The following is a 531,857-nucleotide window of genomic DNA, read 5'->3' as shown; positions in this document are numbered from 1 at the left end:
ATTTTCAACACGTATTACAACTTATATCCTATGGATTTACTCCAATTTTGAGCAGGAGCACTCATTGGATGCAAAATTTAATTCCTCATCCTCGGAGTATACCCATGTTTTCAAACGTTTGATAGACCTTGCTATACGGAAAATGAAAAATACATGAAAAAATATTATTGCAATCACGTTTTTCATGTATTTCTCATTATTTTGTGTAGCAAGGTCCATTAAAAGTATGTAACATGGGTACTCCTTAGATGAGGAATTAAATTATGCATCCAATAAGTGCTCCTACTTGAAATTTGAGTAAAATCATAGGGAGATAATTTGAAAATACGAGTTGAAAAATTATCTTTTTTATTTTTTTTTAATCTTTTTAGATTTTTATTCCAAAAATGGTGAATCATCACCCATGGTTGAAATCATCATCTTGAATCCTATTGGTTATTATAAAAGTTGACTTTGGTTGTACATTATTGTTTTGAGGTCCATTTTAGAGCTCAAAATTTCTCAAATGCATTCAGCTCTCATGTGATCCATGTTTGTTGGGTCGTAATATCTTCCAATATTATACTAATTGTAGAATCGTCCCACAGAGGGATTGATGTTGCACTATGATTCTCAACTTCTCCCTATTGAGGATATACAAATCATAAGCATAATTTAACAAACTAGAAGCATAAGAACATATACATTCAATTCAAACACATCATTTGAAGACGACTTTAAAATTAAAGACAATTTCAAGACATAAACACATAAAATTTAAAGAGGATTTAAAAATGCACCTGTAATAGGTAGAGATGGTCCACTATCTGTAAGATGATATTCAATAGAGATGGAAATGCTTCCCCTAACAGTCTGACTAGTTTCAAGCACTGGATATATGTAACACCCCTCTGTTGTATGTAACACTCTATTACTATCATGCCAGACCTAAGCTAAGACTGAGTTGTAACAGAAAATCTAGGTCTGAGGTGTAACAATGAAAGTAAATACTTTGTTATTAAATAAATAAATATAATTTAATCACTTGGAAAACAAGACACCAAGAGATGAGATTCTTTCCAAATGAAATCCCATTGGTGAATGGGAATGGATAACTCTTTCATGATAAGACTTCTAGATCCAATTCTAGATAAGCTTAATGGATTGGAGATAAATATCCATTAAGTTACTTAGCTGGAGAAAGATGCTAAGTTTAAGAAAAACATAAAATCCTTACAGGAGAGAAAGGAAAGATTTTATGGGGAAAGGCCTCGCAGGAGAGAAAGGCGAGCCTTTTTAGGAAAAGCCTAGACAAATGGATTAAAAGGTCCATAAAAGCGAGACGCCACTAAAGGAAACCATATCATGAAAGAGGGTATTAGTTATCCATTGAAGAGATCAACAAGAGGCAATTTATCCATCGAAAGAACTCTCGGCTAGGGTGTGAACTGGAGGAAGTCAGTTCTAAGTTGGGTGGTGGTACTTGATTTTCCAACTGACATTCTTTCAGTTACTTTGGTCTGATTCAATTGCATGGGATGAACTGTATGTTTGTTCCTCACTCTTTATGTTGTCAAATCTCTCAACATATGTGTATAGTTGCATGTGTTCTCTTAAAAATGTTTATGAGAATGATTGAATACTTATGCATGTGACCTATTGAATATAAATTATATCGAAGTGTAAATTTAGTGATGGGAGCATAATAGATGATTGTTAATATTGGTTCAAGGAGCTATGTGGCTAATGTTAATATTGGGTCAAGGAGGTATGTAACAAATGGTATTGAAGCTCTAAGTTCAAATATTTCAGCCTATGGGCCAATCCACCTCTGTAAGATATGACTGAGTTGTACGTCCTTAACTAGGTCCTAAACAGATAAGAGGTTTTACTAAAGGGTTGGTTATAAAATTGCTATGAGAAAAGAAATATTCCAATGAGTTCTAGAGTAGTGCCTAAGGCCTTAAAATCCATAAAGTTTGCAACTAAATATTGAAATGATTTATTTGGGAAGGACTTTGAAATCAAACTGCCTAATCTTACCATGTTGAATGCCCATGTTGATTCTTTCCTCCAGATATAATGTATCCATAGATAATGTGAAGTGTTGATTTGGAATGTAGTAAATAAATCTATTAAGTTGGACTTAAAAGTCCACATCGTTGATCCAGTGTAGCCACTATATGTATATATATAGAGTTAAAATACATATTTTAGTGATCATTGCAGTGAGTCCTAGAACCAATAAAGGATTATTGTGTGCATGGATCACTAAAAAATAATGAGCGTCGAACTGTTATGAGAATTATGTGCGTGGTTAAGCCTTAAGGCCAATTCATATCTTATTTTTCAAAGATCGACATAAACGATATATGTTATAACTGTATGTAATGGTCGATACTTGAATGGTATTACATGAAAACAGAACAAGGAGCAGCACCCAACAGATTATGCTACCACGGGTACCTATCCTGAATAATCAATATCGTGCTCCTCCCTGTAGCCTCGAGACCACAAAATAGTTTGAGTAACCGGATTAAGAGTGTTATCAAAGAAATTTACAATCCGAATGACTCATGTATACCATGGGTATATTTTCTTGTGTTTGCAAAACTTTAAAAACAATTGGTGAAGGTGGGCAAAAGTTCATTGGGACACATGAAGTTTTTGTTTCTTATTAAAACTTCCTGTCATATAACCTTTGTGTCTTGTTAAGACTTGGTGGTAGGAACTTCATCGGGCATTTTCTTACAAATATGGATGATGTTGGAAGGAAAAAAGTTGAACGTGTTGCTATGAAAGTTAAACAGATCTCGGTGGGAGAATCTTGCAATCTAGTACTAACTAGGGATGGATGTGTTTATGCATGGGGAAAGGGTATGTTTGGGCATCTAGGGACTAGTAGGGTTACAAATGAGCTTCTCCATGTAAACGTTCCTATAGAAATGGATGGAAGAGGGAAAGAAACTCCATCCGGTAGTACAAGTTTAGATAATGTAAAACAACATTGAGACGTGAAAATTTTTGCAATTGCAGCTCAGGCGTACCATAACATTGTCAGATGACGAGCCCATTTGGTCATGGGGCTAGAATGCCTATATGTGTTGAAATCAAACAATGAATTGACATGTTCCTCTGAGGTACTTGAAACAGAGTGGTGCCAATCAACCCAGACCTGAATCGTGTAGGCCATGACAAGCCAAAGAGAGACCTCCACAACACTGTTTAATTAATAGATACTTTCGCCTTTTGGAGTTATTTTTTCCAGATTTTTTTCAAAACCCCGCGCCATTAAGCTCTGTGGAAACGTTTGATTTAAAGAAAACAACACATTTCCAATTTGATGGTTGGAGAAAATCTCATTCTCAACTGTTGCTTCCCTTTCAATACCATTTTTTCGCTTGCTTTATTCACTGAGCTGGAGATGTTTCTATAATGATCATACCCATTGGATAATGGTTATCCTTATGGACATGATCATAAAAGCATTTAGTGGATAATGTTTATCCATGTTGTCATGCCATCAATGCATTTTGTTTGGATAATGGTTATCTAGTTTTTCCAGTTGACTTTGTATTGTAGCTCTATCTTATCTTTACGATGTATAATTGGGATTGGCAAGATCATTTAAGAACCCCCTATATCCATCTAAGTTATCAACATCGAGTTTCACCCTCTTTTGTAAGGGAAACATGTAGAGTATCTATTTAGTAAACAACATGTTCAAGTTCTTCTGTAGATGAGTTTGTTCCACCAGGAACAGAGATGGACGGTCTTCATCATGAAGGTAACAGAATGTATAATTTATGCGTCATGTTGGCTCAGCTAGATGCATTCCATTTTTTTATGTTGCACCCACGTTGCCTGTGTTGAATTTTTCGATTACTCGCATTGCCTTTTATGAAGAGCCTTTCAATCGCATCCATTACCGTGGATTAAATTTTTAGAAGCCATGTTGCTTCTCATTAAATTTCTCAAGTACCCACATGGTCTTGTATCAGTATATATCAAGCGGTTTCATTCAAAAGTGTTGGGATTTGGTGCAGGACCGGCAAAGGCTTGGTATGGTTTAAAATTTTACCAATCCAGTAAGTGATGGAGACTTGAATTAGTCTTACCTATATATAATTTAAACTTCGTTTTATCTACAGTTGTGGGGTAGATTATGTTCAATCCATAGTTAGTAAAATCAATGACAACATTTTAGGAGGATTTTCTCTATGAGAACATGATTTTAGATTATCTTCGTATCTCTTCCTTCATGAAAAATGTCTCACAAATTTCAATGTTTGGGTTCTCCTTCCCCAAGATAGAAGCCATGTTAAATTTTGGTTTTAAGGCTCATCCATGATTTTGGCTTATCAATCTCAGAAAGAGATGTTACCCAATTGGCTTACGTACACATATCCCTCTAATATAGAAGGACCAAGTGCTTGCACCTGGTGGGTTCCCAGAATATGTATCATATGATTTTTGAATTTAACTTGTTTATCCACCCATTTATTTGGCAAGTTAGTTTTTAAAATACAAATGGAACATGGAGATTCAAGCTTTGTAATGCTTGAACTATATTAACTAGTTTTGTCATAGTCCAATGTCTGATTTGTAGTGTATGGATAGGATTCACTTTTACGATGTCTCCATTACAGTCATTAAAAAGCCATCATAGTTCCTACTTAAATAAGAGGTCTCTTCTTATGAGTCAAAAATTTCCATGATTTTCATGGGTTTGTAACTGATCGAAACCGTAAGGTATATTGGAACAAATAATTTTGCAATATTGTTATATAATATAAAACTTTGCAGTGTTGAGATGGAGTAGGAAGTAATGCAAAAACATGGCGAATACCTATTGGTAGTTGTAGGTATTGTATGTATTGATGAGGACCACGCTGCACATATTTTATTGTGTACACATTAATGTGTGAAAAACACCAAAACAAGTATAACCCGGTTGACATATATGCCATGATTTCCTTGATGGAAATGATACTGTTTTCAAATTATTCTGCATAATTATTTTAAGCAGTCATTACAGAAAAACAAGATTAAAAGATGTGTGGGCAGTTTGTGTATAAACAAACTACACATAAGAGTGTGTATAGTTTTACGTGAGCTATTTTTTTTATGCATAAATCATCTCATAAGAATATGAATACTTTCTCCTCGGAGTTTCTAATTTACATTATGCTTGAAGGATGTATGTTTAACCTTCCCGTTACATATGATGAGTGGATATTGTCCCAAACTCATGATGTGATTACATGCATGTGCTTACATATATGTATGGCTCAATTGTGGGGTTACAATGAGTTGCATGGAGGGCTTAAATTTCTCACTAATTACAATGATTTAAAAATTGGTTTAGCTTTATATGGTTATAGTCAAGTTTGATGAATGGACAAATTTGTAATATTTGTAAAGCTCGGTTATTGTATTAAAGTGGGTGGTATGGTTATCATGTCTTATAAATATGAATGCAAGTGTTGAAAGGAGAAATGATGGATAAGGAAGGTTGAATCCTATGTTTAATTGTGTGCCAATAAGTCTCTTCTTCCCTACTATCATCATATTACTTGCTCATATAAAAATTAAATTATGAGTTGTACATCATCTAACAAAATTCAACCAATGTTGATAAAGATAATATGTCCAAGGACATATATCAATGAAATTAAGTTTATACTTATAGCGATCTTAAGAAGAGATGAGATATGAAGGGAAGAAAAATTGAACTCTTATGAGGTAATTGGCAAACAAAGATAAATTAAATAGACAAGTGTTTTTTTCCATAGATCATGGCCAACAAGAGGAAAAATAAAAAGTAAAAGTATATAGATGGAATCTATATAATTCATAAGAAATAATTCCATGATATTCTATCAAAAGTATCCAAAATTGATGGTTAAATTAATTGTGTTCCATCCTAGAACAGATTCTGAAGGTTTTTCTTAATTGGATCTATTCATGAAATTCCCATGAAATATCATTAAGCTCATGAAAGACATGTCTTTGTATGTGGTATGAGACTATGGATTTTTTAAAATTTTCTTTCAATTTAATATTTTGTGCATCTACATGTAATGATGCAATTCATTTTGATGTGGTTGTGGCCACTAGATAAACCGTTAACTCACCCTTATGGGGAAAACACTTCAAATAGACATTGTTGAAAGGAACTAAACCTTACCAGGTCATTATTCAGATATTTAGTAGCAACATGCATACTTAATTAGATATGCATAGTTTGGAACCTACAGGTTCCTTTTTCAATAAAGCAATATACCAATAATGGTAACTGAGATATGTAAGAGGCACAAATTATATTTCCAATCTAGATTGAACTGGGGTCAGAGTGGTGGTGTGTGCACACATGTAATACAACTCATTGTATACAAGTTGAAGAAGACATCATACATTAATAAATCTATGATCTTAATAACTAGGTCAATGAGATTGGCACCCAAAGGTACATCTAGGGTAAAAACATAATAGGATAGTAAACACAACTCCTAGTGCTTCTCGATTAATAGCAGTAAGACAATATTAAATACAAGCTCGGGGGCACATTCTCAAGTTCACTCAAATTCCAATATGTAAATTATTGAAACTCAAAGTCCACAACCTTGATGTGCATATCCATCCAGATATAGATGGGGTTTTGTTAATATCGCACAAATAGGGACCTTTCAAATCAACAGGAAGAAGAAGATGCTTCCAGTAGAATGATGATAGATCTTACAAATGTATGTCTTGTGGGAAGTGATAAGATAAAAATGATTTGTGTGATTCTACTATATCTAAACAAAGTACACATGCTTTACGAAAACAAAAATGACAAATAGACTAGATATGGTGGTGCTTGATGCATTTGAAATAGAAATAGAGCAATTCAAAGCAACCTAATGACTAACAAGAGTTGTAGTCTAGATTTAGAATGACTTGTAAGAATTAACAAACAAATTTGGTAAACCAAAAGATTTTGCATTAATACAACGTATGATGATCTAAGGATCTTATGCTAGTAGTAAAATAATACATGCACCAAGTAAGGTGTGACATATAAAAAGTTCTAGGTGATGAAGGGAGAGGATAACAAACCATGCAACAACTCATTGTTAAATCAATAGGATGCTTCAACCATATTGATGGCTAAGTGGTGCTAGTAATCAAGATTGTTGTGTACAAATATAATTGGTTTCGATAAAATGATATCGAGCAATCTATTCAAATTAATTGACAATTGTACCAGGGAAAATTTTAGGGGCTAATATTCACAAGTGGGCTAATATTCCATGTTTTTTCTGAAAAATGATTCGCCAATTTCCATTTTTCTAAAAGTGAATTCGCCCAAATTTTATAGTATAATTTTCTTTACCTTAATAATCACCAATATTATATATTGTCTAATATAAAATAATTAGAAATTTAAACACTTTTACAAAACTATCATCAAATATTTTATAATTTGGATATTAGGGACTAGTAAGATTTGCCATGGTTGCTAAAGCTTAAGATAAACTTTCATCCTTAAAATTTTCCATGAATCGTACAATATGAGATGCATATTTTGTACCACTATTTCCTATCAAGCAATATGGGAGAATTCTACCTGACAGATTGCATGGTCTGGGTTTGAATATGACAACATAACAATTATTGCATAGACTATTTATTTTAAAGAATTTGATAATTGAATTGGTTTCCAAGAAATGAATTATATTCTACCAAATCATGATCTAGTGTTAAGGTATGTTAATGACCTAAGTTCACACCCTAGTACACATAGTACCCTAGAAATTAAGAGATTTGGGAATGTGAGAACATGGTAACCTTCATTTATGACTCATGTATGGGAGGTGTATGTACTTGCATACTAATTGTTCCATTGGTGGGGAATATACACTGAATTATTCATGGCCAACAAGGTGTTGGAAGTAGTGTTAAAAAGAGAAAACAAGAAATCATATGACATAACCAGTTTATGTGTGGAGTACTTTTGAGTACCAAGAAATTATTTTCTTGGCAAAGTTATTAGACTTCAAATATAACATTGAAGTCCATACTGGACTAACTATCATAGTCAATAGTCTGCTTTATGATTAAGCGGAGGTCATATTCCATTGTTATTAAAACCTTGTCTAAGGGACAGATTCAATCCCAAAACTCAAAGTTATTGGTATGGTAAAGTTGTATTATGCATAATTACATCTATGTTATCATTTTTCTGAAAATTTCCTGCAACCACAAGATACATGAAGAGGATTAGCTAAATAAAATCACTTGAATACTTTGACATAAAAAAATTTAGTTATTCTCTAGTTGCAGAAGTTGAACAGGTCCATGAATTCCTTATTCTCCAATAAACCAAGCATGGTTTGATTAGACTTTCCTAAAGGTAGTGTGAATAAATAAAGGAAATTTTGACATTGACCTGATGTTATGATAATAATACTAACATTGTTGAAAACATGTGGATCATGTATATGTTGTGCATATGAGGCTATGGACATTGAGTATTGTGTACACGTTGTACAGGTAGTACTGTGTACATGTGGTACAAATGGTACTAGTGTGGATGCATGTATTGCATGATGTTGGATGACATGGATATATGTGTGTGATGTACATATGGTTGAGGAGAAGGAATTGGGTGATTTCTTGGTGGGGAAACCGATCCAAAGTGCGTATAGAGGCAAGACAAAGGTGGAAACTAAGGATTAATTAAAGGATAAGTATCAGTATTTTGTTTCCAATTCTAGTATACATGTGATTTATGATTCTAATATATAATTCTTGCATGTGATCTACAATTTGGGTTATGATGGTTACATATGGTTTCTGATGTTGATGGTTATGTTTTGAGCTAACCAAATGTGATATTTTATACATGTTGATTGGTCAAATGTGTTAGTTTAACTTGTTTCGACTAACGCAGGGAAACTATAGGAAGCAAATGTTCAGCAAGAACACAAATGCATTAGAAGAGCATGCATTTCTTCCTATTATTTAAATACAATGAAAATGAAGAATCATAGTTAACTTGAGGGCAATATTAACTCGTATTTACACACGTAGAAGTACTGTATATCAAGTTATAACATTAACTTTGGTAAAAAAAAATGAGTTTTGTTTTTTATGGCATCTAAAGTCTCTCACATAATTGATTGAACAAATATGACAGGTGGCAATTGAAGGAGAATTGCAGTAGAACTCCTTTGTAACCTATATATCAAAAGATATGATTCAAGTGGCAAGGCCATGGGAACCTGAAAATTCAGAAACAGTTGTCTGTGAACGAGGAAATAAATGTAAGATGCAGTAATATATTGAGGACGGTGTAAATTTAAAAGGGGACAGTATGTAACACCCCTCTATTGTATGTAACACTTTGTTACTATTATGCCATACCTAAGCTAACACTGAGTTGTAACATAAAATCTAGGTTTGAGGTGTACGAGGAAATAAATTGTAAGATGTAGTAAGACATCGAGGATGGTGTAAATTCAAGGGGGGGTATGTAACACACCTCCATTGTATGTAACAATTTGTTGCTATCATGCCACACCTAAGCTAAGACTGAGATGTAACAAAAAAAGTAGGTTTGAGGTGTAACAATGAAAGTACATACTTCTTTATTAAATAAATAAAGACAATTTAATCTCTTGGAAAATGAGACACCTAGAGATGAGAGTATTTCCAAATGAAATCCCCTTAGTGAATGGGAAAGGATAATTCTTTCATGGTAACACTTCTAGATCCAATTCTAGATAAGCTTAATGGATTACGAGATAAATATCCCTTAAGTTACTCAGCTGCAAAAATATGTTAAGTTTAAGAGAAACATAAAATCCTTATGGGAGAGAAAAGCAAGATTTTATAGGGAAAAGCCTCGTGGAAGAGAAACGCGAGCTTTTCTGGGAAAAGCCTAGGCAAATGGATAAAAAGGTCCATAAAAGCGGAACACCGTTAAAGGAAACCATATCATGAAAGAGGTTATTAAATATCCATTGAAGAGATTGACAAGAGGGATTTGATCCATGGAAAAAACTCTCGACTTGGGGGTGAACTAGAGGAAGTCAGTTCTAGGTTGGGTGGCAGTGCTTGTTTTTCCAAGTGACATTCTTTCAGTTACTTTGGTTGATTCAATTGCATGGGATGTACTATATGTTTTCTCCTCACTCTTTATGTTGTCGAATCTCTCAGCATATGTGTATAGTTGCATGTGTTATCTTGTTTATGAGAATGATTGAATACTTATGCATGTGACCACTATTGAATATAAATTAAATCAAAGTGTAAATTTAGTGATGGGAGCATAATAGGTGGTTATTAATATTGGGTCAAGGAGCTATGTGGCTAATGTTAATATTGGGTCAAGGAGGTATCTGACAATATACGAGTGGAATTCACACTATGGTTGAGCTACGTGCTCTATAACGAGCTCGACGATGTATAATAGATCCCCCCACACTCTGACAGCCTACGATTGGGGGATGTATAGGATCTGGCTCTACATAATACATATAATTCATATTTAATACATATGAACTAATCCAAAGAAAAAATGTTGATTAAATAATATTTGACTTCAATAATTTACATATATGTCTTAGAAAAAAATATTATTGTCACTGAAAATAATAATTTTTCCAATTGAAGAATTTGAAAAATTATTTTTGGAAAAATGGTCTCATACTAGAAATAAGGCTAATGAGAACCATGAAGGGTTATATTGTGTTGATGTCTCCATATTACAGGTTCATGGATGTATTCACAAAGAGAATTTCATTGTTTCTATTAACCCTAGTTGCAAGTATAATCTCATCAATCTCAAATTGGCTAATAGATTGTTAGTTCCAACACAACATATTGAAAACACACAAGTTGATGGTGTGCATATTCAAATATTTAAGGACTTTAAGGTTACCATGGATATATATGTGTTACATTTAGACTTTTTTGCTTTAGATATGGGTGGGAAAGATGTTGTTATGGGATATACATCGATGGACTCAATTAGTATAGTCAATGTTAATGTACAAAAGAAATTTCTAAAGTTATGGTACAAAAGGAAGAAAATACTTTGCAAGATATTTCCATAGTAAACATATAGAGACTAAGGAGGCGCAAGTATAAAACTCTACAGGTACTGACACATCAGATGATGAGCCATGGTGGAAGCACTAATGGAATACAATCTAGCATAAGCACCAAATCTGGAACCACAAAAGGAACCAGACACCACTCAAGCACCATTAGTTAAGGAATTGAAGAAGGCCACACCATCAATTAAAGCTTTTTCATATCACCACCTGCACCACTCAGCAAGACTCTAATCAGAATGACAACAACCAACAAGATGTCACTAAATTAGTAACAAGGATAGAGGCACCTGGAAGACACAAAGAGAGGCATCACATTCATGCCTCAACACATCATTAAAGAGGAACAACAAGAACTATTTTCCACCTCAAGCAAGCAAGGTAACTGATAAATCGAGTGTTTACCATTCTCTTGGATGGATGGATGCGCATGCATGGTACTATTGGACTACTCTTTCGAGTAAATCTTATTATTTATGTTCTTCTCATGTTTTGGGGATGAAACATGCTTTAAGCGGGGTGGAATGTAGTATAACTAGGGGTGGATAATAGGGGGTACCTAGGTATGTGTAGATCCTCCAAAATGTATTCAAAATATCATCCACTTTCACTTTTATCGCCACCATTTCACTCACATGTCGCAACTCCATAGCCATATAATCTTTCATTAGCCTCCATTTTCATAATTACATGGGGTTTCCTTTTTTTTTTCCAAAAGCCAATGATTCCTAGTATTTTAAGTGAATTTATAGTTAAAACTTAGAAAAATGACATATACTTGCTAATACTTAAAAGTGGCTTGAGTTTCATGACATGTGTAGGTCATTTGGAAACTTCCAAGGCACCCTTATGTGACCTCCAATGCTCAAATTCGAATTTCGTTAAGATTGAGTATTTTCATTGTCAAAATCATGATCAAAATTTATCATTGGATTTGTCTAATGATTATGTTTTCAAGCATGATGCAGGAAAGAAGAAGAACTGTAAGGGCGCTTTATTTGCATGATCGATTGATGAATTTTTTATCGAAGATTGTTTTGCAGAAATCATCGAACATTCGCAAATAATATTTCTTTATCTTTATGAAATGCTATGGTTCAAAAAATAAATGGAAGAAATTGTTTACCTGTGCATATCTTCATTTTTTTAGAAATTGGATTTATTATTGCAATTGTGAAATTGGACTAACCATTTGAAATGAAGGCATGTCATGAACCTGCTAATTATGCAAAATTTTTGTATGTAGCTAGAGAAATTGATCTCTTCTCTTTGAACACACTTACATCTTATTGCCATATTAGTTCCATGTTTATTTTCAGGTTCCAGGGAAATTGGAAAATTGAAGGAAGCCAATTATGCATGATTGGTTTTCTACGACCAATTTCAAGAAACACGAACCAATTAAATCCATTTCTGTCATTCATAAAAGCCATCAGTTTTTCTCTCCAAACTCGCAAGCTATCCAAGAATTTTCGCTAAGCATTGTCATCAGCATTTTCCTTGCAAGTGTCGCATGTTTTCCACTTACATTTTCCATTCACATTTTCCATAATTTCCATTCATTAACCCATTAATAGAGACATTCAGCTCGCTTACATGGTGATTTGTCCTTTTGCTTCCTGTTCACTTGTGTACCCTCTTGTCATTTTCCTTTCTGTTAAATAAATCTTTCTTGATGCAAATTTCCATCTATAGTATTTCAAAATCATCATTTCATACTCGCGTTAGCTGATGGAGGATTCATAATGCCTCCCTTCTAACAAGTCTTGGCCTATCAACATCAACACATTATCTAGGTTTAAGGCTAGAGTCCTTACTAGTACCATGAGGCTTGTATGCATCAATGACAAGTTCTCTCGCCAACAATCATGAGAATACATAAATGTCCCTTGATCGTTGGATCTTGCAAGTGGCTCGACATCATCTCATCTATTCGCACTTTGTAAGATGTACTTAGGTACCTTGGCACTCGTTGACATTAATGGTGAGTTTGCCTCACATTGGTTAACGACATTCATTAATGGTTGGTAATCCAATGACTTCTCTTCATGCTCGACAGCAACACATTCATTCACATGACAAGAATTGTACCATCGGGTTTTGTAGCAGGTGAAGACTATATCATTTCAGCATTTTGCAGCAGATACAGCATATTTAGCAGCAGAAATAAAGAATCCACTTTCACGATTTTATCCACCATTTATGCAACCAAGAAGTAGATGAAATTCTATATTCTATTCCATGATCCAGCAACAGCTACAACTTCTCTACATACACACAGTTTGTCCACTTCCTAGGTAAGTAAAGGTATGTTCTTTTCTAGCTTTTAATCATAGAATTCCTTGAATAGTGAAATTGTAATTTTTGGAAAATATTTCACCAAATTTCCTTTCTCATTTGAAAAGAAAAAAGTCGTAAACACCTTTAGTTGGGGGGGACGAAGGGACATCCGTTTATTATCACATCCATATCACTTCATTCCATTTCACTTCATTTCTTCCTAACATACTTGTCCTAATCATTTATGATTGCATTATGGTTCAAAAGTTTTGTGATTTACAAATAAAGATTAAATGATGAGCATAGTATATGGTTGATTCAAAGATGAATTCTTAAATATGTTCAATAAATCTTGCCACAACAAAAAGAAACAAGGTATTGATACACAAGAACCAATACCAATTAAAATTTGGTTGTCACACAAGAACCAACCAAACCTGTTGCAATAAAATGTATGACAAGGAATACCTTGCAAAAAGAAAATTGTCAAATGCAAAGTTTAAGGACAATTGATATAAGTCAAGCTCATTTAAAAGCAAATCATGATTAAGCAATGCAATAGATTGCATGAGGACATGCAATAATTTTAGTTGGGGGGTATGTAGAGCCTCCAAAATGTATTCAAAATATCATCCACTTTCACATTTATCGCCACCATTTCACTCACATGTCGCAACTCCATAGCCATGTAATCTTTCATTAGCCTCCATTTTCATGATTACATGGGGTTACCTTTGTGTTTTCCAAAAGCTAATGATTTCTAATCTTTTAAGTGAATTTATGATTAAAAGTTAGAAAAATGACATATATTTGCTAATACTTAAAAGTGTCTTGAGTTTCATGACATGTGTAGGTCATTTGGAAGCTTCCAAGGCACCCTTATGTGGCCTCCAATGCACAAATTCGAATTCCCTTCAAGATATGGAAGAAGATTTGGATAAAGGTCAAAGAGGATATGTGTCTCATCTTTACCTTTTTTTCCGTGGAGAAAATTCGTAATATTCATAAAAGAAGATTACATATTGTAGATGCTTGAAGCATATGCAGAAACGTGGGTAGAGCCACTTACAAAAATACTCCAAAAAAAGTATCCAGAAATGCCCTCAGACAGGGCAGAAAATAAAGGTATGAATAAACCCCAGCAAATCTGCGATACAGTGCCCAAAATATACCCCAAAAGGCCAATATTGTGCCCCTGAAATAACAAACCTGAAGTGGCAACCCATCCATTGCAAAAAAACAACAAAATAGTGCAGAGGTGCAGAAGATGGCACTAATGCACCAAGCAGTTATAGCTTCTGTGGATAGAAAATGAGAACAAATAGTGCTAGATCTGTCCGCCCAAAACAGAAGGAGAGGCACGAAATGAGGAAGAGAGCAGCAAAGGTAGCCACTCCTTCCCCGCCCCCTCAAACTCTCCAACCGAATCAGACGAAAAATAGAGGTAGAGACATTGCCTCAAACATCCACAGCTGCCTACAGAAAAAAACCAGCGGAATCATCCATAGATGCGGCACGAAACAGTGCAGATCGTCGTTGTTCCCTCAACGCGCCAAAGGATATACCGCGGCTAGAACAAACCAAACTATCACCGCGAAGGAGAAAACCCACCGGAGCAGAGGCGAGGTCGGGGGCAGAGGCGGAAAGGGCAGCCACCTCGCCCCCGCTCAGAGAAAATGAAAGACCAGAGACAATATCCCGCACCCCGCTCCGCTGCCAAGGATGAACTGAACCTGCAAGTCGAGGACAGAGGAGAAAACTCTGCAGTGTCTGGTGAAACCCTAGCCGCAGCGGCCTCTGTGCGCGACTGCCCCGAGAGACTCAACACTTTCTCAGGATGGCGCTTCTCATCATTACCTATTTGAGTTGTAACTCTATATATGTCTCATCATTACCTATTTGACTTGTAACTCTATGAGATTTTCTAGGGATCTAAGGAGAGAATAATGGACCTCCATTAACGAGGTAGCTTCTTATGTTCTTGTATAAATAGGAGAGCATTCTCCTTTCAAAGGCATGTGTAAAGTTGGAGATACTCGGGTGTCCAAGTTAAGATTACTTATGAATGGAATTTAGATTTCGCAGCATGCTCATGAGTGATGTTCACCTCTTTCTAGTAATGCTTGCATTGGGAGCCTCTCAACTTATCATCTCTCATGTTTTTGGATTGGCCACCTACAATGTGTGAGATTTATTGTTTTTTTCATAGATTAAGATTTATTGGTTTCATAAATTAAGATTTATTTCTTCAATATATTTTCCTGTGTGAGAGGTTAAGAGTGATTGTTTTTATTTTCTTTCATATCTAGAGGTTAAGAGCGATTGTTTTTATTTTCTTTCATATGTAGAGGTTAAGAAGATTGTTTTTGTTTTCATTTCATATCACATGGTTTTGATTATTCATTTCATAGGATCTTGATTTGATGATGCATACATGATCCCTTAGAATAGATTTCATTTCATGTAATTTCAATTCCTACAAGTGTGGTAGATTAAGATTTCAATTCTTGCAAGTATGATCGATTAAGATTTCAATTCTGCACGATGTATTATAATTGTACTATAATTTCTTTGAGTTGATTGTTGAATTAGAATAGGTAAATTTGGTTTGTTGTTATTTGGTTTCATAGTTAGATTGATCTAAATTGAAAGTTAATTTATAGCATATATATTGCACGTACGCTTCACAAGTTTTACGAAACCCTCGGGTTGACAATTAAATGATAGGTAATTAATTTGCCTCAACAGGATGTACCTAAGGGAATAATATGATGTAAATGCAATAATCCCATGGTATTGGATGTATGGTATCGAGGGCTCACGGCATTACAAATGGAATTACCCATGGTATTATATGTATGAAACCTATATAAAGACTAGAGACTCTCCATTGGGGAGATGTCAGGTATTGTATTGCAGTGACAAGTATATCGCTTGTGTAGTGTTCTGCTTTCTTAAGGAGTAGTTGTATGGTGTTACCCTACCTCAACGGTTTTATATTAATAAATAACTAAGCATTTTTATATATTCCTGGACTACTCTTGGATTTATATTATTAAATGTTTCAATCTATTTGCAAATTTATGACACAAGTTGGCACCCAGATCGACCAAAACATAAACAAGTTGGTTAAAAAAATTACCTTCTATCTCCACCATCATGGATTAGTGCTCAGGTGACGCTCCTATAATGTCATGTTAATTCTATGAAAACTTATGGTCACATTGTTCACGGTGGAAGCCTCTTGGATATTTTTCAAATTTTGAACAGATTTCACATTATATGGGAAATTTTGTAAGAGGTGATGCTCCCCACATCCCCAGCACTTAAACGGTTCTTGTCCCTTCCCATTAAATTTTTTACTATTTAGATCGATTTGTTTAGTTCCAGTGTGAGTTTGATTCTTTTGCAACTAATTACCGTTTCTGTTGAAATTCTGACTTTGGTGACCCTTCCTAAAAATTTTAAAAGAGGAAGATTTAACCCCTTTTCCTTGTGCAAATCTATCTTTTTGTTTCCCTGGGCCAAGATTTTTACATTTTCATTCCTTTTTTTAGCATGTCGATAACATATTCTTTCCCTTCAAATCATTTTTTCCGTAGTTTTTGGATTATCATGTTCAATTTACCTTTAAAGGAGAGAGGAAGGAAATTGATAAATAGCTATGCCTTTGTTTTTTCTTCACGAATACAAATCATATATCTCAAAAGGTGAGCATATTTTGTCACTAGTTCATCCATGGTCATTTGACCAAGTCTTAATTCATGAAATTTTTTTGCATTATTGTCATAATATCTTTCAGCTAAATATTTTTCCTTCAAGAATCTTTGAAATTCTTCCAAATTAACACCCTTGTCTTCCAAATCATTTATACTCTAACTTCTTCCCACCACAAAGATGCTTTTCCCTATAGCTGATATGTAGCTAATTTAGCTTTAAATTACTGGGATAATCATAAACTTAGAAATATCGGTTAATGTTGAGTAATTATGCCTCTATTGCTTCCTTTAACTCTCTGTCATAAGTTGGGGGTCTAATTTTCTTGAATTCTCCTTATAACTTTAGAGTATAGTTTCTTCCCTTGATTAGAAAGCATTTTAGCTTAATTACATTCCTCCACTTCTTCATATTTATCATCATTACTTTTATCTATGTTATCTAGTTTTTTTTTGTTTGGAGGTTTCTCCATTGTCTTTCTCTTCCATTATTGGTTCCACAATTTTTTGGATTTGATCTATATGTCAAGTTTTTGATATGTTTTTATTGTTTGAAACTAGCCTTTAGTAGCTTTGTATTACCTGCACGATGACTAGCTAACTGTGTTCTCAATTCTCTAACCATGCTCAACAATTCCATTGTAGGCAGTGGTGTTTCTTCTCCCAAATGAAATAGATTTTTAATTCTCCTACAAGTGCTCCTATAGGTGGTTCCACCATCATTTTCTCTTCTTCTCCTCTTTATATTTTCTCTTTCTATGTAAGACAAAGCATTTGTTTTGTTAAACATAAATTTTGATTGGGTTCATAGGCCATAGCGTTGTAACCTATTGCTCTAAATATAACATATGTAATATACCTATGAGTTAAATGCTCTTAATCACTTTAAAACATACTAAATAATTTCAATTTATTCACTGACAATGATATTTTTCTTCTCTACCACTTGAGCCAACAATGTGGTCCCTCACCCATTTTTCATGATCGTATGTTTGAAGGTGTGACTCCCGAACCTAAAGGTATGCCTTGTCATTTGGTAATTGAGTATTGCAGTTTGTTTATCATGGACACTTCTTGGCATGGGTTAATGGGGGGATTCAGCACAAAGAATGGTCTAGGTTTGTGCTCTTATCCCTTAGACACCCTTTTGGATATTAACCTTGGATTCTAGTCCAGTGGAATCTCTTTTACTGACCATTTGGCTTTAGGGATGGTATTTCACAGGAAATCTTGATTTTGGTTGTGTGGTCCCACTCCCTCATCTGCATATATTACCCCCTTTCCACTCATTATTACCCCCTTTATCATTTCTCCCACCTGGGTCCAAGTTCCTCCACTAGGTCCACATAGGGCTAGTTCTTCCCTTTCCCTTGCCCACGCCTTGGGTCAGGCCTGGAATGATGCCCAAGAGGTCGATGTAGCTTAAAAAAAAGCATAATTGGCCACATTCAACAAGAAAATGTACCACAAATGCAAAAAAAATGGTTGGGACAAACACATTTAGCACATGGGCAAAAGCCAATACATGAGCTCTACCCCATTATTATGGTCATCACCCTGGTTCTTATAGGATCTATGGGACTCCTTCATCATATAAGAACACATGATTGTCTCAAACCCTGATGGGAAATGAAACCGCCCTACCTTAAAAGGGGGTATTCACTGTTATATCTCACACGTCATACTCTTACCCCTTGATCCCTGAGCAGTTAATTAAAAAAAAATCATGAAAAGGAAAAGGCATATAAAAAATGGTGGAAAAATCAAGGTTAGGGCACCTCATGTACCATGATTGCTCCCTTCTATACATTATGTACTCAAGTGTGGGCTTCCCTTTTATCAGCTACCCTTGCACCCTAGCATGTGGCTTAGGGCTGCCCCTTTTCATTCCTACTCCATTCACCTCTTTATCACATGCCACCACCTTTTACAAGATGTACCTTGGACACATCATTGTTATAGACATTTTTGTGCCTTACAGCATGGAGCATGAAATGTCAATAATCTGAGGGATCCAAAGTCCCTAAACATGTTGTTCCTACCCCTAGAGGAACAAGGTCAGCAAACCACAGCACTACAGATCAGTTCTCCACTGAAAAACATTCAAAAACAGGCCAATTTTGGATCAAAGCAACTGCTCCACTAAGCATCTGCGCTGAATGTCAAAAGCTCTATGGTGTACTTGCGCTGCATAGCAAGTGCAACAAAGGCTACCTGCGCTGGGCGTACTTTGACATGTGGAGGAATCTTTTCTCAATGTGCCAGTGCCCAGGAAGCTTCCAAAATGACACTTGGATCAGAAGATTCGCCTAATGATGAGTAAAGAGGTTCTAAAACTCCAAGTGGAAGGTAGAAACTCCGAGTGGACTCAAGGACTGAAGAACAACTGGAGTTGAAGAGGACAACAAGTCACACATCAAGCTGACTTATCTTCACTCCAAAACTCTATATAAGGATCTCATCCCATGGGATCTGGGGAGGCCGGAATTTTGTGCAAAGAATTGTTGTTGGTTTACAGTTGAGAGTATTGGGTGATTGCTTGAGGGAGGTGAAGAGGAGATTTCTTTCCGTCGGGAAGGTGATGCTGGATTGGACCTCTTACGGTTGTATCACCGCCTGAACCTTACTTCCTTATATTAATAAAGCATTTGAGGTTCTTCTATTCGCATGTGTTTCAATGATGTGTTGTCTTACTTGCGTATTTGATTTATGCTAATCCTTGAATCAATTATGAATGCATGCTTCTTGTAGTTTCCTTTTCTTGTCTTGTTTGCAGGATCTTGTGTAGCTGGGCCCGTGAGAAGACAAGGAGCTGGGAGCAAGCGGCAAAGAGAGAAGATTAGATCGACCATTTGCGCAAGACATCGGTAAGTGGATCTCTTCCTTTCCTCTTTTGCATGTCATAAAGAAGTAATCTTAGATAGCTTTGCTTTCGACTGTTGCTAAGGAACTATCACCCTTAGAGTGGGATAGGGTCATTCCGTGTTGGATACTTTTCCCCAAAACAGACTGGCGACTCCGCTGGGGACCGTGTCTTGTTGGTAGCTTGTGTTTCTTGCTATTCATTTCTTAAACAAAGGGAGTACCGAATCGAACTGCATTCGAATCCTTCAAATGCAAAGTAGAGGGCAGCTACTCTAGCTCAGTGCTGGGCATGTTTATGATTTGAAGAGTTGATCCACAAGGACTCTTTTTAGCTCTTTGTGATAGTGTTCATCTTCCTCAATCATCCTCTAGAGTATACTTGATTGATAGCCTCTGATTTGGCCAAAAACAGTTGATTTTTGAGCAAACTGTGACCCGGAATCTGAGAGAGACGAGAGTTGTCTCTTCAGTGCAGCTGCAGCAAAGGCTACCTGCGCTGCAACGCAGGTCCCGAAGGGGCTACCTGCGCTGCATGTCAGATTGACAGTGCAGCACCTGCGCTGATCCAGTTTTGCCCTGTGCAACTGGGGTTCCCCACTGTCTGTTGCCCAGTTTTCAATATTGTTTTTGCAGCCTGTTGTCAACCTGTATACCCAGCTGAAACTACCTTTCTTTGCCTTCATTCCGCCTCAGTTGTATGAAGAAACCGTGATTGTTCTTATTGTATTTCTTGCTTTCATTCACAGTTTCCCATAGCGAAAGTGAACTAGTCTTGTTGTGACCTCTTGGATCTAGACCTGTGAGAAAGTGTCGTTGTGATTCTAAGAGCTAGTTTATTGCTGTTCATAGCTGCTTGAACATTTTCTTTCGTTATATGGTTCGAATTTCAGTATTTCTTGTGTTGAAACGAGTGAATCTTAAGGTGTTCTTTTGATTATTGGACAAAAACTTGTTTGCTTTCGCTTGAAATTGAATTCGAAATCATACAACAGCTTTCTTTTTGTAATACATCAACATTAAGGAAGAAGAAAAGAAATACTTGCATTGTGCATGTGCATTTTGACAGTTTGCATGTCGATTTAGGAAAGTGCATCAGTGTGTGCTCTATGATCTGTTTGAAAAGATGATGTCTTTCTTTTCCCTCAGTAGTTAAGATTTTCATAAGTTGAAAGAATTGAAAAAGCTTGCTTATCATTCTTAGACTGCATTTAGGAGTTGTATCATACATCACGTGGTGATCCATAAAGGCAAACTGCCAAGCAAGATCAACCTAAAACGAACTGAATTTACCTAACAACGCTTTGAAACATAACGAAACACAGTAGAGGTCTAGGTAGAGACGTGAACCGGCGTCGTTAAACATAGTGATTGTCGATCTCTACGAAGGTGGGTGATTCCTCCTGAGGGACGATAGCACTAATACGGACTTGTGCCCCTGCGTACCGTCACGTATATTGGGGGACCCCTATAGGAACAAAGCCTTTATCCATAGGAAACCGTGTCGGCCGCCCTACTGATCGCGATGCAGTGAACACAGCATTCACGAAGATCGACCACTCGTACCGTAAAACATATTTTGTGGTTTCGCGAAAGGTTTGGCACACCCTCTGCCTAGAACTCCAGAGTAGTTTCTTTTGGCCTTTTTCAAACTCTATAACTGAAAAAGTCCATCCGAGCATTTGTCACTTCGGGCTCGTTAATACATCGAAGGAGACTAGAGTCATCTTTAGCTTTTTCTCGACTCTTAAAAAGTGAAAAAGCAAGTTGTGTCTAAAGCGTCGTCATATAAAATTCATTCTAAACGGAACATAATCACCCCTTATTCCTACGTTGATCTTTAGGTTGAGAACATGGAACACACCAACCAAGGGATTCCACATGATGGGACCCCTAGCCCTTTCTCCTCTTGGGGAGAAGTTGGTGCGCCCCACATGGCCACATTGTCGCTTCCAGGACTGACAATTGGCCTGCCAGTTTGGCTATTCTCAACCACTGTAGTTCAGAACACCACGGTTCCTGAACAGTCGAGTCAACAGTTAGACCAGTCTAGAGCTACCCTCCAGCCTTCCACTTCTTATAAGCCTTCCTCCGATCCTTCTTCTTCGAAAGGTCAAGCCGCCGAAAGCGGAGCTCCCATAGAAAAGAAGAAGGAAAAGAAGAAGAAAGAAAAGAAGCAGAAGGAGCCTAAGGCGGTTGGGGGCAAGCAAAAGACATCTAACAAAAATCCACACACAGCACGGACCGGGCCCGAATCGCCATGTGTCATATGTAGAGGAGACCACCTCCATCGCGATTGTCCCAGTATTCCCCGGATACTAAGGGACTGGCCCCCTCGTTTGCACAGTTCGGAAGCGTCAACCTCTGACAACCAGGTGGAATGCTTACCGTCGACCAACGAAAGTGAAGGTCCTAGACGACGAAGGGGAATGAGATTCCCCTGCGAACTGTGTGAAGGCAATCACACCCTCCGCCGTTGTCCCTTTTTAGACGAAGCCAAGAGAGTTTTGGAAGATCAACCGGTTGCACCGTTGCTACTTCCTCCTGGATACCAAAAACTCGCGCCAAGTCCTTCATTGGTCGAAAATACAGCTGCCTCGCTCATAGGGCCAGCTGAAGTGTCAGTCACTGAAAGTGAACCTACTGAATCCGGACCGGACGAAAGTCCAAAGGTCGAAACGACAGTTGACCCGGTTCTCCCTTCAGAAGTTTCATCTTCAAATACCACAGTCACTGAGGATTCATCTTCAGCTGACACCCCTACCGAAGAGAGTAAGGATGACACCGTCCAGATTCTTTTCATCAACACCGATTCTGATGAACATCAGGGCAATGTGCCCACTCCTTTATCGCAGGAAGGAGCATCATCAGGATCATACCCGGCCGTGTATTCGGTCCCACCACCAAGCAACCTAGTTGTGTCCTTTGATTGGAACCAACTAGGCAGACCCCGGTTACCAGCCAGTATACCATTTAGAATTATAGTCCAAATATACAAAATGGTGATGGCTGGGACTATCATTGATGAAGGGGCATCTGTGAGTATCCTGTCCTCTATTGCTTGGAAAGCACTGGGTTGCCCGGCGCTTTTGCCTGAGATAAGGAATCTCTCGGGTTTTGACAAAGGAACCAGTCGACCATTAGGGATTCTACCTAATGTGCCTATTACATTGAAAGGGAAGGCTGTCAAGATGAATTTGATGGTCGTCCAAGGACCCTTGGATTATAACCTACTCCTTGGACGAGACTACATATATTGCATGGAAGCAATAGTCTCCTCACTCTTTCGAATAATGTGTTTTCCATACGAAGGAAGAATGGTCAAGCTCGTAGACCAACTTTCATTTCCGGGATCACGCATCGCAAATAGTCACATACCTATCCTGAATGGTCTATTTGATCAAGAAAGGTCTCTACCTCTGGTTCTTCTTCCTGATAAGTGTGAGTGATTCGGGAAAGTAGGGCCGGAACCCAGGGGGCATGCATCCTGGTCTGCTGGGGTCAGAAAAAACCTTGGGTGTAAAGTAGAATTTCCGCGGGAGAATATGACTAGTCCGTACCCCGTCCCCTCCTTCATCTTCGTAAAACAGAAGAGCCGGCAAGAGCTCTCATGCAGAGGAAGGGGCAGTTAGGAATGGGGTTGTTCTGGAAAAAGATTCTTTTGTTAAAGTTAAGTGTGTGGCGGAAGCGCCGTCATTCACCTTTGTCTAAATAAGTAGGCTCTGCCAAAGAAGGGGATCCGCTTGCGGCAGCAAGTAGTAACCATCTTTGGGAAAAAGGCAAGCCTCACCCATTAAAACGATAAGTAGGGGCAGCCCCCAAAGAAAGAGATTCTATTGCTGCAACAAACTGTAACCATCTTTGTGTAACCTAATGATAGACATCGCCGAAGAAAGTTTCTGTTTGAAAGGATTAGCAGAACGATCTTTGGATAACCTGAAAGAGGTAAGCCTCACCCGTTGAAAACAAGGGTTTTCGACGGACAAGTAGGGGCGACCTTGAAATTAGACTTACACCTGGGGGCATGCAAACCTCTTGGAATGCAAGCACGGGCGGCTATTTTGTTTTTTAGTTTTTTAGGTCCCCCCTTTAAACCTGTAGGTCTAACCCGTTAAACTCGTAGGATTAGTCGATACCCAGCTTGCACAAAGAGAGGATATGGAGCAATACGTAGGGAGATGAAGCTCTTTAAAAAATAGCGATCTTCCATGAGACCTTCCTACTTTATGACTGGTAAAAACGAGCAGTTTTGGCAAAGTTCATGCTCGTTAAAAAATAAACGCAAGATCATGAGCAGTTTTGGCAAAGTTCATGCTCGTTAAAAAATAAACGCAAAGCCGAGCAGTTTTAATGCGGAAACTCATGCTCGTTAAAAAATAAACATAAGCATGTGAGCAAGCTTCCCCCAGAGTTCAAGCTCATTAAGAAAAATGAACCGGTAAATAACCATTTGAGACCGTAAGTTCATCAGCCATAAAAGCCTTGGTCGTGTTTGTGCACCGTCACCTCCACTTTTCATTTGGCCGATCATTCACATCCACTTGATTGTTTACCTATTTTGAGGAACAGCTGCGAAGAGTGATTCCACTTAGCCATCCTTGTGACACTGCCGTGATTGGAAAATTCCAACCTGTCCCTGGAATCTGCTGCTATCCCTGTTTATCACTCGTTCCTCAAAAAACGAGTCTTCTTTGAGCTCTTTTCACTGACTCGTAAAATATGAAAAGTTTGCCGAGTTTTGGCCTTTCGGCTCGTTAAAAGGACAGAAAGAGCTATCCCTCCTCTAGATTTTAATCTTTTTTGGACCTGAGGGATTATTGCACAAAAAGATCGAGCGCTTGTCTAGTTCGGCTCGATAAAGATATCGAACATTCATCCCTTCTGTATTGTTTTATACTTTTTCGGACTTAAGGGATTAGATGACGAAAAAGGACCCCTGGAGTCCACTTTATGTACCCTTTTCAGACTCTCTAAAAATGAAAAGGACCGAGTTGTCTTTGTCGCTGGGCTCGTTAAAAATATTAGATAGCGACAAACTTGTCTTTAGACGAGAACGAGTTTCCCTATCGTTAGGCTCGTTAAAACATAGCGATGGGCTTGCCCGAAGGGCAGGTTATAGAACAAGCATATGTTATCCTCCTCAAGCTTGACAAAAATAAAGAGGTACTGGTCAGAAATGACTGGGGAAAAATTGGGAGAACCTCAAAGCTTAATGGTAGCAAGTCGCTCTTGAACATGACACTTTTGCCTCTGTAAATATCGGGTTGGGTTATTATCATTCACCGGTCCCTTCACCATGGTCTCGCCATACCATCCATACATGGGGTAATGCTACCGATCCATCACATCAGTGTCGTTATATGTTCAAGAGATGTCATTCAGAAAGTGTCAACCGGGTCCCATCCACTACCATATCTTTCATCCTTCCATGACCGCCACCCTGAATCATATTTCACAGATCGTTTTCACCATCATCACTAGCTCCGTTCCGTGTCACTGATGTGGGATTCATTAAGGCCCTCCTTTGACGGATCACTTCTTGTCGACATCAGCTCATTATCCAAGAAGTTGATCTAAGAACACCCCCTCAGTACTTTGAAGCTTGCATGCCTCAATGGCAAGTTTCTCACTTCCGGCGATAGGTATACATTAATGACCTTCGACCGGGAGACTTTGCGTGGTGTTCGACGTCAGATCCTATATTCACGCCACGTGAATTGTGCTGCAGTACCTTGAGGGTCATCATCATTATCGGTGATTCCTCTCGCGCTTGTTAACAGTTTACATTATTGACTGGTAATCAAGCGATGTCTTTCCATGTTCGACTTCAAGAAATTCTCACATGGATCGACTTGTACTAAAGTGAAGATCGGACAAGTTTGAAGACCCCGGATCTAGTTTCATCCATCCGGGCTGCGATATATATTCAGGAGATAAAAACATAGACATGTGCAGCAGATGATCATCCTACTAAAAGGATGATAATTAAAAGCAGAGAATTATCAGTCTATTATCAGACGATCGTCTGTTTATGTACAGCAAATGTATTTATAAAGCTGAGCATGGGAAATGCCCGCATCAGCTAGATCATGAAAAGAAAGTATGAAAAGATAATGTATTGTATTGTATTTTGTTACAGGTCACCTCCCGACGATTGAATGAACTTTGGATCCTCCTAATAAAGCATTTCACCCGATAAACGACCTCATACTTTAGGGGGCAACTGTTATAGACATTTTTGTGCCTTACAGCATGGAGCATGAAATGTCAATAATCTGAGGGATCCAAAGTCCCTAAACATGTTGTTCCTACCCCTAGAGGAACAAGGTCAGCAAACCACAGCACTACAGATCAGTTCTCCACTGAAAAACACTCAAAAACAGGCCAATTTTGGATCAAAGCAGCTGCTCCACTAAGCATCTGCGCTGAATGTCAAAAGCTCTATGGTGTACCTGCGCTGCATAGCAAGTGCAACAAAGGCTACCTGCGCTGGGCGTACTTTGACATGTGGAGGAATCTTTTCTCAATGTGCCAGTGCCCAGGAAGCTTCCAAAATGACACTTGGATCAGAAGATTTGCCTAATGATGAGTAAAGAGGTTCTAAAACTCCAAGTGGAAGGTAGAAACTCCGAGTGGACTCAAGGACTGAAGAACAACTGGAGTTGAAGAGGACAACAAGTCACACATCAAGCTGACTTATCTTCACTCCAAAACTCTATATAAGGATCTCATCCCATGGGATCTGGGGAGGCCGGAATTTTGTGCAAAGAATTGCTGTTGGTTTATAGTTGAGAGTATTGGGTGATTGCTTGAGGGAGGTGAAGAGGAGATTTCTTTCCGTCGGGAAGGTGATGCTGGATTGGACCTCTTACGGTTGTATCACCGCCTGAACCTTACTTCCTTATATTAATAAAGCATTTGAGGTTCTTCTATTCGCATGTGTTTCAATGATGTGTTGTCTTACTTGCGTATTTGATTTATGCTAATCCTTGAATCAATTATGAATGCATGCTTCTTGTAGTTTCCTTTTCTTGTCTTGTTTGCAGGATCTTGTGTAGCTGGGCCCGTGAGAAGACAAGGAGCTGGGAGCAAGCGGCAAAGAGAGAAGATTAGATCGACCATTTGCGCAAGACATCGGTAAGTGGATCTCTTCCTTTCCTCTTTTGCATGTCATAAAGAAGTAATCTTAGATAGCTTTTCTTTCGGCTGTTGCTAAGGAACTATCACCCTTAGAGTGGGATAGGGTCATTCCGTGTTGGATACTTTTCCCCACAACAATCATCCCCTTTTAAAAGTAGAAACCACCTAATAGAATACTTGGTTAACCTCACTTGGAGTTTTGAGACATTAGCACACCCTGAAGCCCATTATGGAAGGGAAAGCCATTATGAAGTCCCCACCTGTGGTCCATGGTTTGTAAGCTCTTTTACTCAATTTCCTTGATGACTTGTTATACTGGAAGGCTAGGTGATGCATTGGATCTCATGCAGGATTTCAAACAGTCTCCATATTGGGTTTGGTCTCTCTATATGGGGTCCTAACCCTCCAGAGGGCTACATTGGCACATGTAAGATTTGTGTGATCCATGTGGATATTGGTGGCCACCCACCTATCCAACCTAGACCTCCAGTTAGTTTCATTTGTTTCCTTGTTTATTTCAACATTTATTATTATTAGTAGTTTTTCAGATCCTGAACTTCCAGAGAAGTTTTGACCCCCTAAATGGTGTTTTTCTAAGATCCGTTGCAAGCCCATAGCCATAGGCATGGACCTGTGACAAATATTGTATTCATTGGAAAGACATTTCCAACAAGGTATTGTACAGGCCAAACAGAAATAATATGACCAAGTTATGACTCCTGGAAGTTGGCTACCCAAATAACCCCAACAGGGCCCACAGAATCTTGGCGTTGCATCTCTTAGGGTTAGGGTTTTGGTTGTTTAGGATTTTCTCATGTTTTTCAATAATAAATAGGCCCTTGAGCCTCATTGTAAGACAATTCAGAGGCATGTAGCTGCCACGTTTCTTCTCAGAGATAAGCTACCATCGTCCGAGCTAGTATCATTTCCATTCTGTTTGTAAGCATATTTCAGTATCTAATATTAATGAAATTAAGTGGTATTTCTATTGCATGTTATATTTATGGTTATATCTGTAATATGTTGCGTTCTTGTTTAAATTTGGATCAGTGGTATCTAAGTGGTCTGCTCTTTCTCTATTTTTCTTTGCATGTCCCCAACGAGGTCATGATATAAAGATTTAGGGCTTGAACTGGTCGAACTTTTCCATGACCAGCTTCGTAAATCTCGACAGCCTCCCATGGGGGAAGAAAAAAAGACGAGGGGGCAGTGGATCCTTTCAAAATCTTGCTCGAAGAAGCCCTCGAGCAACAGAGGAACGCAATGATAAACAACTTTGCCTAAATCCTTCAGTAACTACCCAAGGGTGACGCATCTACTTCCAACAATTACTCTGGAAGCGCCACACCCTTTAAGGTACAAGTTAACTTTGACATTCTCATATTTGAGGGTCAGATAGATGCAGACGTCGTAGATAAATGGTTAAATCTACTAAAAGGATATTTTTTTATTCATGATTTTTCCAACCATGAAAAGATCACCTTTTCTCTTCTCAAAGTCAGCCCCCACGTCAAGGACTAATGGGAAACCTACTATGTAGAAGGATGAAAGTATGCCCTCACTATTTTTTATTGCACCCACTTGGGATTCGTTCTGGGATGCCATCAAGGAGCAGTACTACCCTGTCAGGAGCCATGAGGATAAATACATAAAGTGAACCACACTGTGACAGGGAAGGGACCAAGACGTGTCGGAGTTTACCAATGTTCTTCATTCCCTTCGCATGAAGTTGGGTATCAAGGATTCTGAGAAACATTTGGTACTCAAGTACCGCAGCTACCTACACAGGTACATCCAGAATAAGATGGAGTTCCTGGACATATCCTCACTCAGCACAACGTACCAATACATTGCCAAGATCGAGCAGAAGCTTAAACAGAAAAGACGAGACTTTGGATCTGCGAATCTAAAGCAAGGGAAAGGGACCCCCAAAACGCAGAGCAAAGGGAAAATCCAAGGCAGGGCAAACCAAGATAACCCATCGAAGCTGCAAGCAAAGAACAACACCACAAAGACAAAGAAGGACACAGGAAAGTGGTGTGAGTTCCATAAGATCTCCACTCACAACACAAGTGATTGTCGAGCCAAGCAGTTACTGGTGGTCAAGTTAAAGGCTTCTGAGTCTAACGCATGTTCCAACTCTGATTCAAAATCCGACAATGGTAATGACAAAGAGAAGCAGGTCATTGACGCAGAGCCCAGTGCCACTGTGGCCACCACAAAGATCCAAAAGATTGAACCTAATGATCCAGAAGGGGGTGAGTGCCTATTCCACTCACAGATGTGGGTGAATGGTTCTTCGCTGGGGTTCATTGTCGACAACGAGAGCCAAAAGAACCTCATTTCAGCAGAGGTCATGAAGCGATTTGGCCTACCGACTACAACACATCCGTAGTCGTATACCATCGGGTTGCTTCACCAAGGACGACATCTCCACGTCATCCAATAGTGTCACCTTCCCTACAACATCAAGCCCTTCATGAATGAGGTACTGTGTGATTTTTTTCCTCTTGAAGTTTGTGATGTATTATTAGGACAACCATACTTATGGAAGTGGCATGTTGTATATGAGTCTAGACCTTGCTCTGTTATTATTTCTTTGGGTACTAAGTTATACAGGATACCAGAGGTAGCCCCACCTACCGCCATCTCTTTGATCTCTGCTAAGCAATGTAGTAAGGTCATCTCCTAGACTGAGAAATTTGTTTTCTTTCTAATTCGCTCTCAAAGTAAGGGGAAGGTCGTAGCCACATCCATGGCCCCCAGGAAGGGTTCCTCCAAGCAGCAGAAGCAAGTGGATATGGTCGTGGAAGAATACAGGGACATCTTCTCCTCACCCATAGGGGTACCCTTGCATTGTCAAGTCAAGTATTCAATCGATCTGACTCCCAAAGCACCTCTACCCAACGAGCCGATATATTGTCGCTCCATTCTGGAAAATCAAGTGATCAAGCGGAAAATTCAGGAGTTGTTGTAGAAAGGGCACATCCAACCAAGTTCCTCGCTTTATTGAAGCCTGATTGTACTTGTACAAAAGAAGGATGGGACCTGGAGGTTCTACATTGATTATCGAGCACTCAAAAAAATCATTGTTAGGAACAGGTATCCAATCCAACAGATTGATGACTTGATGAACCAACTCATGGGGGCAAGTATTTTAGCAAGATCAATCTGAAATATCGTTATCACTAGGTTCGAATAGAGCCCATAGATGTATGGAAGACCGCCTTTGAATCCAAGGAAGGTCTTTTTGAATGGTTGGTTATGCCCTTCGAGTTGGAAAATGCCCCTGCTAATTTTATGAGGTTGATGGATGACATCTCGCGGCCCTTCACCAACTCGTTCATGGTGGTTTATCTAGACGACATCATCATCTTCAGCAAGGATTGGGAATAACACTTGCAACACATTTAGCAGGTCCTTCAAACCCTTCAACAGCACAAACTATGTGCCAACTTGGAGAAATGCAGCTTTTGTGTGAGTCAGGTCCAATACTTGGGTTACATCATAGATGAGTGTGGCGTGCATGTGGACCCAGCCAAGATCCAAGTCATTCGGGATTGGCTAGCCCCGACCACTCTAACGAAGCTTCACAGATTTTTGGGCCTTGCAAATTTCTATCAGAAGTTCGTGTTGGGATTCTCCCATATCACTTGGCCTTTGAGTCAAAATACTAAGGGTCAGGCAAAAGAAAAGTTTTCCTGGTCTGAGTCCCAATAGAAGGCGTTCATTGAGTTGAAGCACCGCCTCTGCTCTGCACCGGTACTCACACTGCCAGACTTACAGCAGCGATTTGAAATCGAGACAAACACCTCAAACTATGCTATTGGTGCAATCCTCACCTAAAACGGGCATCCAGTGGCCTATTATAGTGAGACACTTTTCAATACAATTCGGAAGTACCCCACCTATGATAAAGAGATGTATTCCATTGTGCAGGTTTGTCGACAATGGAAGCACTACATTTTGTGGAAAGAGATGGTCATCCACACCAATCACCAACCTCTTCAGTTTATACAGACACAAGGGAAGTTCCAAAACGATCGCCATCAGAAGTGGTCTACATATATGCAATAATTCCACTTGAACATTAAATACAAAAGGGTAGCAGCAATCATGTTGTAAATTGCCTCAGCCAACCCCTAATTTCAACAATGACTACTGTTCTCAACTCTTGTGGTCACAAGACCATTGGATGGTCGCAACTATACAAAAATGATCCAAAGTTCGCCTTGACATACCAAATGCTAGTAGCCGGCAAGCAAGTTCCTGATTTCCACCTCCATGACACATTATTATGTTACTTAGGCCACCTTGTGTTCCTTCAAGCGAGCATGCCAAGCTAATTTGGGAGGCGCACCACAGTCGGGTCGCAAGACACTTTGGTGTGGATAAAAATGTGGTTTTACTAAAGTACTTCTATTGGCCTAAACTCCGACTGGATGTTAGGAAATATATCAGATCTTGCACTATCTGCATCATCACCAAGCCAACCATCAAGACACAAGGCCTATACACTCCTCTGCCTACTCCCAGCCATTCGTGGGAATCCATCTCCATGGACTATATGTCTAGCCTCCCTTCTACCAAGCATGGTAATGACTGTGTATTTGTGGTCATGGACAGATTTTCTAAGATGGCTATACTGGCGGCCTGCAAGAAGAGTATCATAGCAGAGGACACTGTCAAACTCTTCTTTGAACATATAGGTACATTTTGGAATCCCACAAACTATTATATCAGATCAGGATAGCAGGTTCCTAAGCACTTTATGGTTAAGCCTCTGGGCATTGTTAGATACCAAGCTCAACAAATCGACCGCTTTCCATCCCTAAATGTTTGGCCAGATGGAGGTCATCAATAGGATGATAGTGCACATACTTCGCATGTACAACTCCAAGCATCCTCGAACCTACGATGAGAGTCTTCCATATGTGCAGCACAGTTATAATAGAGCTCTCCATATCTCGACTAGACGTAGTCCCTTTCAAGTGGGTCTATGATTTCAACCATTGTGTCTGATTGATTTTTTCATGCCTCATGCGACTACGCAAATAGAATCCGCACATGTACTATCTGAGGTTGATAAAGCAACTAGAGTTATTGAACGCATCCAACACATCTGCTAGCAGGTTCACGACACCCTAGAGAAGTCAAATGCCAAGTACAAGGAGCAACATGATCAACATCGGGTGTCACACAAGTTTCAGGTGGGCGACAAAGTCTGGTTGCATTTGTAGAAAGAACGCCTTAACAAAGCCCATTGGAAGCCCATACCACTCCAATATAGTCCTTACACCATTAGCAAAGTTGTGGGAGACAATGCTTTTGAGCTCAACATTCCCCCATTCCTTGGCTTGCACCCAGTGTTTAATGTGGACCACCTTCGACCATACTCCCCATCATTGTTGGACACATTAGAGATTGCAGAACAGCTCACACCAACAGAGTTTAACTCAAACTGCATGGAACAGGGCACAACTGATCAGATTATGGACACATAGGTCAAGAATGCTCGTCAAGAAAAGATCCAACTATATTGGGTTGTCAAAGTCGGCCAACTCTTGCACCAAGGCAAGTGGCTCACCAGGGACCAGGTTCAATAGAAATTTCCTCACCTCATGGAGACTTTGCATGCAATGGGAACCATTGTTTCCTAACGGGGGGGGAGATTGATCCAGGTGGATATTGGTGTCCACCCACCTATCCCACCTAGACCTCTAGTCAGTTTCACTTGTTTCCTTGTTTATTTCAGCATTTACTATTTTTACCAGTTTTTCGGGTCTTGAACTTTCGAAGCAATTTTGACCCCCTAAACTTCATGGATGAATAAAAGGAAAGACATGTTCAACATCCTGAATCAAACACAATAGAAAATATTTTAATAGAAATAAAGAATATGTGCATCAATATCATTTATCAAAAAAAGTAATCAAAGGGTTCTTCGAATAATTTTTTGCTAAATTATTGAGATTGTTGTAACAAAAAAACCTACAGAATTTGAATGAAAGGATTGAGTAATATATTTATATAAAGACTAGCTCTTTCAATAGGAAAGGGATTGGAAACTTTTTAATGAAGGCTTGATACGTTATCTATTTGAATACGTTATCTATTTGAATATAATTTTGAATACCTATGGGTTTGAAAATCCATAATTGTAACTTGAACATTTATGTCAAAGTTAGAAAAATGATTGAAGGCTTTAAGGTTGGAAAACTTGTAATTCACTCTTGTATATTTTTATCAAGTGAATTTAGGATTGAAGATTGATGGTTTTAGCTTAGATCAGATACTGGAGGACTATTTATGAAGATTTAACACAAGAGCGAGCTAATTCATGATCATTTTATCTAATTGTACATATTTTTCAATTATTTTATCAAATTCCATTCATTATTAGGATTGCTTGATAAAATATGATAATCTAATTGGGCATTTGATTTAAGGACATATTCTAATATCATATGTCAAATTTATTCTCATTCACATTATTGAAATATGTACTATAATTCATAGTGAAGAGAATGAATTTCTTCTTATTTCAAATAATAAATTACATACGCGTAATCAATCTATTTATTATTGTTAGATTAGGATCACATGCAGGATTGCATTTGCATAATTAAACAAGACTACATTTAGTATTTAGAAAATTCTCAATGAAAGTCTCATTCTGAGGACCAATCTCTTTTGGTGTCAATTGAGCCCACATTCCAACGGATATCACAATACCAAATGAGTATAGACCTAATTAGGGCCTTGATCAAGTGATACTCGTTAGTTGGTTGTGGAGAAAATTTTTCGACCATCAACTACCTAGGATGAAAATATTTGTATCATGGGTACGACCTAAAACTACTTATTGGTTAAGAGTTCATCTTCCTCATATACAAGGAAATATGTTAACTACTTAAAAGCTAGAGGCATCCAGCATGAGTGGAAGACTACCTCCTTGTAAAGCACTAGCAAGTTATTTTAGGTGGCCAAATTTTGATTGTACACGATGATGTCATTGCTCATTGGAGTCTTGATATTTTATCAACAAAGACTAAATTGATAATTTGAAGTATTATAAACTCTTTTCTTCCTTCAGAATAATGAAAAAAAATACTATAAATTAGTCAACCCAAAAAATTCCTCCACACATAAATCTCATGAGTTTCCCATACCTTTGAATGTTACCTTCCCTTTTCTTTAAGTGTGGTTGGGTTGTCTTAATATGGTCCTTTACATGGAGTCATACTCTGCAAATCCAACATTCAATTTTAGGCCAGCCCCAAAAAATATTTAATTATGCAATCACCCAATAATTTCTTGCATCTTGTCAAGGCGTTTTGTAAGGCCCGCGTTATCTTAAAGGGGTCCCCATGAAACATTGTGGATTGACCAATAGGTATCAACATGTAGTAGGTTCAGTGATGTCTTCAACTGCCTCCTTATGAAAAGATCTTACCTTCCTTTTCAAAATTGTTCCACTAGAAGAACTCTAGTGCTCTGAACCCACTAGGTGTTGAATTTCCACGACCTTAGGTCTAGGTTAGAGTTTTAAAATCACTAACGCTACCAAACCAAGAATCTCAACCATAAACTACTTTGCACAATGGAAATATAACGCAGTAAATCACATATGCACAATATACACAATTTTAAACAAAATTGTACAATAATGTACAATCACCAATCTTCGTTATATTAATCCAAATTTGATAAATACAAAAGCCTATGGTTACAAGATACAATGACAAACTTGGATGTAACACCTCTATGTCATATCTTGTCATGTCGGTATGTCGCACCCATATTTCTCACTAGTAGTGCCTTAGTCCATCAAGGCCACTACACATCGAGACTCCAAGAGGGTTTCCTCCTATCACTGTTGCAAGTCATGTCTGCTACAATGAACACGAGCTCATCAACTGCTCTCTGGGTTAGCCAATTCCCGAGCTCCAATCTGCCACGCTAGCAACAACTTTAGTCCATCAAAGTGTTGCACTTTGGCACTGTCCTTCAGCCAACCTTCAGAGGCTTTTCGTCCTTCAAGGTAGCTCGTCTACGGCTACTTTGGGTAGCCAACACATTGCGCTCCAACCAACTCTATGACACCCAATATCGTCATTGTCGATTCTACTCCTAAGATGACACTTCACCACCACAGAATGTCATCTACATGGAACCAATAGGCTGCACAAACCTCTGATCCAAAATGGTCAACAATCTTTGACCCAACACATCTCCAAAACACTATTGTTACCCACTCCTTGCTTGCTACTCCTTCAATTCTGGTTAGGGCACAATTTATAGCCCTTAACCTCCACACAGTCAGCACCTAAGCCCTTTAATGACTATGGTTTTATTTGGAGAGATCCCTCCACTGCCACGCTGCTCCTGCTAGCCTTGTTTGACCCCAAAAGCAACTCTTAAAGGCAGCCTAGCTGCTGGCTATGACCTATGGCCTAACATAACAGCTGTTGTAGCTCACCACACAGCCTTTAAACAGCAGTGTCCTTCTCTTATTCTCCTCGGCCTGGACAACCCTTCAATCTCGCGCTAATCCGCACTTAAGATCCCCAACAACCTTGTCATAGCCCACAAACAATCTATTGTCACCTACAACAATTCCATGTTGTCTAGGGTAGATTTACCCATCTTGATCCAAGTCTCCTTCTCATTGCGGTTTGGCTTCACTTCTGTCTTGAAAACCGAGCCCTAGAGCAACTCTTAGATAGCCCTCAAACAACCCTTTCTAACCATGTTGTCACCTACAACAAACAGAGAAACCCACGTTTCCTTCTAGACCTCCTCACAATCTCCCTTTGACTCTTCTTCTCCACTGAAAATTTCAGAGCTATCCTTAAGATGTATTGACACTAATGGATGCCTAAAATGACTAAATACGCCTTGTATTTATACACATACAATGGCTCAACATCCTACTTGAAGTGACACTTATCAAGTCGGCCTATTTGACAACTAAATTAATTATTTCAACTTCAAAAAGCCATATCTCTCTAACGACAACTCGAATTCTAACGATTTTTGATGCGTTGGAATCGTCTTTCTGAGCACTATCATCCTCATCCATCACATGTTGTTAATCCACATCATTTTGCCCCAAAAAACACGATGGGTGCCAAAACCTCATACTTGGGTTCCAAGCCCACAAGATACCCTTCTAGAGCTTTTCCCTCCAAACCCTAAACCCCAGGGGTTATAGTACCTCCCAAGCTACAAAAATCAGCATTCCCTCTTAGCGAGGGAGGTACTTCCAAGACTAGGAATTATCTCGTCATCATCATCACTGCTCGCAACACTTGCCCAACTCTTGGCACTCACAATTGCAGCAATCCATGTATGGTGAACTATGCCCTTCTCATAAGTGTTGTTGTCACTACCAGAAGCAACCTGCTTCTTCTTCTTATCCTGTAACATTTTCCACTCTTTCCATGATTCCCTCTTGGCAATTGTAGGAGCACACTCGCTCACCACTAACCACGCGCTCTTCTTAGGTTGTAGAGTCTCCCTCTGAATCTGCAAGCTCCCTCTCGAACTAGGCTCCTTCTAAGTCTCTGGAGCCTGGACCTTCTCGGAAAAGTGTACCTTCTTCTTGGGAACCTGTGCCTTCTCCTTTGAAGCCTGCACCTACACTTGCTCTTGCTTCTTTGGAACCTACACCTGCACCTGCACTTGCTCCTTCTTCTCTATAACCTGCACCTGTCCCTGCTTCTTTCAATGATCCTCAGGCATGGCATTCAACCTGCAGAGACCATGCTCTCTAACTATGAGTACAATCCCATCGAACTTAGAACCTCTAAGCCTGAGTCTTGCCTTCGCATCCTGGAACAAGATCCCAAACCCCTTCTTCTCCATCATCGAGATGGGGAGCACATTATATCTAAGTCCCAGTACAAACAGTACGTCCTGGACTCGCATCATATGTCATGTCTCCATTCTGAATGGCACAACACTCGATCCTTGGATCTCCAACTTACTCTTGTCGCCCAACACCATGTGCAACTTCGAGTCCCATCCAGCTAGAGTCTCAAAAATATCCTGTCATATGCTTCGCCGCACCACTGTCCACGTACGATCCATCCTCTTTGATAGTACTATGCAAGAAATGAGAAATCATAGAAAAATCCTCCTCTTCATCTTCCAATCTTATAGCAAGCTCATCCATCTCTTCTTTATTGGAAATAAGGGAGGCATGCTTCTCTTTTTTTTTCTCATCATCTCCCTTCTTCTTCTTCGGACATGTTGACGAAAAAAGACCCATCTCACCATAGTTGAAAACTTGACTTTACTCAATTCCTTCTTTTGCTTACCCTTCATTCATGATGCAAGTACCACGTCATCGTCTGAAGCTTTCTGCTTCAACTGGAGATCCTCGTCTCGCAACTCTTCCTGAATGAAGTCATCCCATAGCCTATCCCAGACTGGCAGCTTCTCCCTAGCAACAATTACTTGGATGAAGGGTTTCCATTCCTCAATGGACCCTTTCAAGGAAATACTTCTCAATCTAGACAATCACACTGATGGAAGCAAGCTCATCTTTGACCTGAGACAATCTTGTCAGATACGAGGTCACGCTTTCACACTTTATCATCTTGGTGGATTTCAACTTGTCCTCCAATACCAGTACTTGGTTCTCATTCTTATTATGGAACAAATTCTGAAGAGACATCCACATCTCATGTGCGATGTTCTTCTCGAACAAATGAGGTATTAGGGCATCCCTCACACCATCAAGGATGATCAATCTCGCCCTCACATCCAAATCTTCCCATATTTCCAGCTCCTTAGGGTTGGTTGGCTTCTTGATCTCTTTCTCGGCAAAATCTAAGATCCTGTTGACTCGCAATATCAACTCGATCATTTCCTTCCATGGATTATAGTTGGACAACCTTCTCCAACCTGTCCTCATATCAGAACCCTACCTGCACCTTCGACATTGTAGTGAACCCTTCACTCACAATGTGACCAACTCCCTCTCATGATGTACTTCGTTGTGCACAACTCTGATTTACTTACTTCCAAAGTAGCTCAAACACCCTCTAATACCATTTTCAATTTCCATGACCTTGGGTCTAGGTTAAAGTGTTAAAATCACTCATGCTACCAAACCAAGAATCTCAACCATAAACTACTTTGCACAGTGGAAATATAAAACAGTAAATCACATATGCACAATATACACAGTTTTAAACAAAATTGTACAATAATGTATAATCACCAATCTTCGTTATATTAATCCAAATTTGATAAATACAATAGCCTACGATTATAAGATACAATGACAAACTTTGCTATAACACTTCTATGTCGTATCTTGCCATGCTGGTTTGTCGCACCCATATTGCTCACTAGTAGTGCCTTAGTCCATCAAGGCCACTACACATCGAGACTCCAAGAGGGTTTCCTCCTATCACTGCTGCAAGTCATGTCTACTACAATGAACACAAGCTCATCAACTGCTCTCTGGGTTAGCCAATTCCCGAGCTCCAATCTACCACGCTAGCAACAAATTTAGTCTATCAAAGTGTTGCACTTTGGCACTGTCCTTCAGCCAACCTTCAGAGGCTCTTCGTCCTTCAAGGTAGCTCGTCTAGGGCTACTTTGGGTAGCCAACACATTGCCCTCCAACCAACTCTATGGCACCCAATATCGCATTGTCAATTCTACTCCTAAGATGACACTTCACCAACATAGAATGTCATCTACATGGAACCAACAGGCTACACAAACCTCTAATCCAAAATGGTCAAGAATCTTTGACACAACACATCTCCAAAACACGGTTGTTACCGACTGCTTGCTTGTTGCTCCTGCAATTCTGGTTAGGGCACAATATGTAGCCCTTAACCTCCACACAGTTAGCACCTAAGCCCTTTAATGATTGTGGTTTTATTTGGAGAGAGCCCTCCACTGCCACATTTCTCCTTCTAGCCTTGTTTGACCCCAAACACAACTCTTAAAGGCAGCCTAGCTGCTGGCTACGGCCTATGGCCTAACACAACAACTGTTCTAGCTTACAACCCCCTCAAAACTCCACAACACAGCCTTTAAACCGCAATGTCCTTCTCTTATTCTCCTCGGCCTAGACAACCATTCAATCTCACGCTAATCCACACTTAAGATCCCCAACAACCTTGTCTTAGCCCACAAACAATCTATTGTCACCTACAGCAATTCCACGTTGTCTAGGGCAAATTTACCGATGTTGATCCAAGTCTCCTTCTCATTGCGGTTTGGCTTCACTTTTGTCCTGAAAAATAAGCCCTAGAGAAATCCTTAGATAGCCCTCAAACAACCCTTTCTAACCATGTTGTCACCTACAGCAAACAGAGAAACCCACGTTGCCTTCTATACCTCCTCACGATGTCCCTTTCTCTTCATCTCCACAGAAAATTTTAGAGCTATCCTTGAGATTTATTGACACCAATGGATGCTTAAAATGACTAAATACGCCTTGTATTTATACATATACAATGGCTCAACATCCTACTTGAAGTGACACTTATCAAGTAGGTCTACTTGACAACTAAATTAATCATTTCAACCTCAAAAAGTCATATCTCTCTAACGACAACTCAAATTCTGATGATTTTTTATGCGTTGGAATAGTCTTTTTGAACACTATCATCCTCATCCATCACATGTTGTTAATCCATCATCGTTTTTCCCCAAAAAACATGATGGATGCCAAAACCTCATACTCTTGTTCCAAGCCCACAAGCTGCCCTTCTGGTGCTTTTCCCTCCAAATCCTAGACCCTAAGGGTTCGAGTACCTCCCAAGCTACAGAAATCAACACTCCCTCTTAGCAAGGGAGGTACTTCCAAGACTAGGAAGTATCTCGTCGTCATCATCGCTGCTCGCAACACTCGCCCAACTCTTGGCGCTCACAATCGCAACAATCCATGTACGGTGAACTATGCCCTTCTCAGAAGTGCCATTGTCATTGCCAGAAGCAACCTGCTTCTTCTTCTTATACTGTAACATTTTCCACTCTTTCCATGATTCCTTCTTGGCAATTGTAGGAGCACCCTTGCTCACTACTGACCCCGCGCTGTTCTTGGGTTGTAGAGTCCACCTCTGAATCTGCAAGCTCCCTCTCGAACTATGCTCCTTCTGAGTCTCTGGAACCTGGACCTTCTCGGAAAAGTGTACCTTCTTCTCGGGAACTTATGCCTTCTCCTCCGAAGCCTGCACCTACACTTGCTCCTGCTTCTATGGAATCTACACCTGCTCCTTCTCTGGAACCTGCACCTATCCCTGCTTCTTTCCATGATCCTCAAGCTTGGCAGTCAACCTATAGAGACCATGCTCTCTAACTCTGAGTACAATCCCATCGGACTTAGAGCCTCTAAGCCTGAGTCTTGCCTTCGCATCCTAGAACAATATCTCAAACCCCTTCTTCTCCATCATTGAGATGGGGAGCACATTGTATCTAAGTCCCAGTACAAAAAGTACGTCCTGGACCTGCATCATATGTCATGTCTCCATTTTGAATGGCACAACACCCGATCCTTGGATCTCCAACTTACTATTGTCGCCCAACACCATGTGCAACTTCGAGTCCCATCCAACTAGAGTCTCAAAACTATCTGGTCATATGTTTCGTCGCACCACTGTCCACATACCATCCATCCTCTTTGACAGTACTCTGCAAGAAATGAGAAATCATAGAAAAATCCTCCTCTTCATCTTCCACTCTTCTAGCGAGCTCATCCATCTCTTCTTTATTGGAAATAACAGAGGCATGCTTCTCTTTTCTTTTCTCATCATCTCCCTTCTTCTTCTTCGAACATCTTGACAAAAAATGACCCATCTCGCCACAGTTGAAACACTTGACTTTACACAAGTCCTTCTTTTGCTTACCCTTCATTCGTGATGCAAGTGCCACGTCATCATCTTAAGCTTTCTGCCTCGGCTGGAGATCCTCGTCTCGCAACTCTACCTGAATGAAGTCATCCCAAAGCCTATCCCAGACTGGCAGCTTCTCCCTAGCAATGATTCCTTTGATGAAGGGTATCCATTCCTCGATGAACCCTTTCAAGGAAATCCTTCTCCATCTACGACAATCACACTGATGGAAGCAAGCTCATCTTTTGACCTGAGACAATCTTGTCAGATACGAGGTCACGCTTTCACGCTTTATCATCTTGGTGGATTTCAACTTGTCCTCCAATACTAGTACCCAGTTCTCATTCTTATTATGGAACAAATTCTGAAGAGACATCCACATCTCATGTGTGGTGTTCTTCCCATAAAAATGAGGTATTAGGGCATCCCTCACACCATCAAGCTTGATCAATCTCGCCCTCGCATCCAAATCTTCCCATATTTCCAGCTCCTTAGGTTCGGTTGGCTTCTTGATCTCTTTCTCGGCAAAATCTCAGATCATGTTGACCCGCAATATCAACTCGATCATTTCCTTCCATGGATTATAGTTGGACAACCTCTCCAACCTGTCCTCGTATCGAAAACCTGCCAACACCTTTGACATTGTAGTGAACCCTTCACTCACAATGTGACCAACTCCCTCTCATGACGTACTTCGTTGTGCACAACTCTGATTTACTTACTTCCAAAGAGCTAAAACACCCTCTGATTCCATTTTCAATTTCCACGACCTTGGGTCTAGGTTAAAGTCTTAAAATCACTCACGCTGCCAAACCAAGAATCTCAACCATAAACTACTTTGCACAGTGGAAATATAAAGCAATAAATCACATATGCACAATATACATAGCTTTAAACAAAATTGTACAATAATGTACAATCACCAATCTTCGTTCTATTAATCCAAATTTGATAAATACAATAGCCTATGGTTACAAGATACAATGACAAACTTGGATGTAACACTTCTATGTCATATCTTGTCATGTCGATCTGTCGCACCCATATTGCTCACTAGTAGTGCCTTAGTCCATCAAGGCCACTACACATCGAGACTCCAAGAGGTTTGCCTCCTATCACTGTTGCAAGTCATGTCTGCTACAATGAACACGAGCTCATCAACTGCTCTCTGGGTTAGCCAATTCCCGAGCTCCAATCTGCCACACTAGCAACAACTTTCGTCCATCCAATTGTGGCACTTTGGCACCGTCCTTCAACCAACCTTCAAAGGCTCTTTGTCCTTCAAGGTACCTCGTCTACGGCTACTTTGGGTAACCAACGCGTTGCCCTCCAACCAGCTCTATGACACCCAATATCATCATTGTCAATTCTCCTCCTAAAATGACACTTCACCACCACGGAATGTCATCTACATGGAACCAACAGGCTGCACAAACCTCTGATCCAAAATGGTCAACAATCTTTGACCCAACATATCTCCAAAACATTGTTGTTACCCACTACTTGTTTGCTGCTCCTGCAATTCTGGTTAGGGCACAATATGTAGCCCTTAACCTCCACACAGTCAGCACCTAAGCCCTTTAATGATTGTGGTTTTATTTGGAGAGAGCCCTCCACTGCCATGCTGCTCCTTCTAGCCTTGTTTGACCCCAAACACAACTCTTAAAGGCAGCCTAGCTGCTGGCTACGGCCTAGGGCCTAGCACAACAACTGTTGTAGCTTACAACCCCCTCAAAACTCCACCACACAGCCTTTAAACAGAAGTGTCCTTCTCTTATTCTCCTCGGCCTAGACAACCCTTCAATCTCACGCTAATCCACACTTAAGATCCCCAACAACCTTGGCTTAGCCCACAAACAATCTGTTGTCACCTACAGCAATTCCACGTTGTCTAGGGCAGATTTACCCATGTTGATCCAAGTCTCCTTCTCACTGCGGTTTGACTTCACTTCTGTCCTGAAAACTGAGCCCTAGAGCAACCCTTAGATAGCCCTCAAACAACCTTTCTAACCACGTTGCCACCTATAGCAAACAGAAAAACCCAGGTTGCCTTCTAAAACTCCTCACGATGTCCCTTTAACTCTTCTTCTGCACTGAAAATTTTAGAGCTATCCTTGAGATGTATTGACACCAATGGATGCTTAAAATGACTAAATACGCCTTGTATTTATACACATACAATGGCTCAACATCCTACTTGAAGTGCCACTTATCAAGTCGGCCTACTTGACAACTAAATTAATTATGTCAACTTCAAAAAATCATATCTCTCTAATGACAACTCGAATTCTGACGATTTTTTATGCATTGGAATCATCGTTCTACGCACTATCATCCTCATCCATCACATGTTGTTAATCCATCATTGTTTTGCCCCAAAAACACAATGGGTGCCAAAACCTCATACTCGGGTTCCAAGCCCACAAGCTGCCCTTCTGGTGCTTTTCCCTCCAAGCCCTAAACCCTAGGAGTTGGAGTACCTCCCAAGCTACAAAAATCAACAATCCCTCTTAGCGAGGGAGGTACTTCCAAGACTAGGAAGTATCTTGTCATCATCATCACTACTCCCAACACTTGCCCAACTCTTGGCACTCACAATTGTAGCAATCCATGTACGGTGAACTACGCCCTTCTTAGAAGTGTCGTTGTCACTGCCAGGAGCAACCTGCTTCTTCTTCTTATCCTGTAACATTTTCCACTCTTTCCATGATTCCTTCTTGGCAATTGTAGGAGCACCCTTGCTCACCACTGACCACGCGCTCTTCTTGGGTTGTAGAGTCTCCCTCTGAATCTGCAAGCTCCCTCTCAAACTAGACTCCTTCTGAGTCTCTGGAACCTGGACCTTCTCAATAAAGTGTACCTTCTTCTCAGGAACCTGTGCCTTCTCCTTTGAAGCCTGCACCTACACTTGCTCTTGCTTCTCTGGAACCTGCACCTGCACTTGCTCCTTCTTTTCTAGAACCTGCACCTATCCCTGCTTCTTTCCATGATCCTCAGGCATGGCAATCAACCTATAGAGACCATGCTCTCTAACTTTGAGTACAATCCCATCAGACTTAAAGCCTCTAAGCTTGAGTCTTGCCTTCGCATCCTGGAACAAGATCTCAAACCCCTTCTTCTCCATCATCGAGATGGGGAGCACATTATATCTAAGTCCCAGTACAAACAATACATCTTGGACCCGCATCATATGTCATGTCTCCATTCTGAATGGCACAACACCTAATCCTTGGATCTCCAACTTACTCTTGTCGCCCAACACCATGTGCAACTTCGAGTCCCATCCAACTAGAGTCTCAAAAATATCTTGTCATAGGCTTCGTCACACCACTGTCCACGTACCATCCATCCTCTTTGATAGTACTCTGCGAGAAATGAGAAATCATAGAAAAATCCTCCTCTTCATCTTCCAATCTTCTAGCAAGCTCATCCATCTCTTCTTTATTGGCAATAAGGGAGGCATGCTTCTCTTTTCTTTTCTCATCATCTCCCTTCTTCTTCGAACATCTTGACAAAAAATGACCCATCTCGCCACAGTTGAAACACTTGACTTTACTCAAGTCCTTCTTTTGCTTACCCTTCATTCGTGATGCAAGTGGCATGTCATCATCTGAAGCTTTCAGCCTCGGCTGGAGATCCTTGTCTTGCAACTCTTCCTGAGTGAAGTCATACCATAGCCTATCCCAGTCTAGCAGCTTCTCCCTAGCAATGATTCCTTTGATGAAGGGTTTCCATTCCTCGGTGAACCCTTTCAAGGAAATCCTTCTCCATCTAAGACAATCACACTGATGGAAGCAAGCTCATCTTTGACCTAAGACAATCTTGTCAGATACGAGGTCACGCTTTCACGCTTTATCATCTTGGTGGATTTCAACTTGTCCTCCAATACCAATACCCGGTTCTCGTTCTTATTATGGAACAAATTTTGAAGAGACATCCACATCTCATGTGCAGTCTTCTTCCCGGACAAATGAGGTATTAGGGCATCCCTCACACCATCAAGGATGATCAATCTTGCCCTCACATCAAAATCTTCCCATATTCCCAGCTCCTTAGGGTCGGTTGGCTTCTTAATCTCTTTCTCGGCAAAATCTCAAATCCTGTTGACCCACAATATTAACTTGATCATTTCCTTCCATGGATTATAGTTGGACAACCTCTCCAACCTGTCCTCATATCGGAAACCTACCTCCAATGTGACCAACTCACAATGTGACCAACTCCCTCTCATGATGTAGTTCGTTGTGCACAACTCTGATTTACTTACATCCAAAGTAGCTCAAACACCCTTTGATACCATTTTCAATTTCCACGACCTTGAGTCTAGGTTAAATTCTTAAAATCACTGACCCTACCAAACCAAGAATCTCATCCATAAACTACTTTGCACAACGGAAATATAAAGTAGTAAATAACATATGCACAATATACACAATTTTAAACAAAATTGTACAATAATGTACAATCACCAATCTTCGTTATATTAATCCAAGTCTGATAAATACAATAGTCTATGGTTACAAGATACAATGACAAACTTGGCTACAACACTTCTATGTCGTATCTAATCCTGCTGGACCATTGCACCCATACTTCTCACTTGTAGCGCCCCATCAAGGCCACTACACATCGAGACTCCAAGAGGGCTACCTCCTATCACTGTTGCAAGTCACGTCTGCTACAATGAACATGGGCTCATCAACTACTCTATGGGTTGGCCAATTCTCGAGCTCCAATCTACCACGCTAGCAACAGCTTTAGTCCATCAAAGTGTTGCACTTCCACACTGTGCTTCACCCAACCTTTAGCTGCTCTTCGTCCTTCAAGATAGCTCGTCTAGGGCTACTTTGGGTAGCCAACACGTTGCCCTCCAACCAGCTCTATGACACCCAATATCATCATTGTCGATTATGCTCCTAAGATGACACTTCACCACCACGGAATGTCATCTACATGGAACCAACAGGCTGCACAAACCTCTAATCCAAAATGGTCAACAATCTTTCACCCAACACATCTCCCAAACATTGTTGTTACCCACTGCTTGCTTGCTGCTCCTGCAATTCTGGTTAGGGCACGATATGTAGCCCTTAACCTCCACACAGTCAACACCTAGGCACTTTAATGCTGTGGTTTTATTTGGAGAGAGCCCTCCACTGCCACGCTGCTCCTTCTAGCCTTGTTTGACCCCAAACGTAGCTCTTAAAGGCAGCCTAGCTGCTGGCTACGGCCTATGGCCTAGCACAACAGTTGTTGTAACTTACAACCCCCTCAAAACTCCACCACACAGACTTTAAACAACAATGCCCTTCTCTTATTCTCCTTGGCCTAGACAACCCTTCAATCTCGTGCTAATCCTCAGTTAAGATCCCCAACAACCTTGTCTTAGCCCACAAACAATCAGTTTTCACCTATAGCAATTCCACGTTGTCTAGGGCAGATTTACCCATGTTGATCCAAGTCTCCTTCTCACTACGGTTTGGCTTCACTTATGTCCTGAAAACTAAGTCCTAGAGCAACCCTTAGATAGCCCTCAAACAACCCTTTCTAACCACGTTGTCACCTACAGCAAACAGAGAAACCCACGTTGCCTTCTAGACCTCCTCACGATGTCCCTTTGACTCTTCTTCTCCACAGAAAATTTCATAGCTATCCTTGAGATGTATTAACACCAATGGATGCTTAAAATGACTAAATACGCCTTGTATTTATAAACATACAATGGCTCAACATTCTACTTGAAGTGACACTTATCAAGTCGGCCTACTTGACAACTAAATTAATTATGTCAACTTCAAAAAGTCATATCTCTCTAACGACAACTCGAATTCTGACGATTTTTTATGCATTGGAATCGTCTTTCTGAGCACTATCATCCTCATCCATCACATGTTGTTAATCCATCATCGTTTTCCCCCAAAATACACGATGGGTGCCAAAACCTCATACTCGGGTTCCAAGCCCATAAGCTGCCCTTCTGGTGCTTTTCCCTCCAATCCCTCAACCCTAGGGGTTGGAGTACCTCCCAAGCTACAGAAATCAACACTCCCTCTTAGCGAGGGAGGTACTTCCAAGACTAGGAAGTATCTCGTCATCATCATCATTGCTCGTAACACTTGCCCAACTCTTGGCGCTCACAATCGCAGCAATCCATGTACAGTGAACTACGCCCTTCTCAGAAGTGTCGTTGTCACTGCCAGAAGCAACCTGCTTCTACTTCTTATCCTGTAACATTTTCCACTCTTTCCATGATTCCTTCTTGGCCACTGTAGGAGCACCCTTGCTCACCACTGACCACGCGCTCTTCTTGGGTTGTAGAGTCTCCCTCTGAATCTGCAAGCTCCCTCTCGAAATAGGCTCCCTCTGAGTCTTTGGAACCTGGACCTTCTTGGAAAAGTGTACCTTCTTCTCGAGAACTTGTGCCTTCTACTCTAAAGCCTGCACCTACACTTCCTCCTGCTTCTCTGGAACCTGCACCTGCACCTGTCCCTGCTTCTTTCCATGATCCACAAGCTTGGCAGCCAACCTATAGAGACCATGCTCTCTAACTCTGAGTACAATCCCATCGGACTTAAAGCCTCTGAGCCTGAGTCTTGCCTTCGCATCTTGGAACAAGATCTCAAACCCCTTCTTCTCCATCATCGAGATGGGAAGCACATTATATCTAAGTCGAAGTACAAACAGTACGTCTTGGACCCGCATCATATGTCATGTCTCCTTTCTGAATGGCACAACACCCGATCCTTGGATCTCCAACTTACTCTTGTCGCCCAACACCATGTGCAACTTCGAGTCCCATCCAACTAGAGTCTCAAAAATATCCTATCATATGCTTCGTCACACCACTGTCCACATACCATCCATCCTCTTTGACAGTACTCTACGAGAAATGAGAAATCATAGAAAAATCCTCCTCTTTGTCTTCCAATCTTCTAGCGAACTCATCCATCTCTTCTTTATTGGCAATAAGGGAGGCATGCTTCTCTTTTCTTTTCTCATCATCTCCCTTCTTCTTCTTTGGACATCTTGACGAAAAATGACCCATCTCGCCACAGTTGAAACACTTGACTTTACTCAAGTCCTTCTTTTGCTTACCCTTCATTCGTGATGCAAGTGGCATGTCATCATCTGAAGCTTTCTGCCTCGACCGGAGATCCTCGTCTCGCAACTCTTCCTGAGTGAAGTCATCCCATAGTCTATCCCAATATGGCATCTTCTCCTTAGCAACGATTCCTTTGATGAAGGGTTTCCATTCCTCGGTGAACCCTTTCAAGGAAATCCTTCTCCATCTAAGACAATCACACTGATGGAAGCAAGCTCATCTTTGACCTGAAACAATCTCGTCATATATGAGGTCACCCTTTCACACTTTATCATCTTGGTGGATTTCAACTTGTCCTCCAATACTAGTACCTAGTTCTCATTCTTATTATGGAACAAATTCTGAAGAGACATCCACATCTCATGTGCGGTGTTCTTCCCGGACAAATGAGGTATTATGGCATCCCTCACACCATCAAGGATGATCAATCTTTCCCTCACATACAAATCTTCCCATATTTCCAGCTCCTTAGGGTCGGTTGGCTTCTTGATCTCTTTCTCGGCAAAATCTCATATCCTATTGACCCGCAATATCAACTTGATCATTTCCTTCCATGGATTATAGTTGGACAACCTCTCTAACTTCTCCTCATATCGGAAACCTGCCTACAACTTCGACCTTGTAGTGAACCCTTCACTCAGAATGTGACCAACTCCCTCTCATGGTGTACTTCGTTGTGCACAACTCTAATTTACTTACATCCAAAGTAGCTCAAACACCCTTTGATACCATTTTCAATTTCCACAACCTTGAGTCTAGGTTAACTTCTTAAAATCACTGACGCTACCAAACCAAGAATCTCAACCATAAACTACTTTTCACAGCGGAAATTTAAAGCAGTAAATAACATATGCACAATATACACAATTTTAAACAAAATTGTACAATAATGTACAATCACCAATCTTCGTTATATTAATCCAAGTTTGATAAATACAACAGTCTATGGTTACAAGATATAATGACAAACTTGGCTGCAACACTTCTATGTCGTATCTAGTCCTGTTGGACCGTTGCACCCATTCTGCTCACTGGTAGTGCCTTACTCCATCAAGGCCACTACACATCGAGACTCCAAGAGAGTTGTCTCCTATCACTGTTGCAAGTCACGTCTGCTACAATGAACACGGGCTCATCAACTGCTCTCTGGGTTGGCCAATTCCTGAGCTCCAATCTACCACACTAGCAACAAATTTAGTCCATCAATGTGTTGCACTTCGGCATTGTGCTTCACCCAACCTTTAGTTGCTCTTCGTCCTTCAAGATAGCTCGTCTAGGGCTACTTTGGGTAGCCAACATGCTGCCCCCCAACCAGTTCTATGCCACCCAATCTCATCACTATCTATTATGCTCCTAACATAACACTTCACCACCACAGAATGTCATCTACATGGCACCAACAGGCTGCACAAACATCTTATCCAAACTGGTCAACAATCTTTGACACAACACATCTCCAAAACAATGTTGTTACCCACTGCTTGCTTGCTGCTCTGCAATTCTGGTTAGGGCACAATATGCAGCCCTTAACCTCCACACAGTCAGCACCCAAGCCCTTTAATGGCTATTGTTTTCTTTGGAGAGAACCCTCCACTACCACACTGCACCTTCTGGCCTTGTTTGACCCTAAACGTAACTCTTAAAGGCAACCTAGTTGCTGGCTAAGGCCTGCAACCTAGCACAACCGCTATTGTAGCTTATAGCCCCCTCAAAACTCCCCTATACAGCCTTTAAACAATTGTGTCCTTCTCTTATTCTCCTCGGCCTGGATAGCCCTTCAATCTGGCCTTAATCCGCACTTCAAATCAGCCCAACAACCTTGTCTTAGCCCACAAATAATATGTTGTCACCTACAACAATTTCACGTTGTCTAGGGCAGATTTACCATGTTGATCCAAGTCTCCTGCTCACTGCGGTTTGGCTACACTTCTGTCCTGAAAAATGAGCCCTAGAGAAGCCCTTAGATAGCCCTCAGGCAGCCCTTTCTCACCACGCTGTCACCTACAGCAAACAGAAACCGACGTTGTCTTCTAAACCTCCAGACGTTGTCCCTTTGACTCTTCTTCTCCACCTAAAATTTTAGAGTTGTCCTTGAGATGTATTGACACCAATGGATGCTTAAAATGACTCAATACACCTTGTATTTATACACATACAATGGCTCGGCATCTTACTTGAAGTGACACTTATCAAGTCAGCCTACTTGATAGCTAAAGTAATTATGTCAACTTCAAAAATTTATATCTCTCTAACGACAACTCGGATTCAAATGATTTTCAATGCATTGGAATCGTCTTTCCAAGCACTATCATCCTCATCCATCACATGTTGTGAATCCATCAGGGTTTTCCCCAAAAAACATGATGGGTTTTCCCTTGTGGTGCTTTGCCCTCCAAACCCTGGACCCTAGGGCTTGGGGTACCTCCCAAGCTACACAAATCAACACTAGGCACTTTTATTTTCTCACCCATTGCCTCCTTCGTAAATAGCCTAGTCCCACAATGCACTCCCTTATAGAGGATGGATGATTCTAGGGTATAGACTATTACACCAATTATTTGATTTATTCCACTTATAAATTGATATACCCACCATTTGTATGAGTTGAAATATCCTATATATTCTAGCAATTCCATAGGTATGGTTCCATATTAACATATTGTTATAGCTCCATGAGTTAGGGAAGTAGCATACATTAACTTGGTTGGGTAAATAATGAGCTTACAAAGATTTTTTTACAAAATTGTTTTTCAAACCACTGTTATATCACCATCATAGTATTCAAAACCGGGCTTGCTAACCGGTAACCGGTCTAACCGGCTGGGTAGCAGGCCCACCGGTTGAAACCGGCCAAAAAAACTAGTCAGAGGGGTCACTTTGCCATTTTTTGCAGAAAACCAGCCCTAACCAATTGGTTTAGGACGAAACCGGCTGGTTTGTATCAAACCGGCCGATTCCGTCCTAAACCGGCTGGTTAGGAGGCACACCCACCGTGAGCCCAAAAGGCGACTTTTTCACTGTGTTTTAGGGGTTTTGGAGGGAAACTAAGGGTGCTTTCCCTCCAAAAACACCCTCTCCAAGCCTTTAAGAGGCCCCTCTCCCTCTCATTTATCTCACACATCTCATTTGGAGTGTTTGTGAGTTTGCTTGGGAGCTTGGAGAGTGTTGAGTTTTTGCTGGAGTAGTGGAACCGCAGAGTTTAAGCTAAGTAGTAGTCATCATGCCTCTAAAAGCCAGAGATACTGCATGGGTTCATTGTGATATGATTGATGGCAAAATGATCTGCAAATATTGTCAAAAATCCATTCAAGAAGGGGGTGTTAACAGGTTCAAGCAACACTTGGCTGGGATAGGAGGCCATGTAAAGCCATGTGGAGCACCAAATGAAATAATAGGGCATATTAGGGTAGAATACCTTCAGAAGTTTGAGACTCAAGTCACTGAACCAATAGAGAAGTTTGTGACTGCAAAGTTTGGGAGTCGAGACTCAACCAACTGAGTTTGATCATGATGACTCATGAGAAGTTTCAAGTGATAATGTTGATCACTATTATAGTATTATCATATATGTAGACTTGAGTCTTGTAGTAGGCCACTGGCCCCATAGTTTGTAGGCTTTGTTTTTGCACTCTAGAGGCCATTTAGAGCCTCATTGCTTATGTATTTTGTCGATGATATGTATTGCACTCGGTGCCATTTTGATATATTCACCTTTACATGGTATATAAATGAGCAATCTTTGCATATTTTGTCTCTATTGGCTTGGAATCATGGTTTTAAATCTTAAAAATAGTTTTTTTCATTAAAAATTAATTATTTAATGTATTTTTCTAAAACCAATTCGTTTAGACCAAACCAGTCCCGGTTAGACTGGTTCTGGTCGGTAAACCGGTTCATTAGATGGACCGGTCCGGTCACCGGTTCTGGTTTTAAAAAAATTGATCACCATGTAAGTAATTATTCCAATTTGTCACTCTTGCTTCCTCCACCATAGTAAAGCATTGCCTTTCAACTAAAATATAGCCAACAAAGCTTTCTAATTAATGGATACTCCCTTAATTTTTAAGCACCAAGCCATGCTTCGTCAAATTCTCCATTCAAAACCACTATAGACTGTATGAGACTCACCTTCTACAATTGCTTCAACAAATCAATAGGAGGTGGTCCACTACGATCAAGGAATAAGCCTCTTATAGATGAGTCTCTCCTATCAGAGGCAGGTTGTTAACCACATTTCCTTATACCAAGGGAATAGCTACACTTAGTGTTCTGCTAATTTTTATAGAAACCATAGAATTTTTCTCCCTATGGAATTGGTCCACTATTATCAAGGAATAAGGCTCTTCTAGATAAGTCTCTCCTATCATAGGCAAGTTGTTAACCACATTTCCTCATACCAAGGAAATAGATACACTTAATGTTCTGCTAATGTTTACAGGAACCATGGAATTTTCCTCCCTATGGAAGAAGGCCCCATTTGACCCTCGTTTCGTTGAAATGACAATGGTGGATCTTCTAGGTTATTTCAAGTTGTGACCATTATCTCTCTTTGTGCACAAGATGACAATTAGTCAGTGTATCATTAAGATAAAGCTTTTATTTGAACATAGAACATAATAATTCTAACAAAATTAGCAAATATGATAACCCTTATGCCCAAATTTTAGTAACCTTGGCTCTAATACCAATGTGTAAGGCCCCACCTTGGGAAGCCCTGCCTTTACATCAAAGAGAACGATAATATTAATTTTTAATATAAACCTAACAATGGCACATTACCCTCAACAATTTGAAGCACAAAAATGCAACAAAGATTAAATATTCTAAAAGAGAAAAATAATAGCAATATCTCATATTGGATGCTATATTCTTTAATAATTAGTCATCATGAAGCTACTACATTTTGAAATCAGCAGCGGTGAATCCATAAGTAAAAAGGAATTTTTTCCATGGAATCTATACTCATCAACTCTAAATAAATGTTAAATTGTTGTTAATAGTTTTCAGGAGAATCCTCCATAATTGTTCAAGATAGCATGCTGCAATATCTATAATCATAATGAATTTCATCGTCGAGAGTGGATTTCTATGTCTATTAATAATTTCATGTATTTATACATTTCATTTCTAAAATTGCACGTTTCTACTTGTGCATATTATTCTACATGACTTTCCATTAATAAAAATGAATATGTAAATTCATCTCACATGCTGAGATGTAAATTGCATCTTCATTAAAACAATTACACATACAAGTAGCCATTGAGCTTTCAATTTGCAGAACATGCTTGATCCCCAATGAAAAACTACCAAATCTTTCAACATTTCATTTTTTCATAAACAAAAGTTCCTCTTGTCAAATAAATATCAACATTTGCTCATCTTCAATCTTAAATTTTGAGCATCGTTAATGACAATGAACAAGAGAGATGGCATTAAAGGAAGAAAAAGAGTTTAAGGGGGGAAGAAAAACTAGCATGTTCAACCTAACATGGAAAATGGAGAGATTCGGAGAAAGCAGGAAAAGTTTAAACTAGTAAAAGAGGTGGGCAGTTCCTTTCTATTAAAGAAGTAGGATAGCAAAAAGACTCAAGGCAGTAGAGTTTTTTCTAAACTAAATGCTTGTGATTGTTATCTTAGAAATTTTGAAATGAATTGGACCACAAACAAAACTTCTTTTCCTTTGATAAAAAATCAATTTGAATTCAGTGACATTATTTCTAAAAGTATTGAAAATAAACAAATTAGATAAGCATAAACCAAGTTAGAATTGGAACCTATAAAGAGCTAAAAGCCATAGAGCAATGTGGTTATGCAAGTTCAATATGAAGTATAAATTTATTGTTTCCTCAAATTGAGTCGTGGATAAAATGATTCAATGAAATAAATAAGGCCATCATAAATTGTCATGCCACGACTTTAAAGAAAAACACAAGATATAACAAAGTTACCTTTGAGCCACAAATTTCCCAATGCCATGTATATAATACCTGCCACCCCAATTCCAGACAACCATAGACAGGCTCCACAAGAAGTAGAAAACATAGGAATCATAAATTTTATATTGCACCTCAAAATTCTTATCATTTTAGCATTCAGTCTATTATTGATTGGAAAATCCTCAATAAATTGGCATCTCCTTCTTGTCTTTATTGCTTATAATTTTACCATGTACTATGAATTGCTATTCAAGTACTAGATATTTCAAGTTAATTTATTTACATGTTTTTCAATAGAATAATGAAGGAGCAATAGTGGTTACATTCCAGAAATATAAGGCAACCACAATACTCCATATTTTAGTCACACAGTAATTGCCAAATTCTTCTATCCAATCTCCAAACCATTAATATTATATCTGAATACAACATATAGGTAGCAGTGAAACCAACCAACCATGAATAAAGTTCACAATGGCCTCCTCACAACAAGAACGGGACACTTGGCATGTTGAACGCAATAGTTGCTCACACTCCCTAAAAGTGCCCTATATGATATCAAAATATTCATATTGTTAAAGGTATTAGTTGAAAATATAACATACAACAATTGTAAGCCTAATTGTTGCTCATCAATAATAGCCATGTATTTCAGTAATTTCTTGATCTTTAACCAAAAAGTCATTGTCAAGACGATAGTTACATAACAATGTTCATACCAAAATAAGAAAAGAAAAAAAATAATAATAACTGTAAAGATCCAAACAAAAATATCAATATACGAGCAAGAACGGCATGTCAATCATGAAGTATATGATAAATCCCAGGAAACAATATTAAATATAATAATGTCTATGTTTTGTAAATACTTTAATAGGGCATCCTAATACCTCATGAGTTGAAATAGAATACAAATCAAACAACCAGTATCACGGTGGGGGGCATGGTGCATGTCCCACCTCTTCCTATGTTGATGTGCTACATTGAAAATGGTAAGAAAGGTTTAAGTGTTTCAGGACCCATCACAGAAAATTTTATTGTGAAAAAATACTTAAAATCAATTATGTCAAGTAGAATTAGTATGTTTTCCCATCTTAAATTTTGTTCACATTTTGTTTACAATATAGCAAGTAAATTTTATAGATGGGTGTCTCTCTAACAATGGTTGTTTTGGAAGTTTCCTGATTTTTTGGTTTACCAAATTTCCATTGAAATTTATTTTGAATGGACTTGCCTCAAATGTGCCACTTTGCATGAAATGCACATGCATGTGTCATTTTCAATCCTATTAGTGTAGGTTGGTTCACATACTATTTTATAATCATATTGTGGTCAACAACTACACAATAAAGCCTCTTCAGCCAAAAGTGGGTACCCCTAGGAGAGCTTTTCCCCTGATCATCTTCTTCCAGCCAGCAACCAACAGCCCCTAACAGCCACCTTGTAGCCAATGTCATGTGCCACATTATCTACTCCACATCCATCAGTTGTATGTTTCCTCGCCCATTTGTCAAGAGCACATGTTAGAAGATGGGCAATCCAACCCAAAAGGTATGTTTTTCATTGTGCACTTTTGGTGCTTGTCCTTGTTTTCCATATGGGCACTTTGGCAAGGATTATTGGGTGACTTGGAAGAAGGAAGGGCTTTGACCATGGTTTTGTTCCCTCACCTTAAATGAGGGGTTAATCTTCAATCCTAGTCTCGTGGGATCTCCCCTATTGGCCTATGGCTTTAGGAAGGGCACTACTTGGGAAACCCTGATTTTGGTAGAATGGTCCCGTTTTCCCATCCATACTTATCACTTCCCTCCGTAAATTACGAGCCCTATTCATTATTTCCTTTCTCCGGGTCCACAGGGTGTTGGCACACCCCCATCCCCTTGTCCACATATCTGGGTCGTGCCCAGAAATGTTGCCCCAGAAGTTGATGTAGCTAAAGGAAACTTAAAAGCATATCATGGCCACAAGCAAGAAACACAAGAAAAAGAAAATCACAAAATGCAAAAGATGGTCGGGACATTAATATTAGTGTGTGGGCAAAAGCCAAGCATGAGGTCTACCCCTTATCATTATGGCCATCACCCTGGTTTCTAGAGCTATTGATTGCCCCATCACATCATAAAAGGAGCCCATGCACGTCCCAACCCCTGGTGGGCGATGAACTGCCCCACCTTTAAGGGGGTAATAACTGTTATACATCATTCAAAGCATACTCTCATTTCATAGAGCTTCGAGTAGTAATACAAAGAAAAATCAAGAAAAGGCAAAAGGCAAATAAAGAGGGGTGGAAAAACAAAGGCTGGAGTAACTCATGCAACCACGATTGCTCCCTTCTCACATTTGTACACCCAATATGTGGACTTCCTCATCATTTCCACCCCTTGGCCCATGGCATTTATCCCTAAGACCCCTTCATCCCCATTCCATTCCATCATTATTCATATGCCACCTATTGATTGAAGGATGTACCGGGGACATGTCTTTCCCCTGAGGGGCTTGGAACACCTAATAGGGTTGTCTATTAGCCACTCCTACCTAAGTAGGTAACACTATTATGTGATCAAAGCCCCAAATTAGGAAGGGAAGACCTGTCTGAAATGTCAATTTTCCCTTGATTAAAAAGCTTGGTTCAATTAGATGCACTAATGATTAATTGTACCTAATGGTGAGGATGCAGCACTAGACATTGTGTGTGATAAGTAGGCGATTTCCATCATGGATTGGGCAACTTAACTGGATCCCAGGTCCACTAGAGGAGCATTATGGCACCCTACAGGTGAAGCATTGAGAGCCATGGAACTCCTATTACTTGCAGAGCATCACTCCATTCCATGGGCACCACAGTAGTTTGCGCTTTGCCCCACATTATTCATGAGATGATGCACTTGGACCAAGATGCCCCCAACTGGCTTAGCAATGTATACATGGTGTGACAACTAATCTAAGGCCCAGATGAGGTTTGTCTCACCCCTTGAGGCATGGGAGGGCTAGCACCATCCTCTGGGCCCTTAATGTTGGAGCAGAACCAGCATATTCTATCACCAGGAGACCCATGAGACCCATTTTGTGCCCCAAACACAAAACTGGGGACCACATGATTATTTGCATGGAGATTGAGGGGCCAACCCCTAGATCCATATTTTTGGAGCCCTCTACACTCGAACTGGCACTAGAGGAGCTCAATGCATGCCCTAGAAGGGTCTACGCAGGAATGATGTTAGCATTTTAGCCTCTTTTGTGGGTTATTTCTTATGTTTTACATTGGCTACAAGGTTCGCTTGTAACCTCACTTAGTTTTGCCCATCATTTTACAACTTGGAGGGGATTTTAGGCTAAATTAGAGTTCATTAGAACATGTATAAATAAGAGAGAGGTCATTTCACTCTATCATCATCATCTCTTGGACAATTTGACCTCACTAGAGAAACTCGCACTTGTTCCTTCTTGGCTATTGGAGATTCTTGGAATGCATTTTGATGTTTGGAAGCTATTTTGTATTGTCTTTGGAGCTATTTCTTTGGTGAATGGATGGATATACTACATGTTATCTTGTAAGTGCCTATTCTTGAAGATTTGTTGAAATTTGGGTAGCTTCGAGATGAATTTCCCCAAAGGGAAATCCACTCCTACCCCAAAGGAAAACCATTACACCCCAAGTCAGATTCAATTCGGTCACAAGAAGAATTCAAATTGGAAAAAGAAGTTTATATTTAATATGTCAAAATTAAATAAGCCAAAAATATATATTTTTACGAGCAATAGTTTCAGTCGGCCCCCAAATAGATCATGTCAGCGAGCTCCATCAATCGTGCATCTTCACTTGGATAAACATCTATATATTGGCACGTCTCTTCCTCTATTTGGAAGATGAGTTTTTTCTTTTGAATCTTTTGTAGTTCACTTGGATTACACTTGTGGTGAAATTCATTTGGCTTTTGTGGCTCAAATCACATGGAATCTGTGGCTAAATTCGGATTACACCTGCAGCTAAATTTGTTTGACATTTGTATGGAGTCTGTATGGGATCTATGGTGTCTGTTGCTCGTACTCATTCTATGAGATGGCAAGCCTTTGCCTTTAGTATTGACTCACACTTATTCTCTGATATTGCTCTCACTCATTCTCTAAGATGGCATGCCGCATGCCTTTGCTTTCAATATTGACTCACACTTATTCTCTAAGATTGCTCGCATTGATTCTCTGAGATGGCATGCCTTTGCTTTCAGTATTGACTCCCACTTATTCTCTGAGATTGCTCGCACTTATTCTCTTAGATGGCACGCCTTTGTTTTCAGTATTGACTCACGCACATGGTATCTCTCTGAAGTATATATTTACAGTGATGATTTGCAGGTATTTCTTGGTGATTCGTATAATTACTATACCTTGAATATGTCTCACCAATCATAATAATTATACGAATCTAGCCGACCAGCTCTTATGTAGCCAAGACAAGAGGACACAAGATGTGGCGCTAGCCAGGGACAAACCCCACAATGTGTGGGGAAACCCTTGATCAATTCTTCTTTTATGTTCTTCAAACTTCAACAGAGAAAGAGAGAGAGAGAGATAGTATATTTACATCAGAAGTCAACACTTTGACTTATCTAGATCTAAGCATAGATCATCTCCTATAACGATGATACATGAGATCAGTTGAAGACATTCTACTTCAACTAATTCTCCTAGGTGATGGCTTCTATCCATTTCGTTCATTTGTTGCACCTTACCGTGTAGCACCATCATGCTGCATCCTGCATTATCATGCTGCTCATGATCACTGTGCTTCCCATACATCATGTTGTCCATGATCTCATCTATCATGTTGCCCATGATCTCATACATCATGCTGCCCATGATCTCATTCAACATCATGCTGCCCATTATTGATATGACCATCATCATGCTGTCTCATTATGCTGTTGGGATTATCATCCTTGATGCACCTCTAAGATACCTGTCCATATCAAGAATACTAGATCTGAATATGGTGATGACCATTGCCACTGTATGTCTTCTTTTACAGGTATGCCGAGAAGCTCTTGATCAATGCTGAAACATCATTGAAGTTATGTCGAGGCAGTAACATATACATCTGTGAGACTGAGATGATACCCAACGTAATTTTCATTGTGCAATCTAAGTTATGTTGTTTATTGCATCTAAACTATCACAGGGATACCACCGAGATTTATACACATAGATTGTGGCTACAGCAGTTTGTTCCAGCGGCCTCATTAACTTAATGTGGCCACCAGCAACTCCCAGTAGCTCTTCCTTATCACTGCGGCTACCCTCACCTTGACTGCGGTTGTCTATGTCTTGATTGTGACTTCATGACAGCGGCATTTCCATGCTATGCATATATATATATATATATATATATGGTCAGCGTAAGAAGTGTTTTCAAGAACAATAAACTGTGTGGATATCTTCAATGTATAGGGACTGTGCATGCATAACTGCGTATGCATATAAGGCTGCGTATAAGGTGACAGCACTGTCCATGCTGTGCATATAGTTCATAACGTCAACATGTACAACGTGAACATTGACCTTCGATGATAGCGTGAACATAGACCTCCGATGATAGCATGAACCGTGACACATATCTCCCATGACTACCATGTCCTATTACAGCGTGTATATATCTCCATAACTATGTCTATATATATATTGCCATTTTCTGCATATATGTATCTCCATTGCCTACGTATACATAGTCATTGCCTGCGTGTAGGTCTTCATGACCAGCGTATTTCATAATCTGACCAGCGTGTAGATGTCTTCATAATTTGCGTGTAGATCTTCATGACTAGCGTTATGACTGCGGCTCTTCCAGAAGCAGATTCTCACGTTGACTGCGGCTTCAATCTAGACATTTCCAAGACTGTGTTTCATCATAATGCCACGGCGTTCAACATGACTGTGTTTCACCATAATGCCACGGCTGCCCAGATTACACGCTGCTTGTTGTTCTACACTGCCAAATCTGTAAGGCAAAGTAGGTTTCTTCTTGGACTACGTTATGAGATCTTGAGCCTTCCTGTTGCTGCGTATTTAGTGACAGCTTCTAGGGTTTCTTCCATAGCAGTGTTTATATCTGGATCATTATGCTACTGCGGCTAGGGCATCATAGCAAATACTCTTAGCGTTTTCTCCTTCTCCAAAAACCCAGACGTGGAGAAGAGATCACATGAAGAGTGTCTAAATGACTTCAAATCCTCTTCTATTTATACCAAAACATATAGGTTCAATAGACATGACGTTTGGGCTTCTTGAGCCTACATAAGAGCTGGTCGGCTAGATAATAAAACCATAATCTAAATAAATTCATATCTCCATAAATACATATCGGAATCAGATGATCTTTGGATCAATCCTACACCTCTCAGTGAGAGGGGTCCAATAAAAATATCAGCTGCCATAAATAAGTTGACCCACATGGAGTTTGGCCTAGTTGCAATTTAACACTCCCTCTCAACTAGGGAGAAATCCATCCGCTAATCCATAAGTCCGACTGTACTATCTCTGCCATCAGTGCCTTGCACTGCTCTGCCCAACTCTGCTTAGCTCTACTCAGCTTTGCTGGCTCTGCTAGCTCTACTCTGCTCTGCTTAGCTCTGCTGGCTCTGCTCAACTCTTCTTAGCTCTGCTGGCTCTGGCTCTGCTCAACTCTACTCTGCTGAACTATGAAGAAGAAGAATTGATCGAGAATGTCTCATACCATTCTCCAGTGACCCAAAGTTAGTCTCAGAGTGCGTACCATTGGTCCTAGACCAGTCTCAACCGACCCAAAGTCAGCGTCATAGTGGGTACCACTCAATGTTGCATGAAGCGGAAACGAAGCGGAAGCGTTTTTTGGAAGCGGGGACGCTGAAGCGTCATTTTCCAAAAATCTAGGAAGCGAAGCATCCGCGGAGCGTCTGCTAAATATATATATATATATATATATATATATAGATACTCAAAACAAACATCCCAAATACCAAATTAATTGTAGAAGACATGAAAACATGCATATTTTTTGCATAAATCAAGATAGATATAACATCCATTGTATATTAATGATTAATTATTCGAGCATCAACCATTTAGATGCATCAACCATCTAGAATCTAGATTCTTCTCCTCTTGTCTAGCCTTTGCCTCTACCTCGATTGTCTAGGGATATTAGTCAACATTGCCCAATTTTGATCAAACTACCTAATTCAAGACTTAAAATATGGTAGAAAAAGCTTAACATGCTTGATCGATGATTTTGACTTGATTGAAAGGTAATTTTTTGATAAGGGTGTGCCGCGTGACAAAGGAGGTCAACAATTAACACCACCAACACTAGGGTACATATAAGGCTTGGTGCTCTTGATTAAATGCTAATCGCATACCTTCATACTTGATATAATCTAATGAAATGCCACAATCCCATTGATCCTGAATTCCTGAAAACTGTTAAGTCTGCTGAATTTTGAATAGGATATGAAATTCTATTTTCTCCATATGAAGTCCAATGACGCTGGAACCACTCTCAAACATCCTGAGTCATTTCATGGTAATGTTAAAAATTTAAGTAAAAGGATGAAAATGAAAAATAAAGGAGAATGTCACTTTTACTTTAAGAATTTAACATTACCATGAGGGAGCATCTACTATATTTATATTTTTTTTGCCTTCATTCGTCACCCTAACCCAAGGTGGACCCACCCCCAACAAGCAAACTCACCTAAAATTAAAAAAAAAAAAAGTTGAAAAAAACGATTTTCTAAACACTTTTCCGGAAGCTTTTCTGGAAGCGTACGCTTCCTCCTCCGAAGTGCCACGCTTCCGATGCCCGCAGCGCTGTACGAAGTGCGCTTCGACGCTTCCGTACCACACTTCCAAATTTCCAGGAAGCGGCAAAAAATTCGGAAGCGGCGCTTCCGGCCAAGCTTCCTAGGCGCTTCCGTACGGGACGCGCTTCGGGGCTTGGAACCGGGGGGGAGCGCTTCATGCAACATTGGTACCACTCCCACGACTGGTCCCAGACCAGTCTCAACCGACCCGAAGTCAGCGTCATAGTATGTACCACTCTCACCGGTCCCAGACCAATCCTGCACTGACACGAAATCAGTCTCAGAGTATGTACCACTGGCCCCAGACCAGTCTCAACCGACCCAAAGTCAGCGTCATAGTATGGTACGACTCCTACCACTGGTCCCAGACCAGCATCATTGATCCCATATCAATGGAGGTCATCCTAGTGTAGGGAGTACGATAGATACAACGATGCGTCCATCGGTACTACTATGGTCCCTAACTTCATTTCCCTGCTCATTGATCAGATGAAAAGTACTTCCCATGAGTCCCAGACTGCATGGGTAGGATGCCTCGACAAGAGAATTAATCAATCCTGTCCTCATAGGAGAACACATCAATTCTGCTACAATCGCCATGGAGAACACATCAATCCAGGCCGCCATGGAGAACACATCAATCCAGGCCTCACAGGAGAACACATCAATCCTGCTACAATCGCCATGGAGAACACATCAATCTAGGCCTCACAGAAGAACTAATCATCCTGCTACACAGGAGAGCGAATCATCCTGTTCCACAAGAGAGCGAATCATCTTGTCCCACAAGAGAGCGAATCATCTTGTCCCAGTCCACACCACCTAGGGAGGGTGAGTCACCCTGTGGTCGTATGTTGCTCCAGTAAGAATCGCAAGCCCTCAGAGCTCCCAAAGCTCAATATATGCAATATGCAGGACCCTTTTACAAGGGTCGCTCGACAACTCCAAGTCGTACGGGAAAATCACAGATTTGATCTTTCCGTGGGGCTTTGTCAAAATGTCAGTGACATGTACATCAATCTCAGTGTGATGGAGCCTCCTTGCTCATCGACTTACCATATCCCAGATAAGGCAGCATCTGATGTTTATCTGCTGGAGCAATCAGCGAATACGGGATTCCTCTATAATCGAATCCCACCTCTGGTTGTTACAGAGAATCACAGTGGTATTCATCATGTGTACAAATAGCTCACTAAAGAGCTTCCGTCACCAGACTGCCTCTCAGGTAGCCATGCTAGCAGCAATAAACTCTGCCTCAGTAGTGCTCAAAGCCACTGACTTCTGCTTCTTGCTCAACCAGGATATCAAAGCAGATCCCAAGGAGGACTAGCACTGAGAAGTGCTTTACTGATCCTCAACGTTGCCTGCCCACTCAACATTTGAAATATTTCGACAGTGTATCTCAATCCATGAGAGATTATGCCCTGAAGATATCTCATAAGATTCTAGGCACCAATCCAGTGAAGCTCAACCAAATATGAGCTCACCATACTAACTGCAAAACATATGTCTGGATGGAGGTTCACCAAGAACATCAACGCGAATGAGTTTCAAAGGCATTTCCCAAATCTGGTCCGACATCATTACCATATAACTTCTGAAAGTTAAGATCCTCAACGTAGTCACAGGCTTGCAGTTTATCTTTCCACATTCGAATTTCAACTCCCTATGTCTTCTACAAATGAGAGGGTCTGCACCTGTCAGACATAGGTGCCGTTATGAGAGGACTGTCATTCACAACCTTCGGATGGTTTGGATCGATTTCACTCCTAGTGAATCTCAGCTTCATCAGACAATTGTTGATCCTCTCATACTATGCTCGGGGTGTCTTGCTTCAAGCCATAGAGGGCTTTCTATCACCTGCAAGCATGAGATTCCCGATCATGAATCAAACTCCTCGGGTTGTTCCAAACCTGTGGACCTGTGGCATGAGGGGGATGGTCCCCTTATAAGATTTTCTTTCGGTACATCTCAGACATGTACTTTCATGCTCCTTTTGAATTCAGGCTTCCTTGTCACCATCTGACTCACAGACCTTTGGTGCTATGTGTCAATGGACATGGTCCCCAGTGGACTTCCTGTAACTTAATACATCCCTGAACTCAAAAACATCTTTGAAAATTCTATTTTCAAACACGTACCTTTCCACCGACGAATGTCACCTTTGAACCTTTGACTTCCATTACTGGGGTTCCTTGCTTCCGGAGGAGTCAGTCGTGTCTTTGATGACCTGCATCTCTGTCATTCGGACACTCCTTCACATAAGGCTCGAACTTATCATCAAGACATCTACCTTTCCTTCCACCCTTAGATCCGAACTTCCCAATGAAGTGATCTTTAGGTATGCCATCAGAAGTTCTGTTGCGCCATTCTGATAATATGCTCTGCTTCAACTTCACCCTAAGTGAATTGTGAAGAACCCATTGATCTTTTTGTCTTGTCCCAACTGTCTTCGGTGATTGATCTTTCACTCTTGCTTGGGCATTGTCTTCACCTCAGCTCTGATACCATGTTAATTTTAGGTATGTTCTATGCTAGAGCAATTTATTTAATTTCTTTTCCATATTAGCAATCACATCAGCATCAAGTAAATTACAAATAGAACATAAATATAAATCGCAAAAGACAAGCCAAGACAAGAGGACACAAGATGTGGCGCTAGCCAGGGACAAACCCCACAATGTGTGGGGAAACCCTTGATCAATTCTTCTTTTATGTTCTTCAAAGTTCAGCAAAGAAAGAGAGAGAGAGAGATAGTATATTTACATCAGAAGTCAACACTTTGACATATCTAGATCTGAGCATAGATCATCTCCTATAATGATGATACATGAGATCAATTGAAGACATTTTGCTTCAACTAATTCTCCTAGGTGATGGCTTCTATCCATTTCATTCATTTGTTGCACCTTACCGTGTAGCACCATCATGCTCCATCCTGCATCATCATGTTGCTCATGATCACTGTGCTGCCCACACATCATGTTGTCCATGATCTCATCTATCATGCTGCCCATGATCTCATACATCATGCTGCCCATGATCTCATTCAACATCATGCTGCCCATTACTAATATGCCCATCATCATGCTGTCTCATTTATCATCATGTTGTTGGGATTATCATCCTTGCTGCACCTCTGAGATACCTGTCCATATCAAGAATACTAGATCTGAATACTGTGATGACCATTGCCACTGTATGTCTTCTTTTACAGGTATGTCGAGAAGCTCTTGATCAATACTGAAACATCATTGAAGTTATGTCGAGGCAGTGACATATACATCTCTGAGACTGAGATGATACCCAACGTAATTTTCATTGTGCAATCTGAGTTATGTTGTTTATTGCATCTAAACTGTCCCAGGGATACCACCGAGATTTATACGCATAGATTGTGGCTACAGCAGTTTGTTCCAGCGGCCTCATTAACTTACTACGGCCACTAGCAGCTCTTCCTTATCACTGCGGCTACCCTCACCTTGACTGCGGTTGTCTATGTCTTGATTGTGACTTCATGACAGCGACATTTCCATGCTATGCGTATATATATATGGTCAGCGTAAGAAGTGTTTTCAAGAACAATAAACTGTGTGGATATCTTCAGCGTATAGGCACTGTGCATGTAGAACTCCGTATGCATATAACGCTGCATATAAGGTGACAACACTGTCCACGCTGTGCATATAGTTCATAACGTCAACATGTACAACGTGAACATTGACCTCCGATGATAGCATGAACATTGACTTCCGATGACAGCGTGAACGGTGACACATATCTCCCACGACTACCATGTCCTATTACAGCGTGTATATATCTCCATAACTGTGTCTATATATATATTGCCATTTTCTGCATATATGTATCTCCATTGCCTGCGTATGCATAGTCATTGCCTGCGTGTAGGTCTTCATGACCAGTGTATTTCATAATCTAACCAGCGTGTAGATGTCTTCATAATCTCAGTGTAGGTCTTCATGACTAGCGTTATGACTGCGGCTCTTCCAGGCGCAGATTCTCATGTTGACTGCGGCTTCAATCTAGACATTTCCAGGACTGTGTTTCATCATAATGCCACAGCGTTCAATATGACTATGTTTCACCATAATGCCACGGCTGCCCAGATTACACGCTGCATGTTGTTCTATGCTGCCAGATCTGTGAGGCAACGTAGGTTTCTTCTTGGACTACGTTATGAGATCTTGAGCCTTCCTGTTGCTGCGTATTTAGTGACAGCTTCTAGGGTTTCTTCCATAGCAGTGTTTAGATCTAGATCATTATGCTATTGCAGCTAGGGCATCATAGCAAATACTCTTAGCGTTTTCTCCTTCTCTAAAAACCCAGACATGGAGAAGAGATCACATGAAGAGTGTCTAAATGACTTCAAATCCTCTTCTATTTATACCAAAACATATAGGTTCAATAGACATGACGTTTGGGCTTCTTGAGCCTACATAAGAGTTGGTCGGCTAGATAATAAAACCATAATCTAAATAAATTCATATCTCCATAAATACATATCGGAATCGGATGATCTTTGGATCAATCCTACACCTCTCGACGAGAGGGATCCAATAAAAATACCAACTGCCATAAATAAGCTGGCCCACATGGATTTTGGCCCTAGTTGCCAATTTAACAGTAACAGGGTGTTGCTACACAATTTTGCACAATTTTGGCTAAGGAAGAGAATCGTTCATTTTCGACTTAGGGATTTAGGAGGCAATTCGACTTAATTTGATTGCTAGTGGAATATGGGGGCCACCCACATGAGAATTTGAATTGGCCCATTCGAATAACTTGGAGGGAAAGTCAAATAGGTGGATGAAGTGGCCCACATGAGGCAACGGAGGCCCAAGGAGTTATAAGGAGGGAGCAGCTCTCATTTTGGCATTCATTCATACATCTTGCAAGGATTTCAAGAGTTCCGAGGCAGTGACATAGCACCACCAACCAGCGCACAGTAGGGAGTGCGTATTTCTGGGCAGCCAAAGAATACGTAGAGGGAGATAGAGGCCATCAAAGATCAGATTGTTTGTTGGAGAGTTAGAGAGTTGAGATAGCAGCAATAGACCAGCATTATTGCTGAGTTTTACAGCCAGTAAAGCCAGCATTCCAGCAGTTCGAATTGCTGGGCTAGGGGACAGCGTAGAGGCCACTTAGCGATTTTTCATGGAGCTTAGGAGGAAGTGACCTAGGCCAAAAGCTCACCCGGGAAGTCAGGGATTGGATAGCAAGGGTCAGCACAGCACTTTGGGGACATTTCTGGGAGGACTTATAAGCAGTTTCCAGCAAGCCGAGTTTTGCAGTTGCATCTGAGGTTGGGATCCAAGGGGGTCGAATTTCAGATGTCTAAACCAGCAAAAATCCTTTATGGGTTTTTTTGGGTTTTTGACAAAGATCCCAAATATAAAGTTTCATAATTTTCTCAGCCCCTGAGGTGGGGTTTTAAGTCGTATATATGCAGCAGACAGTGTAGAATTGTTGGGGATTGAATAGTGCTTTTGGGGGTCGATTTTGGGAAATCCAAATCGGGCCAAACAATTTCTAGGTTTTTGTGGGTTTTGGCTAAGGAGTTTGTGGCTGAAGTTTCATCATTTTCTGAGCATCGAAGGAGGAGTTTCTTGCAGTCCCTTTCCAGGCAGTAGTGAAGTTTTCTAGGCAACGCAGAGCATTAGAGGAGCAGGCATTTCCAGTATTTGAGATCATTGTATTATCACCTGGGATTTGTCACGCTTGCCATTGAGGTAAGCCTAGGTGCATTCCTCCATACTATTTTAATTGCTCCATTGATTAACAAAATGGCTCAGCTGGTTCTTAATTCCAGAGTTTTTATGAGCATTCGCTGATTGTTTAAAATTTGTGTTGTAAATCAAATTTGCTTTGCATATCACTATTTATTTAAGTTTAGAACATTACAGTGGTATCAAAGCACGATCTTGTTCCAGCTGTGGGAAATTAGCCAGAAGATCATGGAAGCTTTGGGTATGAGTGCACAGTGACGGGTGAAACTAGAGACAAACTCATGGCTCAAGGGAAATCCAGTATGAAAAAATTATGGGGTAGAATTCACCGGGACGATGAGAGGTTGGCCCAGTTGAGGAGGGTGACAGACCAAACCCATCCTCAACCTTACAACAAAGACGTTAGAGGTGAGCGGGTCGTGGGGGTGTAGCCATCTACATCGTGTGGGGAAAGTCGACCAGATTAGGGCACCAGATCTCCTAAAAAGGAGCAAACAAGACAAAGATGATTAGAGGGTGAGACTAGGGGGCACTTTTGTTGGTGGAGACCTGGCTTTAGATATCAAGAGCCTGAGGAGGAGATTGAGCATGATGCTAAGAGCCCGTAGGATGGTGAGGAGCACATCGATATACCCGGTGTGGCGCAGGAGTCACCTTTATTAGAGACCTCTTTGAAAGCCCCAGTTGACACCCTGGTGGAGAGGATAGAGCCTACTCGCAGAGAGCCATTTGTTGAGGGGGTGCCATCCCTGGACGAGATGCGAACAGTTGCTGAGGTATCTGGAGCCGTGACCGAGTTTACAAGAGATAGATGCCCACAACGGTTCCATCAGTTTCAGGCCGACCTTCTAGCATTAAAAAGGAAGGCCACATTAGTGCGAGAGGTGATTCTACAGCAGAACGAGGAGCTGGAGGGCATGAGAGCGGTTTGTGCCAAGTCCACAGCCAAATTGACTCACGTTGGGGAGCAGTTGGATTCCCTACTGGTGCAGCTAGAGTGCACGTTGGAGCGTGAGAGTAGCCCTCTTCGGGCATACATAGACCGGGGTTGGCAACACTGTTAGGTTACCTTGGCCCATTGGACAGAGGGAGATAGAGCTACCTAGTCAAATTGTATGTATTGACCAGGATAGCGAGATGAGACGACCTGAGTTGCACAGGGTGCAACACCCGCATGTTGGGGTTGTTCTATGTGTGGGAGTTCATGCATTCAATCCCTCTCTTGGGGTTGGGTGGCAAGAGATTCTGAGTTGGTACCCGGTGGAGTGGACTATGGAGATGGTAGTGGACCCAGGTGGAGCTCAGCAGGAGTTTCCAGGCACTGGGGATGCTGGAAGCCCCGACTGGCATTGGGATCCGGGAGGGACTACCTATCATTTCCCATGTATGCTGGTTGACTACAACCGGGATGGTGCAGTTGACCTAGCAGTTGAGCATGCACATTCGCTAGGGGAGTCTCGGTCAGCACCAGTGGCCGACCAGTTTATGGATAGACTCTTTTGGTTTTCTTGGTATGGCATTTGTACACGAGATCACTAGGTGATCAGCATACTCTGGTAGGAGTTTGTCGGAGGAGGTGGCATTGGCAGGCCACCAGACGGTGCCTTGCATGGAGCTGGGGGCTCTTCACTTTTGTGTGGGGCACAGAGGATGCAGAGGAGCGAAGCAGTGGTGGCATCACTGCTGACACATAAGGAGAGTCACTTCTCAGATCCCTCAGGGGGGATTTGGAGGGAAGATCCATTCATCGGCGGGGATAATGATGTGATGATGGAGGTGATGATACTGATCGGGTGTGGCCTAACACGTAGAGACATAGCTCTAGGCCATCTATCCAAGGATGTGTGGTAGCATCTAGCATTTAGTAGTGGTCTACAAGTGGCCATGGAGATGCATGGTGGTGTGTTGTAGTGTGTTGGGCTACGTTGCGAAGTGGGAGTGCCTCACATCGCAGTGAGTACATGCAGGGAGTGACAGGTGCAGTGACACAGGTAGGAAGCAAGATGGTACAGGATGGCATAGCTATAGCCGAGGGTATCCAGCAGTGTACAGGGGTAAGCCGCGGTGTACAGTGGCATGTCCAAGAGTACTAGGATGATCGGTGGTATGCAGAGGCGTATGGTGTTACACAACGAGGTCTTGGACTGTTGCCTCCAGGGACACCCATGGATGGAGATACCGGGCATACCTTTGGGTGTAGTTCACCCAAGATCGATGGGGACACAGATGAGCGATACTTGATGGTATCCGCGGGGACTCACACTCTTGACCCTCTTCTACGTCACTTACAGGAACAGGCGATCTAGTTGTTGTCCTTTGACACTCTGGGCATGAGTAGCAAGGAATGGGGAGCTCACCCAAGATATTTGGATGACACTTGGTGCAATAGAGGGGAGACTTCTCAGCAGGAGCATCGAGTCAATGCGTGAGCTGACAGCCACAGGTCAAGGGATGAGGTGATCACCAATAGGGATGGCATATCATTCATCATTGATCCTATACCTAGGGAGTTGCTCATAGGGGAGACATGTTTCACTCTTTCCACAATGCATGTTTGGACCATGCATGAGCAAAGGATACCATTTACCACTGAGATAGTTGTCCAGTATGTATCTGGGTTCCCAATATTGTATTGACACATTCTCCAGGGGGCGGGTAGCCGAACTAGTGGCGATTGTTGGCAGGAGAAGGATGGATTCGCATACACTGAGTCAATTGCACGTATGAGATACCCATCTATTGGTTACATTCATGGGGTAGCTATTTGGCACACGTGGTTTCCAGTGGTCATGAATACTACACAGTGGAAGGCACTGGACATTTTAGCATGCCTCAGATTAGTTCATGATGTATGGAGCCTATATGTGGGTGGCATGCAGGGACCAAAGATGAGGGCCAAAGGGATTCCATCAGTTGTCAAGGCTACGCCGCAATAGCTCTGCCTATGGGATGCAGGGATTCAGTTGATCAATAGATCACTCATGATGAGTGGAGTCGTGGCAGAGAGTGATATAGTTCGCTCTGGGGATGACACATGGGGGTTCACAGAGGGTTTCATCATATGGGGAGGCAGACATTCTCTATTGTTGCATAGGTTCGAAGTTAGATTTGGATGGGTAGGCCTCGGTGCCATGTAGATGCCCAGGCAGGATGTGTCTCGCCTCTTTCAGTATTCCACCGTCGAGTTCCAGGAGAGGAGGATATTGTTTGCGCACGATGGGGAGTATCACATAGTCAGAGTTGTGCAAGGCTAGCATGGTGGCACCACTCTCAGACTAGCAGGGAACTGAGGCGTCACAACTCTTCACAACTCAATAACCTTTAGGGATGAGCCGGCTACTGCAAGGGGAGATCATACATACCTTCCATTGGGCTTGAGCAAGTCACTAATGGAGCAATGGACTTTTGGTACTTGCATCGCACAGGATAGTGAGTGGAGCGAGGGGAGCTTCATGTTGGATAAGATGGCCTGGGATCCTGGTATTGAAGGATTCTTTCATATCAGGACAGTGTTGAGGTCAGGGACGATTCAGTGGCAAATCTGGGACCCTAGCACATGTTGCAGTGACAGTGGGGACCAACAATTAGAGAGGATGCTCGTTCAGGCATTGCTTGAGGACAAGCGATTTTTGGAGTGTTGGAAGAACTTGTCGGATGAGGATGCCACCTGGGAGGGTGAGCACATATTGGAGCACCCAACTTTGAGGTTACTTGAGGGCAAGCAACATTTGGGAGGGGAGGACTATCATGTCCCTTCTCAAACACATTTGTAACAGGGTGCTGCTACACAATTTTGCACAATTTTGGCTAAGGAAGAGAACCCATCATTTTCGACTTAGGGACTTAGGAGGCAATTCGACTTAATTTGGTTGTTAGTGGAATGTGGGGGCCACCCACATGGGAATTCGAATTGGCCCATTCGAATAACTTGGAGGGAAAGTAGAATAGGTGGACGTCGGTCCCACATGAGGCAAGGAAGGCCCAAGGAGTTATAAGGAGGGAGCAGCTCTCATTTTGGCATTCATTCATACATGTTGCAAACAAAATCACATGATTGTTCACTCTACTATTTTGCTGAGTCAACCGACTATTTAGCCACAAATCTCTCAAGCGGGATATTCAACCTCTACTTCGGGGTGCCATCTGTGCCCACCCTAGAAAGGCAGTTCTACAAGGATTTCAGGAGTTCTGGGGCAGTGGCAAGGCACCACCAACCAGTGCAGAGCGGGGAGTGCATATTTCTTGACAGCCAGAGAATACGTAGAGGGATATAGATGCCGTCAGAGATCAGATTTTTTGTTGGAGAGTTAGACAGTTGAGATAGCAGCAATAGACCAGCATTCTTGTTGAGTTTTACAGCCAGCATTCCAGTAGTTCGAATTTTGGGCTAGGGAACAGCGCAGAGGCCACTGAGCAGTTTTTTGTGGAGCTTAGGAGCAGGTGACTTAGGCCAAGAGCTCACCCAGGAAGTCAGGGATTGGATAGCAAGGGTAATTCCAGCACTTTGGGGGCATTTCTGGGAGGATTTACAGGCAGTTTCCAACAAGGCCGAGTTTTGCAGTTGTAGCTAAGGTTGGGCTCCAAGGGAGTCGAATTTCAGAAGTCTAAACCAGCCAAAATCATTTCTGGGTTTTTCTAGGTTTTTGACAAGGATCCCAAATATAAAGCTTCATAATTTTCTGAGCACCTAAGGTGGGGTTTCAAGCAGTATCTTTGCAGCAAACAGTGTAGAATTGTTGGGGATTGAATAGTGCCTTTGGGGGTCGATTTTGGAAAGTCCAAATCGGGCCAAACCATTTCAGGCTTTTTGTGGGTTTTGTCCAAGGAGTTTGTGGCTAAAGTTTCTTGCAGTCCCTTTCCAAGCAGTGCTGAAATTTTCTGGGTAGTGCAGAGCATTAGAGGAGAGTCTAAATGGAGTGAGTAAGGATTAGAGTGACAACCCTTACTCTGAGCGTTGTCACGATGCCTAGACACTTTGTGCGACAACACGCTCCATTGTTGCCCCTTGACCTAGTAGTTTCTCTATAGGACCCTTTTCTAGGACCCCTGCTAGTTTGAGGGGTAACATTTTTGCCATTGTTGTTGAGGACACGAGACGTGTGTTTTGTTCCCCATACGACATATTGACATATCATTATTGGTGACTCCATTGGAAGAACGAAGCCCTAGTTCTTCATTGAACTTCAAATTTAATGCTTGTAGGGTGAAGCAAGCATCTATCAAGGCATTTTAATTCACCCTAGCGACTCCATTTTAATCCTAATATGCAAAATCATGAAAAATGGACCATTGTCAAAAAGAGATTAATCTTGGTTCTACATTTGCAAAACTCAATGATCAAGACCTTCAAGAACTGCAAAAGAATGTGGACAAATATGTTGAGTTTTATGAAGATTTATTGGAGAACATGGATAAGGAATTCATGCTCAGGTTTCATAGGTCAACACAAAAGAAACTCTACATAATGATGTGTGCTATGAGAAGGATCCTAGTCGTCTCTGACTTGTAGTTTTCCCTCACATGAAGAAGGTTTATTGGAAATGGTAGGCCCTATTTTTTACACCAATGATGACACTAGCGAAGGCCTTGTTTTCCCATACCTTTCCCAAGATCCCGATAGCATAACTACATTACCCCTGAGCCCGCACCTTTCCCTTTCTCACATTAGCACCATCATTGATGATCCTTTTTCCCCTCCTAGGTATGATGTTGAGGAAGAACCATCCATTAGTTGTATCCCTCCTCCCCCCTCATACCCTCAGGATTCTGAATATGATCATCATGAGCAACCTGCTTGTTGTGTCTCCCCTTGTCATCGGTCTCCCTTTCCTCCCAGTCATGACCCTATGGTGGTCATAAAGCATAACATTAATGATCGGGACCATGATGGGGATGATATGCCTAAGGTTTCCATCCAACGAAGGTTTATGAGCTTAATTGTTGATATCTCTATATTTTGGTTGGAAGAAAGGATCTCATGGAATAGATTGCATCCCTTGGCTCCCTCTTTCCCTGTGATACTCCATGCGTGCTCACTTCATTTTCCTGCCTCCCGCACTTGTGACCTTCCATGTTGTCATTCCTACCCCTGCCTTTGGATCTATTGCGTGAGTGAGCATAAGGGCAGTTGCTTTCATATTAACTAGATGATATGTTGGTTACATTGGGTCTATGATTACACTTAGTATTTGGGTAATGTAACATGCATGTTAGGGTAGTATGCATTGCATGCTCATTTTCCCCATTAGAACTAACATCATATGATATTATCATGCTAGATTAGTTTCATTTAGATTAAAATTTCATTTTAACTTTCTTGTTGATTTTTACGGCCTAATCTTAAGCATGGGTGATCATAAGACACCACAAAAACATGTTGCCCCGTGTGCTTGGTCTTTAATATGTGAAGGTGACAGTCTATGGCAAGAAGAGATTGTTGGTTTTCTCATGACCTCCTATTCAAGTAGCTTTGCGCACTTTCCCAAGAGCTCATGTCCCAGTTGGAGCAAGACGTTACCCACCATCTATGGGTAGTATATACAAGAGATATTTTTTCTCCTAGATGGTACTCAGTCGACAGCTAGCAGCCCATTGCAACCACTAGAGAGCTCAATGTGCCATTATCTCTGCTACCTGAGCCAGCCATGTGGTCCCTTGCCCACTTGTTATGATCGTATGTTTGAAGATGGGCCTCCCGACCCCGAAGATATGAGCGTTGCCCTGTGTGATTGGTCTTTGATATGTGAAGATAACAAGTCTATGGCAAGAAGATATTGTTGGTTTTCTCATGACCTTCCGTTCAAGTAGCTTTGCGCACTTTCCCAAGAGCTCATGTCCTAGTTGGAGCAAGATGTTGCCCACCACCTATGGGTAGTGTATATAAGAGATATTTTTTCTCCTAGATGGTACTCAACCAACAGCCAGCAACCCATTACAACCACTACAGAGCTCAATGTGCCATTATCTCTGCTACCTGAGCCAGCCATGTGGTCCCTCGCCCAATTGTTATGATTGTATGTTTGAAGGTGGGCCTCTCGACCCTGAAGATATGACTTTTTATTGGTATAATTGAGTAATTTTCCTTACTTGTCATGGGCACTTTGGGGATGGATTGGTGGGGGGATTTGGTGGAAAGAGTGGGCTAGGTCTATACTCTTGTCTCCAATGCCCGATTTCATGGTTAGCCTTGTATCCTAGTCTTGTGGGATCTCCTTTACTGGCCCTTAGCTTCAAGGTTAGCACTATTTGGGAAATCCTGACTTTTGTTGCGTGGTCCCGCTCCCTGACACCACATACATTAACCCCTTCCACTCATTTTAGCCCCATTCATCTCTTTTCCCATCCGGTTCCACATGTGTCCACTAGGTCCACATAGGGTTAGCCTCCCCTTCCCCTTCTCCACACCTTGGGTCGCGCCTGGAAGAATGCCCCGAAGGTTGATGCAACTAAAAGAAAAGAAAAAACATAATTTGGTCACTCTCAACAGGAAATGTACCACGAAATGCAAAAAATGGCCAGGGCATACAAATTTAGCGCATGGGAAAAAGCCAAACATGAGCTCTACCCCTTATCCATGGTCATCACCCTAGTTCCTATGGACCCTAGATGAGCCCCCTCCATCATTAAGGAACCCATGATTGTCCCAACGCCTGGTGGGCAATGAACTGCCCCACCTTAAGGGGGTATCCACTGTTATATATTACACATCATGCTCTCATCCACTGGAGCCCCGAGCAGTTATGAAGAAAAATTAGTCAAAGGCAAAAGGTTTATGAAGAAGGGTGGAAAAACAAAAGTTGGGGTAACTCATGCACCACGATTTTCTCCCTCCTACACTCATATACCCAAGTGTGGGTTTCCCTTATTATAGTTACCCTTGTACCATGACATGTGATCTGAATGTTTCCCCTTATCACCACTCTGTTCCATTATTATATCATTTGCCACCTACCACTTGAGGGATGTACCATGGACATGTCAACCCCTTTAAAGGTTGAAATCACCTAATAGGGCTCTTGATTAACCCCCCATTGAGCTTGGAGACACTTATACATGCCAAAGCCCACTATGGAAGGGCATGCCACCATGAAGTGCCCCATTGATTCTATGACTTGTAAGCTCTTATACTTAATTATTCTAATGATTTGTTGTATTGGAGGGCAAGGGGACACATTGGAGCTTATGCAAGGTTGCAAGTGGGTGTCCATTTGGGGGCTTGGTCTCTTATACGGAGTCCTAGCCGGAGTCCTATCCCTCTAGAGGGCCACATTAGGACTTGTAGGGTGAGCGTTGAGAGCAATGGGCATCCACCATAGCAGAGAGTACTTCATGGATCCCCAGTGTTGACCCTGCCGCCTACACCTACCTACAAGTCAGTGAGAAAAGCCTTCAACCCCACAAGGTGTGGTTGGTGGCAGGGAACTCAGAGAAGGGGTTGTCACGTTGAATCCCTACTCTCTCCGTTTAAGTTATCTCCTAGGTTAGCTAAGGGGGGTGGTCCCTAATGAAAAGTTAAGTTAAAAAGATATGTGAGTTTCTAGGAGAATTGTTAGAGTTAAATAGATTATTTCTTTAAGATTTATAAGCAAAAACTGATATGAGCAATAACCATCATAAGATAAGCATGAAACACATAAACAATCAGTGTCTTCCAAGTATTTGCTCTTTAATAAATGAAATTGAATTTTGCTTAAAAAAAAAGTAGAATACTTCAAAAATTGAAAGCAAAGCAATCTTGAAATGGAGACAAAGATGACATGAAATAGTCAAAATGATAATCTACAATTAGTGTACAAGAACTAGATCAAGACATGCAAGTAAAACTCCATACTTGTCTAGTTAAAACAATGCTTTAGCTAGCAAATAAAATCCTTGAAAGCACAAGATATTGATCAAGAAAAATATTTAATTTAAATTTATGTGATCTTAATAAGCTAGAGGAAAGGAAACTCCCTCTTTCAAAATCGTTTGATGAGATCCTTGAGGCAAACCGATTGGGTCCTTCTATTCTTGATCTTGGGAGTTAGTTCGTCTATTGGAGAGCTACACCACGCCCAAGTAAATCCTTCAACCAAATCTAAAGATCTCTACATTTGGAAAAAGATGTCAACAATCATAAGGGATTAGATTATACAATGGACGAGAAGGCTAGACATTTCACCAAAAAATCTTCTAGTGCTCCTCTTCCTAGAGTATTTCTCTAACCCAAAAACCATACAAGATAGTTTGCATATGTTAATCCAGACAAGTGGCAAAATGATAACTAACATAATCCAACATACATGTAGAATGCAAAGCACAAAAATTGAAATAACATCACCTCAAGAAAGGGAAGGAGAACACCAACACAATAGTACCCCAAAGTCTCTTTTATTATATGAAAGATGAATACAAAATCCAGCAGAGTCTCTGCAAGCGCAACAGCTCCTTCTAAAGATACAAAGATGAGAGATAGCTCATTTAAATAGGCAAATGGGAGCCAATCCCAATGTGAGTGCAAGTGACAAGTGAAAGGGTGAGGATCCCAATGCTAGCAAGTCAAATTCCAAGTGGCTGAGTTACTTGATGAAAACTGATGTCAAGTGTTGAAGGTGGCTTTGAGTTACACCTTAATTGATCCTCAACTCAAATCTCTTGTACGTATGCTCCTGAGAAACATGTGTGAGAAGAGTGTAAGTAAGTGGGAGCAATATCCCATGAAATGTGCAGCCCAAAATTACCATGTTAAAGTCCCAAAATATTGTCTCTTCATTACTTGCATTGAACTTAGAAATCAGGCCTGCGTATAATTGAGGGAGAGGAGCAGCATACAAATCTTGCTTTTGTTGAGTGTGACATGTGTGAAGATAAGGGGGACAAGTCTCCTTTATAACTCCTGTAAATTCCCTGTCAAACTGCCAGCAAACTATCCTCCGTGTATTCTCTAAAATCTGAACTGTAGTGGACTGCCTCTTAATTTGCTGCGTACAGGTTGAGGATGAGTACCAGCATGGACTGTGGTGATGACTGGGTGGAAGCTCCCAAACATGCGCAGCGTACAGGTGATTGTGTTTGGGTGAGTGGGGACAAGCCTCCACTAATTTCTCCATCGAATCTTTCAACTATCCCTTTGCCATACGCTAATTTTTGCCTTGTTGTAGCATATATCCGAGTTGACAATTCTTTGACTAGCCAACGTGGAGTTCATTTGGCATGTGCGTATTATCCCTTTGATAAAAGCTTGATAAATGTTAACCATATGTTGAGACAAAAGTGGAGGGTGAAGTGGGTCCCCTCTCCACTCATTTACTTTCCACCTTAGACATTTATAACATTTGATTTTGAATTAAATCAAAGTTTGAACTTTTACCCATACATATGCCTCATGAGCTCAACATGGAAACTTTTGACTTGCTTTGACTTTGTAATTGAGTCTTGCTTGGTGGGCCCCACATCACTTTGAGTCGCTACAAAATTTCCATGTCAAAATTTGACTTATTTTGACTTTGGAAAAATTTCTAAATTTTTCCAATTATTGAATATTTTTGAAAATTTTCCTCATTTTTGCCACTGTCATAAGGAAAATCGGCTTTTGAGGGACTATAACTCATTTTTTGACCCTCAAAGCGAGTCCTAGAATAATGTTGGGTCTCTGAAGATGAATTTCAAGTAGTCACACGCCCCAGAAATTTCCTAAGGCCACTTATTTACATCATTACATAGAAAATAATTAAAAAATCTCGTTTTGCAGGAAATTTTTAATTATTAAAAGATCCTGCTTAGACCTAGCCAAATTCCACAAAAAAAATTGTGTGATCTAGTATGGTAATATACATCGACTCTAAACACTAAGATGTGTTAGGGGCTCAACCTTCAAACCATCACCCCGGCTTTGGGGTAAAAAATGAGTGAAAAAACCCAGAAAATTATCCGCCTCTGAAAAAGAAGCGATAATTAACCAAATAAAAAAAACGTTCCAAGGTGTACTCATTTGCTGATCAAGTCCCAACGTCCTAGGCCTGTTATGGACTCAAAAACTCATCATTACTAGCATCACTTATTACAATTCCCCGCAGGGTGTGGAATCTGGATTCTGGGCACAAGAAAGATGATGAGAAGATAGAAGTAGAGTTAAAAAACTATGTTCACTGATGATATCTGATGGTACAAGTGTCCTCTGGATCATCCCTGGGCATGGAGTCTTCATATAATCATCAGGTGCCACTTCAGTGGTCAACACCCAAAATCACTCATTGACTACTTGTGCTACACCGTTTTGGATGAGGATGATGCACTTGGTTCACCATGCCCAACTAGCTCCACACTTCCATCATACACTTTGCAGATGATCTAGGGTCCAGATGAGCACCACATGTTGATTTGGGGTATCATCAGATGTGCTCTAGCCATGAAAATTGGTGGAGAGGCTAAAGAACATGAGATCTCCAAGACCCAGAAATTGTTTGGGAAAATTCTACCCGGTTTGGGAAATATTAAAATAATTAATATTTTTAATGGATTTCCTAAGTCTAAACTTAGGAAAAATAAAATATTAATGGGTATTAATATAAAACTGGGTTAGAAGGCTCCAAGAGTCATGGGTCAAGCCAAATCTAATCTTAGCCGTTGATTAGAAATTTAATCTCGGTCGTTGAAGGACCAACAGAAAAAGTATAAGAAGAGGCTTGAGGGTCAGTTGGAAAACACACTGAGGGAGACTAGTCAGTTCGATTTCTGGAGCAGGGTTAGCTCAGAAATTCGAACTAGTGGTCTAGAGAGCAGCAAGAGGCAGATAGTACAAAACAAACAATCGAGAACAACACCAGAAGACCAGCGCAGAGGTTGGAGACGCAGACGCAAAGCCTCTCAAGCAAACGTAGAGGCAATAGACTGCACAATCACTGGAGGGCCTGTGTGGGGTGACGCAGAGAGGCCCAGTGCTAACGCAGGGAGGCAGGAGCTGACACAAAGGGTCTGGGAGCTGCGCAGAGGCCATCAAGCCTAATACTGAGAGTGGGAGAAGTGTTGGAGAATTTTTCTTTGTTGGGTAAGCCAGTTTGGCACCCAGTTGTATTGAAGAATTGCTGAATAATAAAATCCTCCTCTGTTGCACCGGTTTTCCCACATTGGGTTTTTTCGGGGACAATTGTCCAAAATATCTATGTTCATGTGTTGATTCTTGTGCATGTGTTTGTTTTTGTATTATGGTATGATATCTGCAGCAGAATTTATTTTAATGTTTACTCAAGGGTTTTCGTAAATAACTTGTTGGGAAATAAGTAGGTAAAATAAATTAGTTGTTGCAGTGATAGAATTTTCACACCACAGAGAGCTTATGACATCATCATAGCCCTTACAAATGGTTTGCAAGCATTTTTGACCTACTTGGAGACTCATGAGGATGTCATTGTGCCCCACGGCCACTTGGGGGCACCACAAGGATTTGCTTGGAAACAAGGGGCCAACCCCTTGTCCACTATATTTGAGGTCCATTCTCACATCATGGCACATTCTGGACTTCATTAGACCTCCTCAAAGGCCCAACGACTCACTTATTGATCATTCAACCCTCTTGAGAGGCTTATTAGTATGTTATTCAGCTATCTTGGTGGGCTTGTCACCAAGGAATGTTAGTTTTGCATATTATTTTATTATTTGGGGCTCAAATAGACCTAATTAGGCAAATCATACTCATTAGTGATAGTATAAATAGAAGTGAGGTGATTCATTCTAACCACCATCACTTGGATTGGATTAGTATCTCTTTTGAGATTTTCGCACTTTTTGCTAGGATGACTTTTTAGAGCATTTCTTGACACACTATGATGTTTGGATCTCTCTATTGTCTTAGGAGTATACTCTCTCTCATGTAAGTCGAAATTTTGATCTTATTCTTGTTATCTTACTGGTTAACTGCATGTATGTTGTTATCTTTATTCTTGTATGGGTTAAATGTAATGCAAAATTCTTTTGGGACCTTGAATAAGTGATCAAATGCATGCATTGACCTTCAAGGGATTGGGCGAATGTTCCTAGAGGCGCCTATTAGATTAAAGACCTCGAAACTTTGTCTCCTTCGCAAATTTGAAGTATAAATCTCTATTGATCTAGTTGATTCCCTTGGAAAGGCTAGCACAGATCAATTAGGGCTCCTTAGCTCAAGAAAATTCATGATATATATGTATCTTGACTCCATTAAGCCCAAGCGATAAGGCACTGATCCTCGTATCCCTTTGGTGGTCAAATTTACTTCTCTTTCCTTCACTTTTCCAATTTCTAGGCCCAAACCTAGAAGGTCACCTAGGACACCAAACGAATCTCTTTGTAGCCATCCAGACACCTTGAAATTTGGTCCACTAATGCATTGTAGTTTTCTCAAGGGGTCCTCCAAATTTCAAGCAATTCCGATAGTGGAATCCAAAGATATAGCAAGCCCTAGCTTTGTGACCATCTCTTGCCCTAGGCTGATTTGTGTTAGTGTCCTCACTTGGGTCATTGCATTTGTATTTCAAAATAAAGTTAGTCCTATTATCCTCCCCAATTAAGTCAAGCCCCTCTTTGAGAAATCAACTCCATACCCTTGACCTAGTTCGGGTCCACTTGGTTTTTGTGGTCCCGCAGTTTTACAACTCTAATTTCATAAAGATCACATAAAGGCCAATTCTCCATAAGGATTCTCGGGTCTAGGAGACCTTTTGGCAAGATATACTCCCAAACCCTAGCCTCAAGAATCATCCTAGCCTTTCCTAGAGAGCCTATCACCTTGCTTTACAAGCAAGAAAACCAGATTATTGAGTCTCTCCTATGAATGGGCCTTAGGAATCACCCTGTTGAAAAAAGTGTAACTCGGTTCGGTCTTCATAATGACACATTCCAATGTAAATGATGTAAATTGTATCTAGCAAAATATTTTGTAAATTTGAGTCACGGGTTTCATGCTCAAAATTGTGTAGTAGCTCCCATTGTGAACTCTAGGCTAGGTGATAGGTTTGTGACATTGATGTAAATATTACACTTGTAAATTGTATGTAAAAAGATGAGTTTGTGTCTCCAAGATCAAGGGCAAAACCATGTTAAATGTCTCCTCCAAATGCAAGGCTAAAGGACCAGCAATTCGGCATCAAGAAGACTTCCAAAGTGATAATACAAGTCGGCTTCAAGACAGAATTATAGATCGGCTCATAGGTCGGCTTAAAGGCAGCACTAGAAGGCTATATATAGAGCCTACCTCCCTCCCATTCGAACGCAGATCTCACTCTGTCTAATTCGGTCAAGGATAAGAGTGAAGGAGTGCGAAGAAGTCTGCATTCTCTAGTGAAGAGAAGAGGAACAGCTCGGTCACTTTCTAGGCCTGTTTTGGGTACTCTCTGCCACACGTGCGAAGGAGAAACAGTCCTCTTTTAGGGCTGCATCACAGTCCAAGTATATCACCTCTAAAGGGTTCGGTTTTGGTCTCAAAAGTTCGATTTTTCTGCCTAGATAGAAGCTCCAAGTGCTGCGAAGGGATAGGAGGCTAGGAGAGCCCTAGATCCACTCACACATGCGAAGAAGGAGCCATTTTCAGGTCTGCAACTAGGGCAGAAGTGACAGTCATCATCAAGAAGGTAATTCATCTTGTTTGTGTCAAAATTTGAAGCATAGACATCACTCATTTTGTCCTCAAGGGAAGCAAGTTCGTAAGGAAGGCTAGAAGGGACATATTCTTGTCCACACATGCCCAAGTAAACACAGTATTGCAGGTCTGATTTAGGCCAGCAAGACAGGCCTGATCTAGAGGGCAAATCACCCTTGTTTAAGGGCTCATTGTTGGGTGAAAAAGTTATCTAGTAAGTGACCTTAATGCAAGTGAAACTTGGAGCAAAGAAGAAGGAATAAAGGAGCTGATCCTAGCACCTATAGTAGCTGATCTAATTCACTGTACAGCAGTAAGAGAACAGCAGCAGCTAAAGGTACTTGCCTTGATCTTGGAGACACAATTGTAGGAATTTACAGGGTAAGTTCCTTAGATAGAACACCAAAGGACACTGCTCACAAACAGATCACAGATAAGTGCACCAGTGTTTTTGACGTGATTAAACCCTCAAAGAGGAAAACAGTCCACGCCCTGAGCCAATGCGGCCATTTCAGGCAATTTATTAATGTAAAAGAAAGAAAATTTACATAAGCTTCTCTCATGACCGGTCACCTTACAAATGACCCTTGATGCTCTTTAAATAGAGATCATGGACCAATCGGGTGTTAAGCCACGGATGAAGTGTCGGTAATACCGAGGAGAGAATGAACCGTAGGATCACTTCATGTCTAGAACATATCGTGACCATCGGATTGTAAGTTACAAAAGTACATAGTAAAGAAACCAAGGTTGCACGAAACGGGGAAACGGGTACGAGTTTCCGAAACGGGAAGCGATACGAAACAGGACCTCCCCAAATTTTGGAAACGGGGAAACGCGAATATATATATATATATATATATATATATATATATATATATTAGGACATTTAAAAAATATGTGCAATCATAAAGCATATATGATACATTCTAATTTATTACGTTATGATAAAATTGTCAATTGTCAATGCATAAACTATAAATATCTAAATTTACATCACATTTACTCATGAATAATCACATAATGAAAATAGAAATATCCAAAATCAGCCACGAGAAATTTCTAATTTTTTGCCTCGTGCTTGATTGGGAGTCTCCTCCTACATAGTCGAATGACCTTAGTGCTCTTGATTAAATACAAGTTTCATACCCTAGTACCCTACATTCTCTTGATTATTGGGAGTCTCCCCTGCATAGAGGGCTTTGTTCTCTCGATTAAATACAAGTTCCATACCCTAGTACATGATAAAATCCAATGGAAACATTGCAATACCCCCAATCCTGAAATCCTGAAAAACAGATAAGTCTGCTGGATTTTGAGTGAGATCTAAAATTCTACTTTCTCCATATGAAATCCAATGAGGGCGAAACCACTCTCAAACATCCTGAGTCATTTCATGGTAATGTTAAAAATTTAAGTAAAAGGATGAAAATGAAAAATAAAGGAGAATATCACTTTTACTTTAAGAATTTAACATTACCATGAACTGCATATCAACACTAAGGCAAAAGTTCACTTTATAACTTCAGACAGGCATCTGGAAGCAACTAGAAGTCACTAGGCTAACGTAAGAATAGATTAGAAAACAATTAAAAAAAACACAAGTAAATGCTGAAACGTGGGTCATACAGCCCTGAAACGCGTTTCAGGCTGTACTGGCCACGTTTCAGAAACTGAAACGTGGCTGTACGACCTCAAATGCGTTTCAGGGCCATACCAAACGCGTTTCAGCGTTTCGTACTCGTTTCCGTACAAAAACGCCCTCCTACCCCACGTTTCCTGCAACATAGAAAGAAACACACTTTACCTAACTCTCCATTAGACCAAGTCATACTTAACTATTTCCTATGTGTCGGAATATCCTAACAACAATAGTCAAAGGATCTTTGTCTAGGTCTTGTAAATTCTGTCAAGTGAAGATTCTATAAGAAGATTTTCCGTGGGGTTTCCTCTCAATGTCTTGGAGAGGTTTTTCCCTGGTTGCTGCCTATATCTCGTGTTATTGTTCTTTTGTTTATTGCTCATGGTAGCTGGTTGATGAAGTTAATGAACACACACATAAGGAAGAAATTGTTTGTATAAATAAAAAATTTAAAAGGACTTCACAACTAGTTACCTAGATTGAGAAATCATCAACATATCAAAGCCCTAGATTTTTCAACATGGTATCAGAGCGAATGGTAGCACATCAAGGAAGGGCTGACAAAGAACATTAAAGAAGAGGCAAAACAGTTGAAGTTAAAGGCAAAACAAGATCTAGATCTACATCCCAAAACCCTAGATCTATCAAAGGGAAGGCAAGATCTACTATTCTAAAGCGCAGATCTATAAGAGGAAGGCAACAAGCATCCTCACACTCTAGTTGAAGAGCAGATCCTCAAGGATAAGATATCAAGTTCCCTCACATTCAAGTTGAAGGACAAACATACAAGCTTCCTCAAGGCACATACAAGCTTCCTCAAGGCAGCCATCCAAAGACAAGCTTCAAGGATCATCATATCAAGTATCTTATTTTATGAGAAAAACTAATCTTGAAAGGATGTCCTCTTGCAAGGAAAGCAATAAGTTAGTTGGGGTTGCCAACTTCTTTGCTTGTAAGAAGAGAACTGACATCAACTTAAAAGAACAAGAAGTTATGGAACATGTGCAAAAGAAAATTTATGTTCCTACTGATAGTCAAGAATTGGCCAAGTACAACAAGAATGAAATAAGAGCTCAAAAGATTCTCATAGAATCTATCAAAGACTCTTTGATTCCGTATGTGGCCAAACGTGAAACGGCCAAGGAAATCTATGACAAATTGATAGAACTATTCTCCGTCAACACTGCGGGAGAAGGGATCTCTTTAAGAAATAAGTTGTACAAGATGAAAATCAATAAATAAGAAGGTATAGCTCTGTTCTTTATGAGGGTTTCTGAAATAAGATATCAGTTGCAGGATCGTGGTGAAATCATGTCTGATCAAGAAATGACTACTATAGTGCTGAATGCACTGCCTGAGGACTGGGGAAACTTTACAGCCAACATATGGGCTAGAAAGGGGGCATCCTCACTCAATGATTTGTGGTCGATATGCAAAGTGGAAGAAGATAGATTGAAGGCCAAGGAAGACATTGCAGTTGGACCCAAGGAGCAAGCATTTGCTGCCAGGTTCAAGAGAAAAAGGAATTTCGAAAATTTTGAAAGGTTTGGTCACCAGCGACGCCCCAAGAAAGACATGTCAAGGATTCAATGCTTTGAATGTCATGAGTATGGACATTACCTAAGAGATTGTCCTAAACGAAAGAAGAATGGCAAGAGGAAACATGAAGCAGCACATGTCACCTAGGAAATACAAAACAACGAAAAGAAGCCGAAGAAGGAGGAGCCACAGGATCTTTACTATGATTGAAAGCTCACCTCCTACTTTCTTACATATATCTTTAGTTACATGATAGATTGCATAAGCATTTTGTGACATGTTGAAATTCATGGACATTCTTATGTAGTATTAGGTAGTAGTTCTTTAAAGGATGTATTGCTTGACTATGTACATTGTATTTTGTACCATTCATAGAGAAACACTTGATGTATGAGGATATGTTGAATCCTCTAAAAGAACTGTTAAAGTTATGATACAAGTGTGTTGTATAGGAATTTCTTTATGAAAGGATTCTAGAAGAGAATGAAGTGCAAGTTGTAGAGAACCTTAAGATGAGAACACTTTGGCTCTCTGAATCTCTGAAGGGTTTCACAGGCAAATATTCTCTTTAAGGAATCCAGGTTTATGAAATTCAGAATAATGGTACTAAGAGAAGTTGCAAGAGTCAAATCAACTCCATTGCAGGTCAAAGATCCTTCAAGAAGTCTGCTGCAAGAATCATGGTGTGATTCTAGACTGATGAGGTATGTATGTTATTATATTTTGAGATATCATGTCATTTCATTTTGGTATAGAAGTTCTCTTTCTCTAGATTGTGCAGGTGAACATATGACCTCATGTGGAATATGAGGTCGAGCTCTGATAATAAAGAGAAACAAATAGATCCAAGAAAATACAAAAATCTTAAGGATTCAATATCTGACAAAGATGTAATCTCCCATTGAAAGGCATGAAGAACTATGAAGAAAGAAGAAGACCCTTTGACACTAGAACAAGCCTTGGAGATAGAAGCATGCGGGATATTGGTACAAGGTGTCACTAGAAAAGGCCATCACCAAAAGGTAATATGTGATTTGCTTTGATTTCTGATTTCTTGGAGAAAGTCTAGACATGGCCTTGGAAAGAAGAGAGATGGCCCTCTGAAGGAAGCTCCAGATACAAAGCCAAGAAGGATACTTTCTGGGAAAGAAGGAATGACATGATGAAGGAAAGTGATGGATGGCTAGACCCTACATATGAAGAAATTGATGATATCGATGTCTTGGATCGTCAGGCAACTAGAAGACCCTATAAAGTGTTGACGACAGAGTCCCTGTGTGAGAGGGATCTTTGGAAGGTTCCTATGAGGAAAGGAACTTGAGCAGGTTTCTAAGGAAAAAAAAAAAAACTTGGAACTCATCCCTGGTTAAGAGGGAGAGTTAGACACGACATTCTTGTCTTCAGTTTGGAAGAAAGAATGCAGGATTGTGTAATCATCTGGCACCCAACACTCTTTGAGGATGTGGTAGGGCATCCAAGACAAGAGTGAGCAAGAGGATCGATATTCTTGAGGGTTGGGAACCCAAGATGAGAATAGTCCTAGTAGAGCATACTCAGAGAACACCCGGGTGGTTATGACCCTACGAGAGACAATGATGATGTGTGTCTATCAGTCATTGGTCTCGCCAACATTGTGCTTTGATCTAAGTGAGAGATAGAGTTGTTAGGCAAGGCCTTTCTATATGAAAACAATGTTGGTTGAAATGATGTTATAACAGATGGATTGTAAATCCGATCTTCTTATGAGAATTCTTCTGTGAACTTGAAAATTGTCCAAGTAACATGTATGTATGAATACCTCCCTAGTTAAGAGGGAGTGTTGAAGAAAGTGTAACTAGGTTCGGTCTTCATAATGACACATTCCAATGTAAATGATGTAAATTGTATCTAGCAAAATATTTTGTAAATTTGAGTCATGGGTTTCATGCTCAAAATTGTGTAGTAGCTCCCATTGTGAGCTCTAGGCTAGGTGATAGGTTTGTGTCATTGATGTAAATATTACAATTGTAAATTGTATGTAAAAAGATGAGTTTATGTCTCCAAGATCAAGGGAAAAACCATGTTAAATGTCTCCTCCAAATGCAAGGCTAAATGACCAGCAATTCGGCATCAAGAAGACTTCCAAAGTGATAATACAAGTCGGCTTCAAGATAGAATTATAGGTCGGCTTAAAGGCAGCACTAGAAGGCTATATATAGAGCCTAACTCCCTCCCATTTGAACGCACATCTCACTCTATCTAATTCGGTCAAGGATAATAGCAAAGGAGTGCGAAGAAGTCTGTGTTCTCTAGCGAAGAAGAGGAACAACTCAGTCACTTTCTAGGCCTATTTTGGGTACTCTCTACCACACGTGCGAAGGAGAAACAATCCTCTTTTAGGGCTGCATCACAGTCCAAGTATATCACCTCTAAAGGGTTCGATTTTGGTCTCAAAAGTTCGATTTTTCTGCCTAGATAGAAGCTCCAAGCCCTACGAAGGGATAGGAGGCTAGTGTTGATTTGGGGTAGCATGGGATGTGCTCTAGCCACGAAAATTGGTGGAGAGGCTAAGGCACATGAGACCTCCAATACCCATAAATGGTTTGGGCAGATTCTAGATAGTTTGGGAGATAGTAAAATAATTAATATTTTTACTGGAGTCCCTAAGTCTAAACTTAGGGAAAACAAAATATTTTTTTTAAATCTAGGATAATCGGTAGGGAAAACAAAATATTAATGTGAATTAATATAAAACTGTGTTAGAAAGGTCCAAGAGTCATGGATCAAGCCAGAGTTAATCTTAGCCGTTGATTAGGGACTTAATCTCGGTTGTTGAATTGTCAACGAGAAAGGTATAAAAGGAGGCTTGAGGGCACTGGTGCCAGGATTGCGCAGAGCCTAGAAGCTCTAACCTTCAGTTTGTTGGGGCTTAGGAGGTTGTGCGTAAGTTCTAGAGTGAAGCTGGTGGGGTACTATAGTCAAAACAATACCTAACAGGGCAAGACCAAGGAGGAGGGAGTTGCTACTGAGGATTTCTAGCCAAGAAATCTGGATCAGTGGTGCAGCTGCACTAAGGATCGGAGTGGGGGCTAGAAGGGAAATCAAGGCTCAAAGGGAGTCACACCAAGAACTTCCAGAAGGGAAGTAGAGGAGCAGCGAGATGGCAATGAACGGGGTAAGAGACCAGGACAGACTGTACAAAGCCTCAAACTTCGTAGTCTAGAAGGCCAGAATCTTATCCGTTCTAGACAGAAATAGTATCAAGCACTTCGCCTTGAGGAAAATAGTTGTCCCAGTTGACCCGGCTGATAACGATAAGTACGAAGATGTAATGGTGAGGGCCAAGAGCATCATCCTTGACGGGGTCAAGGACCATGTAGTACCACACATTTCCGAGAATAATACGGTAAATGAGATGTGGGAGGCCCTAAAAAAGTTGTATCAGCATACTTTCGTGCAGAGGAAGATGCTACTAGAAAATCAATTGCGGTCATACCAGATGCAGAAGGGAGAACAAATTGACACCTTCCTCGGTCGATTGAAGGAGATCCAGGATCAGCTGACTTCCATAGGGGCCACGCCAGATCAAGAATTGATGGTGAGAACAGCCCTGAATGTAGTCTCAAAAGACTGGGAGATGTTTGTCCAGAGCATACTGGGTAGGACGACCGTTCCAGATTGGGAGGAAATGTGGGCAACTCTTCGCCAAGAAGAAATCAAAAGGCTAAGCAAGGCGAGAAGCAGCGGCAAGGGGATCAGAATCAAGAAGGAGGAAGAGAAGGATGTTGCCCTAGCATCTGAGGGAAAGCAGGAGAAACGGAAGAAGAAGGACCTCTCCAAGGTCAAATGCTTCAATTGTGGGGAACTGGGTCACTACATGAGCCAGTGTCTGAGGAAGAAGAGCAAAGGAGAGGCTTTTCAGACCAAGGTTGCGCCAGCAAGGGCGGAGAAGGAAGTGGAGACAGATGATCACTATACCATGAGTGCTCACACGCCACTTGAGCGGAAGTGGGGAGACATCGAGCTGTAGTCAGACGGACTACAGGCGATGAGGGCAGGATCCTCAAGGTACCCAACCTCTTGGATTATACCTTGCTATGGGAGCCCCGAAGAGGAGTAGCAGGACTGGCAGTAGAGACGGATGCGAATGAAGTGAGGGAGCTACAATGCAGGAGTCCCAGGACAGCGTGAGGCAGCAGTGCGAGATGCACAGAGTTGTGGCAGCAACACAGATGTCAGAGAGGGAGAACTTGTCAGTGACAGAGGGAGCTTCAGCATCAGAAGTGTTTCTAGCCTGACTGTCAGAGTTGGGAGATTAGTTACTTACTTCTCAGTAGCTGAGTCAGTGCAGCAGTTAACAGTGGCAGTGCTATAGGCAGCACGATGTAACATGATGAGAGGGATTGCAATGCAGATGTAGCAGTGGCAGTGGCAAAGCCATGGGTAGCAGCACGGATGCAAAGGGAGTTGTTGTACAGATGCAACAGTGGCAGTGGTAGGGCCATGGGTAGCAGTACATGATGTAGCAGCTTCAGAGGATGTTGAGCAGCAAGCCTAGGATCAGCATAGGGACCGATGTCAGATGATCAGGGTAATGCTCAGTGATGAGTATTACTAGAGCACAATCCTCGCTAAGAGGGAGTGCTGATTTGGGGTAGCATCGGATGTGCTCTAGCCACGAAAATTGGAGAGGCTAAGGCAAATGAGATATCCAATACCCAGAAATGGTTTGGGCAGATTCTAAACAGTTTGGGAGATATTAAAATAATTAATATTTTTAATGGAGTCCCTGAATCTAAACTTAGGGAAAATAGAATATTAATGTGAATTAATATAAAACCATGTTATAAGGGTCCAAAAGAAATGGATCAAGCTAAAGTTAATCTTAGCCGTTGATTAGGGACTTAATCTCGGTCGTTGAATTGTCAACGAGAAAAGTATACAAGGAGGCTTGAGGGTCACTTGGAGAACACACCGAGTTGATCAAGAATTTGATTTTCTAGGGTTGGGCTTGCTAAGGAAATCAAAGGAGTGATCAAAGCTGCAGCTGAGAGGCAGTGAATACAGAAGCAGAGAGGCAGAGATAGTACCGGGAGGCCCAACGCAGAAGCCAAGAGAGAGGGACACAGAGCCAGCCAGAGGATCACGCAAAGCCAGCGAGGGCTCACGCAAAGGCAACCAAGAGTTGCGCAGTGCCTCAGAGAGCCAGCGTGGGTGACGCAGAGGCTCTAAGGGCTGATGCAGTGCATCCAGAGGCTAATGCAAGGTGAGCTAGGGAGACGCTAGGTAGACGCTAGGTAGATGCTGGGCCAGAAAGGGTTGACGCAGTCCCTAGAGGCTAACGCTGAGGTTTTCATGGGGCAGATTGGAGTTGGGAGCTGTCGGAGTGTTTATCCGGGGTTTCAATCGGAATACCTGCATCCAAGTAGAGAGGTACTACTATCGAGATTATTCTCTGTTGGGTGAGCTGGTTTTGGCACCCAGATTGTATTCAAAAACTGCATAATAATAAAACCCTCAGATAGTTGCATCGATTTTCCAGCATTGGATTTTTTTGGGGACATTGGTCCAAAAACAATAGTGTCACTTGTGTGCTTGTTATGTTTCCTTCAGTTGATGATTTGTGATGTGTTGAGCATGTACTTGTATTTATTTTCATTATCTACATGGTAAATAACTTGTTAATTAATCAGAACAGGTAGGCAGAAATAAATCAGAAAAGTACACGAAGGGTTTCTTACAGTTAGACTTAGAAATTCCAATAGCTAGGAGAGCCCTAGATCCACTCACAAATGCGAAGAAGGAGCCATTTTCAGGTCTGCAACTAGGGCAGAAGTTACAGTCATCATCAAGAAGGTGTTTCATCTTGTTTGGGTCAAAATTTGAAGCATAGACATCACTCATTTTGTCCTCAAGGGAAGCGAGTTCCTAAGGAAGGCTAGAAGGGACATATTCTTGTCCACACGTGCCCAAGTAAACACAATATTGCAGGTCTGATTTAGGACAGCAAGACAGTCCTGATCTAGAGGGAAAATCACCCTTGTTTAAGGGCTCATTGTTGGGTGAAAAAGTTGTCTAGTAAGTGACCTTAATGCAAGCGAAACTTGGAGCGAAGAAGAAGGAATAAAGGAGCTGATCCTAGCACCTATAGTAGCTGATCTAATTCACTGTACAGCAGTAAGAGGACAGCAGCAGATAAAGGTACTTGCCTTGATCTTGGAGACACAATAGTCAAAGGGTCTTTGTCTAGGTCTTGGAAATTCTGTCAAGTGAAGATTCTATAAGAAGATTTCCCGTGGGTTTTCCTCTCAAGGTCTTGGAGAGGTTTTGCCCTGGCTGCTGCCTATATCTTGTGTTATTTGTTCATGGTAGCTGGTTGATGAAGTTAACGAGCACACACAAAAGGAAGAAATTTTTTGTATAAATAAAAAGTTAAAAAGAACTTCACAAGTAGTTACCTAGATCGAGAGATCATTAACATATTAAAGCCCTAGATTTCTCAACACACCCTTCATCCTTTCATTCACCTATTCATTCTTGTGATTCCTCATACTGGGTCTCCTCCCATCAGTGAAAGTCTGTAAAGAGCAGGGAGCATTAGTTGAGGTGACAGTGGGCTATCGCTCCATTGTTGCCCCTTGACCTAGTAGTTGGTCTATAGGATCCCCTCCAGGACCCCTACTAGTTTGATTGGTAACAAGCAGACCATCAATATATCTAATCCCAAGCATCTGGGGTTACCTTAGAATGTCAAGTATCATCTGGAACCATCACATAGTCCAACGCTCTACTCTAGTTGGGCAATGTTGTATCAACATCTGCTCTCTAGAATGTTTAAAAAGGCCTTTAGAACACTGCTAAGAAGGAGGATAATCATCTCTCAAGAGGCCTTTGCTGCTATAATAATGCCACCTAACAAAACCTTACTCAAAATCAAGTGAAATCACCAATCATTAGGGACAATAACCATAAATGATCATAGTGGACCATACCTAGTGTTGGGGGCATCCGGCATAGTATACTTCACACAAAGCTTGCCTTCAAATGTCTAACTAGATCAAGATCAAGTCCCATAAACAGGTTACCTCCTTATGTTAGGGATGGTTTGATGGATAACCCTATTAGGTGTTTCTATCCCCCAAGGGGAAGTGACATGTCTCAAGTTAGCCCATCAATCCATAGGTGTGAGTGAAAACAATGGCTATAGATTGGGAAAGACTTTAGGGCAAGGTGCCATAGCCATGTGACTCTCTAATGGAGGTGCAACATCCTAAGTGTATAGATGTAAGGAGGAAGCAATCATGCAGGCATGAGTTACCCCTTGGTCTGTTTTCTTCACCCCTCTGGTGCATCTTTTACTTTATAATTTGCTTTGTTTGGGTGCATAACTCAAGAGGCCATGTTTGTTTTTTAAATTTTCCATAACCCCTTAATGATGAGTTAGTTTATCACTCATAAGGGTCGGGACAATACAAGAGTTCCCTTTATAGATGATGCACCATGGGCTTAAGGAATTGGGTAATGGCTAATGAAGGGGACAAAGCTCATGCTAAGCTTTTTCCCACAGATTAATCTTGGCATTTTTCATTTTTCTTTCATTGTAGCTTTCTTATGATTTTGTCTTTCTTTTAGCTGCATCAACCTCCAGGGCAAAGTTTTTGGGCCCAGACTCAAGGATGAGGATGAAAGAATGCCAATCCCAATGACCAATGACCACCAACCCAAAGAAAGAAGATGAAGAAGAGAATGATGAAAAGTGGTAAGTACGGAATATCATGGACGCACTATTTCAATCAAATCCTCCTCAATAGTGCCACTGCTAAAACCCTAACACATCAAAGGAGCTCCCACTGGACTAGAGTCAAAGACTAACCTCCTAGGTGAAGTGACGGAACAAGAATACAATCAAGATCAGTCAATCATCCAATTTGCCCCTTTATCCATATTAGTATACCCATAACATTAAGTGAAAGCACATGATCACAAAAATGGTTAAACTACTTGCCAATGGATGACCGACCTTCCTTCAAGAAGGAATGTCGAATGGGAGAGAGAAGTCTGACCAGAGCAAGAAGTGGAGGATCCTAGCATCATGTTAGGTACTGGTCATATAGAGCTGCTGGCTGGCTGGCTGTCCAAGAGGGGGGAAGTTTTCTCCTATGGGTTACCCACTTTTTGGTGGGTAACATGGACTATAAGAGTTTCATTGTTTATTCTTCATTTGGTGAGTTCTAGAACACATTTTTGAATAACAAATCTCTTGCCTAAAGCATAATATATTACACCCAATCTTTGCAATGACGATGGTTTAAAATTAATTCACAATCTTAGATCACTACTGTCTTAAATATGACAGCGACAAGCTGAGGAACTTGATTCATTCTGCTGTCTTAAAATCAGAGTAATTACATCTGTGGATTGACAAGCAATTTGCATGAACTTAGGACACATAATCTCACTTGTTGGCATAATTAAATTGGATAAAAATCAAATTTTCTTATTCTGGGATCTCAACGTGTGATGATAATTTAATGAACAGTGGAACACGTGACATAATCTTTGAGTCAAACCTTGTGGTGACATTTTATTTTCATCTAATATTTCAGTGTTTCCATGGTTGTTAATGATGACATATTGAGCTAATGAACGTTAAATAGCTTAAGCCACTCAATCTCATATTTTCTCTAGTAGTTTTCCAGCACTTCATAATCACAGTTTACAGCTAGCACATCATTGTTTAAAAGTGTATTATCTATGGCTTGTTAAATCTAGCAATAACTTGCACATATTAACCTGTTTTCTTCATTAAGAGTGAGTTGATGATACTGCTAGTTGTCTTAATCAATCTAGTCTAAATAACTCTCCATTTCTACAACTGAATGGGCTAGATGGACCAGAGGGATTCCCTCCTAGGCTAAGGGTAGCCTAGTTTCCTTAGTCTGAAGTGTGAGGCAAGGCTACCAAGGTGACAGGGAGCAGCCTGCCTCTTGCATCTCTAGGCTTTCCTCTTGAGGTTAACATTTTTCCTCTTAGGGTAGAGTTTGAGAACTAAAAGTCCCATAGTCTAAGTTCAAAGCTTAGGAATTGAAACAGTTTTTCAAACCTAGTAATGTTTCTATAGTTTCAAGCAAACAGTTACAACCTTTGTTTAAGAGCATATAATGCAACAAGAAAATAGTTTTTGATAATAATGGATAAAGGTCATTCATAGGTTATTTCAAGATTTCAATTTGTGAAAAACACATATGAGAAGACTAATATGTACAACTGCTCATTATGAACGATGCCACCAAATAGAAGATTTATACCATCATAATATGTTCAAGTAAGTGTGTTAGGTAAGGAAAATATACATCAGGAAAAGCCAATACACTGGGCCATATAAGAAAATCTAATAGGATAACTGTTTTTGTGACATCTTAAAAATTAGAGTTCTGAACATAGATACGAAAGGTTCAAAACATGTCAACCTTACCTCTTTACCATTCCATAACCATGACTTCCTATTATGAGAAGGTCAACTTTCATTTTCTCCACTGTGTCACATATAGCTTCTTTAGGGTCACCTATCTCCATCATTATCTTAGCATTGACCTGGAGAACAAAGATGAAATCTCTCAGTCAGGAGACAAGATAATTGTTACAGACTCCTGGTGAGTTAGCAAGCTAAAGGCATGCAAAGGGAACCAAACTAAAGGTTAATTCCCTTTTCTCGTGTCCAACTCTACTTTTTAAATTCCAAAAAAGTTAAAATGGATAAAATATTCATTTCATGCAGCTTGGCTTTATGTCCTATAGGCTGTTAGGCTGTCCTCCCACCTCTGCCCCCCCCCCATCCTCAATACATACACTCTTGCACATGCAATTGCATACATAGATACCAGACCTATAGGGAACAGCATTATACATTTCCTCTCTTGTGCACATACAGATTCTTGCACATGCACATACATATGTACCAGATCATATATCGAACAGCTTGTGAAAATACGATTATAACTACCACAACTTGACTACTCCAAGGTCTTAATCACAGAGGCAACAGGTAGCAATTTTTATTATCAAACACAAAGGGGGAGGCATGCAGAAAAAGATGTTGGAGATGTTCATACAGTCAATAACAAATGATATTTGAATTTAGGAAAGGATAGATCCCCAAAAGCACTGATGCTCATTGTGAACATGGTGTGGTCTTGAATTATCCATATAATAGCAGATCAGCTGCTACAGTGCCACAATTGTGGTGTGGTCCATGGTTCTGGTGCATCATGTTCTTCCTTGCATATGGGACATTCCTCTCTCTGTGTTTTGTGGTCCTGTTAATGCCTAGATCTACAACGTAACAGTAAAGGCATTAAATCTTCAGATTAAATCTGAAATCATTCTACAGTTTAACGATGTATTTCCAGCTGATAGGACATGCAGGTTCGACTATTTGTACAGGGTTAACGAATCAGCAAAAAAGACTATGGAAAGTTCATCTATTTTATGGCCTGTAGGGATCAAAGTTCCACATACTGATGATAGTTTCAGTTAAAATGATAATATGAGTAAAATAAGCACTGACTTTGAAAAAGGGAGAGAAATGAAAGATGGATAAATGCCATCACCTATAAAATAAATTTGGATTCAAAACAGAAACAGTTATAGCAACATGGTCATAAAAATGACACAGCTATGTTAAGCCATCTTCCTGTAGAATACAGATATGGCTTGGACACTGCGGTTCATATGTCAGCTCCTGTAGAGTGAGCACAAACAGAAATACCTCTGAGGCTCCAACAATGGCAACAAAGTTACAAACATACCAATCTGCACATCAGCATTTTGATAGCAGCACAGAGATCACAACATGAACAAAGATGAGACTATAGTAAGAAGCATTGTAGTTTATGGAGAGAACAGTGCTATTTTTAGATTAGTTTTGCTGCTTGCATGCAGAAGGGCACAGGTCTTGAGGAAATATTACCAGCAGGAGGAGAACTACATTTGTTCGAAGTTTAGAAGAGAGAAGAGCACACTCCTTTGGTACTATTATCAAAACATGTTTGATGCTCAGATGGGCAACATGCAGGACCCATTCAGGGCAGCATGAAAAGCGCTTTCGTGGGTCCTACTTTTGACACTTACGTAATCATTAAAAGGGTGCACTTTTGCAAGTTATTCTCAACAAAGGAGGCTGCTACCATTTCATCGGAGGGCATTTCAGTGAGGAAGTTGCACACCTATTCCCAGCAGGTATGAAAATAACATACCCATTCCTACCAGCAGTCACAGCACATCTTTGAGGGAGTTTAAAAACCAGAAGAGAAGGCACATTCAGCCAGGGATTATACCTATTTTTGGTACACATATCGGGGGGTGCATTTTGAAGGGAGTTAAATTCTATTCCATACATGTGTGAGGGTGTTGATCTCAAAGAGAAGGAATCTATTTGATAAAGTATAACAGATGGGAGAAGGGTCAGGCATTTTCCAGAGCCTTGAAATGTTCATCCTTGTTCCTTCTTATCTTTCATTCTTCTTCCTTTATTATTACTTTTCTAGCTCAGAGGATACACATGTATACAGAAATTCAGAAATTTGCCCACTTTGGAATGAGCACTTCCTCTCCTTTTGCAAAGATCATGTTCGTAGCTCATCTAGAGCTTGCAAATTTTGTTCTGAATCAGACATTTTGCTTTGGCATATTTTTTTATTGATAGGACTTGAAATTTTTTTGGTGGTGGATTCCTTTGTATGTGTGAGGGAAAATTCACTGTTATGACTGCTTTCCCTGCTTCTTTGTTATAATTGGATTGTCAAGTGATTAATCAAATTTGATGTATTCACCTAGCTAGTTTTCTCTCTTTTCTTAATCTCCACTACAAGGCAAGGTATCTGATAGTACCATCCCCTTTTCAGAAATGTATCTTTCCCAGTGGATTTCAGAGCAAAAATCTGCTATTTTAGAGCAAAAAACCTCACTATTCTGCATGTTTTTCCTTGCAGATTTGAACCAAACAGCAAAGAAATTTCAAGTTGAAAACACATTTTTGGAACGTCTGAAGTCTGTTAGTTTTTCTAGCATCAAATGTGTTCTAACCACGAAATTTGGTGGAGAGGTTAGACTACTTGAGAACTCTAAAATCCAGAAATTGTTTCTGGAAATTCCGCCTATAAATGACTTAATTAGATTATTAACCAGTTTTTAAATATTTCCTAAGTCTAATGGTTAATTAATCAGTATTAATTAAGTCAAGGTGAGAATCATCTAGAAACTCAGATGGATCGATCCAGAGATGATCCTAGCCATTGATTATGTTTTAATCTTGGTCGTTGGTGCTCCAACAGAGGATTATAAGAGGAGGTCGATGCGGTGATGGAGGACACACCAATGCAGATACTCAGTTGCCCAGGGAATTCAATTTTCTCAATAGCAGCATCTCAGCAGAGAAGATAGAGCCAGAGGGTGAGTAGCCGGTGGAAGAGGAGGGCAACAACATTCCGGGAGGAAGGTTTCAGTCCCTGGAAGAGGCAAAGGAAGGAAGGCTGAAATTCTCAGAGGGCCAGCATAAGCTTTGCGCAGAGGGTGACGCAGGGAGCTCAGTGCAGAGGCTAGGGAGGCAATTTCGAAGAAAAAAATAGTTGTAGGGTGAGAGAAAATTCTCACGATAATTTTGACAGTATTTTCCTCAAATTAGATTTTCAGTTGGGCATTGTACTCAGAATTGTTGCTGAAGAATAATAATAAAACTCTCATTTGTTGCATTGGTTTTCCCACATTGGGTTTTTTCGGGGACAATTATCCAAAAATCACTGTGTCAAAATTCTTGTGTCTGTGCTAGAATTTCTAAGTTTTCAGTATTTTATTTACCACAACATTTTTATGGTGAAAATTGCAATTGTGATTTTATTCGTTTAATAATTTTCAGTTGGTGCAATAGAGAAAAAATTTCACATGGTATTAGAGCCAAATTGATTAGCCGGAGAGCTCAGGAAACGAAGGAAAGGAATTTTGCTGCTCAACAAGGGCAGCAGGCCGAAATTCCCAAAGGCAGCGTAGTATTTTGCTGGGGGGCCGAGTTGCTTGAGGAAAGACCAATTTTCCTGAGAGAGGGACAGAAAAAATCGATCCTCCAGATCGATTGATTCCAAAGGCAAAGGGAGCAGCTTAGTACCTTCGTTGGGCAAATCTCTAGCTGGACGCAGAGGGTTTTGCAGCAATTTGCTACATCATAGCCAGCGTCGGGCTGGAAAAGAGGAATAGCACACTATAAATTCTTCAACATAACCATGGACAAAAATAACATTAAAGAGACTTCAGATTTGTCTTCCAGCTTGGAGGACGAATTTGCTTGCTTAGCAGGATTAGCTTCATAGGGAGTTTGGTATATAGACAGTGGAGCATAAACTCACCTGATAGTGGTTAGAGAATATATCTCTAGCTACAAAGAGGAGCAAATGGACTTCCAGATTACTATGGGAAACAGAACGAAACGACTCCAATAGGGAGAGGTACCCTAGATTTTCAGAGGGAGTCAAGAGAAAGCACCAGCGCTACAAAATGTATTGCATGTGCCAGGATTGTGTATGAACCTAATTTTAGTATCCCAGTTACAGGATAAGGGGTATGATATTCATTTCGTAGGGAAGAAAGTGTATGTGAAACACCCAAGCTGGAAAAAGGTAAGACAGATTGGAGTTCGAAGTAACAGATTGTATTGGTTACAGATTGATTCTCCAATGGCACTAATAGGCAGTGACAGTAGCAGCGGGAAGGAGTTGAACGAGTTATGGCATAGGAGAATGGGACATCTCCACCATGGAGCACTTAGGATGCTAAGAGAAAAGGTAATAGGGGTTCCAAAACTTGGCACAGAACACGATGATGTGTGCAGAGGATGTGTACTTGGGAAGTATGCTAAGGCAGCATTTCCAAGAAGTGACAATAGAGTTGATGGCGTGTTAGGACTCATACATTTAGATATTTGCAATCCAATGTCCACTAGAGCTCTCAACGGTGTCGAATATTGTCACCTTTATTCATGACCATTCCAAGAAAACCTGGATCTACTTCTTGAAGACTGTTGGACACCTAATCCTAAAGGGTTAGTGTGGAAGCCGAAAAGACTAAGCAGTCCAAGAGACCTTGGGATCTGAATCCCAAGAGTCACAACATTGTATTATAAATGTACATCTTTTGTTAATAAAAAAATGTACTGAATGATTTATCTTTCCTATTGTCTTGCTATCCATGTGTGTTTAACATGGTATCAGAGCGGGCTATTCCTGCCCTGCATAATTTCTTTGAACCATTTGTTTTATGGTTTCTGCCATCACTTATGAATATTTTTCTGCCACCTCTTGCATATACCTGCGCTGCTCCTCCATATTCCTTTATCTGCGTTTTGTCTGCCTGACCAGCGCTGTCCAAGATAAGCCTTGTGCGCTTTCTGCCATAACCGTTGTCTGCTATTCGCTGCCACCCCTGTCTATCAGGTCTACTTCTTACATGCACCAAGCGGTTTCAGAAAATTATCTCTCTGCCATTTCTTCAGAAGTCTGACTCTGTCCCTCTGTCAATTTTCCTGGTATAGCCTCCCACGCTCCTCCACTTTCATGCTTTGCCGCGTTCTTTTCCCAGAATATTGCATTGGTGTGGTCTTTCATTGGTGTGGTCTGACATGAAGCGTTTTGAAGCGTTTTGAACCGAAGCCATTTGAAACGTTTTGAACCTGTATGTTCTTCATCATCAGCGTAAATGAGCTGAAATGGAATTCTGTGCGTCGTGGGTCTTGCATCCGCTGGACTCGTTTCTTGGTTATTGTTTGTTCTAATCAGTCGCAGACGTGCTCCTTTTGAAGCCGAGCATTCTATCTTACCCTACACAGCCCTCTCCACACGCTGTTGTTCACCTCCATTTCGCATTTGTCCCCACTCCTGCTATCACACCCAAAGCAATTTGTTGAGCGACAGGGAGATCGAGTACGCGGAGATATTAAGGAATTCCGGCAAAGAAGGAAAAGCTCTGCCTTGTCCCACAGATTTCGTAAAGGGAGAGAACCTACAGCAGTTAGTTCGATTGCATTTGCAGGGATGAGTGTATACTACATTCCGTAATTTCCCATTCTGAAAAATTCCTTATTCAATCGTGCTTGGATCATGGCGTAATGGAAGAGTTGTCATCCATACAACGGTACGCGGCAGGAGCTCTGTTAGCCTTGGCACTCCGGTAAGCTCAAATACATCAATTCTCTTCCCCAGGGTTTAATTGTCCTTCGGAGGCCGATGAGGAAGCTTGCGAATAACCGATAAATATACCAGAAACTGAACTGTGGATCCACGAAAAATTTGGTCTTCTTCGTCCTGTGTTCAGGTCGTTCGAAGAACAATATCTCTGCATTGACCTGCTCATATCCCTGAGCAAGAAAATATAAAGCGCCACAAACCTTATCTGCAACATTTGGAGCGTCTTTAATGCTTTACAACAGTGCCGCAACAATGGATTGAAGGTTTGCCGGAGTAATCACCGGGGACTGGACAGCGGGGCCATGCAAGAACTCAAAGATTCTACCAAGAGTCCAAGCTGAGGTATCTTTTACTTGATTGTTCTCATCTTTCAACTTTCAAGGCGTTAAGTATAAAATTCAATACCATATTGACAAGCGGTGCGAGTTTTTCCAAGGACGGTCCTTCAATAAGAGACCCAAAAGCATAGGCCGAGCTTCTGTATAATCACCTGCAATACACCGCATAATAATGCCTGAGGATCACCTGCTTGCTTAGCCCGAGCCATATTTTCAAATTCAGGCCCATTCTTATATAGACTCTTCCTGAGAATCTCCCCAACAGGAGTTTTGATCAGCTTTGGCTAAAATATTGAGTGGTTTCTATTAAAAAAAAAGAGTGATTTGATTGAAAGATTGAGTGGTGTTTATTGCGCGATTTGGATTGTATAAGGACAATTTTTAGTCTTTTTCCCATGCACCATTTGGGTGCCTGTGAGGATCTCGTGGGGATCCGTTTTGGTTGGAGTTTAGCTCTTCTGCAGTTGAGTTTCTGCGTTTTGCAGGGCTTAAAGCCTGCTGCATAGAAACCTAAAGATATATTTGGGGAAATTATTTTTTTGTTCTTTTAATTGGAATACATTAGGTTTGGGGCAGATTCATTATGTTCTTATTCCTGAAGCTCTGACTGAAGCTTACGCAGACATTCTAAGCGCATTTGTCTATGAAAATCTGATCATAAAGTAATCTGCAGGGAAGTTTTGTCAAGCTTTTTAATGTGATTCGAGAAGTTCTGAGCGCGAGTCTGGATAGGCCTCTTGGCCACAATTTTGTTATTGGGTTGCGGCTTTTATTGGGGGGCACTAGCTGCAATTTCACATTAATATTCTCAGACTATCCCAAACCCAGAACGAAAAGGTCGGTCTTTTCTCTGAAATTTATTAGTTCAAATCCTCTGTCCCATAATTGGCTCTCCTGGAGGTTTTCCTGAAACTGTGGATAGTTGGAAGGCTCTTGAAAGGTCATGGTAAAATGCTATGGTATATATGACCAGCACTATACAGTTTGCTAAGTATTTGGACATGTAAGGAGGTCTATCACTGCTGTTTCAACGTGGTAGAGATTCATTTCAATGCCCATGACATGTTATAATTATTGAAGTTTTGATAGCCATCATTTCTGATTTGAAAGTAAAGGAGTATTTGAAGGATTCAAGCAAGTTTGCAGGTGTTGTTGCCCCAATTGTGGCATTGTATTTAAAACTCAGTATAGTGCATTGATTCCTTGATTCCACTGCTGCATAAAGATTTTGGTGAGCTGATTGTAATCCTTTATATTGCACACTGATCATTTGCTGACATTTATAAAGGATATTGTTGTAGCTTTGATCAATTTTTAACGCATAAATGGCCAGAATCAGTGAAGTATTAGAGTTCATGAAAACTCTTATACAATCTACTGTTGATGACACATTACAAATCAGCAAAAGATCTCTCTCAGAAATTCAGACATGCTTATATAATGCACAGGAAAAGATTGATTTTTTACAGATTGAATCACAACTACAGCAAGAAGAGCTACATCAAAATAGACACCATTCTGAACCTGTTTTTGTTCAGAACATTGAGACAACCACCCATCAGCAGCATGTTAATATTGTTCAAGTTCATTCAAATCCAGTACCCAATAAAGCAGCAATTGTACATGCAGATGCAGAAACTCAGTGTGCACTTCCCAAGCCCATCATCAGACCTTGGGAACAGCTTGTCCACAACAAGCACAGAACTGGTCTTGGATATGACAAGGACTTGTCCTTTCATATTCCAGACTATGCCAAGCCCATTCAGTTTCAAAGTGCTGGATTCATTTATGACACTTCACCTGCTCCTCATGACAGTTCACCTCCAGCTGTTCCAGACTCTACCCCTCTTCCACAGCAACAGCAACAACAACAACAACAACAGATCGTGAAATGCCAACACTGTGACCGAGTTGGCCATCTGAAAGATCACTGTTTTGATTTTCATCCATGTAAGCACTGTCATAAAACCAGTCATTCTTCACACAGATGCTTCAGAAATAAACGTCCTGCAAGAACAAAGGTTCATCTTGGATGGATCGCTTCTTGGCAATGCGCATCAACAGCCAAGAAGATATTCCAAACACATGTCAGAACTTGTTCCAGAGTATTGAACAGTCTTGCAGTCGAGTTTTCTCCATCATCTCACCTTGTATCTGACAGGGGGGGAAATGATGGTCATCTACAAGCTTCAAAGCCACATCAAGCGAGCCTGAGCCACAACCTGCCACACCAGTTTCAGAGTTGCAGCCAGAGACAAATATTCCTGAACATGCCTTCAGTTGGCAATCTGGGACACTTCCTCTAGCAGAAGACTCTAGCTTCTTGCCAGTTTTGGAAGAATTCCAGGAATTACAGAGTTGTTGGTCATCCTTAAACCATCACAGATTGAGAACACTTCCTGTAGCAGAAGACACCAGCTTCTTGCTAGTTTTGGAAGAGTTCAGGAATTGCATTAAGCATTCCAGAGTTGTTGGTCATCCTTAAACCATCACAGGTTGAGACTTCCCTTTTCAGGTTGAAGTTTTACCTTTTATGCGGGGTGAGACCTCCCTTTCATGGTTGAAGGTTTCCCTCTTTAAAACAATAGGATCACTTCCTCTAGCAGAAAACTTCAGTTTCTTGCCAGTTTTGGAAGAGTTTCGGGAACTGCACTAAGCGTTCCAGTGTTGGTGGTCATCCTTAAACCACCGCCCTTTTATACCAACATTTCATAGAGCACATTCAGCCTAGTGCTGCCATGCATCTTTTGCACATTTTGTATTACAGCTCTCTTCTTGGACTCATACATAACCCTTCGGATTAAGGGGGGAATGTTGGACACCTAATCCTAAAGGGTTAGTGTGGAAGCCGAAAAGACTAAGCAATCCAAGAGACCTTGGGATCTGAATCCCAAGAGTCACAACATTGTATTATAAATGTACATCTTTTGTTAATAAAAAAATGTACTGAATGATTTATCTTTCCTATTGTCTTGCTATCCATGTGTGTTTAACAGACCAAAGATGAGATCTTTGATCGTTTTAGAGAGTTTAAAGCTTTCATAGAGAATGCGATAGGGAAGAAGATCAAGGTGCTTCGCTCAGATAATGGTGGAAAATATATTGATAAAGACTTCACAAATTTTTGTGCGAAAGAAGGCATCAAGAGAGAATGGACAACTCCATAATCCACAGCAGAATTGACAATTACTTGCAGCAAATGGGATTCTTCAAGAGTGACGCAAATCCCAACCTTTACTATTTGACAGTAGACAGTGAGCCACTCATTCTAGTTTTGTATGTGGATGATCTCTTTTTTATAGGATCATGAGGGCTCAAAGAGCATTGCAAGAGGAACCTGAAGCAGAATTTGACATGAAAGATTTGGGGTTGATGCACTAATTCCTAGGTTGGAAGTGTGGCAGAAGGATGGGGAGATCTTCCTTGGGCAAAGATGATACGCTAAAGATATTCTGAAGAGGTTCAAAATGCAGGATTGCAAACCCATGTCTACGACCATGATCACCAACTGGAAGAAGATAGATGCATCAGATGATAAGGATGTTGACCCCGCCTTGTATAGACAACTTATTGTGTCTCTCATGTATTTGTTCAACACTAGGCCAGATATATGCTTCGCAATCAATACCCTAAGTCAGTTCATGGTAGAGTTGAAGAGGGTACATTAGGTAGCAGCGAGGCATATTCTGAGGTATGTTCACGGCACAGCCAAGTATGGGTTGAGATATACTCAAGGGGATGACGTCAGACTTTGTGGGTACACAGATGCAGATTGGGCAGGCAGTTCAGTGGATAGGAAAAGTACTTCTGGGTCTACTTAAGTGTTGGATCAGGGATGGTTTCTTGGTGTAGCAAGAAGCAGAAGTTAGCAGCACTGAGCTCTGCAAAAGTAGAGTATATGGCAGCCAGCACAACGATGTGCGAAGCTATATGGCTTCGGAAGCTGCTAGTAAGCTTGTTTAGGCAGAGGATGGAGGCGACCAGCGTCTATTGTAATAATCATAGTTGCATAAAGCTCTTTTAGAATCCAGTTTTTCATGACAGGTCGAAGCACATTGATATTCGATGTCATTTCATCAAAGATTGTGTACAACGTGGAGCAGTGCAGCTACAGTATGTTCCCAAAGAAGAGAAGGTTACAGATATATTCAAGAAAGCTCTATGGAGACCTAAGTTCGTCTATTTTAGAGAACAGATGGGTATGGTGGAGAACCCGTTTCAGTAGCAGGGACAGGCTACTTTGGATGTTTTTCAGTTGCAGATGTTGCAGTTGCAGCAGCAACAGATGAGAGGGAGTTGCAATGATGGTAGCAGTATGGCAAGGTCAGTAATAGCACAAATGCAACGTATATTAGAGTTGCGCAATGGTTGGTAGGCAGTATGCTAGATATCAACAATGTGACAGGAGATGATGTAGGGACAGGGTGTAGCTACAAGGAGTGCAATAGCACTAGAACACATTCCTCGCTAAGAGGGAGTGTTAGTTTTTATTGGATCGAATGTGTTATAGCGAAATTTGGTGGAGAGGCTAGAATACATGAGAACTCCAAAACCCAGAAATCGTTTCTGGCAATTCCACTTAGAAATGACTTAATTAGATTATTAACCAATTTTTAAATATTTCATAAGTCTAAACTTAGAAAATATGGTTAATTAATCAATATTAATTAAGTAAAGGCGAGAATCATGTAGAAAACTCATATGGATCGATCCAGAGCTAATCCTAGCCATTGATTATGTTTTAATCTTGGTTGTTGGTGCTCCAACAAAGGATTATAAGAGAAGGTTGATGTGGTGATGGAAGACACACCAGTGCAGATACTCAGTTGCCCAGACAATTCAATTTTCTCAATAGCAGCAGCGCTGCAAAGAAGACAGAGCCAAAGGGCGAGCAGCATGTGGAAGAGGAGTGCAGCATCATGTTGCTTTAGGGTAGCATCGGAAGTGCTCTAGCCATGAAAATTGGTCGCGAGGCTATAGCACATGAGATCTCCAAGACCCAGAAATGGTTTGGGCAGAATCTAACCAGTTTGGGAGATATTAAATTAATTAATATTTTTAATGGAGCTCCTAAGTCTAAACCTAGGAAAAATAAAATATTAATGTGAATTAATATAAAACTGGGTTAGAATAGTCCAAAAGTCATGGATGAAGCCAAATCTAATCTTAGCCGTTGATTAGAGATTTAATCTCAGTCGTTGAATGACCAACGAGAAAAGTATAAGAGGAGGCTTGAGGGTCAGTTGGAAAAAACGCCAAGAGAGATCAAGTACTCGATTTTCTGGGGCAAGGTTTGCTGAGGAAATTGAGTGAAGTGATCTGAGTTGCAGCTGAGGGGCAATGAATACATAGTAGAGAGGCAGAGTTAGTACCAGAAGCATCAGCGCAGAAGTCATGAGAGGATTATAAGAGAAGGTTGATGTGGTCATGGAAGACACACCAGTGCAGATACTCAGTTGCCCAGACAATTCAATTTTCTCAATAGCAGCAGCGCTGCAGAGAAGACAGAGCCAAAGGGCGAGCAGCAGGTGGAAGAGGAGTGCAGTATCATGTTGATTTAGGGTAGCATCGGAAGTGCTCTAGCCATGAAAATTGGTCGAGAGGCTATAGCACATGAGATCTCCAAGACCCAGAAATGGTTTGGGCAGAATCTAACCAGTTTGGGAGATATTAAATTAATTAATATTTTTAATGGAGCTCCTAAGTCTAAACCTAGGAAAAATAAAATATTAATCATTTAATGTGAATTAATATAAAACTGGGTTAGAATAGTCCAAAAGTCATGGATCAAGCCAAATCTAATCTTAGCCATTGATTAGAGATTTAATCTCAGTCGTTGAATGACCAACGAGAAAAGTATAAGAGGAGGCTTGAGGGTCAGTTGGAAAAAACGCCAAGAGAGATCAAGTACTCGATTTTCTGGGGCAGGGTTTGCTGAGGAAATTGAGTGAAGTGATCTGAGTTGCAGCTGAGGGGCAGTGAATACATAGTAGAGAGGCAGAGTTAGTACCGGAAGCATCAGCGCAGAAGTCATGAGAGGGTTGACGCAGAGCCAACTAGAAGCCACGCAGAGGCAATCAGAGTCCACGTAGAGGCAGGTAGGAGTTGTGCAGAACCTGAGGAGGGCCATCATGTGAGACGCAGAGGCTCCAGAGGCTGATGCAGAGCCCTGAGAGGCTGACGCTGGGCCAAAGAGGTTGACGCAGACCCTAAAGGCAACGCTAGGAGATTTCGTGGGGCAGATTGGAGCTGGAGAGCTAGATAGGGAGACGCAGTCCCTATCAGGGTGATGCGGAGCAGCAGAAAGTTCTATTGTTGTTGTGGGATTGTTCATCCGGTAATTTAGCTGGAATATCTGTCTCTGACTGAGAGGTACTACTGTCGAGGGCATTCTCTGTCGGGTGAGCCATTTCTGGCACCCTGGTTGTATTCTGAAACCGCTTAATAAAACCCTCTGAATAGCTGCACCGGTTTTCCCACATCGGGTTTTTCTGGGTACATTAGTCCAAAAACAATGATGTCACTTGTGTGCTTGTTTCTTTTAGTTTATGATCTGTATGTGTTGATACTGTACGATACTGTACTTGTATTTATTTTCAGTATTTACATGGTAAATAACTTGTTAAGTAACTGAACAAGTAGGAAGAAATAAATCAGATAGTACAGGAAGAATTTCTAACGAATAGACATAGAAATTCCAACATAGTATCAGAGCGTGGTTGCAGATCACAAGATAACTGAAGGCATCGGCGGAGCAAAGCAGCAGCGGTAGAAACAGTTGTCCCGAGTGACAGAAGTTGTTCCTAGCAGGAAGCAGCAAGGGGTGATGCAGACTAGCAGCAGAAACAACTGTCCTGAGTGAGAGAAGTAATTCCTAGTAGAAAGCAGCAAGGAAGGGGTGACGCAGAGAGCCTGCGTCATCAGTTCGAGCCAGGAGGAGGATCAGCGTTGAGCCAGAGAGGAGCAAACCTGACCTACCCAGTGCCCGGTCATCTTTCTCAGTGAGGAAGAATCGATGTTGTGGCTAGGAGGTGCAGATTGCATCGGTGTCGAGATTGCACAGAGCCTAGAGGCTCTAACCTTCAGATTGTTGGGGCATAGGAGACTATGCGTAAGTTGCAGACCAAAGTTGGTGGGGTATTGTGGTCAGAACAGTACCTAACAGGACAAGACCGAGGGGGAGTTGCTACCGAGGATTTCTAGCCAAGAAATCCAAATCAGTGGTGTAGCTGTACAAACGATCAGAGTGGGGCATCTCGACATTGGCAGAGGGATTTTCAGGAGGGAAATCGAGGCTCACAAGGAGTCAAACCGAGAACTTCCAAACGAGAAGTTGAGAGACTCAGCGAGAGTCGATCAGAGGACTTCCAGGAGGGAAGTATAGAGACTCGAAAGAGTCAAAAGAGGAGCAGCAAAATCGCAGTGAATGGGCTAAGAGATTAGGATAGACTAGATGAAGCTTCAAACTTCGTAGTCTGGAGGGCCAGGATCTTGTCCATTCTAGACAGGTATCGCATCAAACACTTCGCCTTGAAAACGATAGTGATCCCTGTTGACCCGACTGAAAATGAGAACTATGAGGCAATGGCCAGGGCTAAGTGCATCATTCTTGACGGGATGAAGGATCATGTGGTACAACATATTACCGAGAAGGGCGCGGAAAATGAGATGTGGGATGCCCTGAAAAAGTTATATTAGCATACTTCCGTGCAGAGGAAGATGCGTCTAGAAAATCAGCTGTGGTCATACCAGATGCAGAAGGGAGAGCAGATAGATATCTTCCTCGGGCGATTGACAGAGATCCGAGACCAGCTGACTTCCATAGGGGCCATGTCGGATGAGGAGACGTTGGTGAGAATCGCATTGAACTCAGTCTCAGAGGATTGGGAGGTATTTATCCAAAGCCTACTGGGCAGGGCAAACCTTCAAGATTGGGAGGAACTGTGGGCGGCTCTTCGTCAAGAAGAGATCAGATGGCTAACCAAGGTGGGAAGCAACGGCAAGGGGGTCAGAATCAAAAAAGAGGAAGAGGAGGATGTTGCGCTAGCATCTGCGGGAAAGCAGGAGAAATGGAAGAAGAAGGACCTCTCCAAGGTCAAATGCTTCCACTATGGGGAACTGGGTCACTATGCGAACCAGTGTCTGAGGAAGAAGAGCAAGGGAGAGGCTTCCGAGACCAAGGCAGCGCCAACGAGGGCGAAGAAAGAAGTGGAGACAGATGACGATTGTGCCATGAGTGCTCATGCGCCACTTGAGAGAAAGTGGGGAGACATCGAGCTGTAGTCAGGAGGACTACAGGTGATGAGGGGCAGGATCCTTGAGGTACCCAACCTCTTCGATTATACTTTGCTACAGGAGCCCCGAAGAGGAGTAGCAGGACTTGCAGATGTCGATAGAGACGGATGCGGATGGAGCAACAGAGAGTGCTATAGTGCAGGAGTCCCGGGACAGCGTGAAGCAGCAATGCGAGATGCATGGAGTTGTTGCAGTAGCGTAGAGGTTAGTAGAGGGAGCACTTGTCAGCGACAGAGGGAGCTTCAGCATCGGGAGTGTTTCTAGCCTGACGAAGATGTCAGAGTGGGAGGATTAGTTACTTAATTCTCAGTAACTGAGTTGCAGTGCAGCAGTTAGTAGTGGTAGTGCTATGGGCAGCATGATGAGAGGGGATGCAGTGCAGATGCAGCAATGGCAGTGGCAGGGCCATGGGCAGCAGCAAGGATACAGAGGGAGTTGTCATACAGATGCAACAGTGGCAGTGGCAGGGCCATGGGTAGTAGCACATGATGCAGCAATGCAGAGGATGTTGGGTGGGCAGGCCTAGCATCAGCACAGGGACCGATGTTGGATGATCAGGATGATACTCAGTGAGGAGTATTACTAGAGCGCATTCCTCGCTAAGAGGGAGTGTTGATTTGGGGTAGCATCGGATGTGCTCTAGCCACGAAAATTGGTGGAGAGGCTATAGCACATGAGATCTCCAAGACCCAAAAATGGTTTGGGCAGAATCTAACCAGTTTGGGAGATATTAAATTAATTAATATTTTTAATGGAGTTCCTAAGTCTGAACTTAGGAAAAATAAAATATTAAAGTGAATTAATATAAAACTGGGTTAGAATAGTCCAAAAGTCATGGATCAAGCCAAATCTAATCTTAGTCATTGATTAGAGATTTAATATTGATCGTTGATGGACCAACGAGAAAAGTATAAGAGGAGGCTTGTGGGTCAGTTGGAAAAAAACACCAAGAGAGATCAAGTACTCAATTTTTTGGGGCAGGGTTTGCTCAGGAAATTGAGTGAAGTGATCTGAGTTGCAGCTGAGGGGCAGTGAATACATAGCAAAGAGGCAGAGTTAGTACCGGAAGCATCAGCACAGAATCCGGGAGAGGGTTGACATAGAGCCAACTAGAGGCCACACAGAGGCAGTCGGAGTCCATGCAAACGCAGCCAGGAGCTGCGCAGCGCTGGATAGGGAGACGCAAAGGCTCTAGAGGCTGACGTAGAGCCCCGGGAGGCTGATGCTAGGCCAGATAGGCTGACGCTGGGCCAGAGAAGCTGAAACAGACCCTAGAGGCAACGCTGGGAGATTTCGTGGAGCATATTGGAGATGGAGAGCTCGATAGGGTCACGCAGTCCCTATTAGGGTTACGCAGAGCAACAGAAAGTTGTATTGTTGTTGTGGGATTGTTCATCCAGTAATTTAGTCGAAATATTTGTCTCCGATTGGGAGGTACTACTGCCGAGGGCATTCTCTGTTGAGTGAGCCATTTCTGGCACCCTAGTTGTATTTTGCAACTGCATAATAATAAAACCCTCTGAATAGTTGCACCGGTTTTCCCACATTGGGTTTTTCCGGGGACATTAGTTCAAAAACAACGGTGTCACTTGTGTGCTTGTTTCTTTCAGTTTATGATCTATATGTGTTGATACACTACTTGTATTTATTTTCAGTATTTAAATGGTAAATAACTTGTTAAGTAACTAAACAAGTGAGAAGAAATAAATCAAATAGTACAAGAAGAATTTCTAATGGATAGACTTAGAAATTCCAACACATCATTCCAGGAGGAAGGTTTCCAGTCCATGGAAGAGGCAAAGGAAGGAAGGTCGAAATTCTTAGAGGGCCAGCGTAATCTTTGCATAGAGGATGATGCGGGGAGCTCAGCGTAGAGACTAGGGAGGCAATTTCAACAGCAAAAGATATTTGTGTTGTGAGAGAAAATTCTCAGGATAATTTTGCTAGTTATTTCCTCAGATTAGATTGTCAGTTGGGCATCTAAATTATTGTACTCAAAATTGTTGCTAAAGAATAATAATAAAACCCTCATCTGCTACACCGGTTTTCCCACATTGGGTTTTTCCGAGGACAATTGTCCAAAAATCACTGTGTCAAAATTCTTGTGTGTGTGCTAGAATTTCTCAGTTTTCAGTATTTTATTTTCCACAGTCTTTTTATGGTGAAAATTGCAGTTGTGATTTTATTCGTTGTTTGCCATAGCAAATAAACTGCATGATTAAATTTTTAGTTAGAAGAATAAATTCCAGTTGCTGCAATAGATAAAAAAAATCACAAAGTCTAAGCTTCAAGCTCTTCAGGCAATCCTCGTTTGTGTTGACATGAATCAATTCGGAAGCCCAGGGGCGATGATTAGGTGACAATTCACACTCTCTTAAATGTTTCATTCAACCCCCCTGGGACCCAAATTCTAAAGGCCAGTTTTAGTTGGAAACCAACTCCATAGTTCTAGTGTGCTGAAGTCCAAGGGTGCCTTATCAGTTAGCAAACTTTATGTGTCTTTTGCAGTGTTCTAAAAAACAGCTGAGCCAACTCCGACTCGGTCAAGCCAGACCGAGCCAGTGCCTGGCCAAGTCGGCTCGGTTGCCGAAACGGAACAGCTGGCCGAGTTGTTACCGAGCCGACCGAGCCAATCATCGACTCGGCCAGCTCGGTAACAACTCGGCCGGCTCAGTAACAACCCGATCAGCTTGGCTCTTTGAAAAAGATCCTGAAGCACATTTGTCAAAAGTTGTTCCGCCTCCTACATATCAACGGTTGGGTTGTTGTTTATTGCATATTTATAGCCCTAAAGTAATCTATCACTGTGAGAAAGTTTTGAAAATTACAAGGCCGAAGTATGGTTATCCTAGTGGCATGAATTAGAAAACTGAAACAATGCATTGAGCCATACAATGTTTTTAAAAAGGAAAACATTCTAACGATGGACTAATAGAATACATATTTACTTCTGATTGTTCTGGAGCTTGACCATAATTAAATCAAGGGTTTTGAGACTTCATTAGGGGCAGATTTCTTGAAATCATCTCCAATAGTCTAGGTAGAAGCATGAGACAGGTTGTCCTGTAGCAAAGGCACAAATTTGAAGACATTTGTTGATCAGTTCATTGGCTTATCATTTGGGAAGCTATGATTGGTTGCAGAGAATTGGTATTATTGTTGTTGTAGTCTAGTGATTGTCCTTGCGCTGAGGCAAAAAAGAATCTTGGCATTGGTGGCTAAGTATTTACTTTGTATTGGATAGTGCATTGAGTGCCATTTTGATATAATGGATATATGTTGATTTGGGGTAGCATCGGATGTGCTCTAGCCACGAAAATTGTGGAAAGGCTAAAGCACATGAGATCTCCAAGACCCAGAAATGGTTTAGGCAGAATCTAACTAGTTTGGGAGATATTAAAATAATTAATATTTTTAATGGAGTTCCTAAGTCTAAACCTAGGAAAAATAAAATATTAATATGAATTAATATAAAACTGAGTTAAAATGGTCCAACAGTCATGGATCAAACCAGATCTAATCTTAGTCGTTGATTAGGGACTTAATCTCAATCGTTGAATTGTCAATGAGAAAGGTATAAGAAGAGGCTTGAGGGTCAGTTGGAGAATACACCGAGTTGATCAAGAATTCAATTTTCTGGGGCAAGGCTTGCTAAGAAAATTGAAGGAGTGATTAGAGTTACAGCTGAGGGGCAGCGAATACAGTAGCAAAGAGGCAGAGATAGTACCGGGAGCATTAGCGCAGAAGACGAGAGAGGGTTGACACAAAGCCAGCTAGAGGCCACGCAAAGGCAACCAGAGGCCACGCAGAGGTAGCCAGAGGCCACGCAGAGGCAGCCAGGAGTTGCGCAAAGCCTGAGGAGGGCCAATGTGGGAGACGCAAAGGCTCCAAAGGCTGATGCAGAGCCCCGAGAGGCTGACGCTGAGCCAGAGAGGCTAACATAGACCCTAGAGGTTGACGTTGGGAGATTTTGTGGGACAGATTGGAGCTGGAGAGCTGGATAGGGTGACGCAGTCCCTATCAAGGTGAGAGAGAGGAGTAGAAGTGCTGCAGTGTTGTTGTGGGATCGTTCCTCTGGTGATTTAACCGGAATATCTGTCTCCGACTGAGAGGTACTACTGCCGAGGGCATTCTCTATTGGGTGAGCCATTTTTGGTATGCAGATTGTATTCTAAAACTGCTTAATAATAAAACCCTTTGATAGCTGCACCAGTTTTCCTGCATTGGATTTTTCAAGGGACATTAATCCAAAAACAACGGTGTCACTTGTGTGCTTGTTTACTTTCAGTTGATGATCTGTATGTGTTGATACTGTACTTGTATTTATTTTCAGTATTTACATGGTAAATAACTTGTTAAGTAAGTGAACAAGTAGGAAGAAATAAATCAGATAGTGCAGGAAGAATTTCTAACGGATAGACTTAGAAATTCAAACAATATATTCATGAGCCTACTTTGATCATATGTTGTCTTCTCTCTATATTCTAAAGCTTTGTGTTTGGAAACATGAATGAAGATCTTTAAAATTATGTTTTTTTATTAAAAAAAATATATTTAATGTATATTTTACAACGACCAAGTCATTGAAATCAAACCGGTCGAGTCGATATCGAGTCGGAGTTGGAGCCAACGCTCGGCCGATTCCAAACCGAAGTCGAAGTTTTAAAACATTGGTCTTTTGTAGGTGTATTCCCCTAGAGTTTTAGTGGGCATATTCTTTGTTTTTCAAAGGTTGAATTATAGAGTCCACTTGGGGTAGCTCAATTGGCAATGGCCATGGAAATGAAGTCTCCCCGAACCGGAAGTCTTGGGTTCAAATCTTGTGCTATCCCCCCCCCAATCAGGGTGAGAAGGTGGACATGATGAAGATGTAGTCCTACCAAGCTTACATAAAATAAAAAAGTTGAATTATAAAAATATGCAATGCCCATTTCAAGGTCTCCATAGGTGATGGTGATTGATGCTATGACAAAGAAATATAACGTAGTGTTGGTTGTAGCAGATGCAAACAAAGGCAATTGTAATGGTCTCTACACAAGAGATTTACAATTTATTGTCAATAACTCTCTCTCTGGTGCCAAATTAGGGGTGGTGGTTTTCAAAGTTTTCTAGCCACAAGGGTTCTACAATGTTCAAGTCAAGCAATAAGAGGATTGGCACAATAGTGGTAGTGGTTGTAAGAAGTGGCTTGCCAAAAGAAACTTTTCTATTTCAAGTAAGTCACCATCAAGTGTAACAAGCTTCACTGTGAAGTGAAACTTTCATCTATCATAGCAGCTAGAAATTATTTTCCTAATAATTAATTTATTTAACAATTTATTTGTAGTTTGCTACAGAAAACACCAAATAATTCAATCTTGTGATTTTCACAAATAAATTGTGGAAGAAAATAGCCATGGAATTGGAAACTGAGAAAAATCTAGCACACTCACACACACACAAAAATGACACCATTATTTTTAGACAAATGTCCGCAGAAAAACCCAATGCAAGAAAACTAGCGCAACAGCAGAGGATCTTATTATTATGCAGCAATGAGAAATTCTAAGTACAATAATCTGGATGTCGAAATCTGGCAATCCTGCAAAGAAAACACTGGGAAAAAATTAGAGGGAAATTACACTCACTCCAGCCAATTCCGACACTGGACTGCCTCTGAAAAGCAAATTGTCCAACTGGCCCTGTGCATGCTCTTCATCACTCTAAAGCTACCTACTCTACGTGCTTCCCAAACTAACTGCTATAAATTACCCTCACTCCGGGCAATTCCGCCACTTGACTACCTCCGAAAAGCAATTCGTCCAATTGGGCCTGCGCAGGCTTTGCATCACGCTAAAGCTACCTTCCCTACGTGGTACCCGAACTAATTGCTATTCAAGTTGTCCTACCTACTGTTGGCTAGGAAAATTCCTCTCTGCCACTCTAGGACTCCTTCTCGACCTCTGGAACTGAAGATGTCTTCCCCTCTCAGCAAATCGAACTGTCTTCTTAAGGCTCTACGCACCCTCTTGGAGAAATCTCAGCCTCTCTGCAAATGAACTCGAAGCGATTTGGAAATCTTCATTCGGCCTTATTAACCACTAGAGTGGCACCTGATGATTATATGAAGAATCCATGCCCAAGGATGATCCAAAGGACACTTGTACCATCATATATCATCAGTCAACAGAGTTTTTAACTCTACTTCTATCTTCTCATCATCTTTCTTGTACCCAAATTCCACAGCTTGCGGGGAATTATAATAAGTGATACTAGTAATGATGAGTTTTTGAGTCTGTAACAGGCTTAGGATGTTGGGACTCGATCAGCAAACGAGTACACCTTAGAGTGTTTTATTTTATCTAGTTAATTATCCCTTCTTTTTCAGAGATGGATAATTTTCTAGGTTTTCTCACTCACGTTTTACCCCAAAGCTGGGGTGACAGTTTGAAGGTTGACCCCTAACACATCTTAGTGTCTAGAGTCGATGTCTATTACCATACTAGATCACACAAAAAAATTCATGGAATTTGGTTAGGTTTAGGTATTCATTTTTTATTTTTTTAGATTTCCCGCAGGTCAAAATTTGCAAATAAAATTGTATTTAAATTGTAATAAGTGTAGTCTAGAGAAGTTGTATGGGGTATGAGTAATCAAAATTACACCTCTAATCCTCAACTTTCTACTACGACACACTTTGAGGGGTTAAAAATGTGTTTTGAACCCTCAAAATCCACTTTTCCTAAGTTTAGTGGGAAATCTGGCAATTAATTAAGCCAGAAATTAAATAAATGGAAAAAAATAAATATCCACACATGCTAAATGTTGTGGAAATGAGGTGGAAAATTATGGAGGAGTTAAAGTGAAGTCCCAAGGTGATGTGGACCCTTAAAATCAAGGAAATGACATGTGCTCAAATAAATTGAATTTCTGGCATTAAAGGAAAGAGTTACTTACTTGGAAATTCAAATTTGTGAAATTAAAGCACATTTGGGAGGATTTGGGAGAATATTTTGGAAATTTTTGTGGGAAATTGTCCCCACATGGGTTACCACCCATATACACTTGTCATTCTATCATAAAATTTGAATTTAGCACATAAGGGAAGAAGAAAATAATGTCCACTTGCTAAAATTCGATTTTTACACTTGGCATTGGAGCTCCATTCAACAAATTCGAATTTCTCTTTGGGATTGTCACCTCATGCCACTTGTTTAATCACTTCTACATTGGGATTGGCTCCAATGCCATTTGTCATTGTCATTCTTCATTGGGATTTGCTCCCAACTCTCTATATAATAGAGCCATTGGCTCTCATCTATATCATGTAATACAAGCTATTGTGCTTGAGGAGACTCTGCGGGATTGTATTCACCACTTGCAATATAATACAAAGCCTTTGGGGTAAAGTGTGATGGTGTTCTTCTCCTTGCATGTGTGGTAAATTCTTGACTTGTTGTTATGCTTCTATTTATTTCCTTGTGTCATTATTTCTTTCATGCTTGTTTCAAGTTATGTTAGTATGTAGCTATCTCATATTAGCATAAGAATTAATTATTTGCTTTCGGAAAAGAAATATTCTAGTTGATAATAGATGTATCTCTAGGAATTCTTTCCACTGCACTTATTTAATTTCATGTTGATTTAGTGATTTGTAGTGAAGTTTTGTAGATGAATCATTATTGGGTCAAGCTTTTCAAGCGTGAGGGAAAATTCTCGGAGGAATCAACCCATTCTTGAAAAATATTCAAAGAGAACCCGCATGTTTTGAATTCCAAAGTCTCATCTATATCTTATTAGTATCATGTAGGGATTCTTTCAATTTTCTTAAAGCTTTTATTTCTTGCATCAAAATATTAAACTTGAAAAAAAAATATTTTTTACGTATTGTACTTCATTTATCAATATCTAGCTATTTCAAAGAGCTAAGTCATGGCTAATCAAAGAGGAGAGCTTGCTCATGCTCTTTGGCCTAGCCTCTTGTAGATTATTTTTGTAACATACTTTGTTGTCATCTTGGTCTAACATTTGAGTTATTTTTATATCATTTTGAGCAAGATAGTTTCCATGCTTTGATTTGTAGACTTATTCATCTTGAAATCATTTATAATATCTTGTGCTAACAATTTAGTGTTTCACTTTTCAGTGTTATTTTGGCTTTCCATTTGAAAGCATTTCACTTCATTTTAAGCAAAATACAATTTCATTTCTTAAAGAGCAAATACTTGGAAGGCACTGGTTGTTTATGTATTTCATGCTTATCTTATGATGTTTATTGCTCATATCAATTTTTTGCTTATAAATCCTAAAGAGATAATGTGTTTCACTTTTCAGTGTTATTTTGGCTTTCCATTTGAAAGCATTTCACTTCATTTTAAGCAAAATACAATTTCATTTCTTAAAGAGCAAATACTTGGAAGGCACTGGTTGTTTATGTATTTCATGCTTATCTTATGATGTTTATTGCTCATATCAATTTTTTGCTTATAAATCCTAAAGAGATAATGTGTTTCACTTTTCAGTGTTATTTTGGCTTTCCATTTGAAAGCATTTCACTTCATTTTAAGCAAAATACAATTTCATTTCTTAAAGAGCAAATACTTGGAAGGCACTGGTTGTTTATGTATTTCATGCTTATCTTATGATGTTTATTGCTCATATCAATTTTTGCTTATAAATCCTAAAGAGATAATCTATTTAACTCTAACAATTCTCCTAGAAACTCACATCCTTTTTAAATTAATTTTTCATTAGGAACCACCCCCTTTAGCTAACCTAGGAGATAGCTCAAAGGGAGAGAGTCAGGATTAATGTGACAGACCCTTCTCTGAATTCCCTGCCACTAACCACACCTTGTGGAGTTGAAGGCTTTTCTCACTAACTTGTAGGTAGGTGAAGGCAGCAAGGTACACATTTTTGGCGCCGTAGCTGGGGACAAGTCTTCTTGTACTTGGGAATACGACTAACTTTTGGTTTTTGCATGTTGGATTTTAGAGTTAGATTCTTGTTCAAGTGGCGACTCCACTTATTTCATTTTCTGCAAGGATTTCTGCTTGAAGCTCGCTTCTTGTAGATTTCTTGCTAATCTTGGACAAGAGCCTCTCTCTGGTATCCATTTGCTCTTTCAAGGTCAAGTGAGCATGACATCATAAATGATTTGTTCGCCCCTTGTAATTTTACTAACATTTCAAGCTATCCAAATTTCATTCCGGATGAAGCCATTGAGGCTATTGAAGAGTTGCCTAGTTTTCTAGGTGACAATGCCATCAATACTGAAACTCACCTTAGGAATTTCCACCTTTGTGTGAGCAAATGGTGCCATGATATTAACCATGAGGATGTTAAAATGAGACTTTTCATCTTTTCATTAGATGGAAATGCAATGGATTGGTTCATAGAATTACCTGCTAACAGTTTTGATTCTCTAGAATCAATCATTGACGCCTTTGAAGAAAAATATGGAGATGAAAGAAAGGTCAAAGCAAAAGCAAATGAGAATGATAAGGTTCTCATCAAGGGGTTGACTCAAATGATTAAGGATATGCTACTCAACCAAGTTCAACTCATTAAGACCATGGAAGTAAATCATGCACAAGCAATAAAGTCCATGGCAGTCAATCATTCTAATCAAATGACCTCTATTCAAAATAGGTTGCTCGCCATGGAAGAAAAACAAGTGAAATTAATCAACACCATGGAAACGAATCATGCCAAGGAAATAATTGTTATGAAGGCTAATCAGGCCACTTTTCAGAATATTTTGGATGAAATGGAAAGATTACAAGTACAAAAATTCCAACTTACGTTAAAAGACGAATGGGAAAAGAACAAAGAAACAAATCATAAACCTCTTGATCCACTGAAGCAATCTTCATCTCATTATGAGGAGGTCATTTACTCCATTGAAAAATGGCTAATTGATGGAGACTTAGATATCAAGGAAACTGAGGAGAATCATATTTATACTTATGAGATTGATCCATCACCCATGCCAGAGCAGAAGAAGAATGTGTAATATCCCTTATCAGGAATATACCTCAAACACAAGCAAACTCCAACCAGAGATGGACCAGAGATGGACTGGGAGGGCATTTACCAAATATGTCACCTCTAAAAAGAGGACGAGATCCAGAGGCTACCTGGCCCTCTCCAGGCTCTGTCTAAGAGTATAATAGAAACACACACAAGTGGTATAATAGCCGAAAATGCTCAAAGAGATACAATAACAGTGATACGATATATATCAAATAAATCATAAGCAGATACACAAGAAATGCAGAGAGAATGCTAAGCCATTTTATTATACTGAGTAATAAAATGAGTACAAGAGGTGATCAGGAAGATGGCACCTCTACTTGCACTAGGCAAGTGAAGAAATACACTCAAAATAGCAAAGGAATGGCCCCTCTCTGATCTGTGTCCAAGCTGCTGGGAACTGTTATGCTGCTGTTGCTGCTAGAAATCAAGTGAGGATTTGGGGCTGCTCCCCTCCTTAGAAAACGCTGAAACTCTGGAATCAGACTCTACTCAAGAAACCCAGAAAAACCCAGAAAGCTCTCATGGAATGGCTGACCCCCGAAAAAAACCCCCTTGGGGTTCTACGCAGTTCCTCACTACTCTGCACTGCCACTGAATGAGATACTCCATAAATCTGCCAGAAACCCCCGCCAAAACTCCTCAATATGCAAGGGCTGATCCCCTGCTCTATCTCTCAGCACCAAACCTCTTGCAAACCCTCAACCCAGAACTGCGTCCCTCTCACAGTACTACGCAGTCCTTTAGAACTGCGTCCCTCTCCTAGTGCTACGCAGTCCTCCAAAACGCTGCCACTACTGCTGCGAAAAGGCTAATGAAACTACTATTGAAATGCCAATGGGAATGCCTTGCCCGAGCAGGCATTTGAAGTCCCCCAGGGCTAAGGGTGAGATCTCCAAACGAAAACACTCAATGCACTAAACAGTGCTGCAGACTAGCTAAACAGCCAGCATGCTCCAAGTCGAAATGACTATCACAAATGCTCATAACAGAATGATCAAAATGAGGGGGCTTCTCTCTCATTTATAGCCTTTGCCTCTCTCAATCCCAAAGGCTCACCTCCTCCTGCGTGATTCCCCTCTTGCCACGTGTGTCTTCCCTCTTGCGTAGTGCCTCCATGTGTCTGCGTGGGTTCCATCTCTGCGTCCCCTTTGGCCCCCCCTTGGCTCCCCTTTAAGTCATAACGTTGTGCTACTAGGCAGTGACTTTTTATTTTAAAAGTGAGTTATGTCCGCCTTCCTCACTCTTTATTTACAAATGACTATAGAAGGCAAAATTTGGACAAAATCGAATATTCCAATTAGCCATGGCTAATTAGGAATATTACAGTCTCCCCCGGCAAAATGTTGCTTGTCCTCAAGCAACTGAAGTGATGGATGCAGTAAGATCTTCTCACTCTCCCAAGTGGCATCCTCAGCCAGCAAATTCTTCCATCTCACCAAGAATTCTCGGACCGTCCTGCTCCACAGTTGCCTCTCCCTAGTATCAATGATAGCCTCCGGCTGCAATACCAAATGCCCCTCATCATCCATGGGTGGTAGCTCATCCGTCATCGTCACCTGCTGTCCCAATGCCTTTTTCAGGCATGATACATGAAAAATGTTATGAATCTTGCTGCCTTGGGGCAGCTCCAACTCATATGCAACCTGTCCAATCCTACGTATCACCCTGTATGGCCCATAAAAGCGGGGCTTGGACTTCTCAGCCCCCTTCTACTTCAATGACGACTGTCAGTATTGCTGTAATCGTAGGTAGACCATGTCCCCTACCTCGAACTGTCTCTCCACCCGACCCCAATCGGCATACAGCTTCTGTTGATTCTGCGTTGTAGCCATGTTATCCTTGAGAGCTCGGAGGATATCCTGAGTCTCTTGGATCTAAATCTTGGCTCTAGGAGCCCTACTATCACCAAACATCACGTCAACAAAAGATAAAGGATGATACCCATACAAGGCATAGAATGGTGACATACCAATGGACATGGGATGTGAAGTATTGTAGTAGTACTACCCCATATGCAGCCACCTCAGCCATCTTCGCTGCTGCCCACTAACATAGTTACGCAAGTAGCCCTCCAGCCACTTGTTAACTATCTCTGTCTACCCATCCATCTGTGGGTGATAACTGGTACTCGGTGTCAACTCCGTCCCCACCAATCGGAAAAGCTCCTGCCAAAACCCGCCCATAAAACGGTTGTCCCTATCACTGACGATGGTCTTAGGAAGACCATGTAGCCTAAAGATCTCCCTGAAGAACAGCTCGGCCACCTGTGGTACTGTATAATGTGCGGATATGGCAAAGAAATGTGCGTACTTCGTCAGCCGATCAACGACGACAAAGATACAATCGTTGCCCTGTACCATGGGCAACCCTGTGATGAAGTCCATCGAAATACTCTCCCATTTCCCCTCCGGAATGGGAAGAGACTGCAATAGTCCCGGGAGATGGCCCATCTCCCCCTTGTTCTTCTGGCAAACATCGCACTCCCTGACATGCTGGAGTACATCCTCCTTGAGGCCCTTCCATGAGAACCTCTCTCTAATGGCCCTGTAGGTTTTGGTAAACCCCTGATGGCCTACCAATGGTGAGTCATGTGATGCCTGGAGTATCTTCTTCTTGAGCTGAGACCCCTCAGTCAAGAAGATCTGATCCCTGTAATAGATGATCTCATCAATCACCCTGTACTTGTCATCTGCCACCTGCCTGTCCAGAATCTCACATGCAAACCTATCCTTGGAGTACTCTATTAAGAGTCGAGCCCTCCAATCTGTATCCAAGCTCATAAGAGATGACGTGGCTGGTCTACGTGAAAGGGCATCTACTACCACGTTGTTCTTACCCTTGACATACTTAATGTCAAAGTCATATGCTTGGATCTTACTGATCCACTTCTGCTGCCTCTCCTGTAACTGCTTCTGCTCCAAAAAGAACTTGAGGCTGTTGTGATCAATCCTCACCCTGAACCTGTTGCCCACCAAATACTGTCGGTAGTTAGCCAATGCATGCATGATGGCCAGCATCTCCTTGTCGTATATAGAATACAACCTCTCGTGCGAAAGGAGCTTCTGGCTCTCAAAGGCTATAGGGTGACCTCCCTGCATCAGTACTGCCCCGATCCCCTCTCCTGACGCATCACACTCCAACACAAATGGCTGCGTAAAATCTGGCAATGCAAGCACTGGGCAGCTGCTCATAACCTCCTTGAGCCTGTCAAAGGCTCGCTGCGCTGTATCTGACCAACTGAATGCCCCCTTCCTCGTCAAGTCTGTCAGGGGTGCAGCAAGCTATGAGAAACACTTGACGAACTTACGATAGTACATACAAATGCCAATGAATCCTCGAAGTTCTATCACGTTTCTTGGCTGCGGCCATTCTCTGATGGCCCTGATCTTCTCCTCGTGGACTCTCACTCCGTCCACCCCTATGATGTGTCCCAAACATAACATCTCCATCAACCCAAACTCACACTTGGAGAGTTTGGCATAGAACTACTGCTCCTGTAAGATACACAATACTGTCTCAATGCGTTGGAGATGCTCCTCCCAAGTCCTGCTATACATGAGAATATCATCGAAGAATACCAACACAAACTTCCTCAAGTGACTACGGAAGATGTGATTCCTACAAGACTAAAATGTAGTTGGGGCGTTGGTTAGCCCAAAAGGCATAACCAAGAACTCAAAGTGCCCATAGTGACACCTGAAGGCGGTCTTGGGAATGTCCTGCTCCCTCACGCAAATCTGATGATACCCCGATCTCAAATCAATCTTTGAGAAGAAACGTGCCCCTCTCAATTCATCCATCAACTCATCGATCCTGGGTATGGGGTACCTGTTCTTCAGTGTCTTCTTGTTCAGGGCCCTGTAGTCAATGCAGATCCTCAGCGTACCGTCCTTCTTCTTCACCAACACCACAGAAGAAGCAAAAGGACTCGTGCTCGGTCTAATGTGCCCAAGAGCCAGCAACTCTTGGATAGCCCTCTCAATCTCATCCCTATAGGCCTTGGGGTGCCTATAGGGAGTGGTGATCACTGCCTGTATGCCCTGTTCTAGCTCGATGGTATGCTCAAACCCCCGATCCGGTGGTTGTCCTGGTGGAATCTCCCCAAACACTATGGCATACCGATCAAGGATGGACTGTATCTCTGGATGTACCGACTACCCTATAGTCCCTGCCTCTGATGCACACAGCTCCACTGCCCACTCTATGTCTCCCTTCCGGAAAGCTGCCTCCATCCGATGAGCCAAAACAGTCTGAAGTGGATATGTGTGTTGTCCCTGTATCTTCTCATGCCTCCCTGTCTTCTCATCATCCCACTCCATCTCTAGGGTCTTCCAATCTGTCGTGACATTCCCTAGAGTGATAAGCCACTGAACCAATGTTGCACGAAGCGCCCCCCCCACGGTTCCAAGCCCCGAAGCGCGTCCCGTACGGAAGCGCCTAAGAAACTTGGCCAGAAGCATGCTTCCGAAATTCAGAAGCGCCGCTTCCGAATTTTTTGCCGCTTCCTGGAAATTCGGAAGCGCCGAAGCGCGCTTCGTACGGCGCTTCGGGCGTCGGAAGAGTGGCGCTTCGGAGGAGGAAGCGTACGCTTCCGGAAAAGTGTTTAGAAAATCGTTTTTTTTTTCAATTTTTTTTTTTAATTTTAGGTGAGTTTGCTTGCTGGGGGTGGGTCCACCTTGCGTTAGGGTGACGAATGAAGGCAAAAAAAATATAAATATCGCAGATGCTCCCTCATGGTAATGTTAAATTCTTAAAGTAAAAGTGACATTCTCCTTTCTTTTTCATTTTCATCCTTTTACTTAAATTTTTAACATTACCATGAAATGACTCAGGATGTTTGAGAGTGGTTCCAGCCTCATTGGACTTCATATGGAGAAAATAGAATTTCATATCCTATTCAAAATTCAACAGACTTAACAGTTTTCAGGAATTCAGGATCAATGGGATTGTGGCATTTCATTAGATTATATCAAGTATGAAGGTATGCGATTAGCATTTAATCAAGAGCACCAAGCCCTATATGTACCCTAGTGTTGGTGGTGTTAATTGTTGAACTCCTTTGTCACATGGCACGCCCTTAGCAAAAAATTACCTTTCAATCAAGTCAAAATCATCGATCAAGCATGTTAAGCTTTTTCTACCATATTTTAAGTCTTGAATTAGGTAATTTGCTCAAAATTGCGCAATGTTGACTAATATCCCTAGACAATCGAGGTAGAGGCAAAGGCTAGACAAGAGGAGAATAATCTAGATTCTAGATGGTTCATGCATCTAAATGGTTGATGCTCGAATAATTAATCATTAATGTACAATGGATGTTATATCTATCTTGATTTATGCAAAAATATGCATGTTTTCATGTCTTCTACAATTAATTTGCTACTTGAGATGTTTGTTTTGAGTATAAATGCAAAAAAATAAAAAATATATATATATATAGCAGACGCTTCGCTTCCTAGATTTTTGGAAAATGACGCTTCCGCGTCCCCGCTTCCAAAAAACACTTCCGCTTCGCCCCTGCTTCGTGCAACATTGCACTAAACACCCAATATCATGTTGGTGTCCGGAATATTGACCATGAAAAAGTGGTCAGTCAATGTGTAGGTGCCCATCATCACTGAAAGCTCTGGAACATAACGAGCACACGTCATGGTCTGATCTCCTGGGACCAAGACTGAAAACCCATCGAAGCTCTCTATCTGTATACCTCTCCTCTCAACCATCTATGCATCGATGAAGTTGTGGGTCACCCCACTGTCAACCAGAACTGATACTCGCTGGCCACATATTGTCCCTCGTACGCGTAGCATCATATACTTGGGAACTCCTCGCAATGCTGCAAGGGCCCCTTTGGTGGGTGCAAAAGATGCACCTCCTGCTACTGGGGGTGGAGGTGGTAAAGGTCCCTGCATGGCATGGCTATCTCCTGCCTCCCCATCAGCCTCGTCATCCTCTTCTCCACTTCTCTCAGAGAAGACCTCAATAAAATGTGCTTTACTAGCAGCACATCTATGTCTCGGTGCCCACAACTCCTGCCATGTGAAGCACAACCACTTCTTCTTCAGCTCCCTCCTGGCATCATTATCAAGTTGTACTCGTCTTAGATTCCCCTTTGGAGGTGGAATCCTCACGTCCTTCCCCTTAGACTGGAAAGTCTGTCTTTGGGGTAAGGTGTCTAGGTCCGGGGTAAGACATCCTGTAAATCCCAGGTCCCACTGATAGTGTCCTGGAGTGTGGCCGGTCTAGTGGATCGAACTAAACCCCGAAGTGGCTCTGCTAACCCCTCAACATATATATAGATCCTCCGCGCCATGGATAGGTCTGGCACCATCACGGAGACCCTCAAGAAATCTGCAATGTAGGTCTCTGTGCTCCCTCCCTGTTTGAGCCTTGTCAGCTCAACAAAATGTTGCTCTGGATCCCTCCGGTCAAATCGCTCCATCAATCTCCTGGTAAACTCAGCATATGTCGTCACTGTAGAGTGCCCGAGTGTAACCATCCCATGAAACCACCAATCTTGGGCCTCACCATCCAAATGCAACGTTTCCACCTTGATGGCCTCTGTCTCCGATATCTGATTAAGCTAGAAGTAAATGTCCAGCTTCTCCACCCAAGACTTTGTCGAACTGTTTGATGAACAATCAAACGTAGGCAAGTGGAACGTACTCGCTGCACGGTGGATGTCACCATCATGGTAATGCCGGTACCCCCTGTGATGGTCGCAAGGTCTACTATCCCACTGGAGCTGAACAAAATCTCTGAATGAGAGGGCGTCCCTGAACTCCTGCCCATAGGCCTGGTACTCTGCAAAATAATCGCCCATATGTCTGGGTTCTGCCTCCTACTGGGCTACGGCCCTCGTGTCTGCTCCCAAGAAATTGGGCATGGTAGAGCGTGTGGGGGCATGTGAGGCCACCTGCTGCTCAGTATCACGCTGCTCTGGCAAATGGTGGGATGCGCCCGATCCTTCACCAACCTGGAAAACCCGTGGGCTCTCACGCTGTTTGGCCTCTACTGCCGTGAATCTCTGCCCCATCACCTCAATCTGTCTCGAGAGATCCTGCACTGATTTCAGGAGCATATCCGCAAATCTCTTCTCATCATCATCTGTCATCGGAGCCTCCTGCTCTACATCCACTACAGGCTCCTCCTGTTCTGCATCTACTACCGGAACACAGTCTCCCTCTCCGTAAGTGTTCTCCAACCTACGCCGAGAGTCTCTATATCTCCAACCTTTGTAACAGATATAGGGTTTTTCCCCTGGTGTCATAGATTGCTAGCTCCATAGGCTGAGCCAAATCTATGCTCTGATACCACTGTAATATCCCTTATCAGGAATATACCTCAAACACAATCAAACTCCAACCAGAGATGGACTGGGAGGGCAATTACCAGATATGTCGCCTCTAAAAAGAGGACGAGATCTGGAGGCTACTTGGCCCTTTCCAAGCTCTGTCTAAGAGTATAATAGAAACACACGCAAGTGGTATAATAACCGAAAATGCTCAAAGAGATACAATAACAGTGATACGATATATATCAAATAAACCATAAGCAGATACACAAGAAATGCAGAGAGAATGCTAAGCCATTTTATTATACTGAATAATAGAATGAGTACAGGAGGTGATCAGGAAGATGGCACCTCTACTTGCACTAGGCAAGTGAAGAAATACACTCAGAATAGCGAAGGAATGGCCCCTCTCTGATCTGCGTCCAAGCTACTGGGAATTGTTATGCTGCTGCTGCTAGCAATCAAGTGAGAATTTGGGGCTGCTCCCCTTCTCAGAAAAGGCTGAAACTCTGGAATCGGACTCTACTCAAGAAACCCAGAAAGCTCTCGTGGAATGGTCGACCCCCGAAAATCACCCCCTTGGGGTTCTGCGAGGTTCCTCACTGCTCTGCGCTGCCACTGAATGAGATACTCCAGAAATCTGCTAGAAACCCCCACCAAAACTCCTCAATATGCAAGGGTTGATCCCCTGCTCTATCTCTCAGCACCAAACCTCCTGCAAACCCTCAACCCAGAACTACGTCCCTCTCACAGTACTGCGCAGTCCTTCAGAACTGCGTCCCTCTCCTAGTGCTCCGCAGTCCTTCAGAAATGTGTCCCTCTCCTAGTGCTGTGCAGTCCTCCAAAACACTGCCACTACTGCTACAAAAAGGCTGATGAAACTACTGCTGAAAAGCCAATGGGAATACCTTGCCCGAGCAGGTACTCGAAGTCCCCCGAGGCTAAGGGTGAGATCTCCGAACGGAGACACTCAATGCACTAAACAGTGCTACAGACTAGCTAAACAACCAGCGTGCTCCAACTTGAAATGACTATCACAAATGCTCATAACAGAATGATCAAAATGAGGGGGCTTCTCTCTCATTTATAGCCTTTGCCTCTCTCAATCCAAGGTTCACCTCCTCTTGCGTGACTCCCCTCTTGCCACATGTGTCTTCCCTCCTGCACAGTCCCTCCATGTGTCTGCATGGGCTCCATCTCTGCGTCCCCCTTTGGCCCCCCTTGGCTCCCCTTTAAGTCACAACATTGTGCTACTAGGAAGTGACTTTTTATTTTAAAAGTGAGTTATGTCCCCCTTCCTCACTCTTTATTTACAAATGACTATAGAAGGCAAAATTTGGACAAAATCGAATATTCCCATTAGCCATGGCTAATTAGGAATATTACAAAATGGACAAAGGCAAGCAAAGAAGTCTTGGATACTTCGAATTTTCCATCGGGACATCTTAAAGATCGGGCAGAAAGGTCTACTTTGATCACCACAACATCAACATCACAATCTATTAAGAAGAAAAGAAAAAAGCGGAAAGGCTTTGGAAAATCTGATGGCCATGTACAACACAGTGTTGGGATTGATCAAAGTCCTCAGATATTCAGAATTGGACAGGGCACATCAAAAAAACAACCCATGGATCTGCCTGAAAGTAAGCAAGTTCTCAGCATGAACTACAAAGAAAACCTCTGATGCCATGGGGCATCTTTTTGTATCATATTTCTAACCTTTTCCAGTGTCATTTTTGTTTAATTAGTTATATTTCATGAATAAATTGTCATTTATGCTCTTAGAATAAATTTCCATGTCTTCGTTTCTGTACTTTATTTCATTTGATGATATTTTGAATGGATACCGCTGATCTCTGTCTTTTGTCGGTGGATGCAAATTCTAGGTTCTTGCACACTATCACTTCATCTCTAGCATGCATCCCCATATGGAGTCAGATGTTGACCACTAGAGTGGCACTTGATGATTATATGAAGACTCCATGCCCAAGGATGATCCAGAGGACACTTGTACAATCATATATCATCAGTCAACAGAGTTTAACTCTATTTCTATCTTCTCATCATCTTTTTTGTATCTAGATTCCACACCCTACGGGAAATTGTAATAAGTGATATTAGTAATGATGAGTTCTTGAGTATGTAACAGGCCTAAGATGTTGGGACTCGATTAGCAAACGAGTACACCTTGGAGTGTTTTTTTTATCTAGTTAAATATCCCTTCTTTTTCAGAAACGGATAATTTTCTAGGTTTTCTCACTCACGTTTTACCCCAAAGTCAGGGTGACGGTTTAAAGTTTGAGCCTTAACACATCTTAGTGTCTAGAGTCGATGTACATTACCATACTAGATCACACAAAAAATTTCGTGGAATCTGGTTAGATCTAGGTAGTCATTTTTTATTTTTTTTAGATTTCCCGCAGGTCAAAAATTGCAAATAAGATTGTATTTAAATTGTAATAAGTGTAGTCTAGAGAAGTTGTATGGGGTATGAGTAATCAAAATTACACCTCTCATCCTCAACCTTCTACTGTGACACACTTTGAGGGGTTAAAAATGTGTTTTGAACCCTCAAAACCCACTTTTCATAAATTTAATGGGAAATCTGGCAATTAATTAATCCAGAAATTAAATAAATAGAAAAAATTAAATATCCACACATGCTAAATGTTGTGGAAATGAAGTACAAAATTATGGGGGAGTTAAAGGGAAGTCCCAAGGTGATGTGGACTTCTAAAATCAATGAAAGGACATGTGCTGAAATAAAATCGAATTTCTAGCATTAAAGGAGAAAGTTGTTTACTTGGAAATTCGAATTTGTAAAATTAATGCACATTTGGGAGGATTTGGGAGAATATTTGGTGGAGATTTTTGTGGGAAATTGTATCCACATGGGTTACCACCCATATACACTTGTTTTTCTATCATAAAATTCGAATTTGGCAAATAAGGAAAGAATAAAATGATGTCCACTTGCCAGAATTCAATTTTTACACTTGGCATTAGAGCTTCATTCAACAAATTCGAATTTTTCTTTGGGATTGTCACCTCATACCACTTGTTTAATCACTTCTACATTGGGATTGACTCCAATGTCATTTGTCATTACCATTCTTCATTGGGATTTGCTCCCAACTCTCTATATAATAGAGCCATGGGCTCTCATTTGTATCATGTAATACGAGTTATTGTGCTTGAGGAGACTTTGCGGAATTGTATTCACTAGTTGCAATATAATACAACAGTCTTTGGAGTAAAGTGTGATGGTGTTCTTCTCCTTGCATGTGTGGTAAATTCTTGACTTGTTGTTATGCTTCTATTTATTTCCTTGTGTCGTTATTTCTTCCATGATTGTTTCAAGTTATGTTAGTATGTAGCTATCTCATATTAGCATAAGAATTAATTATTTGCTTTAGGAAAAGAAATCTTCTAGTGGATAATAGATGTATCTCTAGGAATTCTTTCCACTGCACTTATTTAATTTCATGTCGATTTAATGATTTGTGGTGAAGTTTTGTAGCTGGATCGTTATTTGGTCAAGCTTTTCAAGCGTGAGGGGAAATTCTCAAAGGAATCAACCCAGTCTTGAAAAATATTCAAGGAGAACCCACATGTTTTGAATTCCAAAGTCTCATCTATATCTTATTGATGTCTTGCAGGGATTCTTTCAAATTTCTTAAAGCTTTTATTTCTTGCATCAAAATATCAAATTTGGAAGAAAAAAAATATTTTTTAATATTGTACTTCATTTATCAATATCTGGCTATTTCAAAGAGCTAAGTCATGGCTAGTCAAAGAGGAGAGTTTGTTCATACTCTTTGGCCTAGCCTCTTGTAGATTATTTTTATAACACACTTTGAGGGAATAAAAATGTGTTTTGAACCCTCAAAACCCACTTTTTCTCAGGTTAGTGGGAAATCTGGCAATTAATTAAGCCAGAAATTAAATAAATGGAGAAAAATAAATATCCACACATGTTAAATGTTGTGGAAATGAGGTGGAAAATTATGAGGGAGTTAAAATGAAGTCCCAAGGTGATGTGGACTCCTAAAATCAAGGAAAGGACATGTGCTCAAATAAAATCGAATTTTTGGCATTAAAGAAAAACGCTGCTTACTTGAAAATTCGAATATGTGAAATTAATGCACATTTGGGAGGATTTGGGAGAATATTCGGTGGAGATTTTTGTGGGAAATTGTCCCCACATGGGTTACCACCCAAATACACTTATCATTCTATCATAAAATTCGAATTTGGCAAACAAGGGAAAAAGAAAATGATGTTCACTTGCCAGAATTCGATTTTTACACTTGGCATTGGAGCTCCATTCAACAAATTTGAATTTCTCTTTGGGATTGTCACCTCATGCCACTTGTTTAATCACTTCTACATTGAGATTAGCTCCAATGCCATTTGTCATTGTCATTCTTCATTGGGATTTGCTCCCAACTATCAATATAATAGAGCCATGGGCTCTCATTTGTATCATGTAATATGAGCTATTGTGCTTGAGGAGACTCTGCGGGATTGTATTCACTACTTGCAATATAATACAACAGTCTTTGAGATAAAGTGTGATGTTGTTCTTCTCCTTGCATGTGGTAAATTATTGACTTATTGTTATGCTTCTATTTATTTCCTCGTGTCATTATTTTTTTCATGCTTGTTTCAAAATATGTTAGTATGTAGCTATCTCATATTAGCATAAGAATTAATTATTTGCTTTAGGAAAGAAATCTTATAGTGGATAATAGATATATCTCTAGGAATTATTTCCACTGCACTTATTTAATTTCATGTCGATTTAATAATTTGTGGTGAAGTTTTGTAGATGAATCATTATTTGGTCAAGCTTTTCAAGTGTGAGGGGAAATTCTCGGAGGAATCAACCCATTCTTGAAAAATATTCAAGGAGAACCCGCATGTTTTGAATTTCAAAGTCTCACCTATATCTTATTGGTGTCTTGCAGGGATTCTTTCAAGTTTCTTAAAGCTTTTATTTCTTGGATCAAAGTATCAAATTTGGAAAAAAATATTTTTTATGTATTGTTCTTCATTTATCAATGTCTGGCTATTTCAAAGAGCTAAGTCATGGCTAGTCAAAGAGGAGAGCTTGCTCATACTCTTTGGCCTAGCCTCTTGTAGATTATTTCTGTAACATATTTTGTTGTCATCCTGGTCTAACATTTGAGTTATTTTTGTATCCTTTTGAGCAAGATAATTTCCATGCTTTGGTTTGTAGGCTTATTCATCTTGAAAGCATTTATAATATCTTGTGCTAACAATTTAGTGTTTCACTTTTCAGGGTTATTTTGGCTTTCCATTTGAAATCATTTCACTTCATTTTAAACAAAATACAATTTCATTTCTTAAAGAGCAAATACTTGGAAGGAACTGGTTGTTTATGTATTTCATGCTTATCTTATGATGGTTATTGCTTATATCAATTTCTTGCTTATAAATCTTAAAGAGATAATCTATTTAACTCTAACAATTCTCCTCGAAACTCACATCCTTTTTAAATTAACTTTTCATTAAGGACCACCCCCCTTAGCTAACCTAGGAGATAGCTCAAACGGAGAGAGTCAAGGTTAGAGTGTGTTAAAATTGGAAACTAGGGCCAAACTCTATGTGGGTCACCTCATTTATGGCGGCTGATATTTTTCCTAGATTCCTCTTGTCGAGAGGTGTAGGACTGATCTAGAGATCATCCGATTCCGACAAGTATTTATGGAGATATGAATTTATTTGTAATTTTGACAAATTGTCAAGGTTGGCCAGCAACTAAATGTGTGACACAAATCATATAAATACAAGTGAGGTTGATTCATTTCAACTCATCTCATCATCTCTCATGCTTCTCTCTCTCCTTGTATGATTGGGTATACACAAGGAAGAGGATCTCTCACACGTGGGAAGCAAGAAGACGCAGGCTAAAAGAGGACGCAGAAATTGTTGACTGCGTTAACCAAGTTTGACTAAGGCAGCAAAAGGCATCTTTGACTTGCGTTGACCAAGCGTTGACTCATCAAGGATGCGGTTTTGGTGTGGCTGCCTCTCCTAGGCAGGCCACAGATTTTGGCACAGAAACCGAGACAATCTAACCTCTGAATTGACCAGCGTTGACTGCCCTTGTTTTGGGCAGCAAGTTGACTTCAGTCAACAGCAGTTTGACTGCATTTTTGGCGTTGTTCAAGGGTTGTTTCTTCAGGGTCTTCGAGGGCTAGTTGACCAGAAATTAACCAAGCATATTGGAGGTCAATTTCAACTCATTTGACCAAGTTTGACTTTGTTGATCTAGGGTTTGTTGTTGCTGATATAAAATTATAGAACTCTGATTTTGTATTATTTCTCTCTACTGAACTATTGAAGATAAAAGAAGATTTGATCAAAGGGTTTCCCCATATTGGGGTTTGTTCCTGGCTAGCCACCACATCTTGTGTCTCTTGTCTTGGCTTGTTTTCTTTTGATCATTTAATGTTCTATCTGCACTTTACTTAATGTATATGTAATCGCTAATCTGTGGCTAATAAGAAGAAAAGAAGTAAATTGCTCTATGCATAGAACATACCATAATTTAACATGGTATCGGAGCTAAGGTGAAGACAAAGCCCAAGCAAGAGCAAGAGCAAGAGCAATCACCGAAGAGAAGGTTGGTAAGGCTATCCTAAAAACTTCATGGGGTCCTGAACACTCTTCCCCGCTGAAGACAAGCTCTGTGAGAAGTCTTATTATCACGGATGGAAGATGTCTCTCAATCTAACTTTAGAAGATCAGGAAGTGTTGGACCATGTGAGAGGCAATATTGTTGCACCTCCATCAAATTCATCTGCTACTGCCAAAATCAAGTGGTCCAAAGGAGAAGCCAAAGCAAGGAAGATCACCCGGGATCTATCGACAAGCGCCTGGTGGCCTATGTTTCCGAGTTGACAACCTCCAAGGAAATCTACGATACACTGGTGAGTTTATTTAAAGTTAATGATGCAAATCAAGTTTTGTTCCTTAGAAATAAGCTGAAGGAAATTAAGAAGGGCAAATATGAGAGTATGCAAGTATATTTCTTAAGGATCACCGAGATCAAGAATGATCTCCTATCTATTGGGGAATTAGTTCCTGACAGGGAAATGATGATCACAACTCTTGGAGGATTGCCACCTAAATGGTATATATTCAGGACTACTCTTCTCAACAATAATGTCATCCCAAGATTTGAGGAATTGATGGCTAGATGTATTCAAGAAGAGACAAGGATGGAAGAGCAAGAAATGCCCGCACTTAAAAGCCATCCCTCTGCCTTTTCTTCTCATGCTAAAAGAAAAAACAATTCTGGGGCTAAATCCAAAGGAAAGGCTGGACCAAAGGGTGGAAGAAAAGGTCGATGTTACAATTGCAACAAAATGGGCCACTATGCAAGGGAGTGCCCTGATAAAAGGGACTCACACCATGACGACGACCAAAATTACTCTCAAGGCAATCAAAGGAATGGCAGGTCCAATGGCAGAGGTAAAAGAAATGTCGGAAATCAAGGAAGAGGACAGCCCTTCAAGAAGGCAAGAAACTCTAGGTATGAATTTTATAATGACCTATTTATAAAAGTAATATTAAATGAATTTTAGTAAATAAATTATATTAATCAATTAATAAAATAATAAAAATAAATTAATGATAGAGTATTTTAATATAAGTCTAACCCTTTATATTAAAATCAGACAAAAGGAAAGTTAATCAAAAATTAATATACCATTTAAAAAAAAAAAATGTATATGACACATGGGAAGGGTGTCACAAGGAAATGAAGCGGTGAGCGCTGGAGGAAGGACGGCAGCCGGCCACCGCCAAGAAACAGTTTATAAACCAGAAAGAAGAGTTTGGGAAGGCTGTTGGGAAAGAAGAAGGAAGAACGAAGGGGATACTGAAGAAGTAAACTTGAGTTACCTACGGAAGGAGAGCTGGTTGTTTTGAGGTTTCTGGGCACAGGGGAACAGTTTGCTTCAACTGAGAAGCTTACTGGACTGAGTAAGCGAGGTTCTGCTCAGTTTGGCTGGGTGGTTTCGGTCTTTTGGTAACCGAAGTAGGAGCAGTTTGAGGCATCATCAACCGTAGGATTACAGGTAAGTACTCTCATTGGTTCTGTCAATTTTGGTTCTGTCAGTTAAATTTATAAAATTCAGGAATTTTTATCATAAGCTCATGATGTTTAATTTTAGAAGCCTTTACTGTTTCTGCAATGGCTGTAATATTTTGTTATTTCATATTCTGTTCACAGGGAATAGTTGTTTAAATTATTTACAATTCTTACATTTGGTAATCTTAATATCAGTCTTTACAAATCTAATGTTGTTAACAATAAGCAAGATGAATATTGTCTACCAGCAGCCCTCTCTACTACTACTTCCCCTGACTCGTTGGGAAATTGGCTTATTGATAGTGGTGCCTCAAGGCACTTCACTAGTTACAAAGAAGCTACCTCCAATCTAATAGAAAAGGAGACCAACCTAGAAATTGTTCTTGGGGACAATGCAAAATATCTCGTGAAAGGCGTAGAGAATGTCACTCTTCAATTGACTCAGGTTAATACAATTCATTTGCAAGAAGTCCTATATGTACTTGATCTCAAAAAGAACCTGGTGTCCGTTTCGGCAATGGAGGACAAAGGCTACAAGGTAACCTTCATCGATGGCAAGGTACGTGTATGGAAAAAGAATATTAAGGAAGCTTTCACTCTTGGCTTTCGAGTCGGTTCATTATATTAGGTTGAACGAAGTCCGTTGGGTGTCATGTCTTGTGACACATCACTTCAGTCCGAACTATGGCATCAGAGGTTTGCTCACCTTCATTATAAAGCTCTACCTAATGCAAGACAAATGGTGACAGGGATGCTCGAGTTCCGAGTAGAGCAAGAAGGTGTATGTCCTGGATGTGCCGAAGGAAAGCTCAAAAGGGGACCATTCCCTTCAAGCCAAAGCAAGACCTCCGATATATTGCAGTTGGTTCACCCAAACATATCTGGTATGATACCTATGAACTCTTTGGGAGGATATTTATATTACCTCACTTTTATAGATGATTATTCTCCCAAGACTTGGATATACTTCTTGAAAAAGAAGGATGAAGTGTTCACTTGGTTTCGTCACTTCAAAGCCTTGATCAAGAATCAAACCGAAAATGTTAAGTTATGGTATGTTCTATGCTTATAACAGTTTACTTCTTTTTCTTATTATATTCCACTGATTAGCAATCACATGTACATAAAGTAAAGTGCAGATAGAACATTAAACGATCGACAGAAAACAAGCCAAGACAAGAGACACAAGATGTGGCAGCTAGCCAGGGACAAACCCCACAATGTGTGGGGAAACCCTTTGATCAAATCTTCTTTTATCTTCAATAATTCAGCAGAGAGAAATAGTACAATAAATCTGATTCATATCAGCAGTAGCAAACCCTAGATCAGTAGCATCAACATTAGCGGCTTCATTATCAAACTAGGGCAGACCATATCTCACAAACCGACAGTCGGATTGACTTCATTCCACCACCAAAAGTTTCGACTTCCAGAGGAGGTTCAGATGAACCTACAGCACAGTTCAGATGAGGAGATCTTCTAGGCCACGCAAGTCAATCTTTACTTCTGCAGTTGCAGCTTCAGTTTCAACAGTTTCCGGCTTCAAACTAGGGCAGTCGATATCTTGCAAACCGTTCGTCAGATTGACTTCATTCCACCACCAAAAGTTGCGGCTTTCAAAGGAGGTTCAGATGAACCTACAGCGCAGTTCCAAAGAGGAGATCTTCTAGGCCACGCAAGTCAATCTTTACTTCTGCAGTTGCACCTTCAAATTCAACAGCTTCCGGCTTCACATGTGTGAGAGAGAGAGACCCATTTCAGCGCAGTAGAGAAGAGACTCATATCTGCGCAGTAGAGAGAGAGAGATGTGATGAGATGAGTGAGTCTAAATGAGGAAAGGTCCTCTTATATTTATACACAACGTTGGTGAGTGAATAGATGCGACTGTTGGGCTTCTGAGCCTACATGAGTTGTAGGTCGGCTTGATAATAATTCCATAATCAAAATAAATTCATATCTCCATGAATACTTATCGGAATTGGATGATCTTTATATCAATCCTACACCTCTCGACCAGAGGAATCTAATAAAAATATTATTAGCCATGAATAAGATGACCCACATGAAGTTTTGCCCTGGTTGCCAATTTTAACACTCCCTCTCAACCATGGAGAACTTCATCTGCAATCTGTCTATCGGTCGTTACTATTCATCCATCAAATGCATTGCCTTGTACAGCCTGACCCTTGCCCTGCTCTGCTCTATTTTGCCTGTTCTGCTTTGTCTTGTTCTGCCCTGCACTGATCTGTACTGTTTTGTTCTGTTCTGTTCTGCTCTGCTCTTGCATTGTTCTGTTCTACTCTGCTTTTGTCCGAATTATGAAGAAGAAGAAATGATCGAGGATGTATCATACTGACTCAAAGTCAGTCTCAGAGTATGTACCACTGGTCCCAGACCAGTCTCAACCAACCCAAAGTCAGCGTCATAGTGAGTACAACTCCAATGGTCCCAGACCAATATCATCCTCCACTGACTCAAAGTCAGTCTCAGAGTATGTACCACTGATCCCAGACCAGTCTCAACCGACCCGAAGTCAGCGTCATAGTATGGTACAACTCCTACCACTGGTCCCAGACCAGTATCATTGATCCCAGACCAATGGAGGTCATCCTAGCGTAGGGAGTACGGTAGTTACAACGATGCCTCCATCGGTACTACTATGGTCCCTAACTTCATTTCCCTGCTCATTGATCAGATGAGAGGTACTTCCCATGAGTCCCAAACTGCATGGGTAGGATGCCTCGACAGGAGAACTAATCAATCCTGTCCTCACAGGAGAACACATCAATCCTGCTACAATTGCCATGGAGAACACATCAATCCAGGCCTCACAGGAGAACACATCAATCCTGCTACAATTGCCATGGAGAACACATCAATCCAGGCTGCCATGGAGAACACATCAATCCAGGCCTCACAGGAGAACTAATCATCCTGCTACACAGGAGAGCGAATCATCCTGTTCCACAAGAGAGCGAATCATCTTGTCCCACAAGAGAGCGAATCATCTTGTTCCAGTGTGCACCACCAGGGGAGGGTGAGTCACCCTGTGGTCATATGTTGCTCCAATAGGAACCGCAAGCCCTCAGAGCTCCCAGAGCTCAATGTATGCAACATGCAGGACCCTTGTACAAGGGTTTCTTGCCGACTCCAACTCGTTTGGGAAAATCACATATTAGATCTTTCGTCAGGGCTTTGACAAGGTGTATCAACCTGTACATCATCTTAATGTGATGGAGCTTCCTTGCTCATCGACTTACCATATCCCAGATGATGTCTATCTGCTGGAGCAATTGACGAATACGGGATTCCTCAATAATCGAATCCCACCTCTGGTTGTTACAGAGAATCACAGTGGTATCCAATGTAAATCCAAACAGCTCACTGAAGAGCTTTCGCAACCAGATTGCCTCACACGAGGTTATGCTAGCAACAATATATCCTGCTTCAGCAGTGCTCAAAGCCACCGACTTCTGCTTCCTGCTCATCCAGGATATCGAAGCAGATCCCAAGATGAAACAGTACCCGGAAGTGCTCTTACGGTCCACCACACTGCTTGCCCAATCAACATCAGTGTATCCAAATAGTCTCACATCTCTGGCAATGTATCTTAACCCATAAGTGATAGTGCCACGAAGATATCTCAGCAGATTCTTGGCACCAATCCAGTGTATGTGGTGGGGTTCAACCATATGCTGGCTCAACGTGTTGACTGCAAAGCATATATCTGGATGGGAGTTCACTAAGAACATTAATGCTCCGACGAGTTGCCGATACTCGGTAGCATTTCGTAAAACAGGTCCAGCAGCACTACCGCTTAACTTCTTGAAGTCAAGCTCCATCGGAGTAGTTACAGGCTTGCAGTCCACCATTCCGAATCTTTCCAATATCTTCACCACATATTTTCCTTGAGATAGGAAAATTTCTCCTGGCTTTTGCCACACTTCAAGTCCTAGGAAGTAGTGCATCAGTCCTAGGTCTTTCATTTCAAATTCAGAGGCCAGCTCCCTCTTACATTTGTGAATGAGAGGGTCTGCACCTGTTAGAAAGAGGTCATCCACATACAACACTAGTATGAGAGGCTTGTCATCTTCAACCTTAAAGTAAAGGTTAGGATCGGCTTCACTCCTAGTGAATCCCAGCTTCATCAAGTAGTTATCAATCCTCTCATACCATGCTCGGGGTGCTTGCTTCAGCCCATAGAGAGTTTTCTTCAACCTGCATACATGAGATTTTCGATCATAAATCTCAAATCCTTCGGGTTGCTCCACGTAGACCTCTTCTTTGATCGAGCCATGCAAGAACGCAGTCTTGACATCCATCTGATGTAGGTTCCATCCTTGTGAAGCGGCAAGGGCTATGATCGAGCGGATGGTCGTATATCTGGCAACAGGTGCAAATATCTCATCATAATCTATACCTTCCTTTTGGGAGAAACCTCGAGCAACAAAACGAGCCCTATACTTTTCCGTGCTTCCATCTGCTGCATGCTTTATCTTGTAAAGCCATTTGGAAGTAACAACAGTCTTGTCCTGGGGTCTGGGAACTACTTCCCAAACATCATTCTTTATGATAGACTCATATTCTTCGGTCATAGCATCCTTCCATACTTGATGCTTGACGGCATATGAGAATGACGAAGGCTCATTTTGTATGATCGTGCTCATGATGGTCAGGTATCCTTGATACCTATGGGTTTCTTACTTTCACGAAAGGTTCCTCGGGGTGCAGCATGTCCTTCAACATCATCAAGTAACCCCTTAAGCCATGAAGGCCTCTTCCTAGAAGAGGAAGGTTCATATGGAGGAGGATCAATCGGATCCATGGGTTCTTCTACATCAGGCATTGATTCATCATCCTTTTCTTTCGGTTCCCTGGTGTCGGCTTCTTGAGAGCTCCTCAAAGTCGGAAGATTGATCACCTTGCTGAGAGCCATATCTTCGTCAAAGGTGACATCATGACTAATTATGACTTCCCTTTGACCGGCTACATAGATTCTATAGCCTTTAGTATTTTCACCATAGCCCACGAAAATTCCCTTCTTTCCAGATGCTCCCAATTTATTTCTTTTCTCTTTCGGCACATGAAAGTATACAGGGCTTCCAAAAATTTTAAAATGAGAAACATCAGGTTTCTTACCGGTGAATTTTTCTTCAAGAGTCTTGGAACCCAATGCTTGATGAGGGCATTGATTTTGTACATATACGGCAGTGTTTGCAGCTTCAGCCCATAGAAACTTAGGAAGACTTTGATCATGTAGCATGGCCCAGACAGCTTCCATAATTGTGCGGTTCTTCCTTTCTGCCACACCATTTCGTTCAGGAGTATATGGTGTAGTAGTCTCCCTCTTGATGCCAGCCTCTTTACACAAATCATGGAACTGATTAGATTCATATTCAGTCCCATTGTCAGTTCTTAAGATCTTGATCTTCTTTTCGGTTTGATTCTCGATTAGGGCTTTGAAGTGTCGGAACCAAGGGAACACTTCATCCTTCTTTTTCAAGAAGTATATCCAGGTCTTTCGAGAATGGTCATCTGTAAAAGTGAGATAATATGAGTATCCTCCCAAGGAGTTCACAGGCATCATACCTGATATGTCTGAGTGAACTAGTTGTAATATATCGGAGGTCTTGCTTTGACTTGAAGGGAATGGTCCCCTTTTGAGCTTTCCTTCGGCACATCCCGGACATACACCTTCTTTCTCTACTTGGAATTCAGGCATCCCTGTTACCATATGTCTTACATCGGGTAGAGCTTTGTAATGAAGGTGGGCAAACCTCCGATGCCAAAGTTCGGACTGAAGCGTTGTGTCACAAGACATGACACCTAGCGGACTTCCACCGACTTGATATAAAGAATCAACTCGAAACCCAAGAGTGAAAGCATCTTTAACATTATTTTTCCATATGCGTACCTTACCATCGCTGAAGGTTACCTTATAGCCTTTGTCTTCCATTGCCGAGATGGATACCAGGTTCTTTTTGAGATCAGGTACATATAATACATCTTGTAAGTGAATCGTATTACCTTGATTCAGTTTAAGAGAAACATTGCCTACACCTTTCACTGGGTATTTCATGTCATCTCCAAGGACAATTTCCAGGTTAGTTTCTTTCTCTACCAGATTATAGAGTACTTCTTTATAACCAGTGAAGTGTCTTGAGGCACCACTATCAATGAGCCAAATTCCCATTGAGTCCGAAGGAGCGGAGGTCGATAGAGCAGTTGGTAGATAATATTCAGCTTGCTTATTGTCAACAGTGTTAGATTCATACCTGGAATTTCTAGCCTTCTTGAATGGTTGCCCTCTTCCTTGATTTCCCGCATTCCTTTTTCCTTTGTTGTTGAATTTTCCATTCCTTCGATTACCATGAGAGAGATTTTGATCATCGTCACGGTGAGAGTCCTTTCTATCAGGGCATTCCCTTGCATAGTGCCCTGCTTTATTGCAAATGAAACATCGTCCTTTTCTTCCACCCTTAAATCCAGCCTTTCTTTTCGATTTAGACCCAGAATTATTTCTTTTCTTAGCATGAGAAGAAAAAGCAGCAGGAGGACCTTTAGGCAAGGGCATTTCCTGCTCTTCTACCCTTGTTTGTTCTTGAATGCATCTAGCCATTAATTCCTCGAAACTAGGAATTACATTATTGTTCAGAAGAGTAGTCCTGAACACATACCATTCAGATGGTAATCCTCCGAGAGTTGTGAGTGCCATTTCTCTGTCAGTAATGATTTCCCCAATAGATAGGAGATCGTTCTTGATCTCGGTGATTCTTAAGAAGTATGCTTGCATACTTTCATCTTTACCCTTCTTGATTTCCCTCAACTTATTTCTAAGAAACAAAATTTGATTTGCATCATTAACTTTAAATAAACTCACCAGTCTGTCGTAGATTTCCTTAGAGGTGTCTAGATCAGAGATGTAGGCCACCAAGCGCTTGTCGATAGAGTCCCGGATGATCTTTTTTGTTTTGACTTCTCCATTTTTCCATTTGTTCCAGGCAGCAGCAGATGCATTTGATGAAGGCTCAACAATATTGCCTCTTACATGGTCCAACACTCCTTGATCTTCAAGGGTTAGATCGATAGACATCTTCCATCCGTGATAGTCAGCTTTCTCACGGAGCTTGTCTTCGGCAGGAAAGAGTGTTGAGGACCCCATAGTTCTTTTAGGATAGCCTTGCCAATCTTCTCTTCAATGATTGCTCTTGCTCTTGCGCGGGCTTTGTCTTCACCTCAGCTCCGATACCATGTTAAGTTATGGTATGTTCTATGCTTATAACAGTTTACTTCTTTTTCTTATTATATTCCACTGATTAGCAATCACATGTACATAAAGTAAAGTGCAGATAGAACATTAAACGATCGACAGAAAACAAGCCAAGACAAGAGACACAAGATGTGGCGGCTAGCCAGGGACAAACCCCACAATGTGTGGGGAAACCCTTTGATCAAATCTTCTTTTATCTTCAATAATTCAGCAAAGAGAAATAGTACAATAAATCTGATTCATATCAGCAGTAGCAAACCCTAGATCAATAGCATCAGCATTAGCGGCTTCATTATCAAACTAGGGCAGACCATATCTCACAAACCGATAGTCGGATTGACTTCATTCCACCACCAAAAGTTTCGGCTTCCAGAGGAGGTTCAGATGAACCTACAGCGCAGTTCAGATGAGGAGATCTTCTAGGCCACGCAAGTCAATCTTTACTTCTACAGTTGCAGCTTCAGTTTCAGCAGTTTCCGGCTTCAAACTAGGGCAATCGATATCTTGCAAATCGTTCGTCGGATTGACTTCATTCCACCACCAAAAGTTGCGGCTTTCAAAGGAGGTTCAGATGAACCTACAGCGCAGTTCCAAAGAGGAGATCTTCTAAGCCACGCAAGTCAATCTTTACTTCTGCAGTTGCACCTTCAAATTCAACAGCTTCCGGCTTCACATGTGTGAGAGAGAGAGACCCATTTCAGCGCAGTAGAGAAGAGACTCATATCTGCGCAGTAGAGAGAGAGAGATGTGATGAGATGAGTGAGTCTAAATGAGGAAAAGTCCTCTTATATTTATACACAACGTTGGTGGGTGAATAGATGCGACTGTTGGGCTTCTGAGCCTACATGAGTTGTAGGTCGGCTTGATAATAATTCCATAATCAAAATAAATTCATATCTCCATGAATACTTATCGGAATTGGATGATCTTTATATCAATCCTACACCTCTCGACGAGAGGAATCTAATAAAAATATTATTAGCCATGATTAAGATGACCCACATGAAGTTTTTCCCTGGTTGCCAATTTTAACAGAAAAGAAGATCAAGATCTTAAGAACTGATAATTGGACTGAGCACGAATCCAATGAGTTCCATGAATTTTGCAAAGAGGCTGGCATTAAGAGGGAGACTACAACACCATATACTCCTGAGCAGAATGGTGTGGCTAAAAGGAAGAATCGTACGATTGTGGAAATTGTTCGTGCTATGCTTCACGATCAAAGACTTTGGAAGTTTCTATGGGCCAAAGTTGCGAATACCGCCGTATATGTGCAAAACCGATGCCCTCATCAAGCATTGGGTTTCAAGACTCCCAAAGAGATGTTCACTAGTAAGAAACCTGACGTATCTCATTTTAGAATTTTTGGAAGTACGGTATATTTTCATGTGCCAAAGGAGAAGAGGAATAAATTGGGTGCATCTGGAAAGAAAGGAATCTTCGTGGACTATAGTGAAAACACTAAGGGCTACAGAATCTATGTGGCTGGTCAAAGGGAAATCGGGATTAGCCATGATGTCACCTTTGACGAAGATATGGCTCTTAGCGAAGTTGACAATCTTCCTACTCAAAGGGGATCTAAAGAAGCTGACACCAGGGAACCAAAGGAAAAGGAAGATGAGACGATGCTCGATGTGGAAGAACCTATGGATCCTATTGATCCCCCTCCGCAAGAGCCTTCCTCTTCTAGCAAGAGGCCTTCATGGCTTAGGAGGGCACTTGATGATGCTGAAGGGCACGTTGCACCTAGGGGAACCTTCCGGGAAAGTTAGAAGCTGACCAGGTATCAAGGATACTTGACCATCATGAGCACGATCATCCAAAATGAGCCTTCGTTGTTCGCAAAATTTGTCAAGCATCAAGTATGGAAAGATGCTATGACTGAGGAATATGAGTCCATCATGAAAAACGATATCTGGGATGTGGTCCCCAAACCCCAGGACAAAGCAGTTGTCACTTCGAAATGGCTTTACAAGATAAAGTATGCAGTTGATGGAAGTGCGGAAAAGTATAAGGCTCATTTTGTCGCTCGTGGCTTCTCTCAGAAAGAAGGTATAGACTATGACGAGATATTTGCACCTGTTGCCCAATATACCACCATCCGCTTGATCATAGCCCTTGCTGCTTCACAAGGATGGAACCTACATCGGATGGATGTCAAGACCGTGTTCTTGCATGGTTCGATCAAAGAGGAGGTCTATGTGGAGCAACCCTAAGGAATTGAGATTCATGATCGAGAATCCCATGTGTGCAGGTTGAAGAAGGCCCTTTATGGGCTAAAGCAAGCACCCCGAGCGTGGTATGAGAGGATTGATAGCTACTTGATGAAGTTGGGATTCGCTAGGAGTCAAGATGACAATCCTCTCATACTGGTGTTGTACGTTGACGACCTCTTTCTAACAGGTGCAGACCCTCTCATTCACAAATGTAAGAGGGAGTTCGCTTCTGAATTTGAGATAAAGGACCTAGGACTAATGCACTATTTCCTAGGACTAGAAGTTTGGCAGAAGCTAGGGGAGATTTTCCTATCTCAAGGAAAATATGTGGTGAATATATTGGAGAGATTCGGTATGGTGGACTGCAAGCTCGTGACTACCCCAATGGAGCTTGACTTCAAGAGGTTAAGCGGTAGTGCTGCCAGACCCGTTTTACGAAATGCTACCAAGTATCGTCAACTCATAGGAGCAATGATGTTCTTGGTGAACTCTCGTCCGGATATATGTTTTGCAGTCAACACGTTGAGTCAACATATGGTTGAGCCTCACCACTCACATTGGATTGGTGCCAAGAATCTGTTGAGATATCTTCGTGGCACAATCACTCATGGGTTGAGATACACTGCCGGAGACATGAGACTAAATGGATATACTGATGCTGATTGGGCAAGAAGTGTGGTGGAACGAAAGAGCACTTTCAGGTGCTATTTCTCTTTGGGATCTGCCTCGATATCCTGTATGAGCAGGAAACAGAAGTTGGTGGCTTTGAGCACCACCGAGGAAGAGTATATTGCTACTAGTATGGCCTCTTGTGAGGCGGACTGGTTGCGAAAGCTCTTCAGTGAGCTATTTGGATTTACATTGGATACCACGCGATCCTGTGTGACAACCAGAGCGGGATTCGTTTATCAGAGAATCTTGTATTTCATGATCGCTCCAAGCATATCGATATCAAGTACAACTATATTCGAGATATGGTGTAGCGGGGAGCAATAAGGCTCCAACATATCGGTACAGATGAACAGATCGCCGACATTTTGATGAAGCCCCTGGGAAAGGTCAAATTCTTGACTTTTCGAGAATGACTTGGTGTCGTTCAGAGACCCTCTTATGAGGGTCGAGTATGATGTATTGAGCTCTAGGAGCGCCAGGGGGGAATGGGGTACTTCTTGGAGCGACATGCGACCACAGGGTGACTCACCATCCCCTGGTGGTGCACTATGTACAGGGTGAAAGGTTCAACCTTCCCCTGTGACACCCCGTGGCGACTGTAGGACAGGATGATTAGTTCTCCGTGGCGACTGTAGGACAGGATGATTAGTTCTCCTGTCAGCCAGGATGATTAGTTCTCTGTGGTGACTGTGGAATAGGATGATTAGTTCTCTTGTTGGCCAAGATGATTAGTTCTCATGTGGCGACTGTTGGACAGGATGATTCGTTCTCCTGTGGACAAGATGATTAGTTCTCCTGTCGAGGCATCCTACCCATGCAGTCTGGGACTAATGGGAAGTACCTCTCATCTGATCAATGAGTAGGAAAATGAGGTTAGGGACTATTAGTAGTACTATCGATGGACGCATCGTTGTATCTACCTTACTCCCTATGCTAGGATGACCTCCATTGATCTGGGATCCGGATCAGTGAGAGTGGTATGACACACTCTGAGACTGATTTCGGATCAGTGGAGGATGATATGATACATCCTCGATCATTTCTTCTTCTTCATAGTTCGAGCAGAGCAAGGCCAAGCAATGCAAGGCAGTGCATTTGATGGTTGGGATAGTAGCAACGGTCAGACGATTGCAGATGGAGTTCTCCCTAGTTGAGAGGGAGTGTTAAAATTGGCAACTAGGGTCAAAATCCATGTGGGTCACCTCATTTATGGCCGCTGATATTTTTCCTACATTCCTCTTGTCGAGAGTTGTAGGATTGATCTAAAGATCATCTGATTCCGACAAGTATTTATGGAGATATGAATTTATTTGTAATTACTTGACAAATTATCAAGGTCGGCCAGCAACTAAATGTGTGGCACAAACCATATAAATACAAGTGAGGTTGATTCATTTCAACTCATCTCATCATTCTCATTCTTCTCTCTCTCCTTGTATGATTGGGTATACACAAGGAAGAGGATCGATCACACGTGGGAAGCAAGAAGACGCAGGCTGAAAGAGGATGCAGAGATTGTTCACTGTGTTGATCGAGTTTGACTGAGGCAGTAAAAGGCATCTTTGACCTGCGTTGACCAAGCATTGACTCATCAAGGGTGTGGTTTTGGTGTGGCTGCCTCTACTAGGGAGGGCGCAGATTTTGGCGCAGAAACCGAGGCAATATAACCTCTGGTTTGACCAGCGTTGACTGCCCTAGTTTTGGGTAGTGTGTTGACTTCAGTCAATAGTAGTTTGACTGTGTTTTTGGGGTTGTTCAAGGGTTGTTTCTTCAGGCTCTTCAAGGGCTAGTTGACCGGAAATTGACCAAGCATATTGGAAGTCAATTTCAACTCATTTGACCAAGTTTGACTTTGTTGATCTAGGGTTTGCTGCTACTGATATAAAATTACAGAAGTTTGATTTTGTACTATTTCTCTTCGCTGAACTATTGAAGATAAAAGAAGATTTGAACAAAGGGTTTCCCGACATTAGGGTTTGTCCCTGGCTAGCCGCCACATCTTGTGTCTCTTGTCTTGGTTTGTTTTCTGTTGATAATTTAATGTTCTATCTGCACTTTATTTAATGTATATGTGAATGCTAATCTGTGGCTAATAAGAAGAAAAAAGGTAAACTGCTTTAAGCATAGAACATACCATAATTTAACAGTGTGATAGACCAGACTCTCTGAGTTCCCTGCCACCAACCACACCTTGTGAAGTTGAAGGCTTTTCTCACTGACTTGTAGGTAGGTGTAGGCAGCAGGGTACACATTTTTGGCGCCGTTATCGGGGACAAGTTTTCTTGTACCTGCGAATACGACTAACTTTTGGTTTTTTCATGTTGGATTTTAGAGTTAGATTCTTGTTCAAGTGGCGACTCCACTTATTTCATTTTCTGCAAGGATTTCTGCTTGAAGCTCGCTTCTTGTAGATTTCTTGCTAATCTTGGACAAGAGCCTCTCTCTGGTATCCATTTTCTCTTTCAAGGTCAAGTGAGCATGACATCATAAATGATTTGTTCACCCCTTGTAATTTTACTAACATTTCAAGCTATCCGAAATTCATTTTGGATGAAGCCACTGAGGCTACTGAAGAGTTGCCTAGTTTTCTAGGTGACAATGCCATCAGTACTGAAACTCACCTTAGAAATTTCCACCTTTGTGTGAGCAAATGGTACCATGATATTAACCATGAGGATGTTAAAATGACACTTTTCATCTTTTCATTAGATGGAAATCCAATGGATTGGTTCATAGAATTACCTACTAATAGTTTTGATTCTCTAGAATCAATCATTGATGCCTTTGAAAAAAAATATGGAGATGAAAGAAAGGTCAAAGCAAAAGCAAATGAGAATGATAAGGTTCTCATCAAGGGGTTGACTCAAATGATTAAGGATATGCAACTCAACCAAGTTCAACTCATTAAGACCATGGAGGTAAATCATGCACAAGAAATAAAGTCCATGGAAGTCAATCATTCTAATCAGATGACCTCTATTCAAAACAGGTTGCTCGCAATGGAAGAAAAACAAGTGCAATTAATCAACACCATGGAAACGAATCATGCCAAGGAAATAACTGTTATGAAGGCTAATCAGGTCACTTTTCAGAATAGGTTGGATGAAATGGAAAGATTACAGGTACAAAAATTCCAACTTAGGTTAAATGACAAATGGGAAAAGAACAAAGAAACAAATCATAAACCTCTTGATCCACTGAAGCAATCTTCATCTCATTATGAGGAGGTCATTTACTCCATTGAAAAATGGCTAATTGATGGAGACTTGGATATCAAGGAAACTAAGAGGAATCAGATTTATACTTATGAGATTGATCCATCACCCCAGAGCAGAAGCAGAATGGACAAAGGCGAGTCAAAGAAGTCTTGGATAATTCGAATTTTCCATTGGGGCATCTTCAAGATCGGGCAGAAAGATCTACTTTGATCGCCACAACATCAACATCACAATCTATTAAGAAGAAAAGAAAAAATCGGAAAGGATTTGGTAAATCTGATGGCCGTGTACAACACAGTGTTGGGATTGATCAAAGTCCTCAGATATTCAGAATTGGACAGGGCACATCAAAAAAATAGCCCATGGATCTGCTTGAAAGTAAGCAGGTTCTTAGCATGAACTACAAAGAAAATATCTGATGCCATGGGGCATCTTTTTGTATCATATTTCTAACCTTATCCTGTGTCATTTTTGTTTAATTAGTTTTATTTCATGAATAAATTGTCATTTACGCTCTTAGAATAAATTTCCATGTCTTCGTTTCTATACTTTATTTCATTCAGTGTTGAAAATATCGATATCGGCAAAATATTGGCGAGGGTCCAAAAAACATCTTATCGACAATATCGGCAAATATCAGCAAGCAAAAAAATGCATAATATATTCATTTTTTTCAAATTTCTAAACATATAAAGCAATATTAACATGAACTAAACACATTGGCACATAAATATGAAGAAAGCACTGATATATATGATGTCAAAGAGAAATGATACATCAAACTTCAAAGGCGATACCAAATCCTGTTGATCCCTGATAGTTGTCCAATCAAGGACTCAAACAAAATAACATCACATATCCCGTTGATCCCTAATAATTGTCCAATCAAGGACTCAAACAAAATAACATCACATATATAAAACTTTAAAAGTATTTCATCATCATGAGTTATAAACTTATATGTAACAAAAGTTGCAAAACAAATAAAATTATCAGCTATCTATCTGAGACCACTAGCCTCTCCCTAGCAGCTTTCTTTCTGTCTTGTTCAGCAATTGCTTCAAGAGCTTTTTGTATAACCTCCGCACTAGAAACCATACAAGGCATTACATCTGCATCATGTGCAAGGAGTCTAGCCAGATGGTATTTCAATTGTGTAACCCCTCCTGACATCTTGGTCCCACACAATTTGCATGATATATATGTCCGATTTGCCCCACCAACAGCCTCCCCATACTCCCAAAATGGGTCCAAGGCTTTTGGCATATTTGACATTTGTAGTGAACTAATTCAAACCTAGGGCACAAAAAAAACAAAAAATTGGCATTAAACCCCCCAACACAAAAAATAATAAGTAATAACCACCTCATTTAAAAAAAATTACTACATTATTTGCATTTTGCAATGTGAATGAAAAATGGAAATAAGAGGGTGCATAAGAAAGTTGAAAAAAAAAATGAAGTTTGTTGTCCAAATATGGAGAAAACCCTTGCATTGGCTCATGGGCATGAAAATCACAGCAAATGGAAAAAAAACAAAGAAACAAAATGTTGATAGGCAAAGAGGCAAGCAAGTATTACCCTAAATCTATGAAAAAATCATTAACATAGGGGTTTTTAATAACATACCTGTTAATGGAAGAAATGAAGTTTGTCTCACTGTTCTTCAATCTTTCATCCACAAAAAAATCTTAGTTTGTGGTGATAATCGTTGTTTGATCCTCAAACCCTCCTTGACAACCACCACAAAACTCTTCCCCTTCCTTCTCCAACACTCAGAAACATAAATGAAGAAAAAAAATTTCTCTTTTTCTAGCCACAACATAACACGCCCAGCGATATTTTCTGTCGTCTCGCGATATTTTGCCGAGATATCAGTGATATCTCGGAAATATTGCGATATTTTCGGGGGCCAAAATATCGCGATATTTTCTCGGCGATATTTCAGCTCGTCGAAAATATCACGATATTCGGCGATATATCGTTGATATTATTATCACTGATTTCATTTGATGATATTTTGAATGGATATTGTTGATATCTGTCTTTTGTCGGTGGATGCAAATTCCAGGTTCTTGCACACTATCACTTCATCTCTAGCATGCATCCCCATATGGAGCCAAATGTTGACCACTAAAGTGGCCCCTGATGATTATATGAAGACTCCATGCCCAAGGATGATCCACAGGACACTTGTACCATCATATATCACGAGTCAACAGAGTTTTTAAATCTATTTCTATCTTCTCATCATCTTTCTTGTACCCAGATTCCACACCCTACGGGGAGTTGTAATAAGTGATACTAGTAATGATGAGTTTTTGAGTCTGTAACAAGCCTAGGATGTTGGAACTCGATCAACAAATGAGTACACCTTGGAGTGTTCTTTTTATCTCGTTAATTATCCCTTCTTTTCCAGAGACGGATAATTTTCTGGGTTTTTTCACTCACGGTTTACCCCAAAGCCGGGGTAACGATTTGAAGGTTGAGCCCCTAACACATCTTAGTGTCTAGAGTCGATATATATTACCATACTAGATAACACAAAAAATTTCGTGGAATTTGGTTAGGTCTAGGTAGTCATTTTTTATTTTTTTAGATTTCTCGCATATCAAAAATTGCAAATAAAATTGTATTTAAATTGTAATAAGTGTAGTCTAAAGAAGTTGTATGGGGTATGAGTAATCAAAATTACACCTCTCATCCTCAAATTTCTACTCTGACACACTTTGAGGGGTTAAAAATGTGTTTTGAACCCTCAAAACCCACTTTTCCTAAGTTTAGTGGGAAATCTAGCAATTAATTAAGCCAGAAATTAAATAAATGGAGAAAAATAAATATCCACACATTCTAAATGTTGTGGAAATGAGGTGGAAAATTATGGGGGAGTTAAAGTAAAGCCTCAAGGTGATGTGGACTCCTAAAATCAAGGAAATGACTTGTGCCGAAATAAAATCGAATTTCTGGCATTAAAAGAGAAAGTTGCTTACTTGGAAATTCGAATTTGTGAAATTAAAGCACATTTGGGAGGATTTGGGAGAATATTTGCTGGAGATTTTTGTGGGAAATTGTCCCCACATGGGTTACCATCCATATACACTTGTCATTCTATCATAAAATTCGAATTTGGCACATAAGGGAAGAAGAAAATGATGTCCACTTGCCAGAATTGGATTTTTACACTTGGCAGTGGAGCTTCATTCAACAAATTCGAATTTCTCTTCGGGATTGTCACCTCATGCCATTTGTTTAATCACTTCTACATTGGGATTGGCTCCAATGCCATTTGTCATTGTCATTTTTCATTGGGATTTGCTCCCAACTCTCTATATAATAGAGCCATGGGCTCTCATTTGTATCATGTAATACGAGCTATTGTGCTTGAGGAGACTCTGCGGGATTGTATTCACTAGTTGCAATATAATACAACAATCTTTGGAGTAAAGTATGATGGCGTTCTTCTCCTTGCATGTGTGGTAAATTCTTGACTTCTTGTTGTGCTTCTATTTATTTTCTCGTGTCATTATTTCTTTCATGCTTGTTTCAAGTTATGTTAGTATGCAGCTATCTCACATTAGCATAAGAATTAATTATTTGCTTTAGGAAAAGAAATATTCTAGTGGATAATAAATGTATCTCTAGGAATTCTTTCCACTGCACTTACTTAATTTCATGTTGATTTATTGATTTGTGGTGAAGTTTTTAGATAAATCATTATTTGGTCAAGCATTTCAAGCGTGAGGGGAAAGTTTCGGAGGAATCAACCGATTCTTGAAAAATATTCAAGGAGAACCCGCATGTTTTGAATTCCAAAGTCTCATCTATATCTAATTGGTGTCTTGCAGGGATTCTTTCAAGTTTCTTAAAGCTTTTATTTCTTGCATCAAAATATCAAATTTGGAAAAAATTATTTTGTACTTCATTTATCAATATCTGGCTATTTCAAAGAACTGAGTTATTTAGTCAAAGAAGAGAGCTTGCTCATACTCTTTGGCCTAGCCTCTTATAGATTATTTTTGTAACATACTTTGTTGTCATCTTGGTCTAACATTTGGATTATTTTTGTGTCCTTTTGAGCAAGATAGTTTCGATGCTTTGATTTGTAGACTTATTCATCTTGAAAGCATTTATAATATCTAGTGCTAACAATTTAGTGTTTCACTTTTCAAGGTTATTTTGGCTTTCCATTTGAAAGCATTTCACTTCATTTTAAGCAAAATACAATTTCATTTCTTAAGGAGCAAATACTTGGAAGGCACTGGTTGTTTATGTATTTCATGCTTATCTTATGATGGTTATTGCTCATATCAATTTTTGCTTATAAATCTTAAAGAGATAATCTATTTAACTCTAACAATTCTCCTAAAAACTCACATCCTTTTTAAATTAACTTTTCATTAGGGACCACCCCCCTTAGCTAACCGTGAGATAGCTCAAACGAAGAGAGTCGGGAATAGTGTGACAGCCCCTTCTCTAAGTTCCCTGCCACCAACCACACCTTGTGGGGTTGAAGGCTTTTCTCACTGACTTGTAGGTAGGTGTAGGTGGTAGGGTACACAGGCCTCAATGTCTCTACTTCGATCTCTAGCTCTTCGACAACTACTGCTGCTCTCTGGAAATCGATCTGCCAAGGAAATCAAACTACTGAAGTGTATTCTCCATCACCGCATCGATCCCTTCTTATATCTTCCTGTTGGGACCCCAATAGCCAAGATTAAATCTTAATCGATGTCTTAGATCATTTCTGGATTGATCCGTGTGAGTTTCTAGAGAATTCTTGCCTTGACTTAATTAATTCTGATTAATTAACCAATTTTCCAAAGTTTAGACTTAGGAAACATTAAAAAATAGGTTAATAATCTAATTAAGTCATCTCTAGGTGGAATTTCCAAAAACAATTTATGGGTTTTGGAGATCTCAAGCGTTCTAGCCTCTCCACCAAATTTCGTCACTAGAACATGTTCGATGCTACATAAACTAACACTCCCTCTTAGTGAGGACTATGTTCTCTCTAGTGCTGCACATCCTGCCACAACACCTTGTCTTTGTATCACCTCTTGTCACACTGTTGATGTCTAGCCATGCTGCCCACCAACCACTGTGCAACTCTGACACTGCATCTGTGTTGATGCTGACACTGCCAACCCATCATCTGCACTGCATCTACCTCTCATTTATTGTTGTTGCAACTACAACTGAGAAACATCCAAAATACTGAATCATTTGTGTTCATTATGATCCATCTATCTCCCGAATCTCTGACTACTACTAGCATCTACATTGTCACTGAAGACTCTGTGCTATTTCTAACTCTACACTGAGCCACCTACTCTATTGTTAACACTGCACTGCTCTCCTCGACATCTAATTGCTACTAGTCTACAACTACCACTCTTGTGCTAATTGTATCAATTGCCACTAATCCATCCTGCTACTAAATACTGTGGGCCCCTCATAGCCAGGTAATGATCCATGAGGTGTACTCCTCAAGGACCCTTCCCATCGATGTAGTTCTCTCGAGCTACAGCACCAAATCACCCCACCTCACTCTTGGAGTTATATATGCGAACATCACAAAATATTCCTCCAATCTGGACGACAACCTATCTATCTCATCATGTGTTGTCCCCTGGTCCTGCTTCTCCCGCATGTCCTCCTTCTTGAAAGGACACTAGGTACTATAGTGACCAAACTTGCCACACCTGAAGCAATTGACCTTAGATAGGTCCTTCTTTTTCTTCTTATGTTCCCCTGCCTCTGACTGGGACCCCTTGATGCAAGGGCCACATTCTCCTCCTCCTTCACACTCTTCGATCTGTTGTTACTGCTCCCACTGATGGAGCTCTTTAACAGAGCTTGCCTCAACTCCTCCTGCTGCAAATCGATCCACATCTTGTCCCATCTTGGCAAAGTGTCTCTGCCCAATATACTTTGGACAAACACTTGCCAATCCTCTAAGACACTGTTTAGTGCCAATCGCACTAGCTCTAATGGTTGAGGCGCTACCCCAACAGCAACAAGTTGATCTCAAACCTCCTGAATCTAGGTGAGGAAGGGATTTATGCCTTCTCCCTTCTACATCCTTATGCATCTCAAATTTTTTTCCAGGAATATTTTCCGTTGCTCAAAAGTACCATGATATAGCGTGGAGAGAGCTACCCACATCTCTCTAGTTGTACCTTTATCTGCCAGATGTGAGACTATATGATCTCAGACTCCATCCAAGATCAACTGCTTCGCCCTTGCCATCTCCTTCCTGTATTCCTTGAGCTGATTTGCATCTTGGGGAACTGCCACCACATTATCTATGTAGGCTTTCATGCCATATTCATCTAGAAGGAAGGACATCCTAGCCTTTCAAATGACATAGTTGGAAACTCCATCCAACCTATCCTAATCTCTAAGCCCTGTTGTGGCCATCTTTGATCAAGTAGAGAACTCTCTTTCCCTCTGCTTGGTTGTTGCTTTGCTACTCGCACTCCTTTCTGAAATGCGCAATTTTGCTAGTTGTTATTGCCAATCCGCCTAGAAAAAATCGAACTTCTGAGACTCGAAGCTCCCTAAGAGAAATTTTCCCTCTGCTGTGTGTGCTTTTCTCTTCCACCCGACATTGGTTCTGTTGCTGCAAAACCCTCTGCATCCAACCAAGGAATCTCCTCAGTGAAAATCTGAGCTACTGCTACTCTCCCTGACTGTTGGAATCACTAACCCAGGCAACTCGACTTTTCTGCAACCCTGCAACTGAAAATCGAATTCCTGCCCCAACAATTCGGCCTACCTATCTAAGCACTACTCTACCACTAAGAATTTCAGCCTACTACTCCCTCTGAGCAGCAAAATTCTTTCCTTGGCTTCTGAGCTTCCTAGCTAATCACTCACGCCCTGATACCATGTGAAAATTTCATCAATCACAGCAACTGGAAACTATTTTTCTAATTGATAATTTATTTAACAATTTATTTGCAGTTTGCTACGGTAAATACCAAATAATTCACACTGATTTTCACAAATAAACTAGAGAAGAAAACAACGTTGGAAACTGAGAAAAATATAGCACACGCGCACACACACAAAAATGACACCGTTATTTTTGGACAAATGTCCTTGGAAAAACCCAATGCAGGTAAATCAGTGCAGCAGGTGAGGGTTTTGTTATTATGCAGCGGTGAGAAATTATGAATACAATAATTTGGATGCCAAAATTTGGCAATCTTGTAAAGAAAATACTAGCAAAAATACTAGAGGGAAATTACCCTCACTCCGGGAAATTTTGGCACTGAACTACGTCCAACTAGGCCTACGCAAGCCCTGCGTCACTCTAAAGCTCCCTGCTCTGCGTGTTGCCCAAACTAGCTGCTATTCCAGTCGTCTTGCATGTTGTTAGCTGGGAAAATTCTTCTCTGGCACTATGGGACTCCTTCCCAACCTCTGGAACTGAAGACGTCTTCCCCTCTCAGCAAATCGAACTGCCTTCTTGAGGCTTTGCGCTGCCTCTTCGCAGCCTCCTAGAGAAATCTCGGCCTCTCTGCAAATGCACTCGCTGGATCTAGAAATCTTCCTCTAGCCTCACTACCTCTACCCATCACTGTCCCTGCTTTGATCTCTAGCTCTCTGACAACTATTGTTGCTCTCTAGAAATTGATCTGCCAAGGAAATCGAACAATTGAAGTGTATTCTCCATCAACACATTGATCCCTTCTTATATCTTCCTATTGGGACTCCAACGGCCCAAATTAAATCTTAATCGATGGCTCAGATCATTTCTGGATTGATCCCTGTGAGTTTCTAAAGAGTTATGCCCTTCACTTAATCAATTTCGATTAATTAACCAGTTTCCCTAAGTCTAGACTTGGGAAACATTAAAAAATATGTTAATAATCTAATTAAGTCATCTCCAGAAGCAATTTCCAGAATGATTTCTGGGTTTTGGAGATCTCATGCATTCTAGCCTTTCAACCAAATTTTGTGGCTGGAACACATCCAATGCTACAGAAACTAACAAGTGAAGCCCCTTCCAAGCATACCCTTGAGAGTCCAATTACAGCAAAATCTAGCACCTAGAGCAAGACCTCACTAGTTGACCTAGACAATGTGCAATGCACAAGATTATATTGCTATCACTTAGTAACTACTCCCGTCTTTAGTGAAGGACACAATCCAACATAATGGAGGCTTCCCTAGTAAGGCTTAGGGATCAAGTAAGCCAAGGATCTTAAGCTAAATGCCCCCTAAAGATCTTACAATACAAATCCACTGGATAGTAATATGACAAACTAGGGTTTACAGGGGATGAAATAATAAATTCAAGACTCAAGTTCAAAAAGGTTTGTGGGTTGATCTAAAGGATAGAGTTAGCCTAAGTCTCAAATAGGTTACCCAAACACATTGAATCAAGAAATACTCAAGGCTGCTATAAATTAGGGTTATATGACAGCAAATTGCATCAACACGAGTTTATAACAGCAACAAATTTAGCCATTTAAAATGTCTAATAATTATATGGAGTGTAAGGCTAAATTTAACAGTAAATTAAGGACAAAATTACAAGAATTTTTGACAGTTAATATAGCATATAACAACAAATGAAGTATGGCATCAGCCCTAGAAAATCACTGAAAATGCATGAAAACTTGGAATTAGCTTCTCTATAAACAAAGCTTAACCCTAGGGCATGCATCAAAAAGGCATTAAATGCTAACAACACAAGATTTTGATATTATTAAAAGCAAAAATGAATTTAGGGTTTTAAATAAGTGCCACAAATGATAAAGACTAGTGCTTTAGGAATCTAGGGCAAATGGAGTCTAGAATACAAACTATTCTAGGGAATCTTTTGGAGTGATTATAAATCCAAACAAAACTAGGGCAATAAACTAACCAACCCTAGGGTTTCCAATTTACATTCTTAATTTTTTGGATGATTAAGAGAAAGAAAAAAATCTTTATTCATCAAATACTTGGAGGAAGGGCTTAGTTCAACATGGGATAATGAAGCAAATACCAAAAAAGCCAACTTAGCACAAGAACATACATCCACATGGAAAATAAAACCGAGATAAAGCAAATAAACTTACTTACTTCATCATGCAATATCCAAGATCCACAATAAACATCCATGAAAACATATCACATTATCCACCCAAGTAAGTCACTCAACTAGGCCTCCATTGCAAACTAGAGAGAGATCACTAAAGAACAAGAATAATAATCCAAGTGTGACAATGATCCAAGGGAAATCTGTTGAGAAATCTAGGGCATTCAATGTTAACAATTTCTCTGCTTGATAATTGCTTGTGACATGCTTGTTCTTCAGTTACTTATGATCTTTCATTTTGTTAGTCTGTTAGTGTGTTCTTTTTCATCAAGGCAGTTAGCAAACAAGTGATAGAAAATATAGGCTTCTCCAGCCAGGGCCAAAACCCCTCACCTCTAGAGAGGAAAATCCGATAAAATTCTTCTTCTAGATCTTCAATTGATAAGTACCAAGACCATGACACAGACCCTTGACTCTAATATCGTCTTCAAGAACCTTGTCACCAACCTAGTCTTCCTTGTCCTTGTGAAAATTTCTTAAACCGGAATCCCTACTACAGCACTAATGACATTTCTCCTACTTGTTAGATTTACATGAACAAGTTATTTGCAGTTTTTAGTCCTGATGATGAGTCTTGGTCTAGGCTCGAAACGTCGACTAATGAAAAGTTGAACACTATGGAATATCTGAATTCAGTGTCTCACAAGTTATTTGCAGTTTCCTACAACAATCATCGAAATACATACACTGCAACCTACACCAATTAAATTATATCTCGAAACAAGAAACTGAACAATAGAGAAAGATATACACAAATGACACAGTTGTTTTTGGACAAATGTCCCCGGAAAAACCCAATGCAGGAAAACCGGTGTAGCAGATCTGAGGGTTTTATTATTATGCAGTAGTAAATTTGAGTACAATTCCTTGTATGCTCAACTAGCAAACCGATACAAAGAGAAACTAGACAAAACGAATGGTGAAATGCTCTCACCCTATCACTGGGAGAATCTGAGTCTGATCACGTTGAACTGGAGCCTATGCATACCCTCTGCACAGAATTGTGTAAGCCCCACGCAGTTCCTGCATCACCCTTGCTGGGTATCACACTGCTCCTTCTCTGGACCCTCTACTAGCTGGAAAATCCAAATCTCTGCCTCCCTATCATTTATACTTCGTTCAACAATATTTGGTGACTTTTCAAGACAAGGATGTCTCTAGGAACACTCATTCATTCAAACATGGCCCAATCATGATACAACACTATTTAGAGATTTAATTTCCACAATTTTGTTCCAACAAAAGTAACAAATTAACCCTAGAATAGCGAAAATCCTAATATCATGAATGCAGCAAAATAAAAAACCAAAATAGCCTTAACATAGTACTTACATGTAATAAGAATATATCCAATCACCAAGATATGCCAATCATAGAAGCTCCAAGACAAAGAAGAATAACCAAACATCAAAATTCATCCATTCATCCAAAAAGTCTCATCCTCAAAAGATAGCGAAAATCTCACAAGAAGATATGATCCAATCCAAGTGATGAGAAAATGAACTCATCTCACTTGTACTTATACACTAATTAGAAGTTCGAATTAGTCCATTAGGCCTACATAAGCCCCAAAAATAAAATAATGTGCTAATAACCTAACTTTTGGTGACAAACCCACTAAACTAGCTCATAAATGAAATAATAAGCCTCTTAAGAGGTCAAATGACAAATAATACATGTCGTAGGGCCCTCCAAGAGGCCCGATGAGGTCCATAGGTTCCATAATGAAAAATGGGACCCTCAAAAGTGATGGACAAGGGGTTGGCCCCTTGTTCTCCAAACAATAAACCTGTGGTGGTCCCAGTGGGTATAGGGGCACAATAATAACCTCATGGGTCTCCAAATGAGTCGAAGATGTCTGTAGATCATCTATAAGGGCTCCAATGATAGTGTAGGTGATGCTACATCATCTTAGAAGTCCTAGGTCAGCGGCCAAGTGCATGGTACATCTGTGAGGCAAGTTGGGCAAAGGTGAACTAGGTTCATCTTCTACGTCCAATAGGTGAATCTCGAGCAATCTTTGAACATCCCCGGGGATCCATGGAGTGCTTTCTACGGTTGTGGATGCCTGTGGCTCTCAACACACACCCTACATGTGCCAATGTAACTCTCTAAAGGGCTAGGAACCCGTATAGGGAGACCAAACCCAAGATGGAGACCACCTGCAATATTGCATAAGATCTAATGCATCCTCTAGCCTTCCAGTACAACAAGTCATCAAGGAAATCGAGTAAAAGAGCTTACAAACCATGGACCACAAGTGGGGACTTCATAATGGTCTGCCCTTCCATAATGGGCTTTGGCATGTGCTAATGTTTCCAAACTCCAAATGGGGTTAACCAAGTATCCTATTAGGTGGTTTCTACTTCTAAAGGGGATAACATGTTCAAGGTACATTCTTCAAAAGGTGGTGGTATGTGGTAAAGAGGTGAGTGGAGTAGGGGATGAGATGTTGATTTGGGGTAACATCGGATGTGCTCTAGGCCTCAAATTTTGCAGGCAAGCTTGGACACGTGTATTCCAAAGAACCCAGAAAACATTTTGGCAAATTCCACCCAGAACAAATTTTATTAAAATAATTAATATTTTTTAAAGCGACCCTAAGTCTAAACTTAGGAAATTAAAAATATTAATGGGTATTAATCTAATTGTGGGTGTAACTTCTAGAAGAAGACGAGGATCAAGCTAAAATGATCTTAGCCATTGATTAGCTTTTAATCTGGGTCGTTGAATGTCAACGAAAAGATTATTTAAGGGAGCTTGAGGGTCATTTGGAAAAAAGACCAAGAGATCAAGAGATCGAATTTCTGAAGTGAGAAGTTCTCAAGAGGAAATTCCGATCGAGGAGGTTTCTTGCAGTTGAGGGGCAGGGACAGCATCCAAAGAGAGATATTTTCTCAACCGGAGAATCATCAGCAAGGAGAGGCAGAGAGTGATCCAGCAGCCCTGGCACAGGGCCACGAAGGGCCACACAGAGGCAGCGCAGAGGATGAGAGAGAGTGAGATTTTGTTGGGCAGAGTCAGTTTCAAAAGTCGGGAGCCGGGGTGTGAGACCGAGAAGCTAAGAGCAAAGACTTCGAGCAGCAAATTGATCAGCAAACTGGGTGACGCAGAGCCTAGAGAGGTTGATGCAGGGATTGCACAAGGAATGCGTAGAGACAGCGTAGGGCTTTCCAGAGGCACTTCATCTAGTGTTAGGATCTTCTGGGATTTTTCTCCCTGATTATGTGAGGTAATCTCACAAATCTTTTTGCCAATATTTCTCTCTATAATTGAATAACCCGAGAGGTATTCAGAGATGTATTCAGAATTTGATACTGCTTCATAATAATAAACCCTCATATCTGTTGCACCAGTTTTCCCACGTTGGGTTTTTCCAGGGACTTTTGTCCAAAAATAACGATGTCAATTGTGTTGTATTTTCTTTCTTGCTCAGTCTCTTGTTTCCGCATAATATTTAATTAAGTGTAGGATGCAGTGTATGTATTATGATATTTACCATAGGAAACTGCAAGTAATTTGTTTAAATCTAGATCACCGGATTCGTCCAAAAGCCCTCTCGAATCGCGAATCCGACACGATTCGCGTCCAAACTTTATGACACGTCGTGTCCCTTTATGACACGTCGTGTCCTAGAACGTGTCACGATTTGGCACAGCGTGTCGCGATTTTAAGAACGTGTCCTGTTTCTGGGACTCATTTCCAGCGCGGGTTAAAAGGGCGTGTTTGCTCGTTGACAGGTTCATTTTGCAAGTGATTTGGCAAGTGATTGTGCTGTTGCAGCAAGGAGCAGACTCTCAGCAAGGAGAATCAACCACCAAACGTCCACAGTCCACCAGGTAAGTAGTCCACGAGATAAAAGAGGTAGCGTGTATTGAATGGAATTGAGATTCAAATTAGTGGAAGATTTATATTCTTCTTTGGTAAAACTTTATTTCATGCCACCGGAAACCTTAGCGTGCTTCAGCTTGTTGAATCCTACCTACGTAACCTAGTAAACCTACCTATTACGCTGCAGTTCTTGAAGGATGTACCTATTACGCTACAGCCTGAGCCTACCTATTACGTAACTTATAGTTATAACTTTGTTACAGGTTCATAGATTCTCGTATTACTCATACCGTGCAGAAATTTAAGGTGCACATAATCATAAGGAATAGACTTCCGTTAGACGGTGGAAATATGATAAGGAATAGACTTCCGTTAAAAGTTAAAATTGTTGCAGTCAACACATCTCTCTCACTCCTTTACAGCATATCTTAGTGCATTTTATAACTCAAGTGGTTATGGTGGATCAACCATATTGATATAACCCTAGCCTCAACATTCAAATGTTACCTTAAATTGGTCACATCCCAAATTTATTTAGTGAACATATTATTTAATATTAAGTTATAAGCATTCTTGTGGTACTGTGTATAATACATTGAAATAAATACAAGAAGAGCACCTACAGCAGTGTGTTTATAAACTGTTTGATGAAATGTGCCACTGAAAACTCAGTTGCACATCATCTATGCAATAAATTGGTAACAAATTACAATTCAAATTAGTGTTGAAGGTTGGAGAAACCGTGGAAGTGGAAGCTATTTCAGTTTCACAGTTCACTAGAGGATGACTTAAATGAGGAATCTATTTAATAATTTAATTATAATTTAAATTTATGTGTATTGTAAATTTGTAACCTTGAATTTATGTGTAATAGTGTATTGTCTCTCTTCTAAGACTGGCATTTTAGTAGTTTGTTCATTTTTTACAGCAGTTTGTTCATTTTTTTTGCATTTTTAAATTTTTTACAGCAGTTTGTTCATTTTTTTTACAGGTTGAGGTAACAGTGTTCATGGCTCAATCAAAGGCAACAGTTAGGGGGCAAAGGAAGGGCAAGAATATCATGGGTAGAGATGCCCCTCCTCCCCCAATATCATCAGAGTCTGCTGCAAGTAATGTTGAGGGAAGAGGACTTAAAGACAATGATAAATATCCATTGTGGAAATATGTCACAAGAGAGGATGGGCCAAACAACAAGGGAAAGGGAAGAGGCAATGTGCAATGGAAATGCAACTTTTGTAACATTTCTTTCAAAAGCACATATTACCGTGTGAAATCACATTTGTTGGCTTTACCTAGTTGTGGGATTGGATCTTGTAGAGCTATTACTTCACAAAAGAGGAAAGAATTGGAAAAGGAGGCCAATGTTGGTATGGAACATGTGGCATTGGCTTCAAAATCAAAAACACCCAAGAATGAAGACCCCCTTCCATTTTTGAGGAAAACCACCACCAAATTTCCATTTGAGAGTTCTACTTCTATTGGGGAACAAGCATTAAAAAGAAGATCACTTGGTCCAATGGACAAGATTTTCCAAAAAGAGAGACGAGAAGAGCTTGATCTCACCATTGCCTTCTTCTTCTATCAAAACTTCATATCATTTAATGTTGCACGTTCACCTTTATTTGTTGAGATGTGCCGAGCTCTAACTCAAGGGGCTCCAGCAGGGTATGTGCCTCCTGGGTCAGAGAAGCTGAGAACCACATTGTTGACGAAGACAAAAAAAGAGGTGCAAAAATTGCTTGAGCCTATTATGGCATCATGGCCAACATCTGGGGTTAGCATTGTTTCTGATGGATGGACAGATCCAGCATGACACCCAATCATAAACTTCATAGTGTCTTCTTTGAATGGTCCAGTTTTCATGAAAGCAGTGGATACACTTGGCGAATACAAGGATGCACAATTTATGGGTGAGTTATTTATTAAAGTTGTTGAAGATGTAGGTGTTGAATCTTGTGTGCAAATCATTACAGATAATGCACCTGTTTGTAAGGCTGCTAGCATGATTGTGGAAGCTAAATATCCACAAGTGTTTTGGACACCTTGCATTGTCCATTCATTGAACTTAGCACTGAAATCCATTGCCTCTGACGTGCTTTGGATTGGAAGCATTATTGAGGATGCAAGACATATCCGTAACTTTGTGCAAAATCATACAAATGCCCTCACTATCTACAAGGAGTACAGCAATCTATCATTGTTGAAGATTGCTAATACACGGTTTGCATCTTCATTCATGATGTTGAAGAGGTTGAGGGAGGTCAAGACTGCTCTTGGGTCCATGGTTATTTCTGAGTTTTGGTCTTTTTGGAGAAAGACAGATCAGGCAGCCTCTAAAAGAGTGAAGGACACAGTACTAGATGATGCTTGGTGGGAGAGGGTAGATCTAATTATTCGGATCATGGACCCTATCATCTCTTTGCTTCGAGTTGCAGATACAGACAAACCCATCCTAGGATAGGTTTATGAGGGATGGGATTCCATGATTGAGTCTGTGAGGAGCATTATTCTACAGAGTGAGTGCCCCCAGTATGAGACATCACTAGAGGCCTTCTGCGATACCATACATGATATTCTTGTCAGCAGATGGGACAAGAATTGTACACCTTTACATTGTTTGGCTCACTCATTGAACCCCAAATACTACAGCCATGAGTGGCTGAATGGTGGACCTTCCCGCAGATTCCCTCCTCACATGGATGGTGAAATCTCATAGGGGAGGAAAGAGGCATTGAGGCGGATTTATCAGGATAGTGCATTGCTTGCTGAGGTGGAGGATGCCTTTGCAGAGTTTTCCACTGGCACTGGTCGATTTGGAGGTTATGATGTGATTAGAGACAGGGGGGTTAAGAAGCCCTATTCTTGGTGGGCAAATCATGGGGCAACAAGCCCTCCTTTTCAGCAGTTAGCCATGAGGCTCCTCTCTCAGGTGACTTCATCCTCTTGTTGCGAGAGGAATTGGAGCACATATGGGAATTTGCATAATGTGAAGAAGAGCAAGCTTGAGCAATCCAGGGCAGAGACAATGGTGTATGTGCACACCAACCTTCGTCTTATTTACAGGCAGAGGGAAGAGTGGTTGAGAGGAAAGACAAAGATGTGGGATGTCTTTCCTGATGATATGGGTCTGGACACCACTGTTGAGTTGGCATTGGCCAACATGGATCTCAGTGATCCAGTGCTAGAGCCTGTTAGATTTGATGACTTAGAGGGGTCAACCTCCATACCAGCAGATGCAGAGGCGACTATGGATACAGGGGAGGAGGAGGATGCAGAGGAGAGCAGTAGGGACCATGATGATGGGGACAGTTATGCTGATTCTGATGTTGATTGATGCCTTGAGGCTTGTATACCTGTAGGCTGTAGTTGTTTTATATTTTCTATTTCTATTTGCCATTGGCATTGCACAAACACTACCTATGTAACATATTTTGACTTGATGACTTAATGCGAAAACTACAGTTGTCAGTGTGTTTATCTTACTATCTTGTAGTTGTAAGTTGTCTTTCAGTTATGAATTATGAATCATGATTTGAATTTTAATAGATTTATCATTTATGTGACCAGTACCACTGACATTTATTTGAATTTTGTATGTACTATGCATGCTAATAGCTATAGATGAAGATCTATGTTTGAAATCAATAAATTTGTATCATTAATTAAAATTTGTGTAAGAAATATGATAATATCTAATTTTTAATATATATATATAGATATATATATTTTAAATATTATATATATATATATATAATAAAATAATATATAACGTGTCTTAACGTGTCCTGTTCCGGGGGGTCAGCGTGTCCCGAATCCGACAACACGAATCCCGAATCCTACGTGTCCCGAATCCCCGTGTCAGGTGACTTAGGTTTAAATAAATTAAGCAAATAGGAGTAATATCATCAATCACTGCAGTAGGGATTCCAGTTAAGGAATTTTCACATGAGAAGGGGCAGCCCTGGACCACATGTTGGGGTATAAGGGTAGTTGATAAAAGGGAAGCCCACATTGGGGTATATAATGTATAGGAAGAGCAATCGTGGTACATGAGATGCCCCGGATTTGATTTTTCCACCCTTCCTTATATTCCTTTTGTCTTTTCATGATTTTTCTTTAATTAACTACTCGATGCTCAAAGCGTAAGAGCATGATGTGTGAGATATAGCAGTGGATACCCCCTTTTAAAGTAGGGTGGTTCATTGCCCACTAGGGGTTGGGACAATCATGGGTTCCAATATGATGAAAGAGGTTCATAGAACCTGTAAGAACCAAGGTAATGGCCATGATGATGGAATAGAACTCATGTATTAGCTTTTGCCCACGTGCTGAATGTGTTTGTCCCAACCATCTTTTGCATTTTGTGGTACATTTTCCTGTTGAATGTGGCCAATTATGCTTTTACTTTTCCTTTTAGCCGCATCAACCTTCGAGACATCATTCCAGGCCTGAACCAAGGTGTGGGCAAGAGGAAGGGGAGAACTATCCTTATGTGGACCCATTGGAGGAATGTGGACCCAGGTGGGAGAAATGATGAATGGGGTAATAATGAGTGGAAAGGGGGTAATATATGCGGATGAGGGAGTGGAACCACGCAACCAAAATCAGGGTCTGTGAAATACCATCCTTAAAGCCAAATTGTTAGTAGAAGAGATCCCACGGGACTATAATTCAAGGTTAATATCCAAAAGGGGTCCAGGGGACAAGAGCACAAACCTAACCCATTCTTTCCGCTGAATCCCCCCATTAATCCATGCCCATAAGTGTTCATGATAAGCAAACTCCAATACTCAATTACCAAATGACAAGGCATACCTTTAGGTTTAGGAGGCCCACATTCGAACATATGATCATGGAAAATGGGTGATGGACCACATGGTTGGCTCAAGTGGCAGAGAAATGGCACAATGAGCTAGTTGGTGGCTACAAGGGGCTGTTGGTTGCCGACAGAGGACCATCTTGGAAAAAAAATACCCTCGGGATATCACCCACAAAATGGTGGGTAACAAGATCAGTGCCTTAATGGAGTCACAAATTCTTTCTTTCTATAAATGGGAACCAAATAGCCGAATGGACACATACTGCTTGAATGCTTGACTAACCTATATGATATGCAAGACCTAGGACCTATGTGAGATGCAGTGATCTTGGAAAATTTTAATTAGATGCCTAGTCTATATGTAACTTTTTCCCGAACAGTTTTGAGAAGCAATTCTCAAATTAAATTGTGAAATGGAAACCAACGGGAAGCAGGCAATGCCTAATTAGCGATACCTCCCCCTGTGTTCCACTCACCTAGTACCTCCGGCGGTGCAGAGACTGTGGCTCTGACGACTGCAAGGTCATTGTTTTAACTACTAGGAGAAACTGAATCTCTCAAGCTAGTGTGAAAAGGGTTTCCCTATATCTCTATCAACCTAATTTATGCTAGGAGGTAAATTATTAATGCAAGTTAGATCTAGGACACTAAAAGCAAGATGATGAGTGAGGTTATCTTGAATCAACATTGTTTGAGTTTCGTAAGTACTTAAGTTATGATTACTCTTTAGGCCAATAGTATTTAACAACAATAGAAAAGATGATCTTAATACAAGATGAGTGCTTAATGATACATGTGCAAAATTCAACTATAAGTCAATCCACAAGATGCTTAAGTAAATCAACTTATCCACCAATGATTATGCCAATTCAAACTTCAAGTCCAAAATAACTCTATCAACAAGATTAATTTCATATTTTGAGTGCAAAGTTAGACAACCTTTAAGACCAAGATGAGATAAGCCAATTTCATATTTATGACAGTCTATATCAGTGGTAATAATTCATAAATTTCATACTTTATTAGTGTTAGGACAGCGATGAGGAAACCACTTTAAATCATGAACTTTTGTTCAACCATGAAACATAAAAAATTTCCAATGACCAACAAATGTAAATTAACTTGTTTAGGCCACTTTATGATGAAGTATTCAGTGATATTTCAGATCTGATATATTTATAACAACAGTAAATAGCTCGCAAATCGGCAAACTAATAAGGCCCAAAACAGTGTCCAAGATGTCCAAAAATAGTGAAATTTCACCAAAACTTGAAAATTTTAATTTTTTGGGTTATTTAGAGGATATGATTCAGAAATTTCAGATCTGATATATTTATTACAGCGGTAACAAATGACAAATTAGCAACCCAACAATGCTCAAGACAATCCCCAATATATCCAAAAATAGTAAAATTTTGCTGGAAATTCAAAATTCAAAATTTTGCAGGCTTGATTCAGCAATTTACGCAGAAAATTCCAACAAGCAAAAATTTAGAGCTAGGTCAAATCTAAAATGTCCAAGTGGCCAAAACTCACGAAAATTAAGATTTTACAATTTTAAGTGATTTGGCATTAAATATATGAGTTTAGAGCTTAATTGTTGTTGATTTGACTGTTGTAATAAAACTAAAGTAAAACAAAGGTTTAGAGGTCAAACCCTAGGCCCAAGGCCTTGTAGCAACACTTGCCCAAGTGACCCAAAATTTTGGATGAAGATGCCACTTGAAAATCAAAAATTTTGAGCTTCAAAACTCGCAAAACCACCAAGTATTTAGCCTTAAAAATTTCAGATAAGGGTTTAGGACGGATTTGGGCAAAAGAGACGAAGAAAAGGAAAAACAAGGCCAAGGAAAACCAATTTGTGTGGATAAAAGGGCTGAAATGATAGATTGGGCGCTGAAATGGCAAGAGGAGACCAAAAACTAAAAATCCAAGTCTCAAAAAAAAAAAATCTTCCAGATCTAAATTTTGTCGTCAAATCTTCAGTAAATGTCCCTGCAAAATTGTCTAGAGACTAAATCTTACCCTCAAGGTCCTAGATCTAGCTCTTCTATCACTTAATCCCTTCATCCAACTTGCAAAAATGAAAATAAAAACACCCAAACCCCAAATATATACAAAATAGATCTAAAACCCCAACCCAAGTTAGAAAAATAATTTACACTTAAAATTACAAAATCATTTTACAAATTGTACATAGATATTTAAATAAATTTTGAGAGAATATTTTTTATAATATTTTTTTCTTGAAAGAATGGTTAAAACGCTTCAGAAAAATTATTGTTCACTATAACCTTAGCGAAGATTTAATCCACCATATAAAAACAAAGAATCCAAGCAAGATGATCCTTGCTCACAGTCTATGAACTTGGAGACCAATGATTGAGTACCTGCAAACACTATGTGTTATCTCAAAAAATATCAAATAAAGCACCACATAGAAAGCCCGTAGTCAATACATACCATGGATCAATGAACAAAAACACCTCGAGTTGCACCCCAAAGTATTTTATTATAGTAGAATAAATAGTTCCCAGCAGGACAATAATTTACAAAATGCTTCAACAGCAATTCTAGCCAGCGATCAAGATGACTAGAGACTCAACTGACTCTTTAATTTATAGATAAATCCTCCAAATGGAAAAATAATGACTAGTTTCTTTCATCCTTGTCAAAATAATCTTAGCCGTTGATAAGTACCTCAAGATCTTTAAATCTTGGCCCTTGATTCTTTTATTTTTTGAGAAATTTTCCAATTTATCATTTAATTTTTTTTTTAATTAGCTCAAAATTGATTATTTTAAATTAATTTCCTCAAAAATTTGACTTTGACTTTGACTTAACCACCAAGGTCCAAAGGTCCAAATTTTCTTAAAATATACAATATTCTCTTGGTGGAAGACCTTTAAAAATTGATCTTTTCAAGACCCACTGTTGTTTCCATTTGGAGAATTTATTTTCCTAAGACAATTTAATTTGACTCTAATTAATTAATTTTATGGCTTAGGATTTAATTTTATTTTGCCAGAAAAATTAATTAATTTACATAGGGGGATTTAATTATTTTTCCAACCCTTTAATACATATGATTTTTCATTTACCAGACTCAAAAAGGGAATACACATTCGTCTTAGACACTCAAGAGACATAACCGATCTGCGACACAATATGATCTAGTAAACCAAGTGATTTGTAATAAAATAATTAAGCCAATTAGCTCAAATTATTCTCAAACAACTTATACACCAGACTCGATTAAAAAAACTAGGACTCACCTAATAATTCAACAATAAATTTCACCCTAGCTTTGGGGGTTTACGCTGGAGGGAAAAAACTCCTTTGATTAACCATGTTGAAAATCACAAGTAATCGGTGAGGTTAAAAAAACTTCTTAGGATGTAATTCGTCATCAAATTATAGGCTTACCAAGGATGTTACATAGACTCGAGGTTTTACTAAGATCATTTACAAGATATAACTTGCAGAATGGGATGACCATGACACACACGACCTGCTGATATGTGATCTGATCCTTGTTTAAAAAGTTGGTACTTCTGCTTCCCTACAACTTTGACAATTTGAGTGCAACAAGAAGTGACCTGGACAGGTTGAATTTGAGACTCGTCAATTATGCTTGATTCTCAGCTTCAATATCTTGTTAATCTTTGATTTTTAATTGTAAACCAGAAAAACTGTTTTTCCCTGTATTTGACTAATATTAAATCATATACAGGCACCTTTTCTTCAGTCATTTCCACTTCTAGAAGTTCTCTTCTAAAAGGAAAATTCTACCGATACATTTCTTTTCAACTCCATGTTTGGCAGTTTAGTGTCTGTCAAAAAACCTTTCTATGTGGCTGTTGACAGTATTTTAGTGTGCAGATTGGAAGGATAGCATACCAAAAAAAAGGGAACACCCCCCTATGACTGGCATGAACCAATTCAAAAGGAAAGGAAGATCTGTAGTGAGCAGTGATGGCAGATTTCTTATAAGTTTGCATGCTGAAATTTAATCACTTGCATTAATTCTGTATCATTTTGTCAGTGTGTAGTTTCAAGAGCAAACAAGTTTGTAGCAGCAGAGATCTGTCATCACTCTTCCCCTTCCAGACCCCACACCACTCCCAGCACTTTGTGCAAAGACACCATTGGAGTTTGGCAGCCTATCACCTGTCCCTCAATGATACAATCAATCTCTTGGGTAACATCTGATTTGATGTGATTATGTTTTGTTCTCTCTCCTTAAATCCACTGAGTGTTCACTAGTTGAAGGCTATTAAAGTTTTTTGGTTGATTACATGCATTTACTTTGATTTAACATCACCTAAGTGCACATCCAGTTCACTTTCTTCATTGATCTGCTAGAATAGATGTCTTTGTGGATCTGCTCCCAACCATCATAACATTATTTGAAACTTACCTTCACTCTTCACTGTTTACAGACAGCAAAAGGAGAGCTTTTGGTATGCTTATCATCTTGGAATTTGTGCATATTTTAGGGTTGGATGGCAGCATACATCTTTCAGGGACATGCCCCAAGACCAGAAAAACACCAGTCCAAACAGAGAGGTTTTCCAACTTTGACAAAGGATTGGTTTGACAAAGGGTTGGTTTTTCCAATCTGCCTGTGCAGACTTGTGTGACAAGAAGCAGATGGCAGCATGGAGAAACTCAAAAGCTTGATATGTAGCTAGAGGGTCCTACCAAAATGAGATAATCGACTATGAGGAGACTTTTGCTCCTGTTGTTGCATATACCTCCATCGGATACATTGTCTTTTGCATTAATGTTTGGTTGGCATTTATATCAAATGGATGTAAAGATTGTTTCTTGATGGTCTGATTGACGAGGAGGTGTACATAAATCAATCAAGAGGCTTTGAAGAGCAGATCATCAGGCTCATGTTGCATGTTGAAGATGGGCCTTGATGGGTTTAGTAGGGGCCACGTGCATGGTACTCCAATATCAATTAGTATCTTTCCAGTTTGGGTTTCACTAAAACAGATGTAGATTCAAATCTTTACTATTTGGTTGCTGATTCTACTCTGTTTGTTTTATTCATGTATGCAGATGATCTTATGCTTATAAGAAGTTTAGAGAAGCTCATAGCATGTGTGAGAGTTGGCGAGAGAATCTGAAATGAATGATACTGGCTTGATGCACAACTTTTCAGGTCTAGAGGTGTGGCAGAGTCCAGGAGTTCCTTGGACAAGGTATGCAGTTGAGATTCTCAGTAGATTTTTGTAAGCCCATGGCTACTCCTAGAGTCCTATGTTAACAAATTTGAAGTCATTTGTGGATTACAATACAGTTTGATTGATCCTGATGCTGCACAAACTAGCAGGCCTTGTAAAGAGGCAAAGGCTAGAAGGCACAAAAACACTTGGGACAGAAGCCCATTGTCATCATAGACTAAGTCCCTTACTCTTCTCGAATTTTCACAGACGGGAGGAGTCCCAGTAATGCTCACTTGTGATAGATGTGTATCTATGATGGGTTTGAAGGGAGGCAAGGTAGCTCATTCAATGGAAAGGTTCAACAAAAGTGCAAGCATTGGGAGAAGCTATTATGACTTTCCACGAAAAACCACTTGGAAAAGAGCCTTTGCATGACCTAGGGTTGAAGTATATATCGAGATATGAGCATATCCAAGGTCAAGATAGACAAGAAAAAAGGCAATGAGTAGTTTACTTCGACAAGCACTAAAGCAAATGCCTTCAATGAATCCCCAAGTTGAAGGATTAGCTTCTAAAGTTCCCTCTTGATACGATGGCAAGGGCATCAAATTTATGGAGATTCCACCATGGGAATTCCTCCAAAACTTGAGGATCCCTAGAGGAGACACTAAAGAAGAATATTGTCCAAATGAAATTCAAAACGTCCTCCTCCAAAATATTTTGAACCAAGCCCTAGAGGAGTCACCTTATCCTTAAGGGGACGAAAAACAAAGATGAAAAGAGAGGTAATCTTTGAGTTTTGAATGATCACCAAGGATTTAAGATCAATGCCTAACCATTGGGAGGCTATAAAGTCAAGGATAATCTCAATATTGACAACACGCTCTTTTAAGGAGACCTAATGTAGGCAGTTTTGCTACCCCTAATGGAAGCAGTTTCACTACACCCTTAAATATTTATACTTCGTTGACACTTGTTAATGAAGTTTCAAGGATGCAAATGCAATTATCCCCTAGGAGCATTCATTCATTCACTATCTATTTGTAATACAAACAAAATTTCCCAATAGTTACAAATTTTAGACAATATTTCAACAATTAGGGCACATTAATAACCTTGAGACTATAATCCATGCATTAGAAATTAACAAAATTAGAAATTCATCAATAAGGAGCACTTACAAGATAATGAAGAACATATCCATTAATAACATTACCAATTAGAAGCTCCAAGAAAGATAGCGAAATTATCCAAACCTCAAAATTCATCCAAAATCTCCAAAAACCATCCACAAATTACAGGTCCAAAAATCTCTAATGAGGTATTGAAAACCCCAAGTGTGATGTTTAGGATGAGACTAGGTCTCACCTATTTATACATGTGGTACGAGTTCAAATTTAAAAGACAAAGCCCCTATACATGCCAAACATGCTAAGTAACCCACCCATGGTTACAAGCCAATCATGATAGCCTCAAAAATCAATTGAATTTCCCTCCTAAGCCCACGCAAGGCTGAAGTCATGCATGCGTGGAGGCGTAGAGGGGCAGCGTTGAGGCCTCTTGTGCTAAAAATGTGTGAGAGGGGCTCAAAGATGATGATGAAGAGGGTCAGACCCTCCTTATGCTGCAAAACATCTCTAAACCTCTATTTGGGCTTTGTGGGCTCCATGTGGCTCAAAATCAAGTCGATGCTCCATCAGTGAGGGCTAGAAGATGATACATGCCCTCCCATGTCTCCATATGAAAGACATAAACTCTTCTGGGCCTTGGAATATTTGCCAAGTGTCAGGTGCAAGGTGTAGGCTGTTGGGGCAATGTGGTCCAACTGCATCGTCATCTCTGAATAATTGGGGCACAAGCAAGCACATGGTGGTGTTGAAGAATCCCATGGTGCGGCAATCAATGTTTTGCATGAATGGAGGCCCATGGCTCTCAATGCTCACCCTACAAATGTTGTGATCCTTAGAAAGCTTGGATCTTGTATAGGGAGGCCAAATCCATGACGAAAACACACATGCAATTCTATATAATATCCAATGTGTCTCCTCACCTTCCAATACAATGATTCATTAGTGCAATTGAATGAGTAGCTTGTTAATCAAGGGTAGAAATAAGAACTTCATAGTGGGTTTCCCTTCCAAATTTGGGGCTTTGAACATGTACTAGTGTTACCTTCCTGGGTATGAGAAGTTAATGAAGGACCCAATTAGGTGGTTTCAACCTCTAAGGGAATGACAGATCCAAGGTACACCCTTCAAATGGCAGGTATCATGTGAAACAATGATGGAACAGGGTGGGGAGAAGGGGAATGCTCCAAGCCACATGCCATGGTACAGGGGTAGCTATGATGAGGAAATCACACACCTTGGGTACATGAATGTAGGAGGGAGAAATCATGGTACATGAGTTACCTCGGTCTTTGGTTTTCCACCATTTTTCATATTAATTTTGTCTTTTATTGATTCTTCTTCATTTTACTACACGGGGCTCAAGGGGGTGAGAACATGATGTGTAAGATATAGTAGTGATCACCCCCTTAACGTGGGGCAGCTCATTTTCCACCAGGGGTTGGGACATTCATGGGTTCCTTAATGATGTTAGGGGCGCTCATAGGGGCCCTAGGAACCAAGGTGATGGCCATAATAATAGGTGGTAGAGCTCTTGTTTGGATTTTGCCCACGTGCTAAATTTTATTGTCCCAACCATATTTTGTATTTTGTGGTACATTTCCTGTTGTATATGACCATATTATGCTTTTATCATTTTTTTAGTTGCATCAACCTCCATGGCATCATTCCTGGCCCAACCCAAGGTACACACAAGGGGAAGGGGTAGGGGAGGCTAACACCTTGTGGACTAGTTGACCACTACGTGTCAACAACCCATAGCAGTACACCTTTTTTTTTTTGCAAAAGGAATAGCACTTGATCGATGTGTCCGTGTCCTTCAACTATCATCATCAGCCTGTTTTCCAAGATGTTATAATCTAAACCCATTCTGCATGTATATGATGTAAATAATCTCAACAGATTCGTGTCATGTATGTAACGACCTAAGTATACCTACCTTTCTAGTGACGATCTACATTCTAAGAGGTTTTTTGTCTCACCAATCCATTCTCGGATGGTTGGCAGAGTTTTCCTCCAGTCTTACCCCAAAGCTAAAATGGATTTTGTTATTCGGATCTTAGGCGAGCCCTAGTGTTCTAGATCGAGTCTATGTAAAAGTGATTTGGGAATAATCCTAACTATTTGGTTAGGTTATTTTATTGCAAATTGCTTGGTCTACTGGATTATATTTGTGTCGCAAAAAAGGGTAGACTGTGAGGGTCTATTACAAATGGGATTTCCCTCTACGATGTAAAAAATATGAAAATCATTATGTAAAGTGTCTTTAAGGTTGGAAAAATAGTTTATCCCCTCATAGGTTAATTAATTAATTTTTTTGGCCAAAAATTAATTAAAATCGTAAGCCAGAAATTTAATTAATTCTAGGTCCTAGGTAAATTTAAATTCTCCAAAGGCAAAATTTGTCGGTCCTAAAAAATTAAATTTTAAAAGGTCCCGGGACTAAGGTAAATTAATTATTTTGCCAAATTTTAAACCTTTGATCCCTGGGGTTTAAGTGAAAATCAATTTTTTGGGGAAATTAACTCAAAATTTTTATTTTTTATTTTTTATTAAATTAAAATGCATTTAATTAAAAAATTCGGTTTTCCCCAAATATTTAAATATTTCGATGTAGAATTTTAATCTTCAAAAAAGGTCGAGATTGCTTTGACGAGGATCACTCGAACTAGCCGTTAGAGGATTTATCTTTAAATAGAAAGTCATTTGTCAGTTGATCTATCCGATCTCTGAGTTGTGTACTTAACAAGAAGCTATGGTGTAATCTTTTTTCTGGATAATAAAGAAAGACTTTGGGGTTAAATTTCGTCGATGTTACTCTTCATAAGAATACTATAAGATGTGTTGTTTTTATGTATAATTTTTTTTCTAAAACCATTGATGATAGCTTCTCAAGAGTGATTTGAGTACAGGTATCTTGCTCAGTCGTTGGGGTTTAAATAATAATTTAAATTTTGAACGTAATAGCAGGTATCTCTATTTGTCTGAATTTTATTATTATTTTCTCGCTCTATTTTGATGGTTGGATTGAGTTTTGCAGGGAAATCTTGATTTTTAGATCCTCGGGCGTTAGGGGAAGTTTTCAGTTGGACCAACCAACTCCCAATCCGTGTTTTCTGAAGAGCCCAACTAAATTAGCTTCGAGCTTATCATAAGATTTTATTGGTGATACACGAAGGTTTCGAGTTAGCACCTCCTTTAAAAATTTTAAAAATTAATTTTTGTGTGGAAAATTGATAGATTTGGCTATTGAGAGCCTTAGATTATTAGATCTGGGAGCGGAGTTGGACTCATCCTCCTCAGATCTGATAGATCTACCATTTTTGTGCTTAGATCTAAAATTTTTCTTAATTTTCTAACTTGGGTTTTTGGGGTTTTATTTATTTTGTATATCTGGGTTTTGGGTGTTTTTTTTTCGTTTTTTGCAGGTACGAGGTGCAGACCTAAAAGAGAAGTTTAATTTGAAGCCAAATCTAGGCCCTAGAGGGTAAGATCTCGCCTCAAAATCATTTTGCAGTGATATTATTCAACTTTTCTGCAGTCCAAGGGTTTTAAAACTATGTTGCAGGAAACATGGGGGGGGGGCCCGTTTCCGGCTGGAAACCAGTACGAAACGCGGAAACGCGTTTGGTACGGCCAGGAAACGCGTTTCCGGCCGTACTGCCACGTTTCCCGAAACGGAAACGTGGCAGTACGGCCGGAAACGCATTTCCCGGCCGTACAAGCCACGTTTCCCAGTTGTAATGTGTTTTTTTTTAATTTTTTTTTTTAATTTTTTTTTAAATTTTTTTTAGGTTTCCAGTAAATTCTAGAAGCCTATTCTAAACTTATAAAAGAGAAGTTTGTCTCATTCTCTCATCACACTATTCAGCAAGTCGTTTCTCTTGGAGACTGGCAGTTGTTTCAGCTAGGGTGTTTTGAGCAGTGAGCAAAGTAGATTTCAGCAGCAGGAGAAAGAGATTTCAGCAGCAAGAAAAAGAGATTTCAGCAGGAGATTTCAGTAGCAGCAGATTTGGCTCAGCTACAGCCATATTTCTCTTCTCTTTTCTGGCATTTCGGGGTAGTTTCAGCCACAGAAAATTAATTTGGGTAAGCCACATTCATTTTGTTAGTTTTTCTTACTATTTCTTCAATTTTTCTAGGGTTTATGCAGCCAAAAATATGAAAAACGTTTTTTATTTATAGATTTGTTTTTTAAATTTATTTTTGTAGCAGATTTGGCTCAGCTACAGCCATATTTCTCCTCTTTTCTGGCATTTTAGGGTAGTTTCAGCCACAGAAAATTAATTTGGGTAAGCCACATTCATTTCTTAGTTTTTTCTTACTATTTCTTCAATTTTTCTAGGGTTTATACAGCCAAAAATATGAAAAATGTTTTTATTATTTAACTTTTTTATTTACAAATTTGTTTTTTTAATTTATTTTTGCAGCAATGGCTTCCAGCCAAAGTGCAGCTGCAAGTTCAAGCCCTAGGGCCAACCCAAGGGCTGAATATTATCCTCTTTGGAGGCATGTGACGAAGCTTCAAAGATGTGGAGGTGGTGGCTCATGGGAATGGCGATGCAATCTTTGCAATAATACATACAAGGGCTCCTACCGAAGAGTGAAGGCACATCTATTGCATGGAGGAGGACAGGGGATTTCAGGTTGCACAAAAACATCAGATCCGTTGGCAAGGAGGGCATATCAAAGAGAGCAAGATGAGGCGGATGGTACTAAGAGAAGGCATGATGACCTTACTCAAGATCCATCTAACATTGAGCCAAGGATTGTAGCTGAAGCAAAAAAGAGGAGAGCTAGTCACACTCAACAACATGAACAACCAACACCCAAAAATACCAGAGGCCCAAGGGCATCCCCTTCAGTTCAGGATAGCAGAAGTGCTAGATTGGTGAATGTGCAAGCAAGAGAAGAAACTGATTCCAGAGTGGCTAGGTACGTTTATGCATGTGGTATCCCATTCAATGTTGTTCGCTCTCCTTACTGGCAAGATATGATAAGGGCAGTTAACAAAGCTCCTCAAGGGTACAAGGGGCCCAACTATGAGAAAGTCAGAACCCAACTTCTCAAAAATGAGAAGGACCTTGTGGAGGACATTTTAGCTCCAATTCGTTCTTCCTGGAGTAGCTCTGGGGTTACCATAGTCTCAGATGGTTGGACAGATATAAGGCGCAGACCATTGATAAATATCATTGCCACTTCCCCCAAAGGAGCAATGTTTATCAAGGCAGAAGACTGCTCAGGAGAGGTGAAAGATGCACAGTACATTGCTGATGTTATTATAAAAGCTATTGAACAAATAGGGCCTAACAAGGTGGTGCAAGTTATCACGGATAATGCACCGATTTGCAAAGCTGCAAGTTTAATTATTGAGGGGAGGTATGACCACATCTTTTGGACACCATGCATTGTCCATAATCTGAATCTGATCTTAGAGGAGATCGACAACAAAGTTTCCTGGATAAAGGAACTCACAGGGGAAGCAAGGGAGATTATCAAATTCATCACCAACCACCACCAGTTTCAGGCCATATTTCGAGAGTACTCCAAATTGGAGTTGTTAAAAGTTGCTAAGACAAGATATGCATCAAACTTCGTGATGTTGCGCCGCCTTGTTGAGGTTACGCATGCATTAGTTTCTATGGTGGTGAATCAACTTTGGATTGAGTGGAGACAAGCAGATTCAGAGCGGGGATCTATGGTGCGTAGATTGTGCCTTGATGAGGATTGGTGGAGCAAGGTAGATTTCTTGCTAAAGTTCACAACCCCTGCATTTGAGCTTCTCCGGAGTGCTGACACTGACCAACCTTTCTTGGGAGAGGTATATGATGGCATGGATTCCATGGTTGAGAAAACTATGGAAATCATTTCGCAGGAGTCTCCACAACTTTTGTTTGTTGATGATCATTTCGCTGGTTTGATCAAGAAAATCATTGTTGATAGGTGGAACAATTTCAATACTCCATTGCACACTTTAGCACATGCTTTGAACCCCAAATTTTATGATGAGGAGCTTATTGCTAAAAGCAATGGGAAGAGGAAGGCACCCATAAGGATAGAGAGGTGGCTACTGGGGTGAAAAAAGCCCTTATGAGAATGTTTCCTTCTCATCTACATAGGGAGGTAAAGGAGGAATTTGCCAGTTTTGCTGCAGGAATAGATGATTATGCAGATATATCAGCTTTGGAGGAGAGAAGCACCATGAATCCAGTTAGGTGGTGGATTTGTCATGGAGCAAATGGTGTACATTTGCAAAACCTTGCCATTCGTATTCTTTCACAAGTGGCAAGCTCTTCATCAGCAGAAAGGAATTGGAGCACTTATGGTTTTATTCATTCTGTGAAGCGCAATAGGTTGGGCTCATAGAAAGCAGAGGATCTTGTTTATGTGCACTCCAACCTTCGCCTTACATCTCGTAGGGGTCCAGAATACAACAGTGGTCCTTCTAAAGAATGGGATGTGGATGGAGAAAACCTGATTTGGATCTCTCTCTTGCTGCCCTGAATATTGAGGCCGAATCTGGAAGTGGAATTGGTGCATCATCTTCTTCAGCACTACCATCCACTGTTGAGCATTGTGCTGCTTCTATTTTTGATGAGGATTGTTATGATGAGGATTAGTCTTTTGTGACTTGTCTCTATAGTTATTGCAGCCTTATAGTCTTTATTGTACTTGCAGCCTCATATACTAATATAAATAAAGGCTGATTTTGAGATTTTGCCCTTGGATATATAATAAAGGTTGCTTTTGGATTTTCCTATATTTTTATTTTCATTATGTGATCATTCATGACTCATGAGTAAATGTGATGTAAATTTAATCTTAATGTTTAAATGTAATAAATTATAATGTATCATTAATGCTTTATGATTGCACATATATATAATAATAATTTTTAAATATTTTTAATATATATATATATATTCGCGTTTCCCCGTTTCCAAAATTTGGGGAGGTCGAGTTTCGTATCGCTGCCCGTTTCGGAAACTCGTTTCCGTTTCCCCGTTTCGTGCAACTTAGTTTTAAAATATTTAAATCTGGAAATTTAACAAGGGTTTCAAGGCCAAATCTGAAGCATAAAAAATATATTGATGTGATATTCATTTTTCTGGGTTTATTTTGGGTTTTTAAAGCTACCATTTGCTGCCTGGAACTGTGGTTTGGGTTTTTCTTTTTTATTCTTCTTACTGTAGAAAATTTTTGAAATTTTTTTTGTAAGAGAATCCTTCTGTAGCTCCTTGTCTTTGTTGCATTCTCTCCATCACTGCCTGTGTTTTCGCTGCTTGAAGCTCCCTTTTTTTCAACCTACAAAAAATGAATCCCTTTACCCCTCTTTCGTGCTCGCTAAACCCTCGTTGCCTTCGCCATCTCTCCCTCTCCGTCGCGTGGTCCTCATCGATGTCCATCCGTGGCTCCAAACCATTCCCGTCACCCTTTGTTGCCATCTGTGTGTTGCTTCATCTCCGTCGAAATCTGCACAGTCTTCGTGTGCTCCTCCCAGATCTCCATACGCCACCAACCTGCAAGATAAAGCCCTCATTCCTCGTTGTTGCCTAGGTCTGAGCCCTCACTGTTACATTCTCCCTCTTCCGCAGCCCTCCATCACTACCAAGCTTCCTCATTGCTCCCATCATCCACCTTCCCGCAAGCTCCATCCCTTCTCAACTCCATCCTCTGTCATCATCCTGACTGCACACAAACAAAAACCTAACATTCTATTTTCTTTATTTTATCCTTTGTATTCTTTAGGGTTAGACTTTAATAATTCGATTATATTTTTTTTAAGTTTGATTTCCGCATTTTATTTCATTTTTGTTTGCCTTTTTTTTTACTTTTGTTCAAATTTAATAAAAAACTCAAAAAAAAAAAAAATGATTTTAATTTTTTTTCACTTTGATTTTATCTTTTATTTTGAATTTCATTTTGTTTTATTTTACCTTTTTTTATTTGATTTTTTTTATGACATTTGGATTTTGCATATAATAAAAACTAAAAAAAAATCATTTTTTATGTGACTTTGATATTCCTAGAGATTTAAATCAAAAGAGGATTTTGCACTTTCACATTAAAAACTTTAAATTTTTATGTGGCCAAAGCCCATTAAAATTTTAATTCATCAAGTCTTTTGATTTTTCACATTTGTCACATTAAAAAAATTAATTGATCATTTACCACATTAAATTTGTTTCATAAGCTTAACACATTAAATTACCTAACGAATAATTAAATTGTTAATCTAAAGTTCCTTCTTGGAGCCCTTTTTGTGTTAAAGGTGAAATTTAAAAGGAAAATTTTGTCATACTAATATTTTAAATTCTTTATAGTCAAGACGCTTACTATTTTTTAAATCATCTCTAAAGATTGATTATAGGAGAACAACAAATTTTTCTAGATCTGGGTCATTAAAGAAAAATATTTTAAATACTAGGATTGTGAATTGCTTCACATTTGAATTTCATGGTTCTTCATCGTACTTAGATCTTTCAGAATTTAATTGCTATATTATTTTGCATGTTAAGATCATTGTTTCTTCTGAATAGCTTGATTGTGTTTCTTCAATTAGGTTCGTGGTTAATTGAACATATAAGGCACTGGTCTAAAAATCATTTCTATCTTGTGGTTGTGTCTTATTCATCCCAGTTAATCAGAACTTGTCTCATTTTCATTAAATTATTCAGCCTTAAGTCTCCTAGAGCCTGTGTTCCACTGGTTTCCTTCATTGATTTACCCTTAGGGACTACCCCCCTTGACTTGTCTAGGAGAGAGTCTAAACGGAGTGAGTAAGGATTAGAGTGACAGCCCATACTCTGAGTGTTGTCGCGGTGCCTGGGCACTATGTGTGACAACAAGACCAAATGGACAAATGTGGACCCACATAGGGAGAATGTGAAAAGGGCTTGTAACGAGTGGAGGGAAGTGAGATTTATGGTATTGGGAAGCAGGACCACTCAACAAAATCAAGGTTTCCCACGTAGTGGCACTCCTAAAGTTAATAGCCAATAAAGGAGATCCCACGAGACTAAGATTCAGGATTAACTACCCAAATTGAGGTGAGGTAACAAGAGTACAGTCAAAGACCTTCCTTCTTCCCAGTAACCCACCAATCCATGCCCAAGTGTATCCAAGAAAAGCAAACATATATACCCAATTGCATAATGAAAAATCATACCTTTCTGATTGGATGGCCCACCTTCAAACATATGATCAAGACAGATGTTGATTTGGGGTAGCATCGGATGTGCTGTAGCCACGAAAATTGGAGAGCCTAAAGCACATAAAATCTCCAAGACCCAAAAATGGTCTGGGCATAATCTAACCGGTTTGGGAGATATTAAAATAATTAATATTTTTAATGCATTGCCTAAGTCTAAACTTAGGAAAAATAAAATATTAATGTGAATTAATATAAAACTGGGTTAAAATGGTCCAAAAGTCATGGATCAAGCCAAATCTAATCTTAAACGTTGATTAGAGGTTTAATCTCAGTCATTGATGGACCAACGAGAAAAGTATAAGAGGAGGCTTGAGGGTCAGTTGGAGAACACACAGAGAGAGATCAAGAACTCGATTTTCTGGGGCAGGGTTTGCTGAGGAAATTGAGTGAGTGATCTGAGTCACAGTTGAGGGGCAGTGAATACATAGCAGAGAAACAGAGTTAGTACCAGGTGGATCAGCGTAGAGGTCGAGAGAGGTTGACGCAGAGGCAGCCAGGAGCTGCGTAGAACCAGAGAAGGCCAGTGTGTGAGACGCAGAGACTCCAGAGGCTGACGCAAAGGCCCGAGAGGCTGACGCAAAGGCCCGAGAGGCTGACGCTAGGCCATATAGGTTGATGTTGGGCCAAAGAGGCTGATGCAGGCCCTGGAGGCAGCGCTAGGAGATTTTCATGGGACAGATTGGAGCTGGAGAGCTGGATAGGGTGACGCAGAGCAGCAAAAGTTGTATTTTTGTTGTGGGATCGTTCATCTGGTGATTTTGTCGAAATATCTGTCTCCGACTGAGAGGTACTACTACAGAGGGCATTCTATGTTGGGTGAGTCATTTCTGGCACCCAGGTTGTATTCTGAAAACTACATAGTAATAAAAACCTCTAAATAGTTGCATCGGTTTTCCTACATTGGGTTTTTCCGGGGACATTAGTCCAAAAACAATGGTGTCACTTGTGTGCTTGTTTCTTTCAATTGATGATCTGTATGTGTTGATATTGTACTTGTATTTATTTTCAGCGTTTACATGGTAAATAACTTGCTAACTAACTGAACAAGTAGGAAGAAATAAATCAAATAGTACACGAAGAATTTCTAATGGATAGACTTAGAAATTCCAACAACAGATGAGTGAGGGTACACAATGGCTAGCTTAGGTGGCAGAGAAAAATAGCACATCAAAGCTATCAAGTGGTTGGCAAGGGGTTGTTGGTTGTCAATTGAAGACAAACCTAGTAGAAAATTTCTCCTATGGGGTCACCCATTGGTGGTGGGTAACATCTGGCTCCAACTAGGACATGAGCTCTCATTAGGTTGCACGAACCATGTACATGAAAGGGAGGTCATGAGAACACCAACGATCCTCTGGGACTGCAGACCTATTACTTGCACATCACAGAAAAACAAACAAAGGAAGCATATGTCCTGGGCGTACTTTGATTGCCCATGTTTTCATCAAATAATAAATCCAAATAAGAAATAAAATCTACTCTAAAATGCAAGTGTAATCTAAATGCACCTAATCTACCATGAGAACATAATATGATTTAAATGCTAATGGAAAATTCAATATGCAATGCATTCTACTCTAACATGCATATTATACAATGTCAAGTGTGAAGGGAAGGGGTGATGCAACTAACTTTGACCAGGTCTAGCCAAAGTTTGACATCAAGTATAGCAATATAGTAATATCCCTCACTGACCTTACCATGAATCTTGACGAGCACAGGGTTCTTGTCTACCAACACTACATCCCCAACCTTGAATTCCTTCCTAGCCTTTTGCACCCACTACTTATTTTGCTTGTGATCCTTTTGATCAGGCCTTTTAAGGATATGGATTTCTTGGGAAGGAAGAATGAGGGTAGGGTCCCTAGTCTCTAGCATCATTTTATAAAATGGGATGGGTCCGGGCTTTACCACGTGAGTCGGATATAAAGGCTCTCTATAAAGAATGAATGGGGTTCCATCAGGTTGCAAGATAGTGGCATAGGATAAATCCATTTGAAGTTGACCCACCACAGTAGCACCCCATTTTGTAGACAATAATATCCCCCACACATAAAGTATATCGATAACTACAACATCTATGAGCAATGATATGTTCTTATCCATGGCTAGTGATACCTTAAGGTCTTTAATGATGCCTTCAACAGTGATAGATCTAGAATCAAAGCAACATACAGTTTTATATTTGCGAGTAATACTTAAATTGAGTTACCTCATGACTTTTAATGGCATAATATTTGCAGAAGCCCCATCATCTAACATGCAATTATGGAGGAGAAGGTCATTAATGGCTAATGTCAACCAAAGTGGTTCATGACCAAGATTAGTATTAGTGAGGTGAATGCTTGCAACATGATAGGTGGGTCGTCCTCCTCAAGTCCTAAAGCTCTCTTCACACGCCATTTTTGGGATGGAAGCTTCACAATCTCCTTTATACGAACCTGCATAGTCATCTTTCCTATAGTAGCACCCACATCAATGTCTAGCTCAACTTCCTTATCTTTGGTTTTGTGCTTGGGTTCCCCTTTGGGAGGATCATTTTTGGTGTTATCTTCCTTGGGAGGATCTTTCCTTGGGGGTTCCTTAGCAGGATGTTCCTTTCCCTTTGATGCATTGGAACTTGAGAAGGGTTTTTTGTCATTCTTCCTAGAATATTTGATCCCTTTGAATCTTCTGTTATCATCTGCATTTAATATAGGTTCATCTTTTTCATCGTTGAGATTAACTTCACTAATCAAAGGATGTGTGTATGTAACACCTAACATAATGTTGAAAGCTTGGGTTTCACCTAACACCAACTACATTCATTTGCTCACCACCCTCCTCATCTTCACTTTCTTCACCAGCTCTATCACCTTCATCATCTTCAGAAGATGATTCTTCTTGTCCCAAAACATTGGTTGGATCTAAAAGGTATTGGGGGACATGGGGTGGACCTTGCTTGCCTTCTTCATTAGGTTTCTTCAAAAAGGGCTTATCCTTTGGGACAAAATTTTATTTTTGTGCCTTCTCAAGAGCGATGAATTTATTCATGTATAACATGTCCCTAGTATTAAGGTCCTCGAATAATTTGCCAATTTTCTTAAGGGAAATTACTAGGGTTTCCTCAATCTGATCCTTAGGCTTGATCTTATAAGTTTCGACCTTAACCTTAGGGAGATCGAACATTTCAACTTTGGCAGCATTTAGGTTTTGTTCAACCTCAACGACAATCCCGTTTGCTTCAGCAAGTGTCTTAGGTTTCTTATCCCTAAGCTAATAAGTCAAGTGTCCCCTGACACCCTTAATGAATTTGTCTAATACTTGAGCATCAGTGGGTTTAAGGTGATAAGGGATGTCCTTGACAATCCTATCAAAGATATGGATAAATTCCCTAATAGTTTCATTGTTTTTCTTTCCTATGTGGTTAAACTTCTCAAGGTTATAGGCTCCATCAGCATCAAATGCCCATCTTTTCTTAAAAACGTCTTCAAATTGGTCAAAGTCACCAATGCTAGTTGGAGGTGTTGACCAATGGAGTAACACCTGAAGATTTTTCGAAGATTCCATGCCCAAGGATGTACCAAAAACTGTTTGTACCATTAGAGATCATCATATCACTAGAGTTTTTCAACTCTACTTCTTCTCATTTTCTTCTATTGTACCCAGATTCCACAAGCCCTATGGGGACGATGTAAAGTGATGCTAGTAGGATGAGTTTGAGTCATGTAACAAGCCTAGGTAGCTTGGGACCTTGTCATCAAGTGAGTCTACTTTGGGAGGGTTTTTTCACTTGGTTAATTATCATTTTCCTCCAAGAATTTAATAATTAATTGAGTTTTTCCTCCAAGCATACCCCAAAAGACGAAATACGGATTGATGGTGAGGCCTTGGGTAAGTCCTAGTGTCTAGAGTCATTGTATATTACCATGCTAGATCACTCGTAAAGTTTCGTGGAATTTGGTTAGGTCTAGAAGGTCATTTTTTAATTTTTAAAATTTCCCGCAAGGTGGAAATTGGAATAAATTATGAATATAATATGTAATAAGTGATGTCTAAAGAAGTTATATGAGGTATGTGTGCTCAAAATTACACCTCACCCTCAACTTTCTACTATGACACATTTTGAGGGGTAAAAAATGTGTTCTAAACCCTCAAAACCCACTTTTCCTAAGTTTAGTGGAAAATGTGGCAATAAATTAAGTCAGCAATCAAATAAATAGAGAAAAATAAATATCCACACATGTTAAACGATGTGGAAATGAGGTGGAAAATCATTCAGGAGTTAGTGAAGTTCCAAGGTAATGTGGACTCCTAAATTCAAGGAAAAGACATGTGCTCCGAAGAAATCGAATTTCATGGAGGGGACTGCGAATTTCTCAAGGTAAAACATATTTAATGAAGAGAGAAATTGGAGTTTGCACAAGTATATTTTTGGTGGGCTTTGGACTTGGAGTTCCACTAGAGATGAGTGGAGAGTGGTCTCCCACCACTCCACTCCCACATACACTTGTCCCTTCTTCAATAACGAGTTGGCTTCTTCAAGGATTGTGTGGGCCTCTTTGGAGGAATTTGAATTGCATGTGGGAGCCTTGGACTTGTCATCATCACATTTGGCACATGGTTCTTCATTGGGATTTGCTCCTATTCTCCTATATAAAGGAGCTTTGAGCTCTCATTTTGTATCTTTTGTTACTGGCTATTTTGCTTGCGGAAGCGCTGCTATTTTGTATACTTTTCAAGAGTTTTAATAAAACGACTTTGGGGTCCATTCATGGGTGTTCTTCCTTTGGAGCATAGTGCATTGTGAGGTATTGATATAATATTTCTATGCTTTGAATTATTTCATTTTCCATGTATTCTTGTAAACTTGCTAGTGCAAAGCTATCTTGTATTAGCATTTGAATTGAAAGTAGGCTCTAGAGTTTGAAAGTTCTAGTTTCTTTTCAATTCATTGTTTTCTTATCTAAATCTATATGGACCAATGTTTGATTTGAGTATTGTAGAAGAAATTTTGTTAGATCAAGCGTGAGGGGAAATCTTGGAGAGACCAACCCACTCTTGGAGCACCTCTAGAGGAACTATCATTTGTTATTTGGATTCGCTTAGTTTATCTTACGAAAAGTCTCTTGCAAGGATTCATTTGGGCATAGTTTGTATACATGCAATTATTTTAAAAAATTTAAATCTTTAAAATAGTGTTTCATTGATTGTTATGAAACCAGCTCAAGAAAAGATAGAAAAGATAGATCAACGCCTTAGAATTCAGCCTCTTCGAGGGGGCAACCTCCTTTACATTACATAAATGAACAATTCTTAATGATACAAATGACAAAACCTCCTTTCTATATATAGGAGTCTAAGGAGTCACAATATAATCCAGCCGACCTAACAATAATAATATAAAGCCACAAAAATAACAATAGAGGGATTCTATGGGGCACAGAAATAACAATATGGGGGTAATAGGGGCACAACAATATAAATAAGGGGTATAACTACAATAGTAATGGGGTAATCACTAGTATTATAGGGACCCAACATGCCCCTCTCCTTCAAAAAAGTGTTGTCCTCAACGCTTGAGTAGTTCTGGATACTTCTGCATAAAATTCTCATCCTCCCATGTGGAATCTTCAGCGGATAAGTTCTTCCACTTGATAAGATACTCTGAAATTGATCGATTTCGTAGCTGTCGAGTTCTTGTTTCTGTGACTGCTTCCGGTTCCAATATAATTTTTCCTTCCTCGTCAAGTTCTGGCAATATTGTTTGAATTGGGAGCTTGTCACCTATAACCTTCTTTAAACATGAAACATGGAAAACTGGGTGCAATCGAGAAGCTGCAGGAAGCTCCAATTTGTATGCCATAGTACCAATCTTTTGCAACACCTTGTACGGACCATAATACTTTGGTGATAATTTATTATCCTTCTTAGCTTGCTTTAGGGACATTTGCTTATATGGTTGTAGCCGTAGGAATACCCAATCACCTACATCAAAACTTCTTTCACTGCGATGTTGATCTGCCTGTTGTTTCATTCTATTTTGTGCCAACACGAGGTTATCCTTTAAGAGTTGGAGGACTTGTTGTTGATGTTCGATGTGATGTTCCACTGCCTGAACCTTAGAATTTTCTCTTAAATATGATGTGATGGATGGTGGTTGATACCCATAAAGTGCCATAAATGGGGTCATTTTTGTTGCTGTATGGAAGGAAGTGTTATACCACCATTCAGCCAGAGGCAACCATTTGACCCATTGTGTCTGTTTATCAGATACAAAGCAACGAAGATATCCTTCCAAACATTTGTTTACTATCTCAGTTTGCCCATCAGATTGAGGATGATAAGATGAGCTATGAGCTAACTGAGTACCAAGACAAGAAAATAATTCTGTCCAAAAATTTCCAGTGAAAATGGGATCTCTGTCACTTACAATAATCTTTGGGTTTCCATGTAGCTTTTGAACTGTTTCCATAAATGCAGTAGAAACTGTACTGGCTTTAAATGGATGTGATAATGCACAAAAGTGTGCATACTTGGTAAGTCTGTCAACTACCACCATGATGACACTCTTTCCCTCAGACTTGGGTAAACCTGTGATAAAATCCATTGAAACCTCCTCCCAACGTTGGCTTGGAATGGATAAAGGTTGTAATAGACCTGGTGTCTTAATTGTTTCAACTTTATTTTGCTGGCAAACCAAACATTCCGCCACAAACTTTTGAATATCTGATTTAAGGCCATCCCAAAAAAATTCCTTCTTAACCCTGTGGTAAGTTTTTAAAAATCCTGAGTGCCCTCCTAAGGGAGAAGTGTGCAATTCCATAAGAATCTTTTGTTTTAGCTGGGAATTCTTACAGAGGTATAAGCGATCTTTGTACCATAACGAATCATTTTGCCAGCTAAATGTATCAGAAGTACTGGAATCTTGTTGTAGCTTTCGAATAAGTGCCCACACTTCTTCGTCATTCTTCCATTCCTCCCTTGCTTCGTTTATCCAATCTGGTTGGATAATAGAAATGGCACACAACAATGCTTCCACATCCTCATCCTTTCTTGAGAGTGCATCTGCCACCACATTTTGCTTCCCTTTTTTGTAGATGATTTCAAAGTCATAACCCAACATCTTTGTGACCCACTTTTGTTGCTCTTCAGAGGATAATCTTTGTTCTAAAAAGTATTTAAGGCTATCATGATCCGTTTTTACCTTGAAGTGTCTTCCCATTAGGTAGGGTCGCCATTTCTTAAGTGCATGGAGTATTGCCAACATTTCCTTCTCATAAATAGCTTTGCTTAAAAACTTTCCCTTGATTGGACGACTTTCAAAAGCAATGGGTCTTTCATCTTGCATTAGAACAGCACCAATTCCATTTCCTGAAGCATCACATTCCACAATAAAGGTTTTTGTGAAGTCCGGTGTAGCTAAGACCGGTGCTTGGCACATTGCCTCTTTAAGATGTTCAAAGGCCTTTGTTGCTTCCGGAGTCCATGAAAATGAATCTTTCTTCAATAATGTTGTTAGAGGTGCTGCTATTCTCCCATAATTCTTAACAAACTTGCGATAATACCCTGTCAACCCAAGAAATCCTCGCAGATGCTTTATGGATGTGGGGATTTTCCATTCCTTAATGGCTTTAATTTTGCTAGGGTCTACCTTAACTCCTTCATGAGATACAATATGACCCAAATATTCCACCTCCTGGACTCCAAAGAAACATTTGGATCTTTTTGCATATAATTGTTTCTCCTCCAATAGTTGTAGCACCCTGTCAACATGTTCAACATGATCCTTCCAAGACTTGCTGTAGATTAGTATATCATCAAAAAATACTAACACAAATTTTCTAAGGAATGGTTTGAAAATTGAATTCATCAAACCTTGAAATGTTGAAGGTGCATTGGTAAGGCCAAAAGGCATGACCAAAAATTCATAATGACCCTCATGAGTTCTAAATGCCGTTTTCGGAATGTCTTCAATCTTCATTCTGATTTGATGATATCCTGAACGAAGATCCAACTTGGTGAAGTAAATTGATCCATGCAATTCATCCAGTAATTCATCAATAACAGGAATGGGGAACTTATCTTTAATAGTGAGCTTGTTGAGCTCCCTATAATCCGGACACATGCGCCATGATCCATCCTTCTTGTGCACCAATACTACTGGAGCTGAGAAAGAACTTTGACTTGGTTGAATTATACCCGCCTCTAGCATTTCTGCAACCATACGTTCAATTTCACTCTTTTGGCATAGGGATATTTGTACGGCCTGATGTTTGGAGGAACACTTCCTGGAATCAGATGAATAGCATGATCATGATCACGCATAGGTGGGAGACCTTTTGGAGTCTCAAATACCTTGGAATGATTGTCCAGGACTTTTTGGAGATCTGGAGAAATAGATGATTCCAATGTGGAAACATCTAGCGAACATAATTGTGCAATTACACCTCTTTGCTCCTTTTTTAGAAGCTTTGTCATGCCATTAGAGCTGATTATCTTTCCTGGTTTCCCTGCAATACCCCTTAATTCAACTTCCTTTCCTTCCGTAGAAAATTTGATGAAAAGTTCTTGAAAATTAAAAGCTATTGTACCCAAGGATTGTAGCCATTGGACTCCTAGTACAACATCAGCACCTCCCATTGGAATGGAAAGCATTGGGCTAGTCAATACATATTCTCCCATGGATAGCTTGATATTATGGCACTTTCCAGAGCAATTTATTGTTCCTCCATTTGCAATCATCACTTGACACTCTGGTGCTGGATATAGGAAGCAATTCAATTCTTTTGCTACCCTACAATGAATAAAATTGTGGGTGCTTCCTGAATCAATCAACACTATTACCTTTTTCTTCTTGATTTGTCCTTCTATCTTGATGGTTTGAGGAGTGGTAATTCCCGCCAATGCATTACAAGATATGGTCGGATTTATTTGTTCTTCATCTAGGCTTTGTTCCTGGAGTATATCTTCTTCTTTTGACCTTTCTTGCTCCTTTTTTTCTTCCTCTTCACAATCTATGTAGAATAATTTCTTCTCAGCACACTTATGACCTTTAGTGTATTTGCTATCACAACTGTAACAAAGCCCTTTTGCTCTTTTTTCTTCCAATTGTTGTGGTGTCAACCTTATAGGTTGTGGAAGACTAGGGGCAACAACACTTCCGTCTTTATAGTTGTGAGTGGTATGCTTCCTGGTTGCCATAATTTTGCTTTCCATTTTTCTTGCTAACCTGAATGCCTTCTCTAATGAATCAGGTTCCCAAAGGCGAACATCATGTTGGATATTATCCTTTAAAGACCCTATGAACACATCAATCCTATGCTCCTCTGGAATATCTTTTACCCTTATGTTCAATTTTTGGAACTCCTCAATGTGCTCCATTACTGAACCCTTTTGTTTGAGACTTATCAATTGGCTAAAAAAAGTGTTGCTTTTTGTATCTTCATAATGTGCTATCAATTCTTCCGTAAAAATTGCCCAAGTGATAAATTGTTTACGAGAGCAAAGCCATTGATACCATACAAACTAATTTGGTTCCAAATATACAGTTGCCATACGTACCTTTTGTGCGTTTTGCACATTATTGAGATCGAAGAATTGCTCCATCTGTAATATCCATGTGGCGGGATCCTTGCCATCAAACTTCCTCATATCAAAGGAAGAACATGTGGGTGGTTTGATTTTCAGCTAGTTTTCTTAGCTTTTCATCTTGCATGCCTTAAAATTAACACATCACCTTCACAAGCTAATTTTCTAAATTTGTTTTTTTTATTACTTATTTTCATGCTTTGCCATTTCAAGTTTAGCTTTCAAATACAAATTTTATATTTTACTTTTGGAAGCAATTCATTTATGCAAGGAATCTCATTTCAAGTAGCAAAGTCAATTTAGTTACTCTAACAATTTGCTTCATGTTAACCTCACAATAGACTCATTATTTACATGTTCATTTATGTTATTTTCTCATTTTGCAAGCATATAAAATTTCAAGCTTCATTGCTTTAGTTGGTTATTGGTTTATCTTTTGTCAAAACAATTATTTTGAGCAACTTACAAATCTTATATGTTCGTGAAGCTTATGTATCTTGCATTATCTTGAGCAATATTCAAGTTATCTTTCTTTGGGCATATTTCCATTTACTTGAAGCAAAGCATTTAGTAATCTTACTTAATTCATGTGCAAGCTAATTTCCTTTTCCAATTGAGTTTACATTTTGCAATTTACTTTGAGCACTATTTCCATTATATTGAAAGCATTGCAAATCTCTATTTGGAAAACTTACTTGCATATCATATTAGGCATTTTAGTGTAGTTGCATCTTAATTTAATTTACCTCCAAGCATAAGCTTGGCTGAAAGAAATTTTTAGGGACCCCTTTCTTCCATCAACTTGATGGACATAGACCTTCTTGTGTGATTAACACGGTGACCTTGCAGTCATCAGAGCCACAGTCTGTGCAGCGTCGGAGACATTGGGTGTGCTGGGTAATTCAAAGAAGGTATCGCTAATATAGTCGTTGTTGTCTTTCTCTTGGACCCCTTCCACAACTCACATAAGAGACTTGTTTTATAACAGTCGGAAGAAAGATCACATCTAGACTTTAGTTTAGGTGCATTTCATGCTAATACATTTTACTATTTTACTTGCAAATTATCCATGTACTTGTCATTGATGAATATGTTTTGAATTGAATACTTTATTTAGACAAGTATCATCTCATTTATTTTTGCAAGTAGAGTTCTAACTTGTTTCCTTTGCAAGTCATTTCCATATTGCTTCATTTCATGCTTTGAATTTGTGAATGATCATATATTTTGAAATCATTTCCTGAAAGCATATTTTATATCTTGCATTGATATCATATCTTCCTAACATCTTTTGTTTGATTGACAAGATTGCTTGTGTTTCAATTTGAAACACTTCATTTTATTTTGAGCAAGTATTATTTATTTTTAAAGCAATATTTGAAGGCACTGGTTTTATATATGTTTATCATTATCTCATGTGTTGATGGTTATTAAAGTTTATTTTATTTTATATTGCTCATCTTATTTGCTCACAATCTCAAGTAATTCTAATTTAACATCTCCTAAAAACCTTCTAACTCAGTTTTCCATTAAGGGACCACCCCCCTTAGCTGACCTAGGAGAGAGCTTAAACAGAGAGAGTTGGGAATAGGTGATAGCCTCATCTCTTTAATTTGCCACCAACCACAACTTTTGGGGTTAAAGGCTTCTCTTCCTAACTTAGGTGTGTGTGACAAGCAACAACAGTGGGGAGACTAAGATACAATTCCCTAACATTCCCCTCGAAGGTTAAAGAAAATAGCATCATTACAAGATCCTCATCATCAATCCCCCGAGGGCTCGTTGCCCAAAAGAAGTCTTCTACATGTGTTTAAGCACTTTGATCAACATTCCCTTTGGACTTGGATAACAATTCATGATATTTCTTAGGAAAAGGATGAGGGTTATCACTCAATTTCAAAGGTTTGAAAGCAGCAATAAGATATCTTTTGGTCTTAGGGGCATTAGGTTGGTTTTGGTTTTGATTAGTGTTGGTATTCATGTTGATATCGGTGTTGCCAGTCTCATCAAACTCGGGGAGTAGGTTAGTTCTAACAAATGATGGAGTTCTCAACCCTCTATTTGTAGCGGCCCTAGTTCTAGGAGGAATTGTGTCTTCAAGTTCACCTCAAGGAAAACTAGGGGTTTTAAGAAGTGGAGTCGCCAGAAGAGGATCTATATTGTCGCGATATGTATCACCTCTTCAAAATAAATCAAACCAGAGAGGTAAACCTGCTTCCTCCCCGACAACGGCGCAAAAAATGTTGTTGCACAAACTCGCAAACCTTGTAAAGAGGCAAAGGCTAGAGGGAACAACAACACTTGAGACAAAGGCCCATTGTCACCATAGCCTACGTCCCCTACTCTTCTCGGATTTTCATCAACAGGAGAAGTCACAGTAATGCTCACTTGTGATAGATGTGTATCTATGATGGGTTTATAGGGAGGCAAGGTAGTTCATTCAATGGAAAGGTTCAACAAAAGTGCAAGCTTTGGGAGAAGCTATTAAGACTTTCCACGAAAAACCCCTTGGAAATGAGGCCTACACGTGACCTACAGTTGAAGTATATATCGAGATATGAGCATATTCAAGGTCAAGGTAGACAAGAGAAAAGGAAATGAGTGATTTAATTAAATAAGTACTCAAGCAAATGCCTTCAACGAATCCCCAAGCTGAAGGATTAGCTTCTAGGGTTCCCTCTTGATATGATGGCTATGGCATCAAATTTATGGAGATTCCACTGTGGGAATTACTCCAAAACTTGAGGATCCCTAGAGGAGACACTAAAGAAGAATATTGTCCAAACGAAATTCAAAACGTCCTCCTCTAAAAGATTTCGCACCAATCCCTAGAGGAGCCTCCTTATCCTTAAGGGGACGAAAAACAAAGGTGAAAAGAGAGATAATCTTTGAGTTTTGAATGATCACCAAGGATTTAAGATCAGTGCCTAACCATTGGGAGGCTATGGAGTCAAGGATAATCTCAATATTGGCAACTCGCTCTTTCAAGGAGACCTAAAGGAGGCAGCTTTGCTACCCCTAATGGAAGCAACTTTGCTACACCCTTAGATATTTATACTTCGTTGACAGTTGTTAATGAAGTTTCAAGGATGCAAATGCAATTATCCCCTAGGAACATCCATTCATTCACTATCTATGATTAATACATGCAAAATTTACCAATAGTTGCAATTTTTAGAAATTATTTCAATAATTAGTGCTCACTAATAACAGTGAGACAATATTCCATCCATTAGACATTAACAAAATCAGAAATTCATCAATAAAGAGCACTTACAAAATAGTGAAGAACATATCCATCCATAACAATGCCAATTAGAAGATCCAAGAAAGATGGCGAAATTACACAAACATCAAAATTCATCCAAAATCTCCAAAAAACATCCACAAATTGTAGGTCTAAAAATCTCTAATGAGGGTATCGAAAATCCCAAGTGTGATGTTTAGGATTATTGAAATTTCTAAGTCTGACACATCAAAAATCCCTACTGCATTATCTGGTTCATTATCTCCTACTTGTTCTTTCCATTAACAAGTTATTTATAAATATAAACATCGAAATAAACACAAATGCAGCCTTAACTCATATACAGATCAGCAACTGAAATAACTGAGGCAACCAAACAAGGGACATCGTTATTTTTGGACAATCATCCCCAAAAAAACCCAATGTGGGAAAACCGGTGCAGCAAATATGAGGGTTTTATTATTATGCAGTTTCTGAATACAACAAGGGTGTCAGAAATGGCTCACCCTTCAAAGATTTTCTTTGGCAGAAGTACCTCTCCTCGGAGACAAATATTCCAACAAACCAGCAACCGAATGATTGATCCCACATCAACTTCGACAGTTCTTTAGCTGGACAGCGAAAGCTGCTCCAAGCTTCTCTCTAGAACTGCGTCACCCTCTTCTGCTCTGCATCTCCCTCTCAACTCCCAGTCTGCCCCACGAAAGTTCCTCAGCGCTGCCTCTTCAGCCTAGCATCAGCATTGCTAGCCTCTGTTGCTTCTGCGTAAGCCTCTTGGCTCTCTGCATCACTTGCGTTGGCCTCCTCAGCCTCTGTATCAATCCTGGTTGCCTCTGTGTCAACCTTCCAAGGCTCTACGCTGTCTCTCTGGCACTTTCTCTGCCTCTCTGATATGTATTCTCGGCCTTCTGCTGAACTACCCCTTGCTGCAACAGATCACGAACTCGATTCTCTCAGCAAACCCTACCCCAGAAAATCAGATTGACTAATCAACTTGGTATGACTCCAACTGACCCTCAAGCCTCCTCTTATAATTTTCCAATTGACGATTCAACAGCCGAGATTAAGTCCCTCATCAACGACTAAGATAAGATTTGGCTTGATCCTCGTCATTTAGAACTTTCTCACCCATCTTATATTAATACACATTAATATTTTAATTTTCCTAAGTTTAGACGGGTTTCATTAAAAATATTAATTATTTTAATATCTCTCCATCCACGTGGAATTTCCCCAAACGATTTCTGGGTCTTCGAGATCTCATCTGCCTTAGCCTCTCCACCAATTTTCATGGTCATAGCACATCCGATGCTGCCAAAAATCAACACTCCCTCTTAGCGAGGAATGTGCTCTAATAATGCTTCACTATAGAAACATCACATCGATCTTCCGCACCGGTACCTGTGTTGATGCTTGGCCTGCTGCCTCACATCCCCTGCACTGCTACTTCCTGTACTGCTGCCCATGACACTGCCACTGCCACTGCTACATCTGTACTGCAGCTCCCTCTCAACATGCTGCCCATAGCACTGCCACTGATAACTGTTGCACTGCAACTCAGTTACTAAGAAGTAAGTAACTAACGTCACCCAAACACTGACATCCCAGTGAGTCTGGAAGCCTTGTGATGTTGAAGCTACCTCTATTGCTATCATGTGCTCCCTCTGCTGCCACTGCATTGCTGCAAACACCTTTGTGCCTCTCGCACTGCAGCAACCCCCACTGCATTGTCTCAAATTTCTACACTTAGCACTTCTAGCTGCTCCATCACACATTGCTCCACCTGACACCTGTCATCATGCTACTGTCGTTAAGGGCTGTCGTAGCAAGATGTGATCCAAGAGTTTGGGTACTTCAAGGATCATACCCCTAGTATGTAGTCCTCTTGACTACAACTCGATGTCTCCCCACCTCTTCTCTAGAGAAGCATGAGTACTCATGGCACAATCATCATCAGTCTTGACCTCTTTCTCTGCCTTAGCTGGAGCTACCTTTGAATCGGAAGCTTCTCGCTTGCCTTTCATCCTGGGGCACTGAGATGAATAATGTCCCAGCTCCCCACAGTTGAAGCACTTGACCTTGTTGATGTCCTTCTTCTTCCTCTTCTGAACCCCCTGTTGTCCCACAGATGTTAGAGCCCCATCCTCCGCCTCCTCTTTCTTAATTCGACCTCCTCTTGATCCCTTAGTTTGTTCACTGCCATTTCAGCTCCTCTTCTGGACTCCCTCAAAGTCTCGACTCTCCTCCTTGAAATCTCCCTCTAAGTCCTGATTTCCCTTCTGAAAATCCTTTGGCCAACTGTCGAACCGCTCCTCTCCAATCCTCCTTGCAACTGCAACTCGGATCTGGATTCCTTAGCTAGAAATTCGTCGAGGTAGTGACTCCCTCTACCTTGGTCCCACCTCCTTAGACATCGTTCTGCTTTGACAAAAACAACGTCCCACCAGCTCCTCAAATCACAATATGCCCACAGCTCTCCAAGCCCCGACAACTGAAGAAACTGAGCCCTTCAGGCTCTGCGCAATCCCGGCAAAGTCTGAATTTGCTCCTCCTGGCCACAGTGTCGATCCTTCCTGGCTGAGAAAGATGACCAGGCACTGCATAGGTTTGATCTGCGCCTCTCTGCCTCTGCGTTGACCCTCCTCCTAGCTCGAAATGATGACACAGGCTCTGCGTCACTTCTTCTCTTGCTGCTTCTGCTCTGGAACAGCGTTGTCTCTTGGGACAGCTGCTACTGTTGCAAATTTCAGATTTCTATTGGTGCCTTCAGTCCTCCTGTGATCTGCAATGCTCTGATACCATGTTGAAATTTCTAAGTCTGACACATCAGAAATCCCTACTGCATTATATGGTTTCTTATCTCCTACTTGTTCTTTCCATTAACAAGTTATTTATACAGATCAGCAACTGAAATAACTGAGACAATCACACAAGGGACATCGTTATTTTTGGATAATCGTCCCCGAAAAAACTCAATGCAGGAAAACCGGTGTAGCAGATATGAGGGTTTTATTATTATGCAGTTTCTGAATACAACAAGGGTGCCAAAATGGAACACCCTTCAGAGATTTTCCTTGGTAGAAGTACCTCTCCTCAGAGACAGATATTTCGGTTGATCAACAACTAGATGATTGATCTCACAGCAACTTCGACAGTTCCTTAGCTAGACAGTGAAAACTGCTCCAAGCTTCTCTCTGGAACTGCGTCACCCTCCAGGGACTGTGTCACCCTCTTCTACTTTGCATCTGCCTCTCAGCTCCCACTCTGCCCCACGAGAGTTCCTCAGCGTTGCCTCTTCAGCCCAGCATCAACTCTGCTAACCTTTGTTGCTTCTGCGTCAGCCTCTTGGCCCTCTGCGTCACTTGCGCTGGCCTCCTTAACCTCTGCGTCAGTCCTGGCTGCCTCTGCGTCAGACTTTCAAGGCTCTGCGCTGTCTCTTTGGTACTTTCTCTGCCTCTCTGATATGTATTCTCGACCTTCTAGCGAACTACTCCTCGCTGCAACATATCACTAACTCGATTCTCTCAGCGAACACTGCCCTAGAAAATTGAATTGATTGATCAACTTAGTGTGTCTCCAACAGACCCTCATGCCTCCTCTTATACTTCTCCTATTGATGATTCAACGGCCGATATTAAGTCCCTAATCAACAGATAAGATTAGATTTGGCTTGATCTTTGTCATTCAGAACTTTCTCACTCATCTTATATTAATACACATTAATATTTTAATTTTCCTAAGTTTAGACTTAGGGTCTCATTAAAAATATTAATTATTTTACTATCTCTCCATCTGGGTGGAATTTTCCCAAATGATTTCTGGGTCTTGGAGATCTCATGTGCCTTAGTCTCTCCACCAATTTTTATGTCCAGAGCACATCCAACTCTACCAAAAATCAACAAGGATGAGACTAGGTCTCACCTATTTATACAAGCGCTACGAGTTAAAATTTTAAAAGACAAATCCCCTCTACATGCCTAATGTGCTAAGTAACCCACCCATAGTTACAAGCACTGTTTTGAAACTCCGACTCTGGTTTGAAAACGACCGAGGTTCAGCTCCAACTCTGACTCGGACTCGGTACCAACTTAGCCAATTTGATTTCAATGACTCGATCGTTGTAAAAAATACATTAATTTTTTATATAAAACATAAATTTTAAAGATTTTCATTCATGTTTCCAAACACAAAGCTTTAGAATATAGAGAAAAGATTGTTGAATTTTCTAAGTCTATCCATTAGAAAATTAATCTGTATTCTTCTAGTTTATTTCTTCTACTTGTTAAATTCGAACAAGTTATTTAAAACATTTAAATACCAAAATAAGCACAATACAATCACAACATCTACAGATCATCAGTTGAAAGAAAACAAACACACAAGTGACACCGTTATTTTTGGACAAATGTCCTCAGAAAAACCCAATGCGGGAAACCGGTGCAGCTATTCTGAGGGTTTATTATTATGCAGTGTTTCCTTGAGTACAAGTGGGTGCCTCACTGACTCACCCGACAGAGAAAAATACACTGCAACAATACCTCTATATTCAGGAATAGGTATTCAGAAAACCTGTCTAATGAAACCCTCTCCGACGACTCTGAAGCTCAGCGCTGGCCCTTCTGGCCTCTGCGTTAGCCTCCTGCTGACCTGTGTCAACCCCAAGACCCTCTGTGTCAGCCCTTTGAGGCACTGCGCAGCCAATGGGACCCTCTACGTCACTCCAACAGTCTTTGCCTAGATGACGCAATCCCTCTATCCTCTGCGTTGTCTCTGTTGGGCTTTGTGTGGCCTAAACTGGTTGCTGCTCTCGCTCTCTCTACTTCTGCGTTGGTCTCTCAGTACTGTCCTGCCTCTTTGTCCAATACTCACTGCCCCTCGCTACTGATCACTAATTCACTTTTACTTAGCAACCTCGCTCTAGCAAAATGAATGACTGATCAGCCTGGTGTATTCTCCAACTGACCCTTAAGCCTCCTCTTATACTTTTCTCATTGGTCCTTCAACGGTTGAGATTACATCTCTATTAAACGGCTAAGATTAGATTTGGCTTGGTCCATGACTTTTGGAACCTTCTAACCCAGTTTTATATTAGAACTCCATTAAAAACATTAATTATTTTAATATCTCACAAACTGGGTACAATCTGTCCAAACCATTTCTGGGTCTTGGAGATCTCATGTGCTTTAGCCTCTCCACCAATTCTCATGTCTAGAGCACCCCAAATCAACACTCCCTCTTAGCGAGGATCGTGCTCTGGTAATACTCCTCACTGAGCATCACTCTAATTATCTGGCACCGGTACCTGTGTTGATGCTAGGCCTCCCCGCCCAACATCCTCTACACTGTTGCATCTTGTACTGTTGCCCATGGCCCTGCCACTGCCACTGTTGCATCCGTACGGCAACTCCCTCTGCATCTGTGTTGTTGTAGGTCCATCCTCCCAACACTGCATCTACACTACATCCCCCTCTCATCATGTTGCATCTTGCTACTGCACTGCGACTCAGTTACTGAGAAGTAACTAACTGATCCACCCAACTTCTGACATCCCTGTCAGGCTAGAAACACTCCCGATGATGTTGCTCCCTCTGCCACTAACAAGGGCTCCCTCTACTGACCTCTGCGCTGCTGCAACAACTCCCTGCATTTCGCACCATTGTACACCTCTTTGTGCCATCCTGCACTGGTGCAACACTCCCTGCCTCTCGCACTGTTGCAACCTGTTAGCCTCACGCTGACCGGGGACTCCTACACTATAGCACTCTCTGCCACTTCATCCACATCTATCTCTAACGACATCCGCCAGTGCTGCTACTCTCTTTTCGAGGCTCCCGTAGCAAGGTATAATCCAAGAGGTTGGGTACCTCAAGGATCCTGCTCCTCATCGTCTGTAGTCTTCCTGACTACAGCTCGATGTCTCCCCACTTCTTCTCAAGTGGCACATGAGCACTCATAGCACAATCATCATCCTCCTCGACTACTTTCTCCACCTTTGTTGGCGCTGCCTTAGACTCAGAAGCCTCTCCCTTACTCTTCTTCCTCACACACTAGTTTGCATATTGACCCAGTTCCCCACAATGGAAGCACTTGACCTTGGAGAGATCCTTCTTCTTCCTCTTCTCCTGCTTTCCCACAGATGCCAGAGTTGCATCCTCTTCCTCTTCCTTCTTGATCCGAACTCCTTTATTGCTACTTCCCATCTTGGTTAGCCATCTGATCTCCTCTTGGTGAAGAGCCACCCACAGTTCTTCCCAATCTGGAAGACTCACCCTGCCCAGTATGCTCTGCACAAATGTCCCCCACTCCTCGAAGACTGCGTTAAGTGCGGTCCTCACCATCAACTCCTGATCCGGCGTGGCCCCTATGGATGTCTATTGGTCACGGATCTCCCTCAACCGACCTCGGAAGACATCTATCTGCTCTCCCTTCTGCATCTAGTATGACCTTAGATTATTCGCCTGGAGAATCTTCCTCTACATGGAAGTATGATGGTACAATGTCTTCAAAGTGTCCCACATCTCCTTTGTCATTTCCTTCTTGGCAATATGTTGGACCACATGATCCTTGACCCCATCAAGGATGATGCACTTTGCCTTAGCCATTGCCTCCTCGTACCTTTCATTAACTATCGGGTCCACTGGGATAGCCATTACTCTCAAGGGGAAGCCCTTGATACAATGTTTGTCTAGAATGGACAAGAACTGGCCTTCTAGACCACAAAGTTGTATGCTCCATCCAGCCTGACCTAATCTCTCAGCCCATTCACAGCCATCTCTCTGCTCTTCTCTGTCGATTCCTCTGAGTCTCTCTACTTCCTGCCTGGAAGTTCTCAATTCGACTCCTACTGAATCTCTCTACTTCTCGTTTGGAAGTTCTCGGTTTGACTCCTCCGAGTCTCTCAATTTCCGTTCTGGAAGTTCTCTTCTGGACTCCCTCTGAGTCTCGATCTCCCTCCTGGAAATCCTTCTTCCAATTGTCAAGTTTCCCCTCTTTGATCGCCTGTTCAACTACAACACTAATCCGAAATCCTTGGCTAGAAATCCTCCTCAACAAAAACTCCCTCTACCTTGGTTTTACCCTGTTAGGTACTGTTTTGGCCACAGTACCCCACTAGCTTCGCTCCTGCAAACTGGCCACAGCTTCCTTCGCCCCGACAACTGAAGGATTGAGCATCTTGGCTTTGTGCAATCCAGGCAGGGGCAAAACAGCGCCCTCAGCCAACTGCGTCAACCCTCCTGGCCTCTGAGTGAGCTTGTTTTTGCCCTCAGCTTCTGCGATGGCCTCTCTCAGGCCCAGACTGATGACGTAGTCCCTCTACGTCAACCCTTCCTCTATCACTTTCTGCAAGGATCAGCTTCGTCACTCAGGACACTTGAATCTGCTGCAAATGCTCTGCTTAGTTGATGCCTTCAGCTCCCCTGTGATCTGCAACCATGCTCCGATACCATGTTGAATTTTCTAAGTCTATCCGTTAGAAAATTAATCTGTATTCTTCTAGTTTATTTCTTCTACTTGTTAAATTAGAAAAAGTTATTTAAAACATTTAAATACCGAAATAAATACAATACAGTCACAACATCTACAGATAATCAGCAGAAAGAAAACAAACACACAAGTGACACCGTTATTTTTGGACAAATGTCCCTGAAAAAACCCAATGCGGGAAAACCGGTGCAACGATTCTGAGGGTTTATTATTATGTAGTATTTCCTTGAGTACAACTGGTAGCCTAACTGGCTCACCCGACAGAGAAAAATACACTGCAGCAATACCTCTATAATCAGAAACAGGTATTCAGAAAACCTATCCCATGAAACCTTCTTCGGTGACTCTAAAGCTCAGCGCTGGCCATTCTGGCCTCTGCGTCAGCCTCCTGCTAACTTGCATCAACCCCAAGACTCTCTGCATCAGCCCTCTGAAGCATTGCACAGCATCTAGGACCCGCTGTGTCACTCCAGCAGTCTCTACGTGGATGACGCAGTCCCTCTGGCCTCTACGCTCTCCGCTGGGCTCTGCGTGGCCTGAACTGGCTACTGCTCTCGCTCTCTCTGCTTCTGCACTGGTCTCTCAATACTGTCTCTACCTCTCTGTCTAGTACCACTGCCCCTCGCTGCTGATCACTGATTCACTTTTGCTTAGCAACCCCACTCTAGCAAAATGAATCATTGATCACCCTGGTGTACTCTCCAACTGACCCTCAAGCCTCCTCTTATACTTTTCTCGTTGGTCCTTCAAAGGCTAAGATTAGATTTGGCTTGATCCATGGCTTTTGGAACCTTCTAACCCAGTTTTATATTAATATCCATTAATATTTTATTTTTCCTAAGTTTAGACTTAGGAACTCCATTAAAAATATTAATTAATTTAATATCTCACAAACCGAGTACAATCTGTCCAAACCATTTCTAGGTCTTGGAGATCTCATGTGCTTTAGCCTTTCCACCAATTTTCATGGCTAGAGCACATTCGATGCTACCCCAAATCAACAAAGACAACAAATGATCAAAGGAGGCTCATGAATATATCCATTATATCAAAATGTTCCCAGTGCACTGTCCAATACATACATGAATGATGATGCCTCTACAACAAAAGTAAACTATGAAACATCACTAGTCACCAGTACTACTACCTACTGCTAGAGGAGCCAACATCATCTAGCTCAAACTTTGAATCAAAGTCAGACAGGGAAACCCATGGCTCTTCCTCATCATCATCTCCAACTACAATTGTAGAAATGGTAGCACTAGCAGGTTGTGCAAGAGCTGCACACTGAGATAGACAAGATATGCGCTTTCATCATGGTTGAGCAAAGGAAGCGCCTGCAACTGGAGGACTTGGTGCTGAGCCTAAGGCTAGTACAAGTGGATCTGCATTCAACTGAACATTTTGTTCAAGTGATGCCTCCGTTTGTAAATCCAAATCAAGATCCTCATCAGAATCAAACTCTATTGGATGACTCTCCACTACCCAAACTGATGTTGGATCAATATCTTCCAGTAGCATCTGAGCCGAAGGTTGTATTAGACATAGACTAGATCATTTAACCGTTTTTTATCCAAATGGTTTCTCTTTTTCGTGTGAATCCTCTCAAAGACAGACCAATTGCACTCACACCCAGTGACACTGCAAGTTTGACACAAAATACGAATTGCAAACTTCTGCAATTGAGGACAATGGCTACCAAAAGCCTCCCACCATTGTGACGCAAAAAACATAGTAGTGTAATGAGTTAGCTCAACAAATTATATCCAACTGTCAACTTTCAAATTATAAACAATTTAACAAAATAAGAATTTGAAAATTGAAATTTTTGTTTACCTGGCTCATCTGCTGCCTTTGCAATCTTTGCTAGGTTCTTGCCAAAGGTACCTGTGTCTTTGCTAAAACAAGTGACCTGTCGGTGTATCTCCAGTTGATCACTCTCCAATGGGATCATGCGATCAATGCAGTCAATCAATCCATCTCTAACCTCCCCACCCAAAGCTCCTGCCTCCAAAGCTTTATAATGATACCATGGGTTCAAAAAATACCTAGTTGCATGTATAGGGCAATGGAATTGATTATTCCATCTTTCATCAATGATTGCCCAGATGGGCCCATACTTAACCACTCTATCCTTGTATGTTGTCTTTATTTGCTCCTTTGCTTGATCCATAACCTCATAAATGAAGCCCATAGCCAATATTTCCCCATCCACCAACCGCAACACCTTAACCAATGGCTTAGCAACCTTCACAATCTTTGTTGCCTTTTTCCAGAATATTTCTTCATTAACTTTCATTTTCAAATCTTTGCCAACCTGTTTGTCAGACCACTGGCTTTCATTCCATTCATCACTGGAAAACATCATTTACAATTTTCTATGTTGGGAAAGCATAAATTGCAATGTCGAAAAATGAATTGCAAATCTAGTGATGGCAGGCCTAATAATATCCCTGCCCCCTATGTGTCTCCTCATTAGGCTCAAATTCCATGAATGATTGTAGATACATTTTGTTATGCTTTTGGCATGATCTACAGTGTTATTGACCCAATCTAATTTGCCAATATCCTCAAGCATGAGGTATATGCAATGTGCAGCACATGGGGTCCAAAAGCTGGTTTTGTGTTTTTCCTCTAACAGTTTACCAGCAAGAACATGGTTAGAGGAATTATATGTGATGATTTGAACAACATTAGCCACCCCCACGTCCTCAACAACCTCATCCAATCGCTGAAACAACAGTTGTCCATCTTTCACCCTATCAGATGCATCCACTGATTTTAGAAACATGGTTCCCTATGGGAAAAAGATAAGAAATTTTATGATGGTACGGTTCCTTTGATCAGTCCATCCATCTGACATGATGATACATCCTGTTTTTGCCCATAAGTTTTTGAAATCTTTCAAATACTTCATCAATGGAGGAAATTTCTTTTCGCAAACAAGACCCCTTAACTCATGCATAGTAAGGCCTTTGAAGCCCTTTCCAGCAGCAAATATGGCATCAAACATAGGTTCATAATACGGTAAACGAAAAGCATTGAAGGGGATATCAGCGTCATACCACCATCCAATTATGTAATCACAAGCAATCTCCCTCAATTCGTTTTTCCAATGGTCATCTAAAGTGGGTTGCATATGAATTCTGCTAGCTTGAGGACCATGTGCATCTAATGGAGACAAGAATGTGACAATGAAATAACTTTTGATACTCATATCACCCTTCTTTTTCATTTTACCCTTACCATTTTTTTCTTGCATGGACTCCAAAGAGGAAGGAACATAGTGGAAGGGGTTGGATGCATTAGTACAAGGGATAGATGAAGAGCCCTCAAAATCAAAATGGGGTTTGGTAGCTATCATTTGTTGTATACTCCTCTTCCTCCCAATTTCAGCCTCTATTTCTTTTTGCCTAGCTTTTTCTTCCTGAAACTTCTCAAAGCTATTTAAAAAATCCTTCCTAATCTCCCCCATTTGTGGTGATTCACATGGAGTAATTTGGCCTCTAATACCTACCAAGTGTTGTTTTAGCCTATGAATGCTCCCAGGACCCTCCTTAATTTTTCTATGGCAAAATTTGCAATGCATTTGATTATCAACCATTTCAGCATATGCCCAAGCAGCATCTTTCACTCTAGGAGCCATCTTTTGACTTGGAAATGAAAAGAAAAAATCTGAAAATGAAAACAAAAAAATAGCATTGCTTCAATGTTCATTTCTTTTACAAAAAACACTCTTTTCAATTTCCAAATTTGCACAAAAAAATAAATAAGCAAAAACAGATTTTAGAAGTGAAAAAAAAAAATACCTCTAGGCACAAACCACCTCCTCAATGCTGCTCCAACAAACCAACTCCTCAATGCTACTCCAATGCCTGCCCAAAAAGCTCCTCACTGCTGCTCCAATGCTTGCCCAAGACTCCTCACTGTTGCTCCAAAAATAAACTCCACAACTCTTCACAAATTCTCACACAAATGCAATGAGATAGTTGTGAGGAAATGAGAAAGGTTGGGTAGCTTTTATAGGGTTGGGAGAGGTAAATGGACCTCAAAATAACCCTAAGCCAAATTAGAATTGGTTGTGGGCTCCAATTTCCCCCCCCAAAAAAAATCTGCACGCCATCAATTTGCGTCGGTGACCGAGTCAACCGAGTCGATCAACGGCTCGGCCATTTCAGTAACAACCCGGCCAACCGATCCGTTTCGGCCACCAAGCCGACCCAGCCAAGCATTGGCTTGGTCTGGCTCGGCCGAGTCAGAGTCGGCTCGATCATTTTTTAAAACGTTGGTTACAAGCCAACCATGATAACCTCAAAAATAAATCGAATTTCCCTCCTAAGCCCACGCAAGGCTGGCGTCATGCATGTGTGGAGGCCTAGAGGGGCAAAGTTAAAGCCTCTTGTGCTAAAAATGTGTGAGAGGGCGTCAAAAATCATGATGAAGAGAGTCATGCCCTCCTTATGTTGCAAAACATCTCCAAACCCCTATTTGGGCTTTGTGGACTCCAAGTGGCTCAAAATCAAATCGATGCTCCATCAATGAGGGCTAGAAGATGACACATGTCCTCCCATGTCTCCCTAGGAAAGACATAACCTCCTCTAGGCCTTGGAACAACTACCAAGTGTCGAGTGCAATGTGTAGCCGGCTGGGGCAACGTGGTCCATGTGCATCATCATCTCTATATAACTAGGGCACAAGCACGCAAATGGTGGTGTTGAAGAAGCCCATGGTGTGGCAATCAATTCTCTACATGAATGGAGGCCCATGGCTCTCAACACTCACCCTACAAATGCCATTGTGATCCTCTGGAGGGCTTGGATCTTGTATAGGGAGGCCAAGTCCAAGATGAAAACCCACCTACAATCCTATATAAGATCCAATGCGTCTCCGCACCTTCCAATACAATGATTCATTAGTGCAATTGAGTGAATAAGTTTATTGATCAAGGGCAGAAATGAGAACTTCATAATGGGTTTACCTTCTGAATTTGGGTCTTTGAACATGTACTATTGTTACCTTCCTGGGTTGGAGAGGTTAATGAAGGACCCTATTAGGTGGTTTCAACCTCTAAAGGAATGAAAAGTCTAAGGTACACCCTTCAAATGGCAGGTGTCATGTGAAATAATGATGGAACGGAGTGGGGACAAAGGAAAGGCTCCAAGCCACATGTTGTGGTACAAGGGTAGCTATGATGAGGAAAGCCCACACCTTATGTATATGAATGTAATGTGAAAATTCAGAAACTCGAATCCTATTGCAGCAACTAGAAATAATTATCCTAATTGTAAATTAATTTTTAACAATTTATTTACCATTTGCTACAGCAAATACTAAATCAATCACACTGCAACCTACACAAATAAACTGCTGAAGAAATACTAGCACACACACATAAAATGACAGTTAATTTTGGACCAATGTCCCCAGAGAAACCCAACTTGGGAAAATCAGTGCAGCAGCTGAGGGTTTAATATTAAGCAGCACTGAAATAATCTGAGTACAACTAGATACTGAAACTAGCAATCCTACAAAGAAATACTGGAAAAAATCTGAAGAGGAATTTTTCTTCACCCCCTAGGCACTCTCCCGACACAACTTGCCTTCAGAGTTTCAGCCCTCTAAGCCTCTGCGTCAGCCTTTGCACTACTCTGTGTAGCTGGCTAGACGTCTAGCCTCGAACTGGATTCTGATGAAGTCATTCTGCCTTCTGTTGACCACAAAGACGCTTCTCCGACACTCTGGGACTCCTTCCCGGCCTCTGGAATTGAAAACGTCAATCTTTCTCAACAAATCGACTTTGCCTCTAGAGGCTATTGCGCAGCTCTGTGTTAGCCTCTCTGTGGCTCTCTTGCCTCTCTACAAATGCACTCACTAGATTTGGAATCCTTCCTCCGGCTTCACTGTCACTACCCCTCTCTCACTGCTTCGATCTTACTAGCCCTCTCTCCGGCAACTAACTACTGCTACTCTAAAAATCGATTTGCTCATGAAATCGAACTGTTCAAGTGCCTTCTCCAATCCCCATCGACTTCTTCTTATAATCCTCTGTTGAGAATTCAACGACCAAGATTAGATCTTAATCGATGGTTAGGATTAACTTGAAGTCGATCCATGTGAGTTTCTAGAACATTCACACCTTGACTTAATTAATTTTGATTAATTAGTCATATTCCCCTAAGTTTAGACTTAGGAAATATTTAAAAACTGACTAATAATCTAATTAAGTCATTTCTGGGCGGAATTTCCATAAACGATTTCTAGGTTTTGGAGATCTCATATATTCTAGGCTCTCCACAAAATTTCAAGGCTAGAACACATCCGATGCTACAAAAACTAACATGTAGGAGGGAGCAATCGTGGTATATGCCAATGTTTTACAACTCGGACTCGGCCGAGGATCGACTCGGACTCGGACTCGGACTCGGTAATGACTCGGCCGGCTCGATTTCAATGACTCGGTTGTTGTAAAAAATACATTAAATATTTATTTTTATTTTTAAAAAACATAATTTTAAAGATTTTCATTCAAGTTTCCAAACACACAACATTATAATATACATGGAAGACAACATATGATCAAAGTAGGCTTTATTAGAGCACACTTTAAATTATTATAATATACATTATTAGAGCACACTTTAAATTATGCCAACGATGCAAAATGCAAAGAGTGACCAGCAAGACAATAATGATTAGTTCAACCTCTTAGAGCAAAACCACTTATGTTACTTTGCCAAACCAAGCTTATTATGACTTTGTAAATGTATTAGGACTGCTTAGATAAAAAATTTAGCACCAAAACTCAGAAATTTCACTATTGTAGCATTTATATCAGATTCAGAAGTTAATATATCAGACTCAGGAAAATATATATCAGCTCTCCAAAATCAACTAGAAAACCATAGAAACCATGAGACAAGTCTTTCTTATTATTTGAGATTAAATATCCACTAATTATGAGCTTATATGAATGTGTTTTTAGGGGTTTTTAGAGTGTAATTTCAGAGGTTATGTCACTGTGATTATATTATTATAAAGCTTCAGATCTGATTTATGAAACAGTGAGGAAGAGACAAGGTTAGAGAGAAAACCCTTAGTTCTAGAGGCCTAGTTTGACAGCTAGTTGATCTTCCAATGGACTAGAACTCCAATGGATGGCTAGCATTAACAAACCCTAACTAACTTTACCAAAGATCAGCAAAAAATTGATTTTTTTTTAAAAAAACGCTGCCCAGCCGTCTTGCTATGACTCGGCCGAGTCAATACGGACCCGGCCGGGTTGACCGAGTCAGCTATGACTCGGCCGGGTCATTGGATGACCCGGCCGAGTCATAGCTGACTCGGTCAGCCGAGCCGGGTCAAGGGCCGGGTCAATAAGTTTGGCATTGAAACGGTCAGAAACGGCCGTTTCCGTTTCGGTTCGGCCGTTTCGTAAAACACTGGTATATGTGTTACCCCGGCCTTTTTATTTCCACCCTTCTTCATGTGCCTTTTTCATTTTATTGATTCTTCTTCATTTATTGCTCGGGGCTCAAAGGGATGAGAGCATGATGTGTAAAATATAGCAGTGATTACCCCCTTAAGGTGGGGCAGTTCATCGCCCACCAAGGGTTGGGACCTTCATGGGTTCCTTATGTTGATTTGGGGTAGCATCGGATATGCTCTAGCCATGAAAATTGGTGGAGAGGCTAAAGCACATGCGATCTCAAAGACCTAGAAATGGTTTGGGTAGATTTTACCCAGTTAAGGAAATATTAAAATAATTAATATTTTTGATGGAGTTCCTAAGTCTAAACTTAGAAAAAATAAAATATTAATGAGTATTAATATAAAACTAGGTTAGAAGGCTCCAAAAGTCATGGATCAAGCCAAATATAATCTTAGCCGTTGATTAGAGATTTAATCTCGGTTGACGAAGGACCAATGAGAAAAGTATAAGAGGAGGCTTGAAGGTCAGTTGGAGAACACACGAAGAGAGATCAAGAATTCGATTTTCTGGGGCAGGGTTTGCTGAGGAAATCGAGTGAGTGATCTGAGAATACATAGCAGAGAGGCAGATTTGGTACCAGAGAGGCAGTGCAGAGCCCAGTGAGGTTGACGCAGAGGCAGCTGGAGGCTATGCAGAGGCAGACAGAAGTTGCACAGAGCCAAAGAGGCCAACATGTGAGACACAGAGGGTCTAAGGGCTGACGCAGAGGCTCTAGAAGCTGATGTAGAGTCTAGCAGAGCTGACGCAAGACCTAGAGGCAGCACTGGAAGATTTCGTGGGACAGACTGGGAGCTGGTGAGCCAGATAGGGTGACGTAGTCCCTATCAGAGTGACGCAGAGCAGCAGAAGCTGCAATTGTTGTTGTGGGATCACTCATCCAGTGATTAATCAGCCGGAATATCTGTCTCCGAGGAGAGGTACTACTGTCGAGCGCATTCTCTGTTGGGTGAGCCATTTCTGGCACCCTAGTTGTATTTTGAAAATTGCATAATAATAAAACCCTTTAAATAGCTGCACCGATTTTCCCACATTGGGTTTTTCCAGGGACATTGGTCCAAAAACAACGGTGTCACTTGTGTGCTTGTTTGCTTTCAGTTGATGATCTGTAGATGTTGACACTGTACTTGTATTTATTTTCAGTATTTACATGGTAAATAACTTGTTAAGTAATTGAACAAGTAGGAAAAAAAATCAGATAGTACAAGAAGAATTTCTAACGAGTTAAACTTAGAAATTCCAACATGGTAACAAAGCGTGGTTGTAGATCACAGGATAACTGAAGGCATCAACCGAGCAGAGTAGTAGCAGTGGAAATAGTTGTCCCGAGTGACAGACATTGTTCCTAGCAGAAAGCAGCAAGGAAGGGGTGACGCAGAGGGCCTGCGTCATCAGTTCGAGCCAGAAGGAGGATCAGCGCAGAGGCAGAGAGGAGCAGACCTGACCTACGCAGTGCCCGGTCATCTTTCTCAGTCAGGAAGGATCGACGCTGTGGCTAGGAGGTGCATATTTGTCAGCGTCGAGATTGTGCAGAGCCTAGAGGCTTAGTCCTTCAAGTTGTTGTGGTATAGGAGGCTGCGGATAATTTGAGAAGCAAAGCTAGTGGGGTACAGTGATCATAATGGTACCTAACAAGGCAAGACCAAGCAGGAATTTCCAGAAGGGAAATCGAGATTCAGAGGGAGTCGAACCGAGGACTTCCAGGAGGGAAGTAGAGAGCCTCGAAGGAGTCAGAAGAAGAGCAGCATAATGGTCGTGAATGGACTGAGAGATCAAGATAGGTTGGACGAAGCATCCAACTTCGTGGTCTGGAAGGCCAGGATCTTGTCCATTCTAGACAGGTATCGCATCAAGGACTTCGCCTTGAAAATAATAGCGATCCCAGTTGACCCAGCTGAAAATGAGAAGTACGAGGAGGCAATGGCCAAGGCAAAGTGCATCATCCTTGATGCGGTCAAGGAACATATGGTGCCGCATATTGCCGAGAAGGACACGGCAAATGAGATGTGGGACGCCCTAAAGAAATTGTACCAATATACTTCCATGCAGAGGAAGATGTTACTTGAAAATCAGTTGCGGTCATACCAGATGTAGAAGGGAGAGCAGATAGATGTCTTCCTCGGTGGATTGAAGGAGATCCGTGCCCAACTGACTTCCATAGGGGCCACGCCGGATCACGAACTGATAGTGAGGACCGCATTGAACGCAGTCTCAGAGGATTGGGAGGTATTTGTCTAGAGCATACTAGGTAAGTCGAGCCTTCCAAATTGGGAGGAACTGTGGACGGCTCTTCGTCAAGAAGAGATTAGACGAGTGACCAAGGCAGGGAGTAGCGGAAAAGGGGTCAGAATCAAGGAGGAAGAAGAGGATGTGGCTCTCACATCTGCGGGAAAGCAGGAAAAGAGAAAGAAGAAGGACCTCTCCAAGGTCAAGTGCTTCCATTGTGGGGAATTGGGTCATTTTGCGAACCAGTGTCCTAGGAAGAAGAGCAAGAGAGAGGATTATGAGTCCAAGGCAGTGCCAGCGAGGGTGGAAAAAGATGTCGAGAAGGATGACGACTGTGCCATGAGTGGTCATGCGCCACTTGAGAGGAAGTGGGGTGACATCGAGTTGTAGTCAGACGGACTATAAGCGATGAGGGACAGGATCCTTGAGGTACCCAACCTCATGGATTATACCTTGCTACGAGAGCCCCAAAGAGGAATAGCAAGACTGGCAGATGTTGGTAGAGACAGATGCGGAAGGAGCAACAGAGAGTGCTACAGTGCAGGAGTCCCGGATAGCAGGCTGCAACAGTGCGAGAAGCATGGGAGTGTTGCATCAGTGCAGGATGGCACAGAGAAGTGTGCAACAATGCGAGATGCATGGAGTTGTTGCAGCAGCACAGAGGTTAGTAGAGGGAGCACTAGTTAGCGGCAAAGGGGGCTTTAGCATCGGGAGTGTCTCTAGCCTGACAAGGATGTCAAAGTTGGGTGGATCAGTTACCTACTTCTCAGTAACTGAGTTACAGTGCAGCAGTTAGCAGTGGCAGTGCTATGAACAACACGATGCAACGTGACGAGAAGGGGATGTAGTGCAGATGTAGTGCTGGGGATATGGACTAGCAGCAGCACAGATGCAGAGGGAGCTGACGTACGGATGTAGCAGTGGTAGTGGAAGAGCCATGGGCAGTAGTACAGGATGCAGCAGTGCAGAGGATGTTGGGTGGGGAGGCCTAGCATCATCACTGGTACCGATGCCGTATAATAAGGGTGATGCTCAGTGTGGAGTATTACTAGAGCACAGTCCTTGCTAAGAGGGAGTGTTGATGTGGGGTAGCATCAAATGTGCTCTAGCCATGAAAATTGGTGGAGAGGCTAAAGCACATGAGATCTCAAGGACCCGGAAATGGTTTGGGCAGATTCTATCTGGTTAAGGAGATATTAAAATAATTAATACTTTTAATGGAGTTCCTAAGTCTAAACTTAGGAAAAATAAAATATTAATGGGTATTAATATAAAACTGGGTTAGAAGGGTCCAAAAGTCATGGATCAAGCCAAATATAATCTTAGCCGTTGATTAGAGATTTAATCTCAGCCACTGAAGGACCAACAAGAAAAGTATAAGAGGAGGCTTGAGGGTCAGTTGGAGAACACACGAAGAGAGATCAAGAATTCGATTTTCTGGGGCAGGGTTTGCTGAGGAAATTGAGTGAGTGATTTGAGTTGTAGCTGAGGGGCAGTGAATACATAGCAGAGAGGTAGAGTTGGTACCAGAGAGGCAGCGCAGAGCCCAGTGAGGTTGACGCAGAGGCAGCTGGAGGCTACGCAGAGGCAGCGAGGAGCTGCGCAGAGCCAGAGAGGCCAGCGTGTGAGACGCAGAGGGTCTAGGGGCTGACACAGAGGCTCCAGAAGCTGATGCAGAGGCTAGCAAAGTTGATGCAGGGCCTAGAGGCAATGCTGGAAGATTTCATGGGACAGACTGGGAGCTGGTGAACGAGATAGGGTGACGCAGTCCCTATCAGAGTGACGCATAGCAGCAGAAGCTATAATTGTCATTGTGGGATAGTTCATCCGGTGATTAATCAACCAGAATATCTGTCTCCAAGGAGAGGTACTACTATCGGGGGAATTCTCTGTTGGGTGAGCCATTTTTGGCACCCTAGTTGTATTCTGAAAACTGCATAATAATAAAACCCTCTGAATAGCTGCACCAATTTTCTAGCATTGGGTTTTTCCGGGGACATTGGTCCAAAAACAACGGTGTCACTTGTGTGCTTGTTTACTTTCAGTTGATGATCTGTAGATGCTGATATTGTACTTATATTTATTTTCAGTATTTACACGGTAAATAACTTGTTAAATAATTGAACAAGTAGGAAGAATAAATCAGATAGTACAGGAATAATTTCTAACAGGTTAAACTTAGAAATTCCAACACCTTAACGATGCAAGGGGTGCTCATAGGGGCCCTAGAAACCAGGGTGATGGCCATAATAGTAGGTGGTAGAGCTCCTATTTGGCTTTTGCCCACGTGTTAAATTTTATTGTGTCAGTCATCTTTTGCATTTTGTGGTACATTACCTGTTGTATGTGGCCATATTATGCTTTTGTCTTTCGTTTTAGCTGCATCAACCTTCGAGGCATCGTTCCTAGCCCGACCCAAGGTGTGGACAAGGGGAAGTGAAGGTTAATAGCTTGTGGACCCAATGGACATATGTGGACCCAGATAGCGAGAATGTGAAAAGGGCTTGTAATAAGCGTAGGGAAGTGAGATATATGGTATCGAGAAGCAGGAACAGGCAACCAAAAACAGGGTTTCCCATGTAGTACCTGATCTGAATCGGATCCATAAACGACTGTCAAAGAACCGTGACTAAATCAGGTCGAACAAATCTCGAATGCAATCCAAAACAGCAATCGAAAACACCCTGAACCAGTGGCCATGGCAACCGGTGTGGAACGACGAGGACCTCGGTCAAAGTGCGCTGACCGAGGCCCATGGAGACTGCACAGGAGGTCGATGTAGCCCCTGGGAGCCCCGAAACGGGAAAAGGAGCTGATTTCGCTGGGCAAACAGGGCCAAAATGGAGGGGCCTTAAGCCCTTGGTCACGTTGGGAGCCAGAGGACCACGAGCGGAGAAATGAAAAGTGCCAACGTACGAAGGTGGGACCCACGACCTGGAAACCAGCGGTTTTGATCGGGGCGCCCTTGAACGGTAAGAGGTTTTGGAGGAGAGCGGAGCGATCCCACTCAGCGATCGACGCGTGGCAGCGGAGGTGAGAGAAAAACCGTTGTTGATCGCACGTTATCAGTCGAGCAAGTCAATCGCGCTCGACGTGCATATGACATCAGATCTTGAGGAGCCCAGATCGGACAGCTGAGATTGCACCCGATAGACAGAAGCGGAATCGACAAGGAATTAAGCCGCGATTTAAGGGGATTTGGAATCCGTTGACCACCACGGTGGAGAAAGAACATATCCACGACATAACCGAAGAAACGAATCGACGAGCAGGCTAGCGCTGTTCCGATGGGGATGCATGGCTACTTCCCGAGCGTTCATGCTGACGCCGAACAGGGAACTCCAAGCACGCAGGCGGTAGGCAAATCAACGTAGGCGGGAGAGGAACCGAACATGCATGGAGATCGAATGGCTAAAGCCATGAACAGAGACAGTCGAATAGAAATTGAGAGAGGAGGAATAGAGAGGAGTCCAAGCAACCAAGAGAGACAGTGAACAGTGAACCCTGAGAGGAGGACTGAACACAGAGAACAGTAAAGCCAAGCAGAGGAGACAGAGGGCCGAGCTGACGACAAATAGCGTCGAGCACCAGAGAGCTTGAAGATTCAAGCCTTCTCATAGAGGAATCTGTCCAGATTGAGCATCACAGTTGGCTCTTTCCACTTTAGACAAGGGTCACAGAGCTGGTAGGAAGAAAAAGAGTCTGTGAACTCCGAGTGGCTTGGGGAATCCAAGAACCACCCTACCAAGCAAAATCTGCTTCAGGAGAACTCACATTGAGTCCCTGTATTGTAATTTCTCTACTATAAGACACAATAAAACAAGGCCACCACTGAAGTTGGACCGAAGACATAGCCCTGGAGAATAGGGTGAACTCCTTATTAAAAGCCGTTTGTGTCTTTGTGTAGCTTACTGTATTTCTCTGTTGTCTTTCCACTTATTTTCTGTGTATTGGCAATTTGATCGATCCGTTGTTTCAATAACACATAACACACACACCAGCACATGGCTCTGTAATACCTTTTTGTTTAATAAATCTTCAACTGAGGTCACTCATAGGGTGATTATCAGATCAAGTGGTAACAGAGCTCTAGGTTGTAAGGTTAGACAAGCTTGTGTTGGTTTAGCTGTGAATGCTCACTAGATAAAAGCTCAAATTAGGAGAAGGAGAGTTGGTGGAAACTAATCCTGAAATTGGGAGAGTTTATTCTCAGAAGACAATGTCAGAAGAAGGTTCTATAGGACCAGACCCTCAATTCATAGAAAGTTTCCTAGCTATAAAGTCTATGGTAGAAAAAATGTATAGGGACTTTAGAAAGCATAAGGGTGAAGATTCATCGGGCTCTAAACAAGATAAAGAAGAAGATGAATCTCATTCCCATGACCACTCCAAAGGAAAGGGGAAAGAAGAAAGCTTCCCTACACCTCCTAATAGCCCTGTGCATAATAAGAAAGCATCTTTGATTAAGTTAGATGTTAAATTTGTTTTGCCTCTATATGATGGAGAGCTAAATGCTGAAAAGTTGGACAATTGGATTAGACAAATTGATGTGTATTGCAGAGTACAAAATATAGACTCAGACAAGAGTAAGATTCAGCTGGCAAGCCTACACCTAGGAGGCACTGCCTTGGTTTGGTGGGAAGAAAAAACCCAAGCTGATGTGAAGAAGCATGGTAAGACCATCTCTGTCTGGAGTGAATTTGTTACTGCAATCAAAAAGCAGTTCTATCCATTGGCCTACATGCAACAAGCCATGATGAGTTAGCAAACTCTTCGGCAGTTGAAAGGGCAAAGTGTACAAGGGTATACTCAAGAGTTCAGAAAGAGAGCATTGATGTTGGGTATTTCATTAGACTCACCAGAAACTCTTTTGAAGTACATTGGTGGTCTACACAGCTACATGAGGCATACCATCCTCATGTTTAATCCCACTAGTATAGATGAGGTATCTGTACAAGCTACTCATCTAGAAGCTAGAGGAAAGAATGGAAATCCAGAAGTTGGGGAACCATCCCAACCCACTGTAAGCAAGAGCAAGGAGAAAAAAAAGCAGAATTGGAAAGCAAGGAAGGCTAACACTGCACAGAAAGGCAAAGCTTCATGCACTCACTGTAAAAAGGAGGGGCATGATGATGAGCACTGTTGGATTCTGCATCCAGAGCTGAGGCCTAAGAAGTCTGAGGGCAAGAAGAAGAAGATTGTTGCAGCTATTCAGAAAGATTTGGGGTCAGACTCGAGAGATGAAACAATCATTGCAGCCACAAGTATAAAAGGTAAGAATTCTGAAGCATCTACTAGTAATTCTGTTCAATCTGTTATTGATGAAGAACATGAGAGAAAAAGACATGAGCTTTTCCATATTCGAGTTGTTTCCAGAAATCAAAAGATTGATACTTTGTTTAATAGTGGCTCACAAGTAAATCTGATTTCTGGAGCAATTGTAAAGAAATTGGGATTAGCAACTACACCTCATAAGAAGCCATACCCATTAGGATGGTTGAATGATAAAGCACAACTACAAGTGACTAGACAGTGCAACCTCAAGTTTTCTTTTGGGTCAGCATTTGTAGATGAGGTTGAGTTAGATGTAATTCCTTTGGATATTTGTGGAATTGTTTTAGGAAGTCCTTACTTGTATGATAGAAAGGCTGGTTTCTATAGAGCTGAGAACAAGTATCTACTTGTTAAAGATGGAATCGAATACTTTGTAAGAGCTCATAAGCTCAAGAATAGTTATACTCTCATAAACTCATGACAGAGGAAAAGAATGATAAATTCATGCAAACAGTTCTTACTGATGGTTGTAAAGGAAAAGAAAACTGATAAAACCAATGTATTTGAGCGCTGTAATTCTGATCAGCAAGCTGATATAGAAAAGATTGTTTCAGAGTATGATGTCTTGTTTCAAGAACCTCAAGGTCTGCCACCCAAAAAGGGAATAATACATGATATTATTTTGCAGCAAGATGTTCCTTTGCCTAACATTGGGATGTACAAGTTATCTGCTTTAGAGAATGCTGAAATCAAGAAGCAGGTGCAGGGGTTGCTCGAGAAAGGGTTCATCAGGCCTAGCACATCACCATGTGGGTCACTAATCGTTTTGATGAGAAAGAAAGATGGCTCGTGGAGAATGTGCATTGATTATCGAGCACTGAATAAAATAACAAACAAAAATCGTTATCCCCTTCCTCACATAGATGATCTTTTAAATCAACTGAAGGACGTTGTTTATTTCACCAAGCTGGATTTGCACAGTGGATACCATAAGGGCAGAGTTGCAGAGCAAGATGCATGGAAGATTGCTTTCAAAACAAAGCAGGGATTGTATGAATGGCTGGTTATGTCTTTTGGCTTGACCAATGCCCCTGCTACTTTCATGAGATTAATGAATGATGTTCTCAGACCTTTTCTTGATGATTTTGTTATTGTGTATCTAGATGACATTCTGATTTTTAGTAAAACGTGGTAAGAACATTTAAAGCATGTTAAGCAGACATTAAATGTTTTGAAAAGAGAAAAACTCTACGTTAAACTCTCCAAATGTGAATTTGGCAAAACCTCTCTAAATTATTTGGGTCATATAGTAGGGGGAGGTGAAATGAAAATAGATCCCTCTAAAGTGGCAGTCATTGTAAACTGGCCTAAACCCAAGTCTACTACAGAAGTGAGAAGCTTCTTAGGAGCAGCACAGTATTGGAGGAAGTTCATTTCAAATTTTTCCTCAATTGCAGCTCCCTTACATGCTTTGACAGGATTGAACAAGGTGTTTCAGTGGGGGGGCAAACAGCAGAAAGCCTTCGACACCTTGAAAGAAAAAATTAGTACAACACCTGTACTAGCACTACTAGATCTACAAAGACCATTTGAGATCCAAACTGATGCCAGTGACTATGCCATGGGAGCAGTGTTGACACAGCACGGTAAAACCATATGTTATCATTCTGAGACTTTTAATCCTGCAATAGTTAACTATCCTACCTATGATAAAGAATTGTATGCATTAGTTCAGAGTGTGAAAAAGTGGAAACATTACTTAATGGGCAAAGAAACAGTAATACATATTGATCATCAGCGACTTCAATATCTACACTCCCAAACTAAGTTGCAACAGTCAAGACATTACAGATGGATGGGTTTTCTACAACAGTTTCATTTAGTCATCAGATATAAAAACGGCATACATAACAAGGTTGCAGACATGTTATCTAGATCCATTATAAATGCATCTACCATACTTAAGCATAATTTTGTGCTGCATGAAAGCTACATAGAACAGTATGCTCAGGATATGGACTTTAAAGATGTATATGCAACTTTGAGTCAAGGCAAAAGAGTAGAAGAATTGGACTATCATGTGAAGGACCGACTCTTATATCATTGTGGGAAACTCTGCATTCCAAAAACTGAGAGAGAAAAGATAATTAGGGAAGCACACACTTCTTTGATATCAGGTCACTTTGGGGTAAGTAGAACAGTTGCACAGCTACAAAGGTTCTGCTATTGGCCAAGAATGAGTGAGACAGTTTCTAGATATGTAAAGGGGTGTGCTATGTGTGCCAAAAGCAAGCCCAGCAACAGAAAAATAGGCTTATACACTCCCTTGCCAGTTCTTTCTCACCCTTGGGAAAGCATTTCCATGGATTTCGTGGGAGGACTACCTAAATCTAGGAAAGGTCATGATTATCTATATGTTGTTGTGGATAGGTTCAGCGAAATGTGTATTTTGATACCCTGTAGTAAACAGATTACAGCTGAACAAACTGCAAAATTATTCTTTGAACATGTATGGGTTCATTTCGGATTACCCACTTCTATTGTATCTGATCGAGACACCCGATTTGTGGGGAAGTTTTGGTCAAGTCTGTGGGAACTAATGGACACCAAATTAAAGAAAAGCACAGCTTTTCATCCACAAACAGATGGCCAGACAGAAGTAGTTAACAGGACAGTGATCCAGTTACTGAGAGGATATTGCAGCAAACACCCTAAGCTTTGGGATGAACACTTGTGTTATGTGCAGCATGCTGGCAATAGAGCCAAACACTCTTCTACCCAAAGATCTCCTATTGAGACCTGCTTTGGTTTCATACCAAGGTCTCCCTCGGATTTTGTCTTTGGTAAAGATACCATGGTTAATAGACATAGTGATGTGGACAGGGCAACTAGGTTCATTGAACAGATCCAGGAGGTCCACCAGGCGGTACAGGAACAGCTGGAAAAGAGCCAGGCCAAGTACAAGGCTAGGCATGATAAGCATCAGATGGAGCATAGTTTTCAAGTTGGAGACCAAGTCTGGCTGTATATAAGCAAGGACAGGATGCAAGGTGAAGGTAAGAAGCTAAAACCTATCAGGTATGGACCCTTCAGGATACTTGAGAAGGTTGATGAAAATGCTTTTCGCCTTGATCTGCCAACTTACATGCACATCTACTCAGTCGTGAACGTAGATTGCTTGAGGTTGTATGAACCTTCAATGATTGAGGACCCTGAAGAGCAGAGTCAATTACCTTCTGTTGACGACCTGCTACCTGAATATCTTAATGAGTTGCAGGAAGATACAGTGCTGGACAGGAAGGTAAGGACGACGCGCAGTGGACAAGTGGAATACCTCAGGATTGGGCTTAAAGGTTCGAAGCCGAGCAGTGCGAAGTGGATTGAGATTGGACAAGTGAGACAGCAGTTTCCTCACTTAGTCGATGCTTGAAGAAAACCAACTTTTGGTGGTCCAAAAGCTTTTTCAGTAGGGAGGCCGTGATCCGAATCGGATCCATAAACGACTGTCAAAGAACCGTGACTAAATCAGGTCGAACAAATCTCGAATGAAATCCAAAACAGCAATCGAAAACACCCTGAACCAGTGGCCATGGCAGCCGGCGTGGAACGACGAGGACCTCGGTCAAAGCGCATTGACCGAGGCCCATGGAGACTGCGCAGGAGGTCGATGTAGCCCCTGGGAGCCCCGGAACGGGAAAAGGAGCTGATTTTCGATGGCGCTAATCGCGCATCGCTGGGAAAACAGGGCCGAAATGGAGGGGCCTTAAGCCCTTGGTCACGTTGGGAGCCAGAGGACCGCGGGCGGAGAAACGAAAAGCGCCAACGTACAAAGGTGGGACCCACGACCTGGAAACTGGCGGTTTTGATCGGGGCGCCCTTGAATGGTAAGAGGTTTTGGAGGAGAGCGGAGCGATCCCACTCAGCGATCGACGCATGGCAGCGGAGGTGAGAGAAAAACCGTCGTTGATCGCGCGTTATCGGTCGAGCAAGTCAACCGTGCTCGACGTGCGTATGACATCAGATCTTGAGGAGCCCAGATCGGACGGCTGAGATTGCGCCCGATAGACAGAAGCGGAATCGACAGGGAATTAAGCCGCGATTTAAGGGGATTTGGAATCCGTTGACCGCCACGGTGGAGAAAGAACGTATCCACGACATAACCGAAGAAACGAATCGACGAGCAGGCTGGCGCTGTTCCGATGGGGACGCGTGGCTACTTCCCGAGCGTTCATGCTGACGCCGAACAGGGAACTCCAAGCACGCAGGCAGTAGGCGAATCGACGTAGGCGGGAGAGGAACCGAACAGGCATGGAGATCGAATGGCTAAAGCCATGAACAGAGACAGTCGAATAGAGATTGAGAGAGGAGGAATAGAGAGGAGTCCAAGCGACCAAGAGAGACAGTGAACAATGAACCCTGAGAGGAGGATTGAACACAGAGAACAGTAAAGCCAAGCAGAGGAGACAAAGGGCCGAGCTGACCACAGGCAGCGTCGAGCACCAGAGAACTTGAAGATTCAAGCCTTCCCATAGAGGAATCTGTCCGGATTGAGCATCACAGTTGGCTCTTTCCACTATAGACAAGGGTCACAGAGCTGGTAGAAAGGAAAAGAGTCTGTGAACTCCGAGTGGCTTGGGGAATCCAAGAACCACCCTACCAAGCAAAATCTGCTTCAAGAGAACTCACATTGAGTCCCTGTATTGTAATTTCTCTGCTGTAAGACAATAAAACAAGGCCACCACTGAAGCTGGACCGGAGACGTAGCCCTGGAGAATAGGGTGAACTCCTTATTAAAAGTTGTTTGTGTCTTTGTGTAGCTTACTGTATTTCTCTGCTGTCTTTCCACTTATTTTCTGTGTATTGGCAATCTGATCGATCTGTTGTTTCAATAACACAGAACACACACACCAACACATGGGTCTGTAATACCTTTTTGTTTAATAAATCTTCAACTGAGGTCACTCATAGCGTGATTATCGGATCAGTACCACTCCTAAAGCTAATAGCCAATAAAGGAGATCCCATGGGACTAGGATTCAGGATTAACTACCCAGTTGAGATAAGGGAACAAGAGTACAGTCAAAGCCCTTCCTTCTTCCCAGTCACCCACCAATCCATGCCCAAATGTGCCCAAGAAAAACAAGCATAAATCCCCAATTTTATAATGAAAAATCACACCTTTGGGATTCGATGACCCACCTTCAAACATATGATCTGTGAAAATTCGATGACTCGAATTCCTACTACAGCAACTGATTAAATTCCTCCTACTTGTTAATTTTTTAATCAAGTTATTTATAGTGTTACAAAGTAAACATCAAAATAAAATCCATTGCACCCTTCACAATATAGAATACTACAAAAACAAAATACTGCAAAGGAGAGAAATAAACACACACACAAAGACACCATTGTTTTGGGACAAACGTCCCCGGAAAATCCCAACCTGGGAAAATCAATGCAGCAGCTGAGGGTTTTATTATTATGCAGTAGGTTTTAGTACAAATCTTTAGATGCCCAAACTGGCAATCTGATACAGAGAATAAACGGGCAAAGAGGTAGTGAGAAATATTCTCACACTGTCACTGGTGATCTGACTCTGATCCAAGCTTTGGATGGCTAGCCCCACACTGCCTCTACACAGTCTCTGCGTGGGCTCACGTTGCCTCTGCGTCACAGCTTCTAGGAGCTCTGTCACCCTTCCAGTTGATCGATTTGTTGGCTGGAGCTCGACTCTCTGGCCCTCCAGTCTCACACCCCAGCTTTCGGCACTAGATCTCAACAACCCCCAGCAAAATTACAAACTCCCTCTGAAGCACTATGTTGCCTCTTTGAACCTCTCGTTGTCTTCTCTGCCTTGCACTCTCCGGAGCTTGAAAAATCCCCTCCGGTCTACTATCCCTGTCCCTCACTGCAAAAAGATCACTCGATCTCTCACCTGCAACTCAGCGCTACTACTCTTGAAAAATTCGATCTCTAGATCTCACTACCTCGGTGTGTTCTCCAAGTGCCCATCAAGCTCCTTCTTATAATCTCTCGTTGGAGCACCAATGGCCAAGATTAAAACATAATGAAAGGCTAAGATTAATTGGTAGTTGATCCTAATCTTCTTTTAGAAGATTCACACCAGATTTAATTAATACCCTTTAATTAAGCACATTTCCTAAGTTTAGACTTAGGAATACATTAAAAATGATTAATTATTTTAATTAAACCATCTCTATGTGGAATTTTTCTAGACGATTTTTGGGTCTTGGAGAATGCATGTGTCTTAACCTCTCTGCAAAATCTCGAGGCTAGAGCACATCCGACGCTACAAAAATCAATATGATCATGACAGATGAGCGAGGGTACACAATGGTTAGCTCAGGTGGCGGAGAAACATAGCACATCAAAGCTATCAAGTGGCTCGTGTTGATTTGGGGTAGCATCGAATGTGCTCTAGCCATGAAAATTGTGGAGAGGCTAAAGCATATGAGATCTCCAAGACCCAGAAATGGTTTGGGGAAATGCTACCCAGTGGAGATATTAAAATAATTAATATTTTTAATGGGTTCCTAAGTCTGAACTTAGGAAAATAAAAATATTAAAGGGTATCAATATAAAACTGGGTTAGAAAGTTCTAAATAACATGGATCAAGCCAAATCTAATCTTTGTTGTTGATTAGAGATGTAATATCGGTCATTGAAGACTCAATAGAAAAGGTATAAGAGGAGGCTTGAGGGTCAGTTGGAGATACACCAGAGTGATCAGTCATTCGATTTGCTAGAGCGAGGTTGCTAAGCAAAGTCAAATCAGTGATCAGCAACGAGGGGCAATGAGTACTTGGTAGAGAGGTAAAAACAGTGCCAAGAGACCAGCGGAGAAGCAGTGAGCGAGGGGCAGCAGCCAGAGCAGGCCACGCAGAGCCCAGTAGAGACAACGCAAAGACCAGAGGGACTGCATCATCCATGCCGAGGGCTGCAGGAGTGACGCAGAGGGTCCCAAAGGTTGCACAGTGCCTCAGAGGGCTGATGCAGAGAGGTTTAAGGCTGACGCAAAGGCCAGAAGGGCCAACGCAGAGCTTCAGAGTCGCTGGAGAGGGTTTCGTGGGACAGGTTTTCTGAATACCTGTTTCTGAATAGAGAGGTATTGTTGTCATGTATTTTTTCTCTGACGGGTGAGCCGGTTAAACACCCAGTTGTACTCAAGGAAATACCGCATAATAATATACCCTTATAATAGCTGCACCGGTTTTCAAGCATTGGGTTTTTCCAGGGACATTTGTCCAAAAATAACGGTGTCACTTGTGTGTTTGTTTTCTTTCAGCTGTTGATCTGTAGATGTTGTGACTGTATTGTGTTTATTTCGGTATTTAAATGTTTTAAATAACTTGTTCAGAATTTACAAGTAGAAGAAATAAATCAGCAGAATACAGATTAATTTTCTAACAGATAGATTTAGAAAATTCAACATGGTATCAGAGCATGGTTGCAGATCACATGAGAGCTGAAGGCATCAACTGAGCAGAGCATTTGCAGCAGAGTCAGTTGTCCCGAGTGACAAAAAGTTTATCCTTGCAGAAGATACAGAAGAAGGGTTGACACAGAGGGAATGTGTCATCAGTTCGGGCCAGTGCAGAGGCTGAGGAGGGCAGAGAGAGGCTCACGCAGAGCCACGCAGAAACCAAGAGGGTTGACGTAGTGGCTAAGGGAGTTGTTTTTCCCAGTGTCGGGATTGCGCAGAGCCTAGAGGCTCAGACCTTCAATTGCTAGGGCATAGGAAGCTGTGGGCAATTTGCAGGAGCGAAACTAGTGGGGTAATGTGGTCAAAACAGTACCTAACAGGGCAAAACCAAGGTAGAAGGAGTTGCTACCGAGGTGGATTTCTAGCCAAGGAATCTGGATCAGTGTTGCAATTGCACAGACAATCGGAGAGGGACAACTTGATGATTCGCAGAAAGATTTCCAGAAGGGAAATCGAGACTCAAAGGGAGTCGAACAGAGAACTTCCAGGCGAGAAGTAGAGAGACTCGGAGGAGTCGATAGAGAAGAGCAGAGAGATGGTCGTGAATTGGCTGAGGGATCAGGACAGGTTGGACGAACCGTCCAACTTTGTGGTCTAGAAGGCCACGATCCTGTCCATTCTAGACAAACATCGCATCAAGGCCTTTGCCTTGAGAGTAATGGCGATCCCAATTGGCCTAGCTAGAAATGAGAAGTATGAGGAGGCAATGGCCAGGGCGAAGTGCATCATCCTTGATGGAGTCAAGGATCATGTGGTCCAACATATTGCCAAGAAGGACACAGCAAATGAGATGTGGGAAGCCCTGAAGAAATTGTACCAGCATACTTCCGTGCAGAGGAAGATGTTACTTGAGAATCAGCTGCGATCATACCAAATGCAGAAGGGGGAGCAGATAGATCACTTCCTCGGTCAATTGAAGGAGATCCGGGACCAGCTAACTTCCATAGGGGCCACGCTGGATGAGGAGATGTTGGTGAGGACCGCACTTAACGCAGTCTCCGAGGAGTGGGAGACATTTGTCCAGAGTATACTAGGCAGGGCGGATCTTCCAGATTGGGAAGAATTGTGGGCGGCTCTTCGCCAAGAGGAGATCAAGCGGTTGAGCAAGACAGGGAGTAGCGGGAAATGAGTCAAGATCAAGAAGGAAGAGGAAGAGGATGTAGCTCTGGCATCTATGGGAAAGCAGGAGAAGAGGAAGAAAAAGGACCTCTCCAAGGTCAAGTGCTTCCATTGTGGGGAATTGGGTCACTATGCGAACCAGTGTCCAAGGAAGAAGAGTAAGGGAGAGGCTTCTGACTCTAAGGCAGCGCCAGTGAAGGCAGAGAAGGAGGTCGAGGAGGATGACGATTGTGCCATGAGTGCTCATGTACCTCTAAAGAAGAGGTGGGGAGACATCGAGCTGTAGTCAGGAGGACTAGAGGTGATGAGGGGCAGGATCCATGAGGTACCCAACCTCTTGGATCAGATCCTTGCTACGGGAGCCTCGAAGTGAGAAGTAGCAGGACTAGCGAATGTCGATAGACACGGATGCAGATGAATCTGCAGAGAGTGCTACAGTGCAGGAGTCCCCAGGCAGCGCAAGGCTAGCAGGCTGCAGCAGTGTGAGAAGCACGGAGAGTGTTGCAACATTGCAGGATGGCATAGAGAGGTTTGCAGGGGTGCGAGATGCTGGGAGTTGTTGTAGTAGCGCAGAGGTCAGTAAAGGGAGCACTTGTTAGCGGCAGAGAGAGCTTCAACATCAAGAGTGTTTCTAGCCTAACAGGGATGTCAGGAGTTGGGTGGATCAGTTACTTACTTCTCAATAACTGAGTTGCAGTGCAGTAGCGTTTAGCAGTAGCACGATGCATTATCATGAGAGGGGGTTGCAGTGCAGATGCAGTGTTGGGAGAATGGACTAGTAGCAGCACGGATGCAAAGGGAGCTGTCGTACGGATGCAGCAGTGGCAGTGGCAGGGCCATGGGCTGCAGTACAGGATGCTGCAATGCAAAGGATGTTGGGCGAGGAGGCCTAGCATCAGCATAGGTACCGGTGCCAGATAATCAGAGTGATGCTAAGTGTGGAGTATTACTAGAGCACAATCTTCACTAAAAGGGAGTGTTGATTTGTGGTAGCATCAGATGTGCTCTAGCCATTAAAATTGGTGGAGAGGCTAAAGCACATGATATCTCCAAGACCCAGAAGTGGTTTGGGGAAATTCTACTCAGTGAAGGAGATATTAAAATAATTAATATTTTTAATGGCTTCCTAAGTCTAAACTTAGGAAAATAAAAATATTAACGAGTATTGATATAAAATTGGGTTAGAAGGTTCTAATTTCTAAATGACATGGATCAAGCCAAATCTAATCTTAGTCGTTGATTAGAGATGTAATCTCGGTCGTTGAAGACTCAACAGGAAAAGTATAAGAGGAGGCTTGCGGGTCAGTTGGGGATACACCAAAGTGATCAATCATTCGATTTGCTAGAGTGGGGTTGCTAAGCAAAGTTGAATCAGTGATCAGCAGCGAGGGGCAAAGAGGTAGAGACAGTGCCAAGAGACCAATGCAAAAGCAGTGAGCAAGAGGTAGCAGCCAGAGCAGGCCACGCAAAACCTAGCAGAGACAGCACAGAGGCCAGAGGGACTGCGTCATCCACGCAGAAGGCTACAAGAGTGACGCAAAGAATCCTAGAGGCTACGGAGTGCCTCAAAGGGCTGACGCAGAGAGGTTTGAGGCTAACGCAGAGCAGCAGGAGGCTGACGCAAAGGCCAGAAAGGCCAACACAAAGCTTCAGAGACGCTGGAGAGGGTTTCGTGGGGCAGGTTTTCTGAATACCTATTTCCGAATAGAGAGGTATTGCTGCCGTGTATTTTTTTCCTGTCGGGTGAGTCAGTTAGGCACCCAATTGTACTCAAGGAAATACTACATAATAATATACCCTCATAATAGCTGCACCAATTTTCCAGCATTGGGGTTTTCCGAGGACATTTGTCCAAAAATAACAGTGTCGCTTGTGTGTTTGTTTTTTTTCAGTTGTTGATCTGTAGATGTTGTGACTGTATTGTGTTTATTTCGGTATTTAAATGTTTTAAATAACTTGTTCAGAATTTACAAGTAGAAGAAATAAACCAGCAGAATACAGATTAATTTTCTAACGGATAGACTTAGAAAATTCAACAGCTCACAAGGGGTTGTTGGCTGCCGGCTGAAGACAAACCTAAGAGAAAATTTCTCCTATTGAGTCACCCACTAGTGGTGGGTAACAGATCCATCTGTGTACAAGTAATTGATAGCTTTGCTCATATATGTAGTAAATACCAGACCCAACATTTGATTTACAATCAACTCCTTGATCCAATATATGGTGGAGCCCAGACAGGTTTATTGGGTTGTTGTAGCTTGCAAAACATGTGCTCCGGTACTTGAAAGGCACAATGAATTTTGGTTGAGGTGTGTTGGTGATGGAGAGTTGGTGCTGCATGGGTTTACAAATTCGGATTAGGTAGGTAGTGTAGTGACAGGAAGAGCACTTCAGGGTGTTGCTTCAGTTTCAGTTCAGGGATAATTCAATGTGACGTAGTCTTCAGTGGCATTTAGTTCAATAAAGGCATAGTACATGGCAACCAGCTTTGGTAACTGTGAAACCACCTGGCTTCACTAAATCAGACTTTGGACACTATCGTGATTTACTGAAACAATCAGAGTTGTATCAAACTCTGAGAATCTAGTGTTTTATGATCAGTGACCAGTCCAAGCATATTGAAATCAAGTACCACTTCATCATAAACAAGGTCTTGAAGGGTACAGTGGTTCTTTCGTACATTCCTATAGATCAGCAGGCTGCAGATATTTTAACCAAGCCCTTGGCAAAGAAGTTCAAGATGTTCAAGAAGGCTTGTTTGAGGAAGAACACTTTCCTTGCTAAGAGAGAGTGTTAGTTTACAAGTGTGTAGCTTGGATAGTGTTCCAGCCATAGCACCTTTCTTCTTCCAGTAGCACAAAGTACAGAAGAGTTCCATATTGCAGTACAGCATCTCTCCCTTCTGTGGTCCATACAGCAGTTGAGGGTGCACTCATATTTATGGTTAATATAGAGATGGGGGGTATGGATGCCAAAATCATGCATGCACCATCCTCAATAATTTAGAATTTAGATTTTTCTCCTATATTAGTAGTTCAGTTTTAATTCCAAGTTTTTTGCTTGATTTAGTTTGCATGCACAGTTAGAGAGGGCAGTTCAGTAGGTACTCATGCATGAGGATTTTAGGCTAAGGTAACAGGTGCAAATTTCTAGTAGGATGCATGATCGCATGCCTCAGATCATCCCTAGTAGAAAGTTAGAAACCCACTTAGTTGACTCTCAGTTAAGGCATTGTTGTGCATGTCGCTTTCTGTTTTCAGGTTTCATAGAAAATCAGTTGTGCTGCTTTGATGTTCTGATTAGCATGTTTGCTATTTTAATTGTCAGCAGTATGTGTTTGTAGGCTAAATTTTAAAGTACTCTATAGCAGAAATTTTTGTTGCTATTTTCAGTTTTATAGATCTATAGATTCTAGAGTGCAAAACCTGCTCACCATGGTCTGTTTTTTGACAATAACAAATACATTACATGCACCAAGTTGAAAGCTCAGAACACTTACATTTTTTTGGGCACATATCTCCTTAGCACGTCCAAGAAGTGCTTCAGAAATTTGCTTTTGATGATTCACAATTGACTCAACCAATTCTGGAGCTGCCCAAACACAAGGTAGGATTTTTCAGGCAACTGAGTTGTTTAAATTACACCATACATGCAATTTATAGAAAAGACAAGCTATCTAAAATAGTTTTTGAAAATGATTTGTATTTTGATGTGGTGATAGTTTGAAACTGAGGGCCCAAATTCTAGCAGAGGTTGGGAGCCTAGAGATGAGAATTGGGCAAGAGGATCTCAAGTGTAATACCTGTCGGTACCTGTGACCCAAGGAATTCTACTAGTTGCCTCCAAAAAGCCATCCTAACCTATGATGTATGGGTGGATGTACTTGGAGATAGCATCTGCCAAACAGTAAAAGCCAAAAACTAGTAAATCCATGCAAGCAATAAAGAGAGGGTAGATACTACCTTTTATGATTTTGGCAAAATGAATAAACTATATCAGTGTTCTCTGTTATGTGAGCACCATGTTAAAAGATACAAACCAAACAAATTTAACATCAAAGAAGGAAAAAAACAATGAATACTTAGTTGACTGTTTCAGGGTACCTTGACAGATCGAGAGTCATTCTTAGAAGGTATGAGTATATAATAGGTGGATATGCTTGGAGGTAGCATCTGGCAAACAGTGAAAGCCAAAACTAGTTCATCTATGCAAGCAATAAGGAAAGGATAGACGCTACCTTTTATGATGTTGGCCAAATGAAAAAGCTATGTGTTCTCTGGTATGTATGCGCCATGATAGAAAATACAAACCAAACAAATTTAATGTCAAACAAGAAAAAAACAATATATCCTTAGTTGACTGTTTCAGGATACCTTGACAGATTGTAATGTTCCCAATTTTGTGTGCAAAAATCACTAAGGAGTTTGTCAATTTTTTGTAATACTAATAAAAAGAGGAAAAATATTATTTTATGGGAGAAAAGTGGAAATTATTATTTTAATGGAGAATGGCGACAAAATAATATTTTATTGGAGAAAGGAGGCAAATTATTATTTTATTTAAATGGCACAAAAGTCTCTTAGTGGAAAATGGCCCCCACCAATAAAATAATATTAAAAAGGAGTCGAAAAGCATGGGGAGAAATTATAAAAGGAGGATGGACTCATTTGTCGATCATTCATCTTTTGTCTATCTATGTTCAGAACTTCAACTCTCTTGTAGTTGTTGAGCACAGGAAGAGCAATGTTGTTTAGCACAGGAGTTCCAAGCAGAATTTCACCCTCATTTCGGAGAACTTTGAGTGTCTTCCTAGTGACGAATTTCGGGGAGTCTATTTCAAGATTTTCCACAGAGTTTCGTTCCAGGCATCATCCAATTATGCGCACTCCTTAGGCGCAGAGGCAGCACGAGTTACTCATTAGAGGACCAGCTATTGTGGGTTGCAGTTCCTGCTATTTTGCAGGTGGTTTTCTCCATTGGTACCAGTGATTTTGAGGTGGATTTGTAAAGTTGGAGATTAACAATATTTGAGGACCAAATTTCTCATTTCTGAAAGTGCACAGAGCTCATTGGAGAAAGCTTGCTTAGGAGTAGGGAGGGCTTATTTTTGAAGGAGATTGAGCTGGAGAAAAAGGTAGTTTCAGAGGGGAATTTATGTAGAATTTCAATGGCCTCTCAGCGGAGGATTTGGACACATCTTAGCAGAGTTATTCTTGTTGTGCACATAGCCAGCTAGAGAGAGTAATTTGCACTAGTTGGGGGATCCCAGGCTAGTGGAATTAGCCCAAACCCTCTCTGGATTTTTGTGGGTACTTGGAGAGGTTGTGGTTAAAGTTTCATTTTCTAAGCAGTATACAGGCCAGAATTCCAGTAGGGCATATAGCCAGGTGGGGAGGCATTTGCACCATTTTTGGAGGTTTCTTCATCATTTGGATTCAGCCCAAATCATTTTTGGGGTTTTGTGGGTTTGGTGAAAGGAGTTCGAGGTTACATTTTCAAAGCATTCTGAGCAGTATTCAGCTCTGAGATCAGCATTCCAGCCAGCAGCTAGCAACAGATTATTTTTGGGTAGTGTGCAGATCACTCCGGGGACACTTCCACACTTGGGTTCAAGCTATGTTTTTTGGGTTTTTCTCAGCTTGTATAGCAAGCCTGGGTACTATCATTTCAGCTCATTTTATGTACCTATTCCCAGTATATTAATAAAATGGCTCAAAATCTTTTGTTGGTGTCTATTGTGTTTTGATTTGGGTTGTGATTCTTTATCTATTTTGTTGTTCCTTGTACATTGTTTTGGTATTACTGTTAATTTTTCCATTAGGAATATTGTTTCGGTATTAGAGCATGATCTTGGCCAGTCGTGGGGAAGCTAGCAAGATCATGGAGGTGTTAGGCATGCATGCACAGTGATTGGTGAAACTATGGACACTTCAGTGACACAAGAAAGAAGAGAACAAATGGAGATCCAAGAGAACAATGAGCAGCCTAGAAGGGGTGGTCAAGGACAGGTTCTAGAGGAGTGGTAAGGCAGAACCAGCAGGTTCTATGGATGATGCAACAAATGATGGGAATGCAAATACAGAACCAGCAGGGACAAATCAAAAATGGAGAAAGGGGTTCCCGAACCAGAGAAGGAAGCCACACACATTACAGCAAAACAACACCCATATGTATGGCTAGAATAGATGCCCTACCATGCCTCAATTTCTGGATGAACCTAGGAGGGAGAGAGAGCCAGATACTTTTGCAGATTTGTTGAAGTCTTTCTCAGATGAGATTGATGAGTATGATGTGTTGGACCCTAGGACCAAGAGGGCTCTATCGTTTGGGGATTCTTTCCATTTGAAGGAGAAGCATAGATCAGGAGCAAGATCATCATATTGGTGCACTAAGGGCAAGGCCCGCTACATGGAGGAGATTCCTGACATTAAGCGTGAGGAGGAGATTACGCATGAGGCTAATCACCCCAGTGGTTGTGAGGAAGACAGATCAGCCTAGTGTGAGTCACCACTATTTAAGAGAAAATTGATGGCACGGGTTGAGACAGTGGCAGAGAGAGTGGAGCACATACCCATAGGGCCATCCATTGACAAGGCAACAGTAGGCACAGAGGCATCCAAAGCCCTTACACAGTTTCTGAGCGACAGCCACCTACAACTAAATGGTGAGGATGTTTTGCATGATGGGTTGTCTATGGAGGAGCAGTTAGAGGCTCATGTTGAGCCCATGATGGAGAAGGATGCACAACCATCTTTTGGGTTAGCTATTGATGAGGGGCAGCAAAGAGAGCACATGTTGGGACTTCAGCACAATTCACTTTAGAGGCACATTGACAGGGCTTTCAGCATTATTAGCCCACCTCTACACATTAGACAAAGAGAGGTGAAGTTACCTAGACAGACCATAGGCGATGACCGGGTTAGCAAGATTGAGCAACATGAGCTAAGTATGGCACAACATCAGCATGGAGGGCTTGTTCCGAACACAAGAGATGGTGCATTCGATCCCAACTTTGCGATAGGATGGCGAGAGGTATTGAGTTGGTATGAGGTGGAGTAGGCTAGGTGTCTAGATATATGCATAGCCAGGGGCATAATTCAACAGGGACCATGGGTTACTAGAGGGGCTCGAGGGCCAGACTGTTGTTGTGATCCAAGTGGGATTCTCTGTCACATCATGAATTTGGTTGGTGATGGTGTTAGTGGTGTGATGGATCTAGTGATTGAGCGTACATGCACTCTCAGACTTCCATCAGAGTCCCGAGTAGTGCGATTGACCGACTAGATCGACCGGGGAGCAAACAGACTTCGTGAGATATCTTGGCATGTTGGTTGTGTGTGGGATCACAAGATGATCAACATACTCTGGCAAGAGCTTCTAGGACGAGGTGGCATGGGTAGGCCACCAGACAGGGCATTGTATGGAGACGGTGCTCTCTCATTGATGTATTGGGTACAGGATCTACTAAGGATCAGCACAGTAGTGTTATTCCCATTAGCATGTGAGGAGTTAGGCCACTCAAGTCTACCAAGGCAGATGAGGAGATGTAGCTCACATCATGGTGGATACACTAGAGTGGTGCATCCACTGGCACATGTGGGATACCAGATGATACAGGGTGGTACAGCAATTGGTGTCCAGTGGTGCACAGAGTTGTGCCACGAAGTTCAATATCATGCAAATGGGTGCATGGGTATGTGTCAGTGTGTAGCAGTATATGATGTTGCGCAACAGGTTATTGGGGCATTGCCTCCGAAGATATCTCCTGATGGGGACGTCAGGCACACCATTGGGTTTGGCTTACCCAATATCGATGAGGGCATGAATGAGCATCTCTTGGTCATACCCCTTGGGACTCACACACTTATTTCTCCTTCGTATTGCAAGGGATTTGGCTATTGTCCCTTGACACTCTCAGCACAAGCAGCAGGACGTGGGATGCTCACCCAAGACAATTGGATGGGACTCTCTAATGTTCCTATATAGGAATACAAGTGATATAAAGCAAATAATTTGTGCAGCAAAATATAAAAACGAAATACACGTTAAAAACCCATGGAAATGCTGCAAATAAGGAATCGCTGAGCCATTTTATTACTTCTTTGAGGGCAAAATACAATGGATAATAGAATGGTGCACCTGGGCTTGTCTCAATGGACAAGCATGACCAAACCCAGGTGAGAAAATGGCTGATATGATGACTGCTCCAACAGCTACACCAATCTGCACTGCGTTGCCCAGAATTTTGTCTTTCTCAAAGTTGCATGAAGCAGAAGCGAAGCGGAAGCGTTTTTTGGAAGCAGGGACGCCGAAGCATCATTTTCCAAAAATCTAGGAAGCGGAGCGTCCGCGGAAGCATCTGCTATATATATATATATATTTTTGCATTTATACTCAAAACAAACATCCCAAATACCAAATTAATTGTAGAAGACATGAAAACATGCATATTTTTGCATAAATCAAGATAGATATAACATCCATTGTACATTAATGATTAATTATTCGAGCATCAACCATCTAGAATCTAGATTCTTCTCCTCTTGTCTAGCCTTTGCCTCTACCTCGATTGTCTAGGGATATTAGTCAACATTGCCCAATTTTGATCAAACTACCTAATTCAAGACTTAAAATATGGTAGAAAAAGCTTAACATGCTTGATCGATGATTTTGACTTGATTGAAAGGTAATTTTTTGCTAAGGGCATGCCGCGTGACAAAGGAGTTCAACAATTAACACCACCAACACTAGGGTACATATAGGGCTTGGTGCTCTTGATTAAATGCTAATCGCATACCTTCATACTTGATATAATCTAATGAAATGCCACAATCCCATTGATCCTGAATTCCTGAAAACTGTTCAGTCTGCTGAATTTTGAATAGGATATGAAATTCTATTTTCTCCATATGAAGTCCAATGAGGCTGGAACCACTCTCAAACATCCTGAGTCATTTCATGGTAATGTTAAAAATTTAAGTAAAATGATGAAAATGAAAAATAAAGGAGAATGTCACTTTTAGTTTAAGAATTTAACATTACCATGAGGGAGCTTCTACTACATTTATATTTTTTTTGCCTTCATTCGTCACCCTAACCCAAGGTGGACCCACCCCCAACAAGCAAACTCACCTAAATTAAAAAAAAAAAAGTTGAAAAAAAACGATTTTCTAAACGCTTTTCCGGAAGCTTCCTCCTCCGAAGCGCCACGCTTCCGATGCCCGAAGCGTCGTACGAAGCGCGCTTCGGCACTTCGGAAGTGGCGCTTCCGTACCACGCTTCCGAATTTCCAGGAAGCGGCAAAAAATTCGGAAGCGGCGCTTCCGGCCAAGCTTCCCAAGCGCTTCCGTACGAGACGCGCTTCGGGGCTTGGAACCGGGGGGGGCGCTTCGCGCAACATTGGTCTTTCTACTAGGTTCAAATGGCTGAAAAGTCCTCTTCATGTGCCCAAAAAATTATAAGCTTTTTACCCCGAACTCCTTGTCCTAAACCCAGAAAAATCCACGAAGGAATTTAGTTAGTTTAGACTTTTGAAATTCAACCCCCTTGGAGCCCAACTTCAGCTGCAACTGCAAAACTCGACCTGCTGGAATTTGCCTGTAAATCCTCCCGGAAATGGTCTCAAAGTGCTGGGCTGACCCCCACTATCAATCCCCTGACTTCCCGGATGGGCTTCCGACCTATGGCACCTGCTCCTAAGCTCCACGAAAATTCTAGACTGACCCTCTGCATTGTCCCCAAGCCCAGTAATTCGAACTGTGGGGATGTTGGCTCTATTAGCTCCAAAGCTCACAAGAAATGTTGGCCTATTGTTGCTCTCTTAATCCTCTAACTCTCCCGGCAAATGCCTGACCATTGATAGCTCCAACTCCTGTGTATTCTCCAGCTAGCCAAAAATACGCACTACATGTTTGTTGTTGAATGGTAGTGTTGTATCACACTCCCGGATCTCCTAAAATGATTATGGAACTGCCTCCCTAGGGCGGGCACAGAAAGTCCCCGAAAGAAGCCTTCCTTGCCTCATGTGGACCCCTCCATCCAGCTATTTGACTTCCCTCCAAGCCATTCAAATGGCCCAATCCGAATTCACATGTGGGTGGCCCCCACATTCCACTAGCAGCAAAATAAAGTTGAATTTCCTCCTAAGTCCCTAAGTCGAAAATGTTGGGTTCTCTTCCTTAGCCAAAATTGTGCAAAATTGTTTAGCAACACCCTGTTACAAATGTATTTGAGAAGGGACATGACAGTCCCCCCCCCCAAATGTTGCTTTCCCTCAAGCAACCTCAAAGCTGGGTGCTCCAAAATATGCTCACCCTCCCATGTGGCATCCTCATTTGGCAAGTTCTTCCAACGCACCAAGAACTCCCTGATGGTCCTGCTCCTCAGTTTCCTTTCCCTTCTCTCCAAGATGGCCTCGGGTTCCAAAACCAAGTGGCCCTCGTCATCCAGTGGGGGTAAATTTGTTGTTGCTATCACTTGTTTTCCCAGCACCTTTTAAGGCAAGAGACATGAAATACACTGTGGATCCTGGTCCCCGGAGGCAGCTCTAGCTCATAGGCCACCTCCCCAACTCGTCTAATCACCCGGTAGGGCCCATAGAAGCAGGGTTGTAGCTTCTCGGCCCCCTTCTGCTTCAGCGTGGACTGCCTGTAAGGCTATAGCCGGAGGTACACCAAGTCCCCCTCCTCAAAATGCCTCTCTATCCTATGTCGGTCTGCATACACCTTCTGTTGATTTTGGGTTGTCACCAAGTTATCCTTGAGAGCCTTGAGGATGTCTTGGCTCTCTTGGACCCAATATTTGGCCTTTGGGGCTTGGCTGTCTCCAAAAACAATGTCAGCAAAAGATAATGCATCATATCCATATAAAGCACAGAAAGGAGTCATAAAAAAGGACATGTGGTGGGTGGTGTTGTAGCAGTACTCGCCCAGATGCAACCACAGAATCCAAGCCCTCTACTGACCGGTCACGTAGTTCCTAAGGTACCCCTCCAGCCACTGATTAACCATCTCAGTCTGGCCATCTGCCTGAGGATGGTAGCTGGTGCTAGGAGTGAGCTCGGTCCCGACCGACCTGAAAAGTTCCTACCAAAAGCCTCCCATGAACCTGTTGTCCCTCTCACTCACAATGTTCTTGGGGAGCCTATGCAACCTGAAAATCTCCCGAAAGAACAATTATACAACCTGTGCAGCCATGTATCTGGTGGGGATGGCAAAAAAGTGGACATATTTGGTCAACCTATCGACCACTACATAGATGCAGTCCTTCCCCTACACTGTGGAATGCCCTGTGATGAAATCCATAAAGATACTTTCCCATTTCCCATCCGAGATGAGAAGTGGTTGTAGCAATCCTGCAGGGTGGATCATCTCCCCCTTGTTCCTCTGACATGACTCACACTCTTGTACGTGCTTCAGCACGTCCCCCTTGAGGCCCTTCCACGTGAATCTCTCCCTTACTGCCATATATGTTTTCCGGAACCCCTGGTGCCCGAATAATGGTGAGTCATGTGCTGCATGGAGCACCCTCTCTCAACTGCGAGTTGGGTACTAGGAAAGTGCGCCCCTTGTAATAGATGGCCTCATCCATCACTTGGTAACACTCATCTGCATAGGTACCCTCCAAGTCCTCGCATGCCCTCCTGTCCTTGGAGTACTCCACCAATAGCCGAGCCTTCCAATCACGGAAAATGCTCATGAGGGATAAACTAGTTGGTCTCCGAGATAGAGCATCGGCCACCACATTGTGCTTTCCCCGCACATACTCTATGTCGAAGTCATAGGCCTGCACCTTGCTAAACCATCTCTATTGCCTGTCATTGAGGCCCTGTTGCCCAATGAAGTGACGAAGACTGTTGTGATAAGTCTTCACCCGAAACCTGTTGCCCACCAAGTACTGTCGAAATTTGGCCAATGCATGCATGATGGCCAACATCTCTTTGTCATATATGGAATATGATAACTCATGTGGTAGGAGCTTCCGACTCTCGAAAGCAATGGGATGCCCATCCTATGACAAAACTACGCCAACTCCTACCCTGGATGCATCACACTCCACGGTGAAGGGCTAGGAAAAATCTGGAAGTGCCAAGACCAGGCAACTGCTCATCACCTCCTTGAGGCGATCGAAGGCAACCTGTGCTCCATTAGTCCATGCGAAAGCCCCTCCCTTGGTCAAATCGGTCAAGGGTGTTGCCAGACGTGAGAAGCCCTTGACAAACTTCCTGTATTAGGTGCAAATGCCCAAGAAACCCCTCAACGCAGTCACATCTCAGGGTACCAGCCAATCCCGGATGGCCCGTATCTTCTCCTCATGGACCTTCACCCCATCAGCACCGATGATATGCCCTAGGTAGAGCATCTCTGTCAAGCCAAATTCGCACTTGGATAGCTTGGCATAAAATTGTTGCTCCTCCGGGATGCGCAGTGCCTCCTCCAAGTGTTGGAGATGCGCCTCCCATGTCTCGCTGTAAATCCGAATGCCATCGAAGAAAACCAGCACGAACCTCCTCAACTGTCCCCGGAAGACATGGTTCATGCATGACTAGAAAGTGGTCGGAGCATTGGTCAGGCCAAACGGCATGAGCAGGAATTCAAAGTGCCCATAGTAGCACCGTAATGCTATCTTAGGTATATCCTGATCCCTCACCCTGATTTGTTGGTACCCTGAACGTTAATCGATCTTAGAGAAGTACTTGGCTCTTCTAAGCTCATCTATGTGGGGAATGGGGTATCGGTTCTTCAGTGCCTTCCGATTGAGGGTCGGGTAGTCAATGGACATAAGAAGGGTTCCATCCTTCTTCTTCACCAATACTACTGAAGAAGCGAAGGGACAAGAACTTGGCTTGATATGGCCCAATGCTAACAGCTCCTAAATGGCCTTCTCTATCTCATTCTTATAGGCCTTGGGATGCCTATAACGGGTGGTGATCACTGCCTGCACACCCGGCTCCAACTCAATAGTGTGCTCAAATCCCCTATCTGGTGGTTGTTCTGGTGGAATGTCCCCAAACACAACTATGTATTTGTCTAGCAAAGTCTGTATGTCTGGTGGTGATGGTTGAACCTATCCCCCAACCTCGAAAATCCTCACCTCTATTGCCCATTCAATGTCCCCATGTCGCAGATCTGCCTCCATCCTGTGGGTCGAGACTGTCTGAGATGGATAAGACTGCATGCCTCTCAGAACTACCAGTTTGCCATCTGGCCCAATGAACTCCATTTCTGGCTTCCTCCAATCTATTGTGACTCGCCCAAGGGAATACAGTCACTAGACACCCATCACCACGTTGGTGTTTGGCACATCGATCACAAAGAAATGGTTCGTCGTCGAGTAGTTCCCCATAACTACTGTCAAGGCAAGCACATATCAAGTGCACTGTATGGTATGGTCACCTGGTACTAGGATTGAAAAGCCCTCGAACTCTATAGTGGTGAGGCCCCTCCTCTGAACCAATTGGACATCTATGAAATTGTGGGTGGCCCCACCATCAACTAGGACTGACACCCTCTAGCCCTGTACGGTGCCTCTAATCCTCAATGTCAAAAAATTTGGAATCCTACATAAGGAAGCAAGGACTCCACCGGATGGAGCAAGGGATGCCCCTCCCTGTGGAAGTGGTGGTGGTGGCCCTTTATCTATCGAACTTTCACCCTCTCCCACGACACACTCCTACTCCACCTCGTCCTCCTAGTCACTGTCAGAAAAAAACCTCAATATAGTGTGCTCTACTAGCAGTACACCGATGGCCTGGTGCCTAGGGCTCCCTGCATGTGAAGCACAACTTCCTCCTGAGGTCCTTTCGTGTCTCATCATCTAGTTGCCCCCTCCCCTGTGTGGTCCTTTGAGGTGGAGATCTAGTCTCATGCCCCTTTTGTGGACAAAGTGTCTGTGCAGGAAAAGGCGCTCTAGTCTTGGGGATGGCCCCCTGTAGATCTCTGGTGCACAAAACTGCCTCCGGCAGCATGGAGGGTCTGTGTGACTTCACCAATCCACGCAGGGGCTCAAGTAAGCCTTCAATGAAGCTGTACACCCTCCTAGCCTTTGATAAATCTGGAACCATCACTGATACTCACAGAAACTCTAAGATGTTGTGTTTTAGGTTGCCTGTTTGGCGCAGTTGGGTCAGCTCTTTGAAATGGGCCTCTGGATCTCTCTGGTCAAAACGCTCCACCACCCTCCTGGTGAAGTCCTCATAAGAAGCCACATTGGCATGCCCTAGGGTGGCCAAGCCATGAAACCACCAGTCATGGGCTTTCCCCTCCATGTGCAGAGTGGCCATCTTGAAGGCTTCCTATTCTGTCATCCGATTGAGTTGGAAGTAGGTGTCCATCTTCTCAACCCAAGCCCTAACCATGCACTTGCCAGTGACATCGAAAATAGGGAAGTACATCCTCCCTATGGACCTTTACAGCTCATAGTTCTGGGTTCCCTGTCCTCCATAACCCTTGTTCTTCTCACTCTGATTGAGCTTGCAGAAATCTCTGAAAGAGAGTGCTTCCCTAAAGTCTACATCCATAGACTACCACTCTCTGAAATAGTCTCCCATCTGAATGGGGTCTTCACCCCTTACAGGTTCGATTTGTGCCACTAGTACAAAAGAAGGCAGTGTGGCACGAGTTGGCCCACTAGATGATGGGTGTTGTGCTGCTGGTGAGGGATGATCGAATGGCTGAGAGGCTCCAAAAGTTTCCCTAAACAGAAACCCTCTAGGAGTGGTCCTCTCTCTGTTCTGCAGCTTTATCTCTTCCAACATATCTTTTTGACCCTTGGCTAAGTCATTCAGGGCTCTCAGGAGGCTGTCGAAAGCCATCTCTTTCGTGCTCTTCAGTTCCACCATGTCCTCCTCTTCTACCACAGCTTCCCCTCTGTCCTCCATGTCTGGAGTAATCTCCAGCTCTCTTTCTCTGCTTCGGTACCTTTGCCTTCGGTATGTGATGTTATACTGGTCCCCTTCTCTCATAGGAGACAATCCCCACAATTGAGCCAAGAACTAGGCTTTGATACCACTGTAACGTTCCTAAATAGGAATACAAGTGATATAAAGAAAATAATTTGTGCAGCAAAATATAAAATGAAATACACATTAAACACCCATGGAAACGCTGCAAATAAGGAACTACTGAGCCATTTTATTACTTCTTTGAGGGAAAAATACAATGGATAATAGAAGGTGCACCTGGGCTTGTCTCAATGGACAAGCATGAACAAACCCAGGTGAGAAAATGGCTGATCCGATGACTGCTCCAACTGTTGCACCAATTTGCACTCCATTGCCCAAAAAACTATCTTTCTGCTAGGTTCGAATGGCTGAAACGTCCACTTCATGTGCCCAAAAAATTATAAGCTTTTAGCCCCGGACTCCTTGTCCTAAACCCAGAAAAACCCACGAAGGAATTTAGTTGGTTTAGACTTTTGAAATTTGACCCCCTTGGAGCCCAACTTCAACTACAACTGCAAAACTCGGCCTGTTGGAATCTGCTTGTAAATCCTCACCGAAAATGGTCCCAAAGTGTTGGGATGACCCCCACTATCAATCCCCTAACTTCCCGGATGGGCTTCTGGACTATAGCACCTACTCCTAAGCTCCATGAAAATGTTGCACTGGCCCTCTGCGTTGTCCCCAAGTCTAGTATTTCGAACTGCTGGGATGATGGCTCTATTGGCTCCAAAATCTCACAAGAAATGCTAGCCTATTGCTTCTCTCCCAATCCTCTAACTCTCCTGGTAAATGTATGACCGTTGATAGCTCCAACTCCTCCTGCGTAGTCTCCAGCTAGCCAGAAATACGCACTCCCTGTTTGTGGCTGAACGGTAGTGTTGTAACACACTCCCAGATCTCCTGAAATGATTATGGAACTACCTCCCTAGGTCGGGCACGAAAAGTCCCCCGAAGGAAAAGTTGAATCTCCCGCTTGAGAGATTCGTGGCTAAACAATCGGTTGACTCAACTAAACAGCAGATTGAACAATCAAGTAATTTTGATTGCAAGGTGTAAGAAATGAATCCAAATGAGAGCTTCTTCCTCCTTTTAACTCCTTGGGCCTTCCTTGCCTCATGTGGGTCCCCCCATCTCGCTATTCGACTTCCCTCTAATCCATTCAAATAGCCCAGTCCGAATTGACATGTGGGTGGCCCCCACATTCCACTAATAGCCAAATAAAGTTGAATTTCCTCCTAAGTCCCTAAGTCGAAAATGTTGGGCTCTCTTCCTTAGCCAAAAGTATGCAAAATTGTGTAGCAACACCCTGTTACAAATGTATTTGAGAAGGGACATGACAGACTCAATGCACCAGGAGAGAGACTTCCCACTATGGCATATGGTCAAGGTGCAAGTGGACAAATGCAGGCTTGGGGTTGGCCCGATCTGCTACAGAGGTAGCATGCGCTCCACCCTTCACCTCACACTTAGGGACACGCATGACATATTTTGGGCAGGACATTTTGAGGTGTCTCGGGAGCATATATGACAGGTGGTGGACCTTTCATACATGCGGATGTTTAGTTTCCAGGCAGTATTAGGATGCGCCATCAAGAGACAAGATAGCAAATCGCATTGTGTGGTATGGCATGCACAAGGAAATTTTGCATGCACCAGATTGATTCTTGATATATGGAGTCTATATATTGATTGCAAGGACCAGAGACATGGCACGGGTGGATTCCAATAGTTGTCAGCACTATGTCGCAATTGATTTGGCTTTCAGATCCAGGGATTCAGTCGTTTGATAGATTTCTCTATCTCGGGATGAGCGGAATCATCACAGAGGGTGATCTAGTTCACTCTAGGGTTAACACAAGGGGGTTCGCCAAGGCCTTCATTGTATGGCAAGGCTTATTGTTGCTCAAGTTCAGGGTTAGCTTTGGATGGGTAGGCTTTGGCATCATGGAGATGCCTAGGCAGGATGTATTTGGCCTTTACAAATGTTTCGCCATTAGGTTCCAAGAGAGGAGGATATAGTATGCGCACAATGGGTAGTTAGCCATAGCCAGAATGGCGTAGCATTAGCATGGTGGAACCCTTTTGAGACTAGCATGGGATCCTGGCATCACAGGACTTGATAGTTCATCTACCCTTAGCGATGAACTAGTTTTTACAAGGGGAGATCATTCAAAGCTTCTATTGGGTTTTAGTGATTTGATGATGACATGGGAGACTTCACTAGTGTGGTGGGGTGTTCCACAAGAGGACGAAGCACATGCAAGCAAGGATTCAGGTAGTTTACTGTTGAAGTGTACGGGACTGATTACTCAATAGGGCAGCTTCTCGAGGATTTGATCAAGATTTTACATCACCAAGGTGCACTACTTACCGACGATATGTAGAGGGCTTGTGGAGACTATATCTTGTTGGGAAACAAGTGGAGCGAAGGGGGCTTCACATGGATCACGTAATGTCCCTAGTTTTATTCTTCTTCATAGTACAGCCAGGGTGGATTTCCAGGGCAGGCGATGTCCAGGTCAGTGGAGCAGGTTTATGTCATCAGGGGTCCCGATGGAGTTTTGAGTAATTTTTATGGGGTCTGATGGCATTCGCTTGCCATTTTCATCATCATGAGCAGTTCCACATCTTGTTTTTGGTCTCGTGACTTCCCGATAATTCCTGTAAAACGGGGTTATTATTGGCATAACTTAATTAATTATGCCCGAGGTGGCAATCTGGGGAGATTAATTGATGGAACACCTCAGTGTAATAGCTCGTTGGAACTGGAACGATAAGATCTACAGGATGGGACGCTAAGAAGTGACTTCACATGACCGAAGAAAGTATGGTGGATGATTTACCATTTTCCTTAGTTAAAAATGACTTTAATTAGTCATTTAATGAAGAAAAATAATTAATTAAAGTAAAAGGGCCAAAAGTGACTTAAGTAAAAAAAAAAAAAATGGAGGAGCTTCTAGAATAATAATAAAGTAATAAAATAAGATGCTTCTAGAGGCTTGGAGATCTATCCAACAAATCTATAAAAGAGGAGGAGGAGATCATTTGGAGACATCTTGGATTTGAGTATTGTTTTGTATGAGAGGTTGAGAACTCGGTTCTCTACTCCAACAGTGGCCCCAGGACAGAAACCCTCGGGTGATTTAGTGAGAGTGGGCGAGCACCCATCTCTTCCCTTGGTGAATCCATTCAAGATGCACAGGTTGCAATTTATTTATTTTTAAGTTTGTTTGGAGGTCGATTGCAGTATTATTGTAATCTGTTTGAGGCCATTTTATCTCAGCTATATGGGTTGTATTCGCATGTAAACCCCATTTCTTCTAATATAATAAAGCTGAGAATTTTTTGTTCATTGTGTTATGGGATTGCAGCACTCTATTTGTTTTATTTTACATGGCAATCTTTTGTTTATGAATAGAATAGGATGTGCCTACAGCATCCCCAACCTTAGTGCAAAAAGAAAATAAATAAAATAGATTATCAATGTTGGGTAATACAGTTCCCATAGTGCAAATGCTTGCAAATGAAAAACTATAGTTGCATGTCACCCATTCTCATTGATCACCATAAATTCTCCTATAACCTATCCAGGAATATCATCTGCTAACTTCTAAGGAATGTGGAGTCATGGGTCAATATGTGTAATCCTTAATCGATTGAGTTTAAAGGAAGTTTTAATTTGAAAAAAATATATGTAATCCTTGGTGGATGTCTTGAAAAGAAGTATGCAATATGCATCTGTTCTAACATCCAAGATCAATCTCCCATCTGAAGATGTCATGAAAAGTGAGTAATGTAAGACTCTTAATGTAAATGACAATAGTCCAACACTTGATGTACCTTTTAAGTCTCATTGACCTACATTTGTGGTCATTTGTTCAATATGAATGAAATTTCAAATTATCTTTTTTATGTATATTTGTATGCTGTTAACCAATACAAGCGCGGGGAGGAGTGTATGATAATCATACGAGAATCTGTTGATTCTAAGATCCACTTCAAAGTAATGGTTGAAAACTTGAAGTGGATAGCTTAAAGAAAAGGACAATGAACAAGTGTTCATCTTGCAGCACATTATATTTGTGAGTAAATAGTTTCCTCATGAGTGATCATCCTATCTAAAAAATATGTTGAAAGACTTGCCTGGGTACCTAAGTAAAATATAATATCTTCCTCCCAATTTTATAAAAGTGCAGACATAGAAAGATGTGTTGCAATACAAAAAGACAGTACACACAATGCAGAAGAAATAAGTCATACACTTAATTAATTATTGCATAATAGAAGAGTTGCATAAAAACCAGCGTATGATCAACAAGGATTGAGAAAATGGAGGTTTCCTTAACTGCATTACTTATGTAAGATCTTGTAATGGTCTAATTAAATCCTACAAGGAATTCCATCACCAACTTTATTTTGGTAAAGTGCACTAATATAATGTATCACTACCCCACAATTACTTACATGTATTACTGTACTCTAACACCTAACATCTAATAATTGTCCAACTTATGGAATGACTAATACTTTTTAACACCCCCATTTAATGGTTATTTTAGTTATATACAATTCATATTTCTAATTTTTCAAAAATTTCTCTACTCAAATCTCCAAAGCTTTGGTGAGAATATCAACCGCTCGATGTTATGACATACAACAGATTAGCTGGACCTCTTTGTTCTGCAACAACTCAGATGTAATGCTAACTTTGATATACTTGGTTTTCATATTACAATATGGATTCTTGGCCAATTTTACACTCCGATTTTCATAGAATAGCAAAGTTGCTTGTTTCTGCTCCATATTAAGATTACCTAAACCCTTGGGCCAGAAAACTATACATGTAGCAGTAATAGCTGCTTTTTCTTTAGCTTCTATCAAAGACAAAACCGCGATTGGTTGTTTTTGCTACCCCATGAGATAGCACCTGAGTGTTAAAATTGGCAACCAGGGAAAAACTTCATGTGGGTCATCTTATTCATGGCTGATAATATTTTTATTAGATTCCTCTCGTCGAGAGATGTAGGATTGATATAAAGATCATCCGATTCCGATAAGTATTCATGGAGATATGAATTTATTTTGATTGTGGAATTATTATCAAGCCGACCTACAACTCATGTAGGCTCAAAAGCCCAACAGTCGCATCTATTCACCCACCAACGTTGTGTATAAATATAAGAGGACTTTTCCTCATTTGGACTCACTCATCTCATCACATCTCTCTCTCTCTCTACTACGCAGATATGAGTCTCTTCTCTACTGCGCTGAAATGGGTCTCTATCTCTCACACATGTGAAGCCGAAAGCTGTTGAATTTGAAGCTGCAACTGCAGAAGTAAAGATTGACTTGTGTGGCCTAGAAGATCTCCTCTTTGGAACTGCGTTGTAGGTTCATCTGAACCTCCTCTGAAAGCCGCAACTTTTGGTGGTGGAATGAAGTCAATCCGACGAACGGTTTGCAAGATATCGACTGCCCTAGTTTGAAGCCGGAAACTGCTGAAACTGAAGCTGCAACTGCAGAAGTAAAGATTGACTTGCATGGCCTAGAAGATCTCCTCTTTGGAACTGCGCTGTAGGTTCATCTAAACCTCCTCTGAAAGCCGCAACTTTTGGTGGTGGAATGAAGTCAATCCGACGAACGGTTTGCAAGATATCGACTGCCCTAGTTTGAAGCCGGAAACTACTGAAACTGAAGCTGCAACTGCAGAAGTAAAGATTGACTTGCGTGGCCTAGAAGATCTCCTCTTTAGAACTGCGCTGTAGGTTCATCTGAACCTCCTCTGAAAGCCGCAACTTTTGGTGGTGGAATGAAGTCAATCCGACGAACGGTTTGCAAGATATCGACTGCCCTAGTTTGAAGCCGGAAACTGCTGAAATTGAAGCTGCAATTGCAGAAGTAAAGATTGACTTGCGTGGCCTAGAAGATCTCCTCATTTGAACTGCGCTGTAGGTTCATCTGAACCTCCTCTGGAAGCCGAAACTTTTGGTAGTGGAATGAAGTCAATCCGACGGTCGGTTTGTGAGATATCGTCTGCCCTAGTTTGATAATGAAGCCGCTAATACTGATGCTGCTGATCTAGGGTTTGCTACTGCTGATATGAATCAGATTTATTGTACTATTCCTCTCTGCTGAATTATTGAAGATAAAAGAAGATTTGATCAAAGGGTTTCCCCACACATTGTGGGGTTTGTCCCTGGCTAGCCGCCACATCTTGTGTCTCTTGTCTTGGCTTGTTTTCTGTCGATCGTTTAATGTTCTATCTGCACTTTACTTTATGTACATGTGATTGCTAATCGGTGGAATATAATAAGAAAAAGAAGTAAACTGTTATAAGCATAGAACATACCATAACTTAACATGGTATCAAAGCTGAGGTGAAGACAAAGCCCGAGCAAGAGCTAGAGCAATCATTGAAGAGAAGATTGGCAAGGCTATCCTAAAAGAACTATGGGGTCCTCAACACTCTTTCCTGCCGAAGACAAGCTCCGTGAGAAAGCTGACTATCACGGATGAAAGATGTCTATCGATCTAACCCTTGAAGATCAAGGAGTGCTGGACCATGTAAGAGGCAATATTGTTGAGCCTTCATCAAATGCATCTACTGCTGCCTGGAACAAATGGAAAAATGGAGAAGTCAAAACAAAGAAGATCATCCGGGACTCTATCGACAAGCGCTTGGTGGCCTACATCTCTGATCTAGACACCTCCAAGGAAATCTACGACAGATTGGTGAGTTTATTTAAAGTTAATGATGCAGATCAAGTTTTGTTTCTTAGAAATAAGATGAGGGAAATCAAGAAGGGTAAAGATGAAAGTATGCAAGCATACTTCTTAAGAATCACCAAGATCAAGAACGATCTCCTATCTATTGGGGAAACTATTACTGACAGAGAAATGGCACTCACAACTCTTGGAGGATTGCCATTTGAATGGTATGTACTATAATGTAATTCCTGGTTTCGAGGAATCAATGGCTAGATGCATTCAAGAACAAACAAGGGTAGAAGAGCAGGAAATGCCCATGCCTAAAGGTCCTCCTGCTTCCTTTTCTTCTCATGCAAAGAAAAGAAATAATTTCGAGACTAAATCAAAAGGAAAGGCTGGACCTAAGGCTAGAAGAAAATGACGATGTTACATTTGCGATAAAGCAAGTCACTATGTATGAGATCATGAGCATCATGATGAATGAGATCATGGACATAAAGGGCAACATGAGATCATGCACATATAGGATAGCATGATGATGATGCACACTAGTTTGAGCAGCATTATCATGGACATGAGCAGCATGATGATAATCATGATTAGAGAAGCATGGTACAGTATGCAGTGGTGCAACTCGAAATCCCTCTGATGGCAATCAAAGGAATGACAAATTCAACAGCAAAGGTAAGAGGAGAGCTGGGAATCAAGGTAGAGGACAAGCATTCAAGAAGGCCAGAAATCCCAAGATGTATTAAATGCACCTGACCTCAAAAAGAACCTAGTGTCCAACTCGGGAACGGAAGACAAAGGCTACAAGGTAACCTTCAACGATGGCAAGGTATGTATATGGAAAAATAATGTTAAAGATTCCTTTACTTTTGGGTTTAGTGATTCATTATATCAGGTCGATGGAAGTCTGCTAGGTGTCATGTCTTATGACACATCTCTTCAGTCTGAACTTTGGCATTAGAGGTTTTCTCCCCTTCATTATAAAGCTATACTCGGTGTAAGACAAATGGTGATAGGGATGCCCGAATTCTGAATAGAGAATGAAGGTGTATGTCCAGGATGTGTTGAAGGAAAGCTCAAAAGGGGACCATTCCCCTCAAGCCAAAGCAAGACCTCTGATATATTACAATTGGTTCACTCAGGCATACCTGAGGTTGGCATTAAGAGGGAGACTACTACACCACATACTCCTGAGCAGAATGGTGTGGTGGGAAGGAAGAACCGCACGATGATGGAAGCTGTCTGGGCCATGCTACATGATCAAAGACTTCTGATGTTTCTATGGGCTGAAACTACAATCACCGTCGTATATGTACAAAATTGATGCCCTCATCAAGCATTGGGTTCCAAGACTCCTAAAGAAAAGTTCACCGCAAGGTGAACAATCTTTCGACTTTGAGGAGCTCTCAAGAAGCTAACACCAGGGAACCGAAAGAAAAGGATGATGAATCAATGCCTAATGTAGAAGAACCCATGGATCTGATAGATTCTCATCCACATGAGCCTTCCTCTTCTAGGAAGAGGCCTTCATGGCTTAGGGGGATACTTGATGATGCTAAAGGACATGCTGCACCCTGAGGAATCTTCCGTCAAAGTAAGAAACTTAATAGGTATCAAGGATACCTGACCATCATGAGCACGATCATACAAAATGAGCCTTCGTCATTCTCAGATGCCGTCAAGCATCAAGTATGGAAGGATGCTATGACCGTAGAATATGAGTCTATTATGGAGAATGATGTCTGGGAAGTAGTTCCCAGACCCTGGACAAGACAATTGTTACTTCAAAATGGCTTTACAAGATAAAGCATGTAGCAGATGGAAGCACGGAAAAGTATAAGGCTCGTTTTGTTGCTCGAGGTTTCTCCCAAAAGGAAGGTATAGACTATGATGAGATATTTGCACCTGTTGCCAGATATACGACCATCCGCTCGATCATAGCCCTTGCCGCTTCACAAGGATGGAACCTACATCAGATGGATGTTAAGTCTGCGTTCTTGCATGGCTCGATCAAAGAAGAGGTCTACGTGGAGCAACCCGAAGGATTTGAGATTTATGATCGAAAATCTCATGTATGCAGGTTGAGGAAAGCTCTCTATGGGCTTAAGCAAGCACCCCGAGCATGGTATGAGAAGATCGATAGCTACTTGATGAAGCTGGGATTCACTAGGAGTGAAGCCGATCCTAACCGTTACTTTAAGGTTGAAGATGACAAGCCTCTCATACTGGTATTGTATGTGGATGACCTCTTTCTAACAGGTGCAGACCCTCTCATTCACAAATGTAAGAGGGAGCTGGCCTCTGAATTTGAAATGAAAGACCTAGGACTGATGCACTACTTCCTAGGAATTGAAGTATGGCAGAAGCCAAGGGAAATTTTCCTATCTCAAGGGAAATATGTGGTAAAGATATTGGAAAGATTTGGTATGATGGACTGCAAGCCTGTGACTACCTCGAGGATCTTAACTTTTAGAAGTTATATGGTAGTGATGTCGGACCAGATTTGGGAAATGCCTCTGAGTTTCATAAACTCATTCGCATTGATGTTCTTGGTGAACCTCCGTCCGAACATATTTTTTGCAGTTAGCATTGCGAGCTCATATTTGGTTGAGCCTCACTAGATTGATGCCAGGAATCTTCTAAGATGTCTTCAGGACAAAATCTCTCATGGATTAAAATACACTGCCGGAGATGTGAGACTACTTGGATATACTGATGTTGATTGGGCAGGCAGTGTGGTGGACCGTAAGAGCACTTCCGGGTGCTGTTTCACCTTGGGATCTGCTTCGATATCCTGGATGAGCAAGAAGCAGAAGTCGGTGGCTTTGAGCACCGCCGAAGCAGGATATATTGTTGCTAGCATAACCTCGTGTGAGGCAGTCTGGTTGCGAAAGCTCTTCAGTGAGCTGTTTGGATTTACATTGGATACCACTGTGATTCTCTATAACAACCAGAGGTGGGATTCGATTATTGAGGAATCCCGTATTCGTCGATTGCTCCAGCAGATAGACATCATCTTGGATATGGTAAGTTGATGAGCAAGGAGGCTCCATCGCATTAAGATGATGTACAGGTTGATACACCTTGTCAAAGCCCCGAGGAAAGATCTAATCTGTGATTTTCCCAAACGACTTGGAGTCGGTAAGAAACCCTTGTACAAGGGTCCTGCATGTTGCATACACTGAGCTCTGGGAGCTCTGAGGGCTTGCGGTTATTACTGGAGCAACATACGACCACAGGGTGACTCACCCTCCCCTGGTGGTGCACACTGGAACAAGATGATTCGCTCTCTTGTGGGACAAGATGATTCGCTCTCTTGTGGAACAGGATGATTCGCTCTCCTGTGTAGCAGGATGATTAGTTCTCCTGTGAGGCCTGGATTGATGTGTTCTCCATGGCGATTGTAGCAGGATTGATGTGTTCTCCTGTGAGGCCTGGATTGATGTGTTCTCCATGGCGATTGTAGCAGGATTGATGTGTTCTCCTGTGAGGCCTGGATTGATGTGTTCTCCATGGCGGCCTGGATTGATGTGTTCTCCATGGCAATTGTAGCAGGATTGATGTGTTCTCCTGTGAGGACAGGATTGATTAGTTCTCCTGTCGAGGCATCCTACCCATGCAGTCTGGGACTCATGGGAAGTACCTCTCATCTGATCAATGAGCAGGGAAATGAAGTTAGGGAACATAGTAGTACCGATGGACGCATCGTTGTAACTACCGTACTCCCTACGCTACGCTGACCTCCATTGATCTGGGATCAATGATACTGGTCTGGGACCAGTGGTAGGAGTTGTACCGTACTATGACGCTAACTTCGGGTCGGTTGAGACTGGTCTGGGATCAGTGGTATGTACTCTGAGACTGACTTTGAGTCAGTGGAGGATGATATTGGTCTGGGACCATTGGAGTTGTACTCACTATGACGCTGACTTTGGGTTGGTTGAGACTGGTCTGGGACCAGTGGTACATACTCTGAGACTGACTTTGAGTCAGTATGATACATCCTCGATCATTTCTTCTTCTTCATAATTCGGACAAAAGCAGAGCAGAACAGAACAATGCAAGAGCAGAGCAAAACAGAGCAAATCAGTACAGATCAGTGCAGGCATAACAAGACAAAGCAGAACAGGCAGAATAGAGCAGAGCAGGGCAAGGGTCAGGCTGTACAAGGCAGTGCATTTGATGGATGAATAGTAACGACTGATAGACAGATTGCAGATGAAGTTCTCCATGGTTGAGAGGGAGTGTTAAAATTGGCAACCAGGGAAAAACTTCATGTGGGTCATCTTATTCATGACTGATAATATTTTTATTAGATTCCTCTCGTCGAGAGGTGTAGGATTGATATAAAGATCATCCGATTCCGATAAGTATTCATGGAGATATGAATTTATTTTGATTGTGGAATTATTATCAAGCCGACCTACAACTCATGTAGGCTCAGAAGCCCAACAGTCGCATCTATTCACCCACCAACGTTGTGTATAAATATAAGAGGACTTTTCCTCATTTGGACTCACTCATCTCATCACATCTCTCTCTCTACTGCGCAGATATGAGTCTCTTCTCTACTGCGCTGAAATGGGTCTCTCTCTCTCACACATGTGAAGCCGAAAGCTGTTGAATTTGAAGCTGCAACTACAGAAGTAAAGATTGACTTGCGTGGCCTAGAAGATCTCCTCTTTGGAACTGCGCTATAGGTTCATTTGAACCTCCTCTGAAAGCCGCAACTTTTGGTGGTGGAATGAAGTCAATCCGACGAACGGTTTGCAAGATATCGACTGCCCTAGTTTGAAGCCGGAAACTGCTGAAACTGAAGCTGCAACTGCAGAAGTAAAGATTGACTTGCGTGGCCTAGAAGATCTCCTCTTTGGAACTGCGCTGTAGGTTCATCTGAACCTCCTCTGAAAGCCGCAACTTTTGGTGGTGGAATGAAGTCAATCCAACGAACGGTTTGCAAGATATCAACTGCCCTAGTTTGAAGCCGAAAACTGCTGAAACTGAAGCTGCAACTGCAGAAGTAAAGATTGACTTGCGTGGCCTAGAAGATCTCCTCTTTGGAACCGCGCTGTAGGTTCATCTGAACCTCCTCTGAAAGCTACAACTTTTGGTGGTGGAATGAAGTCAATCCGACGAACGGTTTGCAAGATATCGACTGCCCTAGTTTGAAGCCGGAAACTGCTGAAACTGAAGCTGCAATTGCAGAAGTAAAGATTGACTTGCATGGCCTAGAAGATCTCCTCATCTGAACTGCGCTGTAGGTTCATCTGAACCTCCTCTGGAAGTCAAAATTTTTGGTGGTGGAATGAAGTCAATCCGACGGTCGGTTTGTGAGATATCGTCTGCCCTAGTTTGATAATGAAGCCGCTAATACTGATGCTGCTGATCTAGGGTTTGCTACTGCTGATATGAATCAGATTTATTGTACTATTCCTCTCTGCTGAATTATTGAAGATAAAAGAAGATTTGATCAAAGGGTTTCCCCACACATTGTGGGGTTTGTCCCTGGCTAGCCGCCACATCTTGTGTCTCTTGCCTTGGCTTGTTTTCTGTCGATCGTTTAATGTTCTATCTGCACTTTACTTTATGTACATGTGATTGCTAATCGGTGGAATATAATAAGAAAAAGAAGTAAACTGTTATAAGCATAGAACATACCATAACTTAACACTGAGCCTAGACTAAACATAACCTGCAGTTGACTCTTTGTCATAGAAGCATCCTACCCAATTCAAATTAGTGAATCCAACCTATCTGAAACTACCATTCCTTAGGGCTTTGTCTTCATGCTTTGAGTCCTCTGTTGTAATCAACTTTGTTTCCTTTAGTGTCACACCTAAATCTTGCAGTTAGTCATCCTAAAGTTTTCAACTCTTGTGCATACATAGCCTGCGACATAAAGATATAATTGATTTTGTGCATACATAGCCTGCGAAATTTCTAGCTACCCAAAAGTTGTTATTAACTCGGTTAATATTTCTTATTACTTATACACAGCAAATCAATTATTTAGCTGAATTAATGAATGATAACATGAACAGCACCATTCACAAAATAAATCACAGCGAAATATACGAGAAATCAATCACATAATTGAAACAATTATTTTTGGACAAACATCCCTGGAAATACCCAATGTGGGGCAAAAAAGTTTTTAGCTCAGAGCGTTTATATTATTATTATCTTCAGAAAAAAACTGTTATTAAGAAAATACAACTGTTTTCCTCACGTTGGCAAAGGTCCAGCAATAATTTATCTTCTCCTTTGCTGATCAAATCAACCTGAAGGAACCCCATGGCTTCCTCTTCTGCAATTCGCACTACCTCCAGCAACTCGGACTGGTCTTTTGACAATTCACATTGTCTCTTGGCAAACTTGCACTGCCCTATGGAAACTCGATCTACCTCCTAGAAAACTCGCTCTTCCCTCCTGGCAATTTGCACCTCGTCTGGCAAACTCGCACTGGCCTCTAGAAGACTCGCACTACCTTCCGGAAATAATCTTGACCTCTACTCCTGTGAATTTACTGAGCAACTAGGCCTCCTCTTGAACCTCATGCCTCACTGGAAAAACTCGGTCTCCTGCAAAAAATAACTAATAGAAAAAACCTCCAGAAATTCTTCTCCCAATCACTACTACTAAAACCCTCCTGGTGTCTCACTGAAAATCACCCACTCGATGTGTCTCCAAAGTTGCCCATTGATTCCCTTTATAATCTCTCATTCACAAATGAATGACCACGATTAGAAGTTCACTTGATCCAATTGATGGCTAAGATCAACTTAGAAACTTTCTATAAGCTTCTAGAGGTAAATCGATCTTATCCCAACTAATGTCAATTAATTATCCACTTTCCCTAAGTTTAGACTTAGGAAATATTTTAAAAATCACTAATTGACATAATTAAGATATTTTCCCTAGGTGAAACTTAGGAAAAATTACATGGGCTTGGAGATAATTAAATCCTCTGTGTTCCTAGCCTCAATGACACCTCTCAAGGCTAGAACACTTGTCCAAGCTACAATATTTAACACTCCCTCTTAGCAAGGAAGGTGTTCTCCACAACACCCAACTTATCCCTGAAGAAAAAAACTTTCCTTTATTCGAGGCTTTCATTCGATCGTCTGCCACTGGCTGATCTGTAAGCACATACTATAGTCGAACTGACCCACAATGTACACAATCCCAGATGAAATGGTATCTGATGTTGATGTGTTTCAACCTATCATGAAATATTGAATTCTCAAATAGCTCTACGCAACTTTGATTATCATAGTGGATAATGGTCGACTCCATCCTCTCACCAAACAATGCCACAAGCAACTTCCAAAGCCATATGGCCTCACATGTAGCCATGCTTGCTACTATGTACTATGTGTTGTAGCACAAAATGTCTAGGTACCGCAACAACGGGTCAGATCGGGGGCTGTCACCCTGATCCCCAATCTCTTCGTTTAAGTTGTCTCCCTACAGCAGGCTAAGGGGGGTAGACCCTACGGAAATGGAATGGAGAACAATTAGTTGGGAACCAACCAATTCGGGAAACACAGTGAAGCGACCAAGTACTTGATTAAGATTTAGCAAGACTTATAGGATTCGATTAAATTTAAACGATTAATACCAGTGCCTTACAGAGTCAACAAACTTGCTAGGGAAATTAACACCACATAATTGATTAAAAATTGATGCTTGAATGAGTGACTATCTTATATGAAATGCAGATCCTAAAACTAATGTGAGATGCAGGAATCTTGGTTAATTTTAGTTAAATGCCTATCTAAGTTTAAACCCTTCAATCCTTTCTATATTGAGCCTGATTTTGTAGTAATTGGCAGAGAGAAGATAAGGTGAAGCACACTAAGGTGTGATTAACGATACCTCTCTTGAAAATCTAACATACCCGGTGCCTCTGGCGCAACAAAGAGTTGTGGCTCTAACCACTGCAAGGTCACCGTTTTAAGCACTATTAAAGGCAGGCTTCTCAACTAAAGGTGGATGGGTACCTATCTCTCTATCGACCAAGCTTATGCTTGGAAGTAAATTTTAGTTATGCAGAACTAACTTAATATGCAAATGCGCAATATGATGAGATGAAGCTAGATTCGAGGATTAGAAACACTTATGTCGCAAGCCCCTTAATCACCAAAATGAAATTTTCACTTCACTAGACAAAGACTGAAAGATAAACCCCTTAAAAAGTCAGAATTAAACGACAAGTTTACTTCAAATCTTTTTAATACAATTATAGCTAAAAGAGAACAAAAGCTTCTTTACAATTTAATATCAATGCCAACAAATGCTCAAAGAATACTCAGCTTAGGAAACAAAAGATATGCAATTTATCAGAATTCCACGACAGAGTACTTTAATAATTACTCGAAATATTCACAAAATATTTAACATGCAATAAACATCGAATGATTCAAGTAATTAGATTACACTTAGAACTATTTTAAAACAATGAGCAATCTAAATAGATGCTCAAAACATAAGAAAATGCTCAAAATAACCTTAGCATGCAAAATATTCTAGCAATTAAATTTCGAAAAAATTAAATACCATGCAGAACTATGAAATTTAGATGCTACAACACTTAATAATTCCAGAATTAAAATGATTTTTCTTTAGTGACCCAAATCTAAAAAAATTTGTCGTTCTCCTATAGTCAATCTTTAGACAAAATCCAACCTAGCTTTGGGGTAAGGTTGGAAGGAAAAACTCTGTCGACCATTTGTGTTTAGAGACAGATGAATCAATGAGACAAAAAACCTCCTAGAATGGAGATCGTCACCAAAACCATAGGTTTACCTAGGCTGTTACATACAAACGTAGTCATATTGAGATTATTTACATTTTACATATGCAGAATGGGTTTATCTTTAACAGAATTGTTAGCTGATGATGAAATCTAAAAGGCATGAACACTCGAACATGATAGATCCCTTTTGCGAAAAAATGGGTGTACTGCGATGGGGTCATTGACAGAGAGTGGTCAACACTCTGCTTCCGCAAGGTTTAACGCAGCTACCTTTTGGTTCCTGCTATACCCAGAGACAACTCCTATGCCACAAGATTACTCCAAATCTTATACTCTCGCTACAGGGGCTCTTGCACTTGGTTTGGGATCTTTATAATGGCAACAGCTATGATATCGCACTATAATGATATGGCATTCGCACAACTCATGGATATCAGACTTCTGCATTATTGGCTTTATGGCTCGCACTGACAGATCGCATGGAATTTTCTGTGGAAAAGGTCAACGAAAAGTTCACAATATTATGGTGCTTGTATCATTGTTTAACTCCCTTTTGATGATGGGTCAACACAGTGTCATTGCATCTTCACTGTGTCTTATGTATATCAGCATCATAGTTATCATTTGAAGTATTTCGCAAGGATTAATGGTTTCAGGGCTATGCTATGTGTGGGAATCGTATTACTTTGTTGCACAAGTATCACTGGTATGGGCATCAATTACATGACACCGCGAATCAAGATTGGCATCTCTAAGCATCGTTTTGATTGTCAAGTTAAATCTCAGTGGCATCAACATTAACGTTTTCAATAGCAATGACCTTATTTATACACAATATTATAGTGGCTTCAATTATGTACAGTAAGCATCGCTTATTCAGTTTGTCTCTATGATATGGCTCTCATTGAATTGTGCACTCTTCAAGTCATGGGCCCTCACACTCCTTATATAATGGTTCATATAACTTTGTTATATGTCATGGCTTGGATCTTATAGCCTTGATGGGTTGCAATATGATATATGGACATTCAATGAGACTGTATAAAATTGCACAATGATAGGTACTACAAATAACCATGATATTCTCAACAGTTACCTGAATCTAGAACAGTGAGACATATAATGACAGTGCTCTTATATTGACAAATAACAATAGTATGGTAGAAAAATATTGGTATTGGAACTAAGATATGGCTCCATCTTATGTCACATGTAACCCTAATTATGAGCAGGGAGCAATACCCTAGTTGTTGATGTATCTCTGTATTAATGTACTTTGTGTCACAATTGAACAATTGATGAAATCTAATGGAAGAAGAAGAATTGAATTCCAAGTTTTCCCCCTTGTGGGATTTTTCCTTGGTCTCTGACCAATCCTGGGGTCTCTGAACCAAACCTCAAGACTTTCTTGCCATTTGCAAAACAAAGTTAGTCTACAACAGAATCTTTCATTCAATATTCATATATGCATCAATCTCTTTGTACTACACACAGTGATTTTTTCTATGCTTATTATCTCATAATCAAAAAGGAAAACCTATACTTATTTGAATCCTTTCAGGAACAAGCTAAAGGCCTCCACTTCCACCCAACCTTGTACCAACTTTTCTAGTCAGTTCCCCCTGATCTTTCCTTTAACTGTCAGGAAAAACTTACAGAATTCCCTTTTGAATTGCACCTCCTCAACCCTTAGCAACATACTGTTAAACCTATGGGTTCTACGAGTCTCTCTCCCACTAGTATATTTTTCAGGAAATGCCTTATCTCCCACAGTCCTTTTTAACAGAGTCCACACTATGGCATTTCTCTCTAGCCATACAATAATCCATTATGGTCTGAAATCTGTCAATCATCTGACCGACATCAGGATTTTTTTCCTTTTTTCTTTCATTAGTTTCTGCCTCTCTAAGCATAACTAAATGCAACCATTTTCCTTGTTAAAATTGTGATTTTCTATGTTGTAACAATTACTTATTCCAAGACTTCTTTTTGCTGCAATATTAGTTAAGCAATTGTAGATAGAACATAAATCAAATGCACAATTGAAGACAATCAGAAACAAGATAAGACACAGAGAATTTAGGTCCAATGACCACGGAAAAACCCACAAGGAGAAAACCCAACCAGATTCTTCTTCTATTAGATATCAATTGTGTTGATTTTGGGTAGCATCAGATGTGCTCTAGCTCCGAAATTTTATGGAGGGGCTAGAACACATGAGATCTCCAAAACCCAAAATTCGTTTAAAGAAATTCCACCCGGATGAGGAGTTATTAAAATAATTAATATTTTTAATGGGTTCCTAAGTCTAAACTTAGGAAAATAAAAATATTAATGGGTATTAATAAGAATATGGATGAGAAACTTCTAAGTGACGAGGATCAAATCTGCTTTAATCTTAGCCATTGATTAGGGACTTAATCTCGGTCGTTGATTCATCAACAGGAAAAGTATAAGAGGAGGCATGAGGGTCAGTTGGAGATACACTTGAGAGATCAGTCAATTCGATTTTTTTGGGGCGAGGTTAGCTGAGAAAATCGAACAAGTGATATGTTGCAATGAGAGGGGCAGAGAGGCAGAGAAGCACCAGGAGAGCTCTGACGTAGTGACGCAGAGGGAGAGTTCTGACGCAGTGTCGCTTTGACACAGTGACGCAGTGGAGGCTAAGGGGTCTCAGTGATGCAGTGACGCAGTGTCACAGTGACGTAGTGACGCAATTCCAGAGCAGAGGTTAGAGCAACCATCATTGCCCAGCACTGAGAACAGCTCAATCACCTATGGGGTTTGTTCATCTGTCTCTGGTTAGAGGTACTTCTGCCAGGTTTATTCTCTGTTGGGTGAGACGGATTTGGCACCCTAGTTATATTCAGAAATCTGCTTAATAATACAAACCCTCTATATGTTGCACCGGTTTTCCCGCATTGGGTTTTTTCGAGGACAATTGTCCAAAAATAACGGTGTCCCTTGTGTCTTTGTCTCATTTCATTTCAGTTCATGATCTGTATGTATGTGTAGTCTGCAATAGTGTTTTCATAGCTATTTAAATAATTTAATAACTTGTTGAATGTAAAATCAAGTAGGAGATGGTAAACTAGTGATTGCAGTAGGATTTTTGATGTGTAGATTCAGAAATTTTTCACAAAATGTTCAACAGAGATACAAAGTACAATAAAATATCAAGAGAATGAGTAAGTTCACCTAAGTCTGAACAAGTTGTAACATGAAGACCACTGGTAGCAGCAGTTGATGCAAAAACTGAATCAACTTTCAAGTTTTGCTCTTACTCTCCAAGTCTCTCATTTCATCATCATTAGCAACATATAACAATAGTGCAGTATAACAGAAAGGACCAATAGAAGAAAAGCGGAGACAATAAGGACACCAATATTTGGGTCGAAGACCAAGGCAAAACCCCACAAGGGGGAAAACCCAAACTCAATTCTTCTTATTTAATATCAAAAGTTCAACAGAAAGAGATACAAGGAGATGTAGTAAATCAAGCCACCTAGGACCAGCAACATATGCTTTCCCAGCAAGCCTAATCAATGTCACTGCCTTTCCTAGATGAGCTTGCTCAGCAAGCCCATACAATGTCACTGTCATTTTCATATTTGTTCATCCTTGACTAATGTGCTACATCAAGATCAATGAATCAATGACGGTGTGTCAATGTAATACCCTCATTGAAGAGTCAATGTCATCATTGCAGGGGACTATATATATATCTATATATCTATATATATATATATATTCAATGCCATCGCAAGGGACTGATTTCATATGCCTTGATATTCAATCTTATCATTGTATATATATTGAGGACCGAGATCATACATCGCAGAGACCGAAGTCAACCATGCTACAGAAGTTGAGATCAACCATACCACCGAGTAATTAAATCAACCATATCATTGTCGAGACTAACCATTGCATTCTGTCGAGGGATAGAGAAGAGATGTGATATAGAACAGAGGTGTGTTACATACCACTATTGTGATGCATAGGAACTGTGTAACGATGTAGGGAAACTGTGTAACGATACCATGCAAAGAAACAACAATGTGAGACCACCAAAATGTGAGACCTGTAGCCATATGTGTAAGAGTGATGAAGTGATGGTGAGGAACTGTAAGCAACAAATAGAGATCATGCAAGAGATTGTATCAAGACTGATGAACCTCATCATTGGCTAACTATATGGACCTTAATCCACCTCCTAGCTTAGTCAAATCAACTCTTCTCACAATTTATTACATATTTTGATTATATTTTGTTTAATGAGATGAGTCAAAGTGAGATATTATGCCTAGTGGACTAATGTGCATTGATTGCAGGTTTGTGAGAGAAAATCATGGAATTTTGGCTAATTAAGGGCTGAAACTCGAATGAGACAAGGAGGAGAGATTGTAGGAGGTAGATCCTCCTCATTTACTCCTCCCTCATTCGAATATTCCTCCATCAATCACACTAGCTCGGAGTACAAGCAGCCTGTTGACACTAATCCTCATGATTGGGTGAATATAATGTAAATAGATAAATAAGTAATATGAACAGTCATTGGGAGAAGAACTAAACAATCTCTCCCTCATGTATTTAATGAAGACCTACCTGAAGGAATAAACACGAATCAATTTTGGTTGAGGAGTTACTACCTGGTCTGACATGGTATCAAAGCCAGCTCCCAAAATAGTTGTAACTCCCATTTGCCTACTGCTCTCTATCCTCTGTCCACTGCCTACTACTCTATGTCCCCTCCATAGTAGCTGTTATGTGTTGTACGCTGGTCCGTTGGCTAAATGCTGCTCATTACAAACCCTGGCCTGACATGCGTTGAACTATCCTGATGAACTATCCGGCTGTCCATATCTAAAACCATTATGAATGCTGCTCCATATCTAAAACCTTTTTGGCTCCTCCAGAACTCACGCAGATTACAGAGGAACCCTAGTCTCGTGGATTCTCGATCCAAATCTGCACGGCCTATATACAGTCTTAGCACATTCACTAAGCTGCCATAGGTTTCTTGGAACTCTTTTTTCCACGGCTCTTGCGAGTTTCACAGGTTTTTGTTTGATTGTATTTTGAGAGTTTTTCTTTGCTTCGACGGTTTTGTTTTCCCATTTTTGTCCCCTTATTCTTTCAAGACATCTCAGAATGATGCACAGCCCTCCGCACTGCTGCTTGGATATCCACACACGTTGTTTCGAACCAGAACCTTAATCTGGTGTAAACGCCGGTGTTTGTGATCTGCAACATTCCTCTACTGCAACGCCGGAAACATTCCTCTGGACGACTTCTCCATTGCTTTACCAGCGGCTTCCTCTGTGTCGCCGTCTCCGGTTAAAGGATCTTCTATTAACAGGAGCTATAGCGCGGCGGCCGTCGATTTGCTTCCCAGATATAAGGAATCGGCGGAGGATTACCTGAAGAAGCAACCGAGGTTTAGGGCAGAGCATGCCGTGCATTTGATTCCCATCATGCTTTTTCTCTGCGGATTGGTGTTGTGGTTTGCTAGTGAAAAATTCCCATGAAATGACATACTGTGTTGAAATCGCACACAATGTTTCATCATTAAAGAGGAAAGCAATTGTAGAACGTGCTGCACAACTTGATATTCTGGTGACTAACAAGTTAGCTAAGCTGCATAGCCAGGAAGACGAGTAACTTGTGACAGTTTTTGCAGGTTGATGCGTTGATATAATTGATGTTTAATTAACTTTATACATCATATCAAGCTTATAATCTGGTGCTTGGCAGATTCTTATAGCTTATGAAACATGTATCCGATTATGTTTGCATGAATGCGCTATTCTGCGTAATACTTTTGGGTGTTCTCCAAAAGGCAGTGTTGAATAAGTTTGTGGCTTTTGGATATTTTTTACATCATTTTAATACATGCACGTGGGTAGCCATACTGTTTTCCCACACCGCCTCACTGGCTGTGTGTGTTTTTTAGAAAATGTCGAATGTTGCTGCAATAACCATATGGGTTGAGCTTTTGTTAAAATAAAAAATCAAAAGCACATTTTTTCTTTACATCAAAAGCACATTTTGCCAACATAAGTATTTTTAAAATACAGTACACAGATTTTTTTACCAGCAGAAGTTTTTTTTTTACAGTATGCATTCAATCATATCTATTGTGGGAATAGTTCTCACTGGCAAGGAGAACTATCCTGAATGGTCCCGGATGATAAAACACACCCTCATTTTCAATGAGTTGTGGAAAGGAGTGTGTGTCGGAGACGGAGACAATGAACCAGTATAGCCTACCTCAGACAAAGAGCTCATCATTTGGGAAAACAAGAACAGCAAAGCTTATGCATTAATCGCAGCTTCTGTAAATGAAGAAGTGAGTCGCCATATTTCGTCATATTCAACTGCCTTTGAAGCCTTACAAAAGCTGAAAGAACTCTATGACTCACATTCTGCAGTTGAAGTTGTTCAACTCATGATTAAACTCTTCACTCTTGAACTGCAAAATAATGATCCTCTTGCTCTTGCATCTGAAGTAAAGTCTATAATGCATGATATCAAATCCACTAAGGTTGAATTGGATATTCCTCTTATCGCTTTTCTCAAGGCACTTTATCCTACTTACTCCAATTATCTTGAGTCATTGCAAGCAAATGGAAATCTCAAATATATCACCTTTGACTCTCTTGTGAAAAAGTTTGCTGAAAGAGAGAAAGCTTTTGGAAAGAAGACAACCCCTGAATCTTCTGAAGACACTGTGTGCCTTGCTCATAAAGAAAAGCATCCTACTCAAGATTCTTCAAGAGGAAGAGATGGTCGAAGAGGAAGAGGAAGATATTTCAGAGGCAGGGGGGACAGACATTCTCAAGGAGAAAAGGCAGATTTGCACTGCGTTTGCTACAAAAGAAATGGATCACATGATGCCTCTACATGCAAGCTACCATGGAACAAAATTGAGCAGAAAAGAAACCAACAAAAAGGTAAAACTGATGATACAAACAAAGGTAAAACACCTGAATCCACTCACTATGTTGTGGCACAATGTAATATTGGAGTAAATGAAGATTTATTTAATGCTTCACTTGCTTCTTGGAAAAATGATTGGTTGCTTGATTCAAAAGCAACCTGCCACATGACTCATAGAAAAGATTTTTTTGAAGAATTTACTGACAATGTTGATGGAGCAGTATACTTTGCAGACCAATCAAAAATCAAGCCATCAGGGCTTGGCACAATCAGGCTTAAACTGCCTGGTCTTCCAGACTTTCTTCTGCATCATGTTCTATATCTCCCACAGCTTAAGAGAAACTTGTTGTCCTTGGTCCACATTTGCCAACAAGGTCACTCCATTCATATGTTTGATGGCAAGCTTGAGGTAAGGAAAGCATCTAACCACTCACTTGTCATGAGGGGAATAGAAGAAGAAAGGCTTCTCAAGCTGCAAGGAACCTCTGCTCGTGCACAACATTTCTCATACAATTCTCATCATGAAGAAGGCACACTTCCATCAAGTTTATTATGGCATGCTAGATTTGGACATTTGAACTATGACAGTCTCCGCTTGTTGAAGAAAAATGGTGTTGCTGGTTTGCCTACAATTCCTAGGAAACTTAAGCAATGTGATGCTTGCATCCTAGGAAAGCATAGCAAACAGTGTTTTCATGATTCACATTCAAGAGCACATAGAAAACTTGAACTCATTCATTCAGATTTATGTGGTCCAATGCCTGTTCCTTCTGCAAATGGAAATAAATATATGATGACATTTATTGATGACTACACCAGAATGTGTTGGGTTTATTTATTGAAGAACAAATCTGATGCTTTTCAAACATTCAAGAATTTTCATAAATGGATTGAAAATGATGCACAATCTCATATTGGGTCTATTCGCACTGATAATGGAAAAGAATACACATCAAATGAATTTGAAAACTATCTTCGCCAACATGGGATCAAACATCAAACAATTGTGCCTTATAATCCCCAACAAAATGGTGTAGCTGAAAGAATGAATAGGACAATCTTAAATATGGTACGATCCATGCTCTTCTTCAAAAATGTAAAGATAATGTTTTGGGTTGATGCTGTTCTATGTGCTGCATATATAAAGAATAAATGTCCATCTAATACTATTAGAAACAAGACTCCATATGAAATGTGGTATGGACATGTTCCTTCGCTAAAGCATCTCAAGGTCTTTGGTTCCACCTGTTATGCCTTGATACCAAAGGTGCATAAAAACAAACTTGGTGCTAGAAGTCGTAAATTTATCTTCCTAGGGTATTCAAACACCTCCAAAGCATACCATCTCTATGATGAAGTAAATAAAAAGTTTGTTATATCTAGAGATGTAATTTTTCTTGAATCATCCAAAACTGACAATGTTGTTGAGCGACAACTTGATCGCTTGGATAGATTCGCAAAAGAAAAATCACTTCAAGAATTTGATAATCAGATTCCACATCTTGAAGGGGGGATCCCTATACTAGACCAACATGTGGCATCTTCTTCTGAGGAACACTGTCCCCCACATGAAACTCCAACAACTAATGATGCTTTAAGTGATGTGATTGATAGAATTGGGAGACTCAATCTTGATTGAGTCCCAACTCAATCAACAGAGCAGCCTGGACCATCTGAGAAAGGTCCCCAAAAGTTGCTGACAAAGACATTTGAAAGTGTTCATCCTAATGAGGTTGGAAAGACAGGAACTAGAAATTCAAACCGACAAAATGGAGGTGATGTGGATGACTCTAATTCACCTGTTGATATGGATGTTTCTTATGATTATGAATTGAACTTGTCTAGATTTTGAACCAACTTCCTTCAAAGAAGCTACTTCTCATGATGAATGGAAAGAAGCGATGCAAAAGGAGTATGATGCCCTCATAAAGAACGGCACTTGGAAGCTGGTTGATCCTCCATTAGGAATCAAACCAATTCGCTGCAAGTGGGTCTACAAGAACAAGTATAAAGCTGATGGCTCACTTGAAAAGCACAAAGTTAGGCTTGTGGCAAAAGGTTTTGCACAGAAGGAAGGGGTCGATTATGAGGAGACTTTTGCCCCCACAGCAAAATGGGCTACCATCCGGACACTCTTTGCACTAGCAGCTCAGAACGGTTGGAAAGTCCATCAAATGGATGTAAAAACTGTTTTCTTAAATGGAGATCTAAAAGAGAATGTTTTTATGTCTCAGCCTGAAGGATTTGCTATGACATGACATGAACATAAAGTATGCAAACTTGTGAAGTCCTTGTATGGCCTCAAACAAACACCGCGAGCCTGGTATGAAAAACTAACTGAGCATCTTCTGAAACTCAATTTCAAACATTATGATCTTGATGATGCAACTTTATTTTTCAAGAAAATTGGCAAAACAGTTGTATATCTTGTGGTATATGTAGATGATCTTTTGATGACAGGGAACAATGAAAGCTACATTGCATCCATAAAGAAGGAATTGGGGAAAAGTTTTGAAATGACTGATTTGGGCTATGTTCATTACTATCTTGGCATTGAAGTAACCCAACATCCGAAGTCCATATTTCTTTCTCAAAAGAAATACATTGGAGATCTGTTGAACAAAACTTAAAGCTCACACCTATTGAAGGAAAAGAATTTGAGGATGCAACAAAGTATAGACAGCTTGTAGGAAGTTTCAACTACCTAACTACTACCAGACCAAAGATTTTGTTGTTGGAATCCTCTCCAGGTTTATGCAAAAGCCTTGTGAGGGACATTGGTCTGCTGCAAAAAGAGTTCTAAGGTACTTGAAGGGAACTCAAGACTTTGGAATCAAGTATACACAGGTGGACAACTTCAGCTTGATTGGATACTCTGATTCAGACTTCGATGGAGACAAAGAAATTGGGGTATCTACTTCAGGATATGCTATGAGCCTTGGATCAGGAGCTGTCTCCTGGAGATCACGCAAATAATCAGTTCCAGCAGATTCCACAATAGAAGCAGAATACGTGGTAGCAACTGAAGCAACAAAAGAAATTGTATGGCTCAGGAAAATTCTTGCAGATTTGCAGGTGAAACAAGTACAATCAACTCCATTCATGATTGACAATACCTCTGCAATAAAGTTGGCCAAGAACCCAAAGTTCCATGATCGAACGAAGCACATCAATACTAAATATCATCTGATTCGACATCATGTTGAGGCCAAAACAATCCATCTCTGTCATTGTTCCACAAATGAGCAAATTGCAGACATCTTTACCAAAGCGCTTGGAAGAGAAAAGCTTGAACGATTCAGAATGATGCTTGGACTCACCAACATCCCTTCAGATTAAGGGGGGGAATGTTGACACCTAATCCTCATGATTGGGGGAATATAATGTATATAGATAAATAAGTAATATGAACAGTCATCGGGAGATGAACTGAACAGTCTCTCCCTCATGTATTTAATGAAGACCTACTTGAAGGAATAAAACACGAATCAATTTTGGTTGAGGAGTCACTACCTGGTCTAACACAACCAAGTCATGGAGATCAAAAAGCAACGAGCAAGTGACAGTTAAAGAGCTAGTTTATCTCAAGTTTGGGAGCCGAGCCTCCCTAGATTTAAGGAAGCTGTTGGGGACTTCAATTGTATAAATAAAGAGGCCTAGAGCCTCATTAGGATTCGAATTTTTGTTGTAAAAACACTAAACATTTTCGAGTTCAAGACTTGTGGAAGACATTGTTATGTAATTCTTTGTTTGATAATGAGAATGAGCAATTCTTTGATCCAGCACTGAGTTAACTCAGAGGGCTGAAGCTCTTGGGTTAAGGCCCAACCCTAGCAGCAAAGGCTCCTCTTCTTGTATTTGTATGCTTAAACTGATTTCATAGATTAATGATTGAATTGTCTTCAGAATTATTTCGTTGCAAGTAGAGTAGATTTGATTAGTTTGCTTATTAGTTTGCTTCCATTTGTGTTTTACTTCAACAGTAGTTTAGAAGAGATAAAGAAACATCAAAAAGTTGTCAGTAGATGGTTTTGGCCTCACTCCCTCCTTTAGGTATCATGGTTTGAGGAAATGACTCCTATGCAGCCCCAAAAAGACAGAATTCTACTTTCTCATAGAATTTAGGGTTTTTTGTACTTAGGCCAGCATTTGATCAGTTTCCAAGAGTAAGCTTTAGTTATCATTTCTTCTATCTTCAATCTTACATTAGATCTCATCAATGTTCAATCTTATTCTGCAAGTTTTCCTCGTGCATGAAGTAGGCAGCTAGATCATGAAATTCTGTTTTCCTTAGATAATTGAAATTCTTCTTGTTTACATGATTTTTGGGTAAATGTCAATGTTTGATGCAGTGCAGGTGTTTCAGAAGTACAAAGAGATTTCATAGTCAGCAACCTCATTCCAACTTCATCCATCCATGATCATTCTTTGCTTTCACTAAAACCCTCACCAATTTCATCATTTCACAAGGAAACTTCTCCAAGCTTGTTGAGCAAATCCAACCATCTCCCAACCTTGGTTTTGAGTTCTGAAGTGGTCCTAGGCACTCCCTTGCCTCATTCCATCCACCAACCACCTTCCCTAAACCTTCCATCACCTTCAACACCCATCCTTTTGCTCTCGGTTGTATCCTGTAGAAATATAGGGGATCCTATAGGTTTTCAAGACATCCTATAGAATGCATTAGGACATCCTGTAGGTTTACCTGTAGTGGCCTGTTTTGAGGCCGAATTGAGGAAAAAGCCTCTAGGAAGCTAGAAAAGGTCCCCTACTAGTCTCCCCAACCTTCTAGCCATTCACCATCATCCCTAAGCCACTTGCCACATCACCAAAAGAGATTAGCTTTCACACTGTCACATAAAAAAGACAAAAAAGAAAAACAGAATTATTTTATTCATTTACATGCACAGCAATAGAATGTTTGATGCTTTGAATTTGCATGCTTAGGACAATAGAATTGCATACATGTTAACTTAGCATTCTTTTGAAGCATAGCCTCTTAGCAGTTAGTTAGAAAATGGTGTGTTTTAGCATTTGATTTCAGTCTTTTTCCTTACTGCAGTAGACAAGCTTTCTCTTAGAGTAGATTTCTCTTTCCCTCATTGGTAATCAAGCTTCTTCTAAATCCATAGAAGTTTGGTTTGAAAAACCTTAGTGGTCTATCGCCAACTTAGCAGTGACAACAAGCAAACCCATCACATTTACTTGTGTATACATCACTGTCACCTCCAAGTTTGTACGAACCCCGGGTTGATAAAGTAAAGTTGGTAGCCCCAGGAGTTGCAGCATTCTTGTTGCAATACTAGTGCTCATCAAAGACCATATCAAATAGCGAGGGAATTTGCCTAATAGAGCGAGACCAATACCAGTATAGAGTGAGACCTGTGTGCCAATATAGAGTGAGACTTGTGAGAGCCATAAGGGATGGGAACTAAAATTATGTTCTTCAAATATGAGCCCCAAAAAGCATACAGATGCTAGTCTTTCAAAGCAAAGAGAATGATCATGATCAATGTCCCCAAGAAATCCTAACTAGCCTTCCACTGAACCACAGAAACCTTAGTGCTAAGTGGTGATTGTTGGGTGAGTGACAATACTAATATATATATATATATATATATATATGATGGCTCCAAGGGACATGGCCCTTGAGGAGGGTAACCGACAAGGGCCGACCCAACTTTGACCGAATTCAAATTTCACTTTCCCTCCATAAATAAATCAAGCCGACTTTGATGAGATGATATTTCTTTGTCCAAATAAATAATATTTATATTTAATACATTTGCTCCGTAATAATTGCTAGATCAGATGAGCTAGGGAATTCTTCCCTAGCTACCCAATTTCAACACTGCCTCTTAGCTAGGGAGGAATTCCAAAAACCAACACTATTGACCATCATGTTATTAAGCTTTGTTCATATTTTGAATATGCTCATCATTGTATCCAATCAGTAACTTAACCCATAAAACATAAATAGCATAGGTCCACATAGGATGATGTCATCCAGTTTCTAACAAACTAGTTAAAGAAGGGTCCATACAGGACATTCACATCTCATCTCCTCTTTCAAGTAGAGAGGAACTCCATCAACCATGCTAAAACCATCAAGGCTACTGCAACATGCCATCATGTGATTATTTTGTCTCTGCTCATTTTTGCTGAACAATAAATATCCCCGTCAATAAGAAGAATTGATGGAGGGTGGGTCACAAGAACTTGCTACCCTCAGAAGGGACTGAGGCAAGTCCTCGTGTCCTAGGGGTGGAACCCCTACCAGGCTTGATCCTTAGTGACCAAGTTGTTGAAAATCATGCATCCTAGTCATAGGGAATACAGTAGTACTTGACACGTTCGTTGGTAATGCTAATTAACCCTACCTACTTTCCCAACTCATTGGCTAGATGAGAGGTACTTCCCAAGTGTCCCAGACTACGAGGGTAGGATGCATGCTGGGGTATGTACTCCGCATGGGAAGGTGAACCACTCACCCTGTGCTCAAACATGTTGGGGTATGTATTCCACAAGGGAAGGTGAATCACTCACCCTGTGCTCATATAGCTCCAAGAAGTACCCCATCCCCCATGAGCTCCTAGAGCTTAGTGTTCAACCCAACCAAGATCCCATCGCATAAAGGATAGTATCATGCTACTCTCTGTAAACCAAGATCTGTTCTTGGTGACAATAATGACAATCGGTTCATCCATGGGAGCCTCATTGCTCCTCCCAGCAGCATATAAATGTATGATGGCACACAACTCACTAAAGAGCTTCTTCAAACACATTGTCTTATAGCTAGCCATTGTGGCAGTCGTGATTTCAACAACACTTAGCAATCCTCTATTTCTTGTACATCCAGGTTACCAAATCAAAATCATGTTAAAGAAAATATTTAACTAACCTTACTCCCTCTCACTCAGGGAGACCACAAGCTTAAGCTAGTCTAATTCATGAAGGTGCCCCAGTTCTTGTTATGCAAAAATTTCATTTCATATGGCCAGACTCTCTTTGGTCCAAGGTGCATGTTGTAATACAAAGGATCCACCTAGCAGTATGCTCATTATGGGATTCTAAAGATAAGTAATCAAGCATGTCATGCCTCTAACAGTATACTTCCATAGACAGGGAAGTCCTTTGCTATAATTATTAGGAGGGTTCAACAGACAACTCCCTCTGAGACTGATGAGATAAGCCTTTTCTTGTCAGAGATAGACTATTAGCTCATAAAACCAAATGTCAAAGTCATACCTTCACTTCATCAAATGATTATCAAATCAAGTCCAGAATTCTTGCTTTAATTTGTAATCATGAGTCCTACTCATTTTCTTCAAAACTCGGAGGTAGCTTCAACAGGTGCTTCATCCTCAAGTATCAGTAACTAGCAATGCATGCAAGGATCCTATCATGATCATCTCCCTCTAAATAGGAAGTCTCTTCATCAATCAAGGAGACTTCAAGTCTTCTCAAAGGTTTGGGCTCATGCCCCTTTTTTTTTAAGCATTATGTAAATCAGGGATAGCTTCATATTCTTCTTAATTTCGATATTGAGAATTTGAATCAGATTATTCATCTAATGTACCCTAGGTCTAGTCATCACCCTTTGTCCAGCGATCACATGATCATCAGTCTTGCATACTATATCCCTACGGTCCAACTGAAGTTTGGGACTAGTCATTTACAGGAGCTCAACCAAAGTCTTACATCATATACCTTTGGTGTAGATCCACTGAAGATCCTGATTCATTGCAAATGCAATAATATTAATAAGATCTCCCAACTGTAATGTATCAAAGCAAGAGGCTCGACTTACCTGACAGGCTTGGCAACTTATATTGCTATTTCGAATGACATACAGATTGTGATTGTAACTTGACATGGTTGATGGATATATTTGTAACTGGAACTTTGGACAGTCGCTTCAGATGACTGTAACTTAATTAACAGTAAGAAACTTCTTGTCTACAAAGGCTCGAATTCTCCATGAGGATCTTGATCAAGTGCCATACTAGTAAGCCCGGATTGATTGTCATAATATTCTTCCACAAGAACATTGCCTCCATGGATGGATATCATTTTAGAGGTCCATAAATGATACATCAAAGTAGGGCTCTACACAACCTCGACGTACAATAGACTTTGTAACATTCCTACATAATCAACTATAGTTTCGGAATATGCAACTTCAGATGGCACAATATTGTAGTTTCAAAACATATGTATGTTGTGAGTGCAACTTCGGATGGCACACATGGTAACTGAAACTTCATCAATAGTAAACTTAGACAATACATGAAGTGGTCCTCTGACTACAAGATTGACACACATGTTACTTGGAGAACCAAATGTTGATTTTTGGTAGCATCGGATGTGCTCAAGCCTTGAAATTTGGAGGAGAGGCTAAGGCACATGAGATCCCCAAGACCCAGAAATCGTTTTGAGAAATTCCACCTGGATGAGGAGTTATTAAAATAATTAATATTTTTAATGGGTTCCTAAGTCTAAACTTAGGAAAATAAAAATATTAATGGGTATTAATAAAGATAAGGGTGAGAAACTTTTAAGAGACGAGAATCAACTCTGCCTTAATCTTAGTCATTGATTAGAGACTTAATCTCGGTTGTTGATTCATCAACAGGAAAAGTATAAAAGAAGACTTGAGGATCATTTGGAGACACACCGGCAGATACTCAGTATCTCAAGGAAAATCGATTCTCAAGAGAAGGAGATCGATTTCAGAGGGAGAGTTGCAGGGTGGAGGAAGAGGAGGGCATCAGCAGCAGTTTGTGACTGAGGAGGAGGTGACACAGGGACAGTGAGAGACAACGTAGGGAGAGACACAATCCAGAGGAGAGACGTAGCACCACGCAGGCAGACGCAGAGGGACGCAGAGCCACTTAGAGCCACACAGAGTGACGCAGAGGGACGCAAAGCCACTCAGAGCCACGCAGAGTGACGCAGAGGTGACGCAGGAGTGAGAGAAGGGTCTCCAAAGTGTCAGAAAGTCAGAAAGGGAAAGTCTCAGGTGTTTTCTTTCAGTTTCTCTGTAAAATCATTCCTTGTAAAAGCGATTGTTGCTAAAGATTAATAAAACCCTCATCTGCTGCACCGGTTTTCCCGCATTGGGTTTTTCCAGGGACAATTGTCCAAAAACAACTGTGTTGATGTGATTGGTTCTTGTGCATGTATTTTCTCTGTGTAATTATGTGATAACTGTAGTAGAATTTATTTTAATATTTGCTGAAGGGATTTCGTAAATAACTTATTGTGAAGAATAAGTAGGTGAAATAAATCAGTTACTGTAGTAGAATTTTAGTTTAGAAATTTTCAAATGGTATCAAAGCAAAGATCCGGCAACAAGAGAGAAAAATCAACTATGGGTCAAAAGCATGATGCGGAGGCATCAACTCAAAGGGACTGACACAGATGTCCAGAAGAATGCACAAGGTACATATATCACGATTATTCTATATTAGCTTCCAGATTGGAAGAAGAAGTCGCTTGCCTAGCAAGCTTTGCCTCCTCTGAGGTTTGGTATATAGACAGTGGAGCTTCCTAACATATGACAAGAATTCGAGAATGTTTTTCAAATTATCAGGAAGAGAGAATAAATTTTCAGATCACCATGGGAAATAAGGCAAAGTGTACCCTAGTAGGAAGAGGTATTGTAGTCTTTCAAACCGAAGCAGGAGAGCGGCTTCGAGCAACCAATGTGCTACATGTGCCAAGATTGGGGATGAACTTACTCTCCGTATCTCAACTTCAAAACAAGGGCTATGACGTTTTCTTCATTAAGGAGAAAGTATATGTCAAACACCCAAGTTGGAAAAGGAAGGCCCAGATTGGAATCAGAAGTAACAGGCTGTACAGGTTACAGCTAGAATCACCAATGGCACTGATAGGCAGCAATGGAGACAAAGATTTGAATGAACTATGGCACAGGAGGATGGGACACTTACACCATGGGGCTCTGAGAATTCTCAGGAAAACAATATCAGGAGTTCCAGAACTAAGTACCAAACGAGATGATGTATGCAGAGGGTGCGCTCTGGGCAAGTATGCCAAAGTAGCGTTTTCCAGAAGTAACAATAGAGCTAAGAGTGTGCTAAGATTGATACACTCAAACATCTACGGACCAATGTCCACAAAAGCTCTTAGTGGTGCCGAATACTCCATCACCTTCATCGAGGACAATTCCAGGGAAACTTGGATCTAATTTCTGAAAACCAAGAATGAGGTTTTTGGTCAATTCAAAGAGTTCAAGGCTCTAGTGGAGAATCTGACAGGAAAGAAGATAAAAGTGTTGCGCTCAGACAATGGTGGAGAGTATGTTGACAAGGACTTTACTGATTTTTGCGCTAAGGAAGGCATCAGAAGAGAGTGGACAGCTCCCTACAATCCGGAGCATAATGGGGTAGCAGAAAGGAAAAATAGGACTATTGTGGAAGCAGCTAGGGCAATGTTGTATGATCAAGATATGCCCAAATTTTTGTAGGCAGAAGCATGCAGCATGGCAGTTTATGTCCTAAACAAGACTCCTCACAGGGCATTGAGAAAAATCACTCCGGAAAGGGTCTTCACCAGGAAGACACCTGAAGTCAGTCATTTCAGGATATTTGGGAGTTTAGCGTATTGTCGTATACCCGAAGAAAAGAGAAAGAAATTAGATCAAACTGCTGAGAAAGGATATCTTGTGGGATATAGCGAGAATGCTAAGGCATATAGAGTCTATCTTCCAGGGAGTAGGAAGGTAGTAGTTCAGCGAGATGTAAAGTTCATGGAGGACAGAGCTTTCAGGAAATCCCGAGAAATGCCTTCCGAGGAGCAGTCAAAAGACGATCTGTTGGTCCAACCACTTCGACCAGCAAAAACTAGTACCAAAAATTCTCTTGAAGACAAAGCTTCAGAATAGGAGGAATCTCAAGAAGAGGAAGAGCTGATGGATGTGCCCACTACCAGTGGAAGAACGATCCGAGAACTCTGACAGATTCTACGGGATGCAGAGGACTTCATTGGTGCACCTAGGAATAATAAAAGGGAGCGAAGACAACCAGACAAATACCAGGCCCTAGTAGGTAAGGTTGGGGAACCTTTTAGTTTTTAGGAGGCCATTGAGCATCAAGTATGGGTAGATGTTATGGTGGAGGAATACAGTTCTATAATCGTCAATGATGTCTGGGAAGTGGTACCTAGTGCTCAGGACAGGTCAGTGGTAGGTTCGAGATGGATCTACAAGATCAAATATGTTGCAGACGGCAATGTGGAGAAATACAAAGCCAGGTTTGTGGCTAAGGGGTATGCTCAGAAGGAAGGGATAGACTACGAAGAAAACTTTGCCCCAGTAGCCAGGTATACTTCTATTAGAACTATGATATGTCATGCAGCACAAATGGGGTGGGAGATTCACCAGATGGATGTTAAGACGACATTCTTAAGCGAGCTAACAGAAGAGGAAGTATACATTTAACAGCCAGAGGGTTTTGAGACACATGAGAAGAAATCTCATGTATGCAAATTAAAGAAAGCCTTGTATGGGCTTAAACAGGGACCTAAAGCATGGTACGGTCGAATTGATGGCTACTTGCAGAAGATGGGGTTCGTCAAGAGTGATGCAGACCCTAATCTCTACTATCTTGTCGTAGAGAATGAGCCTCTAATCCTAGTGTTATATGTGGATGATCAGGCTCATCAAAGACTGCAAGAAGAACCTAGCCACAGAATTCGACATGAAGGATTTGGGACAGATGCATTAGTTTGGCAGTAGAAGGGTGAGATCTTCCTTGGACAAGGGAGATATGCTACAGAGATCTTGAAGAGATTCAGGATGCAAGACTGTAGACCTATGGCTACTCCAATGATCACCAACTGGAAGAAGATTGATGCATCAAAAGATAAAGACATCGATCCCACCTTGTACAGGCAGCTTATAAGGTCCCTGATGTATCTGGTCAATACCAGGCCAGACATTTGTTACGCTGTCAACACCCTTAGTCAGTTCATGGTGGAACCCAAGAGGGCACACTGGGCAGCAGCCAAACATGTTCTCAGGTATATTCAAGGAACAGTCGAGCATGGACTATTGTACACCCAAGGCAATGACATCAAGCTGAGTGGGTTCACTAATGCAGATTGGGCTGGAAGTTCAGTAGATCAAAAAAGTACAATTGGGTATTGTTTCAACATTGGATCAGGAATGACCTCCTGGTGTAGTAGGAAACAGAAATTCGTGGCACTGAGCTCAGCTGAAGCAGAATATATGGCAGCTAGCACAGCTTCGTGTGAAGCCATATGGCTTAGGAAATTGCTTGTGAATCTATTCAGGAGAAGGATGGAAGCAACCAGGATTTTGTGTGATAATCAGAGTTGCATCAAGCTCTCTGAGAATCCGGTATTTCATGATCGGTCGAAGCACATTGATATCAAGTGTCACTTTGTCAAAAACTGTGTCCAACAAGCAGCATTACAATTGAGGTACACTCCTACAGGAGAATAGGTGGTAGACATCCTCACCAAGGCTCTAGGAAGAAAAAAGTTTGTTTATTTCAGGGAGAAGATGGTGATGGTGAAGAATCCATTTCAGTAGCAAAAATGGATAAGTATCAAAGTTGCAGTGCAACAGTTAGCAGTGGCAGTGCTATGGGCAGCATGATGCAGCATATTGCGAGGTTGTTGCAATACAGATGTAGCAGTGGCAGTGGCAGTCACGGGCAGCAGTACAGGAAGCAGCAGTGTAGGGGATGTGAGGCAGCAGGCCAAGCATCAGCACAGGTATCGATGCAGAAGATCAGTGTGATGTTTCTATGGTGAAGCATTGCTAGAGCACATTCCTCGCTAAGAGGGAATGTTGATTTTTGGTAGCATCGGATGTGCTCTAGCCTTGAAATTTGGAGAAGAGGCTAAGGCATGTGAGATCTCCAAGACCCAAGAATCGTTTTGAGAAATTCCACCCGGATGAGGAGTTATTAAAACAATTAATATTTTTAATAGGTTCCCAAGTCTAAACTTAGGAAAATAAAAATATTAATGGGTATTAATAAAGATAAGGGTAAGAAACTTCTAAGAGATGAGGATCAAGTCTGTCTTAATCTTAGCCATTGATTAGAGACTTAATCTCAGTAGTTGATTCATCAACGAGAAAAGTATAAGAGAATACTTGAGGATCATTTGGAGACACACCAGCAGATACTCGGTATCTCAAGGAAAATTGATTATCAAAAAAAAAGGAGATCCATTTCAGAGGGAGAGTTGCAGGGTGGAGGAAGAGGAGGGCATCAACAACAGCCTGTGACTAAGGAGGAGGTGACGCAAGGACAATGAGAGACAGCGCAGGGAGAGACGCAGTCCAGAGGATAGACGCAAAGGGACGCAGAGCCACGCTGAGCCACGCAGACTGACGCATAGGTGACGCAGGTGGGAGAGAAGGGTCTCCAAAGTGTCAGAAAGTCAGAAAGGGAAAGTCTTAGGTGTTTTCTTTTAGTTTCTCTATAAAATCATTCCTTGTAAAAGCGATTGTTCCTGAATATTAATAAAACCCTCATCTGCTGCATCATTTTTCCCGCATTGGGTCTTCCCGGGGACAATTGTCTAAAAACAACTGTGTTGATGTGATTGGTTCTTGTGCATGTATTTTCTCTGTGTAATTATGTGATAACTGTAGTAGAATTTATTTTAATATTTGTTCAAGGGATTTTGTAAATAACTTATTGTGAAGAATAAGTAGGAGAAATAAATCAGTGACTGCAGCAGAATTTCAATTTAGAAATTTTCACACCAAACATATTATCACACTTTCAGTCTTGTCTCTTGCTACAAAAGTCCTCGGATGGTCACTTTTTGATGCTCAGATATATGTCCCATGGATTGATGCCAGAATCATACTTATGATTTCAATTGAGCTAGGAGTAGGTACCACAGAGAACTTCAGATAGATGCCATAGAGTGCTCCATAAAATCTCAGGGAGGTGATATAACAGTGCTCCATATAAAACTTGATAATGTGTCCTAATCAGTGTCTAGTATATCTTAAACAACTGCACTTTATCAAAGTTTAGAATTGTATCTTTATCAAGGGTCCTACATAGTCCTAATTCTCTTTTCAAGGAGAATGGTTCTTTTAATCAGCTCCTTCTCGGAGCAACAGTTTCCTACAACATCCTCCATCCTCAGGTTGGGCTTTCTTCAATATTCAATGTTCGTCAATATCACAAGCAAGAGTAAGCAACCAACTGTAATGAATTAACTTTACCAAAAGAGTAAAAAGTATCCTGAAGAAGGATAACAGCTCCATCTTAATCTAGGCATCTTCTCATACATGAGGCACTGAGGTTCATAAACCATACGATGAAACTGATTGAAGAGAAAAAAGGGGTCCAGCTGTGCAATTCTGATTTCATATATCCTCCAAAGTCCAACCACCATACCATTTTCCTTTCTTGAAGATGGGCCCAACTAGGGTTTCTCAAAACAGTCATTGATCATATCCAAAAAGGTTTCCAATGTTGATTTCCAATCAGGACAACTTCATCAAATTTCCTTCCAAATCCTAACCATCAATGTCACTAGACTTTCCATCAAACCCTAGCATTCTTTTAGGTCTCCTTCAACTTAATCAACTCAAGAACTCTTCCACTGGTGTCTTTCTCACTGACTTTCCTTCAACCCAGCTCTAATCCCATGTTACTTTTAGGACAAATTGATGCATGTACACATTTTAAAATTTCTTCATTACGATATAATTATCAATACCATTTCATCATTAGCAGCAACATATAACAATAGTACAGCATAACAGAAAGGGCCATTAGAAGAAAAGCAGAGACAATATGGACACCAATATTTAGGTCGGAGACCAGGGCAAAACCCCACAAGGGGGAAAACCCAAACTCAATTCCACTTATTTAATATCAAGAGTTCAACAGAAAGAGATACAATGAGATGTAGTACATCAAGCCACCTAGGACCAACGACATATGCTTGTCTAGCAAGCCTAATCAATGTCACTGCCTTTCCTAGATGAGCTTGCTCAACAAGCCTAGACAATGTCACTGCCACTTTCATTTTCAAATCAGTGTTCATCCCTGACTGATGTGTTGCATCAAGATCAATGACAGTGTGTCAACGCAATACCCTCATTGAAATGTCAATAACATCATCGTAGGGGACTGCGCATATCCATGTTATATACATATATATACATTGTCAATGCCATCACAAGGGACTGATTTCATATACCTTGATATTCAATCTTGTCATTGTATATATATTGAGGACCGAGATCATACATCGCAGAACATAAGTCAACCATCATAGAGATCATATATATAATGCAAAGACCATATAACACCGAGATCATACATCACAGAGACTGAAGTCAACCATGCTATGGAAGTTGAGATCAACCATACCACCGAGTAATGAAATCAACTATATCATTGTCGAGACTAACCATTGCATTATGTCGAGGGATACAGGAGAGATGCTATATAGAATAGAGGTGCATTACATACCACTATTGTGATGTATAGGAACTGTGTAATGATGTAGGGAAACTGTGTAACGATACCATGCAGAGAAACAACAATGTGAGACCACCAAAAACATGAGACCTGTAGCCATATGTGCTATAGTGATTAAGCACATATCAAATAGTGAGAGCATTTGCCAAATAGCGCGAGACCAATGCCAGTATAGAGCAAGACCTGTGTGCCAGTATAGATCAAGACTTCTAAGAGCCATAAAGGATAGGAACTGCAATTATGTTCTTCAAATACGAACCCCATAAAGCATGCGGATGCTAGCCTTTCAGAGCGAAGAGAATGATCATGATCAATGTCCCCAAGAAATCTGAACTAGCCTTCCACTGAACCACAGAAACCTTAGTGCTAAGTGGTGGTTGTTGGGTGAGTGACAATACTAATATATATATAGGATGGCTCCAAGGGACATGGCCCTTGAGGAGGGTAGTTGACATAAGGGCCAACCCAACTTTGACCGAGTTCAAATTTCACTTTCCCTCCATAAATAAATCATATAAATCATGCCAACTTTGATGAGATGATATTTCTTTGTCCAAATAAATAATATTTCTATTTAATACATTTGCTACATAATAATTGCTAGTTCAAATGAGCTAGGGAATTCTTCCCTGGCTGCCCAATTTCAATAGTCATCAACATATAATAACAAAATCAAAGGCATACCTTGGACCTTCTTAAAGTAGAGATTTAGGTCAGCATTGCTTCCGGTAAAACCAAGCTTCATCAAGAAGCTATCAATGCAGGCATACCAAGCTCTTGGGGCTTGCTTTAATCCATAAAGAGCTTTCTTCAGTCTACGCACATGAGTTCTCCTGTCATGCACTTCAAAGCCTTGTGGTTGCTCCACAAATACTTCTTCCTTAAGGAAGCCATGTAGAAAAGCAATACATCCATTTGGTGAAGAGTCCGTCCCTGGCTAGCAGTTAGAGCCACAATGGATCGGATGGTAGTATATCAAGCAATTGGTGCAAAAAACTCATCAGTTTTCTCCCTCTTTCTGAGAGAAGCCTCTAGCCACAAATCTGTTGAAGAATCTAGGACAGTTAGCATTAGTAAGATTCTTCTAGACTTGATAACAATTTGTGAAGTGCTTTTACAATTTATCTTAGCTTGATCTTCTTCTTATTATTAGTTTGTGTGTTTACTTCATCAAACTGCTACCAAAAACAAAGAGACAAGAACACAAGATGTTGGCATTTTGCCAGGGCCAAAACCTCTCCCTCTTGGAGAGGAAGACCCACACAAAATTCTTCTTATGGAGATTCAATTGACGAACACCAAGACCATAACCCTTGACCTACTAGGCCACTCCAAGACCAAGTCACCAATCCTCTTCTTGCTGTTGAGTTCATCATCAACATTGTTGCTTCACTGAATTCTTCATTATTGTTGCATTATCAAGGTCATCACTGAGATCACTAATGTTGCATCTTCATAGAGATCATAACAACAAGATCTTATACTGAGACATGTACATATAAGAGCGTTGCATCTAGATGGTCTTCCATCAAGATCACGATTATATGTAGAAGTATGTCGAGACAGTAGATATCCTTATCACAAATATACTAAGACTTATGATAGCATCTAGAAGTATGCCGAGAAAGTATCAATGAGATCCTCATCATAATAATTAAGCCAAGAGCATGACTGTGTTTTTCTTCTCTACACTGAGATCCTTATTGTTACAGCTATGTCGAGATTGTCACCACAGAGAAGGTTACATTGTAATTACATACTGTAATCACCACCGAGATTTCAAAAGTATCTGAGATCCTGTACTCACTCTACCCACCGAAAATTACAGTGAATCCAAGTTCCTGCACCCTATTGTACCCATCCGAAATTTTGTACCTCTGTACTCATCCAAAGTTGCAGAGATGTCCGAAATGTTTTCTGTGTTTTGAGGATACCCTAGCTGGGTACATATAGTGGTTATGTCTCTAGTTTGAGCCGACTTATCCAGGTGAACCGACATGTCATCCTTTAGTTATTTAATATATCTTTGCAAGCCGACATGATGTCTTTTCATCGCTTTGCTTGCAGGCTTCTTCTTTGAAGGATGGTGCTTGTCTTGGAGGGTTGCTTGACACTAGGTTGACTCATGTTCATTACATAAATGCTCAAGAAGAGCTCTTCAATATAATTTTGACTTTCCTAGACCTATAGAATGAGCAAGAAACGCATTCATATAATTTATAAAAATAATAATTCATTTCCTTGACTAGTACAAAGATCAAATTACATTGACAAATACCGAACCTAGTTACCCTTTTCTTCAACACTCCCTCTTAACTAGGGAGGTATTTACAATGGTACTTGGTTATTCTCAATCTGAAGAATTTTTCATAAGAAGAATCGGATTGGTAATCCCATCTATATAGCATCATATCAATCAGCATTGTCATAGTGCAAGGCCTTGACTAACAGCTCCATCTCTCCATGAGACCATGAGCTACAATGTTGGCGAGACCAATGATTTATAGACACCTTCATCATTGTCTCTCAAGGTACATACCAACCCAAGTGTTCACTGAGTATGAACTTCTAGGACTATTCTTATCTTGGGTTCTCAACCCTTAAAGAATATTGGTCATCTTGCCTACTCTTATCTTGGATGCCCTACACATCCTCAAAGAGTATTGGATGCTAGATGATTACCCAATCCTCCCATTCTTTCTTCCCAAGTGAAGACAAGAATGTTGTGTCTATCATGTGTCTACATTTCCATTCATGGCCTTCATCTAGACTTACGGTTGTTAGTCCTAGTCTAGTGCATGACACATGAAATGGAAAAACACAATTGGCACTCCTTTGTAATCAGGAGTGATCTAATTCAAACTCCCTCTTGATCGGGGACCTGTCAGAGCTCCCTCTTAGCTAGGAACTCTTTTATACATCAACAGCTTCTTCTTCGTGGGTTCTTCAGCTGCTTGATCAACTTCTCTCCTTGATATCATGAAATTTAGTTGAGCTTCTTCCTTGTAGGGCAACAACAATCTATCACTTTCCTTCTTATTCCGTCGTGTCATTCCTTTCTTCATGGAAAGTGGTCTTCTCGATACATATCTGGACATCATGTAGCTACTTCTTTCCCATCATGCTTCTTTCAGGAATTTCCATCCACCACATGAATGCCAGTTGTACTTGTACTTACAATTCTTGTTCCAGTAGCCTTGCATGCACTCATCTAAATATTATTCAAGAAATCAAAACATAATAGTAAATTAAATCGTACCTTACTAGATGGCTCTTCATCATGACATCTTCCTGTAGGTATCAGCATCCTGCATTCATGTTGACACATCTCCCAAAGATGTCCATTGTCAAGGGTCTTCATCTTTTCCATCAGAGTCTTCATATCTTTCTAAGAGATTTCCTAGTCAAGTCTTCTTGGTCTTTGGATGTTGATTGCCTTCATTAGGGTTGCATATCTCATGATCTCTTCCTTCCTCACACGTTTCCTTCCCAGGTGCTTTCAATCAGAGTTTCTTAATTGTAGTCAACCACCTCATACTTCATATGAGGACATATTATGTTGATTTCATCTAGTGTGACTTATGCCTTCCTGCATCTTTTCAGAGGAGGAGATCCTTTTTCTCTTGATCATGCTTCTCAAGATAGAAGTAATGATCCATGTTACCTGCAACCATATGACATGTCATTATAATATTAAACACAAGCATACATACCTTATTTTACCTTCAGGTCATCGAGGCTTCTTCCAGCAGCTTCCTTGATTGAAGAGATATTCAATCCCTTGATTTGCTTCATGTCATCACATCATCATCTCATGGATTCCATAAGTTGGAATTCTTGTTGAAGCACTTGCTTCCTCTCTAGATTAATGAACCCTTCGATGAGGATTCCATCAGAGAATTTTGAGGATCTTGTATATCCCCAACTATCAAATGTTTCCTTTTTGACTTGATGTATGATGAGCCTTGTCCCAAATGACTCCTTCCTTTTCTTCAATGTCCACTGAGGTTCCCAAGAGCTATATTTTTCATGTTTGTCTACCATGGGGTTTGTCCTTCATGATTCCCATGGTTATGTCACAAGCTCTTGTTTCTAATGCTTCCATGATGCCATGATACATTTTATTATCTTGGTCATATCTATAACACAAGATTTAGGAGCTTATGATAAGATCCTTTTGTGAGGGATACTATCTTACTCAAAGGAGAGATTTGATACTCCCTCTTTCCTTGGCCCTTTTCTTTAGCTTCCTCCATCTTTCAGTGATATGAACTTCCAAAATCTTTCTATAGCATTGAATCTTAACTATACTTATTTTTGTCTTTGCTTGAGGACCAGCGTTGCCTTTCCTTTCTACACATGGTTGAATTCTTTTATCCTTTAATACTATAAACTGCAACTTGTCTTTCTCTATCTAGCCTAAAGACCACAAATTGTCGGGTGAGGTAACCTTCTTTGTTCATTGATATTTGTTACCTTACTCATCAATGATGACTACCTTCTTGTCATCTTTCCTAGATCTTCATGAGGTTATTCCTTCATTCTTTGATACCTTTACTATTGTGTAGGTCTAAGTGACCTTCTTTACTTTAATTCCCAAGAGTATATCTAGCATTTCATATATCTCTCTTTATGTCTCCTCTTCTACTAATTAGGTATGAGAGGACTTTTGAGTGATATCATATGAATCCTATGAATCTCTTGATGGATTCAAACAATGCTTGACCTTCATAAACCTTTTCATAGATATCAATGATTTCTCTCTTCTACGAGTATTATGACAATCCTCCTTATTCTATGCAAGGACTTTCGATTATCTAACCGATTTATAAATCCCCTTGCAATCATGAAATCATTTAACCAAATCTAATTATAAAATTGAAAGATACTTACTTGGTGCATGAAGAGGAGATCTTCACCTTGATGCTTCTTTTGCTTGAGCTGCCCATCATTAGTATCCTTTCATCACAACTTCCTTGGAGACCTTCTAGCACCATGACATTAGTGGTCTTGACATGTTAGTGATACTATGTTTTGATCTGAGCATCATGCTATTGAGGTCATATTCATAGACAGAGTTTGAGACTGTGACAAGTATACTGTTATGGTACTGCATTGACACAGTGATGTCTATGTGCATTGTGTAGAGAGGCAATGTATTGAGAGCCCAAACTTGTCAATGAATAACATAACTAAACTGTGGGTGGCACTGTATAGATAGACTGTCTCATCACCAAAACTGCCTTGATGTAATAACTATATTGAGACAATGATGTAATCATGGATTGTGAGAGGTATTCCTTGGATTACTTCTGCAATATATATATATATATATATATATATATATATATATATATATACCTGAGACTATCTTTTATGGCATGGAGAAAGTTTAGTGATCAAGAAGTGAGGATCACTGATATACTCCATCAAACTGAGCATGAGTTGAGTGCATGACTGTAATTACTGAAGTTGATACTCCATCACTGTTGTAGACCTGCTTGTTGTATACTTGCTCCTTTAATCCTTTCAACCTGCTTTGATGTCCTTGAAGACAGATCCTTGTATGTCTCTTTTGCTGCCCTTCATTTGACTTCAGCACCTTAGCTCTGATACCATGTTGAAGAATCTAGGGCAGTTAGCATTAGTAAGATTCTTCTAGACTTGATAACAATTTGTGAAGTGCTTTTACAATTTATCTTAGCTTGATCTTCTTCTTATTATTAGTGTGTGTGTTTACTTCATCAAACTACTACCAAAAACAAAGAGACAAGAACACAAGATGTTGGCATTTTGCCAGGGCCAAAACCTCTCCCTCTTGGAGAGGAAAACCCGCACGAAATTCTTCTTATGGAGATTCAATTGATGAACACCAAGACCATAACCCTTGACCTACTAGGCCACTCCAAGACCAAGTCACCAATCCTCTTCTTGTTGTTGAGGTCATCATCAACACTGTTGCTTCACTAAATTCTTCATTACTGCTGCACTATCAAGGTCATCACTGAGATCACTAATGTTGCAACACTGCTGCATCTTCATAGAGATCATAACAACGAGATCTTATACTGAGACATGTACATATAAGAGTGTTGCATCTAGATGGTCTTCCATCAAGATCATGATTATATTTAGAAGTATGTCGAGACAGTAGATATCCTTATCACAAATATACCGAGACTTATGACAACATCTAGAAGTATGCCGAGAGAGTATCACTGAGATCCTCATCATAATAATTAAGCCAAGAACGTGATTGTGTTTTTCTTCCCTGCACTAAGATCCTTATTGTTACAGCTATGTCGAGACTGTCACCACCGAGAAGGTTACACTGTAATTACATACTGTAATCACCACCGAGATTTCAGAAGTATCCGAGATCCTGTACTCACTCTACCCACCGAAAATTACAATGAATCTGAGTTCCTGCACCCTACTGTACCCATCCGAAATTTTGTACCTCTGTACTCATCCGAAGTTGCAGAGATGTCCGAAATTTTTTCTGTGTTTTGCAGATACCCCAGTTGGGTATATATAGTGGTTATGTCTCCAATTTGAGCTGACTTATTCAGGTAAATCGACATGTCATCCTTTAGCTATTTAATATATATTTGCAGGTTGACATGATGTCTTTTCATCGCTTTGTTTGCAGGCTTCTTCTTTGAAGGATGTTGCTTGTCTTGGAGGGTTGCTTGACATTAGGTTGACTCATGTTCATTACATAAATGCTCAAGAAGAGCTCTTCAATATAATTTTGACTCTTTGACTTTCCTAGACCTATAGAATGAGCAAAAAACTCATTCATATAATTTATAAAAATAACTATTATTTTTTTTAACTAGTACAAAGATCAAAATTACATTGACAAATACCAAACCTAGTTACCCTTTTCTTCAACAAAATCTAGCTTTATATTTTTCAATATTTTCATCCACACCATGTTTGATTTTATACAACCATTTGAAAGTCACAACAGACTTACCTTTGGATCTTGGAACTACTTCCCATACATCATTATGTATGGTGTGTTATCAACCCGTAATTTTTGAGGTTGTGGAAAAAATCACAGAGGTAACCACAAAACACTTTGGAAATTGGGAATCTAGCCCTTCCAGTTTTAGAGAGGGATCTCTCTTTATGATTTAGTTTTGTTTGACTCAAGGCATTAGGCTAGCTATTAAGTTCAGGTTTGGGTTTTTTGTGTTGTTGGGTTGAAAACGGGAAGAAAGGTCATTGGGCAAATGGAGTCACAGGTTTGGGATGATCAAATACAGAGTTTACAAGCTAAACTTACAGGGCAAGTTAGGCTAATTCATTGGATTCTTTAAGGTCTATGGTGTGAAGGGGAGGAAAAGATTTAGAGATCCAATTAAAAACATAGCAGTTAAGACTTCTGATTTTAATCTTCAGTAGAAAACATGAAAATTATTCTTAAGCCAGAGACAGAGTGTACATTCAAACAAATCATGTTCTTTATCTTGTTAGAATAATTCAGATTTTAGAATCACATATGATAATAAAGAGAAAACAAATTGACAAAGAGAGATGCACTTCACCAATAAAAATGACACGTGAATCCTGTAATGATTGCACTGTATTACTGAAAATCTGATCAATTGTGGCTCTGTGAGCTGCTTTATCATACAAGTCATTTTCTTCAAAACAAGTCCCAACCCTTCATAATTCGAATTATGAAGTACTTATAGAAAATATTAAAAAATATCTTGATTCTAAAGATCAAGATAGGATCCTAAAAATATTTAACAACTGATTACAAAAATAGTACAAAAATTTAGGAATATTCAAACTGTTGGAACTGCTGGCCCTATTTATGAGGATGATTGTTGATAACTGAGCCTCCAACTTTGTTGTGTTGTTTGCCTTGTTGTCGAAGGTAAAGTTACTCAAGTAATTCACACAACTTCTCCCATCTGTCTTCAGTAGGGATAGAAAATTTAACTAATTTTCTATAGGCCTCATTGACATCTATGTACTTCTAGAAAGTTGGTTTGATGATGAACAAATTCCTGAGCTCATGACTGATGAACAAGTTGAAATATAAGGCCTCCAAGAATGCTTTCCCTGTTATGTGCCCCTTTATACCTGCAAATCTTGACTTATCTTGGGCAATAGTGGATATTTTCTCCTGGTACTCTGTCAAGCTCATAAGTTTATCTTCCCTACCAATCAGTTTTGGTAGACCTTTCCTGTTCAGCACCTACATCTTCTTGTGAAATCTCTGTATGTTGGTTTCTAGACTCTGACACTTATTGTCAAGTTGTAGCATAAGGTTCCTCTTGGTGTGCATCCTCCTCACTTCTAAAATAGTCTTTGTCCTATCTTGAATTCCCAACTGCTCTAATTCTTCTTTGTTTTTGGAATTCAGGAATTTAATAAGTGTTGTTGCTTCCCCAGGTTTCTGTCCTAAGTCTATTTTGATTTGCCTTACTACCTCCTTGGACCTCTGTATCAATTCTTGTTGCTCAAAAATAATATGTATGGAAGGCCATATTTCTGTGATGGCTTCACCAATTTTTGTCCATATATTTTCTCTGGCTTGGGCCAGAGTTTGACCCATAACTGATTCACTATGCAACTGCTCAATTTTAAGATTTAGCTAATGGGTTTTCTGCAACTCTGCCACATAAAAATTATCAATTTTTAACTTCTATTCTGACAGTGTCTTGAGCTGAGCTTTTAACTTAACAATTTCTTGTTCCTGAATGGACAGATCGTTCATGGCTTTAACAAGCTTACTTGCAGAATCTAATGTTTGTGTTGGTGTTGAAGTTGATGTAGATGTTCTTGGAGTTGTGGTCGCTAAGATTGGGACTATTGTAAGTGGAACTATGGCCAACTGTGTTGCCTGCTCCTTCTCTTTCAGCAGTTTCTCCAATTCTACTTCCATGTCCCTGATCTCACTGTTTTGTTCAATCACTCTCCAGAATATATCTTCATTCTGCTTTTCCATCTCTCCAACTTCCTTAGCCTGTGGATCTTCTATGGTAGGCAATTTTAGTTGTTTCCTTAACGTTGTTATATCAGCATCCTTTCTTTTCACCAGCTCTTCTATTGCCTTTACATCTTTGGGATTGTATCCCAATTTGATCACCAAGTCTTCAAGTGACTTGATTCTAGTATCCTTGACTAAGGATGAAATCCTTTCCAACTTTAGTTGTGATTGTGTGTTGTTTAATGACACCTGCAATCTGGAAGAGGACATGGCAGCATTTGTTAGTGTAGCATAGTGTTGATAACTCCTAGTGCACTTCTGGCCCTATTTCTTAGTGCACTCAAGCTCCTATTTTTTAGGAACCCAGTTCCACACAACCTACACACAACCAATACTCTTAAATTCTAGTGCACTTGTGCTCCTATTCTTTAGGACAAAATTTCTGCGCTCCACAATCAAGGCTCTCTCTCAGAATCTAGTGAGCTTTGTGTTGTCACAATCCTTCCTGCACAAAACAGTTTGCGATTTACTTGTGCCTTTGTCCTCTCTTTATAGGTGAACTTCAATCCATGCAAGGGGCCTTGCTTAACTTAGAACTCGAGATTTGATAGTGAGTAAACTGAGTGTTACTTGCTCTCCTTCCAATCATCACTAGAGTTGCTAAATCGTGCTCTCTCTAATCAACACTGGAGATCTAACTCGCTCTTCCTTCAACCAAGACTGAAGACTAACTCGCTCTAACTGAACCGCTAACTACCACCTCGTTTTGCAGTCAAACTGGTGAAGGCTTCCACTTAACTAAAGCTCCAACTCTATGCATGTTAACTTGATGATTCTTCCAATAAACTGAAAATAACTCATCCTAACTGAAGTCTAACTCGTGAAGACAACTCGAGGTCTTCATTGGCTAAGGCACAAGCCAGAAGACCTTGCTCACCATATTTTCAACAATTTTTCCAGTGAATAATTAAATAAAAGTAAGTCGAAAGCAATGTTGCGGGGGAGCGCCCCACCCCTTGATCCCGCTCCCAATCCGCGCTCCGAGCGGGAGCGGTTCGGGAGCGCGCTCCCTAAAAAAAAATTCGCTCCCTGCCTTTTCGGGAGCGATTTCAGGAGTGTTTTGTCTTTTTTGCAAAACAAATTTTGTAGTAATGTCAATTTTTTTTTAAAGAAACAAATAATTTTTGAGTGGGGCAACTTAATGATCAAGTATAGGCCCTAGTATTGATATGCTATTCATGGTAATGTTTAAGAAAAGTGACATTCTCCTTAATATTCATTTTCATCCTTTTACTTAAATTTTTAACATTACCATGAAATGACTCAGGATGTTTGAGAGTGGTTTCTGCCTCATTGGATTTCATATGGAGAAAGCAAAATTTTAGATTTCATTCATAATCCAGTAGACTTATCAGTTTTTCAGGATTTCAGGATTAGGGAATTGCAATGTTTCCATTGAATTTTGTCATGTATTAGGGTATGGAACTCGTATTTAATCAAGAGCACCAATCCCTCTATGTACCTTGATGTTAATGACATTGGTTGTCGAACTCCTCTATCATGACCCTCCTAAAAATGTACACATCACTCAAACAAAATCTTGACTTGACATGTTATGCTTGTTCTATCTTATGTTAATGCTTAGAGGGTGATATTAATGACAAAGATCCCTATACAGATACATAGGTAATGACAAAGATACCTTTGGATATTAATGCTTAGAGGGTGATATTAATGACAAAGACCCTGATTTTCCAACAAGACTAAAAAATTAGACATTTCTCGTGGTGGCAAGAGGCCCAAGCATAAGAAATAGATAATAGATTTACTTCGCTTTTCTAATTTCTAGTAGCTTTTATAACTATTGACTCTTTCATATTTATTATGATATTTTTTTAAACAATATATGACAATTTAAGTTTGAAGTTGGCAATTATAACTCATTAGTAATGAATTATGAATATGATGCTTCATGAAAGTTGAAAGTTGCTTCATTTCATTTCATTTTATAACATTTCATTTCATGTTAGATATTATTTGTTGTAATGGTTACACTTAGCTTACAAGTACAACTTTGGTGATCAATGATGATAAATGTTATATATTGAATTTTGAAAGCTTGAAACTTTAAGATTGATGAATCATGAGACTCAATATGTTGTATGTTACTATGTTACTAACTTGTGGACGTGGTTGATGAAGATTATAACTTCTAGATGATTGTTGTTGTATGGTTCAATCTATGTTTTTTTATGGTTTTTATATCTAATTCATTATTCTACATGTTTTTGTTGACATATATGTATCAAAATATAAAAATATATATATATTATATAAAAAATGCTCCGGGATTCGCTCCCAAACCGGGAGCTTCTGAAAATGTCGCTCCCGCTCCCCGCTTTCACTCCCACTCCCAAGTAACACTGGTCGAAAGTAATTTCTCGGGGGTATTACAAAGCCTCTGCACTTTACTTTATATTATTCATGAGATGATGCACTTGGACCAATTTGCCGCCAGCCGGCTCAACATATATATGTGGTGTGGCACTGTGGCAGTTGATCCAAGGCCTAGATGAGGTTTGTCTCATTCCTTGAGACATGGGAGGGCTTGCACCATCTTCAGTGGCCTCAATGTTGGAGCAGAGATAGATATTTTACCACTTGGAGACCCATGAGACCCAATTTTGTGCCCCAAACCCACATTTGGGGGCCACAGGATGATTCGCACCCAGATAGAGGGGCCAACCCCTATGTGGACTCTTTCTCAATATGTACTTATTCCCCACAACAAAAAAACTTCTTATGTAATCTTTTTCATTTGGATTAATTTTTCCTCTTCTTACCTTATATTGCCTCAGATTGGCTTTCTTATCTTCACCCTAAAGTTTCCATTTTAGCCTCGTTTCTCGATATTTACTTGCTTCCTTTTTTCCTTTAAACTTAGTTCCAAAAGACTACTCTTCATTATACTCTTCCTCAAATTGCTTACTTTGTTTCCCTTGTTGCAATATGAGCCCCTTAAGTTCTTCAAAAGACAAGATTTGTGTTATTGTTGCGGTACTTAAAGTTGAGTAACAAAGGCTTCATGACATGGTGGCAGGTTATTGAAGACAAAGGATGCTAACTAGATTATGAATGAAGAGTCAGGCTGTTTGGTTGTTTCGCAAGTTTTAAATACAAGCTCTTGTCTAAAGGGGATGATGTCGATAGACTTCCCGTTTATTTGTCAGACATTGAGTTTGTAGGCAACCATTGACATTGAGCTTGTGTACAGTTTGTTGTTTAGAGCTCTCATATGAGAGGGATTGTTGGAGGGCATACATCCAGCTACAACCGTAGCAATAAATGTTATCATGCGTGACTAAGTTTATGTTGTCAGTCCTAGGTGATTAAGTATCATAACAAAGAAATGGCATTAAGTTGAGTATCGGTAGCACGCTTCTTGAGAGGTTCATGAATTTTTTTATGTTGGTGGCTACGTTGCACAACTACCCACACCTGGGGCATGGATGCCCAAACTCAACCCCAGTTTCCATCTCCCATGCTGAATTCAGGAACTGAGATGTCATTGCACACACCCACCTGAACCGGATTCTTGCCCACCAAACTAAGTACTTCCCAACAAGTAATTCGAGGTAGCCCAAAACAGATACTTGAACCCTGACTTTGGGTGTGTTTGGGGATTACATGGGTGCATGCTCCATTAAAAAAATTGTCTTTAATTTTAAGAACATAAAAAAGGCCAAAAAATGCAAGGATGGCCGGAGGCCCTCCCTGAAAATCCCAATCCTTCACTTACCTCACAGCCGTATGCACTCAAAACACTAAATCACCCTCTCATTTATACCATTTCATTTCCAGCAATGAAAGAAGAAATAGTCCGATGGTGAAGGGAGAGAACAGTCCAGCAATTAAGGGATTTCGGTGCTCTAATAATTGTATGACTGTTCAAAACTTCAATGAATCAATGCATTCTGAATTTGATAAGTCATAATAGAATTAGATATCATGATTATGAAATGCAGCGATGTGCATGTTTTTGTTGTTGCTGAAAATGATATTATGCAGTGTGAATGTTTTTTAATTTTAATTTTTTTATATATATTAAAAGTATATATGAATCTAGTGTACACCTACAAGCCCAAGATCCTTGTTTAAAAAGTGTTGTCCTCATACCCCAAACCCAGGAACCCTGGTAACTTAGGTAGGCAGCCTACTTCATGCTAGCTATACTTCTCTTTATTCTGCATCTTAATGAGCTCATTATATTCTCTCTTTGGATTCCCATATCTCTATGTTTGTCTGTCTCTCTTTTCGTTATCGTACTTGTTCGATTATAAAATCTAACTAGATGAAGTGTTCCCTAGTCTCAACTTCAAAGACGCAGAGTCTACATTTACGCTACTCTCTAGTTATATGATGGCACGACTCAACCAGTCCATGTATAGGCTACTCTGTAGTTATATGATGGTTTGTCTCAACCACTCATCAGATTTCACTACAGTTGTTAAAGACAAAACTGACAAAACTGCCTCTGTTGCCGAAAAAATGGCTTCAACCCCGTGTTTCATGTACTCCACTGATTTCTCACTTTTTTCTCATTTTCCATTTTTCTCTTTTTCACCCAAGTTTCATGATCACTAATCAAGATGGTAGTCTTAACTTCCAACGAGCAGAGTCTACTATGGACACTGTTACGGCAACCCTCTTTGCATATTCCAACAGTTTTCGCAAACAAAATCGCCCAAAAAATTGCCCAGGTAGCCCAAATATAACCCTTCTCTTCCTGCCTTCAGAATATAATATGAAAACTCCCCAAAATTCAACAAAGGCTGATATCGTTATGATAACCCTCTTTGCATATTCCAACAGTTTTAGAAACAAAATCACCAAACAAATTGCCAGAATAGGCCAAATAAAACACTTCTCTTTCTGCCTTCGGAATATAATTTGTTCTTAAAAAAAGAACTCACAATGTACAGACAGCCAAGTTCCAACCCAAAGTCAGAGCAGCGCTGAACTCACAAGGCGCCCTTCAAGTTGGTTTCCAAACATCTAGCTTGTCCTATGTCATCGTTACAATAATGAAAATACAGTCCTTAATACTCAGTAATAACGTTGGAGGATCAACAGGTCTTGGCTAGATGGTAAATCAAGGGTGTTGCATATCTCTTCACAGAATTTGTACCAGGCAAAGGGGATCACTTTTGCCAGCTCAACCACAGAGTTACCCCAAGGGTATAGAGAGAATTGAACCTGAGGTGATTTAAAGGACCACTTAAGCTAGCCCTTGGGGCTCTCTTCAACATTCTATTAGCCATAAACATGTTCTGCTCCTCATTGGCTGTCTCCTAAGGCAAGCTGTCAGTTTCATGCCATTCCAGCCAATCCAAGCTGTCATTTTCAAAGGAATTGGAGTCAGGTGCAAGGTTTGGGCAAATTTGGCCCAAAAAATACTACAAATGAGACTACTGCATACTGGGAAAGGGCACCGATTGTTCACAAAAGTTTGAAAAATAAATCATTGGGTTCTTGTTAAGGTTTGTTTGGTTGATTAAAAAAAACATTCAGAGTTCAAGCTTCGTGCAGGGTATGTTGTCAAAAATCATAATTTTCCATTTTTGCTTTTGTTTCTGAAGAGAAGACAGAGCAAAGCAATACAGAGAGAATCGTTTTATTTACATACGCGTTCCTCCAAAAGCTACTGCGCTAGGGTTTCCGATGCCAGCAGTGGATATGTTGGGCAAGGGTTGAACGTGTATAACATAAAATGATATCAATCCATTGTCAGCACCCCCACTCTCACTCTGAGCAAACATAGTGAGATTGGCGTTGATGTTGAGGTTGGTTAGAGTCCATTCCAACGCGTATTTGCTGTACTCGCTCTCATCTATTGCCACCATTATCTTCTTCACCTCTGCTGTCATCGTTTCTTTCTTCTAGTTCGCAGAATGCAAAGCGAAGAAAGGTATACAGAGACTTGAGAGAACTACACCACGGGGGTTTGAAAGCATTCCGTCCGTCTGCCAGTCAACAGACACTGCTGCATTTTAAATGACGCGCGTCTTGTATTTAGTGACAAAGAGGGCTGCACGTTGTTGTCGTGGTCCGCCACCATCAGATTTGCAAATTTGCTGTATTTTGTGTGCTCGTGTTCCCTCATTCTCTGCAAAAGCGGCACTGCCATTAGAGGTTAAAATAAACGTGATGCACACATTTGCAATTTTGTATCTTTGCGAGATTCAAGGTATGCAAATTCAAGTTTGCAGTCCTCGAGCTTAATGTGTACCGTTGTAACGAGGGTTCAAAACAAATTTTATTATTTTCAAAACCTCTTTTACAAAATTTAGAAGTAATGTACATATTATACGGTAATGGTTTTTAACATTTTTCATGCTTTTTCAATAGATTGTACGAGAGCGTAAATACAATGGTTAACCAAGTTTTTATAGTATTTGGAATGGAGTTATTTTTAGTTTGATTTTTTTAGTGTTGTATTTTGGTGAAAAATTTTGAGGTGAAATTTTGATTTGTGTTATTTATACTGGTTTTTTTATTTTATATGGATTTAGCATTTTCAAATAAATTTAGGGCACTTTATTTGTGCAAGAGTTACCTATCAAGCTTGTTATTAGATTTTAGAGAAATTAGACCAGAAAACCTACAGGAAAAACTTCCAAAAAGTCTCACTAAAGACAAAACTAGAGAAAAGAGATATATCTTATTGTACCCGTCCTATTTTAATGGTTAGAATCATTAATACTAATTAAGAGTGTCATGACATCTTATTGATTTCATCTCATATCATATCATATCTACTTTGATATGAACAACACGGACAATTTATTACCAATATTATAGTTATCTTTATTAAAAATATTATTATTAAACAAAAATTAAGTTATAGATAAATCTTACTTGATAAATTATTTAAATAAAAGAATTAATAGATTTGCTTTATAATTTTTTATAATAGTTTTTAATATATATATGTTTATATTTAAATCAGTGATAAAGATAAAAGTCTAATAAATCAAAGTTTCCACATCTACTCCTAATATAAATATACATTGTATTTATTCAAAATGTCACTATCAACATTTTATTTCAAAATTTATTTAAATAAAAAATAATAATTAATAACATTCGTTATAAATATGAATAATTTTTAATACATATATGTTTATATTTAACTCATTACTAAAGACAATTCAAGAACAGCAGACAATATCAATATTACCATCGGCCATATATAGACTAGCCATTTCAAGGGCATATTACCATCGGCCATATAGACCAGCCATTTCAAGTGCAGATAGGCCCTAATACAATGTCATTTTTTGCAGATATTATCATATTATTATATTATGCTCTATATATCATTGTATATATCTATTTCTTCGGTAATTTTGTACATTTCTTGAAGATATTATCATATCATTATATTATGCTCTATATATCATTGTATATATCTATTTCAGAACAGGTATGGTATACCCACTCGGGTTAATTTTGTACAGACATTATACATTTGAAGGCTACGACCTAACTCTCTGCATATGCATGTTTGGCATCTACAACATGTAATTTTCTCAAATAATAGAAAATTGTTATTTTCCCCCCAAAAAAACTACAAATTTAACTAATAAATTATAGTTTTAACTTATTCTTAATATTGTATATTTATATTAAAAAATAATATTAATCATCATATTATTTCTTTTATTATATATCAGTGTCATTGTTTTTTATTAGATTTTTGAAATTATAAAATTAATATTATTTAAATATCCAAAAAAATATTTCAAATTTCCAAAACATTATTATATATATGTTTTTTTGTTTTCCATTTTCTAAATAAATATTATAAATATTAAAATTTTATTTTTTTTAAGGTTAAATGCATTCACAATACTATTAACATAAATTAAACTAGCAATTGCACCTTATGGGGTGCACAATGCCACACTGAAGGGGAAAATTTTTCTAACCACCAGACTTAGGAACCACTGCAATCCTTGCAATAAAAAAGGGTCATGTCAATGGATGCAATCTCTACTTGAATCTTATTTTTTTATATAAAAGAGCCAATGGTTTTCACAACTAGAGATTCTACTTGAATCTTATTTTTCTATATAAAAGAGCCAATGGTTTTCACCTCTAGAGATTTGATCCCACTCAACGCTTGATAATCTAGGGTGGTGAGAGACATAACTTGTTATAATATTTTTTTATATAATATAATATTTAGTCTACCTAATTCACTCAACCCAAAAAAAATGTTTATTTTTTATTAAAAATATAAAAATAAAACTCTAATTATCTTCCAAAAATATCATTAAAAAAAATACTCCATTTCATAAAAAGTTTAATATTTCATGAGAATATTTCATTTTTGTCAAATTGGGAGAAGGGACTGCCCTATAATTATGGTTCTTGAAAGAATAATCCCCTGCTATTTGGGAAATCTTCGCTTTTGTTTGAGGATTTCGTGGTGGAACCCAAGGCCGCTACGAAGAGGGCAGCAAAGGCTCTAGTTGTGGCCAAAGCTGAAACTTTCAGAAAAGCGGTAGGAGTGAAAGCAACCACTGCTGCAAAGGATGCTTTGAATTTAGCTAGCGGCATAAGGAGTGAAGGAAACCATTGCTGCAAAGGATACTATGAATTTAGCTACCCTGGTCGTGAAAGAGAAGAGGGAGATTAATATGCACAAAGTGAGTTTGGCAAACATGCAACAAATAAGGTCTCGGACAAACAAAGTAAAATGGAGGCATTGGAAATGATGGGAGACGTGACAGTGTTATCCTCTGTTGTAGATGACGAATAATTGGCACGCTAATTGCATCGTGCGGTCAATAACTCTCCGAGGATTTCTCAGAATTCAGGTTCTTTGGGTGGGAGGGTGTTACGCCCGCAATTCTTTTTTTCGTTTAAGTGGTCGGATGCAGCACCGCCTAAGTAATTAACATGTTCCATTATTATCTTACTTTATGAACTACGCCTTAACATTCATCTTCATTCATGAATAGACATAACATTAATGTGCGGAATCCATTAACATTATAAACATCGGAAATAACATCCATAGAACAGCAGCATGAACACATTCATATGCAAGTAAATCTTTTATTATATATGAGAGAATTTTTACAAGTGACCAGGAGTTATACTCGATCGGCGTTACAACCGAGTCGAGCGCCCACCCATGCACGCACACACGGTGGTCTCACCATCCAACCGAACATACAACACAATACACGAGTCCTTTGTTAAGACAGGCGGGCGCGCCCGTGCACGGCCCTCACCCGAGATACAACCAAAACTAGTCCAAGACTTCAACAGGCAAGCGCCTTCGCACGCCCTCCACCCGCGCCTTCAACCATTCAAACCTCGTGCCAAGTCCATGTATAACCTGCCCGGCAAGCGGGCGCATAGCCTGCGCCTTCGCTGCGGCTTTATCACCTTCCTCGCACCTCTTGTTCGATGATTGAAGACCGAATGATTGATGCTCCAAATGGCAACTCCATCGCACATATATACGATGCCTTCATGTGGAGGTTGCGCCCTCGGCCGACCCTTCCACCTATCTCCCAACCGCTGCGTCTTTACAAACGTTACAACACTTTGTGTGGTCGGCCCGCCCATGGCACCAGACCGCCCATCAACTCGCCCTTCATTTGTCTTTCGCTCCTCGGTCGGCTTGTGGTGCAAAATCCCTCAAATCGTCCATATAAACACACAAGACTTCCAACTCATCTGCATAAATATGCCACGCCCTTAGTTGCCTTATGTTTTTTGCATGACTTGCTACTTCGCACGGTGAGAGGGCACGCCCGGTTGACTCGCCAACTACAGGGCGTTACATCCTCCCCCACTCGAAATCATTGTCGCCCTCGACAATCCCGACCTCCTCAATAGCTTCCTGTCACACTTCTCAATCTTCTTCTTCCATCTCCAAAGCGAGTCCGCTGATTCCCAGCTTTCCTCCTCCGGTGCATTCTTCCATCTGACAAGAAACTCCCGTTTCACATGGCAACCAATCCCTGTAATTCTAAAGCTCAAAATATTCTCCAACTCCAAATCTGGCTTGTCCACAATCCCGGCTGGTCCTCTCGGCGGTTCAACTCTCTCTGGATGATTAGTATCAAGTCTGCATCTCTTCAACTGACTCATGTGAAAAACCGGATGCTTCATGTGCATATGGTGCGGAAGCTCCAGCTCATAAGCAACTTCCCCCACTCTCTTCTTCACTCGGAATGGTCCCTCATACTTCTGTGTCAGTTTGCTCGCAGTCCCCTTAGTGAAACTGTTCCCCGGTTATCCTGAGAAACACCATATCTCCCACACTAAAGTGTACATCCCATCTTCCCTTATCTGCCCATTTCTTCATTCTCCTTGCAGCTTCGTGCAAGCACAACCGTGCCAGCTCCAAGGTCTCATCCCAAGCCTTCATGAACTTCTTCGCATTAGGACTCCTCAAGAAACCTCCTGTCACTACGGTATGTGGTGTGACTGGCATCTGTCCATTCACCAACTCAAATGGACTGTACCCCGTCGCAGAACTCTTTTGAATGTTGTAGCTAAACTGAGCAACATCCAAGAGTTCAAGCCAATTCTTCTGATCAGCCATCACATAATGTCTCAAGTAATCCTCCAGCAATGCGTTGATCCTCTCGGTCTGCCCATCTGTCTGCGGATGGTAACTCAAACTCATCAACAACTCTGTCCCGACTAACTTGAACAATGTAGTCCAAAATCTGCTTGTAAAACGCGGATCTCAGTCCGACACGATGTTTAATGGCATCCCCCAATACGTCACTATGTTCTTGAAGAACAACTCCGCAGTCTGATCAGCTCCACATGGTATCTTTGTAGGAACAAAGACAACATACTTGGAAAAACGATCCACCTCGACCATAATCCCATTATACCCCTAAACCTGTGGCAATTGAGTGATGAAGTCCATCGAGACACTCATCCATGGTCTCTCAGGAATCGACAAAGGCTGCAATAGACCTCCTTGCCTCTGAGTATCTGATTTGTCCTGCTGACAAATGATGCACGTATGTACATACTCCTCTACATCCTCCCGCATCTTCTCCCAAAAGAATCCTCTCTCCAACAATGCCAAAGAACGACGCATCCCTAGGTGGCCAGCCCATGGCGAGTCGTGGCACTCCTTCAAAAGGTGCCTCCTGAGCCCAGATGACTTTGGAACATAGAGCCGGTTTCCAAAGAACAAGAATCCATCTCGGAGAAAGAACTTTCGTGTCTTCCCCTCCTTCACCTGCTTCACTATAATCTGCGCCTGAGTATCAGTCTCAACACTTTCCTTGAGCTTATTCTGCATCTCTTCTGACATCTGAACTCGACTCCTACTCCTAGCTGCCCGGTCTTCTCCTTCCTCCAATGCTGCAAGTTGTCCCTTCCTGCTAAGGGCATCTGCTACTACATTGTGTCTTCCCGGTCTATACTCGATAGTCATGTTGAACTCTGCCAAGAAATTCTGCCAACGAGCTTGCTTCGCAGAAAGCTTCAGTTGTGATTCAAAATAACTTGTTGCAACATTGTTCGTCTTGACAACAAATGGCTTCCCAATTAGGTAATGCCTCCACACATGAAGACAGTGAATGATTGCAATCATCTCCTTCTCATGGACCGGATACCTCCGTTCTCTATCCTGCAACTTCCGACTCTCGTACGCCACTGGATGCCCATCCTGCATAAGAACCCCTCCTGTGGCAAAGTCTGAAGCATCTGTGTGTACCTCAAATGGTCGCTCGAAGTCCATCAACTTCAATATCGGTGTTGTAACCATCCTCTTCTTCAAATCATCAAATGCCACTTGACATTTATGCGTCCAACTCCATCTCTTGTCTTTTTTCAATAGGTCTGTCAGTGATGATGTCACCTTGGAGTACCCCTCTACAAACTTTTGTTGGTAGTTGGTCATGCCCAAAAACACCCTCATCTCATGGACATTCTTCGGTTCAACCTAGTCCTTGATCGCCTTCACTCTGCTCGGCTCCATCCGTATGTACCCTTGACCTACTATATGCCCAAGGAACGGAATCTCGATCTGAGCGAACATACACTTAGACTTCTTCAAGTACAACTGATTCGCCTTCAGTGCCTCGAACACCATTGCCAAGTGTTTCTTATGATCCTCCATGTTGTCACTGTACACCACTATATCGTCCAAGTATACTACTACGAACAAATCCAAGTATGGTCGTAGAACATCATTCATCAAAATGCAAAACGTAGCAGGAGCATTGCACAACCTGAATGGCATAACAAGGAATTCAAAACTACCATACCTTGTTACTATCACGGTCTTCTTCTTGTCTCCTTCAGCTATCTCCACCTGATAATACCCATGCCTCAAGTCCAGCTTGGAAAACACTCGGGCTTTCGCAAGCTTGTCAAAGCAATCAGTAGCCAATGGCAAAGGATACATGTTTCTTACCGTCTGCTTGTTCAATGCACAGTAATCACAGCACATCCGTAGCTCATTCGAATCCTTCTTCCATTGGAACAATACCGGAGCACCATATGGGGACCTTGAAGGTTTGATGAAACCTGCATCAGTTAACTCCTTTAACTATCGTTTCAACTCCTCCAACTCGAGTCCTGACAACCGATAAGGTGCTTTAGCCGAAGGTTGCTTTCCTCGCTCAAGCTCAATGCTATGGTCCGTTGCACGCCTTGGTGGAAGTTTCTTTGGTAGGTCATCAGGCATCAAATCTGCATATTTGTCCAGCACCTCAGAAATCTCGGTTGAAACAGGCATCCCCACTCCATCACCTTCGACTCCCTTGAACATCACCACATATGTCTCCATATCTCACTCCTTCATAGCCTTCTCCAAACTTAGTGCAGAAACATGTTGCACCTTGACTTCCCTCCTTTGCCTATGAGTGGGCAAAGTCCAAGTTTGTGACTGTCCAACCAGCACCACCTCATCATAGAAGGGGACAACAATTTCCTTGTTTCCCTTCAAGAAATCTTGCCCCAATATCATATCAAAGTCGTTCATCTCCATCATTGTGAAGTCCAACTGACCCTTCCAGTCTTTTATCTGCACAGGCACTTCGTGTGCCAAACCTGCCACTTTAGCTCTAGAGTTCACTGCCTTGACTTCCACATTCGACGGGAAGATCATCAGTCCAACCTCTTTTGCTAACCGTGTCATCATGAAGTTATGAGTGGCCCCCGTGTCCACCAGAGCTTGAATGGTCTTGCCATGAACCATCAAGTCCACGAAACCCAGACTAGTAATCCATGATTTCTCCATAACTTTTCCCTGCATACATGTCTGTTCTCTGCTTCTGTCAAGCTTCTTCAACCCTGAATCAGCTTCACCTGTCATGAGCAACCCTGCTCTGATACCACCTGTCACGCCCCCAATTCTTTTTTCGTTTAATTGGCTGGGTGTGGCACCGCCTAAGTAATTAACATGTTCCATTGTTATCTTACTTTACGAACTACACCTTAACATTCATCTTCATTCATGAATAAACATAACATTAATGTGCGGAATCCATTAACATTATAAACATCAGCAATAACATCCATAGAACAGCAGCATGAACACATTCATATGCAAGTAAATCTTTTATTATATATGAGAGAATTTTTACAAGTGACTGGGAGTTATACTCGACCGTCATTACAACCGAGTCGGGCGCCCACCCGTGCATGCACACACGGTGGTCTCACCCTCCAACCGAACATACAACACAATACACGAGTCCTTTGTCAAGACGGGCGGGCGCGCCCGTGCACGGCCCTCACCCGAGATACAACCAAAACTCGTCCAAGACTTCGGCGAGCGAGGGCCTTCGCACGCCGTCCACCCGCGCCTTCAACCGTTCAAACCTCGTGCCAAGTCTGTGTATAACCTGCCCGGTGAGCGGGCGCATAGCTTACGCCTTCACTGTGGCTTTATCACCTTCCTCGCACCTCTTGTTCGATGATTGAAGACCAAATTATCGATGCTCCAAACGGCAACTCCATCGCACATATATACGATGCCTTCGTGTGGAGGTCGCGCCCTCGGCCGACCCTTCCACCTATCTCCCAACCGCTGCGTCTTTACAAACATTACAACACTTCGTGTGGTCGGCCCGCCCATGGCACGGGACCGCCCATCAACTCACCCTCTGTTTGTCTTTTGCTCCTCGGTCAGCTTGTGGTGCGAGCTCCCTCAACTCGCCCATATAAACACACAAGACTCCCAACTCGTCTGCATAAGTATGCCACGCCCTTGGTTGCCTTATGTTTTTCGCATTACTTGCTACTTCGCACGGTGAGAGGGCGCGCCCGGTTGACTCACCAACCGCAGGGCATTACAAAGGGCCTTGGGTAAACCCATAGGCCGCCAAATTTTTCTGTAGGCGAAGGGTGGTGCTAGCCCACTATGGCACTTGGTTATTTCAAGGTTAGATATGTATATGAATAGTAGATGATATGTAGATATAGAGATAAAGAATCCAGTTGGTAGGAAGCTAGAGAAGGTGTTCCATGGGGAGGAAGTGACCAATGGGTGCACCACTGGGCTTGACATTATGACACCATAGGCCATAGGCCTATAACTTAAAAAATAACCACACCCATAATAAAACTGAACAATCCACACCATAAAAATGGACATAATAAAATCATAATAATTAATTAATTAATTAAATATATACAGGAGAACTCATAACCTACTCATTAGCCTCTCCTTCTTCACTCTCACACCTACTTACATACTTCTACATACTTATTCCTTCGAACATTACAAAAATAACAAATCAACCTATTACTTATCACTCTAAAATAACATTATATTAACTTCTTACCACTCCATCACTACACATAAATATATTTTAATAAAATATTATTTATACATATTTCCCACCCAACATGGCTAAACCCTTAGGTCTCCCTTGAAGATACATACAATTAAAAATGTGAAAAAAAATACACCCCTTTCTATTTTTACTCTCTTATGACTCTCCGCTTACCTCTCTCCTTTGTTCATGAGCTTATGACTACATATACGTATACAATATGTGATATCGAATCCCTCGAAACTTTGAAAATTCTTCACATTCCGAAAATACACCTAACTTTAATATATCATTAATATCTTTTATCACTCCTCTCTCGATGTATTAACATGCCATTACAAAATCCCATTACATAACTATAATTTAAAAATCATTTTCATTGGTCGCTTCAACACTGGCAAGTAGAGCTCAACCTGTGGTTCATGCTTCTTCCATAGGTACACGTACACACGTTTCACGGCGACAAGCGACTTGACACCCAACTTTTTCAGAGAAAAAAAACCAACATAGCTTTATATTAAGAGTATATAAAGATCATCAATACATAATTCGAGATACTGATGAGGCATAGAAATGCCCAGTCTCCCTTTCATAAAAAGCATACAGATAATCCATAGAGGCAATATATGCCTATCATCCTTAGCAAAAGATAGATGTCAGATAGACCAGATCTAAACACACAGAAAAGAGAGAAGTGACATATACTATACATCTACAAGACCAGATGTTCAAAAAAAGCTCGACAGAGACATGTCAATACTTGACGAGGCTGTACCATATACAGATTCATACAAAAACATATAAGAAAGAAGGGGCAGATACGCCCGGCCTTGGAGAAGAGGATCCAACAGACAAGATACTGACGATCTGGAGGGATAAAACCTCTTGCAGGAGCAAAACCCCGCAGCATCATATGGCAGACATGTTTGGCATAGTGGCATTCTGATGATAGGAATCATAGCAAGCCAATATACGCTGAAGAATAGCCTGGAGAGGTTCCTTAGAGTCTTGGAAAATGTGTGCGTTCCTCCAGTTCCACAGATACCAGCATGTGATAATGAACAGCGATCTCCAAGATGAGGATTGTCTACTCCACCAAATAAAACCTTCCTGAACAGAAGAAAAAATGTTGTGAGGGAAAACAAAATATGTAGACAAATCATACCAGATTATAAGGGACGAGGGGCACTGAAAGAACATATGCAAATTTGTTTCCGTGTCATTGAGGCACATGGAACATCTACTTGGACCCTGCCAGCTTCTCCTTTGAAGAATCTCCCATGTGAGATTTTTGTTCCCAAATAGCAGCCAAGAGAAAATAATCATCTTCAGCGGACATGCAGCTTTCCAAAAACAGAGAGGGAAATGCGGAGGAGGACTTCCAGCAATAACGGAAATCATATCAGCATAAATGTTCTTTACGCTCACAGGTTTATGGAGAGACCATACCAGACGATCCTTTGAACCCGTTCGGGTGATCCCCAAACTATCAAGTCTCGCTTTTACCATCATCCAAAGAGGAAGCATCGAATGGGGTAAATGCAACTCCTCCCCATCCTTCCAAACCGGAGAAGAGCCAGACCATTCTTTTATCAACTTATCCCACGTAAAAACTCCCAGCCTATGAAGATTGCATAACAGTGGATGGGGGAACGAGAAACCCCGGGCAGGTGAAATAGAATCAAAAGCAATAAAAATATTTGATCCGGAATAAAGGTTCCAGCGAAAGTTTTTTATGAAAAAAGGATGGACTTTTCTCAGGCTTTGCCATATCATCGAGCCGCTTCTGGTGCCAAAAGACCGCCTCCTGTACCAAAATTCTATGCTCTTTCCTTTTAGATATTTCGTCTTTACAATCTTGCTCCATGGCCCGTCATCATATATTCCTCTATAGAGAGACTTGCAGAGAAGGGCATTTCCAAAAGTGCGAATGTCTATCAAACCCCATCCACCCATCCTTTTTGGTTTTGAAATAGAGGCCATCTTGACAAGATGTATTTTGCTCTGATATGCGTGACCTCCCCACAGAAAGTTTGCAACCAGTCTGTTCATCTGTTTTATAATACTGCTGGGAAGAAAGAAAATGTGAGCCCAGTAGATTGAAAGTTGGCATAGGACAGCCTGAACTAAAATAAGTCTGCCAGCTAGAGAAAGAAATTTATATTCCCACCCTGCAATCTTCTTATAAAACCTGTCCAATAGCCATTGCCAATCCCTTTTTGAGTATCCTTTTGCCTTTAAAGTAAAGCCCAGGTATTTGAACCCTTGTTGAATTGAAAAAGGAGCTATGCCCATCAGGTCTGATATCCAATGAACAATTTCCATATTCACATCATTGTGAAACAGAGAAGATTTTTCCTTATTTATAAACAAACCTGTAGCTTTCTGGAATTTTGAAAGGATATCGTTTATGCAAGCCCAGGAGGCCCTGCAGAGCATAGTGAAGATGAGAACATCATCGACAAAAAGATTATGTGAAATGGAGATGTTCTTACAGATCTTAACCGGACGACATCTCTTATCCTTGACTGCTTTGTTTATCTGCAGACTAAGAGAGTTCATCACCAGAATGAACAGCAATGGGGAAAGGGGACATCCCTGTCGGAGTCCTCTCTTTGCTTGGAAGAAAGCCGAGGGAATTCCATTCACAATCACCGAATATTTTACATTCTCCACACAAGACATGACCCAATTGACACTTTGGGACTTCAGTCCTATCTTAGCCAACAATACTCTCAAAAAGCCCCAATCTACACAATCATAAGCTTTTTGCAAGTCAATCTTGAGGATAGCCGCATCCATATTCTTTGACAGCATTGTAAAAAGACTTTCTTGTGTCATGGCAACCGCGTCCAAGATGAAACGACCCTTTAAAAATGCATGTTGGTCTCTGGAGATATAGGAATTTAGAATAGGCTTCATTCTCTCCGCAATGATTTTTGAGATTATCTTAAACATGATGTTGCAGAGTGAGATAGGCCGAAAATCGTGAAAGGATTCAGACCTATTCTTTTTTGGAATTAGCGCAATGAAGGTTGAGGTGGTAGCCGAGTGAATGTTTCCAGACATCCGGGATGCTTCAACCATGCGTAGCAGATCTGATTTGAAAAGGTCATAGAAATGAAGGAAAAATTCAATTGGCCAGCCGTCGGGCCCCGGGCTTTTATCCTTTTTGAAGGATTTGATGGCCTTTAGAAGTTCATCTTCAGAGATTGGCTTTATGAAATCTTCATTTGCAGCATCATTAAACATTTCCGGCACCAGCTCTATGCCCCAAAGGGCATCTTGGAAGATAACCTCCCTTCTTCTATATTGATTTTGAAAATATCTCACTGCCTCCATCGTTATCTCATGTTGTGATAAGAGAACATTTCCCATCTCATCTTTGATGCTCCAGATAGTGTTTTTTTCCCTTCTTGCGCTTGCGAATTTGTGGAAGAACCTTGTATTTCTGTCTCCTGCTTTTAGCCAGATGGCTCTGCTTTTGAGACGCCATGTTGCCTCCTCTTTTAGTAGGATCAAATTTTTCTTTTTCTCCAGCTTTCTAATCATGTTCTTCAGATCTAGAGATAGGCTATTGGTATCAGCCGACTCACAAAGGGAGTCCAGTTCCTTGCGAATACTGTTTAATTCCTCTTTATCCATCCTCCTTTTATTTTTTTGCCACTCTTTCGATACTGTTTTCAATTTGTTCAGCTTTACGCGAAATGGCATAAAAGGTGCCATTTCAGACTCTTGTATACTTTTCCAATTCCCGGAGATGACTTTATTAAAAGACTGGTCCTCTAAATGTATTCTATTGAATTTTAAAGGGTATCCGAATATGTTTATGTTCCCATACCAGTTTAGGAGAATGGGTCTGTGATCAGATGAATGATCATTCCCGATTGATAATACAGGCATACCCAGATTTCCAATAATGCTAGCATGTATGATGATTCTGTCGATTCTCTTGGCTATGAATGCATGCCAAGTCCTGTTATTGTCCCATGTGGGCTTCATTTTGTCAGGAGCGATGTCCACCAGATCCCTGTTAAGTAATTCCTTCTTTATTCTATCAGCCAGAGAATCAAATTTCCTGCAATTCCCCCAACATTCATCAGAACTAAGAGTCAAGTTAAAATCGCCTGCTAATAGCAGCGATTCAATCTCAAGAATATGGGAATCAAAAAGCCTTTCCCAAAAGGGAAGTCTGTTTTTATATGGAGCATAGACATTCAGCAAGTTGAGAGTAAAAGTTTGACCCCTGATAGATGCATGAATTAAAATCCCTGCACAACATTTGTAGGCTTTTGCCATAATCCAGGCTGGATCCCACAAAACCACTAGACCACCTGACTGACCATTTGCTTCAGTGGCCACCATATACCATGTAGGAAACATTTTTCTAAAGTAAACTATGGATACATAGTTGGGATGCATGGTCTCCTGTATGAATATGATCTTTGGATGAGCCATGTAGAAAAAATCCTTTAGCGCATTGAATTTGGGGGCTGCGCCCAATCCCCTGATATTCATAAAGGCGAGGAATGTCATTTTGATGACTCACCAGCCACACATGCTCTAAGGGGCTGAAACTCCGGTGAATCCAGGACAGGAACTTCCACTAAGGAAAAGTTTCTCACATCATGCTCAGAAGCTACAGTTCTCCCTCTAAAATGACGGCTACCCCCCTTTGATTTCTTCCTGACTGTGATATTTTTTGCAGATTGAGGACTTATGAAAGGATGGGTCGGGCTGGACGGTTTATGAATGGTCAGTGGTTCAAGTTCCAGCGAGGTCCTATTGAGGAGGCAGTCAATATCGCTATCAAAATTGTTTACCAGAGAATCTGAGAGAATGTTACCCGGGGAAGGACTATGACGAGGGTCATTTTCTTGAATTTGGATAGGTTCCTTTCCTTTCGATTCAGCAGGGCGATATTTGACTGGTGTCGGAGAGGAGGAAGATATCTGAATAGGAAGAGAGCCCACGACAAAATCCTTTTGATTCATATCAGGGGGAGAAGGAACCGGGATGTCCTCTCGAGGTTCAGGTATTTGAGAGCATATAGGAGGCGAGATATTTGAATCAAGACGGCCGAGAGAGTCTCTATAGGAACAACAAAGGTCCGGCTCTGATAGAGGGTCTAGTGAGGGGGACTTGTGAACCATTTTCTGAGCAGGAATCAAAAGATTTTGATTATCCTGTTTTGAAGTGACCCGAATATCAACATCTGGGGAATACTCTGACTCAGGCCTCCTGACCTGCCTGACGTTAATTTCCTGTTTTTTCGAGAGAAACGATGACTGCAATTTCTGATCAAGTGGCCGGTCTTGTGGCATAAGGAGCATCTGAAGGGAATTCCCCATAAGTCTAACCTTTGTTGGATTTTACAGTTGCCCCATACAATCTCCATGTGATCTGGATATCCTCCTTTGTACGGTTTCTCTATTAGGATCCAAGCAATTCTCTTATCTTTCTCTCCTCTACACCAAGGGTCAACATAAACAAACTTGCCTATCAAATTCCCTATTTTTGAAAGAGATTCTTCTCACCATAGTTCCAAAGGCAAGTTTGGTAGTTTCACCCAAATCAGGCTGTTGGATGGGGTGTTCTTTAAAGGATCAAAACCTATGTACCATCGAGATAGGGCCAAGAAGCTCCTTCCAAAAACCCAGGGATTATTTAGAATGATATCTAAATCAGAGACTTTAAGGAAATGGAAAGAATACCATTCCTTCATAAGGCGGGAAATGATAGGAGTGTACCCAATCAAGGGAGCCCATTTGTCCGACAACCACTTACGCATGTCCAGATCACCCATCTCAGGAAATTGCCACTTCCCAACCAGCGCTAATTTCTTTAGACTGTCAATTCTTTCTGTAAGGGTGGCACCATCCAAGGAAATGGCTTTCGGTGGAGGATCAGTCTTGACGGGGTTCTTAGCTTTGTTGAAAAAGGAAGATGGGGACCCATCTTTTTTGGAGAAATCCTTTTTTGGTTTATGAGCCTCTCTGCAAGCTGGCTTTATTATCATGTCCTCCACTGTGGCTTGCCAGCCTGTAAGGTTTGGTAGTTTTCTCCGCGCCTCCTCGGCTTGTATGGTGGCCTGTACAAGCGCTCGCATGGCTGATGAGTCAGACTCTTCCATTCTATTGATGGGGGTAGGAAAGCAATGATGCCAGCAAGTGCTTTGATGCCGCCAGCCACTGTGCCAGTACAATAAATATCTAACCCTTTAAAAATTCCTTCCTGAAAAAGATCCCCGGATGTAATAACACCTAGAGAGTGAGGCAATTAATAGGATAGACCAAGGAGATCAACACCGTAGATCCGATCCTGACGAAAGGATATGTCAGGATAGGGAAAATTAAAGGTTCCAGATGGATGAGGACTCGGGATCTGATAAGTAGAAGACTCCAGAAATGGGAAAAGGAGGCGGTGAGGCTAACAGATTGGAAAAATCTTCTAAGTGATAAGACATAAAAAGACATTCCATTCCCCCAGTCAAAATCGAAACTGAATGGGAAGAGATTTGTGTGTACTATGCCAGATAAGGGATAGATTGCAAGTGCAGGAGACATAACAGATGTAATTAAAGCGGATGCTAACCAAGAAAATTTGAAATTTTCAGATCACCGGAAAGATAGGAAATACCAGAGATTCAACTGGTATTCCGACAGCCATATTTTACAGCTTATCAGAACCCGGGTAAGAGCTGTTTTACCTATGCAGGAGAATGGTCTTGGCAATCAACACAACAACAGATTAGCTGGAAAACACACCACCACTTCCCAATTCTAATGCGAAAATCAGTACATGGACTGTAAAACACTATAGAGTTCTTTATCTTAGCATAAAACGACTTCAGCATTTTTTAAGCAAAAACAGAAAAGGCACCTATGACAATTCCTTATATGGAAACCAGAGTACTATCAATCGCTACTGTAAAGCATCCTCTATCTCTTTACCAAAAATCTAAAAACAAAAGATGAGAATACGGAAAAAACTGACCTTGCGAGCTTTGCCGGAACAACAGGAGAGAGAGCATCCAGTACCATACCATAACCATCCAACAGGAAATCTTGGTGCCACCCAAAGCTCAAAACCAGATAAAAATTGTTATTACCAGCTGTGTGATAGACTATAGTGATTCAAACCACCCACCTAGTACAAATGCTCTTCTGAGAGAACCACAACCATCCAAAAAAACAAATGTTTTCGACTAGGCCCCGACAATGTTTTTCGCCTGAGAGAAAGCCTATAACGATATAAGACCACCCTCCTGGAATAACAAGCGGAAAAAACCCGAGGCCAGAGGCCCAAGGTTGGAAGAGAAAACCGTAAGAAATCTACAGGGGCGATTATATAACTTAGAGGCTGAGACGAAACATCAAGTGATTTCTTCACCAGGCGTCTTTCTGCATGGGACGAGAAAGGAGGCAACTCTACGTGTCCAGGAGATGTGATGAAGGTGCATGCAGGAGTCCACCGTTGGATGCAGGGTGTCGCTTTTCGGAGAACCTACCGACCCATTTGCCAATCATCAACTCTCTGTAGGGGACACCAAGTTACTTAGGGTGGTGCTCATGTGATGACACCCGTCCTTGCTTGAGAACTAATCGCCTGTAAGAAAATGTAAAAAACTCCGAAAGCGCTGCTTGGCTTTGAGAAGACGGGTGGCTATGAGCCTGTAAAATCTTCACCAGCTCTCGAACGCAGTCTCTCCCGTGTTCCGGCTCCGCTCGCAGTCTCTATACTTATACGTATTTCACTCATAAGAATGTACATTCAATTACCTCTTATATGGCCTTAGATTCACGTTCAAGTGGCTCAACAAGGAGTTTTATTTTCCCGATACAGTTCTTTCACTAACGTCTTGAAGTGGTAGCGAATGATTTCACCATAGGAGATTGATTCGAGAAAAGTCTTAAAAGTGCAGCAAATGATTTCACCATAGGAGTTTGAATCGACTCAGCTCAATTGCGCACAGACAGAAAAAATGTGGAATAAATTTGTTAATTTTAAAATTAATTTGTTGACCATTCTTCACGAATAGCTAGTTGAAAAAGTATGATGGGCTTTAGCTATTTTGTTGCAAGAAAAGTGAGTCGTTTTTAGTGTGATATTTTGGAAGTTTTTTCTGCTGGATTTTTTGGGTTTGAATTCATTGAAATCACAAGTTTGATGGGTAACCCTTGCACAATAAAAGTGTCTTAGAGATTTTTCAGGGCGTTGAATTCATATATACAGTAAAAAAACTAGTTTAAATAACACAATCAAGATTTCACCACAAAAATTTTCGTCACTAGAAACTCCAAAAAATCACACTAAAACAAATCTCGAAAAAAATACAGAAAACTATGCAATACCGTTTACGCCAAGTTCCAGTTCCTTTATGTCAACTACGATGACATTCGATGTCAGGAAGGTCTTCGCAACCGGGTGTTGCATAGCAACCCCTAACCACTTCAATTGGATTAATTATTCCAGCTACCATCAAATTTTTCCATCACAACACTTCATTCACTCCAGCATTCTTTGCAATTAATTTCGATGGTGTTTGACAGAGAACGAATTTCGGAAAGCATCGGATTGATCGTATAAGAGACGATAGTCTGAGGAGTTGAGTGTGTGGCTTTTCTTAGATGGATCGACCACGTTCTAAATACTTGGGAAGCCATTGTCTGCTATGAAGTGTTCTAAATGTCTGGGGATGTCGCTGCTTACTATGAAGTTACTATGATGTTTCGTGTGTAATTCCCAACGAAACTACTAAGTATGTGTAAGATTGTTGTATTCTGTGCATGAGCACACGATTTGTATGGAGGAATCGTTGTTGGGTCATTTAGAGCGTGAAGTTTGTTCGACTGTGTAAGTCCTCCTCCAGGAAAAACAACGCCGACCAGACAGGCTCGACTCTGATGTCATCCTCTTGTGCGTACTTGTTGAGGTAGTCCAAAATATTCGCGGCAGAGGAAGAAGAAGGGGAAGGGTTTACGATGACATCATCGGCGACCTGTGCTGTGGGAGACGGACAAAAATCTGGCAGGTTATCCTACCAACGGAGCCATGTGCCACTAGAGGGTTTAGATGGTTTAAACGAGACTCAAAGGTGGAGTAAACTAGACGCAAAAACTGTATAGAACAAACCACGTGTTAATTTTTGATACCAGAGAACAACGAAAATGCAACGATGAGATTGGTTAAACTGAACAGTGTTTGCCCAACGAACATAAAGAAAACGCCTTTCGGAATAAAAATTAATATTTTAATTTTAAATTTTAATATAGTTTAAAATTAATATTTATTAAAATTTAAAATTTTAATATATTATCATATAAATATTATGTAATAATTTTAATATATATGATAATTTTAATACTCATAATTTATTAGATGTTTTGGAAGATATTTTTAATTTATTTTCTGGTTAATTTGTTTAAAATTGAATACGAATTTGTTGGAATCATTAGTTTAAGTTGTTAACTCTTCACAATCCAAGTGTCTTGGGGTTTTTCAGAGTATTGAATCCATATATGTAGTCAAAAACTCATTTTAAACAACACAAATCCTGACTCTTCATATCTATGGAGATTCTAAAATCATAATTGATCATATCACGGGCAAACTTTCCATAAAAAATCAAATGCTAACAAGATGGATGAACATAATTGATTATTTCTGGAAAGGAAAAAAAGATTATTCTATTCAGTATGTGGACAAATCACAAAATGTACAAGCAAATAATTTGTCAAAGAAAGGGCTACTAATACAACCCGGTAGATGGAAAATGGACATTCATCTGGGCAATATTACTTACCAGATAGAGGATTTTTCCCTCCCGAGAACATAATCTGAATCAGTTACTTTCTCTCCTTGCTTTTTGTTTCTCATTTTTGTTTTTGGCCACTGGGTTTCTCACAATGTCCTTTGCAAAGCAAGTTTTTCATCTTTTGCAAGTGATGTTTCTATATCAACAGGGATTATCACACTCTTTCCTGGCTATTTGGTTTGTACGCTGATATCATACATATATCCTATGTTTTGTCACATATCTCTGTTTTCCCTCCTTGTACTATTTATAGGAGGTAATGTTTTTATGGTGATCCTTTATAGACTTGTTAAATCTATGGTTTTGATCTGGTATTTTCTGCCAGACTATATGTGTTTTTTGGAACTCATCTGATATTAATACAAAATCATGTTTTTTTCAAAAAAAAAAAAAAATCAAGATACTCATTTTAAACAACCCAAATCAAGATTTAACAAAAAAAAAAAAAACAAAATTCAAATTGATTACTCATTTTAAACAACCCAAATCAAGATTTAACAAAAAAAAATAACAAAATTCAAATTGAAAACTCCAAAACATCTAAACATCTAATAATTACACGACACTATTTTAAGATACAAATAAAAATAGAACTCTCCTAAATGGTCTCTTTATCTGTTTTAAATAATATCAATTTAAAATATGTTTTTGGTAGCTTTTATTTCTAAAATGATAAATTAATTCAAGTTTTCAGTCCTCAAGGTACTCCGAGTGTGATAACTAATTTGTCCATTGGATTTTCGATAAATGGTAATTAAGTGTTATGAGTAATTGGTTCATTTCCTAACCTTATTTGAAATTATAAAAATATTTTTCTTATCAAACTTATAAAAAAAATAATAAATTAATTCAGGTTTCCAAGGCGTCAAACAACATTATTTATTTATGGTCCGATTCTATGACCCTACCTATTTATTTATGGTACGATTCTATGACCCTACCTATTAGTCTGACAGATGTCAATCACAGTTCAGTTACGTTGTAACGAGGGTTCGTAATCGATCTCTTTTTTTAAATTTTAAAACCTCTTTCATATACTTAAGAAGTAATTATACGGAATTGGTTTCCAGTGTTTTTTTCTCTTTAAGGGATTTTATGAATGGAAAGGAAACATTCCGAATTAATTAGCGTTCGTTTAGAAATTTGACGAGATTTCTATTATGGAAAAATTGAAATTACGTTTTCTTAAATAAAATTTTAATTTTGATATATATTAATTTTCAATATTATTAAATAAAAATATAAATAGTTTTAATATTTATTTAATTATTATATATTTTAATTTATATATTTTAATGATAATATAATATATTTTTAATATTTATATTAATTATTATAATATATATTTTTAATATTTATTTAATTATTATATAATTAATTTGGTTTTTAATGATGGAATTAATAATAGTGATTGAAACTTCATACTATATTACATATTGTCAATTTTTTGCCATACCACATGGGCTATATTTTACATAATATATTTACATGTTTGGTCAAATAAATAAGAATACACTTTATATTTTTATACTTACTTTTATTACATTATTATTATCTATTCTAATATCACTATCAAACAAAAGTGAAATTACAATTAGATCTTATTTCAAAATTTTTAAATAAAAAATTAATAACATTCATAATTATATATATGAACAATTTTTTTTAATGCATATATGTTTACATTTAAGCCATTATTAAAGACAAAAGTCTAATAAATCAAAGTTTTAGTTTATTGTTACTATCAATCAAGGGTATCATTGATTTTTATTATATTTTATATTATGAGAGAATATCAACTACCGTATCATTGATTTTTATTGTGTTTTTATATTATAAGAGTAATATCAATCATCGTATAATTGATTTTTATTGAAATTTTTTTATTATTAATGAAAGTAATATTATTTAGTTTTTTTTTCCAATGAGATCTAGAACATTATCTCAAATGTACAAGGAACAATTTCATTTTTTTTCTCTACAACTTCTGTCAATGTCATGGCTTCCAAAGCCAATCAAGCTACCTTGCGCAAATTCAGCAATTCATCAACTCACAAACCATTTAATTCAACCAACAATGAGGTTTTAGGTGCAACAACCCCTGGTTGATTTTCTATGTAAATAAAATAAGGCTAAGGCCATGGGACATGTATTCCAAGCTAAATGGTGGGCAAAAGATTGTAGTGGGCATCACTTGTGGTTTATTAATGGCTATGGAAATTGGCAAAGGCAAAGAGGTAATAAATGGCATTTACTAATGAAAATAAAGGAAAATAGGAGAAAAGGAAGATGAAGAGACATAAATTTGCATGCAAGGGAAATTAGAGGGAAATGAAGGAAAATGAAGAAAATGAAGAAAAATGAGACATCAATGATTAAAAAACACGTGATAATCAACTCACAGATTTTGCTCATCTTTTGATCGAGATCAACAAAGGAGAGAGAGCAAGCGCTTGGACAAGCAAGCAAGGAAAGCAAGGGCGCGCAAGAGGAAGTTTGGATAGCGGCAAGTAAGGACATAAATTAGTTGTGGATTGCAGGTAACAATATGCATGTGAGATTTAGCATGCTAGTTTTTGGATGCATGGTATATGCATGTGGTTCCTTGGTTTTGTGTTGTCATTGGCATGGAGATTTGCCTGGATTGACAGTGGTTTCATCCTTGCCTTCCCATTTCCTAGATAGTCATGGTCTAATGGGTTCTCCATTTTGGTTTTTATAATTGGTTCTTCGGTTTGCTGTGGTTGTGGTTGGAACAAATGCTCTGGAGCCTTGGAACAACTTGGGTTCCCTGGAGTCTGTGGGTTGAGTTACTAGTCCTTGGAGCCTTGGGGTTAGGACAAATGCTCTGGAGCCTTGGAACAGCTTAGGTTCCCTATAGGTTGAGTTACGAGTTCCTAGAGCCCTGGACAACTTGGATAGAGATCAACTTGGTTGATGTTAGTGATTTATGGATTGTATTGGTGAGATCATTGTGCTTGAGGGTTGAGGTGGTTTGGCCTCTTGAAGCCCTAGTTGGTTTTGTTTGGTTCAACCCATATGATCACACATTCATGCTTGGAATATGGCACGGGGGTGATTGGTTGAAAGAGAGATTTGGTTCATCCCAATCTATGGTCAGCTGGTACATGGAAGTCCCTGATTTGGTTGGTATTTTTATATGTTAATATGAGTTATTTTTCTATTGTGATCTATGAGGACTTGTACTGGTTATCATGTTGACATTATGGTTGATTTGTTATGGTGTCTATTATGGTTGTATACTTGGTTATATGATGTGCTCTAGCTATGGCGCGCGTTCATGATTTGTTAAGTTATTGGATGGTTGATGATGCATGGACTAACAAGTGTTGTTGTAGCTAGTTAGAGAGAGCTTGGAGCCTTCTTGGCAATGCTTAGATGAAATTCAAAAGTTTATGATCAGATATGCATTCATGACCTTTAGCTTTTGTGTTTACTGTATGTTTGACGAAATGTTTTTCACGTATTATGCATGTCTAGGTCATGATCTTGTTCAAGTTTGAGTGTTTGGCATTGTTGTCATCTTAATCATGATTTGTTAGGTCCCTATAATACTAGTGATTCCCCCATTACTATTATTGTGCCCCTATTGTCCCCATATTGTTATTATTGTTCCCCATAGAAGCTCACTATTGTTATTGTTGTGCCCTTATATTATTATTGTTATGTCGGCTTTGATTATATTGTGACCCCTTAGACTCCTATATATAGAAAGGAGGTTTTGTCATTTTTATCATCCAAGAATTGTTCATTTGTGTAATGTAAAGTAGGTTTCCTCCTCGAAGACGTTGATTTTGAAGTTGTTGATCTATCTTTTCTATCTTTTTGTGAGCTGGTTTCATAACATTTGGTATCAAAGCTTTGGATTCTAGGGTTTCGCTGCTCCAAAACAGGTCATCGTGGCAGTTTCACTATAACATTTTTTATGTGATGTTTCAGAAGCTAAAAAAAAAACCCATTTGAGCCAAAATCTCGATGATCCTCGAGTTCAAATTTCAGATCTTGTCTCACTATATTTTTGGAGATATGATCCAAGGAAGTTAGGGTTTTTGCAGGCTCCTGAATTACATCCCAAACAAGTGACCTTGGGAAAATCGTCATAACTTTCTCTCTGAGTATCAGATTGAAATTTCATAAGAATTTACAAAAAGAGGACGGACTGTAGTTTTTTGTGTATCATTTTCAGGTCCGAAGGTTGAAACAATGACATGTGGCACTTCGTACAAGTTCACTCTATTGAAAATGTGTATAATCAGGTCATCTTGGTAGATTGAGCATAACGCTTTCTTGGAGAATCCAATTTAGATCAAACTGGTGGCGTTGGAAAGAGGACTCAGAGGGCTACCACATTCGCAATTTCAGACCTTAGAGATCCGAAATTTCATAGATACATTAGATTCAATATCGAGCTCCTACAAAGTGAAAAAATGTGTGTAGTTTTTTTTTTTTTTTTTTTTGCATAAGTTTGGTTTGAAAATTTAGTGTAAGCTCGCACTGATCTAGGATTTTTTTATTCTTGGACGTTGGCATAGAATTGTGCATTTTAGTCCCTAGACACTAACACACATTGGTCAAGACAACGTCTAGAGAGCACTATACGCTGGCAACGAAGCTTATGAGAGCGTCTAGGGTTTCAGAGGAATATCTGGACGTGTAGATCCCCAGACGCTCACATAGAGTGGTCCTTAGAGCATCTAGGCAGTCCTAGATGCATGCATAATAAGTAGAAGAGAGTGTCTGAGGGTTTGGAGCAGATATGGTGAGTTGGTACCTAGATGCACAGACAGTAACTAGAAGAGAGCGTTTGAGGCTTTGGAGCAAATATGGTGAGTTGGTCCCCGGACGCACGCACAAAATGGTCTAGGGAGTGTTTGGGATAACATAGACATTGGCTTACAGTTCGCAAAGAGTGTCCAATATTGTTATAGACGTTAAAACTCCTCCTTGCGTCAAGGACTCAAAGATGAGATTTTAATATTCCGAAGATTCCGCTCAGTGAGAACAATGTTAAGGACAATGACAACATTATCCAGTAGTTAACTTCAGTCAGTGACAACACACTACAATCTTCAGAATGAAGGTTTTGATTATAAGCATGATTAGATATGTTTCATGGATATCATAGTTGTTTTTTTGCAAATATAAAGTTATGGATCATTGTACTCTCTTTTGTTGAATCATTTGATAATTATCTAAGAAGAAGAAGATTTGCAAGGGTTTCCCCATAGTGGGTTTTTCCTTGGTCTTGGACTAATCATGGTGTCTCTATGTGTGTGAATTCTTTTCTTCTATTGTTCCTTTATGTTCCACTGCATTGATGATGATGATGTTTTTCTTTCTATATAAGTGCATATGCCGATGAATAATGGTGTAGATCTGAATAATGTAATGATGATATGGGGTGAGCTTAATGTATTAATTAAGAAATGTAATTATCAAAGCAAAGAACAATGTATCCCTATGGAAAATTAACATCCAGGCAGTGGTCTGGAGGCTTGCTTGAAAAAGTGGCATACATCTCGCGACGGCATACTCTGAACTGAGGAATTTGGTTCACAACCGCATGCAGGCAGGTTTATGGGTGCTGTTGGAGCCTCATAACCACATGCACATGGTGTAAAGGGTGTGGTTGGGGTGTAGACCTAGTGAAAATGAGTTCCAAATTAGGGATTGATCACTTGGGTTTGTTGGTAGGCTCCTCACTGATTTGTAGTCTCAGAGGGTTGACAATTTGTTATCGGTTTGTAGGCCCCACTTCCATTAATAGAACTTGGAGTTCGGGTCATATCATAATAACACTCAACTCTCATGTTTACCCTGGAGAGTTTGTAAAAGTGGGTAAATGTGGGAGGGGTGGTTACAGTAGGCGCTATTGCTGCTACTCTAGCGACAAACATACAAAAGCTAATTGTTCCTGCGTTCATTAGGCAGTCAAATATCCCCTCCTAGAAATCTAATTAGAAAAAATAAGGGAGAAAATTGAATATATGGGAGAGCATGTAGTAAAGAGAAATTTTGTAGGTCTTTGTCCCTCTAAAAAAAAATTGCTCAGCTAGATCCTGAAGAACTGGACACTCAAAGGGGATCTTGACCTCAAGTTAGAGTGCAAGGATTTATTCATGACCATATTCAATAATGTACATGATAGAGATCACATATTTCAAGGAGGACACTATTTCATGAATTTGGCCGACTTATTCATGAAGCCACGAGTTTAGAGATTCCACCTAGAAAAAGATGACTTTTCCACAACCCCAATCTGTATTTGTCTTAATTCTCTCCCTCAGGAGTTTTGAGACCCTGAATCATAGAAAGCATTAATAATTCCATAGGTCATTGTGTTATGATCATGGATAACACAAAGCAAGGTCTACATACTTCCTATGCTCACTTTTGTTCTTATTTATACATATGCAAGCCCTTCTCAATAAAGCATTCAATGATGCAGTGGAAATGAAATATGGGAACAACCAATAGATATTAGCGAATCCCATTTAGATGTCAAAAATGCCACGAATATGGCCATCTATTCCAAGAATGCCAAAAAAACCAAGTCCAAAAAAATGCATAAGTAAATATGTCCTCAGATCAATATGGGTTTATCAGCGTCACCAATAAAAGGAAGACAACCAAAAAAGGCACAAAGAATAAAACCTCTAAAAATGCAGCTAGCCATAACTGGTACATGATCCTCTAGCAACTAGAAGAAAATGAGAGAACTACTAACGTAGAAAAACCTAAAACATAAGAGATTGGGAAAACTAGTCAGCAACGACCCCATCCAACAATAAATGTGCATGCACAACCAACTAGAAAATCTTACCAAGTGGATCTAGAAATAGAGGATACCACCCAAGATTTTTCTGATGTAGAATATTTCGAGGCAATGGACTTGCGAAAACATTGATCTGCAATATCTTGTAGACGAATGGAGAAATAAAGACCCAACAACCATTCCCAAGGAGCAACTTCAAGTCATCACCAAAGCATACCTCTGAAATCGAGACCTAATTCTCCATCAAACTCATGAACCAAGTAATTCCCCTAACCACAGCTCTTATTTTTCCTCTCACGGAATCAAAAGAAATACTCCCATATATCACTTGAGTATTCTGAAAGAACTAAAGGAAAAAGGGTAGAAAACAAATAGTCAATTACTACAAGACCTAGGGGATTACTTGGTGAATACTAGTAGAGTGTCACCAACGGATGTCATATTTCAACCCTCCTCTCAACATCATCAATGAAAGTCATCTCATGGAATGTTAAGGGTCTTAATGGGAAATTCAAGAAAAGACTCCTAAAAAACAAAATCCACCAAGAACACCCTGACATCATGATGATTTAGGAAACGAAATGCTCTTTTGAGTCTTTGAACAAGATTTTAAAGAATGTTTGGAGAAACTATGATTATCTAGCTTAGGATGTCCAAGAGCATGAGGAGGTATTGTTATCGCATGGAAGCCTTAGTCACTCTTGAGGATTACTTTTCTTTTCCTAGAATCCTAACTACTAAATTTTAGCCCATTGGTTTAGCTAGTTCAAGTTTCATAACCATTGTTTATGGTCCTAATATTCCTACGCACAAAAAAATCTTCCTTCAAAACCTCCAAAGAGCCTCAAAGTTTATAAGGGGAAATTTCTGGATTATAAGTGGAGACTTTAACATGATAAAAATCTCATTGAAAAGAAAGGTGGGATTCGTGGACTCGATGAAGAAAGCCCTCTCTTTGTGGAATTTATAATAACTCCAAACTAATAGATATCAGCACACACAATGGCTTATACACCTGGAACAATAAGCAAGGAGGCACATCTCAAATAGCTTTAGGACTCAATGGATTCCTCATAGCGTAGTCTCTCTATATTCTAGGCACTAATTTTGAGGCTTTTATTCTCTCTTGCCATGGTTCAGATCATTGGCCCATAAAACTCTCTATGGTCTAGATTGGTAGTCCCAAGAACATTCCCTTCAAATTTGAGGCTTTTTGGTTACGACATCTTGATTTTCTATCTAATGTAGAAAAACAGTGGAAATAATCAACACATTTCCCTAGGACCCTTGTGTATTGCTTACAACAATGGTTAAAGCATCTCCAAATGAAAATGAAGAATTGGAATACTAAATATTTTGATAACATCTACAACAAAAAACTGAAGTTAGAGCAAGAGATGGCCACCATAAAAAAAAAAATAATATCAAACGGTAGATCTAAGGAATTGGAACAAAGAAGCAGTCACTCACATCTAGCTAAAGGAAAGATTGAAGCAAGAGGAACTAGGAACAATTGCATAATTCAAACCAATCTATCTGCAATTGTTCCCAATCACATCTAGCTAAAGGAAAGATTGAATTCTGCAATTGTTCCCGGGGCGCTTATTGGTGATCTAGCCCATCAGAATCAGGACGACGAGCTGAGCACGGTGGTACCATTCAATTCTTAGTGAAAAAAAAAAATTTAGGCGGTCCCAATTTTCAAGAACATCAGTTCGATGCATGGTAGAAACTAGAGCTCAAGCTATGGCCAATGAAAGGATGGACAAACTTGAAGAATCCTTGCAATCCCTCCAAATTCAGCTTAACCGACTAAATAACATGATCCCGAGCATAATCCCGACGGGCAAGGAGGAAGCCCATGAGGAGGCGTATATTGGCAATGGACACAGTGAGGGTGAGTCTAGCCACTCTCTTCACCTCAGGGGCCCCCACCAACAATCCCGTCCGCGCCCTCCCAAGTTGGATATGCATAAATTTGATGGTTCTCACCCAGCAACATGGATAGCACAAATGGGGCAGTATTTCAATCTGAATAACATCTTAGATAATGAGACTGAGCTTATGGTGGGGAGCATGTACTTGGACAATGAAAGGTGGCAATGGTGGGAATGGCATCAATGTTGCAATGGACCTTTTAGGACTTGGAACTCCTTTAAAAAAGCTCTTACAGAACGCTTTGACCAGGAATCTTCTTTTTTGGGTCGTCTTACTAAGCTCCGACAGACTGGCATAATGGATGAATATATTACAGCCTTTGAAGCCTTAGCCTTCCGCACTAGGGGCCTCTCAGATGTGTTCTACATGGAATGTTTTATCAGCGGTCTTAAAGAAGCCAAAAAATCCCACGTCTTACTGCACCACCCTCCCGCATGGACGGAGGCTTGAAAGGTAGCTCGTAACGTGGAACGTGCGTTAGCAGCCCAATACAATCGCCCAAATTTCACCGCTAAGGGTCACCCCCCACAAGATCACAGCACGACTCAAACACTTAAGGTTCAAAAGGTGTCACCTGCTGAAATGGCCGAAAGAAGAAAGCAAGGATTATGTTACTACCGTGATGAAAATTACTCCCCAGGTCATAAATGCAAGGAGCCCAAATTTTTTCAAATTGATGCCACTGATTATAGCTCATCGGAGGAAGATCCACCACTGGAGGAACATGAGGCGGTAGAAGAGGACAACCAAAAGGACAATGTCCCTGACGAACCAGTTATTTCGCTGCATGCTTTACCTCAAACTCTCAAAATCAGAGGTTTTATTAAAAATCGCCCAATAGTAGTCTTGATTCATAGTGGAAGTACACATAATTTCATCCATCAAAAAGTCGCGGAAGCAGTGCATTTTTTTGTACGAGCAGTTTCTAACTTCCAAGTCCAAATTGCGGATGGGGGCACAATGAAATGTGAAGGCCGCTGTGAAAATGTCAAACTTCAAATGGGGGATTATCAGTTGAAGACCCACATGTTTGCCATACACATGGGAGAGTGCGACATTGTCCTCGGTGCTGAATGGCTTCGCACTCTTGGGCCAATCACAATGGATTTTTAGGAGTTATATATGAGTTTTAAGCAGAACAACTCCACACATACCCTCCGTGGACTCCAGGCGGGAGCTCCCTCTATCATTAGCTCGCATAGGATGGAAAAATTGCTAAAAAAGGGCCATCATGGAGTTATAGCTCAATTTAATGCCATCCAGGCAGTCGAAACCAAGTCTCTGCCGATTCATCCTGAGATGCAATAGATTTTAAATAACCATCTGTCGGTCTTTGACAAGCCTCATGAGCTTCCACCCTCGAGAGGGGAACATGATGATAGCATCACCTTGGTTCCAGGGGCCCAACCCCCAAATGTGCGCCCATACAGATATCTGTTCACCCAAAAGAATGAAATAGAAAAAATAATCAAGGAACTTTTAGAAGCAGGTGTCATTCGTCCCAACATTAGTCCTTATTCATCACCGGTGGTCATGGTGCTCAAGAAATATGGGGAGTGGCGGATGTGTCCAGGCTACAGGGCCCTCAATAAGTTGACAGTCAAAGATAAATTTCCCATCCCGGTGGTTGACGATTTGCTGGATGAACTCAATGGGGCTTAATTCTTCACTAAGCTAGATCTTCGCTCGGGCTACCACCAAATTCGCATGAAGGAAGTCGACATTCCAAAGACTGCTTTCAGAACACATGAAGGCCATTATGAGTTCCTGGTCATGCCATTCAATCTTTGTAATGCCCCCTCTACTTTTCAAAGCCTTATGAACCACCTCTCAAACCATATCTCAAGAAATTTGTCCTTGTCTTCTTCGATGACATCCTCATCTATAGTTGCACTTGGGCCGCACATCTTCAGCATGTAGATCTACTCTTGCAACTACTCCGCAAGCATAAATTATTTGTCAAGATGTCCAAGTGTTCGTTTGGCATGGAAGAAGTTGAGTATTTGGGCCACATTGTGGGGCGTGAAGGTGTCAAGGTGGACCCTAAAAAGATCCAGGAAATGCAGGATTGGCCTCAACCTAAGACCTTGAAGAGCTTGAGAGGATTTTTGGGTCTCACAGGCTATTATCGTAAATTTGTCTGCAACTATGGTCGCATAGCGAAGCCCCTCACTCAACTCCTGAAGAAAAATTCATTCTTCTAGAATGAGGACGCACAACAGGCATTTACAACTCTCAAAAATGCCATGTGTTCCACTCGAGTCTTAGCACTACCTGACTTCACCAAATCTTTTGTCATTGAATGTGATGCTTCGGGTACGGGTATTGGGGCGGTCTTAATGCAGGAAGGGCGACCTTTGGCCTTCACAAGCCAACAACTAAGTGGGAAGAATCTGGGCCAATCTACCTACGAGAAGGAAATGATGGCCATATTACATGCAGTAGAGACCTGGTGACCTTACTTATTGGGGCGACGTTTCCAAATCCGCACAGACCATCACAATCTTAAATAATTTTTGGAGCAACGCCTATCGTCCCCACAACAAAATAAATGGCTCGCCAAAATGCTGGGATATGATTATGAGATCATTTACAAGAAAGGGCAAGACAATAGTGTAACAGATGCATTATCTCGCCAATTTGAGGAGGAAATTACTCTGCTAGCAATTTCCCTCCCCATTCCAGAATGGATTGAAAAGGCTCGCAGGGAATGGTTTTCACATCCCGGGCTCTCCCAACTCATTTCTCAATTGCAGGTGGATCCAAATTCCACCAAGGGCTACTCGTGGCAGGATGAGATTCTTCGCTACAGGGACAAAGTCGTAATATCACCAACATCCACCCTCAAAAGTCGCATTTTGGCAGAATTGCACTCATCCCCCATTGCAGGACATTCAGGCTTTCAGAAGACGTATGATCGCGCCAGAAGATCATTTTTTTGGACAGGCATGAAAAAGGACATCCTTACTTTCGTAGCAGAATGCAATGTCTGTCAACGCCACAAAGGGGAGACCGTCAACACACCAGGCACATTACAACCGTTGCCCATCCTGGCATCAATATGGACGGAGGTTTCTATGGATTTCATAACAGGTCTGCCAAAGTCAGGAAACAAGTCAGTCATCATGGTGGTTGTGGACAGACTTTCGAAGTATGCTCATTTCTGCGCCCTACCTCACCCGTTTACACCGAATTTGGTCGCTCAATCTTTCATGGATCAGATCTTCAAATTGCATGGCATGCCCACTTCTATTGTGTCCGATCACGACCCGATCTTCACTAGTAATTTTTGGCAGGAACTCTTCAGGCTACAAGGCGCTCAACTAAAACTCAGTACTCCCTATCATCCGCAAACAGATGGTCAAACTGAAGCCGTCAACAAATGTCTGGAAACCTACCTTAGGTGTTTCATTTCAGAAAAGCAACATCTTTGGGTACAGTGGTTACCTCTGGCTGAATGGTGGTATAACACCAACAATCATGCCACCACCAAAATGACTCCCTATGAAGCAGTATATGGTCAACTCCCTCCTTCCCCTACTTCTTATATCAAGGTGTGCTCAAAGGTACAAGCAGTGGATCAACTCCTACAACACTGCACAACCATGCTCACCCATCTTAGAGAGAATCTTCATCAAGCTCAAAACCGCATGAAGCAACAGGTAGAACAACATCGCTTAGAGCGCCAATTTCAAGAAGGGGATCAGGTCTTTTTGAGGCTGCAACCATATAAGCAAACATCACTCAAAGACAAGGGTTGTCAGAAACTATCTCCAAAATTCTACGGACCATATCAAGTACTTCAGCGCATTGGAGAAGTGGCTTACAAGTTGGCTTTGCCACCTACTGCAAAAATCCATCCAGTTTTCCATGTCTCATGCCTCAAGAAAGTGATTGGGAACAATTGCAGAATTCAAATCAGTCTACCTGAATTGGACGAAGAAGGGTCAATCTGGCTCCAACTTGAACAGGTCCTAGACACACGAGATAGGCACCTGCGGGGCCGCATGATTAGGGAAGTCCTCGTCAAGTCGAAAGACACCTCTCCGGAAGATGCAACTTGGGAACCAACCACTATTCTTCAGCAGTTTCCGCAGCTTCAGCCTTGAGAACAAGGCTAGTCTTAAGGGGGAGGGCATGTTAGGGTCCCACCCTAACCCCCTTATTTATGTAATGGGATCGAGTCATAGTCAAGAGTCAATAAAGCCCATATTAATAATTGTAAGTGGTTAACCCGCAATTAATGACGGGACCAAAGTTAGTTGCAAATGGGTCGTAGTATTAGATAGATGGTATTAATAAAACTCATGGTATTGATCCTTGGTATTGCATGTATGAGTCATATATAAAGGATAGAGACTCCTTGCGAGGAGCATCGTGTCTTATTTTTGTATCGAGCTCTGCTCTATTGGAGGTTGCCCCCTCGAAGAGGCCAGTGAACATTGCTTTCTGAATAATAAAATATTTGTTGTTGTCTCTCACTATTCTATGTTCTGGGTATCTTTCTTCGCATATTCTGTATTTGGGTATCTTTTGCAGGTTAAGAGCATAACAATGTAGGTGCCATAGGGCCTCAACACTAATAACATTGTTGAGATCTTGGAAATGATGTAGGGTCTCTCAATTGTTGTTCACAAACAATTTCTCAAGCTCGTTATTGGAGGAGATTTCAAGTTCATTGTCAATATCTTCCACAAAATCCAATGTAGATTATATCCTTCTAAAGTCTCTAAGGTTTGTAGGTATGAAGCTCAAATAAGTAATATCGTAAAACTCCTGGCAAAAATCATAGATCCCCTCCTCTCTTATGTTCACAGAGAAGGCAACAAATTGGCTAACAAGCTAGCCAGTTTTGGTCTCAGCATAACAGTTCATCCCCCTGACTTGGATTGGAGTGAGAAGATTATAGAATCGATTCGAACTTAGTGAATTACATGCTTTGCTATCACTTCATTGATCATGGTATGAAGTCGACACAAGGTTAAACATCATTTAAATATTGCAGGCGACATAGGGAGGTACAAGAGGAATCCATATGAGTATTCTATTAGATTGGCAAAGATGGAAGAAAATTTGACAATATAGACCGCTTGACCATTCTAGCCAGAAGTTCAAACAACATCTTCTTCTCCTTGGATGAGAGTAGTGACCAACCAATGTGGATTCCTAGAGATTCTGCCCAATAGTTGTTATGACTCACTCGTTTTATGCTTGCAACACTAGTAGTCTTTTTTGTCTTCTCATGTTGATGTATGACAAGGTCTCACACATTCAACCTATTTTTATAAGTTTCTATTTACAAGATGATCTAGTTAGACAAAGTATTAGAAACCTCAAGGCTCTGAACTTTTGTTACTAGTTTGGTTTCCCTTTGGGAAAACCAACAGCATAAAACTTTTGGTTTATGTAATCCTCATTTGACATAATGCAAAGTGCCTAACTGCCTAACTTTATATATATATATATATATATATATATATATATCTATATCTATATATATATATATAATTTACAAAATATTCAAAGTTTATATATGTAATTTAATTTTACAAATATAATATATATTTTTTATATGTGTTTTGTTTTTCATTTTCTAGATGAATATTATAAATATTGATGTTTATTATTTTGTTAAACATGTTCATAACATCATTAACACAAATTAAATCAGCTTGAAAAAATCTTTTGCACCTCTGAAATTTCTGGTGCTGGATTTTGGAGGGGGTGGAATTTTTGTTGTTGTTGAAATGATAGAGGGCGATTCTGCGAGGAGCTGGCCATGGAATCCTCAGATTGAACTACAGTGGAAGGATCCTATTCAGTGGATCTCAGGAACATATTGATAGTTATGACTATGAATATGCTCAACTTTTCAACTCGATCCTAACCAAAGTAGAGTGGGTATTGTTAAAGGCATTTTTATGGTAATACACTGTCAGAAGATAATGGACTTAATATTTACACAATAGAGGTATCAAGCATTTTGAGATCTTAAAAATTGACACTGTAGAACAAGGTATTATATCTTCTCTTTTTTGGGTAGTATCATAACTCTGCATTGTCTTGATCTAGATTGGGGTCAATCTTTCGAAATTACAGATAATCTTTCCCTCGCCAGTGACACCTTGCTCCAGAAGGTGGGAAGTCTAGTTTGAAAAGGACAGAGAACGAGACTGTGAGGAGTTGAGTATGGATTCCTCGATATGAAATACAGTGGAAGGTTTATGTTCAACGCATCTTAGGAAGTATAAGCAATTTTTGAGTAAGTATATGCAATGCGTTCGTACTTGACCCTGATCGATGAAGAGTGGGGAAGAGATGGAGGCATTGTTAAGGCAATACATAGTCTGTTGATAAAATGAACACAATATTTAACCAATAGAGGAAATAGTCATTTCGATATCTTGAAGATATATTTTGTAGACCGAGGTCTTATATTTTGACTTATCCAGGGAGTATCATTGCACAACATTGTCCTCATCAAGATCTAGGACACTCATTTAATATTTCAAGTTATTTCTCCTTCCCGTAACGAACAATACACTATTTTCACTAGTTATTGATTAGAAGGGATGTGCCATGTAGTCACGATTGGATCTTTGACAGTTTTCAGGGGTTAGTGGAAGGCATGGGTTCTACCGAGGTGTTGGATGAAGAGTTGATCAACTACTCATCTCATCCTTTAGATTCTGAGACCATTTGGGTAGATTCAACACAACAACCATTTAAAATGGAGTTATTGGGATATGTCGGAGTACAAGAGGAGACTTTCAACATCCCCAAGCCACCTCCAGAGGAAGGTTTTGGCATCTCATCAGGTCTAGGGGCTGGATCATTTTTTTCAGGATCTGATCAGACTGGTAAGGGGTTGGTTAGTACAGATAACCGGGGGCATATGGATTGGCTTTTGGGGTTGCAACATAAGGAAGGACAAATTTTGTCAAGATCCTCTTTGTCACATAGGCTTGATTACATAAACTTGAACTCAATGTAGGGAATGGATGATATAACGGTAAACATTCAAGGTAATAGGAGGGAAATGACAACATGTGGAGGGCAAGAGAAACATTGGAAGGTGGTTGGTGTAGATAATCTTGTTAGCATAGGGGATTTTACATCGGCTAAATCATATGGATTCTTTGCAGGTCTTGCTACCTGTGTCACTAATCCAGGACAAACAGAGGATAAGGATAAGGGAGAAGATGATCAACAGTCAAAAGATGGAGAGGTAGGTGAAGATAGGTTAAAGGGCGGGGGGGGGGGGGGAATCTAAAGCTACCAAAGTGAAGGGAAGAGGTAGGCAGTTGGTTCTAGGAGAGGGCATCAAAATGAGTGATGTATTGGATACAGTTGATCGAGTCCTAGTGGGTAGGGTTCGAGGTCGAAAATACTCTTTGACCAGACTCAAGAAGTGGGTGGTGGAGGTGTGGGGTCAAGTGTTGGTCAACTTGCCTTTGGTTATGACAATGACTCGAGGATGGTTTTCCCTTAGATTCTCTTCACCGAAACAGACAAAATGGGTGCTTTGGAATATCTGGCACATTAAAATGGATCCCATCCTGTTGAAAAGATGGTCACCATTATTTGACCCTGATCGCGAACAATTAGGAACAAGCCAGTTTAGGAACAATTAGGAACAAGTTGGAGGTGATTTTTCTACAGGAGACTTTGGGGATCTATGAGCATGTCATTCCTGGCCTTGAAGCTATGGTTCTAGTTTGGTCCTTTCATGCATTGGACGTTAAACGAATTTCGGTGGTTTGGCACTGGGAATCAATTGAAAAACATAGAAATTACTTAATGTATGGAGTCGGGAAGGTGTGATTGGAGCATAATTTTTTTTTAAGGAGTTAGGTATCGAAATTAGATATTAAATGCTTATGGTCCTTACCAAAACAAAACAACTTTTTGGGAGACAATTATCAAAGTTTCATTCATGGAGAAGGATAGTATCATTATGGGGGGAGACTTCAATTATTCTTTGGGTCTAGCAGAGTCATGGGGACATAATGCTCAAGTAGATTCTCTTATGGATTTTTTTGAATAGATCATGGAATCCAATAAGCTAATTGATATTGAATTTTCATGCATTCATCCTACATGGAGGAATCACAGGATTGGTTCTGCCATGCTGGCTAGGAGATTAGATCGATTTCTTATCAAGGAATCCATGTTTGATAAGGTAATGGGTTGGATATGGGGGAATATATGATCATTCTCCCACATTTTTAGAGAACTCTGGGTTGTCGTCAAAACCTCATGCACCTTTCAAATTCTTCTCGACTTGGTTCGGTGATGAGGGATATCACATGATGGTTAAACAACTATGGAGAATATGGTCCCGATCAGAACACGTTTTAGCTGCTGGGAAATTTATATAGAATCAACAACATATCAAAAGGAGAACTATTGACTGGGCTAAGATCAAAAGGAAAAGGGATGATGAAGCACTCTGCAATATTGAAGAAGAACTAATTAGGCTTGAAGATCCAGTAAATGGAGGATTTTCATCTCTCGAAGCAAAGCATCATGTCATTCAATTGGAGGTTGAAAAAATTAAGTTGCTAAAGGAGAAAGAAGAGACTTGGAGGCTCAGAAGCAAAGCTTTATGGTTAAAGTCAGGAGATGACAATACTAGATTTTTCCAGCAATTTGCCAAGGGGTGAAAGTCCATTAACACTATTTGGCCTCTTCAGGATGAGGAAGGAAATGCAGTTCAGTCTTTTAACATGCTTGCAAATCAAGGTATACATCATTTTACTAATCTTTTTAAAGCACAACAAGAGGCATCCTTGGAGGAGGTGATCAAGGTGGCCAACTCTTTCTCTTGATTTGTTAATGAAGAGGAAAATGATGACCTATTCTCACCTGTTACGATGGAAGAAATGGAAGTTGTTCTTAAATGGTTTAAGAGGGACAAGAGTCCGAGTCTGGACGGTTGGTCAATTGAATTTTATCTCAGCTTTTTTGAACTCATTGGTGATGACCTCCTTATAATAATTGAAGACTGTAGGATGGAAGGGAAAATGTATGTGGCCTACAATGCTACTTATTACATTAATCCTTAAGGCTGATTTTCAAATTAATTTCAATGACTTTAGGGCCATTTCATTATGCAATTGTACTTACAAGATCATTGCTAAAATCATAGCAAACAAGATCAAGCCAATTTTATCTCATCATATTTCTATGGAACAATTTTCTTTCTTGGAAAATAGACAGATCCATGAAGCCATAGGAATAGCTCAGGAGGGCCTCCATTCCATGAAAGTTAAGAAGATAAAAGGAATGATTATGAAAATTGATTTATCCAAAGCATATGATAGGATGAGCTTGCTGTACATTTGAATGATTTTGACTCGTGTATGATTTCATAATAATCTTATAAATTGGATAATGTGTTGTGTTTCATCTGTGTCATATAGTTTACTGATCAATGGCTCAATGACTAATTTCTTTCATCCAGAACGTGGTCTCAGGAAAGGGTGCCCATTATCTCCACTACTCTATTTATTGGTGATGGAAGGATTGAGTAGGTTGATCATGGAGAATAAGAATAGAGGGCTATTCAAAGGGGTTAAGATTGCTTCAAATATATCGCTGACCCATCTCCTATTCGTTGATGATGTACTCATTTTTATGAGTGGGGCAATTAGTGATTCCACTGTTATGGATGACATCCTCAAAGTATTTTTCAAAGCCACTGGCATGATGACTAATCATGATAAATATACATTATCCATACTAGAATGCTCTCCAAATGAATTATTATTTGTTGAATAGAGATTTCCTTTCAAAAAACTGAACATTGAAGAAGGGTTGAAATACCTAGGATTCAGGTTGAAACCAAATAAATATAAAAATGCAGATTGGTCCTGGTTGGTTGCAAAAATTGAGAGTAGGATAAAAGCCTGGCATCATAGATGGCTTTCGAGGGCTGGGAGATTGGTATTGATTAAATCTATGTTGGAAGCTACCCCGGTTTACTGGATGTCAATAACATGGATTCCAATTGGCATTCTACAAAAAATACAATAGATATGTTGCAGATTTCTATGGAGAGGAAAGAAAGAAGGAAAAATATTTGCTTGGGTCAAGTGGGAGCATATTGCAAAGCCGAAAAAATGGGGTGGCTGGGGCATGAAAAATCTGATCAATTTTTCAAAAGCCTTGGCAGAAAAAAATGGGATGGCATCTCATCACAACAAATGGATTATGGAAGCAAGTGGTAGCCCAAAAACATATTTCACCGGTTCAGGTTGAGGATTTGATTAGGTTGCCTCATTGGAATCGAGTGGAAATATCAATGATGTGGAGGGTTGTATTAAATTCTTTCAATTTTATAAGGGAAGGTCTTGCTTGGAGAATTGGCATAGGCACGAGATTGCGCATCGGTGTTGATGGGTGGGCTAGGAGTGGAACTGCACATATACTACCATCGTATATGTTGTAATTCCTGCGAGATTTTGGTTATAATACATTAAATCAGATTGTTATAGATCACAACTCCATGTTGTTTCATCAAGGATGGATTATGGCACGAGATTTGCATTTACCTGATCACTGACAACTAGTATGGCATTCCTTTATTAATGCACTTGATGAAGCACATATTAGAATCCAAAATCATCAAGATGAGATCATATGGTCTTGTGCCAACCATGGAGGTTACTCTTCGAAAGAGGGATATCTTTTCATTTGTGCTGGGAGTGAACCAATTAACTTAGATTGGTGGTGGAGATCGATTTGGAGGCTAATGGGCCCTCCAAGAACCAAGCTATTTATGTGGTGCTTGCTGTGGAATAAGGTACCCACAGGTGATATTCTACAACAAAGAGCTTTCCAAGGCCCAATCTGGTGTGTATTATGTAAACAAAACACAAAATATATTGTTCATTTGTTTCTGGAGTGTCCCATCACTTTACAACTATGGAAGATGATTTGTCAAAGTTTAAATATTACTAATTGGTGGCAGGGGCAATCTGTGCTGGCAACATGGGAAATGTGGTGGACTAGTTTTCAATCCGAAAAACTCAAGAATCTGCCCATGCTGGTTTGTTGGGCTATATGGTTGGGTAGGAACAACAAATTATTTCAAGATAAATAACAGAATTGGTCTTTCTCTGCTGCCCATACAGTTGCTACATTCAATCTTATCCCGAAAAATGTAAAAATTTCTAAGAACATGAATATCATTGCAGAAAACATTGATAAATCAAGCCCATGGGCCTACTTTGATGGATCAGCTCAAGCTGATGGTTGTGGAGGAGGAGCAATATTGTATCTAGCAAATGATCATTATTTTAAACTAAAGATGGGATTAGGGTGAGGATCAAACAATTTATTTGAACTGAACAACCTTAGACTCCTGCTTATTTTTTCTATTGGAAAAATATGTCGTCATCATTAGATTTATGGTGATTCATAAATAGCTATAAAGTGGTTCAATCAAGTAGCTATTTGTCATGTGCATACTTTGAGGAACTTGATGGATGAGATTATGATATTAAAAACCCAATTTGATTTCGTAACATGCAATCATATATATAGGGAAAGGAATCAGATAATTGATGTTTTATCCAAAGAAGCAACGGTTTAACAATATGGTTCTTGGATGATACAGGATCATAGGTCATGTGAATTTTTCCAATACTATCATAGGCCATTTAGCGAAATTCAACAACAAGAAATATGATCTATCGGACTACTATCAAGAAATGGTGGGGATCAATATTGGATACTGATGTGGTTATTGTTGCTATCGTAATAGTCATATAATTGTAATATGCTACTTTTTGAATAAGGCGATTAATATTGGATACTGATGTGGTTATTGCTGCTATCATAATAGTCGTATAATTGTAATATGCTACTCTTTGAATGAGCAAGTCTTGGTTACAATAGTGAGATATGTTTTCTTATAAAGGATCTACAACATGTAATCTTCATATTTATAATGATTTTTTTTCTTTTTATAAAGAAAAAAGAAAGAAGCAAAAATTAAAATAGTAATTGTAATATTATAGTTGTTACACAGATATAATACTTTAAGTATAAAGTTTAATATAGTTAAAAATTGATACTTTATTAAAATTAAGATAAAATTTAATATATTAAAAGGTAAAAGTCTAATAAACTATCATACATATACTACACACAATTCCAACATAATAATTTTAACCATTCCAACCTACATAATAATTTTAATGCACGAATAAGAGTCCAGGCCTCTTAGATTGGCCTCTAATTTATTTGAAATGATATTCATTTAAAATATTCTTTGTTAGGTGGTAAATCAAGGGCCTTCCATATCTCTTCAATGTTCTATGACGCATAAACATGTTCTGCACCTCATTGGCAGTCTCCCAAGGCAAGCTATCAGTTTCTTGCCATTCCGGCCAATCCAACTATCCTTTGCAAATTTTGTTGAAAAAATACAACAAATGAGACTACTGCATACCGGGGAAGGGCACCGATTGTTCACAAAAAATTGAAAAATAAATCATGGTTTCTTGTTAATGTTTGTTTGATTGATTAAAAGAAACATTCACAATGGTTTAAAGAAGTTTTTATAGTATTTGAAATTCGGAAAAGAGGATATATGTCATTGTACCGACCATTTAGTCTTAATTTAGTGGTTCGAATAAGTAATACTAAATGCTAATTAAGAGCGTCATGGCATCTCGTTGATAAAAGTCAGTATTAAAGATAAAAGTTAAAAAAATTAAAGTTTCCACATCCACTCCTAACATTGATATAAATGGTATTTATTCAAAATATCACTATCAATAAATAAATAAAAAATAATAACATTTATTGTGGATATTAATCATTTTTAATATATAAATGTTTATATTTAATCCATTACTAAAGACAAAATTTAACTAATAAATTAAAATTTTAACTTATTCTTACTATTGTATTTTTATATTAAGAGAATATAATACTAATTATTGTATCAATTGAAGTTTTTTTTTTTAACAAGAATGAGTAGAAGATTTTATTAAATCTGCGCCTAGACACAACGAAAAAATCAGGAAATTCCTTACATTTGCACCATTTTTAGAGGATATTCTACTGAGAAACTAACTAAGATTCTAGGAGACAAATCCCAATATCTTCCATGGTTTCTACAACTAAGACTTTCCTTATGATTACAAGAGTAAATTCTTACAAATTGCAAACATAATAATATGCAGAAATGATACATTCACTTATTTGGGGGATTTTTGGAACAAGGAGTCTACACGAAGTTGGGATCCTGAAGCTAAATTGACACCCACTTCACGTTCCTGTTTTTCCTTATGGGATTTTTGACCTCTTGTGAGAGGCGGTTTTGCTGAATTTTAGGAGAGTGATTTTATGATATTGCCTCCTATACTTGACTTAGTGTGAGCTGCTTTAATTGTCATTGCTTGTTTGTAAAACGTTGGAGTGGATCTACTCATCTCCGCAAGCTTAGAATTTGACATTGTTAATACTTTTACCGCAAAGTGTGATTCTGTATCTAAAGAGACAACTGTCAAAGGAGCTTTCTATTCATTCTCCCTCGACACTACTAAGTTTCCTTGATCTTCCTTTGGGGATTCATCCAGAGGAGTAATTTCATTTTGTTCTGGATCTTGAATAGCTTCAAAAGAATGTTTGCTAAGGGTAGGTTCAAGAACTTCTATTGTAGATTTCTTTGGAGTTGCAACCTTGTTTTGCTGATTCTTCCCTCACTTTTGAACTGGTTGAAAATTGGCCTCATTAGATATGGGGGTATGGGTCTGCCCTTCTTTAGTGGCAGGGGCTTGGGTTTGCTTATCCTTTTTTGGTTGAGGAATTTTTTTAGCAAAGTGCCCATGAGAATGACAAATGATGCATTTGAAGGGAATCTACTCATAGTCCAATTCCTGAATATGGTTCCATTCCCCTAAATTTATTTTTAGGGCCTCTGGTAAACCTTTAGAGAGATTTACTTTGACACAAGTGTGAGCATAAGAAAATGGGCCTCCTTTCGGTTCTGCTTTGTCCAAATAGAGGCACAGTTTATTTCCAAACTCTTTTAGTGCTTCAGGTCCCCAGAGATGGAGAGGGAGGTGAGGCAGTCGAATCCACACTGGCACAAAAGTAATTTTAGAATTTGGATTGAAATCCAGAGTCCATGGGGAGATAAAGAGGCCTCTGGTCCCCATAAAATACAACCCTAATTTGAAAATCAGATCTCTTTCCAGTTTATTCACAAATAGAAAAACATAGAAACCCCTGCCTACTACAAAGAAAGTTACCTGACCTTGAAGCTTGGGGGTCCATTGTTCTGTGATCCGGGATTCGACAACTTTCAGATTCGGACATAAGCCCATAAAATTGCCAACTAATGCTTTTTCTAAGAGGGCTAAGGCTCTCTTGCATGGATTTGACAGAGCGAGTTCCACATTCAAAATCTCATCTAATTTCTTCACAATTTTTTTTTGGGGGAGAAGAAGGCCCTCATGGATTCCACAGTTGTAGAAGGGATCTAAAGGCAACCACCTCCTCCATAAAGAGAAGAGGAAAATCGACCTGCAAGATCAGATCTAAGAAGCCTCCTGTGGTACATTTGTCAAATGCAAGCTTGAACCTTATGAGAGCCACAACTACCACTGCTAAGGTCTCTTTCAGCCAAAATTAATTTTCAATAGCCAAACCACAAAATGGAGTCCAAGATTAGAGCGCTACAATCATTTTCATATCAGATCTGAGCTAGCTGATGTCGCAGCTAGGGAAACCCTGCTCTCCAAGAACAAGTAGTCAGAGAGCTCATTCTCCAAAATTTTAACTTTATTGTATCAATTAAAGTTTTAACTTATTCTTACTATTGTATTTTTATATTAAGAGATTATAATACTAATCATTGTATCATTAATTTTTATTGTATTTCTATATTATGAGAGTAATATCAATTATTAGTATCATTGATTTTTAGTACATTCTTTATATTATAAAATTATTATTATTTATATACCCAAAACAATATTTCAAATTTCTAAATTATATATATATATATATATATTTTGTTTTTAATTTTCTAAATGAATATTATAAATATTAAAGTTTTATTATTATTTTTTATTAAATACATTCACAATACTATTCACACAAACTAAATTAATAATTTTAATATTATAGTTAATTTTTTTCCAAGGAAAAATCGCAACTTTCTATTAATAAAAATAAAAAAGTTACATAAGCAGATAAGTGTATTCAAGTACTGTCCTTCAAGACCATTTGAATGTGCTAGAAGCACTCATGGTAGTATGACTACCCAAAAATAAAACAAACAAACAAAATAATTACCGAGATAAATTAGTTTTTTCTTTTTTACCTGTTCTCTTTTGAACTTTTTGCCATACCCCATATGACGGAGTGGCCTTTACAATTGCCAACTCTTCTCCTTCAAGAGTTGCTAGTGCTTCCTTGTCGGATTCCAAACTTTCAGAAACATGTGTTCTCTTTAATCCACCTGAAGCTTGGCTATTCCTCTTTCCTTCATGTTGAGTTCTAAGAGTCTGGATCACTACCAAGTCCTTTGGTTCCTCTATATATTTGATTGAGTCCTTATGTTTCTCTTCTCCCTCCATTTGGGAATCTTGTTGATTATGTGTCTCTGGTTGTTGGTTATACTCACCCATTTCTCCATCTTCATCATCAAAATATTGCGGTTCAGGAAATTTCCATCCTTTTGGTTCTTGTGGTCTTTTTTTTGTTTTGTTTTGTTTCTTTGCTTGTGAACATGTAGTCTGCAAGTGCCTTGTCTAATGGCAGATCCGACACCTGAAAGCAGTATTTTCGAAATCTAACCATTGAGTCCACTTAAAATCTTGGTGAGTAAGATGGACATGATCTGGAAGGCCTTTACTTAAGTCTATCTCCACACATATGTGGGCAAAAGTAAAGATACCTTTCTCCATTCTTTCTCGGTCCATCTTTAGGAATCTCCCTAGTGAATTTCCAATGTCTTCTAAGACTTGGTGGTGCCAGAAAGGAAGAGGGAGATTATGTAACCTTACCCATACTGGAATTTTCATAACCACCATTGTATTGGCATCAAAACCGTGGAACCATGGTGTTACAAAAAGGCCTGCCCATCCCCATGTGAAAATTCCAAATTGGAATCCTATTGCAGCAACTGGAAATTATTCTCCTAATCGTTAATTTAATTTAGCAATTTATTTATTGTTTTCTATAGAAAATACTGAATAAATCACACTGCAACCTACATAAACAAAATTGTGGAAGAATAAATGCTAGCACACACATAAAAATAACACAATTATTTTCGGACAAATGTCTCCAAAAAAACACAACTTGGGAAAACCGGTGCAACAATGAGGGTTTTATTTTATTATGTAACAGTGAAATATGTGTACATATATGGAAGCCCAACTGGAAATCTAAACAGTAAGAAAATATGAGCAAAATATTGAATGGAATTACCCTTCTCCCATAAGCAATCTCTGGCTCAACTTTCCTTATCAAAACTTGGCCTCCTGGAGCTCTGCGTCAGCCTCTACGCTGTTCTGTGTAGCTAGCTAGATGAATTTCTTTGGACTGGGCTCTAATGAAGTTTTTCTATTTCTGGTTGTTGAGGGAATCACCTCTCCGACCCTTTGGGACTTCTTCCTAGCCTCTGGAACTGAGAACCAGTTTCCTTCCTCCAAATCAAACCGCCTTGCTAAAGCAACTGCGCTGCTCCTCAACATTGCCTCTTAGGGATAATTCAGCTCTCTTGTTGTTTCCTCTCCAGATATGGAAAATCTTTCCTCCGGATCACTGTATATGTCCCTCAATCACTGCTTCGATCTCACTAGCTCTCTCTCCGACAACTGACTGCTACTACTCTGGAAATCAATTTTCTCATGAAATCGAACCTCTCAAGTGTCTTCTCCAAGTGACCATTGACTTCTTCTTATAATCCTTTGTTGGGATTCCAATGGCCAAGATTAAATCTTAACCGATGGCTAGGATTAACTTGAAGTTGATTCGTGTGAGTTTCTAGATCATTCACTCCTTGACTTAATTAATTCTGATTAATTAACCATATTCCCTAAGTTTAGACTTAGGAAATATTTAAAAACTCGCTAATAATCTAATTAAGTTGTTTCTGGGCAGAATTCCTAGAAGCAATTTCTGGGTTTTGGATATTTCCTGTATTCTAGCCTCTCCAAAACATTTCGTGCCTAGAACACATCTAATGCTACAAAAACTGACACTCCCTCTTAGCGAAGAATGTGTTCTAGTGCTACTGCTTAACCTGTAGCAACACCCTATCTCTGCATCATCTCCTGTCACGCTGCTAATGTATGGCCATACTGTCCACCAACCACTATGCAACTCTGATATACACTGCATTTGTGTTGCTACTAACCTTGTTGAACTACTGCCAACACTGCATCTCCCCCTCATCTGTTGATGCTGCAACTGCAACAATTTCAATTGAGAAGCATCCTAAATATTGAATCAATTATGATCAGTATAATTCATCTGTCACTCGAGTCTCTGACTGCTGCTAGTATCTGAGATGTCACTGAAGAATTTGAGTTGTTGTTGACTCTACACTGTGCCAACTACACTGCTGTTAACTCTGCATTGTGCTCCCCAACATCTGACTGCTACTAGACTTTGCATCTATCACTCTGGAATCTGACTGCATCTACTTTCACCGATCCATCCTACTACTGAATATCGTGGGCCCCATAATAAGGTATTGATCCAAGAGGTGGACTCTTCAAGGATCCTTCCCATCTATAGCACTATGGGGCTACAAAACCAAGTCTCCCCACGTCACTCCCGGAGGTATGTCAGCAAACATGGCGAAGTCTTCCTCCAGTTTGGAGGACAACCTATCGATCTCTGCATGAGCTGTAGCTTGGTCCCGCTTCTCCTCCTTGTCCTTCTTCCTGAGAGGACACTCGGTATTGTAATGACCAAACTCACCACATCTGAATCACTTGAACTTCGTAATGTCCTTCTTCTTCTTTCTATGCACCCCCTGTCCATGTCTGGGACCCTTCGATGTGAGGGCCACATTCTCCTCCTCCTTCACCTGCTTCGATCTGTTGGTGCTGCCATTGATGGAGCTCTTCAATAGAGCTCGTCTCAACTCCTCCTACTGCAAATCAACCCACATCTTGTCCCACCTTAACAAGGTATATTTGCCCAAAATACTTTGGATGAATACCTTCCACTCCTTAAAGACACTATTTAGTGCCAGTCACACTAGCTCTATGGGTTAAGGTGTTGGCCCAACAACTGACAACTAGTCTCAGACCTCCTGAATCCTGGTGAGGAAGGGGTTTATGCCTTCCCCCTTCTACATCATGATGCATCTCAACTTCTCCTCTAAGTACATCTTCCACTACTCAGAAGTGCCCTGGTACATTGTGGAGAGAGTCTTCCAAATCTCTTTGGTTGTTCCCTTAGCCGCTATGTGTGAAATAATGTGATCCCGGACTCCGTTTATGATCAACCTCTTTATTTGTGCCATCTCCTTTCTATACTCCTTCAGTTGATATGCATCTGTGGGAACTACTACCACTCCATTAATATATGGCTTCAAGCCATATTCATCTAGAAGGAAGGATATCCTTGCCTTCCAAATTACATAGTTGGAATATCCATCCAACCTATCCTGATCACGAAGCCCAGCAGTGGCCACCTCAGCAAATGTTGAAAATCTCCTCTTCCCTTCTGCTCAACTGCTTCCTAGCTATTTACACTTCCTCCTGGAGTAAGAAACTATGCTCACAACGACTACTGATATGCAAGGAAAATCAAACTTCTTGAGACTATAAGTTCACTGAGGAAAATTTTCCGTCAATGTGTGCTCTTCTTCCTTACACCCGACACTAGCTCTGCTCTAGCAACCTGCTACAAAACTACTACGTCCAGCTAGAGATCTGCCTTGTGAAAATATTGGGCTACTCCCTCTGCCTATGGAATCACTCAATCTGGAGAGATCGTTTTTTTTTGTCCCTCACTCCGAAAAATCGAATCTCCTCAAGTAACTCGACCTTCTAGTAAGGTGACTATGCTACCTCTGGGAGTTTCGACCTGCAGACCAAACTGAACAACATAACTCCTTTTTTCTTCTCTACTGAGCTCTCTAGTTGGCCAACTGCACTCTGATACCATGTGAAAATTTCAAACTGGAATCCTATTGCAACAACTGGAAATTCACTACAACAAATACTGAATAAATCACGCTGCAACCTACACAAATAAAACTGCGAAAGAATAAACTCTAGCACACAGACATACAATAACATAGTTATTTTTGGACAAATGTCCCCAGAAAAACCCAACTTGGGAAAACTAGTAGAGTAGTGAGAGTTTTATTTTATTATGCAACAGTGAAATCTGAGTACACCTATGGAAGCCCAACTATCAATCCAAACAACAAGAAAATCTAAGAAAAATACTGAAGGGAATTACCCTTCTCCCACAAGAAATCTCTGGCTTGGCTTCCCCTATCAAAACTCTTCCTCTTAGAGCTCTGCATCTGCCTCTGTGCTACTCTGCATAGCTGGCTGGACGACTTGCTTCGGACTGAGCTCTGATGAAGTCGTTAAACCTTTGGATGTTGAGTAAACTTCCCCTTCGACCCTCTGAGGATTCTTCCCGACCTATGGAACTGAGAATGATTTTTCTTCCTTCAAATCGAACTTCCTTGTTGAAGCAACTACGATGCCCCCCATGTTGTAGGGAAAAGTATCCGACTCGGATGACCCTAACCCACTCTAAGGGTGACAGTTCCTTAGCAACAACTGTAAAACAAACTACTGAAGGTTTACTTCTTTATGAAAGCAAAAGAGGATGGAGAAAGCACTAACCGTTGCCTTGCGCTTAATGTCGAATCCAAACTCTCCTCTTTGGCCGCTTGTTCCTAGCTCTTTGTCCTTCTGCTCGCCCAGCTACAATGAGATCCTGCACAATGACAAAGAAGGAAACTACAAGAGGCATGCAATCATAACTGGTTCATGGATTAGTGTAAACCAAACATGCAATCATCACAATATATAACTGAAACAAGAGCACATAGAAGAACCTCAATAGCTTTTATTAATGAAGAAATAAAGGTTCTGAGAGGATTACAACCATTGCAGGCTCCAACCCAGCAACACCTCCCAGCAGAAAGAATTGCTCTTCTTCACCTCTCTCAAACAATCACCCAATAACTCAAGAATGAAACCAACAGCATATCATTACTTTGCACCAAATTCCAGCCTCCTGAGCTCATAGGAGAGAGCTCAATATATAGATGAATTGAGAAAGGATGATTCAGCTTGCAACTGATGTGTAGCTGCCTTGTGTTCTCTCTCTCTTCAGTTAATCTTTAGTTGATCTTCAGTTCTTGAGTCCACTTGGAGAACCTTGCTTCCACTTGGAGAAACAGAGCCTCTGACTCATCACAAGGCGAAATACCTGATCCAAGTGTCATTTTTGGAAGATTCCAGAGCAATGACTCAGTGTGCCACTTGTCCCATCTCGCTCAGCGCAGGTGGCCTTTGTCCCACTTGCTTTGCAACGCAGGTACACCATGGAGCAACTGAGTTTCAGCGCAGAAACCTAGTGGAGCACCTGCTTTGATTTCAGGATTGCTTGTTTTTGAGTATTTTCAGGTAGAGAACTGATCTGAGAGCTGTTGGTTTGCTGACCTTGTTCCTCTAGGGGTAGGAACATCATGTTTAGGGAACTTTGGATCCCTTGGATTATTGACAATTCATGTCTGTTGCTGTAAGGCACAAAATTGTCTATAAAACCCCAGCACTGCCTCTTTGGGATAATTCGGCTCTCTTCTTGCTGCCTCTCAGGATCTAGAAAATATTTCCTTTGGATCACTGTCTCTGCCCCTCACTCACTGCTTCTATATCACCGGCTCTCTCTCCGAAAACTAAGTGTTGCTACTATGGAAATCTATCCACTCATGAAATCAAACCTCTCAAGTGTCTTCTCCAAGTGCCCATCAACTTCTTCTTATAATCCTCTATTTGCATTCCAATGACCAAGATTAAATCTTAATCGACGGCTAGGATTAACTTGAAGTCAATCCGTGCGAGTTTCTAGATCATTCACCCCTTGAATTAATTAATTATGATTAATTAATCACATTCCCTAAGTTTAGACTTAGAAAATATTTAAAAATTGGCTAATAATCTAATTAAGTCGTTTCTAGGCGGAATCTCCAGAAACAATTTATGGGTTTTTGAGATCTCTTGTATTTTAGCATCTCCACAAAATTTCATGGTTAGAACACATCTGATGCCACAAAAAATAACACCCTAGAACCATGGTCCTTCATTTATAACAAAATCCTAATCTGTCTCACTGTCAAACTTAATATTATAGTTATTATGTAGACATAAAATTTAAATTTTGATATAGTTTAAAATAAGTATTTATTAAAATTGAAAATAAAATCTAACATATTAAAATTGAAAATTTCAATATATTATCATATAAATATTATGTAATAATTCTAATATATATAATAATTTTAATAATGATAATCTATATGTTATATGTTTTGGAAGTTTTTTCCAGCTTATTTTTTGGTTGATTGGTCTAAAATATGGTAGGTATTTGTTGGAATCACAAATTTAAGTTGTCAAGTCTCTGCAATACAAATGCCTTGAGGTTTTTCAGGGTGTTGAATCCATATATGCAGTCAAAAACGCATTTTAAACAACACAAATATTTAATCAAAAAGATTCACCTAATTTGAATTGAAAACTCCAAAAGATGTAAATATCTAATAATTAGAAAATACCATTTTTGGATTGGGAAACAATGGATATGCTAGGGTTTCCAGGTTCTCATTGTTCTGATCACCACCATGACATAACCAGGGGGGGCTCAGAGGCCCTCTCCTTTCAATATGTAGTTTTGGGCAAAGGAAAGGAACCTGAAGCTTCATTCTTCATAGAACTTATGACCTTTAATGCTCGCAACTCCTCCAGAAAAACAAATGGCTCTTGCTTACGGGATAGAGGAGCGAAGAAAGGTTCAACCAAGCTTACCGCCTCATAGCTGAATGATGCAGGGGGCTCTAGCTCTAGACAACCAAGCGTAAAAGAAAAGTCTCGACCTTAGACACAAACACGTAACAACTGCAAACCAAAGGCAAAGAAAATCTCAGTTCTAGAGATTCAAGACCCTAATGTTGCTACATACAGAGACTTCATGCAAGAACACACCATCATATGTAAATTCATGGGCATCTGGCCCTTAGAAAAATCCCTAAACTGGTGGATTTAGACCAAGTGGCGCCCAAAAGGAGAAATAAGGTTGTACCTAGGCTCTAAAGGTTTTTCACTATTATTTTTGATCTCTTGGAGGACCAAGACCGCATCTTTGAAGGTGACCCATGTTTCTTCAACTCGACGGGTTATACATGTGGTACTGGAAGAAAAACTTCACACCAGAAAAGAAAGACTTCACTAGGATCCCTATTCAGATGAGACTTTATTCACTCCCCACAGATTACTGGTCACCCTCTGTGTTGAAAGAATATGCAATGAATTAGGAGAATACATCAAAATGTCGGAGGGTGCTAGGAATGGCTACTAGAGCTCACACGCTAGAATTTGCGTTTATATGGATGTCTCAAGGGTGCTTCCAAAGGCCATTAAACTGGTCTTCAGAGATGAGGTATGGCTCCAGAGCATAGACTATGAGCACATACCTTTCAGATGCAGGAAATATCACAGGCACAATCATCTCTTTAGAGAATTCCCCTAAAATGTTTCTCAATGAACCAATACCTAAGCGCAAAAGAAGATGGATGCACAAGGCTTCACCAAGGAAACCCCGAGAAGTAGGAACAACAAGAGAACTCAAGAAAAACAGGGTTAGCAACCTCCATCAAACAAAAATAAATTTGAAGCTGTGCAAGAGGAAATAGAAGAACAAAATTCAGAAGGAAATGTCAATGAGGAAGGTGAAATTCTAAATCAATTACCAACACTACAAGAGCAAAATCAAGGGGACACCCCCAGACATAGCCACAATGAGAATGATCAGCCCTCAAAATAAGTAGATATGGATCTCGAGCCCAAAGAAGACTCAGAAGAGGACCAAGTCATAAAATAAGCTCTCGGAGGAGTTGATCTCAACTTGATAAAAGAAGTATGGGAAAAAAGTGGTTTGGACACAATACCCGAGGAATACCTCCAAAAAATAGAAGGAGCATATCTAATACAAGAAGAACTAAAACAAACCACAACAAGGAAACACCGAGAGGATAATGCCTACAAAGGTATTCTATCAAACATCACAACTGATTAGTACAACCCCAAAGGTCCAAGCCAGAAACGAGGATGGAAAATCACAAGCCAACTCCTTTAGGAACTAGGCGCAAGATTAATCAATGAGGGAAAGGTAAGAGCTCTCACCCTAACTCCTCATATTTCTCAATGAATTGCATCTCATGGAACATCAGAGGCTTAAATGGCCCTGGAAAGAAGAGACTCTTAAAACAGAGAATATTGACTAGCAAACCAAACATAATGCTCCTTTAGGAGACAAAGCTTGCTATGGAAAACCTGCCATCCCTGCAAAAGGAATGCTACAAAAGCTACAGTTACTTAGCCAATGCAGCATGTGGGACAGACGGAGGGAAACTGATTTTGTGGAAGAACTCGTTATATGAATTGACCTCTTCAATAGTGACTAGAAGCTCTATCACTATTGTCCTAAAAATAACAGGAACCACCGAAACAATATGTGTAACCAATATCTATGGACCTCACAGGGTGGAAGAAAGGATCCAAATGCTATCTTTAGTCATGAGAATCCTTGAAAGCATACCCCATCAATTCAAAATCATAGGAGGGGACTTTAACATGATCCTCAATCTGTTATAAAAGAAAGGAGGTCTCAGGAAATTGGACAGGGATGCAAAATCCTTCCAAGAAACCATAGACAAAATGGAACTGGTGGACATGCAGACTGCTAATGGTACTTACACCTGGAACAAAAAACAGGGAGGAGATAGGCAGATAACCTCCAGGCTCGACAAATTCCTCATCTTGGAAGCAATATTCCTAGCCTCCTGGGAAACTAAATGGAAAATACTCCCACAATTGGGATCCGATCATTCGCTGGTAGCCTTGAAAATTCATATTTCAACAACCCCTAAAAACCATCCCTTCAAATTTGAGGCTTTTTGGCTAGAGCACCTAGAATTCTTGAGCAAGATGAAAAATTGGTGGGCCAATTCTCCACCTCATAATGGTACCCAAATGTACCAATTCCAACAAAAGTTAAAGCATATAAAAAACAAAATCAAACAATGGAACAAGGATGTCTTCAGTAATATCTTCAAGGATAAAAAGGAGTTGGAATAGCACATGGAGGAGCTCCAACAAAGAATCATCCAACAAGGTATCACATATCAGATGAAGGAGGAGGAAAGAGATATTCAAAAAAGGTGGGAGGAAAGAGCCAAGCAGGAGGAAAATATTTGGAAGCAAAATCCAGGGTTCGCTGGCTCAAATGTGGTGAAAGGAATTCCACATTATTCCACCATTCCATGATCCAACATAGGAAAACCAACATAATTCTAAGCCTGAGAACTGTGGATGGGAGAATGGCCAACACCCATGAGGACATCTCAGAGGAATTGAACAACTTCTATAGCAAACTCCTAGAGGATCCCTATATAGACAGGTCCCAAGCCATCAGAGAAATTACCAACAACATCCCCACCATCCTTAATCAGGATCACAATAAGATGATCCTCATAGAGGTTTCAATTCAATAAGTGGAGGAAGTTGTGATGGCCATGTCCTCAGGTAAATCTCCAGGACTGACGATTTCACCATGGAATTCTTTAAAAGTTGCTGGTCCTTCATCAAAGAAGAGTTACATGCCCTGGTGGAGGACTCTCAAATCCACAAAACAGTTCTTGGGGCTTTGAATGCCATGTTCCTCACCCTAATTTCCAAGGAGGAAGGAGCCAAATATCCGGACCAATTTAGACCAATATCCCTATGTATTGTAATCTACAAGATCATCATGAAGGTGTAAACAAACCAGATTAAGGCTTTATTACCCCTTCTGATCTCGGTCAACCAAGAGGGGTATGTGGAAGGCAGACAAATTCTTGACAGTATTATCCTCTCTCATGAAACTATTCACTCGCTCTAGACCCTCAAAAGGTCTGGAATGATGATGCAATTGGATATGTCGAAAGCCTTTGACAAAATTAGTTGGGAATATATGCGTGAAATCCTCAAAGCCTTTGGATTCCACTAGGACTGCATTGATTGGATCATGGCTCTGGTCTCGGGTGATTTCTTCTCTATATTTCTCAATGTTTCTCCCACCAAGCCCTTTCCCCTCAAGAGGCATCAGGCAAGGAGACCCTTTGTCCCCCTTCCTCTTTGTCATCATGGTTGAGGGATTAAGTAGATCTCTCCAAGCTACTAGCACCAATAATAGCCTCACTGGTCTCAAGCTTCATGACTATGCCCCAACTTCCACTCATCAGTAATTCGTCATTGACACTCTCATGATGGGTATCTCAACTTCTTATGAGGTGGTTTCCTTCAAACGTACACTCAGCCTTTTATCTAAAGCGTTTGGAACCTCAATTAACCTTGAAAAAAAAAATGTTCTTTAACACCCCCTTGGACATTCAAAGAAATATCACTAGAGTCTTGGGATTTCAAATCTTCTCCATCCCCTCAAGATACTTGGGGTTCCCCTCACTGATAAATCCTATAGGAAACTAAATTGGGAGGACCTTCTCAACGGATTGCACAAGAAACTCTCTAGTTGGACCTTTCGATCCCTCAACTTGGATGGGAGACTTGTCTAAGTTAAAATTGTTCTTCAAGCCATGCCTCTCTATCTATTCTTGACTTTGGTTGCCCCAAAATCCTTCACAAAAGCCATCCGTAGAAGGCAAAGAATCTTCCTATATAGATGCCCAAATACGAAGAAGTAATGGGCCCTAGTGGGGTGGGATCAACTTTGCAAACCAAAGAATGCAGGTGAGCTCGACCTCAGAGATCCAGAACTTCTGGGAAAATCCCTAGGGAACAAAACCTGGTGGAGGTGGTTGGAAAACCTAGGTACACCTTGGGGTAAGATTTGGAAAGTGAAATACGCTTCTAATCACTCCAACGGGGCCCTCATTAGGCTCTCAAGTCAAGCCCAAGGCTCGGCAATATGGAACAGGCATGGAGAAATAAACATATCATTCAAGAACACAACTTATGGGACATTAGTAACAGGTAAAATTCCCTCTTCTGGGAGGATGCTTAGAAATATCTTTCGATCGTCGGCACCGACCAACATGTTTCCCTTCAAAGAACCACGCAAGCAAAGGGAAACTTCAAGTTTCCAACTATTGGAAGCCTATCACTCTTGGAGCTCGATGGAGAGAATGGTTGGATATGTAGGAGTGGTCTCCCTTACTGGAGCATATAGATTGGAATTCTTTGGATCAACTCCTTAAGGAGCGACAAATTTAGGTATACCAAGGGGAAGATAAGTTGCGATGGGAAAAAAACTCGGTCGTGCTCTTCAATCTCAAGGAGGCTTATGGCTACATAGCCAATCATGATCAATTGCAACAACATCAAAGATGGAAAACTCTCTGGGGGAGGCAACTCTAGCCCAAAATCACCCTCTTCCTCTTGTTGGCCATTCATGGTAACAATCTTTGGCGAAAAGGCTTCACAAGATCCTCTAGATGTTCTCTCTGCAAATCGCAGGAAGAGATCACCAACCATCTTTTGAATACCTGCAACTACACCAACAAGCTTTGGGAATGGGCGACTAAAACATTTAGGACAATAGATAAAGACAAGGCCTCTATCCGGACCACTCTTGACAATTGGCGCTCAATCACATCCCCCCACCTCGTAGTGAACTGGGCTGGGAATCTCATTCCAAGAACTATCTGTTGGGCTATCTAGAAGGAACACAACAAAAGAACTTTCAAGAATGTAAAAAGGCCAAGGGAAAACCTTCTTACTATCATCAAATAGAGTATCCATGAAACAATTTCCATATCTAAGATTCCTCACATCCAAGCCCCCCCCTTGTCTTGTGCACCAGCGTAATATCCATCTCCTGGGTTTGCACAACCTTTTCCTGGCCACACCTAACCCTTTGACTTATTCCCCCAAAGTTACCGACCATTGGTCCCCCCTGGAGAACAATGTGATAAAATTGAATTATGATGGTGTAGCCAAAGGTAACCTGGGTGCAACGGGCTTTGGTGGTGTCTTAAGAAATGCCAAAGGGGAGATTTAATGGGTTTACTTCGGGAAATTAGGTACTATGACAAATAATGCGACGAAGCTCTATGCTATGGAGCATGGTTTGGCTATCGCAAAAGAGTTGTGCTTCAGCCCCCTGATTGTGGAGGGAGACTCGGCACTGGGAACTCTCGCTGCTCGTAAGCTCCTACAAAGCTCTACAGTCAGCAAGGTAACAGACAACTGGAGATTGACCAAAAATCTTCATCGTATCCAACAACACATCAAGGACCTTAGTGGGCTCCACTTTTAGGGGGTTAGAAGGAATGTGAAGGGAGTGGTAAATAAGCTTTCCAACAAGGGCACAACTGGCGGTGAAAGGTTGCAATCCCTTGCATGGAGGGAGTTAGGGGAAGGCCCCCTCAGACATAAGTGTGAGGCAATTAATGCCAAGGATAATGAAGGCAACAACAATAATTATTCTTCCATAGGACAACATATCTCTCAAGCTATGATGGTACATGATCCATAATTCAATGTCATGAACCTCACCTCTTGTATCAAATCCAATTATTCTCCCATGGGACTTGGGATCTCAATCATGTTTATGGGTAGAGATTGTCGCCCTCTCCACCTAAGAACCAGTAAAATATCCTACACCACTATGGATTTTGAGTACATGGCTATCACAAGATTTCATGGTTTAACTATTACCACCTTCCTCCTCGGCCTCCTCATCTCCAGACTCTCTTATGAATACCCCAAGCCCGCAGATCTCACCCATCATTCCCATCGCTCTCGGGCCCTCTCTGCTAATCCCTTGTGTGCCCCTAGTTTCTGCCCCCCGCTCAGCTCAGCCTGCAACACTTCTCTCACCTCATTCACAAGTATGTCCCCTCGCCAAAGAAATGCTCCCTCCACCAGCTGTCTTAGAGGTAGGAACAGGGAAAGTTGGAATCAAGCCAACATGCGACTGAGAACTAGATCAAAGGTGACGACTAGGCAGGTTGCCCTCAATTACAACAACATTGTCCCCCAAGAGACTCAGGAGTGCACCTCAGAGATGGAGAATCAAGCAAGAGTTATACGATGCAGAACTAACAATGAGGACATAGATGCTCAGTTTGAGTGGATTCCTGACCCGGGGTTCACTAGGGCAGGGAAAATCTATACAACCGCACCATCGAGCTTTCTTGGCAATTGAAAACAATTCTTGGCTTGGCACTGCAGGAAAACAGTCAAGCCAACAAAAACCTGGAGGATAAGTTGGAAAAGCTTAATGATAAGTTTACGGTGTACATGGAAACTATCCACCACATCTGTTTCATCACTGAGGACTCCCCGCACTACGCCCTGCTCAAAATAAGGATTGCAACAATGCAAGATGGACAGAAAGCACGCCCATCATCAAACATGAGACAGGAGGTGCTTTGACCAACCACCCTGCTTCTGAGGATTCCCATGCTTGTGGAACACCAAATAAGTCGATTCTATTGGAAGAAGACCCCACAAATTGATTGGTATGATGCATTCTGAATCACTTTTGTCTTGGTTCTGTGCCCTATGGGCTAGACATTTTTGGTTTTTCTTACACTGTGTAGAAAAGCAAGTGACAGGCAAGAGTAAGGGTCACCATGTAAAGGATGTAACTGTCACTAATTTTGTTAAAGTCCTCGGTTTTGCCAAATGTTTGACCTATTTTGTAACAAACATGGCCAACATTCATTGGTCCAGAGCCTGGATGAAATTTATGTTTTGTAAAAGCAGAAAGCCCATGATGAAACACATGTTTTGTAAAGGCAAAATCCCAAGAAGGAACTTTTGTGCTGTTGATAAGCTCTCGAATCTAACCAACCAAACAAGCTGGAAAGCAATTTTAATGTTTAGTTTCATATAATATAAAGCAACTCCTTCTTAATTAATTACAAAAAATATAACCAAACAAGCTGGAAAGCAATTTTAATGTTTTATAATATAAAGCAACTCCTTCTTAATTACAAAAAATATAAATTAGACGACACCATTTTAATATGCAAATAATAAAATTCTCCTAAATTGTCTCCTCATTTGTTTGAAATAATATTAAATTTAAAATATGTTTTTTGCTACCTTTATTTTTAAAATTATATATTAATTCAAGTTTGTTGTCCTCAAGCTAACTTCATTATTTATTTCTGGTGTGATTCTATGACCATGCCTATTAGTTTGACATATGTCAATCACAACTCATTAAGAAGTACGTTGTAACGAGGTTTCAAAATTGATCTCTTTTTGAAAAAATTTAAAACCTCTTTCAAAAATTTCAGAAGTAATTATACGAAATTGGTTTCCAATGTTTTTCTCTCTTTAAGGGAGTTTATGAATGGAAAGGAAACATTATAAGTTAATTAGTGTTTGTTTTAGAAATTTGAGTGTTTGTTTTTTCATTTTATTTTGTAATTATGAATTTTTTATTATGGAAAAATGGAAATTCATTTTTAAATAAAATTAAAATTTGGATAGATATCAAATAATTTTATTTTTTTTTCTTTTGTAATTTTGGTAGATTATTTCTATTCTTTTTCAAAAAGTAGACAAAGTTTACATACACATCTAACAGTGTTAGATGGCCTCAACCCGCCCACTGGGAAACTGAGTTTGTTGGCCATCTAACTACATTGTAAGCCATCCAAAATTTAAAGGTTCTCAAACTGTCTAGTAATGCAATATAAGTCTGAATATCCTTATTACTCCTAATATCTATATAGCTAAAACATAAACAGAAAGGTTGTAAATCCATCATATGAACTACACAAATTTTTTAGAAAGCGTGACCATGCTAATCATCTCGTTACTCATCAGAGGAATCAATAGGCACCAGATCTTTGGCACCGGAGCCTGACAACTCTGTCTTAGGAAGGCAAGGGTTCTGATTCTCAACCTAGCTGAGGCAAAATTTTTGGAGTTGGATATAATGCTAGATCAATTGAAATTCTCTGTGAATTTCCTGAAGATCAAAAATATGGTTTAGGTGACCCAATAGAACTGGACCCTATTTCTTTTTCCCTGATGTTCATAATAAGCCAATATAGAAGAATTTTCTGTTGGAACTGAGTGTATCTTCCATGAGAGTGTGAAGGTTCATGGACTAAAGATTTCCATTCCTCCAGGTCTAAATCAGAGTTCTCAGCTTGTTGTTTTAGCTCCATTTCCCAACTGGATATCAATTGACAAACAGGGGGAGGTGTATTACTATAGTATACCTGAGTAACTTCCTGAGACTTCCCACATTACCTCGACACCCTCTACCCTTAGCTCGTGGAGACCGGGCTTGCCCGCCTCCGCGCCCTCGACCTCTGTTGCGGCTCTGGGCCTGGTCCCCCTGACCATTGTTAGTTTTCTGGAGGAGGGTTGAGCCATAGGAATGGCTTGTAGACCACGCAAGGGAGCACGATACCGAAACCAAAAGCCAACCTTCCAGAATTCCGATCAAGGAAAAACTCTACCGGCAGAGAGGCTGGAAGGCACGAGAGCTTTACTGGGCCAGAAGTGACATAACCCTGAAAATATGAGTAGACATGATACAGAACAACAGTGAGAAACCGAGTTAGCAGACCCAAAATCCTCCTCATCATTGACCCAACAGCAACCCAAAGGGCCATATTTATTTGCCTTCCAAACCCATAAGCCATTTGGAAACATAAATCGTTGTTAGGAAAGGTAGTTCTTCATATAATTAACCTAGACCGCCTAAAGCAGATGGTCTATCATTAATGAAACTAATTTCTCAAAAGCCCATAAACCTAGAACACTATATCAGACCCTAACAATAATTGAAAAGTACAAAGCCATCAGAGAAATTAGAATTCCAAAGAACATAGAAAGATTGGTAGAGAACACAGGTCAGAGAATGCATATAACAACTATTTCTTCAATAAAAACCCAAGAACCCTGAATACTTCCCACACTTCTCAATTTAGAAACAACCATCATAATGTTCAAGCAATGACAGAGAACCAGGCTTGAGAGGAGGAAATTAGAATTAACTAAGAAAGCATTCCCACACCAATTTTTTGTTGACTAGGAGGCGATGAAGTGCATGAGACATCCATCCACAACCACTGTTAGAGCCCGAAGGAACCGATTACCTGAAGCAGAGGACCATACAATAGTTCTAAAATAGGACCTAAGATCCAGACTTGGTAATCAAAACCCACACCTCCTAAAACCCTTAACAACTCTTATCGCCACCTTTCGTATGCAGGGAGTTAAATGAAGGCCGTCATTTGACCATCTTGCTTTTTTCCTTCATGAATACTCTGTCCTTGGCTCAAATCCCGCTGAGACCACTACGTTAGCTCGCACCCCAAATGGGGATCTCAGATTCAAATCTTGATGTTGAGGGTTGCTTCACTAACATCTTTTTTAAGGATTTGTTTGAATTGATCCAAATGTTCTCCATTTTCCATTGTGTGTTAAGGTCGATCCAATATCCTTCTAACATTTTGGCATCCCCAATATGCTAGAACATATGCTACTCTGTTACCTTCTCTTATGACATGGTATGAGATGATGTAATTGAACCCAGTGATGATATTACCGATGTTCTAGAGTAGTCTACTAGTTCTTCAGCCATGTCTAATATTTTCACTGCTAGAACCTTGATTGAGTTTCTTGAGGGCCTCAATCATAAGACGAGAATCCCCTTCTATTACCAATTTCCTATATCCTTATCTCACAATGATAATTAAGTCGTTTTCCATAGCAGTGAATTATGCTTCATTGCTACTGGCATAGCCACAGTCCGCAACATCGAGGATTGTGATATTGTTTCGGTGGTATCAGAAAATACCTCCATACCTAACATCCCCAAGATTTCCTTTTGAGGCACCATAAAAGTTAAGTTTCACAAAACCCTCTGGAGGGGCAGAGTACTGGGACTAGGAGAATATGGAAGAGACTATAAGCTTCGAAGATGAAGGAGCAATCGTTTGGGGATATAGGTTCAATTGATTCAGAATTTTGGCCTTGTGGGGAGAGAGACCTGCTAGTCATCTGGATGCAATTTATCAGCTAGGATTGTTTCCCTAATATTTTGAATGATCCCTTTCCATACCCCTTCAAGGTTTAAATATTGATCCTTGAAGATTCTTCTGTTGCGTTCTTTCCATATTTCCATAGGAAGAAGCCTAAAGCCAAACTCCAAGATCTTTTAAGAACTGGACTTGAGAAAATCCCTTTTCTCCATGCTTCCATAGTTTCAGTAATGTTTTGTTGATCCCTATCTTGATGACCAAAGAGAAGAGCTAACTTATTCCACAATTGCTCTGTTAAGGGACAAGCATTTAGCAAGTGTTATGTTGTTTCTTCCTATTCATTGAACATAATGCCATAAGACGACCCATGCACTCCTCTCTTTTGAAGTCGATCCTAGGTTAAGATTATTTTAAGGCACACCATCTAGAGGAAAAGATCAGTCACCTTTGGCCATAAGTTTTATTTCCATATCTTCCTCTAGATGGGGCTATAGATGTTTAGGGTATCTCTTGCTGCTAGATTGAATGTTTCCTTTACATTGAACATTCATTTAGTGGAATATCCCCATATTAGGATGTCCTGTCCATCTTGATTTGATATTTTCCTGGATTGCCATTCCTTGTTTAGCACCTACCATTGGCCAGATAAAGGGGGGTTTACCCAATCATTTTGATCTTTCCATTGCCTCCAATTCGGATCATTCTATATAGGTTTCCAGTACTGATCTATTGTAGTATAATTTTGGTTACTTGTGTAAAGGAATATTTCACATAGATCCTGTCTGCTAAACAACCTCTCGCATTGTTTCCAAGCATCTTACCAGAAGCGGGCACTTTTCCCATCCCATATTTCCCAGAATGTGTGATGTCTTACAAGATATTTGTTGTTGGAATCTAGGTTCCAATTTGAGTAGCCCTTTGGGATATTCATATCTCTTATTTTAGCTACTGTAGAATACAACATACAATATTTTCTTGTCCATGTATTCTTCCAAATATCGGGGCCTCCCTTTAACCATCGCCACCATAATTTGGCCCAAGCACTTTGTTTAGAATCTCTGGATCTCTTAGTCCGAGACCCCTTGCTAGTTTGGATTTAATAACGTTGGACCAAGAAACTAAGGCCCATTTTTTTGGTTGTAGGGCTCCTCACCAATATTTTTTTTTTAATATTTCTATCATGGCTTGACATGAAACCTTAGGAGCCGCTAAACTTTAAAGTTGATAAACCTGAATAGCTTGAAGAGCAACTTTCAAAAGGACAACTTTACCTTCAAGATACAAGATCTAAACACCCAACCATTAAGTTTAGTTTGAATATTTTGAAGAATCTCCCTCCAGCAGGCTGACCCTAGGGAATTGATGACCAATGGTATACCCCGATATTTAATGGGTAGGAGCCCCACTCCAAAGCCTAGGGTTCTGACTAGAAAAGTTTAAATGGCCTTCGGGGTATTGAAGAAAGATATATTAGATTTTTCATTGTTTATCAGAGTTCCAGAAGCCTGCATAAGCTCATTCAATGTATTCTTTAATTTTATGACTTCCTTCAGGGATACACTACAAAAAAGCATTATGTCATCAACAAATTGTTGGTGAGTGATAAGCAAATAATTACCCTAGAGATGGAGACCTTTGATTTGGGAAGCTTGGGAGGCCCAATGGATATATTTACCCAATCCTTCTGCTGCCGAGATAAACAGGAAGGGAGACAGGGGATCACAATGGTGTAAACCTTGAGATGGATTGAAGGATCTTGAACGGGAACCATTTGTCAAAATTGAGAAGACAAGAGTAGAGATGAGGGATGAAACCCATTGGAACCATCTTGAATAAAAAAAATAGGCTCTGAGAATACTCAAAAGATATGGCCAACAAAGGCAGTCACAGGCCTTAGAAAGGTTAATTTTTATATTCATTCTTGAGACTTTGAGTTGTTTCGAGGAGTGGACTACTTGTCAAGATGTGATAATTCCATCTAGGATTTGGCAGCCTTCCACAAAGCGATTTGTTCCTGGGAAATAAGTTTGGGCAAGAGGGGTTTGAGCCTTTTGACCATGATAGTGGCTATGATAGGTCCTCAGAGTGAGATACTTTAGGAATTAAAGAAATAAAAGTAGAGTTCAATCCAGGGCTTACCTTTTGGGATGCCTAGATTCCTCCACCATGTTTAAAATTCCTTGTCCAATGAAGTGCCATGCCACTTGAAAGAATTCAACAGTAAATCCATCTAGACCCGAAGCTTTGTTTTTGGCCATTCCTTTAACGACTTCTTCAACATCCTCCATAGTGACTTCCCTCAACAAGGCAAGGTTTTGACCTTGAGTGACCAATTGCGGGATGTGCCTAGTTATTCGCTAAATGGCTTCTGATTTTTCTGAAATCGGCTTGGAAAGGAGGGTTTTAAAATGATCTATTAAAAGGTCCTCCATTTCCTTGTGCTGGGTGAGACAATTCCCTGATGAATCCATTAAGGAGAAGATCATGTTCAGTTGTCGATGCTCGATCATTGAATTGTGAAAGATATGGGTTGGACTCGATATTCTTGTTTCTAGAGGATTTCTTCCTATTTACTTCTTTCCTCTATTTGATTAAGGACCCACCCCTCTCTAGTTTCCAACTCTTATGATCAGCCTTCTAGGATCGTCCTTTGTTATATTCCTAACAATTTCACCTTTGAGTCGACGTTTCTCCGCGAGGATATTCCCAAACTCAGATTTATTCCATATTTTGATTTGTTATTTAAGATCTTTTAGTTTGAGTTGAAAAGTATGCATGAAATTTCTACCTTGCAATGTATTGGCCTTCCACCAGGCTTCCATATTACCCACAAAGGTCATGTCCCTTAACCAAAATGATTCAAATCTAAACACGCAGTTTTAGGGGGCTAGCTTGAGATCTATTTCCAATATTATCGGCTAATGATCCGAGCTTAAACAAGGGAGGATAGAGGCCTTGAAGAAAATATATCTCCTGAACATTTGTTTAGAAATGAGAAACCTATCCAGGTGTGAAGCCACATGATGGATTCCTCCCTGACTATTATTCTATGTATAGAAACCTATCCAGGTGTGAAGCCACATGATGGATTCCTCCCTGACTATTATTCTAGGGTTTTTTTTTTTTTTTTCCTCTTGGAATGTGGGGACCATAAACAACCGAAATTAAGGCCCAATCTCAGGTTCTGATATGTCTGAATCTCCCTGAGAGATTTCTGGGGTATCTTAACCAATCATAAAAGATAATCTCCATAGGGTTCCATATGATTACCATCCCTCCTACGCTTCCATGAACATCCAATTCCATGACCTCATATTGGGGATTGAGACCTTTGATGATGTTCTTCAACCGATCTTCTACTACCTTGGTTTCTTGAAGAATCATGTTGCTCGGTTTCTCCTGTTTGATCCTTTCCTTAAGATACCTTTGTTTGTTGCGGTTGTTGAGGCCTCTCACATTCCAAGATGCAATTATCATTAGGAAGAATTGTTTATCTAGTGTGAAACCATCGAGAGTGGTACCACCCTTCTTGATTTTACTAGTAAATCTCCAGCCATTTGGATCGATTCCTACAAATTCTTTCTTCCTCTTTTCTTACCCCCTTTACCTTGTATGATCTAGTCGAGTTCCATAGGGATTTGGGGTCCCATAATTTCTTATTTATCCCCAGTTTTTTGGTGTTGCTTCGCTTGATACTTTTGAAATGTGTCTTGGTACAACCTCTTTTGGTCCTCTGGTGTGAAATGTTCATCCAAATTTTTCCAATCGTTCATTACCCATTTAAGGATTATTTCTTCGGTGCTCAAATCATCCTTTGCTTTTTCGATTTCCATGATCTCTTGGGATTTTTCCTTATCATCTTCTCCCTTATTTTTCGGCTCTTATTGGGATTTTCGCTTTGGTTTATTATTCCCTTTGAGCATGGCCCTCTCCCTTTCATTGAATGTCGATTGCCCTGGTTCTGTAGGCTGCTCATTTACCTCTGCCAAAACTTCATAATTGTTGTTATTGCCTTGATTTTTCTTTTGCATTTTTTGGTTGCCGATTTGCTTTTCTTTTTTACTCTTCTTTTTTGGTAACTAATTGGAATCCATCATTCTCAAACTGAGTCTTAGGGTTTTCCTGAGAGAATTTTTGAACCATTGAACCCATTTGATTTTGAGGGAATTCTCGAAATAGATGTCTCTATTCATGTAATTTCCGATAGCGGAAAGGAATATGCTCATAGTCCAGTGGATGTTTCCAAATTTCATCTTGATATTCAAACTCAATATACTCCGAAAAAGGCTTAGTGATATTCATGTAGACACATATCCTTGCATACGAGGTATAGCTCCCTCTTCGTGTGGAATCAACCACTTTGATAAATCTTCCTATGGAATTTCCAATTCCCTCAAGGATCTCCAGATCCCAAAGATCGAACGGAAGGACGAACAACCTGACCCAAACTGGTGCCACCATAAACTTTTATTAATCGAGATTGTAACAATCCTCCTAGAATCACATGAATAAGACCACATTGTAAAAGAAATATGGCCCATTTTCAAAAAACCTCTCCTTGTCCTCCATATTAGTGAAGATAACAGTAAAAAATCCTTTAGCTCCAAGCTTCAGATCTATGTGGCCATTCGGTTTCCATTTTAGTTGGATCCATTTGATAAGATCCTTCTCTGATGGCCAAATAGCTAAAAGTTAGCAGATTTTCGCATGGTATTTCATGTATTTGTGATATTGCTTCAATTTATTATCCAAAATCACAAATATCAGTTTCTTGGTTGCTCTTGGCAGGCATTGGTCTGGGATCCGGGCCTTCCATTGCGCCCCCATCATAGGGTTTTCAGTGTTGTCGCCTTCTGATTTTTACCCCCATATGAGCCACCTTTAACATTGGTTTCTTTTGCCACTACTTTGTTGTAGGAGCGAGTCTCCCCCCCGCCCACCCCCAATTGGCCCACCCAATGATCTACCAACGACCAATGATTGCGGAGGGATCTTAGATCAAGAATGTCATATTTGTATCATATTTTCAAAAATTCATAATTTTTCAGAGATGATGTACCAAAACGCTAGCAGAACATCTCTTAGTTTGGTTGTATTATAAATTCAATTTTATTATTTATTTAATTATTATATATTTTATTTTGTTTTTTATGATAATGTAAATATTTTTAATAATGATTTAATTATTATATATTTAATTTGTCTTTTTATGATAATGTAAATATTTTTAATATTTATTTAATGATTATATATTTTATTTGTTTTTTAATGGTGGAATTCATGACACTGATTGGGGCGGTTTCGTACTATATGACACATGATCAATTCTATGTGGTATAGCGTCTACCTTTAACACTGACATGAAATTGAATTAAAGACCTCATCATATTTTACATGTCATATTTACATCCTTTTCCAAGTAAATAAGAGTACCCCAATGTATTTTTATACCTATTTTTATTATAATATTATTATTGTTGGTTCAAATATCACTATCAAACAAAAATTAAATTACAATTGGAAAATTATTTAAATAAAAAAATTAATAGCAATCATAGTTGTGGATATGAATAATTTTTAATGCATATATGTTTACATTTAAGGTAGTGTTAAAGGAAAAAGTCCAATAAATCAAAGTTTTAGTTTATTTTTACTATCAATCACGGGTATCATTGTTTTTTATTGCATTCTTATATTATGAGAGTAATATCAATTATTGTATCATTGATTTTTATTGTGTTTTTATTTTATGGGAGTAGTATCAATAATCGGTATAATTTATTTTTATTGTATTTTATTATTATTATTATTATGAAAGCACTATTATTTAGTTTTTTTTTTTTCCAGTGAGACCTAGAACAAAATTTCAAATTTACAAGGAATATTTTCAATTTTTTCTGCTCTATAAACTTTGCTTCTAGGGTTTTTGCCTCAGACATCCATGCCTTTCCCTCTAATGGTGCACACATGGGAGGGTGGAGGAGGCCCTTCCTACAGAAACACTGAGGCTCCCAAAGCCAATCAAGCTACCATGCGCAAATTCAACAATTCATCAACTCAGAAACCATCCAATTCAACCAACAATGAGGTTGTAGCCACTACCTTTGCTACTCCGGCCTTCCTTAGACGGTCAAATCTCCCCCTCCTAGAAATCTAAATAAAAAAAATAGGGGAAAAATCATATATATGAGAGAGCATGCACTAAAATGAAAATTTTTAGGTCTTTGGCCCTCAAAAAAAAATTCTCAGTTGGATCCGAACGAACTAGACACTCAAAGGGAATCTTGACCTCAAGTTTGGGTACAAGGATTTCTTCATGACCATATTCAACAATATATAGGATAGAGATCACATATTTCAGGGAGGGCCATATTTCATGAATTCAGTCGGCTTATTCATGAAGCCATGGGTTCAGAGTTTACACCCCTACAAAGAAGACTTTTCCATAACCCCAATCTGGATCATCTTAATTCTCTCCCTTAGGAGTTTTGAGAACCTGGAATCATAGAGATAATTAGTAATGCCATAGGGCATTTTGTTATGATCATGGATACCACAAAAGAAGGTCAATATACTTCCTATTCCCTCCTCTGTGCTTATCTATACATATCCAAGCCCCTCCCAGTAAGCATTCAACAGTGCAGTGGAAATGAAATATGGGAACAACTAATACACTATGAGTGAATTCCATTTAGATATCGAAAATTCCAAAAATATGGCCATCTAGTCCAATAATTCCTAACAAAACAATTCCAACAAAATGCATATGTAAATATGTCCTTAGATCAAGATGGGCTTTTCGGGGTCACCAATAAAAGGAAGACAACAAAAAAGGGAACAGAGAGTACAACCTCTTAAAATGTAGCAGACCATAATAGGTACACAGTCCTCCAATAACTAGAAGAAAATAATAGAACTATCGAAGGAGAAAAACCCAAAACATAAGAGATTAGGAAAACCAGTCAGCAACCACCCTAGCCAACAATAGATGTGCATGCACAATTGACTAACAAAGATTACCAAGTGGATCTAGAAATGGAGAATAGCACCCAAGATTTTTTTGAAGCAAAATATTTTGAGGCAATGGACTTGGAAAACATTGATCTACAATATCTTATATATGAATGGAGAAACAAAGACCCAACAATCGTTCCCAAGGAGCAAGTTCAAGTCATCACCAAAGCATATATCTGAAATCAAGATCTGATTCTTCGTCAAGCTCACAAACCAAGTAATATGCCTAATTACAACTCTTTTTTTTCCTCTCATGGAATCAATAGAAATACCCGCAAATATCACTTGAGTATTCTAAAAGAACTAAAGAAAAAAGGGTGGAAAAGAAATAGTTAATTACTACAAGACCTAGGGGATTACTTGGTGAATACTAGTAGAGTGTCACCAATGGATGTCATCTTTCAACCCTCCTCTCAACATCATCAATGAAAGTCATCTCATGGAATGCTAGGGGTCTTAATGGGAAATCCAAGAAAAGACTCCTAAAAAACAAAATCCACCAAGAGAACCTTGACATCATGATGATTCAGGAAACAAAATGCTCTCCTAAGTCTTTGAAGAATATTTTAAAGAATCTCTGGAGAATTTGTGATTATGTAGCTCAGGATGTCCAAGAGCATCAGGAGGTATTTCAATCACATGAAAGCCTTCCTCAGTTACTCTTTAGGATTACTTTTATTTGCCTAGAATTCTAATTGTTAACTTTCAACCCATTGGTTCAGCTAGTTCAAGTTTCATAACCAATGTTAATGGTGCTAATATTCCTACTCACAAAAAAATATTCCTTCAAAAACTCCAAAGAGCCTCAAAATTTACAGGGGGGAATTTATGGATCATAGGTGGAGATTTTAACATGATAAAAGTCTCAATGAAAAGAAAGGTGGGATTCGTAGGCTCGATGAAGAAAGCCATCTCTTTGTGGAATTTATAATAACTCTAAACTTATAGATCTGACCACACACAATAGCTTATACACCTGGAACAATAAGCAAGGAGGCACATCTCAAATAACTTCAAGACTCGATGAATTCCTCATAACAAAGTCTCTCTCTATTCTAGGCACCAATTTTGAGGCTTTTATTTTCCCTTGCCATGTTTCACATCATTGGCCCATGGAACTCTCTATGAAATAGATTAGTAGTCCTAGGAACATGTCCTTCAAATTCGAGGTTTTTTGGTTATGACATCTTGATTTTCTATCTAATGTAGAGAAGTGGTGGAAAGAATGAGGTCATTTTCCTGGGACCCTTATGTATTGCTTCCAACAACGGTTAAAACATCTCAAAATGAAAATTAAGAACTTGAATACTAAATATTTTGGTAACATCCACAAATAAAAACTAAAGCTAGAGAAAGAGATGGCCACCATCCAACAATAAATAATATTAAATGGAAGATCTAAGGAATCAGAACATAAAGAAGTTGTCACTCACATCTAGATATAGGAAAGATTGAAGCAAGAGGAAATCCTTAGATAGAGACGAGAAATCTAAGTACAATGGCTCAAGGAAGGAGAAAAAAAAAACTAGGTTCTTCCATAGATCCATGATCAACCATAGGAAAAGTGATATAATATTAAGCATCAAAACACCCAATCACTAAAATGTGGAAAGCTATGATGCAATAGGCTAGGAACGCATGAATCATCTCCAAGCCACACTCACAGAAATAATTATGATTAGTAGGTTTGCTATTAGGAAAATAACAAAGCACATTCCCAAACTTGTAACAAGGGAACACAATGATCTCCTTTTGAACAAAATCATCATGCTGGAAGTGGAAGCAATTATTATTGAAATGCCTAAAGTAATTCCCCACGTCCTCACTTATCTTTTATGAAATCATAAATGGGAACATGGAACTGTTTTGTGATGACTCATGGCACAGTGGAAAATATTAGGTGCCCAACCAGAGACTCCCTCATCTTCAGGGGCCAAATCTTAGTTGTAAATTACGGGGACTCATCCCGCTACACTTCCCATTGGTACAATTCGAATTCATGCAAGGAATGGATTGAGCCTCCCTCCAAAAATGAAATTACAATTAAAAATAAAGAATTAACAAACAAAATAATTGTGGATCAGGAGTGCACAATATTCTTCATTAGGGTTATCATCCTTCAGGCAATTTTAACCTCTTTAAAGCTTGAAATCTTCTCACAAGAAACAATAATGAGGATGATAAAGGAAAATGGAATAAAATATGGAATCTCAAACACTGGAACAAAATAAATCTTTTTCTATGGCTTCTATTATGGGGCAAAACCTTGACATGGGACAAGCTTAAAAGTCATGGTTTTTAGGGGCCCTCAATGTATCTTCTTTATTTCTCTTATTCAGAAAATGTTAATAATATTCCTAGCAGTTACAAATTCTCTACTTCTATTTGAGACCACCTTGCTATATTATTTTGGCAAACCAATAGAATAAAAAATAATGTCCTCTATACTCTACAATTATGGCGTGACTTCCATTTTACTAATCTCATTTTCAATGGAGTATGGCAACTCATCCAAAGTTTCATTTTGTGGGAGATTTGGAAAGAGCATATCAAATGAACATTTAAGAATATAGGGCCCCCACAAACTTTATTTGGTAATTTATCCTAAATAAAATAAAGAAACAATTTCTTGTCTTCCTTGTACCTCCAAAGATTGGGAGTGTAATGAACCTAAAATGGGTCTCTCTCCCCTATTCCTTATGTAAGGCTTCCGTTGTTTCCAATTTATTCCCTTCCAACCCTTCTTTTTGGTTGCCCCCTCCTGAGGACTTCATCAAACTTAATTTTGACGAGGCCTCGAAAGGAAATTTGGGTCCAACCAATTATGGTGGAGTATGCCATAATGTTAATGGGCAGATTCTACATTTTCATGTAAGTTCCATAAGCCTCAACACTAATAATGTTATTGAAATCTGGACACTGATGTAGGGTCTCTCAATTATTGTCCAAAAACAATTTCACAAGCTCATTATTAGAGGATATTCTAAGATCATTATCGATATCTTCCGAAAAATCCAATGTGGATTAGATCCTTCTAAAGTCTCTAAGAGTTGGAAGTTGGAAGCTCAAATATGTAATATTGAAAAACTCTTAGAAAAAAATCACAACTTCCCTCCTCTCTCGTGTTAACAGAGAAGACAACAAGATGGCTAACAAGCTAGCCAATTTTAGTCTCACCATAACAGTTCATCCCCTTGACTTGGATCGGAGTGAGGACATTCGAACTCAATGTCAATATTTGGCTATAAAGAACATTATCCCACAAGGAGGGTTCCTATGAGCGGGCATCACCCTGCCCACCTTGATATGATTCTATATTACGTGAGAGGGGGTTATAGCTCCCACTATACTTGGTGCATTACATGCTCTTCTATCACTTCATTAATCATGCTACAAAGTCCGCGCAAGGTTAAACATCATTTAAATATTGCATGTGACATAGGGAGATACAAGAGGACTTAGTAGGAGTATTCTATTAGATTGGAAAATATGGAGGAAAAATTGACAGTATAGACCACAAGTTGACCATTCAAGCCATAAGATCAACCAACATCTTCTTCTCCTTGGATGAGAGTAGTGACCAGCCAACATGGATTCCTAGAAATTCTGCAAAATAGTTGTTATGACTCACTCATTTTATGCTTGCAACACTAGTAGTATTTTTTGTCTTCTCATGTTGATGTATTTCAAGGTCTGGCACATCCAACCTGTTTTTTTAAGTTTCTATTTACAACATGCTTTAGTTAGACAAGGTCTTAGCAACCTCAAATCTCTAAACTTATGCTACTAGTAGTTTGGTTTCTCTTTGGACAATGGATTTCTCGTTGGGAAAACCAATAACATAAAACTTTTGGTTTATGTAATCCTCATTGGATGCAACGCAAAGTTCCTAAATTCAATCAATATATATATATATACACAAAATGTTCAAAGTTTATATATAAAGTTTAATTTTACAAATATGTTATATATGTGTGTGTGTGTGTGTGTGTTTTGTTTTTCATTTTCTAGATGAATATTATAAATATTGAAGTTTATTATTTTGTTAAACAGTTCATAGCATTATTATCACAAATTAAATTAGTAATTGTAATATTATAGTTGTTATAGAGATATAAGATTTTAAGTATAAACTTTAATATAGTTAAGAATTGGTATTATATTAAAATTGAAGATAAAATTTAATATATTAACACGTAAAAGTCTAATATACTATCATACAAATTACTATCATATGTAAAAGTCTAATATACTATCATTCATAAAGATCTAATATACTATCATACAAACACTGTACAACAATTTCACCATACGTACAATTTTAATGCACGAGTAAGAGTAGAGCTCTCCTAGATTAGCCTTCAATATTTTTGCAATAATATTCATTTAAAATATTTTTTAGTTTTTAATATAGAATAATGCAACTCCCAACTTGACATTTCTTATAAATTTGGGAAAGACTTCTAAGGTTCTGGATATTAGTATCCATGTTCCTAGCATTGCCTCTCTCATTAGAGAAATGTGCAATTTCAGATTTTCTTTAAAAAGTAAAGTAATCACAATGTACAGAGTTTCAAAGAGCCAAGTTCCAACACAAATTCATAGCATGACTAAACTCACTAGAAGCCCTTAAAGTTGGTTTCCAAACATCTAACTTATCCTATATCATCATTACAATATTGAAAGTACAACCCTAGATACTTGGTAATAACGTTGGAGGATCAACAAGGTTTTGGTTAGATGGTATATCGAGGGTATTACATATCTCTTCAACATTTTATTACCCATAAACATGTTCTTATCCTAATTGGCTATATCCCAAGGAAAATTGTTAATTTCATGCCATTTTGGCCAATGCAAGTTGTCCTTTTCAAGGAATTTAAGTCAGGTACAGATTTTGGGGAAATTTGGCCAAATAAATACTCTAAATGAGGCTACTATAGACTAGGGAAGGGCAGTGTTTGTTCACAAATGTTTGAAAATTAAATCATTGGGTTCTTGTAAAGGAATTTTTTTATTGATTAAAAAGAAAAAAACATTTAGAGTTCAAGCTTCGTGCATGTTGTGTTGTCAAATTATTACAAACCACAATTTTCCATTTTTTGTTCCTGTTTATGAAGAGAAGACAATGCAAAATATTGGATGCTTGTGCATCATATCCAAACCACCATGGAGACACCAACTATAACAACCTTGGCCTTTCAAATAGTGGATGCTTGATGGAGATAGAAGATCCTAGAAAGCCCAAGAGTGCGGAAGGTGGTAGAACATCACAAGTTCACAAGTGAGATTTTAGTCCAACAAAGTTTCAGTTTGTAAAAGAGATCCTTGACAAAGTGTAGGGGTGCAACATAAATAGATATGGGAATGATTGGATGCATAGCTAGCCAATGCACACATGATGGAAGCAATGTTATATAGCATTCAAACCATAAGTAATGACTACCCAAACCATAAGACCTCACATCAACTAAAGCTAAGTCCTAAAAAAACACTACCTTATTCTGTAGGTATCCACAAGTCACAAGCCACATGTGTGATGTAGATAGTGAAAAGTGAAATTAAGGTCACACACTCCAACCATCCAAGAAAAATGGAAATGTAACCAAGTAAACTCCTACATAAACATACCCTTGTTGACTGGAAGCATTTGTGGACAAAACAAGGCTTTGTATCTTTGGGGCACCATTCAAAATGGGTTGAAATTTGGTCCAATCACCTAACATGGGACCAAAATAAGGAAACCAAGAAGTTTACCAAGGCAAAATATGTGACCAAAGTCTAGGCTAGGGTATCCTCCCATGATATTAAACATCAGATCAAAGGACAAGATCACACTTTTGGACTATGGAAAGGAACTCAAAGGAGAGTTTTAGCACATGTCATCTATCATTAGGATGAGATGGAGAACCTTCACGTTATCACAGGAAGGGTCAAGTATGGCTAGTACACAAACTCCACATAATGACATCTGAGTGGATACATGTATGATTGGTGCAAAGTGAAAAAGTCCATACACTAAGTGAATGTATCCTAAATTTCCTAGGAGAATAATTATGTCTATGTGGAATCTTTCTCAATATGTACTTATTGACCACAATATAGAAACTTCTTACCTAATATTTTTCATTTGGATTAAATTTTCCTCTTCCTAGCTTATATTACCTCAGATTGGCTTTCTTATCTTCACTCTAAAGTTTCCTTTCTAGCTTCTTTTCTAGAAATGTGTTTGCTTCCATTTTTCTTTTAAACTTAGTTGCAAAAGACTACTCTTCATTATAATCTTCTTCAAATTTCTTACTTTGTTTCCCTTGTTGCAACATGAGCCCATTAAGTTCTTCAAAAGACAAGACTTGTGTTATTGTTGTGGTACTTAAATTTGAGTCACAAAGGCTTCATGACATGGTGGCAGGCTATTGAAGACAAAGGATGCCAACTAGATTATGAATCAAGAGTCAGGCTATTTGGTTGTTTGACAAGTCTTAACTATAAGCTCTTGTCTAAGGGGGGTAGTGTTGATAAACATCACATTTATTTATTAGACATTGAATTTTTAGGCAACCAATGCCATTGAGCTATTTAACTTTTTATTATTTAGAGCTCTCATATGAGAGGGAGTGTTGGAGGACATACATCCAACTACAATTGTAGCAATAAATGTTAACATGCATGACTAAGTTTATGTTGTAAGTCCTAGGTAATTAAGTGTCAAAAAAAAGAAAATGGCATATTGTAACATACCCATCTTGGAAGTAACTCAAATTCTTCACTAAATTTCTAAGTTTTTATTACGTCTTCAGTGAGAGATTTCATCAAATGGTTTTTCGTTACACTGTTGTAGGTTCGTTTCTATTTGTTTGTTTTGAGCATATACATACAAAGACAAGAATATGTAACCAAACTTCAAACCAACAACTAGAATAACATATTGTACGTAGAAATAAAATTAATCATTGATACATGTAGCATTATTGACCAACTGGAAGACATACAATCATCATATTAATTCTGGTAAGGTAAATACATCATATTAAAAACAATAAAGGAACCTAGCATAACACTGTGGTGTCTCTTTAGTTTAATGTTCAATCCCTTGTGCAACTTTGATAATGATGACCTCAGGAAATTGACCCCCTTTATTTCTCTCCCTATAACCTTCTACAACCACACATATGCTATAAGAGTACACTCAGTAGGTGACATACACACCCAACAACATAGCTAACTTAAACCTCCTCTAGGAATTTCACCTCAACCACAAATAAGGGTCCACTCAACCTGCAAATAGAGAGAGACTCTGCCCCTACACAAGTCAGAGACTTGGCCCTCTTTGAGCTACAAAATCATCTCTAAGCACCCTCAGTAAACACGTCCTTCCCACAAGAGAAACTAGACCCACATGAAAATAGAACTCAACCCACAAATAGCTTATTAAAAAACCATGAGAACAATGGTAGGACTCGACCCTTTTCCCAAGGAAAAACTCAACTTTTGGCTAGGAAGTAGTGGTGCACAAAATCAACAAACTCGGTCCTTTTCAAATCAATGAAACTCATCCACTTTCCTCCAAAATAACTCAATTCTTCCAGTAGAATGAAACTTGGTTAGCAAAGTAGGAAACTCGGCCTCAAAAACTACTCTTTAGCTCAGTAACTCGACCCATAAGAATGGATTGAAAACTTGGCATATTTATTGGTATTCTCAGCCTATAAAGAAAGACAAAAATTTCCACACTAGAATATAGAACCAAATGATAAAACCTTTACCTCCATTATCTTCAACAAATATTCTTATTCTGTTAAGCACAATGGTGAAATTTGAGTGATTCTGCTCTCCTACTAGCTAGGGCGTATGTTCTCAACACTGAAACTAGCAATCTGCAAGCAGGGTTTCCAAAACACAAGACTCTTCTCCAAGAGCTCTCCTAAATCTATTTTTGTTAAATTGCAAAGACTAGAATGAGGAGAAACTCCTCATTCTCCACCTTTTATAACTGGTTTCCCACTTTTGCCACATTTTTACCCTTTTATTTTTATAAAGTCAATTTAGTGCCTTTTCACTTTATAAATTAAAAATGACTCTTCATTAGCCTAGTATCTGTCCCCTTTTGTCACTTTAGCATTTATAATGTTTTTCCTAGGAGAATCATGTTCCCTTACTTAATTTTTTCCCCGCCTTAGCCTACATGGACTTTATTATGCTAGTGTAAGTCCCCCATATGTCTCCTAAGCGGTTGGGGACATTACAATCCTCCCCACTCGAGATCGCTTGTCCACAAGCAACCTCATCTCCATATTTTTAAGTACCTTTTAACCCTCCCAAGTGGCATCCTCAACTAGCAAATCCTTCCACTTCATGAGGTACTCCTTCATGGTGTTGCTCCTCAACTTCCGCTCCATAGTTTCCAGAATTTCCTCTGGAACCAAGGCCAATTCCCCTTCTTCATCCAAGTGTGGAAGCTTGGTAGAAGTAACTACATGTCACCTCAAATCCTTTTTGAGGCATGAAACATGGAAGACGTTGTGAATTTTACACCCTTCGAGAAGCTCTAGCTCATAGGCAACTTCCCCAACTCGCCTCACAATTGTGTAAGGCCCATAGGACTTGCGTTTTAGTTTTTCTACCCGTCCATTTTGAGTGACGATTTATTATAGGGTTGTAGATGAAGGTATACCATGTACCCCACTTCAAATCTACACTCTATTTTGTGCTTGTCCTCTTAGAATTTTTGTTGGTTCTAAGCCATCTGGAAGTTTTCCTTGAGGACCCATAGAATATCCTTACTCTCATGAGCCCAATCTTTGGCCAAAGCGGCTCAACTATCTCCAAATACTTGATCTACAAATGTTGGGGCATCATATCCATACAATGCTTTAAATGGGGTCATTCCAATCAACATATGGAAAGGGGTGTTATAACAATGTTCCCCCAGATGCAACCAATTTATCCATACTTTTTGTTGGCCATATGCATAGTTCCTAAGATATCCCTCCAACCATTTACTGACTATCTCGATTTGCCCATCAATCTATGGATGGTAATTGGTTCTTGGTGTTAGCTCCATATCTACAAGTCTGAATACTTCCTGCCAAAATCCTCCCATAAATATATTGTATACGTCACTCACAATGGTCTTCGACAACCCATGTAAGTGGAAAACCTCCTTGAAGAAGAACTCTGCCACTTATGTTGCTGAGTATTTTGAAGGTATAGAAAACAAGTGAGCGAACTTTGTAAGCCTATCCACCACTACATATATGCAATCTTTCCCTTGTACCCGGGGTAGCCCCATGATGAAGTCCATGGAAATGATCTCCCATTTATGCTCAGGTATGGGGAGTGGTTGTAGCAACCCCGTCAGATGAGTATGTTCAACTTTGTTTTGCTAGCAGATGTTGCACTCCTTCACAAAATTTAGTACATCCATCTTGAGGCCCTTCCAAGTGAACCTATCCCTAAATTTCCTATAGGTTTTCAAGTACCCTCGATGTCTTGCTAGGGGTGAGTTGTGAGTTGCCTACATAATTTTCTCCTTGAGATGTGTCTCTGGTACTAAATAGATCTAGTTCTTGTAGTAGATGATGTCATATATGAACTGATATTTGTCATCCTAGATCCCTCCATAATATCACAAGAAAAGTTATTTTTGGAGTCTTCTACGAGCAGAAGTGACTTCCAATCCTTTGTGATTCCCACAAGTGAGAGAGTATGTGGCATCCTGGAAAGGGCATCTTCTACAGATTTGTTTTTACGATTGACATACTCAATTTCAAAGTACTAGGCTTGTAATTTGGTGTTTATTTATGTTGTATCTTATTCAACTCCTTCTATTCCATGAGGAATCTTAGGTTATTATGATCTGTCTTCACTTTGAACCCGTTCCCCACTAAATATTGCCTGAACTTGGCCAATGCATGCACAATGGCTAACATTTCCTTGTCATAAATTGAATAATGCTTCTCATAGTCCCTAATTTTGCGGTTCTCAAATGCTATGGGGTGGCGATTTTGCATCAAAACTGCTCCTATTCCCATCCCCAAAGTGTCATATTCCAACATGAATGGCTAGGTGAAATATGACAATAATGGCATAAGACACGAACTCATCACTTGCTTCATCTTTTTAAAGGTTTCCCGTGCTTCATCAAACCAACTGAAAGCTCCTTTTTTGGTGAGGCTTGTTAAAGGTGGTGTTAGTTGAGAGAATCCCTTAACAAACTTCCTGTAGTATGTACAAAGACTGAGGAAGCTCTTTAGCTTAGTTACATTTTTCAGGTTAGACCGCTTAATAATAGCCCTAATTTTCTCCTAGTGCACCTGAACCCCGTTCCCTTCAATTGCATGCCCTAAGTAGAGCACCTATGTAATCCAAAACTCACACTTGGATTCTTTTGCATACAGTTCTTGTTCCTCCAAAATCCCCAATGCCTCGTCCAAGTGTGTAAGATGATCCTCCCAAGTCTTGTTTTAGATAAGTATGTCATCAAGAAATACCAACAAGTACTTCTGCAACTAAAATTGAATACATGGTTCATACAAGACTGAAAAGTTGCAAGTGCATTGGTTAGCCCAAATGACATAACCAAAAACCCATAGTGCCCATAGTAGCACCTGAAGGCAGTCTTCGAGACGTCCTACTCCCAAACCTGAATCTGGTGGTAGCCTGAACGAAGATCTATCTTCGAAAAATATATGTCTCCCCTTAGCTCGTCCATCAACTCATCTATTTTGGGGATGCGATACCAATTTTTTATTGTCCTCTTGTTAAGAGCTCAATAGTCAATACAGACCTGCAAGTTACCTACCTTCTTCTTGGCCATGACCATTGAAGAAGCGAAAGTACTGGAACTAGGACGAATATGACCCAACCTCAACAACTCCATAATGGCCTTCTCAATCTCATCTTTGTAAAACTTGGATGTCGGTAGGGGCTGGTAATGACAACCCACACTCCTTCCTCTGACTCTATAACATGTTAAAAGCCTCTGTCTGGAGGTCTACCTAGAGGAATGTTAGCAGAATATTTATGGTGTTTACAGAGCAATACCTGAATGTCATATGTATGTTTTCAAGGTTGTTTTGGTTGTTTAGTGTCTGTAATGACGCACTCGACTACCCACTCAATATCACCCCACCGCAACACTGTTTCCATGTTGTTAGATGACACTATCTTCGGTGGATACTGGTGCATGGCCCTCAAAACTACCTTCTTTCCATCTGTCGGGTTAGTGAATTCCATCTTTATCTTCCTTTGGTTGGTACACTGTATGACCTAATGTAATAGAGCCACTGAACTCCTAGCACCACATTGGTGTCTGGTACATCCACCAACAAAAAATCATTTGTCACTGTATAATACCCCATGGTTAGCTTCAGTCTAGGGACATATCTAGTGCAGTCCATATGATGGCCATCTGGTATGGCTGCTGCGAAGCCATCAAACTCCTCTATTTGAATCTCTCTTCGATCAACCATTATCGCATCTATGAAATTATGGGAAGCCCCATCATCGATTAACACTATCACCTTGTGCCCCACTAGAATTCCTCTGACTCTAAAAGTATGATACTTGAGGAATCCTGAGACATATGTGATAACAGGGGCTTATCTCCCAACCTGTGAAGTCTCTCCCCCAATTGTCTGGTGTCTTTGTCCCTGTGTCTTCTCCAGTACTGACTCCTCATCCTCATCATCATTGTTATTCTCTAAGTACACCTCAATATAATGGCCCTTGCCCACCTTATCCCTTCCCACACACCTATGCCCTAGTGCCCAAGGCTCCTGACAACTGAAACAAAGCTTCTTCTTTCTCAACTCCTTTTGGGTTTCCTCGTCCAACTTTAGTTTCTTGGTCCCTTCCTTTTGAAAATGTTTGACTTCTTTGCTATTTTATGGAAAGGAAGGTTTAGGAGGGAATATTCTCTTAGGAACAACATCCTACATGTCCCTAGCTTTGTTAACTACATCACAAAGAGTGGTGGGTTGATAACCCTTAAACCGACCACGTAGAGGCTCATAAAACCCCTCGACAAATAACATCACCAATTGAGCCTTATAAATGTTTGTGACCATAATTGTTAATCTCTGAAACTTTGAGATGTGGGCCTTCAGATCACCTGTTTGCTTGAGCTGAGCCAATGTCTTGAAGTGAAGCTCTGGATCCTTCTTGTCAAAGCACTCTATGAGTCTTTGAGTATACTCACTGTATGAGGTGATGTTGGCATGACCCATGGTCAATAACCCATGATACCACCACTCATTAGCTTCCCCATCCAAATGTAGTGTAGCCAACTTAATGGTGTCAACCTCAACCATCTGGTATAAATGAAAGTAGGTGTCCAACTTTTGGACCCATGATCTAGTTGAGCATTTCAACGACCCATCAAAACAAGGAATAAACACTTTCTCCAGTGTCTTTTAGAGTTCATTATTTTGCCTCATTGTCTTCTGCACACCCTTAGGCTTGTTCTTCAGCTCTAGGTTGCAGGAATCTGTGAAGCTCATGGCAGTTTGGTAAACTCGTCCCAACCTCCTATACTCCACCAAATAATTCCCAAAGGGAATTCCCTGGTCATTTTTCTCCACTTGTTCAACTTTCATCTCATTGAGAAATTGTGGCATAGTGGGCTTGGAAGATCTGTTATATATGAAGGGGTGGCTATACACAATTGTACGTGCATGGCTAGCCTCTCCACTATTGGACCCGTCAGTCACCATTGTTGGGATCTTTATTGGGCTTCTCTCCTATTGGAGTTTTGGTGGAACGCCCTTTTCTTCCTAAGTTCCTCATCAACTCCGCCATTTTCTTTTGACCCCTACCCAAGTCATTCAAGACACTTGATTTTCTGTCTCCCATGACTGTATTCTCTTTTTTAGAGGGCAATTCTTCTCCTTTTCCCTTGTCAGGTGTTTCATGTGTTTCTTCTTGATCTTCCCACTAAGGAGTGAGCTCTCTAGTTTGATAAATCCTTCCATAAGTGACAACATTGAAGTGTTGTTCTTCGTGACTCATCCAATCTGTGTCAAAAGTTACCCCTCAAATCCAACAATTTTCCAAGAACATGCTCTGATACCACTGTAAGATACCCACCCTGGAAGTACCTCAAAAATTTCACCAAATTTCTAAGTATTTATTGAAGTCTTGAGTGAGAGATTTCTTCAAATGGTTTGTAATTACACTCTTATAGGTGTAGTTTCTATGTGTTTATTTTGAGCATAAACATACAAAGACAAAAATATGTAACCATACTTCAAACCAACAATTAGAATGACATCTTATACTTGGAAATAACATGAATCACTAATACATGTAGCATTCATGACCAAGAAGACATACAATCATCATATTATTTATGTAAGGGAAATAGATCATATGTAAGGGAAATAGATCATAAAATCATCATATTATTTATGATAAGGGAAATAGATCATAAAATCATCATATTATTTATGATAAGGGAAATAGATCATAATAAATACAATAAAGGAACCTTATATAACATAGCGATGTCTCTTTATTTTAATGTTTAGTCCCTTGTGCGTCTTCAACAATGATGACCTCAGGAAATCGACCCCCTATGCTATAGCAGTAGGCTCAGCAGGTGATATACATGCCCAACAACATAGCTGACTTCGACCCCCTCGAGGACTTTCACCTCAGCCGCAAATAAGGGTCCACTCAACCAACAAATCGAGAGAGACTCAGCCCTTGTATAGGTAGGAGGCTTGGCTGTCTTCAAGCTACAAACTTAGCTCCAATAAACCTCAGTCAACACGTCTTTCCAACAAGAGAATCTCGCCTCACAGGGAAATAGAACTCAACCCTCAAACAACTGATTAACACGGCCTGAGAACAGTTGTGGGACTCGGCCCTTTTCCCAAGGAAAAACACGACCTTCGGTCAGAAAGTAGTGGCCCACAAACTCAGAAAACTCATCCCCTTTCAAATCAGTGAAACTATATTATTTTATTTTAAGGTAACCCCCTTTGCATATTCCAACAGTTTTGGCAAACAAATTGCCAGAATGGGCCAAATAAAACACTTCTCTTCCTGCCTAATTGGAATATTCCCCAAAATTCAATAAGCCGACTAGAATTCACTGTAGCGAAAGTTGTCGGGTGGCTTTTTCCACGTGTAGACAAAAAGCATTTAAGATTTTCAGACTTACAATGTACAGAGTTTCAGAGAGCCAACTTCCAACACAAATTCGGAGCAGTGCTGAACTCACGAGATGCCCTTCAAGTTGGTTTCCAAACATCTAACTTATCCTATATCATCGTTACAATAATAAGAATACAGTCCTAAATACTCAGTTGGATGGTAAATCAAGGGTCTTCCATATCTCTTCAACGTTCTATTACCCATAAACATGTTCTGTTCCTCATTGGCGGTCTTCGAAGGCAAACTGTCAGTGTCATGCCATTCCGGCCAATGCAAGTTGTCCTTTTCTAATTCGCAGAATGCAAAGCAAAGAAAGGTGTACAGAGGATACAGAGACGAGAGAAAACTACGTCACGGGCTTGGAAAGCATTCCGCCCGTCTGCCAGTCGAAAGACACTGCTACATTTTAAATGACGTGCGTCTTGTACTAAGATGACGGACATTTTTGTCGTGGTCTGCCACCATCAGATTTGCGATTTTGCTGTATTTTCTGTGCTCGTGTTCCCTTATTCTCTGCAAAAGTGGCACTGCCATTAGAGGTTAAAACAATTTTTGTTTTTTTCAAAATGAAGAAAACAAACTTAAATGCATACATTTCCTATTTTGTATCTTTGCGGGGATCACTGTAAGCAAATTCAAGTTGCAGTCCTCGAGCGGCAAGCGCTAACCAGATAGCTAGCTTGCTATCGGGCATTTAATGCACCCGATAGCAGCCTCACCATACATACATGGCATATATAACATGACAGTCCTCCGGCCAGGAAAGGTTTCGAGTCTCCACCCGGAAAAACTGACGAGACGTCCCTGTCTCTTGATATTTTTTGCAGGCAATTCCTATTTCCACCTCTATAGCTCCATTAAGAGACTCTAAGGACAGTCTTGGGACACGGGTTCTGACATCGGCTCTGGTTGTCAACCCGTGTGCATCATTTCTCGGCTAACAGTTTCCGATTAATAGGAGAATGTGTATAGGCGTTGTCGTTCATGATATGATCATCCATCTGGCTGTTTGTATGGATGGTCATTGAAATGCAGAGGCATGCTCATGTGCATCATACATATCTTACTCGTGCCCATATATGACATGCCCATCATACCATGGCGTCATGCGTTCTGGCTATCATTTATCGTCTCCCACTTCCCTCTCATTTAAATTTCAAAATTTGAAAACCCCAAGTGGCGTACTCCCTCCCATTTCCTTCTCATTTCAATTTCGAATTTTGGAATCACCGCGCAACGTACTTCTTAAATACATGGGAAACCTATTTTGTTTCTTCATTATCCACTACCTGAGCAAATTCAAATTCGAAATTTGAACTAGTGAACCCGCCCCGCCCAAATTCAAGCCCAAATTCAAAATTTGAACATCGATAATTGCTATATCTCACATTTCAAGTCGTCTGGCATCATGGTTCAGGGTGGGCACGAGACATACATCCGGAATTCCTTCCTGGGGCAGCGCATTACCGTCGGCGGAAGCCCCGACGAGAAGAAATTCAGCGGCGTGGGCATAAGCCTCATGGGCAACGACAACGCTGTAATGGACGTTGTCATCTTTTCGGCTGCTGTGGGGATTGCAGTGACAGGTCAAGCCAATATCCTCACAGGAGTTCACTGTTATAACAAGGCCACGGGCTTCGGAGGAGTTGGAATCAAACTAAAGCTCGGTGGATTGACTCAGACGAGGAGCATCGGTTGTTATTTGGATTATACCGCCATTGTTGCAGAGATTCTTCAAACTTTTCTCCGTTGGCGTCTGTGGCACAAGTCTTTTCTCATCATTGTTGATGCCTATTACTCACTTTGTCTTCCTTGAAAATTCCCAAACTTTCTCTGCAATTATTTCAGATCTTGATACCTTCCCTGGTGATTAGGGTATATGGTGTCATTTCCAATCCTAATTGACTCATCAGAGGCAACAAAGGAGCAGTGATGGAGTCAGAATCAGTGACCGTGGCAGATTCTTCAATTTTTGGAGCAGAGGGAGTGATTATCAAGCCAGGATCTGAAACATTTGTACCTGGTTTTCCCTTTTTCTCAGACTTGCAGTCAAATCAGATGCTTGTTTCTCATTCAAATGAAATGGACCTTTACAACAACTCGGTAATCCCAATCAGTCCAGCACAATTTAGCAGAGAAATATATGATATGGGGCGTACCCAATATGGAAATATGCCATTTTCTGCCAATCTGAATACTCCTGGATCTATATCTGAAGTGCCCACTGAGAGATCAGTGCCTGTGTCGGTGAACGAGGGGTACCCAACAGAGGATTCATTGAATTCTCCTGGGCGCAATGGGGAGGCCATGTCACACATTTGGGGCCACTCAGCCTCTGACAAAACAGAGGAGCAACAAGTTAGAGAGGAGAGGAAGCAGAGAAGGATGTTGTCTAACAGAGAGTCTGCAAGGAGGTCTAGGCTCTAGAAACAACATCTTGTGGACCAGCTGAGGGCTGAGGTGGATCATTTGAGAGCAGAGAATGGGGAGATATTGAAGAAACTCAACATTACTTCAGCGCATTATGCTCATATAAGAGAAGAGAATTCCCTGTTGAGATCAGAGGCCATGGAGCTGAGTCACAAGCTCCAAAGATTGCAATACACATTAAACGCTCAACCTCATGGTGTCTTTGAAAGTATGGGTGTTGAAACTCGAAATTGCAGTGCTGCGCATATGATCTCAGCGTATGGCACCATTGCTCACTCCTTGGTTTCTCCCCATCTCTGGTTTTGAGGTCCAGAAGCAATTTACATTGTTAAATACTTAGAAATATTACCAGAACCATGCCCTATATTGTTTTCTCATTCATGCAGGAACTTGATATCGATTTGAATGGTGTAAAGAGTTGTAATTTTTGATAAAATTTGAATTTTGGAAAAAATTGTTAATTTTTGCTATGAAATTATGTAGTGAGATTTTTCAATCCTGTATAATAATAAATCAAAGGAAAAACTAAATTTAGATATTCATTAACTCAAAAACCCTTTAAGGATAACGTTGAAGTGTCATTGGAAGCACCTCTTATAAAATAATATTAAAAAACAAAACGTTTGGCTACTCTATTGACTAATTTTTATTTTATTTAAGTGGGGAAAAATACAAAATCTATTTCCTAAACCTTTAAATTATTACTTCTTAATTAATTTATCTATATAATTATATTTACAACTAAAAATTTAAAATAATAATGAACTTTAATACAATCCAAACTCATGTATATTCGATTCCGTATATTATAATAATAACAATTATCTAAAGCATTTTGTGTATCTGTCATTTATTTACATATGCACTTTTCACCAATTTTAACAAAATTGAAATCAAATACTTTAGTTAACATTAAGGTAAATTTGATAATTGTGAAAACGTAATTATTATTAAAATGTAAGTTTACAACAATTTCAATTTAGATTTAAATAATGTTTTGTTTCAAATTTAATAGATAATTTATTCAAAAAATATTAAATATTAATTTTAAAATGTTTTAATAAAATTAGTTTATTTATATTATATTTTTAATAAATAAATTTAGGTAAAAGTTTTACTAAATATATTTTTGTTAGTGCTTATTCATGTTAATATCAACAAAATTTTTTAATAAATTATTTTCAATGTGTTAAATAGAGTTATATTAATGTAGATTGTTCTATGGTATGTTGTAAAGGTTTCAAAAAATTTGGCCAATGTTATATATGAAAGATACCATCATAGTCATGTATTACCCTCCTATGTGCACTAAGGTAGGTTAAGTTATTTTATAAAATAATATTTATTGTACCTTCAATATAATACATGGGGCACCATGGTAGGGTTTAAAAAGATATATCGCATCACATTGAACTTTTCATTTTAAATTTTATATAATGCACCACACACATACAAGCACCAATTCTTTATATTCTAGTATGAGCACTTCTTTGTCTTGTGTTATTGAATTGTTATATTTCATTATTCCTTCTATTCCATAATGTTGGTCAGGTAAATCCCCTCTGCGGACAGAGGCGATCCCACTAGCCTATAACAGAACTAGCCACAATCAAACCACGCTGCTACGCAAGTTCCTAGTTATGCATCAAAGGTGAATCAAGAAGACTAACCTGGAGTCCAACGCTATGATTGAAGCAGAGTTGATATCCCCGCTCCCTTGCTCCAACAGATCACAACGAACACCTGCACATGCAAAGGAAGAGACAGATACCAACATAAAAACTACCAAGGCACAACTATATTTCAGTCAGAAAGGAAATAAATCAACACATCACCATGATAGATAATGAGATTGGAACTATAATAGCAGTCGCTCATTAATTAATAAACAGGAAAAGTTACAACCATTGTTCTGACGTCGACCCTTCTCCTGGCTGGGCAAGTAACTATATATGTCTTGCAATGCATCTCCTCTCCGGCAGCATAACCTCTCTAGCACTCACTAGCATTCCTCCAAGAACTCAAGAACTCAACATCTAACACTCCATGACCAATAATCATCACTACTATCACTCAATCACTAAATCACTAGCCCTCACTAGCTTGTCCAATGCATAATGACAAGCTTATATAGATGAAGAAGGGAGGAGGATACGATGAACCGGGACACCTTTTGCGGATTAGCATTATCCTCAAAAGCCATAAAGATGGATAAAGCTCGACAAAAGACTGATTTTTTATCCTCAGAAAAGCTCCATGTAATGAAGGAAACAACAGTCGGACGTGCGTTAAGGCAAAAAGCACGACTAAATTTGGTTGGCGCGACTGTTGCTCTAAGACAGAGCGCCAATGGTCGCGCCCTCTTTTGAGGATCTCCACCATTGGCGCGACTAGAATACTGTGGACTTGCGCCAATGGAAAAAGATCACTTTTCAGGGATAATCTGAAGAAGATGTCTTCAGGGAACATGGAGTACATACTCAGGGGAACATAATGCAAGTGTTTTTAGACTTTGTCACTTCTTATAACTCCCGGGATGGGTCCTCCAAGGTACGACAAGAGGAGTAACAGGGATGGTGACAAATTACTGTGTAACAGATGCCCCCTAAAGCATGAAGTCCGAGAGGTGGAGAGGGGTGAAATGCTTTACAAGAACACACATAAGAACACATAAGAGCACATATAGTTACTGCCGCCGAGGAGCTGTATTAAGAGACATGACTGATAGTTCAATTACATGATGTACGTGGTATGGTCGCAGCCATCCATAAGAGAGTACATAAATAATCTGGATCCATAGTATGGACGCAGCCATCTGGTTAGGATCAATGAACTGACTCAGGTATGGTCGCAGCCATCCAGTGAATGAGTCAAGTACCAAGAATCACGCCTAGATTACAACAGACACAATCCAGGGTCTTGCGCTCCATCTTGACCCGAACAAGAGTACAAGTCCAAGCATGTGAATATATGAGCTGAAGTCGAACATGCATGAACATCGTCTGATTACCAGTCAATAATGGAAACTGTTAACAGACGCGAGAGGTACCACCAATAATGACAATGGCCCTCAAGGTACTATAGGTACAATCTACGGCGTGTGAATCAATGGTCTGAAGTCGAACACCCGTAGAATCATTCGATCGGAGGCCAATGATGAAAACCTCACGTTGAACACGAAGAACCTGCCATTGAGGCATGCAGGCTCCAAGGCACCGGAAAGGAGTCTCTAGATCAATTCCCTGGATAATGAGTTGAAGTCGACAGGGAGTGACCTTGATCGAAGGTGGGCCATAATGTTTCCCACATCATCGACACGAGACAGAGAGATGAAGTTGTGAATCAAGATTGTGCGAACTATCAGAGGGAGGTTGTTTTGCAGAGGTCAACTTCTCTTGAACATATCGGCGGCACATTAACGGAATTGGCAGTATTTGACATCAATGTATCAAAGGTCATGATGACGAGGCAATGAGTGAATGAGAGGTCAAATAGGGTACCCAAGTCCATGGAAGCAAGTGAAAGATATGAGATGAAATATCCCCACCCCGGACACGAAAGCAAAAAGTGCCATGTTCAAGAGCGACATACTGCCGTTACGGTAATAATTATGGTTCAAAAATTTTCTTTTCCCCCCGCCATTTCTGGCGAGTACCCCAGTTATTTTTAACAAGCTTGATGGGGATAGCATATGCTTGTGTTGTAACAAAATCCGATGTCATTAAGTTTTAACGAGTCTGACAAAGGAAGAACTCGGCGTCTTTTCATGTTTAGAGAGTTTGAAAAGACAGCAGAAAAGGAAACTCCAGGGATGTCCTTTTTCGTAAAGTTGTGTCTCTCGGGCCCGAAAAAGTATAAAATAATACCCGAAAGAACCGCCCGATCATTACGATCGAGGAGTACTTTTCATGATTAGTGACTTTGACCTGAAAAAGTAAAAAAGCGGTCAAAACCACGTCGTTTCGTAACCACTAACGAGTTTGAAACGACAAAAACCCGATAATCTTTTTATGTTTTAACGGTCGACAAAAAGAACTTAAAACGACCGCCCCTTATCACCATTTAACGAGTCAAGAGGAGCGACTCGGCAATCTTTTCCTCTTTAAATGGTCAGAAAAGAGCTGAAAGCGGACCTTGAAGTAACCTTTTTCGTGTTTTACCGAGCTCGAAAAACCGAAAAAAGGAGCTCGTTAAGTTGCTTGAGTGGCACTAATCCCTGTCAACATACAAAAACAGCGTAAAATCCTACTTTGACATAAAAATATTCACAAAAACATGATTTTAATGTGTTTTTTAAGCCAAAAGAAGTTATAAATAGTGAAATAGTAAAAAATAAAATTACTTTTCACTTTTTACCTTGTAAGTTTATCGTTGGAGGGTTTTGGGTGCAAACTTCAACTGCTGATTGCGACCAATCCAGGAGACCATTCGAGCCGCCGTTTGAAACAGGTAAGAGGCCTCATCTTTAGCTCCATTTCTATTCAATTTATTTAGTTTTTCTTCCACAGAATGATCTTCTGCAAGGAGGATTGCAAAAATTAGGGTTGCGCCCATTGGCGCGAGTTTTCCTCACGGGACCGCGCCAATGGGCAATTTTCTCTAAAGGAGACGCGCCATTGGCGCGACTGTTTTGAAAACAGTCGCGCCAATCGCGCGAACCAATTTTCACATAATTTTGACCGTTGAACCTGCAATTTTCTTTGATTTTTGGTTTCACCATTGATCTCATGATGTCATTTTGGTGTTTTGGTTGCAGGAATTGGTCAAAATGGCTATAGAATGGAGAGAAAGGGAACATGAGGCCATAGATGCTTTGGCATTGGAAGATGACGCATGCATGGATGCTTTGCGAGATTGTGGCTTGAAAAAATTCTTCCTTACCTCATATCTACGTGCACAGCCCGAGTTACTAAGGTTTATTGTGGATGCCTGGGATATTGAGGATCAGGTATTCCGCCTGAAAGACCAGACATTGGAGTTGGATGTCTCTGATGTCTACTTTATTACTGGACTATCTCGGCGGGGCGCACGGCCCATCTTGACCGGTAGTAGACCTTCTGGGGAAAAGATGGGGGAGGTAATGGCCAGAGTTTGTCCTGGGGCCCATTTTGGATCCAATAGTGCCAAGGTGGACATTGTCACTATCCCAGATTTGGTGCTACGAGTGGTACTATTCACTATCACTCGGATGGCTGGGGTACAGGCACCCCACGAGGCTAGCAAGAATCACTTGCTGCTGGCAACTGAGTGCCTACACCCTACATTATTTGATTGGGCCACGACAGTAACAACAAATATCAAGAGGCAGCTTACCAAATGCAAGCGTGATGGCAATAAACAGTTCGGATATGGATCCATCATAGTATCGTTTTTCTTGGAGCGACTACCGATATTCTGGATCCCAGGAGGTATAGTGGCAGATCCAGTGCCACGGGAGCCGAGGTTGGCTCGATGGGCACCACTTATGCCCAGAGGAGGTGGGGGCCAGCAGATGGCCTGGAGGCCCGAGTTCTTCATTTGGCTCCAACACCAGTTGATCGTCGTGGAGGACTGGCCCTATGCGGGCACTGATTTTACTGGAGATCCAGACCTCCCGTTACCCGAGGGAGAGGACTGGGACGAGGAGCTAGGTAAGGACCTTTTATGTTTTTAATATTTTAACATATTCAAGTTTTTATAATTCATGTCTATTTCTTACAGCACCTATATATGTATGCAGATGTTGGTGCAGAACGACCAGCCGACTTGCCTCACAACGTACGGAGAGTACAACCGGCAGCGGACCCTCAGGCAGAGGGTGACGATGATGACCTAGTACAGAACCTCGAGGCACTTACTCGAGGGATCCCAGATTATGGCAGACTGGCGGACGTGCCTAGAGCATACCAGAGGCATACGGTGGGAGTATCTACTCGCGTCCATCGTCTGTTGAGACGTTTGGTGCGGGCGGTGACATGCTATCATGAGCATCACCGCGATTAGACGCCTAGGTTTCATTTTTTGCACGTTTTTGAGAGACATGTTGTCGACGGCTGTATGAGTTTCAGACATGTATTATTTTTTGGATTATGTAATGCGCGGGGCGCAAACATTTTGACACACACGTATATATATATATACATATGTTCATGGTTCATTATTGTGTTTTCATGTGCTTGCTTACATAATGTTTTAATTACAAATTATGCAGATGTCTATCTAATACATGATTGGCCAATGCATCAGATAATGTGTTTAATTGTCTCGGAACATGTTGATATGTAATAAAATCAAAATGCCTTTCTAACAGCCTTACACGTAAATACAACCTTAGTATATGATGGTTTCTGAGGGAATATTGCCCGTTGAGCTGGTGGACAACAAGTTGAGAGTCCAGGTTTACTATCAATGCGCGAATACCGAAATTAATTGCTCTAGCAAGTAGCTCGATTACAGCACAGTATTCGGTGACATTGTTAGTAGTACGGCCTAAACACACACCCTGGCAATCTATTAGCTCGCTATGAGGATCGTAGATCACCCATGCCGCAGAAGACAAATCGCGGGTACTGCGGTAGGCACCATCAGCGAAACCAACATAAGGTGCATCCGGCATCTGCACAAGAAGCGAAAAACACAATAAGTGGTAGCTATGTCTCGAAAACCGACACACAATACACCAAAGTACATGTATGTACACAATAAAATGTACCGGCATCACGCATAGTACTTTTTCAAGTAAAGCCCATTTCGGGGCTTCCCAAGAGGGTTTCCTTCATAATCAATTAGCTCGTAGGCCCCTTTCTGCAGGACTCTCTTGACAATATAAGGGCCTAGCCACATAGACTCGAGCTCTCCTGCGCCTAGCTTATCTTTCGCTTGATCATAGAGTAGGACCAAGTCTCCCTCAACGAAAGAACGCGGATGGACGGTCTGATCGAAGTGAGTCTTGACTCGCTTCTTTTGTGTTTCGATGGCCAAAGAGGCCAGGCGACGAGTCTCATCTAACCGTTCTAGGTAAAGAAGGCGTTCTTCTAACGGGGTAGTGTTGGGAAGCAGTTCGATGGCTAATTTCAATGAAGGGATCTCACATTCAATTGGAAGGGTAGCCTCTAGTCCATAAACTAGTTGAAATGGAGTGAAACCAGTGGCATCCTTCACGGAGGTTCGGTAAGCCCATAAGGCAGGGAATAACATCAAATGCTAGTTAGATTTATGCACACCAACGATACGTTGAAGCATTGTAGCAAAGATTTTATTGACAGCTTCAACTTGACCATTGGACTGAGGGTAGTATGGAGTTGAACTATCGTGTTGCAAGCCTAGCTGGGTTGTTAATTCCGACATCATATGATTACGGAAATGCTTTCCGTGATCAGTGACAATGGCTTGAGGGACGCCGAATCGTGAAATAACATGATTGAATAAAAATTGCGCCGCAGTGTGACCGTCTTCAGTTAATGTAGGCATCGCCTCGGCCCATTTAGTAAAGTAATCGACGACAACGATGACAAACCCATGCCCCCCGGCCGAGCGAGGGTTACAGGTCATATAATCAATTCCCTATTTTGCAAAGGGACCGACGGAAACCACAGGGTGCAATGGAGCAGAAGGCGCTCGCATTTTCCGCTGGTATATCTGGCACTCATGACAAGAACGGACGGCAAGGATGCAATCCTTGAAAATAGAGGGCCAAAAATAGCTAGCACGAAGGATTTTTTGGGCTGTAGCATATCCGGACATATGTCCGCCACAAGCGCCAGAGTGGCAGTCATTTAGAACCCATTCAGCTTCCTCTAGAGTAAGACAACGGCGGAGAACAGAGTCTGCACCAAGACGATATAATGTATCTCCAATGATACGGTAGGGTTGAGATTGATGACGAATCCTCCGCCGAGCGTCTTTAGACACACCTGGGCAGAAGGAGGACGTTTGCAGATATGTGATTATATCTCCGTACCATGGATCGAGGGTGCTAATGAGGAACAGGGTTTCATCTGGTATTTGGTCTTCTGTAGGCGAGGTTGAGGAAGAAGATGGCAAAGAGCAAATTAACTCAGCAAACACAAGGGATTTCTTAGACTTGGCAGTGGTAAATTCCAAGTCAAACTCTTGGAGGATAACAATCCACTTTGAGTATTTGCCCCCTAGTAACTGGCGTGACAATATATACGTCATGGGGTTGCAATCAGAAATCACAGTAGTAGTATGCAAAAGAATATAATGACGGAAGCGTTGTACAGCACAAACTGCGGCTAGTGCCAACTTTTCGATATAAGCATATCGAGTTTCCGTGTCTAACAGGTTGCGGCTGAGATAGTAAATAACATGTTCAGTGTTATCATCATCAGTTTGGACAAGAACCATGCCGATAGTGGTATCGGCGGCAGCCAAATACAAGGTGTAGTCGCGATAATAATTCGGAGGACGAAGCAATGGAGCAGAAACAAGTAAACTCTTGAGACGTTCAAAAGATTCCTGAGCTGTGGCATCCCAATGGAAAGGGATATCACGCTTCAGTAATCGCGTAAAACCTTTAGCTACCTCGGCATAGTTGGGAACAAAACGGCGTAAAAAATTGGCTTTCCCCTGCAAACTTTGCAACTGATGCAAAGAATTTGGGGGAGGGAGATTGACGATAGCTTCGACTTTAAGGGGATCCAAACGGATGCCTTCTCTAGAAACGATAAAACCGAGAAGTATGCCAGATTCAACGCAGAAGACACATTTGTGGGGATTTAGCCGGATTCGGTAGTACCGACAGCGAAGAAAGATTTCGCGAAGGTGTTTAGGGTGGTCCTGACGTTTAGCTGAATGAGCAGGAAGATCATCCAGATAAGGTTGCACAATATGCCGAATGTCATGAAATGCATACGACATTGCGCGCTGGAAGGTAGCACCGGCATTTTTAAGACCGAAAGGGAGCTTCTTATAGGCAAAAGTCCCCCATGGGCAAATAAAGGCCGTTTTGTGTTGATCAATAGGAGCAATATTGATCTGGTTATAACCGGAGAAACCGTCCATAAAAGAATACATTTCACTGCCGGCACACTCGTCAATGATCTGATCAATGAATGGTGTGGGAAAATTGTCTTTAGGACAGGCTTTGTTTATATCACGGTAATCGACACAAACCCGGATTGTACCTTGTTTTTTAGTTACAGGGACTATGTTACAAACTGTTATGCTCTTAACCTGCAAAGCGATACCCAAACATAGAATTTGCGAAGAAAAGATACCGAGAACACAGAATATGCGAAGAAAATATACCCAGAGCACAAAATAGCAATGATTTTATTATCCAGAGAGAAATGTTCACAGGCCTCTTCGAGGGGGCAACCTCCAATAGAGCAGAGCTCGATTACAAAGCAAGACACAATGCTCCTCGCAGGGAGTCTCTATCCTTTATATATGACTCATACATGCAATACCACGAGCCAATATCGTGGATTTTATCAATACCATCTATCTAATACTACCGCCCATTTACCATCTAACTAATACTACCGCCCATTTGCAACTAACTGTGGTCCCGTCATTAATTGCGGGTTAACCACTTACAAATATTAATATGGGCTTTATTGACTCTTGACTATGACGTGATCCCATGACATAAATAAGGGGGTTAGGGTGGGACCCTAACATGCCCTTCCCCTTAAGACTAGCCTTGTCCTCAAGGCTGAAGCTGCGGAAACTGCTGAAGAATAGCGGCTGGTTCCCAAGTTGCATCTTCCGGCGAGGTGTCTTTCCATTTGATGAGGACCTCCTTAATCGTGCGGCCGCGCAGGTGCTTGTCTCGTGTGTCTAGAACCTGTTCAGGTTGAAGCCAGATTGATCCTTCTTCATCCAATTCAGGTAGACTGGTTTGAACTTGGCAATTGTTTCCAATCAATTTCTTGAGGCACGATACATGGAAAACTGGGTGGATTTTTGCTGTAGGTGGCAAAGCCAGCTTGTAAGCCACTTCTCCAATGCGCTGAAGTACTTGATATGGTCCGTAGAATTTTGGAGAGAGCTTTTGACATCCCTTGTCTTTGAGTGATGTTTGCTTATATGGTTGCAGCTTCAAAAAGACCTGATCCCCTTCTTGAAATTGGCGCTCTGAGCGATGTTGGTCAGCCTGTTGCTTCATACGGTTCTGAGCTTGATGAAGATTTTCGCGCAGGTGGGCAAGCATGGTTGCACGGTGTTGTAAGAGTTGATCCACTGCTTGTACTTTGGAGCACCCCGTGAGATAAGAAGTAGGGGACGACGGAAGTTGTCCATAGACTGCTTCATAGGGAGTCATTTTGGTGGTGGCATGATAGTTGGTGTTATACCACCATTCCGCCAGAGGTAACCACTGTACCCAAAGGTGTTGTTTTTCTGAAGTGAAACACCTAAGGTAGGTTTCTAGACATTTGTTGACGGCTTCGGTTTGACCATCTGTTTGCGGATGATATGAAGTACTGAGTTTGAGTTGAGTGCCTTGTATTCTGAAGAGCTCTTGCCAAAAATTACTGGTGAAGATTGGGTCGCGGTCTGATACAATAGAAGTGGGCATGCCATGCAATTTGAAGATTTGATCCATGAAAGTTTGAGCAACCAAAGTAGGTGTGAATGGTTGGGGTAGAGCGCAGAAATGAGCATACTTCGATAGTCGGTCCACAACCACCATGATGACTGATTTGTTCCCAGACTTTGGAAGACCTGTAATGAAATCCATGGAGACCTCCATCCAAATTGACGCCGGAATGGGCAATGGTTGTAATGTGCCTGGTGTGTTGACGGTTTCCCCCTTGTGGCGTTGACAGACGTCACATTCTGCTACAAAAGTAAGGATGTCCTGTTTCATGCCGGTCCAAAAAAATGATCTTCTGGTGCAAGCGTATGTCTTCTGAAAGCCCGAATGTCCTTAAATGGGAGAGGAATGCAATTATGCCAAAATGCGACTTTTGAGGGTGGATGTTGGTGATATGACGACTCTGTCCTTGTAGCGAAGAATATCATTCTGCCACGAGTAGCCCTTGCTGGAATTAGGATCTGCCTGTAATTGAGAAATCAGTTGGGAGAGCCCAGGATGTGAAAACCATTCCCCGCGAGCCTCTTCAATCCAGTCTGGAATGGGTAGGGATATTGCAAGCAGAGTACTTTCCTCCTCAAATTGGCGTGACAATGCATCTGCTACCCTGTTGTCTTTCCCTTTCTTGTAAATGATCTCATAATCATAACCCAGCATTTTGGCTAACCATTTATTTTGTTGGGGGGAAGATAGGCGTTGCTCCAAAAAATATTTAAGACTGTGATGATCTGTGCGGATCTGGAAACGTCGCCCCAACAAGTAAGGTCGCCAGGTCTCAACTGCATGTAAGATGGCCATCATTTCCTTCTCATAGGTAGATTGGCCCAAGTTCTTCCCACTTAGTTGTTGGCTGGTGAAGGCCAATGGTCGCCCTTCCTGCATTAAGACAGCTCCAATACCTGTTCCTGAAGCATCAGATTCAATGACAAATGTTTTGGTGAAGTCCGGTAGTGCTAAGACCGGAGTGGAACACATGGCGGTTTTGAGAGCGGTAAATGCCTGTTGTGCTTCTTTGTTCCAGAAGAAAATTTTTTTCTTTAGAAGTTGCGTCAGGGGCTTCGCTATGCGGCCATAGTTGCGGACAAATTTACGATAATAGCCTGTGAGACCCAAAAATCCTCTCAAGCTTTTCAAGGTCTTAGGTTGAGGCCATTCTTGCATTGCCTGGATCTTTTTGGGATCCACCTTGACACCTTCACGGCCCACAATGTGGCCTAAATACTCAACTTCTTCCATGCCAAACGCACACTTAGACATTTTGACAAATAGTTTATGCTTGCGGAGCAGTTGCAAGAGGATATCTACATGCTGAAGATGTGCCGCCCAAGTGCCACTATAGATGAGGATGTCATCGAAGAAGACCAGGACAAATTTTCTGAGGTATGGTTTGAGGAGGTGATTCATAAGGCTCTGAAAAGTAGAGGGGGCATTACAGAGACCAAATGGCATGACCAAGAACTCATAATGGCCTTCATGAGTTCTGAAAGCTGTCTTGGGAATGTCGACTTCCTTCATGCGAATTTGGTGGTAGCCTGAGCGAAGATCCAATTTAGTGAAGAATTGAGCCCCATTGAGTTCGTCCAGCAAATCGTCAACCACTGGGATGGGAAATTTATCTTTGACTGTTAACTTATTGAGGGCCCTGAAGTCTGGACACATCCGCCACTCCCCATCTTTTTTGAGGACCATGACGAATGGAGATGAGTAAGGAATAATGCTAGGACGAATGACACCTGCTTCCAACAATTCCTTGATGATTTTTTCTATTTCATTCTTTTGGGTGAACGGATGTCTGTATGGTCGCACATTTGGGGGTTGGGCCCCTGGAACCAATGTGATGCTATGATCATGTTCCCCTCGCGAGGGTGGAAGTTCATGAGGTTTGTCAAAGACCATCCGATGTTTATTCAAAATCTGTTGCATCTCAGGATGAATTGGCGAAGACATGGTGTCTACTACCTGGATGGCATTAAATTGAGCTACTACTCCATGATGGCCCTTTTTTAACAATTTTTCCATACGATGCGAGCTTATGATAGAGGGGGCTCCCGCTTGTAGTCCACGGAGGGTATGTGTGTAGTCGTTCTGCTTAAAACTCATATATAATTCCTGGAAATCCATTGTGATTGGCCCAAGAGTGCGGAGCCATTCCGCGCCTAGGACAATGTCGCAACCCCCCATGTGTATTGCAAACATGTGGGTTTTCAATTGATAATCCCCCATTTGAATTTTGACATTTTCACAGCGACCTTCACATTTCATTGTGCCCCCATCTGCAATCTGGACTTGGAAGTTAGAAACTGCTCGGACATAACAATGTGCTGCTTCAACGATCTTTTGGTGGATGAAATTATGGGTACTTCCACTATCAATCAAGACTATTACTGGGCGATGTTTAAGAAAACCCCTGATTTTGAGAGTTTGAGGGGAAGAAATTCCTGCCAATGCATGTAGCGAAATCATTGGTTCATCCGATACCATCTCCTGTTGGTTATCTTCTTCGGTCGCCTCTGGTTCCTCAAGTGGTGGATCTTCCTCGGTGGAGCTGTAGTCAGTGGCATCTATTTGAAAAAACTTGTGCTCTTTGCATTTATGACCCGGGGAATATTTTTCATCACAGTAGTAACATAGTCCTTGCTTCCTTCTTTCGGCCATTTCTGCAGGTGACACCTTTTGAATCTTAAGTGTTTGGGTCATATTGGGAGCCTGTGAGGGACGACCTTTAGCGGGGAAGTTGGGGCGGCTGGATTGGGCTGTTAATGCCCGTTCCACCTTACGGGCTACCTGGCAAGCCTCGGTCCATGTGGGTTGGTGGTGGAGTAGAACCTGAGCTTTGATGGCTTCTTTAAGACCGCTGATAAAGCATTCCATGTAGAATTCATCTGTGAGACCCTTAGTGCGGAAGGCTAAGGCTTCAAAAGCGGTCATATATTCATCCACTGTACCCGTCTGTCGAAGCTTAGTGAGATGCCCCAAAAAAGAGTCTTCCTGTTCAAAGCGATTTCGAAGAGCTTTGGAAAATTGGCCCCAATTCTGAAATTGTGCATTGCAACGCTGATACCATTCCTTCCATTTCCATCGTTCACTGTCCAAGTACATGGTGCCCACCATAAGCTTAGTCCCCTCATCTATGATATGATTCAATTGAAAATACTGCTCCATTTGTGCTAGCCATGCGGACGTGTGAGAACCGTCAAATTTATGCATATCCAACTTGGGAGGTCTCTGATTGGGTGGTGGATGGGTGTGCCAGACGTGAGGAGAGTGGCTGGACTCCCCCTCATGGTATTCATGACCCTTATACGCCGCCTCGTGGGCTGGTTCCTTGCCCTTGTCCTCTAGTTGGAGACTTATTCCTTTAAGCTGATTTTCGATCCTTTCCACCGCAGTGTGGAGGGAGTGCACATGCTCTTCAATTTGGTCTATCCTTTCATTGGCCATCGCTTGAGCGCGAGTTGCTACCATACACCCGCCTGACGAAAATTTGGGACCGCCTAAATTTTTTTACTAAGAATTGAATGGTACCACCTTGCTCAGCTCGTCGTCCTGATTCTGATGGGCTAGGTCACCAATAAGCGCCCCGGAAGATCTCAGACTTTTTTTTTTTTTGGAAAACTCCTAACGGAGTTTTACTCCTTCCTGATCAATACTGCAGTCGCCAAATCCTCAAAATGTCAATGCCGCCAAAAGTCCTGCGAAAATTATATCCAGGTACAGGAACCCTTCCCAACTACTCCGATCTGGCGAATCTGAGAGATCTGAATGGTGGAACAACTGCTGCTGCTGATCTGGAATATCCGATCTGGTGGATCTGAGAGATCTGAATGGTGGAACAACTGCTGCTGCTGATCTGGAATAGATGATGTGTGATCCCCCGATAGAAAGGGAACTATGGTCTTGGGGAGTGTCAGGTGCTACAGATCGCAATATACATAAGGGTCTGACAGTAGTACTCGGCCCAATGTTTCAGGGCTCTAACTAAGGAGGATCGACCGTACCCTTAGCCGTACAACCCGACTACCCTATCGTACGGGCGAGTAATCTCTCCGAGTGCTGTTCTCGGTGTACTGTAGCCACAAGACGGCCGAAGTTTTATCTATGGCGAGGTTTCAAGGGAGCTAGGGGGCTTCCTATATACCCAGAGGGTACGTGGAAGACAGTCCGTGCGCGGTTCTGTCTAATGCGCTACTTCTCGAAGGGGTACCCACAGGGGTTACAAGGGAGTCCAACAGACGTGACCACCTCTTGTATTTCCTGCGTGCATGCCTCCCCAAATCCGCAGGTTTATGCGCTTAACGACAGATCCCGTGGTTTAAAGACGCCGGAACACGTCTCTAGCCTAAAAAAAATTTGCTAAAATTTGGAGATCCCACCGAGCCCTGGAAAGTGCTCTGATACCACTTGTTATGCTCTTAACCTGCAAAGCAATACCCAAACATAGAATTTGCGAAGAAAAGATACCGAGAACACAGAATATGCGAAGAAAATATACCCAGAGCACAAAATAGCAATGATTTTATTATCCAGAGAGAAATGTTCACAGGCCTCTTCGAGGGGGCAACCTCCAATAGAGCAGAGCTCGATTACAAAACAAGACACAATGCTCCTCGTAGGGAGTCTCTATCCTTTATATATGACTCATACATGCAATACCACGAGCCAATATCGTGGATTTTATTAATACCATCTATCTAATACTACCGCCCATTTACCATCTAACTAATACTACCGCCCATTTGCAACTAACTGTGGTCCCGTCATTAATTGCGGGTTAACCACTTACAAATATTAATATGGGCTTTATTGACTCTTGACTATGACGTGATCCCATGACATAAATAAGGGGGTTAGGGTGGGACCCTAACAGAAACCCAATCTGTAAGAGGAATAGGGTAAATAAAACCGGCGTTAAGAAGCTTTTCTACTTCGGCCTTTATCGCCGCAGCCTTCCGAGGGTGTACAGGGCGTAGACGTTGACGAACAGGCTTAGCATCTGGGTACGTGATTATTTCATGCATCACTATACTAGAATCAATGCCAGGCATTTCTTCATAGGACCAAGCGAAAACATCACGAAATTCGCGAAAAAGTTCGGAATAAAGTTGAATCTCCGCTGGAGTACAAGTGACTCCGATATGAAGATGCTCGACTATCCCGGGTTAAACAGAGATGTCGAGGGGTTGGGTTCGTGTAATGTTTGCCATATTTCCTTCAGAAAAAACCTGATCAATTTGAATAGGTGTTTGAAGGATTTGTGATGGTAGACAAGGAGCAAACCGCTCGAGGCATGTCAGGAAATGCTGCGAGGCAGGGAGAAATGAGGAACGATGGTGAGAACTGTACCAGGGAGGTTCCTCTAGAGACATAGTCTCAATAATAGCTTCGTCGGAGAGGAATATTTCTCCTAGAGAATCCGAAGAAGCCTTATCTAGAAGTCCTGAGGATGGAGTAAGCGTAGAGGAGGGAGCCGAGGCAGTAATGATTTCAACATAATTAAACTCGGCGGGACTCAATGGCATCTGGTCGCCCCAGGAATCTACTTGGTCGGTAGGGGGTACGAGCCACGGATCAGAGCCAATAGCGATCATATTGACAGAGGCGACATTTAGAGGAGGGAGTGGAAAAACACCCATAAGATCAGGATCTTTGAAAAGTCCAGCTCCCAGAGTCTTAGGTAATTTGGAGGTATGGTCCACGAACGGGATGGTGCCTTCGGAAGAAGAAGCAAAAAAAGAGAGCTGGTCAACGGTAACGATCTTCCCTTGATGAGGAAAACGGATGATTCAGAAGAAAGATGAAGCAACAGCTTGCATTGCGTATATCCAGCTACGTCCGAGAAGGAGGTTGTAGGTTAGAGTAGCATCAACGACTTCAACTTCCATCTCGACCGTCTTCCCTTCCAAAGAGATTGGTAAACGTTGGAGTATACCGTAAGGACGGGACGCTCTTCCATCAAAAGCTTCCAAGGTAGTGGGAGATTGACTCAACGTCGGAGATCCAATAGCTTTCCAACAGGCAACGGACATGATGCAAGTTGAGGCACCTTCATCAATAACTGTACGATGAATCGTCTTGGAATCAATAATTACCTGTATGAGGAAGGCGATTTGGGGAGGTAGTCTTAGAGTGTGGCGTTCTAAGTCAAAAGTTATTAAATCCGAATCGGCCGGGTCTATGCCACCAATGGCAGATAGCATGGACTTCCTCTGAGAAGGGCAGCTCTGGAGAACCTCTAAAGCGGACATAGCCGACGGAGTCTGTGCTAAGTCCTCAACGATGTTGTAGTGCTGTGCAGCACGAGCATTCGGATTATACGAGGATTTCCGGAGTACTCCTTTTGGAGGGGGTCGAAGAGGCATTTCAGTGGTAGGTCTCTCGATGTGGAGCGGACCTGAACTGAACGGGGGAGCACTTGGGGGAACCTCAGGCTCCTTCCCGGCAGATGACGAATAATCTTTCGTTCGAGTACTGATATTAATGGGTATTGTACCAGCCATAAACACTTGAGAACCAAAGGAAGAGGGAGGCTGAGTAGGGTCAGCCACCATTTGAGTTTTTTGAGTGTGTTGGGTGGGAAAGGGCTCTTTGAGCACCGTAGGAGTCCCAGAGGTGCCTTTTAATAAACGACTAACTTCGGACCGCCTCGGGCAATCCTTGGTAAAGTGATTTTCATCGCAAATAAGACAAGGATATTTGGGTTTGCGTTTAGTGCCGTCCTCAGGTTGAGGTTTTGGGGTTTCCTGCTTAGGTTGCTCCGGCTTATTTTTCGCTTTCCCTTTTTTCTTCTCTTTCGAAGCCTTGTTTGCCGTATTAGATTGGACGACATTAACCTCAGAAGTAACATTCGAACCAGGCGATGCCTGGGAAGGTTGTCCATTCGAAGCAGATGTTTTTTGCTTTGCAGGGTTCGTCGAATTTTTCTTTGAGGATGAATTAACCGAACCAATGATACCGTCAATAGTGGGTGTTGGTGGGGCTTTAGATGTTCCTTGTCTTGGGACATCAGGCAGATAATCATATAATGTACCTGACTGAGAATAAACCAAGTCAAGGTACTGAGCTCGAGCAATAGCTTGCTCTTCGGTGACACACGCCCCCATGGCGATATCCCGAGCTATCGGAGGCACGAACGAAGTCATAAACCAATCGGTAAGAAGCTGGTCGGGAATCCAAAATTTGATCATACGTCTACGCCGTCTCCATTCATGGATATGATCAGAGATATGCGTAGCTGTCGTTTGTCTTAAGGAAGTGAGGAGGTGCGTACCCGTTTCGTATCGAATGGGTAACTGGAAGTGAGTGAGAAATGCCATAGCCAAGGAATTGAAATCTTGAAAGGACCCGCGGTGAAGTTCGATATACCACTTAGCGGCAGAGCCAGTGAGAGTCCTTTGAAAAAGGCGAAGCCGAATTGAATCGTCAAGCCATGAATTAGATGAACACCACAAATGATAGGTCATAATATGGGCTTGTGGGTCTTCATTGGCTTTACCATCGAATTTTGGACAGTCACCAGGTATTTTAGTTGGAACTGGAGGCCAATAAGGATTATGAAGAATAGGATCATTGGTTAATTTGGATACATCTGGTAATTCTAAAGTCGCTAAGAATGGTAATTGAGGATTGAAAGGCATCTGGGGCTGTTGGTAGGGTGGAGCACCAGGGTTCCAGCCAGGTGGTGGTTTCCCCCATAGAGTTTGTCCGGAAGGATTTGGCCCCATAGTGGATTGGCCGTAGGGATTTGTATAGTGCCCCCCAACATAAGGATTACCAAATGATGCTGCAGGTGTGCCGTATTGCTGTTGATAAGTTTGCGAGGGATTCACTTGCGGTTGCTGGTAGTTCTGGTACGGGGCAAACGAAAATTTCCCTTGAGGTTGTTGGTAGCCATACAGTGGTGGGGCTCCGAATTGAGTTGAAGGACCAGGCTGGGTTGGATAAAAAGTTTGTGATTGAGACCCAGCTTGCATTTGAAGACCAGATGGGTATTGGGGTCCCATTTGGGGCCATGGACCGGATTGAGCAGCGCCAATAGACTGTCCTATAGGTTGGGCTATCTGGCCAGAAGGAAAACCTTGTTGATGGTGAGGTTGGCCGATCTGTCCAGAAGGTTGTACCTGCTGATACTGAGGTTGGCCTACCTGCTGGAACTGTTGTTGCGCAGTTGAAGGTTGTCCTAGCAGACTAGATGGTTGAGGAGACTGGGTAGTTGGTTGGCCCAACTGTGTTTGAGGCTGACCAACCTGCCCAGAGGGTTGTGAATACTGGACAGTAGGTTGACCGAGTGGTTGAGTAACTTGTCCAGACATTGGACTATACTGGACATTGGATTGGTTTGGGTTAATAGTTTGTTGACCACTTTGTCCAGCGGGATAGCCTTGCTGGATACCAGGTTGGACTTGTTGAAAAGACGACTGACCTGAGTTACCAGAAGGTTGCATATAAGAAGAGGAAAAAGGAGCAACAGTAACGAAAGGGTTTCCATGAATGGATTGCCTTGGTTGGTCTTGAGGGGGTTGTATTGGAGATTGCGTAGATAAAACTTGACCACCATGGAAAGAGGTGGAGGTCCAATCAATTGACAATGGGACCGATACCTCAACAACCGGTTGAGATGACAAATATGGATCATATGGCTCCTGCATTGGGACATTTGTCATGGGGTCAAAGACTCCAAACAAAGAAGTTGAGGGACGACTAGAAATAGAAGTCAAGGGGGGTGCACATACCGTTGGAGCGGTTGTGACGGAGGTAACAGATAGACTGCGACTTGGTGGAGTAAAAGGCTCCATAGTAGGAAAAGTGTGTGATGACCAAATGGGACCTGTGAACGGAGTTCCAGAAGGCGTAGCATCTCTCAAAGCTTTATAGCCCAGTGGTAAATTTGTAGTAGTAGGCGTACTACTAACATGTATAGGGTCCGTTGAGGTGGGAATTTCACCGCTCGTTGCAACGGACTCATCGGTCGTTGTAGGAGACAAATCATCCATGTCGGATGAAACTGGTGGGACTGACCCACGAGGAGAAGGATGGTCCCAAAAAGGGATACCGTCCTCAAAAGGTTCCCACGTAGGGTTCCAATGAAACTGGTAAGTCTCGTCACCCGGGGCACGAGAACTAAGTGGTTGTATACTTAGAACCACAGGAAGACTCACCACCGGTGTTTCGGTAGAAGACGAAACTGGTAATTCTGCCAGGATGAAACTTGAGAAGTTTATCGAGATAACTCCTACTTCGGACTGACACAAACGAAAGCTAATTGGGTAGATGTTATCGTGGCCAATAATTTTTAAGACACTGAACTTAACCTTTTCATTTTTTAAGAGTCGAGAAAAGGATAAAAGATGACTCTAGTCTCCTTCGAATATTTAATGAGCACGAAGTGACAAGATGCTCACAGGCACCTTTTCGTTTAGGGAGTCCGAAAAGGATCAAAAGTGACTGCTCTGGAATTCTAGGTAGAGGGTGTGCCAAACTTTTCGCAAAACCACAGAATAATTTTTAGGGTACGGGTGGTCGATCTTCGTGAATGCTGTGTTCACTGCATTGCGAATCGTAGGGCGGTTGGCACAGCTTCCTATGGATAAAGGCTTTATTCCTATAGGGGTCTCCCAATATATACTCGACGGTACGTGGGAGCACAGTCCGTATTGGCAGCTATCGTTTCACCATGGAGGAATCACCCAACCACTCGACGATAAACTACCAGGTTTAAAGACGCCGGAACACGTCTCTAACCTAGACCTCTAGAGTGTTTGCGTTATGTTCCAATGCGTTGTTATGTTCATTGAGTTCATTTTAAAGTTTATCTTTGATTATGTTTCAGTTTTTTGGTCCTACCGTATGTGATATCTCAAAAACTTCTTACATGCAAACTATATGCCAAAATTAAATCATTTGATTCGATGAATTCTATCTACAGGAGGGTTGAGATCTTTTTCACAAACGAAACGATCACTTCAACAAACAACAAAGATCCTAATGCAGCTAATAACAAGAAACGAAATTTTGTCTTTTTCTTTTTAATAGCAACAAATAACAATAAATGCTAACTACTATGATGCAAGAGATTTTTTGTTTTTCTTTCCTTTAAGATGGCATGATGCATGTAAACAAATTCTAAGAGATATACACAATCCAAGTTCAGTCAATGAAATAGAACCAATTTTGAAACACTAAAATGAACCATGCAAGCAAGGAAAAACACAAAGACTAGTGAACTCCAACGAGGCTAGAAGTGAAGTATTCAGAGTATAGAAGATCAAGCTTTAACAAAGCACTGGATAGGTGCAGAACACAACCAACAAGTTGACTGGATAATCAAGAGATCGAAACTTCCCACAGAAGGCTAGACATGCAAAGTCACTAGATATCCTAGGGCTGAGATGAAAATCAATAGAAATGAGCAAACAACTGAGGGATACAGGCTAAGACCAGTCAAGCAGAGGTTCAACACAGTTCCAGAGGCTGAAAGAGATATATAAAGAGACTGAATGAGCTTTCCACCCACACACAGGCAAAATTTACAGAGCTGGCGCGACTGTCAGCCTGCAACTTGCGCTACCACAGGATTGGCGCGAGTTGCTTTTGAGCAACATGCGCCAACTGGCGCGACTGTCAGAGAAATAACCGCGCCAATTAAGCTTGCCAACTAGAAAAATAAATGATACGACCTCAGGTCGGGTTGACAGTGCTCAGATGGGTCAAACAGTAAAGAATAAACTCAAAACTGACTCAGGAAGCTCATTCACTCAAGCAAGCAGAAGAAAATTAACATGCAAGACAAAAATCAAATAGTTACTCCCCAGTGGAGTCGCCAATTTGTTGGTCAGGTAAATCCCCTCTGCGGACAGAGGCGATCCCACTAGCCTATAACAGAACTAGCCACAATCAAACCACGCTGCTACGCAAGTTCCTAGTTATGCATCAAAGGTGAATCAAGAAGACTAACCTGGAGTCCAACGCTATGATTGAAGCAGAGTTGATATCCCCGCTCCCTTGCTCCAACAGATCACAACGAACACCTGCACATGCAAAGGAAGAGACAGATACCAACATAAAAACTACCAAGGCACAACTATATTTCAGTCAGAAAGGAAATAAATCAACACATCACCATGATAGATAATGAGATTGGAACTATAATAGCAGTCGCTCATCAATTAATAAACAGGAAAAGTTACAACCATTGTTCTGACGTCGACCCTTCTCCTGGCTGGGCAAGTAACTATATATGTCTTGCAATGCATCTCCTCTCCGGCAGCATAACCTCTCTAGCACTCACTAGCATTCCTCCAATAACTCAAGAACTCAACATCTAACACTCCATGACCAATAATCATCACTACTATCACTCAATCACTAAATCACTAGCCCTCACTAGCTTGTCCAATGCATAATGACAAGCTTATATAGATGAAGAAGGGAGGAGGATACGATGAACCGGGACACCTTTTGCGGATTAGCATTATCCTCAAAAGCCATAAAGATGGATAAATCTCGACAAAAGACTGATTTTTTATCCTCAGAAAAGCTCCATGTAATGAAGGAAACAACAGTCGGACGTGCGTTAAGGCAAAAAGCACGACTAAATTTGGTTGGCGCGACTGTTGCTCTAAGACAGAGCGCCAATGGTCGCGCCCTCTTTTGAGGATCTCCACCATTGGCGCGGGTAGAATACTGTGGACTTGCGCCAATGGAAAAAGATCACTTTTCAGGGATAATCTGCAGAAGATGTCTTCAGGGAACATGGAGTACATACTCAGGGGAACATAATGCAAGTGTTTTTAGACTTTGTCACTTCTTATAACTCCCGGGATGGGTCCTCCAAGGTACGACAAGAGGAGTAACAGGGATGGTGACAAATTACTGTGTAACACATAATATATTTGATTTATTTTTAGAATTTTGGCAAACATATAAATCTATAGTTTTCATCTACATAGATACCATATATTGATAGTTGTTTTCACTAGCTAAACATTTAAAATTAGCCTACATTTCTATTTTCTTTCTTTTTCTTTTAAAAAGTTCTTAATAGTGTCACCTTGGAATTCAAACCATGCTAACTCTAAGCATGTACACAGGTCACATTAATTAACAAAACTCACTATCATTTGAAATGCATCAAATAGTCATATATGAAATGTGCATAAATTTACTATGCTCTTTGGTACATTAACAAATGTATGGGAGCACTTATTGCAATACTCCCATATGATAATGTGTATCACACATCTTTGATAACTACACTAAGTGAATGAGAAGTGCATATTGATGGACATGGGATAATTAGGGTATAACACAGTAGGTGTTGCTACTTTACTAGAGAAACACACCACCATCCCATTTTTTTCTTTTTGTAAGTCATGTAATGCATTGTCATGTAATAGTAGCACCTCTTTTAGTGTTACTATGGATGGCTAAGTGTGTCATTAATGGTGCTTCTCATTCACATAGATACATTGAAGAACTAACAAACAACATTAAAATGAAAGTTAGCATATATATATATATATATATATATATATATATATATATATATATATATATATATATATATATATAACAAACAAATCAAAACATAAAATAACCCATACCCACACCAAAAAAAATAAAATAAACACACACAAAATACAAAGAAACTTTTTCTTGGGAAAGTCCGGGGTGGTTGATAGAGAATGATCCCTAGTTTATTAGGGTCAAGTTAATGACAAAGAAAATAAGAAGACTCATTACTCAACTTTTAAGATTAAGTTATTATGCCAAAGATATAAATAATGGACAGGGAAGAATACCTTTCACCAATTAGTTGGTCCCTTGGTTGGATTTGTAATTGTATAGATAAAGTCTTGCATGCTCCAAACTTCTATAGAGATATGCACAAAATCATCACATGACATTGCTCAAACCATTTACAATATAAATTATTAATGATATTAAAACAAGAACACTTGTAACTAACTAATATTAATTAATATCAAGTAATTAATTTCTCTTCTAAATCATGTAATTAATAATTAAATGAATTACAACATAGTTTCTTTTGGGAGAGAAGAGATCACTTCATGTGTGTGTGTGTGCACGTGTGTTAGTATGTGTGGGCAATACTTGATATAATTCCAATGCCTTCATCAACAAAGGTTGTGTTCCTCCTAACCTAGACCACTTATAGACTTCAACTTTAATTACAACTCCTCATTATATGTGAAAAGGAAAACCAATAAGGGATTACATATCAAATTTGAGTAAGAGAGTCAACTTTATAAACAAAGGTTTGTGTAGAAGGGAACCATAAAATCCAAGGTTAAATTTTCAATATAATGCTCCAAAATAAAGGTACAAAAATGGTCAATTCCCCCTTCTCCATCACATAAACCTTATTTATACTCTCATAAGCTGTCTAAGTTCATTGGGAATAGAAATTAGGGTTGTGTAGTGTAACAACCTAGTAACTTGCACTCAGGAGCATGCAATTAATGTGGATTTATTATTTTTTCAAAAGTTTGGAATGCATACACACCGAGCATGAAGAGAATGAGTGTATAATATGTGTGTTTCCATAAGGAAAAGTTTTTATACTAGGTAAAAAGTCATTTTTAAACTAAGTTCAGTGGAAAAAAAGATATTAAAGTAGATATATCCTTGTTAAGAAGTCATTAATGACAAAATAAATGTTATAGCATATGTCATCTAATAAATGAGATCAGAAGGGAAGTTGATGGTTGAATTACATTATAATACTACAAAAGATTCAGATAAGTGTAGCGAAGTGAAGTCCAACAACCACAAGATCAAAGCATTATATTCAAACAAAACCAATGTATCAAATTACTATCTTCCCCAAGGCAGGCATATACATGTTAAGATGAAAAGGTAAGCATGGATCATGTATGATGCAAATACATGAAGAATATATAGAATGGAAAATCCTAGACATGGAAAATACATATTGGAACCATGTCAAATGCAGATCATAGCCATGATCAAATAAATAGTGGATCTATGTCTCAATGTATGTCGACAAAGCAACCAAAACTTGAGTAAAAATGGGAATTAGTTCTCAAAAACAGTATCCATTTCATATAGATAAGTAGTATAATATGTGTAACTTGAGGAGTAGCATAAGAATGAAAAACTACTACAACCCAAGGTCTTCAATTCAACTTTATCAAATATACAAATATAAACCATATGAGTTGTTATAGACCATTTTGTCACATTTTTTCACTAGGCACGTTAACTAGATCAATCAACATCATTTTACCCCTTGTCGTCACATTTGCACAAATCCCTAAGCATGACTCTCCCTAATCCTTGAATTTCTTCCTTTAACTGCTTCATTTAAGTGATTTTAAGGCCCAACGCACCCTGCTTCCTTAAGAGACTACGTTCACCAGCAGGCTGACCCTTGTTGGACCTGCGCTGATTACCAATAGGTTGCCCCTTGCTGGGGGTGCGCTAATTCTATAAATTCATGAATAATAAAAAGAATCTCAAAGCTTACTTCTCCATAAGGTTCTAGGAATTCTTAAAACCATTTACCTTGGATGAAAGTCTCGAATCCTATCCTATCCTACCTTGGAGATTTCATCCCTTATCCCTTGATCTCATCCTTCCATCAAGAGTGGATCTCAAGCCTAGATTGGGTAAATGGATAAGAATTCCTAACCTACCATCCTCTTTTATATATTTACTATCATCCACAAGCTAGTGGTTGGATTTTGGAGATAGATTCTACCCTCATGTTGTTGTTGTGAGAGTCATTATTCCATGCATTAGGGTGACATAGAGATACACTTTGTGACAAGGAAGGTCAAGTCAACTTGGAGGAGCTCTTCTACAAGACCAACTTTATATTTGGTTGTAACTCTCTCCGTTTCTATTAATACAAAGAGTTCATTGTTTTCCTATATGTGATGTTATGATTTCATGTATTTCAATACCATGTTGATCTATTGAATAAAGTGATTGGATAATACTACATAGATATTGTAGATATTTGGCTTGTGTTATCTAATTGTGGAGGTTCTAATTATAGTGATCAGATCTAGGATTGGAGAATACAAGCTAAGACAGGAACGAGACTTACGACGGATTCCAGGTAGGCTTCATCCCATTGTCCATTTACTTTAAGGAAAACATTGGTTTCTTTGCCTTCTGTTGTTCTAGGTCAGTCCACTAGATCTAGGGAAGATACTTTTGTCTGCAGTCCTAGATTCTGTATAAAAATTTGGCGACCATACTGGGGATCGATGTATTCCCTTGATAGTTTCCTTGTCCTTAGTGTTTATTTTATCATTTCTTCAGACCTTCACTGTCTTAATCAGTTAAGGATAGACCTAAGAAGACCTTTAATTGAGTTTTAATTGCAATTTTTGTGTTGGAACCTTGCATCCCTTGATCAACTATCCCTATGGTCTAGTGACAGAGCATTGGAATTCTCCTGAGCATTCTTTGTGCCTTTGTTGCAGAGCACTGATGCCCCTTTAGCACCTATGTTGGTCCTTGTTCATGAACAAATTTTCTTTTGTCTCATTTTCTCTCTGTCCAGCTTTGTTCAAGCTACTCTTCCTTGATTCCCTGAGTGTCTTGGTCTCTTTGAAGCCAATAAAACACTTGATTTTATGTGAAATTGAGTGAATTTGCATTTGGTCATTATTGAAAGGTTTGCTTCAGTTTCTTAACAAATTTTGAGTGTTTTTGCTTTCGTATGAGTGTTAATCGCCTCTAAGTGTTGTCACCTTTTTTGATAAGATTTTGTTTAATTTTTTCTTTCTTCCTATCAATTCAGGTTTGTATGCATAGATTGATTGTTTAAATTGAAAAGTAACTTTTACATTACAGTTAAAGTCTGTTTGGTTTCTTTTTGTCAACGATCAGGTTGCATTCATATGTTTCTTTGCATTTGAAACATTCAAAGAAAAGAAAAGAAAAACAATTATTTGCATTGCATATAGGGCTTTGATTTTGATTGGAATAGTGGAGTTCTAGAGATCAATTGTTGCATCACTTGTTTGTTGCATTGTTGATTGATTTCTTATTCCCCTACTTAGTTAAGCCTTTCATTATTAAAAGGAAAATGAAAAGAGTTATTTTTGTCACATTAGTTGCAGCATAGGTATGTTTAGGTGGCATCAAGTTTAGAGCCTTGAAATGGAAACATAATTCAAGATAAACTATAAAATTCATCTCAATTAACCTAAGGAGAATTTGAAACTTAACGACACACATAGAGGTATAGGCTAGAGATGTGTTCCAACGTCTTTAAACGTAGGAGCTGTCAATTTTTGTCATTGTTGCATTCCAGGGGTGATATCCCGTTCCACGTACGTAAGTGTATCAGATCATTCTCCACGTACCTCCGGGTATATCGAATGCTCCACGCATGAAAATTATATGGGAACACTCTCATGAAACGATTACACATTAGAAAACACTACTACAGACTGTGCTTCCACATACCATTGAGTATATTTTGGAAGTCCACCATAGGTAAACGAGTCGGCCACCTTGTATACTGTGATACACCGAACACAACATTCAGGGAGATTGTCTGCCCATATGTAAATCCTTGGTTCTCCAAGGTGGTATATTGTAGTTCACCGTTGCTTTGTAAACCCTTTTTCCTAGTTACTCCTCTTTTCATTTATTTTTGTTGTTAATTTGTAAAATAAATTGACCGTGAAATGATATTCTTATCGTGGAACAACTTCTTAGTAGATCTTAGGTTGAGACTAATGGAAACAATTCTTGAGTCTACCAACCAAGGAAACCCGTCTGACGAGAATCCTGGTCCTTTTCCTTCTTTTGGAAATATTGGTGCTCCTTATATGGCAACATTGTCCCTTCCTGGATTTACCATTGGTTTACCAGTTTGGTTAATTTCGACCCCTATGGTTCTGAATGTCCAAACTGCTCCTCAACCAAGTAGTCCTCCACTTGAACAAGTTGATCCTAACATTGACCCTTTTCCTTCTTCACCTATTATTTCTTCATCCTTTTCTTTCTTCTCGCATGGTGAAAGTCTTGATTCTAGTAACCAGGAAGCTAAGAAGAAGAAGCAAAATAATCAGGGGGGAAACCAAACAACCATTTCTACCAATGCAACTAGTATGGACAAATCTTCCAAGTAGCCCCACAAAGTTAAATTCCCTTGCAAATTATGTAAGGGTGATTACCTTCTTAGAGATTGTCTTGGTATTCCTTAGGTATTAGAAGTGTGGTCTACATTATCACATTGGCCTTTGTCATCAGCTTCCGGAGATCATGCTGATGAAAAACCTTCAACTAGTGATAGTAAGGTCCACGGGAAAAAGGGTAAAGTTAAGTTTCCTTGTAGGCCATGTGAAGGGAATCATCTTATTCACCATTGTCATTATATGGATGAAGACTCAAAATTATTAAAAAACCTTACAACTTCTCAGCCTCGTCTTCTAGTTGGTTATCGAAAGCTTTCCCCTAATCCTCCACTACTTAATGAAGTGATTGATCAAATCTGTCTCCAATCAATCCCACTCTCCTTGAACATGAATCCCATGAGTCTGTTTCTGACCATTGGTTGAGAAAATAGTTGACTTGACTCCACTTTCAATCGGTCATGCCTTTCCCGTAGATATTAAACTTCATATCACTCAGGTTCTTCTCGTTTATTCAGATTCCAATGAACTGGGAGATAATCCTTTCATTCCCATAACACAAGGGGCAGTTCTCCCATTCCTACGGCACACCCTCCAAGTAGTATGGTCACTTCCTTTAATTGGATTCAATTGGCAGGATATCGTCTTCCTCCTTACATTCCCTTTCAAATCATATTACACACTTATAATGTGCCCAGACCTGGCACAGTCATAGATAAAGGCGCATCAGTTAATATTCTATCCTCAACTCTTGGCAAGATTTTGGTTCTCTGCAACTTGTGCCTATTACGTAGAATCTGTTGGATTTTAATAGATGTACCAGTCAACCATTAGGGGTCCTTCCTCAGTTTCCTATTACTTTGGGAGGAAATAATGTCTATAAATATGTGAGGTAGTCCAAGGCTCTTTGGATTTTAATTTACTCCTTGGACGTGACTATGTTTATGACATGGGAGCTCTTGTCTCTTCCTTCTTTCATGTGATGTGTTTCCCGCAATGAAGGAAGAATCATGACCATTAACCAACTTTCATTCATTAATCCTAATTTGACTCCTAATAAACCAACTTCCCTAGATGGTCCTTATGTTCAAGTGGTATCTCCCCCACCGCAGATTAATTATGTGGAAACCTGTGTTATGCCTTCGTCTACTAATGATCTAGTAGGTGATGTAGTGCATGATTTATTGGGGGCATTGGAGTCTAATATGTCCATTGGATCCTTTGATCCCTTCCAGAGTATTGTTCTCCCATCTGATGAGAACCTCTTAGAAGCTATGGCCTTCTGCAAATCATGATACAGAGGTCAGAGAAGAGTTTCTTGTCTTGTGTCAAGCTCGTTAAAAAATGAAACAAGGTTCCCTGAAGAGTTCCTTTTATTGTGTCAAGCTCCTTAAAAAATGAAACAAGGCACATGAGCATATTTCCTTTTCTTGTGTCAAGCTCATTAAAAAATGAAACAAGGTCCCTTAAGCATAGTTCTTTTCCTATGTAAATCTTGACAAAAAATTAAACAAATCCCCTTCCAATTCGAGTCTTTGATTAGATCTCGTAAATTCCAAGTCGATTATTTCACTTGATCTCGTAAATGAACCTTCATTCTATCCAGCTGTTAGTAACCAATAGTCTACTTAGGTGAATGATATGAAGATTGGGGGCATGTACCTCGAATTGAGCGATTATGCTGGGGACATGAAAAATTATTTCAAGCATAGTTTTTCTCTGTTTCAAGCTTGTGTAAAAATGAAACCATTATGATCCTATCCCTCGTGATTTCCATTTTTATCAGCCTCTTTATGCTAGATGAGTCTTGGTTTTCTCATTCCATCATCACCATCTATTTGGCTGATCATATGATTTCACTTGGTTAGGAACTATTGCGATGAGTGGTCTTATTAGCCTACCTCTTGACCTTTGCGTGTTTTGAGTAGTTTCATCATGACCGAAACAAGTTTGTACCCCCTTTATACCACTCGTTCCTCTAGGAGTCCTCTTTTAGCTCTTTTCAGACTCCCAAAATATGAAAATATTGTCGAGCACCTTTCTTTTCAAACTTTTTAAAGTAAATGAAAAGACGTCTACTCAACATAAGTTTAACCCTTTTCCGGACTGAGATAGACTAAATATATAAAAGGAATACCTTAGTCGAACATGACTAAGAGGTTCTCCTAAATATCATTTTCTTCCTTTTCAGACACAAGGGACTATCTACGAAAAGGAACATTTGGATTTTTCTTTTTCACCTCTTTTTCAAACTCTCTATGAAAAATATGTCAAGTTAGACCTTTGTTGGACTCGTTAAAACATCAAACAACGATGGACTCGTCGAACATGACAGGACCAAACCACTCATTCTCAAGGTTCGTTAAGCATACTTGGAGGGATTCATCCGAAGGATGAACTTACAGATCAAGTATATGTTATCCTCCTCGAGCTTGTTAAAAAATAAAGAGGTACTGACCAGCAATGGTTGGGGAAATTGGGAAAACAAGGTGCTCCACTTAATAATGGCAGTGATTCACTCTTGAACACAACACTCTTCCACTTCATCTCTGTGGTTGTTGGGTTGGGAAATATGCTCGTTTTTTCTTTCATCTTACCTTTTCCGTATATGCACAATTTTCGTATATGCGCAATTTCTGTATATGGAATTTGCGCATATATGATGCAGATACATGAACGACATGCATATACGGAAGATATGCACATATAGGAAAGTTAAAGATATACGGAAGATATGCGCATATCTTCCGTATATGCGCAATTTCCGTATATGCGCATATCTTCTGTATATGCACAATTTTCATATATGCGAAATTTTTGTATATGGAATTTGCATATATACGATGTAGATACATGAACGAAGATATATACAAATTCTATATACAAAAATTGCGCATATATGGAAGATATGCGCATATACGGAAATTGCGCATATACAGAAGATATGCGCATATCTTCCATATATCCCTAACTTTCCTATATGTGCATATCTATCGTATGTGCACGTCGTTCATGTATCTGCATCGTATATGCGCAAATTTCATATACAGAAATTGCGCATATATGGAAATTGTGCATATATGGAAGATATGTGCATATCTTCCGTATATGCACAATTTCCATATATGCGCAATTTCTATATATGAAATTTGCGCATATACGATGCAGATACATGAACGACGTGCACATACGAAAGATATGCACATATAGGAAAGTTAGGGATATATGGAAGATATGCGCATATTTTCTGTATATGCGCAATTTCCGTATATGCGCATATCTTCCATATATGCGCAATTTTTGTATATAGAATTTGTATATATCTTCGTTCATGTATTTACATCGTATATGTGCAAATTCCATATACAAAATTTTTGCATATACGGAAGATAAGCGCATATACGGAAATTGCGCATATACAGAAAATATGCGCATATCTTCCATATATCCCTAACTTTCCTATATGTGCACATCTTTCGTATATGCACATTGTTCATGTATCTGCATCGTATATGCGCAAATTCCATATATAGAAATTGCGCATATATGGAAATTGTGCATATAAGGAAGATATTTCGTATATGCGCAATTTCTATCTTCCGTATATGCACAATTTCCGTATATGCGCAATTTCTGTATATGGAATTTGTGGATATACGATGTAGATACATGAATGAAGATATCTACAAATTCCATATACGGAAATTGCGCATATACGGAAGATATGCGCATATCTTCCATATATCCCTAACTTTCCTATATCTGCATATCTTCCGTATATACACGTCATTCATGTATCTGCATCGTATATGCGCAAATTCCATAAATAAAAATTGCACATATACAAAAATTGTGCATATATGGAAGATATGCACAAATTGTGTATATATGGAAGATATGCGCATATATTCCGTTTCCATATATGCACAATTTTCGTATATGCGCAATTTCTGTATATGGAATTTGCGCATATATGATGCAGATATATGAACGACGTGCATATACGGAAGATATGCACATATAGGAAAGTTATGGATATACGGAAGATATACGCATATCTTTCGTATATGCGCATATTTTCCATATATGCACAATTTCTGTATATGGAATTTGCGCATATATGATGTAAATACATGAACGAAGATATTTACAAATTCCATATACAGAAATTGTGCATATACGAAAATTGTGCATATACGGAAGATATGCGTATATACGGAAATTGCGCATATACGGAAGATATGCGCATATCTTCCGTATATTCCTAACTTTCCTATATGTGCATATCTTATGTATATGCACGTCGTTCATGTATCTGCATCATATATGCGCAAATTCTATATACAAAAATTGCGCATATAAGGAAATTGTGCATATACGAAAGATATGCGCATATCTTCCGTATATGCACAATTTCCGTATATGCGCAATTTCTGTATATGGAATTTGCGCATTTCCATATACAGAAATTGCGCATATATGGAAATTGTGTATATACGGAATATATGCGCATATTTTTTGTATATGCACAATTTTCGTATATGCGCAATTTCTGTATATGGAATTTGCGCATATACGATGCAGATACATGAACGACGTGCATATACAGAAGATATGCACATATAGGAAAGTTAAGGATATACGAAAGATATGCGCAATTTCTGTATATGCGCATATCTTCCGTATATGCGCAATTTCTGTATATGGAATTTGTACATATCTTCGTTGATGTATCTATATCATATATACACAAATTCCATATACAAAAATTGTACATACACGGAAATTGGGCATATACAAAAGATATGCACATATCTTTCGTATATCCCTAACTTTCCTATATGTGCATATCTTCCGTATATGTAGGTCACTCATGTATGCGCATATTTTTCATATATCCCTAACTTTCCTATATGTGCATATCTTCTGTATATGCACGTCACTCATGTATCTGCATCGTATATGCGCAAATTCCATATACAGAAATTGCGCATATACGAAAATTGTGCATATACGAAAGATATGCGCATATCTTCCGTATATGCACAATTTCCGTATATGCGCAGTTTCTGTATATGGAATTTGCGCATATACGATGCAGATACATGAGCGACAAGTATATACGGAAGATATGCTAATATAAGAAAGTTAGGAATATACGGAAGATATGCGCAAATCTTACGTATATGCATAATTTCCGTATATGCACAATTTCTGTATATGGAATTTGTACATATCTTCGTTTATGTATCTATATCGTATATGCGCAAATTCCATATATAGAAATTTCGCATATACAGAAATTGTGCATATACGGAAGATATGTGCATATCTTTCTTATATCCCTAACTTTCTTATATGTGCACATCTTCCGTATATGCACTTCGTTCATGTATCTGCATCGTATATGCGCAAATTCTATATACAGAAATTGTGCATATACGGAAGATATGCGCGCATATCTTCCGTATATGCACAATTTTCGTATATGCTCAATTTCTGTATATAGAATTTGCGTATATATGATGCAGATACATGAACGAAGTGCATATACGGAAGATGTGCACATATAAGAAAGTTAGGGATATAAGAAAGATATGCACATATCTTCCGTATATGCATATATATTTCGTATATGCGCAATTTCTTTATATGGAATTTGTACATATCTTCGTTCATGTATCTACATCGTATATGCGCAAATTCCATATACAGAAATTTCACATATACGGGAAATAAGCGCATATAAGGAAATTGCTATATGCATATATCTTTCGTATATGCGCAATTTCTTTATATGGAATTTGTACATATCTTCGTTCATGTATCTACATCGTATATGCGCAAATTCCATATACAAAAATTTCACATATACGTAAAATAAACGCATATATGGAAAATATGCGCATATCTTCTGTGGAAAATATGCGCATATACAAAAATTGCGCATATACGGAAGATATGCGCATATCTTCCGTATATCCATAACTTTCCTATATGTGTATATCTTCCGTATGTGCACGTCGCATATCTTTCGTATATGCCTAACTTTTCTATATGTGTATATCTTTCGTATGTGCACGTCGTTCATGTATCTGCATCGTATATGCACAAATTTCATATACAGAAATTGCGCATATACGGAAATTGTGCATATACGGAAGATATGAAGATATGTGCATATATTCTGTATATGCGCAATTTCTGTATATGGAATTTGCGCATATACGATGCAGATACATAAACGACGTGCATATACGGAAGATATGCACATATAGGAAAGTTAGGGATATACAGAAGATATGCGCATATCTTCCGTATATGCACAATTTCCGTATATGCGCAATTTCTGTAAATGAAATTTGAAAATATTTTCGTTCATGTATCTACGTCGTATATGTGCGAATTCCATATACAGAAATTACGCATATACGAAAATTGTGCATATACAGAGGATATGCGGATATACGGAAGATATGCGCATATTTCCGTATATCCTTAACTTTCCTATATGTGCATATCTTCCTTATATGCACGTCGTTCATGTATCTGCATCGTAGATGCGCAAATTCCATATACAGAAATTGCGTATATACGGAAATTGTGCATATACGAAATATATGCGCATATATTCCGTTTCCGTATATGCACAATTTTCATATATGCGAAATTTCTGTATATGGAACTTGCGCATATACGATGCAGATACATGAACAACGTGCATATACGGAAGATATGCACATATAGGAAAGTTACGTATATACGGAAGATATGTGCATATCTTTCGTATATGCGCAATTTCCGTATATGCGCATATCTTCCGTATATGCGCAATTTTCGTATATGCGCATATCTTCCGTATATGTGCAATTTCTGTATATGAAATTTGTACATATTTTTGTTCATGTATCTACATCGTATATGCGCAAATTCCATATACAGAAATTACGCATATACGGAAATTGTGTATATACGAAAAATATGCGCATATACGGAAGATATGCGCATATCTTCTTTATATTCCTAACTTTCCTATATGTGCATATCTTTCGTATATGCATGTTGTTCATGTATCTGCATCATATATGCGCAAATTCCATATACATAAATTGCGCATATACGTAAATTGTGCATATACGGAAGATATGCGCATATATTCCGTATATGTACAATATCCGTATATGCGCAATTTCTGTATATGGAATTTGCGCATATACGATGCAGATACATGAACAACGTGCATATACGGAATATATGTACATATACGAAAGTTAGGGATATACGGAAGATATGCGCATATCTTCCGTATATGCACAATTTCTGTATATGCGTAATTTCTGTATATGAAATTTGCGCATATACGATGTAGATACATGAATAAAGATATGTACAAATTCCATATACGGAAATTGTGCATATACGGAAGATATGCGCATATACGGAAATTGCGCATATACGGAAGATATGCGCATATCTTCCGTATATCCTTAACTTTCCTATATGTGTATATCTTCCGCATATGCACGTCGTTCATGTATCTATATCGTATATGTGCAAATTCCATATAAAGAAATTGCGCATATACGGAAGATATCTTCCGTATATGCATGGAAGGGAAGATATTTTCCGTATATGCGAAATTTCTGTATATGGAATTTGCGCATATACCATGCAGATGTATAAATGAAGATATGTACAAATTTCATATACAAAAATTGCTTATATACGGAAATTGTGCATATACGAAAGATATGCGCATGTACGGAAGATATGCACATATAAGAAAGTTAGGGATATACAGAAGATATGTGCATATACGGAAATTGCGTATATACGGAAGATAGGCGCATATCTTCCGTATATCCCTAACTTTCCTATATGTGCATATCTTAAGTATATACACGTCGTCCATGTATCTGCATCGTATATGCTCAAATTCCATATACAAAAATTGCGCATATACGGAAATTGTGCATATACGGAAGATATGCGCATATCTTCCGTATATGCGCAATTTCTGTATATGGAATTTGCGTGTATGCAGATACATGAATGACCTGCTTATACGGAAGATATGCACATATAGGAAAGTTAGGGATATACAAAAGATATGTGCATATTTTCCGTATATGCACAATTTCTGTATATGGAATTTGCGCATATACGATGTAGATACATGAACGAAGATATGTACAAATTCCATATACAGAAATTGCGTATATACGGAAATTGTGCATATACGGAAGATATGCGCATATCTTCCGTATATCCATAATTTTCCTATATGTGTATATCTTCCGTGCGCAAATTCCATATACAGAAATTGCGTATATACGGAAATTGAGCGTATACGGAAGATATGCGCATATCTTCCGTATATCCATAATTTTCCTATATGTGTATATCTTCCGTATATGCACGTCGTTCATGTATTTGCATCGTATATGCGCAAATTCCATATACAGAAATTGCGCATATACGGAAATTGTGCATATACGGAAGATATGCGCATATCTTCCGTATATGCACAATTTCCGTATATGCGCAATTTCTGTATATGGAATTTGCGCATATACAAAAATTGTGCATATACGGAAGATATGTGCATATCTTTCGTATATGCGCAATTTCTGTATATGGAATTTACGCATATACGATGCAAATACATGAACGATGTACATATACGAAAGATATGCACATATAAGAAAGTTAGGGATATACGAAACATATGCGCATATCTTCCGTATATGCGCAATTTCCATATATGCTCATATCTTTCGTATATGCGCAATTTCTGTATATGGAATTTGTACATATCTTCGTTCATGTATCTACATCGTACATACGCAAATTCCATATACAGAAATTGTGCATATACGGAAGATATGCGCATATCTTCCATATATCCCTAACTTTCCTATATGTGCATATCTTCCGTATATGCACGTCGTTCATGTATTTGCATCATATATGCAAAAATTCCATATACAGAAACTGCGCATATACAGAAATTGTGCATATACGGAAACGGAATATATGTGCATATCTTCCGTATATGCACAATTTACGTATATGCGCAACTTCTGTATTCTTCTATATATGCACAATTTCCATATATGCGCAATTTCTGTATATGGAATTTACTCATATACGATGCAGATACATGAATGACGTGCATATACGGAAGATATGGAGATATAGGAAAGTTAGGGATATACGGAAGATATGCGCATATCTTCCGTATATGCGCATATTTTCTATATATGTACAATTTCCGTATATGCGCAATTTCTATATATGGAATTTGTACATATCTTCGTTCATGTATCTACGTCGTATATGCGCAAATTCCATATGCAAAAATTACGCATATACGGAAGATATGCGCATATACGGAAATTGCGCATATACGGAAGATATGCACATATCTTCCGTATATCCCTAACTTTCCCATATGTGCATATCTTCCCTATATGCACATCATTTATGTATTTGCATCGTATATGCGCAAATTCCATATACAGAGATTGCGCGTATACGGAAATTGTGCATATATGGAAGATATACGGATATCTTCCGTATATGCACAATTCGTATATCTTCCGTATATCCTTAACTTTACCATATGTGCATATCTTCCGTATATGCACGTCGTTTATGTATTTGCATCGTATATATGCAAATTCCATATACAGAAATTGCGTATATACGAAAATTGTGCATATACGGAAGATATACGGATATCTTCCGTATATGCACAATTCGTATATCTTCTATATATTTTCCGTATATGCACAATTTTTGTATATGGAATTTGCGCATATACGATGCAGATACATGAACAACGTGCATATACGGAAGATATGCACATATAGGAAAGTTAGGGATATACGGAAGATATGCGCATATCTTCCGTATATGCGCAATTTCCGTATATGCGCATATCTTTCGTATATGCACAATTTCCGTATATGCGCAATTTCTGTATATGGAATTTACGCATATACGATGTAGATACATGAACGAAGATATGTACAAATTTCATATACAGAAATTGCGTATATACGGAAATTGTGCATATATGGAAGATATGCGCATATACAGAAATTGCGCATATACGGAAATTGCGCATATACAGAAGATATGCGCATATCTTCCGTATATCCCTAACTTTCCTATATGTGCATATCTTCCGTACATGCACGTCGTTCATGTATCTACATCGTATATGTGCAAATTTCATATACATAAATTGCGCATATACGGAAGATACATGAAATTCATGAAATTGTGCATATACGGAAATTGCGCATATACGGAAATTGGAATTGCAGAGCTTTCAAAGTCGAGGAAGGCACATGTACAGAGATTTTTGAAAAGGCGAATGGACAGGTGTATGATCTTCCTTTACTTACCTGGTTCATTGGACCCTATACTATAGACAGGTTAATTAAATTTTGAGAAGCTTTTAAAACAGTTCAATTTTCTGTGGGTTAAAAAGAGGAATACATCTCCCAAATCCGTTCACCAATTAATTAATCTTGGAACAAAGAGCTTGTTGCTGTTTTAACAACTCTATAATTTTTAAATAATTATTTAATTGGCGGATTTTTTCTCACCTTATATATAACAGCTATATTACTTTTGGTAATTTCTTTGGAAGATGTCATTATCAAACTCTATTTGAACGAAAAACATGATTACATTGTGATTAATGTTCACCATAGTATGGAAAGGCGAGAGCTATTTCCACCTCTATAGAAACATTAATGCTCTCTTAAGAGATTCTAAGGACAGTCTTGGGACATGGGTTCTGACATCCCCTCCGTTCTCTGGCTAACAGATTCCGATTCCATAGTGATGGAGATATGCATGATGCCATCATCCATGTCGTTGTTTGTATTGATGCGCATTGAAATGAGCGGCATGTGTATCATGGCATGTCATGTATCATATGCTATCTACCATCTGATATTAATTGCCACCAAATTTTGAATTGTATAATGGTGCTCCAAATTGGAATTTTGAATCTCAGAACCCGCGCTGCCATATTTTGTTGTAATTGAAAGAAGCTTTGGTCGGTTATAGTTTCTTTGCTCAGCATGAGCTTCCGGACGAGTTTGGTGCTAATCGCGATTTCGGTGATTCTGGCTATCGTTGCCTCTGTTGGGGAGAAAACTCATTTTAGCATTGCCATTGGGATATTGGGATTCTGGGTTTATGTATCACATGACAGGTTGTTGCTCTGGAAGATGGGAAGGCCTAGTTTCTTTACTCAGCATGAGCTTCCAGACGAGGTCGGTGCTGATGGCGATTGCGGTGGTTCTGGTTATCGTTGCCTCTGCTGGTGAGAAAACTCATTTTAGCGTTGCCATTGGGATATTGGGATTCTGGGTTTATGTATCAAATGACAGGCTGTTGCTCTGGAAGATGGGAAGGTGTGCATGCCTCCCGACATCATCAACCTACCATAGCTGATTCCAATAACAAATCTCATGCATTGTATTTGGCCTCTGTGAGTCTCAGGTTTATCAACAGGGGTGTGAACAGGGGATTGGAATTCTAACATAATTACTCTTACCAGTTTGGCTCAGTGTATTTACTTCTGTAAATTCCTGAGTCAACATTTTCCACCCATATACTAGCCATAATTCCGATCGTCCCCTACCCTAGCTCTTATGGTGCTCGCTGACCTCCCAGCCTGGTGGCTTCTTTTCATAATGTCCCTCGTTGGAATCCCCTCGGGGGTACTTGCTTTTGATCGCTTCAGTGAAGTCCAACATTTGGGCATTTTAAACTCCAATAGGACTCATTTTGATGGGCAAAATTTAACAAAAGTCGGGGGTCAGAGCAAAGAAGAAGATAACACATGGTGTGTTGCAAGATACGGTACTGACCCCATTAGTTTGCAAGCAGCTCTAGATTGGGCCTGTGGCCCTGGTTATGCAGATTGTAGCCCTATACAACCTGGTGGGTCTTGCTATGCGCCCAATACTTTATCTTCCGTATATACATAACTTTCGTATATGCGCAAATTTCATATACATAAATTACGCATATACGGAAATTGTGCATATACGCAATATATGGGCATATCATTCGTAGGCCGTCGTTGCAGTGGAGGCGGGCAGGCTAGACGGGCAGAAACATGGCATGGATGCATGGTCGGGTCGCCGGAGCTTGGTGAGATGTAACATGCAATGACCCACCAGATGACACCTCCTGCATCGGTAGGGGATGCCTTCATAATCCAGCACCTGTTTCCTCGAAAAATATCTCCATTGGATGATGATATTTTCCTGTAGACCCCCTCTGGTGTCTAAGTGCACAAGGATCCTTGCATAGGCCATCATTCCCGTGGTCTGGTAAGACTTATCATACTCCATGAACGTGCCCAGAGAGTTCCCGATTTTCCGAAATATGTCCTCAGACTAGTACTGGAGGGGTAGCCCCGGGAGCCTGATCCACACCGGCCCAACCCCAATTTGTTCGGTCTCCAGATCGAAGAGTGGCGTCCACCTCTTGAGGAGTACTGGTGCTTTTTCGAAGTGCCAAAAAGAAGAGAGAACCCAGCTCGTATGGTCAGCCCTAGCAAACCGCAATGCAAACCATCCGCGGACGAAGGGGATGTCCGCCAAATGCTGTCCCCAAATCTCCGTAGCCCAAGTTTTCAGTCTGTCCGTGGTATAATTCTTGCCTCTAATACGTCCCAACAAGACTCTGTCTGCGTAGTCCATCGCATCCCCCCACTGAATATCTTCTTCAAGCCGGAGAATAATGTCTGCTGACCTGGATTTGAAGCACCTTTGTTTCTTCGGGGGTCGAGAGGTCATGCGCTTAGGGTATGCTGAGGCCCTCGCCTCCACCGGAGCAACGAGCGATGGAGGAGGGTTAGGGTTTGGGGGGAGATCAGGGACAACTTCAGGAAGGGGGGGACCGAGGAGAAGCTTCCAGAGGGAATGGGGGGAGCCAAGGATGGGAGGGGAGCTGCCGGAGGGAGGACTTCAGGTAGGGCGCCGGACAGCGGCGCAGATGGGAGACCCGATGGCTCCGAAGGACCTGCGAGATTCGGAGAGGAGTGAATGCAGTCCGAGAGAAACCCTAGGGTAGCCGGGGAAGGCACGACGAAGGGCGTCCAGGAGGAGGGTTCATCCGGCTGAGCTGAAACAGAGAGAACAGGGCCTGAAGGCTGAGGGAGATCGTCGAAGCTGGCAGACAGGCTTTCACTATACAAACCTCCAGAAGCCGCAAACGTGGAGCGCCAGATGGAGCCTTCCACCAGCGGAGAGTCTGAATAATCCACCTCATCTATGTCCATCACGACAGCTGCTAAGGAAGGTAAACCACCTCGGAACCAGCTAACCGTCGGAAACCAGCACCGACAGCGATGGAGGAACGGGACCGGTGCTGAGCGAGAAATGCGGAGGTGAAGCCCTCTACGGGTCTAGCAGACGGGTAACCGACGGGGAGGGAGCGGGGGTATGCCTGTACGCAGCCCTACTCTTTGCAAAACAGAACCCTAGCGGTGAAAACGACAGGGAGAATAGTGGAGAGAATAGTAAAAAAAAACCCCCAGCGCGAGAGGTGAAGAGTTAATGGCGAAAACTGGCCAGTGGCTCAGGTACCGAGGCATGTCAGGGGCGGCTGCAGTACTGATGCCGGCCTGCAGAACCCCGTACCCTCAAACCCCATTCTCAGGCCATGCCGATCAGGCCATGGCGTTCCGAAGCAGCCATCAATCCATCCAGTCCACCGTCAACTATGTATATATTATATATTGTTTAAAAAAATATGTATATATCATATAAAGCTATTGAAAAAAATAAGCTTTATGGATAAAACATTTGGAGCGGTGTGAGTATTTTACCATTTGGTTCTTTTATAGGTATATTTTTTTTGTAGAAATCCAACAAAGTTTTTTTGGACTTACAAGTTTAAGTTATGTAATCTATATAGCATTCAATAATACAATTTAAACAATGAAAAATTACACATTGTATTTTACACCCCAAAAGAAGTTTGGACCTAAAGAAATTTGATCTCTCATGGCTCATGTTAGATTCATGCTTAAGAAGGATCTATACTGGTATATTTTATTTTATTTTTATATAATTTGACCGAGTCAAAATGTTTTATTGATAATTATTAATTATTTTGTTTTTGTTTTTATTTTATTTGTATCTAATCAAAATGTTTACAAAACATTACATTATATTACAAATTCTCTACCATACTAATAGACGAAATGACTTTTTGGTCGTAATCTAGCAGTACAATTTCTAATAAGATTATGATTTCATCTTATTTAAAATACACTTTTGAATGCATAATTATTATTCCTTACATTGTCACTTTGATTGATATTTAAAATACAGTTTGGAATTCATGTGTAATTATATTTGTTAAACTATTTTCTCTCATATACAACAGATTTATATTTGCATTTATTTAATCATTAATGTATATAGTTATACTTTATATTAATTATTTTAATCGACCACACACATAATTTGTATAATAAATTTATTACTATGTTAAATTTTGATGGTCAAATTTAACTACCCTATATTAGTTATTTTTTTATTAAGAATCTTAATTGATTTTAAAAATATTATTAAATTATCAATTTTTAAATTTTTATTAAATTAAATATTATATATAAATCGAGTAGTCTTTAAGTGCGGTTTTTTGGAAAGTTTTCCGAATTATTTTTCGATTTAATTTGTTTAGAATCCAGTTGGTATTCATTGAAATCACAAGTTTGACAAGTGAACACTTCACAATCAAAGTGCCTTAGGTGTTTTTGAGGGTGTTGAATCCATATATGCAGTAAAAAGATCAGTTTAAACAACACAAATCAAGATTTGGCCATGTCCACGGGGTCTTGGATAAACAGTGATCAGGTGCTCTATTAAGACACTCCTTGATGTGAAGTCATCGTTTCAATTCTCCGCCTCGATCAGGGTGATATATTGGACATGATGAAGATGTTATCCTGCCAAACTTACAAAAAAAGAGATTTGGCCACAATTTTGTTTATCGAATTCCGATTAGAAACCTGTCGGAAACTCTAAAAAGTCGCACTTAAAACTACTCCTATATAAATTTCACTCGAGTCTATAACTTACTGTACCGTTCATTTTTAGTCGTTGGATTTGATTGTGTTAAAGTAGCTTTTAAGAAAAGCATTATCGTCCATAGTTTGGTTATAGCTAATGGTTTTGTACTTTATATTTATTTTATCTATTAGTTTTTGTCTATGATTTTGTTATAGTCCATGGTTTTGTACTTTATATTTATCCAGTCTATTAATTTTTTTTCGTTTAATTTTCTTTTATAAATTAAGATGATTGAGATAGATTATTATCAGGTGGAATTATTTGACTTATATTTTTAATTTAAATATTAATTAAAACATATGAAATCGACATTTATTTTTTTTTAATATTGACATACAATCTTATATTACACCTACACATTTCCCCTATACTAAACTTAAAACATCTCTCAACACAATATTATCATAATCATAAATTTAATAAAAATATCACTTACCATAAACTTCTTTTTATAAATAAATAGACAAAATTAATAATATATCTTGTAAGGTCATACGAGCATTGAAGGTTCTCAAATAATTTTGTTGAAAATAAAATATATAAAGCTATTTCTTCATGAATATTAAATTAGTACTACTTTATTGTTAGGAAGCATTGAAGGTTCTCAAATAATTTTGTTGAAAATAAAATATATAAAGCTATTTCTTCGTGAATATTAAATTAGTACTACATTATTGTTAGGAATTTTTATGTTATGGGTGTGCATATTTAATGATATCTATTTTACAATGATGTAAAATGCAAAAACTGCGTAAATAATGATAATAAATATTATGTAGATAATCCTGGAAGTTTTAGAATAATGATTAGTTATTGTGCTTTTTCTCTTACTAAATAGATATTCTTTGGAAAAAATTTGTTTTTTAACTTGAAAAATATCATCTCAAAGATTAGCTCAGTTAATTAGATCTTTATCATTAATTGAAATCATGAATTTATAGTTGAACAAAAAAAATTATAATCATAAATTTAATAAAAATAATCAGTTATTATAAACTTTTTGATAATAAAATAATAACATTAATAATATATCTTGTAATACTACCTTTCATGTAGTATAAGGTTTAAATTTCAATTTTAAAAATGATATCGTTCTATTATTAAAACTTCCCATCATTGGTCATAGAAGCATTGAAGGTTGTCAAATAATTGTTGTTAAAGATAAAATCCATAAAAATGTTTGATTGTGTATATTAAATTAGGATTACATGAATTTCACGTGCAACGTTATGGGTGTGTATATTTAATGATATTTATTTATTAAAATTAGAAATTGTGTAAATAATGAAAATAATTTTTTTGTAGTTTATTTAATAGATGAAATGGTTTTTTAGAGTATTTTTCCTTGATTAATTTTATTTAAAAAGATTTTTAAAAATTTGAATTTAAGTTGTTTAATTTGTAAAATTTAATTGGTTTTGGGGGTTTTTAGAGTGCTGAATTTATTTATATATTTAAAAATGTATTTTAAAGAACAAACAATCACAATCTTGTTTGAAAATGTATCTTGAAAAAATTCATTTTATCTCTAAATTAAATTGTGCCATAAATATTATGTAGATAATCCTCTCTCTCTCTCTCTCTCTCTCTCTATATATATATATATATATATATACCATGAAAATGATCTAATCATTTATTTTTCCATTAAAATTTGCTTATCCAAATGACATGATATGTTCTCTTTTATAGGTTGGTATATTCTTGTTTTTAAGCACAAGTGATAATGGGTTTATTATGAAAATCAAAACATTTTGTTGGAAAAATCAAAGTATTTTATTGCGACAATCAAAATAGTTTGATTGGATTTAATAAGTAAGAATATGTATTTTATTTTAAAAATTCATGAGTTTAAATTTAAAGGAAAATAAAGTATGTATATTTTTATATGTGTTTTATGTTAAGAAGTTTTGTGTTCAAATTTAATGGAGAATATAGTATGTATATTTTATTAGATTTTAGTAGTCAAATCATTTTAGGGAGACAATTATTTTGGTGTACAAACAAAGGGATCTTTTACACCAATTTAACATGTTGAATCGCTAACACGTTGGAGTAATATGGGTCAAGCCCAAGATCAATTCTTCTAGCTTCCACACACCAATAGTATATTCAACAATCGGAAACACTTGGAGCAATATGGGTCAAGCCCAAGATAAATTTGTCCATCTATCACTATAACACCAATAGTATATTCAACAACTACAAACCACGAGTAGTATATTCAACAATTAAATCGGTAACACGTAGGAGCAATATGGGCCAAGCCCAAAATAAAGGCCTCCATCGACCACTATAACACCAATAGTATATTTAACAACCTACAAACCAAATATATCAATAACTTATGACTTATCAAAAGCTAAGATGTTGCATGAGTGGGGACGCCTACTCTTCAAACCTCAAATAATGTTCCCAAATTTTGGATTACCTAGTGAGATGGTTAGGAGATTTTTTTGGAGCTTGTGTCAACTCGATCATAGGAGTGGGATTACTCCACTGGTGGGCTCGAAGAGTTTTAGAGGAGTTTCATGGGTCTGACTGGGATCGCTTACGATATTTTATCATCGAGATCAATTGTGCCCTGTAATGTGGAAAATTATGATTTCTTCCATACCATGTGGCACTACTGATGTGTGCCACATGTTACTCATATTTTCCTAGCTATTAGGCCCAAAACTCCAAATCCAAGTGATGCATGTCTTCCACCTATGACTTCTACTTCATCATTTTTAACATCATTGTGACATCATTCTTTAGAAGTGTAGATTCTTTGATACTCCAGTGTTATTTGTTGACATGCCTGATGATCAATAATTTTTCATTGAGTGAAGTCCATTACATTGAAGTTTTTTCATACCAGAGTTTGACCAAACATCAATTCTTCCATTCTCTTTATGCATTTATCATCAATGTAAAGGGTTCATTGACCCTCTCGTGGTGTTAGGTAATACATAGTTATCTTCCGAATACTATCTGATACACTAGTTCAAATACAACTGCACAAAGTGTTAAAACCTCCCATGGAAAAACATTTGAGTAATCCCTCATTTCAGTAATGTGACTTGGTGCTAAGACTGAGGCATCCAAACCAAAAATTCTCATAGAATGTTGTGTAAAGGATTCTGTACCCATATTTATCTTTATCAAAAATTAAGAATCAACCCAAAATTTCCTCTATCCTATATTAGGGACTTCACAATTGGTTATTAGTCCAAACTAGTGCACATTATGGTTTTTTTAAATCTTTAGCTAGTCTGCAAAAACTCTAGAGTCCTTTAGGGAGCTCTTTGATATTTTCCATAAGATGTTTTGAGAATACTTCTTCTATTCTTTTGACAACACAACTTATGTTCTTGCAAGTGACTTCCACATCATACACAAGATCCTCTAATTACTCCAGTTCACCTAGAGATTTTCCAATCTAACTAATGTAAGACCATGGAAGCTAGTCATGGCTAGGAATAGATGTCCTTCAATCACATGCTTAATGTGTCATTTTCATCCTATCCATAACATAAAGGGTATGAAGCATAAGTATGTTAAATATTGATTATGGGGCATATGAGTATTATACATCCATTTTAGCCTGATCTACGACTTCACATCATAAATATACATTATATAGACCATACCTTCTACTAAGAAAACAAGCACAAAAAAATACATTTTAGAAATGACCATTTATTTATTATTAACATGGTTCACATTACAAATATGAAGTCCATGAGGGTACTTATATGATTAATATCCTATGTTTTTTGAAACTTATGAAATGTGACCCATATTTCACCCAACTATAGGCTCTACTTCACTCCAAGATTTCTTTTAGTCAACCACCCTCAACCACATGAAGAAGCCATGAAGGATTTTCTACTCAATATTATAGGGTGGATCCATGAAGTCCATTCTCCTTCATAATATTAACTCATTAGTTCCTTTCATATCGCTATCACCAAGCCCATAGTTTTTCCTAGTTTCTATGGGTGGTTTCACATTTGTTCTACACAACAAGAAACATCTCCCTTGCTACTAGTGGTGTAAGCATGAAGGCCACTCTCCTTCCGTCATGTTCAAGAAACATGAATGCTACCTCTCAAGAACTGAACCTAGGATCATGACACAACAAAATATTCCCATTGAAGGAATGCATAGAATAAGAAAACACCTTCATTGCTTCCTAGAATACCTTGATGAATCTCCTTCTCTCCATTTCTTTGCACACATAATACAACCAAACAATTGATTTCCTCTTGGTCTAATTGACTCATTTTGATGGATCCCTCCCTAGTTTCCACTGCTAACATATTTTAAACATGGACTCCCTCATAGGCTTGTCATGACCTAAGGGATTGTTTTTCTCCCTTTGTTCAGGTCACTCTTCCACAAGTCCTGTAGTTTAGTATTCAAACGCCGAACTACTATTTGTGGGTTCACAAGTTGTTATCACTCTATAGCATGTGATGGTTCATAATTCACACACAATGTATCTCTAGTGAACATTTTCCCTTCTTTTTTCATGACCATTTTCTTTGCATGAGAGCTCCAAGGTCCCTCCTTAGACTGTGGAGTCAAACAGGACTTGCTACAGGGTACACAACCCATGCTTAGGGTAACATGGTACCTCCTTCCCTATCCTTTTCGTAACTTCGTTGGATGTTGGGTAGTCGAACTAAAACATCATGGGTTATAAAATTAATTTCAAGAAGGATAGGAAAGTTAGCTATCCTCTTTTTTTTGCTACCCTCCTCCTCATGAATTCTCATGGTCTATATCATATCAATCCTTCACTGCTTCATTATCTAGTGTTTAAACTATAATTACAATTATTTTGAGTATTTTTCCCATTTACATTTAGGTGTTCTTAAAAGGATCAATAACCTAATTAATTACAATTAGAATTTCAATGGGGTTAAGTGTTGGGGATGTTAAAAAGTCGACGAGGTTATAGAGAGAGAGAGGCTTAATTCAACTGAGTCTTAACTACCCCTCAAACCTTATTAGGGCCTTGAGTCTGATACCTAACGATAAAAGAATTGTGAGGGAACTATCATCTTTCATAGGAGCCAAAGATACTCTCTAGAGGCAACGTGTGGTGCTTTCATTCATTATCCATGGTTCTAGATGCATAGAAACAAAGGGAGCTAGTTTTTAAGAAAATATAGGGGCCTAAGCATTGACGGGAATAGGGTCTACGTAGAGACTAGAGTGAAGGGGTAGAGGGGATCGAATTTTGAGGGGATGGTGGGGCATGAGGGGGTGGTGTGACAGGGAAAAAGGGGAAGAGGTGGGAAGATATGAATGGTGGAGGGTTAGGGAAGGTGCAATGGTAGGCATGAATGAAAGGAGGATGAGTTAAGGAGGAGGCACAGGTGAGAGAGACACATAAAAGAGGACATAGGTGAGACTAGGGGATAATGGCATGAAGGGATGGGATGAGAGGGGAAAATGGGGAGGTGGTGGTACAAGTTTAAGGCTTGAAAATGGGGAGGTGGTGATATAAGGTGAAGGCTAGATAAAATATAGGAGGAAGGAGAAAAGGGGTAGGTCATATAAAACTAAAGAGGGAGGAGGTGAGGGAGGAAAAGAGGGGAAGGGGGGATGTGGTGGGATAAGGAGGTGAGAATAGGTGAAGCAATGATTGATAAGATATGGGGAATGGTTGGAAAGAAAGGAAAGGGGGAAAACTCATCATAGATTTTGGATTGGAGGCTATAAGAGAAGGAATATGCATGGGCATTGTAGGTAGAGGATGTGGGGGGAGAAAAAATGGAGATAGGTGAGACTAGGGGAGGTGGGCATGAAGGGTTGTGGTAAGAGGGGAAAAGGAGGAGGAGGTGAGAAAATGGTAAGGGTAGATAGTTAGGAGAGGGGAGTAGTGAGCATGAACAATAGGAGGAAGGGGCTAAGTGGGAGGGTAAAGATGGATAAAGGAGATGATAGAGGAGATAGGAGGAAAATGTGACTTAGAGGGAAAGGGAAAATGTAGTGGAATAAGGGAGAGTGGAGATGAGGGGTAGAGGGGATGGAGTTCTTAAATGGGTTGGGAGTGGAGGAGAGTGGATATGAAGGTTAATGGATATGGATGGGAAAGGATTGAGGGGCATAGAGAGTGGTATATAGGTGAAACAAGGAGAGGTGGGCATAGAGAGTGGTATATAGGTGAAACAAGGAGAGGTGGGCATGAGTTGGTGCTATAAGAGAGTAAAAGGGTGGATGGGTAGGGAAGGGAGATAAGTGACACCATGAAATAGATAGGACAAGAGTGGGAGATAGGTTAGACTAAGAGAGTTGGGAATGAGGGTTGGGGTTAAACAGTCAAATGGGGAGGAGATGAGAAGAGGTCGATCATTCTATAATTTCCTCATGTCCCACATTAAGGGCCATTACCAAAAACTTATACTCTAACACCAAATTTCAAGTATCCATTACCAAACAAAGTGAAAAATTTTGGTTCCCACTAAAAGAAATGCATGCATGAAGCATAAAAGAAATTCTTGTGCAACTAACTAAAAAAATTAACTCATAGATGCACATTATTTAAGCTTACACATCATTCATGAATTCACCAAACATAGAGTAAAAGCGTAGCATTAAAAAATAAGAATTATACATGGCATTAAGTTTGTAGATAAAAAATAATCATAACACTTACATGATGTGGGAATTGTTTCCAGCTAGTTACATACAAGGGTTGTTCCTCCCAAGCATAGGATTTTTATTCCATTTCTCTAAATAACAAGGCACCCTTGAGTTGGGTCTATGATTCCACGGTGAGGACTTGCTATTTTGGCTATCCATTATCCATAATAAGCAACATAATGTCCATATTTTTTACTCAAACAAAAATTCCAATCCAGCAATTATTGTTCCCTATAACCTACACATCCTAAGCAATGGTATTCTCTTCTTTTCCATGTGGTCCCTTAGGATATCACACCCCCCTTTATAGATATGGTGTATGGTCCACTAGAAAATATATTAGTTGGGGACTCCAAGAATTTAGAGTTGCCATATAAGTGCTCACAATAGCCTTCTCAATATTCTTGAGTAATTTCATCAACAATAAATTCATTTACAAGAAAAAAATATGATTCTAAACCTATACTCATCCAAATAGAGCTACTTTTTCCATTCCTTGGATATCTAGTTCTCTTTATAATCACCAAACTCTCCTCATGCTCTCCTCTCCAAGATGAAAAAACTGTCCCTTTTTCCTACTGAAACTTTCTTTTCTTTCATGCATTCTTTGACTCTCACATTTCCCAAAATGTGGCTACAATTAGCCCATTTTATCATAAATTGGTAATATGTATTATCTCACCAACCTCCAACATGTACCAAAAAACTATTTTGATAACTCAAAGTAGGTAAACATTAATAAAAAAGGCTTGAATTATTAGGAATGTGGAATTATTCCCATGGACCCCACTTTAGACCCTTGTCTTATTGGATCATAGCCCCCGAATATAACTATCCATCTTGTATCATAACCAATGATTTGTGTTTATAAATAAATTCAACATACAATTTACATGCCAAGTTTGGGCCTCAACCATATCAATAAAGGTATGATCTCCAACCCACAACAAACTATCTCACCAACCTAAATAAAATTTGCACAATAGCAATACAATTTATGGGAATTAAAATAGGGACGTTATAGTTTCCAAGGCCTTGGGACATATCCTTTCTCAAAACCACCTAATAGTGCAGTAACATCGATAATAATAGGATAATGATACTTTCAAGAGGTGATGTGTGGTTGTTTGAGACATTTGTATTGGCCCTAGATGGGTAGAAGATTCCTTTAGTGCCTAGCATTCTTCATTCCACCCACAACCATGTATAAGGCATGAAGACCCATACCTACTGCTAAAAATAGTTATAAATACCTATATACCCAATTAGAGGAAAATAATTCCCTTAATAAGTCATTTGTGGGGAGGAGGTGAGGGAGGGAAAGAGGGAGGTGAGATGTAATGGACTAAGGACTTGAGAAGAGGTAAAGGATTGATGGGTAAGGGAGGCGGATTCGTGGGAATGGAGGAAACGAGGGAAAATACGTAGAAGGGTGAGGATAGGAGGTGATAACAAAAGAAATGTCAATGGGAATGAGATGCAAAGCATGATGGGGGAGAAGAGAGGTAGATAGGCGAGACTAGGCTACGACAACATCATGAGGTGTAGTGAGAGGGGAAAAGGGGAAGGAGATGAAAATAGGTGAAGGATAGATGGGTAGGGGAGGGGGGGTGGTGTGGATGAAGGAAGGAGGGAGGAGCCAATGGAAAGGGAGAGATAGGATGAATCGGAAGTTGGAGGAGAGGTGAGGAGGTAAGGGTAAGGAAGAGGGGAATGAAAAATGTTGTTTCTTAGGAGAAGGTGTAGGTGAGGGGTAGAAGGATAACTTATGTTTAAGGGCTTGGTAGAGGAGGTGAACGAAGAGAGAAAGTGGATGGACATGAGTGGAAAAGTTGAGAGAGGTAAGAAGAAGGAGGATATGTGAGACAAAGAGACGTGGGCGCAAGGGGGCCGCGGGTGCATGAGTGGAGAATGAGGAGAAAGTGAGAAGAGGAAAATAGGTGACGTGAGAAGAGGAAAAACAGAGAGATATTTGACGTGTATACACATTATTATCATGTCCATCTTAAACCCAAATCCATACGAAATTCAAATTTATATATATATATCTATATATATATATATATATATATATATATATATATATATATATATATATATATATATTTTAATTAATTTTATGCCATGTATTAATTCCTTAATATTAAAAGATTAAAAAAATTACACTTTAATAAATTTGATCCATCTTTGGTGCTTCATAGATATAGACTTAAGATAGATCTATGTTGGTTTAGTTTTTTAAATATAGTCATGGACATATGTACACACTAATTTATGATTTTATTGTTATTATTGTCCTAGACATGTGACAACATCTCCTATATACTATGTTGTAGATCATCTCACTACTATCTATGCAATGAACTATGAACACATCCTACATACTTCCAATTTTTTTAGTTTATTGTCAACCAATAATTTTTCTAATATAATGGTTAAGAAAAACCATTAGCATAAATAAGTCTTTATGAATTTTCTTGTCATAAACTAAGCACACATTTTGTCATATGTTTTTATAAGAAATGTATAATTAAAAAGCAATTTTTTTTTTAATTATTATTATAATGTAATAAAATCAACAATTTTTTTTATTTCTAATTTTAATTCCAAAATATAAATGTAAATTTACTCTAAAACTAATGTATTTTTTAGTTTAAAGTTTATTTGTATTTCTTTTTAACGGAAGTATTTTATTATTATTGTTTAAATATAACGAAAGGCTTATGAGAACATCTCTACTATCATGGAGTCTGTTTAAAGGCTATTACAAAATTAGATGAAGAGAGAAAAAAATGAAATCCACGCATAACTAGTGCAATTTTACAAATTAAATCGATTATAAATACTATAAGGCATTAATACATGATAAACATCAAAATACTTATTTCATGAGAGATCCCATATTGTTATAATTGGAAAAATCAACTAAACTATAAATTTATTTTCTACGAGAGTATATCCATCTTAACCCAGAATCAACCAAAAACTGAAAGGGATCAAATCTCTAAATGTGAAAAACTCTTGTTTAGTGCAAAGTTCTGAAAGTTTTGTTCCTCTCATAGATTGATAGATGCTTACTTAAGATAGATCAATCTTGGTTTTTAATAATATTATTTATATTATATAAAGGTGTACTGTGTAAGTTTCCTTTCTTCTTCAGCTATTTTTATGAAGTACTTATGGATACTACATAGCCCTTATAATTTTATTGGAAATCAAATCAAGGCAGACACTAGTAATTAGACAACTTACCTACTTTTTATAACTCAAAGCTCATTCTTTCTTGTGGTCTTAGTGGACTTTAATCATCATTGTTATCATATAATTAATTAATACAATGTCATGAATTAATTGTTTGTTAAATATAGTGTTATGAATTAGATATTTGCTAAAAGCTTCTTTGTTGTTGATAATTAATTGATAAACATTTAAAAAACCATTAAGCTTAGGAGGTGATGAAACATAAATTTGAATAAAATGTATTATTTTTTTTAATAAATATTTTTTAATAAACCTAAAATAAAAATTAAACTTTTGATTAAGAATTATTGTTTTTATTATAATTTTTTTATATTTCAAAAATATACTCAAATAATTAGAAAAATATTTAAAAACATTTGAACTTTAAATTAATTTATTGTTGTAAACGTTGAAAAGGGTTAAATTAAAGAAACCTAAAACCAATATTTCTCTTAAGCAACCAAAATTACACTAAATCTTAGAGCTTTTGTGTTTTATATCACCGCCTAGGAAATTTCCGATTTAGAGAAAATAACATTTCAATTCTACCTAATTCTTTGTCTTCTCGCAATTTTTAATTAAAAAAAGTATAATTAAAAACAAATTACTTAATATTCTATATTTTAGTTCAATTGAATTTTAAATTATTTTTTCCCAGAAAAAACATTAGCATTTATATTTTCTATTAACAAATACAAAGCAATTTGAAATTATTTATACTTGTAAACTATAGTTATGCAAATAAACCATCACTATGTGCAATTTAGGGATTACTAATAATTTCTTCAATAACTTTTGAAACATCATGATTGAAATAGTTTTTGAAACATTATTGTTGTTGTGCTTATGTGGTTATTTTGGCAAAATATAAAGCAACGCTTAAACCACTCACAAAAAAGTCAAATCTCATTAAAATAGAGTCAAAAGCTCAACCTTCCTAAAGGTTCATATTGGTAAAGATATAAATTAAAGTCAAGTAAACCCTAATACCTAGCAACAGAAGAAGAATTGAACTTATTACTTGTGTAGAAAACGTTCAACAGATCTAGAATGAACCCCAAAGGGCGCGAAAAGTCAAGCAGGGTCATAACTTTATTCACACTTAAAAATGCAACGCTCAGGTTCTCTCAGATATTGCAGAGAATAAAATTGAAAAACTGCTCTAGTAGACATCTATGTGACTTTTTGGGGTTTTCGTTGAAACACCGAAACCATTGTTGGTAATTTTAATAAGATGTTTGTTAAATTTTCAAATTAAAAATGATTCCAAGAAAGAACACAACACACATCTCATCTCCTCCTCTCCGGCTCAAACACGCAGCGCACACAACATCCTCTGCAACTCCCCCCATGAAATCTTTGCACGAACGTAGTAAATGGCAGACATTTTCTTATTATTTCCTCCTGCGCGAGGGGATTACAGTCTGCCTCTTGCAGTGAAAAGGAGGCGGAGGTCTTGGGTTCCAGAATATCGGCCAACCCAACACACTGGAGAGCTCACGAGATGACGTTCTTTATGCATGCTACCAAAATTGCGACATGCAACATAATGACTAGGAACCCTGTGAGCGAAGGAAGAGACTTGAACCATGGACCTCCAATGCTATGAAGATCATTGTGGGAGACGAATAAATAGAGAACAGAAGAAGACAGTCAAGGTTGAGGGATGGAGAGGTCAAATCCAGTTTGTGGGTATAAAATCAGATGGAATTAAAAACAATCCAGATGGGATCCAGCCAGCTTGAAAACCCCACCACTGCACGAAAAATTTGGCCTCAGTTTTAACCCACAAATCTTGCAACAATATTTCTATGAATGAACTGCGCAAGTCCATATTATATGCATCATCTAGTATTGTGTATCATAATTAAAAAGAAAGGGTTGCAGTGAATATGAGAGAACTGGTACATCGGTGAAAAAAGAGCGTGCTGAATAGTGCATAAAACAACCTTGCTCGGGTAGTGGATAATGAAGAAACAAAATAGGTTTCCCATGTATTTAAGAAGTACGCTGCGCGGTGATTCCAAAATTCGAAATTGAAATGAGAAGGAAATGGGAGGGAGTACGCCACTTGGGGTTTTCAAATTTTGAAATTTAAATGAGAGGGAAGTGGGAGACGATAAATGATAGCCAGAACGCATGACGCCATGGTATGATGGGCATGTCATATATGGGCACGAGTAAGATATGTATGATGCACATGAGCATGCCTCTGCATTTCAATGACCATCCATACAAACAGCAAGATGGATGATCATATCATGAACGACAACGCCTATACACATTCTCCTATTAATCGGAAACTGTTAGCCAAGAAATGATGCATAGCTAGAGCCGATGTCAGAACCCATGTCCCAAGACTGTCTTTAGAGTCTCTTAATGGAGCTATAGAGGTGGAAATAGGAACCCATGTCCCAAGACTGTCCTTAGAGTCTCTTAATAGACCTATAGAGGTGGAAATAAGAATTGCCTTTTTTGCACCCAATGACAACATTACAGTACGTCTAATTTATTATTGCATACTCCCATGTGAAATTTAAATTTTGAATTTTCAATATTATTACATACTCCCATGTGAAATTTAAATTTTGAATTTTCAACCTGCCCCTATCGTCCCTTTAGTGTCTCTATTTGAAATTTAAATTTGGATTTTGTGGCGCGCGTACATGAATGCCCATGCCTCAGAGGTTGGCTTCCTGGTGTGTTTCTTCCTCTTTTGGGCTGGGTGCTGCTGGACGATGGCCTTTCTTTGCTTTGCTTGTGCAAACCTCACATCTCATTGAAATTTTTAGTGAGATAGAATTGGCGACATCAACAGGAATGTTTCCTCCTGTTATTTCAACCGCCCCTATCAACGATGGGATCACATGGGTGGTAGGATTCATTTGGCAGGTTTCAAAACTCACAAGAATCAAACAATGAAAGAGTGTAAAGCTCTGTTTACTCTCCTTAATGTGCAATGAAAAAAATTAAAAATTTCTTGACTTGCAGGTTTCGAGAGACTTATATCTTACTATGTAGTGGATGAACGATCTAATCCAGGCAACAAACTTTGGCCCTTCTACAAATTGCTCATCAATTAAAACTGGTATCAAATCAGTTTTACTCATTTATTTTTTTGGAATTATATGTTGCTAACTCTCTCTCTCATTTTCCTATAATAATCCTATTCACTAATTTTTTTTGTCGTCCAGCGAGATATTTTGATAGAGCAGCAAAGGCTAGAGCAACGAACGCAATGAGCCGTGGATATGGGGTGCACATCGTTCTACAGGGTCACATACATCTTTTCCAAAGAGTTAAGTTCTTTTGCGATCTACAGTTCAGGCAATTGCGATAGATCTAGATCGGTGCGAGTAGTGAACCAATTCCGGTTCCCGAATCAAAGTTAGCAGGTTAGAACCCACTCGGAAGTGAAGCACCAGCAACAGATGAAACGAATTAGACAGCGTCTGAGAGGAAGCCAGAGGCAAATGGAATAAATTAGTTTTTTTGGTTATTAGACTAATTAATTAATGGATATGACGGTGGTCTATGAAACCAGAGATTGTGGGTTCCATCCGCAATATGGTCGTTTGTTCCAATTTCACCTTTCCTGCTATTTAATGGCTTCGGATATTTCATCGATTGGTAATGCTTATAGTTCCAAATCGACCTTGGAACAATGGTTGATACAAAATATCATTCTCGGTAATCAGTTTCAAAACTTTTGAAAGATTCTTGATGATGAGAGCAGAGTCTCATTGGAGGAACAAGAAGTTGAGATAAACAAACTATAATTAGTCTTTTTTTTTGTCTTTACTTAAGTAGATGGTGAAGCTCAAATTTCCAATTCATTTTTTTTTATTATTAGATTAAATATTTTTTCTATGGTGAATTTTTTCCTAATATTTAGTTACATTATTTTTACTTGAGTAGATGGTGAATCATATTGAATTTTAGTTATATAATTATTTTTGTTTTAAGATTTTACACATGGTATATATAATTAGTTTTCTTATAAATTAGTTAGAAAAGAATTTGCTACTAGAGGAATAATCTCTCGAAGAGAATGCAACTATATTTTCTAAAAATGTAATGAGTGCTACTTTGGTCTCTACTCTTGTTTCTCTAGTTCAATTTTTTTTGGTAGCTTTGACAATTCCTGGTTGATCTAGTGATGGATATAGTGTGTATGTTGGTTTTTGAGGTAAAGAATGTATTCTATTTTCAATTAAGATAGTGATGCAAACACTTAACGAGTTCAATTTTCAACTAAAATATTGAATATATTTTTTTGACAAAAAAATATTATGAACATTCATAAAAAATAAATATTTGGAATAGATAATGTCAACATTATGTGCTTTCTCTTGAACGACATGCAAAAAAGTACGGTTATTGATATAGTGTGTATGTTGGTTTTTGAGGTAAAGAATGTATTCCATTTTCAATTAAGATAGTGATGCAAACACGTAACGAGTTCATTTTCAACTAAAATATTGAATATATTTTTTTGACAAAAAATATTATGAACATTCGTAAAAATAAATATTTGGAATAGATAATGTCAACATTATGTGTTTTCTCTTTAACGACATGCAAAAAAGTACGGTTATTGATTTTTCTCAATAATTTCTACGTGCAAAATAATTACATTCAACAATATTGGCATCCATGGTGAGAGTCAGTGTTTTTAATTACATTCTTTGTAGGACTCAAGCAGTGAGAAGCATCAACACTTTGATTACGGTTTTTTAATGACAGAGAAAGGTTATTGCTTTTTCACAATAGCTTTTATGTGCGAAATAATTACATTCAACAATATTAACATTCAATGTGAGAGTCAATGTTTCTTTAATTACATTCTATGTATGACTCAAGTAGTGAGAAGCATCAACATTTTAATTTGGGTTATTTGACATTATTTTCTATTTCACCAAAGATTGAAACACATTAAGAATATAGTCAAAGAATTTCACAAATTCTGAATTTAAATGATATTTACAAATTTAAACCACTTAAAATTTCAACTATGGGTAACAAAATTTACCTATAATATTATATTATTGCTTTCTTTCATGTGAATGGATTTTAAAACATGGAATGAAATTTGTCAATGCACATGTTAAAAGTATTTACTCATTGTCCAAAAAAAAATTCCATAAACATCTATCAATAGGTGTGAAATCATATTAGCACACTAAAATTGTGATTATAGACACTGAATGATGTGAATGGATTTTAAAACATGGAAATGAACTTTTTCAACGCACATGTTAAAAGTATTTACTCATTGTCGAAATTTTTTTCCATAAACATCTATTAATAGGTGAAATCATATTAGCACACTAAAATTGTGATTATAGACACTCAATATTGATTAAGAGAAGTATTAATTGTTTCTTAACCAATGTTTTTCTTAAAATATCAATTAAGTGAAATTTGTCAAGGGAAAAAATTAAATTAAATTAAACGCTAAAATTGTGATTATAAACATTGAATGTTTATTAAGAGATGTATTAAATGTCTCTTAACTAATGTTTTTCTTAAAATATCAATTAAGTGAAATTTGTGAAGGGCAAAAATTAAATAAAATAAAATAATCACAATAACCAGTAAAAATTTACAAATTGCTACAATTTTCATTAACTTTCAATATATGTATATTGAAATATAAAAAATCCAATATATTGAAATATCAAAAATCCATAATCAAATGTAGTAATAAGTATATTCAATCTCTGATTTTCTTTTTTCTTTGAAATAGAAATTGTCATTCTTTTTTTCCAAAAAAAGGTAGTTGATGTAGAATTTCAGTCCCTAAATCCAAAATATGCATGAAGTAGCTGTTACATATAAGTTGTAGAAAATAAGATTATGATTTATTTTTGTATGACATTAGAATGCAAAATGATGTAGATTTTTTTTTTTAACAAATTCCAATTTATTATAAAACAATTACACTGTAGAAATTCAACCATAAAAGCACAAGGATAGTAGAGATCACAATGCACAAAGAAAACACATTTACCCTAAAAAATCTCACTTGGGGAAAAACCCAACAACTTTTAACAAATTCCAGTTTATTATTAAATAATTACACTTTAGAAATTCAACCATAAAAGCACAAGGATAGTAGAGACCACAATGCACAAAGAAAATACATTTACCCTAAAAAAGCCATTTGGAGAAAAACCCAACAACTTTTTCCTTCGATAATTTTTTAATGTAGTTAGTCAACTATGAGATTAAATTGTCCAACAAGTTATGGTCAGACTTGGTCAAAGAACTCTCTACTCAAGTCAAAATTGCGCCCTTCAATATTTGACCCTTTTAATGTAGTTAGTCAACTACGAGATTAAATTTTCCAACAAGTTATGGCCAAACTTGGTCAAAGAACTCTCTACTCAAGTCAAAATTGTGCCCTCCAATATTTGACCCTTTTAATGTAGTTAGTCAACTATGAGATTAAATTGTCCAACAAGTTATGGTCAAACTTGGTCAAAAGACTCTCTACTCAAGTCAAAATTTTTCCCTTCAATATTTGACCCTTTTTTATTTGCTAGGTCGAATTTTGGCCTCCCATAATATGCCTAGAATTTGGACATTCCCAGAATATGCCATCGGAGAACTTCCTAGAATTCTTGCTTATGTGTGGTTGAATTGTGCCTTGATGAGATCAAATGCTCTTTATATATTGTTCTGCCTTTGCGAATGGGTGTCTCTACACTGGGGCCGAATTGACTTGAGGGACGGTCGACTTGACTAGTTTGAAGCTAAAAATTCAAAATTAGAATTTTGAAATTCTCTTTCAAATCTAACATGAAGAACATGTCTCATATTAATTCTTCCAAGAACTAATCAATTAAAATGAATATTTTTAATTCAATATTCAAAATTTAAGTGACCATAGCTACACAAATTCAATATATATATAAAAAAACCAATAGACTTTCATATCAATAACACCATTCTCTAGACAAGACCTTGTTAATAATATAGTCCATGTATCCCATGTAGCATATGTTATAAAGACATTCCAAAATAATGGAAATTACATATATGTTCACTACAACTTAAAGAGAAATAGTTATTTTTTGAAATGATCGGAAAATCCACAGTAGAATTATTTTCGAACCAACGTTTCGAATCCCAAGTGGGATCCATCATCAGGGTAGAAGAATGATGATAAAAGAAGAGCAAACATGAAGAATAAATACTAAGGAGGAAAAATTCAAATGGAAGAACAACAGTCGGCTAGAACCCTAAATTTTATGAAAAATTAATTTTTATTTCATATTAAATGTTATATATTATTAATAATTATCATTTAAAATAAAATAAATTAATATAATAATAACTTAAACATTAATTAATATAATGTTAATAGGATAATGATCAACTATTTTAATTTATAAATAAACCAAATTAATAAATATTTGATTTTATTGACAATGAAATATAATTACTTTTTTTTTTTTTTTTTTCTAGGTTAAGACTAAACTAAGTACCCACGGGGAATTGAACCAGTGACCTATCGCAAGGAGTGCCTTAACAACGCACCCATTCACCGTCAATCCAAAGCCCCGTGGGCAAATATAATTACTTATTAATATATTCATTTATATCTTAATAAAATGGCTAATATATAAATCAATAATAATTATTTTGTAATAAATAATCATGGATTACCCAAGGTAGATATTATATTAAAAATATTAATTTTATATATTAATTAATTAATAATATTTATTTAATATAATCAATTATATTTATTTATTTAATACATTAATTAAATAAATTTATATAATTATAATAACTTATATTTATTTAATAAATTTATTAAATATATTTAATTGAATTTATTTAAAATATTATATTATATTGAAATATATATCTATCTCATTATATTAAATTATATTTATTTAATAGTATTTTTTAATATATTTAATTAATATATTAATATATTAATTTATTTATATTTAATTAATATATTTAATTAATCATATTTATTCACTAATTAAAACCACTAATTATCAAATTATTATTATTATTATTATAAATTTTTTTATATCAAATTAATAAATTAATTAAAATAATGATACATAAAATAATTATTATAAAGAAAAATTAATACATTTATTTATATATTTATTACATTTTATTAGAAAACATGTAAAGTCAAAATATAGTTAACTAATGAAAGGAATATATTAGGGTTAGCTAATTATGGAAAGAAAATAAAATATTAGAATAACAGAGGACAACGTACCTGAGGACGCATTACCTGGGGATGGGTTGACGACTCTTAACTTCTCTGATCAAGGGCAGCCAGCTTCCGCTAATTTCCAAACCATTGTCTCTGTTCAGATTCTGAGGATACTTCATAATTTCGAGAGCTTCTCTAATCTTTCGTCTGTGATGGTGTTCCTCTCTTGCTATAATAGAAGCGTTTTCCAGGCAAATATGGTGCTTAGTCTTCAAGGAGTGTTCTGCGAGTGCTGAGGTACGAGATCTTCCATTCCTGATATCAGCGCCATGTTCTTTGAGTCTTGTCTGGAGGGAGCGACCTGTTTCACCTATGTAGCTTTTTCCACAAGAACAGTCTATCTTATAGACTCCCTTAAGCTGAAGACTGTCAATATTATCTTTAACAGATTTCAAACCTTGTCTGATGGTACCGGGAGCTGAGAAATGAGTGAAGATGTTCTTTTTTCTTAGGATTTTAGCGATTTTGTCTGTAACACCAAGGATATAGGGAAGAAAAATCTTACCCTGAGGTTGATCTTGCGCCTTATGCTCATGAGATGACAACTTTCTTTCAGCTCTTTCTATGGCTCTTTTAATCTCATGCTCTTTGTAGCCTATACTCTTGAAAACTGAAACCAAATGCCTCTTTTCTTCATTCAGATGCTCTGAGTCGGAAATTCGAAGGGCTCTGATGGCAAGGGTGTTTAGAACACCAAACTTCTGTGCCGGGTGATGGTGGGAATCCACATGGAGGTAACTTTCCGTGTGGGTTGACTTTCTGAAAACCTTGTGGCCTAGAGAGCCATCTTCCTTTCTGATGATTAGAACGTCCAAAAATGGGATGCTCATATTCTCTTCAAGCTCCATCGTAAATTTTATTTCTGGGAGATGGAGTTTAAGTGAATGAAAAACTTCTCAAGTTCCGCTTTACCATGGGTCCATTTTATGTTGGTGTCATCGACAAAACGCTTCCACCACGCCGGCTTTAAAGGATAAGATTCAAGAGCCTTCTTTTCAAAGTGTTCCATAAACAAGTTGGCTACAATCGGTGATAGGGGTGATCCCATAGCCACACCTGTTGTCTGCTCATAAAATACTCCTTGGAAGGTGAATACTGTTGACCTCAAGCAGACTTCCGCCAGCTTTGCAGTCCCCGGATCAGTAACATCTTTTAGTTCTGATTATGGAAATAAAAGCAAAAAGGTCCTCATTCTGCAACAACGTACTCATGGAAAGTGGATTTTCCCAGTCGCATGATAATTGTCATTGATGAAAGCAGAGTAGATGATCTTCTCATGATGTTATCTATGGCCAAATTTAGATAGAGCATCAACAATTCCATTATGTTCTTGGAACATATGGGTGAATGTCAACCCACCAAACAAACCAATCACCTTCCTAATCATTTTCATCTAATAGGAAAACATAGGAGGATCAAAGGGAATATTCTCTGCAGGGCATTCAATAATCACTTTGGCATCACCAAATACATCGATCAACTTAATGGATAACCATTTAGTGAAATATAATACACCCCAGAGTGCAATGATCTTCGCCCTAGCGTTGGAGCCTGCCCCAATATTCCAACAAAAATAAAAGTATTGACTAGACTTTAAAACAATGTATGCCCCGTTGCGATATATATTCATATTTGCAGTGCTATCGAAAAACCCTTCTGAGTATTTTCACTAGATGTTCATAATTTTGATGCATCTCAGTGGTCCCTTGTTGGCCATAAATCCAATCACGTTGAAGTATGAACAAAACATAATGCATATGCGCTTTACATCCAGTGAAATATTTTCAAAAATGCAAGCATCTCTACACCTCCAAATGCTTGACATAAGTTAGAAAGTAAGAGATAGATGGTCATTGTAGCCCATCTTATAGTCCTAAATACAAGAATCCACAAATGTTGTATTTAAAACAACAAATATATTTAAAATGTTCAACACTGCAATCCATATGGATACCGCAAATGGAAAATTTAGCAATAAGATGTGTCATACCCTCAAGTGCAACCCTACATAATACACACCTGCCCAGTCCAATAAAACCCTGTGACATAAATTATCTCAGGTTAATATTTATTTCGCCTGACCGGCCAACCAAAACATTTTAGCTTTAGAGGAATTTTCCAATCCCAATATTTTCTAAACCACCCGCAATCTATAGGACACTATTGAACATGTGTGATATACCTATAAGCCTCCTTTACAAAAATCAGTCCCTATTGAATCTTGCTATCCCATGTGAAAATGTCTTCCTTATCCCTTAATATGATCATACCCTCCATATATAAGTTTTGTATGTACATGTACCAACACACAACCATTTCCCCAAAAAGACCCAAATCTTGAGACCATACCTAGGATGGATATTGAAAAATAGGATCATATGCCACTTGGATATGATTTAAATAATATATTCCTGTATTATGGATATGTCGAATGACTGTTATAGGAAATGTATGATCACCATTGAATCCTCAAATGGGATATTCCAGCCCAATCTCCAACAGTGTGCCCGATTTAATCTCCCATCTTAAGTTCCCAATCAACCAATGTTTAATTTTCATCAAACCATTCCATATGTATGAAATTGAGCAAGGTGCTCGAGCCTCTGCCTTTATCCACTCAACTATCGACATATTCCTTTGATATATCTCCTTTATAATACGTTTTCAGATGCCATTTTTGCATAATGCATGCCATATGATCTTCACCCCCAAAGCCCAACTAAACTTCTCAATATTAATTATACCCTATCGAACATCCTCTTTCATATTGGATATATCTTCCAACTGAACCATATGATTTTTTTTTTTACGATGTTCGAACCAACCTAGATAAAATTAGAAATAATAGAATTAATCCACTTGATGATATTGCAAGGCAATAAATATAGATGCATCTAATAAGAAATGATACTCTACAAGATCGAATGAACTGGAATCAAATTGTTGCTTAGTGTCCACCACTTTAGAGACCAATTTCATAATCTCCAATCAAAAAATTCAATTAGCCAACCCCAGTCTCTATTGCCATAATTATTTGATTTCAGATGGAAATCGATGTATTTGAATACCAAATCTATTGGGACTACCTCGACAACAAATATATCAACAATGTTTAGCTCCAATGTTGCATCGGTTAACATAGATTTTACATGGATCGTATAAAATCCAAAGGCATGACCAAAAGAAGAGATAATCTGGTATAAATATTTCCATTCCCCAGTAGAAGCCTTCCCAAGAAATAAGATATGATCCACAAATATTAAGTGTCTGATGGAAATATTTTTGGTGATCTGCAAACCCGAGAAATAACCTTGGAGATGAGCCTCATAAATCATTATGCTCATCCCATCAATAACTAGTAAAAATAAAAGAGGGGATAAAGAACATCCTTGTCTCAAACCCCTAGAGGCCTTGAAAATCCAAGAAGGCGCCCCACTAATCAATACTACAAAGTTTACAAAGGTGATACAAGCCGTAATCCAATTGACTATCTCCACTGAGAGACTAATCTTGTGTAGGATCACTTGTAGAAAACACAAGTCAACACATTCATAAGCTTTAATCAGGTCTAATTTTAATAATAAAGCATTCTTCTTTTTCACCTAAATGGAGTGCATAGATTTATGTGCAATCGCCACTACATCTTGTATTTGTCATTTTTTTAAGAACCCAAATTGTTCTGGTGCAATATATTTTGACAGGGTATCCTTTAGCGACATTGCACTAATCTTCGAGATCATTTTGTAGGAAATATTGCACAGTGAAATTCGCCTATAATCCATAAAGGATTTTTCCAATGATACTTTAGAAATCAAAGCAATAAACATGGAGTTTATAGCACCAAAAGCAATAAACATGGAGTTTCTAGCACCAAATATCTTACAGAAGACCCTTGATTCGTATATATCTTGTGAAGGGAGATTGAGTGTGCTTTATGCCTACCACTTCATATTGCTCTATGAGTTGAGATTCAAGGTATAATTGCCTCTCCCTCAAAGACTTAATGTTCCCCATTTTTTCCTACAACTAATCATGGAGATGAGTCAGTTGAGGGAAGAAAAGCACTAACACTTAGCTCACCGTGGCCTCATCAAGTTAATTGTGATGGATGTTTTGAGCCACTTAAGGAACCTTCTTATATGGACTAAATTTGTGGACATGGATAGGGAAAATTTCATAAAAACCCAAGCCATCACACCTCGAGAAACCCCAGCCTCTAGCACTGGTGGTAAAGAAGGAAAAACAGAGGAAGAAGAAGGAGAAAAAAGAGAGGAAGAGGCAGCAAAAATAGAAGAAGAGGAAAGAAAAAAAGAGGAAGAGGATGAATAGAGACAGAGGAAATAGAATCATAAATTAAACAAGAAGAGGGGAAGAAACAAGTAGAAGAAAAAGTAAGCCCTATGTATACTTCTAAATCGCAAGAAGCAGAGAAACAACCACATCAAACAAGTCTATATCTAGGGGACACTGAACAAGAAGAAGATGAAACATTGGCTGCATTGGGCACACCTTTCAAGCCCAATAGTTGGAAAAAAGACAAGGTCCCCTGTATTTTAGAACCAGGAAAAGCACCAGAATTAGACAAGGGAAATCACAAACTCCCATAAGGGACACTATCATTATTGATGAATGACCAAGTAAAAAGGAAGACATAGGACCCAGTAAAGGAAATATTGAGGAGGTCACTTCTCCTAAAACCAAAACCAAGTCACATGTAGCATATGTGGGTAGGCCTACCACTAGGTCAGTGACCTTCAAGAAACCCAGGATACAAGTTGCCTTTTAGCAAGTAGAAGAAGAGAAGCTATAGGAGAGATAGGGTTTGCTACAGGAGAGGAAGAGTTCGCTATAGGAGGAACATGGGAAGCTACAGGAGTAGAAAAATGAGCTACAAAAAGAAGAAGCCACCTCAAAGTCAGTTGGAAAGGACCTCCAAGAGCTCCAAGATCCCGATCCACAGCCTAGCTTGGGGTCCTACTACAAATTTATTGGAGGAAGGATTATCCTTGGAAATTTTGCAATCCCACTCCTCTATGAGCTGGAGAGAGAGAGAGGCAGAACCCATAGGTGGATGCAAATTGCCAAATCCAAGAATGTGGAATATGTGGGCCTCATGGAGGAGAAAGTCATTGAAATGAGAAAGGAATTGAGTGATTTGAGACAAAGGGAGTCTATTATGAAGGAGCAGCTACAGGCATAAAAAACAAGGTTGAGAGAGAGGTTGCATGAGAAATAAACACAACTTTCCACCATGCCGAGTCTCTCTATGGAAGCCCTGCAATGTAGGATGTATATTTTTACTTGTAGATTCAACAACTTATGTGATATGCTAAAATAAAAGACAATAATGTAATCTACTCATCAGCGGAAACCAAAACTGATCGATGAAAACACTAAGAAGAAAAGGAAGAATTTCAATCGCACATAACACAATATTTTTCTGGGGAAAGCAACTGCTCAAAACCTCGAATATCTATATTGCATTAAGGAGAAGATCTGAGAAGAAAATAAAATACTTTTTCAACCCGAACAATCCCTGCACAAGTACAATCTATCTCTCTCCTTCACAAACCAACTCAAGCCAGCACTTAGCTAATTTTGCTGCCTGGCAATCCCTAGCTTCCTTGCGCAATTCCCAAGAGAACTAGCCCATATTTAATTGGGAAAATTCCTCACCACAACTCTACAATCCATCATAGGCCTTCTATTGATTGCATGAACCATATGTACAACTCAGAAAATTATACAACTGATAGTATGTTTTCCCTATACTCTAATCTCAACTGGGTCTTCCTCTGAACTAACATGCATGAGTTATTTATGAGTGAATCTTCAGTTAACTGGTGGATCAGTGAAGCTGCAATAAAGTTGATCCCCACTACAAGACCTCCTACTAGTTCCTCCAACTGTTTGAACTAGTTTAACTGAATTTAACTCAGTTAAACTGAATTAAATAATTACAACTCAAAAGAACTCAACTTAGGCCCCTAAAATTTAGGAATCACTCTACATGACTCTAGATAGAATTCAAACTCGAACTTATTGAGCCAACTAAGTCAAATTAACATAGTTAACTATTACAAGTTGCTATGAGAATAGAATTTAGATTTAATTCAAGGACAAATTAAATTAGGATTTCTTGTTGCTATTTTTAACACTCCCTCTCAACAAGAAAGGGATTATCTGCTACCCCGATCCTGCCTCCATGAAACTCAAATTTTCATCTTGACAATGCCTTTGTCAAAATATATGCATCTTGCTTCTCTGTGGGAATGTACTCCAGCAACATGATTCTCCCCTACACACAATCTTGAAGGTGATGATACTGGATATCAATATGCTTGGACCGATCATGAAAAACTGGATTCTCAGAGAGTTTGATACAACTCTGATTGTCACAATAAATCAATGTTGGATCCTTCTGTTGACAAAACAAACCAACTAGAATCTTCCTCATCTAGATAGCCTCACAATATGCTTGACTGACATCCATGTACTTTTCTTCTGCTGAACTGAGTGCAATTGATATTTGTTTCTTCTTGTACCAAGAAACAATTTCTGACCCAATACTCAAGATCCCACCTGATGTGCTCTTCATGTCGGATGGACTCCCTACCCAATCTGCATCAGTGAAGCCTTAAAGCTTCACTCCCTCTATCCATCTCTACCAAAGACCAAACTGAGTGGTGCCTTTGAGGTATCTCAACACATGCTTGGCTACCTTCCAATACAATTTGGTAGGCTTAATCATAGCTTGACTAAGCTGGTTAACAGCATAACACATGTATGCCCATGTGTTCACTAAATACATGAGTGAACCCACAAGCTGTATATAAATAGTAGCCTCCACTACTTCACCTGAAGTAGCATCCTCCTTCCTCCAGTTACCAGCTAGAGGAGTCTCCATGGGTTTACTGCTCTCCATGTGGAACTTCTTCAGTATCTCGTTGGTATACCTTCCCTAAGAGACGAACACTTCCTCATCTCCTTGCCATACTTCTATCCCCAGAAAGTAGTGCATGAGCCCCAACTCTCTTGCATGATCCTCTCTACAAGACTTGATCAACTTATCATCACCTATCAGAATCAAATCATCGTCATATAAAACAATAATCAACAATTTACCTTCAACCACAATATGGTAAAGGTTCACATCTGCTTCACTTTTGGTGAAGCCTATCCTGGACAAGTAGCTATTGATCTTGGTGTACCAAGGATGAGGTGTTTGTTTCAGTCCATACAACACTCGCTTGAGTCTACACACACGTGACTCTCTGTTGAAGGCCTCAAATCCTTCATGCTGCTCAATATACACCTCTTCCTTAATCATGTCGTTGAGGAATGTTGTCTTTACATCCATCTAATGTATCTTCCATCCCATCTACACTAGCAGTGCTAGAATGGATCTGATTGATGAGTACCTTGATACTGGAGCAAAAGTATCATCATAATCAATCCCCTCCACTTGAGAGAACCCTATCACCACAAACTTGGCCTTGTGTTTCTCCACACTACCATCAGCTGCTTGTTTTACCTTGTAAAGTCATGTCGAACTCACCAATGACTTGTATGTCGGTCTTGGGACCACTTCCCAAACATTGTTGTTGATAATTGAGTCATACTCCTTAACCATGGCATCAACCCAAACTAGTTGCTGCACTGCTTCCTCAAAAGAGGATGACTCAATCTCTACTCTCTCACTCATCAGAGCCATGTAGCTAGTGTTCCTCTTTGGTGACCTCCTCTGCCTGCGCTATTAATTGGTGGAGTTGTGAAGCTGCACTGAAGCTGATCCCTACTACTAGACCTCCTACTAGTTCCTTCAACTCTTTGAACTAGTTTAACTGAATTTAAATCAGTTAATCTGAATTAAATAATTACAACTCAAAAGAACTCAACTTGGACCCCTCAAATTTAGGAATCACTTTACATGACTCTAGATGGACTTCCAACTCAAATTTTCTGACCCAACTAAGTCAAATTAACTTAGTTACCTATTTGCTATGAAAATAAAATTTTGATTTAATTCCTAATTTAATTCAAGGACAAATTAAATTAGGATTTCTTGTTGGTATTTTTAACACAGGAAACCATCAAAATCTTATGCTCACTTCCTCAAAGAACATTGGTTGCAGTTCCAAATAAAAACTATAACATAATATGGGTCTCTTCCTTTTTAGGACTACAGACAGTTTATCAAGTTTTACAAAAAAACTAGTATGGAAGGCTCAATAAACTGCCTAGTATGGAATACTAGTTTGTCTGCAAAACTTGTGGATATCTAGCGCATATACTCGGAAGGGTTTTTTCAACAGCGCCGCAAATATGAATATATGTCGTAGCGGGGCATACATTATTTTAAAGTCTATTCAATACTTTTATTTTTGTTGGAATAGTGGGGCGGGCCAACACCAAGGTGGAGATCATTGCACTCTAGGGTGTATTATATTGCACTAAATGGTTATCCATTAAGGTGATCGATGTTTTTGGTGTCTCCAAAGCAATTATTGAATGGGATGTTGAGAAGATTTCCTTTGATCCTCCTATGTTTTCCTATTGGATGAAAATTATTAGGAACATGATTGGCTTGTTTGGTGGGTAGAAATTCACCCATATTTTCCAAGAACATAATGGAATTGTTGATGCTCTATCTAAATTTGGCCATAGATATCATCATGAGAAGATCATCTACTTTGCTTTCATCAATGACAATTATCATGCGACCGGGAAAATCCACTTTCCATGAGTACGTTTTTGTAGAATGAGGACCTTTTTGTTTTTATTTCCATAATCAGAACTAACATATTTCTCTTTAATTTGTAGTGAACATATATGTAATTTCTATTGTTTTGGAATGTCTTTATAACATATACTACATGGGATACATGGACTACATTATTCACAAGGTCTTCTCTAGAGAATGGTGTTATTGATATGAAAGTCTATTGGTTTTTTATATATATATTGAATTTGTGTAGTCATGGTCACTTAAATTTTGAATATTGAATTGAAAACATTCATTTTCATTGATTAGTCCATTGAAGAATTAACATGAGACATGTTCTTCATGTTATATTTAAAAGGAAATTTCAAAATTTGAATTTTGAAGTTTTAGCTTCAAAGTAGTCAAGTCGACCCTCCCTCAAGTCAAGTCGGCCCAATGTAGAGACACCCATTCACAAAGGCAAAACAATATATAAAGAGCATTCAACCTCATCAAGGCAGTTTTCAGGTGCCATATTCTAGGGAGGCCCAAATTCTAGGCATATTATGGGAGGCCAAAATTCAGCCTAGGCAAGTCAAAAGGGGTCAAATATTGAAGGGAAAAAGTTTGACTTGACTATAGAGAGTTCTTTGACCAAGTTTGACCATAGCTTGTTGGACAATTTAATCTCATAGTTGACTAAATACATTAAATGTTGTTGGGTTTTTCCCCAAGTGAGATTTTTAGGGTAAATGTGTTTTCTTTGTGCATTGTGATCTTTACTATCCTTGTGCTTTTATGGTTGAATTTCTAAAGTGTAATTGTTTTATAATAAATTGGAATTTGTTAAAAAAAATCTACATCATAATAATTTTGCATTCTAATGTCATACAAAAAAAAATCATAATCTTATTTTCTACAAATTATATGTAACAACTACTTCATGCATATTTTGGATTTAGGGACTGAAATTCTACATCAACTACTTTTTTTTGGAAAAAAAGAATGACAATTTTTATTTCAGAGAAAAAGAAAATCAGATATTGAATATACTCATTACTACATTTGATTATGGATTTTTGATATATATATATATATATATATATAAAATTGAATATACTCATTACTACATTTGATTATGGATTTTTGATATTTCAATATATATATATATATATATATATATATATCTATATATATATATATATATATATATATATATATATATATATATATATATATATATATTGAAAGTTAATGAAAATTGTAGCAATTTGTAAATTTTTACTGGTTATTGTGATTATTTTATTTTATTTAGTTTTTGCCCTTCACAAATTTCATTTAATTGATATTTTAAGAAAAACATTAGTTAAGAGACATTTAATACATCTCTTAATAAACATTCAATGTTTATAATCACAATTTTAGCGTTTAATTTAGTTTAATTTTTTCCCTTGACAAATTTCACTTAATTGATATTTTAAGAAAAACACTGGTTAAGAAACAATTAATACTTCTCTTAATCAATATTGAGTGTCTATAATCACAATTTTAGTGTGCTAATATGATTTCACCTATTAATAGATGTTTATGGAAAAAAATTCGACAATGAGTAAATACTTTTAACATGTGCGCTGAAAAAGTTCATTTCCATGTTTTGAAATCCATTCACATCATTCAGTGTCTATAATCACAATTTTAGTGTGCTAATATGATTTCACACCTATTAATAAATGTTTATGGAATTTTTTTTTGGACAATGAGTAAATACTTTTAACATGGGCATTGACAAATTTCATTCCATGTTTTAAAATCCATTCACATGAAAGAAAACAATCCTAATTTTTTTATAAAGAGTTGGATTTAGGAGACATAATATTATAGGTAAATTTTGTTACCCATAGTTGAAATTTTAAGTGGTTTAAATTTGTAAATATCATTTAAATTGAGAATTTGTGAAATTCTTTGACTATATTCTTAATGTGTTTCAATCTTTGGTGAAATAGAAAATAATGTCAAATAACCCAAATTAAAAGATTGATGCTTCTCACTACTTGAGTCATACATAGAATGTAATTAAAGAAACATTGACTCTCAGATTGAATGTTAATATTGTTGAATATAATTATTTCGCACATAAAAGCTATTGTGAAAAAGCAATAACCTTACTTTGTCATTAAAAAACCGCAATCAAAGTGTTGATGCTTGTCACGGCTTGAGTCCTGCAAAGAATGTAATTAAGAAAACATTGACTCTCACCATGGATGCCAATATTGTTGAATGTATTATTTTGCACGTAGAAATTATTGAGAAAAATCAATAACTGTACTTTTTTGCATGTCGTTAAAGAGAAAGCACATAATGTTGACATTATCTATTCCAGATATTTATTTTTAGGAATGTTCATAATATTTTTTTGTCAAAAAAATATATTCAATATTTTAGTTGAAAAATGAACTCGTTAAGTGTTTGCATCACTATCTTAATTGAAAATGGAATACATTCTTTACCTCAAAAACCAACATACACACTATATCCATCACTAGATCAATGAGGAATTGTCAAAGCTACCAAAAAAATTGAACTAGCAAAACAAGAGTAGAGACCAAAGTAGCACTTATTACATTTTTAGAAAATATAGTTGCATTCTCTTCGAGAGATTATTCCTCTAGTAGCAAATTCTTTTTTAACTAATTTATAATAAAACTAATTATATATACATGTGTAAAATTTTAAAACAAAAATAACTACATAACTAAAATTCAATGTGATTCACCATCTACTCAAGTAAAAATAGTAAAAATAATGTAACAAAATATTAAGAAAAATTTCATGATCGAAAAGATATTTAATCTAATAATAAAAAAATAAATAAATGAATTGGAAATTTGAGCTTCACCATCTACTCAAGTAAAGAAAAAAAAAAGACTAATTATAGTTTGTTTATCTCAACTTCTTGTTCCTCCAATGAGACTCTGCTCTCATCATCAAGAATCTTTCAAAAGTTTTGAAACTGATTACCGAGAATGATATTTTGTATTAACCATTATTCCAAGGTCGATTTGGAACTATAAGCATTACCAATCGATGAAAGATCCGAAGCCATTAAATAGCAGGAAAGGTGAAATTGGAACAAACGACCATATTGCGGATGGAACCCAGAATCTCTGGTTTCATAGACCAGTGTCATATCCATTAATTAATTAGTCTGATACCCAAAAGACCTAATTTATTCCATTTTCCTCTGGCTTCGTCTCAGACGCTGTCTAATTCGTTTCATCTGTTGCTGATGCTTCACTTCCGAGTGGGTTCTAACCTGGTAACTTTGATTCGGGAACTGGAATTGGTTCACTACTCGCACCGATCTAGATCTATCACAATTGCCTGAACTGTAGATCGCAAAAGAACTTAACTCTTTGGAAAAGATGTATGTGACACTGTAGAACGATGTGCGCCCCATATTCACGGCGCATTGCGTTCGTTGCTCTACCCTTTGCTGCTCTATCAAAATATCTTGTTGGACGACAAAAAAATTAGTGAATAGGATTATTATAGGAAAATGAGAAAGAGAGAGTTAGCAACATAAGCAATTTGTAGAAGGGCCAAAGTTTGTCGCCTGGATTTGATCGTTCATCCACTACATAGTGAGATATAAGTCTCTCGAAACCTGCAAGTCAAGAAATTTTGAATTTTTTTCATTGCACATTAAGGAGAGTAAACAGAGCTTTACACTCTTTCATTGTTTGATTCTTGTGAGTTTTGAAACCTGCCAAATGAATCCTACCACTCATGCGATCCCATCGTTGATAGGGGCTGTTGAAATAACAGGAGGGAACATTCCTGTTGATGTTGCCAATTCTATCTCACTAAAAATTTCAATGAGATGTGAGGATTTGCACAAGCAAAGCAAAGCAAGGCCATCGTCCAGCAGCACCCAGCCCAAAAGAGGAAGAAACACACCAGGAAGCCAACCTCCGAGGCATGGGCATTCATGTACGCGCGCACAAAATCCAAATTCAAATTTCAAATAGAGACACTGAAGGGACGATAGGCCAGTGGCATGGCAGGTTGAAAATTCAAAATTTAGATTTCACATGGGAGTATGCAATAATAAATTAGACGTATTGTAGTACTGTCATTGCGTGCAAAAAAAATATCAAGAGGCAGGCACGTCTCGTCGGTATTTCCCGGTGGAGACTCGAGACCTTTCCCAGCCAAAGAACTGTCATATTATATATGCCATGTATGTATAATGAGGCTGCTATTGAGTACATTAAATGGCCGATAACAGGTTAGTTAGCTCTTGCAATCCTCGAGCTATTTTTTTAATTATGGTGATGCCAATAACACCAATAACAACTCATTAAGGAGTACCGTTTTAACAATATATTGTCTTGCTTGCCTGGTTATTGTTTTTTTTGGTCTTTCCGCTTAGGGTTTGTGTTGCTTGGGTTTTTTTTTTTAACAAGGTAAAAGCATTGTTCTTTTCGTTGGGATGAAGGGGCCGGGGAGTACCTCCAAGTTTCTCTCGCCATATTCCTTGGCATTGTCTCTTTTTTTTTTTTGGCTAGTCAGAGTATTTTTAGGCATTGTTTTTTCGAGCATTTTCTGGTGTTATATCTTGTAGATCAGAGTTCTTTTTCGGTGTTGTCGTAATAATGAGTTGTCGCCAGTTGGTGGGCTATATCTGATGCTCCACGGTTTGGGAATGTGTGCCTGTTTTTTTCACATTTGTAGCCTAAGGCTTGTTGTCCCTAGTTTTTTTTTGATTATGAATATCCTTCATGTGTAATATGGGGAATATATTATATTGGGACATATACTATATGCATGTTATAGGTAAACATATTTTTATTTAATAGAAAGTGAGGCCATAATTACTCCTAGAAAATAATGAGAATTCTGACAAGATTTTAACAAAATTTTGCAGATTTTTTTTGAAAATCTCCGTGCCTTGAGGGTTTTTGATGGTGTCGAAGCCATTTCCACCATCAAAAAATTCATTCAAAAACTCTAACATTTAGATTTTTTGAAATTTTTTTTGGTCAGATTTCGAAATAAATTTTTTGATGGTGTCGAAGCCATTTCCACCATCAAAAAATTGATTCAAAAACTCTAACATTTAGATTTTTTGAAAATTTTTCTGGTCAGATTTCGAAATAAATTTTGTCGTCTCGACAAAATTGTGGCCTTGGTAGACAAAGTGTTGTAACATTTGTTCAAAATGAATTTTTGCTAGAGTTTTCTTATTTTTTTTGACAAACTTTTAGAAGTAATGTATATATTATACAAGAATGGATTTTGGGACTCTATTTGAGCCTTATTATAATAAGTTACAAACGTTTATGTAGAAATTAAAACTAGGTGGAAGGGATAACATCTCATTGTATCAATCACTTCGTTGTATCAAGCATCTCGTTTTTCTCAAGAGAAGATTGAAAACTTGCAATATTAGTGATGGAATCAGTAATACTAATTGCCTCTGGCTGATATCTTGTTGATTTCATGTAATACAATATCATGAAATCTAGTTGATATCTTATTGATTTCATCTAATACAATATCATGAGATCGAACTAAGGACCTCATAATATTTTATATAACATATTTACATACTTTGCCAAGTAAATAATAATATGTCAGAGTACTATTACATCTACTTTGTTACATATATTATTATTGTTTTTATTGCAAATATCACTATTTTATATATATATATATTTTAAATGAAAAAAATAATAACATTCATTTTACAGTTTTTGATAATAGTTTTTAATACATATAAGTCAGTGTTAAAGATAAAAGTCTAATAAATCAAAGTTTCCACTTCTGCTCCTAACAAGGACATAAATTGTATTTATTCAAAATATCACTATCAAAATTTTATTTCAAAAGCTATTTAAAAAAAATAAAAATTAGTTATAGATATGGATATTTTTTAATATATATATGTTTACATTTAACCTAGTATAAGACAAAGTCTAATAAATTAAAGTTTTAACCCATCGTTACTATTAATCATTGGTATATTGATTTTTATTGTATTTTTATATTTTGTGAATAATATTAATTATTATACGAGTTGTTTTTAGTGCGACTTTTTGGAAGCCGATTTTTTGGAAGTTTTTCTGGTGAGTTTATATGGTCTAATTTCTCTAAAATTTGGCAGGAATTTATTGAAATCACAAGTTTGAAAGGTAACCCCTGCACAATCTAAGTGCCCTAGGGGTTTTTGAGGGTGATGAATCCATATATACAATCAAATAACCAGTTTAAATAACACACAGCAAGATGAAAATATTAGTAAATTCCAATTAATTAGGGAGAAGGAGTCGATCTGGGGAAAAATCAAGGGTTTGCAAAAAATGGCCGCCGCAAATGCAGCTTGCCCTTTTGCCGCTGGAATCAACTGGGCAAAGATCTTCACCGTGCAGCTGAAGTATCGAAATGGGAAGGAAGACTACAGGCGATTAGGGAATCGCTGCCCCCTTACGGAAGACGTTAGATCTAGTGAAGATCTAGATTTTGGAACGGCGGATCGAGCTTCTGAAACGCAAAAGAAAACTGATCTACAGTTAACCTACACCTCTCAATCCGCCGCAAACCTGATAGATTCGGCTCTCTGGAATCGTTGTCATGACAAAAACACGGAAGCAAACCTGGAAGCAATGTGGGGGGCTCATGAAAACACAGTCTTGGCATCTATACAGACATTCAGTTACACGCTTTCACAGATCCAAGGCAAAATGGCCCACGGCGACCAACTTACAGCGGCAGATAGGAAATGTTTAGAGAATATTGGGGCTGAGTTTAGGACTTTCTTGAGAACGATGGCGAGGGTCTCCCAGCGATATGGCGTAGGGGTATCAACTCGCCTCCGATCAGATCGGCAAACCCATCTTGTTTCGGTCATGCTTCAAGATAAAGACCAAAGGAGCGATCCACAACACAGGGATACAGATCTGGCTCAACAAAGGCTCCACAACACCGATCTAACCCATACAGATGCAGATCTGATTCAGATCTTCATCAAATTGCTTGAAGGAAAACACTACTGCATGCGGCTCAGGAAGGCAACAAGCATCCAGGAGTTAAAAAAGGAAATACAGGGCCGCCATGGAATCCCAGAACGATTACAAAACCTCATTTATTCAGGGTTCAATCTGCAAGATAACAAAACCCTGCAGCATTATGGCATAGCTAATGATTCAACCATTAATCTAACCCTCCGACTGCGTGGCGGAAGCTCTGGAACCAACTCTAAAAATACAGGTTCCTTTCGGGATGCAGTAAAAGGAAAGGAAGAAAAAAGGGGAAGCAAAGCAGCACCAACAACAGAATTGCCAGGACCCTACATCGTCGAGCAAAAGCCAGAATCACCAACTCTTCAGGTATCTATACCAGAGGTAATTAACCTATATACTGATTTATCAAATACTGCAGTCATATGTAGATTCAATGGATTCTGGCCAAAATCAGATGCCCTGCATCAATGGATCTACACAACATGGACATCTAACTGCGAAATTTACCTCTGCCCTAAAGGGTTTTTCATAGTTAGTTTTGATACAGAACAGGAAAGAGACAATATTATTAAACAGGGGCCATGGTTCTGGGGCAGTGATGGCCTCTTCACAACCCCCTGGTTCTCGGGATTTGATGCTAATACAATGAAAGTCTCAACCATGCCTGTATGGGTGAGGCTTCACGGGCTCCCACTGCATTTCTGGCATCATAAAGTGCTAACCGCCATTGGGAATGCTCTAGGGAAATTCCTAAAAATGGATGAAGACAGAGCAGTCAGGGGTATCTTTACATTTGCCAGAATATGCGTAGAAGTGGATCTGAGTCAGGGGCTACCAGACCACATCACGCTAAACTTCAACAATACCCAATGGATACAACAGCTTGACTACGAAAACACAGCATTCCGGTGCAGGAACTGTTTGTAGACAGGGCATCTCCAAAATGAGTGTCCATCAGCTCGAAAGGACATTAGGAAAACTAAGAAACAACAAAAAAAACCCAAAGGCTGGCAACACACAGAGCCATTGGAAGAAGAGGACATCAAGGAGGACCCTCCAGAGAAACACATAGAACCAGAACCTCAAATGGGACAGAAACAAACTCAGGAAGCAAAAAACCTTTCTACTCATACGGGGCTGATCATTACAGATCTACAACAAGAGCTGCAAATGGAAGTTAGTGGCATAAAGAGAACCCATAGCTCGGAGGGCTCAGAATCAGACAAAGAACAACAAATGATCACCATGGGAAACCAGCTAGCTACAACTACACCCACAGTTGATTCGGGAGGATGGCGCTGGGTAGAGAAGAAGAAGAAAAGAAAAGAATAGGCTTGCTGGAACATTTTTTATTTTACTTTTTCTGTTATTCTGTTGGATCCTGTCCTTACAGGATTTATTCATCTGCTATTTAGTGTTATTTTCCTTGTTATGCTGCCTGTTATTACAGGATCAGCCATCTGCATATGCCTATGGCATCTACAAAATGTAATTTTATCAATTTATGAATAAAATTACGATTTTTTCCTAGGGGAAAAAAAAAACACACATCAAGATTTCACCTCAAAATTTTCAGTCGGATAATATTAATCATCAATATCATTGATTATTTTTATATTTTATATATTATAAATTAATATTATGTAGAAATCCAAAACAATGTTTCAAATTTCCATATATATATATATGGCTCCAAGGGTTAGCTCAATTGGCTGAGTCCTCGTTGTTGGGGTTAGGCTTTGCTAGTATGGCCAACGAGCTTTAAAAGATTCCCTTCGGGGTTGCTTTAAAAGATTCCCTTCGTGGTTGATTTACCCAGATTTTTCCAAGGGATATATATGTGTTGTTTTTCATTTTGTAAACGAATATTATAAATATTCAAGTTTTATTATTTTGTAAAATACATTCATTATATTATTAACACAAATTAAATTAATAATTTTAACATTATAGCTATTATAGAGATATAAAAGTTAAATTGTAAATTTTAGTATTAGTTTAAAATTAGTATTTATAAAATTTTATCTTTTTTTCAAAATTATGCATTGTTGTTTTTCTCTGTGTTCCGCTCTGCAAACCTTATCCTGCAATCACTGGAAAAATCTCTGCTGAGCCCTAATGATAGCAGGCCCAAAGGGAGCAAACTCTCCTTCACCAGATGATGCAACAACTTTTCAAGTTCTTGTAGCCAATCTTAGAAGCCAAAAGAAAAGGATGTGCACTCTTGATTTGTTAAGAAAGATGATAATATACCCTCGGTTGCCCTTCTGAATGTGTTTCGTCAAACAACCCTATCCTTCACAGAAAAATCCCTAGTGGGAAAATTTACGGGAATGTGGCCATTCCCTAGATCGATGGAGCTCTAGCTTGAAAAAATTTGGAGGTCCATGATGAAGAGTAATATCAAGTTGTTTGTGTGTGGTAATGGCTTCTTTGCCTTCCTCTTTGAATTCAAAGAGGACAAAGATGTTGTCTTCATAAACAAGTCATACTTCTTTGGAGCAAGAGACATGTATTTGAACTCTTGGTTGCTTGATTTTGACCCATAATGAAGACATCCACACAACAATGTTGGTATGGGTAAAACTTTTGCACTTGTTGCTATCTTGCTGGAGTGATGACTGTGTAAAAGTGATAGGTAATGGGGTAGGAAGATTTCTGGATCATTTAAAACCTAAGGGTAGTGAATTTGCTTGCGCCAAGATCTATGTTGAAGTAGACCTTCTAAGATCAAAATAACACAAGGAGAATGGAGTCACTATCAGATCCTACACTATGAGAAGTTTCCCTTCAAGTGTTGGATCTTCCACAAATAAAGATACTTTTCAAGGGATTGCAAGAAATATCAGCCTAAAAAAGGTGAAGGTGCATCCCCCCCGCAGCAAGAGCAATGGCAGACTCAGAGGAAGGGGGGAAATAGAAGAAAAATGACCGCAAATAAAGACCCTCTTGAGAATAGTCGGAAATAAGTTTCGACTTTAATAAACCCCTTTCAAAATCTTCAAACCTTAGATGATACATAAAGAAAAGTGGCGGGGCAGGGATATGATGATACAAACACACAAGAAGTGAATGCACTCAAGGAAAAAGGGGAGATTCACAATTCAGATTCTAAGGTAAGTGCTACCCCAATTGATTAGGAACATTCTCACAATCTTCATAAAGAGTAAACTCATGTAGAACTGGAATCTAAGGTGCAAGAGAATGAGAAAACACCCTCAATGCGAAAGGGATTTGAGGTAGGACTAGGCAAGGTAATGAATAGAAATGTTAGAAAAAAATGAATTTAGGAGGAGAGTTTACCAGTCATGAATCAAAGATCACTCCATGAGGCAAAGGACGATCTTCAAAAACTGAGAAAAGAGAGGCAGAGGTAGAGAAAAATATCAATCTAGGTACCTAATCACAAATAACAAAAAATCTAAAAATGGTAGCAAAATCAAGATCGAGGTAGTTCTAAAGCAAGAGGTGGTAAGGTGACCCCCCCGCACCCCCCCAACCCCCAAATATCATTGAAGTTATTGTTATGGAATGTAAGGGGTTCGGGAAACCCTGCAAAATCCCATTATGTTAAGGACATAATAAAAGGTGAAAAATCACAAGTGCTACTTTTTCAAGAGACGAAGTTAGAGGAAGAAGAGATTTTGAAAATCTCAAGCAGCTTCTAAAGAGACTGCTCAGGAGTAGCGCAAAGCTCAAATGGGGCTTCTGGTGCCCTAAGTATTTTCTAGGTGGATTCCCTATTCACATTAAGGAAATGCCTCAAGTATAAATTTTGGATCACAATATTACTTAAGTAAAAGGACTCTAAAAAAAGATTTCCCATTGTAAATGTATATGCCCTTATTAACTATGGAGAAAAAATGGAATTCTAGGATTCTCTCCACCAGTTATGGGAGGATTGCAAGTACATTATAGTGTAGTTGGTGGAGACTTTAACACAATCCTATATAAAAATGAGAAAAGAGGGGGAAGTCTGGTTCATGATCCATTCTGTGAAAAAATGAAGGATCTTATCAATGAATGGGATTTAGTGGACATTGTTCCAAAAAGGGGCAAATTTACCTAGACAAATCATAGGAGTGTCGAAGGTCATATAACAACCCGATTGGACCAGTTCTTTCTCCACAGAAATTAGATTTTGAAAGGAATTTATTGTATATCTTCCATAATAGGGCAGGGGTGCTCAGATCCTTGACGAATCATCATGGAAATCAATTCACAAGAAGATTTGGGGCCAATCCATTTTCGATACAATCTAGGGTGGCTTCAAGAAGACAGGGTGGTAGTTCTAATTACGCAGGCATGGAGAAGCACTGTGTCAGGATCCCATCCTTTGTATGGGAATACAAGCTATGAAAACGTCAAGCAATCATGCATTAAAAACTGGGCTAAAAGAAACTATTGTCCTCCTAGAAATCAAAAGGCAAAGATCAGTGAGCAATTAAAGCAACATCATTTAAAAATGGATTCTGAACCTATAAAGGAGTGGGATATAGAAAAAGAAAAAGAAATCACAAAACATATATGCACATTGAGAAGGTAGGAGGAGAAGTATTTGAAGCTCAAGTATGTTGTGAAGCCAACTCACAAAAAAGATATAAAAGATAGATCAACGACTTAGAAATCAGCCTCTTCGAGGGGGGAACCTCCTTTACATTACACAAATGAACAATTCTTGGATCAAATGAAAATACCTCCTTTCTATACATAGGAGTCTAAGTGGTCCCAATATAATCAGAGCCTACGTAACAATAATATTGTAGGGGCACAACAATAACAATAGTGGGCTTCTATGGGGCACAATAATAACAACATGGCGACTACATGGGCACAACAATACCATAAGGGGGTTGCACTAATAACAATAATGGGCTACAATAGTAGTATAGGGACCTAACATGCCCCTCTCCTTCAAAAAGTGTTGTCCTCAACGCTTGAGTAGTTCTGGATGCTTCTATATAAAATTCTCATCCTCCCATGTGGAATCTTTAGTGGGTAAGTTCTTCCACTTGATGAGATACTCTGAAATTGATCGATTTCGTAGCTGTCAGGTTCTTGTTTTCATGACTTCTTCAGGTTCAAATATGATTTTTCCTTCTTCGTCAAGTTTCGACAATATTGTTTGAACTGGGACCTTGTCATCTATAACCTTCTTTAAGCATGAAACATGGAAAACTGGGGGCACTGGGGAAGATGTAGGAAGCTCTAATTTGTATGCCACAGTACCAATATTTTGTAGCACTTTATAAGGACCATAATACTTTGGTGATAATTTATTATCCTTCTTAGCTTGTTTGAGGGACATTTGTTTGTATGGTTGTAGCCGTAAAAATACCCAGTCGCCTATGTCAAAACTTATTTCGTTGGGATGTTGATATGCCTGTTGTTTCATTCAATTCTATGCCAAAGTGAGGTTATCCTTTAAAAGTTGGGGAACTTGTTGTTGATGCTCGATGTGATCTTTCACCGTTTGAACCTTTTTCTTCTTGATATGTCCTTCTATCTTGAGAGTTTGAGGAGTGGTAGTTCCTTCCAATGCATTACAAGATATGGCCAGATTCATTTCTTCTTTCTCTAGGGTTGGTTGCTGGTGAGTATCCTTTTCTTTTGATGTTTCTTGATCCTTTTCTTCCTGATATTTCACTGCTTGAACCTTCTTCTTCTTGATATGTCCTTCTCTCTTGAGAGTTTGGGGAGTGGTAATTCTTGCTAATGTAGTACAAGATATGGTCAGATTCATTTCTTCTTTATCTAGGGTTGGTTCTTGGTGTATATCCTCTTCTTTTAATGTTTCTTGATCCCTTTCTTCCTCCTTTTCAAAATCTATGTAAAATAATTTCTTCTCAGCACACTTATGACCTTTAATGTATTTGATATCACAATTGTAACAAAGCCATTTTGATTTTTTTCTTCCAATTGTTGTGGTGTCAACCTTGTAGGTTGTGGAAGGCTAGGAGAAACAACACTTCCATCTTTATAATTGTGAGTGGTAGAATTCCTTGTTGCCATAATTTTTCTTTCCACTTTTCTTGCCAACCTGTATGCCTTCTCCAATGAATCAAGTTCCCAAAGGCGAACCTCATGTTGGATGTTATCTTTTAAAGTCCCTATGAAGACATCAATCCTATGCTTCTCTGGAATATCATTTACCCTTATATTTAATTTTTGGAATTCCTCAATGTGCTCTGCCAGTGAACCCTTTTGTTTGAGATTTATCAATTGGCTAAAGAAGGTGTTGCTCTTTGTCTCCTCATAATGTGCTATCATTTCATCCGTGAAAATTTGACAGGTGACAAGTGATTTACAAGAACAAAGTCCTCTATACCATACAAACTGATTCGGTTCTAAATATAAATATGAAATATGTACCTTTTGTAATAGTTGCACATCATGTAGAACAAAATATTGCTCCATCTATAGTATCCATGTTACCGAATCCTTGCCATAAAACTTCCTCATATCTCTTTTTCTTGCTTCTAGGGGCTCGATCTTGAAACGAATGTAACTCTGTAGTTTCAAATCTCCAAATTCTGAAATTGAGATTTGCGGTAGCCCTCTGCGTCCTCTTTCCAATGCCACCAGTCTGATAGAAATTGGATTATCCAAGAAAGAGTTATGCCGAATCTCCCAAGATGGACTGATTATATACTTTTCAGTAGATCGAACTTGTATGATGTTCCACGTGTCACTCTTTCGACCTTAGGACCTGAAACTGATACATAGAAAACTACAATCTGTCCTCTTTCTGTAACTTCTTACGAAATTTAAATTTGATGCTTAAAGACAAAGTTATGATAATTTTCCCAAGGTGACCTGTTTGTGATGTAATTTGGGAGCCTGTAGAAACCCTAAATTTCTTGGACCGTATCTCCGAAATTATAGCGAAACAAGATCTAAAATTTGGATTTGAGCTTCACCAGGATTTCAGTTAAAATGGGTTTTAATTTCAGAGTCCGAACCTTCGTAGAAAAAAAATTATAGTGAAAATGTCATGATTACCTGTTTGAGATGTAATTCTAGAGCTTGCAAAAACCCTAACTTCCTCAGATCATATCTCTGAAAATATAGTGAGACAAGATTTGAAATTTGGACCCAAGGTTCAGAGAGATTTCGGCTCAAATGATTTTTTTTTACCTTCTGAAATGTCGCAGAAAAAAAGTTATAGTGAAAATTCCACGATGACCTGTTAGGAGTAGCGAAACCCTAGAATCCAAAGTTCTGATACCAAATGTTATGAAACCAGCTCACAGAAAGATAGAAAAGATAGATCAACAACTTAGAAATCAGCCTCTTCGAGGGGAAAACCTCATTTACATTACACAAATGGACAATTCTTGGATGATACAAATGAAAATACCTCCTTTCTATATATAAGAGTTTAAGAGGTCTCAATATAATTAGAGCCTTGATGCAGGGCTAGCCTGCAATACCCAGGATCTCCATAAGTTTGTCCATGACAAATTCCATTTCAGTAAATGCCCAATCAAAACCTCCAATTTAAAACAATTTGACCCACTGCAATCTCAACTTTATCTTTCAATCGCTGGCAAATTCAACAACTTAAATTTCCTTTTCAACCCAATACAATCTCAATTTCTACTTTGATGTAAAAGTGTAACAAACACTACTCAATCCAATAACCAAAGCTTGAATTTTACATGCACCTTTTTCATTCCCAATCCAATTAACATTCAATGGTCCTGTTATCGCTTGAAATTTCACCTCAGGCTGAGAAAGGTAAACCTCAAGGCAACATCAAACCATTTAGCCTCGTAGCTAGCCCTACGGGGCAGGAGAAGGCTCTCTCCGGTCTATCTCGGTAAAATCTTCAATAGATGAGATGACCAATAGGGTAACACTGATATTAGGCTAGTAAACTAATCAAAGAGTTTGATTTGGGGTTTTTGGGGTTTTTGGTGACAAATTGAGGAGAGGGCAATTTTGGGTGCGGGGATTGGACACAGTTTCTGCAGGGGGTTCCTTGGGGTGAGGTAGGAGACAGTGTTGATGCTTTTGATTGAGGTGGATGGTCAGGAATGAAAGGTGAGGAGCTAAAGAGAGCAAACAATCACTTTGAATTCTCTTTAGACAGTAGAAAACATTGAAATTAAACAAACTTAAAAGCAGAGCATGGCAAGCATGAATTCTTACTTTAACACTTCATTTGTTTAATGTGCAGAAGTAAAAGAAAGGAAATGAGTCACATAACAAGCTTACAAGTAAATTGAGAAACACACCATCAACACATGAGTCCACAAGAATCCCAAAGAGGACTACAAAACCCTGGTCTTCCTTAGCCAAAAATTGCAGAGATACAGTGAATAATACAATGATAGCTTCTCCCTCAAGAGTCCAACCATGAAAATGAGCAAGAAAGTACATAATATAGATGATCTAACCTCTTTCCCTGCCTCCATGGGTCGAGCTCACTATCCTAGGAGCTGTTTCAACCACTTCTAAACTAAGCACTACAAACTAGGCAGTCAAAACAACTTGCCTCTATAAACTTGGAAACCAATTCATTCATTTAATTTTCACCCTTTTCATGAATGAATCTTCTAGAAGAGGTACATAAGAGTAAAAGTATCATAAAAGTACAATAATTACATCAAAGAGAATCATAATTCACCCCAAAAAGTCAAACTGAGTCAAATCTGCGTTTTCTGAGCTGTACAGTGCATTTTTGAAAAAACTGCCTGACGGGTCGCGCGCCTTTGGCACCACTTTTGGGGCACTTGCAGGTGGAAAAATTGAGCAAGAGTAGGCTTGTTGGAAAGGTCTGTGAGTCTACTTTCCAACCCAACTAGAATTTTTGAATGTGGAGTTCATTTGCCCTGTCAAAAATCAAATCTCCCAAGACTGCTTTCTGTAGTTCAAAAAAGTGGTAGAAAGTCAATTTTTGCTAGTTTTTTGACTTTCTGGAGACCCAAAACTTCACCAAATCTCAAGTCCATCCATGAGCATGTGTAAATTTGCCTGAAAAATCTGGAAATGCTGAGTTTTTGTCAAAAGGAGTTGCCCTGATGAAGGGTCGCGCGGGGGGTGAGACCCGTTAATGGGAAAAACCTGCAAATTGCCAAAAAATGCCAAAATTCACCCAAAATTCTCAAAATTTCTTGGGATTTATGCCGTGGCTAGGATATTTAGTGCCTTGATCCTTGAGTGAAGCCTCAGCCAACATACAGAGGGGATTTGGCCTCTTTCTCCGTTTTAGTGCCTCGGTCAACCGCCTTTGAAACATCTTCATCTTTGCCTTGCACACATGCATTCTTGCCCAGTAATGGTTTTTCATGTTCCTCAGCAATTTCTTCTCTTGGTTGGCCTTAGCCAACAACCTCTCCAAGTGTGAATTTACCTGGATGAGCATGGACTCTCGGTCAGCGGGCAATGGGTCACCGGGTCTTCTTCGGTTCAAGATTCGGTCACTACGAATCCTCCACAGCTCATCAAGTGCTTTCTCATCCTCCAACTGTTTGTTGCGCTGCTCCAGGTATGAGATTGTCCATTTTGCACCTTCTAGTCTCTTTTGCAACACCTCATTTTCAGCTCTAAGGTGCTGAATGACCTCCTTTGCCTCTTGGCTCGGAAAAATGGCCTCAAGATCAACAAGCTCAATATCTGGAACTCCTGATGGCCCCTCATCAATCTTGTGCTGCTTGCCCCTCTGTGCTGCCTGTGTTGCTGAAGAGAGCGAGGCCCCTTCCACTTGATGTGGAGATAACACTCGCTGAGCTGATGATGAAGGCGAGACCCCTTCCACCTGCTGTGGAGATAGTACTCGCCGAGCTGCTGCAAATAAGGCCCTCGGGCATTTCTGATAGGTAACCCAAGGTGAGGAGCTGACATGTCTAGTGACGGGGATGTCATGCTGCTGTGATGGTCCTCCCTCCTCGTCAACAACCTCAAGATGTGGCGAGGGTGGTGCTGTAAAAAACTCACGAGAGATGAACTCCTCCCATGAGATGCCCTGCTGAGCCAACTGATGCAATACTACAAGCTGAATCAAACCATAATGGTACAGGCTCCTATACTGCTGGGCCGGGCTCTTCCTCTGCAACATGGGCACCATCCTCTGAATGTTCTGATAGAATAAAATAGGGATGTTCATCATCCTCACTCGGGTGAAGTGCATCAAGAGGCGAATATGATATGAATATACCTGTGAAAATCTGCCCTCACAGGTAAAATAGTGCATGATGAGCCTCATCATGGGAGCATACTCACTCCTGAGAAACCTGAATGGAAACATGCCTGCCAAATGTCTCATGAATGGTGGCCGGACAAAAGGCTCAAAGTGAACATTATCCAGCACCTTGCGCTTATTCCACACCTCCCCAACATTAGGTATCCCTGTGGCATGTGAGATCACCTCGGGTGTCAATGTAAAGTTCACCCCTGCAAGGTTGACATGTCCATCATGCAAGTGTAAAACAAATAGGCGAGCCAACTCTCTGTGATGCTGAATCCGAGAGATCCTCTCACAAAACTCATAGCAAGACATATACTGGAAACATGTGACTGCCATAGGACAAGCCTGTAACTCTGCTAAAGAGGTGGGCTCCTCTCGCTTATGATGTCCACCCTTTCCACCCTTATGAGGCCTCCTCTGTACCTCAATCTCTGAAGCTGATGATTGGTCATCACTTTGCTCATAGGTTTCGGTTTCTGACATTGTTTAAGGAGCAAAGTGGACAAACTGTGCTGCTGTTTCTGCCTGTAAAAAGTTGATTTATATGCTGTTTCAAGGGGACAAGGAACATGAGGGAACTGTTAGGGGAGGGACATTTTTACAAGGAAAATGGGAATACATGTATACAACAGGGAATTTAGGGAAATACACTGCAAACATCATTGCATATACATCATCAAATTCATATGTTTACATGGGTATAAGGAGAGATAGGGTTAGGATGTGATTTTTTATTTTTAAAGGGAAAAGGGGTAGGGTTTATTTTCTTTACAAATTTAAAAGGGAAATTGACATGGAAATATAGGGAAAATGCAATGGGAATGAAGAGAATAATTACAAGGGGAAAAATAATGAAACAACAATAAACCCTAGCATCTTTTACAAATTTACTATACAACCATATGGAGTGTTTTCTCTTGCACAATTTGAGCATTAAAAACACACTCATGATGTCTTTCAACATAACCAGCAACCATTTCCAAGTTTAGAGAACCTACCTCAAGCAATTTGATGATTTAGAGGGTGCTTGAGCAAATTTAAAATGAGTTGGGAGGGAGGTTGCTTGATGGGTCGTGCACCTCGCCCAACGGGTCGCGCGCGCCTGACGGGTCGCGCCCGTTGAAAATTTGAACTGTGGGAAGCCTTCTGACGGGTCGCGCGCCTGGCCTGCTCCCAATTTCAACCAGTTTCGCTCAAATCGCTTGGATGTTCGCCCAATCTCTCTTGCAAGTGTCTTGGATGCATAATGAGAGTAAAAGGAGGGAGATTGGGTCTTTATAGGTTTCATTTGAATAAATTTCATGTTCAAACCCACTTTCTAATGTTTCTCTTTGATATTTTATAAAACTGACTTTTTTGGTTTCCTTTGTCCTGAAATTGACTCATTTAGTGCTTTTGCTTGATTCTTTTTGCAGGTAGATCATCTGAGGGATCTTGGCAAGGGGACCAGGGTTACATGCTGTCTGCTGAAGTCTTTTGAAATTCCATCACTTTTTACAAACATTTGAAAAATTACCTTGGCTTTAAAAACAAAGTTTTTAAATCCAAGGTGAAAATTAACTGTACAAGATAAAAAATCTCGAATAAACATCTTTACAATCATCCCTCTGGCTTGCTGAACACTTATTGACCTTCAGAAACATGACTTTGTAAACATATTTGACCAAAACCCTAGACCTAGGAAATTGACCTCAAGACAAGACAAGACAAGCTTGAAAGAGCTTAATGACTGAAATGACCTGATCCAGCTATGCCAAGAGGGGTAAAATATACCAGCTCCTCCATCAGGGTTATGGCATGCCTAATGGGATAAAAAAATTGACACTGATGAGACACCTACCTATGCAAATGCAAAGAGTTTTGATCGCTGATGGAGGGCTCAAGATCGACTCTAACAGGTCCCACCATTACAATTACGTTCTCATATGCTGGGTTCAATTAAAGAGTGCGCCCTTACTGTTATATTCAATTTGGCAACTTATATAATTTAATTCCATACGTTTGCCAACTAATTTTAAACACATTACTTTTGGATTTAAATCTTAAACATTTCACTGTTTTCAACAAATCTCCATAAACAATGCGCCCATCACCAATATAACTTACCTGTTCGATTTCCTGTAATAATCTCTGGATCGCGCCTTCAGATTGTGGACAGCGCCTTCTGGCATATCATTCCTGCACAAATATCAATTTTATGTCTCTGTCTAAATTGTGTGGAACTCTTCTCGAGTTGCAGATTTCTTATGATCAGAGGTTGATGAAACAATGCAACCTTGTTTCAACAGTTTCAATTTGGCACACAATCTGTGTAACGAAATTCTTCAAAGGATGAATCCCTTTGAATGACAGCTCCAGAACTCAAATATAACAAAGATGTGTTAGCGGGCGTACATTTATGTGGATCGGTTATGGTATCCCTTTACCTTCTACAACAGTAGGTTACACTCTGTCAATACGTCATGGCTACCGGTCTCCAACAATATAACAAAATGACTTCAAACAATAACATCGCTACAGGCTCATTGTGAACTACAACAGTTGAACATAACCGCACTCAATATTCATGATTCTCAACTTTTTCCACCGCGATAACAAATCAGTTCAACGCTGTCTATATCAGTAATGACACACATCATTAATAAATGTAACCGATCCTCCATACAGCAGAGTCAAAACACATTTATTCCCTTTTTACACTAGCGCTCAATTCACAACAGAAATAAGACTCGATCCATAATTCTCATTCAACATTCCTTTTTCTGAATTGAATCTGAATTTATAAAACTTGACAGTGCTATATCAAATCGAATCTCCCTTCCATGCAATTCATTACAAATTCATGAATCAATTTCGTTTCTCTTACCCAGAATATATAGACCAATCGAACCCAGAAAGGTGAGAATACTCTCTCCCTGCCAGCGTAGCTATCAATTGAAGATCGAGCTTAATTGATTCGGTTGACTTTATCAAACAGTTTAAAATCTGGTTCCTTGCATCCACAGATCGATTTTAATACTGCGCTATGTTACTTATGCCATCCATCGATTTCTCAATACGCAATCTGCTATGGTGTTAACACACTTCCCTGCATACACAAAACCACTCCAGCCTGCAACTAAGTTATGTTTCATTTCCATTTAAAGTGAACAACGTTTCATTAACGCTCCAAACCATGTGTTCATTCTGAAATTGTGAAGATCATTCCTTTCAATGACAACGTACTGCATTTTCAGAGATGGGTAAACAAAAACATTCCAGACAGAACTTTTGACAAAAATATGCAATAGCGCCCTCTTTCAAACATTCACTGGCAATTTACTTATACAGAATTCTGTCTCCTTGGAATCGATCCATTGAGATCGATTTGTTAACTCCACGATTTCAATTAAGGCGCAGTCTAATTTGTTAACTCCACGATTTCACACAATTTCATATAAAACAAACAGTCATTCACACCGCGTTCGATTCGATGTCTTCACAACCAAATTATATGAAACGTGTATTCAACTTAAAATCTAGTTACAAAAATATTCCACCACTTAATGAATCGAACCCCACAATTCTGAAAACACACTGTTTTTACATTAACAAATGCAAATAAATACTTACAAACTTTCTTCGTGGCCAAATATTCAACAGTCGTGGCCTTACAATTTGCTGAAGGCTTACAGCCTTGCTGTCCAAGCCTACTCTCAATCTCACACTCTCTCACAATCTCAATGTATTTTCCTCTCAAACCCCTTCCTATTTATACAATTTTAAAAAATGATCTAATTAAATGCTCAATCCCCTTAATATCTCAACAAATCCCTAAATCTCTCAACATCCCTAAAAGATAGATTCTCATCCCTAAAACTTAGAAACTAATTCCAACTTAGGCTCCCTCATTAATTCTAAATAATCTAGAAACTAATTTCTCTCACATTTACAATTTCTCACAAATAATTAATTAATCACTCAAAATAATATTAATATTTACATGAAATTTTAATATTTCTTCAAAACATGAAACCCCCTAGCTTAGGTAAAATACAAGGTGTTTTTCGGAGATGATGCTCCTGCATCAAGCCTACATAACAATAATATTGTAGGGGCACAACAATAACAATAGTGGGCTTCTATGGGGTACAATAATAAGAACATGGGGACTACATGGGAAGAAAAATACCATAAGGGGGTTGAACTAATAACAATAAGGGGCTACACTATGTAGAAATTCCCACTGTAGATCAACAAATTATGCAATATACTAAAACACAATACAAGATCTACTTCTACAACACTTTGCGGAAGCTTAATCGAATTGAGCAAGATCAAGAGAACACATATAACTGATAATTGAGAAATCAATCACACATAACACATAAGAAATATCACAGGGAAACCCTTAGCCTAAAACCCCAACTCTGTATTATCATACAAGTGGAAACCTTGTTCAAGTTACAAAAAGAATCAGCTCTCAAGCTATCCTGCTCTATCTGCAATCAAACAATACAACTCACAGACTGAATAGACATAGTATATGTCCTCCTCAAGCCCTCTAAGCCTCCTATTTCCTTGCGTAATTTTTCTTGGGGTCCAATGATGTCACATGTGTGAATTGGCCTCATCAAACTCTCTAAACCTAAAGAAGTAACTGCATAACCCTCAAGGAAAGAATTCCTTCTGCATGCAAGGAATATTTACAATGGAATATTCTAGCAACTAATAGTACACTGCCCCTCCATCTGATCTCAACTAGGTCTCTGTCTGAGCTGACATGCATGAGTTATTTATGAGAGAATACTCAGTTATTTGAATTGCAGTAGTTACATGCATGTAATCATTAACTAATTGAACTTACATTAATTCAACAAACTGTTTGAATTAATCTAACTGGACTTGACTCAGTTAACTAAGTCAACTAATTACAACTCATCCTTATCTCTTTAACTGATGGATAAATTCCTCAATTAATGGAGAAATTGTTGCATGTCCCCACATAGACTTCAAGTTTGATTTTCCTTAACTAATTAACTCAAGATGAATTAATTAATTATTTTACAAACTGCTGCTAAGATCAAATTCAAATTTTACTTCACTATTTTAGTTTAGGGACTGACTAAAATAGGAAGGTATCCCGAAATGCTATTTATAAAATGATATTTTTAGCACTTCCATTTTTCCATCCATTTTTGCTAAGATCAACACTGGCTGAACTACTATTTATAGCAATGCTATTTTCAGCAATTCTATTTTTAGCATTTCTGGTTGCTATTTTCAACACACTAGTAGTATAAGGACCTAACAAAGTATCAAAGTCTTTGGTTAAAGGTTGTGGATCATAACACTACATTTTTTTACAAGCAAGCCAAGGCAAGAGAAGTGTTTAATCATGTCAAGGAAATTATTTGAAAAGGTAAACCTAAAATATCCACCCTTTTTTAAATCAAGCATGAAGATTTTTTGTACTTTTAGGAATTATACTCTGAAGAGAAAGAAAATGAGTTGGATAAAGAAAGAGATTTTCTCTCTTGCCTCCTCCCCATTATTTCCAACAATGAAAATAACCAACTTGTTCAACCAATAGAAGAGGAAGAAGTGATTGAAGCTATCCAGACATTAAATCCTGATAAGGTGCTTGGTTTGGATGCTTTCACCATCAATTTCTATCGATCCTTTTGGAACTTGATAAAGAAGGACCTATTGAGAATGCTCAATTCATCTCGATTCAAACAGAAGTTGGGAGGTTATACAAAATTTTCCTTCTAGCCTTAATACCAAAGGAGTCTAAGCCCTCAAGCTTCATGTTCTTAACGCCAATATCCTTATGTAATTCAACCTATAAAATGCTCACTAAAATATTGGCTAACAGATTCAAGAAAGTTCTACCATCCATCATATCAGAGAACCAAGGAGGATTCATGCAACATTCATAGATTTTGGATAATGTTATTTTGGTTCAAGAGGTCATGCACTTCAGCAAACACATAGGAGATCTGGGTATAATCATTAAGTTTGATATGGAAAATTCCTAAGACATTCCTTCCTTTTTTTTATCATGGGAAAATTTGGTTTTTGTAATGAATTGATAGGTTGCGTAAAATCTTGCATTGGATCTCCGTGGATCATCCCCTTAGTTAATGGTAGATCTTCGTCCTTTTTCTTAGCTTCACAAGGGCTCTAACAAGGCTTTCCTCTCTCTCTCTTCTCTATATCATGTGGCAGAAAGTTTAATTCAAAAACCTAGAAGTTGCTCGAGTTGAGGGTAGGCTGATGGGCCTCAGCATTGCTTGGAATATCAAGACACGTTAATCATTCCCAATTGGAAACGATATAATCCTCTTAGGAGGGGCCTCCAAAGTTGTGGATTATCGATTCAAAAAAATGCTTGAATCCTATCTAGAACTATCTGGGGGGTTAGTCAACAAAAGGAAGAGCCAATTATATGTATGGAATCGCACGAAATAAACTTTGCATGAGATAGCCAACATTCTTGAATTTTCAAAAGTTATTAGTTGGATATCCTTTAGGTAACTAGGAGTCCCCATTTCTCTAGGAGCCACGCATATCGAAAATTGGGGTGTTCTGTTACAAAAATTAAAAAAAATTCCATTCTTGGGGAGTGTAAGGGTTCAATCCAGCAGAGAAAACCACCTTGATCAAATATGTGATTTCATCTCTCCCGATATAATTGTGTTTTGGATTGCTATCCCCTAAGGGAATGGTAAATTAGATGGGAGCCTTACTAAACAAATTTCTATGGAAAGGAGGGGAAAATAATGATAAAAAATTTCATCTAGTGAATTGGGGCACAATCCAGCTCCCAAAAGGTTATGGAGGACTAGAAATTAGGGAACCCCACTTCATGAACCTTTCTCTGGGAGAAAATATTGTTTGAACACTTATCTCAAATTCTAAAGAGTGGTGCAGATCAAAATTTTCTTTGATGCAAAAATAACAACAGGGTCGAGACCTCGGGTTCAGGCACAAGGGCCAACAAAGCTCTGATGTAGTTTAGCACAACACCGCCATTTTCCCCTTATCCAAAATCGGTAAGGAGTCTCATCGAAGGCGTGTCGTGGCCTTAGTTAGATGGGAGTTGGAATCTATTATAAGGAAGAATCATATCATAGAATCAAGAAGCAGAGAACAATGATTCATTCTACAAGGAATTCTGACCGCAATAGGCCATACATGCTGTAAAATAGATATTACTTAAATACATGCATACATAAAAAATTTAAAGAACTAGATTAACATGCAACTAACACACGATGGTCCCAATAGCAGTCTTCATCATTAATCTGAGTAGAAAATGCATTACATCAGGCTCAAGGCTTCTTTTCCAACATACAAAACTCTAGACAGAACAATACATAAGCATATAAAACAAAAGATATAGAGTGACTCTCCTAACTTCGCAACAATACCCATTCAATGTTCTCTTGTCTTAATTTTGACTTGTTATTCCTTCTCTTTACATGCCAACCTGAACTACTGGTTCCTTCTCAGGCTCTCTACCTTCTCCATTGCTCGGTTGTTTTCATTCCTCGACTGTCCTTGCTCTTTTCTTGCTCAGTTGTATCTGCTCCTTCCTGTTGTCCCTCTGAAACTTCTAGTCTTCCACAAGTTCCTTCCTTTTTCCTGGTTGTTATTCCCGCAGCTCTCCAATTTCCATTTCCACCACTTATCACCAACCTTTTGAATCCTCGCCAAAATTTCTTAATTCTTCCAAAAATGAAGGCCCCAATAGGCCTCAACCATAGTCTATTGACTCGTCCCTGAGTCAATCTTCCTTTGGCGCTGTTGGCATTGCTGACGCTTTTGTTGCTGGTGCTACTACTGATGCTTCCTCTTGGCTGGTTTATTTAAATGAAGGAAATAATTTAGGGGCAAAAGCAATGGTCGTCTGGCAGAATTAGGAGTACTCATTGAGCGTTGCATGCCATATTCCCGTGACTGCAGTTGCATGGCCGAGGAACTTAGATGTAGTGTCATAAGTCGGTTGGGTTGGTCATGTCATAAGAAAAGAAGTCCATTGTGCATCGATGTCATCACTGAGCTACTACAATGTCTCTAGGTGTGTTTGAGCTGGTGGATGGAGACCCCAGAGTATTTGCTTTGTCTTAGCTAACTCATATTCTATTTTATTGAATGTGGGCCTCTAGAGCGTCTATCTCTGCCCGGATCGTCTTTAGTTGATCTTTGTATTTGGTGTCCCTGGCATCATTGAGTAGCTAATTGACCTTGCTGCGAAGGGGGTATGCTAGTTTTTTCTTCTTTGCAAGGTAGCTCGACTATTCGTGAACTTGTCACAATAGAGTGTGGGAATCTTCCACAACATTGACAATGGAATCTTTTAGGGTGGATGCAGTGTCATATTCTGTTCTATTTTAGTTGCATATGCTATGGCAGGGCCTGACAATGCACTTCTTGGTGCAGTGAGGGTCTGCTTTAGCTCCTGGTTGGCAAAGATTAAATCATGGCATGCTGCCTGGATATGGTCACAAAATTTGACTAATGTGAAAGCTAAAAAGTCTTCTAGGGAATTGGGCACAACATTATAAACTGAAGGCCACAGTACCTGGAATTTTTCGGTAGTCTTCTCTGGCTTACCTTGAAGTTGTTTCTTTTCTTAGCGGAGCTGATCATGTTCTGCCGTGAGTACGACAATTTGTTGTTGTTGCTGTTAATGCTTGGAAGTTAAGTCATTGTGAAATGATTTGGCTCAATGTGCAACTTGTTGAATAAAATTAAATAATTGGCCTGAAGACCAGCCTTGGAGATCATCCTGGTTCATGGTAGAGGGTTCTGGAAACTCACTTTGCAAGGGATTCCCACTGGCGACATGCTTTTCTGAGTGTCTGTGGGGAGAGGTAGCATGCTATGAAGGTTCAGCCAATGGTGGAGTGGTGTGGATGGAAACATGGATGGTTGGAATTTAAGGAAACATATGAAGTGGTAATGATACTGGGTTGATAGCAGTGGTGAGTGGCTGGTTAATGATTGGTCTAGTGCCCATTAGTGGACCTTACTCCAATAAGACAGACAACACGGAAGTAGGGATGACTTTTGCACTGGAGACTACCGTGATGGACTAGACAATAGATTCAACCTCCATGTCCATCTCCATTCCCAACGGTGTTCCAGAGGGTATAATGTCTGAAATGGTGGTGGATGTGGATGTTGTATGTGGTGATGGGTTGTGCGAACTAAGTGACGCAATTGAGGTGGAGGGTGGAATTTATTTTCAATGGGCGATGCAGTATGGGATTGGGGTTCTTCAAGTGTGAGATCTATTATGTGACTAATAGTGGTCAATTACTGCTTTTTGGCCCCAACGAGAGGTTTTATAGCTTTTGAACCACAGGGTTTTGGGATGGTAGGCTTGGACTGGGAATGGGGTCCTACTACTGGTAGGGTAGAAACTAGAGGAGTAGGAAATCAGTGGATCATGTTGTCTTGAAATTTGAAACTTAGAAAAAGGTGGGAAACAAACCTGTTGAGACTTCAATGTTAGCGATGGTTTCCTTCAGGTAGATCATTTGTTTCTTATGATTTGATGACCAATTTCATCTCCTCCTCGGCCAAGTGCTTTCTTGAATCCACAACTGTTTCTCCTGGTAGTGGCTGGGGTGTCATCCCTTCGAAGAAATAGATGTGTTTTCCTTCTCGAATCTCCCTTGAAATGCCTGACCATGAACCGACCTATGTATGTAATTCTTAAGAAGCCAACATAAACTTTTGGGGTCTCATATGGAAGGTGTGGGGGTGAACACAATGCGACCTTATCCAAGTGCTTCCTTGACTAATACCAAACTAAATTTATGATGAGTACTCATCAAGCAGTGACTTCAAAACCCTTTTTGCAACCTTGAAAACTTCCTAAATTTTCTTGTACCAGTCGATGAATGAAGCCTCATTCATTTCCTTGCTGCTTGGGTCCCCTGAGGTTCGTCAGGGCATGTACCTGAGGCAAGAGGTTGGTATTCCATGATGGGATCCAACTCCCGGCTCTATGATGGGCACCATTTCCACATCACCAAAGCAAAAACAAGGTACCCAGAAATGAAATGAGTCGCCTGCTTGTAGATATTTTCACAGGCTTTGAACAGTTCATGGAGAAGGAAGGCACACCAATTCAGTTGGGTGCCTTCTACACAGTGCTCCATAACCGAAATTATATCGAGCGTATACTCAATCTTTGAAAAATGTTGCATTAGCTTCCCCACAATAATGTAGCATGTGAACTTTATGTTCGTGGTGTTGATTGGCTCTATGCGTGCTCCCTTTCCTCCTCTCCGTGTATCATACTTGTAGTAATAATCACCAGTTCTTGTATTCTTAGCTCTCTTGGAAGTTGTTTGGAATGCAATTGATATCACGTTTCCAATCACTGATAAACCTGCAAGCCTCTGAATGTCCATTGCATGAATTGTATATTCTTTATCAAGCCAAAGATAAATACTAGTGACAATGATGTCTCTCAGAACCAGAAAAAGAATAGAATCCGTGAACACTATCTCTCTTGTCAGGTGTATCATACCATATGCCACCTATGATTGTATCATCCTTGTCCAACCTATATCTTGATCGTGACCTACTACCATATGCCCCATTAATCAATTCCTCCTATCCATGACTAATACTTAGATGTCCCTATCTCTTTAAATCTGATAGGCTCTGAAGGATCATTGCATTAACCTCAACTTGCTTTTTTTAAGCTCTAGAAAGCCTTCCCCATGTCTCAATCAACCTATTGTTATCTTCCTTGCAACTTCTTATGTATACATTCAAACTTCCCAGTGTATCTTCTATATCAACTGATCCATAAGGAGAGTCATATGAATTGTAGTCCACAATTCTCCTTATCATTTATGATCTTCTATCTCCTGCAAATATGTCATGTTAGATAAATCAAATAGAGACATAATCAAAATTATACCTCTGTGAAGTTTAGGGGAGGCTATCTTGTGTGCACAATCAATCTAGATTAGCACAATATATATAAATACTGACATCAACATATCAACACCTCAACCTCATAACACACCACATCGTCATGATGAAACGAATTGCAATAATGACCACCACGATGCATGTTTGAACTACTATGCATGATAACCACAACAATCACAATGCATGCACAACAAACACATTGAAAACTAATATGTGTGCATAACAATCACATCTTTCCCATCCAGTCCAAGTGTTTGAACTAGGAATCTCTAATACCACCCAGTGGTATCATATATCAACCAAAGAGAATGAAACCCGCTCTGATACCAATCTGTAACAACGCCACCCCACATTTACCGACTTTTACAATCTCGCCAAGGTAAACATGAGACGAGTGTCACTATGATATGACCTGACCTCCAAGTTGTTCTAGTTATGGAAGTGGAGAATACAATCCAACCACAAACTGACATCCCTCAGAGACCATAGACCACTTAGGACACTGCAAACTACCCCAAGTGGTCAATCCCTAAGCTAGAACTCTGTTTCACTAGGGAAACTCCCCAATCACATGCACAACACAACATCAATTCATTTATGAGGTCCCAACCACACACATAGGCCTGCCTCCATGTGGTTATGACCAAAATTCATGAGTTCAGTGCCAACGCTTTTGAGATCTCAGCCACTTTTTTAGGCTAGCCTCCAAACCACTGCCCATAACTGCTTGTAGCTTTCCAGAATGCAATCAATGGTAATGACAATTCTAATCAATCAAAGCTCAAGCAAATACTTGGCCTAGACATGCCTAATCCATCATAGACATTTCGTTAAACATATGAGCTACAAGTCATGAATGCACATCTGATCATAAATTTCTAAACTTCATTTGAGAATCACCAAGAAGGCTCCACTCCCTCTCTAGCTGACTACAACAACACTTGTTAGACCTTGCATTCATCAACCATTCAATAACTTATTAGAACATGTGAAGAGCCATAGATAAAATACATCATATAACCAACATATAAACATAATAAAAACCAAGGAAAATCGCCCATACAATCACCACCATAATCAATATAAATTCTCATAGATCACAATAGGAAAATATCTCATATTAACATATGAAAATGCCAAACAAGTCAGGGACTTCCATGTACCACCCGACCATAGCTTGGGATGAAAAAAACATATCTTTTATCTAATCAGCCCCATTCCATATTCCAAGCATGAATATTGGATCATAAGTGTTAAACCAAAATGAAACCATCCAGGGCTTCTAGAGGCCAAACCACCTCAACCCTCAACCACTTCATTGCTACGATCCAAAAATCACTAACATCAACCATATCGGTATCTACCAAAGTTGTCCAGGGCTCCAAGAGCTAGTAACTCAATCCAAAACCTTCTAGATTCCAAAGAATTTGTTCCAATCCACATCTCCAGGGACTAGTAACTCAACCCATAAGGCTCTAGAGCGTTTGTACCAACCTACAGGCTCCAGAAACTAGTAACTCAAACCTAGTAACTCAAACCAAGATGTTCTAGGGCTCTAGAGCATTTGTTTTAGCCCGTAGCCATAGGGAACCTGAGGACCAATAAAAGAACAAGTGGGAAACCCACAACACCATGGCTATCTATGAAAAGGAAAGGAAAGGCTGAAACCATTGTCAATCCAAGAAAATCTCCATGCCAATGACAACACAACCAAAGAACCACATGCATATACCATACATCTAAAAACCAATAAGGAGATCATACATGCAACCTGTTACCTGTAAAGCAATCCAACTATATTTGCTGATCTAACTGTCTCCTTGTGCTTCCTTGCTTTCCTTTGCCTTCTTTCTAGAAATCCTAGTGAATGCTTGAGTGCTCCAAGCATGCTGCAAGAATGCTCTAAGTGTGCAAGAGTATGAGAGAATGAGAGTGTGCTCAACTCAAAACTATCAAAAAGCTATCAAAAGCTTTCAACTATTTCTCTGAAGCCTTTTTATCGTTGATGCATCTATTTTTATCATTTTCCTTCATTTTTCCTCTAATTTCCCTTGGATGCAAATTTGTGTCTCTTCACCTTCCTTTTCTCCTATTTTCATTTATTTTCATAATTAAATGCCAATTATTTCCTCTTTGTCTTTGACAATTTCCATAGCCAGTAATTAACCATAAGTGATACCCACTAAAGTGTTTTCTTAACATTCAATTTGGAATATGTGTCCCATGACCCTATTATTATTTTATTTACATGGAAAATCAACTAGGGGTTGTTACAACCCAATAACAATGTTTAGGTTGTTCAGAGAGCATCAGTTGTATGCCAATCTCAGTAAGTATAATTTATTTTAGTCTTAGATCCATTACTTGGGACGTGTTGTTTCTAAGGTATAACAATGTATAAAAAAAAGATTAAAGCTAACATGGAGTGGTCAACTTCTAGAAATGTGGATGAGGTGATATCATTCATAGGACTAGTAGGTTATCACAAAAGGTTCATCAGACACTTCTTAAGGATTTCCTATCCTATCACATATTTGTAGAGAAAATGGAAGAAGTTTGATTGGAATGAGGAGTGTGCAACTAGTTTTGGGTAGTTGAAGCATTTTCTTACAAATGCTCAAGTCCTAAAGATTGCAGATCCTGATAAGGAGTTTGTGGTTTATATAGATGCTTGGAAGAAATGATTTGGTAGAGTCCTAATGCTATAAGGACAGGTGGTATGTTATGAGTTAAGGAATTTGAACGAGCACAAACAAAACTATGTGACTCATGATCTTGAGTTGATAACTATCATTCATGCATTGAAGATGTGGAGACATTATCTCCTTGGAAAGCAGTTTATTTTGATGAGTGATCATAGTGGATTGAGGTACGTATTTTATCAACTTAATCTGAATGCCAGGAAAGCTAGATGGTTGGCTACTCCTAGTGAGTTTCATTTCAATATCATGTACATTAAGGGCAAGGAGAATAGAGTTGCAGATGCTCTCAGTAGGAGAGTGAAAGGTGAGTCACATTTCAGCGGTGAGCTCTTATGTGACAAATTTACATGAGTGGATCTTACATGTAGGGCATCATGATGAGAGGTACTAACAATTAAATAAAAGGTTATAGCAACAAGGTGAAGGTGATAGAGATGAGGAGTATCACCTCATGGAAAATGGCTTGGTTAGATTCAGGAACACGATTTATGTAATAGATAACAATGAGTTGAAGAAGATCATCTTAAGGGAGTTTCATGTCAAGCCATATTTAGGCCACCTGGGATATTAAAATACTTCGACAACTATTAAGAAGTTCTACTATTGGTTGAAGTTGAAGAAAGAGGTGGCTAATTTTAGTGTTAGGTGTTTGGACACCCAACTGGTCTATTACATCCTATTCTGATTCCAAATGGAAATGGGAGGTCATTTCCATGGATTTCAATGTAGGTTTTTCGAAGACATCGAGACAACATGATTTTGTCATGGTTGTGGTTGATAAGTTGAGTAAAGTGGCTTGGTTCATTGCAGTGAATTCAACTAATTTAGCTACTGAGGTAGCTCAAATCTTCATTAGGGAGATAGTGAGGTTGTGTAGTGTTCCCAAGAAGATCATATCAGACAGAGATTTCAAGTTCACTTCTAGGTTTTGGAAGGAGTTGTTTGTAGGCTTGGGGACAACGTTAGATTTTAGTACAACTTATCATCCATGGATTGGATATGTTGGATGAGATGGAGCAAGAGATGCAAGTCATCAAAAGGAATTTGAAGGCAACATTGGATAGACAGAAGAGTTATGTAGATCAACATAGAGCATTCAAGGAGTTTCAAGTTGGGGAGCATGCGTACTTGTGCATCAAGCCCAAGATGATCTCCTTGAGGATTGGGTCATGTGCCAAGCTGACACCTCCGTATTACGGGCCTTTTTAGATCCTTAATAGGATTGGACCAGTGGCGATAGACATGCACTGCCGTCAATAGTGAAAGTCCATGATTTTTTCCATGTTTCATTGCTTAAGAGATATGTCTAGGATGCTGATCATGTAATTTATTGGTATGTATTGTAGGTGGAACCAGAGGGAGATTTCTATCCATAGCCTTAGTGCATATTGTAGTGGAAACAACTCATGCTCTAGAAACGAGCAATAGAGCAAGTTAAAGTGAAATGGAAGCACTTTGGACCTGATGAAGCTACATGAGATATGGATGACCAAATGCATGCTTTATATCCTTCATTATTTGCTGGTTGAAGCAAATGAGTTATATATATATATATATATATATATATATATATATATATATATATATTGTTGTAAATACCGCAATAAGTTGGGTTATAAATATCCAATAACCTGTATGTTTGTTTTGTTTTTCAACAATATGTCTTGTAAATACTGTATCGATCTATGTTATAAATCTCCATAGGAATATGTTTTGTTTTCAACGGTTTGCTGGGCATAGATGTCATAGAATGCCGAGGACAGATTTCCCCCAAGGGGGAGGGGTTTGTAACAACCCCGGGTTAAAGTTTTATGTAGTAAAGGATATTAAAGGCAAAATAATAAGACCAAGGTCACGGGACACATATTCCAAGATGAATGTTTGGAAATCATTGTAGTGGGCATCACTTGTGGTTTATTAATGGATTTGGAAATTGGCAAAGGCATTGGAAAAAGAAAAGAGACAATAATTGACATTTAATTATGAGAAATAAGGAAAATAGGAGAAAAGGAAGGTGAAGAGACACAAATATACATGTAAGGGAAATTAGAAGGAAAATGGAGGAAAATGAAGAAAAATGTGAAATCAATGATAAGAAGGTATTAGAGAAACAATTCATAGCTTTTGTCAGTTTTTTCTTGGAGAGAGAGCAAGAAAAGGAAAGTAAAAGGAAGGCAAAGGACAAGCAAAGGAAAGAAACAGAGCGCAAGGAGAAAGTTGGATCAAAAACTACAACAGGGAGAGCTTGCAGGTAACAAGTTGCATGTGTAATTTCCTTGTTGGGATGTGAATGCATGGTACATTCATTTTATTATTTGATTCATTTGTTGTCATTGGCATGGGTTTTTCCTGGATTGATAGTGGTTTTAGCCTTGCCTTGCCATTTCTTGGATAACCATCATGTGATGGGATTCATTCTTGGTTGAGATTTGGTTTTCCAGAAGGTTTTGGAACCGGTTGAGGTGGTCTCAGGAAGATCCCAAGGGTTAGGGGTGGAGATCATTTTCTTCAAGAAACCTACAGGGGGGTGGAGACAGGAAAATTCCTCTGGGTATTGTAAAGGAATTCAGAGACATTCGATCTTGTTATGGTTTTGTGATCTCAGGACCGGTTTAGGTGAGATCACTGTGGCTTGAGGGTGGAGGTGGTTTAACCTATGGATTCCCTGTTTTGTTATGTCTTGGTTTATCCTATGATATCCCACATTCATGCTTGGAATATGGCACGTGGGTGATTGGATGAAAGAGATATTTGGTTCAGTCCAATCTATGGTCAGGTGGTACGTGGAAGTCATTGACTTGGTTGGATTTTTCATATGTTAATATGAACTATTTTCTCTATTGTGATTAATGAGCACATTGACTGGTTGTGATGTGACCTTATGGGTGATTTGTCATGGTTTCTATTCTGGTTATATGTTGGTTGTATTCTTGGTTCTATGATGTGCTCTAGCTATGACTCTTATTCATTATTTGATAAGTTAATGAATAGTTCTTGAATGCATGGGCTAAGAAGTGTTGTTGCAACTAGCTTGAGAGGGCATATAGCCTTATTGGTGATTCTTAGATGAAGTACAAAGGTTTATCATCATATATGCATTCATGACCTATAGCTTCTATGTTCAACATATGTTTGACGAAATGTCTATCATGTATTAGGCATGTCTAGGTCAGTATCTTACTCAAGTTTTAAACGTTTAGCATTGTTATCATCATTGTCATGATTACGGAAAGTTATAGGAAGTCCTGGGCAATGGTCTGGAGGCTAGCCTAAAAATGTGGCATAGATCTCACAACTGCATACATAGAACATGGAATTTTGGGTCATAACCTCATGGAGACAGGCCTATGGGTGCAATTATAGCCTCCCAAATGCATGCATGAAGTGTTGTGGGTGTGGTTGGGGAGTAAACCTAGTGAAAACAAGTTCCATCTTAAGGATTGATCACTTGGGGTGATTGGTAGGATCTTGAGTGATCCATAGTCTCTAAGGGATGAAAATTTACTTCTAGTTTGTAGGCCCCACTTCCTTAACTGGAACTTTGAGGTCAGGTCATATCATAGTGACACTCAACTATCAAAAACTCCAAAACATTTAATAGTTAAACAACACCATTTTAATATATAAATAAAAATAAAAATAAAACTCTCTTAAATTTACTTATTTTAAATATTTTTTTGGTTATCTATATTTTTTAAAATGTTCAAGTTTGCAGGCGTCAAGCTACTTCTTTATTTATTTATGGTGTGATTCTATGACCATGCCTATTAGTCAATGACAAATGTCAATCACAACTCTCATTAATGAGTACCGTTGTCACTAGGTTCAAAATTGATTTCTTTTTGAATTTTTTTAAAACCTTTATAATAAATTTTAGAAGTAATATACGAGATTGGTTCCCAGTGTTTTTTATTTTTCTTTAAGGGAGTTTATGAATGGAAAGGAAACATTCCGAATTCATTAGTGTTCATTTTAGATATTTGAGAGAGTTTGTGTTTTTATTTTTATTGTTTAATAAAGGAATTTTTCATTATGAAAATTAAATGTTTATACGACAAAGTATATTATAATCAGTTTTGGTCAAAATGCTTTGACTTTTAATTAATTTGCAAATTTTTAGAAACTATTTCCAAAGTTTATTATAGTTTTTGTAAAATTAAATACTAAACTTATTTTTTTAGAAATTGAAAATTATTTTTTGAATTTCTAATTTTTGATTGGTGGATGACTAATTTCATGTGGTTTAAAATCAAAATTTAAGAATTATATATATATATATATATATATATATATATATATATATATATATATATATATATATCTATATATATTGAATTATATATATACACACACACAACAACAACAACAACAACACGAGTCTTTTACTTGTAAATCACCAACAACCACAACTTTAATCACGAGGTGTCCTTAGATATATATATATATATATATATATATATACACACACAACAACAACAACAACAACACGAGTCTTTTACTTGTAAATCACCAACAACCACAACTTTAATCGCGAGGTGTCCTCATAAATTAGTTATTGATTTTTTCCCCCAATTTATGGATTTTTTCATACTTAATATTTTCTTTAGAAAAAAGTTATCATTATGTTTATGACTTTTACTAGCCATGGACATTGACCGATTTAAAAAACAAAAGCAACAACACTACAATTATTTTTCCCTTGCTTATTTTCTTCATATTTTTCCTTGCCAATTTTTATTAATGAATGAACTTGGTTCCATCATTTTCTTCAATAAACCTTACCTATATTATAGGTTTTCACAATTCAATTTTAAATCATGATACAATATATAAAATAAAATTTAAGTCAACACTGCAATAAATGAGATTTTCTCTTTTGTCTTTACAATTTTAATCATAACTTAAAATAAAAAATAAAAAATAAAAATATTTTTTAGGAATCTTTTGTGCTCACACTTGAGCCTTTGTGTAACTAAATTTTTTATTTATTTTAATATACTAGACATTGTAATTTTTATATTATATATTTTATTACATATGAATTCTTTGCCACATGATAAAGACAACACATGATACTTCATATTAATTTTATTTTTTCGACTGATAGATTATTTATTTATCTATGAATTAGGATGTGTATACATTTAAAGTTAAATAGATAGGGTGTTACAATAATTAGCTTTTTAAAAAATTATTTGTTTTATTTATATTGTATATATACAATATTTAATATAAATATATTATATATTGTAATTTCTCCTTATTTGGTCCCATAAGCTAAAGATGGAATAAAATGTGCACAACCACATTTCAATAAACTCTTAACTTTTGTAACAAATGGTGGTGTTGAGGTTAATGTTTCATCCAAAATTATGTATGCACCTATCTCTATTTTTCTCCAAGGTTATCTAGTCCGTTAATTACTTCCATTACTTCCCTTTATCACATTCAAATGCATTTTATTATTAGATTTATGATTATTTCAAGCATTCAATAATTGTGATCCATTGCTTTTTGCATAAAAGGAACATATTAAGCAACAATGTTACATATTACACTTATTATATAAAATTTTGATTATGATAAATATCAATTATATATATATATATATATGGGATGAAAATATAGATATTCTATTATTGATTCCACCACCAATATATAATAATTAAATAAACAATAAAAATACCTATATTTTCATCACTAATAAATAAATAAAATATATCATAAATAAATACATATCTTTATTTATTTATTAGTGATGAAAATATATATATTTTTAATGTTTATTTAATTATTATGTATTAACATATATTAGTGGTGTAATCAATAATAGTAATTGGAATGGTTTCTTACTGAATGACACATTGTCAATTCTATGTGATACCACATTTACCCTAAACACTGACATGGAATTGAATTAAGGGCCTTATCATATTTTGCGTAACATATTTATATGCTTTGCCAAGTAAATAAGAATACCTAGGGTATTTGTATAACTACTTTGCTACAAAAAGTATTATTGTTTGTTCAAAATATCACTATTAAACAATAATTTTTTTTTTTTTGCTGAAGCAAGAGTCGTACCTTCTATTTCATTAAAACATAAAATATTTTACATAAAATACAACAGTCCACAAGGAACTGTGGACCAAGGAAAATCTAATCTCTAAAAACCCCCAACCTTACAAACATAACCTCAAAACCCTCAAAATACCGACAATGCTTAGGCCGAGCGATCAGAAGAACGTGCGAAAATCCTCGATTCCCACCACGAAACTGAACAACCGGACTTGCATCTTTAATCACAACCATCCATTCTCCTTGCCTGATCCAACGACAGAGGAAGATATCGCAGTACAAAGAAGCCCGACGCTTAACACCCAGGACCCACCAACATGCACGATCGTTCCTGACCGTAGATCCACCTTGCAAAATCCGACGGCTGAGGATCATATCGCATGGGTCTAAAGCCCCGAACATTAGCACGCGATGAAGGCAGTATTCAGTCCCTCCTCTATGCCACGTGTAGGTTGATGAGTGGAATCGCTGCCAATTCGGAAAAACCGCTTCCCGCTTGAGAGGCCTGTGATAAACCGTATACCACCAAGGGAGCGGTTTTGCTTCCAGAGAGAGAAAATTGGGGGTATTACGGCCGCCGAGAAAGCCAGGATTCCAGCCCCTCTTACCATCTCCTCTATGCCTGTACATGAACCCATGAGAGATGCTACTCCTTCCCTCCGGTCGACCATCCACTAAACTGAGACAGCCGCGCAACATCCACTGGTAGTCTTTGAGTTTGTATTTACCAGGGTTGCTGAGGCCGACAGTGGCCTGCATCCCACCCAAAACCAGACTGTGAAAAAAATAGAAAATCATAAAGAAACCAAGTCATCTAGAACTCGCCTCCATGGCTCTGTATCGAAACACCTCCCTGTCTTCATCCACCTGGTCATGACAATGTGCCTTTAATCTATTCTGAGGCATCTCTTGCCAACCCATCGAAACCCTGCTTTCGGTACAGATCACTCCTTGATTGGCCAGAATATCCACCAGTTTATTGGCCATTCTTCGCACATGGGTAAAACTTACTGTGCGAAGGCATTGGAGGTGACTTTGAATTCTTTGGAAAACCTGGATCAGCCTCCAGTGTTTTGAGACTTTTTCCGGTGTCGTGCCACAACTAATTCTCTTGACCGAGTTAATGATTAACTCTGAATCAACTTCGACAATCACATTTTGGCAGTTATCCTGCTTCAGAAAATCTAAACATTGCTCCAGAGCCATTAATTCCACCATGTTGTTAGTGGCTCTTCCTAAATGGCAATGGAAGATGAAAAGAATACTTCCATCTTCATCCCTTAATGCCCCTCCAAAGCCAGCAGTTCCCGAGTTGCCTTTTGAAGCCCCATCAATGTTGTATTTCAGAAAACCCTGAGGGGGAGGATGCCAAAAATCCTTCTCAGTATCCATTCTCATTACCTTCCTATCCAGGCCTTGAGGAATAAGCCCCTGCATACCCAACAGACTGAGAATCCGCATTTCAGCTTCTGAGGGTGGATTCTTAGGGGGATTTCGCACTGTAGTGCCAACCGTCTCCTTAAGCTATTTTAAGATCTGCTCAAACAAGTGTTGGGAGGGATTCTTTTCATTTTTGAATATTCTTTTGTTCCTTTCTTTCCAGACATTCCATATAATGAAGCTTGGCGTAAGAGCCCAAGCTGAGCCAAGAAATTCATAATCAGAAAAGTTTCTTCTCCAATTGTTTAGGGTATTGATAATACTCCCTTTATCCCTGTCGGTCTGTTGGAAAATGGTGGCGAATGTATCCCACAACCTAGAGGTGAAAATGCAACTATTGAGAAGATGTTCCATTGTCTCCTCTTGGGCTTCATAGAGCTGGCATCTGGAAGGCCCCATAACACCCCTCTTCCTAATGTTATCCCAAGTCAAAATTTTCTTATGATGAACCAGCCACATGAAGAGTTTAATCTTCATCCAACCTTGATGCCTCCATAGGTTCTGCCAAATCCTATCTGGAACATAGGAATCTAGCTCAAGGAGAATGTGTTTTGCCTCCTTAAGATTAAAGGTGCCCTCATTATTGTTGCCCCATCTAAGCTGGTCCTGCCCCCCTGTCACTAAAATCTTCCTTTGTTCCAACATTTTCCTAAGTGCCTCTGCTTTTGCTTTCAAGGGGTTGTCATCCTTGTAATCAATGTTCCTCCAGGTTCTCCATTTTCCTGCACTATTAGTATGGTCCCAAAAATCTTTTACTTTAGATAACCCTTGGGTGTCTGTCTCGTTCTTGAGGTCCAAAAGGTACTCTTTTAACAATATAGGTTCTTTTTTCCATTTATCCTCCCAAAATAAAGCTAGATCTCCCTCTTTGATTTCCCAGATTTTTGTACTAATCCTCTGTTCTCCCAAGCCTTATTCCAGATGTATGAGCCCTTTATACTTCCAAACATCCTTATGTGATCATTATTTTGCTAAGAGCTGGCATATTTTTCTTTCCAGATACTAGCCCACTGAGCCCTTAGATCTTTTACCCAACACCACCATAGTTTAGCCCCTAAAACGTTGCTAAGAATCTCCGATCATCCAATCCAAGACCCCCATGGTTTTTGGGTTTACAGATTTTTTCCTAGGAAACTAAGGTCCATTTCTTTCTTTCCTCCCCCTTACCCCAAAGAAGTCTCTTTGGATGGTTCTGAATTGATGCAAGACTCCTTTTGGTGCTGGGAGTGCTAATAGCATGAAAACTGGGATTGATTGAAGAACAACATTTGTTAGCACCAACCTACCAGCCAAGTTTAAAGATTTGATAGTCCATTTCCTGATTTTATCCTGCATATTATTAATCACCGACTCCCAAATGCTCTTATGTAGAGGTTTATCATTTAGAGGAACTCCTAAATATTTTGAAGGGAGTACATCCCTTTGAAAGCTGAGAATTCTGGAGATATTCCTCTGAATAGCAATATTGGTATTAAAGAAAAAAAATTTAGATTTGGAGAGATTAACTTCCATACCTGTAGCCATGGCGAAGTCATTCAGGATTTGTTTATATGCTAGAGCTTCTCTGACTGTGGGGATTCCCTGTAGCATGGTATCATCAACAAATTGTTGATGAGTCAAGGCCTGTCCATTCTCAGATAGTTGTAGGCCCTTAATCTTACCAACTTCTTTAGCATGCTTGATAGACCAACCAAGTCCTTCCATCATGAGGATGAAGAGAAAGGGAGAGAGTGGGTCTCCCTGCCTGAGGCCTCTTGAAGGAATAAAAGTCTCGGAAGGAGAACCATTAACCAATATTGAAAAGTTGGAGGAAGTTACCAGGGCCATGACCCATCTGACCCAGTTATGGTCAAACCCAAAGGCAATAAGAACTTTCCTGATGTAGGTCCAATTCAACTTATCATAAGCTTTGGCTAGATCCAATTGCATGATCATTCCAGCCTTCCTATTGCTAGTCAATGAGTGCACCACCTCATGTGCTTGAATGATGTTATTGAGAATTTGTTTGCCTTCCACATAACCAGATTGCTCCACAGAAACTAGTGTAGGAAGAAGAGGTTTGAGTCTATTGGCCACAACCTTGGATATAATCTTGTAAACCACATTGCATAAAGCTATGGGTCTAAACCTATCAAGAGTTTGAGCATTGTCCTGTTTAGGGATCAGGGAGATGAAGGAGGTGTTGAGCACCTTCAAAATAGTTCTGTTCATCCTGGAATCTTCCACTACATTCAGAATGTCCTGTTTAACAATATTCCAGCAAGCTTTAAAGAAATCCACATTGAAACCATCAGGGCCTGGCGCTTTTCCATTCTACATTTCTTTGAGGACCTCACTAACCTCCTCTTCAGTCACTGGCCTATTAAGGTTGAAATTATCCTCTCTAGACACCAGCCTAGGTATATGTCTTGTTAGGTCCCTGACAAAATGCTCTCTATCTGAAATGGTTTCCTTTGCTATACCTCGAAAATGCTGAACTAACACAACTTCTATATCCTCATGGGAGTTCATAAGATTCCCTTCCTCGTTCTTGATCGATGAGATCCTATTGTGAGCTCTATTCGCCATGGTGGATCTATGGAAAAATCTCGTGTTTCACTCTCCTTCTTTTAGCCATTGAACTCTAGATTTTTGTCTCCAAAATATTTCCTCTTGTTTACACAAATTCTCCCAATCTTGATGATGTTTGTCTACTTGATCACTTCTGACTTTGTCAAAGCCATCCGTGATAAGGGCTTGATTGAGTTCCTGCATTTTATCTTCAACAGATTTTTTTGCTACAAAAATATTGCCAAATTCATTCTTGTTCCATTCTTTGAGCCTGAGCTTGATGTGCTTTAGTCTTTTGTGTAGAAGGAACATTCTTGTACCCTGAATCTGCAAATCTTTTGACCACCAATTTTCAATTTTGCTGATGAAATTTGGGTGGGTAAGCCAGATATTCTCAAATCTGAAAGGTCTATTCCTGGGGGTACCAATGCCCTGAACCTCCAGTTGAACCAGCCAGTGATCTGAGCCTCCAAAGGGGAGAACTCTAGATATCATTTCCCTGTCAATGAGCATAAGGTCCTCTGAGATAATGAATCTATCTAACTTTGAGGCTACATGAGACTCTCCTCCTCTTTTATTGTTCCAAGTAAAGAGACCATTGCTCGTATCAGTGTCAACTAGCTTCATATTATCTATAAAAGTCTGAAATGCTAAAGAGTCTTTGCTTAGAGTTCTGGTTCCCCCTTTTTTTTTGAAAGTGATCTGATCATGTTGAAGTCCCCCCCCATAATCCAAGGTATTCCTGCATGTCTATCTCTGAGATCCATAAGAGAATATAGAAACTTGAGTTTATCATCCATTCTTTGAGGGCCATAAACATTCGTAACTAGATAGGTATCCCTATCTCCCACAGGCTAAATAACCACTTATAAATAATTCCTCGATGCCTCAACATCTATTATGCCAATCTTTTGGGGGTTCCAAAGAGTGAGTATGCCTCCTGTTGTATTCTATGCTTTGACTTCTAGAAACTCAAATCCATTGAGCCATTTGCTATGTATTTGTTTTATCTTTTGAATGGAACATTTAGTTTCCTGGATAAAGATCATATCCAGAGCTGCTTGTTTCATTCTATTGCTAAGTATTCTTTGTTTTCTTTTACTACCTAGACCCCTGATATTCCAAGATGTAAACTTCATTATTAAAGATTTGTAAAGGAGTAGCTGGTTAGATCTTTCATCTTACCTGAGTCTATCATTAGCTTTCCACATTCCATCAATAGCTCGTTCTGCTTTTTCCTGCCTCTTTTTTTCCTGGGTTTCTAGGTGCTAATCCTGGTGTGGTTTTCATAGTTTTCACACCTTCATTACCCTGCCTTTCAATGTTTTTTTTCCTCTCCAGCCCATTAGCCTGAGTTTTCCATATGAATAGCTATTGTACTCTATTGAACTCTTCTTGAGGTAACGAGTCTACCCCTCCCATGGTTCCCTGTTTCAAGAACCCTTCCAGATCTAGGTGTTCTCTGTCAAGAATCTCCTATAGCTCATGGTCCTCCATTTCCATCTCACTCTGGGTCATATCCTGGTCCATCTCCAGTTCTGCATCGCTCATCATAGTCTCTTTCTATTTATTAATATCTTGTGTTTGTTCACGGTCTTCTTCTTTCTCTTTCTCCCCTAGACTTCCTCCCATTGCTTGATCTGCTTTTGTTATCACTTCATCTTCTTCAAGTACTTGGAACCTGTTCTGACTGGCCTGTTGCCCTTCATTTTGATGTTGCTTTGGCCCCCTTTTGCCCCCTTTTCCTCTGTGTGCCACTTTGTGAAAGCTTTCAGTGTCTTTCATTGTATTAGCTTTACTTTTATTCTCTATTTTACTAAGAGGGTAGTCTCTGAATAGGTGCCCATGCTCATGGAATTTGCAGCATCTGAATGGAATATGCTCATAATCTACTGTTTGCACCCATTCTTCGTAAAAAACTTCCAAGATTACCTCATCCGGAAGAGCTCCAGAGAGATCCATCTCCACACATATTCTTGCAAAGGAAGTATATTTTCCCCTTCTGGTGACCTCAGAAGATTTGAAAAAACGCCCTAATTTATTTCCAATGGTAGCTAACAATTCAGTTTGCCAGTAATCAAGAGGTAGAGAGTAGAGTCTTACCCAAACCGGGACCGAAGTAAAAGTCTCACGCTCTGGGACAAAATTCATAATCCATGGCCACATATAGAGGCCTGCTGCTGCATAGAAGTAGGGCCCTCCTTCAAACACTTTGTCTTTATCTTCAATATTTGTGAAGACCACAATAAAGAATCCCTTTGACCCAAGATGTAGGTCTATGCTTCCTTTTGGTTTCCAGTGGTATTTAATCCATGTCTGTAAAGATTTTTCAGTGGGCCATAATCCCATGAATTTACAAATGATTGCATATGTCCTCATGTGGTCCCTGTGCACCTGCAGAGCAGGATCATTTAATACTACTCTGGGTGTGATCTCAGCTTTGGGTTTACATGGTCCCTTTTGTGCTTTGTCTTTTGTTCCCTGTTCCTTGTCTTCTTCCTCCTTATCTTTTGTGCTATTATTCTCCCTAGTTTTGGTGCAGTCTGGCTCCTCTTCAATGTTCCTTTTCCCTTCTTCTGAAGGACCTCTGTCATTCTCTATTGGTTTCTTCCCTCTGTTGGCCACAACCTGCTTGTAGGAGGGAGTGGAGCTCCCTCCTTTGTGCCCTTCCATGGAGATAAACCCCTGCAAAAGTCTGGAAACCCTAGCTGTTCGCCCGTCATTTTTCAGATCCCGGTTTTTTCCCTCGTGCCACTATTAATCAATAACTAAGTTACAAGTAAATCTTCTTTGAAAAGTTATTTAAATAAAAGATTAATAACATTCATAGTTGTGGATATAAATAATTTTTAACACATATTTGTTTACATTTAAGCCAATACTAAAGACAAAAGTCTAATAAATCAAAGTTTTAGTATATTGTTATTATAAACACGTGTATCATTGATTTTAATTGTATTTTTATATTATGAGAGTAATATAAATTATCGTATCGTTGATTTTTATTGTGTTTTTATATTATGAAAGTAATATCAATCATTAGTATAATTGTTTATTTATTTATTTTATTTTATGAAAGAAATATTATTTAGTTTTTTTCCCAATGAGACCTAAAACAATATTTCAAATATATAAGGAACATTTTCATTTTTCTTAGCTCTGCGACCTCTGCTTCTAGGGTTTTTTCCTTGGGCATAAATACCCTGCCTTCCAAAGGTGCCCCCACTGGGGGTGGGGGGTTTGGAGGAGGCCCCTCCTACAAAACCCTCATTGTTTCCAAATCCAATCAAGCTACCTTGTGCGAATTCAATAATTCATCAACTCACAAACCATCTAATACAACCAGGAATGAACCTGCAACTGCTACATATGCTACTCCAACAACGAACAATACAAAAGCTAATGGGTTATGCCTTCCTCGAATAGTCAAATCTTTCCTCCTGGAAATCCAATTAGAAAAGACAAGGGAAATAATCAAATGTATGAGAGAGCATGTAGTAAAATGCAATGTTGTAGGTCTTTGGCCCTTGGAAAGAAATTTGCTCAGTTGGATCTGGAAGAAATGGACACTCAAAGGGGATCTAGACCTCAAGTTAGGGTGCAATGATTTCTTAATGGCCATATTCAACAATATAGAGGACATAGATCACATATTCCAGGGAGGACCATATGCTATGAATTCGGTCAACTTATTCATGAAGTCACAGGTTCAAATATTCCACCCTAAAAAAGAAGACTTTTCTGCAACCCTAGTATGGATTCGTCTTAATTATCTCCCTAAATATTTTTGGGAATCTGAAATCTTAGAAAGAATTGGTAATGCCAACGGGCATTTTGTTATGATCCTGGATACCAAAAAGCAAGGTTGATATACTTCCTATGTCCTCCTTTGTGCTCATCTATACATAACCAAGCCCCTCCTGTTGGCACCCATTTTTGTCCCCAAATTCTCTGCTTTTCACCCTTATTTTCACCATCTTTTGTCTAAAAAGTACTCCTTCCACCTACCCTACCATCTACATTACTACCTAAACCTTGCTCATATATGACCAAAGGTAAATGAATCTTACTGGCATTGTTTTGTTATTTATGATTAAGTTTAAGTGGATTTTGGGTCATATTCTTAATATGTTAACTATTTATTTACAGGTTTAGCGGTGAAGATTAGTGGTAGGATTGGTAGGTTAGCGCAAGGATGGAAAGGATGCCTTTTCGCAGCATTATTCTCATTTTCATACTCAAACAACCAGTTCTTGATTTGTACCCAAGACAGTAGTGGCCAGGTGGACTCTTTCTACATTCCTTTTTGACTTCTTGAAGATCAATGTACACAACCCAAGGAAGATTTTGTTACGCTAAGCTCGATGCTTTCCAAGTTGAAGATCTTCCAGATCAGAATTGAATAAGACTCTAATGTTAGCAATTAGTTATCTCAAAGGGAAACAATTTGTTCCAAGCAAGGAAAAGTCGATTTGGAGCAAATCGAATATGCTTAAATTAGTTCTAGTTGTTGAATATTTCCATAGTTAGATTCACTTTACATTTAATCAGTTTCCTATAAAGGTTGATGTATTAGAATATAGTGCTAGTTGCTAGCAAGATACAATGATCTGTGTAATTTGTTTTCAAGACTCTATTATGAAGTTTTATGCACATGGCTATTTCCAAGTTGTGAACAAGAACATTTGCCAACGTGGTTGATTGTGAGTCATGTTTTTAATGCTTTAAATCTCTTTTCAGTAAGTTAGCTTAATCCAGGTGTGGGAGGGCCCACAACCTCTAGAAATAAGCTTGATTAATCGATAGGATAAGTAGGTGTGTGATTTTGTAGAGTAATCTTTCATTGAAGTTACAGTTACAGACATTTCCTTGTGTGATTTTGTAATATGTGTGGTTCAATTACCCATTCCTTAGCTATCATTGCATTATAAATTGAACAATCGTTTTCCCTAAGTTGCAAATTGCCAATTCATTACATAGTCTGTGCTCATCATTTAGTGTAGGGCCATACTCTGTTTCTTGTATTAGATCCAAGCATATTTATACTCGTAATTGGAGCATTCACGATATAGGAATATAATGATTTCTGAGTTTTGATGTATGTCGTGGGTTTGAATATGAATCTTTTGTGTGCATTTGAGTGAATGATTTATGGTTTGAAAGGTTTTTATTATAATTGGAAACGAATTCATGTTTGGTAGCGATAGGTGTTGTGTTCTTCATTTTCACAATTTGAATTGTGTGATTTATTTCAAGCATTATAATTGTTTAACTCAAGTCGTGTGATTGATTCCAAGCATTATGATTTAATTCATGCAACGTGATTTAATTCAAAGAATTTCATTCAGAGCATCGATTTGAGTCATTGAGTTGTCACAGGATAATTTAGATTTATTGTCGCATGATAGAATAAGTTTGATTTCCATTCCAAGTACAGTAGCATAGATATTGATTTCATAGTAGTGTGACAACAATTCAATTTCATTTATAAACTCAGATAATTTCGTTAAGATTTCGTTTTCCTTTAAGCACCAATAGATCAGTTCAAATTGATTTCAAAATCAGTCTTTGTAGCAGCTTAAGTGTGGTTTGAATGCATTTTATTTCTGAGCAAGAATAGCCTAGTTTGACAGTTCAGGATTTGATTCTGGTTTTCTTTTTCAAGTTTTAGCATTGCATTTCAATTTCACAGAGATTAGGTTTTGTCAAAGATAGATGATTGCTTGATTCTGCCTTTTGAATAATTAGAGTTTGAACTTCCTTCTTTGAAAAGATTTTACTTTAAGAATTGTGCTTAGATTGAATTTCATTAAGCCTTTTGTCTCAGTAGATTTGTCTTTTGATTGGAGAAATTTAGAATATGAAACAAAATGTATTGAGTTAAATTGATTTCCTTTGGATTGTTTATGTTAAAGAAATAATTCTTTTACGTGGAGAGAGATGAGTGCTAGTTTACTTAACTTATAAAAGAATGCTTTCCTCATTTGGTACTTAATGATCATTATCGAGGAAAATTACATACTTTGAACTTAACCTTGAGCCAAAAACATAGTACAACTCATGTTTACGAGTCCTGGTTGACAATTAATATTAGGAGGTTTAATCGCTAATTAAAACTCTCAACATTTTGGCACCTTTGCTGGGGACTTGTATTTTGGTTTAGGTAAGATTGTTATTACAAAGTTTCAAGGGTATTGCAGGGCATTCAGAGGGTGGAGAGAGTACGGTAAGATGTGAGTGAAGAGCCACACATCCACTCTAGTGGGGTTGCTTCAAAGTTTGATCGTTTTTTATTATCTTTGAACTTTTATTTCCTTTCCTTTATGCGTAGAAGTAGAAGTAGGCCTAGAGACAATAACGACATATTTATTTCTAGTTCAAAATTTCCTACAACTTTTGGTCCAACAACCACACCAATCACTAATCCTATTAATCAGTATGCATAAATAAATCAAAGTGGCTTTGGAAAGGGAGATTCTGAATCAAGACGAGGAAACAATTGAACACATTATTTTTGGGAGTACATAAGGAATTGCATTGGAAGAACCAATCGAGCTGCAAGACCACACAAATATAAAATAAAATAACATCAAGGAACGCCCTTCAGCACCTCTTGTTGACCAGGTGATCATTAACAGACCTCTTCAAGAGCCTGTAATAGACATGTCCAACCAGGGAGGAGAGAACATGAACAATGAAGAGAATGCCCATGTAGTAACATGTTCAGATGAAATAATGAGGAACGTCAAGGGGAAGGAGAAGGCCCACATCATAACCTATTCGGAAGGAACCATGATGGATCAAGGGGAGGACTAGAAGAAGAAGAGGAAGGAGAAACCATTTTTGGGTTTCCTATTCTTGATGTAACTAGGAATATCAATATGAAAAACATACCAATGGCATCTCTTTTTCTCTTCTATGGTAAGTCCTCCGAGGACCCAGATGCCTTCTTGTTTGAATTTGACATTTTATGTAGGAGTTATAATTATTATGAGGATGCACATAAGCTTAAGCTATTCCCATCCACCCTGAAAGATGCAACCCTTAGATGGTTTATGAGCCTAGGTGAACACACCATCTACTCTTGGGATGATATGAAGTCCGTCTTTCTCAAGAAATACCAAGACTTCTCCAAAAGTAAGGATGTGAAAAATATTCTTAGGATGCAACAATTGGAAGATGAGAACTTAGAAGAATATATTGAATGTTTCTTTTATAATTTCCATAAATCCCGAGGGGCACATCTAGATGAACATACTGTCAGAACTATATTTTTAAAGGGGATGAGGGATGAATGTATTGAAACTTTAAATATTCTAAGTGGTGGGGATGTTTATAAAAATCCTTTTGTTGAAGTGGTTGAACTATGTCACACTTACTCACGAAGTCAGGCTAAAGTAGGCAAGAAGCTTCGTGAAAATTCCCGAGATTATGTGCCAAGAAATCATAAATTTGTACCCAACACTGTCACTAGAGTGGAATTAGGAAACTTATTGGAAAACTTCAAAACGGATATCCTAAACACTATTGGTGACTAGATTGACACGATAAAACTCAAAAAGAAACAAGAAGATGAGAGGGCTGCCATGGAAATCTTTTGTCCTAAATGTAGAAATAAGCATGCTGAGAGGGAGTGTCCCATTAATGTTATTGAGGTTTGTGGGATTTGTGCTTTAGAACATGCAACCGAGAAGTGTCCATCTCTTCTTGGTTTACAAGCTATTTATAAGGGCAACGATGAAACAAATTATTTTTAAAAAACAAACAAGAAACCCTCCTGGAGAATCCCAAATTAAAACATGTTTCAAGATCCTAGGTTTCAAGGCTATGGTCAGAATCAACCTTGGAGTTTTCAGCCATCTTACCCTCCTTGGTTTAATCCTCAATCACAAAACGCTCCTTGGAATCAGTATTGGAGGGGAAATCCCTATGGAAACACCTTTCAGCCTCAGAACCAATCCTATCCTCCATACTCAAACATGCCTAGTACACCCTACAATTCGAACATTCAACCTTATTAGCAGGGGTACAAACCAAATCATTATCAACAACCCTCGCTACCTCCTCCTCCTTCACACCAGCTTTTACCTGCACCGTCCAACCCATCATCCTCGCAGGGACCACCATCATTTAACCCGCCTTGTCCTACTTTTTTGACTGCAAAACCCATAGCTAATCCCAACCATAATAAATAGCCCGATTCTGTAAAAAATTTGGAAGTACAACCTTTTCCTACCTATATGATCACTATTGTCCCAATAAATGAGATTCAACTACGATATGGGAAAACAATCAATAAGGAAAAATCAGCTGTCATTATTCAAGAAGAGGCCCCTCAAGAACAAACTAAAAATCACCATTAGCAAGAAAAATAAAAACAAAAAGAAGAACCAAATGAACCTCCTTACCCAGAAATACTACTTGTTAAGAAGGAAGAGATCCCAATCGAATATGACAGGTTTATAATTAAGGAATGTTTGTGTTAAAATTCCACTATTACAAGCCATTAAGGACATTCCTATCTATACTAAAATCATTAAAGATATTTGTATTAAGAAATCAGGTAGAAAAGGACATAAGAATCAAAATGTGAAAGTCATGAGTGAAATGTCTAGGATGATCTCAGATTTACCATTAAAATATAGTGACCCAGGAAATCCCATAGTGACCATCGAAATCAATGGATTACTTCTGCCAAACACCCTTGTAGACTTACGATTAAAGCTATGAATTTTGAAACCACGACATATTTGCAACTGCAAGGGATCAAACATACACCTATTATTTTAGAATTGGAAAATAAATCCATTATTAAACCCACGGGAACTCTAGAATACATAGTAGTCACCATTTCTTCCTGGAAGTATCCCATTGATTTCATTGTCATTTCTCCTAAAAAACCAGGACACCCTGTAGTCCTAGGATGCCCTTGGTTAGCTACTGTGGATGCTGTGATAGGGTGCCGAAATGGAGAAATGGTCATTTCCAATGGTTCATATAATCAAACCTTGTCAAATTTTCCCCTGCTCAAACTGCTGTTGAAGTACCCTTATGGTTAGAGAGTCCTTATGGAGATGAGGATTGTATGTTTCCTTTATTATCATTAAAACAATCTAGAGGAATCCAGGAACAATAAGAAGATCATATTTTGCAACAATTTTTATCTGATAGCTCTTGTATTGATTAGCCTATTTCTTTTAATGGTTATCAACATGTTTTTTGTAATGAGTTTCAGGAAGCTTGTCATCCAGCTATATTTGCCTCATTCACAACAATAAAGGACAACAACAAACTCACTACGAAACCGGTTGAAATTAGTGAAGGAAAATTTTTGTATATTGGTAATGAACTAAATGAAGAACAAAAGCAAAATTTGTTGAGCATGGTTCAAGAACAATCCGGAGCTTTCGTCTGGGACTATTTGGACATGAAAGGCATACACCCAGATACATGCATCCACCACATCTACACCAATGAGGATATGAATGAGGATATGGGTCCAATCTGGTAGCTGCAGAGATGCATGAACCTAGCCTTGAAAGAAATTGTAAAAGATGAATTGCAAAAGTTATTGGCTGCAGACTTTATCTATCCTATTTCAGACAACAGATGGGTATCACCTTTGGTTGTGGTTCCGAAGAAGAATGGTAAGCGGTGCATATGTGTTGATTACATGGAGTTAAAAAAAGCTACCTTACGAGATTACTTTCCTCTACCATTTATTTATCAGGTACTTGACGCACTCTCTGGTAAGAAGTATTTCTCTTTTCTAGATGGGTGCAATGGGTATAACCAGATTCAAATAGCTAAGGAAGACCAAGAGAAGACCACTTTCACTTTCCCTTGGGGTACCTATGCCTATCGAGTTCTTCCTTTTGGCCTTTGCAACGCCTTAGCAACCTTTCAACGAGTTGTCCTAGCCATCTTTACTAACTTGATCCATGACTATGTAGAAGTCTATATGGATGACTTCATAGTATATGGAGATTATTTTTCCCAAGCTCTGGCAAATCGAGAAAAAGTGTTGATTCGATGTCAAGAAGCCTACCTATCCCTTAGTAGTAGTAAATGTAAAATGATGTGTTACAGATCCATTTGGGCACATCATTCCCATCATCCAATTAGTGTTTTAGGGCTCATCAAACCCTAATTTCAGTTGCTAAATGCCCAAAACAAGTCACCCTTTTGAATGCCTCCTTTCGAGACAGTTTCATGACTTGAGGACATCCTGAAATCACCTCTAAAGGAACCAGTGTATGTAGGCCCATGTAAGGGTGCGCTGCAAAGCAGTTGAGTCCATGCCAGGGTGCTCTATAGAGCACTTAAGCCCTCTTTCACCTGCGTTGGGTGAGATTGAGTGAAATTCACGTAGGGTTTGGAGAATATTCTTATCTCTTGGAGTCATCTAGAATTTTCCCTCACTTATCAACTCCTATGAGCTCAAAAATGGATGAGGAATGAATTAAGATGCATCCTATACTCTCATCCCTTCCTCCTTGGAGCTAGTTCTAAGTATGGAAGGCCATTCAATACCCCCATTTATGACATAAACTCCATCTTCCTATAAATTGAACACTCATCTAAGTGATCAAGGGCTAGACTATGTTGAGTTGTAAGGAGATAATGTTGCTATGAGAATTGAATTTGAGACAAGTATTGTTATGCTACAAGTTTGTCATGCTTTTGATGTGATGTGGATGGGATCCAAGCTGGAGGAGTGACTTCGAATCAGACTTGATGGTTGTAATTCCTTCTTCTATTCAATAAAGTATTTGAACCTTTTTTCCATATTATTATCTTGTTATATGATGCTTATATGTGTGAATGTATCTGATTCCATTTACTTGTATTCAATAGATATTTTTCTTTGATTGGTTCTTTGTCTTCTATTGATTTTTACAGGTACTTCTCAAGCATGTTAAGTACGGGAAGGAGCAATAGGATCGATACAAAGGAGATAAGAGGAAAGCGGAACTACAAGTAGGTCTTCTCATATTCTTTGTCTCATCTATTGCTTATAGGAAAAGGCTAAAGTGCTTTAAACTGTTGTTCTAGATATGGCTACTTATCTAAGGAATTAGTATCTATCCGTAGATACCAAATTATCCAAAACAAATTGGTGACTCCAATGGGGAGAAATCATCCTTCCTAGTAGCTTATCTACCTCCTAGGACACTCTTGTAGACCTTACTTTTGTTCATTGATTGTAGTTTGGCTGTTTTGCATTGAATTTTGGTCAAAAATTGTGTCAAATTGCCTCTTGAAATGGCTCACTGTCACCAGCGCAGGCCTGTGAGGGACACAGTGTGCTGCGGAGCACCTTTGGCTTAGGGAGAGTGCTCTGAAGCGCACTGTCTCCCATTTAGGGCTGCGTTGATTCTCCTAGGGTCGGTTTCCCACCTTTGGATTGAGTTTTTTGCCAAATTTCCTTTGTTTGATTTCTTGCTGATTGATCAATGGATGTCATGTCTCAGAAAACAAGTTTTTTATCTCCTTTGCTATCCCTACTTTGACTTGGTTGATTAATGTTTCTTAAATGTTTTATTTTTAATTATCGATCCATAGTCAAAGTTAGATTATAGTCGATTAATCTTTGTTCGAAAGAAAGTGTCGTAAAAGTCTTCTTTTCCTTCAAAACATAACTGTTGTAAAGTCTTCGTTCTTGTTAAAGATTGATTGATTGTATGTGAATTAGTTTCCTTTTATTCATATTCACATTAAGGAAATTGAAAAGAAATACGTGCATTTTGCATTGAAAAGTTTATGTGTGCTCATAGGAATAGTTTAGGGAAATTGCATTAGATTGTGCTCTTTGCTCTTTGATCGAAAGAAATCTAATTTCTCTATCCATATTAGCTAAGATTTTCATTGTTAAATTGAATGGAAAGAATGCTTATCATAATAGTTTCATTCTAGGAATTGAAAATACATCACGTGGTGAACCTTGAAAGGCAAATTCTTAAGAAGATCAACTTAAAATTCATCTGAATTAACCCAATGGAGCATTTTCACCTAACGCAAAAAATTTAGAGGTTCTAAGCTAGAGACGTGTTCCGGCGTTTAAAACATATCAACTGTCGCTCACTTGTCTGTGATACATCTCGAGTGTGATACCTCATTCCATGTACGTGAGTATATCGTAGCTCGTCCATGTACCTTTGGGTATATAGGGTGGTGTTACAGTACGTAAAGTATATGGGAATGCTCTCACTGTGTGGTTTCGCATTAGACAACGCTAATACGGATTAGGCCTCCACGTACTTTTGGGTATATATGGGAGGACAACATTCTTAGGTAACCGAGTCGGCTACCTTGTACACTGTGATACACAGAACACAACATTCGGGGAGTTTGCCTTTCCGTACTTCGCGGTTCGCCGGGAGGTATTCTGAAGTTCACAGTTACTTGGTAATCCTTTTGCCTAGATCATCCCTCTTTTGTTTTGTTTTATTATTTTTATTAAAATAAATTTAATTGACCATGGATAACATCCTCCACGCTCGCTCCTCAGTTGGTCTTAGGTTGAGACATATGGCAGCAAATTCGGAGTCCACCGATCAATGAATTCCTTTTGATGGGAATCCTAGTCCTTTTCCTCCTTTTGGAAATATTAGTGCTCCATATATGGCTACAATGTCCCTTCTGGGATTTACCATTGAATTTCTAGTATGGTTGTTTTCAACCTCCTTGGTTCAAAATGTCGTGATTTCTCCACTATAGAGTACTCCTCCAACTGGACAAAATCAACCTCCAGTTGATCCTAAAGTTGACCCTTTGCCTTCTTCCTCGGTTTTTTCTTCCTCCCCTTCTTCCTCTTCGCCTGGTGAAAGTATTGACACTAGTAACCAGGTGGCTAAGAAGAAGAAGAAAGGGAAGAAGAAGAAGAAGAAGAAGAAGAAGAAGAAAATTCAGCAGGGGGGAAACCCAGCAACCATTGCTGTGAATGCAACTTATGATGATAAACCATCTGATAAGCCTCACAAAGTTCAATATCCATGCAAACATTGTACATGAGACCATCTTCTTCGAAATTATCTTGATATTCCTCAGATCTTAGAAGAATGGTCTTCTCATTCACATCGTCTTATGTCATCAACTTCTGGAGATCATACTGGTGACACACCATCAACTAGTGGTAGTAAAGTTCATGGAAAAAAGTGTAAATTTAAGTTTCCCTATACGTTATGTGAAGGGAATCACCCCATTCACCTTTGTCCCTATCTCGATGAAGCCAAAATAGTGTTGGATAATCGTCCTGCTTCTCTGCAGCGACTTCCATCTGGTTACAAGAGACTCTCCTTTAGTCCTTCATTAGTTGATGAACTAATTGACCAAAATCAACCGTCAGTCAAACCCACTCTCTCTGAAAGTGAATTCCATGAGTCTATACTTGACCCAAATCAACAAGTCGTGGAAACAATTGACCCAATTTTACCTTCAATTAATCGAACCTTTCCCGTAGAAAGTGAGTATGATACCACTCAGGTTCTTTTCGTTTCTTTAGATTCCAATGACCTTGGAGGCAACCCTCCTGTTCCATCAAGATAGGAGGAAAATCCTCCCGTTCTCGTAATTCAAGGGGATAATTCTCCCATTCTTACAGTATCCCCTCCAAGTAGTCTGGTCACTTCCTTTAATTGGAATTAACTGGTAGGATTCTGTCTTCCTTCTTATGTGCCTTTCAGATCATAGTACAGGTTTGTAACATGATTGTACTTGGAACTATTATAGATGAAGGTGCATCTATGAGTATCCTTTCCTCCACTTCTTGGAAAAGCGCTCGGTTCACCACCATTGGTGCCCATTATCTAGAATCTGTTGGCTTTTAACAGAGGAACCAATCAACCATTAGGGATCCTTCCTCAGTTGCCTATTACTTTGGGAGGGAAAATTGTTTATCTCAATGTGATGTTAGTCCTAGGCCGTTTAGATTATAATTTACTTCTTGGGTGCGACTATGTTTATGACATGGGAGCTATTGTTTCAACACTCTTTCAAGTGATTTGTTTCCCGCATGAAGGTAAAATTGTCACTGTTGACCAACTTTCATTTCCCGTTCCAAATATGGCTTCCAGTCAACCATCTTCCCTAAATGGTCCTTTTGTACCAATGGTATCTTCCATGCCACGGGTCAATTATGTGGCAAACCATTCCATGCCTACATCAATGGATGATCAATTCCGTGATGTTGTACATTATGTATTGGGGGCATTGGAACCATATCTCTTTAATGATCTCTTCCAGAGCATTGTTCTCCCATCTGATGCGAACTTCTTGGAATTCATGACCTCTTACGGGTCGTGAACGAGGAATATGAGGATAGTTCCTGGTCTTGTGTCAACCTCATTAAAAAATTAAACCAAGGATATGAGGATAGTTCTTTTACTGTGTCAAACTCATTAAAAAATGAAATAGGTCCTAGAGCATAGTTCCTTGTCTTGTGTCAAGCTTGTTAAAAAGTGAAACAAAGGGAATGAGGATAGTTCCTAGTATTGTGTCAACCTCGTTAAAAAGTGAAACAAAGGGAATGAGGATAGTTCCTGGTCTTGTCTCAACCTCGTTAAAAAATGAAACAAGGAATATGAGGATAGTTCCTTGTCTTCTGTCAAGCTCGTTAAAAAATGAAACAAGGAATATGAGGAAAATTCTTTGTCTTGTGTCAACCTCGTTAAAAAATGAAACAAGGAATATGAGGATAGTTCTTTTCCTGTGTCAACCTCATTAAAAAATGAAACAGGTCAATATGAGGAGAGTTCCTTGTCTTGTGTCAAGCTCATTAAAAAATGAAACAAGGAATATGAGCATAGTTCCTTGTCTTGTTTCAAGCTCATTAAAAAATGAAACAAGGAATCTGAGCAGAGTTCCTTGTCTTGTGTCAATCTCACTAAAAAATGAAACAAGGTCCCTTGGAGCAAAGTTCCAAGTCGAGTTTTTGATTAGATCTCGTAAAATCCCAGTCGAGTCTTTCACTTGATCTCATATATGAACCTTCATTCCATCTACCTCCTAGCCACGAGTAGTCTAGTTAGGTGAATGCAATGAAGCTTGGGGGTCATGCACCTAGAATCAAGTCATCATGTTGGGGTCATGTAAACAAATATCAAGCATAGTTTTTTATGGTTCAAACTTGTGTAAAAATGAAACTAAATCTCAAGCATAGTTTTTTGTTTCAAGCTTGGGTAAACATGAAACTGAATCCAAGCATAGTTCCCTATGGTTCAAGCTTGTGTAAAAATGAACCCATCTCCATTTTAACCCTCGTGATTTTCATTCTATTAGTCTCTTCCGTCAGATGAGCCTTGGTTTTTCTCTTCCATCCTCACTATCTGCTTGGTCGATCATACACTTTCACTTGGTTGTTTTACCTTTTGGAGGAACAATTGCAATGAGTGGTCTTATTAGCCATCCTTTTCACATAAATCAACATGTTTTGAAAATTTCCAACATCATCGAAATCGGTTGCTATCCTAGACACCACTTGTTCCTCTTAGTGGAGTCCTCTTTAAGCTCTTTTTAGACTCTCGAAATATGAAAAGATTGCTGAGCGCTTGTCCTTTTCAGCTCATTAATGGATTGGAAACGACATCTACTCAGTATAAGTTTAACCCTTTTCCACATTGGGATAGATTACTTACGAAAAAGGAATACATTGATGAAACATATTCAATAGGTTCTCTCTCGTATTATTTTATGCTTTTTTGGACTTAAGAGACAAATATACAAAAAATAACTTGTGGAGTTTTCTTTTTGTCCCTTTTCAAACTCTCAGAACATGAAAAGGACCGAGTTATCCTTGTCGTTAAACTCGTTAAAACATCAAATATCTACAACCTTGTCCATCTAGACAAGATCGAGTTTCACCTTCGCTAGACTCGTTAAAACATCACATAGCGATGGATTCACCTGAAGGGTGGAATTATACAACAAGCATATGTTATCCTCTTCAAACTTGATAAAAAATAAAGAGGTACTGGTAAACAATGACTGGGGAAAATGGGAAAAAGGAGAAAACCACTTTATGGTAGCAGGTCACTCTTGAACATGACACTTTCAATTCATCACCATGACTACTTGGGTTGGGTTATCAGCTTGATGGTTATCATACCGTTGGTTTATCATACCATCCATCACTTTGTTTTGGGTCAATGCTACCAATTCATTTCAGTGTCGCTGACATGTTCAAGAGAAGTCATCCAGTTTAAATTCATCGTTTGCAATACCATAAACCTTCATTTTCATGACCGCCATTCATGAACCTTGTGTCGTTAGTCAAATTCCATCTCCAAAATCATTACACTCGTTTCGTGTCGTTGATGTGGGATACATCAAGGCCCTCCTGTGATGAGTCGCTTCTTGTTGACATCAACACATTATCCAAGAAGTTGACTTAGAAACACCCTCCTAGTACCTTGAGGCTTGCATACATCAATGGCAGGTTTCTCACTTCCGGCAGTAGGTTGACATCAATGTCCTTCGATCGAAAGACTTTGTATGGTGTTTGACATCAAATCATCCATTCACACCATGCAGAATGTACTGCAGTACCTTGAGGATCATTATCATTATTCATGATTTCTCTCGTGTCTATTAACGGCTTACATCATTGGCTGGTAATCAGACGGTGTCTTCCCATGTTGAACTTCAGATCACATATTCACATGGTTAGACTCGTACTTGAGCGAATCATTGAACAAGATAGAGGACCCCAGATCTAGTTTCATCGATCCAGGATGCGATTTCAGGAGTACTAAATCATATGTACAATGGCTTTACATTGATGGTAATTTCAATCATGGGTCTATATCTGTAGATGACTGTCTGTGTACATGTAGTGAAAGTTTGTATGCTGACTATGGTTATGCCTTCCCTCAACAATTCATGAAAAAATAAAAAAATCATGATATATGTATTGTAATTGATCCAGGTCACCTTCCACTTAGAAACCTCCTCATCACATCGTAAAGTATTTCATTCGACACTAACATTTTTTCGACTTCATGCTTTAGGGGACAACTATTATAGATCCATTTGGGCACATCACTTCCATCATCTAGATCATTGTTTTAGGGCTCACCAAACCCTAATTTTAGTTGCTACATGCCCTAAACAAGTCACCCTTTTGAATGCCTCCTTCCAAGACAGTTTCATGACTTGAAGACATCCTGAAATCACCTCTAAAGGGACCAGCGCAAGTAGGCCCATGTAAGAGTGTGCTGCAGAGTAATTGAGTCCATGCCAGGGTGCTCTACAGAGCACTTAAGCCCTCTTTCACCTGCGCTGGGTGAGATTGAGTGAAATTCACATAGGGTTTGTGGAATATTCCTATCTCTTGGAGTCATCTAGAAGTTTCCCTCACTTATCAACTCCTATGAGCTTGAAAATGGATGAGGAATGAGTTAAGATGCATCCTATCCTCTCATCCCTTCCTCCATGGAACTAATTCTAAGTATGGAAGGCCATTCAATGCCCCCATTTATGACATAATCTCCTTCATATTCCTATAAATTGAACACTCATCTATGTGATTAAGGGCTGGACTATGTTGAATTGTAAGGAGATAATGTTGCTATGAGAATTGACTTTGAGACAAGTATTGTTATGCTACAAGTTTGGCATGCTTTTGATGTGATGTGGATGGGATCCAAGCTAGAGGAGTGACTTCGAATCAGACTTGATGGTTGTAATTCCTTCTTCTATTCAATAAAGTATTTGAACTTTTTCCCTATATGCTTATCTTGTTATATGATGCTTATATGTGTGAATGTATCTAATTCCATTTACTTGTATTCAATAGATCTTTTTCTTTGATTAGTTCTTTGTCTTCTGTTGATGTTTACAGGTACTTCTCAAGCATCTTAAGTACGGGAAGGAGAGACAGGATCGATACAAAGGAGACAAGAGGAAAGCGGAACTACAAGTAGGTCTTATCATCTTCTTTGTCTTATCTATTGCTCATAGGAAAAGGTTAAAGTGATTTAAACTGTTGTTCTAGATATGGCTACTTATCTCGGGAATTAATATTTATCCTTAGATACCAAATTCTCCAAAACGTGATGCAAACTAAGGGGATAGTCTTGGGCCATCACGTTTCATTTGAAGGAATCAAAGTCTACCCAGCCTAGATTGAGGTAATCTCGCATATTTCAATTCCTAGTACACAAAAAGAGGTAAGAAGATTTCTGGGACATGCAGGTTACTATCGTTGATTTATTAAAAACTTTACAAGGATTGCAACACCTTTATTTAAATTATTGACCAAGGACATTGATTTTGTTTGGAATGATGATTGTCAACATGATTTTCAAGTATTAAAGGATAGGTTGTCCACTGCTCCAGTATTGAGAGGACCAAATTGGTCCTTACCATTCCACATTTTCACAGATGCTTCAGATACTGCACTTGGAGCAATTTTAGGACAAAGGGAAGATCATTCTCCTTATGTTATTTATTTTGTTAGCAAGAATCTTTCCCCTGCTGAACTGAACTATACAATTACTGAAAATGAATTGTTAGCAATTGTTCATGCCATTAGCAAATTTAGACATTACATAGCTGGTTATGAGACTTTTTTCCATACCGATCATTCTGCCATTAGATTTTTGATGAACAAACCTATCACTAATGGTAGGATTACTAGATGGTTGCCGCTGTTGCAAGAATTTAACATAACCGTGATTGGTGGGCTTGGGCGAGATAATTTGGTAGCTGACTTCTTGTCTTGAATGAATGTTGTGCAGGGAAATGTGCCAATAACACAATACCATATGATTTCCCAGATGAAGAACTGTTTGCTATTTCTACCATTACTCCTTGGTTTGTAGATGTTGCCAACTACCTGGTGTCAAGGAAGCTGCCTCAGAAAATGTCTACCAGGGAAAAACATAACATTATACAACGTAGTGCCATCTACTCTTGGATTGATGGGGACTTGTTCTACACCAGACCCAACATGATCATGAGGAGATGTGTGCGAGAAAATGAGATATTTGATGTGTTGAAGGCCTACCACATTGAGCCTTGTTGGGGGAACTTTGCAGACAAAAGGATCACATACAAAGTCCTCTGTACTGGGTATTATTGGCCCTCGCTCTTCAAAGATGCTAAACAATTTGCATCCAGTTGTGACGCTTGTCAGAGGATGGCGAGGTCAGTTCCTTCTGATGAGATGCCCCTTTAGACACATATATCAATAAAACCTTTCGAGAAGTGGGCATTAGATTTCATGGGACCTATCTCCCCCATGTCAAAGAAGAAAAAGTATATTTTAGTTTGCATTGACTATGTTACAAAGTGGGTGGAAGCTAAGGCTTTGTATGCTGCAACTGAAAAGGTAGTAGTGGAATTCCTTTTTGAAGACATTTTCACTATATTTGGAGTACCCCAAGAGATTGTTACTGATCAGGGCACACAATTTACATCAAAATTGGTCAAGGTTCTCACTGAATAGTACCGAATCAAACATTAGAAATCTACTCCCTACCACCCCCAAGCCAATGGGCAGGTGGAATCCATGAAAAAGTGTTAGAATCCATCTTAACCAAGACCATTTCATTACATCATAAGGATTGGGCTGACAAGTTGTTGGAGGCATTATGGGCTTACAACATAACTTGGAGGAATGTGATAGGGCACACCCCGTATGAGCTAGTTTATGGTAAACAGGTGTTGCTGCCTATTGAATTCCAAGTGAAAACATTTTAGACTGCCACTCAACTCAGGATGAATCTTAATGAAGCCCAAGAACAAAGGTTAATGCAACTGAATGAGCTTGATGATATTAGATAGGATGCATTCCATCAAACCATGTTGGTGCAGGATCAAAGAGCTCGTTGGCATGATAATTTTATTAAAAAGAAGATTTTATGTCTAGGAGATTGGGCCTTGCTTTATGACAGTAAGTTCAAATAGTACAAAGGTAAATTCTCCACTAGGTGGTTAGGCCTCTATGAGGTGGATGAGTTTTTTGACAATGGCTCAGTCTGCATTAAAAATATTGATGACAGTTAGACCTCTTTTGTATTAAATGGCCACTGACTGAAGATTATCACCAACCGCTCTCTCGAAAACAATTTCTGTAGGAGGTAAGAAGAGATCCAAAGATGGATCTGGTCCATGAAAATGACTAGCCTCTTGTTGGTTCATTTGGTTGATTTCTTTCTTTTACTTACACACACACACACACACACACACACACACACACACACACACACACACACACACACACACACACACACACACACATACACACACACATATATAGAATAATCAATGGGCTATCATTTTTCATATCTTTAGGTGTTTCTCCCCACATCCCATGTAGAATAAAGGAGAAATATGTCTTGGGTAGGTTTATTCCTTTAGCCAGACTTGACAGATTAATTATGGAAAAGGAGCCTTTTGGAGTCTTCTTTGGATGTTTTCAGACTCTCAAAAATTGAAACTCCCGAGCAGTAACTGATCCAGGCTCATAAAAACTACATGGAATAGTGGTAGCCTAGGGATTCCTTGAGTACATATTTATTCTTTTCCAGCCTTAAGGAAATATTTATAGAAAATAAGCCCCTTGGAGTCTTCTTTGGGTGGTTCAAACTCTCTAAATATGAATACCTCGAGTAGTGGCTACTTTAGGCTCATTAAAACTATAAAGTAGTAGTATTTAGGGATCTGCTGAGCATAAAATTATTCTTTTTCGGGCTCAACATAATATGTATGGAAAAGAAGCCCCCCTAGAGATTTATTTCTGGTCGTTTGAAGCTCTCTAAATTTGAAATTCCTGAGGAAGTTATCATCCTCGAACTGGTTAAAAATACATGGGATGGTGAACATGGTTACTTATGGTTTGGAGGCAACATTCAGTAAATTACATGACATTATGCAAAGAGAAAATCCCAGATTCTGTACTCTAAATTTTTTATACCTAACAACTTTCTGTACTTTACTGTGTAAAATCAAGTTCTGCCATTACAAGTGTATTTCAAGAACAACATTTGCAGAGCATACTTGGTGTCTAAGCTTCATTCCTACAAGAATTATTTTATGATCAGTATCCTGCTGCTACTATCAAACATAGCTGGATAATATTTCAAGCCCATCACCCTATATCATTATAAGTTAGTCAAGGTATGTGCTTATGATTTACTTAGATTTGATTATGAATGGTTAAAATATATGCTAAGTGACATGCACCCTCTGTGTTTCCCTAACTATTCCTTCCCTCTGATTCATAACCTTAGTCCTCACACTCCTCTTCCTATCATTATTACACCCTCCCTATCATCATTTCCTAAAAGACCCTTTCTAATCCTATTGGCTCGTGTAAACCACCCCTTCATCCTAAATAATTACCAAGTGCTCCACTCATATCACATCCAAAGTCAGGGCCATCATCGCACCTCAAGCTTCGCACTTCCCTGCCGCTGTGGTGATCATTCCCCTGAAGACATGATTTTGGCCGAATCATTGAAATGTTGGGGAAATTCTCATAAGAATGAGGGCGACCATTTTTGTTTATCAGTTACAGGGGAGTCATACTCTTATTCATTGCTACAAGCCGAGCGTTAAATTTTTAGTTGAAATTGAGGATTGTGGTTTCATACAGACATGGGGGCCGACCGCCATGAACCTACATTCGACCCATTCTCCTGTAGTCTTGAATATCAGCAATGTAAGGGTATTTTGGAAAAATGAGGATGGTTGCCATTCTTACAAAAATTCCAAGGACACAACAATAAGGTGACCTTGGTGTTTGCACAAAATTTTGATGGAGAACATGTCAAGATAGGGAATTTGAGTTTTAAAGTCACAAAAGAGTCGCTTAGCTGGGCTATAGGGTTTCCCTCCTCAGGTGAAGCATTTTTCAAGGGAGGACAACTGAGCATTCCAAACTGTGCCATATTTCTCAAGCCGACTTATCAATCGATCAGTTGGGCAAAAGGCATTTTGCGGAGCTGTGTAGAGGAGAAGTGGCATCCTTTGATTACTATGTTGCAACGATTTATCACTTGCGAAGGGAGGTATGCTATGGTATTTCTTTATCACATTCGCTTGCTGTCGTATTTTGTTGAGGATAGTCAAGTTAATATTCCACATTTTCTGAGATTAAGTTTGCATAAGATGTCTCGAGGGGTGCAGTCAGAGAGAAAAAATCCTGAAACGACCCTATATCACCATAGCCTCATTAAAATGATGGTCATTGCTGAGCTTAAGAAGCGCTGGAAGTCGTGGGAAGACTTCCTGGTTGAGAACTTTCCTAGAGAAGAAACCCAATTTAAGGGTCAACAATGCTTGGTGGGTCAGACACTCAAACATAAAGAGGAGGCTTTGTCACAAAATTCCTAGATGACACCTACTCCTACAATCAACCCTACCTCTCCTATCCCTGAAACCCCTCAAGAATCGACGCCTTGTTCTAACGCTGTGGAGGAAGGGATGTCTTTGGAAGAACGAAAAAAGAAGAAGAAACAGAACAAGGGGAGCAAGGATGATGAAGACCAACCTGAGCCAGGTGACACTGTGGAGACAAAAGGTGAAGAGCCTGCGTCTAAAACCCCTAAAGCTCATGCTAGGGCATAATCAAAGCTTAAGTGAAAGAGAGCCCTCTTTCCAGCCCGAGTATCATCAATTCCTATAGTAAAGACATTGTCCCAAGGTTGTCGCAGAACTCGAAGCATGAACAAACCTAAGATTCTTGCACCTAAAGTTGTGAACTTTGAGCACATCGATGTTCTTTCTTCTCCCGATTCAGATGATAAAGAGTTACATTCACCCCCTGAAGAAACGCATGAACCAACATTTGCAACAAAGGTTCCTTTTGATATTGCACAAGACTTAGAGACATTGTCACATGTTCAGCCCTTGTCAAGCAAGGATCCTAGTAGAAATTTCAGTAGAGAGGTCCAGCAAGCTTCCTCACGGAGGAAAGGTAACAAAAAAGCACGAGGAGGCAGTGCCTCTCAACAGTCCACGACACCCATGAAAACCCCGGTTCTGGTTGAAGAAGAAAATATGAAGATTCGATTAGTAAAGTTGCAGAAAAGGATTGGTAAGCTCTACAAGAAAGCAAATAAATACAAAGTCTTGTTTCATTATGTCAGGGAAGTCAACAATCAGATCAAGGAGATGAATATCCGCTTCTTTTCTGAAAAAGATGAACTGAAGCGAAATAATAAGCAGTTGATGAGCTGGAAATCCTCCAAACTTAAACCCACAAAGAAAATAAGTGCTCAAGAAATTGCTTTGTAGTTCTGTTGTGGCCAGCACCAACCCCCCCTTTTTTCATTTAAGTGTTGTCCAAAATACTAAATGAATGGGGACCCTTAGTTAAAACTTTAGGAAAAGCTAGAGTTTCCTTTCTTTGAAATAAGGTTACCATCGTAAGCTTGGGAAGATATTTTTGAATACTTTAAAACCTAAGTTTATGATAAGAAAAAATCTTTAAAAGTCGCATCATAAAAAGACAGAAAAACTCCTCCATTTGGGTATAATCCTGGTATGTGCAAGATTCTCGTACTAAGCGATATATCGCATCGCAATAAAGTAATGCCAATGGGAAAGCCTTCAATATTTTCCAATCTGCGATAACCCCGATCGCAAGATCGCATATCGCAGGAATGGGCTAACAAAAATATGGCAAGCATAAAACTTCTGCGATCTGCGATGTGTGCGATATTGCGATAACGCGATGGTGCGATATTGCGATAACGCGATGGTGCGATATTGCGATAACGCGATGGTGCGATAATGCGAGAGCGCGATGGTGCGATAATGCGAGAGCGCGATGGTGCGATAATGCGATGTCGCGATCTGCGACGATTGCGAACCAAATCGAAAAATCACCCCATCACGAAACTTTCGGGCGTGTTATTCAAGAAAAGCCACTTACCATAATCTGACTTAAGATCATGCGCTTTTAATGATAATAAAGGAATTAGTTGTCATCTATTAAATGTAGACGCGTACTTTTGCAAAGAATTACTTCATGTAAGGTGGCATATTTGATATATCTGCTGCATTTAAGACTCTCCCATCACCTTTTTTGATTAATCATTTCCATTTGTGAGCTGCAGGAATGAAGAACGAAAGGCGATACAAAGCCATACACAGGAAGAGATGGGAAAGAAAAGTAAGGCTCATGGTTCTAAGGTGAAGGAGATGGCACCTTTATATACAGACACAACTTGTAACAAAGACGCGGGAATATCGACTCTGTAAATGAAAATTTGCACAGAGCAAACTTGATCGAAGAGACCACCCCAGGGTATTTGCCAAATAAACTGCGACTAGAAGCAGAATGGAAGCTGAAGGCACAGGAAAAGGAAAAAGCGGTCCAAGCACTAGACAGGTTAAATTGGGAGTGTTACTGGGCATACTTAGTGAAGACGCATAGTCAACAGATGACTGTGAAATGTATCATAAATGCGGCCGAGAAAGTAGTGCCAGCTCTCATAGATTCTGTTTTCTCAGCCCAGCTCAAAGAAGAAGTCAACCAGCTGACTCTCCTCAAACCCATGATGAATGCATGCAGCTTTAAGGATTAGATTCAGAAGTAATTTTATTTAGAATGTTGTTTTTTCTTTAAAATTAGATTAGAAAAAGGACGGTCATTTGAAAACCGCATCCTAAATTTTGTAAATTAACTATTATTAGAATTAGGAAGTAGTATTTTAACCCTTCTCATGCATTTGGAGAAGGGTCTAGAAATTTGTCAAAAACTTGTCCTCAGAACATGCACTTCTGCACCCTCAGAGGAGGTTTTGATGAATGGATGGATCGAGGTTTATTAATGTTTGCATTTGATGTTTGCTACTGATGTTGCACTTCTGTACTCTTAGTAGATGTTAGAACAAGTAGAGATAAATCATTTTTGCTTGAAGATTATGAGTAGGACTAGTCATAAATGGTACTTTTATCTCTTGGCCATTTCTGCTTATATTCTTAAAGTGATATACAATTTTTAGTTGTTTATATGTTATTGCATGAATGTGTGAATTACCATTTGGCACTTTTGTACGGTGGAGTCATTTATTTATGTTTGATATATGAATAACTTATTATGCGATATGCTGTTCACAACTGTTTTTCCTAACTTTTTATGCAAAGTGGTTCATCTTAATTGATTTCCATTCTTATGATAGCTGAATGATCTTTATTACCAGTTATTGTTTGGAATCTCTTTAGATCGCATAATAGAAGAAATACACCCCGGGTTAGCATAGATTAGATGTGCTGTTTTCATTAGATTACAATAGCATAGAATTAGATTAAAGTAGCTTAGATCAGAACTTTTAGATCAACATAATCCAACTCTGCACACACACACCCTTAGATTGGGAAACTAGTCCCATTATCCCCAGTCGGACCCGCTATACCAAACGGATAAGGAGCTGCCAACCAAGGTCCGGACCGGGTGGGTATCCCCCTTGTTGTTGACCCGATTTTCGGGGCTTCAACATATTTGGCGCTAGAAGGAGGGCCTGAACATAGTGTCTATTGGAATGGTTTGAAATCGTAATCATTTGAATTAGGATGGCTGCTCACAAACTTCCAATTTGGAGTTGCATCCATGTTCGTGCCTATTCCAACACTCCACCTGAAGTGGTAAGACTCTTATCTCAGGTAAAATTTAATGGTAAGAATAATTCTTCTGCTTTTAATCATGCTCTTCAAATTATTCAAAGAGTTTCAAGTTCGAACGTTCAAAGAATTGATGAAGGCGTTTTATGCAGAATTTTTACTCTTACATTCACAACGGAAGCTAGAAAATGGTGTAGAACCCTTCCAGTTGCCTCAATTCACAGCTGGGACCAATTTGTCAAAGCTTTCATCTGTAAATTTGATTGCTATGATTATGATCAGGTATATGATGAGATTGAATATCTACGAAAAGAAGATGAATCTGTTAGGGATTTTAATATGCGATTTCATCTTGATTGTCTGAAATATGATCTTGAAAATGAACTCATGAATGAAGAATCTTCGGATTATTCTGAACATTCCCTACCTCCTATGTCTGATCCATCAGAAATTAGTTCGAGTCTTGTTTTATTTTCTTCTAATAGGAATGAAAATTCCAATTTAAATGTGCGAATCACTCATGATGAAGAAAATTCCCAAAGCTTAGGAAACCTGCCCGCTCTAACGCAAGAAGATAGAAGCGAAGATGTTGAAAGAGAGCCTGCCTTGGAACCAGAAGACAACTTGGAGACAAGGTTCGATAATATCATCGCAAGTCAAACGCCTATGTTAGAACAGCAAATTAATTCTCTTTCAGAAAATACAAACACACAAAGGTATGATCTAAAGCCCGATGTCTACGGTGAATGTGATGAACAAGAATTTTTTCACGATGATATTTTCAAATACATTGTTTCGGAATCGCATTTTTCTCTTTATCCTCATGTATTTAGTGATGATAATTTTTCCCCCTCAGTATTAATGATATCTCAAAAAGTACCGAGGATTATTCAAATAAATCACCATTAGGTTTTCAAAATAAAGAGGCAGCTATAGAACATCCTTTGGTCATTAATAAACAAGAACGACTTGACCTTCCTTTTCTGAAAATATTGGATGAAAAAGAAAAATCTAGAGAGACCAGTAAAATCATTTATGATAGTTACTATGATGATGATGGTGATATCGATTTATCTCAAGTAACTCAACAGAGCTCAGATAATGAGAGATATTCCAATCCAAGAATCATATCAGTCGATCCTCATTCCAGAGTGACAGATCATTTGCATGATTTTACTATCCAAAACAATATCCCGATCTATGATTCGTATCATGAGCAAACCCCTATGCCTGTTCCCAATCATAACTTGTTTTCTGATTCACAAGACATAATTCAAAGTTACTCAGATCCCATAATTCTGGCCAGTTCTTGTGAAGAAGAAGATATTTCATGTCAGTCCTAGTTGTGCTGTAACATTAGCTGTACAGATAATCATTGCATTCTTTTTCTCTTGCACTCATTTTGTACAAAATCGGATTGTGTTTTAAATTTTCAGACTTTCGATAGATTAATATGGTATATTGAGCACCTTATCAAAGAACATTCGAAAGATGTATTACCATTTTGGAAAACTAAATTGTGTCAAGGAAATACATAACTTTTTCAATTCCACGATCAATCAATATCAGCCTTTCAGAAGAAACTTCTGTGTCATCCAAAACATCATCAACAAAAAAAAATATTTTTGGAAACTTGCCAGCAATTCGCGTTAATTGATAAATCTCTTTCCAAGAATTTCCATCTATTCTTCATTAATTATTTAGTGATTTATATGTGGAAACTTTCCTTTTACAAGAAATTGCTAAAAGCTTGACTTTTACACATAGTAGATTACAGGCCATCAAAACTAAAAAATCATATTCGCAATCTGGCTTTTCATCTTTCCTATTACGTGATCACCAATCCATAACAGAAATTCATCCTGATTTCTATGATCCAATAGGTATCCAATTGGACAAAATATTTCATAAGAAAGAAATTTCAGGCGGAATTCCAACTGAAGTTACACTTTCTAATCCTACATCCAATGTTCACAGTCCAAGAAAAGTTTTATTCTTAACACTAATGTTTAAAAGGCACATGCGTGTAGGAATAAAAATGAAAAGATGGTTCCACTGGAAATATCATTTTACCTAGTTAATTTTTCTGTTTATAGTTAGAATAGGAGCAGGGGTAGTTTAGCTAGGTTGTTAAGTGGATAATTTAGTTTTTAAATATTGATAGGCAAAATAAGAGAAGAACTTATCCCTATCATGTACATAATCCAAAGGAAAAGTTACTTCTCATTTCTTTAAATTTTCCCCTCTCTAATAAAATTTGCCTGTGGTTAATAGCATTTGACATTTACTAAAGACACCATTTCTCTATCAGATTTTGAACTTCTGCTCGTATAAATAGCAAATCTTTTGGAAACTTAATCTTTATTATTAATAGATACAGTTAAAAACTTTAAACCAGATATGATACTAGTTTCAACTTCCAAAAATTTGACGAAAGCAATCTTAGTGAAGAAATTGTTTTATATCAGTACAATGAAAGGTATCAATAACGAAATGAGGATTCCCTATAGATCAGCCATGTCCAAAAAACTCTATTATTGTAGTCCAGAGCTTTCTTAAGGAAAGCGATGATATCCTCCCTGTTAAAGAAAATCGCAGCATTCAGAGAGACAATCCAAGAAACACTATATCTCAAAGAATAAGAGGTCTCATCACGAGCCAGCTTGTTCAACAAAAGTGTAAATCAAGTGAATGACTGTGTCATAATTTGGCTACCAAACCAAGACATTGTTCTTTGAGAATAAAAAAGGAAAAAGTGTCAATATGGGTTTTTCTTTGAAAAGTTGTAGATCACCTTAAGCAGGATAAAGGATCATCACTGGGTAATAGGTAACCCTGTCGAGGCTATGAACGCCTGCTGGCAGCAGAGGCTCTACCTGCGACAAATGAGCATATTTAAAAAAAAAAAAAAAAAAAAAAAAAAAAAACTGGTACACAGGGAAGACCTTATTTTTATTTTTACAAGACCAAGTAATGGCTGATGTAAATGCAAGGACCAGCTGAGGAAGCAAATAATTAAAGTAGAAAGAGGTTGGAACGAAATGTCGTTGACAGTTTAGGGTATAATGCACTTTATCTTTTTATAATAAAGTTTAATTTTCCAAAAAAAAATTTTGTTTTGGAAATTTGAAAAGTTCAATAGAAAAACAGAGATAACTGGTTCTCCCAAGTGAATTGCCAATTGTTGTGGCCAACACCAACCCCCCCCTTTTTCATTTAAGTGTTGTCCAAAATACTAAATGAATGGGGACCCTTAGTTAAAACTTTAGGAAAAGCTAGAGTTTCCTTTCTTCGAAATAAGGTTACCATCGTAAGCTTAGGAAGATCTTTTTGAATACTTTAAAACCTAAGTTTATGATAAGAAAAAATCTTTAAAAGTCGCATCATAAAAAGACAGAAAAACTCCTCCATTTGGGTATAATCCTGGTATGTGCAAGATTCTCATACTAAGCGATATATCGCATCGCAATAAAGTAATGCCAATAGGAAAGCCTTCAAGATTTTCTGATCTGCGATAACCCCGATCGCAAGATCGCATATCGCAGGAATGGGCTAACAAAAATATGGCAAGCATAAAACTTCTGCGATCTGCGATGTGTGCGATATTGCGATAACGCGATGGTGCGATAATGTGAGAGCGCGATGGTGCGATAATGCGAGAGCACGATGGTGCGATAATGCGATGTCGCGATCTGCGACGATTGCGAACCAAATCGCAAAATCACCCCATCACGAAACTTTTGGGCGCGTTATTCAAGAAAAGCCACTTACCATAATCTGACTTAAGATCATGCACTTTTAATGATAATGAAGGAATTAGTTGTCATCTATTAAATGTAGACGTGTGCTTTTGCAAAGAATTACTTCACGTAAGGTGGCATATTTGATATATCTGATGCATTTAAGACTCTCCCATCACCTTTCTTGATCAATCATTTCCATTTGTGAGCTGTAGGAACGAAGAACGGAAGGCGATACAAAGCCATACGCAAGAAGAGATGGGAAAGAAAAGTAAGGCTCAGGGCTCTGAGGTGAAGGAGATGGCACCTTTATATACAGACACAGCTTGTAACAGAGACGCGGGAATATCGACTGTGTAAATGAAAATTTGCACAGAGCAAACTTGATCGAAGAGACTACCCCAGGGTATTTACCAAATAAATTGCGACTAGAAGCAGAATGGAAGCTGAAGGCATAGGAAAAGGAAAAAGCGGTCCAAGCACTAGACAGGTTAAATTGGGAGTGTTACTGGGCATACTTAGTGAAGCCGCATAGTCAGCAGATGACTGTGAAATGTATCATAAATGCGGCCGAGAAAGTAGTGCTAGCTCTCATAGATTCTGTTTTCTCAGCCCAGCTCAAAGCAGAAGTCAGCCAGCCGACTCTCCTCAAACCCATGATGAATGCATGCAGCTTTAAGGATCAGATTTGGCGACTCGACTGGGGACTCAGAGCGTATTTTTCAACTGCTGTCTGTTTTTAGACAGTTGTTCCAAAAGCTTGAGCAGTCCCTTAAAAATAGTTCTAAAAAATATCCCCAAAAATACCAAAAACAAGTTCAGAAGCTAGCTCCTAAAAAGAGAACTAGGCACACCAGGTCAAATCCAGACCCAAATCCCCCACCTGTTTTCGAGAATCCAAATTTGATCCATAAAACTCACAGGAACCAGAAGGAACCAGAACAATCTCCTGAAACTAGCCTTGACGCAGTTCAACAAAGTTTTATTCCAACCCCTTCTAAACCAACCGTTCACCTTCATACAACTCATTCTTCCCCCTCTTCACCATCCACTTCACAAAACATATTGTCTATAACCAACACACAAACTATTGTTACCGTCCCTGTTGTTCCAGTTGTCCCACTTCTCCCACCAAATATGGCTAATCGTTATGCACCCCTACAGTTGCCTGGCAATCCTGGGGCCATGCCTCAGGACTACCAAGGCAAAATTACTTATTTTGATGGAACCAGTACATACACTGCCTTACAACATACTAAGAAAATGCAAGACTACTTTGAGAACTATGAGATAGATGATGATGATGTAAGGATGAAAATCTTTGTCCAAATTTTAACAGGTGAAGTAAGAACCTGGTTCAGGGCACTGGCTGCACATTCTATAGCTGATTTAGGTGCCCTTTATCAGTCCTTCTTAAACAGATGGGAAAAGAAAAAGGACCCTCTGCACATTTTATCTGAATATGACACCATAAAAAGAGGCCCACAAGAAACTGTCTTGGACTATTGCACTAGATTCAACACTATTTATAATGCCATTCCTCAAAATCTTAGACCTCCACCTGATTTAGCGTTGATTAAATTCCCTGATGGATTTGATGCTGACATGGCATATCAACTAAGAGAAAGAGCCCCTGCTACTCTAGCAGACATGCAAAACATAGCTGTGAGTGTAGAGGCAAATCTGATTGCCAAAAGAAACAGGGCAAGAACTGAAAGGAGAACTACTTTCAAAGAAGAACCCTCATCATTTGAGCAAAAGCTAGATGCAATCATCAAAGGGATGGATAGACTTGGAGATAGGGTGGAAACCATAGAAAGAAAATCATCTTGGGAAGGTCAAACGAGCAATATTAGAAACCCAAACTTCAGAAAGAATCAAAATCCTAATGCTGGTAAGACTGATGCTGACCAGCATGTCAGACCTCCTTTTCAAGAGAATTATGCTGAGGCTTCAACATCTAGTGAACCTAGTGAAGATCCTCACATCAATCTAATGGGTTTGGACAGTGAAAATCAAGTCTTTTTGACACAAGAAGACCAAGAGGTTTACAATGACAATCAATTCCACACTAAATCAGGAGAATCTTTCGACTTTAAAGAAGGATATGATGCAGCTGTGTATGAGGTGCACAAACAGTACAAACTAAGGAGTAGAACAATAGATGTACCTACACCCCTCAAACCAAAGGATAATAAACAACCAAAAAAGATCAATGAAAATACTACTCTCCCCAAATCAGCTGACAGCTCAAACTCACCTGCCACAGAAGTAACTGTGGAGGACATTTCAGAGCAACAGTCCTCTCAAAATCAGCCAGGTTTGCCCCATCAATCAAAGACAAAGGCAGACACTCCCCTAGGAAACAAACATGGCACCAGTTTCACTCAAAATGGACCTAACTATGAGCAGAAGACACCTGATAACTCAGCTGAAAAGGAAAAATCTGTTGCACTAAATGCCAAAATTCAAATGGAAAAACCTTTCAACTTGGAAACAGAAATAAGCAAGCTAAAGATATCAGTTCCTCTTTCGGAATTAGCCAAACATGACATATACAGACAACAGATCAATAAATCACTCCAAGTATCAGACAATAAAGATGCTGTGAATGTCCTAGATGACCAACCAGAGTTGTTGTTCGGACCTGAGGTTAATGGAAAAACAGAGAATGGAGGGGTGCCACCCTTTTATGTTAGTCTAAACATTCATGATAAGGTCCTACATAATGCAATGTTCGATTCTGGGGCCTCACACAACTTAATGCCCAAATCTGTGATGGAAAAACTGGACTTAGACATCACAAGACCTTACAAGGATCTATTCTCATTTGATTCAAGCCAAGTCAGGTGTTTAGGCCTGATTAAAGACTTATGTGTCTCCCTAGTTCAATACCCAACCAAAACTATCTTGATGGATGTAGTGGTAGCTGACATACCCCCTAAGTATGGCATGCTCTTGTCCAGATCCTGGGGGGCCAAACTTCAAGGATCTCTGCAATTAGATATGTCCTATGCAACTATCTCAGTCTTTGGGCAGCCAAAGAGATTATACCGGGAAACTCTGATGAGATATGTGGTAAGCAGTCAAGAGAAGCCCCAAAACTTCCCAATCTACTCAATACACTCAGACATGGATTCATTCATTCTCTACAATGCCGATATCTGTCACAAAGCTTATTTTGAACTATTGATGACAGTAGAGACCGAGGAGTCAGATGAACAATGTACTTTCAAAGACCAAGGGACTGTGGGAATAACTGATAAGAAGGCAAAGGAACAGGATACACCAAGTGACTTGCAAGAAACCAACCTACCCATCATCTGACTTTCTAATGATCCCAATCCAAATCTTGATCATGAAACTTTATGGTATCTAGAATTTGATGGCTCTGTAAACAAGCTAGGAGTTGGGGCAGGAGTATGGATCCACAATATGCACAATGACCAAGCTGAGGGCCATGCATATAGACTAAACTTTCGATGCACAAACAACATGGCTGAATATGAAGCCCTCCTGCTAGGTCTGAAACTTATAAAAAATCTAGGTGCAACTAGAGTTTCAATCTTAGGAGATTCAGACTTGGTCATACAACAGATGAAGGGAAATTTCACCACAAATGATCTGAGGTTGAAAGCATACAAGGGGGCAGCTATCCAAGTACTTCAGAGCTTCTCACAATCACAATTAACCACAATTTCCAGAGAACTCAATCTACATGCTCACAATTTGGCAACTTTTGCCAGCACTTGTAAGTTGCCTTTCAAAACCAATCATACATTTACTGCTGAAATCAAACACAGACCTTCAGTTCTAGATAACATCAAGAATCGGCAAGTCTTTGAGAGTAACAAACAGATAAAAAACTTTCTCACTTTAAAGGAAGAATTTTCTGGCATGAACATTGACACTAGCACTAGAGATGACCAACCACAGTTATGCACAATTACACAGAAAATATCAGCTGAAACAGCTGATTTAATTTTGCATCCTACTACCTTTGACAAAGAAACTATACAGGAGCTGAAACAATTAGATGAAGAAGAAATGGTTGAAGCAGAAGATGAGGTAATTGACCTAAAGGACAATTTTCTGCCCATAGGACTAACCCCTTTGGAGGATCTGTTCGATTCAAATGATATCTCAAGAAAATCGAAAATGCAACCACTGAATGCTGAAATAGAAGATTGTAATATTGGGACCTCTAAAAATCCCAAAATGGTAAAATTATCCAAAGCATTACCACCTGAGCAGAAACTGAAATACATTGAGTTATTTAAAGAGTTTCAAGATGTCTTTGCCTGGAGTTATGAGGACCTTAAATCCTATGATACATCAGTTATCCAACACACTATCCCTCTAAAAGAAAATCAAAAGCCTTTCAAACAGAAGCTCAGGAGAGTCAATCCAGTCCTTCTCCCCCTTATTGAAAAAGAGGTCAAACGTATGTATGAAGCTGGGATCATTGCCCCAATCAGATTCTCAGAGTGGATTTCAAACCTAGTGCCTACTAGGAAAAAGACAGGGGAAATCCGACTGTGTGTTGACCTTAGGAATCTGAACAAAGTATCTCTCAAAGACCATTATCCCTTACCTAAAATGGACCACATCTTGCAAAGGGTAGTGGGAGCTGCTAGGATCTCTTTACTAGATGGTTTCTCAGGATTCAATCAAATTCTAGTACACCCGGATGATCAAGACAAAACTGCCTTTACAACACCTTGGGGAACATTCAAATATGTCAAAATGTCGTTTGGACTCAAAAATGCAGGGGCCACATTCCAAAGAGCAATGGATATTGCCTTTGCTAAGGAAATTCATGACTTCCTAGTAGTCTATCTTGATGATCTAACCGCCTTTTCAAAATCAGATCAAGAACACTTAGAACACTTGAGGCAAGTTTTCACAATTTGTAGAAAGTATGGCATATCACTGAACCCAAAGAAGTCGTTATTTGGGCTAGAAGAAGGTAAACTCTTGGGGCATATAATCTCAAGAGATGGAATTAGGATTGATCCAGACATAATTCAAGCTATCCTACAAGTACCACATCCAAGAAACATCAAAGAACTACAAAGCTTTCTAGGAAAGATCAACTTCCTGAGGAGATTCATTCCCAACCTGGCTGAACTCATTAGACTGCTAAACAATATGCTGAAAAAAGATTCCAAGGTCAAATGGGCTATGGAAGCTAAACAAGCCTTTGAGGATATCAAGAGAGCATTAACAAACACACCAGTCCTCACGAGCCCTAGATTTGATCAAGATTTCCTTATTTTTTCTTTTGCTTCTGAGCATATAATTGCTGCTGTTTTGCTACAAAAAGATGACCAAGGCTGTGAAAAACCCATTGCATTTTTTAGTAGAGCCCTTAGGGATGCTCCTTTGAAATATCAGATCATGGAAAAACAGGCCTATGCCTTGGTAAAAGCCATCAAGGAATTCAGAATCTATATTCTTTATTCTCATATAATTGCCTATGTTCCTAACGCAGTGGTCAGAGACATTCTAACCCAAGAAGGAATTGAAGGCAAGAGGGGCAAATGGATTGCCAATATCTTAGAATATGACATTGAGATTAAACCCACCAAAGTGATAAAAGGACAAGGCCTAGCCAAACTAATGACTGAAACCAATTTTCAAGCCCTTGACATTAATGAACTGGACGACGAACAGGAGATGGCGACTCCACAGATCAACCAAGCCTTTATGCAATCTCCCTGGTATACTGATATATGTTTTGTATTATTAAACCTGCAAGCTCCTCCAGGGTTGTCCAAAACCAAGAAAAGATTCTTGAAAATGAAAGAATCAAAGTTTTGTATTATTGACAATGTTTTATTTTGGAGAAATCATGAAGGAATCTTACTCAATTGCTTAACAATAGAAGAAACTGATAATGTCCTCAAAGAATTTCATGCAGGTGACTGTGGAGGACACCTATACTGGAAATCTACAGCTGATAAAATCCTAAGGGCTGGATTTTATTGGCCCTCCTTGTTTGCTGATGTGAAGAAATTTGTAATGTCCTGTCACAAGTGCCAAATTTTTGAGGGCAAGAGGAAGCTGCTGCCTTTACCACTCAAACCAGTTTCAACTGAGAGACCATTCCAGCAATGGGGTTTAGACTTCATTGGTGAAATTCATCCTCCATCCTCTGGCCAGCATAGGTGGATTCTCACTGCCACAGATTACTTCACCAAATGGATAGAAGCCATCCCTTGCAGGCAGGCCAATGACTCCATTATCATACAATTCCTAGAAACCAATATCTTGTCCAGGTTTGGCTGTCCGGACAAAATCATTACAGACAATGCTGCAGCTTTCAAGTCCAAGAAAATGATCAATTTTTGTCACAAATATCACATCACCCTAGGTCATTCCACTGCCTATTATCCTCAAGGTAATGGCCTAGCTGAATCTTCCAATAAAAGTCTCGTCAACATCATCAAAAAGGTTTTGGAAGAAAACAAAAAGAATTGGCATAAAAAATTGGTAAATGCACTGTGGGCCGATAGACTGACCACCAAGAGATCAATTGGCATGAGTCCATATGAACTGGTCTATGGGCTAGAAGCCAAGTTTCCTACATCTCTAGGAATTCCTGTGATTAAGTTGCCGCAAGAAATACAAGCTGAGCCCAATGACATTCAAAGAAGAATTAATCAGACAATTCATTTACAGCAAACAAAAGAAGAAGTCTATCAAAGGACCCAAGTTCTACAAGAAAAGCTTAAAAGAATATTTGACAAAAGAACCAAAGCTGAAGATTTCTTTATAGGAAATAAAGTGTTAAGATGGGATTCCAGAAGAGAGGACAAAGGCAAACATGGTAAGTTTGATTTTTTATGGAAGGGACCCTATGTTATCTACGCTATACAAGGAAACAACACCTATTTTCTAAGAAGTTTGGATGGCTCAAACACCGAGGAAGGCCCAGTTAATGGGAGAATGCTCAAGCATTATTTTGACTCCCTTTAATCAAACACTGAATAGGCATATATTGTACATAAATATTTGTATTTCCAGTATTTTCAATTACAGCAGATAAATAAAGCAGCGAGTGCATCATATTTTGAGAAGACCAGGATAATACACTATGTTCTTTTTTGGAAAATGTTGATCCTGGCATTTGGGCAGCAAGGAAAACACAGGGTAGTTATCAAATCATGAAGAGAAAGTTTGAGAAACAGGTAAAAAACAGATCTGCAAATTCACAGCAAATCAGCTTACTGGGTGCTGCCTGCAACTATTTAGGGTCCTAACCATTGGTCTCCAACAACACAGAAATTCAGCCAGCAGCAGGGGAGCAGAAACTCAGGCAATCTGACCTGCTGTTCTTGGCTTTTCACCTGGAAAAGCCATCCCCAAGTGGAGCCACTGTTAGCCTCCTATACCAATAGGTTTTCATCTCTCATGATTGACAGTGGAAGTGCCAAAAATGTTCACCTTCCATGCTGCTAAGGTTCCATTTTTGTGAAAGAGGCAAACATTTAAAAAATGTAAAGAGGGTATGCCTTAAAAGAAAAATCAAAGGGCAGGAAAATGAATTGGTCAAAGAAAAAATAAAAGAAATGAACCCCAAACGAAGACCATGAAAGTGGCTAGTCCAAATTGCCACTACTACTTTGATGGGTGGCCCAACAGCTCAAGATGGGCCTCACCATGTTTTAAATTACATGTTGTAGACTAGAGAGGAAGTACCTGTTCAAACAGTTCAAGCTTGACAGATGACTAGGTGGATAGAGAAAGAAAGGAGCCCAACTGCTTAATCTGGGCCCTTGGAAGTCATAAGGGTAGACTTAGATAGGAGGGCAGCAAAAAGAAAAGAGAATTATCAGGGTTTGCAAGACCAAGTGCACCCATCCAAAGGAAAAAAAAATGTTAGGCATATTAGGCAGGGTAGGCAGTTGAAGGTTGTAGAAAGCATGATCTAAGCATGTCAATTGGCAAAATCACAATGATGTCACCAGCAGAAGAAAGGTAAGAGCAATGGCCTATTTGGCAAACTACTAAACCAGCACTAACTTCCCTCACCCCCTTCAAAAGATTCTTACTAACCTCCCCATGAGCACTGCAGGATCTGCCTGATCAGTCCTCCTTATACTCCTCATTTGTGAAAATTTCAGGTCAGAAGTGACTTCTCTCTTTGAAAAGGAGCCACATTTCTTGTGTAAAAATTCTTTTCATTTTGATCTACTCCCTAACTAATTTTGTTTCCTAAAAACTTAGTTTCTATCACTTCCCATTCATATTCCCCTACAATACTAACTGCTAACTCTATCTACACTAAATCCCCTATGTTCCCCTTTTCCCTTACTACTATAACACCATGGTGTATAAAACCCCAAGCAATGTATAAATATCCCCCCTTTAGCATTATAGCTAAATAGTATCTCTATGGGAGACATTAGTCCACCAGGGACTATATTCAACCCTTGTTTTGGGAATTACTCTAACCCCTGGTTAGACTAATAACCCACCCTTAACCCTCATATATACCCCATTTTCCGAAAAATACCCCTGCAAGCCCTTTCCCCCTCTCAAAACCCAATATCCCTATGTTTTTATAAAATCCGACAGTCTAACTCGCACCACCCGCCATCGTGTCTCGCCACGCTGGCCTCCAGCTCAGCGCCCACGTCACCCTCCGTACCCCGGGCCCGCCATGACGTCATGCTGACGTCATCGGCGGAAAAGCGCCAATGACCCATTTTTGCCAAATTTGTCGTTAAAACGCGCGTTTTGGCCGTTTATATGTCATTTTCGTTTGAAAAGAGTCGCCAGAGCCGTTGTGAGCTGTTTGCACCGAAATTCGCCTCCAAGCCGCCAAATTCAAAGCTGCAGACGCCGCCGATCACCAATTCACCTGCATTATTCATCCACTGTCAACCCGGAGGCTCTCGACATCGTCTATCCAGGTATTTGCCCACAATTCACCTGTTTCACCCATGTTTTAGCCATTTCTCTGCAAATCATCCATAAAACACCTGTTAAATCCCAAATTGAAGATTGTCTCTTACTTAATTTTGAACTAAAGCAACCCACATTGCCCCAGCTCCAAAATTGGATATTGAAACGATAATTCACGGTCGAAATTTACAAATTCGTCCTCAAGCTGCCCGGCATTGTTCCCTTTTGCCGAGTGCATGCCCAAAAAGCTGCATTTCACCAATTTAAATCCTGCCCACCCTCTGCATTTCATCTCCAGTATTCACCATTCCTGTGAATTTACCAAAGAACAGCAGAGACAAGTCTGCCTAGCCTGCCTATTCCACTTTGAAGAAAATTTCTAGCATTGTCTACATTGAGTCTGTCACTTGAGCTTTGAGGAACCTTGCAAACCATTGCACTTACCTTGTTCCATTCACAAGCTACATAATGGCTGCTCCTGCACCCACAACTCTCAGTGTTGCCCCCATAAATCCACCAAATAAAGAGCTGGAGTCCCTGCCTCTTGCTGACAGGGACTACCTCATCCAAGACTTTGTGGGTGATAGGGACCATTTGCAGACCTTCAGGGAATTGAGAGATGACTATTTGAATGGCAAGGATACATATGGGATATGGGAATCAAATCTGCCATATTACTTTCTCCCATCTGTTAACATTTTTCCAGAGATTATTCGCCTATGTGCTGAGAATTATGATGCAAATCACAGAGCTGTCAAGTCTCCATCTGGGAGCATCCTCTTTCACATTAATGCTGAGTCCATCAACCAGATGCTCAACTTCAAACAAACTCAGCTGCTGTTCCCTTTCTCCATGAACTATCTGCTGGATACAGGTGCCAAGATGACCACTGATGACAGGCAAAAGATCACCCAGACATTTATGAGGCCTGACCGCCAGCCCACAGGGCCACCTCCCTACTTATATGTCCACTTTACTGATATAGGAAAACTTCTGCTGGACATGATTTCATATGTGTTGGGCTATAAAACCAGTGAATTTGTTGATGAGACAGTGCTGGTATTACTAGCTGCTTATAGCCCAGGCCAACCCCCTGCCTACAAATATAATTTTGCTAAATTCATAGCCAACAAGATACATGAGCAGCTTTTCAAAGTGGACAGGGAGGGCATCTTCAAGTATTCATCTTATATCTACCACCTGTTCATGTACTACCAGTCCGAGGCTTTTCCATGCCACATTAAAAAGCTGGATTCTAAAGGAGAAAGAAGATCTGTTATCTTCTGGACATCTGTCTTCCACCAAGTGCAAAATTCACCATATTCATATTGTGAATTCATTGATCAATTTGTTTACCCAGTCTCTTGTTTGTTGATGAGGTCCCCTCCTCCCAGAATGTCATTTGAAATACAGAAAATCCTGCAACTCTCCAAGAATTATAAAATAGGTGATTGGTACCTATACCAGGATCATACAGTCATCAGAATCTATGGCTGTGAGCTCTGTCCATACAGGCTCCCAAAATATGTGCCCATGAGACTGTTTGCCTTGGAGTATTATAGGCAGCTTATTCACTCTGACCTCACTCACTTTCATAGCTCCAAAAAGAAAGCCCATCTCAAGTTCAAGCACCACCTAGGCCCCTTCATTATGAATAAGAAAGAGGGATGGCAAGACGTTGAACTAATCCTCAAAGACAAGTACATGCTCTCAAAAAGCTTCCGGTGGGTCCCTTATGACCCTGAAGGCTTCATCTGTGCCAGGAGGGTTAAGTACAGGCTGTTAGGCTATGAGCATTGCAAATATCCACATATTGAACAGTATGCCAATCAGCAAGAATGGCTGCAAGACACTTTAATTGAAAAATTAACTGAAGAAGAGATAATGCAAAAGAATGTCAAGGATTTGGAAAAAACTCTTGACTTGGATTCTGTGCAGCAGGTAATCTTCAAGCAACCACATCTAGTAGGAGAAGGAACCTCAGCTACAACAACTGCACCAGCCACCCAGGCACCTTCTATAGCAGCATCAGGTACAGACAAGGGTAAAGGAATAATGGGTGCTAAAAAAGAAACAGTGAAAGAACAGCCTGCCTCCTCAATTGGGTAGCAACAAGAGCAGACACCTCCACCGCAAACTGAACCACCTACAACACCTATTTTGCAAACCCCGGCACATGAGGAGAGGGGTAAGAAAAGAGACAGAGAAGAGTCCACTCCTGCTAGTGGATCCTCCCAGCAACCTGAGGCCAAGAGACAAAAGGTTGACTCCCCGGTAATAGAAGAGATAAGTGAAGAAGTCCTGGACAGTCCAAGGAAAGATGGGGAAGGCAGCCAGCAAACAGGTACAAGCTCCTTTCAGTAGGAGCAGGGATTACAACTTGGCTTGGAGGTGTCCTCCTCCACTCAGCAGAGCAAGAAGCCCTCAAGCACTAAGGCTTCTTTCAAACAAATAAAGGCACAAAATGACTTGCTGAGAATTGAAGTGTACAAACAGTTTCTGAAAGCAACACCAGCCAAGCAAGAAAGGCTAATGTTTGTCTATGACATTCAAGAGGAGAAAATGATCCTCAGCCACTTCAAACCTAAGGTGCCGCAGCCCAAATCAGCTGCAGATTATGTAAGAACAAGGGTGGAGGTCATGGCAAAAGACATTCACCCCATGGACCAAATAGAACTCCACAAAAAAACTGGAGAAATGGTCTATGCCACATTGGTGGACAGGGAAACAATGGCCCATGAATTGAAAGAATCACTAAAGAATACCAACATTCAGTTGGATTTTTAGAGAATGTCCTCCATGGCCAAGGATAACAGGATCAAATCATTAGAGGACATCATTATAGACCTGGGACATGATCCCAAGGACCCAAAGGGCGTGAGGGCCCTCATGAAGAAAAAAGAAGATGACCTTAATGCATTGAATAAAAGGTTAAAGCTACTGCCCACCGAGCACCCCCAAACAACAGAATTGCAGAAGGAAAAGGAGGCCGATGAGTAGCTTGATTTAATAATGCAGCTTAACCAGAAGGTCCTTGATTTGGAAAAAGAGCTTGAAGGGGCACTACAAGATAAGCAGGGAGAATCTACATCCCAAGCTCCTCCAACTACTTCAACCACTGCAACAACTACAGAGGCAGCAGTAGCCCCTGTGACAACTACAGCCACAACAGAAGCAGCAGCAACAACAACAACCCCAGAGTCCAATTTAAACATGGAAGATTTGACTAAGGCTATCAAAGAAATGGAGCTCCAGGCTACTGAGATTAAGCAGGCCAAGGAAAAATTGGCAGAGCTAGAGGCCAAATATGACAAGTCAAAAATGACTGTGGCAGAGCAAGGTAGAGAAATAAAGGCCCTCAAAGAGAAGATAAAGGCCTTGGAGAAAGAGCTCAAGCTAGAAAGTGCTATGGCAGAAATAAAAAGAATTCTATGGGCCCGAATTGACCAATCCATCACTAGACAATGGAAGTCAATTAAGACTGTGCATGAACAAATGGATTTAATTGGCCAAGCACAGATAGAGATTCAGAAGGCCAGAACAGTGCTGGGAAATAGGCCTGAGCAGGCCAATAGAATGATAGATTTTTTGAACAATCAAACAAAGGAGGAACTGGCAGCCATCAACATTGTTAACAGAACAGAGGCTGTCCTTACAGCTAAAAAGGTACTGACTCTCAGGAACTTTGTACAAACTGTGGAGAGGAAATGCTATGAAATACAGGCTGAGGTGGATGAGTACAAGCTCAAAATGGGAGCACTGCAAGCAAAGGGACTGCCCAGCCTACTAAACAGCACAGGAAGACTGCTCCCCCGTGAGCAATATGCCAACAGGATGTCAACCTTTGTTGAAAATCAAATTACTGCATCTGGCAGTACTTCTGAGGAAGTAGGGCCTCCAACAGGGAAGGGCCTTCTGGACAAACTTGAAAATCTGTTTTTTATTGAAAATGAAATCCACCACCTTTTTGAGGTTCCTCCAAATTTTTATAGATATACAGAGGCAGATGAAACTTTGGTGAAGATTCGAAGACACCAAATGCCCAAAGAGGATTGGTGGCAGGCAATGCTTCAAATTTTGCCACAATAGCCTCAGTTGCTCGGTCATTGCCAGCTCCAACTCAGCAAAAGTCAAACAGCAGAATAAAGACAGCATTTAAGGCAGCCGAAAGGTGACTCGGCATATAGACAACGACAGCAAGCCAAGAGATAAATACGCAATTTTTGGGCAGCGCATCTTTAGCCGACTCCAACGCTCACAAAGTCAACATTTTCTGACTATTTTGGACAGCTATTACAGCCAGAAGTTACTACAGCATTTACTTCCTCAGCTACAACGCTCCAGGAGTTGGCATGACATTAATGAAGCATTTACTCATCAGCTAGATATTTTCTTATGTAAATTATGTATATATACCTCCCCTGGCAACGTATGAGGGGTTGGTGATTTTCATTCTGAGGCAAATGTATTGTATATTTTCAGATTATCTAATGCAAAAGGCTGGAAAAGCTCAGTGATTTCCTGAATGTTTGATGTCTTGGTGATGCTATGCGTGCTGTTGCAGAATTCCTGTGCTGTCTGATGGAACAATAAGTTTTTCTCAATCTATGTTTTGTCTTCTTATGTTTATTAAATCATACACATGTCTCACTAATCTAGCAGTAGAGAAAAGGAATAGTACAAGAAATGTTTGGTTACACCTTGTGCTCAATCTTTATTGCTGAAAATGTTTTCTTCAGAATTGATCATGAACATGAATTCTTAATTGCTCATGTTTCATTAATTCTATAAATATGAATGTTATGTAGAAATTCTTCACTGCTTCTAAATAATATTCCCACTATTTCTCCATACCAGTTTGTTGAAAGATTCTTAATTGCCTTTCATAGCCTGGTTACATCACACTTAATCACAGTTTCAAAGCATTGTTTCTCAGACACTTATCTGGCTCTGCAGCATCACTACTGTATCAACACAGCATATCAAACAAATAAAGCACCACTGACTCCATGCCCAATGGCCTAGAACACCCTGGTAAGCACATATATATCTTGACTGAAGTCATCATCCAGCAAACTCCAAAAACAAAACCTTGAGCATCATAACTAGCCTAAAATATTATATAAACAAAGTTAAAACATAAAGAGAGAGCCCTCTCTGGTCATAGGTAGGCTAGAACCTATGACCCAAAGATTGGTTAGTGGTTACCTCAGCCGTATTCCCTTGGGAGTCAAAGGGAACAACCTGAGTGATAACAAGATTCAGAAGTAATTTTATTTAGAATGTTGTTTTTTCTTTAAAATTAGATTAGAAAAAGGACGGTCATTTGAAAACCGCATCCTAAATTTTGTAAATTAACGATTATTAGAATTAGGAAGTAGTATTTTAACCCTTCTCATGCATTTGGAGAAGGGTCCAGAAATTTGTCAAAAACTTGTCCTCAGAACATGCACTTCAGGAGGTTTTGATGAATGGATGGATCGAGGTTTATTAATGTTTGCACTTGATGTCTGCTACTGATGTTGCACTTCTGCACTCTTAGTAGATGTTAGAACAAGTAGAGATAAATCATTTTTGCTTGAAGATTATGAGTAGGACTAGTCATAAATGGTACTTTTATCTCTTGGCCATTTCTGCTTATATTCTTAAAGTGATATACAATTTTTAGTTGTTTATATGTTATTGCATGAATGTGTGAATTACCATTTGGCACTTTTGTACGGTGGAGTCATTTATTTATGTTTGATATATGAATAACTTATTATGTGATATGCTGTTCACAACTGTTTTGCCTAACTTTTTATGCAAAGTGGTTCATCTTAATTGATTTCCATTCTTATGATAGCTGAATGATCTTTATTACCAGTTATTGTTTGAAATCTCTTTAGATCGCATAATAGAAGAAATACACCCCGGGTTAGCATAGATTAGATGTGCTGTTTTCATTAGATTACAATAGCATAGAATTAGATTAAAGTAGCTTAGATCAGAACTTTTAGATCAGCATAATCCAACTCTGCACACACACACCCTTAGATTGGGAAACTGGTCCCATTATCCCCAGTCGGACCCGCTATACCAAACGGATAAGGAGCTGCCAACCAAGGTCCAGACCGGGTGGGTATCCCCCTTGTTGTCGACCCAATTTTTGGGGCTTCAACAAGTTCAAAAAGTGTTCCATTACCAGGTTAGAGGTCTTGGTTAAGGCCACTGGTCTTTGACCAGGGTTCCTTTTGCTGTATCATCATCACGATTTTGGCATACTATGGAAATGTGCATGAGGAAATGCATTCGAATCAGCATGGGGGGGATGTTTGTGCCCATGTCGCCAAATTTTATGCTTTTCACCCCTATTTTAACCATCTTTTGTCTAAAAAGTACTCCTTCCACCTACATTACTACCTAAACCTTGCTCATATATGACTAGAGGTAAATGCATCTAACTAGCATTATTTTTCTATTTATGATTAAGTTTAAGTGGATTTTGAGTCATATTATTAATATGCTAACTATCTATTTACGAGTTTAGCTGTGAAGATTAGTGGCAGGATTGGCAGGTCCGTGCAAGGATGGAAAGGATGCCTTGTCATCAGAATCATTCTCGTTTTAGTACTCAAACAGTCGGTCCTTGATCTGTACTCAAGACGGTAGTGGCCAGGTGGACTCCTTCTACATTCCTTTTTGACTTCTTGAAGATCGATGTACACAACTCAAGGAAGATTTTGTTACACTGAGCTCGATGCTTTCCAAGTTGAAGATCTTCCAGATCAGAATTGAAGCAGACTACTCTAATGTTAGCAGTTAGTTATCTCGAAGGGAAATAGTTCATTCCAAGCAAGG

The 531,857-nt window shown here is 39.6% G+C and overlaps 1 protein-coding gene across 1 annotated transcript; it reads right to left on the bottom strand.

Annotated features, from left to right (window-relative positions):
* Positions 1–54,081: 54,081 nt before the first annotated feature.
* On the bottom strand, positions 54,082–293,171 carry LOC149142516 (uncharacterized). Its single transcript, XM_089447271.1, has 4 exons — positions 292,677–293,171; positions 228,667–228,758; positions 94,793–94,911; positions 54,082–54,536 (listed from the first exon to the last, which is right to left on the bottom strand). The coding sequence occupies exons 1-4, from the start codon at positions 292,915–292,917 to the stop codon at positions 54,458–54,460; spliced, it is 531 nt and encodes a 176-aa protein (XP_089303397.1). The 5' UTR covers positions 292,918–293,171; the 3' UTR covers positions 54,082–54,457.
* Positions 293,172–531,857: the final 238,686 nt, after the last annotated feature.

This window comes from Pinus tabuliformis, chromosome X, assembly GCF_031772625.1.
Source record: "Pinus tabuliformis cultivar Carrire ecotype Pingquan chromosome X, CPIR1, whole genome shotgun sequence".
NCBI lineage: Eukaryota > Viridiplantae > Streptophyta > Pinopsida > Pinales > Pinaceae > Pinus > Pinus tabuliformis.
This window is presented reverse-complemented; position numbering and strand designations above follow the sequence as displayed.

What these genes read in the sequence shown, in the direction of transcription:
- LOC149142516 (XM_089447271.1), bottom strand. Translation starts at nt 292,917, where the DNA reads ATGACAGCAGAGGTGAAGAAGATAATGGTGGCAATAGATGAGAGCGAG. An exon ending in AGATATGTGCCCAAAAAAAT is followed by an intron (nt 94,912 to 228,666) that starts GTAAGTGTTCTG and finishes TTTGTTCTCCAG; the next exon opens with GTCAATGCTAAGATAATGAT. An exon ending in GGTTATGGAATGGTAAAGAG is followed by an intron (nt 54,537 to 94,792) that starts GTAAGGTTGACA and finishes GATATCATATAG; the next exon opens with GGCACTTTTAGGGAGTGTGA.